This window comes from Plectropomus leopardus, chromosome 17 (genome assembly GCF_026936395.1).
Source record: "Plectropomus leopardus strain MGB_pleo_1.0 chromosome 17, ASM2693639v1, whole genome shotgun sequence".
Classification (NCBI taxonomy): domain Eukaryota; kingdom Metazoa; phylum Chordata; class Actinopteri; order Perciformes; family Serranidae; genus Plectropomus; species Plectropomus leopardus.
Window position 1 is genome coordinate 23,522,172 of NC_142192.1, and position 557,866 is coordinate 24,080,037.

At 38.4% G+C, this 557,866-nt stretch overlaps 26 protein-coding genes, 1 long non-coding RNA gene and 3 other non-coding genes across 39 annotated transcripts; 15 read left to right on the top strand and 15 right to left on the bottom strand.

Annotated features, from left to right (window-relative positions):
• Positions 1–9,985: 9,985 nt before the first annotated feature.
• LOC121957621 (dolichyl-diphosphooligosaccharide--protein glycosyltransferase subunit STT3B) lies at positions 9,986–130,043 on the top strand. The gene is made up of 16 exons (XM_042506306.2): positions 9,986–10,524; positions 62,745–62,853; positions 74,974–75,261; positions 89,197–89,262; positions 98,754–98,853; positions 103,425–103,523; positions 106,207–106,353; positions 115,582–115,630; positions 116,261–116,415; positions 117,413–117,624; positions 119,896–120,083; positions 122,391–122,562; positions 123,085–123,258; positions 124,482–124,595; positions 126,798–127,004; positions 127,854–130,043. The coding sequence occupies exons 1-16, from the start codon at positions 10,265–10,267 to the stop codon at positions 127,926–127,928; spliced, it is 2,415 nt and encodes an 804-aa protein (XP_042362240.1). The 5' UTR covers positions 9,986–10,264; the 3' UTR covers positions 127,929–130,043.
• LOC148186661 (uncharacterized) lies at positions 45,583–48,951 on the bottom strand. The gene is made up of 3 exons (XR_015779380.1): positions 48,830–48,951; positions 45,884–45,955; positions 45,583–45,720 (listed from the first exon to the last, which is right to left on the bottom strand). It is a non-coding gene; the product is annotated as an uncharacterized LOC148186661 (long non-coding RNA).
• Positions 130,044–132,300: 2,257 nt separating the features above from the next.
• osbpl10a (oxysterol binding protein-like 10a) lies at positions 132,301–257,242 on the bottom strand. 2 transcript variants are annotated; one of them, XM_088090543.1, is made up of 13 exons: positions 256,948–257,242; positions 230,458–230,633; positions 222,297–222,376; positions 217,508–217,576; positions 209,344–209,541; positions 197,580–197,820; positions 190,843–190,973; positions 170,994–171,143; positions 170,283–170,781; positions 164,501–164,687; positions 163,828–164,010; positions 163,588–163,741; positions 132,301–134,201 (listed from the first exon to the last, which is right to left on the bottom strand). In XM_088090543.1, exons 2-13 carry the CDS (start codon positions 230,501–230,503, stop codon positions 134,157–134,159), a joined length of 1,983 nt encoding a protein of 660 aa, XP_087946669.1. In that variant the 5' UTR covers positions 230,504–230,633; positions 256,948–257,242; the 3' UTR covers positions 132,301–134,156. The 2 variants fall into 2 exon arrangements, with proteins under 2 accessions (XP_087946669.1, XP_042362385.2); XM_042506451.2 differs by lacking the exon at positions 256,948–257,242 and adding an exon at positions 241,425–242,026.
• Positions 257,243–259,852: 2,610 nt separating this feature from the next.
• On the top strand, positions 259,853–267,262 carry tmem42b (transmembrane protein 42b). Its single transcript, XM_042507070.2, has 3 exons — positions 259,853–260,188; positions 261,343–261,489; positions 262,333–267,262. Exons 1-3 carry the CDS (start codon positions 260,012–260,014, stop codon positions 262,474–262,476), a joined length of 468 nt encoding a protein of 155 aa, XP_042363004.1. The 5' UTR covers positions 259,853–260,011; the 3' UTR covers positions 262,477–267,262.
• Positions 267,263–268,576: 1,314 nt separating this feature from the next.
• Positions 268,577–288,150, bottom strand: zdhhc3b (zDHHC palmitoyltransferase 3b). The gene is made up of 7 exons (XM_042506449.2): positions 287,772–288,150; positions 278,648–278,979; positions 276,579–276,703; positions 275,022–275,118; positions 273,733–273,814; positions 273,048–273,178; positions 268,577–271,782 (listed from the first exon to the last, which is right to left on the bottom strand). Exons 2-7 carry the CDS (start codon positions 278,948–278,950, stop codon positions 271,624–271,626), a joined length of 897 nt encoding a protein of 298 aa, XP_042362383.1. The 5' UTR covers positions 278,951–278,979; positions 287,772–288,150; the 3' UTR covers positions 268,577–271,623.
• Positions 288,151–290,111: 1,961 nt separating this feature from the next.
• On the top strand, positions 290,112–293,480 carry exosc7 (exosome component 7). Its single transcript, XM_042506899.2, has 8 exons — positions 290,112–290,267; positions 290,431–290,532; positions 291,649–291,743; positions 292,123–292,288; positions 292,669–292,739; positions 292,844–292,967; positions 293,051–293,206; positions 293,309–293,480. The coding sequence occupies exons 1-8, from the start codon at positions 290,211–290,213 to the stop codon at positions 293,411–293,413; spliced, it is 876 nt and encodes a 291-aa protein (XP_042362833.1). The 5' UTR covers positions 290,112–290,210; the 3' UTR covers positions 293,414–293,480.
• Positions 293,481–294,948: 1,468 nt separating this feature from the next.
• Positions 294,949–298,433, top strand: clec3bb (C-type lectin domain family 3, member Bb). 2 transcript variants are annotated; one of them, XM_042506338.2, is made up of 3 exons: positions 294,949–295,107; positions 295,291–295,392; positions 297,338–298,433. In XM_042506338.2, exons 1-3 carry the CDS (start codon positions 295,014–295,016, stop codon positions 297,742–297,744), a joined length of 603 nt encoding a protein of 200 aa, XP_042362272.1. In that variant the 5' UTR covers positions 294,949–295,013; the 3' UTR covers positions 297,745–298,433. The 2 variants fall into 2 exon arrangements, with proteins under 2 accessions (XP_042362272.1, XP_042362273.1); XM_042506339.2 differs by having other exon boundaries at positions 295,294–295,392.
• A 169-nt stretch (positions 298,434–298,602) lies between these two features.
• cdcp1b (CUB domain containing protein 1b) lies at positions 298,603–315,219 on the bottom strand. Its single transcript, XM_042506337.2, has 13 exons — positions 314,910–315,219; positions 311,799–312,023; positions 310,223–310,564; positions 309,854–310,069; positions 308,495–308,836; positions 307,693–307,908; positions 306,873–307,229; positions 306,043–306,408; positions 304,246–304,443; positions 303,016–303,372; positions 301,288–301,641; positions 301,118–301,199; positions 298,603–300,826 (listed from the first exon to the last, which is right to left on the bottom strand). The coding sequence occupies exons 1-13, from the start codon at positions 314,971–314,973 to the stop codon at positions 300,328–300,330; spliced, it is 3,618 nt and encodes a 1,205-aa protein (XP_042362271.2). The 5' UTR covers positions 314,974–315,219; the 3' UTR covers positions 298,603–300,327.
• A 2,805-nt stretch (positions 315,220–318,024) lies between these two features.
• Positions 318,025–320,102, top strand: limd1b (LIM domains containing 1b). Its single transcript, XM_042507026.2, has 7 exons — positions 318,025–318,144; positions 318,281–318,382; positions 318,650–318,717; positions 318,827–318,889; positions 319,413–319,543; positions 319,703–319,754; positions 319,858–320,102. Exons 1-7 carry the CDS (start codon positions 318,111–318,113, stop codon positions 319,939–319,941), a joined length of 534 nt encoding a protein of 177 aa, XP_042362960.2. The 5' UTR covers positions 318,025–318,110; the 3' UTR covers positions 319,942–320,102.
• A 489-nt stretch (positions 320,103–320,591) lies between these two features.
• nrm (nurim) lies at positions 320,592–326,066 on the top strand. Its single transcript, XM_042506736.2, has 4 exons — positions 320,592–320,787; positions 322,581–322,774; positions 322,886–323,062; positions 324,247–326,066. The coding sequence occupies exons 1-4, from the start codon at positions 320,637–320,639 to the stop codon at positions 324,547–324,549; spliced, it is 825 nt and encodes a 274-aa protein (XP_042362670.2). The 5' UTR covers positions 320,592–320,636; the 3' UTR covers positions 324,550–326,066.
• Positions 321,048–321,120, top strand: trnak-cuu (transfer RNA lysine (anticodon CUU)). The gene has a single exon. It is a non-coding gene; the product is annotated as a tRNA-Lys (tRNA).
• A 156-nt stretch (positions 326,067–326,222) lies between the features above and the next one.
• ppp1r18 (protein phosphatase 1, regulatory subunit 18) lies at positions 326,223–339,524 on the top strand. 2 transcript variants are annotated; one of them, XM_088090192.1, is made up of 4 exons: positions 326,223–327,097; positions 327,406–331,243; positions 337,019–337,238; positions 338,568–339,524. In XM_088090192.1, the coding sequence occupies exons 2-4, from the start codon at positions 327,467–327,469 to the stop codon at positions 338,585–338,587; spliced, it is 4,017 nt and encodes a 1,338-aa protein (XP_087946318.1). In that variant the 5' UTR covers positions 326,223–327,097; positions 327,406–327,466; the 3' UTR covers positions 338,588–339,524. The 2 variants fall into 2 exon arrangements, with proteins under 2 accessions (XP_087946318.1, XP_087946317.1); XM_088090191.1 differs by having other exon boundaries at positions 337,019–339,524.
• A 1,288-nt stretch (positions 339,525–340,812) lies between these two features.
• Positions 340,813–358,758, top strand: cratb (carnitine O-acetyltransferase b). Its single transcript, XM_088090264.1, has 15 exons — positions 340,813–341,174; positions 342,265–342,489; positions 343,333–343,451; positions 344,715–344,768; positions 347,697–347,862; positions 349,349–349,523; positions 351,173–351,263; positions 352,586–352,673; positions 352,777–352,877; positions 353,337–353,456; positions 353,845–353,967; positions 355,576–355,711; positions 355,806–355,868; positions 355,954–356,091; positions 357,823–358,758. The coding sequence occupies exons 1-15, from the start codon at positions 341,124–341,126 to the stop codon at positions 358,024–358,026; spliced, it is 1,854 nt and encodes a 617-aa protein (XP_087946390.1). The 5' UTR covers positions 340,813–341,123; the 3' UTR covers positions 358,027–358,758.
• A 1,202-nt stretch (positions 358,759–359,960) lies between these two features.
• ppt2b (palmitoyl-protein thioesterase 2b) lies at positions 359,961–370,627 on the top strand. Its single transcript, XM_042506967.2, has 8 exons — positions 359,961–360,439; positions 361,564–361,717; positions 363,334–363,429; positions 363,996–364,103; positions 364,279–364,362; positions 365,503–365,587; positions 366,119–366,173; positions 367,319–370,627. Exons 1-8 carry the CDS (start codon positions 360,251–360,253, stop codon positions 367,460–367,462), a joined length of 915 nt encoding a protein of 304 aa, XP_042362901.1. The 5' UTR covers positions 359,961–360,250; the 3' UTR covers positions 367,463–370,627.
• An 884-nt stretch (positions 370,628–371,511) lies between these two features.
• On the top strand, positions 371,512–376,510 carry rps5 (ribosomal protein S5). Its single transcript, XM_042506431.2, has 6 exons — positions 371,512–371,643; positions 372,872–372,975; positions 373,322–373,531; positions 374,589–374,717; positions 375,783–375,881; positions 376,397–376,510. Coding segments are annotated over exons 1-6 (612 nt in total). The 5' UTR covers positions 371,512–371,642; the 3' UTR covers positions 376,466–376,510.
• LOC121958336 (small nucleolar RNA SNORA3/SNORA45 family) lies at positions 373,119–373,252 on the top strand. The gene has a single exon (XR_006106823.1). It is a non-coding gene; the product is annotated as a small nucleolar RNA SNORA3/SNORA45 family (small nucleolar RNA).
• On the top strand, positions 375,582–375,714 carry LOC121958355 (small nucleolar RNA SNORA3/SNORA45 family). Its single transcript, XR_006106841.1, has one exon. It is a non-coding gene; the product is annotated as a small nucleolar RNA SNORA3/SNORA45 family (small nucleolar RNA).
• Positions 376,511–376,575: 65 nt separating the features above from the next.
• On the bottom strand, positions 376,576–418,463 carry ddah2 (DDAH family member 2, ADMA-independent). Its single transcript, XM_042506829.2, has 6 exons — positions 418,337–418,463; positions 416,041–416,613; positions 414,970–415,158; positions 413,298–413,417; positions 412,352–412,495; positions 376,576–378,204 (listed from the first exon to the last, which is right to left on the bottom strand). Exons 2-6 carry the CDS (start codon positions 416,338–416,340, stop codon positions 378,085–378,087), a joined length of 873 nt encoding a protein of 290 aa, XP_042362763.2. The 5' UTR covers positions 416,341–416,613; positions 418,337–418,463; the 3' UTR covers positions 376,576–378,084.
• A 5,826-nt stretch (positions 418,464–424,289) lies between these two features.
• LOC121957618 (prostate stem cell antigen-like) lies at positions 424,290–429,137 on the top strand. Its single transcript, XM_042506303.2, has 3 exons — positions 424,290–424,846; positions 425,565–425,684; positions 428,186–429,137. Exons 1-3 carry the CDS (start codon positions 424,795–424,797, stop codon positions 428,395–428,397), a joined length of 384 nt encoding a protein of 127 aa, XP_042362237.1. The 5' UTR covers positions 424,290–424,794; the 3' UTR covers positions 428,398–429,137.
• A 7-nt stretch (positions 429,138–429,144) lies between these two features.
• clic1 (CLIC family member 1) lies at positions 429,145–438,591 on the bottom strand. The gene is made up of 7 exons (XM_042506302.2): positions 438,451–438,591; positions 438,137–438,201; positions 435,885–435,994; positions 435,431–435,556; positions 433,969–434,075; positions 432,940–433,121; positions 429,145–432,814 (listed from the first exon to the last, which is right to left on the bottom strand). Exons 2-7 carry the CDS (start codon positions 438,176–438,178, stop codon positions 432,653–432,655), a joined length of 729 nt encoding a protein of 242 aa, XP_042362236.1. The 5' UTR covers positions 438,179–438,201; positions 438,451–438,591; the 3' UTR covers positions 429,145–432,652.
• Positions 438,592–443,147: 4,556 nt separating this feature from the next.
• Positions 443,148–446,100, bottom strand: LOC121958306 (uncharacterized). The gene is made up of 3 exons (XM_042507204.2): positions 445,901–446,100; positions 444,518–444,628; positions 443,148–443,659 (listed from the first exon to the last, which is right to left on the bottom strand). The coding sequence occupies exons 1-3, from the start codon at positions 445,953–445,955 to the stop codon at positions 443,436–443,438; spliced, it is 390 nt and encodes a 129-aa protein (XP_042363138.1). The 5' UTR covers positions 445,956–446,100; the 3' UTR covers positions 443,148–443,435.
• Positions 446,101–446,358: 258 nt separating this feature from the next.
• Positions 446,359–448,946, bottom strand: LOC121957462 (uncharacterized). The gene is made up of 3 exons (XM_042506037.2): positions 448,586–448,946; positions 447,398–447,508; positions 446,359–446,707 (listed from the first exon to the last, which is right to left on the bottom strand). Exons 1-3 carry the CDS (start codon positions 448,635–448,637, stop codon positions 446,487–446,489), a joined length of 384 nt encoding a protein of 127 aa, XP_042361971.1. The 5' UTR covers positions 448,638–448,946; the 3' UTR covers positions 446,359–446,486.
• Positions 448,947–450,411: 1,465 nt separating this feature from the next.
• On the bottom strand, positions 450,412–456,511 carry LOC148186663 (uncharacterized). 4 transcript variants are annotated; one of them, XM_088090230.1, is made up of 4 exons: positions 456,311–456,511; positions 455,139–455,428; positions 452,765–452,875; positions 450,412–451,013 (listed from the first exon to the last, which is right to left on the bottom strand). In XM_088090230.1, the coding sequence occupies exons 2-4, from the start codon at positions 455,344–455,346 to the stop codon at positions 450,799–450,801; spliced, it is 534 nt and encodes a 177-aa protein (XP_087946356.1). In that variant the 5' UTR covers positions 455,347–455,428; positions 456,311–456,511; the 3' UTR covers positions 450,412–450,798. The 4 variants fall into 4 exon arrangements, with proteins under 4 accessions (XP_087946356.1, XP_087946355.1, XP_087946354.1 ...); XM_088090229.1 differs by having other exon boundaries at positions 455,139–455,464; XM_088090228.1 differs by having other exon boundaries at positions 455,139–455,467.
• A 176-nt stretch (positions 456,512–456,687) lies between these two features.
• LOC121958241 (uncharacterized) lies at positions 456,688–462,095 on the bottom strand. Its single transcript, XM_042507122.2, has 3 exons — positions 459,561–462,095; positions 458,237–458,347; positions 456,688–457,629 (listed from the first exon to the last, which is right to left on the bottom strand). Exons 1-3 carry the CDS (start codon positions 459,610–459,612, stop codon positions 457,394–457,396), a joined length of 399 nt encoding a protein of 132 aa, XP_042363056.1. The 5' UTR covers positions 459,613–462,095; the 3' UTR covers positions 456,688–457,393.
• A 151-nt stretch (positions 462,096–462,246) lies between these two features.
• On the bottom strand, positions 462,247–464,956 carry LOC148186664 (uncharacterized). Its single transcript, XM_088090544.1, has 4 exons — positions 464,823–464,956; positions 463,762–463,794; positions 463,483–463,590; positions 462,247–462,846 (listed from the first exon to the last, which is right to left on the bottom strand). Exons 1-4 carry the CDS (start codon positions 464,872–464,874, stop codon positions 462,611–462,613), a joined length of 429 nt encoding a protein of 142 aa, XP_087946670.1. The 5' UTR covers positions 464,875–464,956; the 3' UTR covers positions 462,247–462,610.
• Positions 464,957–467,350: 2,394 nt separating this feature from the next.
• On the bottom strand, positions 467,351–483,006 carry spaca4l (sperm acrosome associated 4 like). The gene is made up of 3 exons (XM_042507226.2): positions 482,850–483,006; positions 470,265–470,375; positions 467,351–469,062 (listed from the first exon to the last, which is right to left on the bottom strand). The coding sequence occupies exons 1-3, from the start codon at positions 482,899–482,901 to the stop codon at positions 468,833–468,835; spliced, it is 393 nt and encodes a 130-aa protein (XP_042363160.2). The 5' UTR covers positions 482,902–483,006; the 3' UTR covers positions 467,351–468,832.
• A 9,064-nt stretch (positions 483,007–492,070) lies between these two features.
• Positions 492,071–501,970, bottom strand: csnk2b (casein kinase 2, beta polypeptide). Of its 2 annotated transcripts, none has more exons than XM_042506645.2 (7): positions 501,828–501,970; positions 500,629–500,710; positions 499,137–499,239; positions 497,997–498,112; positions 497,493–497,568; positions 496,736–496,925; positions 492,071–495,637 (listed from the first exon to the last, which is right to left on the bottom strand). In XM_042506645.2, exons 2-7 carry the CDS (start codon positions 500,698–500,700, stop codon positions 495,547–495,549), a joined length of 648 nt encoding a protein of 215 aa, XP_042362579.1. In that variant the 5' UTR covers positions 500,701–500,710; positions 501,828–501,970; the 3' UTR covers positions 492,071–495,546. The 2 variants fall into 2 exon arrangements, with proteins under 2 accessions (XP_042362579.1, XP_042362580.1); XM_042506646.2 differs by having other exon boundaries at positions 501,889–501,965.
• Positions 501,971–504,455: 2,485 nt separating this feature from the next.
• On the bottom strand, positions 504,456–529,845 carry prrc2a (proline-rich coiled-coil 2A). Of its 3 annotated transcripts, none has more exons than XM_088090101.1 (17): positions 529,695–529,845; positions 522,985–523,136; positions 520,554–520,731; positions 518,949–519,045; positions 518,750–518,831; positions 518,473–518,616; positions 517,756–517,997; positions 516,935–517,023; positions 516,656–516,807; positions 515,812–515,914; positions 515,506–515,695; positions 515,210–515,302; positions 514,437–514,989; positions 513,731–513,987; positions 513,200–513,503; positions 512,883–513,105; positions 504,456–511,702 (listed from the first exon to the last, which is right to left on the bottom strand). In XM_088090101.1, exons 2-17 carry the CDS (start codon positions 523,097–523,099, stop codon positions 508,618–508,620), a joined length of 5,907 nt encoding a protein of 1,968 aa, XP_087946227.1. In that variant the 5' UTR covers positions 523,100–523,136; positions 529,695–529,845; the 3' UTR covers positions 504,456–508,617. The 3 variants fall into 3 exon arrangements, with proteins under 3 accessions (XP_087946227.1, XP_087946228.1, XP_042363038.2); XM_088090102.1 differs by lacking the exon at positions 529,695–529,845 and adding an exon at positions 529,506–529,683; XM_042507104.2 differs by lacking the exon at positions 515,210–515,302.
• A 1,709-nt stretch (positions 529,846–531,554) lies between these two features.
• Positions 531,555–542,746, bottom strand: neu1 (neuraminidase 1). The gene is made up of 7 exons (XM_088090516.1): positions 542,489–542,746; positions 540,819–541,008; positions 538,806–539,068; positions 536,485–536,667; positions 535,389–535,608; positions 533,547–533,783; positions 531,555–533,446 (listed from the first exon to the last, which is right to left on the bottom strand). Exons 1-6 carry the CDS (start codon positions 542,573–542,575, stop codon positions 533,563–533,565), a joined length of 1,164 nt encoding a protein of 387 aa, XP_087946642.1. The 5' UTR covers positions 542,576–542,746; the 3' UTR covers positions 531,555–533,446; positions 533,547–533,562.
• Positions 542,747–544,427: 1,681 nt separating this feature from the next.
• tmem268 (transmembrane protein 268) lies at positions 544,428–555,693 on the top strand. Its single transcript, XM_042507130.2, has 9 exons — positions 544,428–544,710; positions 548,189–548,327; positions 549,659–549,753; positions 549,945–550,052; positions 551,866–552,018; positions 552,165–552,275; positions 553,185–553,274; positions 553,527–553,736; positions 555,143–555,693. Exons 1-9 carry the CDS (start codon positions 544,705–544,707, stop codon positions 555,308–555,310), a joined length of 1,080 nt encoding a protein of 359 aa, XP_042363064.2. The 5' UTR covers positions 544,428–544,704; the 3' UTR covers positions 555,311–555,693.
• Positions 555,694–557,866: the final 2,173 nt, after the last annotated feature.

Sequence of the window (557,866 nt, forward strand, 5' to 3'; positions counted from 1 at the left end):
AGAAAACCAAACAAAAAACAAAAAACAAAAAACTTTTTATATATTTTTATACAAAAAACAGATGAGACAAATGCAGTTTGAAGCTGTCTTGGAATTCAGTCAAAAAATCCATCGTTTGTTCGAAACAACGCAGGCGTCTCTATAAATGCATGATCTCCACGTTAGGTTTTTTTTTGGATGTTGCTGCCGTAACTTTGCCTCAGAGGTTTCAGGGCTGTCATTGAAGCAATATCACATAAATCTATTGTCTTCTGAATTGAGACAGCTCGTGTTGGCTACTCAGGAAAGTGGAAGAAGGGTCATTTGTCAAGCTGAGGCACCTGGGAAATTGGGAGGCGTACTTCAATTTTCAACACGTGAGTCATATTTTTTCTCTCCCGCAGGGATAATGTCAGAGCAAGTTCAACTGTTTTCGACGCGCCGCATTCCTCACATCTGAATGGCAAGCCCCCTCAAAAGACATCACGGCGAGGCTGTTCGCACCGTAAAGCCAGGGAAAATGTTGATAAGGCAGCTGTTAGTCTGAAGAGGTATAAATGCATGCCAACTTTTCAGAACCTGACATTCTGCCTGCAGACAGTTGATATCTCTGTTGAGCTCAGGTTAGCACCACACTCCTCCTTATTCCCCCCATCTCTCTCTCCGGCTCTGTCAATTCGAACTTTCTTACAAACTTTTTATGCAGCATGCCAATAGGATTTGAAGCATCACTGGCGGCGCTTTCTGCTGTGTCGACAGGTCAGAATCAATCTTGATGAATGTAGCAAACTGTGGATGTTTACAGGCAATTTTCTATGCTGATATGTTTTTGAGAGTCAGACAAAAGTTTTCTCTCCCTATTTATGGCTCGCTGTATGCGTTCGGATCCAACATGACTCTTTTTTTAATTCCAAAATTGCATAATTATTGTATAATTTCATGGCATAATTATTATGATTAAAAGCCTGATTAAAAATCCGAAGGATAGATTCTGTGACTGTCATCTGAAATTATGATTTTGGGCGAGATAAAGACACAACGATCTGACTTTTCTCAAAAACAATGATGCGTTCACTCCGTGCATCAACTGTCAGAAGTTGAAACTTGCATTGACAACATTATCGCGCTGATTGCTTTGTTCCCTTTTTGGAGAAGTGGAAGATGAAAGTATTTTTGTAATCAAATGAGAAATGAAAAGAAAATTTCAATCGAAACTGTCGTTGTCTCTGCAGCTCACAGCCTCTCAGTGAGAAATAACTTTTCATCTGCTTTGGAAAATGACAGATGAATGCAATGAATGCAAGAGCATCCTGAGGCAGATGCAGCCTTATAAATTGAGCAAAAGCTCTCTGATCTCCGGGATGATAGATCACGCCTTATTCTCTTTCAAAATATAGGAACTTATCATGCTGTTTCATATTCTATCACAACAAGCAGTTTTCTTTAAAGAGGGAGCTTGGATGCACATATGAATCGCTAAGTACTGCAGTGCTATAGATAATCACTGCACTGTAAAATCTGACAAGTTGATCTTACTCAAAATAATCTTGGAAACTGATTGCTTAATTTATGTTTCCTTTATATAAATGTGTTAAAGTGTTTTTACGATTTATTTATGGCATCTTTATTAGATAGGACAGAGTGATAGCGTGAAAGGGGGAGAGAGAGAAGGGATGACATGCAGCAAAGGGCCATGAGCCGGAGTCGAACCCACGGCCGCTGCAGCAAGGACACTGCCTTCATACATGCGGTGCCCATTTTATCCACTGAGCCATGGGACGCCCCAAAAGTGTTATGTTTACTTGAAATTTAGTTACATTTATTTAATTTTGTGAAGTTTTTGCTGAAAATTCACAGTGAAATTTAGTTTTTCTTTTTTAAGTTTTAGTAACTTTATTAAACTAAGTTAATCTGACTTAAAGGTCGTGACACACCAATCCAACATCCGAGAATTAGTGGCAATGAAAGCCCCCTGCTGCACTGCCTCATGTCACCGTGTCTCAGCCAAAGAGTTGCACAGGAACATTTTCATTTTATTTATTTATCAAGGGACAGTGTGCAATGACATTAATCATTTATACACAGAAAAATGAGAAGATGGTTGCACCAGGTTCAGCGAGCTGCTAATTTCCATCTGTAGTCCCACACAAAACAGACGCAAGACCCACAACGAAACACCAAGACATGAAGGACACAACTGACAATACAAGGCACATGAGCTACACTGTAAAATACAATATTCACTAAAAAACACACTAAACTAATGCTAAACCAGCACTCTGCATGTGCATGAGAGGAGATTTCCCGCCACACCAGCAGACGGCCATCAGTCTCTAACAATCAGGGCCGCGGGTGCTGTTGACGTGTGTCAAGACTTAACTTGTTCACTGATGACGTTTGGAGATCTGCCAGTTCTGCTTTGTGAACATGTTGCAGAAAATACAAAAATGATTGACTACTTTGCAACCTGCACAATACAGATATAAACTTGGTTCATTGACATCCATTCAAACCAAATTTTAAGTAAACGTAACAGTTAAATGTAAAGTAAACATATATTAAGATTAATAGTTAAATTTACTTATAATTTTCAAGGTAATCAGTTTCCTAATTTTTTTTTAAAAAGCCAAATCAACTTGTCAGATGTAGCATGATAAACTTGGTTTCCTGAAGTTGCTAAAACTTATAAAAATTGATTTAATTAAACTTGTCATTTTTTAGATGGCAACAACTTTACAAAAACAAGTAAACTACTAAATCTCAAGTAAACTTAAGTAGATATTAACTATTTTTTTTGACATATTAACACTTTTAATATGTACTAATATTAATAGTTCACTTACATTTTTTTACTTACTTTTTCAAGGCAATCGGTTTTCATATATATATTAAGTAAAATCAACCTGTCAGATTTTACAGTGTGGATCATCCATGACGTTATCAAGATTAACAGTCCTGTCATACCAGGTGAACCCCACGGCCGATCCCGCGCCAGCACACCTTCCATCAAAGTCAAGATTAACATGTTACGCAATATCATCCACACGTGTTGCCTGCGTCTGAGCGGGTCGTGTTCACATTATCGCCTCTCTGTGCCCCACTGACTGTTGGAGAAATGAGGCATGCTCAGTGTGAAATGGCGTGTCACTGATGAGGCCACGCAGGTAACCCTGCGCACCGCTAAAAGACCCCAAATCCTCAGGCAGAAGTTAACTCCGGTTATGCTTCATATTTTTTTTTACATTCTCTGACTCATCACTTAAGATGTGCACTCAAGATGCCATTAAAGTCTGTTGTCATAGAAACCTCTTCCACATATTTTTGGAAATTAAATAAGGAATTGCTTTTACGACACGTGGAGCCTGACCTTGACGATTATTGTGATGCTGAACAGCTTCTTAGAGAGTATTAATGCAGACTGTCTAACTCTCTGGTGGCTACAGGTAAATAAATAGTTCATAACAGTCGGACGCCGCAGCTCATTGGGATGCTAAGCGGTTTTCTTTAAGTGCTCTCGTTTCTGTTAATGATTGTGTTGCAGATCGGTGTGCGCAGTGGCGATCCCCAGACGCTGGCTAATCATTCTGTTACGCTGGATCACACAGACAGACTCTACAGAGTCTTTAAAGCCTGCTGCGCTCACAACGAACAAACATCCTCTTCTATCAAGCTTTTTCAAAGAATATACAGAGTGGATCGCCGCTCTCTGTTAGGTGCTACATGTAAATGATGCACCAGGTAATTAGAGGGGAGTAATGCCAAGTGGAGTGAAAGACAATAATAACTTTAAAAAGTATTTCACCAACATAATGAGAGTCCTCACATAAAACTAGGCTGTCCGTAATTTTAAAAAGCAAATACTTTTCAAACTGGTGCTACATGACCAGACAAAACAGAGAAAAACAACACCTTTGCACAATATGTTAAAAACCAACTACTACCAGAGTGCAAGAAAACGAAACAGCATAGGAAAACAAACAAATACAGAAATTCACACCAGGGTCCTTACACATCTCAGGATGTTCAAATGAAGAAACTGGTGGTTGTTTAAGTTTACGCTGTTATCTGTTGATCTTATAATTAGACTTTAGCTTCTAACTTTATCTGTTTAACTTGTTTTTTCGCTGCTGAGTGAGTTTGACATCCTGTAAATATCCTTTAAACTCATACTGTAGACCCTTCTGTTTGCTTCTCTCCAAATGGCTTTTTAAATTTCTCCCCAAATTAGATATTTCTTCAGGGAGTACCGTTAGTTACAGTGTGTGCTTCATGCTCACTCCGACAGTTTGATGGGCTATCACAAAGGGGCGAGGCTTAGCAAGGGTTAAATTTATGTGGCTGTGTGAATGTAATAGAAAATACAGCACCTTTAAAAACAGATGTTTACAACCCTCTGTAACAGACAAAACAAAGCCAGGAACTAAGGGAATAATAAAATAAACACCAACAAACATGCCAAACAGCGAAGGCTCAGAGAAGTCAAACAAAAAAGGCAAGAACAAAATGTGCATACAAAAGGTCAACAAGAATAAAGCGAAAAACAGGAAGAAAAATGAAAAAAAACCAGGCAGAACTTGAAGGCAGTTTAAGTGCTAAATCAATAAAAAGTTGTTTTTTTTTAAATACAAGAATAAAAGCAATGCAAGATGATGAAAACAATATAATAATTAATATAAGAAGACAACATCACATCAGTGGGGATAAAACAAAGATAATAAGATGAAAACAGATGAAAAGGAGATAGATGTACCAACTTTTGAAAATAAAAAGTTGGTAAGAACAGATCATTAGAATAATAAAGAGAGTAAGAGCAACAAAACAAATAGAGGAAGACAGATAATAAATAAATAAAATAGATAAATAAATAAATAAAATGTGTGTGTGTCTCTGCGTGTTATCCCTGGAATGGATTGGCAATCAATGTAGTGTTTCCCTGCCCTCCACCCATTGCATGCTGGGAAAGGCTCCAGCCCCAGCTAATTCCCCTCAGTAGGAAAAAGTGAGTATAGATAAAACTCGAGTCGATAATTCACATTCACATTTCATTTGTCATTTTTTTCTGCCTCCAGTGAGGTAGAGTATGTTGCAAGGATGTCAGGATTCTGGGAACATGATGTGCCTGCTTCGCTGACATCCTTCGCACTACAGTGTGCGCCTTATAAACAAATTACAACATCAGATTTCTTCCCGCTGTGCATCTCACGTACCATCTGCATTTTATGGGAGGCTTCTTTTAAAAGTATTCAGCAACTTTGCTTTCAGCTTTCATCAGTCTGCTCATTCAAGGAGGATTCTTTTGCTTTGTCCTGCATGCTTACATAACATCATGCACAGCTGACTGAAATATTTGAGGTTATTACGCATTTTTTGAGACAAATTACTAAAGCCAGTCAACACTGCAGCTTGATGATAGCTGTCTGCTTTAAGGATTCGCCGCTTGCACCATGTTCAGTGACATCAGCTCTGGAAAAGTGTGAAAAATAGGCAGAATGATTAGAATCTTCTTGACCAGTTGTGACACCTCTTTCTCTCTCTCGCGCTCTCCAACTCTCTCACACATGCAGTCAAAACAGAGCGAGATGACAGAGGTGCAAAGAGTGTTTCATACCAGGCATCTTAAGCTTTTTTGCACGATTGGCCTTTGGCGAAGTAAAGAAGTATAGACACCTAAGCATGCCAAGCATAAACTCTGTGAGTCTGTAAAGTTCTATGGAGGAAAAAAAAAAAAAAAAAAAAAGCAGAGAAGAAAGACAAAGCAAACACAAACATTCAAGTCTGCCTCTGGAGACAGAGGAAAGCAAAGCTGCCCTGCCTGGCAACAGCGCTCATTTTGGCTGGCTTTCATCTGGGCCTGGCCTTTTGACAATAGATGCGATTGAAGCAATCTTCACAGCCTGCATTTCTATTTGTCTTAAAGGTCATTCATTCAGAATGTGGAGGTAGAGGGGAAAGGGTGAAGGGGTAGAGCGCTCATCATGGCATAAGCGGGCCTTGATGAATGATCGAGGAGCCGTGTGTGCATATGTGTGTGTGTGTGTGTGCTACATCAAGATCGGTATGCATGCTCATGTGTGTGTGGGATTACAGATGTATGCATGCATTGTATCTTCACACACTCAGTTGTCTGTGTGGGTGTGCATGAATTCCTCTTGACTTCCAGCTGCAGCATATGCCTGTAATAGTGTCTATGATACAAGGCTTTGGTCACAGTGATCTCTTCATGAACTCAAAACTCGTATCCACTTCTGCCACTCCATCTACTCTTCATGATGACCCCCATCAATTTCCATAATCATCCTTTTACTCTCCTTTATTATCTGCCTTCCATCTTTCCCCCGTCTCTTCTACACTATATTCTCATCTCCCCTCTTATCTCCTCGTCTCTCCAGAAGATAGCCCCGATGCTCGGCTGTGCTAAGCCGGCTCAAACTTCACTCCAATTCTTCTACATGAATATTTCATTTGCATTTTTTAAAACATGATCTTGTGGGTGACAGGGTAGCTGTAAACACTGTTGATGCAAAGTAAGGATGGGAATATGGGGCAATTAGCAAAGTTTTTTAAACCGGTAAATGGGCCATTCTCAAATCAAAGGTACTTAAAGTGGAGATAATTAACAACTTGTTTTTTTTTTTTTTTTAAATAAAAAGCATGCATTCTCTTTAAAACCAAACACACTGATAAGTAGTTATTGCCTGAGTGTGCAGCATTTGTTTTAACATTCAAACATAAATTACTCAAAGCAATACATAACCACAATAAATTCATAATTTGAATTCATGGTAATGTTTTGGAGGTCACTGATTAAATTACACGGTTGCTTGTTTAGAAACAGGCTCCTCTGATTGTATAATGCTCCAAGGATAACTGCAGCATTAGGGACTGTTCTTTATTTATCAAAGTAGGGGATGGCTGGGGTTTGACTTTTTAAATTTTTTTAAATAATATTTTATTTATTTTGATCCTCTCCAAAGCTACAGATATTTGTCCTTTTCCTTTCCTGAGTGACTGACAGAAAATGCACGACCCTCCCTCCACCTTGAATTAGTTATCAGATTTTAAACACCCTTTAAAACTTGAATTGACATCAGTTTTCTTGTGCTGTGGTCAGATGCCTGTAACCCCGTAAAACCTTATGACATTTGTTTCATTTCTTTCAAAGACATGGGGGAAAAAGGCAACTAAAATGAACAAAAATTTTTTTTTAGCATTTTATTTTCGGCCAAATTTTAAATGAGACGTAGAATGACGTGATTTTGATGAAATGTTACCATTTAAGTTCAGATTTGGTTATGTTTTTTTCTGCCAGAAGTGTTTGTTGCAGATGATATGTTCAAAGACTGTGGCAAATTTGAAAATCCAATGATAACTCAGTTTTACAGTTTCTGCTTATAATAAATGGTGTAATTTTTGAGGTTTTCAATTCTTTAAAAAATGGTGGTTTAATAGATGCAAAATATACAAACCCCTCCCCTAAGCCAAAATATAATAATAACAATGCATTTTATTTATAGGTACCTTTCAGTGCACTCTAGGAAACCGTACAAGGCACAGAAAAGAAAAAACATATAAGCAGCAATGTATCTATAGATCATGAAGTCAAACAATTCAGTGATATGTAATGAAATAACCAGTCAAAAATCATGTAAAAACTAGGTATAAAATCATCATGATCAAAATAAAAGCTCCCTGACCAGTGCTAAAAAAAAATATTTGACATGCCTCCCCCTTTTTGCACCACCCACTCCCCTCTCATGAGTAGCAATCAGTCCCTGGGATGAAGCAATGTGTGCGGCAGGACAGGTTCACATAAAGCAGCAATAATATGCAACAAATGTCAGAGGAGATGAGAAAAGACTTCTTTGTCCACTCTGACTTCAAAACAAAGTTGTTTTTATCTGTGATATTACACAGAGGAGGACTGTTGGACGATTGTTTTCCTCCCTTTGGGACTGAATCACATCTCAGATAAATCAATAACACTTCCTGCCTCTGTCTCATTGTTATATGAAACAGTGCAAGCACAAAATGAATGTATACTATCAATCAAAAACTTGAGCATTTATTTGAAATGTTTAAAAAAAAGAAAGAAAAGGTGTCTCATTCCAATATAGGCTTTCAAGGCTTCGGGGGAAATTGTGAAAGTACATCCTGAGTTTAAGAGAATGATGAATGCTGCGTTCTTGTCTTTGCTGGGGGACATAATAATGATGAGACACATCAATCTTTATTACTTCTCCACCACCCAGTCCAGAACATCCAAGGGCAACAGAAATATTGCACTCTGAGAACATTTATCTGCACACACCAGGGGCGTGTCTAGGGAGTGGCGTGGGGTGGCACGGGCCTCCCCTGACATCTGATTGGCCACCCCAGGTGCCACCCCATTGTGATTGGCTATCTGCCCCGGTCATTTTGAACTTTTTGACAAGTAAACTGAATTTTCATTCACAGGTGCAATTCAGTCTTAAACCTGAGAGGCAGTAATGTGACAGTAAAGTGTCTATCCTGACTAATTTTATAAATAAACTGACACAACTGTTAAAAAGTTTATTCACACAGGCTTATTTATTTAATTTTTTGGCACTTTATATTTGCTATTATACTATTTACTATTATTGAGGGCTCTATTCATGTTTGTTTTCATTTTTCTTTTACCACTACAGCAGCATAGATGGATTACTCAAATTAGTGCAGTTTTGTTCCTTGTTATTGATGTTAATGGACAATTGTTGTAGCCTGTGATTCAGTGGGTGTTATCGTTGTACAGTCTGCAGACATCAAACTTGATGTTGTACCCAAGTTTATTCAGAGCCATGTCGCATAGCATAGCTGCACTAAACTTATAAGATTACTAAAATCCCCACAGTCTGTAGGAGTCTTTACAGGTTTTGTTCAGCAAGACTTTTAAGATTTTGCATTTTGCTAGGCTAAAATGAACTACACTATGGTCGTGTCACCACTGCTATGATGCTGTAATGGCGTGTTCAGGTTGATGTTCTGTTGTATAATTTATCCACTTGTGAGCACTTATCTTTTATAAGACACAGCAAAGCTTTGAAATTTGCAAAGGGGTATTTAATGACGTATTTTATGTCATAAAACAAAATGTGGAAGTGTTTTTAGCTTCCCATCTGAAAAAAAACCCAGCTGGTTTTAATTGTTTGTAGCTGGTCGAACAGGATCCTGACCCAGTTCTTGCTGGTCTTTCATGTTTTGACATGCTGGTGTGACCAGCCTATCAAGCTGTGCACATTTATCTTTATGCATAACACATGACAGAAGTCTTAACTGATTTATGCCATTTGCTTTTCATGCTACCACCTCATGATACGGTTATTTCTCAGTACTCTAGTGCATTCATTTGTTTTCAGTTTTACAGGAACTTCAGTGGATAAAGCAGCTAGAGTGACCATCACAAGCTGATAGAACCAGCTAAACCATCAAAAATTATGCCAAAACACACCTTAAACTGGTCAAAAATCTGTTTTTTTTCAGCATGGTTGTGTTTACCAAAGGTCTTATTTAAGGCTTCTAACAAAAAAAGTTGACTTTGAGAGGAGGGAGCTGTAGGTAGTGATTTGTTAATTTGTTTCAGGGTTTTAGGACTCATTACTGGGGCTCTCTATTACCCATTTTACCTGATGTCCTACTTTACCTGACTTCACCCTAGTTTTTAACTGCAAGAAGACAATTTCCCTTTTATACTTAGGACTGTGAGCACTTTCACTATGAAAAGTGACTAATCCAGCTCTATAAAGCCAACTTTAAGCTGAGTAATAAGGGTTGTATTTATAGCGAGAATGACTCAATATTCATATATAACAGGGATAATCCTTATTTCAATCAGCCGCAGCTATAATTTAGTGTGTTTCCATTGGTGGACTATCTTGTTTGTAAAGGCACTTCTGCTCTCTGATTGGCTTAGAGACATAACACCCCGCCTTTCTGTAGCTGTCGATCTGTGATTGGCCACGAGAGCTTCGGGACGCCCCGCCCACCGCATTCTCCCGCCCAGTTCCACCGGCGTTCAGTCGTGAAGCGGAGTGACTGTTGCGGGCTCGGTATGTGGCGCATGAGTGTGCGTTTCGGGATGTAACGGCTGCCTCTCGGTAGTAGCGATACTGAATCCAAAAACACACACACCCGGGGGACTCTGGAGGAAGAAAACGGACGAGGAGAGGGCTCAAACTAAGGGAGTGTACGCCAGCACGGAGCGGAGGGAGACACGGGGAGCGCGGCAGGAGGGACGCTCGAGCAAATCTAACCGACACCGCGCGCAGAAATGGCGGAGCACCACGCAGCCAGCGACGGCAAGCACAAAGCGTCCACCAACGCCGGGGGCTCGGTTCACGGGAACAACCGACCCGGCGCCGCGGGTGGAGGAGGGGGCAAAGGAGGCCTGTCTGGTGGACTGACACAGCCGGCAGGGTGGCAGTCGTTACTCTCGTTTAGCATTCTCTTCCTGGCCTGCCTGGCCGGATTCAGCTCCAGACTTTTCGCCGTGATCCGGTTCGAGAGCATCATCCACGAGTTTGATCCATGGTAAGCTAGCTAACGTTTGTCATCTAGGTAACAGTTGCTTGTGGAGACAGAGATCGATGTCCAAAACAGCTCCAGGGGTTGACATTTTTAAATGAAAGTCTGTTAATTTCAGTGTATTATTTCACTCTGTAAAAGTCAATGACAGTTTTGAACACAGCTGTATGAACCCTCTGTAGCCGTAAATGTGACAGCTTTCACTAAAAATCCACTTTTTTTTTTGCAGCAAATGACGCCTAAACTGTTAAAAACGAACGTTTTGCAGCAAATGACAGCTAATGTAAAAAAAATGCTCATTGCCCACATCAAAGTTAACTTCATAAAACCATGTTTTCCATCACGATAGTCCATTTTCAGACGTTTCTGGCATAGAAATGTGGTTTCAAGAGCTGTTTGGAAATATTACAGCTTTCACTAAAACGAACCGTAAATCTACTTTTTGCAGCAAATAACATGTAAAGTGATGAAAATCTGCTCATTACAGACAAGTTATGAAAGTTAACTGCATAGTTAACTACATGAAATCATGTTTTCCTTCATAGTAATCGATTTTTACACGTTTGCGGCATGGAAATGTGTTTTTTAAAAGCCTCTGGAAAATGACAGCTTTCACTAAAAATGTACCCAATACCCTTTTTTGCAGCAAAAGCCATTTAAAGTAAAAAAAACCTGTTCATTACAGACAAGTTGTCGGAGTTGACTACATGAAACCACGTTTTCCTTAACATTAATCCATTTTCACATCTGTGTCATAGGAATGTGTTTCTTAGAGCTTGTGGGCAAATAGGATAACTTAAACTAAAAATGTACTAATAATCCATTTTTTGCAGCAAATGACATGTAAAGTAGAATCTGCTTATTACAGAGACGTAATCAAAGTTAATTGCACGAAACAATCTTTTCTTCATATCAATCCAGTTGTTTCTGGCATAGAAATGTGTTTCTGTGGTATTCTGGGCAAATATGGCAGCTTTCACTTGAAAGGCACTCATGCAACTTACTCATGTAAGCGTTAGCTCCTCACATTCATGATTGTTTTCCCCAAAACGGCTGGTTGTCTCTGATGTCTAAGGGACAACCACTTGGAATATCAGGTCATTGGCCTGATGTGTGGTCCCTCTGAGGGACCTTGACATTTAAACCTAATGAACCGAGTGACACACAGCTAGCAGGTCCGGTTTGACCACTCTGGTGTTGTTAAGGATTAACAATAAGGCTAAAATAATAGCTGCAGTGAGCCCTGTGAGGAGGTTTCAGCTGCAGATAGAGCTTGGTTTAAGGCGCTGGTTCCCAACTGGTCCCCGACTGGTCCAGGTCCAGATTTCTCCTTAGTCACTGGCTCAAGGTCTGTACATAAGAGGTGTTACCACATACTCAATTTTATTTTGCAAACTGTAAATAACACGTAGGCTTAAATCAAAATGAAATTAAACATATTGCAAGATTAAAGAGCAATTACTTAAAATCAGGGGCGTTTCTGGGATTTGAGGACTTTGGGGACTAAGCCTGGACCTCAGTAATAATTAAAATTGAAGGCATGTTTGCTTTAAAACATTTAGCTGATTTTGTTCGGGTTTTTTTCCCTGTAATTTTTTTTTACTTTTAAATTTTAGGTTATTTAAAAAAAACTTGCTGATTTGTTTCTGTAAAACTATAAAACAAACTAGACATGATCATCACCTGACTTGAGTCGATCCATGGCCCACTTTTGGACTGTGACCCACCCGTTGGGAACCACTTGTTTAGGGTATGTGGAAGAATGCATGATTTCTGTGTTTGAATTAATTCAGTGCGAGCCGGTGAGGTTGAAATGCTTATTAATATGATGAATGTTTTACTGTTGAAATTAAGTTTAACACAACTTGGTGAGTTAAGTTTTTTTTGTTTTTTAGCTAAAAAAAAACTACTCCCCTCCTTTTTAAGATTTAGCTCATTTTTTTGTAACGTTTAACTGTTACCTGAGCTTGATATCTTTAAAAAACATGGGAAGAGGGCAAGGAGCAACAAAAGCAAAAATGACCGAAAAATTTGCAAGAAACAAGTAAAAAAAAGTATAAGAAAATCACCAGAAACTTTTAAAAATGAAAATTAAATAAAATCCTAACAATTTAATAAAAAACAACAATAAGAAAATGACCTGGAAAAATCAATTTAAAAAATAATAATAATTTTTAACATCATTTGAATAATGTAATTCTTCTCACTTTAAATATAGTTTTTCCCTAACTCTTTTTCTCTCTGAACTTTTTTTGCCCTTGCTGTTTAAAAATAATTTTCAAAATCTACTAATTTCCTTACAATTTGTGATGTTTTCTAAAGAAAGCACACTAATTTGCTCAGGGTTCAGAGGTTTAAATACTTGTGCAAGGCATCTCACACCAAAAGTGATGTCTCTCCAAGACCATATGCATAGTGGACTGTCATGTTTGTGCACAAATTACAGCTGCTGCACATCATAACAGCAGACCTCTTATAACCCGGAAGCCGACGATCTGGTGTGTCTGTCATCACAATGCAAGATTATTCCGCTTTGTAACGGTGTCACATGGGCTCACAGGAGTCCGCCTGGTTGCAAAGCATCCCCTCGCTGCTGCTGTCTGTGGCATTCAACCAGGCTGTCGGACTGATGCATTCATTTATTAATTTTCAAGGACAGGTGCTCCATCTTGTTCAGGGTGACACTTGCCTCTTCAATTATGTTGATAGCTTGATTGCATTTTATAGCCATGGGCCAAGGCTTAGGGCCACCAGAGGGTCTACATGGTTCATATGAGCTTGACCCTCAGCTTTAAGATTGGAAGCTGTAGCGCTGTGTTATTTCTTTACAGCAGGCATGATCTACTTGCTTTGCTTAGGGGCCAGATTTGCAAAATGACAGGAGGCCAGCGGCCAGTTGCATCTGCCCCGTACATGTTTCTAGGATTTTAGGGCATTTCTAGGATTTTTGCACATTTCTTGGATTTTAGGACTTTTCAGGGCCTTTAGGACATTTCTGAGATTTTTCCAGGGTTGTAGGATGTTTCTAGGATTGTTGGATGTTTCTTGGAATTTAGGACATTTGTAGGCTTTTTGGACATTTCCTGAACTTTAGAACATTTCTCAGATTTTAGGACATTTTTCAGACCTCTGTTGGGGGTACCTTATCAGGGGACAGATTTGGTCTTCAGGCCGTAAGTTGGGTATCAATGTTTTGCAGCCTGCATGTGTCCGATTTGCGCCCGGGGTGGTCACACAGTTGGTACTTTACCTATGGTATATCTTTGTTGCACTTCTAAGTGAAATCAGGAGCTTCTTTGCCTCACTCTGAGGCCACGAAGTGCCATCAGTTGCTACTGTTGAATTTGCACAGTTCTTTGGAAACATGTCACAGAAAAGAAAGCAAAGGCGCTCTTTGATATTCAAGAGTTTAAAAGCCCTTGCAGCTATGAGTAGTCTACATCTGTTGTTCTCAAAAAAATTTCTCTGGGATCCCAAAAATAAAGCAATGCTTGGATGAAACCTTCTGTTGCAGCCTTAAACGCGCTAAATGATGATTTCAGTCATAAAGCAATGTTTTTAGATGCTTTACTAATAATAAGATAATGCAACTAATCATCTTATTTGGAAAATGCATTTATCAAAATGTAGATGTACAGCAGACATGTGTCTGTAGTTGACTATTCATGAATCCTGCAACATTCATCCCCCCTCTAGTCATCTTTTGACCCCATGTGTAATCCTGCTGAGAACCATTGCCCTACATTACTTCGATCTTTAACACCTTCAGGAATTCTTCAGTGCGTATGGCGTCTTTAGCACGAGAGTTTTTGTATAGATTAACACATAAACCTGACCCCAGTGGGTACTGTTTTTGCCAGGAATACTAATTGGGACATTACTCAAAGATTTATTCTGGTATCTTCTGTTGACTCTCAGAAGTGAGATCAGTCTGTACGAAAAAAAAAGCATTTTTTCTGATTATGTTGCGTTGCGTATTTTAATTCCCTCACCCTTTTTGACAGTGACAAAAGAAAACATGTATTTCTACAACTGCAGGCACAGAGGATGCTGATTGGAAGTGGCCGTCGTCTGGATGCTTGTTATTGATTTTCCTCCGCACAGAGCTTCACATTATCTGCAGCTAACCATTACGTTAAATAAGCCGGCAGTTTGATTGGATTTACAAGCACCAAAATGTCAAGCTTATGCTGCAATATGCAAACACAATTTTGTAGGCGAGTTGCTGATATGACTCGCCTCTTATCTGGCTGTGCTCATTTTGGTTTCCTAATATCTGTTGATTATTTTAAGACTAGGCAGACTGTATTTGGCATTCAAGTGGGATTTTGTTTGTCTTTGCATTCATGGAAGTAATTAATTTCCAAAGTTGTGTCTTGACTTGAAAATGCATTTCCCTCTTTAACCAATTTCAAAATACTGCTCTTCCTAAGGCAACGAGTCAGTGGATGGTTTCTGCTCAGAAAATGTTATGACTGCCCACTAGACTTTACCTTTTGGAGATGTAACTCCTTGACCCTGCTGGTAGAAAAATATCCCTTTTTTAAAGTAGCTGCTGTATTTTTCAAACTGCTACTGGAGCTCCTCAGACAGATATCAGAAAGATTTGTTCCTGCTCTCTGAGTTGACTTTTATACAAATGTTCTGTCCAGTTTATTGACTTAGTGGGAGGAAAATTTAACTAGACTGAAAGCTGTACGCTGAGGCACATACATGTGTGTACGGGAGCAGAGGTTTCCTTGGAAGCAGTCAGTTTTTTCCACCTTGGTTATGGCAGGCAATGGAGTCTGTTCTGACAGTAGAGTGAGGGGAGAAGAAGCGTCGCTGTCGAGCAAATAATGAGCTGGATACTTGGGTGTAGCAGCACAGACCTTCACTTTTCACACTCACACACTTAGATCCTTACTCTGTCTCCGACCGCTCGGCATCAGAACGGCTGCCGCTTCGCATGACTGGAGCTTTGTGCAAGGTCTTGATGGATGCTCACATTGTGTCATACAGGGTGTAAGCGTTCAGTAGTGAAGTCCACCAAAGCGGTGTGTGTTTGGCCTTGTGCAGTGCTAAAATTATCAGTCAAAGAGTGCATCTGTAAATAATTACAGTCATCCATCATGTAGAGCTGCAATGATTATCGACAAGCTGTCACCTGATAAATTAATTGCCACCTAATTTAATAATCGATTAATTGGTTTGATTTTTATTTTTATTTTTTTAGAGAAAAAAGTCCAATTTATCTGATTCCAGCTACTTAATTGTGAATATCTTCGGGTTTCTTTACTCTTTTATGTAAGTGAACTGAATAATTTTGGATTGTGGACAAAACAAGACATTTGAGGATTTCATCTTGGGCTTTGGGAAACACTAATCAACATTTTTCACCATTTTCTGGCATTTTATAGACCAAACAACTAGTCAGTTAATTGAGAAAAGTATTGACAGATTAATTGTCAATGAAAATAATCATTAGTTTCCGTCTTAGTAGAGATACTAACGGTTTGCAGGTCACAGTGTTGTCAAAACGCAAGATGTATTGATACATATTGATTCTGAATTTACAGTTTCACTTCTCATTTTCTACAGTATTAATACACAGGTAGCAGCTGTGCTTCCTCTCTGTCTCTCATTAATGTTTACTGAATTCATTCGGATGTTCTCCTACTTCTAACCAAGAAAAGAAGAGCTGCTGCTATCATGTTTTAGCCTTGCCATATTTATCTTTTAATACTTTTTTTTTCATTTTATGCCATCAATATCAATTTTTGTATTGAAGTCATAAATTCCCGTATTGTGACAACACCACTAGAAAGATTTGTGTAGTTTTTGCTGCTTCATGTCATTGTAAATTGACAACTTAGGGTTTTCAGCTGTTGGTCATGAAATAAAGTAGGCCAGACTAACTAAATATGTAGTGATCCAACTTTTTTTCTCTTCCAGTATTCAGATTGGCAACCTCAGCTCGGGTTGTTGAGCACAAAGCACTGATCAATACCAGCGCATTGCATGAAACTCATTTTAAATGTAAAGTAACATAAGACCTGGGGTTGCCTGTGGCTCTAACAACAAGAGGTCGATCAGTTTATCGGTTTGGCTTGTTAATCAGCGCCAATAGGATGTTAAACAATCCATCGTTATTTGCAGAAACTGCCTCATATAGTGGCCAATGGCGCAGTCTCCACGAGATAGATGGGATGTACGTTACCGAGCGGAGCTGAAGAGAGGACAGTTGTGCTAAATGGAGCAAAAAGGAGCTTGATCAGTGGGCACAGCTCCAGAGAAAGAAGGTCCCTCCTGCTATGTCCGTGTCGAGTTCCAGCGGATACTTAAAAATTCTTAAAAGGCATAACATTCATTCATTTTTAAATTAGGCCTTAACTGGTATTGAAATGTCTTAATCTTCAGATGTCAATCTTTCAAAAGTATTAAAAATACCAAGACACTGGAAGCAGGATTATTAAGCCCTTTTCCTGATATGGCATTGTAATTCTCAAATAATGGGTAATATCTTTTTTTTTAATCAATGTACCAAATATAAAAACACACAGTCAAGGTGCAAGGTAGATTTATTAAAGGTACAAGGTACATTAATTAAAATTAGAATTAGTCTCTTTTTGAGTTGATGGAGGAGTTGATGTGTCTCACAGCCTGAGACTCACTAGGATAGAGGAACCAACACTGATATGCATTTACAACATCCAATCAAATTATGATTTGATTTGCCAGTTCATTTTTTTGTATTTTCTTCCATTTGGGTTATTGTAAAATTAGTCTTAAATTTCATTCAGAATGGTGTAAAAAATCTCCAAAGATCTTCAGTTGAACTTTCCTTAAGCTGTAGGAACCCTGTGATAGTGTCTTAGTGTGATCTAGTTTCATGCATTTAAGTGAAGTTTTTGGCTGCAGCTGGTCCAGTCCAGGCTGATTAATCGGCCACCAGGTTTTTCTGGTCCAAACTATCGTTGTTATATCAGCCTTTGAAAATGCACTGTTGGTCGACCTCTACTAATATCTGAGTTGATGGCCCAGCATGACAAAATGAATGTATCTGAAATAGTAAGCTATATAATGACAGTGATAAAGAGGCTTTATTATGTGTGGATTGGTTGCATCACAGTTGATGTTGGATATATTGGCTAAAGATGGCTGGAGTGCTAAAATTGTTACAGTGCAAAATTGCTTAAGCACTAGTCTGCCAAATCAGAAATCTGGGTTTTGTTGTAACATTAAAAAAAGATAGTCTTGAAGTTGTTTAGGTGAGTTGAAAAGGTTGTGTTCAGTTGAGACAGTTGGGATTGTAGTATTTGTGCCATCTGCTCCTGTAGCGTTTGTGTGCCATCTGCAGCGTGCACGCTCACTTCAACAGCTTTACCAGGTTAATAGAAGATTCAGCCCAAGAGCCATTGGAGAACTGCCTAATGTGCTCTAAAACTATCAGGACACATGGCCTTATTTCTGCTCTTTCTTTGAGCTGATCCTGCCGCTTGCCCACATGCTCCCTCTCTCACCTGCCTCTCCTCTTGTACTCTGCAAAATTGGGGTGCAGCATGATTTGAATTTTTTGTTGTAAAATCACTTTTATAGGGTCTGTTAATATTCAGGTCATCAGGGTGGGAAACCTACAGTATTGGCAGCTCTAACACCACAGATGGGACGTGATACAGATTGTCAGTCCTTTTCAGAGGCAGTGACTTTACTTCATGTAGGACACAAAGAAAACATCCAGTGATATTCGCCGGCTTTTGATTGTTAAGCCCAAAACAAGAGATGTGTGATTTAACACCTGAATGTCAGCAGTTTCACAGAATGCCTTGTGCAATCCTTCACTATCTCAAACAACACTTTGATATCAGTTAACACCTCACAAATGATGTTTCAGTGTTTCTGACCCCTTTTTATAATGCAGCCTTCGCTGCTGAAAGTTGTTAAATGCAGTGGAAATGAAGTGATGTTACCACCTCAGCTGTTTTCTGAAAAGCCAGCAAAATTAGTGGGAGTTGTGTGTGTGCCACCCCCCCACCCTCTCCTCTTTCTCTCTTTTTCTTCCTGCTTCTGTCTTTTTCACACACGAAAAACACGACTTCTGTCTTAAAGTAGATTAGGCCAAACCAGAAGCGGCCGCTGCTGGCACAGCATCACATTTACTCGGGCAGAAGTGTGGGAAAATGGAGAATAAGTTGTGATTGATCTTCCTACCAGACACTTGGCTGCAGCTGTGATCTCTGCCTAAGCCCCCGACTGACTGTCCAACAGTTTATGAAATATTTAGTGTTCACACAGTGTCCGGTTACCTGCAACAGGAAAAAGTTATAGTCAGAGCCTAACCCTGGTTATTCTAGGCTGGTTTCCTAGGATTACATTATTTTTTGTTTAATATATTGGAGTTACCACGGCAACTTATTAGCCATTTCACAGCAGTGCCAAAGGTAATGACTTTTTTGGCTCCATCTCTCCTGTCTCTGCTCCAGCCTTGCAGGCTGAGACTTCATGCACGCAAATCATATCTCAACACTTGCAGGACACCAGAAAGCTAACACACTTTAACTCTGCCTTGCAGAACTTTTTTTATTTGCTGCTTTCTCCTCAGTCTGGAGACTTGGATGTCAAGCCCCTGATGATTAAGTGCTATTTCCCAGGCTTGAGCCTCCCAGCGGACTAGTGTCAGGCATAGCCGGGGAGTCTGTGAATCTGAGGTGTGCTGCACAGTGTGTGTGAGGCAGAGAGCGACAGATCTTTTTTCAGGCCACCTGGGGCATGTGTAGATGAGCTGGGATGGGAAGGAGCTTCAGGCTCAGGGACATCACCGGCTAACACAATGAAAAGTATACACACAACTCAGGCTGGGCAATTTCAATTATATAATATCTGTTGTGATATGAGGCCAGATATCATCTTAGATTTTGGACATAGTGATATTGCTAGTGTTATATTATAGTAAAGTAATGTCATTTTCTGAACTTAACAGGCTGTTCTAGTTGTTCTATTAATAGCCTATCAAAAATCTCATTGTGTAAATATTTTGTGAAAGCAAATAGTTTAGACTGCAATACTGTCAAGGGGTTGACCAATATTGATTTTCAGGGATGATACAAATTCTGATTATTAGTAGTTAGACCAATAACCAATACGCATTCACAATAAGAGTAAAAATCTTTGCGTCAATATTTAGAATTTGGAATATAACAAACTCCAACATAAAACTTTGTTTAAATGCCATTAGCAAATGTTTCATCAAAACTAAACTGTTCAATATCAAGCTCCCAGCAACTTTTGTTTTTTTTGTTACCTCAAAAGTTCCTCCCATGCTGACACTTTATTCTTTCCTCTTTTTTAAAATAAATTAATTTAATTATGAATTATTATTTATTATTTATTTTTTTATTATTTATTATTTAATTTAATTGATATAAAATACCGATACAGATAATTGACAAAATGCCAAATATCAGCCCCAATAATCGGCCAGGCCAATATTCTGTCGACCCCTAATACTGTCTAGTGTTTCCCCTTTATAACTGATTAGTGCTACTGCTGTATGACAATCTGTCCATACGGAAATTATCTTGCAAGCAAGAATTATAAATCCAACAGCCCGTTCAATTGGCCACCTGTTGTCATCTGCCGATCTAGCTTAAAGCTGATCAGAAGAGTAGCTCAGATGATGCAAAACATGCACATATACTTTTCGCCCTGCAAATATAACTTCACCATCTGGTGGTTTTAACAAACAGTAGCTTACACTCAGCATTCACTGTTTACATTTATAGTTTACTGCTAACCACGTCCAGCTCTCCTGTCTGTCCCGAGTGCAGACACACTGTCTCTCTCACCTCGTTTGACGCACTGAACGGTTCTGTAGAGGCTGCATACACTGTTTTGTAGAGGCTGTTTTCTGACAGTGTATACGTTTAGCTTACTTCTGTCCTGTTTTGTCCCACTGGACTGAATTGGCTTCTTTGTGCATACCAGCTCTTTCTTGCTGCATTTCTTTAGGATTTAAGTTGTTTTGTCTCTGCGTCTGGAATCGCAGAGTTGGGGGGCAAGCCGGGGGCAAGTATAACAATTATAGGTTTTTGGACCAGACCTATAAAACTATTGGGGTGCAATTTTTATGTAAGTAACTTGCGTCTGTTTTGTACTCGTTAACAGCAATTGATTATTTTACAAGCGATGTTAGAGTCACAGTATTGATTGAAACACCAGATGTCAAATGTTACATACGCCCCAACGTGCAGGAGCAATTGTAACAGCATACAGGGCATCGAGGGCATTTTAATAAACATAATTCAACTTTACAACGATGTACAAATGTGTCTGTAGCCCTTCTGGTGTCAGCAGAGGCGGTAAATATCTTCCTGTGGCTCGAAATAAAACAAACGCACTGCTGCTTAAGGGAGACACAAAATCTTGAGGGGAACACTGTTATCGCAAGGTGTCATGGGATTAGATTTACTTGCCCAACCCTAGAAACATCTCAGTTTCATACTAGGGGTGTAAAACAAAGTTTCACAACGATACAGTATTGTATAAATTTATTGGACAACAATACGATATTTGCCCATATCTCAAAGTCTGCCACAATCCATTTCCATTTAGATTCAGTTCAGGGGCCTGCAGACAGTATTAAGTAAATATCCTCATCGCTTTGGTGAAAATAGTGACACAAACTTGATGATGTATCAGTGTTTTCCCTTTGCATCTATGATATTGGACCATTGATCATTGAATTGACATATACATCCCGATCTAGTTTTGTTTTTATTTGTTATTTATTTATTTAAAGGGGTTTTTGGGGAAATTTTTCCTTATATACTGTGAGGGTCCAAGGACTGAGGGATGTCACAACGGGCTGTTCAATGTGATGAAATATGTCGTCTGACAAAAAAAAAATTCTATCATTTCTTTGTATAACATATTGTTTATTTTTATTATGACAGTAGTTTATGTAACTTTTATAGTAGATTTTATTTGTAACTTTAGTTCATTTATTAATTTTGTATTTTAGTAGTTTACCTTAGTTAGAGGAGATTTCAAAATATTGTGATATATATTGCGTATTGCGATACAGCGTAAAAATATTGTTATATTATTTTAAAATCATATCCTTCAGCCCTGATGCCATATGCTGTAAAACCATCTGAGGCAAATTGTGATTTGTGATAGTAGACTTCATAAATAAAACTGAGATTGAATTGAAATTTAGTAGGTTAACATTTAATTTGAATATTTGCCATTTTTTTTCAGTACTTGAAGTGATAACTTGCAAGACTGCTTAGTTGAGTCTCCTCTTCCCTTGTTCATACCCTCTGTATTGAGGTTATGTCTTGGCTGTGAATAATGTGCAAAAGTTTGTGCATTCAGCTTTTTGCAAGCTATTCTGGGTTGCTGTTCAGGACAATAACAAAGGGCAGTATATAGTATAAAGGTGAAAAGTGCTGGTAGATTCATTCACACTGAATTGAGGTAGCTGATGCCCTAGTTTTTATCCCCCAATTTGCCTGTCAGCCAATTTGGTTGGGGCCACTCTGAAAGTGTTGGCAAGATTGCTACCTAACAAGAGGTGCTTGTCAGCAGCCCGGAGGCCACACGAGTCACAGATGCCTTGATGGAGGATAATGGCACTGAGAGGTAGCCCAATTTGTTAGCGTGATGAATTGCCTCTGCTGAGCATTCAGAGCAATATTTGTGTTTGTGTGCTCACCCGCACATTATTAGCTTCACGGGGTGTTTGGAGCCAGTTTAAGTGTTAAGTGTAATTTTACATTTAATTACATGCGGGTGGAAAAGGTTCAGCATTACTTGCTGTTTGCATAAGCTACAGTACAATGTAACCATGACTATTGCTCATTTCAAATTAACTTAAGCTGCTTCTCTGCCCCACCTTTCTCAACCACAGGCTTTTTGCTGGTTTTGGCAGCCTTTTGCTAATGAGATTTTAAAAGCATTGTCCTCTGACATTGTCGAGCATTGTGTTCCAACTCTTTGCTCTTTATTGAAGGCTAAAGACTGTGATCTTGTACTCCTATAACTTTGAAACATGGCATCCGTGCAACACAAGCAACAGCTTACACCCAAGCTTGGTGCTTACATCTCTACTTCTAGGATGTAGATGGCAGTGTTTCCTTTGACTGTACATCCCCTCACCGGCAGTCACAGTTTAATTCAATTACTGTTTAATTTACCTTTTTTCACACAATGCACCCACAGTTTCTTCTCAGCTAGAGCAATTTGGAGCTTCAGTAGCCTGCCTTTCTATTTAACCCATCTCCAAATAATTGAAATTATACTGCAGATTCCTATGTTGTAGTGCTGTTTAATCTGTGTCTATGTTATTGCAATAACAGATGAGGATCACACTGAGAAGTGCACCCATGTGGACAAGATCGTGAAGTAAAAAACGTACCTTTGCTGTGCGGCAATAGTTTTGATAAAGAAGATAAAGACAGTTTCCTACATTTCGTTTTTCTGATGTGTTTTAAATACTTAAGTGCTTGTTTGAAGGACTTTCCAAATAAATAAAGCTGACTCAACTAGTTTCTTCACAGTTGCTAATAGCTGAAGTGTAAGGCTTTGAGCTTGTTTTTAATTAAAGTAAAGCAATTTGCTCACGACTTCTGCGTTGATGAGGGTCTCACGTTTCTCAGCTCTGTGAGGCTCATGTTCTTGCAAGAATGTCTTGAATGCCTCAAGTGGAAGAAAGAGCAGGAATGTACCAGACCAAGTGACAAACTCCAAGACTGAAAAATGAAGTAAGTGTGGAAGTGTCAAGAATTACAGTTCATCGACTGGCCGCTTGAGGCTGGCTCCATAACAGAGTAAATCCCCATAGACCGCCATGTTAAAATGCCCAACTTTACAGCAGAACTAAACATGTTAACAGTCTGGTACAAAAACATTTATTTGGTCTCACTTATTTCAACATCCATGATAGTTGTATGGGAGGTGGTTTTTATAACACACATTTGCATTTAAAAGCCCAAAGTTATGCATATTTAAGGACGGAGATGCTTGAGTGAAAGGCTGTCTGTAAGTTAGATCCATATATATAGTGACTTCTGGCTCTAAGAAAAACAAGATGGCGATGGACGAAATGCCGAACTCGATCGTTTAAAATGGCAGTCCACAGACCAACGGCTGACATCATGATAGCTATGTCCATTATCTATATAGTCTGTGCCTAACAGAAGTGGTGTTTTTTCCTACTGTGCAATTGTATTTATTTTTTGTGCAGATTTTAAGGCACAGATATGTGAGTTAACTTCACAGCAAAATCGCAGCTAACCTAGGGACAGGTAATTGGGTGGTTGCCTAACAGCCAAAAAAGATGCAGCAAGCTGCTAAAAGTGTTCTGTCTCATCAGGGCAGACCAAAGTTATTGTTTGCATAGCTCTAAACCACTGCACTGACGCTGGATTTTCGTTCATAGGGTAAGTGTTCAGCTTTGAAAATGTTACTTCAGGGGTTGGAATGATGGTGATGAAAGCCATAGAGGAAAAATAAGACTTGCAGAAATAAAGGGATTATGTAAGTTATTTTATGTCAATGCAGTTGTTTTAAGTTTGAATTTCAAAGTGTGCTTTAGAAAGTAGACGTGAAAATTGTCATATGCCATGTGGTATCGTTGTACTGTTGTCCTTTTGTCATGATGACGTAATATGGCTTTCTATAAATATCCAAATAGTGTCTAATACTGTATCCTCAACTGGAACTGATCAAGGAGTGAGCCCAGAAACAAGCCTGGGTATCAGAAGTAAATTTATCCCCTGAGTTCTCATCTACTGAAGAAGCTACAGGACACACTGGACAACCTTCATGCACACACTCACACATCAGTGTGTGTCACGCAAACTGGAGATGCGTGGTTGAAGCAGCTTTTGTCAGGCTGTTTGTACTGTGTTGTCATGGGCTCCTTGATGTGATTGTTGTTCCATGACCACCCAGCCTGCAGAACCCATCTGACTGGAGAAAACAGAAGGAGCGACGTGTCTGCTTAACAAATGCAGCACTGTAATTGAAGGCACTCTTTTTGAATGCCTTTTGTGAGTGCGTTCTCTTGTGTGTTTTCTTATTGCAGTTGTTCTGTACATCAGTACAAGTGTGTGACTGGTCAGCAGTTTGTCCTCATGCTTTAAGTTTTCCCAGCACAACCACAGATGTCCCTTCACTGTTTTGTCTTATTGAACTGAAATGTGCTGGACGTATAGGTTAACAGGATGTAGCCGTACGTCCTTTTTACACAGACATCCGTCAGTACTGTCCCAACAAAGACTCTTCGTTACGCTGCGTTTGCTTTTTGTAAAGAGGGCATAACGCCACCCTGGTATGTGATTTTAGACAGCATGCTGGCATTCTGAAAGCAAATGAGGCGGGCCATGTAATACAACAGTGTTAGTGTCTTGTGTGACATTACATATGCGTTAGGCAGCACTTTCCTGAAAAATAACATGGCAATAACATTCAGTTAACCTTCCTCTTATATGGCAGTTGATCTCATCTAATGCTTGGAGGATAAGGATCTCCTGGAATTGGTTTCCCAATTTAAGGACATTTTGGTTGCTGTTTGTCTTTTTTGAGTTGGCTGCTAACTGCTGTTGGCTACATTTTTAATCTCCTGGTGGAATGAAATACCACCTCATGCTAGCGTAAACATTTTTTTTGCAATAAATGGGAGCTAAATTGACCTGTTTACGTTGGGCGAATTTTATATTCACAATTTAAATTTGAGCAATTTGAGGGTTAATGGAAACCCGCCCATTGTTAGTCAGACAATACTTGAGTATTGGCTCAGCCTGACTATTTTCCTTCTCTCCTTCATGTTGGCTTTGAAGTGGCCCTTGGTGTCCTCTGGATGGTGTGGGGTGGAAGTGGGACAGGGGGAACAGAAAGGATCTGTGCTTTATCATACATCCATGTCTTCTTACAGACAGGAGTCAGCATGCAGCTCTGTGGGCGAGCGCACCTGCATACAGAGAGGAGAAGAAAGGCGGAGTGAAAGAAACAGTGGTAGGATAGTAGGAGGCAGTGAGGGAGAGAAGAAATTAATGCCTGCCAGGCATCCAATCTGAGGGAGGTTTTGGTTGTGGAGCCAAAGAGATTTCATTGTTCCAAAAACTGCCTCATCAGTTTGTTTGTGTGTGTGTATGTTCACGTGTAATGTTTGTGCTTTATGTTTTTATGCAGGGAGGATAGGGTTGATTTGCTATTTTGTGTGCCTCGGCCTCAGGTTAGATTGAATGTCTTCTGTAGCTGACAGACTACTTACAGCAGAGCCCATTTAATAAGATCAGCTGCTCAAAGCATCTCTAAAGCATTACTGAATAGTTAAAATAGCTCAACTCAGCTTATTCTTGAGTAATTTTTCTCTTTTCAATTTAATCCCTCCAACACTTTACAGAAACTCCCCAGGAATTCACTGTTTAGCATCAGCAGCAAACCCAGGTAGATAGCTAAGCGCTGGCTTAATCAAAAGAATCCCAAAGCAGAGGTTATTATGAAAGTCAGCTAGTTGCAGCATCACTGTGCTGCATTGTGTAACAATTAAGTCGTTTGGGTTTTCTACTTAGAGAGCTGGTTATCTGTTATATGAAGTTTCCACTGCATGTTTCACATTGAGATTTGTCTGCTTAATTCTGTGTGTGTCGATATGCCAATTGGCCGGTTCCCTGGTTAGATGATTGGCTAGCAATCAGTTTGGCACCTCTTAAATGCCTCATGCTCTGTTGTCATTTAGATTCTGTTATATCTCCATTGGTACTCTTTTATTCATTTTCCTTTTTTTTTTAGGTAAGATTTCTGTAAGCCTCTTATGTATTTTTGTATTTTATGCGTCTGAATTAGTTATTTAGTTCTCAAATTGTTGTATGAAATTATTGCAATTCAACACAGTCTGTCTCAGTCTTTTATCGCTATGCAAATGAACTAAACCCATAGCTAAAGATAATCTCGGAGATGATGCTATTGCATTTCCTAGAAAGGGGTACATAGCTTCTGCCTCCTCTCCCACCACTCTGTTTTGTAGATGCTGCTCTAAATCCTCCACAGCACCATATCTTCCCCCGTTAGAATTGTATATACTCTACTGGAACAGCCGATCCTTCTGTTTTATGTGTACATGCTGTCCCCTGGGATTACATGTGTTTCTTCTGGGTGCTTTGGTGTCCTCCTACACCAAGAGAGAAGTGTTGAAACTTAAAGATACTCCTGCTGTTGCCCTTGACCATGGCACCAGCCTGGTCCCCGAGGGCCAATGTACCGACTTTCCATAGCTTTTAGGACGTATAAAATGCAGAGGACGATTTTCTAATGGGAATGATGTAACTAGGGCTTTCTCTTTTTAAAGGGAAGTAGATGTGTTTCGAAGCTGCAACTAATGAACATTTCCATTATTGATTAATCTGATGTTTATTTATTTGATCAATTGTTGGGTCTATGAAATGTCAGAAATGGTGAAAAATGTCCATCACAATTTCCAAGACCCCAGATTTTTTTGTTCAGTTTACCATTAAATAAGTATTCACAATTTAGGAAACTAGACATGGTTATTTATTTATTTAGTAACTTTAGAGTAAAAAAAAGGCCTTTATATTTCAGACCCCCACACAGTTGAAAGTCAACTGTAAACACCTGTTAATATATGCAAGAAATAATATGTTAAACTGTTGTACTTTTATTGGAGTAGCCCAAAATTTGAGGCCTAATACAAAAATTGGGCAACCATTAACAAAACCAAGTGATGCCTTTTGCGAGTTCTTGTCAAGCTTAGCGAAGCTCCGGGAAACACCACAGTTGCATCCAGCCAATGGGCTGCTGTCAGCTGCTGGGGATGGACGGCCTGGGAGCTAGATGATTAACTGGTGGATTTACGGAGAGGAGGATGAAGTTGCTGGAGGGTAAAGCCACAAACAACTGACTTTTTGGTTCATTGCCATTGTTTGGCAAGCTAACGGCTATCAGGACTGTTCCACTTTCACTTCAAAAAGTGCAGCTGCAGGCTTACTGGTGAGCTATGCTGTGTCGTCTTTGAAGTGTTTTATTTTTCTTCGGACTTGCCCTAGTCGGCGGGGGCAGAGAGAACAACAAAGGGAGAATTACTGCGCCCAAATATTAAATTGTTGGGAAAACTCTTCTGTTTATTCTGACATCATGGTGGCTAAAATGTTGGTGGAATTCTGGTTAACATACACGCGTGTAAACACAAGAGCAATAATGAGGTCAGCAAAATGATTGAGGTCATGTACATCTATTGTACGATAAGTCGATAACGTTATTATTGTGACAGGCCTAGCAGATATGGTACGATAAAAGAAAGTGAAGAAAAAAATGGAAATAAAACCTAAAAGAGCTGCTGTTGTACTTGAGTCTGCATATTAATATTTTTTGCCCAGATTTTTGTAGTTTCGCAGCTTGCTAGAACAAATTCTGCTCATCCTGAATCCTGATTGATTTGCTGAGTGTTTTTGGTTTTGCTCTGAAAATGACTGAGAAGTATAACCCCACTCTGCTCATTGTATGTCTGCCAAAGGGCATCCTTCCATTTTGGCAGCACCCGGTCTCATGTTTTTCTGGTGCAGATGTGGCCATTGTTCCGCTGTTTTGTTGTGTTCATTCTCATCGGTCCATAGAGGGAGGATGACTTTATTGTCGCAGCCTTGCCACTGGCAAGTCAACCTGGTGTGACATTACAGAGCATTATGGTCTGAGGCTACGGCTTTGTTTTAGGTCACCAGAATGGCTGAGATCCAGGCAAGGACACAACTGCCCAGGGTTGCTTTCTTCTGTTGCAGGGCACAGACTAGTGGAGGGAAAGTTGAAGGAAGGAGTGGGTGGAGGAGGCCTTATGGTGGAGGAAAAGAAATGAAAGATGGACGAGTGGAGCTGTGTCAAGCAGGACAGACTGACAGCTGGAATAGGTTGTCAATCTATGACGGACCGAGAAAGACGAGCCTGTCAGGCGGCTGTCATATCACTGTGGTTATCAAGCGGAGCAGCTGGCAGGTAGTCTCAGAGAGCAGCTATGGAACAAGGTGGAGCAAAGAGTCTCGACTGGACCTGATGAAAGGATGAAATTCTCCTGATGCTAGGACAGCAGTGGGCAGTAATGCAGACTTTGTTCTTTCACTTTATTTGGGGACTTCCCTCACTTTTTAAGATATGTAGCATCTTACAAGCAAGTACCAGTTAAAACCCGCTGTTTAATAACAGAGAAATACAAATACAAAAATCTGGCTCCCCTACATGTTTGATTTGGCAAAGCTTTCAGATGGTCTGTTGAGTGCAGAACCTCATTCCCACGACCATTTTCTATCTTAAGATGTTTCTGTGATTGGTTTGACTTCTGTGGACCCCTTAAAAAACAACAACCCATCCCTCACAAAAATACAGCGATTTTTCTTTTTCTTTTTTTTGTGAGTGGTCATTGAAATTTTATTATGGGTCCAAGAGGTCCAAAGAAGTCAAAACATCTTAGCCAGAAACTGGCCCTGGAATTGCGGTTCTGGACCTGACGAACACACAGATTTTCCCTCTCTCTGTTGTGCACCCCTTTTCTGCTGACCTCTAAAAAAACCAAATGACAGTTCTGGATCTCTGCATGGCAAAGGTGAAGTTTCTGCTGAATAAGATCAAGATTAAAATTAATAATCTGCATCAAATTAATCAAGAAAGTTTAAAGCCCTTAAAAACCTATCAAAATCATTTAACTCTCACTGTGAGAGGTTTTAACCCCTGCACAGACAGACCTCTAAAGGCTGCTTGCTGTAGCTGTAGAAGTTCAGCCAGAACTTGCAGAATAAACATTTTTTTGGACATAATGTTATTGTGAACTGCAGTGCCAAAGCCAATGATGTGGAATATTTTGACACTGGATTTGCTTAAATATTTATTCATGAGGAAAAACCATAGCGAAACCCCTGGGATACTGGGTTTGCTTTTATTCCAGCTGAATCCTTCAGGTCAGTCAGTGTCATTATTTAAACACCTGCCTTCCACTATCATCTCCATGCCAGTCAGAGTGACAGAAGGCACAAAGTAATGTGAGTGCTCGCTGAGAACAGGTTTCCCTCATGGAAACTGCGGGCATTGTTGGCATGCAGCTAACCTGCTGCTATAAAAAGTCGAAGGAGTGCTTTGAGAATAGCATGACTCATTGTGGCTCCAGGCAACCCGAAGCAGGCATCAGTGCACTTGCAGGCCATTAGATAAACAGTTTGTTTCGGCCTTAAGACATCTCCGGGAGGAAAAAAAAGCAACTCTTTCAAATTCTAGTGAAAGATTGTAGGCTTATCACAGATTGCTTTTATAACCGTGTTTGACAGATAAATATTGTACCAGCTCTTCTATAAATGGTTGTATAAAATAAAAAACAAGACAAAAGGGACCTCTTGATCGGAGTCAGCGTGTGGTTTACGGAGCCGAAAATAGATGTCTGGAAATCTGACAATTCTCCCGCACCACACTTGTTACCGCTAAAGCTCTTAAAGTAGTGTTTACGACGTATTTTTCAGCCACGCCTGAAGAAATTTGGTTTTTTTTTGAGTGGTTCCGAACTGCCTTCTGAAAAGTGGAATAAAAATCCTGCCATCATACAGTAGGGTAAGACGAGATAATCGATTAGAAGTAGATTACCACAACATTAACATTCATGGTGTTCCTGGTTTTTGTATACAGAAATTGACTGTAGAAGGATGAAGAATAGAATAAGAGATCTTTAAAAAAAGAGGTTCAAATGGTGCTTACTTTTTTCATCAGCATACCTACCATTTATTGTTTGAGAAAAAAATTCAGATACCGCTCTGCCAATTCCTGCTTTGTTGCAAACCCCCAGGAAGTGCGTCAGGCTTTGAAGCAAATTTTAACAAGCAGTGAAAAGTGGAATTACACTGTCCGGGCCTGTCACGTGATGCCATGGGGCCCAGAAAGACTTTTTCCTTTGACTTACACTGGGAAAGAGATGTCTGTAAATCAATGGATACATTTTTGTGAGCATCAAAACCTTTGTGAATTGACTCAATTCTCTATAAAGATTTAATCCATTCAGTTTGATAACATTTAGATAACATTTGGGTTAATTCATACTGGGGAAATAAAGTGTTTTTTGCCTTTTGCCTTCATCTGAGATAAGACAGCCATAGTGTGAAAGGGGGAGAGAGGGGGGATGACATGCTGCAAAGGGCCGAGGCCGAAATTGCACCCGCGGCCCCTGTGGTGAGGACATAGGCATACATATATGCTTCTTAGGGGTGTTGTGGGCAGTGGGTTTCAAATGCTCGATGGTCGAGCTCTTAGTTTGAAGCATAATTTGCCTCATCACTTTTCTTTTTTGATCCTTTCTAAAGGCTCATTTATGCTCGTTGTGTATGAAAATAGATGCCTCCCTTTTAAACGTTATAAATGTCACTGCACTCATACTTCCATGTCTTTTATGATGGCATAGATAGTTTGAGCTTTTCAAATATATATTTTTTGGCACTTTGAGCACATCAAGCTGAGTGCCAGTTAGCTCCATTACATTGGCGAGAAGGCAGTTGCACCATGTGACCCAGCTTCACATCTCCAAATTTTGTTACGTGTGAAAATGACTAATCTATACCATTATTAAGCTCTATTTTGCATAGTTGCCGCTTAAAATCTGATAAATGCAACCTGATGAGGTCAGTATAAAATGTTTTCTCATTCCGCTTGCATTCTCATCTTGAAGCATTTCAGTCTGCAGAGACAACTCTGCCTACTCACTTTGCCTTTTATGATGCCTCCTCCTGATCTCGCCAAGTCTTCAGAACAGATTTGCTGAAATTAATAAATAAAATGATCCCCCCTCCCCCCAGCTAACTCTTCAATTTAATGTGTCCTTGAGACATGTAGCACCACAGGAGTAGAGGAGCTTTTCTTTCCAAATGCTAATCACTGTCCCGCGTGCCACACTCCCTCTTGTCAGCCGTGGTCCTTCTGCATTTCCCATCCGCCGGATGGACTGACCCACTTGATTTGGAGGCTTAGTCTTTTGCCTTTCACTGATCTCCTGGAAACTTGCTGTCATCCTCAGAAGCTCTCGGTGTTATTGTTCACAGTTTTATCAAGCTGTTTTTGCTTGGTGGGGGAGATGTAAGGAAACATTCTTTGTCTCTGTTGTTATTGAGTCACAGCAGCAGTTTGGCAGTCCAATCCAATACTCTCTCTGAGTCAGCCACCATATGGATGTCATGGTGATGCCAACATATCCCTCATGCCCTCTCTTGTTTTGTCAGGGGAAAACACTGTGAAGATGCAGCATCTTTGTAGGTTCTTATACTCCCCAAAAAACCCAAAAAGCAGACATGCACAGTTTTGTTCTTCTATGTTTAGTGTCTGCCTACCAGGATGTTTTCAGTCTGTCATGTGGATGCAGAAAGTAGGGATGCACGACAGTATCAGCACGTCATTGCTTTGGACAGATTTGGCTTAAAAATGAAATATTGGAATTGGCCACATGCTGGAACTGACAAAGTTAACGTGTACAAAACAGCAACCGTAGTTATTTTTCTTTTTTTGCACAATGAGCAAATATTACATGCACTGAAAAGCATTGTGGGTCTCCATGTGACATCACAGTGAGAGTTTGCATAATATGATGTTAATTCCATTACAGATGAGACAAAAAAAGTGGATTTATCTATTAGTATGGGTTATCTTCCAAATACGTAGTTATATGTCGGCTTACCAGATATTGGCAAAAAATCCAATATTGCTCCTCCCTAGCAGAAAGTATGATTTGGGCTTTGCTTTGCATTTGAGCTCAACAAGGATTATGCTAGACCAACTAGAAATGGGAGTCTGTTGGAAAAAGCTGTCCATCCTGCTTAAAATTGACCTTTATGGGAAGCATTGTTTTTTTTTTCAACACAGACCCAGTTTCTTCATGTTTTTGTATTTAAGTGACTAATGGGAACAACAATTTTGAAATTGTTCCAGCATTGAGAGAACAGGCAGTCAATTTCTGTCCACTGAAAGTGTTTTTTTCCTCACGGACAGGTTCAGATTGTTATTTTAAGTGTCTGATAACAGTATGGAAAGTTCCCCAAAGAATAAAAGACTAAAGGATTCCTTTAATTTGTACTTGATCCTGTGTGTTTGTTATTGAGTGTGCCGGGTGAAAATCACCAGAGGCCCCATCATGATAATATGCTGATTGAAGTTTTCAATCTGTTCATCTCACTTCAGTCAAATTGTACCAAATCAGATCTTTTGGCCTGAAAAAATAATCGATTTTGTTGTTCTGGTAGATTACCAATAGTTACTTTTGTATTTGAAATATTAAGAATTAATATAAAAAATTAAATACATACTCGATGTCCATGTATTGATACAATATTGCCAGGCAAAAATTTTGTGATACAAGCCTCATTCTGAAATCTTGCGGACAATCTGAGTTTAAAAGAAGCACTTAAGTTGACGTAAATGGATGGTGCATAATGCCCTGAGCAGAAACATGGCAGCCTTTTTCTTCACTAATGGCTGCAGCGATCTCTCTCAATACTGGACCAATTTCACAAATAGTGTTCTCTATTAGTCACTTAGACACAAAAAAATAGGAAAAAAGTTGAAAAATTCCTAGATACCATCTTTTTTGAAGCCCCTGCTTTAAAGATTTGTTGAGTGATGCAAGAGGTCTGCAGAAACAGTGAGAGAAATGGACATGAGGGTGACCCTCTTACTGTGTTAGGAGTGGTAAAGAGGCCTGTCTCTTTACAGCACTGTGCTGATGTATGAACTGGATCAGGGTAGAGAAACAGTAGCCTGGCCTTGATTGACCGCCATGGATGCTAAACGAGCTCACTTCCTCCTTGTAAAACTGAATGTATCAATAATCTTAAGATCTGCTCTGCCTCCTAACAACCAGGGGTCTCGTTACTGAAAAATACTAACTGTGTGTCCTATTAAAGATTTAAAAAATCCTTTCTTTCTCTTACAGAAGCAGTTCCTAATGTTCTGGCTGTGTCCCATCCTATCTCAGATCTATTATCTTAACTGAAGAAATCCTAACTTTGAATTTGATTCTTCAGTCGGCACTTGTCCTGTCATTCATATCTATGTATTTATGTTAAGAATGAACATGAGACCGCCTGTATCTTTGATTAGAGTGTACTGGTACACCACTCGAGATTGACAAGTCATATTATCAACGGCTCTAACTTGTCACTGGCCTTGATTTGTAGTACCTTTTATCCTTGTGGGACATGTATATATTGCGGTGCCAGATTACAGAGAGCCTGGGTGATCTCTTTCAGTTTGTGTGAGACACAAGGCTGTGATGTTGAAGACAGACATGCAGCCTCAGTCTGGAAGCCTTCCTTAGCAAAAAAGAGTACATTTGTGATCTGTATGATCACTGGCAGAGACCCGTGGCTCCTTGTTGGATCCTTGAGAGCTGGGTGAAGCACTGTGATCAAATTCAAAATTAATCACCTTCGCAGTCGATATATACCCGTTACCTAATAGAATAGGGTTTTGATCCTCATCCTTGGTCCTCATATGGTTTAAGTAGCCTGTCAGTCATTTTATTTTGGAGGTTATGTTCTTCCATGTCTTCATTGTCATTGTCATACAGCCCTAACAACAGTGCCGCTGCCATTTTTGGCAGTGGGCAGCTCGTGGGCCAAATCTGTCCCGCTATAGGGTGCCTCGTGGCCCATTTTCTAATAATGGGGATCTAGAAGGATCTAGAAATCCCGGGAATGTCCTGAAATCCTAAAAATACCCCTGCATACATCTCACCTGTGTGGGGCTACTGCGACTGGATTTGCTGCTTGACAAAGATGAGTGAGGACCGCAAACATGGAAGGATTGAAAACATACCTTCATTTATTAAATTAATTAATAAATCTCATTGTTTGTATATAAATTGCCCCCCAGTCTCCTGACATGTAGCAAAAGTGGCTCCTTTGGCAAAGCATGTTGAGTATCCCTGGTCTGTGCCAGCCTAATTTAGGATTACTAACTTGAGAAATCCCAGTCAGGAAAGTTCTAGAGCTAAATTACCTCTAAGAATTTTTTTTTTCCTAAATGCAGCGAGGAAACATTTATGTAATACCAAAAATCCTAAATGTCATCCTTAAACTTAGATAAGCTTTTAGACTTAAGAAGTGTACTGTAGTGTGGACCCAGGTTATGAGCTTTTTGGTCATGTTTGGTGCAACATTTTAGTGGTTCCACCCTGCTTTCCAATTCTACCTCAGCTGTGCTTCATAGAAAACCAATAGTTGCTACTTTGTCGAAGGGCTCCTGTATGATGAAATATGAGATGATGGAAGCTTTTTTGAGGGTACTCACTTTAGAGAGCATATCTCTTAAAGTAACGTCAGGCTCTTCCAAATTCCTCCGTGTCCATTAAAAATATAGCTGTAGGTAATTATCTGGATTGCTCTCGACCTTTAACTAACTCCTCTTTCTAACGATGCCTCCACTTTGGAATATAAAGAATTCTCAACTCCATGTAAATGTTTTTAGTAAGAGCTTCAATAAGTGTAATATTTATGGAGGTATTTCACTTTTATCCTCCTGTTGCTGTTCTTTTTGTGACATGTACTTCCTTCTTTCTTTACCCTCCCTGGTCCTTTACATGTGACATTAAAAATCAAAGACTGTGAAGCTAATGTGGGCCTGTGATGGTGTCATCTTTTCTCTCAGAATTTTTCATCTCAACCTGTGACCTTCAAAGTATGTTTCCTTTTTGAGCAGATGCACCCTAGTTAGGGAGATGAAGGAGGATGTTTCCGACACTTAAGGAATGAATCCGGCTCTGATGATGGCACCTCTCCATTAAAAGTGCCTCCAAAAGCTCCATTGGAATATATGAAGGAGATCATTAGGCACTTGATATGATTTTACTCAGGAGAGATAAGTGACCTCAGACTTAGACATTTTCCTTTCAGTATAGCACCAGCAATTTGGCAATTACTGCAGTCATTAGAATTTCATTTACCATGACTGCTTATCTTGACCTTGAAACATACTTTTTCAATCCAAGTGGCAAACTGACAGAGGTACTCTTCTCTCTGTCATTCTCAGTTTCTTATTTCCTCGGTTTCTTTTATGTGTTCTCTGTTCCCTTCCCATGAGCATGTCTTTGTAACTTAGCAAGCAAGTCTTGTTCTCAAACTGTGATCTAACTCCCATCTGGTCCTCCCAGCTACCCAGAGTTTCATTTCAAAACGAGATGAACTTGTAGAGGCTCTGGATAGCTCTGTCACCTGTCATCCCAGTTGCTTCAAAAGTCACATAAACCTGGACCCCTGCATCACTGATAAATGAAATTGTATTAAACCTCTGTGTATTGAAACAAGCAAGGTTATGTTTAGGCTTTTAGTGTATTTCTTCCTGTCTTTGATTGCATGCTAACCCCCCACAGTCAGTCAGTGTGCCAGTGAGGTTGTTAAGGAATATTATTTTTTGATAATGCTCTCACTGTTGCCATCTGGCACTTCACATTAATGTGAATTCCAGTGGGATTTGGCTGCCATAATTTGTCTATTTTCCTCTGTATTAGGGTTTAAGCTTCTAAAACAGCAAATAGGACTGTTTTTAAAAATATTTGGCATTTTGGAATTTGTATTGAAGAAGAAATTGTTTTTTGTTTGGGCTGTTCTAATGGGTGTTTTAGCAATATTTTTATATCTCTATAGAGCTGACATGATTAATAGACTGGCGGGAAATTAGAGGATAGTTGTTTGCTAATCATTTAATTGTTAATTTCCAAGCAAAAATTATAGCTGTTACCAATTTTCAGCCTTTCAGTTGTTAGGATTTTCTGCTTTTTTGTCCTATGTGAAGGTAACATGAATGTATATTACATAATGCACAATAAAAGACAGAGCTTCCTCCTTAAAGTCAAAGATTTGAATCATCAGTGGGAAAAAAAGACTGCTGTGCCTCAGTCGACTGAGGCACAGCAGTCTTTTTTTTTTCTTTGACAGCCAGCTTGGTTTCCCACAAACAATATCAATAAAACGATGCCACATATTATTTTTCTGTTTTTGTAGCTGAACCGTTTGTTAGATGCAGTGTTAGTTATTAAACGCACCACACGCTTGTGGCACAGACATACTCTGGGCACAGATGGAGCAGTAGAACACCAGGCACAGTGAAAGTGAAACTTGCTTTTCAGACTTAAGCAAGTGTCACTTTAACTCCCACTTTTCTGCAATTTATAAACTGAACAAGGTTTTTATTTATCCAAAAAAAAAACAGATCAGCCGATTAATTCACAATAAAGATGACAGTTAGTTGTAGGCCTACTTTTTTCTATCATTTGTTGTAAGCCACTGCAGGGAAGAGACACTAGAGCCAAAGAAGGGGCACAATTGTGTTTTTCATTTAACCCTTTTAAAAATTAGCAAATTCAATTAATTTATTTCAAAATCATTGGAAGAAAGGCAATGAGTGACTTAATAACCTATGACAATTATTAGTGAAATATTTGTTAAAAGTTACAAGAAAATGATCTAATAAGAATAATCAATAATAATTTAAAAAAACAAAACAAAAGTCAAAACATACAAAAGAAACAGGTCATTTTCTTGTCACTTTTTACTAATGTCTGCAATTTGTAGGTCATTCCCTCTTTTACCTATGTTTTTGAAAGACATCAAACCAAAGGGATGTGGAAGGTGTCTGAATACAGCTCATGAAAACTGATGTCAATCGAGGTTTAAAGGGTTAAAGCACATGTAACTCTGTGTATATTTTTTAAATTTGAAGTGGTTTATCAGTATTTTTTCAGGCATATTAGTCCTTGATTTTTGACGATGTAATACAGATAGCTAATTTTAGCACTGGTGCACAAGGGTGCATTACGATGAGGCCATAGTTTGGGGCCAGTAGTTAGCCATTAGCCAGATGTTCTTCCGGTGAGTGGATTCCTCAGAGGGGATATTTCGGGATGGTTGGTTCAACCCGATTAACGTTTTATTCAGGCTGGGACAAGTCGGGCAGCTCTTTAGTCCAGATGAGGTGTTAATAAGTTCATTTCATTCAGACTAAAAGTAAATGAACCTCATCTCCAGAGCTGTTACAAAGATACTGTGTGTAACTGTGATTTTACCGCTTTAACTCTTTTCTGTGTCTGCAAATGTTAGGAATATTAGTCGAGGGAAAGCAAGTTTATTTATGTAGGAAATTTAAGCAGCAAGGGGATTCAGAGTGCCCTATATAAAACATCAAAACTATCGAGACAAAGTGCAAATGAAGTACATCGTAAAAGAACATTTAAATACAATTAAACCAGAATAACAGGAGAATAAAATGAAACACTAGCTAAGATAAAAGATGGATAATACTCAAATCATTAAACAAACAAACATGATTTGATGGGGGATGCTCTTAAACTGGCACAGAGCATGTTTCTTTTAAAGGTGCTGGCTGTACTGCTTGACATTAGTCTTGCTGTCCGCATCAGCATCATTCACTTGCAGAGGGAAATCAGAGGGACGATTCCCCCTTCTGCATTTCTGGGCTGCAGTTCAATCAGGAGTCAGACTGAGAGAGTCATCTGTCTCTTTCTCTTTCTCCTTCCCTATCAGCCTTCATTGAACGTGCACACACACACACACACATGTGCTACCTGCGGTTGCAGCAGCTAGAGCTGGCATAATGTCATTATGGCACTCCCAGCGAAGGCTGGGTCTTATTTGATGGGGCCCGCTAGACAAAAGCTGAATTTGGCTGCAAATGAACCACAGTCCCATCTCTCAGGCTCCCTGTAATAGGGTGCTGGATCTGTTTCCCCCCCTGGCTGGGATTTGGAGATTTGCTACCCAGACAAGCAAGCGAGAGGAAGCCTTTGCTCTCATTCACCACTCCGAATCTATCCAGTGTGGAGTTTTCATCCAGGATGAGCTCATTGTTGCCTTTTATGTATTCTCTTTGCCCGGAGCCCCGTTTTCTACTAAGATGCTATCACTGCGTATTTCACACAGATACATTATCTGCGAGTGCTTGTGCTGCTTGATTTTTATCATTGCTGAAGTTTCAAAGTTGGATTAGAGCAACTGTGTGTTTTCAGTGTGGAATGACAGATTAGATTTCTTTTTTATGGAATTTGGAGTAGCCAAACTCATATCATAGCAGCGCTGACCGCTTGCTGAGCGTAGCTTTGATTTGCTTCCTAAGTAAGTTGACCATACTTGCAATTGTGGCAGCTGTACAGAAACAGAAGGGAGCGTGTAATGGTACACTAAAGGGAACAATTTGAAAATTGAACATGTATACACATCTCTAGGGCAGCACTCAACCAATGTAAATCTTGGTGGACTGAATTTGAACCTACTCTTCAACCAGTTGATGGGGGAAAGAAAATCTGCATGTTATCTCTAGGTTAACTAAATTGCCACACTCTATCTGGTAGCGTTGTGTATCCACCCTGGGCTTGACATCAACTTGACCAGGGCAAGAAAACTTTTGGCCTTGAGTGAAAAAAAAATGTGATTTGCAACATAATATTATCTGGAAAAAAAATCAAAATCTGAAATACTGGACACCATAGAAGATAACTCTGTGGTTGGCAGTGTCACATACAACATAATGTTTGCCACAGAATCAGAATCTGTGTGTGGCGGTAGCTGACGACATTGTATGTGCTACGTAGCCAAACTTGTGAGTTCTTTTTAGCCCTCAGCAGCAGTTTAAGTTGCAGCGTAGATTACTGATCAGTTGATCCAGTCAGAGCTGGTTAGATCGTGGATGAGAGGAGAAGCAGAGTGCAGAGTGAGTGAATGCAAATTATTAGACCCAACACAATTCACAGTTTAGTTTCACATTCACTGCGCCTTGTATTCTGCTGCTCTTAGTATGCTTGGCGCTTTGAGAGTGTGGTGCAATGAATAGCTGCACTGTATATGTATTTCAAAGATATCTATTCATGACAGCAGATGATTTAATTGTGGTAGCCTGATACAAATAAATCAATGTGTGGGAAACTTAGCATTACTAATGTTAAATATGACAACGCTGCATGTGAGGAAGGGACTTACTATTTTTAGCCTAAAGGCTAATGTTCGCCATCCTGCCGCTCTACCAAGGGCTGTACTGTATTAGGGATGGGCATGAGTGCTTGAGTATATGTCTGGATATCAGTATTTGTACAGCATGTAGAATACTCACCACCACCCCTCTGATATGTGAACATGACTTTGAATTTAATGATTTATTAATTTATCTTATTTTATTTTTTAAATATTTTTTCAGATGCAGACAGTTTTGCTGATCCTACCAGGGACAGTTTGTTTGATCAGCTTGCTGTGCATTCATACAATCATAGTAACATGGAGACATACAAATAGATTAGTAATAAATCAACATAAAAATATGCAGAGGAATTCAGTGGAACAAAGAAATAAATAGATGGAAAAAAAGCTAAACCTAATCATCAATAAAAAAGAAATAAAGGCAATAAAATCAATAAAAAAAAACATTCACAGAGAATTTAAAAGATGAATCACGGTTAGTCTTACAAGTAGGCAAAACACCCTTATAGCAACAAAGAAAATCTGCCTGCAAAAAAACATGTCCAAACAAAAGTGAAATACTACTACATAAAATGGGTAAAATCTTATTTAAATATACTCTTATCAATATTACTACCACTAGTACATTTTTTTCCCAAGTATTCAAGCACTTTTTAATAATTAAATATGAGAAGTCAAATATAGAAGTTACTGAAAATGACCATCTCTAGAACGTATCCCTTTCAGAGGCTTTGTCATTCAGATCTGCAGCGTCTTTTTGGAGAAACAAATCCATAGTGATAAATCCAACACTGAATGTATTCTGTGATTATTTATCAGATTTCCGATTAAAAATGAGAGTTTTGAGAGAAAAATATTTCAATTTAGGTGAAATGCTGCATTCGTCACTGTCAACAGACATCCAATCACAGTGGAGAGAGAATGAGACAAATACCACGATGACTAAAATCCTCAGAGGACAAATACAAGTGCCAAACCACAACAAGAGAAAGGTCTTGGTGGACACGCGGACTCATGAAAGTAACACCAGCTTTTGTCTGAGAGAGACAGAATTTATCAGACAAGACAAGAGCATATCGACCAACCAGTCGACCAACCAACAGAAAGTTTACAGCCTTACTCGTTACAAAAACTTGGAGAGGCGTTTGCTTTAGATTGTCACTCATGTAGGAGGATCGGGAACTGGGTTTGTCATAGCCACAGTTCTTCTAAAGACCGAAATGGGTCACACAGCTGTTCTAGCGGGCCACATGTCGAGAGGTGTGTACAATTGTGTAAACTCAGGCTACAGTTCCTCAGTTTGGACTTTTAAAAGTGCTCGCTTCACTGTCACAGACACTGAACAAAACTCATCCCCGTGCTGAGATGCATTTGTGATGCCTGGGCCTGAGTGATGAGCAGCGGCGCGTACAGCTACAGTATTCTCCATTTAGCCACCAGCAATTCTTCATCCTCGGCACTGAAGCCCTAAAGCGCTGAAGCTTCACCATGTCTGGGGTGACATTTAATTTGAGGAATAACAAAAGGCTCATTGTCTGTCCTCGACTGGAAATTACCGCAGCAATTTTGCCCCCCGCCAAACAAATCAATGTCCTCTTCCTCCAGTGCAATTATGCATGCAGAGTCACAGTTATGACGGAGTAGCTTTTTCTCTGTTTTACAAAGTCGGGAAGCCCCCTGTGGTGATATCTGTATTCGGCATGGCTGCTCATTAGATTGCGTGGATCATTAAGGGCTGCTACATCAAACAGGCGCTCTTTGGGTTGCATGCACTGAGCTCATGTTGCCTGTGTTGTCTATTCTCCTCTCCTTTTGTAGAAGACAAAGGAGACCTGATCTGACAACGCCTCTTTGAGGCAGTATTTATTTATTTATTTTGTCTACATTTGAGTATATGAGCAATTAATATTGCTTCTGAAAGTAATATGTGATTTGTTTTCTATGCTTAAAATGCGAAAACACTGCCTACAACTGTTTATCATCCAAGTTAAAAGCTGTTAATTGCTGAAATCACTGTTTACACTGAGTCGCTCACCAAATTACCGAAGATCTTTGGCGGCATCTTTTGTAAGCGTAAGCGATGGACTCTGTCACACCAGTTTACTCAGGTTAAATAAAATTTAAATGGAAGTTAATGTGGGCAAACGGCTCTGTATGCAGCGAGTGTTTCTGCAGTCTGTTAACAGAACGGTCCAGTCTCAACACCTCTTCTGTTTCTCCTAACACAGTTTAACACTGCATACATACATGCGTGGTGTCAGTGTTTGTTACTGTTGCTACTGAAGAAAAAGAACCACACATTCACAGTCTGAAATAAAAGCTTTACAATAGCAGGTAACTTTTGAAGCTTTTATGACTAAGCTATTTATCTTGGAGTATGATATTGAAAAGTGCTTTTTCGCTTAGGGAGATTGTTTGCTTGCTCGTTCATTGAGATTACACAAAATATGGCCATGATTAAAGGGAAGTAAGCGGCCAAGTTATTGTGGCTGAAAAAGCAATATTTACACACATGCAGTCTTTGGCATCTTTATGTTTGTTGTAGGCAGCTGTCTGGCTGTCAGTCAGTGTCACTGTCGTGAGGACTTGTTATGGCTTTATTGAACCGTGGCTCTATATAAAATGTTTTGATTGGCAATATTCAGTGCACAAGGGTTCTTCACTGACACGGACAGAAAAGAGTGGCGTGCTTTCTTGTTTATGTACAGGCAAGATGCTTAATCGACTTTTTTTGTTGCTGATTTTTTCTCCTTTGACAGGGATAGACACTAAGATTTTTCAACTCTCAGCTCTCAATTTTGCAACAGCTGCCGTTATTACAAGTGACCACAAGGCATTCGACTAATATTAGCCAGTCAAAGTGGTCACTCATAAAACCGAAACACTGGCAACGAGTGCTTCTACTTAGCTGCTTTCTCAAAATGTTAAAGGAATGTGCGAGTGAGTCGGGATGTTTGTGGAACTATTATGTTGTGTTGGCAAATGCTTACAGTATGGGGATTTTTAGAAAATGTAACCTTTATTTAGACAGGTGATCTCATTGGCCGCACAGGGCCACTTACAGACGATATGTGGTGGCCACAGAGTAACAAAAAGGACACAGGACAACCAATACACAGAGTAAATATATACACTGTAACAAAAATACATTAAAACATTCATTTGAAATCAAAATTGTCATCCATCTAATATATGATGAAATGCCTGCTACACCCCACTAGACAAAACTGTGGAAGCCTGTTATATGAGTGGATAAACTAAAAACCAAATTAGCACTTACAATCATACTACCTTGGTGACAGCGGTTCTTCATAGATGTAGTTGTGTGTGTCGACAAAGCCTTTATCGTGTGCAGAAAGACCTCACCTGCTGATTTTACAGCAGGACAGCGCAGAGCCCTCCTTATCAGCAAGCTACCTTCAAGTCTCAGAGGGCTGACATCTTTTTGCGTTCAAAAGAGCACAGCCTTTTTTCTTTCCCTGGAAGGTAAAATCTGAATTAACCAGCTGCTTGCTGCTGTTAACACTATCTCTTCATTTCATAAAAAAGGGCTCATACCCCGGGCCACCACTTTAGTTTGATATCTACAGCAGGAAGCCCCAGACTTCATGTGTCTGTGCTCTCTGTGCACTGAAGAGGCTGTAAGATTTGGGATTTTATACCTCCTCAAAGACTCCCCTGTGGAAGAATGAAACATTGCTGTGTCACCACTGTAGGAAAAAGGAGAGGAAGAAGAGCAGGAGAGAAGCACTCCCTTCTGCTCTCCTCCACTATCTCATAGCCATAGAATATGAAACAGCAGAGGCAGCCATGTGTTAGGAAATAATGATGAAGGGACCACAGTGGTACAGAAGACAGTGTATAATTACTCAGCCCTGGCAGTAAATTTTGACCCCTCAGGATTTGGGAACCACCGTGGCAAGCCCATTCATGCAGATATGGCAGCTTTGGGGCAGCAATAACTTGTGTTATGATGTAGGCGCGCTGTATTAATGATTGTCGAGTTTGCAGAGAGAGGTGGTGTAAAGTGCTCAGTATCTTTTTGACTATAGTGTTATTGAGCGCCCGCCTTGCGCTGATGTTTAAGCCAATGAGCCGTAAATGTCTTACCGTCTTTCGCTACTGTCTCTTAGTGACTGTACAGCTCGTAGCAAAACCATTATGCTCAAAGGCAAAGCAATAACAACTTTTTTTTTTGTCTGGGGGAAATCAATTGTATGTAGACGAAATAATTGTCCACAGCTGCATTTTTAACATCCAGTTTTATGGTTTCATTTTTGGCCGTTGTGGTATCTTTATAGAGCTTTTTTTCTCCCAGTTTCCTGCTTTCCCGCAGCAGGTGGATGTTTGGATGAAGAGAAGATGATTTTGAAGCAGTAGATGGCGGTGGGCAGCTGCCCTCAGTTTACCCTCACTGCGGGATTTTCAGCCTAGAGCCTCACAGTGGGGGGATTTGGTATATGTTTGTGCGCAGCTCCAAAATGTACTCATCTTTCTAAGCATTACAGCCTTTGAGTTGTGTTCCTCCACAGCCTTAGCGAGGAGATTTTTTAACACAAGTACATCATCAGGAGTGTTAATTGCCGTCCTCAGTACACCTGTAGTTAGATCGGAAACTTTAGAGTAAACCTCCTGTATCCAAATCATAAAGCATTCAGATGAGTTCCTACGAGAACGCTTTCAATAGAGATCTCAACCTGTGTTGATTAGGCCTGTAATTATTGCTGCTGTTTGTCCTCAGTGTTTGTGTTTGTGATATCCAATTGATTAGCCACCCGTTATGACAGCAAAGCTCTTTGTGTGCCAGTAATTACTCCGTATCTCTGGGATTCACTGCTGCCTGCTGCTTCTGCCTGGCTCTCCCAGTGCCTTGCCTATTTTTGGTCGATGGTAACAGTGGGTTTTGATAAAAGAGAAGCCTCTGCCCCAGTGGACTCCTTGGCTAAATGTGGAATTGGCATGCCTTTCATCTGTTTCCTTTGATTCGCACGCCGCAGTTTAAAATTCAGTCACTGCGCTTTTGGGAAACGTCACATTTTTTTATTCCCCTCCTCCTTACCTTTTTAAACGGACTCAAAGTAGAAATCTTTAGTTGCTTTTGAATCTCTTTTGTTTCGGGGACGTTTAACATCGTCTTAAATCCAGCACTGTGTGTAGCCTGGCTCGTTGGCTCTGCAGCGTTTAAAAAGACAGTTCGGGGAGGAGGGTCTGTGACCTGCAGGACTGGCTCCGAAAATATGGTGAATGAGTTCCCTTAGACAAAATGATAGTTTAAAGTGAAGTAATGATAGTTTTGTCGGTCTTAAAGGTCCAGTTTGAAGAATTTTGCGGTATATATTGGCAGAAATATAATATAATATGATAAGTATGTTTTTCTGTTAAGAGTATCATCACCTGAAAATAAGAACCACTGTGTTGGCATTACCTCAGAATGAGCCGTTTATATCGCACGTTCCCGTTAATGGAGATCGCCATTTACACCGCCATGTTTCTCATAGGGGTCAACTGATATTGGTTACCGATATGCATTAACAATAAAAATCAAAATCTTTCTTATAATAATTAGAATTTGAAATATAACCAACTCCAACACAAAACTTTGTTTAAATGCCTTTAGCAAATGTTTAATCAAAACTGAAACGTTCAACATCATATACAGCAAGTTCCCAGCAACCTGTTTTTATGCAGTCATTTAAATTACAAAAATGAATTAATAAAATAACTTCCTGAGGTTTTACAAAGTAAATGTTACTCCCTTGCTGACACTTTTGTTGCACTTTTTAATTAGTTATTTTTATCGACGATCATTAAAATAAAATACAGATACAGAAAATGACATATTGGTCCCAATAATCGTCTAGGGCAGGCATGTCAAACTGGTCCACAGGGGGGCCGGTGTGGCTGCAGGTTTTGTTTCCAACCAAGTAGCAGCACACCAGACTTGACTCATTTAATCAACTGATCTCCATCTTCAGACAGTTGATTGGTCAAACTGTGTGCTCTTGGTTGGTTGGCACAAAAACCTGCAGCCACACCGGCCCCCCTGTGGACCAGTTTGACATGCCTGGTCTAGGGCAATAATCTGTTATCTCTTAGTGTATAATCAACCTGAAAATAAGAAAAAACGTTTTGTTACCTCAGAATGAGCCGTGTCTACACAGGAAGCGCGTCTTCGTTATTGGAGATGACCCTGTTGCACGTCTCTACTGTAGCCCTGAATGGACAAACAAATTACTGGCTAGATAGGTCTGTTTGCATTTATACATTTTCTGCTGTAGTTGGTAGCCCCTCAGTGACAAGCAGTGTTAGAAAAACATTTCAAAAACCTGATTTTTTTTTTTACTGCTTTATTTGATGTTTTTAATCGTTTTAATCACCTGGTCCATTTGTTTTGGAGAGGAGAAGGCATCTGCGGATGATTTGGCTCCTGGTGAAAACCTCCTGAACATCTGGATATTAAGTTAATAGAGAAAAACAGTAAGCATAAATTAGCAGGTGCTAAGCTTACAGCCCGGCTCCAGCATGCCAAACAGCATCGGAGAAACCTTGGTTTGTTACGTTAAACTGCTTTATTCTGTGGTTTTACAAGTTTAAATCACTCAGCTCATCTGTTTTTGAGAGGAATAGACCTCTTCAAAAGACAGAGCTTACATAGCAGGCGCTGGGGGAGCAGCCGTCTGCAAAGTGCCAAAGTGCATAGAAAAAAAACTGATTTGTAACATGTTTTTACCAGTTTAATCACCTGGTCTGTTTGTTTTGGAGAGGAAGAGACCTCTGCAGGTAACTTGGCTCCCAGTAAAGAAAAAAGTCCCTGAACAACGAACACTGGAGGAATTTTAATGGGGAGAAGTTTCAGCTGGTTGAAATCAGAAATCCTTACTGCCAGACCCCACTAAATCTCCCAAAATCTTACACACTGTTCCTTTAATACGCTAATGTATATATACTTTCATCAGCAAACGCATATTCTTACATTTGCTCTCAACCCATTAAATTGTTTTCTACATACCTCCCTCTGATCCTCTGAGTTAAGAATCCTAAGAGTTAAGATAACTCGTAGTATTCAAACATGCTTTACCTTTTTTGCAGTGGAAACGAGTTGTGAACACAACACAGAGCAAACAATGAGCTGAAACACACTGCAAAGCTCCATAAAGCCAAAGGGTGCTGCAGATTCAGATGATAATTCTCTGTACGTTCACCATGATGAGCGACCCCTTTTACAGTGTCCCATTTCTTTCACATTGTCATTTGATACATTGTTATGAAACATAATTGCCACTTTAGGAGTCATGGCTCGCCTGACATGTAGATAACAACATTTCAAGCTCAGCAACCAAATTCATAGTTGATTTAATTTCCTGTATCGCCTTTGGGTCGTCTGTGTTTGGTGTTTAAATTTAGCAAAACATGCTGTTGAGCATGTTTGATAGCGTTGGGTCTCAGCTAATGGTTATTTTCCATCTTGAGAGATCTGGATACCGCTTATGCCTGCAGGAATGTAATTGTATCCATTTTTCAAAATAAGTTTAAGCGAGGGGTGTGACAGTACACATACGGCACAGTTCTGTTTAGTTTAGGAGTCATGGTGTGGTGTGAGTTTGGTATTGTGGGGGAAAAAACCCAATTGCACTGAACAAGTTTCTTTTCATTTATTATAAACAGACCATAGTGCAAGTGTCAAAGACTGACAAAATCCTCCTGCTGGGGCCTGAGGGAGCATTTTGCCCACTGGCAACTTTGGTAAACTCTTTTCATTTTAAAAATGAAGAACATCTCACCAGTTGTGTATTTCACTGTACGGACACTGAACAGACCTTTTCCCAAAAGACAACAGGTCACAACCAGCTATAAAACTAAAAAGCATTTCTTATGCTCCAAAATTAAAAATACAATAAAAAAGAATAATAACAAATAAAACTTGTGCATTAGAGGAAGTGTTTTAATTAGTTTTGCCTTGGCTTTATTCACACATTCAAAACTCCCAAACACTGGTGTGTTAGCATGTTGGATATGTTTCTATCAAAAACACTACAGCGGTGAAGCAACACTGACATACTGTCCTCTAGAGTTGGGTAACAAACTTTTAATGGTACTGACTGAATAACGATGGTTATGTAAATGTAATGTAAATTCCATTGATGCCAACTTTTGGTACCTGATAGTGCATCTGGGTGAGAACGCCGGGTTTAGACAAGAAGTGGCAGTGCTGCAAAGCACCCCAAAAGCCTGGACGCCAGCCATGGTGCTCTGAGGCCGGCAGGGAAGCTCCGCAGAGCTGCCCATCGAGCTCCGCAGCTGCTTCGTCCACTTCCCTGTGAGCAAAAAGTTGCTGTGCCAATCTGATGCCATAGTTTTGCTGTCTGGTCTGTTTTCTTCTCTATATGTTTTAGTTGTAGTCTAGTATCACTGCTAGAAAAGCAGTCAGAGACAGAAGATTAGCTCTATGTGTGATTAGAAAAGAGCAGAGGAACAGAATGGCATTTTATTCCACTAAAGTCGACCCTGCAGCTTTTTAAGAAAAAACATGTTACTAAGAAAGTACTGGGGGAAAAATGGTACTTTTGGGTACCTGTACTGAATGCCAGGTACCAGAACTGGTGCTGGTATTCAAACAGTGGTGGAGGAAGTATGCAGTTCCTTTACTTAAGTAAAAGTACTAATACCACACTGAGAAAATACTCTGTTACAAGTAAAATTCTTGCATTAAAAATGTTACTTAAGTAAAGGTACGAAAGTATAACCAGTAAAATGTACGTAAATTAAAGTACCCAATTCAGAAAACTCTAAAAATTCGAAATCTTTTTCAAAAATAAGAAGAAAAAAACCTTAAATGGTTATCAAAATATTTGGCAATCCGTTTTCTTAGTCAATTGGCTAAATTATACTATATTGATATTTAATTTATTTATTCATTTATTTACTTGAGTAAATATACTTAGTTACATTCCAACACTGTGTTCAAATTCGAACAGTACCAACCCTACACGTCCTTGTTTTATACACAACTCTCTCCATTCCTGATGTAGCTGAACAGGAACTCACAGGTTCCAACTCTGGCTTTTCATCTGCACTCATTGTAGTGTAACAGACTCGCACGTCAGTCAGGCTGTTGTGCTAACCTCAGAATCTGTTGCTACTGGCGTACAGCTAAAACCTACAGTGTGCAACTTGTGAACTTTGGTTCTACATCACATGCATTAATCTGCATACAGTGTATTCTGCATGCAGCCGCACGCAATGGACCCTGACCCTGCACCATTACAGTTTTGACCGAAACTGTTTCCACACTAGTTTAAATCAACAGTAAAACCATCACTTACCTCAGCTTTGAAAGGGCTCAGGCTCAAGTAAAAATGAATTAATAAAAATCTTAATATTGACTGTTTCTCCCTGCATGTGTGAAACTATCTTAAAATTTTAAGGTTTAACACTGAGCTGCTTCTGTTTGTTCTCACAGTGGTAGACCTCCGCTATTGACATAGTAAAATGAACTGCAGTGGACTTAGTGTTTCACTGGTTACACCATCAGTCCTTTTTTCAGACTGAATGAATATGGGTTTAATGGCATTTATAGTGCAAGTATTTCCTCTACATTGCCATTATATGTGGTGAAATCTATATTACATTGATCTCATAATGTTGTAGCCACCCAGTGTGTCCACATCGCAATTAGTGACACTCATCTCTGTGCTTGCTCCTAATCTCCAGTGCTAAGAACCACATTTCTAATTTTCCATCTGGTGTCCATGTAGTGTGCAGAGACTGTCACAGAAACATCTGTTGCAATTGAAATCCACTCATCAGTTGTCAACCAAATATATTCATCAGACAGGATTTTTCAGAGCTTTCCTTTGAAATAGTCATTTGCGGGTGTTGAAACTGCAGTATTTTGGCTCAAGATCATGGATTTACCCCAGAAATCTCAGACCCTGTAAAATGTTGATGGGCTGCAAGTGAAATGCATCAGCTCATCAGTTATTTCATTGAGCAAACAGCTGACATTTTGCTTTTTGGAGCTTGTTTGCATGCTAAACGCTCAGTCACTGTATAGCTTGGGTTATTAGTTGTTGTGGAGTGATATTTCAGTTGCTCTTTGCAAATAGTACAACATCCTTCTGCTGAATCTAGCCTTTTACCAAAGGGAATACAAAGATGACCTAAATACGTTTAGCAAATTAACTGGAGAATTCATCGCTGTAGGTAAGTTTATAATTTATTCTTGACCATCCGTTGGGGGGATTCATGTGTGAATGCTTTGCTTATGTCCCCACTCCTTTGTCCAAATTGCTTGTCCTGTCTAGGTTTAATCGGGGACATTTTTGGATGATGGGAAGCTAAGCTTTGTGGGGAATTCATAGTATTACAGCCCACACTAAGAGGAGCTTAATCTTTTAAAAAGACGATCAGTTTGCTTTGAACTCGATTCAGCTGCATTTCTGCAATCATGCAGTGGAATATTAAGTGTATGATAAGAGCTACTTGAAGAATGATCAAGGTAACATGTGTCAAACCTTCTCTTTTAGCTAAGTGGTGGTTTACGTTTTGCACTTTATCTGCTTAAAGAAGCATTTCACTGCTGGAAAGATGGTCGTTTTATTAAACTGGGCTGTCATACTTTTGAAATAGGTGCTACGTGACCAGAGAAAAGAGAAGGACTGTGGCATTCCTTTTTTGCTCAAGAGGTTGAAAAGCTACAGCTCCCAGAAGCAATAAACAATCCTGCTGATGGGTGACGTAATGGGAGCTTGTTAGTTTTGACATAGGAAACAATATGGCAGCCGGCTGGTAACAAATAATCTTACATTACAGTTAAACAGCACACCTAAATATGTTTAATTTAAGACAAGAGATAGGGAATGTGATAACAGAATCTTTATTTATATTTCATAAGCTCTTTTTACCATTTGATCTCAGCCTCAGTTCTCAGCCTAATAATACCTAGACACTGGACCAAAGATGGTACCTATTCATTCCAATAGAGTCGCCTGATGCAAACGCTGAGAAAGCTTTTCAGCTGTCTTATGTACTTCTGCGGTATGCGGTATGTTCTTGTTTTTTCTGAAGACATTTTAGGCAATAACTAGCCAAAGTAGTAGCAGAATTTTGGTTTATATTTAGTCATCACTGTATAGTTTTACTGTTTGATCTCAGATTTTTCAGACTCTGCTCACAAAAAACAGGAAACAGTATGGCGCCCACCCCAAGTTCACAAACTCACAAAATACAGCTAAACAGTGCACTGAATTATTTTCTGAAGACATTTTGGGCAATAAATAGCAAAGATAGTAACATAATCTTTAGTAATCTAAGTTTAAATTTGATCAGCACTGCTTAATTTTACTGTTCGAGCTGATTTTTTTCAACCTGCATTTGCACAATACCGGAAACAGTATGCCATCCACTTTTGTTCACAAATGCTCCTAATACAGCTAAACGATGCACTAAAATATGTTTATAAAGACATTTTAGGCAAGAAATGGGCAATGTAGTGACATAATTTTAGTTTATATGCCTAGTTGTAAAACTGCCTAGTTTTACAGTTTAATCTGAGCTGGTTTTGAGTTTGAGAGAGAGAGAGAGAAACAGGGCGGGGTCTCTCTTTCAGTGTGCTTCTATACTTTTTTTGTGTTCAGAAGTACAATTTGTAATTTGAGCAACAATACTAGATCCAGTAAAAAACCGAGCTGGAAGATCTGTGTGCCAGTGAGATGGAGGGGAGTTTATCACAGGTCATTTACATAGTATATTGCCCACATTATTCTGACACAAAGCTGGTTTAAAGTCTGCATTTTTCCTTTAATATACGTAGGTATAAAGGTGTAAGGGAGACATCTTTTTTTACTGATACCCCTCATCTAGCCTAAGAATGCATTCTGCACAGTAATTGCTGTGGTGTTAAACCAATACTTGTTTGGGTTCAGATTTCTCATCTATCCTCTGTAATTACTAATCAATACTAACCTAGCTCCAGTTGGTTAATTGTTTGCCACATGGCCACCTCTGAATAGTGTTATTGAACACAAAAAGCGCAGTGGCCTAATGGTTTTGTCATTGATGGATTCCCTGCACATCAGCCTACAGTTTTGCAAGTGCTGATAATCTCGACCCTCGCCTATTATGGCTGACCTCCTAGTCTCTGTCTGCTCCTTTTGTTATTGCAGCCTATTTTTAGGGTGCCTTTCAAAGATAATACCTGAATGTTCTCTCTCCATTCTCTTTTACATACTGGTAGACCCCCCCAAAAAAAGCCTTGCTTGTGAAACTCCAGTGGCTGGCCTGTTGAAGTTTTTTAGGGACAGAAAGGAGGTGGCAAATTCTCTGTACTGAGTTTGTGGTGTATTATAATATATTTTGTCCACCTCTATTTACATAAAAAGGAGAGACAGAAAATATAGGCCTTTAAAAAGTTTTATTTTGTTTTGCACACTGGGGGTGGGGGGGTTATACATAGAAAAGCTAGCACAATTGTTGTCCCACAGGCTGCAGTTGCTTCCTTCCTATCCGAATTCACATCTCCCGCCGCACAACACTAAATTTGATGCCTCCTGCATTCTACTGTTGTGTATTACTTTTGTGTTTTCACTGTGACATTAATCATAGATTACTTGTGTCTGCAGCAGGTAGAAACAGTGTGCTGTGTTACCTCCAGGCGCGGGTGCACACTGCACAGTAAAACAAGGCTATTTCTCTAACCCTACTTGGGTGTCATTCCTTTATAGCTTCTGCTTGTAAGAGCGTCTCAGTTGGCCTTATTGGACTTGGTTTATCATCCATTCATGGAGAGTAGTTAAATTATACTGATTGCTGCTTTGTGAAGACAAAGACCCCCCTTACACCTTGTATTAAAATACGTCTCCTCTCCAGATTGTATTTAGATATGATTTAACCTTATGGTATTAGTTGCATTCAGTTGCATTCTTGTGAACTCAAGATCCTTACAAAAAAGCTTTAAGAAAATTCAGAAAATCACACACTAATTTTGACAAAATTTCACGCATATGTCCTATGGGATAAAGTGTTGAAGAGACTGCATTTTGGATGCAAAAGGTCAAAGAGCAACTCTACTCTGACATTACAGTGTTCTGCAAAAACTCTTCTCTTGCCATTATACAATGTCATAACTCTAACTCATAGCTCTGTACTGCCGGGGGGAAGATGTGTGAGTCATGCATGCTTTCACAGACATAGATGTAAACTGTAACTAAAACTCGACAGGTTCTCGCAGAGGCATACAGGCAGTAATTGTAGTTTTTGTTGTCAGAGCAGTAAGAAAGATTAAAAAAGAAACAGTGAGCTTGACAAACAGGCCCACCTTATTGTAAATATAGTGGTGCACAGGAAGAATGCATTACAGATCAAGGAGACACTGCAGTGGTATTAGCATCATATGAGATAGAGACCACTGAGTGTCCTGCAGCTTCAGCGTCAGGTGAGGGGAAAGCCGCTGCTGCCTCGCTGCTTGAAACAGTTGTATGTGGATTGAAAACGCAATTGCATTTACACTGTTGGTTTGTGTGCTCAGATCACAATCTGTCCCAAGTGTGTTGTTGGTGCATTTACACTAATTTTATGTGGTCAAACACTCTTCCATTGCAGTCTGTTCACCCAAAACGCCTTTTAATGAAAGGTGTAAAGGGAGACTAATTTGTTTGTGTAGTGCAAAATGCGGGAAGCTGTGGAGTGTGAAACGACTCTGTGTACCTTGTACCTGTTTCTTGATAGACCTGCATCGCCCTGTTCCCTCCACTGACAGCAGCCAGCCTCCTCCTGATGCAAGAGGATTAAATACTGACCCTTTTCTCTCTCTTCTAAGTTTTATACACATTTGTTTTTAAGTTTTGCCATTTGCTGCTAAACAACCACTATAGAGTTGTGTTTTTTTTCAGTAGCACTTGCTTAGTAAGTATTAAAACTTTGCTCCATTTCTTTTTAATTGGAACATGGTATGGTTATGCTGCGTACATACAACCAATTAAATTCATTTTACATGAATAATCTGAATTATCTAAGGTGATACTGACATCTTTTAATACATAATTTTTTTTAAAATTATGTACTGAATAAATTGGACAAATAATACAGTTAAATGTATTGTAATGACGATCGCTGGCATTATTACACTATTGGTATAGTTATTTCCATTGCCATTTTTATTAACTTTCTTTTTAAAAAAAAATAGAAATAAGATACTGATTATTGTTGTTTTTTTGGTTTTTTTTAAACTTTTTTTTTTTAACTTTTAAAAGAATATATTTCTGCTTTATTTTGCTCATCTGTGAGAGAGACAGGAAAGCCAGGGGATGATATGCAGCCCGGGGCGGACTTGAATCCGTGCTGCTGCAGTAAGGACTCAGCTACAATGGCACACTCTCTACCCGGTGAGCTGCCGAGGGGCCCCCACAAGTTCTTCACTTTGAAGACAAGCTTAATGTCAAAACATTAGTAGCTGTGTCTTATTAAAGAGCTACAACTATATTTCGTGTGCTCTACTCCTCATCACTTCAGGCCTATCACAAGTTAGCAGCCAAAAAGAACCCAAAGAGAAAATTTTATAATGGTGCAAAACAAAGAAAGCAGGCAAATTTATAGCCAATGTATCTTTTGTATAATCATCTACCAAATGACGTAATCAGTTATGATAGCAACTCCACCAATCCTTTCCGGCCATGTGTGCTCAGCATCCACAGATGTTTTGCATTCTTGCCTCTGCACTGTTTGGAGCTGCTGCTGCTACTGCATGCATGATCAGTGTGCATTCTCGGCCTTGTTTGGATAATTTATTATTCAGTGCCTCCCCTCGTCTGCTTATAGCTTGTGTAAGCATCTTGTCTAGCTTGGCTAAGAAAATAGCCTAATTCAAGATCGATTGTCTTATTAGACCCACAAGGCGTTATAAGTCTGTGTCATTGTGATAGGTATTGCCAAGCTGTTCTCACACAGGTGTGAATAAGAGCCCGTGTGTTTGTGAAAAGATAATTAGGATGTCAATAGCAGCGACTCTGCTCTCTGTAAATCTGATGTCAGGAAAAATGTAGAGCTCATTGGCTAATTGCCTTCAAATAACTCAGTCTGAGTATTTTAAAACAGCAGAACATTCCTAAACAAATTTCAAACCACAAGCATCTTCGTGCTTTTAATATTAGAGTAACAGCATTGACACATTTACAGAGAGGCACCTAGGCAAAGACAAGTCTTTATCAGGCTGTGCCCCATTTCAGAATTGAATACTCTGCTCCCAACAGCCTTTTTTTTTACAACCCAAACTGTTTTATGTGGGAATCTTTATCTTGACTGTCAAAATGTGGTGCTGGAGCAAATAAACAACACTAGTTTATAGCTGCTCTTTGTCTGTTGGGTATGCCGCGTTAAAGCTGGAGGACAATAATGTGTATTGAAATGATTCCCCTCGGCAAGTCAATATTTATGCCATTATGTCTCTTTACCTCGAGGTGCAATGTTATTTTTCAATTTTCATTCATTAGTTCCAACATGCAGCAGTTTGGCTCTTTGCATATTGACACGATGATCTTACACCCCACCAAGGCACAAAAACAGAAACCATCTGCTTATGTTACCATTGCCAGCTGGTTCATTCAGAAAAGCTTAGATCAGAGGGGCACTCTCTTTTTTGTATCAATCCAATGCTAAGCAGTGATCCAAATACATATTTAATCAGTCCAGTATTTTAATTAAAATTCCAGTGTTGAAAGGTTTGCGGGATTTTCTCGCAAGGTTCTCAACACATCCTCCAGTGGGCCTCCTTTTTTGTTAATTTTGCCTGTTTTTGTCAATTTTTTGTCGACTGTAGTCGCTTCTTTAAACACTATTTGCTGGTCTTGGGAGGTTATATAAAAAACTTGATGCCACTGGAATTACTGCCACCAAAATAATTAACAGGAAAGACAAACAGCCACTGAAAAATTGGAACCTTTTCACTGCTATGTATCAGGCGAGCAGGACACTGCTTAATATTGAAAAATCTGTTGGGTGGTATTTCCAGTAGCATAAGGATTAAATGGTTCTTCCCGGACCTCTTCATCTCAAAAGATGAGCTCTGCACTCAAGATTCAATTGGACAAATGCTCCCTGCAGTGTCAGCAATAAATTGGAATAATTGAGGGGGTTTTTTTTGTTTTTTTTTTAGGATTTTTGATTGACCCGGCAGAATCATTAGCTACATGTTTGGTGTTAATCTCTCAATGATACTGTTGGTGTGTTCTTGCTACTCCTGTTTCCATAAACAACCCTACATCAACAGAGACGGTGCCTCATTGAACCTCCTGGATAAGCTGTCAGGCCGGTAATTACAGCGAATATTTAATTTCAGATTTACTAAGTGATGTCTTGTACCATGTGCACAATATTGCCATCACGCATCCACAGAATGCAATTACCTTAGTGGGTCATTGAACCAGCCGGAACAAAAACACACATACACACACACCACCAACCTTCGATTGAAGTGATAGAGGCGCTAGATGATATGCCAGGATGCCTCATCTTGTCAGATGATAGCAGGCATGCAGGACACTCAGCACTATTAAAGCGATTTGGCAGCTGTCCAGTGAGCCGGTTAGTGTGACCCTTTCCACCAGCGAGGAGGTATTAGTTTTGGGGCAGGATGGGGAAGTGTGCAGCGTGACTGAAAACTAACTATCATGCAATTCTCAGGTAATCCAACCAGAAAATCCTATTGGAGGACTATTAAAAGCTAAATTCTTTAGGCTGAAGATTGTTGTAATCCCATTCAAGTTATTGTAAAACAAAGTAAGAAGCTTCTCCAGAAGGCTAATCAGAGAGGACCACATTTAAAGTTGGGGTTGCAGGTACATCTCATGCTTCATAGTACCCCGATCAGGCAGAGAGTGTTTTAGCAGCCTGTGACATCTATTTAAATTGTTTTCAGTGACATTGAATTGTTTTATTAGTGCCCTCAATTCAGAGTGGAAAAGTGCATGACGTCGTTGGCATTTATTTTAGGGATGCACAATCATATCAGCACGTTATCTTTATCAGCAGATAATTGGCCAACACACTGATTTTTGCTGATATGACAAACCTTTTTTTTATTTGGACAAAGTCATCATGTACAAAACATCAGCCCTTAGTTCAAATATTTTTCTTATTTTGCACAATGAATGAATACTATATACATTAAAAAGCATTGTCTATTTTTATGAGCATGGGTGGTGGTCGGGACGGCTATACTCGTTGTCGTTAAACTCATCAATAAATATTGGTTTGCCCTGTGATGCTAACAGTAAGCCCCGTCACTGCATGTAGCTCCATCTCAGTCATAGAGCTCACACTTCCACAGCAGTAGGCTTATGGTAATTTAGAGTGAGAGTGCGTGAATCAATACACTGCGCACGGCTCTGCAATGAAAGAGATTTTGCCTGTTGTAAATTGTCAATTTTGTAGTGAAGTTGCTTTGATTGGACAAAATTGCAAAGACACACAGAATTCACTGGGATTTGGCTGAATTTGTGTTAATTTTTGCAATCACAGCATCATAGTGAATGAATATACCCCACCTATTGAGCACATTCATTTCATGGCAGAACCTTCAATGAGTCGTAATGTGTTCAGCTTTTTTATTATAATATTTCAATATTGCTGTCAAAACAATGACATGAAACAATGACAACAAAACAATAACACTGTGGCAGTTCTTACCAGTGCCTCATTTTGTGAAGCTTATGCTGGATGTGCTCACTTGCCTCCTGCGTCCCCAAGCAGGTTCTCACTTACGTATTATTCATTCAGAGTTTGACAGAGATGGCTAATTAGTCAAGGTGGCGATTACACCCCTGGAACCAAAAGTCTATTTAGACATTCACCATATCACGAACCATTGGGGAAAAGGTAGTGATGCATCTGATTATGTAGTCGATACTGAATGAGGCATTACTGGCTCGTAAACAGCAGTGGAGCCCACTTAGTCATGCTGATGATGATGATGGCCTGGTCTCAACAGGAAACTGGTAATCAGTGAAACGGACCTTGATTAAAATGAATTATGATGCCTGCAGGGGCCCCCGTGTGATCTAAAGTGCACAATATGCCACTCCTAATTTTCATTTTTGCTTTGAGGTATTATCTGAGGGGGTTGATGTAGGGCCAGTTTTTTCCTTCAGCCTCCTAGCTATCAGTCCAATTCATTTTCTTTATGGCATAACGGTGTGTTGCTCACTTGCTGGTGGTTGGAGGTGCCGCAGTGGCATCACAAGTCATCATGTGCTCTGTGGCCTGAGACCATATTGGCAGCTATGCATTAAATTGCTAATGTGCCTGGCAGAGCTACATTATCCGCCCCATCAACGTGACAAGGGCAGGGATAAAGCACTCGGCTCGGCTGTCCATGAGATCATTGGAAAATGGGTTTTGTGGATATGGCTTGGCAGCGTGCAAAGTTGTCTTTCAGAACGCTTTCTTTGAATTCACTTTGTTTCTGCCTCGCCGATTTGACAGCTGCAGAACAATGAGGCAAACGTGGCCGGACGGTTCCACCTGCGTTCAAAGTCCCACTGTGGTAGAACTCTGTCACACCTGGCTGCCTCGGTACCTTTGCACTTTGGAACATTATGGTGCTTTGCACACCTCAGTGTTTAAGGAAATAGACTCGAAGTATGGAAGAACAAAAGTATTGTGTGTATCACCATCTGATTTTGACAGAGCTGTTTGGTTGTGCATTAAAATGAGCTCGGAGGATGGACAAGAGTGAATTGTAATATGTGAATTGTCATATCTGAAGTGACTTTTCTGGCCAAAAGAAACAGATGAAAGTACAATGAAAAATGTTTTCTTTTCTGTGTGACTCTTACGTTCCAGCTGGATGGTTTGTTTGTCATCATGTTTTCTGTGCCCAGATTCAGGCCGCTTGTCCTCAGGTTGTTGAGTGATATGATTGCCCAAGAGCCAGAATAAACACTCATGTCAGCTCCTCAATAGCTTTTCAAGATCACTTTAAGAGGCACAATGCCTGTTATGCTTTTCTATTTTTTTTTCTCCATGTTTTCATCCACAAAATGGAGAATATTACACATCTAATATCTGATCATTTTGCTTAAATTGAGTCATAAATGTGATGAGTAACTGCTGTCATAGGGGGAATTTGAAGAGTCACTCAATTTGAAGATTGCTTTCTGTTCTTGGCAATCAAGAGAACATCACAATATCATGGAAATATGTGGTTTTTCCGTAGGGCTGGGTAATAACCCACTGCCAAAAAGCACAAAACTTTTCCAGTCAAATGGTTTCTGCATTTGATCCATTTTGTAGATCGTCTTGAAGATAGTTATAATAATTTAAGCACGTTCAAAATGTATTTGTGTAAAAATAATTTGGATGGGGGGAAGAATGGTGGCATTTTATGCAACTGATTGCTTCCATTCACATGATGGGTATCAAACAAAGTAGAAAACTAGATTTTCTGCCTCGTGATTGTATGCCTGGCGAACCAGTCATGTTGCAGTTACAGTTAACATTCATGTCTTTCAAGACTCATCTGTAGCAATGACAGCTGACAAAGCTTCAGTATGGAGATAGCTGCAAAGAAGCTTCATATTCTGAACTGGGTGCTTCTCGTGCGTCTTTAAGGCCAAAAACATTATGATATCACAGCGAAGTTGACATTTGACCTTTTGGATAAAAATTGTTATCACTTCATCATTTTATCCTTTTAGATGTTTGTGTGAAACCTTGTCATGCTTAGCAAATGATTTATTGAGTTTTGGCCAAAAACATGTTTTGTGAGGTGACATTGGTCTTGACCTCAGACCACCAAAATCTCTTCAGCTCATCCTTTAGTCCAAGTGGCAGGGTTACTTTAAAAGCCTTTAAAAGCATTTAATCCATTAATGTAAAAAAGGGCCTTCATTGGTATTAAAATTAGATTTTTTTCTGAATAATTTTCAGATTGTAAAATCTCAACTAAATAAAGAATGCCTCTCGCATTAATCTCATCAAAGAAGTAATGTTTTTATGTTACAATTAATTAAATTCAATTGCAGGTGGCTTTAAAAAAAGTAATTAAAAAGCTTAAATCCCACTTTTTTGAAGCTGTAGGGATCCTGAAATGGATTTTTGTGCCAAATTTAAAGGAAATTCCTTCAAAGCCCTGGTATATCATGTTTAAGAGAATATGATGGACACAAGGTCGCAGTGACCTTGACCTTAGACTAACAAAATCCAACCAGTTCATCCTTAAGTCCACGTGGATGTCTGTGCCAAATTTGAAGAAATCCTCTCATGGTCTTCTTTAGATATTGCGTTCACGAGAATAGGACAGTTGTACTGAATGCTTCTGCCTGAGGCTCGTCCCTGGGATGCATAAAAATGTATCAATTGAAGTACTCTAGTGACATAACTTTAAGGGTACTTGTATTGTGATTTTTTTAAACAATACCCAGCGCTAGTTTTCAGTGCAACTTGTCAAATCTGTTGAAACTGACTACTTTATTTCTGCATATAAACCACCAGTATTACATCTAATACATAAACACAGTTTAAAGTGTCCTTAAAACAGACAAGTTAAAACTGTTCATAGTGAAGTCAGTTATTGGAAAAGCTGAATGTTTTGAAAATGAGACCATTTCTCAGCATTTGGTTTGAAATGACTAATGTCTGGCCACCGCATGCTCTCCGGATACAAGAGCCAGGATGGGAGGCCCGAGCTGTGGCTTCAGGTGCGATGTGGAGGAGGTAGAAAACCAGGCACCTTGTGATGATTAATGAGCTGCGCCTCATGCCAGCAATTTTAAACACACTGTCCTTATCACGAGTTTAGGCGGCACACACTCCAGCAGCTCTGTGACAACTCTGCTGCTGCTTCTCCTCCTCACTTGCATTCACACACAAACACACACGCAATCTTAAACTGTATAAGTGCCTACTGAATCTCGAGCTGTGGAGATGGAAGAGAGGAAATACTGTTGATTCGTGTTGAGCTGTTGACAAGCCTTAACTTTTTTGCGTGTGTGTTTGTATTGACATTTCTTTTCAGTGGACAATTATCGTGGCCTTAATTACCACAGTGTCCTTGGAATTTATTTGCTCGTATTTAACTTTGACCAAGGAGGTCTCGTTTATTAGTTTGTCTTTGTGGCTTGTAGGATCTTTTGTAGACTTTTCAAGAGATTTCAGTGAAGTTTAAATAGCTGTTAGGTCATATGCCAAGGGAAAATTTATGTCAGTTTGGCATAGATGTGGATTCAGGTGCAGATCCAATAATTATTTTTACTGATTAAAATTCTCCCATGAATGTGCATAGGTTTTTAAAAAGAAATTGGTAACTGCATATTTTTGTGATTATCTTTTCCTACATTTTGATGCAGTTCCCAATTTAGGTCCAGTTATCTCCATCTTGTATAGTATTAAAATCACAAACTTGAACTCATTGACATTTTATTTTTTAATTTTATTTTTTATTTTTATTTGTTTATTTATTCATGTATTTTTGCTATTTGAGCACCACAAGCCAAGTGGCACCTAGTTCAATTATAATAGAGAGAAGGCAGTGTCTGCAGGTCCTTAAAAAGTCTTAAAATGTCTTATGTTCATTTTTTTCTGTATATTAAAGCATTTATACTTAAAAGTCAATAAATAGTCTTAAATTTGAATTTGTGAGGTCTAAAATAAACATTTACAAAAAAAAATAAACATATTTTAATGTATCCATCTTTTAATATATTTCTTGTCAGTACGAGTCAAGGTCCTCTGTGTGAACATCCACATTTCTAATGTTACAGTCTTTAAACTGACCCTCAACTGTCTTTTAGCTTCATACTTGCATTTACCTAAAGGCAAAAGATTAACCTAACTCACTCAAATGACAGTAATCCTACATAAAACCTACCTCTGCATGTGACTGCATATAAACTGCTTATTTTATACTTGCCTGCAATGCTTGAATAAGAAAATGATGATTTGTAAACAAATATATTTTATGTTTGGTTGAAAATGATCTTGAAAATGTCTTAAAATGCATTAAATGAATGTGTCTGCTACCTATAGATGCCCTGCTTGCACTGAATTGTCCTTTTAAATGTGATGTGTCAATGTAAGGGGCAGCACTAGCCTCTAAACAGTGCTGTTGTTGGTACACCCGTAAATTCACAGTGACATGTTCGATTTAAAGATGTATATAAATGCAAAATCAAAACCTTACCTTACTGCTTTCTAATACTGCAGCACAAGAGCCACACGTACAGTTGGAGTGAAGATCAAATGAGGTTTTTACAACTAAATCACACGGCTTTGCATTGTTTTGTAGCATTTTCGTCTCCTCGCTGTAATCTTGCCTCGTCCATTGGCAGACAGTGTTATTGAACTTATTGTAGTCTGAATCGAAGAACCTCTCGAGTGTGTAAAGGAGCACATGATAGCCTGTCCTCCCAGGTATACGTCTCTATTAGAGATCGCCATAACAGGTAATTGTCCTTTAGCAAACTGCCTTGCTATAGGGTCTCTGTGCATGAAGTGTCTCACATGAGGTATACGGGCCTCTGAACATACCATAAAGCAGCCCACATTAATGAGCTGTGCAGCAAAGAAGGTGCCTCTGAAATTTTACTGAACACTTGCTTCGTTCTCTTTGGCAGCAGCCTCCTCAACAGTGTCAGCTCTTTCGTTCTGCTGCTTGACAGTGTTCCAACCCCCTCGGCTTACCACAGCTACAGTGTGAATCAAGGCCTGTTTGCTGTGATATTCCTCGTATTTATTCTCAGGGTTTTCTTTTTGTTTGTTTTTTCTCTCTCTATTTTTTTGTGTGTGTCGTTATTTCTCTGTTCCAACACCAGACCCACTTTTTGCCTTTGTCACCTCAGCACATGCCAGTGGATGCGGTTGGAGTTATCTGTGCAATAAGCAGGCTTTGTTCTGAAAAAAAACGCCACAGTATGTGTTAGCGCCCTTCATATCTCTATTTTTTAACCGAGGGCTGACCTGAGAGTTGTTGGCATCAGCACAAAGACACACATAGTGAATGGAGGCTTTATCTTCCCTATCCTAACAAGGCAAAGTCTCTGCAGCTTACCCATTCAGCCCGCCTTCAGAAAATCTGGAAATGAATAACCTTTTCTTTCCTAGAGTTAAGTGTTTTCGGGTCTGTCAGTAGCTATAACATTTTGGCAAAATATGGTCAATAAATGAAAATGGATATCTCTTTACTGTGTGTGGTTGTTATTTTGCCTTATACTCAGCCAGGCCTCTTCTCTTTTCCTTCTCTCGCTTCAGGTTCAATTACAGATCTACGCACCATCTCACCACAAATGGCTTCTACGAATTCCTCAACTGGTTTGATGAAAGGGCCTGGTACCCCTTGGGCAGGATCGTTGGTGGCACAGTAAGTTTCTTCTCAAATTGATGCAGTCGAGCTCCGTGTTTTTAAACGTTTTGTCACTTGTTTTATTTCTTCAGCATTTCTGGGCTGTCTTTAGAGGAGTACAGATTTACTTGCAGGCGATGTTGTTTTGAAGTTAAGGAAAATAAATGATTGAAATGAGATGAGACAGTGAAGGGTGGCTTGCACTTCTAAAGAAGAGGGGGAAAAAGGTGTGCTCCAGCTCTTGGTGTATCACACTGCTCAGCCTCTCCAGGACGTCTTATGTAAGGGTAGTGGGAAAAGGAAGCTCCGGGCGATTGATGAAGCTCAGATTGAGGAAGAGCAGTGCCGCTTTCATCGTGGTCGTGGAACCTCTTTAATCTTGGAAAACTACTGGAGGGGTCATGGCGCTTACCCACTGATTTGTGTTTTTGTGTACTTGGAAATGGCTTATAACCCACAGGGTGTCTTGTAGCAGAGGACTTAACGAATACAAGGATGCAATCATCGTTTGCCAGAATAAGAGCTGTGTATGTAGCTACAGCAGTAACACAAAGACATTTTCACAGGCCTATGCACCGATGCGATACTGTGCATAGATTCTCAGTCTGTTACTTCGAGCCAATGAGATATCTAACCTGGGAGTGACCTGGTTGTGCGCTTGCTTCAGTTTGATGCCATACATTCCCTTTTATTGTAGTTTGTGTTACATTGACAATATAATCCATTTTCTAATTAAAACCAAGCAAAAAACTTGTTAGAATGTTAGAACAGCAGTAGTCAAATAAAAAGGTCGACTTCTGGATTACTAGAGCTGATATTTGACATTTCACAGATTATCTACAGTATATCAGCAAAGAAAGTGTCAGCATGGGAGGAACTTTTACTTTGTGAAACCTCAGGGAGCTATTTTTTAATCAATTTTTTAATCTAAATTTTCGCTTGACTTGAAGTCTTAGTTTTGAGCATTTGCCAAAGGCATTTAAACAAAGTTTTGTGTTTGAGTTTGTTATATTCCACTTGCATATGAATTCCAAATGTCTATTATTAATCTCATTAACTACTAATAATCTGTATCGCTATTGGCCCTGAAAAACCAATATCAGTTGAGCCCTAGCCAAAGACCCTTTGCCTTTGGGTAGCAAATGACCTTGCTGCCTTTATCCTAGAGCCCAAGATACCAGCACAGCAACACCCAATGTACACCCATGGCAAACAATAATTAATGTGTGGTTAATTAAAGAACATATTTGTCTCTTACACCATGTTATTATTTCATAAACTTTAAAAGCCTTTGAGGTTGTCAAAGTCACATACAGGGCATACTGACCAATCCATGGATATATGGGCAATAAAATGTATCTATAATATTCATGGATATAATAGTTTTTCTTTCATTTTTACACATTTTATTTGGCATATTCACATGGAAAAGGGTTAAAAGTATACAGCTGTAAAGTCAAGTCAGTGTACTTTGCATCAGCTTATATGCAGTGTCAGTTATCGGAGTCAGGAAGGAAAAAATGTTATGGAAACATCTCTTGTGCTTAATCAGACTCTGACCTCTGGTGTGAAGCATCCTGCTTTGCGTCAGGCTATAAAACGGTGAGAATGAGAGTCAGCAACTGCGAGTCTGAGGCCAGCCACTCTGCGTGATTGCCCCCGTCAGCTTGGGACCAAGTTGCTGGCTCAGGTGAGGGAGTACAAGTAAATTGGGATCTCTTTCGTGAGTGATCGGCAGATGGAGCCTGAGATCGATGTGGAAATTTGCACAGAATTCTCAGTAACGTGGGGTTGTACTTGACAATGGAGGGAGCTAAGCCCGAAGGCAAAGCTCTGGATTTACTAGTTGATTTTTCACCTGTGGTCATGAGCTCTGGGTAGTGACTGAAAGAATGGGATCAGGGATTCAAGCTGCTTTAATGATTTTTTCCACATGAGGTTTCAGGGCTCATTTGTAGGGACAGGGTGAGAAACTCTGACATTCTTTCGTATTTTAAAAAGAGCCAGTTGAGGCGGTTTGGAAATCCGATCAGGAATTGCCCTGTACACCTCCCTATGGGGGTCAGCCAGCCCTGTCCATTTGGGGAGAAAAATCCCAGGCAAACCCAGAACATGTTGGAGGGATTACACATCCCACATGGCCTGGAAATACTTTGGGATCCCCCAGGAGATGCTGACTGGGGAAAAAGGAGGTCGGGGCTACTTTGCTCAGCGTGCTGCCATCGTGAGTTTGACCTACTTTAGTGGCAATAAAAGGATGGATGGATGGATGGATGGATGGACGGAAGGATGGATGGAAGAAGTTTTATATTAGCCACGGCAGGAATTCTTGGGGAATTTGCAAAATCTGCAGACTCAATCCTTTTTATATTAAAGGATAATCTGAGCACCAAACTGGCTGCAGTCAGCCCATCAGTGAGTACAGTCAGGCATCAAATTATGCTTCATCTTATCTCTTTTCTAGTTTTGTCTCGCTTATGTTTGGTAGGCTGTTTGGCTTTCTGTTTCTATATCGCCTCGTGAATATCCCTTTTCTGCCTTTGCCTTGCTTGCCGCAGCACTTTGTAAACTCTATTCCAAAGATGCTATATAAATAAAGTTATTATTTTTATTATTTAAATCACACTTAATCATATTGAGAAACCTGAATTTTGACATGAACCAGCCCCAAAAAATTAAACAATAAATATCAGCATATAAACAGTTTCCAGTGTCACCCACAGATTTGGTGGTCAGCTAACAAAACATTTTTTTTTTCCTCCTCCTGTTTTTATGTCCTTTTTTATAGGGGGGGGGGGGATATATTATCCATCCTTGAATAGTGTGTATATATATATATATATACACAGGTATATATATTCTCATACCACTCCTAATGACAGTCCAGTCCCCAGAATAGAATATCAAGTCATCATGGCAGTATATGTTTTAATCATGGCAGGCCACCACAAAGAAATGAATTTGTGGGAAACCCTGAGTTTAAATGTCTTACCAGATGAAAAAAGAATCAGATATGTCTAAACTGGCTGTTAATATTCATGAGCACATCGGGATCACTCACAGATATTGATAGGCAGTCAGTATTAATGTCATCACTTGTGGTTAATGCAAGAAATATAGGAAGCTGATCATCAGTCTGTTGTCATGGGTATCCTCCCTGCAGTGTGTGTGTATGTTGGGGGGAGCATGGGGTTATCTGGGGTTAGGCAAGGCAGAGCATTGATACCATAGAGCCCTATAAGCCTCTGCCGGGTGGCACGGATTTAACTCACAATCCAGTAGAAACAGTGAGCTGTTAACTTGACAGATTCCCCTCGGCTGCCATGGCCTCCCTGTTTACCAGCAGCAACGATTGTTGTGAAACATTGACCCTTTTCAGTGAAAAATACAATGTGCCGATTCCACGCAATTTATCTCCCATTTCCCCGCCCTCCACCCTCCCTCCTCTGAGCATTTCCTCTCCCAACCTCATCTTCTCAGCCCTGCATCCTGTGAACCGCGAGGCCTGTGTGAGTAAAAACCTTTGGCCTATCCATCTCCCTCTTTAACAACCCCACCTGCCTTCATCCTTTTGAACAAGCTTCATGAACCACCAGGTCTGCACTCTGAGCTGTAATTGCACAGGCTAATGATGCATCAGGACTACATAATCCAGACCCCTCAGTGCCAAATAAATGTGGAAATGTCTCCCAGCGTGTTTAGTAAGCTTTGGCTGTATCTGTTTTTTCATAACTTCCTGGAATTTCACCAGGGTAAACGGTGTGCGATGGTATCGGTGTGTGGCTCTAACCCGGCAGATCACTTCATTCTGTTGGCTGTCCTGCCATTTTCAAACAGCTCAATACACAAAACACCCACAAGGTGTCAACAAAAAGTAATATTCTTACGCCAATTTTCCTGATCAAACAGAGAAACACAACCATACACCTTATGAATTTTTATTGTACTTTGGTGCCCATATTACCAGGTTAGAGCAGCCACACTGATGGTGTTAGCAGCAGAGAAATGAAGACTCGCTGATTTTTCCTGCCTGACGCACAGGTTGTTTTTTCTTTTTTCAGTAAAAATAGACAGTGAAATTGGTCTATTGATGATAATATTGACTCTATACCACCTTTTACTACAGTTTCAGTGTCTTTACGTATCACAGACATAAGGAAATACAAATGCATCTGTTTTATCGAGCTCCTGAGAGCGCGAGGCTTTGAAGCAAATTTTACAGAGCCAAAATTGGTATTACAACTTCCATGTCTATCATGTGAAGTCATGGGGCCCATTAACTGACACTGGGAAACAGACTTCTGTAAATCAGTGGTACCTTTTTTGTGAGTGTCAAAACCTCTGCAAAACCACTCATTTCATTATCAAGATTAAATTCATTCAGTTTAATAACATTTTAAAAGTGTTGAAGAGCTGCAAGGTTATATTATTTGATTGCCATTCAAGCTAGGAGAGCGCTAAACAGCCACTCTGTGAGCCACTCTGCTGGCAGAAGGCACCCGCTCAGGTGCACTTGGCCTCCGTGAGTCTCCGGTGTGCGTGCTGTATGGGCCCCATGATGCGGAAGATCCACATACTTTTAATACTGCAGAAATAGAGCTTCTTTTGCTTCATGCGCTACTGAGCAGCTCTCATAGGAATGAAAGGGGCCACACCTCCATGCTGTATCCAGCTTTTCTTAAGACATCCATGGTTTTACTCAACCTCTCCTGTTTCTCTTTCAAAATAAAAGCCCTCTGGCAATGTTTCTGTTGTTCTGCAGTAGCTTACACCGCTTCATAAATGAGTGGATTATGTGCCTTTAATGGAAATACTGTAGTTATTACAGTAGGCATCTCTGCAGCAGCGTACCAACAACAAACGCTGCAGGTGTGAACACACACTGCTCACGCATGCAGTTTGGCCTGGGCGTAACCTCCAGGGCAGGTGATGCACACTGCATGCAAAACATCCTTAATACAGCCTCTCCAGTATGAAGTTAATAGAAAGATGAGGGTCCATTTTGACAGAATTTAAAACCACACTGTCAGGATTTCTAAATGCCCTCATATAGCATAATACTGTTGCACTGCCCATGCCTCGGGTTCAGCTGAGAGGCTGGGGTGGAGCCTGGCCCTGTGTGCCTGTCTTGTGACTCTTTCTCTACACACTCTTTCTTCCCTTCTCTTTGTCTGCTGATTGGAGAGTTACTCTGCGCAGTTGAGACAGCGAGGCATGTTAATGTTGTGCATTGCTATCAGATGCCGTTATCATTACAGCACCAAGCAGATGGTGCGTGGCAAGAGCAGTAGCCACGCTACATGCTGATGTTTGAATATAGTATTCACCACTGAACAAGAGAAACAAGGAACTGGAATCCAAAACCCATCCATCAGCACTCATCTGTCATCGGCAATTACCATCAGCTACTGGTAATTGCATATGACAGGCTTAGCTTGTAATAATGGATGTGCCTGCTCTGTTACAGTACATGGATACTTGGTTTAGGCCTTGTACCCATCGGGTGGAGGCTGAAACTCATGATTAGTCTGGTAATCGGAATTGGAAGGCGTATAGTTTTAAGTTAATTTTCATGACATTACAAGATCCCTGGGCTGCACAATGCATTGTCCTCTGAATACAAAACAGCATTCAAAGCAAACACAGCTCACATTTTACCCCTCTACACTTGTATTGGCACTTCATGAATGCAAAAGAGTAAAAAATAAAAAATAAAACCAACAAAAAACTGCAGGGAATTCACACACGGTTCATTTAAAGAAGATTATAGCGGGTTGTGCTCATCTCTTCTCTGCTCAAATTTGGTTTCACTTTAAAGTCATTTCATTTTCCAGTTGAACATTACTTTAAATATTTTAATTTGCTCAGCAGACTCCCCTCAAGCTAGACCAATCTGCAAATAGAGGACATACGAGAGCTTATGCCTTATCAGAGCTCGGGTTTTGTACGAGGTGGGAGGACAATATGCACTGTGATGAACAGTACATCAGTATAATGTATTACTTCCTCTCTAGCAGAACTGGCTTCTATCTGTAGATCATTTCTCTTTATGAATATTAACTCTGTACCCCTCAACATTCATTTTCTACCAGTAGGTCTTACATTTCTTTCAGATTAAACTCCGTCAAGACGGAAGTTTTGCTTTGGTCTTAAACAGCATTATTACACAAGAAATGAGTAAACAGTTTAATATCATAAAGGAAAGTAATTACAGGTTACAAGGAAAAGTAGGTATGAGGCCGAGCTCATACAATTTCTTGTTTTTCTATTGGAGGTGTTAAAAAAGTGTTACCAGAGTGACCTCAGTGGGTGTAATTTGTGGAGTGATTACCTGGCCAAAATATGTCTTGCACTCGATTTTACTGAACAGTGGTAGTCCTGTTGTTTTTGCTTCAGGTGTTATTATTTTGAACACTGCCGGTGGATGATTGTGTCCACACCGCTAAAGGGGATGATACTGCTCATATTGGAATCAACTGACATGGTGTACTGGAACCAGTGAGTTTCTTTACATGTCGCTTTGGCAACCTAATGAAAGTAATCTGACTGTCCTGGAGAAAGATGCACTGATGCAAAATAGTTGTGGCATCGGAGAAGAAAGATTTTGTAAAAAGATATCTGGTTACATTTTTTTAAAAATAATGTCAACATAAGCAAAGAACTGATCCCACTAAGTATTACATGTGCAGCAAAAGCTTGTTATCATTATATTTTTCTGTGCCATAGAGCTTGATTGTCGTCCAAGAACTGAGCCCACTGTTGCACAGGGTGACAAATTCCTTCATTACCATGACCATGAGCTTTAGAGTTTATTTTAAGTTAATCCCACATGCACCAACTTGCACGCAGAATGTGTATCAATCTTAAGGGGTTTTCTTTGGGTCTTGAAAAGTGCCTTTAACCTTGTTTATTCTGATGGCCAGCAGAGGGCAACTCCACTGGTTGCAAAAATAAGTCCAGCTGTATAGAAACCTAAGAGCAAACGGTCCTCCGTTTTGATTTATCACCTTAGCAAACAATTTCCTAATGAGTTTGTGGTTTCAATCATTAGTTTTAAGTCTCATTCAGTACAGCATGATGTTCATTTCGTAAATTATGGTACTGTTTAGAGTTAAATAAATGATAAAGCAGGGTAGGGTGAGGCTACCTGATTGATAAGTCTCCACCACCGTGGTGACCTCGGGTTATCGGTCAGGTTCACCCCCACACAGCTCCACCCACTCGTCTAAATAAGGTTATCTTTGCCTCCAATTAAACAAGATGGTGACAGCCAAAATGCCAAACTCAAGGCTTCGAGGCTTTGAGTCTTCGAGTCTTTAAATGGCAGTCCACAAACTTTTGTCTTTTATTTTGTCTTACAGTTTCACTGTAATTCAAGATTGTTATCAGTCAGCACCCCTATTGCTCCTCTTGAAAACGACTAATCTTGCATTATGTTACCCACCAGTGGGAGCGTTTATTGGTCTGCAGCAGTGCAGTGCATTCTGGTATTTTCAGGTTTTCTACCTCACCACAGCCCTCTTCCCTTTATTTTCTCTGGTCATGTAGCAAAAATTTCAAAAGTATTTGTGTCGTCTACTTCATGGACAGCCCAGTTTTATATATATAAAAAAAAGAACATTTTTTCAACAGTGAAATACAACTTTAACTGCAGCTAAAAGTTCCTGTTTGAAACTACAGACCCCAGCTTTCTGTATATTTGAGACCTTTTGAAAAAATAGATTTAATCCCGCAGTAGGAACCAATGGGTTTGAGACTACAAAACAGAGAAGAGAAGTCAAAATATTGCGAGATGAACTAATGCATTGTTATCTTTTGTCTTTACATGGGATCTATTGACAGTAAAAAATATATAAAAGTTTTCCATCCTTGTTCTATTTAACAGAATAGCTCTGCTGATAACCCAGATTTGACTTGGAAGAAGTTTAGTGCCAGATGGTCAGTCGGTCACATTCACACAGTCACATTCTGCCTTATAGGGTTCACAGGAGTTTCAATAGCAGGTGGATGGGTCATTCTGTTGGCCATACTAAATGCAAATGTCTCCCTCTTACATGCAAATCTATGTCACATGGAGCAAGATCTAGGACCTGATGCACTGAGGAGACCTGACAGAGCTGCTGCGGAGCTTCAGCCATCTGGCTCAATGATAGATTCACGTCCATTTCAGACTTTTTTCCTGCTGTATCTTTTACGTAAGAGGCTGAGGTGGAGATTGGTTGCCACAATGATCTGATGTTTGTCCAAGGGCACCGTGATGGTAGTTGCTGGAGTAACAGAAAGCCACTCACTCATTCACTGTGTAGGCTAATTGTCAAAATTCCACTTGTTTGCATGACTGAGCTAGATAATTTTGTGAACACTGACAGGCTTCAGGGAAGAAGGGCATTTAGTTTACTCCCACACTGTATTCCAAATCATAAAAATGAATGTGTGAGAGCTCTTATTTGCATCAAGCCTATGCTTTAAAACTATGCAGGTGTGTGGACAAGGGTTGGGTTCATCTCAGTGTGCAGTGTGTTTTCTAGCCTATAATGCGGGGCTCAATCTGTAGCTTTTGTTTTGAGAAACATGAATTACAAAGTTACATTCCCTCCTCGTTTTCAGAAACCTGTCTTGACATTGTAACAGTCTCTCCTGTCTCATTCGGGGAGGCGGTCTGTGACCCTTTTGGCTCCAGGTGGAATTCATAAAACCACCTTTGCTCCACCTGAGAACAGCGACGAGACTCTTTTTCTGTTGCATTGAACCTTTTGCCCGCCTGCACTCTGTTTAACATACCCTTTCTCTCCTTTCATCCTCTATAGTTCACTTTTCCTCCTCATTCGCTTCAACCTCTCAGCCTCTTTATCTTTCATCATCTCTCCTCTGCTGTCTGCCGCGGCGTTTTCTCTAATGTCTGGCTGTCTTTTCTCAACTCCACCATGCCTCTATTCTTTGCTCCTACCCTTATCCTTACCCCGCTTTTTTATTCAAAATTAGACAGATGATCCTGACAGTCCTCATTAATTGTGTATGATAGCGTTAAGTCTCTAAGCACTCGGATGGGTCACACCGTTTGGAAGACGGACGAGCGCATATCAGTTAATGTGACAGTTTAGAGCCTCTCTGCTCAGACCAGTCCAGCTGCACTCTCCCTTTTTATTTTCACTCCCATCCACCCTCCAATCCCCAGAGGACGAGTGTCAGTTGCTCTTTCTCCTGAGCCATAGATAAGAAAGGAAGGCCTCTCTAATGTGACAGTCCATAACAACAGCGGCCTGTCAAGATAATAAACCGCTCTTTGTTGCCATAAGGACAATGACTCAAGTGCAAATTTTGGTAACAGCTTTTGTCAGTTTTATATGATGATAATTTCATAATGAACAACTATGTAATGCATTTCTGAAAGCCAATTTAGAGAAAAGTGCTGATATATAATGCATAAGGATTTTAGACACCAAGCCTAAACTGAATACAGGCTTTGATCTCAATCATCTCTATAATTTTTAAGGGACCTGAGCTCTACCACAGAGTTCAAAACGGCTAATAATTACAAGAGTAGTTTTGTAAATGGCAGGATACCGCTCCATTAGACAGAGTCCACTCCTCAGAGCCGAGAGGCAAGACATGGTTGATTTTCATTGAAGTAGATTGGTTGATGAAGCTTAAGTCTCCTAGGCGCCAGCTAATTAGAGATGCGAAGACCTTAGTTTATTAGCGGCGAGGCAAAGAGCATGGACTGCGGCTGCAATGAGCACACATCAGGGACATCAGTCACACGTTAAACATAGCCTTGTTTTTTACTTCAGTCAGCCAGTGCACTGCACTGCACTGCACAGGCCCTAATTGGATCTGCTCTGGTGTATAGACGAGACAGGGCCACGAGGCCTCGTCGACTCAGGCCCCAGCTTTAGCTGAGTGGAGGGTTTAATTAATAATAACTTTCTGTTGTGGAACGATATACATTGCAACAAATTATTTGTTAAGCAGAAAATGTCAAACATTTGCTGGTTCTAGGTTCTCAAATGTAAAGAGCTGCTATTTTTTGTTGTTTTACATTATTTTAAATTGAATATTTTTCATTGTTAGACTGTTGGTTGGACAAAAATAGCATTTTAAAGTTCACCTTTCGTAGTGATGGCAGTGTCAACAGCCGGGATTGGGCCTGTTAATTTGGCCCATTGGCCCCATTGGTGTCATTGATGCTGAGTTGGGCAATCGGACGCAGCCTGACTTATTTCTTTTTCATATTTTACAGTGGCCAGTGATGCCAGTGTCAGCAACTTAAGTCGGGAATTTGGACAGTTTATGTGGCCCAATTCTAGGGTATCATTCATGCCAGGTCTCAGCTGAGTCAGGCAGCTGCGCAAGCCCCGACTTCTTTCTTCCGACATGCAAGTTTGGGCCACTGCATGGCCAGATCTTTTCCTGTTTTTTTCACAATGGCCCAGTGATGACAGTGTCTCAGTCGGAATCGGGCCAGTTTATTTTGCCTGATTTTGGGGTGTCATTCATGCCAAGTCTCAGCCGAGTCGGGTTACCGGACACATCCCGCATTTCTTTCGACATGCAGAAACTCTGGGAAACTCTGATCATTTCCTGACATTTCACAAACAAAATTATTATTCAGTTAGCTGAACAACTAAGCCCTAAAGGGGCACTGCGCCCTTTTTCTAAGTTTATTCACATTATACCTATGGGCTAAGACAGTCCCAAAATATGAGTTAAGTTGAACAACTATTAAAACTAAAACTAGAGTGCTAAAACTCAAATTTGTGATGTCATCAAGTATAAAGTCTGGAGCTAATGAATTGGTAAAAGATAGATGCTAAATGAAAAGAAAAGATGACACTGAGAGCAGCGAGGGGAAAGTTCTGAGTACGTGGATCATTTTCTGTTGCAGAGCTGGAAGCACGACAGTAGAATAAATCTAATTTGGGTGTAAACAGGAAAACAAACATTCTGTGCGTTCACAAAACCAGGCTCTTATTCATTATCTTGTTGACATCACAAGTTTGAGACTTCTCTGGTTTCTGGCTTTGAGAGAGTAACTCATGCTCACAAATATTGACTGAACTTCCCCTAGGCCATTTGGATAACACTGAAATTCGTAACTTTGGGAGCATTCCCCTTTAAGGCAGATCTAGTTTAGTTGGGTTTTATCATACAGAGACAACTGGATGAGCTGCAGATCATTTTGTTTTGACATGTTTTTTTTTTTCTGAGAACGTAATCTGTTGGCTCTAAAGAAGTGTGTGTTGGTGCAGATAAAAGCCTGTTCCTCGGTCAATAGAATATATTGATAATATTGCAGTTTGTTATCTTCCTCCTGTTTGTAATGCTCAGATTTGTTGTTATCTCTGTCTAGAACAGTTTTTCCCTCTTGGCACTTTTCTTCTTTTTTTTTTTTCTTGTCTTGGACTCTTACTTTCAGTCACCTACCATCACATATGTGTGGGGCTGCCCTTAAACATATTTTATTCATCTGCTATTTTCAGTGTTAATCAACTAGTTGGTTGGTCCACAAAACATTAACAATGTAAAATGTGCCAAACAATTTCCGAAAGCCCAAGTTTAAGTCACCAAATTCTTTTTTTCCCCACTCGGATAGTCCAAAGTTTAACAGTAATGGTAAGACAAAGAAAAGCAGCAAATTCTCAAATTTAAGAAACTGAAACTATCAAAGGTTTGCTGTTTTTTCCTTAAAAAAAAAGTCCAGTGTGTAGGATTTAGTGGCATCTAGTGGATGTATTTATTGCAGACTGTAATGTAGTGTGTGGTTTGTCCATTTTTGGCTACTGTAGAACAACATGGCAGACTCTGTGAAAGAGGACCTGCTCTGTATGTAGATAAAATTGGCTCATTTTAAGGAAACAAAAACACAACAATTTTTATTTTCAGCTGATAATACACTAAAAACACAGCTATGAATGTTCTATACATTTTTTCTGAATATATTCCCCTAAATCCTACAGAGTGGACCTTCAAAAATGATCAAAATAGTTGCAGATAAAATGTTTGTACCTCAAATGGTCATTACACCCAAATAGTTGTGTCTTATTTGTTTATGTTCCCAACATCCATTCTGTGCTTTTAAATTTTTTTTTACTTAATTTTTTTTACTAAACATCTCTCTCTCTCTGCCCCGTCACTCAGGTATACCCGGGCTTAATGGTGACAGCCGGCCTCATCCACTACGTGCTCAACCTGCTCCACATCACCGTCCACATCCGGGACGTGTGTGTCTTCCTGGCACCGGTGTTCAGCGGTCTGACAGCCATCTCCACCTTCCTGCTGACGCGGGAGTTGTGGAACCAGGGCGCAGGGCTGCTGGCGGCCTGCTTCATCGCCATCGTCCCTGGCTACATCTCCCGCTCCGTCGCAGGCTCTTTTGACAACGAAGGCATCGCCATCTTCGCCTTGCAATTCACCTACTACCTCTGGGTAAGCACGCTGGTGCAATAAGAAGAATTTTACCATACATGAATATGTAAACGTGTAATTTGCATGTGGGTGTTCACGTCTGAGGTTGTGTTTCAAATGGCGAGTTTAAACTTCTCTCTTGTTAGGTGTCAGAAAAGAGCTTAAACATGTGTTCGCTCTGAATTTCGGCTCTCAGTCCATTCATTTTTAGGGGACAGGCTTTGTGCAGCTCTATTTTCAATCTTACTTGGCCTCAAATGTTGAATTATTTATCCAGAGGCTTGAAAGGCACACTGGGCTTCTCTGGCGACCGTGTGGAGCCCAGGAAACGGCATGCTGCACTGTAAAACCTTCACAATGAGATGACCTTTAAGAGTAGAAGTGAAACATCTCGGGTTAAAGGTTGAATAGACCACCTCCCAATATCCATCCCTTTTTAAAAATACACAAAGTAAATACAGCCGGTTACCTGCCTACAGAGCGACTGAACTTATTGAATTTACTCATGGTTGTCAGCAAGGTCAGATTTATTTTGTACGCAACAAAAAAAATTCGCTTCAGTGATTTAAAACGTAATTCGTCCAGGTTATATGAGGTAGACCTTGACAGAACAAATAAATTCCACAGATGAGAAGAAAAGAGTTAGCAGGAACCGCATGGCAAAGATTTTTTTTGAACAGGCTTCCACAGTCGGTGGAAGGAAAGCGCTTTTCAAGCTGGAGGACGTATGAAACAGACTTTTCACTGTTCCTCAGTGTGTCAAGTCCTTTCAGTTGCATCAGCAGCTGCCTTACTGCCCCACAGCTATCTTACTATGAATGCCTCTCATCTATGTGTGTGTGTGTGTGTGTGTGTGTGTGTGTGTGTGTGTGTGTGTGTGTGTGTGTGTGTGTGTGTAAAATTGAAGAGCTTGGTTTTGCAAACATTTTTTCATCATCCCCTACTTCCTTGTTATTTGAGTTGACCTTGACAAGTATTGAGGAGTTTTTCACTCCGTATTGAGCTGTACCAGCTCAGTGATACATGCTTCATATTTTACTTTTAAATGCAGAATAAGAACGATAATGCCTACACAGGATTTATGTGAAAATGAGAAAATTGCCCTCAGTAGAGTTTCGATCTCCGCTAGACAGTCATATCTGACTGTGATGCCGCTGCTGGAGCTGATCGCTGCCACTCTAGACAATACATGTGGCACAGCTGGGCCTGTTGAGTTGTCCCTCCTTGCTCCCTTACAGTAAAGACAGTGGCAAAGATAACAAAGAACTGATTTTTTTTCATCTTGTATCATGCCTAAATTTAGTAGATCATTACATATCTTGTATGAAATTAATCTGTGGACTCCAGTTCAAAATGAGACCAAACTTTTCTTTAGATGTTAGTTTTTGAGTCACAAGGATGGCTCCAATGTGGCCATAAGACTTGTTGTTGGGCGGGGGTGCGATAAACCGCAAAACCACGGTAATATGTTGCTTTATCACCGCGGTGATGAAAAATCATACCGTCACAGCCATAGGAGAGTGACATGAGCTGTTTTTGGCCATTGACCATTTGAACTGTCCATACTACCAGTCCTTGACAAACATGTATTTCTTACGTTGTATCCTTCTGTTATGAAAAGAATACAATTGAATTAATAGATGTGGGCAGAGTGTGATATCATGGTTAAAAGCAATCTTGTTTCTCCTTCTTAGGTTACAGAGGATTGCTGGAGGAAAACTGCAGATACTCTAAATGCAGGGATATCACTGCCTCAGTATCAGTAGAGCGCTGTGGGCGTATTTCTTATTTATACAATACCCTGTCATCTCATGGAGTCTATAAAATGATTTCTATTAACTAAATTGCCTCATGTTCCTGTAGACTGCAGTGAAAAGGTAAGGGGTTACAGTGAAAGCAATTACAGTCATTGCTGTGAAAGAAATCCACACCTGCACAATTAACCTGCACAGGAGCAGGTGTCAAATGAATATGGACGTTTGAAGGGAGTCCGAATAAAAGGTTACTGATTTTGTCAATGTAAAAGAGAAGATGAAGACAGAACTGATTGTAATGAAGCAACCTTTGTTTATTAAAACTGAACCTGCAAGGACTTCTTCTAAACATGCATGCAGCAGTGTCAGAATGACTTTACAATCAAATATTATTAAAAGGAGCAAAGACTGCAATATTGCAGTACAACTGCTACAACCACTATGTTCATAGGTTGTTTTTTTTCATTGGAGCGCAACCTATTTACAACATGTTACCAAGCACTGTAAAGAGGCCCTGATCATTTACAATGAACTGTCTCACGTTAATGAGAATTGGAAAAAGGCAAACTTTCTTTTTTTGTTTTTTAATCTTGTGTGTGTGTTGCTTTTTTTTTTTACCATTCTGTTTTTGCAGGTCTGTGAACATAGCACAGGCTGAACTTTTCAAGAGATCTTTTTATTCCTAAGCAGTAGTTTGAGGAGTTTTAGTCGAGGGATGAATAATTGATCTGTGGAGCTGATCAGATCGATGGATGAGAGGAGCAGCTGTGTGTGAGTGAAGGCAAACTTTAAAACCCAGGGCAATCAGTAGTTAAGTTTCATTTTCACTGTGTCTGAAATTCTGCAGCTCTGTCTGTTTCCAAAGTACACTCTGCGCTCTGAGAGTGTGGTGCAATGAAATTAATAAATAGGTATTTTTAATGTCATTGTTCAGCTAAATTAAGTTTGCGACCCCCATACATGATGCATGAAAAACAGTCGGTAGGGAGTAGAAAACTAATCAGAAAAGCAACATTGAGGTTAGTGACCAGTGTACTCGTATATGCAAACTATCTTCAAGCAGTCCAAAAAAGAAATCTAAAAAATGATTTTAAAAAATTGTTACGGAAACATGTGTTTTCTGCAATAAGAAATAATAAATACATCCACATATACCTCCAGATCTTTGAGCAATTATAACAGTACAAAAGTGCAGATTGGCAGTTGTGAACATGGCTGCAGCATTTTAGTCCATGTAATAGGAGAGAGGAGGGGGGGCAAGACAGGACAAGATGCGTAACCAGCTGCATAAATATTTCATTAGTGCTCCTAATGAAAGTCCAGCTCCAATAATATAAAAGCAATGCGTGGTAGATGCTGTGAACATGGCGGGCTGCCACAAATAAATGAATGCGTGTGGAACCCTGCTAGTTAATGCTGTCATTAGCCATGTTTATCTTTTGCTTCAAACAGTACATAGACAAATGAAATGATGAACAAAAATGACAAAAGAATAAATACCAGTCTTTTATTGCTGTTATTATTTTACTCCTTGGTCCCTCGTGTCTTTTTCGCATCACTCCTGCTGCTTAGTTTGCTTGGCAAATTATATTATTCTTTTTCTTTAGCTCAGAAGCTTTGGGTATTGTCTACAAAAGATTAATACATGATAGGATGCCGCAAGCCTTTTGGAACCAGAGACTCATGCAAAATAAGCCACATATCCACTGACCAACTGTAACTGCGTAGTTGTCGAGAGATTTATCATTCATGTCAAGAAAGCCCCAGTTTTATTTAAACTGCACTGATAATTTTTTCATTATACCCGCGGCGTTCAAACATGACCGCCTGCAGCTGTTAAAGTGTACCCTCCCAGCTAGAAACAGAGCAAGACCCGCAGGAGTCCCACATTAATGCAGACGTGTATTTGGAGGCCATGTGACATTGCTCATCACCATTCAGCGTAAATGATCTGTCTTTGCTGATGATTTGAATTACTGCACAGCACACAGTAATAGATTCAGACCACGGTTAAGCCTGAACCATCCACACAACAAATGCAATGACATGTTTTCCTAATCATCACAGATGTTTAATTAGTAAACACCACAATCAAGGTTGTCACTTGATGTTATTCACATCGCCTGTGTGTGCATAAAAATGTCTCTCTATAAGAGACTTGAAGTGAAGCATATAGTTGTTCTTGTAGATGCTGCAACACCCTCTATCTGTATGCTGCTTGCCAATTAACCCCTTTTAACTTGAACAAATGGGCTTGCTTTTTTTTAAAAACATGGAAAGGAGGCAATGAGCAACGAAAGAAACGAAGACATGACTCAAAAATTAGCAAGATTTTACTAAAATCTGTAAGAAAATTGCTTGAGAATTAGTTATGTCTAAAATAATAATGTATAATGTATTATTAGTTATGTATAATTGTGATAATAATAATTGATTTTCTATTTTTCTTAGACATTTTCCTTAACTTTTTAAAAGTAATTTTATCAATCCACTAGTATCTTACATTTCCTGGATCAACATGATTTTTTCTGCTTTTCGTGCAGCCCTGAGTTTTGATTTAAACCAAATGTAGACTTTTTTGTTTCCAATTTAGATATTTAATAAAACTGTCATTTGACCTCTCAATGGAAAAGACCTTCACAGTCACATTTGTTGAATGGCACCGTCAGCCTGTGTTAGACAGGCTGCTGAACAGGGAAACTGTTAGTCTAACTGTCCTCATCCGAGCAGTTTCAGTAAGTGACAGAAAAGAGCTTGCATTATGCTTGCCAAAGGCAGGGAGTGGTTAAAGTAGCTTCAAGGCTCTTTGTCCAATTTTTATTTTGCCTTCAAAGTGTTGATTTGCCTTTGTGCTTCACTGTAAAAACACACTGCAGAGTTTTTAGGTAGAAGTAGTGATGCAGGTGTTTCGTCATGCCATCCCTCATGCTGTTTGTCACACCGTAACAAGCTTGGAAGTACAGTTGCCGCCGGGTTGGAAAGGAGCTTTTATCTGTCCGAGGATTCAGGCATCCCAGTTTATGTCACTTTGTCAAATCATGCATGGATGCATGTCTACATGTAGTTTCATGGTGGTATTACTCACTAGGCTCCAGCTTGGGGGCAAGTCTATGGTGCATTTCTGAACTCGTTCACTGTCACTGATCTGGCAGTGACCCACAGTTTGGTGTCCAGGTGGCTGGCTGAGCACGGCTGTTGTGTCTACAGTTTAAGTCCCGATACAACACACCTGGCTCTGTGTGTGTGTGTGTGTGTGTGTGTGTGTGTGTGTGTGTGTGTGTGTGTGTTTCTGTGTGTGTGTGTGTGTGTGTGTGTGTGTGTGTGTGTGTGTGTGTGTGTGTGTGTGTGTGTGTGTGTGTGTGTCGGCTCAGCAGAATGAAACCAAACAGCTGATCAGTGTGTGTGTGTGTGTGTCAGAGTGGAGTTTACATCCTAACACATACACTGCATGTTTGGTAACCAAACATAATTTGGAAAAGTAGAATAAGCACTCATTCATAAACAGGCTTTTTTGTGTATATGTACGGAAACATACGAACCATACAGAATTGGAAATGGCTGGCATTGCAGACATTTAAAGGAGCAGTGTGTAAGAATAAGGGAGATTTAGTGGCGTCGAGTGAGGAGAATTGCAGATTTCAACCAGCTGGAACTTCATGCCGATTATTATTCCTTCAGAGTTCATTGTTCAGGAGGTTTTACAGGGACCAATTTGTATGCAGAGGTCTCCTCTCCCAAACAAACAGACTTTGTTTTTGCTGATTTACAATGGTAAAAACACAGAATAAAGCACTTTAACATCACAAATGAGTGTTTCACCAATGCTGTTTGGCATGCTGGAGCTTAGCACCTGCTAGTGCATGCTCACCTTTTTAATCTGTGAAGTCTGTGTGATGTTAGCTAGGAACTAGAGCTGGCATGATAGCAGATTTTCACTACACGATTACTGTGGCCAAAAGTGTTCATGATGTTTTTGAAACATATTTATACAATTATGCAGGGTTGCCACCAGAACGGAGATTGTTTCAAGCCAAGCAGTCCAAGCAGTTGCATTTTTATTTTTTTGCTAGTCAGTGTGCTTTGCAGTGTACCTCTGGGGACGTTTTGGTCCCCAGACTTAGCTGCAGAGTGAGTGCTCTTGACTTTCACGCTACTCTTTGATAGAGGCTGCAGCAGGCACAATGCAGCGGCACAGAGGGAGACTCTGCACTGTCAGGCTCACAGATCATTTTATCTTTCTTTTGCTTAGATGTGGTGAATTTACTGCTCACAGCAACTTAATACAACATCTAATTTTAGTGCCAATTTGTCATCAGTGCCATTAGCTTGTTTACTATATTACATGAATGCCACTGTCACACTAAACATCCAGTGTAGGGAGGTGTAGAGAGTCTGTAACCATGTACATATTAACATGATATCAATATTTCATTTTCAAATATCACAGTCTCTAAATGTCTTTATCATGTCAATATGCAGTACTAAGATTACTGAGACCTATAGAGTAAAATACACGAGGCATTCGGCGTGACGCTTCTGCTGCAGCATGCACACAGCAGAGAATGTTGATTATAATCAGCTGAAGCTGCTACACCGACCACAGAAGCCATGCAGGCCTTTTTTTCTCAAGGCATTGTCCTGCAGCCCTCCAACAGGTAAAATTAAGAACAATCTGTGTAAGAATGATGTGACAGTGTGACACAGCAGAGTAACCTTGTGTGTGTTTTTACATTTCACATTAAAATCAATTAATCAAATCAAGGCACCCTGCTTTTAAAATGATACAGTTAATTAATTCAGCACCAGTTAATATAGTTCCAGTTCTTGTATAACAAACTGCGTGATCACTCGGCAAAACTCAACATGCACACGGTGACCCTGGCAGCAACCACATGTTCGTGTTACAGGTAAGAAATCTAGCCTGACCCCAGCTACGCAACCATTTCCACTAACATATCGAACTTTTTATTCTAAGATTAGATTGTGACACCAGAAAACTAATGTGTGACTATACCAAAACAAAGATGGACATCCATCATGCAGTTGGCCTCGCTAATTTGCTGTATATTGAATTTTTTGGCTGAAAGAGCAAAAACCTAAAGGGATGTCAGATTTTTAGTTGATGGGAAGTATATTGAGACAGGTGGGCAACGAGGACTGCAGACTCTGCAGAGCTGCAGACAAGTGAACTGTGCAAAAGGTGAACTTCAGGTGAACTGTGTCTGCATTGGAATTTGGATGAACAGCATTATGAAATAATACTGAACTGCATTGTGAAGTAATACCGTGGCGCATTATGAAATAGCTCTCCCTACTCTCTAAAAATATAATTTCAGTCAGATTTTGAAATGATTACTCCTGCTCACATGTGATGCTGGATTTTCCACTTCCAGTTTATTTGATTGTATGAAATAATATTAAAATTACAGCAAAGTGAGTAAATCATGACAACTCATGACTCAGCGTTTTCCATGGATCTTTAAAAAGTCTTAATGGCACAATAAGGCCTTAGTTAGCAATAAAATGTCGAAAATATGTTTTTTTTAACGGTCTTAAAAATGCTAAGTCATAGAAAGTAGGATGTTATCAATATTTTTTTTCTGACATTGCATTGTAAAATCTCAATATTACTGATAATATCTATTCTTTGACTAATTTACTGAATGCCTCACAGTTATGTCAAGCATCACAAAGATCAAGATAGAAGAAGAAAGTTTTCTTTTCTTTTTTTTAACATTAAAAGTAGATCGACTGACTTTTTAAATTGACCAGAAAGGTTATGCTTTATGCTACAATAAATATTTGGGTAAAAAAAAAATTGGGTCAGTTTTTGGTCATTGTAAAATTGGTCTTAATTTTAATTCTTAGTGGTTTTAAAAGCATCTTAAAAAGTCTTAAATCTAACTTGCGTTAAACTGCATGAACCCTGTGGCACCCATATTATAATTATAATCTGCTTTACATTGGTATTGTTGTATTGTTTGCCAGCCTCTGTATGTACATTGGGTAGATAGATGTCAGTGATTCACCATTTGTTGGTTAAGCACAGAGAATATTTTTCACCCATAATGTAATGTTAATTTTGCTGCTCTTCAGTTTACTGCACTGCACAACAACCGGGTCTGGTGAGAGCTAACTAGGGACACCGCTCATCTGGCAGCTACCGTTTGTAACGTCCTCCTGACCCAAAAGTGACACCGTGGAAACATTGTGCCACCAGGTCGCTCAATTGAATTAGCGGCTCACTTTTGAGCTCCAATCCCCCTTTAAACCCCCCTTTACTCACCAGGGTGACATTGGAGGAGTCTGGAGGGTGGGCACCTGTAGTTTATGTTTTTTCCCATATTAAATAAGTACATTAAAATGAGAGTGCAAGTGTTGTGTTTGTGGATCTCTGCCACAACTAGGAACCTGTATATGGTTTAAGATTTTGGAGTTGGGCACTCTGCTACTTTCCATATTCACCAATGTTTCTGTAGCTGCACCGACCAGCAGTAATCATAAATAAGGAGCGCCGCCAGCGAGCTCACACCAGATCGGATTGTGCCCAGCACTGAGTGGCCAAGTTTAATGTTTGCTAACCAGTTGAGACTGGAGGGCAGGCAGTGGGCACTAAGCATATTAACCCGGCTGGGTGACTGTCTGTCAGCAAAACCGACATAAAATAAAATCAAAGGCAAAACATTTACATTGTGAAACACTGAAATTGCACCAACTCTAAATGGATAGCACTTTGAAATGTGACGCTAAAGCTCACTGAGTCAGCTGAGCACCGGGCTACAAGGAAAGGCCTCTGATTTCTCATGTTTTTTGTTTTTTTTAATCTGTTAATCCCTGGTAATTGGGTGTCAAGCAAGCAAAACCTTAAAAAAAACAAAGAAAAGAAAAAAAGCTAAATTAACCAGAAGTTACATCCCTGGAATATAAGTTTCTTATTTATACAACAGGAATCACAAAACCTTTTACAGGACATTTGGTACCTTAAACATTAACAACAGAGCCTTCATCCTTTCCCATCCAATGCATTTTTTTCTCCTAATACATCCGAGATGTTTTCCTCCTGTGTCCGTCCAAAATCATTTTTAACTCTGCAGGAGTCTCCAAAATTCACCACTTAACTTTTCAGGACTCATCTCGAAAAAAAAAAAAAAATCTGTCACCATAACCATTTGTCTCACACCAGGAAATGTGTATTAGGGTGTGTTAGGGACATCTGTTTGTCTCTGTGCCGTTATAATGGCCTCTTGTCATCTTGTGCGTACGGACAATACATCTCCAAGTGAGGCAGGTGTTCCTCGCAGCAGCCATCACTGCCTCTTAAGGTGATGTGTCATCAGCGAAGCAGCGCCATCGAAAAAAATCCCTTTCCACTCACCTACCACCTCTCACGTCCTTCGTTCTATTTGGCAAGAGCCCTGAAAAACAATCATCCCGGCCATGCACCACTGCTTCCCATTATCAGTCTCATTTACCCACATATGTCTTTGCGTTTTCCTTTCTTCCTCTCCGTCTTTCTTCTATCTCTTCCTTTAATTGTCTTTGTCTTCTTTTGTCCCTGCCATTGTTTTTGCTCTCACTGTGTTTTGCATTCTACCTCTTCCTCCTTGCTCTTCCCACCTTGCTCTCTCTTCTTGTATCTCATTAGTGCTCGTTCCGTTCCTCGCCGTCTCTTTACCCCTGTCTCCTCCTCCACGTGGCCAAAGCGCACAGAGCCACTCTCTCAAGTCTCAGCCCAATCTTCATTATCCGACTCCTTCATTTTATCCGCTAATAACCCATTCAACTCCACTCGCTTAATCTCTGTGTTTACCCCCTCCACCCTTCCCAGCACACACACGCACACACACACTCACACACTCACACACACACTCACACACACACTCCCATAATCTATAATTGAATCCTCTCACACCCAGGAGAGCTGCTCTTTTTAACACCACAGCTCTTGGTAACATGAATACACACACACAGAGTTGCACTGCTTCCCTCCCTCGCTCCAGCCCCGTGCACCATGCCCACATTGTTGTAACAGTAATTCCACTCTTTCTCTGGGCTCACATTTAATTAGCTGGACTGGTATCACACTGTGTGACTTCTGTGTCTCAACAAAGTGAGCGGAGGCTGGGAGGGCAGTTGGGAGAAGGGGCTGAGGCACCAGTTGCCACATGCCTCTGAATGGACAAATGCAAGGCCGCACGCCTGCGTTGGCTCAGCCTGAGTGGAAATATTGTCCGAGGAGAACACAGCAGCTCGCACAGTGACCGTTGTCATCGTAATCCGTCATCACGCTTGTTTTCACTCTTAAACAAAAGAAGCAGAGACTCAACATGGAAAGTGTTTTGATGGTTGAGCCGTTGGCGATGCTCGCTCTGTTGCTGGTTTACACCTGCCTTCATCTGATGCAGTGTAATAACACAGCCCTGCAATTAATCCTGTCTACCTCCTGTATGATTTATTGCAGGACTGTTTTACTAGACTGCACGACACAGGAAATATACAAGGTTCCCACTGTCATTGAAAACCTTGAAAAGTCATGGAATTTTTCAATCACATTTTCCAGGCCTGGAAAAGTCATGGAACAAATATAAAACATTGAAAGATTTGGGAAAATTGTGGAAATGAATTGAATTCAATAATATAGCTTAATTTTTGTTTTGTTTTTGAATATATATATATATACATACGTGTGTGTGTGTTTTCTTTAATTTTTTTTCTTTTTTATTTGCCTTAGGCCGTAAAACTTAGAAAGTTTGGGGCATTTTTTTTGTTTTGCTTTGTTTTTTCCCTATTTTTATTTATTTATTTATTTGTTTGTTTGTTTGTTTATTTATTTATTTATTTGAGGAAACAGGTTTGAAAGACATGTTTTTTTCAAACATTTAATTTTCAAATTTCCGACGGCTCTTGAACACATTAGGCGTGTTGCTTAAATTATGGCTAAATAGAGTTTAAATCTGATATCTTTAAAAAATCATCAGGCAAGTAGGGCAAGACAAAAAAGGTCCTTGAAAAGTCACTGAAAAGTTTTGAAATTGTGTCTATTAAGATGTTTGGGAACCCTGAATATATGTATATTTATGTAGCTCTGTGTGTTAAAACTCAGATTCACTTTTTTTAAAAAAAACAAAAAAAACAAAGTGTCTCTGCACTGGATTTTGGGAACCCAGTGAGTTTGCTAAAGAGAAAAAAACAATAGGGACGTGGGGCGAAAGCCTGGGTGCGTGTGTTGGTGGCTGAGTGGATAAAGCAGGTGCCATTTGAGTAAAGGCAGTGTTCTTGCTGCTGCAGCCTCAGGTTTGAATCCCACTCAAGGCCTTTTGCTTCATGGTGCCCCCCCCCATCACACAATTGATCTTTTCTGTCTAATAAAGGTTAAAATTCCAAAAAAAAATCTTTAAAAAAATAAAATAAAATCAGCCCAGTATTCCCTAGAGAAATGAATCTCCTCTGAATGGGGCTTGAGTCCATGTTATTATGCATCCCACTACTTTTTTTTAAGTACAGTTGGGTACTTTTTGCATTTCACCTGCTACCAGTGCCTGGAATTCAGTATCGGTACCTATGTTACCTTTTTCTGGTACTTTGCTCTTTCTGTAATAACAGAAATGTAATTTTTCAACAAGCTGCAGGGGTGTTGTAGTTTTGTACTCCTTATCTGTCTCAACAAGCGATTATGCTTCTCCGCTCTTTTTTAATCCCACGTAGTGTTCAGTCTTTGTCTGTCTGTCTGTCTGCTTGGGCGTGTGTGTGTGTGTGTGTCTGCTCCTGTCTCTAGCTCACTATTTAGACACAGCTGACAAGTATGTGGTTTAAGTGTGTAATTTTAAAAACACAATCACAGACAACACTGATACAAGGCTATTTATAAAATACAATAGAAAACAAAACAAGATCAGATACCTAAACTATGCCCGCAGAACAGCGCTGCAGCGATAGTTTTGGCTTACTGGGAAGCTGATGGAGTTCCATTACTGGTTGATGGAGCTCTGTGTGGCAGCCTTATCAGCCTTTTGGCTCTTTGCAGCACTGCCGTCTCCCATCTGAACCTGTCAGCTCCCAAAAAGCTTTGTTGCCAGCTTTGCTATTGAGAGAGGATTGAGCTTTCTGCCACAAAGGGATTTCTTGGTTAAGGTTAGGAGGAATAGTGTGGTTTGGGTTGAAATTAATAGATTTCTGCCATAAAGGCAGATTTTTCCCATGTGCGCTTTCCTGGCTTCAGGGTGCTTTGGGCGCGCTTCCTGTCTGAACGTGGCGTTTTCACCCAGTTGCACTTAAAGGTACTGAGAATTGGCACCTATTGATTTAACATCAGCTCATACTCTGTAGTATCAACTAGGGCTGATAACGTTTAATCGGTTGTTAAGTGTTTTATCGAACATGTAAAATTTTATCAATTAATCCATGCTATGTAATGCTGTCAAAGTAAATGCATTATGTTCCTGTGAGCTTTGATTGAGAGAAAAAACTCATTTGGTATCCTTTAAAATAAGCAAAGTTTCTATGATGTTGGTTTTTTCTGGCTTTTTTTAAGATAACGATTTATCGAGCGTTAATTTTACCAGTAATCGATTAAGGAAAGTAATTATAATTTGCAACCCTAGTACTGACGTAATTTACTTGTTACCCTTGAAAGCACAGAGTTTGTTACCCAACTCTGGCTGTGATTGGCTAGTATGTGTCACGCCAACGTGTCAGGATGGCGGCGGTTAGGGTTAGGGCTTAGAGGCCATTGTTAGGCTTCGTACTAGCATGGTAAGGGAGGGAAAAAAAAACAGTGAAAAGGATGCACACATCCCAGCGTCCAATGATGTTGCTGGACCGAAGAAACATTTGGCAAAGAGGAAATAAACCTTCAGCAGATTTGAAATCCTTCTTATAGGAGCTCCATGGTTTGCGGCCCTGTTTATTTCCAATCACAGAACGGTGGGGCAGGACTTGCCAAGACAAGCAGTGGGATCCATAACAAGCCCCTTAGGCCTGTAAAACCACACAGAGCAAAAAGGCCCTAACACAACAAAAGCCCCACCCTCTTATAGGAGAGATTATATTCAGGCCACAGACCTACTTTCTGTGGCCCACCTCAAAAGCACTGCTTGAGGACAGTTTATTTTTGTGTTCCTGCCTGCAACGACAGTATGAAGCAGCCTCAGTGAGTCTATCTGTGCAGTTAATTGATCCAGGAGTCTGTCTGTGACGCTCTGCTGGGTGTTTGGGCGAGGCGAGACCACCTCGGTCCATTGATCATTGATTCCCCTTCATCAGCAAATCTCAGGCTTTGTTGGATGTCATCAGCTGGTACTCTCCCTCAGTTTGACACTTTGAAAGAGCTCTGTTAAGTGCATCTTTGTGTTTGTGTGTGTGTGTGTTTACTTGGAACTTTGTCATTATCGCAGTGTGTTCTCGAATGGTAATGTGTACACTTGTCTGCTTTATCGGCCTGTGGCGGAGGAAGGAGAGCTTGTTTACAAGATGTTTTCATTGGTCTAGTCTGAACTGCTCTCCCCTCATCCGCTCTCTCACCAGAGCTGGCTGTTCCACATCTGCTGAGATCATTGAACCGCTTTTTAAAGGTATACTATGCAGGAATCTTCGGCAACTGTTTGTAAACATTATCGCCAGAAAAAGTAAAGGTGAACGCAAACCCCCAATATGCAGTTGAAAAAGGTATTTAATCTCAATATATGGAAATATATATTATCGCAATATTCGGCAGTGATATTGTATTGTGACCTAAGTTTCGTGATAATACTGCATCATGGGGCCTCTGGATGAGTCCCACTCCTTACTTCTTATTTATGATGATTGAGAAATAAATTATTTATCAGTCTATACACTGTTTTCTTTTTTTTTCCCCAGAAAATCCTGCATAGTGTACCTTTAAAGACGGACAAAATAAAATAAATACATTTCTCCACTTGCTCTTAAATCTGGTGAATCACAATGTAAACAAAACTTTTAATGAGACTATGATGTTTCAGCAAACAAGTAGAGTGAACCTGCCTGAACTCAGTTCAGATTCAATTTGTCTGCTGTAATTGTCGGAGAACATCAGGTCATTTATCACAGAGAACGTGCATCCTCGGCTGCTTTAGTTTTTAATATCCCTGATACACAAACTGTGGGTCTGCATGTCTTATTTGATGTGGATGCATATATGAATATTTTCATAACACACTGCTGTAACTCTCTGTCTCTCTCATAGGTGAAATCCGTGAAGACGGGTTCGGTATTCTGGACCATCGGCTGTTGTCTCTCCTATTTCTACATGGTGAGAAAAGTTCACACACAAACACTCACACAGACACACTGGGTACATGCTAGCTGTTTATTGAAGTAAACTTATTTTGACTTAGTTATTTTTTTTTTTAGCAATAGCAGTTGTAATTCAGTATCACATTGGTACTTTGTATTTTCATTTATAATTTAACTATTTTTAAAAAATATTTTTAACTTGTGTACTCTCCTTTTACTTTTTAAAAAATTTATTTTATTTGAAAAAAAAAGAAGAGTTGTTTTTGTTGCTTTTTCTTCTTTTTATTTTCTTCTTTGCTTGTGTTTTTGTTTTTCTCACCGCTCTGCAACCAACTTTGCTTCTGAGAACGAAAACGTTATTAATTAAGATCACTGAGTTTCAGTTTGTCATAATTTAGGTTTTTATCAATTCTGGTTCCAGTATTTATCAGCCTCTCTTTCTGACCATTTCTTGTTCTATTATTTGAGTAAGACGGAACACCAAAGTACAGTTTATTCAAAGCAAAACTCTCTGCCACAAACAATCATCCCACATAAGCAACAAGGGATTTCGTGATTCTTTTCAGTTAAAATGTAAGAAGAAAGACTCTGTATTTTGGCATTCTCAAAGAACCTTCAATGTTTTGTACTTTTGCCTTTACTCGAGTTGAACACGCTGGCACGAACTGAATCTGCGGCACGATGATGACAAGAGTGGACATCAAAAACGTTGTACTCTCACACGCTGCTGCAGGAAACGCTTTGTCATTCTAGTCAGGCTTCTTCTCCGCTATGAAGTTATTGCCATGTTTTGCAACTGTCTTTTGTAAAGTCGCTCTGGTTCTGGTCTGCTGTTTTTTTAAACATTTCGAAGTTGGAAATCATGTTTTCGCAGCAAATCCCACTTTATATGTATTTGGAGCTGATCACAAATTCAGATCTTGATAATTTACTCCTGAGATGGTAGTGTTCGGGAGCGATTGTCCTCTGTCCAGCGCGGACATGGCCAAGACATGGCGAAAGTGGAAGAGCAGTTTCACCAGCGTCGTGTGCATTATTTATGAATTCAGGCACAAGCCCATCAGGGGATTGATGAGAGAGATGAGATAAAAGGCGATCCGGGCTCACTGCCTCGGCGACAGATTGTTTGCATGTGTGTGTGAGGGAGTGTGAGCTCCTATGAAAATCTCCAGCTTCTTGCTCATTCCAGGCTAAATCTCTGTGGCTGGCGGTGAGACAGATATCAAATGAAACAGATTACCGAAATCCAGCTTCATCGATCACACTGGGCCACGGTGTCCGAGGGGGCGTAGAGAGAGGATTGGGGAGATAGGGGACTGATGGAAAGATGAATAGAATGGGAGACAAAACAGAGAATGGAGACAAAGGGACAGAAAAGGTGTGGAAAGATAAAGACGGACAGGATAGAGTGGACAGAGAACGGTAAGACAGGAGAGAGAATATGTTATGATGTGTAACTTCTGCACTGTCCCCGTCACAAGAAATGGGAACATTGAGTCTCCATGCTTCTCCTTATTACGGCTTTCTCTCCTTCACACCCCCCCTCCTCCTGATATGATGTTCCTCTGTACTGTATCTGCAGCCCACCCACTGTTGCAGATGATTCCTCCAGCAGCAAGCAGCGGCTTGCATGTCTCCATCAACACCACCAACGTCCCAACCGCCCCCACTGTCTCCTTTCAGTCCTGCACACGGACATGCACACACTCGTTGACCTGCCTGTGCTTTTTTTTTTTTTTTATCACCTTATGCTGTCACTTTAATCAGGATATGGCCAAGGCTACGTTTTCCCATGGGGCTTAATCGAATGTGACACTCGTAAAGCAGATATGGAGACAGAGAGGGACAGATCCCCTGCCTGGATATTGGCATAATCAGGGAGGGAGAGGACAGAGAAGGACAAGATTAAGAAGAGGATCAGAGCAGCAGGACCCACTGATGGACAGGAGCCATTCTGGGTAGCTGCGCAATATCCTCCTTTCATCCCCCCAGGGGTGAGGGTGGAGAGAGGGAAAAGCAGAGGCACTGCATATTCCCAAAGCTCTGGCTTACCTTTCTCTCTAAACTGTCCAGAGTCGCCTCTGTCTGAGCAACCTGTAACATCAGGGCACCAAAAGCTCCTCTGCTTAATCAGGTATTGATTAGATGCCCTGAGCACAAGGCTCCTAAGGTGATTGTTAAATAGGCGTCTCTTCGTTTAACATTTTAGCCATGCTAGTGGCGTGGCTCTGGGGATGTCAACTGTCAGTCCACCACTTTGGTTCAGACTGAAATATCTCAATAACTAGATGGATGGATTGCTCGAGAATTTTGTACAGATGCTCATGATCCCCAGAGTGTAATAAAGCCTAACAATAACGCCATAAGCAGGTCAAAGTGTTCACTCGTCAAATATGTCAACATCTACTTGATGGATTGGCACATTTTTCACCGACAGTCTCCAGAAGATGTTTCCTAATAACTTTTGCGACCCTCTGAAGTTTCCTCAAGTGCCAACAGATTTTGCATGAAAGGGATTTCCATAAATTTTGCATAGACATTTATGTTCCCCTCCTTTGATCGTCAACTTAGGGCCAGCAACAGGTTTTACTTTTCTGATGAAATATTTGCAAAAACACTACCATCGGTCTCAGCTGCAACGTTGTGTTTTGTGTGAATTAATAAATATTACCATGCGGACATCGCTGAAGTAAGATGATTAACACGGTGAGCAGTACACCTGCTGAATATCAGCATGTTAGCACAGTGATTGTGCAACGTATCCTCATAAAACGGCATCCTACAAAAATACATACACAGTTTCAAATGATGTCCTTCAAATTTGCCCGCAAACTGGTAGTCTGCCGTGAAAGCCTAATTGTGCATCTGTTGCTGCAAGATGCAACATTGATATCAGAATACAGACTTCACCATTTGTGTGTATTTTTGTTGTTTATTCCATCTAAATGTCATTATCTTTAAGCACTATTTAGTTGTACATATTTAATAGTTAAATTAAATCGATATTATGATGGTCCATTTGGAAATTAATCAGCAATCAGGCAAAGGTCATTGCAGAAAAGTCTAACATTAGTCATGGTTGCAGACGTGGTAAAAAAGTCAGTTGTGAGATAGGTAGGTTTGATCTTGGGGTTAAAGACAATGTGTTTTGCCAGCTTATACAAAATGTGGCGAGATGACCCAATGTGAGCCAGCGAGAACATGCATCAGGTACACAACTCTTTGTGATACAGAACGAAAGACACCACTGTCGGGTGAAATGCAAAGTTTTTAGGGAGTCTCATACTGCCAAAGCATAGCTCTGGTTTGATTATCATCTGACTTATATTTAGACATACACACATACAGAGGTGGACTCTAATGTGAATTCACAGAGCAATCCGTGATGCCACTGCAACCTTTCCGTTGACCCTCGCTCATTAGGTTTCTTTGTTTATAATGTCACCTTAAAGTCTTCTTAACGAACCAGACAGTCACTGCTGCTGTTAGAGAGGACGCAGTTAGTAAATAAGCACGCACAAACTGAACGAAATTCATATTTATATTCATTAATGGACCAAATGATGCCTAACGACAGCACAAAGGCAGGCTGCAAACACTTGTGCACACATAGATGAACACACACACACACACACACACACACACACACACACACATACACACAGTAAAACCCCTTTCCCCGTTGCATGCTGTGTTCTCTATATCCTCTTCAGAGTGGCCCCGTGGTCATCAGATAAGCCCAGTATGAAATGCAGAGAACGATAACAGCTAAAAGACTTTGCTCCAAACATTTTCTGATTCCTGCCCTCCGCTGTTAGCCTGTGGCTCGGGCAAAGGGCTGGCTGTTAGAACCATAATTTCAAATAGAGCTTATTCATGCACACACACACACACACACACACACACACGCACACATACATATATGCACACACAGCTTTGGTTTTTGTTTTGGGCATTCATCTTTTCATGGTGCTCTAATGTGACCAGCTGGCCTGTTTTCCCCGTTTTTGTTTTCCCTTGTGCTGGCATGATCTAAAGACTCAGGAGGTAAATCTTTTATCAAGTTACATTGGGAAGGTAGAATTTACTGAAAAACAAATGCTGTTACCACCTTCGTGTCATATCAAAGTTAGCCCATTTACCGATGTCCGACTTGTGACGACTTGTAAATAGCATGCTAACACAAAAAGCTATGATGGTGAACATCGTGTATGTTCATTCATTGTCCATAACCGCTTGTCCTTGTAGAGGTCACAGGGATCGTGTATGTTATACCAACTAAAGATAAACATGTTAGCATTGGCAAGTTACCCAAGCAGCAACCACCAGGGATAGAAAAAAATGAAGCAAACATGAGAGTGCTGAAAACTGGAGTTCCTCTAATTGAGGCTGGCTTCAAGAGCAAATCACTCCCCATAGACGCCCATGTTAAAATACCAGACTCCACAGCAGAAATAAACATGTTTACAGCCTTGTTGCAAAAAACAGTTTTCGTCTGTAGCTAATTTCAACATTAATGACAACTAAACGGGGTGAATTTGTATAAAACGCACCTGTTTGTATTTTATTTATATTTAATTGAATTAAAGTTACCCCGTATTGACAGAGTATAGGTGTAGCTGTAGCTATTTCTTTTTTTCATATAATGTTTTTTTTAAATTGGTTTATAAAGACAAAACAAACATACATAAACAAAATCAACAATCAAATGAGCATGAAGACATTTTGGGTGGGAGGTTGGGTGGTTGTTAATAAGAATAATAATTAATAGAAATAATAAAATCAAACAAGGATAAAGATAAGTATGTAAATAAACAAATTGATGTGTTCTTTAAACTAAGATCTTGAATCAAAACATACACACAGAAACAATGGAGGACTAATGGTTACTCTACAGTGTGTTTCAAATACTAATTTACATAAAGTCAGGTTTAACATTTGAGACATATGCTATCCATTTTGTCCAGTTCTCAGTAAAAGCGTCCCTGTGAGTTCTCAAATGAATTGTAGCTGTCATTATTTCTTGCATTTTCAGTTCATGAAAGTTAAAGGAAATGTTTTGATCACCTATAAAAGTCTTGCTTAGTGTTTAGTTGTATTTAAAAAAAAACCTCTAGGCAGATTTTCAGTTATTCCGTTAAGTACATTTTTTCTTTAATGGTTTTAAGCCTGTTTTTTTTTAGTTAAAATTAGCATTGAGCATTTTCACAGTCTAAAAGAATGTTTAGACTGTAATGTTGTAATGTTGTAATGCTCCATGCTAACCAAGTCAGCAGCTAGCAGTGGGGTTAGGCCCACCCTCTCATCCAAATATGGTCACTTTTGTAACAATAGGAATTTTTGTTAAGATATTTGTTGCAGTAGACCGACCCGGATGTATTGCTAGTGCAGCACGGACCTGTTTTGTGGTTGCGCCCAGAGGTTTTCGGAAGAGTTAGATGCCATGTGAACATGTGCGCCTTTAAAGTTTAATAAAGTTATCACCTGGTTGGGTGATATCAGGAATTCTGAAGTTTTTGTGATTATACAAAATCAAATTTCAACAACTTTTTGCTCCAAAAATGCAAAATGGTGACCAAATGCCAAACTCAGGGCTTCAAAATGGGAGTCCACAAACCAACTTCACGGTGGCTATTTTTGTTATTTTATAGTCTATGATGTCGCCATGTTGACGTTAGTATTTAGCACCACTGCACCTAAATACAGCTTCAGAGCCACATGACTGCAGACTATTAAATATATTCAACTTGGTGGTTAATGACACTTAATATATAAGGAACATGTGGGCCCATTATTGTCTCAGTGTTACTAAATCCTGCTTTAGAAATAACTTGGTAAGTGAACTCTGTTTCATAAACCCACATGGGAAATTATATAACTGTAGCACAACAGTACGGTAGTTAACTATTTATTTAGCATGTAAATCACACCAGTTATTAGAGCCGCTGGTAATCTCCATTCTGAGGTGCCCTGGACGCTTGCAAACAGCGACTATGGGGATTTTTTCAGTCACTCTCTTCCCTTCCCTCTGACATGGCGCTGAACCTCCCACGCTTTTGCCCAGTTAAGTACCCAAAGGGAAAAACAAGCCTTTAAAATAATGTTGACTTTGACTCTCTGAGTCAATAATGCACCTCAGTGATGCCAGGGAGTCTAACTCAGAGGGATCAATATTTTAAAGAGGCTTTTTTATTAGGTTCACCCTGAAAAACACTGGTACGGTTGGCGTGGTTTTTGTGAATTAACTCATGCCATGATTCCACAATCATGCTTATATTGACTCACAGACCTGCATAATTAAGTGACTGGATGACTCGTCCACCAAGTCTTTGTAGACTCGAGTCCAGTGTACAGTATCCTTTGGAATTAAACTGATCGATTTTAATGTTAAGGAGCTTTTTTTTGTCTTATTGCAAATACAGCATGTTTGGTTCCTGCAGTAGATTGCATTTAGTTTTGGCCAAATGTCGAGTCGTGATTTGAATTATTGTACATTTTCTCTCTCTGTTACTGGACATTGAATAATGTTAAAGTTTTGCAGCTGCAGAGCCAGCAGCACTGCACACTGTGTTTTGAGTGTATTTTTAGTGAGTTCCCTGCCAGTCAGAAACAGAGACTCTATCAGCCGTCCCTGTGTCAACACTTAAAATGAGTCTTAAATTGAAGTCATTTCTGGTATTCATTCAAGTTACAGTTCACATGCTACTAATTGGCTGTCACCATCTGAGAGAGCAGATGCAAACTACTGACAAAAGATAATTGCACCTAACCATTCAGCTAGGAACTTATTTAGGAGTTTTTTCCTCTCACTCTCTACCTTAATGTAGCATATTAATGCTTTTATCAATTAGACATGATGTGCTTGTTTTTCCTGTGATTGCAGAAGCGTAATGAATGTTCTTTTTATCGTACTGAGCAGGTGCAATGGGGCGCTTTCCAACAAGCTGCTGCAAATAAAGGATCAAACAATTTGCGTACATGCAATCCCTTTTCCTGTGTAATTCACTCTCCCTCTTTCTCTGTTTCACTTTCTAGCACTTTGCAACTCTCCTCTCTTGTTTCCTCTGTCTCGCTTTCTTTCTCTCGACACTCTTTCCCTTCGCCTGTCTAGTGCTCTCACCGTTTCCATCTGCCCTTTGCTGTAGTCAAGTGTAGGCAATTGAAAACTTGTCAGTGATGTTTTTGTAGTCGTTTTACAGCCCCCACATCCAGCGCCGTGATATTTAGCAGACCTAAAAAAAACGGCTGAGGTAAATTTTAGTGGAGCTTTTAAAGTTATTGGTGCATCTCACATTTTACGTCTAACATGTAAAGTATGATTGCCTAGTTTTATAGATCCTATATACGTCAGGTTTTTATAGCTGTGTGCTTGTGTCTGGTAGTGAAGAAGCACTAAGACTAAGACGGTTTTACATCTGTTTTTGACGGCTCAAGGTGTGTGAGGTGATTTTTGTGCAGGGGTGCATGTATTTAAGAAGAGCTGCTTGTATGAATGGACTGATTAACTTTTTAATCTATTCACATTTTGTTTGCAAATCATATCGCAAGTATTCGGTTTTTGCTTTACTGATATATTGGAGCCAGTGATTTGTCAGTCATCGAGCAGACTGACAAAAAATATCTATTTCTGTTTAAATAACTGATTGTTTCTGTCATTTTTTTATTAATGAGCTATTATGTTCATACTTGTATTTTGGGTTTCTCCTGGAACGTGTTCACCTGCATCAATGTCCACACTTCATATTCTTCATACTCTCTTAGGGGTGGATGGTATATATATACATGAGGTATCACGTTTTGTTCCACTTGCGATGTATGAAATCACTTTATCACAAACATTGAGTATAAATTGTCACGTCGTCTTTATAAGTGACAGGCGTTTTGGTTTGCTGGCCCTCTATGGCTCTCCGCCTCTCACAGACACAAACACAAAGCAGGGCTTTCGCAGAGCTCCAGACAGAGTATTTAGTCACATTTTGGTCCCATGGAGCACCACTGCGACTGCAAATACTTCCAGCTTACAGTGAATTAATCAACATGTTTAACCACGCTGCGGTAACAGTCCAACTTAATGAGCGATAGTGGCAGTAGTCTGAGCAGAGGAGGTGTGTTTTTGTATTTGCAGAGCTCTGATCATGACTGTCACATTTTGCGACCACAGAGCACCTGAGCGACTTGCAGATATTGGTAATAAATGAACTGGAGAGCCGTTTGTTGCCCGCTCACAGTGAATGAATCCTCACATTTAAAGGTGCAGTGGTATCTCTTTAACTGGCTGCTAACGCTAACATCCAACTGTTGAATGGACGCTTCAAGTCCACAACAAAAACATCGACACTTCGGCCTAAGACAAGCCAGGTCCTTCAAAATAAAAGCACCATAGGTCCCATTCTGATTTATTTCATTATAACAATACTGTTTAAAATTTCAGAAAAAAAGTACTTTATTAAATTTCCTTATATCCACATTTTATAAAATGTTATTATAACAATAGTGTATTCAACATTTGCCATATCCACAATGGTATCAAAGATCAATTGTTTTGAAGGTTTTATATCAAAGTTAGAAATTCCAGTATTGTTTCAATACTTATGTAAACCCTGGCAGTGACGTGCAGCGTTTGCTGCCTTTTTATCTGTCACTGTATTTTGTAATTGTAACCTGAATATCTCTCGGTTTTGGGCTGTTTGAAGACATTACCTTGGGCTCTGAGAAATTGTTAAGTGATCAATAGAGTTATTGATAATGAAAATAACTGTTAGTTGCAGCCTCGTCATGTATGAATCTGTTTTTTGAAGATAGTGATAACATTTGAAATCAAGTGGTAAATTCAACATTGTTATAACCGGTTTCGTGTAATAGTTTTAGTGTTGCTTGGCGTTAAAAATTGATTGTGGTGATGAAGAGGGGCGGCTACAAACAGCACTGAATTCAAAAGCTGCGATAACTTTCAGTCGCACGTGAACTTTTTAATGACTTTTTAATCTGCACACTGAAATGCATTTCCATGTAGATATTTTTAGGCTATAAATTACTATTCAAAAACCAGTTTGATTATGAGAAAAATGCATGTCACAAAACTGAAAGCAGAGCTGGAGTCAGAGTTATCACAGAGCAGTGACAATATATCGCATTTATTGGGGCAGCAAACCCAAACACGACCCTCATGCTTTAAGGTTTTTTGTTGTATTTATTCATTCTTTCTTGCTTTTAAGAAGTAGTTTACGGTGACAATATGCGAAACCCTTTGTGTCTCAGCAGGACTTCTGGTTTCGATTAGTTCCCATCACTGAGGCAAACCTGACATCTTTCCTGCAGAGCTGATTTGTAGCATTTTAACAGGCAAGCCTCAACTCAGCAGGGTTACCTTGTTTGAAACTGAAAAACACAAAGAAGAAAAATTGATCATACGGGCCATTTTGTCGAAATGAAGGAGAGTGTTTCGGAGAAAGAAAGGATGATGTCGTAGCAGGCCGACTGACATGTCTGTGTATCTGTGTGTTCTAGGTGTCAGCATGGGGAGGTTACGTGTTTATTATCAACCTGATACCTCTGCATGTTTTTGTGCTGATGCTGATGCAGCGCTACAGCAGAAGAGTCTACATCGGTAAGCCACACACACACACACACACACACACACACACACACACACACACACACACACACACACACACACTAACTAACTGTTAGTGTCTGACTCGGGCTGAGTTGCAGAGACAAGGATTGACTTTTAAATCTGATTAAATTATGATTTAAGTTTAAATTCTCTTGCACCAAACTTTAAAACTATCTTAAAGTTAATAAAGATTAAATTTAAATCTCATTTTAAACAGCTGTTAAGATTTTACTGTGAACCAGTGGTTCCCAACTAGTGGATCTCACGGGTCCATTCTGAATGGACCGCAAGTGACTTGTGAACATGTCGGGGGTAAAAAAAACAAAAAACACTTTATTTCAAGAACAGTAACAATTGTATTGCCGTGTTCTTGGTTTTATTTGGCCTGTCAACATGCTGTGCCTTTGCACTGGTCTTGAAGCAATAATATGCATTTTTTTTGGTTTGGTGTCTGACAGAAATTTAAAAATCCAACAATAATTTTTTAGTTTCCACAGTTTGTGGCTGTGACAAATGGTGTCATTTAGAACATCTCTATTCGGCAGACCTGCAGTTTTGAAGGCATGTTTTCTTTAAAAATCACCAAAAAATGTTTATAGGGGAAAAAAAAACTTTTTAAAAATTTAGACAGAAAAAATAGCCAACCGTTTCAAAAGAAGAAGAAAAGTTGCCGATGTTTTTAAAAGAATATATCCCCCCCACCAGGTGGCCCCTAAATTTCATGCTACCAGTTGCTGCATCCCTTTTGGCTTTTGTCTTTGTTTTCCAACGAGCTTGGTACGACAGAGCTTTGCTCAATTTTAAATCTGGAATTACTACTTTTAAACCTGGTTTTACTTAACTCTGATTTGAGCTAATCTTAGATTAAATTAATCCTTGTTAGTGAAACCCAGCCGTGGTGTTTAAAACTCCCCACATAGAGTCGCTGAAAAGGAAATTTACAGTGCTTTCAGATCCTCTTCCATTAGAATAGAAATGTATGCAATAAACAGACAAACTGCTTCCTCTTATGCATCTCCCAACAAGCATTTGACCCTGAAACAAGCTCAAACGCCCAGTCACGCCTGTGCTCATCTCTCACAACTGTAAGCGTTCCATCATCGGCACTGCAGACATCCACACACCCACGCACCACTTAACAGTAAATGCAGCCACCTGCTACCTGATCCTCTTTATTTGTTTATTTATTTATTTATTTTCTGTGTAAATACCAGAGGCAGAGCGTCGGTGAAGAGGATAGGCTTGTTATTCCTCTGAACATACCGGTTTCACAGAGCGCATTGGCAGCTCTGGTACATTATCTGTCGGCTCAGGAAACTAGAGCTCAATCCTTCAGACCCCTCCACACATCCGTCGTCAGCCCGAGCTGAGCGGCAGGTCCTTCTGTTGTGGTCAGGGAAAATGATACCATGCCAAGTGTCTTTTACACATGATTATATGTTGCGCTCACTGTAACCGCAAAGCATAGTCTTTGAGAGCTCTGAAAATACATTATGGTCTCTTGACAGTGAGAGGGCCTTGACCTACCTCTGCTCTATCTACAAACGCTCTACAACAATGAAGCTCTACTTGACGATGCAGAGCTATTAGATGAAGTGGAAAATATCCTTCCACCTTCATTGTCCCTCAAGGAGGTCTACAGCCAGAGCATCATCCAGCAACCTCATGTACCTTTTGATCGCCAGTGAGGAATATGTGCAGACATCGAGATTACATTTCAGTGGTTCTCAAACAGGGGTACTTGAGGGAGTTCCAGGGGCTGCCCAGAAAAATGGGAAATAGTTTATTTTTCACTGTCAATACACTACAGAAGTGAGTCCAGTTTGGGGGGATTTTGCATGTTCTTCTAAGATTAGCTAAATTGGATGCATTCTACCTGTAGCATTGTGTTTACAAAGCTTTACATTTACACTTGCTCGGGGCAGGTAAACTCAGTGGTTGGTTAGTGGAATGCCTCATACAGAAAAGAAAATAATTGCAATATTTAATGTAACATTGTCTGAAATAAACTGCATACCCTCAGGCTTAGATGGAGCTTTTCCTTTTGAGCTGCGTGCTTGATCCTGTCTCGCCATCAAGCGATGACCAGGACTGATGAGAAACATCTGGCATAAGCTGTGTTTCCATCGAGAACTTTTGTTATTGTACGTTCAAACTTTACGTTACCCATATGAACATGTACCTAAACCCTCAATCTGTTTAGCCTTTCCACTGCACCACCACTCTTAAATGGATGCAGGGTTGTTGTGACTCACTGCTCCAAACAATGAAGTCTGAACTTCATTTATTGTTCGCGGGACAGGGTTGTATGTTGACATTTTCGGATGAAAAAACAACAGGCTGAATTGAGAGTCTCTCTCGACGGGATATTTAATAATAGTGGGTTTGTGCAATGAGTCCTTGTCGAGCGAGACGCAGGGGTGTAGCGCTGCCAAAGCCAGACCCCACTGTTTTTCTCCAAGTGAGGAAATAGAGTATTTAAGTTCACAAAATGCAGTTGCAATTTATGAACATGTTTTGAATGTTTAAAGATTCGCTCATCAGGTAAGCATAAGTCGTGTAAGAGAGACAGTAATAACAAATGCAGTGGTCAAAGTTGTCATACTAACATTTCAAGTGTATTGACTGATTAGCAATGTCAACTCATAAATGCAGCAATATGAAAAAAAATATTCCACCTTAAAAGTTGCTGGTAGCTGCAGGTGTTCAGCACAGTAAAGTAAATCAACATTTTTTCAGTCTGTAGCTGCCCACTTATAGCTAACTAGTAAAGACAAAAAGGCAGCCTTATGTTTTTTATATAGTTGAACTAAAACTTGAACATAAATTTCAAAACCAGCCACAACTCACCCGTGAGCTGGTGTAGACTGCTGACCAATCAACGGACGGCAGCGCTTCTAGCTTCACCTTTCAGCGTTAGGCCAGGGACCTCAACAGAGGGGTGATGGAGAAACGGGGACGGTAAAGAGTGTTTCCATCCACAACTTTCACAATGGAAATTAGGGATGCATGATGATATCTGCACGTCATCGGTATCAGCGGATATTGGCTTTAAAATGAACGACTAACATGCTGATTTCTGCCAATAAAACAAACTGATATTTTTTATTTATTTTATTAGTATTATTTTTTAGTTTTTAAGTCTCATTTTGCACAATGGATGAATATTACAAACACTGAAAAGCATTGTATTGCATGTCTCCAGCAGCTGCTGGGCCGTCAGGATAAGAGCATGCATGATATCATGTTAATTCCTTTACAAAAGAGACTTGATGATCACTAAAATTAGGTTTGGAAAAAAGTGGACGTATCAATATTGATTATTGGCCAGATGAGTTGTTATGTGTTAACATATTAGATATTGGAAAAAATCAGTGCAACCCTAAAGGAAATGCAAAAACAACGTTCCAATTTGTATCAAACTGAACTGGACTGCTTGGTAGAAACACAGCAACACTGGACACTAAAGAAGACAGCTGTGGGGTTGACTAAAATTAATATCACTGGATTTTTTTTTTTTTTTTTTTGCCCTTTAAACATCCGTTTTGACAAGGGCTTCGTTGTGATTGTATCCTTTTCAGAAGCTTTGTAATCCAACCTTAAACTACAGTATCTAACACTAAATGTCCTCTGTCGTGATTTATCAGTTTTTCCGCGTTGAAAATGAGTTAAAAAATGTTTTCGGCAAAATGCAGCTCATGCAACTGTTACTTTTTACTCAGCCATCCAATCACAGTGGAGGAGAGGATGGACAAAGACCAACCCTCTCATGTACCAGTGCTGAACAATAACAAATACTGTTTTACAGTACAACGTTGTGAAGTGAGAATATGGTTGGACACGAGCATGTCATCATATACTATCAACCTATTACCAACCGAGCAGAGGGTGTGAGCCATATTAGACATACTCTGCTGACAGAAAAGATATTAGGTCTTCAGGCGCCTCCTATATCCCTCACCTTCCCTCCTCTTCACATCTTGCAGCTTTTCTTTTCAGAGCCAGGTGTCTTTCAGCCACTTCGCAGGAACATACAAAAAGCGAAAAAAAGAAAGAAACTCCTGGTTTAATAAAATGCCTCGCAGTCTATGTTCCCTCACAATTCATCTCTCTCTGTCTTGAGTCAATAGCAGATGTGTGAGAAAGAGATAGCTGAGGGCAGTAGCAACTACTTCAAAAACGAGGCACACACTCTTCAGGAAGAGTATGAAATCTTAATTAAGCTGGTGCGTCTGTGAATCGGTTCCCCCCAGCTACGAAGGTGGGAGTTGCACTGTTCTCAGCACCGTCGTCTCACTCCGGGCCTCCCCGCCACACTGCGCCGAGCCAGCTCCCATTTTCTCAGTAAATGACATTAGATTAGGTATTTTGTATTTACTCCCTCTGAGGTGCGACAGTGAAAATCAATAGACTTTAAATACCTCTATTGAGGTTGATTTCCCATAGTGGAACCTGAACTGCAGTGGTGGAACAGTACAGAGGGTTTTAGTATTGAAATAGTTTACTTTCATTGTTTTATTTCTTATCTGATCTCTCTCCTCTTTTGTCTCTTTCTTTTACAGCTTATAGCACTTTCTACATTGTGGGTCTCGTTCTGTCGATGCAGATCCCCTTTGTCGGCTTCCAGCCAATCAGGACCAGCGAGCACATGGCTGCTGCCGGTAAGTCCCATCCTCTCCACCTTCAGGGTGGCTGATCCTGCGTCCCTCTACCGTTTGTCTCAGGAAAATTGCCATTCAGAGTGCAGTGATGAAGTCAGCATTTCTTTGAAAATGTTGCTGCTTGATTTTCCATATTGAATATGACGAGTGTGTATTATTATAATATTCATCAGGTGGCGTGAAACACGACTGCGCTGTTGCTCTGTGTCACTTCAATGTCTAAACAGATAACTGTTAGTCATATTGAATTAATTAAGTGATGGTGTGTTGTTGTGTTTACACTTGGACCAAACAGATCAATTAGTACATGCTTAAAGAGATAGTTCAACACAAAATGCATAATGCATATTTGTCTTCTTACCTGCAAAACAATTTATCAGTTTAGTGTCGGAGATATCAGCCGTCGAGATGTCTGACTTCTCTTCACTATAATGGAACCGGGTTCGACAGATTATCGGCCTGACAGATTACTGTGGCTGTTATTTGGCATTTTGCTGATTATCTGTATCTGTATCTGCCTTTTAATTTAATGATTGCCATAAAACTGATGCTGATGAATGAAAAAGTGTGCATATTACACGCAACCAACACCAGGAAAGTTAGTGTACAATACACGCAAAGAAAGTGTCAGCATGGGAGGAACTTTTACTTTGTAAAACCTCAGGGAGCTATTTTTATTCATTCATTTTTTATTAGAATTTACACTAAACTTTAGGAAAAAAAAGTTGCAGGGAACTTGCTGAATATGATGTTGAAAGTTTCAGTTTTGATTTAAGATTTGCTGAAGGCATTTAAATCAATTCCAAATATCAGTTAGCGGTCTCATTAAGTACTAATAATCGGTATCATATCAGCCCTGAAAAACCATTATTGGTCTTTGGATTATCTTAAGTAACCTGGTCATTATTTCTGGGGAAAGACATTTCTGTTGAATTTTTCAAATGTATTTTTTGGCACTTTGAGCACCACAAGCTGAGTGCCGTCTAGTTCCATTATATTGAAGAGAAGGCAGACACCTCTACGGCAGATATCTCCAACACTGCAACTCACACTAAAACAATCCAGACTGATAAATAGCACCACAGGTAAGAGGAAACATTTGTATTTTTAATTTGGGGTTGAACTGTCCCTTTGATGCTACATTTGTCTTTGTTAAAATACCTTGAGTAACACTGAAATTGTTTTGCATTTTATCAGAAAATGGAAAATTCCTATTTATATTTTCATTGAACAGACTGTCTGGGTTTCAAACAAGGATGCACTGATATGCTGCAGCTGCCCTGACCCTGCCAACAAATTTATGCTGCAACACAAGGGAGAGGTTCGGGTTGACTGCCGCAGTTCATGTATTAAAGGTGTGACTTTACATAAGCCACCTGCTTGTTATCCAAAGCACCTTACAGTAGCGTGGATGCACACACTGTAAGGTTGTTTGGCTGCATTCGAAATCGAATCCCCCTGCGGTGACAGCGTTAGTCACGCTCTGTGTGCAGAAGAAACACGTGACCTCCTCAGAATATATTTACAAAATAGAAATAAGTAAGCGATTTCACAAGCCCCCCATATGGGTTTAGCGCTTTAAGTACTTTTCATTTTTGGCTGGTGGGTAGTTTATTAAAGCTTGTTCAGTTTCTCCACTCAAGAGTGGGCCCATCTGCTGCCTGACAGCACGGATGGGTGCTTATGTATGTTCATGATTCTTGTGTTCATTTACATCCAGATTGGGAGAGGACTGTCGTTGGCAGCTTCAGGAAGCCCAGCAGCACTTTTTTTTCCCCCTTTTTTTTCAAGAATTCTCTTAACCCTGCAGCAGGCTTACACTGAAGTGTCCCTGTTTTCCTGTGTGTCTACAACACAAACAGCATTATGAGAGGCTTTGAGAAAAAAAGGCACCGAAAAATCATCTCTGCCTCTCTCTGTTTCTGGCTTCCTGCTCGCTCTGAGTGTGTTTTTATGTCGCTGGGGTAGCAGCTGCTCAGAACATCTGGTGGTAGCATTCAGGGAGCACAGTGGGAGACAGGAAGAGAGTGACAGAGCCGCGGACCTGTCGGTACCGTTGAGATGTCAGCCCCTTAGGCAGGCAGGCGGGGTGGCATAGACTGACAAGCGTGTTAGCACCGTGGCGGCTCTCCAGGAGACAGGCTTAACCTTGGAAATGGGTGAGACCTGCTGTGGGCGGTGGTGGTGCTAGCGCAGGAGTGGGGCGATTTCACACAAGATTTGTCAAAGGATGGGAGGTGACGAAAGGGAGGGAAAGCGGGCCTCTTTTGAATTTTTTATATCGAATTCACCAGACAAACAAAGAAGACGCACTGGAGAAACCGGCGCCGAGAAAGTGACAGAGCAAAAGAACGGGGGAGAGAAGTGTGACCGAAGGGGCTGCGAAGAGAGAAAGACAAGGCGAGGGAAAGAGAAGGGCTTATTCACACAGATCTGTCTAATGCATTTGAAATATGTTGTCCCGCAGTATTTGTCTTTCACATCTGCATGAACAGCCGAAGGGGCTATCGCAAACTGCTTTGTCGAGAATTCTGCCGAGCTGACAACGGCGCTTCATAACCACGCAAACCTGCTTTGTACCCTGCAGGAGGAGACATGAATCAGGGCCTTCTCAAACATTCAGTGTGAGCTCCCGTTGTATGTTTGCTCATTCTTTTGTTTCTGTCTGTGGTTTCTTGCTCAGGTGTGTTTGCACTTCTCCAAGCCTATGCCTTCCTGCAGTACCTGAAGGACAGGCTGACCAGACAGGAGTTCCAGACACTTTTCTTCCTCGGAGTCTCTCTGGCTGCCGGCGTGGTCTTCCTCACCGTGATCTATCTTACATACACAGGTCTGTCACATCCTGTTTGGCTGCTCACATGCTCTCACGGCTTGTATAATCGTAAACCATCTCATTTTTTGTATTTTTTATCCTTGTAATTGAAGATGAAACAGTCAATTAGGTGGTAAATTAGTCAGTTATCAAGCAAAAATGCCTCGGTTTTTAGGTTTCAGTTTCAAAATTTGCTGCTTTTTTTTTTGTTTTTCTGGCTCTGCAAACTGAATGTCTTCACAGTTTTACCATGTTAGTCAGACAAAACAAACAAATTGAGGACATCACCTTGGGCTCTGTGAAATTATGTCTAATTGAAAAAGTAATCAATGGATTCATTTATAAAAAAGATAATCATCAGTTATAATCCTCCTTGTAAGCAATTACCGTCTGTTGCAACCAGCATCGTGACTTGGCAAATGGGCCAATGGGACTTGTCGTTAATCAATAAACATATTACTGAACATAAACAAAACAAAGCTAATCCAACAAAGATTAACAAGAAAAATAGATCTAGTCTTAGTTTTACTGGCTGCAGTTTTAATTCCATTAATGAAAACTATGACTAAATATATTAATAAATGACCTTTTTTTTCCATAACTCAAAACCGAGACTCGCCAACCGGCATTAAAGGTCTAGTGGCAATGAAGAATGACTGTTGAGTCGCTGTGATAGATAAAGTGTAATAAATTGTGGTTTATAATTATCAAACCACTGATTCTACGGTTTATTTTTGCTGACAACCGTGCACGTCAGGTGGAAAACATCAATGAGCCTCGGTTTCTCTAGATGTGCCACGCCTGAAAGTAAGCTGACCAGCGCTGCTCACGCAGGCAGTGTGTTCCAGGCGGACAACTTAATATCAAAAAGCTGATAATATTAACACTACGTGGCTGTAAACTTTTTTGGCGAATGTTGTGAGTGAATTAGTGAGTTATTAACAACCGATATCAGCCTGCCCCGTCCCCAAAAATATAACATATGAGTCTCCCAAATATTGCCAGAATATTCTTGTTAATATCACATTGAGTTAAAGCTTCCTCTGTTGTGCAGTCACACATGAAAATCCGATACAACAAAAATGGCAAATGTTTGAGGAGCTTTTATGAGTTAATACGGTGAATATGAGCCGGCCAGTGTTACTGTGGCGGATCATCTTCCAATAAGGAGGTGTCAGTGTTTAAGTCAAGTTACTGCCAACAAAAAACGACATGTCTTAAGTCCAGTTTAAATATCATTATCAAGATCACTCATTATAATAAAGCATAACTTTCCAGTTATAGTCCAACACTCCAATAATAAAACAGAAGGTGGTTATGTTTTTACCCCCATCCCCGTCTGTTTATTAGCACAATATGTAAAACATTACCCTGAATTTGGCTGAGGTTTGGTGGACAAATAGCCTTTTGTGCACAGATCAGTTGACTCGATTTTTAGATGGAGATCCAGATCTGGGATTTCAGCCATTTCAGATTTTGTTTTCTTTATTTAGCCAGAAGTTTCAATATGCTCATAGACTATCCCCCGATGGTCTGACCTCCAGGCCTCCCTGTGGGCTGCTAATCAGTGTTTGGTTTTTCATAAAATTAAACCCGGAAGGCAAATGATAAGCAAACATAAACTGATATGAACGCTGCAGCTCTGCAAGTTGGAGAACTGTTGAGCGTTGGTGGAGGACTGCAGTCTTTCTGTGGAGTAGTATGTGTGTTGTTTTTGACTGGCCTGGTTGAACCCTGATGTGCACAGCAGGCTGGTTGAACTTTGTCCTTGTTAATGTTTTTCTCTGTTATTTTCGGCTCTGCCTGTGTTTTGGCCACAAAGTTTCAGACCTTTAAAATGTTGTCCTCCTCTATTTATTGATTCTTGTTTGGTCTCCAGATGAGTGTTTCAGATGTAAGATGACAGAGCTGACCATGTAAATTTGACACTGGCTTTGCCTCCATTATCTAGTGATTCATTACCACAGATTGGTCCCAGGAAAGCCAGTAGAGTTTGCTGTGTGAGAAGAGAGTTCAGTTGTCCCCTTAGGCTGTGTATGCACACTTTTTCTGCAGCGTGTTATGAGCATTAATGCAGGGAGCTCCCAGGGTTCTCAAAGTTACATTTAAATATTTTTAAGACCTTTTTAATACCACTTAGAATGAGGTTTAATGCCAACTTCCCAGCTATACTGGCGAAAGTATGAAGGCTGTAATGGAGAAACAGTATGGATGTTAAGCCCTAGAAAATAATTATTTACTAAACAGGGCCTGCCAGTGGTGGAAGGATTCAGATATTTTGCATAAAGGTCCAGTGTGTAGGATTTAGGGGCATCATCTGTGTTTTCTTTTAAATGACCTCTTAAAACCCATTTTCACAGACTTCCTTTCATGTGATGTCATCTATTTAAATTAATCTATTTTAGTTTGTCTTTCAATTTATTTTTCATTTATTCTTTTATAACATCGTCTTGATCATGTTTAATTCTATCATTAGTAATGTTATTTCTGTGTTTGCTGCTTCTATGCTTTGGATTGTATTTACACTTATTGGTACGGGTTGTTACTGTTGTTTTGTAATTGTTTCTTTTGTCTGGTCTTAATTCGGCATTATTGTTTGGCTCTAATAGTTATGTTGCCTCTGCAAGAAACCCTCCTGCTTCTACTTTGCCTTGTTTGTCAAAGCACTTTGTCATCTCAGTTTTTAAAGGTGATGTATGTATAGCTATTATTAATATTATTATTATTGTTGTTATTATTATTATCATCTATTGGCAGAATATAATATTATATAATATTCACAATTATGTTCTCTTTAGTATATAATGAATATAATGAAACTAAGAATCAGATTCATTTTGGCTAATTAGATCCACTTAAGATAAAGTAAGCGTCTGTGGTGTTGGCTCCATGTGTATAGAGCCTTTGATAATGTAATTACATTCAATGCACCTTTTATCTTTTTTTTTTTAAATTGTAAACTCATTATAGTGCTGCATTTACATGTAGTCCGTAAGTTTAGTTCATGAATGCCCTCATAGGTTAGAATTGGCTGTGTTTAGCCTGTAGTCATGGTATCGTACCTCTGGTTTGAATAACAATATACATCTTTGTTGTTAATTGCTGCCAAGCTGTCAGCTATTCCCTTTAGTGGGAAAACACTTTATACATTTTCACACAATTATTTATGATCCTATGGTATTTATTTAATCCTACTAAAAGACCTGAAAACAAAACCTTTGTACACAAAATTCAATACTTTAATGTATTATTCTCATGGAATTTCATAACCACATTTTCCAGGCCTGGAAAACTCATGGAATTAGTAAAAAATAATGTAACATTTTGGAAAAAGTCATGGGATTTTGTTGTGTGTAATGAAATTGTTAAAATAATCCTCTGTGGATAACCCTCCATGTAATGTTACATAACGGCAAATCCATTTTCTGTACCTGTTGAAGTAACGTAGCTCTAATATGCGTCGATGTGTGGCAGTGTTTTGTTTACCGTCATGTACGTTTCCATCATTTTCTCCCAGTTTCTCATCATTTTCGTCTGTATTTTTGTTAGATCTTGGTATCATTGTGAAGGTAACACTTGTGAGATAAATGCTAAGGTGTCAGAATCAGCATATATGTTACTGGGTAAGAGTAAAGACTAGATGATGTCACACGGCAGAAAATGAAACATTTTCTTTCTGTCTAAATTTTTTTTGTGCACTTTTAGATTGAATATCCCTCTGAAATGATGCAGTTTCAACACAAAGCCTCTTGTATTCCATAGTACATCTGACCATTACCCCAGCCAAAACTGATGGTAAAAAAGTGAAAAAGAGGAATTATAGAGAAATGTTAGTAGATGAATGTTTAGGTGAGGACCCTAATAGTGCCATTTGGGCACATTTTGGCACCATGTGTGCCATTTGAGGTTCCTCTTGTACCAAACTGTAAAACTCTTTTTTCCCCCACTTGTATGTCACTATAAGTATATGCTCCATCATATTACAACTGTTTTAGGGTGTGTTTTTTAAAATCCACCAAACACATATATTTCCCTATTCAAATAAATACACATACAAGGGGAAATAGCATTTGACTCCAACTGGAGCGGATTTATTGAAAAATGTAAACATGAAAATTGTAAATGTGCATAAAAATAAAAGTACAATATGTAAAAAGTGACAGTGCAAAATGTGAAATAATAAATAAAATAAAAAAACCCATGGTCAAAAGTGAAAAAATGTGAAATATAAAACATAAACTATGTACATGACCTGTTCAAAATAGACGTGTGTCATGGCATACAATCACCATATTAAGGACCTCCTCGGCGGTAAATATTTTTTTTGCCTGCCATCTTCCAAAATATGTAAATCTTCCAAAAAGTTTGCGTAAATGAATAAAATCCGAGCTCTGGTGCGTTTGGTGCATGAATTTTTTTTTTACGTCTCGCGATCCCATTGGTCGGCTTCGATGGTCGACCCCTTTTTTGAACCGTCGGAGCCAATAGACTCAAAGAAAAAATCTACGTCAGCAACAGCGTTAGCCAATCAGAGTGCGGCAAACACACCGCGCAGTGACGTCAGGGACCCGGCCCACCTCAGGTTTGGACTCCCACGAAAGAGTACCCGGATGTTTACGGAAACAGTTGCTGTGTTACACCTAGGGACAGAGCTACCTGTACATGGCGGTTTTTTGCACACAAACAATAATTATGATCACAAAACATCAAAGGTAAAACATAATTTCCAGTTATTCCTCCGTTGCTCTATTTCGGCTGCTAGTTCAGTGACTTTTGGTCGTATCGTTGCAAGACTTGTACCGTTTGTTACGGTAATATAGACTAGAAGAGTTTCTGGTCTCTGTCGATATGTAGCGCTGTGTTGTTTTTGCAGTTTGCTCATGTAGTTGCTTGTTTTTGAAACTGTGTTGTGTTCCTGTGGAAATGGTCGTTTTAGGTTTGTAGTTGAGATTCTTCCGGTAAAGTGGATATGCGATATATTCAAGATTCAAAGTGTTTATTGTCATATGCACAGTATGGAAACATGTTTCCCTGTACAATGAAATTCTTACTTTGCTGTCCACAGAATGCCTAACGTGTAGCAAATATAAAAGAAATATGAAATAGAAATTTAGAAATTTACAATAGAACAAATAACACAAGTGTAAAGGCACTAAACAATATATATACTATATATATATATATATATATATATATATATATATCGAGGTTGCTGTATGGTTATGTGTATTATGTGCATCTCGGGTTTACTTTGATCGACCCCGCGGATTCCTGTAATAAAGCATGTGACTGTTTTTACCCAAAATCTTAATGCTGGTCCTCTCACCTTGATTAAGGCAGCAGATAATTTACTTGCCTTAACCAACAGTCTGACACTCTGTCACTCCATGTAAATAGTGCCGCCAGGCCCTTTGCCCAGCGCAGAGGTGGTGGCACATCACATCCTCTGTAATTTTGGCGTCCTCAGATTGGTCGCCTGCCTGTTTTAGAACTGATTTGCCACTCATGTGGATGTAAAAGTCTCTTGAGGATCCTGGCTTCAACTGGACGTCTGGTAAACGTTGTGATGTGTCAGCCATCTGAGCAGAGCAGTGGGAGTCAGTGACTGGTGAAATGCCAGATTTGCAGTGAAACTGCGCATATTCTCTGGTCTGTCAGACTTTTCATCTCATAAGCTGGGTGTGTTCCTTCAGTATCTTGAACATGGAGCCAAGTATTGATCGGTTAAATCAGTGTCATCCTTTAAATCAGCTCTCAAAATATCTACTTCATCTCTCTTTTACTGCTTTTTCATATGTTTTCCTTGCCTGCTTTGCTTCAGTGCGCTGTAACATCTTATTTAAAAAGTGCTCTTATTTTTTTGATGATGGGGGTTATTAAACGCATTAGCCACAATCTCTCTTTAAAGAGCATCAAAGGATGGCATCCAGCTGCATGTTGGAGCAAACATGTCACAGAATTTGAAATATGGGGCTAAGGCTTTTGTTTGTGTTGACTGCGCACACATGTGAGTGTGTGTGAGTGGTTGTGAGAGCCCCCAAGCAACAGTTCAGAGCTGAAATGTATTCCACATCAAAGCCTAACCAGAATAAGACATTTGTATGCGTGCATAAAATACCCTGTGCAGTCTAATTTGCAGCTTAAATGGTTTCAGTTACATTTATAAACAAGTCAATTCCAGTAATTAAGTACCATCAATAGAATACATTTTCAGCATTGACATGTTTTCTTCTGAGTTTTTTTTTTCGATTTTGAACCACAGTTGACAAAAAATCCGGTTTCATACAGTGTAGTCGCTGGGCTTCATATGAATGTTATTTAAGGCCGTGATATTTTCTCAGTTAACTTCTGACTATAAAGTACGAGATCCAGATTTTCTCTTGAACAGTTTTGGTTATTCAACATCAGAGATTTCAGTTTTGTTTTTCTCTGTGCTCACTCACTTGTTTTAAAGTAGGCGGCCCAAACAGCGCTCAGCTGCATTTGAATCAAAAAAGGGTTGTTTGCCTGTGGTGTGGCAGCATTGTCAAAACCACACAGTCCTGATGAAACACATCAGATATCTGGGTTTTTGAATGTTAAAGGTGCCCTGTGGAGTTTTCTGGTAGACAAACAAAAGTTATGTTTGCATTCAGTTTTTCATCAAAACACACTGTGTGTATCCTTGAGGTCTTAACAAGATAAATGCGCTGCGTTTCTTTCACATCAGAATAGCATGGAGCCAATGGCAGGATGAGCATGTGTGTCTTCTTTTATGTGAATTAAAGGCCAAAACATTATCGCATTTTGCTCCAAGTGGTCAAAATCTTCACAGGGTCTCTAGTTTGTGGCTGTAAAGTTTCATGAGGCTGTGATTATTTTTCTTTTAGGTTTATTTCGGGATGAGCCAGGGACAGTTTGACAATTTGCTGTGAATTGACGGGCCTAATTACTGCTAGTTAGGCATTAAAAAAGTAGCCTCAGATGACGTTGAAAGTGAGTTAATGCTAGCAGAAAGAGTAACTAAATCCCCAGACCACTTTTTTTTCCATTGGAAAAGCAATGTAAATGGGTATTTGGTAGCGTTGTTCATTGATTCAGGTCCAAATCTTGACATTTGATTGCAATGTATTAACATTCTTAATATTTTGTATAAACATGCATAGCGACTGCCCTCTAAAAGTTGAACCTGGCTATTGCAATTGAATTGCGCTGATCCTGGTAGCAGGAGCCTGTTTTAGTCATCGATCGAGCCCCGTGATGCTACCGCCCTCTTACCAACCAACTACTTTGTCTGTGTGCAGGAGTAGGGAGATGCTGTGGATCAAGAGGTGGCACAATTGAGTGACTGTGCATGTCTTAGTGCCCCTCCTAGACCTGCCTTTTGAGACTTTTTTCACACTCCAGGAAGGAGGCACTCAGGCCAAAATTGTGGGTTTTAGTTACTCTTTAATACCACCTTTCAATTCATCTGGCTGAACACTGGGAAAGTTGAAGTTCTGAGTAAGAGGCCTGGAGCTGAAGTTATTCAGCTTGAGGCTCTGAGGGTGCTCCTGCAAAAATGCAAGGCAGTAGAACAGGAAAACACAGGGCGGTCTGCAGCGTAAAAGTAGTGAATAAAACGCTTCTGTCTCATTAAAAAAAATAACAAAAAGGCCCCCAAGACTGCCAAAACCCTCTCTGTCTGATTGGGGCCTAAGGATGTTTTTTTCCTGAACTTTATCTTGATTGTTGTTTATTAATTTATTTAGTCTTGAATATTTATTGTTTTAGAGAAATTCGTGAGAACAGAAACCAAGTTTTCAGGGCCTTTGAATAAGTAGATGCACATTTCCACATTAAACAGTATATACAGAGTGAATATTAAAACTTTACTATCGCATCAATTTTTTTTTTATCCGCAGGCAACCTTTTCTACTTCTGCACATTTTCTCAGGCCTTTGGGTCAGATAGTGTTTGCCGTTTTATTTATTCAAAGCTGCAGAGTTGGATTGAGTTTGCTTTATAAATATCTGGTGTGGTGCTGTTCAGCGTGATTTCTTGGCCTCTGGTGTTGCTGCGGAGAACTTTATTGAGTTTTTAGCTGTATTTCTATTTTGTGTATGTAAATTTAGCACAACATATGACTGGGCTCACATTCTTTGTATGTGTGCACATGTACTTTCGCCTGGTTAGACCATTTCAATCACGTGAGCTCAACATTTTGTTTCAGCTCTCGGTCTGGACTCTCTGCCTCACCAAACATTTACAGTGGGCCGGAGTTACTCGCTTGGACAGGCAAACTCCTTCAGCCGAGCTTTAGCAATAGCGTCTGCTCCTCTACCACACATATGTTACACTAGTGGCAGACGCTCGCGTGTTAAATGTCGTGTCTGTCATGCCTCTTTTGATTGCAGGATGCCCCAATGCAGTGTAAAATCACGCGCTGCAGCGGAAAGATGCCGCTGTTATTTGGTTCTGTGTAAACATGCAGGGGTGGTATAAAGGGGGGACTTAATAAGTTATATAACTACTAAAAATAATAAGTTACATTACTATTTTAATTACTTCATTGAAGTAACGTAACTTACTAAATTTAATTACTTTGATTTTTTTCTTTTTTTCCTAATACGTTAATTTTCATTTCTTTTGCTACTGAAAACATATCAAGAAAACATGTAATAACAATACAAAAACTCGAAACTTAACAACATACATTACACAGGTATACACACGTGCACACTCTGCTTTCACAGATATCAAATACAATTACTTTTTGATTACTTTGTGCATAAATGTTGCGCTTCGATTTGTCTCAACGACTTTGCTTACCAGCTTCGTCCATCAATAAACCAAAGTAAGGCATTCCTGCAACGCAAAAAGATGTAAAGCAACAGAATTAATGTTTTATTCAACATATAAACTTTTTACCAGAAAGATTTTTTAAATGTGGCCTTTGGTAATCACCAACATTTTGATTAGTTACTAATTTAATTACATGTTTTTTTCTCAGTAACTTTAACAGATCGCAATTACATTTATTTTGTAATTAATTGCCATAATTAGTCAAATGTAACTAGTTACTGTCAACACTGGTTGTAACAATCTAATGAAAGTATCCTAAAGCTGTTTTAATAGATTTTCCCGTGACTAACTTAACTTGCTTTACATCAAAATAATTCAACAACCCTCCAGGACGCCCACCAGCGCTTCATGTATCCCCGGTCTCACATGGAAAGCATGAAATGTTATATATTTCTGTATTGATTGTCTTTTCTTTTTCCCCAGGATACATTGCTCCGTGGAGTGGTCGTTTCTACTCTCTCTGGGACACCGGGTAAGCTCTGCTGACCTTCACACTCTCACTGTCGATTGAACACTTGTTCAGTCGAGTGTATGTTTTCTAAGGCGGCTGTAAACGCCCTGCACCATCCCAGAGGGGAAAAAAGCACAGCACAGGCACTATGTTGAACTATTGTCTTATTTCCAAACAGCACCAGGCACCCTGTGTTCTCCAAATGCACTGCAACGTGTTTGATATTTCAGCACACCCAATCAATCCCCCCCCTCGCCTCCCTCCTGTTTGCTGACTGAAGCAGTATGGGAGAGTTTTTTCCTTTCCTCTGGAGGCTGATACTAATTCCTTAATGTGCTGTGTGTTTTCTCTTCACCCAGCTGTAATCACAAAACACTTAAGAGTGAAATATTTAAAATTGTATAGGAACTGCTGTAATCATGAATAAAGAGGGATCACGAAAACTAACAGCCAAAAAAGAACATTGCTCATCTTCACTGCTAAATTTGTTCATATTTTACCGTAAGCATCCTGGGGAGGTAAATTATCTTTTTTCCTCATAATTCTGGAGTTAATCAGGAGGATCTATTGTATAATTTGTCTCAGTGCTCCCAACACGCTCAACCCAACATGAATTACATCCTGTCTGTCTCCCCCTCCCTCTCTCCGCAGCTACGCCAAGATCCACATCCCCATCATAGCGTCTGTGTCGGAGCACCAGCCGACGACGTGGGTCTCCTTCTTCTTTGACCTCCACATCCTGGTCTGCACGTTCCCGGCAGGCCTCTGGTTCTGTATCAAGAACATCAACGATGAACGAGTGTTTGGTAGGAACATTTTGTTCAAATCTGTGTTTTGTTTTTTTTTTATTTAAATGTGCTTTTTTTTCTCATGTAGCAGAGTTACAAAGTACATTTGTGTTTTTCCTCCACTGTGAGTTCTCATCTCATTTTTTCTGCTTGAAAGTAGAAATAGACAAGTTTTTTGCTTTAACTTATTATTAGGAAGCAAAAGTTGATTGCCTCACTTTCACTATGCGATTATGTCTCCTACCGGGTACAGTCTCCTTAGAAAATAAAGGCTCGATTTATGGTACATAGTAAGTGCTTCAACCATTGCTCACCCAAAACAGGAAGAGGATATTCCTGTTACTTTCTCTGTAGCTATCAGTGATTATCCCAATTGATGTATTAAGAAGTACATATGCAGCCCTAACTGTGAGCTGTGATTTTCATGCATCATTTGCAATAATATATCATAAACAAACAAAACTCAAAGTGTGTAGTGATCAGATCGAAGGCCTCCTTGTTTATGATGCATCCTCGTCGGTACAGTATCTCCTCTGTCTCCAGTATTGTGATGTACTGTCATCTCTCCATCTGCCTGGAAGAAAAACACTGAGGAGGACCTGGAAAAAACTCAAAACAAAAACTTTCATGTTTACAGAGTAAGACAGCCGAGATCAAGGACGGAGAACCTTTGAGCGCTACAAACAGTCCTTCAGCAGACCCGTTTCTGCCTCCGACTTAATCAGCCAATTACAGCTATTGATTAGTCGTGCACCTGTTGAGCAGGGTCGGCACTTTTCAAGGACGCGAAGCAGCCAGCGCTTTCTCCAAATCAGAGTTTGAGCTCTGCAGAGCCAACACGGACTGATTATGCTGCGTTACAACTCAATTTCTCTTTTTCATGTCTTTATCTCCGTCTCGCACGCCGCCCCATTTCCTGTCTGTCCTTTACATTCACACAGTCTCTCCTTGTCTGACCTTTGTCTGCTTTGTTCTCTCTCTCCACCCGCCACCTTCTTTTCCTCTTTCCTCGCAGTGGCCCTGTACGCCATCAGCGCAGTCTATTTTGCCGGCGTGATGGTGCGTCTAATGCTGACACTGACTCCGGTGGTGTGCATGCTGTCTGCGGTGGCTTTCTCCAGCGTCTTTGAGCATTACATGGGAGATGACACGAAGAGGGAGAAACCTCCTGCCGAGGACAGCAGCGACGAGGACGACAAGAGGAATTCTGGGAATCTGTATGACAAGGTCAAGACAAGACAGATTGTGAAAACTTTGATCAAATGAGAAAAGTCATTGTGGTAGTTCCTCGTAGATTTCACACACCTTTACAGTTTGGATTTCTCATTTGTCAGCTTCCCTCACTCCCTACCAGTTTGTGATTCAACTGTGATTCAACTGTGATTCAGCTGCAACTGTTTGATGCTGTTGCTGTAATTTTAGCTGTCTCACTTTGTTGTATCTTAAAGTGGCTTTGTCTGGTCCAGCCCACCTTGTAATAATCATATAATTTCATATGCTGCCCACAAATATCCGTCCTTCAGAAGTGTTTGCTGGAATAACTTTGTAGCCCATGTAACAATTTTGCGAATTTGACAAATGCTTAAAAAACGGCACATATAAGCCTGTTTTTGAACATCAAGACAGTGATGCTGAAAGTCTGCTTATGGTGACAGGGCTCGTTACACAACCTCTCTGCCCTGCACTGGTAGAAAAAAATGCAGACATGGACATTTTGGCTGCGCTTAAAAGCTTTGCAGTTAGTACAGGCTGCACACAATTATTGACACACATTTTTGCTGATATTTGTCAGTAAAAACATGTTGTAAAAAGCACCAGTTTGCCAATGATGGAGGAATAAAAGTCGACACATACACAATGCAGCTTTCAAAACAAAAGCTTCTGCAAAAGTTTACTTATGTACACCATAAAACAGGGACAGTGCACATTAACAGACATTTCAGTAAATGTGCCAGTTCACATTTTCAGCTGCAGCCTCGGGCAGGTGTAATGACAGCTACAAAAGACACGTGAAATACATTAAAATGGACACTAATAGATTACATATAGCATATGGCACTTCCAAACCAGGACAACACATAAAACCTAAACACAGCTCAGGTTATTTAAATAAGTCACTGAGTACAGTTACAGACTGGATTATCTTTTAGTCCTGATTTTAAAATAACTATAAATACACGATTCATGTCACAGTTTCTGGTAAGTGATGGCAGACTCTTACATGCGAAAGGAAAAAGACTTGCATGTATGAGCTGCTTTCACCAAAAAAAAAAATTATACACAAACACACCTCGCCTCATCACATTTTCCAACGAGGAGAAGGAATAATGTTTAGGAAAAGATATAGGAAGTATTTTTGACTATTTGACTGCACTCAGATGTTTTAAAAAGCTAATAAGGTTAAAACTGTACATGACAAAGAAACAAACAAAATATAATTGGCGATGTCATTTTACTGATCCGTACATCTTTCCCAATCGCTGCTCTGCGTTAGGGCTGCACAATTAATCGAATATTAATCACAATCACAATTTTGGCTGCGCATAATTAGATGTGTTTTAAAATGCATGCTCTGCTCATGGTAAAATTGCTGCACATCAAATCAAGCGCTTCCTAAACTAACAACCATCCTCCACTTTTCAAGAGCTGTCCGCACCCCGCAGCAGCAGCAGCAGCTTTGGAAAACAAAAATCATCCGTCATCAACCATCATTATCCAGTGCTTTGAAGTATTTTGGATTTAGGATAGAACAAATCAATGCAAAAAGTGTACAACACTTATGTCAAGCAACAACTTGTTAAAAAACCTCTACAGTCCACAGAACGATGAGTGTATGAAAACAGTCAATAATCAGGATTTCAGCATTGATCCGAATAGTTGTGATTTCCATTTTGGCCATCATCATGCAGCCCTGCATGTTTAACGCCACAGAAATAAAAAGGAGGCAACATGGCTCACTAGTTAGCTACTTTTAGACACTATATTATATATATATATATATATTTCACATCACAACAAGACAATACTGTTCACACATGCACACTCACACCAATTAAAACATGCACAAATATTTTTAAGGGTATCAACACGCGCAGCCTCACAGTCCGTCAGTGGAGTGAGTGTAACAGTTTGTTTTGCAGTTCATTACTGTAGTGTGGTGCATACTGTTATCTGCATCTGTCCTCACTCACAGACACAGTTTAGGTGTCGGGTCCAGTAATTGGACGTACTGGTAAAGAAAAATATTCGCATTATGCAGATTTCCTCCTCTCCAGAGTTGTTATAGCCTCAACAATCCTCTGCTGCAACTGTGAAGTGATATTAACTCATCACAGGGTTCATCTCACAATCCTCAGTGATGCATCACACAGTACAGAAAACGTGAGGATGCTGTAAGATACTTTGCTCAATTAGTTCATTCAATAATTTATCCCACTCAATAATTCATCTCCCACAGACTCTGCCTTGTGTCATCAGAGTGTTTGTCTCCCCCTGCAGGCCGGTAAGGTGCGCAAACATGTGTCAGAGCAGGAGAAGGCAGAGGAGGGTCTGGGTCCAAACATCAAGTCCATCGTCACCATGCTCATGTTGATGCTGCTGATGATGTTCGCTGTCCACTGCACCTGGGTCACCAGCAACGCCTACTCCAGTCCCAGCGTGGTGCTGGCCTCATACAACCATGATGGGTATGTGAACACATAACTCTGCTATAATGTGTTAATCAGGGTTCTTAAAATGCCTTGAATTTATTAATATAAAAAAATAATAATAAAATAATTAATCTTTCAAAATTTTTTAAAATTCTCGGACAAAAGTGGGATTTTTATTTGGGTTTTTTTTGACATTGCTTTGTAAAATCTAATATATATATATATATATATATATTACTTTTTTTATTATTAATTCATATATTCCTTTTCTTAAACTCGTCATGATGGTAGTCCAAGCAGTGGACTCTCACATGCAGATTGAGAAACATAAAATTGTCCAGAGATGCCAGATATTTCTCACTTCTGTTGGTAAACCAAATGGATACTTTTATGATACTGTAATATGCTCATTGTCCTTCATGTGTTCCACACTAAAATGGGTTATTTTGTCAAGTTTTGGTTACTAGAAAATTGGTCTTAAACTTAATTCTGAGTGGAATTTAAAAAAAGTCTTAAATCTGATTCATCTTAGCTGTAGAAACCCTGCTGGCGGTGAAGAGTGCAGTTTTGAACTGGATTAATACTGCCAGTGTTCAGGAGGGTTTCAGGAGCAGATATACACAGAGGTTTCTCCCTCTCCAAAACCGGTAAAACACTAAATAAATCAGTTTCGCATTACAATTCAGTGTCTTTCCAGTGCAGTTTGGCATGTCGCAGACAGCCCGCTTGGCCATCAACTGCAAATGAGCGCTCATCTTAATTCTCATCCAGACGTTGAGGAGGTTTTTACGAATTACCTGCAGAGGGCTCTTCCTTTCAAAACAAATGGACCCAGAGATTTAAACAGGTTGAAACTGAATAAAGCAGTTTCATGTTTAAGAAATTAGTGTTTTTCCGATGCGCTCGTCACAGAAAGGCTGCCGACACAAAAACACTAATAGCCCTATATAGAGCCAGTGTTAGGTTTGTCCACTCTGGGCTACTGTAGAGACACGGCGGTGCAACACTCTGATCTCTGAGGATGAGGATTCGCTCCCTTTGTAGATATAAACGGCTCTTTCTACGGTAACGAAAACACAACGATCCTTATTTTTAGGTAATTACATGCTAAACACATACTTTTTTGTTACTTTTTAATGCTCCATTTATGGCAATATGTCCCCCTAAAATCTACGCAATGGACCTTTAAATCAAGAGACGCTAGGGAAGCAGGATATTATCGGTATGTGGCATTGCATATGAAGCTTGATGTATTTTACGCAAAAAGTTACAAAAACTGAGCATGATGGGAACCAGTGCAGTGCAATCTGCCTTACAGAGAGAAACAAAGTCTCCGAGAAAAGTTCCCAACATAACATTTCTCTTCTACCTTTGTCTTCGCTACAAGATTAAAAAGTCACATTATTTGTTACAATAAATGTTTGGAGCCAAACCGTCCCTAACCCTAGAAAACTGATGTTTGTTCATGTTTTTTTCTCCTTCAGTTTTGGTGGTAAGATTTGTCTTGAATGTAATTCCGAGCGGCATTAAAAAAAGACTTAAAGTCTTATATCTAACCCGCCCTCTGCTGTGGGACCTCTGGGTAATGGATGTTAAATAACCTCAAGGAGCCGAGCAAAGTCTCAAGTAATAGTTCATGATGCAGAAGAATGGGTTGCTCAACCTTGCATGCAAATGAGCACACGTGTGTGAGTACGCAGGAACACACAGTGCAGCAGGATAGAGGGAGCGCATGTATATTTCATAAGAGGTTTGTGGAAATATTGATATGAGCACCTATAAGCTTTAATATAATTGCTTAACTTTGTGTTTCTAGGTCACAAAAAACATCTGCGGACCAACTCTGAATTTACAAAAAGCTTATATTTTATTCTCTCTGAGATTCTTTACAGGCATAATTATTCTCTTTAAGCATTAGGGAGGAAATATTGAAGGCCGAGACTAAATGGTAGACGAAAGTCCTCATACATATATTAATGGAACCACGGCAGCTCTCAGACAATGGTTTTAGCTGCGCTACTGGGAGCAGCGGAGCTGTCACTCTGCTGCTTTCTCTCCCACACACTCACGCACACTCACACACTCACACAGATATAACATGATTAGCATACCTACAGTTAATTGGTTGCTCGTCTTTATGTCTGCCGCTGCTCCTCGAGGTAAATTTAGGACAGGAGTGTTCAAAGTGTGAGGTGTTTTTTAACCCTGGGTTTATTATGCATGGATGGTCTATTTTCAGCTGTCGTTGCCCTTCTGATTCAAAGTCTTAGCTGAAATATTAATAGCCTCCGCAGCCATATGCCTGTCAACGCTGTTACCTGTCAACCTTATTTTCCCTGTTAGGACGAGAAACATCCTGGATGACTTCAGGGAGGCCTACTACTGGCTGCGACAGAACACGGACGAGCATGCACGCGTCATGTCGTGGTGGGACTACGGGTACCAGATAGCCGGCATGGCCAACCGGACCACGCTGGTCGACAATAACACGTGGAACAACAGTCACATAGCGCTGGTGAGATCTGTTTCTCTCATGTCTCCTTCTCTTTTGATTCATGCACACACAGAAAAACAAAAGATTTCTTCCAGCAGCCACGAGCAAACTCTTCAGTGCATTTTTTTATATAATTGCCACATACTGTAGTATAAAACCGCTGCTTCCAACAAGCCAGATAATCTTGTTTGCTTAAACTTTTCCCATTGAATTTACACTGTAGGGGGATTGCAGTTTAATTGCTGTCAGATGCTGTGGGTTTGATTTATGTTTTTTTCTCTCTCTGCTGCCAAATGTAGAGGAATGTTTTTGTCTTTTAGTTAAGTCTGATAAAGCCCTCAAGCTTTCTTTTCTCTTGCTTTCTACCTGCCGCCTGTTGTCTCTTCAGCATCTGTCCACAGGAAATGTAATTACAGAGATACAAGATGGATGTCTGTTTAATAATTCCTTTCTTTTTCTTTTTTTTTTGGCTGTATTGAAGCATCCTGTGTTGTGAAACTCTAATTAAAGCACGGCTTGTCATTCTTCACCGCTGATTTCTAGGTGGGGAAAGCCATGTCGTCCAACGAGAGCGCGGCCTACAAAATCATGAGGTCGTTGGATGTGGACTACGTGCTGATTATCTTCGGAGGCGTGATCGGCTACTCTGGAGACGACATAAACAAGTTCCTGTGGATGGTGCGGATAGCAGAGGGAGAGCACCCCAAGGACATCAGGGTGAGTGTGAGAACTGCAGCACACACACACACACACACACACACACACACGCAGTGGTGAAATCAATGTTTCCTCTTCACTCTTACACGCTCACGCTGTATAATGATGCTCAAGGACAGACTGTGTTTAGTCCATTGTGGCACGTTCATGGCGTGTTTTCCGTCTCAGAGGCACATCCTGAACAGAAACCTTTTGTTGCTGCAAGAAAATACCACATTCAGATTTTTAAGTTTATTCCCATTCTGCTCATTTGTATTGTCTGGCTTGAATTATCAGCATAAAGTGCAAGTAACAGCCACAAAAAACGCACCGAGGTTTACATTCACTCAGGAAACTGAGAATATGCAGGAAGTCATCTGACACATTTATATGCTGTTTACCGTAAACCTGCGTCTGTATTTCCACATCCAGAAGTTACTCTGTGATGAGGGTTAAACCACATCCTGCAGGTCACGCAGGCCGACCCACAAGTCAGATGGTACGGATAAGCATGGTAAACAATATTGTGACACCGACTGAGTTTTTGAGGGCAACCCCGCCTCAGGAAACTGAAACTAAAATGACAGTGTTTCAAACTTGAATTGAGGCAAATGTCTGATCATTTTTATGCTTCTTATTACTCATGTAAGAGCTTAAATTACATATTAAGAAAGTTTTGGGTTCCCAGAGGCTTTAAAAAATTGTGATCCACACATCCCTACTACTTTGTGTTAGTTTCAATTCCAACTCCAAAATTATTTATACACAACATTGTCTCACTGAGTGCTTAGTAATCTCCCCTATCGTGCCGCCGCAATCTGCTGCCAAAGCATTTCTTAACCGGCCAGAAGTTTTTGTCACGCACATAAAAATCGCAGCGAGTTGGACTGCCAAGTAGGTTTACACATACAAGGACTTAGTCTTCGAGTTTGGGTCTCCAGCTGAGCTTCTAAATGAAGGTCTGGCTATGCCGGACCCACAGTCTGCACCTTTGAGCCAGACTGTTTTCAAACGGGATTCAAAACATTGTTTTTTAATGTGAACACAGTCATTTTATTGATATAAGTGATATAATTCATGTGCTCTTGTCTCGTAATCACTCCATCTGACCCTGATTAAAGTGCGAAAATGTCTCCATATCTTTGATATTTTTGTCAAACTTTATAATCATGTCCGGTCAGCGAGTGTTACTAAAGTCCTTCACTGTCGACTAATTTCTTGGACTTTCCTTTCATCCTCTTCAGGAGAGCGACTACTTCACCCCTCAGGGAGAGTTCAGAGTGGACAAGGCCGGATCACCGACTCTGCTCAACTGCCTCATGTACAAGATGTCCTATTACCGATTTGGCGAAATGCAGGTGAGGAGAGCCGATTACATCGGCAACATCTCAACAGCTTTGCGAGTCTTTGATCATTTTTTTTATCTCCAGGTGAGGTCAGGTCAGGGCCAGAGAGAAACTCTAAATGCGACGAGATTTTCGGGGGGCTACGATCCGCTTTGTAGGTATAAATAATGAGTTCCAGCTTTGTGGAAAGATCAGAAAGTAACAAGCAGCTGCCGTCACCAAGGAAGCAAAAACTCCTGCTACTATATTTTATGCAGCTTTACCAGAGAATAACAAGCAGCTGCCACCACACCAAGGCGTAAAACTTCTCACTACTGTATCTTAAAAGCAGAGCTGGCTGACAGACAGGCAGACGAGGATTCGAGGAGATGCCTTGGGGAGCTCCTGAGGTTCGGAGAGGAGGGTGTTTGGGGGGGGGATGGAAGAGGGATATGAAGGATTGGCGGAGGCTTCTGAATGTGCCACGGCTACTTCTGGCAGGTAGCAGCGGAAAGATGAGAGGGATCCCTTGTGCCAGGTGCTTACATCTCCGCTGTAGACGCGGCCGGCCAACAGCTCAGCGGAGATGGGAGAATCAGTGCAGCCGCCATCCATAAACAGACGGCCAAAGCTGTGTGCGCGCTGTTTCAGGGAAAAAAACATGGCACCGAAGGAATCGAAGGACAAGAGGACGCGAGCTCGGCGAGGGAAGAAAGAAAGACGGAGCAGAGAGGGTAGATTAGGTTTACAGAAACAGGATGTGACAAGGAGAAGCTTAGAGGACGTCTGGAAAAAGACAGTAAGAAGATAGTTGAGGATGCAGTTTGTAGCAGTGAGATTAAAAGATAATACAGAGTACAGTGCAGAGTCGAGTATGTACTTCATATCTGCACAAATACCACCTTGTTTATCTCGTCTTTTGACATCTAGGTGACGAGCTGAGCAGTGCTAGTAAACACGCAGCGAGAGATAAACTATTGTGACTAATAATAATTTATTTTTCACACGCGTCCTCTGAAGGCATAAAAATGAGATTACGGTGCTCTGTCTGTAGACGGTGCACAAAGGGAGAGTGAGAATGGAAAAGAAAGGAGGAGAAATGCAGCAGACGGAAGAAAGATAGAGTGCAGCTGTGAGAATAGAGGTGACAAGGGCAAAGCAAATGTGAGAAGGACGCAGTCAGAGCTCTGAGAGCAGAAAAACAGGAACAAGAGCTTTGAGTGCTTCATACAGAGTGTAACCGTCGCTGACAGGCGCTGTACACTAAAGGCTGTCAGATGTTTTGTTTTTCTTTTATAATTGTGTTTGTCCGTGTCTTGATCTGTTTGATTTAGTAAAACTGCAGCAGGCTGAGATGAAATTATAATAATATCACTCAGATATGAAGCTACAGCCAGCAGCTGTTTGGCTCAGCTTAGTACAAAGTGAGAAACGAGGAAAACGGCGAGCCTTTCCAAGGCGTCTGCAGGTCCTTGAAAAGTCTTAAAAGTTACCTTTAAAGGTCAATAAATAGTCTTAATTGAAATGTAATTTGAATTTGTGAGTCTGCATTTCTGATGCTACAAATCTTTAAATCTACCGCTGAACCGAGTTGTGTCTTTTTTCTTTACACTTTGGCGGCCGTGGCCGAGAGGTCGAGAGGACGGTAGACGACAGCGCAACAACAAACATCCTTTAAACCGACAGAAAAGGAAAGCATTTATGTATGTAGCCGAATCAGCTGTGGTAGAAAGACAAAAATCAAGAGAAAATGACACAAAAAGCACCATCTCTGAGAGTCTGCAGTGTCACCATCAGAACAGCGCCGCAGATATGATGACATTGGCACGCTGCCGGTGGAATCGAGGGGTTAACTCAGGCGAGATGGATCTTACCTGGGTTTTGGACACGGTATTCTGATGTGGGGACGACATGCAGCAAAGGGCCTTCAGTGGGAGTCGAACCTGAGGCTGCTGCGGCAGGGACACTGTCTTTATTCATGGTCGCCTGCTTTATCCGCTCAGCCACCGACGGCCCTCCTTTCTGCTTTTTTAAGTTAAAGGATAATATCCAACACCGAGATCTGAGAGCAGTTTCGTCCTCTCATCATCATCATCATCATCATCGTCGTCGTTGTCTAACTCTGTTTATGTCTCAGAAACTCGTTCTGTTGACAGAAAAAGCTCTTTGCATGCAGCGTTTTAACCCGAACACACAGCTCGCTACAAGCTCATATAAACTGTGTCCATCTCCCAGCTGGACTTCCGGACGCCTCCTGGCTTCGACCGAACGCGCAACGCCGAGATCGGCAACAAGGACATCAAGTTCAAGCACCTGGAGGAGGCGTTCACCTCGGAGCACTGGCTGGTCCGGATCTACAAGGTCAAGAACCTGGACAACAGGGAGCCGCTGGACCACAAGCTGCGCAGCGTCGTGCCCAAACAGAAGTACACCTCCAAAAAGGTAGCAGGACACTTCCTGTTTCTGGTTTCAGTGCCTTGTAGTTCAAGGATGTGGAGTACCAGCTTTTATATCACGTATTTATTTTGATTATGATACTTTTATATGATGTGCTGGAACCAGAAGTTACCCTTTAATATGTCATAAACAACAAATAAGCCTGGGTATATTCTCCAGTTTTAGGTTTTTAAGTTGGGTTTTGTGGACGATGTTTACTTGTTTCTACTAAAGAAAAGTAGCTCAGCAGTTTCTGTGACACTAAATTCATCATATTCAGTCATTAGATCGAGATTCTGTTTGAAGCCAAAAAATGATAAAGAAGTTGTTTAACTTCTTCTAAGTTTAACATAAGATGAAAGTGTTTGATGGCTGTTTCTTCATCACTATCAGTTGTTACAGTTTTGGGGTTTCTTCAATTTAACAAATGATATATTTTCTTTTTTTAACCACTCAAGAATGAACCGCAGTGGTCATAAATCACCACATTTAACGTGCCAACACCAGAGAAAAATCCATAATTTGGCTTCAAAAGCTTTTGACATTTTCTGTACAAATTGAATTTTCGGCGGCTGGACGGGGAGCACTTCTGCTCGAGGAAATGCTAAAAAATCCTCTTTCTGTCAATGAACGCCGAACATCCTCTGAATGTTCGAGGTCTCTAGTTCATGGGTGAAAATGTCACGAGGCGGCGATTATCCTTTTAAGGATATATCCTTTAAAGTTTCCGACCGATGATTCAAATGTCCGACTTCAGGGGGGGCCGCTCCTCCAGTCACATCCAGTAAGTTTTAGTTTAAAGTGAGCGTAGTTGGAGAATCGTTTGTAATTTAATTTCCTTCTGTCCCCGTCCAGACTGCCAAGAGGAAGCGAGGACACATCAAGAACAAGCTCGTCCTGAGGAAAGGCAAGAAACTGCAAAAAAAATAATGGTGACGATGAACTCTTCTAGGAAAACAAGCAAACAAACAACTGCGAAGAAACCTCCAACAACCAATGAAGAAGAACACCGAGGCCCGATTATCTGGCACTCGGTCTCAAGCGCGTCTCATTAAGAACGCCCCCGTGTGGCGAGGACGGTGAAGAAATGTCATATCTGGCTGTCTCCAGAACTGTTGTCCGTTTATCCTGAGGACCTTTTGTCTTGCTTTTTTTTTTTTTTTTTTTACTTGAATGTGCGGCGAGGCATAGGGCTGCTCTACTCGGTTTACTCGTTTTTGTTTTGTTTTTTTTTTTTTGCGGTACGTTTAATTAACTGCTTCTCAGTGCGGGGATCGGGGGTGTGAGGAGGTGAAAGGGCGAGATAGAGAGGAACATTTTGCACCAAAGACCCATCGACCTTGCTCCACGGCACATGTGAACTCATTACTGAGCGAGAGGGAAGCGCAGGAGTGAACGCTCGAGGACTTGTTCCTGACACGTGTACAGAGGACAGTATGCGGTATGGAGGAACGCCACCGTCTCGGCACAGCCCATCTGTAATATTAACCCTTTTATCATCGTCCTCTCCGTTACGTTTGCCTGGCTCCCCGACCTTCTTTTTCGACAAATTCTTTAGAGAAAAAAATTGGCCTAATGTGTAAATATATAATGTAAAGAATAATCTAAAAGGATGATAATATATTGGATTCTTGTGGTGATTTTTAAATATGCAGTTGTCCGTTTTTCTCTTGATTTCTTTATGTGATTGTTTTGTTAATCTTTTTTTTTTGTATGACAGCAAATAGATCAGTGAATGCAATAATTCTTGTACAGAGGGGCTCGAGATTTTGTTGGAAGAATGAATGTGAATTTTTACAATGCCCCCCCTCCTCCGCACCGCCCTTTTTTTCATGAATTGCATAGATTGTACATTTCTGCTGCTAGGGTTTTAAAGACAGAGCGAGCACCTGTGTGTAAAAAGTAGTGATAATAAATTAGGCCTCCCTCCCCGCAGAGGGGGCTCTCTAGTTTAGCGTGCAAAGCCGAGTGCCTCATTGCTGGTCACCTTCGCCTCGATAAAATTTGTGACTGTCCGTTCTGTTAGCGTTTTTGTTTCAGCTCATCACGTATGAACGCGGCGGCGGCGGCGGTGGGATGGGTGCTTTGACCAGACTGAGGCGTTGAAAACTGGAAATGTTGGAGATGTCTGGAAACAGACGTGTGAACTGTGAAGGGGGATGTTTGTACACGGGCACTGAAACTGAGATGAGAGACGACTGAGGTCAGGAAATGTCAAAACTTCTGACACCACGGTGGAATAACGACCATCTTTACGGTACTTTAGAGCTGCGTCCCAATTCCTGCAACTCACACTGAAGAATTACAGGGAAAGTTTAACCCAAAATCAAAAATACTAATTTTTCAACATATCTGTAGTTCTTTTCATAATTAACCTTTCTGTCCAAAACAGGAAAAAATGCACATTCACAAAGTCCGAGCTGAGACAGAAGCTACAATTTAGTTCGAAATAGAAGAAAAACAAATATTCACATTTGCAAAAATACAACTAGTGAATTTTTGTTTTTTCTTCTTTTAAAAATCAAACAATTAATCAAATATTAGAATACCTGATTGATTTTATCTTCCGTTGACGTGCTGATCCTCGTGCTAATAGTACGCAGTTGGGACGCAGCTCTAATGAGCCGTAACCTTTGACCTCTTACTCTATGGGCACTGCACTGTTCTTCGGGTGTCTGGCTTCTCCAGATGTTCGAAACACTAAAGGTGTTTCTCTGTGTGCACGCTTCAGTAACTTTTTCATTTTTTATCGAATAAGTGACACATCAAAAGACTTTAACACGTCGCACAGCTCTCCTCGTTTTGTCACATCTCACAGAAAAGTGACTTTTGTTGGTTTCACCTGTTATTTTCTCCACACTTCTGTTTTTTTTATTGTCTGAATCGCTTTGTTCTCTTTGTTCTGATCTTCTCTGAATCTTGAACGTCACTATTTCCGGCTTCACGCCTTCGACACGATGCCACATTGTTGCTCAGTCACACAAACGCCTAAATCGGAGTCGCGTCCTTTTTGATTTGTCATTTATCAAGAGAGGAGAGTTCAGACCAAGCCTTAATGTGATGTACAGTTTGTTGCCCTCTTTTGTTTTTCATTTTGTGTCTATGAGAAGCGGCAGAACGGTTCCTTCCTCTACTAAGTTAACTCGTTTCTTAGTAGCTCAGTGCCGTCTGTCCTGAACACGGTTTTTGTTTGATGAAATCCCTCCCTCACCTTCAAAGTTTACATTTTTACATTGTTGTTCTGTTCAGCCATCTTTAAATATACACTTTGATGAAAAAAAAACATTTGTGTAAGTTGTTGTTCTTGCCGTGTTTGTGCCGAAGCATTTTTCAGAGTTATTAACGAACACTCAGTATTTTGATGTTTTTCCTGAGCAGGTCTGAGACAACCACTTGATGGCAGCATCGGCCTTTGCTCTCGTAGTCTGCAGCTGTATGTATGAAGAATAATTTAACTCGGTGAGGGAAGCTGGTGATGGGTTTGACTCTGTGCTCACGAGGTGGAATTCCTCAAAATGTGGGTGGATGTTTTTTGGGGCCAACGGTCGTCCCAAAAATCACTTTGGTGGCCCCTGAACGTGACAGAAAAGGCGTGCGTTACATTTTCATCATCACTGGTCCAGATCATTTTTTCACTTCAGTATCTTACAGACTTTTTCAGAATACTATTCTGTGACATTTTTTTAATGACACACACTGAGACTTCTTTTATTATTTTTAATTAATTTTAAATGACATGCTGTACTTGAATGTTTTTATATTATTATTGAATACTATGATTTTTCTAATATTATACTTTATAACTATTTTTTATAACTAAAACTATAATTTTTTATGACATTTTGATGATGTACTATTAGTTTTAAATGATTTTTTAAAAACTTTTTTTATGGAAAACCATACTATGATGTTTTCACAACCTTTTTTATGGCATACTGCACGATAACTTAATGAAATTTTAATAGCACACTAAAGTTTTTAGGTCAAAATGTACTTTTTGAATGAAGACTTCTTTAAATACACTTAATTACATACTATGTATTTTTGAGACATTTTTGGCAGCTTGGATTTTTTTAAATGACTTACTATACAATGACTTTAATGACATTTTTGACAAAGTGCATTATAAAGTTTTGTAACATTGCTGACAACATACTGTACTGGAAAAAATACATATATATACTTGTATACACAACAAATTAAACCATAATTTTTTTGTCACATTTGTGAACACCTGCTATGCTATTTTTTTCACGACATTTTTGATTACATTTACTATGACTTTTTTAGTGACATTTCTGACAAAATACTTTAACTTATACTAGGACAACATACAATACTATGACTTTTTTATGACACTTTTGACAACATAATTTACTATGACTTTTTGATGCTTTTTCAGACAACTATACTATACTAGGACTTCTTTCATGCTGCTTTAAAAGTCACAGTATGACTTTTTGTGCTATCTGTAACAATATACTCTAGTATGTCTTTGTAATCCCATTTTGGACAACATACTACAGTATGAATTTTCTTTAATGCCATTGCAGATGAGAAACTACATATGCCATTCTAGACAAAATATGATACTGTGAATTTTTTAACCCATTTCAATTTTTTAACAACATACGATACTATGATTTTAATGCTATTCCATACGACAGAGTATACTTTGTTTTTATGCAGTTTCTGAAGACATACCATACTGTGACTTTTATTTTATGCCATTTCGGACAACATACTACAGTATACCATGACTTTTTTGATGCCAGCTGGATGGCATACTATGTTATATTTTGTATTCTTTTTCGGGTGAAATACTGTACTATGACATTTCATATGCAATTCTGAAAGACATATCACTGACTTTTTTTTAATAACATTTCACAACGTGTTGTACTTTGATTTTTTTTTTTAATGACCTTTTTGACATCTTGCTTTACTCTGACTTTTTGGTGACATTTTTCACAACCTACTATACTACAAATTATTTATTTTAACCACATACTTATCTTTTTTTTATCTTTTTTTTTAAAATTTAAATGCCACATTTGCTTTGTTAGCATTATTCTTCATCTGAGGTTTAAAGGTATTTGGTTTTTAGTTTTTAATGATGTCCTTGTGAGCGTTGATGTCTTTGAAGATGGTTACCTGCCTGTAGCTAGAAGTTAGAAACCAGTGAAGATAATATATTTCATCCTCTGCATACTGTGAATATTTATACTAACTTTAATGTTCCAGCTTAGATTTTGTGTCCTGTAGCCACGAGCAAAGCTAAACAAAGTAGGTGAGTCCACAGTTGCCATGGCAACATTTATTAGAACAAAGTGATCTCAAACATTTCCTGCTTTAACTGATGTGATGACAAAAGAGATGTTGCATAGGTCCTCTACCTGTGGAGTGAATGAGGAGTAGCAGTTTACACTTCAGTATCGATAACGTGGATGCAGGACATTAAAAAGGATGTACATTCAGGACATCACGAGAAGACATGTTTAATTTAAAAAAGGTATGAGGTTTTTTATTAATAGACAATCCCTCCTTCATTCACAATCGCTCTACTTGAATGAGTCTGGAACGTTTGAATCTTGACCGAAAAATATTTCATGTAAGGTGAGTGTCATTAAATACTATTTCTAAATGTTTGCAGGTTTGTTCTCTATACTGTCCTGTGGATGTTTATGTGCTTTCATGACATAAACTACAGATAGGCATCTGGTAACTTCACCTGCTTTAAAACACTATCTGTTAACGCATCGATGGAACGAGCAAGCAGTGAGACATTTATGTGAAAAAATATATAAGGCCATAAAAATACATTTTCAGTTAAGAACGTGGAGAGGATACACTGTTAATTTCTGCTAATTTCTGCTTTAACTTGTTTAGAAAAGCCAGTATGTTTGAAAATTGATCACACAGTTTCTCGATGATGAAAATGTGAGTACCACAACAACCCAGTCCATTTTCTTTTTTATCCGACAGGCTGCCAGCTCCCAGTGATTGCTATTCCTCGAGATTATCCTCTCATCTTCACAGAGGCAACCTTCCAGCGAACCCCAGATGTGAAAACATGATTGTGTGTTTCTGCGAGCCTCCTCATCCATATTCATCACCACGCGCGACCTGAGGAGAAGTATTAACTTCAGGAGGCTCGGGCTGCGTAATTACACAAGTACCATCTTAGGGGCACAGATACAGAAAAGATCAGAGGACCCAAGAGCATGTTGCCATGATAAAAACATTGTTTTGTCTTTTTTTTTTTTTTTTTTTTAGGAAGGAGAAGTGGCTAATGGCTGGAGTAGCTGAATGAGAGAGGTAGTAATGGAAAGCGTCTTATCAAAAAGGAGCGACGTGAAAATTAAAAGGTAAAACACAAAAAGCATGTGTAACAGAACAAGATGGAAACGTAGCATACTCTTAAAATGTGCCCAGATACATTCATAGTGCAGACAAAACAATCAGGACCTTCACTTTCTAGTAGCTCACTGTAATGTACTGAATAATAATACATAATAACATATAATCTAATGTTGGTTAACTCTTGATTTATATCTTATTTCAAATCTGTTCAGGTGTTATTTCCCATTAAGCTCTTATAGACCACCCTGATTGGTAAAATCCATAAATATAAAATATTCCATTTATTTCTATGGTAAAAGTGCATTATATAAACAACTGATTTACAGCTACAGTATTATGTGTTACAAGGAACTGGTATCGATTCATTCTAACGCTGCATTACGAACTAAAAGCTTGGAACCAAACATTGACAATGTCTGATAAAACATATTGATTATTAAAAACAAAGTAAAACACCAGTGGCAAACTTCATAACTGTGCGTGTGCAAAAAAGGCCTTGGTAAAGTGAAAAATAGAGTTACTCTACTTTGAATAGTAATACTACTAACTGTATACAAAAATGTACTTTTGTCCCAAGAGCTCCAGACACCATCTTGGTTATGAAAGCTGAGATCGCTTTGGCACCTTGCTTATTTCCTCTTTGTGTCTCCGTAGTGTCGCTCTGTGAGTCCATGGGTCTGGTCTGAAGGTCCCTTGAGGACTCGGATCCCTCCGCTTGACATCCTGACCCTTGACCTCAGTGTGGAGAGGAAGTGTCTCTGTTACTGTCCGTCAGAAGAGAGTGCTCTTCTGCTGTCAAGTGGACTTCCACAGAGGGCTGTTGTAGATCCAACTATCTGCCTGCATGACGAAGGAAGAACACTGGTCAAACAACGAACGAACGTAAGCAAAAATATGTTTGTAAAAATTATGTTTTTTTTCAGCATACTATAGTATGATGTTTGGGGATATTTTTTTGACTATAATGTGTGTAAACATGCAATACTATGTGGGTTTCAGCCATTTTTGAAATTACATTGTAATATAGCATGTCAAAAAAATTCAATGAAAAACGACAAAGCATAGTTTGTTAAAAAATATCAAAATATGACAACTGAAACCCACATAAAACAACGTGCAGAGACACACCATAGCATAGGATGTAAAAAAATGGTTAAAAACTCCATAATATAGCATGTTAAAAAAAAATGACTTAAAGTACCATAGCAGTGACACCCCATGCAAGGCCCAAAACCCCAGTCAAAAAAATGGCCAAGAAGGTAATAACATAGTACGGCAAAAAAAGTCCAATTTTGGCTACTCCTAAAAATGGCTGAAAAAAACATAAAATAGCTTTTAGAAACGCGTCATAGTATACAAAGTGGGAATAAAGAACAAAAAAGCCTAAAAACCTCATAATTTAGCGTGTCAAAAAAAATGGACGAAAAAGGCAATAGTATAGTATGGCAAAAGTATCAAAATTTGACCGCTCCTAAAAATGGCTGAAAACACTATAGAATAGGTATTAGAGACGCGTAATAGCATACAAAGTGGGAATAAAGGCCAAAAAAGGCCAAAAACCTCATAATTTAGCATGTCACAAAAATGGACAATGAAGGCAATAGTATAGTATGGCGAAAACGTCCAAATTTGACCGCTCCTAAAAATGGCTGAAAACACTATAGAATAGGTATTAGAGACGCGTAATAGCATACAAAGTAGGAATAAAGGCCAAAAAAGGCCAAAAACCTCATAATTTAGCATGTCAAAAAAATGGACCATGAAGTCAATAGTATAGTATGGCAAAAAAGTCAAAATTTGACCGCTCCTAAAAATGGCTGAAAACAACATAGAATAAGTATTAGAGACGCGTAATAGCATACAAAGTGGGAATAAAGGCCAAAAAAGGCCAAAAACCTCATAATTTAGCATGTCAAAAAAATGGACGAAAAAGGCAATAGTATAGTATGGCAAAAGTATCAAAATTTGACCGCTCCTAAAAATGGCTGAAAACACCATAGAATAGGTTATAGAGACGCGTAATAGCATACAAAGTGGGAATAAAGACCAAAAAAGGCCAAAAACGTCATAATTTAGCATGTCACAAAAATGGCCGATGAAGGCAATAGTATAGTATGGCGAAAAAGTCAAAATTTGACCGCTCCTAAAAATGGCTGAAAACAGCATAGAATAGCTCGTAGAGACGCGTAATAGCATACAAAGTGGGAATAAAGGCCAAAAAAGGCCAAAAAAACAAGAAATTTAGCATGTCAAAAAAATGGCAGATGAAGGCAATACTATAGTATGGCGAAAAAGTCAAAATTTGACCGCTCCTAAAAATGGCTGAAAACAACATAGAATAGGTTGTAGAGATGCGTAATAGCATACAAAGTGGGAATAAAGGCCAAAAAAGGCCAAAAACCTCATAATTTAGCATGTCACAAAATGGACAATGAAGGCAATAGTATAGTATGGCGAAAAAGTTAAAATTTGACCGCTCCTAATAATGGCTGAAAACGACATAGAATAGGTTGTAGAGATGCGTAATAGCATAAAAAGTGAGAATGAAAGGCCAAAAAAGGCCAAAAAACCAAGAAATTTAGCATGTCAAAAAAATTGCAGATGAAGGCAATAGTATAGTATGGCGAAAAAGTCAAAATTTGACCGCTCCTAAAAATGGCTGAAAACAACATAGAATAGGTTGTAGAGACGCGTAATAGCATACAAAGTGGGAATAAAGGCCAAAAAATGCCAAAAAACCAAGAAATTTAGCATGTCACAAAAATGGACGATGAAGGCAATAGTATAGTATGGCGAAAAAGTCAAAATTTGACCGCTCCTAAAAATGGCTGAAAATGACATAAAATAGGTTGTAGAAACGCGTAATAGCATACAAAGTAGGAGTAAAGACTAGAAAAGGCCAAAAACCTAATAATTTAGCATGTCAAAAAAATGGCCGATGAAGGCAATAGTATAGTATATGAAAAAAGTCAAAATTTGACCGCTCCTAAAAATGGCTGAAAACAACATAGAATAGGTTGTAGAGACGCGTAATAGCATACAAAGTGGGAATAAAGGCCAAAAAATGCCAAAAAACCAAGAAATTTAGCATGTCACAAAATGGCAGATGAAGGCAATACTATAGTATGGCAAAAAAGTCAAAATTTGAACGCTCCTAAAAATGGCTGAAAACGACATAGAATAGCTTGTAGAAATGCGTAATAACATACAAAGTGGGAATAAAGGCCAAAAAAGGCCAAAAAAACAAGAAATTTAGCATGTCAAAAAAATGGCAGATGAAGGCAATAGTATAGTATGGCGAAAATGTCAAAATTTGACCGCTCCTAAAAATGGCTGAAAACGACATAGAATAGGTTGTAGAGATGCGTAATAGCATAAAAAGTGAGAATGAAAGGCCAAAAAAGGCGAAAAACCCCATAATTTAGCATGTCAAAAAAATGGACGAAAAAGGCAATAGTATAGTATGGCGAAAAAGTCAAAATTTGACCGCTCCTAAAAATGGCTGAAAACAGCATAGAATAGCTCGTAAAGACGCGTAGTAGCATACAAAGTAGGAATAAAGGCCAAAAAAGCCCAAAAAAACTCATAATTCAGCATGTCACAAAAATGGCCGATGAAGGCAATAGTATAGTATGGCGAAAAAGTCAAAATTTGACCGCTCCTAAAAATGGCTGAAAACAGCATACAATAGGTTGTAGAGACGCGTAATAGCATACAAAGTGGGAATAAAGGCCAAAAAATGCCAAAAACCCCATAATTTAGAATGTCAAAAAAATGGCAGATGAAGGCAATAGTATAGTATGGCGAAAAAGTCAAAATTTGACCGCTCCTAAAAATGGCTGAAAACGACATAGAATAGGTTGTAGAAACGCGTAATAACATACAAAGTGGGAATAAAGGCCAAAAAAGGCCAAAAAACCAAGAAATTTAGCATGTCAAAAAAATTGCAGATGAAGGCAATAGTATAGTATGGCGAAAAAGTCTAAATTTGACCGCTCCTAAAAATGGCTGAAAACGACATAGAATAGGTTGTAGAGATGCGTAATAGCATAAAAAGTGAGAATGAAAGGCCAAAAAAGGCGAAAAACCCCATAATTTAGCATGTCAAAAAAATGGACGAAAAAGACAATAGTATAGTATGGCGAAAAAGTCAAAATTTGACCGCTCCTAAAAATGGCTGAAAACAACATAGAATAGGTTGTAGAAAAGCGTAATAACATACAAAGTGGGAATAAAGGCCAAAAAAGGCCAAAAAAACAAGAAATTTAGCATGTCAAAAAAATGGCAGATGAAGGCAATAGTATAGTATGGCGAAAAAGTCAAAATTTGACCGCTCCTAAAAATGGCTGAAAACAACATAGAATAGCTTGTAGAGATGCGTAATAGCATACAAAGTGGGAATAGCATACAAAGTGGGAATAAAGGCCAAAAAATGCCAAAAACCCCATAATTTAGCATGTCAAAAAAATGGACGAAAAAGGCAATAGTATAGTATGGCGAAAAAGTCAAAATTTGACCGCTCCTAAAAATGGCTGAAAACAGCATAGAATAGCTCGTAAAGACGCGTAATAGCATACAAAGTAGGAATAAAGGCCAAAAAAGGCCAAAAACCTCATAATTTAGCATGTCAAAAAAATGGCCGATGAAGGCAATAGTATAGTATGGCGAAAAAGTCAAAATTTGACCGCTCCTAAAAATGGCTGAAAACGACATAGAATAGGTTGTAGAAACGCGTAATAACATACAAAGTGGGAATAAAGGCCAAACAAGGCCAAAAAACCAAGAAATTTAGCATGTCAAAAAAATTGCAGATGAAGGCAATAGTATAGTATGGCGAAAAAGTCAAAATTTGACCGCTTCCTAAAAATGGCTGAAAACAGCATAGAATAGCTCGTAGAGACGCGTAATAGCATACAAAGTGGGAATAAAGGCCAAAAAAGGCCAAAAAAACAAGAAATTTAGCATGTCAAAAAAAATGGCAGATGAAGGCAATACTATAGTATGGCGAAAAAGTCAAAATTTGACCGCTCCTAAAAATGGCTGAAAACAACATAGAATAGGTTGTAGAGATGCGTAATAGCATACAAAGTGGGAATAAAGGCCAAAAAAGGCCAAAAACCTCATAATTTAGCATGTCACAAAAATGGACGATGAAGGCAATAGTATAGTATGGCGAAAAAGTTAAAATTTGACCGCTCCTAATAATGGCTGAAAACGACATAGAATAGGTTGTAGAGATGCGTAATAGCATAAAAAGTGAGAATGAAAGGCCAAAAAAGGCGAAAAAACTGAGAATTTAGCATGTCAAAAAAATGGCAGATGAAGGCAATACTATAGTATGGCGAAAAAGTCAAAATTTGACCGCTCCTAAAAATGGCTGAAAACAACATAGAATAGGTTGTAGAGACGCGTAATAGCATACAAAGTGGGAATAAAGGCCAAAAAATGCCAAAAAACCAAGAAATTTAGCATGTCACAAAAATGGACGATGAAGGCAATAGTATAGTATGGCGAAAAAGTCAAAATTTGACCGCTCCTAAAAATGGCTGAAAATGACATAAAATAGGTTGTAGAAACGCGTAATAGCATACAAAGTAGGAGTAAAGACTAGAAAAGGCCAAAAACCTAATAATTTAGCATGTCAAAAAAATGGCCGATGAAGGCAATAGTATAGTATGGCGAAAAAGTCAAAATTTGACCGCTCCTAAAAATGGCTGAAAACAACATAGAATAGGTTGTAGAGACGCGTAATAGCATACAAAGTGGGAATAAAGGCCAAAAAAGGCCAAAAAACCAAGAAATTTAGCATGTCAAAAAAATGGCAGATGAAGGCAATACTATAGTATGGCGAAAAAGTCAAAATTTGAACGCTCCTAAAAATGGCTGAAAACGACATAGAATAGCTTGTAGAAATGCGTAATAACATACAAAGTGGGAATAAAGGCCAAAAAAGGCCAAAAAAACAAGAAATTTAGCATGTCAAAAAAATGGCAGATGAAGGCAATAGTATAGTATGGCGAAAATGTCAAAATTTGACCGCTCCTAAAAATGGCTGAAAACGACATAGAATAGGTTGTAGAGATGCGTAATAGCATAAAAAGTGAGAATGAAAGGCCAAAAAAGGCGAAAAACCCCATAATTTAGCATGTCAAAAAAATGGACGAAAAAGGCAATAGTATAGTATGGCGAAAAAGTCAAAATTTGACCGCTCCTAAAAATGGCTGAAAACAGCATAGAATAGCTCGTAAAGACGCGTAGTAGCATACAAAGTAGGAATAAAGGCCAAAAAAGCCCAAAAAAACTCATAATTCAGCATGTCACAAAAATGGCCGATGAAGGCAATAGTATAGTATGGCGAAAAAGTCAAAATTTGACCGCTCCTAAAAATGGCTGAAAACAGCATACAATAGGTTGTAGAGACGCGTAATAGCATACAAAGTGGGAATAAAGGCCAAAAAATGCCAAAAACCCCATAATTTAGAATGTCAAAAAAATGGCAGATGAAGGCAATAGTATAGTATGGCGAAAAAGTCAAAATTTGACCGCTCCTAAAAATGGCTGAAAACGACATAGAATAGGTTGTAGAAGCAGCGTAATAACATACAAAGTGGGAATAAAGGCCAAAAAGGCCAAAAACCAAGAAATTTAGCATGTCAAAAAATTGCAGATGAAGGCAATAGTATAGTATGTCGAAAAAGTCTAAATTTGACCGCTCCTAAAAATGGCTGAAAACGACATAGAATAGGTTGTAGAGATGCGTAATAGCATAAAAAGTGAGAATGAAAGGCCAAAAAAGGCGAAAAACCCCATAATTTAGCATGTCAAAAAAATGGACGAAAAAGGCAATAGTATAGTATGGCGAAAAAGTCAAAATTTGACCGCTCCTAAAAATGGCTGAAAACAACATAGAATAGGTTGTAGAAAAGCGTAATAACATACAAAGTGGGAATAAAGGCCAAACAAGGCCAAAAAAACAAGAAATTTAGCATGTCAAAAAAATGGCAGATGAAGACAATAGTATAGTATGGCGAAAAAGTCAAAATTTGACCGCTCCTAAAAATGGCTGAAAACAACATAGAATAGCTTGTAGAGATGCGTAATAGCATACAAAGTGGGAATAAAGGCCAAAAAATGCCAAAAACCCCATAATTTAGCATGTCAAAAAAATGGACGAAAAAGGCAATAGTATAGTATGGAAAAAAGTCAAAATTTGACCGCTTCCTAAAATGGCTGAAAACAGCATAGAATAGCTCGTAAAGACGCGTAATAGCATACAAAGTAGGAATAAAGGCCAAAAAAGGCCAAAAACCTCATAATTTAGCATGTCAAAAAAATGGCCGATGAAGGCAATAGTATAGTATGGCGAAAAAGTCAAAATTTGACCGCTCCTAAAAATGGCTGAAAACGACATAGAATAGGTTGTAGAGATGTGTAATAGCATAAAAAGTGAGAATAAAGGCCAAAAAAGCCCAAAAAGCTCATAATTTAGCATGTCAAAAAAATGGACGATGAAGGCAATAGTATAGTATGGCGAAAAAGTCAAAATTTGACCGCTCCTAAAAATGGCTGAAAACAACATAGAATAGGTTGTAGAAAAGCGTAATAACATACAAAGTGGGAATAAAGGCCAAAAAAGGCCAAAAAACCAAGAAATTTAGCATGTCAAAAAAATGGCAGATGAAGGCAATAGTATAGTATGGCGAAAAAGTCAAAATTTGACCGCTCCTAAAAATGGCTGAAAACAACATAGAATAGCTTGTAGAGATGCGTAATAGCATACAAAGTGGGAATGAAAGGCCAAAAAGGCCAAAAACCACATAATTTAGCATGTCAAAAAAATGGCCGATGAAGGCAATAGTATAGTATGGCGAAAAAGTCAAAATTTGACCGCTCCTAAAAATGGCTGAAAACAACATAGAATAGCTTGTAGAGATGCGTAATAGCATACAAAGTGGGAATAAAGGCCAAAAAAGCCCAAAAAACTCATAATTTAGCATGTCAAAAAAATGGCAGATGAAGGCAATAGTATAGTATGGCGAAAAAGTCAAAATTTGACCGCTCCTAAAAATGGCTGAAAACAGCATAGAATAGGTTGTAGAGATGCGTAATAGCATACAAAGTGGGAATAAAGGCCAAAAAATGCCAAAAACCCGATAATTTAGCATGTCAAAAAAATGGCAGATGAAGGCAATAGTATAGTATGGCGAAAATGTCAAAATTTGACCGCTCCTAAAAATGGCTGAAAACAGCATAGAATAGGTTGTAGAGATGCGTAATAGCATAAAAAGTGAGAATGAAAGGCCAAAAAAGGCGAAAAACCCCATAATTTAGCATGTCAAAAAAATGGCCGATGAAGGCAATAGTATAGTATGGCGAAAAAGTCAAAATTTGACCGCTCCTAAAAATGGCTGAAAACAGCATAGAATAGCTCGTAAAGACGCGTAATAGCATACAAAGTAGGAATAAAGGCCAAAAAAGGCCAAAAACCTCATAATTTAGCATGTCAAAAAAATGGCCGATGAAGGCAATAGTATAGTATGGCGAAAAAGTCAAAATTTGACCGCTCCTAAAAATGGCTGAAAACAGCATAGAATAGGTTGTAGAGACGCGTAATAGCATACAAAGTGGGAATAAAGGCCAAAAAATGCCAAAAACCCCATAATTTAGCATGTCAAAAAAATGGCCGATGAAGGCAATAGTATAGTATGGCGAAAAAGTCAAAATTTGACCGCTCCTAAAAATGGCTGAAAACGACATAGAATAGGTTGTAGAGAGCGTAATAACATACAAAGTGGAAATAAAGGCCAAAAAATGCCAAAAACCCGATAATTTAGCATGTCAAAAAAATGGCCGATGAAGGCAATAGTATAGTATGGCGAAAAAGTCAAAATTTGACCGCTCCTAAAAATGGCTGAAAACGACATAGAATAGGTTGTAGAGATGCGTAATAGCATAAAAAGTGAGAATGAAAGGCCAAAAAAGCCCAAAAAAACTCATAATTTAGCATGTCAAAAAAATGGACGATGAAGGCAATAGTATAGTATGGCGAAAAAGTCCAAATTTGACCGCTCCTAAAAATGGCTGAAAACAACATAGAATAGGTTGTAGAAAAGCGTAATAACATACAAAGTGGGAATAAAGGCCAAAAAAGGCCAAAAAACCAAGAAATTTAGCATGTCAAAAAAATGGCAGATGAAGGCAATAGTATAGTATGGCGAAAAAGTCAAAATTTGACCGCTCCTAAAAATGGCTGAAAACAACATAGAATAGCTTGTAGAGATGCGTAATAGCATACAAAGTGGGAATAAAGGCCAAAAAATGCCAAAAACCCGATAATTTAGCATGTCAAAAAAATGGCAGATGAAGGCAATAGTATAGTATGGCGAAAAAGTCAAAATTTGACCGCTCCTAAAAATGGCTGAAAACGACATAGAATAGGTTGTAGAGATGCGTAATAACATACAAAGTGGGAATAAAGGCCAAAAAAGGCCAAAAACCTCATAATTTAGCATGTCAAAAAAGTGGACAATGAAGGCAATAGTATAGTATGGCGAAAAAGTCAAAATTTGACCGCTCCTAAAAATGGCTGAAAACAGCATAGAATAGGTTGTAGAGACGCGTAATAGCATACAAAGTGGGAATAAAGGCCAAAAAATGCCAAAAAACCCATAATTTAGCATGTCAAAAAAATGGCCGATGAAGGCAATAGTATAGTATGGCGAAAAAGTCAAAATTTGACCGCTCCTAAAAATGGCTGAAAACAGCATAGAATAGGTTGTAGAGACGCGTAATAGCATACAAAGTGGGAATAAAGGCCAAAAAATGCCAAAAACCCGATAATTTAGCATGTCAAAAAAATGGCCGATGAAGGCAATAGTATAGTATGGCGAAAAAGTCAAAATTTGACCGCTCCTAAAAATGGCTGAAAACGACATAGAATAGGTTGTAGAAACGCGTAATAACATACAAAGTCGGAATAAAGGCCAAAAAAGCCCAAAAAACTCATAATTTAGCATGTCAAAAAAATGGACGATGAAGGCAATAGTATAGTATGGCGAAAAAGTCAAAATTTGACCGCTCCTAAAAATGGCTGAAAACAACATAGAATAGGTTGTAGAAAAGCGTAATAACATACAAAGTGGGAATAAAGGCCAAAAAGGCCAAAAACCAAGAAATTTAGCATGTCAAAAAATGGCAGATGAAGGCAATACTATAGTATGGCTTAAAAAGTCAAAATTTGACCGCTCCTAAAAATGGCTGAAAACGACATAGAATAGGTTGTAGAGATGCGTAATAACATACAAAGTGGGAATAAAGGCCAAAAAAGGCCAAAAAAACAAGAAATTTAGCATGTCAAAAAAATGGCAGATGAAGGCAATACTATAGTATGGCGAAAAAGTCAAAATTTGACCGCTCCTAAAAATGGCTGAAAACGACATAGAATAGCTTGTAGAGATGCGTAATAGCATACAAAGTGGGAATAAAGGCCAAAAAATGCCAAAAACCCGATAATTTAGCATGTCAAAAAAATGGCAGATGAAGGCAATAGTATAGTATGGTGAAAATGTCAAAATTTGACCGCTCCTAAAAATGGCTGAAAACAGCATAGAATAGGTTGTAGAGATGCGTAATAGCATAAAAAGTGAGAATAAAGACCAAAAAGGCCAAAAACCCATAATTTAGCATGTCAAAAAATGGCCGATGAAGGCAATAGTATAGTATGGCGAAAAAGTCAAAATTTGACCGCTCCTAAAATGGCTGAAAACAGCATAGAATAGGTTGTAGAAGACGCGTAATAGCATACAAAGTAGGAATAAAGGCCAAAAAGGCCAAAAAACCTCATAATTTAGCATGTCAAAAAATGGCCGATGAAGGCAATAGTATAGTATGGCTTAAAAAAGTCAAAATTTGACCGCTCCTAAAAATGGCTGAAAACAACATAGAATAGGTTGTAGAGACGCGTAATAGCATACAAAGTGGGAATAAAGGCCAAAATGCCAAAAACCAAGAAATTTAGCATGTCAAAAAATGGCCGATGAAGGCAATAGTATAGTATGGCGAAAAAGTCAAAATTTGACCGCTCCTAAAAATGGCTGAAAACAACATAGAATAGGTTGTAGAGATGCGTAATAGCATACAAAGTGGGAATAAAGGCCAAAAAGGCCAAAAACTATAATTTAGCATGTCAAAAAATGGCCGATGAAGGCAATAGTATAGTATGATGAAAAAGTCAAAATTTGACCGCTCCTAAAAATGGCTGAAAACAGCATAGAATAGGTTGTAGAGACGCGTAATAGCATACAAAGTGGGAATAAAGGCCAAAAAGGCCAAAAACCCATAATTTAGCATGTCAAAAAATGGCCGATGAAGGCAATAGTATAGTATGGCGAAAAAGTCAAAATTTGACCGCTCCTAAAAATGGCTGAAAACAACATAGAATAGGTTGTAAAGATGCGTAATAGCATACAAAGTGGGAATAAAGGCCAAAAAAGGCCAAAAAACTGAGAATTTAGCATGTCAAAAAAAATGGCCGATGAAGGCAATAGTATAGTATGGCGAAAAAGTCAAAATTTGACCGCTCCTAAAAATGGCTGAAAACAACATAGAATAGGTTGTAGAGACGCGTAATAGCATATAAAGTGGGAATAAAGACCAAAAAAGCCAAAAAACTGATAATTTAGCATGTCAAAAAAATGGCCGATGAAGGCAATAGTATAGTATGGCGAAAAAGTCAAAATTTGACCGCTCCTAAAAATGGCTGAAAACAGCATAGAATAGGTTGTAGAGATGCGTAATAGCATACAAAGTAGGAATAAAGGCCAAAAAAGGCAAAAAAACTCATAATTTAACATGTCACAAAAATGGCCGATGAAGGCAATAGTATAGTATGGCGAAAAAGTCAAAATTTGACCGCTCCTAAAATGGCTGAAAACAACATAGAATAGGTTGTAGAGAGCGTAATAGCATACAAAGTGGGAATAAAGGCCAAAAAGGCCAAAAAACTGAGAATTTAGCATGTCAAAAAATGGCAGATGAAGGCAATAGTATAGTATGGCGAAAAAGTCAAAATTTGACCGCTCCTAAAAATGGCTGAAAACAGCATACAATAGGTTGTAGAGACGCGTAATAGCATACAAAGTGGGAATAAAGGCCAAAAAATGCCAAAAACCCGATAATTTAGCATGTCAAAAAAATGGCCGATGAAGGCAATAGTATAGTATGGCGAAAAAGTCAAAATTTGACCGCTTCAAAAAATGGCTGAAAACTGAATAGAATAGCTTGTAGAAACGCGTAATAGCATACAAAGTGGGAATAAAGGCCAAAAAAGCCCAAAAACCTCATAATTTAGCATGTCAAAAAAATGGCCGATGAAGGCAATAGTATAGTATGGCGAAAAAGTCAAAATTTGACCGCTCCTAAAAATGGCTGAAAACAACATAGAATAGGTTGTAGAGAGCGTAATAGCATACAAAGTGGGAATAAAGGCCAAAAAGGCCAAAAAACTGAGAATTTAGCATGTCAAAAAATGGCAGATGAAGGCAATAGTATAGTATGGCGAAAAAGTCAAAATTTGACCGCTCCTAAAATGGCTGAAAACAGCTTAGAATAGCTGGGAGAGTTGCGGTATAGCATACAAAGTGGGAATAAAGGCCAAAAAAGGCCAAAAAACTGAGAATTTAGCATGTCAAAAAAATGGCCGATGAAGGCAATAGTATAGTATGGCGAAAAAGTCAAAATTTGACCGCTCCTAAAAATGGCTGAAAACAGCATAGAATAGGTTGTAGAGACGCGTAATAGCATACAAAGTGGGAATAAAGGCCAAAAAAGCCCAAAAAAACTCATAATTTAGCATGTCAAAAAAATGGCCGATGAAGGCAATAGTATAGTATGGCGAAAAAGTCAAAATTTGACCGCTCCTAAAAATGGCTGAAAACAGCATAGAATAGGTTGTAGAGACGCGTAATAGCATACAAAGTGGGAATAAAGGCCAAAAAGGCCAAAAACTCATAATTTAGCATGTCAAAAAATGGCCGATGAAGGCAATAGTATAGTATGGCGAAAAAGTCAAAATTTGACCGCTCCTAAAATGGCTGAAAACAGCATAGAATAGGTTGTAGAGACGCGTAATAGCATACAAAGTAGGAATAAAGGCCAAAAAGGCCAAAAAACTCATAATTTAGCATGTCAAAAAATGGCCGATGAAGGCAATAGTATAGTATGGCGAAAAAGTCAAAATTTGACCGCTCCTAAAAATGGCTGAAAACAGCATAGAATAGGTTGTAGAGACGCGTAATAGCATACAAAGTGGGAATAAAGGCCAAAAAAGGCCAAAAAACTGAGAATTTAGCATGTCAAAAAAATGGCAGATGAAGGCAATAGTATAGTATGGCGAAAAAGTCAAAATTTGACCGCTCCTAAAAATGGCTGAAAACAACATAGAATAGGTTGTAGAGACGCGTAATAGCATACAAAGTGGGAATAAAGGCCAAAAAGGCCAAAAACTCATAATTTAGCATGTCAAAAAATGGCCGATGAAGGCAATAGTATAGTATGGCGAAAAGTCAAAATTTGACCGCTCCTAAAAATGGCTGAAAACAGCATAGAATAGCTCGTAAAGACGCGTAATAGCATACAAAGTAGGAATAAAAGCCAAAAAAGGCCAAAAACTCATAATTTAGCATGTCAAAAAATGGCCGATGAAGGCAATAGTATAGTATGGCGAAAAAAGTCAAAATTTGACCGCTCCTAAAAATGGCTGAAAACAGAATAGAATAGGTTGTTGAGACGCGTAATAGCATACAAAGTGGGAATAAAGGCTAAAAAAGCCAAAAAACGGAAAATTTAGCATGTCAAAAACATGGCCGATGAAGGCAATAGTATAGTATGGCGAAAAAGTCAAAATTTGACCGCTCCTAAAAATGGCTGAAAACAGCATAGAATAGCTTGTAAAGATGCGCAATAGCATACAAAGTGGGAATAAAGGCCAAAAAAGGCCAAAAACCTCATAATTTAGCATGTCAAAAAAATGGCCGATGAAGGCAATAGTATAGTATGGCGAAAAAGTCAAAATTTGACCGCTCCTAAAAATGGCTGAAAACAGCATAGAATAGGTTGTAGAAACGCGTAATAGCATACAAAGTGGGAATAAAGGCAAAAAAGGCCAAAAAACCAAGAAATTTAGCATGTCAAAAAAATGGCCGATGAAGGCAATAGTATAGTATGGCGAAAAAGTCAAAATTTGACCGCTCCTAAAAATGGCTGAAAACAGCATAGAATAGCTCGTAAAGACGCGTAGTAGCATACAAAGTGGGAATAAAGGCCAAAAAGGCAAAAAACTGAGAATTTAACAAGTCAAAAAAGTGGCCGATGAAGGCAATAGTATAGTATGGCGAAAATGTCAAAATTTGACCGCTCCTAAAAATGGCTGAAAACAACATAGAATAGCTTGTAAAGATGCGTAATAACATACAAAGAGGGAATAAAGGCCAAAAAAGGCCAAAAACCTCATAATTTAGCATGTCACAAAAATGGCCGATGAAGGCAATAGTATAGTATGGCGAAAAAGTCAAAATTTGACCGCTCCTAAAAATGGCTGAAAACAGCATAGAATAGGTTGTAGAGACGTAATAGCATACAAAGTGGGAATAAAGGCCAAAAAAGGCCAAAAACTGACAATTTAGCATGTCAAAAAAATGGCCGATGAAGGCAATAGTATAGTATGGCGAAAAAGTCAAAATTTGACCGCTCCTAAAAATGGCTGAAAACAGCATAGAATAGGTTGTAGAGACGCGTAATAGCATACAAAGTAGGAATAAAGGCCAAAAAAGGCCAAAAAACTGACAATTTAGCATGTCAAAAAATGGCCGATGAAGGCAATAGTATAGTATGGAAAAAAGTCAAAATTTGACCGCTCCTAAAAATGGCTGAAAACAACATAGAATAGCTTGTTAAGATGCGTAATAGCATACAAAGTGGGAATAAAGGCCAAAAAGGCCAAAAACTCATAATTTAGCATGTCAAAAAATGGCCGATGAAGGCAATAGTATAGTATGGCGAAAAAGTCAAAATTTGACCGCTCCTAAAAATGGCTGAAAACAGCATAGAATAGGTTGTAGAGACGCGTAATAGCATACAAAGTGGGAATAAAGGCCAAAAAGGCCAAAAACTGAGAATTTAGCATGTCAAAAAATGGCCGATGAAGGCAATAGTATAGTATGGCGAAAAAGTCAAAATTTGACCGCTCCTAAAAATGGCTGAAAACAGCATAGAATAGGTTGTAGAGACGCGTAATAGCATACAAAGTAGGAATAAAGGCCAAAAAAGGCCAAAAAACTGACAATTTAGCATGTCAAAAAAATGGCCGATGAAGGCAATAGTATAGTATGGCGAAAAAGTCAAAATTTGACCGCTCCTAAAAATGGCTGAAAACAGCATAGAATAGATTGTAGAGACGCGTAATAGCATACAAAGTGGGAATAAAGGCCAAAAAGGCCAAAAACTGAGAATTTAGCATGTCAAAAAATTGCAGATGAAGGCAATAGTATAGTATGGCGAAAAAGTCAAAATTTGACCGCTCCTAAAAATGGCTGAAAACAGCATAGAATAGCTCGTAGAGACGCGTAATAGCATACAAAGTGGGAATAAAGGCCAAAAAAGGCCAAAAAACTGATAATTTAGCATGTCAAAAAAATGGCCGATGAAGGCAATAGTATAGTATGGCGAAAAAGTCAAAATTTGACCGCTCCTAAAAATGGCTGAAAACAACATAGAATAGGTTGTAGAGACGCGTAATAGCATACAAAGTGGGAATAAAGGCCAAAAAAGGCCAAAAAACTGAGAATTTAGCATGTCAAAAAAAATGGCAGATGAAGGCAATAGTATAGTATGGCGAAAAAGTCAAAATTTGACCGCTCCTAAAAATGGCAGAAAACAGCATAGAATACCTTGTAGAGTCGCGTAATAGCATACAACGTGGGAATAAAGGCCAAAAAAGCCCAAAAAACTCATTATTTAGCATGTCACAAAAATGGCTGATGAAGGCAATAGTATAGTATGGCGAAAAAGTCACAATTTGACTGATCCTAAAAATGGCTGAAAACGACATAGAATAGCTTGTAGAGACGCGTAATAGCATACAAAGTGGGAATAAAGGCCAAAAGGCCAAAAACTGACAATTTAGCATGTCAAAAAATGGCCGATGAAGGCAATAGTATAGTATGGCGAAAAAGTCAAAATTTGACCGCTTCCTAAAAATGGCTGAAAATAACATAGAATAGGTTGTAGAGACGCGTAATAGCATACAAAGTGGGAATAAAGGCCAAAAAAGGCCAAAAAACTGACAATTTAGCATGTCAAAAAAATGGCCGATGAAGGCAATAGTATAGTATGGCGAAAAAGTCAAAATTTGACCGCTCCTAAAAATGGCTGAAAACAGCATAGAATAGGTTGTAGAGACGCTGTAATAGCATACAAAGTAGGAATAAAGGCCAAAAAGGCCAAAAAACTGACAATTTAGCATGTCAAAAAATGGCCGATGAAGGCAATAGTATAGTATGGCGAAAAAGTCAAAATTTGACCGCTCCTAAAAATGGCTGAAAACAGCATAGAATAGATTGTAGAGACGCGTAATAGCATACAAAGTGGGAATAAAGGCCAAAAAGGCCAAAAACTGAGAATTTAGCATGTCAAAAAATGGCAGATGAAGGCAATAGTATAGTATGGCGAAAAAGTCAAAATTTGACCGCTCCTAAAAATGGCTGAAAACAGCATAGAATAGGTTGTAGAGACGCGTAATAGCATACAAAGTGGGAATAAAGGCCAAAAAGGCCAAAAACTGAGAATTTAGCATGTCAAAAAATGGCCGATGAAGGCAATAGTATAGTATGGCGAAAAGTCAAAATTTGACCGCTCCTAAAAATGGCTGAAAACAGCATAGAATAGCTTGTAGAGACGCGTAATAGCATACAAAGTAGGAATAAAGGCCAAAAAAGGCCAAAAAACTGACAATTTAGCATGTCAAAAAAATGGCCGATGAAGGCAATAGTATAGTATGGCGAAAAAGTCAAAATTTGACCGCTCCTAAAAATGGCTGAAAACGACATAGAATAGGTTGTAGAAACGCGTAATAGCATACACAGTAAGAATAAAGGCCAAAAAGGCCAAAAACTGAGAATTTAGCATGTCAAAAAATGGCAGATGAAGGCAATAGTATAGTATGGAAAAAAGTCAAAATTTGACCGCTCCTAAAATGGCTGAAAACAGCATAGAATAGCTTGTAAAGATGCGTAATACCATACAAAGTGGGAATAAAGGCCAAAAAGGCCAAAAACTGAGAATTTAGCATGTCAAAAAATGGCCGATGAAGGCAATAGTATAGTATGGCGAAAAAGTCAAAATTTGACCGCTCCTAAAAATGTCTGAAAACACCATAGAATAGGTTGTAGAGACGCGTAATAGCATACAAAGTGGGAATAAAGGCCAAAAAAGGCCAAAAAACTGACAATTTAACAAGTCACAAAAATGGCCGATGAAGGCAATAGTATAGTATGGCGAAAAAGTCAAAATTTGACCGCTCCTAAAAATGGCTGAAAACAGCATAGAATAGGTTGTAGAGACGCGTAATAGCATACAAAGTAGGAATAAAGGCCAAAAAAGGCCAAAAACCTCATAATTTAGCATGTCACAAAAATGGCCGATGAAGGCAATAGTATAGTATGGCGAAAAAGTCAAAATTTGACCGCTCCTAAAAATGGCTGAAAACAGCATAGAATAGGTTGTAGAGACGCGTAATAGCATACAAAGTGGGAATAAAGGACAAAAAAGGCCAAAAAACTGAGAATTTAGCATGTCAAAAAATGGCCGATGAAGGCAATAGTATAGTATGGCGAAAAAGTCAAAATTTGACCGCTCCTAAAAATGGCTGAAAACAGCATAGAATAGGTTGTAGAAACGCGTAATAGCATACAAAGTGGGAATAAAGGCCAAAAAGGCCAAAAAACTGAGAATTTAGCATGTCAAAAAAATGGCCGATGAAGGCAATAGTATAGTATGGCGAAAAAGTCAAAATTTGACCGCTCCTAAAAATGGCTGAAAACAGCATAGAATAGCTTGTAAAGATGCGCAATAGCATACAAAGTGGGAATAAAGGCCAAAAAATGCCAAAAAACTGACAATTTAGCATGTCAAAAAAATGGCCGATGAAGGCAATAGTATAGTATGGCGAAAAAGTCAAAATTTGACCACTCCTAAAAATGGCTGAAAACATCATAGAATAGGTTGTCGACTCGCATAATAGCATACAAAGTGGGAATAAAGGCCAAAAAAGCCAAAAAAACCTCATAATTTAGCATGTCACAAAAATGGCCGATGAAGGCAATAGTATAGTATGGCTTAAAAAGTCAAAATTTGACCGCTTCAAAAAATGGCTGAAAACTGAATAGAATAGCTTGTAGAAACGCGTAATAGCATACAAAGTGGAAAGAAAGGCCAAAAGGCCAAAAAACTGACAATTTAGCATGTCAAAAAATGGCCGATGAAGGCAATAGTATAGTATGGCGAAAAAGTCAAAATTTGACCGCTTCCTAAAAATGGCTGAAAACAGCATAGAATACGTTGTAGAGACGCATAATAGCATACAAAGTAGGAATAAAGTCCAAAAAAGGCCAAAAAACTGACAATTTAGCATGTCAAAAAAATGGCCGATGAAGGCAATAGTATAGTATGGCGAAAAAGTCAAAATTTGACCGCTCCTAAAAATGGCTGAAAACAGCATAGAATAGGTTGTAGAGACGCGTAATAACATACAAAGTGAGAATAAAGGCCAAAAGGCCAAAAAACTGAGAATTTAGCATGTCAAAAAATGGCCGATGAAGGCAATAGTATAGTATGGCGAAAAAGTCAAAATTTGACCGCTTCCTAAAAATGGCTGAAAACAGCATAGAATAGGTTGTAGAGACGCGTAATAGCATACAAAGTAGGAATAAAGGCCAAAAAGGCCAAAAACTGACAATTTAGCATGTCAAAAAATGGCCGATGAAGGCAATAGTATAGTATGGCGAAAAAGTCAAAATTTGACCGCTCCTAAAAATGGCTGAAAACAGCATAGAATAGATTGTAGAGACGCGTAATAACATACAAAGTGGGAATAAAGGCCAAAAAGGCCAAAAAACTGAGAATTTAGCATGTCAAAAAAAAGGCAGAAGAAGACAATAGAATAGTATGGCGAAAAAGACAAAAGTTGACACGTCCTAAAAATGGCTGAAAACAGCATAGAATAGGTTGTAGAGACGCGTAATAGCATACAAAGTGGGAATAAAGGCCAAAAAAGGCCAAAAAACTGAGAATTTAGCATGTCAACAAAATGGCCGATGAAGGCAATAAGTATAGTATAGCGAAAAAGTCAAAATTTGACCGCTCCTAAAAATGGCTGAAAACAGCATAGAATAGCTCGTAGAGACGCGTAAAAGCATACAAAGTAGGAATAAAGGCCAAAAAGGCCAAAAACTGACAATTTAGCATGTCAAAAAATGGCCGATGAAGGCAATAGTATAGTATGGCGAAAAAGTCAAAATTTGACCGCTCCTAAAAATGGCTGAAAACAGCATAGAATAGGTTGTAGAGACGCGTAATAGCATACAAAGTGGGAATAAAGGCCAAAAAGGCCAAAAACTGAGAATTTAGCATGTCAAAAAAATGGCAGATGAAGGCAATAGTATAGTATGGCGAAAAAGTCAAAATTTGACCGCTCCTAAAAATGGCTGAAAACAGCATAGAATAGCTTGTAAAGATGCGCAATAGCATACAAAGTGGGAATAAAGGCCAAAAGAGGCCAAAAAACTGACAATTTAGCATGTCAAAAAAAATGGCCGATGAAGGCAATAGTATAGTATGGCGAAAAAGTCAAAATTTGACCGCTCCTAAAATGGCTGAAAACAGCATAGAATAGGTTGTAGAGACGCGTAATAGCATACAAAGTGGGAATAAAGGCCAAAAAGGCCAAAAACTGACAATTTAGCATGTCAAAAAATGGCCGATGTAGGCAATAGTATAGTATGGCGAAAAAGTCAAAATTTGACCGCTTCCTAAAAATGGCTGAAAACAGCATAGAATAGGTTGTAGAGACGCGTAATAGCATACAAAGTGGAAATAAAGCCCAAAAAGGCCAAAAAACTGAGAATTTAGCATGTCAAAAAAATGGCCGATGAAGGCAATAGTATAGTATGGCGAAAAAGTCAAAATTTGACCGCTCCTAAAAATGGCTGAAAACAGCATAGAATAGGTTGTAGAGACGCGTAATAGCATACAAAGTAGGAATAAAGGCCAAAAAAGGCCAAAAAACTGACAATTTAGCATGTCAAAAAAATGGCCGATGAAGGCAATAGTATAGTATGGCGAAAAAGTCAAAATTTGACCGCTCCTAAAATGGCTGAAAACAGCATAGAATAGGTTGTAGAGACGCGTAATAACATACAAAGTGGGAATAAAGGCCAAAAAGGCCAAAAACTGAGAATTTAGCATGTCAAAAAATGGCAGATGAAGGCAATAGTATAGTATGGCGAAAAAGTCAAAATTTGACCGCCCTAAAAATGGCTGAAAACAGCATAGAATAGGTTGTAGAGACGCATAATAGCATACAAAGTAGGAATAAAGGCCAAAAAGGCCAAAAAACTGACAATTTAGCATGTCAAAAAATGGCCGATGAAGGCAATAGTATAGTATGGCGAAAAAGTCAAAATTTGACCGCTCTAAAAATGGCTGAAAACAGTATAGAATAGGTTGTAGAGACGCGTAATAGCATACAAAGTGGGAATAAAGGCCAAAAAGGCCAAAAAACTGAGAATTTAGCATGTCAAAAAATGGCCGATGAAGGCAATAGTATAGTATGGAAAAAAGTCAAAATTTGACCGCTCCTAAAAATGGCTGAAAACAGCATAGAATAGGTTGTAGAGACGCTGTAATAGCATACAAAGTGGGAATAAAGGCCAAAAAGGCCAAAAACTGAGAATTTAGCATGTCAAAAAATGGCCGATGATTGCAATAGTATAGTATGGCGAAAAAGTCAAAATTTGACCGCTCCTAAAAATGGCTGAAAACAGCATAGAATAGGTTGTAGAGACGCTGTAATAGCATACAAAGTGGGAATAAAGGCCAAAAAGGCCAAAAAACTGAGAATTTAGCATGTCAAAAAATGGCCGATGAAGGCAATAGTATAGTATGGCGAAAAAAGTCAAAATTTGACCGCTCCTAAAATGGCTGAAAACAGCATAGAATAGCTTGTAAAGATGCGTAATAGCATACAAAGTGGGAATAAAGGCCAAAAAGGCCAAAAAACTGACAATTTAGCATGTCAAAAAATGGCAGATGAAGGCAATAGTATAGTATGAAAAAAGTCAAAATTTGACCGCTTCCTAAAAATGGCTGAAAACAACATAGAATAGGTTGTAGAGACGCGTAATAGCATACAAAGTGGGAATAAAGGCCAAAAAGGCCAAAAAACTGAGAATTTAGCATGTCAAAAAATGGCAGATGAAGGCAATAGTATAGTATGGCGAAAAAGTCAAAATTTGACCGCTCTAAAAATGGCTGAAAACAGCATAGAATAGGTTGTAGAGACGCGTAATAGCATACAAAGTGGGAATAAAGGCCAAAAATGCCAAAAACTGACAATTTAGCATGTCAAAAAATGGCCGATGAAGGCAATAGTATAGTATGGAAAAAAGTCAAAATTTGACCGCTCCTAAAAATGGCTGAAAACAGCATAGAATAGGTTGTAGAGACGCATAATAGCATACAAAGTGGGAATAAAGGCCAAAAAAGGCCAAAAAACTGAGAATTTAGCATGTCAAAAAATGGCCGATGAAGGCAATAGTATAGTATGGCGAAAAAAGTCAAAATTTGACCGCTCCTAAAATGGCTGAAAACAACATAGAATAGGTTGTAGAGACGCGTAATAGCATACAAAGTGGGAATAAAGGCCAAAAAAGGCCAAAAAACTGAGAATTTAGCATGTCAAAAAAAATGGCCGATGAAGGCAATAGTATAGTATGGCGAAAAAGTCAAAATTTGACCGCTCCTAAAAATGGCTGAAAACAGCATAGAATACGTTGTAGAGACGCATAATAGCATACAAAGTAGGAATAAAGTCCAAAAAAGGCCAAAAACTGACAATTTAGCATGTCAAAAAATGGCCGATGAAGGCAATAGTATAGTATGGCGAAAAAGTCAAAATTTGACCGCTCCTAAAATGGCTGAAAACAACATAGAATAGCTTGTAAAGATGCGTAATAGCATACAAAGTAGGAATAAAGGCCAAAAAGGCCAAAAACTGAGAATTTAGCATGTCAAAAAATGGCCGATGAAGGCAATAGTATAGTATGGCGAAAAAGTCAAAATTTGACCGCTCCTAAAAATGGCTGAAAACAGCATAGAATAGGTTGTAGAGACGCGTAATAGCATACAAAGTAGGAATGAAGGCCAAAAAGGCCAAAAAACTGACAATTTAGCATGTCAAAAAAATGGCCGATGAAGGCAATAGTATAGTATGGCGAAAAAGTCAAAATTTGACCGCTCCTAAAAATGGCTGAAAACAGCATAGAATAGGTTGTAGAGACGCGTAATAGCATACAAAGTGGGAATAAAGGCCAAAAAAGGCCAAAAAACTGAGAATTTAGCATGTCACAAAAATGGCAGATGAAGGCAATAGTATAGTATGGCGAAAAAGTCAAAATTTGGCCGCTCCTAAAAATGGCTGAAAACAGCATAGAATAGGTTGTAGAGACGTAATAGCATACAAAGTAGGAATAAAGGCCAAAAAGGCCAAAAACTGACAATTTAGCATGTCAAAAAATGGCCGATGAAGGCAATAGTATAGTATGGCGAAAAAGTCAAAATTTGACCGCTCTAAAAATGGCTGAAAACAGCATAGAATAGGTTGTAGAGACGCCGTAATAGCATACAAAGTGGGAATAAAGGCCAAAAAAGGCCAAAAAACTGAGAATTTAGCATGTCAAAAAAATGGCCGATGAAGGCAATAGTATAGTATGGCGAAAAAGTCAAAATTTGACCGCTCCTAAAAATGGCTGAAAACAGCATAGAATAGGTTGTAGAGACGCGTAATAGCATACAAAGTGGGAATAAAGGCCAAAAAAGGCCAAAAAACTGAGAATTTAGCATGTCAAAAAAATGGCCGATGAAGGCAATAGTATAGTATGGCGAAAAAGTCAAAATTTGACCGCTCCTAAAAATGGCTGAAAACAGCATAGAATAGCTTGTAGAGACGCGTAATAGCATACAAAGTGGGAATAAAGGCCAAAAAAGGCCAAAAAACTGAGAATTTAGCATGTCAAAAAAATGGCTGATGAAGGCAATAGTATAGTATGGCGAAAAAGTCAAAATTTGACCGCTCCTAAAAATGGCTGAAAACAGCATAGAATAGGTTGTAGAGACGCTGTAATAGCATACAAAGTAGGAATAAAGGCCAAAAAAGGCCAAAAAACTGACAATTTAGCATGTCAAAAAAATGGCCGATGAAGGCAATAGTATAGTATGGCAAAAAAGTCAAAATTTGACCGCTCCTAATAATGGCTGAAAACAACATAGAATAGCTTGTAAAGATGCGCAATAGCATACAAAGTGGGAATAAAGGCCAAAAAAGGCCAAAAAACTGAGAATTTAGCATGTCAAAAAAATGGCCGATGAAGGCAATAGTATAGTATGGCAAAAAAGTCAAAATTTGACCGCTCCTAAAAATGGCTGAAAACAGCATAGAATAGGTTGTAGAGACGCGTAATAGCATACAAAGTGGGAATAAAGGCCAAAAAGGCCAAAAACTGAGAATTTAGCATGTCAAAAAATGGCAGATGAAGGCAATAGTATAGTATGGCGAAAAAGTCAAAATTTGACCGCTCCTAAAATGGCTGAAAACAGCATAGAATAGCTTGTAAAGATGCGTAATAGCATACAAAGTAGGAATAAAGGCCAAAAAAGGCCAAAAACTGACAATTTAGCATGTCAAAAAATGGCCGATGAAGGCAATAGTATAGTATGGCGAAAAAGTCAAAATTTGACCGCTCCTAAAAATGGCTGAAAACAGCATAGAATAGGTTGTAGAGACGCGTAATAGCATACAAAGTAGGAATAAAGGCCAAAAAAGGCCAAAAACCTCATAATTTAGCATGTCACAAAAATGGCCGATGAAGGCAATAGTATAGTATGGCGAAAAAAGTCAAAATTTGACCGCTTCCTAAAAATGGCTGAAAACAGCATAGAATAGGTTGTAGAGACGCGTAATAGCATACAAAGTGGGAATAAAGGCCAAAAAGGCCAAAAACTGAGAATTTAGCATGTCAACAAAATGGCAGATGAAGGCAATAGTATAGTATGGCGAAAAAGTCAAAATTTGACCGCTTCCTAAAATGGCTGAAAACAGCATAGAATAGGTTGTAGAGACGCGTAATAGCATACAAAGTGGGAATAAAGGCCAAAAAGGCCAAAAACTGAGAATTTAGCATGTCAAAAAATGGCAGATGAAGGCAATAGTATAGTATGGCGAAAAAGTCAAAATTTGACCGCTCCTAAAAATGGCTGAAAACAGCATAGAATAGGTTGTAGAGACGCGTAATAGCATACAAAGTGGGAATAAAGGCCAAAAAAGGCCAAAAACCAAGAATGTTAGCCTGTCAAAAAAATGGCCGATGAAGGCAATAGTATAGTATGGCGAAAAAGTCAAAATTTGACCGCTCCTAAAAATGGCTGAAAACAGCATAGAATAGGTTGTAGAAACGCGTAATAACATACAAAGTCGGAATAAAGGCCAAAAAAGCCCAAAACTGAGAATTTAGCATGTCAAAAAATGGCCGATGAAGGCAATAGTATAGTATGGCGAAAAAGTCAAAATTTGACCGCTTCCTAAAATGGCTGAAAACAGCATAGAATAGGTTGTAGAGACGCCGTAATAGCATACAAAGTAGGAATAAAGTCCAAAAAAGGCCAAAAAACTGAGAATTTAGCATGTCAAAAAAATGGCCGATGAAGGCAATAGTATAGTATGGCGAAAAAGTCAAAATTTGACCGCTCCTAAAAATGGCTGAAAACAGCATAGAATAGCTTGTAAAGATGCGCAATAGCATACAAAGTGGGAATAAAGGCCAAAAAAGGCCAAAAACCTCATAATTTAGCATGTCAAAAAAATGGCCGATGAAGGCAATAGTATAGTATGGCGAAAAAGTCAAAATTTGACCGCTCCTAAAAATGGCTGAAAACAGCATAGAATAGGTTGTAGAGACGCGTAATAGCATACAAAGTGGGAATAAAGGCCAAAAAAGGCCAAAAAACTGAGAATTTAGCATGTCAAAAAATGGCCGATGAAGGCAATAGTATAGTATGGCAAAAAGTCAAAATTTGACCGCTCCTAAAAATGGCTGAAAACAGCATAGAATAGGTTGTAGAGACGCGTAATAGCATACAAAGTGGGAATAAAGGCCAAAAAAGGCCAAAAAACTGACAATTTAGCATGTCAAAAAAATGGCTGATGAAGGCAATAGTATAGTATGGCGAAAAAGTCAAAATTTGACCACTCCTAATAATGGCTGAAAACAACATAGAATAGCTTGTAAGGATGCGCAATAGCATACAAAGTAGGAATAAAGGCCAAAAAAGGCCAAAAAACCTCATAATTTAGGATGTCACAAAAATGGCAGATGAAGGCAATAGTATAGTATGGCGAAAAAGTCAAAATTTGACCGCTCCTAAAAATGGCTGAAAACGACATAGAATAGGTTGTAGAAACGCGTAATAACATACAAAGAGGGAATAAAGGCCAAAAAAGGCCAAAAACCTCATAATTTAGCATGTCACAAAAATGGCCGATGAAGGCAATAGTATAGTATGGCGAAAAAGTCAAAATTTGACCGCTCCTAAAAATGGCTGAAAACAGCATAGAATAGCTTGTAAAGATGCGCAATAGCATACAAAGTAGGAATAAAGGCCAAAAAAGGCCAAAAAACTGAGAATTTAGCATGTCAAAAAAATGGCCGATGAAGGCAATAGTATAGTATGGCGAAAAAGTCAAAATTTGACCGCTCCTAAAAATGGCTGAAAACAGCATAGAATAGGTTGTAGAGACGCGTAATAGCATACAAAGTGGGAATAAAGGCCAAAAAAGGCAAAAAACCTCATAATTTAGCATGTCACAAAAATGGCCGATGAAGGCAATAGTATAGTATGGCGAAAAAGTCAAAATTTGACCGCTCCTAAAAATGGCTGAAAACAGCATAGAATAGCTTGTAAAGATGCGCAATAGCATACAAAGTGGGAATAAAGGCCAAAAAAGGCCAAAAAACTGAAAATTTAGCATGTCAAAAAAATGGCCGATGAAGGCAATAGTATAGTATGGCGAAAAAGTCAAAATTTGACCGCTCCTAAAAATGGCTGAAAACAGCATAGAATAGCTTGTAAAGATGCGCAATAGCATACAAAGTGGGAATAAAGGCCAAAAAAGGCCAAAAAACTGAGAATTTAGCATGTCAAAAAAATGGCCGATGAAGGCAATAGTATAGTATGGCGAAAAAGTCAAAATTTGACCACTCCTAATAATGGCTGAAAACAACATAGAATAGCTTGTAAAGATGCGCAATAGCATACAAAGTAGGAATAAAGGCCAAAAAAGGCAAAAAACCTCATAATTTAACATGTCACAAAAATGGCCGATGAAGGCAATAGTATAGTATGGCGAAAAAGTCAAAATTTGACCGCTCCTAAAAATGGCTGAAAACAACATAGAATGGCTTGTAAAGATGCGCAATAGCATACAAAGTGGGAATAAAGGCCAAAAAAGGCCAAAAAACCAAGAAATTTAGCATGTCAAAAAAATGGCAGATGAAGGCAATAGTATAGTATGGCGAAAAAGTCAAAATTTGACCGCTCCTAAAAATGGCTGAAAACAGCATAGAATAGCTTGTAAAGATGCGCAATAGCATACAAAGTGGGAATAAAGGCCAAAAAATGCCAAAAACCTCATAATTTAGCATGTCAAAAAAATGGCCGATGAAGGCAATAGTATAGTATGGCGAAAAAGTCAAAATTTGACCGCTCCTAAAAATGGCTGAAAACAACATAGAATAGCTTGTAGAGATACGTAATAGCATACAAAGTAGGAATAAAGGCCACAAAAGGCAAAAAACCTCATAATTTAGCATGTCACAAAAATGGACGATGAAGGCAATAGTATAGTATAGCGAAAAAGTCAAAATTTGACCGCTCCTAATAATGGCTGAAAACAACATAGAATAGGTATAAGAGACGCGTAATAGCATACAAAGTGGGAATAAAGGCCAAAAAAGGCCAAAAACCTCATAATTTAGCATGTCACAAAAATGGCCGATGAAGGCAATAGTATAGTATGGCGAAAAAGTCAAAATTTGAATGCTCCTAAAAATGGCTGAAAACAACTTAGAATAGCTTGTAGAGATACGTAATAGCATACAAAGTAGGACTAAAGGCCAAAAAAGGCAAAAAACCTCATAATTTACCATGTCACAAAAATGGCTGATGAAGGCAATAGTATAGTATGGCGAAAAAGTCAAAATTTGACCGCTCCTAAAAATGGCTGAAAACAGCATAGAATAGGTTGTAGAGACGCGTAATAGCATACAAAGTGGGAATAAAGGCCAAAAAAGGCCAAAAAACTGAGAATTTAGCATGTCAAAAAAATGGCCGATGAAGGCAATAGTATAGTATGGCGAAAAAGTCAAAATTTGACCGCTCCTAAAAATGGCTGAAAACAGCATAGAATAGCTCGTAGAGACGCGTAATGCCATACAAAGTGGGAATAAAGGACAAAAAATGCCAAAAAACGGAAAATTTAGCATGTCAAAAACATGGCCGATGAAGGCAATAGTATAGTATGGCGAAAAAGTCAAAATTTGACCGCTCCTAATAATGGCTGAAAACAACATAGAATAGCTTGTAAAGATGCGCAATAGCATACAAAGTAGGAATAAAGGCCAAAAAGGCAAAAAACCTCATAATTTAACATGTCACAAAAATGGCCGATGAAGGCAATAGTATAGTATGGCGAAAAAGTCAAAATTTGACCGCTTCTAAAAATGGCTGAAAACAACATAGAATGGCTTGTAAAGATGCGCAATAGCATACAAAGTGGGAATAAAGGCCAAAAAAGGCCAAAAACCTCATAATTTAACATGTCACAAAAATGGCCGATGAAGGCAATAGTATAGTATGGCGAAAAAGTCAAAATTTGACCGCTCCTAAAAATGGCTGAAAATAACATAGAATAGGTTGTAGAGACGCGTAATAGCATACAAAGTGGGAATAAAGGCCAAAAAAGGCCAAAAACCTCATAATTTAACATGTCACAAAAATGGCCGATGAAGGCAATAGTATAGTATGGCGAAAAAGTCAAAATTTGACCGCTCCTAAAAATGGCTGAAAATAACATAGAATAGGTTGTAGAGACGCGTAATAGCATACAAAGTGGGAATAAAGGCCAAAAAAGGCCAAAAAAATTAGAATTTAGCAAGTCACAAAAATGGCAGATGAAGGCAATAGTATAGTATGGCGAAAAAGTCAAAATTTGACCGCTCCTAAAAATGGCTGAAAACACTATAGAATAGGTATTAGAGACGCGTAATAGCATACAAAGTAGGAATAAAGGCCAAAAAAGGCAAAAAACCTCATAATTTAACATGTCACAAAAATGGCCGATGAAGGCAATAGTATAGTATGGCGAAAAAGTCAAAATTTGACCGCTCCTAAAAATGGCTGAAAACAACATAGAATAGGTTGTAGAGACGCGTCATAGCATACAAAGTGGGAATAAAGGCCAAAAAAGGCCAAAAAACTGAGAATTTAGCATGTCACAAAAATGGCAGATGAAGGCAATAGTATAGTGTGGCGAAAAAGTCACAATTTGACCGCTCCTAAAAATGGCTGAAAACAACATAGAATAGCTTGTAGAGATGCGTAATAGCAAACAAAGTAGGAATAAAGGCCAAAAAAGGCCAAAAAACTGACAATTTAGCATGTCACAAAAATGGCCGATGAAGGCAATAGTATAGTATGGCGAAAAAGTCAAAATTTGACCGCTCCTAAAAATGGCTGAAAACACTATAGAATAGGTATTAGAGACGCGTAATAGCATACAAAGTGGGAATAAAGGCCAAAAAAGGCAAAAAACCTCATAATTTAGCATGTCCCAAAAATGGCCGATGAAGGCAATAGTATAGTATAGCGAAAAAGTCAAAATTTGACCGCTCCTAAAAATGACTGAAAACAGCATAAAATAGCTCGTAGAGACGAATAACAGCATACAAAGTGGGAATAAAGGCCAAAAAAGGCCAAAAACCTCATAATTCAGCATGTCACAGAAATGGCCAATGAAGGCAATAGTATAGTATGGCGAAAAAGTCAAAATTTGACCGCTCCTAAAAATGGCTGAAAACACTATAGAATAGGTATTAGAGACGCGTAATAGCATACAAAGTGGGAATAAAGGCCAAAAAAGGCAAAAAACCTCATAATTTAGCATGTCACAAAAATGGCCGATGAAGGCAATAGTATAGTATGGCGAAAAAGTCAAAATTTGACCGCTCCTAAAAATGGCTGAAAACAACATAGAATAGGTTGCAGACACATCACTGTCTATAGTATGATGTTTTTTTCATAATTTGGGATGACATACTAATGTTTGACATTTCTTCAATGATTTTGGATGCCATAATATACTGTGGCATTTGGCCATCATTTCGGACCACATCCTATACTACGACGTTTTTTAATCATTCCAGTCAACATATTATACTGTGACATTTATTTCATCATTTTGGTTGACACACTATACTGTGACATCTTTCAAGCCATTTTGGGCAACACGGTTAACTATGACTTATTTTATGTCATACTATACTATGATATCTTTGGGCCATTTCCAACGACCTCCCATACCATGACTTTTTTGATTCCATTTTTGACGACATAGACCGTGGACTTTTTTTTTCTCGGGCAAATGTGAGGGCTCCAAATCAAACATAATTTTCATTTCACACTCAGGATGTGGACACTCATATAAATTAATTGACAGTGCACTATATAAAACTGGAATAGTTTTTGGACACAGCCTTGCCGATTAAAAATTAAATATCACTCTGCCCAGCCTCATATCACAATCACAATGTTGCGCAATTAACCTTATTTTCTTCCCACATTGTACCTCTTTAGTGAAGTATTTGGGAGTCCAGGGTTTGTTGTCAGCTGATCTCTGCCTCTCTTCCCCTCTCTGACGCTCCTCCAGACGGTGTTTGTGCTCCGTGGCCTCGTCGATGTTCCCTTCCTTTAGCGATTTGGTGACATGCTGCCATAACCGCCTGTAAGCACAGGTAAAACACAGAACAGTTTATATGACAGGCAGGGTTATAAGCACCATCCTACATATTTAGAAGACGTTTTTCACCTGGACTCTGTCCTGCCCTGTTTCTCCACAGGCCTCAGCTTCTTCTTGGTGACTGGGAGTTTGGCCGTGTCAATCACTTTGGTTTCTCCACTGCTGTAGGTGAACTCCAGCGTGCCGTTCCACTCGCCCTGGGCTTTGCACACGATGGTGTTGGTCGGATTGTGTTTTACCTCCGCTGTCACTCTGAGTCGGCCAAACAGAGAGATTGTCGTTAGGAATTTTTCACCTGCTTGTTACATTCATACCTGCATTACATGGCTTGATTCAATTTAATTCAAAACTTTATTAAGGACTCAGCTCATAGACGGGTCCATGGGTCCACTCCCACACTTAAAACAGGTGTAGGATCATGTATGCTTAGTCTCCTCAAACAGCCGATTTTTATTTTATCTAACTCTTATAATTATATTGTATTTGTAATGACTCATATTTGTTTTATTTTTATTTTATTCTTCTTCTTTCTGTGTATTTTAATTGGTAATTTCTCAGAGCTTCCCATGGACAGGTGTTGCAAATTAGCATTTTGCTATAAATACTCAAAGCAGCGCATCTTTTCTGGTCCATTAGAAATGAAAGGAAATGAGGAATCGTTTTGTAATGATTGCTGTTGAAGTGAGATGGAGTGTATAAAGGCAGCAGGCAGGGAGAGGAGGAAAAGCTCAAAAACACACACCTGTGTACCTTCCCTCCATAAAAAGGCTTGGTGTGAAAGGTAACAGTGGCAGAGTAACCGCTCTTGACACAGTTGATGGAGACCTTGCCCCCCAGCTCCACCCAGGGCACGGTGAGGATGGAGCGGGCGTAGGCACAGGGCAATGTGAAGACATACTCCTCATCGTGCTCCAGGAGACAAAGGACTCCTGAGAGGACAAACGTGAGAGAGAATAAAGTCAATTTTCATGTGAGAGGAAACTTGTTTGTTAGGAAAAACCAATAACTTAAATTTGGTTTGTTAAAAATTTGGAGGAGATTCTCGCCTAAGGTTTGCGGCGTCACCTGACTTCACTGCACGATGCATCGTTTTGTCTAAATGTATAATCAAATGTTGTAATAAACTCTAATTTAATCTATGGGCTTGATGACGATTTTTATTATGCACTGGTAAAACACAACAAGCAGCGTCGGGAAATGGGTACACAGAAACTAAATATTCTACATACACATTAAATGTAATGACTGAGCACTTTATCGTGCTCTTGTATACAGTTGATATTATGGAAGAATTAAATCATTTTCAACAGTTTCTGAAGTGCCCACTACAGCAGCAATATTAATTAATGTTGTCATTAAGCAAAGTTAAGCACAATTTGCTGGTGTTTTCATGTCCTGTGTGTATAGGCAATAAAAGCAGGTACATTTTTTAACCTGATTGAGTCAGCAATAATTGTTTTCTATTACATATAATGCAAAATACTCAGCACAATGATCTCCCACTGTGGAGAGCATTATATAAACCAGGTGATTTCTGCTTAAGGCATTGCCTGGGTGCATCTTTACCCACAAGAGACTTCATTATACTTTACACATGATCGACTCACAGCGTATGAAACATCTGCAACACTCAGTCAGCCTATAATTGAATTTATTTTGTGAAAAAACAGGACCTCACGTGTCCTGTCCATGAATAGCCTTCTGTTCTCCAATCATAACCACGTGTTTAGAAGAGATCATCACTTGTGCAGCTGTGTTTCACTGCAAAATGCCTACAAGGGTGAACTCAACCATGAAAAGTTCGTTCTTGTGTGAAGGTCGTACCATATGCTGACAACCAATCATTATCAAAAAGGTCTACTGTTTGTGTTACATACGTGATGAATTGTAGATCTGTCTGTTGGCCTAAACACATTCAAAGCTTGTGATGAAGGAAATATTCAGACCATTTACTTATTAGTGAAAGTAGCAATCCCACATCCCCAAAAATAGTGTCTTGTCTTGCATTTATAAATCTACCCAAGTAAAAGTACTGGAGTTTTATAAGCAAAGTTCACTTTAATTATCAAAAGTAAAATTACTTATTATGATAAATGGCTCCTCGGATACTGCTAATTTAGGAGGCTCCAGAAGTCCTGAGAGCATAATGTTTTTATTTAAATAAATGCATTTCAGCTTTGTCAAATATATGTGTAAGGTTGCAAACAGCACCACTACAAAATGTGGGATTTTTTACTTAGGTGTGGCTGGCTGGCGGACCAGATGGTGTATCAAGGAGGCTCAGGAGGCAGAGATCCGTGCAAAAAAGGCAGTCATTTATGAACAAAACTTACAACAGAAACAGAAGGGCAAAACTTAGCAAAACAAGAAAAACCACAGCCTCTCAGCAAGCTGCAAACAAATCGTCCACTACGCGGTCAATGCCCAGGTGTCCGAATAACCCCTCCTGGCCCCACCCTAATTGGACTCATCCACTGCAGAGAGGTAGGACAAACCAGGAGTGGAAAACAACAATCAAACTCATCCTAGAGGTCAACATCAGTATTTAGCTGATAAAACCTATACTGGTGCACCAGAGTCACCCCTGACACTGACTATCGACGCTCCTCCAAGAAGCTGTGAAATACGCTTTTCAGCTGTTTTCAAGCTGAAACTCAGAACATAACCTGCTCTCGACCAGATTAAGTTTGACACGTAAGTTACCATGGTGATCCAGCCAGGTCAAAAGAGAGCCGCCTTCGTAGTATGGGAAACCCTGCCTTTAGACTCAACAGACCTCCGAAGGCACTATTCCTGCTTCGTAGTACACCGCCCTGGAGGGTTTACTCTCTCGCCTTAACTGAAGCAACAGTGTCACTTTGTGCTGCAATACTTTTTTAATATTCTTCAAAGGGTGGAAGTAGGAGGCACGCAATTAATTTTTTGACAAATGATGCGCTGAATGCGTGTTTTCTGTAAACGTGCACAGAGTTTGAAGCAGAAAGCCCGAGTTAGCAAACAAAGTTGATAACCACCTTCATGGTAGCCTGTTAGCTCTGACCACGGCTGCAAGGGTCGTCGAGCCAGCTCAAAGAGAGCCTGGCTCTGTTGAACTGGCTTTGTAGTAATACCCCCCAGCTGAACAAAGAGCAAAAAATACTTCTTATATATAAACCATGTGACGAGAAAAATACAAAAACAAACACAAAACCGACGAGTTTTGGCGAGTCATTTCAGTGGGAAAAAGAAAAGAGAAAACACTTAATTGGCAGCTTCAGTCTGACTAACAGAGCAAAGGTGTCCTTATCAAGCCTGAAGTCAGTGACTGCTATTGGGGATCAGGATATGGGAAAGGGTAAAGGGAGAACCCTTTCACAATATGATTCACAATGAGTAAAAATTTAAGCAACCTTTTAATGTCACAGGATGAGTTGTAGCTGATTTAAACTGTTTTATATCCAGGTATTTTCCTCGCTTTTGCCAGACTAGATCTTTTCTCAGGACAGTGCTGTTAAAACGGGTTTGACGGACATCTCGTTTATTATCCTGGTAGTTTTTTTTGTTACACAAAGTTACAACTTTTTCATTCTTATTGGTAAATGGAGTTGTCAATACTAGCACACTGCAACCTGAGGACCGAAACCTGTGTGCGTATGCATGGCAATATGTATTTTGTACGTAAGATAAACGTAACTAGCAACTGTATTTGTCATATATGTTTTCCCTATCTTAATTCAACAGCAGCCGCACGCTGTGAACTGCAGCAGCGCACAGTCATGAGTCTGTGAATGAGGCACGTGTCTGTAGTTAGTTCACATGACTATACTAATAGCAAAACAGTCAAGTGTCTGTTTTCTAAAAACTGCTAAAGTCATTTGAACTGATGACATGAAGATGACATTGTCGGTAGAAAATAAAAATACCAGGCAACCAGCTGTGAGGATTTCAAAAAGGACTGGTATATATTTGGGAAAATTAGTTCACCGTTAATTATTTGAAGAAACTTTGGATTTGAGTACAGATTTTGGTGTGGTGGTGGGTGGTAAAATAAGTGTTTGATCTTGATTACTTAAGTCCTTAAAAAAACAGCTTAAAATCAACAATATGTCATTTTACGGGACTTTTGTGCCACACTGGACCACTTTGAGGCTCATACGCAAAAACTGCCTCAGCAGCTAAACCCCTGTTCCCTCTCGGGTGCTGACTCACTGCCAATCAGTCACATTCATAAAAATACACTATCAACTGTGATCAGGAAAGCTGCCATTGCAAAAAAACCTACAAAAAAACAACCAGCAATCAATACTTCCTGAGGTGAGGGTCACCATGTTCCCTGACAGCAGCATCAGCCTCAGCACATGACAATGAAGTGCTGCGTCACAACCTGCCGACAGGCAGTCAGAGGTACAGTGAAGCTTTAATGTCTGACTCAATCAGTTCATGTCTGATTCAGTCGATTGGGCTCAAGGACTTCCTGTGACTCCGCTCAGGGTGACTCATCCGAGTCTACTGTTCATGAAGGAATGGTGCTGACAGAGAGGACTTGTTTATTGATTGCTATGAGAGAGGTCTCATTGTCTTTCATAAAGGACAGGTCTTAAAGGTGAGACGAAAAATGCACTATCTGAGAATTTTCTAACATTTTGTTCCTTCTGTTGTTCAGCTGACACAAGTACAACTATAACTCATACACTGCCATTTTAAGGGCAGTGTATTTTGAGGTCATATTTGCAGCTGTAGTAACATTAAGCAAAAATCACAGTTAATATTTATTATGTCTTACAGTATTGGTGAGGATTACTTGTGAACTCTGTTCCTGTTTAAAGGTCATTATGATCATTTATTTATCATTAGTGAATAATATTGCGATATTTCTAACTAATACAAAAGCAATTCTGGCATGAACTCCTTTTACAGAAATAATAGTTTCAAAGGCAGCCACACAGGTGACTTACATCAAGTTAAACACTATGTTTAACTTGATGCTTTTAGCTTTTTAAATGCTTCATTGCTCTTCATAATAACACAGTCAAATTCGAAGAGACCAACTCTCATAAGTCATGATAACAAAACCACCAGAGGAAAAAACTAAATTTAACTCTCATTTTGGCACATATTGCTACTACAAATTCTGATCTCAAATTTAACACTTCAAAGTTTTTAAAATATTTTTTCAACATTTCTAAGTTACTTTTCAAAATATTTCTCACAGTCAACATGAACCACTCTTCACAATCCATCCACTGCAAAACGCTTATTTAATAATAAAATATGCCAGTTTTGAAGCTGGTTTGCCGTGTTCCCATTAAAGCAAAAGTATGACTGGTGTGTGAACTGCATGCCACATTAATCAGAGCACAAAAGGCCAAAATGCCTCCCAATTTACCATATGACTGGTTGCTGAAGAGCAATGAAGCATTTAAAAAGCTATTTTTCAATGGCCTGGTGCAGTGCTCACACCACATAAAACACACCTGGGTCACATTACATCACTTCCAACAAACCGCACAAAGAACAATGAGGGCAAAACAGCGTGACAATCTGTTTTAACTACATATTCTCCGGTCTAGCTTCACTACATTAGCTTGTTGTTCACTACAGAGCATGTTTGTAACCAACAGCCTACTGACAACGTTATCTTTCATCACCTGGTAAACTGACTTTACACTCGCCTCTTTCATACACTCAAAGTGGTGCGCTGCTGCAGAATTAAAATAGAGGAAATACTGGAATGGATATTAGTCGTTATTAGAAAATTATTAGAGATACTACTTGGGAGGCATTTCCAATTGTAGGGGAAACTTATTAACTAACTTATTATTTCATGAGACTTTACATTTTTGCTCCACAGCAGATATTCTACTGCAGAGGCAAACATTGTACTTTTTAGCACACTACATTCAGGGTTGGAAATTAACTTCCACCTGCCACTGTGGCTGGTGGACCGATTACCATTGTTTTTTGGCTGGTGAGTAAAGCAAATGTAGCAGCCACTTGCATATTTTACCAGCATTTGTCTGGTTGTTGGTGCTAATTTCCATCCCTGACTGCATTTATTTGACAGTTAGAATGACCACTTATTAAAATTAAATGTTTCTAAATAATACAGGATCATCTTACAACATGCTTCAATGGGATCAATTAACATACCCGACAGAATATTAAGAGGTCAAAATTAGCTCCAACTCAACCAGCCACAATAAACATGTTAATGCATTAATGATCCACTGGTGTAAACACCAGAATAACACTCTTTACTTTTCGTTCTACATAATGAGTACTTCTGCCTTTGATATTGCACATTTTGCTGATACTTTTGTATTTATACCTAATATTATAATATTATTTAAGTACTTCAGTACTTCTTCCGCCACTATGTTGTCTGATTTGTAATTTGTATGTCTTTATTTGGCCAGGTCTCTCTTGAACAAGGATCTTAAGCATAATGAGAATTTCAGCTGGTTCAGTAGAGAAAAGGAACCAAAAAAAGCTCAAACCAAAGTGAATAAGCAGGCGAAAAGTGTGATTGCTGTGAATCTGCTCACCTTCTCCCACCATGGACACTCCTATAGACATTCCCATGAACTTGCTCTTGGTCCAAACGTGGGCATTGACGCACATCCTCTTCTCCCGGCACTCGCAGTAAAACCCCGACACCGGTGGATGATGGGACACCTGCTCCGCCACAAATCGGACTCTGTAGCAGCCTCCAGGTGAATCAGCACCCTGCTGTGTGTTGTTGGGGCCCCTGCTTGGCTCCCAGGAAGACCCCTGGTTCGATCTGACCAAAGGTTTAACTTTGTCCCGAGGCACTTCCCAGGAACAGTGGAAGGTCTCTCCCAGCACGGGGTTGTACGGCTTCTTGGCCACGGCACCTTTCCGTCCCTCATGGAAGGCGGTCAGGTAGTACTCGACAAAACGGACTATTCTATCCTCGGCTGTGGCCCCAGCTGTGATTGACAGGAACATGTCAGGGTGGGCCATGAAGTTGGCGTACATCTCCAGTAGTGATCGCTTCTCCAAAATGAAGGTTGGCAACACCACCTATGAAACCAGAAATGTTCAAAATATACAATTTATTCAGGGAAAAGGCTCAACAAACAACAATTCCTTTAAAAGTCTAACACTAAACACATCCCAGTTATGACACACAAATGTTATTTTCATGAGTCAGTACAGTCTCTGTTTGTAGTTGTAAAATAAAAGTACAGTTTCTATTGGATGTTGAAACTGAATAGTCAGTTTTAGAGACGTACCCGTGTGAGGTCCATGCCCAGTTTGAGCTGGGAGAGCAGGTGGAGAATGATGCTCCGCTGGTCGTCCAGGACACCCAGGTCCTCCTCTTCGTTATCCTCTGTATCTGTCACCTCGTCAGTGGGGCTGATGTCTTCCAGCCCTTGGTGGCGCTATGAAAACAAGAAGAAAATGAGAAATTTCATGATTTTCAAGTTTGCAGTCCAAATGAAAGGGATGAATGGAGCCTAACGGTTTCAGGGTGTATGGAAGATATTTGTTTTGGAAAGTGTTGAGAGTGTGCTGTAAACTGATTTAAGTTTTGGAGCCAAAAGCAACTACATGCAACTATATGTTCTGTTGATAACCCAAGTAAGTTGCTGTAATTGTTGTTTTACAGCCAAACAGAGCACTAAAATGCTTTCTCTTGATACCCTTCTGTTATGGTGCGCGTACAAAAATGCAGCCATGCAATCTTTAGTTTGAGGAGCAACCTTTGGCACAGCGAAAATCAGCTATTCAACGCGGATTGTGTCATTAAGTGGATTTGAGTGTGAGATGAGCAGGGAGATTTGGATGCTGGGAAAATTAGGGGTAGAGCAATACTGGTTTTTCTGGTCCAATATGGATACTGATTATTAGTAGTTAATGAGACTGATAACCAATATTTGGAACTGATATGCATTTACAATAAAAATGAAAATCTTTATCATTATTTAGGATTTGAAATATAACAAACACTTTGTTTAAATACCTTTAGCAAACTTTTAATCAAAACTGAAATGTTCAACATCATACAGCAATGCAGTCAGTCATTTTCTGTAACCGCCTGTCCTCGCAAGGATCGCGGGGGGGCCAGTCCCAGCTGTCATTGGGCGGAAGGTGGGGTACACCCTGGACAGTTCGCCAGACCATCGCAGGGCCGACACATATAGACAAACAACCATACACACTCACAGTCACACCTAAGGGCAATTTAGAGTCACCAATTAACCTGAGCTGCATGTCTTTGGACTGTGGGAGGAAGCCGGAGACCCCGGAGAGAACCACACAGACACAGGGAGAAGCAATACAAGAAACTTTTTTTTATAAAGTCAAGGAAAAATTTAAATTTAAAAAAAAGAATGAATAAAAATAGCTCCCTGAGGTTTTACAAAGTAAAAGTTCCTCCCATGCTGACACTTTCTTTGCATGTATTGCAGACTGCTTTCCCTGGTGTTGGCTGATGATAATACTCCCGTACTGTACTTTTGAATCTTTAGTGTGTGGTGAGTGAAAACAAACCAGAGAGAGAGACGCAGCAGCAGCAGAGCCAAAGACGCACACTTTTTAATAAATCAATTTTATAATTGATCATCAAAATAAAACACGGAGACAGACAATTGGCCAAATGCCAAATATCACCCCCGATAATCGATCAGGTCGATAATCTGTCAACCCCCTGGTAAGATGGAGTGAAGTTTACCACAATTCATTTATTACCCACACTGTTATGATACAAAGCTGGTCAAAAATATGTGGTGGAAAACCATTGGTGTAATGGCTAAAACTACTCTGCATTTTATCTCTGACACCTGTCACTCAGAGAGGAGGAAGATGAAGCCACTTTCATCTACCAGCATTCAACTGTCAATAAACGATAAGGTCACACAAATCATTTAGAGGCCAGGCCAGCACAGGACCTGTTACAGAATCAACCTATAAATAACAAAAGGACACAACCTCATTTACTTTTCACTGAAGCCCGTTCATACTCCGTTCAGCCATTCAACCCCCCTTTCAAGCCACTTTCAGCATTTCACAGGGCAAAGGGAGCACTGCGTTTCTTCGACTTCCCTGAGTGCCTCTTGTTTGCTTCTACCAGCCATCAGCATGGACAGACAGTTTCTTCATGGCTGTAGGATACTCGGCATTGGTCAAAGAGAACAGAAGTTTCGTCCTTCGTTTGTGTAGCAGCATTCAACTGGAAACAGATCCAATTGAGGTTAAAGAAGAGATGATGCCTTTGATATCTCCTGCAGTAACTTGGGGCAGGAAGGAAGATAAAAAAAAATACAAGAAAGAGGCTGATGTATAATGCAGAAAGTGCTCTAAAGCCTGTAGGCAACAACAACTCTCTGTACACCCCCCACTGCTCTTTATCTTCTATCTGTGTCTCTATGCAATACCATATGTGTCCTTCTTCCAACATGTAGATGCAGTATCTCAAAATGAGCCGACTGAATCTGAACTGAAACTCCTGGCAGCATGAAGTGCACTGAAGAAAAAAGAGATTTCCAGGACCAGAGTGCCCGCCTGTCACCTGAATATTTCATTTCATGCATGCATGCATGCCAAAAGCTCCACACATCCACTCAAACATCCTCACTGAACACACTCACATTTGCACCTTAACATTTAGAACAAAAGACACAAACACACACACACACACACACACACACACACACGGGCACAGACGGGGGAGCATGCATGAACACACAAGTACAGGACTCCCTGGAGCTGCCTGATTCTCAGAGCAGAGTGATATATATAGAAGTGAAAGCAGGGAAAAGAGAGGAGGTAGGTAGGGGGAGGTGTGTTATGATTCCAGTGGCTCTAACTAATTAAAGAGGCTCTTGACAGCAACAGGAAATTACTGCTGAAGAGGTCAGAGCATCTCAGCGGAAAGCCGCGAGTGGATATATCGGTGGACTTAGTGGTTGTCATTAGCTAAGACTTTTTAATGTAGTTAAACTTGTCCAGAAGTGGGTAATAATGTGTCTTGAATAATAAATAAGTAAAAAGAGTGTCTGAATTTATGGCTTAACAGTGTGAGGAGGAGGAGAGAGTGTTCAAAACAAAAAGGTTTCAGAAAGATTTTGGCTATTGGTAATTACAACATGAAAATCTTTGGTTGTATTGTATTTCAAAGTAATATATCTCAAAACATCCTTAACATCACTCTGTATGGCATTTCTATTGATTATATCATATATTTTTAGTACCACAATTTTCTACCTGCAAGATGCTAGCACAGGACGATAGCACTATGTTTCATTTTTAAAGACTGCAAGTACAATGAAAAGTATGAATGTGAAGTTCCTATAGTCGACATAAATGGGCATTTCATAACAAAACGTTGGTCCAGTGTGTAGGATTTAGTGACGTCTGTTGGCAGAGATGGTATATAATACTCATAACTATGTTTTCATTTGTGTATAATCACCTTAAAAAAGAAGTGTTGTGTTTTTGTTACCTTAGAATTAGATGGTAATATCGACTTTCCATGAAGTCTGCCATGTTTTCCTACAGTAGCCCAAAATGGAGCAGACAAACACTGACTTTGGAAAGGGCCATTCATGTTTTTGAGGGGAACACTGTAGTTTTCCTACACACTTGTAACACAGGAGATGTTTCACTTCTACAACCTCATTGCTAAATGCCACTAAATCCTACATACTGGACGTTAAATGTTGTGCTTTGTATTTTTACATTTATGTGTATTTATGTGAAAATCTATGTTCTGGGACATGAGACCGTTTTCAGAAAATATCGTGATAATTAAGTGAAATCAAATCAAAACTCAAAGACTTATAATAAGGCAACTGGTCTCATGTCTTTCTAAAGGGTGTCTTATTACAAATGTGTACCTGGTTTTCAACCTCACTCAGACATCTCATCCATAAGAGCGTGAATAAGCTTGGCATTTAACCCTTTTTTCAATTCAAAATGCGTTTCGAAATCTTTTAAGTATGCTGCGTGTAAATGTTTACCACCAGAACGAGCCCTGCTGGCTAGTTTGTTCTATAATTTATGAAGTCAACAAAGACTCTCTGTGTTGAGCTATGCTTCCCATTTCAGATCAGTAATGTTTACAGCTTAAATGCACCCACTGAATGCTGGGTAACCCCTTAGGCTGCAACTACACTATTCACCCCACATCCAAAACAGATGCAAAGACCAACAGTACATCATGCACAAATACCGACATCAGCTTGTAAACACTCACGCTGCATTGCTGTGTAGCTACGGGCTTGACCTGCATAAAGCTGGACCTCATCTCCAAAAACGAAGAAAATAAGATGGCCTCAGGTAAACACAAGCAATCCAGGGAGAGAAGTGAAAGCTTCTGGCTCCACTAACAGGGCAGCCACCGCACGAGGCTCCACTCACAGTAAAATCCAATTAAAGAGGCGCGCTCACAACCTGCCGAAAACTGTATCTTTTGAAGAGTTTGAAGCTGTGATAGGCACCGCAGACAAAAGCAAAACACTCTTGTTCCTCTACTGGATTTGCTGACTGGGTGAGCAGCCTTCTCACAGGAGTCCTGGGTCTTGTTAGAGAGATGTACAATGTGGCTGAGTTGAGGTGGTGAGCTGCTGTGCGTGACTTGCAGAGAGAGTCTTTCTGCCCACCACCCACTCTGAAAAACAGGGAGGAGGGAGGGAAGAGCTCAGGGAAAGTCCCAGTGACGTTTCCCCTCCGCATCCTCCCATCATCCCTCTGCCGTGGTTCCCTGCATCTCTTTCCATTTATACATCCCCCGCTCTCCTACCTCCCGTCCTGCTCTGACATGGCTTCCCTGCTTTTATTCGTCCTTCTCCACCTCCACTTTTCCTGCACCTTTCCCGCTTGTATAACGCAGTAGGAGTGTGTATATGGGCTTGCTTAATGAGGGCTGCATGATTCTTGCTAAAATGTGGTATTGTGGTAACAAAAACATAAACTGCATTTTTAGTCAAGTGCAAAAACACAGCTGGCACCAATTTTTTGGCATTTTGCAGAAAAATCTGTTAATGCATTTTATTAATGTTGTTAATAATGTTATTAGTGCAAGCCTATGGCGTTTTATATTGTATAAATTAGCCTAGCAGTTAGTGGAGATTTCTTCGTCTCACATGAACAACTTTTAACGAAACTAACGTCACAAAATCGCTTATAGTTTGCGTTGCAGCGCTGCTCACACCGACACAGAAATGGTCCCACTCAGTCAATAAACACATTTAAAAAACGTTGAGTAAAATGATCGTTCTCGTCACTGCGTATGTGACAGGTGCAGCAGCAGGATCACAAACACTGAAATGGCATTCGCTCTCTGCAAAAAAAAAAACAAAACTAAAAAGCATATGCAAATACCTAAATTGAAAACTGAATACCTATCGAATATACAAATACCTGAATAGCTGAATGTTTGGGTCCAGCCCTACAAGTTACATTGTGTAAATTAGCCTAGTGGCCTGCGGAGATTTAAGTGGCTGTAAAACAGTGGACAGTTTCATTTCTAGTGCTGGACCCAAATATTTTGCTACTTGGGTATTAGGTAATTATTAGGTTTTCGGCTTTCTATTATGGCATTCGGATATTCTTTTCTTTTTTGCCATAAAAGTCCCTGTTTTGTAATTTAAAAGCTTTTATTATGAAGCAGCCAAACAGGAAACATTGGGTTTTTACAGAGTGAACAGGGATGCACAAGGAAATATGAGCGAGTGAAACATCGTCATTGAGAAACGAAATTGTGTAGACCCATGAATCCAGATGATTTTTTTTTTTTTAATAGTCGTGCAGCCCCTGGCAGATCCCGAAAGCAGTCACCTCTTTTTCAGGAAGTCATGGTGGCTGTATGACTCTGTATGACTCTGTATGACACACTTCTTTCTCTTTTTGCAATCCTTCTCTCTTCAACCAAACACTCTCCTTCCATCTCTGTCTCTCTGAAACTGTCGTCCTCTCTCAATCTGTTCCAGCCTGACAGTCCTCCTTTTAATTGACTCCAGTCTCATGTTTGATTCATTCTTCCTCTCTCTTCCTCCGCCCTCGCGCTGTCATCTCTGTCATTGTTTCTTCCATTCACCCTCCCTTCCTTCATCTCCTTATTCACGCCATCCGCTATTCTGTTTCATCATCATCTTTCTCCTTAACTGTCTCCCTCATCCATTCGCATTGGTTTCCCCGCCTCCTCCTTCCTGCTCTTTTTTCTCTCTCTTGCTCTGAATAGTTCTCAGTATCTGTTTTTTTTTTGTGGTCTACCTCTCTCTGTTTCTATCTCTCTCTGGCATGTCATCAGGGGAGAGCGTGGGCGTCTTCAGAAGGCTTCGATAGGGCAAGTCTGCCCCTGCTCCCACTTCAAAGACTCCATACCTTCTCGGTTTGAACGAGCTAAACTTTGAGGGCTCGTCCCCCATCACCGGCCGTCCTCCTCATCCCCTGTCATCATCACTTCCATCTTCACCCGCTTTTTTTTTTTTTTTGGGTGAAAGTATCGTCTAAGAACCGGGGGAGATCGAAGCTGTATGAGACTCAACTCCTGAACCTTTTGCTATGAAATCGTTCTCCGTCTGAAGTCAAGCGTCCTCTTTCTAGCTCTACCTTTGAAGTGTGTATGTTAGAGTAAAGTGGATTTCTCCTCCTTCTTGCTCCTTTGGGCACAGTCAACAGAAGAAAAAAGCAAAATGGTAATCTGAATTATTCGTCATCGCCAGCGCAGTGAGGACATCTTTGTTGTGCTAATTAAATTTTCTGTCTTCATCTGAATCAAAGTAGATTTTAATTGGTTGGATGTGTTTCCTGCTGTGTTTCCACCTGCTTAGATGCTAAACTTGGCCCTGAACCCTGAAGTCTTAAGGGGCCACTATACTCTGTCAGAACAGAGGGAGGGTGTTTGAAAAGCTTTGGAAATCCTCACAGCTCCCTCAATTACAATGACATATTTTGCAAATTGAGAAAAAATAAATGAAAAGTTTTGCATTGTTGGAAATGGGGATTTTTTTTAAACTTTAATTAATAAAAACTGATTCAAAATATTTGACTGTTTTTGATCAATTAATCAGACCTTTGTATATGGACCCTGCAATCAATCATTATCATTATCTCAGTTTTAAACATTTTTGCGCTATAAAAAAAATTTGTGTTGACTGTAGCCCAAATTATTAGTCAAAAAGTGTATGCTGTAGCTGTCCATACATTACGTGCCATAATATCAATGTTATATACAGATTCCAGCAAGACTAAATAACATAAAGCCAGATTTAGCTGCTGTGTAAATATTAGGGCTGAGCAATTAATAAAATTTTATTTTCAATAACAATTTTGACTTCCAACACAAAAACAAGATAACACAGATATCGTATACATATACAACTTTACAGAATTGTTAGTGACTAATTTTTTTTTCTTTAATGGGACCAGCAACAAATTTAGCGACTTATTCAGACCAGCAGGGAAAAACTGAGAATGATATTAAATGTGAATTACTAGCCATGTGTGCTGCTCAGAGTAATCGCAGTCCACGGCTCTTCTGCCAACAGCATGGGGTCTCTTCTTGTCCTCGGGTGCCATGATTATCTTTATATATTAGATGTTATATATTTTAAGGTTGCATCATAGTGAATTTTTTTGGCAATGTCTGAAATGTCTATAAATAACAATGTTTTTGGCCGATAACCGATGCCGATATCAATATATTCACTTTATTTTCCCACCTAATCTAATTTAAATTTTTTTTTTAATTTCTTCCTTTTTTAAAAGTTCATTAAATGCATGTTTCCAAAAGTTAATTAGAATTCATGTTAAATTATCTCAGTACTGACCAATCATGATTATAATTTTTAAGAGGCTGCAATGAATATATTTCTTTTGATATCATGAACTCATGAAGACTGAGATGTTTAATTTCAAAAGTTCAAAAAATAAACCCGCCAGGCGTGGGGATTTTCTCACGATGTCAGGACTGAACTTTCTTTCCGCACAGATCTGTAATACTGAACACGTCGCTACTGAAGTATTTGCGTCTCGGCTGAACAGTCTTTTAATGACACTGCATTTTCTCTGTCAAGACTGTAGCTGACTGGATGTGTTTCTTCTTTCACATCATTCTCAGTAAACCCTCTGCCAGCCATGTCAGAGTGTGTTACACTAACAATCATTTTAAAATCACTTAGAAACGTCTCCTGCCCAATGATTTGACATTTATTCAAACATTTTCTGAACTGCCAGACACTGTCTGTGCACTTTATACTCATCCTTTATTCAAATAAGAATTTCTGCCTGGATGAGCAAGATATTTTATCAAATTGATAGGTTCACGACTACAGTAACAACTGTGCGCTTCCTCTGTTAAATGTCAGGTGTGTTTTGAATGTCATCTTCCAGGGAGATACTGAAAAGCTTCTAAGGGCTTCCTGTTTGTTCCTGTTTTATCAACAGGCGGCAGTTTATTTCTACCTTATGTCTGTCATTTCATATAAAGTCTACAAGTGTTCATATTATTTCCAAATAACAGTGTGCAAACTACAGTGGGATGGAAAAGGTGACATGTCTGAGATTAGGGCCAAATGTCCTTTTGTTCCACTTTCAGTGTGTCGCCTATACTGTACCTCATAAATCACAAAAACACTCAGTTACAGTAAAATGATAGTAAAGCAGAGCGCGCAATTACCACACAGAGGCAGAGGCAAAAATTGTGAATGAGTGTTGTGTGAGGTGACACAGGCGGTGAAGTCTTTTCTCAGTTACCAAAAACAGGAGATACAACGCTTGAATGAAAAAAGGGGTAGGAGGAAGTGACCCAGATGCAACACAAGACACATAACTCCCACGAATGAAGCACGGGATAAGAAATGCACCACTTGAATGGTCTTGAATGAGAAATCACACTCGAGATTCTGGAGCAAATCTCTCCCACTTCCTTTAAAAAATGAGGCAAGTGGGGCTACTGAGTTTCGGTGCCTCATGTTTAAATTATAACAAGCAGTTTCATCAGCACAGCGCGCTAATGAGGGGATATAAGAATAAAGCCGATGCAGACTCAGTGGTTTGGTACTTAATCACACACAGACAATGCTTAAACAACGATACAAGCAATATTGACGAGGTTACTTTTGAAATGTAAAAGGTTAGAGATTACTAGTTACCCTGTTAAAAAATACAAGTATTTTAACTATTTTAATTTTTTTTTATCAAAGTAATGTAATGCTGTAAATTTAATTTATTTTTGATTCATTTTCTAACAAATGTTTTAAACTGGGCAATAAAGCTAAAAATATATATTTAACATATTTATCATTCATATTGGTATCCTGTTTATGGTATTTTATTGGTTGGTTTGCACCTTTCTGTTTACTATTTTTGTTATATTTTGCACCTCACTGAAAGCAGGTTCTTATGATTACTACCTTACTGTTACCTCATTTTATATTTTTGTTTTATATTTGCTATAGAGGTAATACATTTTACTTTCGATAACATCCACCCCCGTATTATTTTTATACGGGGGGTGGATGTTCACAAGTATAGTATTCCGAAATTTTGAGTGGTAGTATTTTATCTTTACAGTTATATGAATTACAAATATAGCAAATACAATTTACATTTTTGGTGCCCCATAATAATAAAATCAATTGCTGTTTACAATTTAGAGACAAGAGACAATTTAGCACAAATTTTTTATCATAACATAAAACATGACTTTTTTGTTGGTTTATGCGAGAGGAATATATTTAAAATGCTAATAATAATGATAACTATAACTAAATAAATAAATAAAAGTTGTTCTTAACTTTACAGTGCTACATCAGAAAAAAAAATCTGAAAATCCATTTCTGAAGTCTGAGCATTTTTAAGACTTTTGAAAGATTGATATATGACATTTTAATTATATACATATATATATATATATACGATAATATCGTATTATGAAGCCTCTGATGATTACCACCCCTGACAAAAGCTACTTGTTTTTGGTGATGGTGTTATCCTGAAGCAATCAGTAAACTAAAACAATAATAGTAATTTATTTTGAGACTCAAGCACAAAACAATAACACTGTGTTGTCTTAATGTTGGTGATATGACGCTCGCATATGTGAACTGCACCGACTAAAGTTGCCTGAACTGCTGTCACGTTAGCCTACTACGCTTCCGGCTAAATACAAGTTTGAAAATGAAATTAAAAAACACGTGTGGCGTAAAGTTACAAAAACGTTATCTTACCAAGATATCTGTAACCGGCTCTTTATCTCCTCTTCAAAGCTGCAGGCGAGCTAACGTTACATTAGCCGCAACTAGCATAACGCCGCACTGTCATATCCTTCAAACATTACGTAAACGTTTATTTCGAGCCGCCGAGTGAGGACGAACCCTTCACGTAAAGCTGTGATTATGTATCGTTAATATCGGGAGCTAATGCCACCGATTTATATCTCCAGATTGTATCGGAAGTAATCGGAGAAATGTACTCAAGCGGTTAGCTGTGCGGTGTTTACAAACATTAGTTTCCTGAGTGGAAGCGCGTGCCCGTGACAGCACGAGCGCACACGCATTCAGTGACGGGGGACTACGTCACTACGCTTCGAGTTTACCTGAATGAGAAATAAATAGCTCCACTGATTTTTAACCGCGATGACATATTTGACAAGAAATGTAATAACACACATATTTGTCTGATATTTCAAAATAAAAACAAAATCCAACCAAGAAGGGAAAAATTGATACTCACATTTGGAAGGGATTAATTGGCAAAGAACATAGCTTTTACCTTGTATTCCCAAAAAAGTCAAATAAATTAATTTATAATTTTGCATAAAATCTATCCAGTAAATTCTATAATTTCCAGGTATGCAGATGTTGAAATTTTGTTTTTTTCTGTGGGCAGAAACTGATTTTACACTTTTTACAAGGTAAAATTTGTTATTATGATTATACAAGTAACAAATATTTGAACTATTTTGTTAATTTTCTTTTTTTGATTTTATTTTAAATTCTTTACCCATAAACAAAAATCTGGCATTTAAAGTGTGAACATTCTGAAAATTAATGAATATTTTTTATATTTATGAGTAGCACTAATAATAAAAAAAATAAACTAAATGAATGTAGAAATCCATTTCAATGTATGATATTTTTATGGCCTGATTTTAAAAAGCTTTTTTTTTTAAATTTCGTGACCTTCTATGGACCCATCAACTAATCATTTAATCAAGTGAATAACTTCTTTGTATGAATCTGACGAACAGAGTGAGCGAGACAAAGGAGGAGGTATTTTTCAATAGGCATATGACATTTCATGCCTCCTAATCTAAATCTAGACTTCAATAAAGAGAGTGGATTACAGAGAGTAAGTCATGGGTTGATATTTTCCACACTGAGCTCAGACCTGCTGCTCTTTGATGTTTTCACTCCAGGACTGACGGGACCTTTATGCCAGTTAATAAGACTTAAGGCGCCAGCATGTAATCGCTTTATATTAGTTTGGCGGACTGTAGTGAGCGAGTTCAGAAGCAAAACAAATATTAATTTAGTTCAAATAAGTCCACCATGGTTGCAAGTTGACCACATATGCCAGCTACAAAGATTGTTAGACACTGATGTCATTGCCACTGTTAAAGCAGGCACGCCTAAAGAAACAGCTGAGCCCCTGAAAAGGTCTAATAAATGAGCCCTTTCCGAATTTGCTTTACTCATACATGTAAAGTGAGAGAGACTTTAGGGCCACATATCATCCTCTTAACAGGTGGTGGTCGGCCTGTTGGCTCCTACACTGAGACAACAAAAAAGGCATATACTATTTTCAGGAGAGGGGATTTCCATTATGAAACAGACTACATCCTACTATGCAACAATAAATAATGTTTGCTTTTATTGTTTTAATAAGCAATGCTGAATTTTGTGGTTCAAAATAAAATGTGTTTATCAATGCTTGTATTTAGATTGAACATGATTATTATTGCTGGTGTAAATGCCCCCCGTCCTCCTAGGTACGCCCCTGGCTGAAGTGTTACAATCAGTGGTCATGTGTAAATGTCCCTCCGGCAGTACAACAGGTGACTGGAGTGAATCATACAGAGGAAGAGCTGCACATCAGAGGACTTTGCCGCCCTCTGCTGGAATAAAGAAGAAACAGAGATGGAAAGAAGGAGAGGAGGGTTTTTAGCTCAAAATGCAGGAAAGGATGAAAGAAAAGGGAGAAAAACATTGTCGGATGCAATTCATCTTATTTTGTTATAACTTAAATTCATTTTTTTCCCCACATTTTGTCTTCATGGAGGATTTACATTATTTTATATAGAAAAATATCTTTAAAAAAAAGACGGTGCAAATATCAAATAAAATCTTTAATTGATAAGCCTGGGTATTGAGAATAAAAGCACTCAAACAAGCAGCACGCACAGGGAGGAAGATTTCCTCGTCTACACCGCCTTCCTCTGTTAATACATAACTGACTGAAGGTCTGTTGTTAACTTCCTGTTCTCTGGCAGCTGCTTATATCCATACTATTACATCGGACAGGTCTAATATGTGGCAGGGGAGTGCACTGGTGCTGTTGCAAATGCATAAACCGAACTTGATTTCTGCAAGCGCTAGCAATTTTTCCTCCATTTTCCCACAGTCACGCAGAGGCCCCGTGCTTACCCTTGCAGGCTGCGTACTAGGACTGAATATCAAACGCCACTGTGGTGCTACATAATTCAAATAGCAAACCTTTATTATTCTGGGGTAATGTATTTTCCTCCCTGCACTCTGGACTACTCATGAGATTACAGGGAAACTGGCAAACGACCAAGATTAGAAATTGAAGATTAGATCAGGAACTGACCTTGAGCAGGACTGGAACAGGAAATTTTGTCCATCATTTAAGGTGGGGTGACATTTGAGCAATGAGAACTGAAACCGGAGCTAAACAAGAACATTTCCTTAAAAACCCTAAACAATGCAAGTACTTTCCCTTGTTTCTGTTGTGAGTTGCTGAGAACAAATATCAATCTCAAGATCAGAAACCTCCTGATTCAATCACCCAAAGCACTGTGCAGTTAACTCTATGTGCATCGTGTTTCCCTGCCACAAGATGGCAAAATGACAATCTCACCAGATCTAAATTTACTGTGCCAAACAACACATTACATAAATTATCGTCCCAAGATCATCTCTCAAATCTCTGTCCTTCACTGTCTAAACATCACCTTTTGTAGATGGATAATTGAAAGGTACATAAGACACAGGCCTCAAGGGCCGGAGAGTCAGGCCCCCTGCTGGCATTAACCTGCAAAAAGTTACTCAAAAGAATGAGTATTATCCACTAAGTACCACAAAGAATTGCAAAAATACTTCAAAGACTCACAAATTGAGCTTAAAATAAATGCAAAACAACAGAAAAAATATGCAAAAGGAGGTAAAAGACATGCAGAACGACTGCAAAGAGACACAAAATGACCATAAAGAAATATAATGGAAATAAAAAGATAAAGAAAATAACCAAAAAAGACACAACTATAAAGATAAAATTTGTCATTTTAAAGAGATGTGAAACAACAGCAAAGACATGAAAGGAACTGCAAAGAGACACAGAACAACTACAAGACACACAAAATGACCAAAAATATACCTCAAAGAGACACGAATTGACTTTAAAAGAGATGCAAAGGAACTCCAAAGAGATGTAGAACAACTTCAACAAGACACAAAATGACCCCAAAAAACTGCAAATATACCCAAAAGAGACACAAAATGACTTCAGTGAGATATAAAATGACCCCAAAGAGATGTAAAGTAACTACAAAGGGTTGCAGAATGACTACAAAGACACACCCGACGACCACAAGGAGGACCACAAAATGACTAGAAAGAGATGCAAAGATACTACAGAGCCACAAAACGACTAAAAAGAGAAACAAAACAACCCCCCCAAAAACAACAAACAGCTTGAAGATAATTACAAATAGATACAAGAACTACAAAAAGTAACAAAATGACCCAAATTGACACAAATACACCACTAAAATTACTTCAGAGACACAAATCACCAGAGCCAAAACAACAACAAAAAGAAACAAAAACCAGCACTGTCTGTGTGTTTTGCTCCTATGTAGAACAGTTGGTGGGGGCCTTCTGCATGTTCTGTCCCCAGGGGGCCCATTGTTTCATAATCCGCCCCTGTGCAGAGATTTGATACGATCAGCTCGGGAAAAATCTCTACCTTCTCATTTCCTCCATATCAACACAAAACTTTCAATCACTGTGACTGGGAGACAGTAATCAGATGGAGGACAGTCCTGAATCCCATCAAAAAGTGAATAAACGTCAAGTGTCAACCTGGACTAAAGCTTTCTGGCAATCTGCACTGCCTCTCTTCCGTCTCTCTGGCCTTCTTCTTCAAACGCCGGCCAGAATGTCTTTGAAGACTCTAATGAAATCTGGTTCGGGCTGCAGGGCAGAGCCGAGAGACAGGCAGCAGTAGCACAGTATTACAGAGCAATGACGAGGGGCAAAAAAAGCTTAAATTTATATGTGCCATTGCAAAATCAGAAGTCTGCTTTTCTTTTCTACAGTTTGTAATGATAAAATAGAAAGTCTGCATGGGTTTTAATTAAAAAAACAGTTATATATGGTACTGTGTGTTTCAGAAAATACAATTTCAACTCTCTACATGAAGTCAAAACTGTTTGCGGACCACCTACTGACACTGTTTACACAGTAGCGAACTTTACTGTATAAAGACAATTTTTTGAAAAAGCCAAAGGCTGATGGCATGAATTATTTTCTTTTGTGGATTTTGATTTAATTCTAATGTAAGACTAAATTAAAAGTTATGAGGAGTCTCATGATAGCGTATTTAATACATGCTAAACTGCTGAGTTTAACTTGAATAAGTTTATTTTGGGGGGGCGGAACAACAAGCTTTAAACACAACTTTTATCTTATAAAGTTGATATGGTGAACATGTTAGCAAACTGTTGCCCGTTTCAAGCAAGGGACATCAACAGTTAACCATAAATCGACTGCCAAGAGTATTTTTGACTAGTTACACATATCAGTCTATGGGTTAATTTTGCAGTCAAGGTGTCAGGGGCCCCTCCGACCTTCACCTTCAAAATGTCAATCAACTTCAGAGTTAAGAGACTCAAAATGACCACAACAAGATGCAAATGAGCTGCAAAGAGGCACAAAACAACAACAAAAGGGACGAAACAACAAGAAATAGACACAAAACGACCAAACAGGACCCAAAATTATATCAAAGAGACACAAAATAACAACAAAGAGATGCAAAATGACCTCAAAGAGACACAAAATGACTATAAAGAGAAATACATGGACTACAAAGTGACACAAAATGACCAAATAGGACACAAAATTACATCAAGGAGATACAAAACAACTGCAAAGGGGCACAAAATGACTATATGAAGACTCAAAGATGACACAAAATTACCACAGAGGGACACACAATAACTAAGAAACCCAAAGTGACTACAAAATGACCAAAAGAGAGACAAAACAACCTCAAAGAGACACAAAATGACTAGAAAAAGGCTAAATGACCAAAGACAACACAAAATTACATCAAAGACACACACAACTAAAAGACACAAAATGACTTCAAGAAGACACAAAATGACCAAAGAGGACACAAAATTAACTCAAAGTGATGCAAAACGACCAAAAGAGACATTAAATGACCACAAGCAACACAAAACACCCTCACAGAGACACAAAACAACTACGAAGAGACACAGAACCCCTAGAAAGTCTGTGTGTGTTGCTCTTGTATGGAAGAAGTGGTCGGGCTTTTTGCATCTCCTTTTTCTGGTTAATTAAAATGTGTGGGGGTAACAGCTTAATTCTTAAATCCTGTGTGACACGAGCAAAGTGTTTCTTAAGTTAATGTAAACGTTTTGTAAGAGAAATGCAAAAGTAGGTCTTCCTCATTTTGCTGCATGCCCCTTCTTGGCCGCCACAGAAAGCCCCTGATGGTCATTTCTATAGTTTCCTTAGTGCCTGTTTTCTTAATTTATGACATTATGACGTTCTGCATTACTGGAGCACAGTATCCTGACAGGGCTCTTGGACAGTGGGCAGAAACATACCGACAGTGGCAGGAACGTCAGTGCAGATGGTTGGCTCAGGCCCTCTGAATCATAACTGCCATAACACTGCCTGAAATGTCTTTAAAGCTGCCAAATCGCCATCATGAGCCACCCTCCCTTCTCTGCTCTTAATTGTGCACCATGAAGTATGTTGAACAGCTTGACAATTAGCCGTAAATGGGTTGACACTGCAGCACCATAATGCCCATTTTACACTCATATGTCAATAGAAAATGATCATTAACATGACAAATTACATCTCTGTGCCTCCAGATTAGACTGCTGCCAGCACGGTCAAATCCCTCGTGGCGGTGAGGCAGGGTGCTGCTTCACTGCTCCCATGAAGGGTAAAATGTCCCTCTCTTCCCTGTACCTCATTTTGTGGTTAGATTTAAACGATTGTCAGCCCATTATAACAACAGAGACTTATGACACATAATCACACAAGTTTAACATTTGACAAAAGGGCCATTATGAGCGGGCGTGGTGGTAAACGCCGCCGAGATGACACTTGGCCCATTAATCTTTATCTTGTTATTCTCAGCCGAGGGTGCCATTATTGTGCCGTTTGAATAATAGGATGACAGAGGATCGATGTGATTCATGCGACAGGGGTGTCACAGAAAAGTGACCCTGATGTTTACACGATGCTAACGTAAACAACCAATCTCTAAACGAACACTGTTGCTATAGCAACCCCTACTGGCAGCGTTCCATACTGTTGCAATTTGTTACTTTTTTACTGGAACATTAAAAGTTTTTTTTTTCAGGCTAATTGAGTTTTGCTGTCTTTAACTTTTACTCTTAATGACGTTGTTTCTTTTACTGATGACACCTCTTTCTTACTGGCGTAACGGACAACTAATTTGACGTAATTACTTTTGTGAATATGATAGTGGTGGCTAGCAGTACAGTACTAACAACGGCAACAGTGCTGACAGACCAAACACTGTTAATGGGGGTTGGCTCACATTCCCTAAATTGCAGCTTGCTGATTTTAAAATGTATTGTGGCAAACATAGAGGATTCAAATTTCAGAGAGAGAGAGATATCCTGGCATTTTCTTCTATTGGGTTTACAAATCGTTTAACTTGACACAAAGTCCAGTAAGTCTAGAAACATGTTCTTGCTGTTTGATTCTGAGAAAATCAAATCTAACATTTATACACTAAGGGGTTAAAAGATTAAAAAATATAAAATGTATGGTAGACGGTTTCCTTTTGAAGTTAATAATCAGCACTAAGATATCTGCTCTCCATTTGGGACAGAAAGCAGAGCCCTCTAAGCCTCACACTTTCGCCCGGGCCACTTTCTCTCCATCCAGCTGGCACATATTTATATTATTTCCATCAGTGTCACGGGCCTGTATTTCCTGTCACTGACACAGGGTGGTCCAGCGGACAGTCAGAAAGCCCCGCTCTGCAGCGGGCAGGAATTCATGAAGCCCCCTCCTGGGATCGGCTCAGTTCCAGCTCTATACTGTGTGACCCACTTATTTGACAGCAGCTCTGTTAAAACTTTCAGAAGCGATGAGTGCTTCCCTCGCCGGGCAACAAGGGCAAACATGAGAAAATGAAAAGAAAGTGGGGCAGGAAACCAGACAACCAGCCAATCAACATCATCACAGGCACAGATTTGTTTTTGAGCTCACTGGAATGAAATAAAAGAGTTGATATTTCATTCACATTTTTCATACCTGTTCTCATCTTGCAAGGAGGCCTTTGCTTTAATTTACGTAACTACGACAAGAGAATCAACCAACACAGCCTTGAAAAGACCAATAAACCATCATAGTACATTTTTAGTCAGCTTCATTGTTTTTAGAAAATGGCAAAGACATTTAAAAAATGTAGTTTTGAAAAAGTCTTTCTTGGTTTCAAGGGCTTTCTGAATGTCTGACATGAGCTTTAGCTGCTGATCAGCAACTTTTTTTTCATGCAAAAACATTCAATGTTCTTTGATTTCTCACATTATGTCTGTCTATGTGCTTTTTGCTGGTGAGCTGGGTTTAATTTTATGAATACAAAAATCATATTTTTAATGCTTGTCAGTTGCTGACTCTCAGAATCTGAAAATTTCCTTAAACATACAAGATACAAAATGCATTCCTAGTCCAGTCCTCATGGACTGACAAAAAACCAGGCCTGTTTTCAGCTTTGTCACAAAGAAGTTTTCATGCAATCCAATGTATTTTCAGTGGTTTAACCCTTTAAAAACCTGTTTGGACATCTGCTTTTTTGGGCGGCCTTTCACAAGCTATTTAACCTGTTGAAACCTAACTGAAAACATGGGAAAAAATATCCAACCTGGCAAGGATTGTCCAACAAATTACAAAACAATTAGTCAAAGATGATGAAGAAAATTACCAGAAAATTCACTGAAAATTAGTTTTAAAAAATGATTACAAAATTTTCAAATAACTACAGAAAAATATTTATATTATTAAAAGGTTTTATAATCATTAATCAATTGTGTGTTTCAAATTGTGCTACAGAAAAAAAAATCTGACGTTTTTTTTTTTAGTCATTTTCCTGTTTGTTTTTATACTTGTTTTTAAATTATTTTCAAGTAAATTTCTAGCAACTTTTTACCAATTTCTTGTTTTGTTTTTAAGCAATGTGTTGTTAAGTTGCTCACTGCCTTCTTTCCAATGTTTTATAAAAAGAAACCAGATTAATTTGCTCCGTTTTTTTTAAGCAAATTTTCTTTACAAATGAACACTTAAAGGGACACTTTGCCAATTTCCAACCAGCTTTATATCAAATGTTGGTCGTATGTGTAAATAAACTGTGGTAAACCTCCTTCAATCACACCAGCCTCCAGGTCTCCCTGCTCATCTCTCAGCTGGATGACAAGGTTGCATCTTACATTTCACTTAGGCTGTCGCTCAAACTACAGCTGGTGCTTCCACATATTCATACGCCCGCAAAACAAACCAGAAGAGATACCAGCAGACTGAGAGAGAGAGCTGCCCTCTCTTTGCAATATTCAGATCAAAGTGTAAAACCAGGCAGCACTGAACAATATAAACCAAGAGTCTATTTTTCCCCTAAAATGTCTTCAGAAATATATTTTGGTGCACTGTTTAGCTGTAATATGAGAATTGTGAACAGGAAGAGGACACCATACTTTTTCATGTGTTGTAAAAATATAGGCTGAAAAAAACTGAGATCAAACGTTGAAACTAAATGTTTCAGAAACATATTTTAGCTTACCGATAAACTAATTCAAGATTGTTTGTTACCAGCCGGCTGCTATGCTATTCCGTTTTCAAATCTGACAAGCTTTCATTACATCTCTTGCCTCCGTGAGCACCCTTGGACTTATTTTACCCATCGTATCGCTGCTGTCGGGCACAAACCTCCTATCTCCAAAATGCTATTTTTCAGGAATTAGAAAAATCACTGTGTTTTTAAAATGATCCAATGGAGATGAGAGGTTTAGTCACAAGCTTTTTTGAATACATTTCATTGGTTGAAAATGGTAAAACCCACTGACAGACGTAGAGAAGACCAATAGAATAAATTCATGAAAAAATGATGACATTTCGTAAACATGTTAGTTACTTGTTGCTAGTGTTCACATTTCTTATATTTCTGAAGCTTCTTATACATCATATCACTCAGATTCAAATCCAGCTGGTGACCTTTGCTGCGTGTCATATTGTTCTCCGTCCTCATGTTTTCCTCATGTCATTATCGAATAAAGCAAACAAATTCTCCATGTCCCGCTGTCACGTCTTACTACAAGAACCTAGAACCTCGACAATAACACCAGACAAAGAGTGAACAATTTTCTCCACAACCATCCAACCAGCATCTGTCTGTAACCGGCTGTGCAGGAACTGTCAGAAACACACACAGAAATCACAGAGGACGATATTTCAGTTTCAGTATCTCCTGGGTTAATTCAGCAGCCCCACAGCGGTCTGATTCCCACATGCGAGACGCTCTAACCTCAGATCTCTGACACACCAAGACGACAGGGGAAAAGCAGAAAGAGCGAGGTGATATATAACGTGACGTAATGTTTCTCACCTCAGCACCATGGGATAGACTCCTTTTCCTGAGTGCCGGAGAGGGCTCGGCTGATCGCAGAGGAGTCAGACCTCCGTTCTTCAACTGCTCCCCTGAGGGTGACTTTGGTACAGTCCACACAGGAACACCATCTGAAACACGACAAGGTTAGTTAACAATAGTGAGGAGGAGACACACGGCGTTTATTGTCTGATCTATACTGTTGAATTTGTGTTTATTAATGCTGGATTTTGGGTTGAATGAAACTGATAGCAAGAATAAAAGAAGTGAATCAGGAGACAACTCATCACACACTGTGTCTTTTTCAATATTAAGGTTCTCACACTGAACTGAGGGTGTGTTATTGACAGAGGCCAGACGTCAGGAAATTGTGTGTGTGTGTGTTAAAATTTAATATTTGATCATTGTTATAGCCCTGGACTGCTGTATTGACTCAGCTAAGGTCACACATAAAGAAATGATGATTCATTTTGACTCAGAGCCACAAACAATAAACTGCTCTGCAGAAATGTTATAAATCTACATCCTGTGCTGTCTGCCTCGTGCTGTAACTGAGACTTGAAACTATTTCATGCAAGTTATTTAAAAGGCATTTAAAATTCAATATATAACCTGAGAGTACTCAACCTTGACTGTCCGCACCTGCAGGGCACTGACTGTCAGAGGTGATGACTGAACTTTATTGAGGCCAAAGTTTAAACTGTTATGCAAAACCTCTTTAAATGTCTTTTAGTCAGTGTTGTGGGGTCACATTTGACGATTGTTTCTTTTTCAGCATGCTAACATGCTCACAATATAAATGCTGATATGCTATGTGAAGGACAATCACATAGGTTGTTTTCACAGGCAAAAATTACGACCTATGTTTATGTTTTTGTTTTGTTTTGTTAGGTGGCGACTTCTAGCGGCCGTAGTAATTATTACAGGCACAAAAAAGAAGTCAGACGAATATAAAGAGCAACAAAGTCTGCTTATGCTTAAGGTGAGAGGGAGAGGTGGTGAATGGGTAAAACAAGCACAGGACTTTCATCCAAGAGATCGGTATTCATGGCGACGTTTATTTGTTGGCCAAACTGGAAGTTAGTGTCACCCTGGTTCCCTTGTCAAACAGCCTATGGGATATTTACGCTAGATTTTGGATTATTGCAGAAAATAAGATCTATGGCAAACAAACGTTTATGATTCTTACAAGTTTTGTTTAGCAAGATAATCTTCACCAATTAACACCCATTTCAGGATTTTAGGAGCTGAAATGAAATCACCAGAAGTAAAAACCTAATACCAGGCCCTAAACAAAGTATACGTCAGTCGTATGACTTTACGTCATCATCCCAATAAGCCTGTGAAGCCGTCTGCTGCGTGATGACGTTCTGGAGTCTCATTTAGCCACTTCTTTAGTGATGGTCTTTTTTTTAACAAAAAGACATAAAAGTTTCAGTGTTCAGTTTGCGGACATGTTTTATGCCATTAGAACAAAACATTAAAGTCTCTTAAGCTTGTGTTGGCCATCAAAGCAAAAATACATTGATTTCAAAACAAGGGAACAAGAAATGCTAAAATACTAACTAGTTTCTGAGGTGAAACACTAATTCCTGCAGCACTCTACTGCAACTGTTTCATTACATTACCCACATATTTCAAACTGTGACTGTTAGCAGCCTATTCTGCCATCCATAGCTAAGTGCAAGCTCCTGTAATTTGAATTTAGAGGTAGAAATATACGACCTGTGTGGTCGGATGGGTTGGAGGACTTGTAACTTCTATTTTAGTTTACAATGTAAGAATGCTAATATCTGCAACACTAAAGGGAAGTCTAGCTAAGTCTGATGGGGAAAGACAATAGTTTCAGCCTCAAACACAGACATCAAATTCAGTCACCGCCTCTGACAGCCTGCAAACAATCTGCTTCATCAAATCTCTGTCTAATGCAGAGATATTGCACTGGTCTGATACCATTTCCTGTATAAACAGACTCATCAGAAACTCATCTAAAGATAATGTGATCAACTGTCACTCACAGAAAAACAAAATATAACCAAACGGCAAGTTTCCACATTCAAAAGCTTTTTATATACATCACAGTAGTGGATCACGTTTCAAAGTACTGTTAATGGAGCGGTACCATGTTCTCTCAGGCCCCAACGCTCAAACTGAGTTAAAAGTCTAATGCACCAAGAGGCCGTTCTTTGATATCCATTAGTGAGAGGCAAGCTGTGCTGACACAGGTCGGCATGCTGGAGAGCCTGAGGCGAGTCTGTCTCGACAAAATGAGCTGAAATAGCCCTCAGGCCGGTCTGCCGCTTCGGTCAACTGACAGTTTGACTGACAGGGACCTGAAAAGTGTTAGTGAACTTCCTCCAACGATATACGATGGAGACACAAGCAGGGGGCGGCTCTGCTCGAAGGCGAGTGAAGTGTGAGTGAGGTGTAAATACAGTGAAAATTGAATTTTTTGAAAAGGTCATTCTCGAGATATTTGGAGGTTAATCGGATCCTGAGAGTTCATTTCAAGATAGAGTTTTAGGGGGGGACATTTCTGGAAATAGTAGCTGGTTTACAAACACAATTTATGACAGGTTATTTCTCTGAGATGTCACAATGAAGCACCAGAAGTAGAAACACTCAGTGAGCAAGGGGGGATGTGTGGGCCATTGGATTGAGGCATGCAGGTGAATCAAAAGGCTGTCGCAGATCAAACAGTGGAGACAAACATTCATGCAGTAGATGTTTCCAATGGCTTTACCTTCCATTTCTGGGCCGTGACATCAGATTTTGTGGTGCTCTCACCCTAAACCAGTGATACTCAACTTACAGCCTGCGAGCCAAATCTGGTCCCCAGTAGGGTGCCAGGTGGCCCCCCCAACCATTTTCTAATTCACACCGGGGATTGTTTTTATACTTTTAGTATACATTAGATGCCAGAGTATATCAAACAACATCAAAATGAGCTTGAAAAAAGTGCCAGTGGAGGATCCCCCACACTAGAAATGTCCCAAAACCCTAGAAATGTCCTACAATAATAGAAACATCCAAAAACCCTAGAAATGTCTTAAAATCCTTGAAATATCTTGAAATCCTAGAAATGTGCTAAAATCCAAGAAACATCCTAAAATATTAGAAATAGTGAAAAAGTGCTAAAATCCTAGAAATGTCCTAAAATCCCAGGAACATCCTAAAATGTGAGAAATGTTTTAAAATCCTAGAAACGTCCTAAAATCCTAAATGTCCCAAAATCTTTCAACATGCTAAAATCCTAGAAATGTCCTATTATTGTCGAAATGTCCTAAAATCCTTGAAACATGATAAAATCCTAGAAATGTGCTAAAATCCTAGAAATGTCCTAAAACCCTATGAAATTCCTTGGAACTTTCTAAAGTCCTTGAAATGTCCTAAAATCCTGAAGTCATGTATGAGGCGACTGGGACTGGCCCCTGGCCTCCTGTTATTGTGTAAAAGTGGCCCCCAAGCAAAGCAAGTTGAGTATCCCTGTCCTACAGGTTCCTCATTTTCCTTTTAATTTTAGTTCAAAATGTTTCTGTCATTATGTTAAGCTGGGAGGGGGCGAGTTTGCAAAGTAAATTTCCTTTATGGATTATACATTTCCTTAAAGGAAAAAGTTCTGCGGTGTGGGGTGGAAGAGACAAAGGGTTAGGCTTCAAGCTCTTTATGGCAGTGACAGAGGGGAGCAGCAGAGGTCCTCTGTGAACAGCTGATAATAAGCTGTCTGGTTTGTGACTGGCAGGTTTTTGGTGGGGAAGATCCTTCCTTGACTGTCTTTGCGAGAGCTGACTCGACAAGCTGGTTTTGTAGTAATAGGAGCCTGGAGGGACGTGCCAGCCAAACTCAGTCCAACCTCATGCTCGGCTCCCTACCAAGGTTTTTCTTGCCCATGCAGTGGCAAAGCTTTCCCCATGTGGGCGTTACAAAACCATTCAACCAACCAACCGACCAGCCAGCCACTCCTGTTATCAGCTGCATCAAACCTGGATGCTGCTCATGCCGGTGAGCCACACTACCCATCGCTCGGCAAAAACCGAGGATCCTAACTAAAGACTCGTCATTGAGGTGTGGGGGGTACATGCCGGAAGCGGGGAGCAGCTGGACCCCCACAGGACTTGTCAGCCAGGCAGCGGAAGGAAAGAGGTTTGTACTTGCGGCCCGGTGGTCCCACTCCACACCACCCCCTATCTGATGAACAGGTACAGGGCAGCGTGACTGTTGGCGCAAAGAGAAGACCAACAAACTGTAAGGACCGGCTGATTGCCAGGGATCTACCCAAACCCCAAACACCAAAAAGATCAACCCAAAATCATAGATGAAGGTGGACCAGAACTTCTTGCCTTAAATATTCCACCAAAAACATGCACCTGTTCGGCTTAAGAGACAGCAGCTGATGTAAGTTTGGATTCACAGCAGTTACAATGGATTCCAACGAGAAGTCACAGCAAAAACTTATATCTAAACCATCTACTTCCGGCTGCTTATCCAGGATTTGGACTTGTAGGCAGCAAGTTACGTAAGGTAGCCCATATATCCTTCTCCTTAACCTTGTCCGTTAACCGTTTTTGGGGGATACTGAGGTGTTCCCAAGCTAGATGGGATATGTCATCCCTTCAGCATCTCCTGGGTCTGCCCCAGGTTTTCCTCCCTGTTTGATGTGCCTGGAATACCTCCATAACCAAAGATGTAGGAAAATTCGGAGGCACATGCAACATCCCACGACATAAAGAAAGTTCTCTGGTGCCACATCCTAAACCCAACAGGAAGACAGCCATTTGAAATTAACATTTCATTTTTAGGGCATTTTTCTTGGCTTCCCGGCATTGTCCTTCAACAAACTCCTCCAGATGAACCTCAAATTTGGGCGGTAAAATCTGAAGACCTTCGCGATGCTAAATTGCAAAGCTTTTGAGTTATCATCGAATGGCGTGGCTGTGGTAAGGTGCTCTGAAATGACTTCTTTCGATGAGAAGGTGCAGTGGTGCTACACTGAGTTCCTTGGAGATGTTTAAGGTCTTCCGATCTGTAAAGTCCAGTTCAAATCAAAAAACTTCCTGTTAAAACATGGCTTGAAAAAGTTGCTGTGGTTCAATCTGATGTGGCGGTGTATTTTTCGGCAGAGACTCTGCCCTCTGTACTTTTTTATTTTCTTCTTGTTCTGCTGAGTTCTGATGTTCCCGGGGACAGCACGCAGGTGAGGTCAGGACTTTATAGGAAAAGGTAGCGACCAGATTGCCAGGCCGTAAGCAGCACATATTCAAGAGGAAGCTACAACAATCATCATGGTCAGTGAAAACACAAATATAGAAAGGCAAAAGCACACAACACTTGTTCCAAAACATGAGTGAATCAGGGGTTGGCTTTAACTTTCACTTTCACTTCTGAAACAGGAACTAACAATTCTTGCGTGAAAAAAAACATCCACAGAAACTTCCCAAACAACTTTTACAGCACAAGCCACTTCTTGAATACACCTCAAAAAATTTCTTGTTTTGCCAATAAGGAAGAAGTACAGTTTGTGCTTCGTTAACCATTTAGTACCATTAAGTAAGTTCATATTGAAATCTGTATTTCCATAACAGGTCCAGAACAGCTACTAAATGGACCTTGAAGCAAGATTGTCTACTGTCAACACTGTCAACAGTAGAAAAGTGGATTATGTTGCATGTGTTTGAGACATTTCTAAGGAAAAATTTGTTTAGCATTGATTTATGGGCGGCCATTGGTTTCCACTATAACTGCTGTGAATCCAAACTGACTGCTATCTTACACAAAAGAAGCCGGCTATACATTTCAGAGCCATCTTTCAAGCCTAAAGTGAGTGTTTGGTGCTCCGTAGATTTTCAGTGAACTATTACTGTAAATCAGTTCTACTTTTCTTTCCTGGAGAAAACATTTACAGTGTTATTCTACATTAACTTGGAGACTGTAAATGGATTAGAAATATTCCTCTGCGCTTTGTAAAACAGGATTAGTCCACAATGTTTACATCATTTTAAGACAGTTAATCCTTGTCCCATCTACCTTCTGGAACTGTTCCCTGCTGCTTATGTTTGGTGTTATGCCAATAGAACCACCCTCAGTCTGCAAATGGTTTAAATTGAAACAACTTTATTGGATCCATAGTGATCTGGCACAGAGAGGGTTAACATGGCAGAGGTCTGACATTTTAGGCACCAGTGTGGATTCCTTTGGCAAAGACTTAATCCTTTGAGGAGATTTAGAAGTGCATAGTATTAGTCATTATATTAAACTCATTCACACATTTTTTTCCTGACATGCATGTAGGCAGACAGTCTGAAATGCTTTCGAGGATTCTGAAAACAATGTTGACAATAAAATCATACACTCTTCACATTCATGCTTGTACTTGGCACAACCATTTTGAGGAAATATCAGCATTTCAATGCAACTGACGACATTGAAAAGACACAATAATGAGTTGAAAACAACAGAACAACGCTAGCAACTACAAACTATGACAAAAAACAGAAAAGGAACAAAAATAAAACAATTAACACACAAATGTGACATTCAACAACATTTGCTACAAACACTGAAGTTCATGGTACCCATCAGGCAGGGACAAGAGCCACAGTCCAGCTGCCCCAGCTGGCCCTTGCCGCTGGTGCTGGGCTCTGGAGGAGGAGGGGACTGGAAAGACAAGAGGGGTGGGGGAGATGGAGGGGTTGGGGGCTCCAGTAGCAGCACTGGAACGGGGCCAGGGGCGGACTCACCGGAGGGGGCTCCGTGGGCGGCGTAGTTGCACTGGGAGGCCTGGGTCTGAGGCGGGGCCTGGCTGTGGCTCTGGGTCTGCTGGAGGATGTTCAGGCACTCTCCCAGGCAGCTGAGCGTGGCGGCCGACGTGGCTTTGAGCAGCAGGAGGTCCTGGTCCAGACAGGAGAGCGGGCCTCTGGTGGGCAGAGAGTCGATGGACTGGACCAGGTTCTTCTGTTGGCCCTCTGCTTGGGACATCACCTGCAGGACAACAGGGATGTACAGCATTAAAATACGTAGTCAACATGTCTAATGCTCTCTCCTGAGTATTTTATTGCTTTGTATTATACCCCTTTTCTGACAAAATTAGCATGTGCACAGGAGTTTTTCAAACCGCTCTTTACCCGCTAAATATAAGCGATAGAGTATATTCCCACTGCCAGTGAACTTACCGTTGCATCACACAAGTCTGCCTTTCTGTCAGCTTGTATATGTGGTTTGTTTGTTGGTGTGTCTGTCTTACATCATGGACAGGCAGGAGAACAGGTAAACAGACAGGAACAGGGGTCTTTGAAATTTTTTCAGTGGTTTTTCTCTCTTCACATATTTCTTATTTTTTCAGTCTCTCCTTCAAACTCGGCACAGATGTATCTGTATCTGTGTTTTAGTGCTGCTTAGGAGGAGACAAACGGTAATTAGTGATGGCGCATCATCGTATCTCGCCAGTTAAGGAGCTGAAATTACGGCGTTTACTCAGGTGTTGTATTCCCATCAATGCCGATCGGAGCTGGAGGCCATAAAAACCCGTGTCTACTGCAGTCATTTGACCCGGGTATGAATGTCAATCGTACGCATTCTCATTGCATTAAAAAGCCAGATGCTAGCAGGAGTTAGCATTTTTTGTGGTTTCGTTTGGAATGAGGCTTTAGCTGTGTACTCCCTGTATGTCTTCTCATGTAATGTGGATGTCCATATGGCATGCTGCTTTCCCGTTTTTGTTTCTGTTTTATTCCATCAGTGTCTGTGATCTTTAGGGGGATTTGGTGGCATCCAGCTGTGAATTGCAGACTGCAATAATCTAAAACTTCTCCCGACTAGAATTCTTTCAGTACTCACCGTTCAGGAGGTTTTAATCAGGGGCCGATTATCCACAGAGGTGTCTTCCTCCGCACAACAAACAAATAAACCAGACCATAAACTCTGAATAAACTTACTTGCACATCTCTGAAGGTACTGAAAGGTACATACAGGTTTTGGAGCAACATATGCTGCCATCCAGACAACGTCTATAATTTGGGACATCCCTGCTTATTCCAGCAAGCCAATACCAAGCTACATCCTGCAGGTGTTCAAACAGTTTGGCTTTGTAGAAAAAGAGTGTGGGTATGAGAGCTCGCTTCCGCTGAAAGTTTGTGGTGCATGATGAAGTGCAAAATATGACAACAGCCACCCCAGAGTGTCAAGCAACTGAAGTTGTTAATCGAGCAAGAATGGGAGAAAATTTTACTTTCAAAACCAACAATTAATGCCCTCAGTTTCCAAAAACTTGGTCCTTGGCTGGAATGAGATTGTATGTGTTCACAGTGGAATCTAGTCATGCCCTGTCAGGAAACCAGTGTTTTAAATGGGATTTGACTGGTAACTGGCTGGGAACTGACTGGCAGCTAGACAGCCTTTGGTTGAGAGGTTCTAGGTGGCTGCATCTCTACACGCTTCATATAACACACATGAATGTGACACCATATCCTCCACCATCTCATACATCCATACTGTCTTACTTGTGCGTAGGAAGCGTCGTGATATAGCTTTAATTCTAGTGGTGTCACTTCATTCTTGACTTCAGGCAACTACCATCTGCTTCAAGACGACGGTGCCAAAAAAGAAACTGCCGAAACTCTTCAAACAAAAAAAGTTCTCCCCTGTGCTCCCATAGACACGCTGAACATTTCTCACAGAGAATTATTTCTGTATGACTCACCTATCAGAGTCTCAATGTATCACTAAAGGAAGAAGACAAAGGCGGCTCTCGCTAGCGGGTAATAAACTTCTCTCGGGGCTAATGAATCTGGGTTGTTTATCAGCCTGGAAATGTTGTATTCATTAATATTGTATGGCTTCACAAACACTCCGCACACACTTCAATAGCACATCTGTTTCCCTGCATTAGTTCGCAGAGCTATTTTGGAGTCTGTGAGAGCTGTTGCAGTGAGGTTATATGTGGCATAGATGTTCATGTAAAGGATTTTTTTTAAAGCACTGAGCTTGTCCAATTATTCAGCTATTTACCCGAGTCGGATGTTGAATTCCTGAGGCAAGATCAAATTTTTGTCTCCAGTGCTTGTTATAAATAGATTCTTAGTGTTCAGCATGCTCATACCATATCATTTTCACAGTGCCCTTCAAATAATAAGCACTTTTATTTCACACAAGCATCTCATTTTTTTAATAGCTAAAGCCCTCAAGACACATTTCGGTGTCCTATTCATGATGGATTTAATTTGACACTTTATAAGGTCACTAGGGAGTGAATATACTGTAATCATTTTATGCTTTTCTATATTATATTGTATCAAGATATCGTGGTTAACAATTTTCAGGTCTGGGTCATAGCTTATATCCAGTGTTGGGGAGTGGTGAACTGCATGTTATTTAAGTAGAGTAACTACATTTTGCAGTAGATTGCTGTTAGGTCAACTACATAGTAATTTGCATAGTAATTCAAGTAGTTAAACTGCAACTACTACTACTGCATCTACAAACAATTTTGGAACACAAAAGGAGAGGAATGATTTTTTTATTTTGATTTTATCATTGCTTCTCTACTGCAATTGAATCCCCTTGAATATAATTAGTCATGAGTGCTGATTATTGCTATTTATAAACACACATGTTGATAGAAATTGTTGCGTGCTGTCTTCGAAGTTGTCTGGCTAACTTGGCATGAGATCATCATCATGAGATCATCATGCTTAAGACAATGCAACACTGCAGACACTGCTCAGGAACGGTCCAAGAAATGCAAAAAACAGCTCAGATAATCAACTTGACCTCCAAATTACCCAGATCCCAATCTCTTCAAGCATCTGTGAGATGTAATGGAGACCCAGCTCCCAGCTTTGACTCTCTACCCAAACCCGATGGGCCCTGTCCGGACCCATGTCCGGGGTTTGAATCAGGTTGGTTTCTGGCCAAATTAATGTTAAATTACTTAATTTTCTTTAATGAAACTGATGTGAACTGTCTCATGCTTAAATGGCATTTTGGCAGGAGTTTTAATGGACTGAATAAAGAGGGAAAGAGAGAGAAAGAAGGTGGAGAGAGAGGGAAAGCGACAGAGCATGTGGAGAACTGAGGGACAGAGAACAGCAGAGAGACAAAGAGGGGCTGCAAGGCGAATTGGTTGGATGTTTTTGCCTCTCCCTCCCCAGCAGTGGAGGAGATGTACATAACATGCAGCAGAGAGCAGTAATCAACACCTGTGCACTGCATCGCCATCACTGTGTTTACATGACGCACTGAGGGACGCCACCTGCTTCGCTGAACCTGACATGCACGAGATGACAGACAGAAAAAGAGTGCAACAACATATATCATATAATATACTATAGGCTTATATTTACAGCACAAATTCTGTTTTTTTAATCAGGCTCGGGCATAAAACTGCTACCATGCGTCCGGCTTGGGTCAAGCATGGACAGAAACTGTGTGGGTTCATATAGGGTCGGGCCTGATTTTTTTGGGTCCGATCCAAGCTCTTAAGGATTGACTGCCAAAGCCCTGGTGCCAAACACCACAGGTCACCCCCAGAGGACACGCGTCGATGTCTCGACAGATCAGGAGACCTTAACATGGATCAGGGACACCTCTGAGGTACTGACAGGGATGCTTATATATTTAGGTTATGGATAATTGTAGCAAAGCTGAAAATTGCCAATAATAATCTTTTTTACCCCCTGCGACCCGACCCTGGATAAGCGGAAGAAAAGGGATGGATGGATGGACTTTTTTTTACGTACTTCCTGAAACATGAAAACACAGGCAAAAAAAAGCAGAGATTTAGTATAGCTGCATCTGTGGAGCATCAGTAACACCAGAAATCAAAGCTGCCTCTGGGTCTATATTCACTAAAGGGGCCTTCAGGGGTGGAAATGCAAGTTGATGAGCAAATGTGTTGCTATGCAACCTTAAGCAACTCTCAAAAAACCACACCATGCTTTGGGATATCACAGCTCACTGGCTTTTATGGGACTCAAAACGCAGCCACCGTTCTTGATGTAAGACGAGCATGTTATGGATTATTCTGCTTGTGCCAAGAGAGACACACAGAGACAGAAAGATAAGATAAAATGAAAAACTAGTAATTTGCGGCAAAAAATGGAGAAAAACACACATATGGGGGGGTACAGGGTAAAACACGCAGCGTATATATACATATATATATATATATATGTATATATATCATTAATATTCCAACACAGGTTACCTCATAAATGTAACTAACAACAGACATGTATTTATGACAAAAACTAAGCTTGAGTATCTTAATAATGTTGCTCTATGTATGTGTGCAGTTATTTTTTTTTGTTATTGTTTGTTTTTTTAAGCTGATTATACTGTCAGAAATGAACAGAAATGGATAATATAATTGCAGCAGACCTGCTACAAAGCTAAGTCAGTGGGTTTATAGTACTGGCAGCTCCCCTCATTACACACACACACACACACACACACACACACACACACACACACACACACACACACACACACACACACACACACAAACACGAACACACATAAACACACAAACCTCTGGAGCCAACAGGACCAGTGATGCTTCCAGAAATAGCCTAACCCCGGTGATCCTGCTCTGCGGCTGCAGTGTGAGTGCCCGGTGGTGCTGCTGCACTGAGAGTCGAGCCGTGACAGGCCGGCTGGGGAGAGACGGTAATGTGGTCTGACTCCCGCCGTCACACAGCCAGTGGAAAGACAGATGCATGCATGGATGAACAGATGGATGGGAGGTGACAACATGACAATGGCCTGAACATCTAAACTAAGACCTCACTGATGCATCAGCACTTTAATGTTCCATTTCAGGGGTTTTAGAGGGAAATTTCTGCTTCCGGCTAATGAGGAAGATTTTACCATTAAACTAAACGTATTTTGTATTTATTTTGTATTTTGTAAAAATACCCATGGAAAAAAAATCTAAGAATCATATATTAAAATACATTTTGTGTATTATTATGAAAACAATTTGTGCATTTTGTAGTATCTTTCATTTAGACTTCAAACCTTTTTTGTGCTTGGAGACCACTTGGAGCCTGTTAAAAACTGGGGGTCTGCAGTTTGAAAAAAGTGGACAGTTATCAGGCAAGCAGAGTCTCTGAGTCAGGTGAGTGATGAACACTTTAATCCTGTTAGACAATAATGTATTAGTGGGAACCTGAACTCTGCTTCTGCTGGGCTCACACTGGATGTGATAGCCTCCTGCCTGCTGTGACGACGGTTGAGTGCCAGAGTTACTTTCGTTGACCAAAACTATGACTATAACTATTTTTTCCATGACCGAAATGAGACGATACCAAGCTAAAAAAAATGATGCTGATAATGAAAACTATGTATCTACGTTTCATTTTGGTTGATGTCACAGGACAAAATGAAAATGTCAGTAGTGGACTATTGGACAATCAAAATCAGAGGACAGGAGACAAGAGAATGGACAACAACAGCCGGTGTGCAAATATTTTCTGATGCCGTATGAGCAACAGTATGAGATTTGATTGCTGACTGGCTGTAAACTCCAGTAAATATTCTGCACCAGGATGTTTCACGAGCCTGTAAAACAATGGAGCAGCTGTTGGTACGAGCTGTGGCTGGAGTTAAATAATGGATGCTAGAGCTGCTGATGGATTTGTGGAGTTAGTTCGAGGCAGCAGTGGCTGTTATCAGCTAATGTTAGCTCCGCTTGTTTAGTCGGTGAATGAAAGCGGAGCGAGCACCGTCCACAGACGGTTTACAGTCTGCTGCTGTTTGACGGGCAGGTAGGAGCCTCTGTAATCTGTGAGCGCAGCTGTGCTGTATGTGAACAGTCTCGAGTCAGCGCAGTTTTCATTGACAGCCCAAAGTTTAGATCGAAACCCAAACTCTGTGAGAGGACCTGAGTTTTTCTGCTTCTTCACAGTGTGATCAATAAGTCAGAGTTTACAATGAACCTGGGCACAAATCCCAGTCGTCTCAAATTAGTTATTTGTGGTGTTTGAGAGCATGAATGGAGAGATTTTGAGCTTTTCAAATTAAATCTTAGACCTTTTTTTTTCACAAAATTATCTCTAAAAGATTTTTTTATATAACATGTCACCTTGATTACAATTTCTGGTAATTAATTTAATTAATCGAGTGCCAATGTTAATTTCATTGACAAAAACTATACAAAAATTATTTGTCGATGACTTTTTTTTCCATGACCGAAAATGGGATGATGTCGAGCTAAAAATATATCTTGATAATGGAAACTATGACGGAAGCTATGCTTCATTTTCATTGACGAGATGGGACGATATTGCCTCATTAATTTCTGGGATCCGTAAACTAACTGGATTAGTTTAAATATAAAAAAAAACAAGTAGACTAAAATGTCATCAACTAAAAAATCAAGTTTTCATCGACTAAAAGTAGACTAAAACTATGAAGGATAAAAATTGACTAAAATGTAATTGCTGCTATAACTAACACTGGTAAGTGCTAACAGGTTGGGGACCAACAGAAGGAGGCAGATCTTGTCAAAAGACCACTTCTCCTCCATGACTGTGTGAGAAAGAGCAAAATCTGTATGCGTGTGCAGCAGGCTGGGTGGTGGATGTCTTACAGGTAAGGAACCAGAGCGGTGTTTCTGAATATGATCAGCGATAGTGACTAGAGAATAAATGGGATGTACAACACAACGTCCCAGATGCAGCTGTTCGACCATAAATCTCCTGATAATCAGCACGCGGCAGCTTTCTGGTCTCTACTGTGTACAGTGGTGCATAAATCTCACTCCTTTACTGTGGACTCCAGTGTCCCTCGGCCCTGTGCCAAACCCGTCAGACAAGTTTATGAGCCCGTTATGAATAAAGGACGGAGAACAACAGATGACACAAGGAAAGAGGGAGGATGAGAGGGAGGATGAGAGGGAGGCGTGGACACGGAGCGAGAAACTAAGATACAAATCAGGTCACAGAAAACAGCAATTCTTCTGAGCCAAAAGTGAAAATGAGTAACACATCACCACAGAGGGCCTTGTTTTCTCCGTCTGCGAAGAAAACACAAGCAAAGGAGTGTTTGTTTTGCTTAACGATCACACCATCTGCTCGGTATTTACTCAAACTGTCCCGGGTTCACTTGAGGAGGCCGACTCTGCTCCTGAGAGGTGAGAAATTACTCTCCACTCACACTCATCGCTAGTTGCTCTCTTTCTGTCACAGAGTGAATCACTTAGGCGAGATATTCTTAGCGAGACGATGCAGACACAGCGTGGCGCATCTGAATGGGGAATTTAACAACTTGAAGCCAGCAAGGTCTTCAATGAGCAAGAAAGGCTTGAAAGAAAGATCTTTGCATGAAATATTGATGCTTCTCCAACAGTGTTGTCACAATGACAAGCAGAGGAAGCAGACGAGCCGGTGAGTTAATGCCAAGTTTTTAGTGCTCAGTTTATCTAACAGTGCTGCAGACCACTCCCGAATGTTCGGGTTATACGACAGGAGATACTGTGAGGTTTCAACTACACGACAGGTTTTTTTAAACAAGTGGTTTTTGTTCCTGTGGTGCAAAATGCTTTCAAATGCTCTATTTGATAGGACTGGGCTCACATATGAATGCCCTGATTTGATACTCTCATATTTAAATGCTGATTTAATATAAATTGCAATTATATACTGGAATTTTTGTTGATTTTTTTTAATCACAAGATTAAATGAGACAAGAATTAGCTAGTGCACTCTGCAGTCCCTCCGTGCTTGAAGACTTATTCCACAAGAGGAGAACGCAGAGGCTCTACAGACGGACCCAGCTCAGGTCACAGCTGCTGAAGTTTAACCTGCGTAACAGCAGCAACAGAAAGTTTCCTGTTTACACTGGACTTGCTGAATGTAAGTTGCTATAGACTGACGGTCCATTTCCTGAAAGATTGTTTTCTTGTCCCTTTTCGGTTCAAATGGGCAGCAAGGTTAAACAATGTACTTGAGCAAAAAAAAAGGCATAAACTCACTGGTTCCACCTTTTCAGATGTGAAGATTTGCTGCTTTTCACAATTTCATATCATGTAACTTGGATATCCATCAAAGTTCGGACTGTTCTTCAGATAAAAAAGAACTTTAACAGGTAACCTCATGAGTGTGTTTTACCTCTTGTTGCACTATGGAGACGTTTATAACCCTATATGCTAATGCTTTCAAACTATTGCACTGATCTAAAGATGGCTGTCATGTACCAAGAAACATAGGGAAGAAGAAGTTTGCAAGGTTAAATGCAAACAATACAAGATTTAAAATCTTTTTTAAAAATTTGCCAGTTCTTTTAATAAGAAAAGAAATTCATTAAACATGCTTGTTAAACCTCAGCGCTACACATAATGACTTTTATTGATTGACACTGAATGTAAATATAACTTTTGTTTGTTTATTAACAAAATGCAATTAATGTTTGTGCAGCTGAGGAACAAAACAAGTCAGTGCAACATTTTCTATGATGGCTGATATGACCTCGTCGCTGTCAGCTTCTATTCTCCTCCTCTGTGCAAACAGTTTACATGGACAGTGGTGTTTTACATTTAGAAAGCCTCTTGTCTCTCCTTGTCCATGTTTCTTCCTCGGTCCTAACTGCTAAATCATCTTATCTCCATAATTCAGCAGCCAGATTCATAGCTGCCTGGAAACAATCCGAAAAACACATTTCATCTCTAAACAAAAGCGCGAAAGCAAAAACGCTGCAGCTAATGGCTCCACAGTTTGCCAGCCAGGCGTACAATCATGTCTCCATCATGTCTTTATCATTTTCGCTTCGCAAACCCAACTTCAGGCCTAATCTATTGCAATTAATCACTATACACTGACTGCAGACAGGCTATTAAGGCGAGAGAGGACAAAAAAACAATCTTCTCCTGAGAGATAAGCAGTGAGTGACTGCGCTGAGTGTATGGAGATGTGGCAGGTGAGGACGCAGAGGTAACCACAACTGACAGGTCTGGTAACTGAGGGGGAGAGAATTAATGAGGATTTGAACTTCAAACTAAATCAAAAACTGATTGGGAATTTCCAGTGGCGGGATTTTTAATTAACTCAGGATGTACTGGCAGGTCTGTTAACGTAAGCGCTTATGGAACTGGTGGTAAAATCAAAATGTATACATTCGGGGATTAGCAGGACAACATGGACATGAATGTTAAGTGTCCCATATGGATGAGTTGCTGACATGTTAACAATTCATCTTCTTTGCACACACAAACACTTTTACATCTCATACGTTGATGACTGCACGCGCTGACCCTGATTTAACAACATGCGCTCCGCCAGCCCTCCACTCTGTCACCCGCCATGTTAATCAGTATTGATATATACAACATAAAAATGCCAACAAAGCTGAACTTACAGTAAAGACTGAGCACACTGCAGTCGCTGTCAAGCCTGCCAGGAAGCCAGAAATATTTGCTGAACTCACTGCACCAGTGTCCCACCTGAGACCAGCCGAGAGGCTCTGACAGCCGCGCAAAATACACAATGGTCGTAAAGGACAAACCTTACTTAATGGACTTTATCCAAGACTTTTCTATTGTAATCCAAGACTTTCAGTGGATTATTTTCTTTTTAAAGGTGAGTTATTATAATTTGTTTTGTCTATCATGCCTATGAGTAATTACACCAACTTACTTGCTCAGTTTTGGGAACGCAGCAACATTCAGCAAGCAACAAATTAAACCAACCCCTTGTTTTGGAAAAGTTCAATAGTACGTATACAAATTTGGGAGACACAAGGAACCACTATGACCTGCCAGCAGGAGTCACATGATGAAACACAGAAACCTGCAAATGTGTCATTAAGCTGGTTTTCAGCGGCTTTGCTGGCATCTCTTGTTGTCAACTGTCGGCCGCCGGTCAGTGTTGAGCCATCAGTGAGCGTCTGTCACACTAGTTGAGTTTCGTTCTCGTCAGCCGAGAGCCCATCGGTGAAATACATCACTCTGACTGCCTCAATCACTCCCATATATTTTGGTCATGTGTAAAATTACAAACATTTTGGGACGGGGTTATTTTGATATTTGAGGGGATTTTAAGTTAAAAGGCTACTCGGCTGAAAGGTCACCGTCTAAGTCCAGGACAGAGGATGGACATTGTAGAGGAACTTTACTGAATGGAAAAATTGACCTTTTATATACGGACTAAAACAGAGACACATGCACAACCCTGGAATAAGTGAACAGACTATGAGAGGAAAAGACGTGTTATTCAGCAAGCTGGTCTGAAGTCAATGTGTCAAAAGTTTGAAACTGAATGAAGCGGCACCCCGCTTTCATTTTTAACTAATAAATATCAAGTTAAAAATAATCACTGATTGGCAGTTCAGCTCAGCGTACGAGAGAAGAAACTGAAGTGAGAAAAGTAAACAAACTAAAATCTAGAAGGAGTGAGATCAAGACAAACTTGTCATATGAGGTAAGCTTATTTCTTTTAGCCACTGAGCGCTCTCTTAATGCGATAACTAACTAACATCTTGAATCCATCCTGTTGATCTTTCAGTTTCCCTTTTGGAATGATGAAAACAGATTATCCCTGTCTGCTGCTATGGAGAGTTACTTCCTCTCGCTCCAGCGCAGCACGTACGTGCTAGTTGGCTCAAGTCTTTGCAGAGTGTTCATGTGCAACTTCTTGGCTGAGACACAGAGCAACAGTCGGTCTTTGTCGCTACTAGTTCTTGGATGTTGGTTTGGTGTCTGGGCTTTACAAAGTTAGCCAGAGAAGAAGCGCATGACATAAGTTCACTTGAAAAGTTTTCAAAACGTAGGACAGCGTGTTAATTACACCTGCTTCAGTTTCGACAAATAAAGAACCATCACTGTGATCTGCATGCAGGGTTTCCCACACATTCAATTATTTGTGGCGGCCCGCAAAAATAACATCTGCCGCCTGCTCCTCTCACCCATCAATCTGATCCAATCAGCTCTGACTGATCAATTATTCACCTGCGACTCAAACTCCTCAAACTGTCTCTGAGGAAACAAAGATCACATGAAGAGTTTCAGCTGCGCTGCGTTAGTGGAGCCGAAAAAACCTCCAAGTTTAGAGAGGGGGGCAGAGTGATGAAAAGGGACACACACACACACACACACAAACAAAAAAACAAGAGGTAGCATTCAGGGATTTCCAACAATTTTCAGGTGGCTAAATTAATCTGGCTGATCTTTTTGCTTGTTTACAACCTGTCCGATTGTCCGCACTGAGGTTTTAGCCCACCTGGACTTTGTTGTCTCAGCATTGCAAGATCCCAGAAATGAATCTGGTGAGTATAATGTTATAACTGAAGGAATGATGACCAAAAACGATCAAAATAAGATCCAAACTGTAATAAAACAGTATTACACTTTCATATTGTCTTTGCAAATCAATCTTTACTTGCTTACACCCTTTCTGTGCAACCTTAAAAAGTAAAAAAAAAAGAAAGAAAAGAAAACGAACAGCCACGCATGTTTTGAATTTCAAGTCTCGGGGCCAAAGTTTAAAAGTACACTGTTATGTCTGTGACACCCACCTCTTTGACCTCCAGCAGCCGTGCCGGGTACAGACTCTTGGCCCGCCGAGCTGCAGCCGGAGATTTGTGGTGGGTGATGGTGACGATGTTGCTGGGTGAGGCCGCGTGGCTCAGATGCCTCTGAGAACCCGGGGATGATGATGGGGTTAGGTGAGGGAGGAGGGAGAAGCTACGGGTCCGACCAGAGGATGAGGAGCCCTGGGAGGAAGCAGGGAGGGGGTGGCACAGAAAGGGAGAGACAGAGTAGTGTGGGGATTTAAATGTGAAAGGAGCATGATAATGTAAAGGAGGAGCATGCTCTTATAAACTTGCCTCATTAAAAAAAAAGTTTCAACAAGGAATGTAAAGGTTTATATTCTTCAAAAAAAAGACAAAGTACAGACAAAAAGAAACGTTTCTTTTCTCTGTTTCTTTAGTATAAGCAAAATAAGATACACAATAATGTCAGTTAGCTAATAATTAGGTAGACTTTTGACTAATTTTAACCTTTAAGATCCTTGTAATCTTACAGTTATTAAATAAACAAAAGTGGGCCACAAAACAGTAATAAATATAGTAATGGGTAAGTAAAGAGCTGCATTATTTTGCCTTCGCTCAGCCTTTATCAAAGATGTTTTCTTTTTAGTAGCTAAGTTAACAGTAATCTGAGCTAACATTAGTCATACCTGTCAGCCGGTAATGCTGGATGTTTGCTTTTCACGTTTTAAAAGCCTTATTTACTCAAAATTATTATAACAATATATTTTTATTATATCTTAGTCAGAGGTTTACAAATTGCATCTTTTCAGTTTATAAATGTGGCTCAGGTTTTTTTTAGCCCTGAGGCATTTTCTTTGTATCTGTGTGTCCGTATCCTTGTTTCTCAGATTACACTCTACTGCTAGCTCCTGTGCTGTATACACGAGGTAGCCATTTTAACCCTTTGAAACCGGAGCAAAGTAGCTTGATTTATTTCAAAATAACGGCGAGAGGGCAACAATCAGCTTAATAAGAAATGGTAAAAAAAAGACAATCTGAAAATAAACAACACAAAAGAAAAGTAAAAGACAAAAAAGGAAAGTGACCTAAAAAAGTCTTTAATTAAAAATAGTTTTATGAACATTTTTCCCTATTTTTTGATAATATCTCCTTCCAATTGTAATATAATAATAAAAATATGTAATTTTTACATAATTTTCTTGTCACCTTTTCACCTTTTTCCCCCAATTTACAGGACACTTCTTTCAAAGCTGCTCATTGCCCTCTCCTCATATTTAAAAAAAAAATCTCAGTGAAAGGCATCTGAACGTAGCACTTCACCCTGATATCTCAAACATTTCACAGTATAACAGACAATTCTGAATATGCCAGTTCTTTTTTTCTGTTTACAAGGATGCTTCGACTCGACACCAATGATTATTTTCCACTGGATCATTTTTCAGTCTGTCTTTATTCATATGACAGAAGAAAACGAGGAACTTGAGTGAAGGTGATCAAAAAAAGACCAACAGACAACGTCCAAGCGTCAGAGTCAGAGCGAAAAATCGATGACTCAAACACACGCAGGACTTTGACCCAGGAGACCACTGTTTGTGTCCTGTGTGAAACCAAAAGTGAACGTTGTCATGTGGGCTACATATGTGCGTGCCAACGCGTCACGTGCAAGCAGCAACCTCAGAGGCTGAGAAAATGAAGCCAGTGCATTTCCCTGAATGACCACGAGTCTGGCTTTTAAACACAGTAAATCTCCATAAACTAGAGCTTAGATCGGACTCAAAACATCAACCCCGACCCTGTATGAACCTGAACAGTTTCTGACCAAGTCCGACCTGAGCTCGACCCACGGCAGCAGTTAGCAGCAGGTAAGGGCTGGCACGAACCCAATAATTTGCCTTCCTGTTAACCTGCCGCTCAAAAGAAATTCTTCCTGACAAATGCAGCTATACAGTTGGTGCAACCACAAGCTTAATCGATTCAAAAATGAGGGTCGACCGAGTTTATAAAAAACAGCATTCATCCCCTTTGTTGTTGTGTTTTTGTTCTCTGTGCCGAAGCTTAAGCCACATCACATTCTTCATTTTGATGCCTCCTTCGCTTCCCCTCTGTGACTCTTGTCTCTTCAGTTCGCTGACCTCTGCGCTCACACAGGCAGCCGTGTCAGAGCAGCGTCTCTCTCTTCTGTCTTTACTCTCCGTTAGTTTACAGCAGCGCAGAGAGACACGGCAGCACAGATTCATCCCTCACAAGAGCACAGAGGTCTAGTCATGGCAGCGGTGAAAATAAAATGATTCAAATAAACAACTTCCACCTCAGGACACCGCTCACTGAGAGGGAAACTACCAGCCTTCGATTTTTTAGGAGTGATGCTGTGTGGTAACCCAGAAAATCAAAACTAAGACTAACACGGAGTTCTAACAGAACATCACATACATGATCAGGTGTTAATCGATTGTTATTCTGCTCCTCTGAGTAGTTTTAGAGGATAAAACATGTAAAAAAAAACACATTTCGACAAAAATAAGAGCGTTTGTCCTTGTGATCAGATGCCTCCAAACACACACACCTTCCTTGTGTGTAAGAGGAAAATAATCAGCTTACAGACGAGAACACTGCTGTATTGTGCAAAGCTGAGCCACGAGGCATGCAGGAAAGGAAACAACATTTCATGAGCGTGAAACAGATAAGACACGCCGAGGTTTCGTCCTCCAAAACTGGCACAAAGCCCCGAGCGTATCAAAATAATGGAACGGACAGAAGATGTCAGAGGGGAAAACTGCAAAGAGGAAAAGGGCAGGAGGGGAAGTGATGGAGGGAAGGAGATGCAGGAAAGTATCGAGCACAGGTGTGAGGGACATGCTAAAAATAGGGATCATAATGCCTAACTTGAATAAACTTAAGATTTATTGGAAATAGGGTAATTACACATCACACTGGTTACTTTTTGCTCCTTTAAAATGAATCACTGACTACTTATGAGCCCCGGCCTTAGTTATGTTTCTCATATTGTTTCATTTAAAGGATTTTTAGAGGCCTGAGTATTTGCAAGTTTCCTGTATTGGACAAAAAGAGCAAAAATCTAGAAAATGACATAAACTTGACATAATTTGTATTACTTTTATGTTCCTTTGATTACTGTTTGTTCCAACGTATCTTTTACCAAGTTATTCCAGTCTAAAATCAAAGAAAATTAAAAAATCTCAAATACGTCACAACAAAAAAATAGGGTGTTTCAAGACTTTTTTTTTTAAGAGAATGCGTGTTTTTCAAAACACAGAAACTGGGATGAAGAAAAGTATAACATGGTTGATACAAACTACAACAGAAAAGAGGAGAAAACTGCTGATTTTAATCTTAAATCTTATTTGAGAGGGTTCGCCTCACATTCCCACAGCCCCCTTGCACTTAAAAAAAATGGAGGCAGGCAGCGAGTTGAGGCAATACAATCCAAAAAGAAAAGTTTGTACACAAATTCAGTCTATTTTTTTGGATTAAATTTATGCGAAATTGACAAGAATATTGCTGACAAGTGATACATTTTATCTTGTGTTTCCAGTTATGTGTTTTTGTTGACATGTTAAGAATTGTTAACATATCATATTTCCTGACGGGGGTTTGGTTTAGTATTTTCCACCAGGAGCACAATAGGAAATAATCTCAAAAGGAATTCTAGTTTTAGTCCTTAAAATAGTGACCTCAAGATCCCCAGTCTTTGCAAATCTTATTATGTGACTAAAAGCTCTTATTGCCTTTAGATGCGAGCGTGTGTCAGACTTTAGTATTGTCAAAGTAATTTCAAAGTCTTTCAAATGTCTGCGAGTACGGTAGGCTTCACAGGCAAAAATGACCTGGTAAGATTTCTTGAAGTAGTTTTGTAACTTTCAGATATATGATGAAGCCACCACACAGCAGAGTACAGTCTGACACATCAAAAAGTGCATGAAAAACATGCAACAGTTTGATAAAGAATAAAAGAATGAAATCAGGACAACAAAAGAGACGCATCATTGCTGTGGTGTCTATCTACCTGCAGAAATCCCAGTTTTAAAAATGTAGTCATGATTTTCATTTACATCGTAAATTTAGGGCCATGACTGGAACTCCAGTTTCGTAATCGTACACAGAGAAGGCGGGATTTGCTCAGTGGAAATAAAAGTCCTGACGTTTGCTGCTTCACAGGTGCTCTGCTGTCACTCGGCCGTGGGCGGACTTGGCCCTGTGAGAGGCAGCGTGGGTAGCTGCTGGTGCAACGGTCAGCTGCTGACCTGTCATTTTCTACACTACAGGGAACGACGCTAATTACACACAATTACCTATTCAGTAATAACCTTGGTCAGAGGGTGTGAAAATGCTTTTTAAATACAAGTACATACAAACAGATGCAACTAAATTAAGGGATTTTCTTGATATTTTACTGTATTTTGACAGAAATATATTCCCCTAAAGTGGAGGACAGACATACAGAGCAGCAGGCAGGAGCTAAACGCCACGCTCACACTTTCTTTATTCAAGCAGAAAGTAAACAACAGTACCAGTCCCACTCAAAGTCCACAGTCTGACTCTTTGTGGCCTTCCTGTCAGGAGTTGTGCAGGCGTGCAGCTACACACAGTTACTGGTGGCCTGTTTATCAGACTGCTAATCAGCATGACGACCTGCTGCTGCGCTCGCTGCATGACTGAACAGTTTTCCACCTGCACCAACACGACACTTTCACACACCTGCATGTGACAACACTGGATGTGGAAATATACTTTAATTATTAATGATAGCTTTTAATTCAAACTGTGTCATTCAATAATAAGGTCAATTTTGAGGCCACAGTTTATGGTGTGGTCTGGGTCATAGCTACCATTGTGGAGGTCATGACCTCTGTAATGTTTCTGGAAATTTTGAGGTTTAATGACACTAAGGGGAGTTTCCATTAGTCCTTAGAAACTGACTACTTTGAGGCAAAACTTAAATAAATAAGTCACTCAGGAATTACATACCTGGCAAAGTAGACTTCAAAGCAAAACTTAAACCACAAAACAGGGAGATAAACTTTGTGGAAAATAGAATTTAGCACTTAAACATAAAGAAAAAGTATTACCGTGTTTTTTTCCCTCTATAATGAATTTTGTACAGTTTTGTTGGTGGTAGATCGGGATGTAACACAAAGCTACGTTCTGTAGTTATTCATTTCACAAAAATGTCTATATTTGATCTGTATTTGGATTTATAACATAAGTTGTTTTAAGTTATTAGAAATGGTTTCTATCGCTTCATTTTCTGTGTTCAAAATCCAATACTGAACGTGGGGATTCAGCACAAGACACTGACACCGGCGTTTTGTTTTTCCCTCTCTTCTACAATTTGATTTATTTCATTTCAATATTTACTATAACAGTAATTTATTTAACTTTATACTTTATTTTATTTAACATTATAACAGTATTTTATTAAACTTTATTACTACAGTTGTTTATATAACTTAATTTTATGGCAGTTGCTACTTTGTAACTTTAGCTAATTTAATAATTGAATATTTTAGTACTTTACAGTTTAGAGGAGATTTTGAAAAACCAAAATATATATTTATTGTATATCACAATATAGCCTATAACATTTAAAATAACATTTTCATAATCCCATTCTACCGGCTGTCCCTTTTCCCTCGAAGGCAAGACAACTCTGCCCCCCCCCATCATAGTACCTCTATACAGAAAAGCAGGGTGACATAACGGCACTATATTCCCGCCTCGCAGGTAGTGTAAAAGGAGCTTATGAAACAAGCGAACAGAGCAACAACCCGCTGTAACCCACTACCTTCAGGGATCAGCTGTAACTGTAAAACTGGACAAAGGAAACTGACCTTGTTCATTGAGTTGCTGCCGAACTACTGGAGCCAGACTGTCCTGAGAGACCTGATGAGAATCTATAGAAAGCTCCAGCCGAGAGATAGACGTGTCATTAAAGACTTAATGCTTTATTGAACAGGGAGCTTTCTTATATCATCAATATGGTTGTGTCTCTATGCAGTGTGTTGCAAATTAAATTGTCAATGTGGTTATGTCGGTAATCTGTCAGTGTGGCTGCACAGAGACAGAAAATCACCCTCCTGTGTTTTTCTTTTATACAGTGGATCAAATTATTCTGACCCCAACAGAGGGGATTATTTATGTCTTAGTTTAACCAAATCATTAACAAAGCTGAGGCTGTAAACGGAAACCTCAGACTTATAAAAGGAAAAATATAAATACAAATATACAACTACAGAGGCACTAGATTCTCGAATTGAGTTTCAAAGTTCATACTTGACCTATGAGACAAAACAGTATAAATATAAAAAATATATATTTGAGTTGTGGACAAAACAAGACATTTGAAGACATCATTTTGGGCTTTAGGAAACGGTGATCAACATTTTTCACCTTTTTTGGACATTTTATAGGAAGTAATCGAAATATTAACTTGACGTGTTGGTATTGGACCTAGAAAGTAGTGGTCTGAAATAGCTATATTTTACGAAGCAGCTAAATACATATAGCAGCAGTAAAACTTTTCTGTCTCTCTGTCATTTTGTGCTTTTTATGTATGTATGTTTCTACAGTGGAAATGCCAAAAAAACACAAAAACTCTAAATACAGCAAAAGAAGGTTTTCATGATAGGTTGAGGTGGACAAGTTAGTGAATCAACAGAAGCAAAATGTAAAATGTATCAAAATACAACGAAAACAGACGTTGTAAATTAATTATAATGTACATCAGTTAAATATCCACTAAAACAACGGACCTAAGTGAAGCCATAAGACGACTGCTTAAGAATTAATACATTACACAGAAACAAATGCCGTATTTCAAACATGTTTTGACGTTGTTTTACCTCCTTTAAAGTTTGACAGGAGTTCTCTTAATTACGCCATCTGTTTATATCAATGAACCAAAACTAAAAGCCACAGAACAGTGGATGTGTGTTTTTTTCTTACTCATATCAAGGCCTATTTTTGTGTTGACAGAAAGAGCGAGGGGCAAAACTCCATTCCATAACTTTTCTTGGTTTTCCATGACCGTGGGAACCCTGATTGTGTCAATATCATTACAAACAACAAAATTCCATGACTTATTCAAACTTTTTCAATCATTTTGCCTAATTCCATGACTTTTCCAGGCCTCGAAGATGTGACTGTGAAATTCCATGACTTTTCCAGGTTTTCCATGACCATGAGAACCCTGAATGCACCATTAAAAACAACAAAATTCCATGATTTTTTCAAAAAAAATTAAGGATTTTTCTAAGTCTGTGACTTTTTGGGGCCTGGAAAACAAGTTTATTGAATCCAATGACTTTTCCAGGTTTTCCATGACCATGGGAATCCTGCATGTCTATCCACAGATAAAGTACTGTATTATCTATGCTGAGGAAAAAAAACCCCAACATACTCTACCTCACATTTGCTCATCTCAACAACTTCACAATAAAAGCCTCCCTAAGGCAAGTCTGACAGATGTATTTACTTCATCTGTATCGATCAAAATGTGTCAGCGTTTTTTATCCAGGTTTTAATAAAGACGAGGGAAATGAACCTTGCCCCTCTCTTTCTGTAATAAATAAATCCTGCTATACCTTCTCTGTTATCAGAGATGTGGCCAAGCCTTCAAAGGTGGCTGTCGCATTGCCGGAGTCGCTGCGATAACGATCCGAGAGGCAGACAGTGCAGCTCGAGGAAGGATTAGACCACAGCAGTGGGTACAGTAATAACAGCTGCTGCCCCACAGTCACCGAACAGGAACAAAACGCCCGTTCAGCTCCGCAGGGCAGAGGGAAAAAGAGAGATAGATGGTCTTCCTCCTTCCACTTTTCCTTGCTTATCCAATTTTCTCTCCTGTTTTGACTGCGTTTCTCATCACGGCTGAGCAGATTAATTGGACTTTAGCCCTCGCTCCAGCTGTGCACCAGTTTGAAGTGGTGAAGAGCTACATGTTGAATAAGAAAACCGGCGATGAGGCAGCGTAATGAGGCTGCAGTATGTAATTGTTCAAATAGACACATGAAAGAGTGTTTTTGCAAAGAGCAGTCAGCATGGGAAAGAAAATGTTCACTGCAGGACAGATGTCTGAGTTTTCTGTGACCTTTCTAATGTTTGAAAAAACTTTCTGTGTGAGTCAGGAGGCAAAGTGCCTGTTAATGGATGTGTGTGTTTGACTCACCAGCACGTCCTGGCCTCCTCCTGCTCTTTCCACACTCAGGTGTTCATCAGAGCCCTTCAGCTTCCTCACCTGAAACCAACACACACATACACACAGATGAATGGAAAAAATAATGAATAAATTAGTTAAGAAAGATGATGTAAGAATTTGCTTCTGTTAAAAGCAACGCTAAAGGTACTGAATGGTTTGATGTGTTGGAGGAATTTCACACATTATAACAGAACTAACAGAGCTAACACAACCCTGTTAGAGAGTCAGAAGCTTTTCCCCCTTTTACTGTTTGACAGTTCGTTTTGACCATGAAACCAACCATGAAATGTAGCAGGTTTATAAACAATCCAACCGCTACAATTCAACATGAAATTTCTTCAGTCACAGCTTTTTCCATCAACAATCTATAAATCACTACTTGGCACACTCAGTAGTCATGGACCACAATTTCTCACACATTAATTTAGTTTTGGTGGCCTGACAGAACATCATCATCTGGTGCCACATATTGGTTTTCTGTCTTTGGAGCTGGACTGTTCATTAGCGTCTCTCAGAGCGCAGAGGGCACTCACGACAAGACACATTAAAATGAAACCTAACCATTGATTGTGCTGGTCCTAAAAAATTTGCTTTCACTCGCCTCTAAAGCAGCTGCTCCTCTTATCCATCAATATGATCAGCTCCGATTGGAACGACTGATCAATTATCAACCCCGCTAATCAAACTCCAAAAACTCTTACTGAGGAAAAAAAAACAATAAAAAAACTTCTGAGCTCTGCCTGTGCTGCATTCAAAAACCTCAGAATTTATAGGGGGGACACAGCGATACCAGGATGATACAAAGGGACACCGAAAAACAGCAAACAACTGCATTTATCTTTGTCGGTAGACTTGGGTCAGTTTCTGGTATTGATATTCCAGTCCGGTATACAAGCTTAAACTGATTAAATTTATGCTAACAAGCTGAAGCAGCATTTGTCCTCAAGTCACATTCAGGCAATTTTAAAAGTAGCCTAAGTCACAGCGCTAACACAACAACAGCATTAGTATAGCAGCAAGGCCGTCTGATATAATTTCATGTTTCTAATGGAGCAACTTCAACAACACATTTAGTATGTGTAATACTGCCAAACACTGGTTTTGGCAACATGACAAAGATCGAAGTTCAGCAGAAGGGGGAGGAGGGAGAGTTTTGAGGAGATGGGAGGAGACACAGAGATATGGAGTAACTCTCTTACAGAGACAAAAACTGCAACATGACCACATTTTGGATTTGAAGCCGACGAAAGAGTTGTCCTTACTGCAGGTGTGTGAGCTGAGCTTTCACTGGACGCTGTATTACTATTTATTCCTGTCGCTGGCTTTGAAAGCACCACAGTGGGCGAGGACTGGCTGATTGATGAAGCTAAAATGAGGAATTATCTAAATGAAACCTCTATTCACTATAAAAACAAACAAAAACCTAAACATGGTGTCAGCTGGCTAGAGGGAAATCACTAGGAACCTGAGAGTTTCTGCTAAGGAAAATGACATGGCTAAAAAATAAGACACACAAACATACACAAACACAAATATACACAAACATTACCAGCTGTTTGATATATTGCTTGTGATTTCCAATTAATATCACAACATAAAACGTGATTTCTGAAACATAAAGTAACATTAAAGACGTAGGTAGATAGCAAGTAGGCTACTTACCCATCTTTAAAGTGTTAAGGTCTCCAGTCTGATCTGGAGCACACAGCTGATAGCTATGTGGTTTGTTTACATGAAGTAACAGAGGTGCATATTTAATCAGTTAAGTTTGGACAGAGAGCTCCAGTGTTATGTGATGCTGATGTTCCAGTTAGGATTCACTGCTGAATCAACTGGGACATCTGATAAAATTTGGTAAACCGGTTTCAGTCCAGTGTTTGGCGTAATATCAAATCCCTGTGTACCTGCCACACCCTCCACTACATAAAGGGATACATTAATGCAACATATCACAATGCAGAAAAAGTCCACAAATCACCAAATGAGCGTCAGAAGTCAGAAACTCAGCGTGTTTGTTCACATGTGCAGCTCCAGAAAATATGCCTTCACAGCTTTCATGTACAAAATCGATTTTAATACCAAAAGTTTGCCAAAGAAATAATAGATCTGAATAATTTCTCTCCTTTCTCGACAATGAGATGCATCCATCAGTAGATACAGAAAGCAGCACCCACACATAAACAGACTAATCCCTCAAAGTCCACGCTCAGCCCGCCTTAAAGATGCCAAAATATTAATCCATAATATTAAAAAGCCTGGTTGTGGATGAAGGTAGTTACTACTACACCTGACACAGTCATCTTTCAGAAATGAGCCACAGAGAAATGAAGTGGACAGTAAAACCAGGGACATGAATCATTCTCAAATAAAGCAGCAGGAGCGTTGCTGCCATATTTCCCTAAAGCTCCAAGATCTTCTGTCAATGGAAATGCTAAAAATATTCTCGCATTCGGTGAGCACGAGAAGTTACACACGGCACGTGTTAGCTGAGCTCTGCAAAGAGTGTCAGTCCTGGATTTTTACATTTTGTCCCCTTTTTTCCATTATTAATACATCCGTCCTCATTTTTGTTGCATCTTTTTTGTACCTTTCCTCACGTGTTGCCTATCTGTACTATATTAAGCATGATTTATTTTCAACCTTGAATTTTTGCTTGTTTCCTTTTTGAGTGGGGTGAAAGGTAATAAAGTTAACAACACAGAGACAGATTTTATTAGTTAGAATCATTTCTTGATGTCTGCAGAGACATGACATTTATTTGGATGACATTTATTAAGGTCCGCAACTATGGATTCACTCAGCCTGTTTCTGTTAATGGGGAGAGAGTGAAGGGGAGTCAGAAAATGAAAGCAGCCTCTGAATAGAAACAACTTAAAATGCATATAGTGTAGTGAGACAAAAATCACAAAGTAAGTTGACTTACTGCTGTTTTCATGTTACAATATTTAAAGTTAGAAGTTAATTTGCCAACACATCTAGTAGTAAATCCTTAGCCTAATATTAGCTTTCTGAAATTTTAAATTTATCATACACTGCCTGCTTTTATTAAGTTATTTCACTGTTGTTTGGCAAATGTTTGGCAAATGTCCACAATACGGCTACAGCATTTGTTAGAGACTACTAGAGGACAGCTGCTGCAAGACTTTATAGAAAACACAACATTTTAGCAGGCAACCATTTTTTTATTTTATTTTTTGTATCCATTACTCAGTTTGTGTGTCCTATAGGCAGTAAACTTTCTATGTAGACCACATCTATAATGCGTTATGAGGACATTCGCAGTGAATTATAATGCTTTCACAATGCTTTATGACTACACTCATAAACACACATATGCAAATGGTTTCTGTCATAAAACATTATAGATGTAACTTATAATGCCTCATAAGTGTCAAGTGTTTATGGATGCTCTTGACTAGTTTAAAACTATTGGTTGACTGATGGGGCTTATAATGCATTATGACTTCCTATACTCACCTATACACACATTGAAACTAATCTACGCTCCAATATATAGTCACATTTGGATACATTTGGCAACAGCCAAAATGCTGAACTCTCAGTCAATAAACCAATGGGTGATGTCACCATAGCTACATTCGTTATTTTATACAGTCAGTGAGTTCATACAACCAAAGAAGAAAGTCAGAGGCAATGAGTGCGACCCAAACACAGCAACATAGTACTAGCCAATAGGGCTGCAATGGTATGAGATTTTTATAGCACTATTTACCGTATCAGCAAATATAATAGTTTCACGGTATTCTGTATTACACAATTCTTTGTCTTTATCAGTTACAGTGTCTCTTAAAGGAATGAAAACAGTTTTTTTAACACTTCATTATAATTGAAACTCGAATCCATTTTCTAAAAGAAAGTATGTGCAAATAGTTCTTAAATCTGAGTGCACCATATGGGTTAAATTTAAAAGGATATTTTGCCGATTTTCAACCAGCTTTGAATCAAAACAATGTGGGGAGTATCTGATAATGAATAGTGGTAAACTTTCCTTCATTCAATCAGTGCCTAGATATGGCAAAACACTCTCTGTTTTCTCTGGTCATGTAGCATCAATTATATTTGCAGAGACATCCTAGTTTTAGGGGACTTGTCTATTTATATTGGTGGAATGAGGCACAAGTTAGACCTCGGCTTAGAGCTGGTGCTGGTAGGGGAGGTTGCATCATCAGGAGGCTTCTGCAAGACTTCACAGGAAAAAAGAGACATTTTCGCAGGTCAAGATGATGAGAATGACGGGAGGAGAAAGAAAGCCAGGAGAGGACTCTTGAGGGAATGTTAAATGAGACTCATGGGAGATGATGCCATTTGAATTGAAAAATGACATGGAAAAAAATCTGTCACCTTGAGACACATAGAAAAAGCCAGTGGACTGAAAGCATAACAGAACGAGACAGAGAGGGCTCAGACTTTCCGGGACTGTACAGAAGGTTTTCACCTGGTTGACGACCTGCTTCTGCACACTAACTGACAAACTGTTCAACTCATAAACCAGACCTGAGTTCACTGAAACGGGAAACTTGTCACATTTATAAACAGACACGGGAGAGCGAGAATCTCGAGGGAAATGTCGAGGCTTTCCACTCACTTCTCTTCCTGAAGAGCACACGCCAAGAGGTTGGACCAGAGTCATGTTTACAACTCTGTCACTGCGAGTGAGTGTGTGTGTGTGTGTGTGTGTGTGTGTGTGTGTGTGTGTGTGTGTGTGTGTGTGTGTGTGTGTGTGTTGTGCACTCTTTACCTTGGCACTGCTGTCAGAGTGGCGTCTGGCACACGCTTGGAGCTGACTGATCCAGAACTGCTGCTCCTTGGCGTCGGAGGCTACAAAGACACAACAGAACAAAAACACATTAATCAAATTACAAGCTTTAACTTCCATTACACACTCAAGAAGCTGAGAATAACCAATAAACCCGTACATGAGTTCACAGTCAGGTCAATACACAGTAATAAGAAAGCAATCTCCCTTAAAGTGTCTCCACATGTGCAGCATTCAATTTTTATTATTATGTTACTGCAACTGCCATTTCCACAGACGAACTTTTAAATTATTTTTAAAGGTTTGTGCAGAGAACTAAACATCAGCTGGAGGAACAAGATGCTGGTTATTATTTTAAAATTTGAGACTCAGTAGGAGAATTACTCAACAAACTTCACTGTTTTAATAGAAAATTGCTTTCAAAATACTGATGGGTGTAAATACAAACTTCATATCTGTCACAGCCTCCTGTAAATACGTTTTAGCTCCACTATCACGAGGTTGAAACCAGTCTGAATCAACACAGTGACCCCAAACATGGTTTACTGAGAGGAAATTCGGCGTGACAGGAGGCAGAGACACAAACCCACAGGTACATACAGCATTTAGGGCAGGTGGTGAGTGTATGAGGTTTCAACTGTGGTTTCATTTCCTTCTTTTGTGAGGCAGCCTCTTCAGTCAAAAGCTCCTTTAAGCCTACTGCAGACTGAAATTTTAGAAATCTTTAAAGTTTGCAAGCTGCACTGTGGGACATGGATCTAACAAACTTGGGTACAACATCAGGTTTAATGTATGCAGATTTTATGATGACCACGCCTACTGAAATGCACACTACAATGTAAGTCCATCGACGTCAAAACGCCAAAAGAAATCGCAGTCAGTGTGCATAATCCATCTATTCAGCTGCAGTGGTAAGAGCAAAGCATTGGCATTTATTTGTGTTGAAAAAAGTTTGAAAAGAGGTCATTTTAGCGAGCCTATTTTGCATTTATTAGCATTCACTAGCATTTAACTTTTTTTGCAGTAGCCACTTGTGGTATTGCAGTGAAAAAATCCCCTGCTACCCAGAAAGCAATTTCCCCGTACACCACCATTATAAAAGAGACATCAATTATGAATCTTTCTATTCTGATTTTTTTGAGCCATGGTGATTTTATATTTGTCAAACTTTCCCAGAGATAAGAAAAGCAGTTTAAAAATCTGTGATGTCATCACAATGTAAAGTCGATGAAGCAAGCAGGAGAAACACCACTGTACACAGTCAGTGCGCCGCATACCCTGGAAGCAAACCTGGATGCTAGGAAACGTTTTCGGTAAATGCTCCAGGCCAGCAACTCCATAGGAATGAATAGGCGCCAATTTTGGTCTGCTGTCTAGGTTGAGTCTATGCATTTAACGTTAGCGTCTACAGCGTTGCGTTGATCGGTGCATCATTTCATACTGCATTTCTATTGGTTGGTCAGCAGACGTAGGTCGTAACAGCAGTCGCAAAGTGAGATGGTCATCCAAAATTTCTGACACTGCCAGAATTTTATCCCAGACAACCATGATTGTAGAGGGGGGTCCATTTGTAAACGCCTCTCGCTTCTCCTATGCAGAATTGTTTGATATCGTTCAGTTTTATCAAAAAATGTTTTTCAGAGTACTGAGAATACGACTGGATAAATGAAGCTTGGATTACACTCAAGTTGTGTGAGAGTTTGCACTCGAATGTTGTGATACTGTTTTGCTGATGTCACACACGGACCCTGTGTACTTCACTTAATCAAGACTGTTCTCTGTTTTTGGATTCTTCTTTCATTGCAGAGGCGTGCAAGAAAAACAAAGTTTCCTTCACAAATTCACCGTAGCACGGGGTGAGTGTTTGATGTACAATTTCTTATTTTCTAGGTGAAGTTTTCCTTTAACTAGTGACAGCCTCAAACTGTGTAAAGAAACCAGTGAGGACTACCTGCTGGATGTCAGTGATCTCATTTGTAGCCAAATAATGATTCAACTGTCAACTGTCTAAGCAGCCATGTGACCCTGTTACCTCCTGAATGATGTCCAGAGGGCTGTGTATCACATCTGAACCCTTTCATTTTCTCCTCTATGCCAAATTGAACATTCAGTATGCAAGAGACAGCAGCGATTCATTTGGCCGATTTGCGAGCAGCACAGGAAGCAGCTTGATACTCTCTGCATGCTTGTGGTTTTTTCCCCCTTGGCACTGAGACAATACACTCTGTTATCTACACACAAATAGCCAGTTGAAGCTCAGACTTGCTGACTAACACAGCGAGCCGCAGCCCTTCCAGTTGAAGGAGACGCTGACTGTCGGCTTGTGTCGACCGGCTCCAGGTCAGAATGGAAAATAATATCCTTCTGATCCCATTTCACTGACTAATTATTGGAGAAGAAAGTCTTTGATAACACTGAGTTCAGGCTGTAGGTCAATCTCAGCTGGAGCACTAACAGAAGAGAGTAACAAATGATTTTAAGATGGCAGATGATTGCGCCTGCTTTCAGATTATTATGCAAATTGCTGCATCTTGTGATTATGTGCCTCTTTCTACTTTGCACTTAGCATCTTCTACTGAAACAAAAGAAAAGGCATCACTCAGACCTGCATTATTAAGTAAAAGTGTTCTTCAAATCAATAATAAAAAAAAAATTCACCCACATCATCACCTTCTCAGTAACAGAAGTGATGGTATCTAATCAGTACACCTGAGCACATTGTTGTGTGAGGGCACGCTTGATTTTGTAACACTGTGTGATCATCCGGAACAAAAATCCGGAAGACTCACCCAAAAAAATATTCTCTTTGCAAACGTTGCTGTACATAACTTGTTAAAGCTTGAGCGGGCAGTTTAATTTTGGCTTCACTTGAAAAAAGTCCCATAATAAACTTTGAGCATATTGTAATTCAAGTGGTCTGAGATAAAACTAAACTCCTGCACCTCCTTTTGCTCCTGTTTTCAGTCTTTTAAAACTCTACCCCTGATGGTAGACTTAGGCCAATCATAGGTCATTTCAGTGAGAGGGCGTACCTATTGGCTGTTACACACATGCAGATGCGCGTGCATGTCCCTTTGATGAACGTCCTATTCAATGGCGGAAAATCCTGCAGAGAAAGTTGCTATTTCAGTATTGGCAGCAAGTGCCTGTACTGCAATGCAACCAAAACCAGAAGACAGACTAATTGGAAAGATATCCAACCTGCAGGATGCTACAACTGATAATCAATCAAGGATAATATAATAAAGGGATTATTTTTGGTTTATTGGTTCTTTGTTTATGTTAGAATTTACTTCAAACACTTATTTAACTAACTGAGTACTACTGCAACATTATTCATCACATCTCTATGACTGAAACTACAGGCCTTATGTGATTGGGTTAAAGCCTTAAAAAATCCCAAATACATGTATTTCCTCTCACTTGTAGTGCTAATGATCTATCTAGATTGTTTTGGTGTTAAAAAACCCTAGTAATGTGTCAATCCAGAAATCGTGACCCAGTTACTCAAAATAACGTGTCTGTGTCCCGCTGCTGGACACACGGACCATTTATTATTCAGCATTTTATCATATTGTTATTTTTGAGATCATGCAGTAAATTCTCAGTGGTTGCATGTGTAATGTACAACTGAGTGTAACACCATTAAAGCTTTTGAAAAGAAACTTTGTATGATGGGATTTTCATTTTGGGTAGAAGATTTCATAATGTGTTGTACGACCTAGTTCTTTTGAAGCACACTGAACCCTTTAATCCACTCTTCTTTAAACTGTTTGTCAGACATTCGGTATCAAAGTATTTCAGTATTTTTCTCCTGATTTTGATCTAAAGAAAAGCTTTAAACGTGGAAATGGATGCAGCACTCTCCTTTTCTGTGAGTGGATAACGAGGACAGAAGCTTTATTAGATTTATAAGAAATTTAACGGAAAAGAAACTTTTTTAAATCTTCACTTCAATGTTGAGTGTTTCTTTGACATGCTGATGGAAGGTATTTCAACATATGGGGAATTCAATTTGCACTTGTCAATCAGTCACACCCCCGACATCTGCCGCATGCAAGAGAACTATAAAAGGCCTCTCTTTTAGTAAAGACGCAACTTTGAGAAAATGAGACGTTCACAAGAAACTCCTGACAAGTGCAGCGTTGGAGAGGCGCTCTCCCACTGGGAGTGGCTGCTCCGCTCTCCGAGGAGAACACGGTATTCACACAGAAACACCTGTGCCGAGCTGTCTGTCTGCACAAAGTAACAACCTTCCCCACTCGCTCCTCATTGTCATCATCTGCAGAAATCACTCGCTCTAAAGGGGCCACTTACCCCAAGAGTGAGCAAGCGCCTAAATCAGATTTTTTTCTCTGTGATGTGCACAAGCCTCGCTGTGATTAAAGATAATTAGTTGCCTGTATTGAGCCAAGCAGTGCGGCTATGCTAATATGCACCTGTTTGCACGCTGACGTGAGAGATGTAAACGCCGCTCAGCCAAGAGCAGGACCTGCTGTTCTCATTGTGGGAGAATACTGTGATACTGATGAAAATTTCAAAGCTGGTTTTGTGTTACGAGAGGTGCAGACTTGGAGGTGACACGCTGACAGCTGCATTCATGTGATGAATGTGCGAGGTTTTGTGCTGAAAACCGAAGGGACTAACAACGACATGAGAAACTGGTCCATCTGCACATTAAAAATGAGTAACAATAGATGCTCGTGCTGGTCTGTGAGTCCTATTTAAATGTCAATATTCATCCATCCATCCTGAATAATATCCGAACACTTAAGAGAGAGAGAAAAACCCCTCTTAGTCAATCATCTCACCACCATCATCAGACTAATTACAGCCATTTTAATTACAGTATAGCGAAAGATGTTATTGGTTATGATAATGGTAAGTCTGGAGATTAATGCTCAGGCCGCCGGTTAGATCTGATTAAAGTGCTGGGAGATATTATGAGCGGGGCATTTTCAAAGTATATTTCAAGGAAATGGACAGGCTGATGGTGACTGGTGAGGTTAGTAGAGTGGGACAGCAATTACAGCCACCAGCCTTTCCACATCAAAACGACACCCCGTAATTATTCACACTATATTATATGCGAAGAGACAATTTGTTGTAATTTCAGGTTTAACTTCGGGTTTAATTGGTTTTTAATGGCTATTATTCACTTGTGATTGAGAGAGCTGCATCTCACGTTTGTTGTGCTGAACAGTTCATTTTAATCTTTTATGCATTTCAAGAAAGGGAGACTTGAATGTCATTTTAAAGCAGAGTAAGTGTTCTTACACTCTACTGGTATTTCACCCCATTAAAGGCAGAGCACAGAAACACTACGAGGAAGGCAAAGTCGACAGATATCTCTATATGTATGCACAATCTGTAAGCAAAACGGATACCATTTTGGTATCGAGACGGTTCTAGTATGCTAATTTTAAAAAATAATTAAATACAGTACACACATGTGTACAGTAAATTTCATCAGGATATCAAAATAAATTCCCACAAATTATTTCCATTGCAGTCCTGAGGTCTGGGCTAGGAGGCAGGCAGAATTGGGTAATGGCAAGTATATGCTACCAATCATAAACGAACCAGAAAATGCAGTGAAGTTGGAGACAAAATCTGACATTTACAATATTTTGATCAATTTGTAGCTTTTCCAAGCTTGATTGAGGTAGTTGGACAGTAATAGGACAGTTCAGCCTTTTAGAGGCCCTTGCCTCAAGTGTAGCTATAGATTCTGCGTATCCAGTATCTTCTTACACCAGCTGGCGACAAGGAAATCTTTATTTAAGAATAAAGGTATCAACCAGAGAATAAAGTCGGCCTTTAAAGCTTTGGACACAGACCATCGATGAAATGATATGCAGCTTAAAAAAGCTGTTAAACGACTCCAGACTGAACCTTGAAGCTACTCTTTGTCCACCCTCGAGGTGAGCTCTCAGGGACTCCCATGGTAACCAATACCAGATCTGAAGCGTACGGGCTAATCTTAATCACCGACTGTTGAGGAGGCACACGAGAGCCTCTTTGTACCCTGCTGTTTGAGCAAATTGAGGCTTTTGAGTACAAATGCTGATATTCAACTGTGGTTATTTTCAGAGCAAGAATATTGGGAAAAAAAGGGTCATACTAGGCCTTGTGTGTGTTTAGCTGAGCTGTATCAAAAAACTGCTTTTCTCGCTTAATGACTTTCTTGATAGTTCTCAACTCTCACTGAGGCGTCGGGAATGGAAATACCTCTGCCTGCGAGATACTCTGCCCAACTTTTTCTCCTCTGTTGGATCATTGTTTCCTCTTAGCTCAATACACATGGATCACTGAGTTATTCAGGGAATATAGGCCAAGTTATTCTGATATCCTCCCCCTCGAGAGTGTGAGGGGACATTCCAGCGGCTCAAGTGGAGCAACAATAAAAAGGAGTTTCTCTCGCCTGAGTGGATACAGGTCACTGAAAGCAAAAGGCCCTCAGCACAGTGACCGGCTGCAGGCTCTGTGTCTGCTAACAATAAGTCTTAAAGTGATATTTCACTTTGGTGTAGATTTAATGCTTCGGCCAAGCACTTCTTCTTTCAACTCAGTATACAATGTTTTTCACAAAACTGCACATATATGTGGGAGGCGTTTCCATTGTACGCAAGTGTAATGACCGGAATAAAGTAAGTATTTAAACATTTTGTCAAAAAAAAAAAAAAAAATGCCCATCACAGCCCACAACCCAAAGTTTTTCAGTGCAACTTGCAAAACTTCCCTAGAGCTTTAAAGGTACACTATGCAGGATTCGCCATTTTTTTCCATAAAAGGTACAAACACTGAATGGGGGTGCAGAGTTATTCCACCTTTGAGCCGGCAGTGGAAGTAGTGGCAGAGCCGTATTAATGTTGACAAGTGTGATGTTTTGACGACATGTTATGTGTGCAATCCACTATCAGGAGATGTAACACGCAGCGAGCAGAAGTTTGAAGCTGATTCAGAGAAGAAGAACAGCAATTGAAAATGTCTGTAAGTTGTGGAGAAATTAACGTCGAAGGAGCTCCTTACATTTCGAGCAGAAGACGAGATCAACCTCCATATAAGAGAGACAGGATATTATTGTTTTTGCCATGTTATGCCATTTTTATTGTTTAGAAAATCGCCAATCTAGAGACCACTTCCTTCCAGTATCCATGTTATCTAAGTGTGCTGTTCAGACAGGACGTGCTGATAGTTTCGGCGTTTGGGCTACTTCTTTCATGAGCGAATTTGTCAAGAATACACACACGATTATCTATTATGAACAATATAAAGGCTATTATAGATATCGTCATTGTCAGGCACAAACCTCCACATTTCACTATTTTCTTTTTTTTTTTAATAAATTAATTCCATTGGTTCCCCTCTTTGTCTGTCAGTGGGTTTTACCATTTCTAAACCAATGAAATGTATTTAAAAAGCTTGTGACTAAACCTATCTCCACTGGATCCTTTTAAAAACTGTTTTTCTAATTCCTGACAAATAGCAATTTTGGAGAGAGAAAGTTTGCGCCAGACAGCAGCGACGATAAAAATGATCTGATTATGATAAATGACAAAATGTGCATCTCATGCTTCCAAATATTTGTCTGATGTGAGAGACCAGCAGACACGCAAACACGCAAACGGAGACAGAGTTCTCCGAATCATTAGAAAAGAGCAGAGGGCGCTTCTGTGTCCAGAGTGAATATGGAGTTTCACATCATGCCTCTTGTCCTTCCACAACTAAAATCTAAAAACTCAGCCAGCAAAAAGCAGTCTTCATCACGAAAGAATAATGAGATCTCTGTGTAATACAAGCTAATGAGAGCAGTGAAAGGAAATTAAAATAGTGAAGTTGCAGGCAGTTAAAAACCAAAACAACGAGCTAAAGGACACTACATGTGGTTATCTGACCCCTCAATCAACTTAAAAAAATGAATTAGAACATCTTTAAGAGTGAAGCTGTAATTCTATCAATTGCTTTCCATAACCAGCTCTCCAGTACATTTACAAATACTGGACGGGAAAAGTTTATTCATAACATGCACACAGTATGTACACACTGCACTCCATGTGACCCCGATGTAAAACACACTCACTCCGCTCAGTGTTTGTACTTTGCCATATTCGGGCAGCGTGAGGCCAGCATGAGGTCATACCTCTGAGTTTGTACAGCTCCCCATTGACAGAGTTTACAACGAACATATGCGGAGCCTCGTCGCTCGGGGTCACCGAGGCACCGATCAGGGGCAGGGACCCGCGGGGCTTCTGGCTCTTCCCCTGCTCGTTGACAAAGTACTGCAGCTGTCCCAACTCTGGATCCAACACAAAGTACCTGCAAGGGAAGGAAAACAAAGACAGGGAGTTAAGAAAGTAATGGAGCAGAGAGAAAAAGGAATAGAAGAAGCAGTGTTATCATCATTTTGTTTTATGCTCTCATTATCGCAGCTTGTTTACTGGTTGAACTCTTTTTTTTTTTTTTATTCCTGCTGCACAAACTTCTTCAGAGTGTGTGCAAGAAGTGAGAAGGGCTATGAATGAGGGTCAGATGAGGTAAAAGAGAGACGCTGTAAAAACACACAGCAACCTTAAATTTCTCACCTCCCATGCAACAACGCCTGCAGGATATTATTTACCACAGCTCTCTTCACGCAAGATTCGTTAAAAATACCCCTCCGTGCACATTAAGGCCTGCTTTCACCAGTCGGCAGCTCAGTTCCAAATTACTCAAGGTAGCGATTAGCGCGGTCATCTCGAGCAGAAGCCACAGCTCGAGGCGTGGAAATTAAACCCCATATTTTTCCCCCTTTGTGATTAATGAATCACATTCAATCACAGCATAATTGAATCTCTGCTTCGCTCATCCACAGCTGGGAGATTCAAAGCCAGACAGACACATAAGAGACGTGGACACGTTTCATTTCCTGTGGCCGGAGAGGACTGTGTGTGACATTCAGAGAACCGGCCTGTCTGCTCCGCTCTGTTTCTGGTTCTGCGGTTCAACACAAGCCAGAGCAGCACTGGGTGGCTTTGGCTGACCTTTCCATGTTTGTGTGCAGCGTCCTGAGGTATCAGCAGTTGTCTTTGTGCTGTCTCTTGCTCCGCGTATCGCCCTCTTCTCCCTGAGATTTTCCATGTTCACAATCAATGTTCTCTTTCCATCCGTGATTACAGGAGCTGCAGTATTGATCAGGCTTTTACCAAGATCACAGCTCACGGCACTGGCACAGCTGTTGCTTTTTCGTCCTGAAGTCACAACAGGGCTGTGTGTGATGATTGAAGTCATCACCTGCCCACTCCAGAGTCCCACAGGTGTTGATTTTTGATAGGTGTCTCACAGATTTTAGATAAAGTTCACTTCAGTCTTTCGTGCTGTGGCTGCACACATACCACTTCCACTTCCTTTCAACTGCAATAATACATCAACAGACTTATTTGCACATGGTCAAAGTCAAACATATATACATCTATTTTCAATTTACCTGCCAAATATTATCTTTAGTCCCTGAAAAAAATATAAGATAATTGTGACAAATGTGGATCACACTTTCCTAAATCCAAAAGTCTTCAAATTGTTTGTTTTGTTTGACAATCAGTCTGATTTTATAACTTTATACTGGTTATAATATCAAACAAATAAAAGCCGGAAATGTGCCCAAATGAAACTGAGTAATTTCTTAATTGTATTCTCTCAAAAAAAATAAAAGTGTCCAAATCCCCAAATTAAGAAAAACCTAATACCTACCCAACGAACAAATACTAAAATAGTTGAATATTCAGTCCTTATACCAAACACAAACTAAGACAGTGGACATGGTCAACTTCATATGTGCCAAACATCAGCACGTTAGCTATGTCATGTACAGCGCCAAAAAGCTCCTAACATCACTGCAGACTGTTTGTCTTGTTCTCCATTTATCATTTAGTCATCAAATAAAACTGTCAGACAACTGAAAAGTGTCTTTCTCAAGTTCCCAGAGCCCAGGGTGACATCTTGAAATTGCTTGTTTTGTTCAACCTACATTGCAGAGCACAAATATATTAAATCTGCAGTTATATAAAACGGAGAAAAGCAGCAAATTTGTACATTTAAGATGCTTAAGCCAGTGAATGTTTGCTTGATTAAAGACCAGATTATTTACTAAATGATAATTCAGCTAATTGTTTCAACAAAAAATATCAAACAATTGTTATTTGTGATTAAAAACCACATCATGAATGGCTTCAGTCTCCAATTATGCAAACGATGAAAGGATAAAACTCTGAAACTGCATCCTTCGCATCAGGCATTTTCCCATGAACCCTCCAGAGTTCTCCTGAGAGGATGCAGTGAATACTGCTCTCTGAAAATTGATCCCCTCCTGCGGCCTTGCCCCCCTTACATCAGGAAAGCTGGTGATTTATGTCGACCACAGCCAACCGGGGAGTGATCTGCCTGCATCAGTTTTTATCCTGCCGTCTCTTTCACTCACACACACACACACACACGGTTACTGTATATGAAGTCTTATCCCTGTTCAGTCAGCAGAGTGGAGGCTTTTACTGGTGACCCCTCGAGGCGTGTCATGCCTTTGCAGCTAAACCACAATGCAGACCTTTAACATGATGGATGGAGCTGGATAACAAACCCTGGGCTTTACATTCAGCCTCTCGTGTCACAGCGGTGTTGATAATGTCCAACCCGCTGTAAGCTTTTCACCTTTGGAAGCACGATGCTGCAGCAAACTGGGCCAAATGAAAGATAATGATCGAACAACACCGACAGAACATTTGCAGCAGCGTTACTGCACTTGTTACACAACGTATTATGATTTCAAAATCTTGGCTAGAGAAAGGTGCTTTTTCCTGCATGGAGAAACCTAAATTTAATGTCAGTTGCTTTCCTGACTTTTCATCAAAAACCACTAGGTATGAAATAATATCACTCAAATAATCATGAATAGACATCTGTAAAAACAAAAAACTTTCCAATACTGATATTTTTTCTCTTTTTTTGCTGATGTCATTCAAATAAATCGCCACAGTAACAATAACATCATTGTTAAAAGAGCTTAGTCAAGCACATCTATCCCCATCAACAGAAACACTGCCGTTTCCTAATACAGGAAACAGCCTGTCAGCAGAATTTGCATCTCCTCTCTGCTCTTTAGGCAGTTAATTCTTAAAAACGCTCAAAGGGAGCATCTGACCGGGAGGAAGGCAGTAAATCACCCGCATTATTGGCAGGAAATGTGAGTTATACTTGTTCAGTAATGAAATGTGTAGTGTTGTAGTGTCAGAGGGCTCATGTAAAGCCAATATTATCACATACTGTCATGGGAGTATATTAAAGCTGCAGCAAATGATTTTGGTGGCAGAAATGCTCCAAAACAAAGAAGATGCTCAACTTTTCACCAGCTGCTCATTTAACATGCGGCTGTCAACATTTCTTTAACACTTTCAACATGACACAAGAGTGAATTAAATATTGCCAGACTGATCAGATCACTGGGTTCACTGTACACTTGAATTCACAACGGTCATCAAGGAGTAATTTAACACCCCCTTAAAATTATTTTGCTGACCATACAGTGGTTTCACTTCTAACCGCGATATACAGGTATAAGTTTAAGGAATATTAACACACAAAACATCTGTCTAAATGACAAAAAGGCATCACTTTAACAGACAAATTAGGACAGCGATTCCTAGGGGGCCTGACGAGAGAGAGTCAACCGGAAAATTAAGGTAAAAACTAGCCGAGTGAAATTTCTTGGTGCAGAGATTTTATTCTATATTACCACAAAAATATCACTAAAGTTGAGCCTGAAAGTTAATTTCAGCGACACATGTTGGTCTTTAGTTTAATTTGACTACTCTTCAGTTTACCACACCACGCACCAACTGGGTCTGGTGAGAGATGGAGGTGCTGCTCATTTGGCGACCACTGCTAGCAACACTGTCTCTATCCAACAATATGGTTGGATTCCCTCTCATCTTCGCCCAGGAGGACCAAAGGATAACTCTGTAGGCCGCTTAACTTTGAACCAAAACCCCCTTTAAGTTATCACTGTAAGCTTTGTTAGCACAGCTAGTAGTTTCAGCACAGCTAGCATTGCTAACATAGATAACAACGCTAAAGGGGTTTTGCAGCTCCAAAATGAAGCTGCTTACTCGCCCAGGTGACCTGGGGATGGGCACAATGTTTCCACAGCAACGCCATCCAGGACGGTCTCACCATCAGTAATCCCCTGCCAGCTAACTCCCATCGTCGAGTTTATGTTTCCCAGAATAGTTCAGTTAGCGGTAAATGGATGTCCAGCCATTGAAAGCAAAAATTAACCAAAAGTGACATCCCTGAATCCAGCCCTTGCAAACAGCAGTTGAAAAAGCCCAAGTAAGGCCCACTTACTCCTGTGCTATGGAGCTTTCAACCCTTTCACATGGTCTTCATAAGCAAACTGAGTTGGCTCAGATGTCAACGTGTCTGCCATGTTAAAAGTTCAATGTTTAAACATTTACGTTTCCATGGCAACTGAGCAAACGCCACATGATGATGAGAATAGTGTTGTGCAATTGAAAGCTCAGAACAAATGAGTAAGACGACCTTGAGTTGAGATGATTTTGTCAACTCCTGAAAAGAAACAATTATTTTGCACCATCCAACCACCATACAAAAAATTTTGAACCACCTCAAATAAAATTTAAAAAAATCTAAATTAGGGCCGCAAAAGAAAACCAAGTTTTTCTTCCTCTCCTCTGCCACAGAAACACCCACCAGAGCCGCATTACCCCGACTCACAGCTTTGATCAAAGAAACACACCAGCGCTCCTTTTCCAGTGAGCACATCTGCAAAGAAATGATTCATCCCTCTCGATGTACTCCCCGCCCTGCTGACCGCTTAGGAGGACATAAATTTAGAATCTACACATGTAGCAATCCTCTTAGATCCAAAATGGTACAGCGAGATATCAGGAAACGGAGACTGAGAGAGCTCTGAATGTTTAGCACTCTGTGATCTGCATGCAAATGTTGGAATACCTACATATGATGCACAAACACTCATCACGCTGAGGAGATGAAAACCTGATTATAAAGCAACCACAGAGCAATATCTCCTGCGTTATCACACACTAAGCATGAGCACTTGATCCTAATCAAACACACACACGTACACACACGCTTTAGGTCCTGCAGAGTACACTGATCTATGTTACGGTCACAAAAGCGCCAATGTGTGAATGTTATCTGACACGCGACCATCTTTGTATTTATAAAAGACCCAAGGCTCGACAGAGATATTATGCAATCAGCATACAACTTAAACATGTGTCAAGTGTGTGTATATAAAATGTGAGTGAAAGTGTGTGTTTGCCTAAAATCCTTTAAAAATGTTCTAAGTTCGTAATAATAAGCATTATTTGTTTATTTCCCTGGTTATCTCTGCCACGCAGGGTTCCTACAACTCAAATGAGGAAGGATTTAAGACTTTTTAAGACTTCTTTTAAGACAAACTTCACGACAACCAAAATTAAAGAAAAGTTAAAAAATAAAACGTCAGTCAGCTGCACCACCTTTTGGCTGTAACGATGTTTTATAACATCTGTTGCACAACGTTATACCACACCACGAGCATTTCAGAGTGAGAGTTTTTGGCTTTACTATTCTGTAGACGTGCAGATTTTGTGGATTTAGTCATTGATTCTTTGATATTAGTAGCGCAAGTTAGTATGCAGTAGAAAGTGCATATTTTTCTTAGCTTCTAGGAGCTTGTGAAATGCGTCTGCCAGAATTACAAAGACTGTGGCTGTGATAAGTCCAGGGGACCGCCTGGACAAGATCTGCTCTACTCTACTGAGTGCCCTTTTCTAGTTATTTATTGCTTTTATCTACATTGCAATTTAATTCATTCTTATAGACTATTTAGCTTAATTTTTAAAAATCTTTTTTTTTTTTTTTTTTAAACTGAAATAAAAATAAAGTTGGATGAATTCTAAAAAAAATTACTTCTTGGTCCACCACTGCATCACTTTTTTAAAAAAAAAAAATAGTATTGCCTACTGTCACACAAAGCTTTGAGAGATGATTTACTCATGTTGCACAGAATATAATCGACACTTCACACTACACGTCAAGCTGCAGTTAACTTGTTGAGCACAATGATCACCGTAAAAACCTTTGAACTATGAACGACAATCTATAAAAGGCAACAAAAGCAACAAACATGGAACGCACCATGTTAATGGGGGTCCTCACAAGTACATTATGTATGTGAGTTAAACAAAAAATGGCAACCTGGCACATTGTCTCCGACATGCAGGCGCGCGCACACACGCACACACACACACACACACACACACACACACACACACACACACCCTACACAACATAACAGCACTTCACACTGACACATGGCCACCCACACAGTGGCAGAATTAGCTCCACTCAGGTCTGCTGCCCACCACGACACCACCTGCCAAACACACACAATGTGTTTCTCCGCCTGATAAATACTGGAACGTGACGGACGACTGTAATTACTCCAACACAACCCGTCTCCAGCAGTACACTGCCTCTCCTCCTTCACATGTTGCTATAGATAAATGCAGAAGGCACTTAGAGATATTAACTCAACAGCCCAACCTGAGAATCCATCGTCTCCTCTTCCTCTAATGGATTAAGAAAAAAACTCCTAAAACAAGTTAAAACCAGCTGCAAAAAGCTTCTTTTCAAAAAAAAACTTCTTCACATTTCTGTACACCTCCAGGAAAAAGCTCATACATTTGTTAAAGTATCTTATGTGTTAGAAAAAGCACTCATGAGCACAGGGACGAATGGAAAACAGTGTTTTTTCACAATCTACAAACAAATGTAAAATGTAAAAGTTGAAGGATATAGAACCTGCTTTCAATACTTAACAGACTAACTTAATTATCTGGTTTGTTTACATCTACTTTTTCAAATGATTTTTTTTTTTTGCTTTTATAATTTTTTTCAGTGGGAAGAGAAAGGAAATGACATACAGCAAAGGTAATAATCGAACCTGCGGCCACTGTGGCGAGGACACAGCCTTTGTACATGGGGAGGCTGCTACACCAGGTGAGCTCGTGGGCGGCACTCTTTTTTAAAGAGCCCATATTTGTTTTTATTAAGTTGAGAAACACAAAGTGCTTATTTTGCATTTGGAACTAAATTCTTTCAAAAACTACAACTACTTCAAAAACACACTCTATGCCCAACGCTACATTATACATTATGCGCTGATAAGAGGTTGTGTGGAAAATTTTGAATATTTACACAATTGAAATTTTTGATTGTGCCTTTCGTTCTTACAGATTATTGTAAACCTAAAGGAGACATCCGTATCTAAAACTTACTTTTATGACTCTGGAGTAAAACTGTGCTTTACTTCTAGTCTCAAAGACAACGGAAAGTTCAAATAGTCTTGCAGAAAAATGACTACTGACCCAAAGCAGTTCCATTTACAGTATATTACCAGCTGTTGTGCAAATTACAGTTTTGGAAACAACATTACTGACAACGAGATGCAATCTCCTGTATATCTGAAATATACACTCATGGCCGTCATGCAACATTTTCCTCCAAATGGACTTTTTTTTCCACAAGAAAATGACTTTTTTCTGCTTTTCTGGACATGTCAGTGACATAACAGCCTCATACAACACAACTCCAGGAATCACCTCAGCGCACTTACAAAGGGATAACTCATTTTAATCTCAGGTACCAAATATACATCAGGCTTTGACTGATCACATCCTATCTAGGTGCTGCGTTTGAAACAACCCGAATGAAGAAAAATACGAGCAGTTATTTGTTAACCTTTTGGATTCCTTCAAAAGGAAGCTAAATTTTCCAGATGTTTTAGTCAGCACTCGCTCTCTGCGTCTACACACTCGAATCTCTCTGTGAAAGGTACACCTTCACCTTCAGGCACTTCAAATTTGAAACGGCACAGGTGCCATCACCCCAAAGAACAAACCAATCCTTTCATGTTCTTCCTGATAACAACTCAGCTTACATCCTGCTCATACTGCGATGTTTGTGTGCATATGTGCGCATGCATTCAAGTGTTTGTAGGTGACAGAGAACAAATCCCACATGAACGCCAAACACAATTTAGATTTCTTTTGATTGATATCGCCTCTCTGAGATGAACATGTATGTGTGATGAAGCCTATATGCAGGTATTATTCCTGTGGGTGCACATCAGGATGCAATTCAATGCATCATCTGCCCGTCAGTATAATGGGAGAGCAGGGAGCAGCCATTCCTTCTCTCCACCTCCGCCTTCCTACCTCACCCCTCTTTCACATATAAACTGGCTTCCAGCCCAGATCACAGTCTAAGCTTCCCTCTTCCCTGCAGCACCGCTACAGCGACAATGAGACAGTTATTTTTGTGTGCATATTGTTAAAATAGAACTAATTTCACTCCCAAATCACACTACAGCTGCAGAACAGAAATCCTGCATAATTCATTTGCAGAAGTTGAGCAGCTTGCAGAAAATTCACAAGAAAAGTCTTTCTATTCCCCTAAAAGAAACTCAAACCACATCCAGATGTTTCGTGCAGCTCACAACAACAAGTGATCATATTTTCAAATTAAACACTTACTCACAGCTTCTCCTAGGAACTTTCTCAGTGTGTGAGTCGAGTGAATCGGACAGGCCAGGGAGTGAACCCATAAATGCTGCATGAAGTACAGAGTCACACAATAATGCACCGCTGTGATCTCCACAGTTGTTGCTAAGATATTCTGCACTTCATTATGAGAGCGGCTGCAGTGCTTCATTAGCAGCAGAATATCAGAAAACCACAGGACCCGAGCACAATGTCTGTTTAAAGCAATAAGATAAAGCAACAAGGTAATATGAGTAACATCTATCAGGCATTAGTGCCCATACAGTGAACACAGCATTTTGTAAATGTTTCGAGCCACCTAAACAATCCAATACAACAGCCCTACAATAAAGCCCATCTTTAAGAATATTATAACCAGAGCATCAAATATGAGTCGATTAGCTGATTAACAGAAAACCTATTTTGGTAAGTAATCATTTTAATTATTTTTGTGCAAAAATACTCTCAACTTTCAGCTGTTACTTAGTAGATGTCTACAAACTGTTTGATTGTCCTGCCTCTGTGAGGTGAATGGAAAAAATGCAAAGTGACCTTTCTTAATTAACAAATATTGTGTGGCAGACCGCATATAGTTGACATAGTAGATGTCAAGTGTGTCTTGTGTTGGACATCTGCCGCTGTTTGCTGATATTTTATTGACCAATCAATCAAACAATCAATCAAGAAAAGCAATAATTTAATGAAAATATTCACAAACAGCAGCGGTTACTGTGATGTATAATACTGAGACAGGTGTCTGTTTTGACCAATCCTATCACCGTACATGAGGTGACTTGGCATTAGAAAAGGCACAGCTGTAGGGCAGCATCCAACAATTCCCATTAGTGATCTGCTGAATATACTCTAGAGTTACTGCTTCATCATCATTCCCCAAATCTCCAGGCAGAGCTCTCCATATTTGTCATTTTGTCTGAGCAACAGTTCAAAAGCCAAAGATTTTTGGTTTGTTGTAGATGACTGAGAAAAGCAGGAAACATTGACATTTCAGGCGTGAAAAACAGGTTTTTGTCAGTACTAAGGTTACTCAAACAACTGACCAATAACCAAAACAGATGCTGTTTTAGCTCTAAATAAACGACACTAAACCTCACCAGAAAATACTGTATTGTTGGATCATTACACTTCTAACACAATGTCAATCAGGACTCTTGCGTTAGATAAATTGGTATACCTGTAGTTATCAGTGTCTGTTAGCTGTAAACACTGTAAAATCTCACAAGTTTATTTTACTTTTGAAGTCTAGAAAACCGATTGCCTTGAAAAGTAAACACAACTATTCTTAAGTTACTTTTCCTTAGTATGTCCTTAAAATGTTGTTGTAGTTACTTCATTTTGTGAAGTCAACTTAAAAATAACAAGTGAAATTAACAAAATCAAATAATCAAAACAAATCCACCTCAAGCCTTATGAAAAAACAACTGTGAAGCATTCAGATTAAATCTTACGCTCTGACGTTTCTTAAGATTTCAACACAGTATTTTATCACAATAATTCTCCAGCAAGTTTCAACCAGCTTACAAAATAAATAAAAAATTCCATCAAACTGGTCTGTTACGCACATGCCTGCAACTCCTCCACATGCAAAATCCTTTTTGTCATGACACTAAATAAATAAAACTGTTCACTTAAGTCCGACCAATTTGGTTTAATTAAAATTTCAAGATGCTATCACTTAGAGAGAACAAGTTCCTAGATATTTTAAAGCAAGATCAGCTTGTGATTTTACAGTGTAACAGCCAGTAAAGCAGCGGTGGAAGAAGTACCTTAGAAGCCATACTTGATTAAAAGTACAGCTATCTTACCTGAAAATGACAAGTTATAAAATATATTCCTCAAAAGTCTTAATGTATCTGATATTTACTGTACTTCAGTATCAAAAATAATGTTATCATATTAAATGTACTTAAGTATTAAAGGTAAAAGTACTAGTAAATCTTGTCGGTAAAAAAGCAAACATTTTGAATTTTGAGAGTTATGAAGTTTATCTTTCTGCAGCGTAGCTACACCAACCTAAAAATGGAGCGTACAATACTCTTGAAGAAAGGCCTTTTTTGCAACTTAAAGTATTTAGAGGACAAAATGCAGTTTTCAGTCCCTCCCATTCCTTCATTCATCCCTCCATCTGTTACTTCCTTCCTTTTATTCCCTATTTTGTAGTAAGTGACTAAAATGCTTAGAGGTAATGTAGTGGAGTAAAGTGTAACTCAAGGTAAGTGATACTCCCAACAAATACCCAAGTACTGTGACAATGTATGATTACTTTGTTGCATTACACCACTGCAGTAAAGTAGTTTATCAGCAGGTCTGCAACGCATGAGTGCAGGGTTTGATATGAACCCCCTCACCCCTCCTCCTCCCCCTCACAGTGACGTGGTGGTAAAAGTGCAACGTGGACGGGGCAAATAACAACACGAAGCCATCTGACACCTGAACACAGAGTGAATCGTGCCCACCGCCCCTCTCTCTCCATCCGTGTGCTGCTTACCTGTTCTGCCAGCCTTGGATCAGGTTGGTGTATTTGCTCAGCACTCCTTCCAGCTGCCTCCTGCGCGGCTGCTGCTGCTGCAGATTCATGCTGTTTCCCAGCGCTGCTCCCCGGCTGCCTCCTGCTCCGGCCGGGCCGCCCAGGGAGCCAGAGCCGGGGCTGTGCGACCCGCTCCTCCCGGGCTTCCTCGTCGATGAGTTCCCGCGGTCCGATGAGTTGGTTTTGTTGGTCACGGGATGCGGACTGCAGAGCGTCTTGTCCATCCTGGCGACGGGACGGCGGAGAGCAGGAGGAGGAGGAGGAGGAGGAAGAGAGGGGAGGAGGAGGGGACGGGGATGGACCAGAAGCAGCAGCAGCGGGGAAGATTTCAGCAGAGCATAAGTGGTAAACAGGACGATGTGCGTCTGCAGGACTAAAGCGGAGGCAGTGGGTATGCATTGACTGCGCTGTCCCGGTGGTTGAAGCGTCCCTCGGTGCGGGAGAAAGCGGACATATTCCCCGGTGGAGTTTGTTTGTATCCCGCTGTCTCCTCTGCAGTGCGCGGCCGTGTGGCTGTGTGGCTCTGTGGCTCTCCTCCGGCGTTTTCCTGGTAGGTAGGGGAGCAGAGCGCAGACACTCCCACTCCACTCTGGACCTGCCCCCGGATATTACAATGCAATCCTATTATACACATCATCAGACCAAAAAAAGTAACCCAAAAAAAAAAAAATGCTGCATATGCCAGCAGGGTAAGCCTCAGATGAGTCATACATAAGGCTTATACACACCAAGTCTTTCTTTAAGGAGGTACATTTTGGAAATGCTAGAAATATCAGAGTGCTGTTTACTGCATTTATATTTATATATTTCTAGTAATTAATAAACTGGTCTAAACTGCGGTATTATTAACATATTAATGAAAGTTAAAATCACATTTGTTAGGAGATCTCACACTTGATGATGGTTTATTTTATATATATTTTATTTGACGTAAAGATTTTTTTCTCCACTCTTAGTCTTGAATACAGTCTTCCTATATAGCAAATAAACATTATTAAAATAATTAAAATCAGAAATGCTATCTCAATCCTATTTTCTCAAGAGACCTCACGCTTGATTTTTACTTGATCATTACTACAAAGAGTCATTTACTGTCTTAATTTTGGATGATGGTTTATTCTAGTATTTTTGTCAGAGAATAAAAACAAAAATATGGATTATGATCATTATTTTTTTTTTATTGTCATTACTAGATTTTACTATGACTCAAAATAAAGTGCAGAGGATTTTTACGATTATTTCTCTGCCCTTGGTCTTACCTGCAGTCTTCCTATCTAGCAAATAAACAATATTTTAAATATTAAATATATTTAACTACTTAAAAAATACAAAATGCTAAGATGTCTAAACGCCATTTTCTCAAGAGACCTCACATTTGACAATAACTATGAAAATCTTTACTGCAAACAGTCATGTGCTCAGTCATTGAATGTTTGACTCCAGCATTATTGTCAGATAATATATAAACAAAAATATTGATGTTTTGTTATATGTTCATGGGGATATTACAGACAACACTACAATGTATGTAGAAATGTTGCATGACGACGATGACAACATTATATTTATAAAAAAGGCAGCAGATCAAGTAAATTACTCTAAGCTAACTAACAAGTTGCACAGATACTAAAGGAAACATCAAGGCAATATTACAATTTGGCAGTTTGAAGAAGCACTGAGCCAATTGGATAAACTCTATAAACCTCTCCACTGTGGATGCACATGAAAGTTTCATTTTGTCCTCATCTTATCTCCCTCGGAGAGAAAGACAAAAAGCTCTTTCTGTCTGCAGTTGCCAGGTTAGACAGCTGAGAGACCTCAAATGTGTTTCAGGGTACATTCAACAGCTTTTGATATTTTTTTCTTCATCTCAAAACACAGTTCAAGGAGAACTGGTCTTCTGTTGTAGATTTGTGAGAAATACTACAACGTCAACCTAATTTAGGTGTAAAGGCTTTTATATTTGACAACATTTTAGTGAATGCCCCTCATTTAGAGGGCATCTGCCTGTAGAGGACTGGCTCAGAACATGTAATACTCAATATAACGAAATATTATGAATCAAATCTGTTTTAAGGTGGAGTTTAATTCACTGAGAAACTCTGCCACAATCACCTTCATTCAAAAAAGCATACACTACAGGTACAATATACTATGGCACAATATTTATTTTATAATTTATTTATAATTTATGAGAAGATAAACCAGAAACAATTTGATGGATTGCCATGAAATTTGGTACAGATCTCCTCAGGATAAATCACTTGATCCCTTCAGCTAGCATCATCCCAGGTCAATATTTTAATTTGTCCGATACCTTATTTTCGAAAAATAAAAAATAAACTCATATCGTTCCAGACTAGGGCTGCAAGTAATGATTATTGTTGAATAATTTTCATTTTTTCTCAGAAGATTTGTTGTTTTGTCAATAAAATGTCAGAAAATGGTGAAAATGTTGATCAGTCTTTCTGCAACCCCAAAATGACATCCTCTTTTTGTTTTTTTTAAATGATGTTTTTTATGCACAACACAAAGATATTCAGTTTACTGGCACAGAGGAGTAAAGAAAGTTAAGAGACCAGTAAATATTCACATTTTAGAGGCAGGAACTAGAGCATTTTTATTTATTTAATTTTTAATTATGCAAATTGAATATTGCCCATCAAATCGGTTGGTGATTAATTTAGGCTGTTGACAACTAATCTAATAATTGTTGCTGCTCTATTCTCATCAGCCTTAGCTGTACTTTGTGTTAAGTACTAATTATCAAATGTTTGCCTGCTAACACTTTTAACTTATGTGGTGAATATAGTAAACAACATGAGAGCCTCATCATGCCTTGAAAAAAAAACAAAAACAAAAAAATATTAGACTTTGGCAGGGATCACTTCCTGAACTTATTTCCATCAGGGTTTGTTAAGATGAATAGGAAATATTAGAAAATATTGTAGGACATAAAAAAATAAAATAAAAAAAAGACAAGAAAAGTAAACCATGCAAGCCAAAAATCCACACATTGTTTTCAAGACACAAACAAGGCAGGCTGTACCCTAGACACCCAAAACAATGGGAGAGAATAATGAAACTTAGACATAAATATTTACCTTAATAATATTAATTTTAAGGAGACAGGAGTGGTCATTGTTTGATTATGTCCAGAATTGATATCAAAAACATTATGTCATTTTTGTATCTTCTCTAGTTCATTTGTTTTATGTTAAGATTTTCATAGTATTATATAACCTATTCACACACACACTCACGAACACACGATCATGAAAACCAGAATGAAAAGGACACGTTAATGAAGACCTAGCTGAGGAGCACTGCAGGCTATTAAGAAAAGGCCGAGATTGCGCTGAGCAATTGAAAGCATGCCTCAATGAATCTCCACAGGACACTTAAAAGAGCACGCATAGCTGAGACAGCCACAAAGTGAAGATCAATACAAGTGGGTAAAAAAAGAAATCCTTGGGCAACAGAGAGTCAGATAGGTTTGGTAAAAGCTTGTGCTGAAAGCAAAGCTCAGGTCAGCTGCATTTCATTATGAGAGGTCGTTCTAGTTTGACTCAGCGGCCTTTAACTCTCAGTTTTGAGTGTACATAAATGACAGAAAATCATTTCTCATTTACATTTTTCAATATAAAAAAAATCAGCTGTTAGATAAACCCCGCCCCTGAACTTAAGGGATGTCCCAAACACATTTTTTTAAGGCCATGTCCACACGGAGACGAGTTTAGGTGTATCCGTTTAAGTTTTTTATCATATGGACGTTTCGTCCATACAGAACCGGCATTTTGGGAGCCCAAATACGCTAATTTTTGAAACCGGGTCCCAGAGTGAACAAATCTGTAGATGCCACCCTTGCGTTTCTGTGTTTACAATCCATACACATCTTTCCTGAACCGATGACGCCATAGCCCCACCTCTCCCTTAACCCACGTGCGCTAACCCCGCTAATAACAACAACATTGGCGGATTACAGCGTTGCATTCATGCTGCAGAAGCTACGGAGTGTGATACCGCTTTTACGGCAAAATCTTCTGCTTCACACAAATGTCTCCTTTCTTGCTCAATTCGTATTCTCCGCCATCTTCTTCTTCGTGCTTTGTTTACATTGCACAAGTTTTATGCGCATGCTCCATGTCTTATTCTCTGTTTTTGGTGTATTTCTGTGGCAGCGTTACAGCGCCACTTACAGGCCTTACAGGGGAGAGTGGAGCAGAGGTTACGGAGGCTGCATCCACACCGCCCTGCAGTAAAGTAAAAACACCCGTGTGACAGCTGACATAAAACAAAGGATAGGATGCTCAATAAGCTAAATATTCCCTATCCTGATCATTTAAAAAATGTTTTGACTGGCCCCCGATTTGTTGTTTGAAATCGGATTGGGACATCCCTACTGAACAGCAATAGTCCTATCACACGTTAGCAACCGTGACTAAGCAAGGTAGGTCTGTCCAGCTTTGGATTTTTACCACATGTTGATGTTGGCATGGGGCTGTAGAGAGAGAGAGATATTCTGTACATTAGTAGTGTGTTTCCAAAACTAAAAACACAAGAGCAAAAGCATGTGGATTAAACAGTGTCTTCTAATGTGAGCTGCGACCAGTAGCACATGCAGCTAACTGACTTACTACCTTATTTATTAGTTATTATTTTATCCTAAAGCAAAGGGGCATGTTATTATCTTTTTTATACTATTTTATGAGGTTAAGTTTGCAAAGTACCAGTTCAGAACTGAAACTGCAGAGCATGAATGACAAGATGCCTACCAGTACCAGTGGTTATTTGTCATACCCAAAACCCATTCTCTTGTTACAGTGAGTCCTCCTGTTTGAGAATAAAAACGCTAAAGCTTCTATGTTATTGTCCGAGAATATTTCACATCATCTCAGAGTTATATGCTAATCAATAACATTAAAATTCAGCCCAGTCTTGAGAAGAAAATGTTGGCATTGTACATTTCTGCAAACCCTGAATACATTACATTTGCACATTTTGTACAAATCATGTCAATATTTCTAAAGTGATCTTGTATATGAGCTGACTTTGTCATCGGGAGGTGGAGGGGGTGATGTGTCACTTGGGCGAGATGCCTGCCAAGCTGCTGACCCCTGCAGAACCAGACCAGAAACAACCTGAAAATTCCCACAAAGAGACACAAAAAATCCACAAACATGCCAAGAAACTGCAAAGAGATGGAAAATAGCAGATAAAAAATTTCAAAAAGACCACAAAGAGACACAGAATGACTACAAAGAAACACAAAACAACCACAAGGGAATCCAAATGACTACAAAGTGACACAAAATGACCAAAAAATGACCTCAATAAGTCAATAAGGTACCTCAAAGAGACCCAAAACAACTATAAAAAGACAAGAAACAACCACATGGAGACACAAAATGACCACAAGAAATGCAAAACCACCACAAAATCTGTGTCTTGCTCCTATGCAGAAGAAGAGCGGGGGTCCTTTGCATATCTGTACCCAGGGGCCCATTGTCTCATGATCCGCCCATGTGTCAAAGGTTTTGGTTTCTAATAGCAACTGGTGTAGTGGATGCCGATTTGTCTTAGAATATGGAAAGTAAACCTCAAGGGTGCACTTAATTTTTTTCAGAAAGACAGATGAAAGAAATGCTGAACGATAGATTGCATTAGGCTGACGAGCTTTTTTGCAGCTCTGCAGTACCATCACATTAAACATCATCATCTTCATTATCATTACTCCTTCCTTTTAATCTTCCACTCTCTCCTTCACCCAATCATCTTCATCACATCACCCATGTTTTAAGCACTTGCATCATCATTGCCTCGGCCCCCATCACTCTGCTAAAACAGAACACGCTGTAGTGGGAGCCACAGTAGAGAAATGGGTGTTTCCTCACCTCAGCACTGTAAAACATGAAAAAAACGTATTCCCCAGAGCTGTGATTCAATGCGTTTCTTTTCCCCAGCTACACACTGACATTGCACCAATCTCCTCCATTACAGCCCCACGTCAGCTCAGTCAGATTTATGGCAGCTGTGACTGCCCGAGGCGGGCCCTCATCATCTTCCACTACCAGTCAGCTCCCGGCACCAGAGCCATTACAGCCCAGAAGAAGATACTTTAAAACCTAATAGCTCCACAATGTCAGCTTTTTAGGAACGTAAAAAAGCAGCCATGTTTTGAACAGGACAGCAACACATTTCTCAGTTTATTTGAGAGTTTTCAGCTTTAAATGCTAAATTCTAAACCTAAATGTTAATGTGTGGAGGAGCTTTTTTAAACTTTAAAAACCCTTTTAACATCCTTTTTTTTAACCCTTAAAACTATACCCTTAAAATAATAGTAAAAAATAAAGCTGACTACTTCACGGATTTCACCTATCGCGGGTTATTTTTGGAACGCAACTCCCGCGATAAACGAGGGTTCACTGTATATCACAATTAAAAAGTTTACAATGTGTTTGATAGTTACTCACAAACTGCAATGAAATTACCAATTTTGGCTGTTAAATATATGTAATGGTATATAAAGGACATTAGCTAAAAAAAAAATTAAATAAAAAAAAGTGAAATTATAAAGTTTCAAAAAATGTAATCCTCTACTAGATCAAATATGTCAGCCAAATGAAAATACTAAATATGTAATAAATGGCTTTGATCAATCAGTCAATCAATAAATAAATAATTTGTTTGTCACATGAGGTCACACAAGGCACAAGTCCAGTGAAATACAGTCCCATCATCTTCTTAAATTTGTGCATTGCAATTTAGACTTTTATTAACATATATGGGAATGGATAAATCTGCTCTTTTGCTCTTTCAACATTCAATCAAGTCTTACACGCACGCACACACACGCACGCACACACACACACACACATACACACACACACACACACACAGAATTGTTTACTTTTGAAATTTGTACACCTATGCAATCAGCTTGTGGGTGGAGCCTAAGTTAGAAAGATGAAAGGAACGGAATGTGATGATGTCATGATCAAAGGAGCATTCTAGAATGTGGAACATGTTCAAAGCTTGTAAGTGATGACAGCTGTTGGTCGCTCATACTATAGCAGGAATTCCTCGCCACATCAGGACTAAATAGGTAGATTGCCACTTTAATTTGCGCAAATTATCAAAGAAACCCATAACAGCACAAACATTTGAAACAGATATGGATGAAGTACAACAGCTTAAAGTTAAGATGCAGATACTCAAGGAGGAATTTGAAAAAGAATTGGGTTCCTTGAAGGTAACCATTGAGTTTAAAAACAACATAATAGACTCTCAAAAAAATGAAATCCAGGCTCTCAAGAAAGAGCTGAACACCTACAAAAAGAGGGAGGAGGAATGGGAAAACCTCAGTTTAGAGAATTGGGAGTTTTTTACAAGAAATGAATCAACAACCAAGAAACTTCATCAACAGAAGCTAGAAGCTGCTGAGGCACAGTTAAAGGAGCTATCAATGGAAAAAGTAAAAAGAGAGCAGGAACACGCCATTGAGTTAAAGGAACTGCTCTGTCAAAAAGAAGTGGCTCTAAGGTGTGAAAATGTCCTGATACAGAAAGACCTGATGATGAAGATTGAAAGGCTAAAATGGGAAAACACAGCTCTGAGGGAAAAGGAGGACATCACTGAGAGGAAGGTGTCTAAATTAGCAGAGAAATTAAAGGTAGGGAACCAAACGTATGTGCGTCTAGAGGACAAATTCATAAAAACAAGGTCCTGGCTCAAAATGACAAACAAGCAGATGAATGGGGCTAGAACTTCTTACATCAAAGTAATCAATGAGCAGATAATGGAGATGCACAATTTGAAAAAAGATCTCAAACAGTCTAATCTGCTTCTTGAAAAGGCAACAAAGCCAGTAAGCCAGAAGTTAAATTCTTGGTTTAAAAAGAAATTCGGGCGATGTGCCAGTGTTGTCCCAGAGGTTGAAGAGGAAAAACCATCCTTTTACCCAGACAACTGGCAGCCATCTATGCATCCCTGTACAAATATCATCCATGTGGAGCCATGTTCTTGTTTGAATGATGGCATCATACACGTGAGGCCATATTTGGATAATGGTCCATTTGACATCACATCATCATCTCCATTGTCCTTTGACCTATGACTACGGATGCACGACGCTGGGTTTCTTGCCAGTATCTGATATGCTAAAATATAACAGCTTATTTGGCCAATAACCAACATCAATATAAATACACATCTTTTTCCCCACCTAATTTTAGTAAAAAAAAAGTTGGTGTTGGCCGATTCCAGTATTTAATTTTAAAGCCAAAATCTGCCAGGACTAGTGAGACTATTGACGTGCCACAGCAGCTTCACATCTTCGCTCAGTGCGGTGAACGCCTGAGCAATGGTGACATGGTGACTCAGTGAGGTGAACTTCTGAGCACTGTGTTCAGTGGGTTTTCTCCGGGTGCTCCGGTTTCCCCACACAATCCAATAAGGAAAACAATTGTGATTAATAAATTAAGTAATATCAAGTTCAAATAAAACCACCCTGTGGGCCCACCACATACAGGGAAAGGAATCGTGGATGGGTGTCATGTGTGCTGAGTGGCAGGCGGGGGCAGGGCCCCAGGCATGCCAATCCTCAGCGTTACAAACTGGTTCTGGGGATGTGGAACACTACCTCACTGTCGGGGAAGGAGCCGGAGCTGGTGCGGGAGGTTGAGCGGTACCAACTAGATATATTTGTTCTCCACGCACAGCACTGGTTCTGGAACCATACCCCTGGAGAGGAGTAACAAGAGGGCCACCTCGATGTGACCGTGAGTCGCAGAGAGGAGGTCTCTGACTGTTGTGTGTGCATATACACCCAGCATCAGTTCAGAGCACCCGGCCTTCTTGGAGTATCTGGGCTGTGCCCTGGAAAGGGAGCCAACTGGTGACGCCATACTTCTTCTGGGGGACTTCATGCTCACGTGGGCAATGACGGAGAAACCTGGAGGGGCGTGATTGGGATATTATATAATATTCTGTAAAACACATTGCTATACATTAATATGTATGACTTAAAAGAGAAACATGAAAAGAAGAGAGAAAGAAGAGAACAAAATTTTGTTGTACTGCTATCATAACGTGATCTGTTGATACTGTCTAGGGCAGGCATGTCAAACTGGTCCACAGGGGGGCCGGTGTGGCTGCAGGTTTTGTTTCCAACCAAGTAGCAGCACACCAGACTTGACTCATTTAATCAACTGATCTCCGTCTTCAGACAGTTGATTGGTCAAACTGTGTGCTCTTGGTTGGTTGGCACAAAAACCTGCAGCCACACCGGCCCCCCTGTGGACCAGTTTGACATGCCTAGTCTAGGGTGTGTAACTTAAACAGGGAGAAAATATATGCATATAAATGATTTGTTTTACATTACTCTGAAAAATGCTAAGTGATTTTGAAATATTGTGTTGATAGAAAATGTTTTTGTAATGTGATGTTTTACCTGCATTCTAATGTAATACAAACATAATTGTAAAATCGATCACTTAAAATTAAATTAAGTTAAATGAGTTAAATGTTGAAAGTGTAAAAGGTTTTGACTGATTCTTGTGTTGTAAAGAGTACAAATTTCCCACCACAAGGTACTAAGTGCTTATCACTGGGGCTGTATCCTCTAAAAGGCCATATCTGTACCATTTTAAGGGTACATTTTTGTCCCAGCACAATTAGGTCAATTTTTGTTCCCAGAAGTTTGGCGATTTTGTCCTGAAATGTCAATACACACATATTTGGATGTAATATTCAAATATCCACATACTTTTGGCCATAAAGTGTACTAAAAAGTGCTGTCATTCAGGGTATTTCAGTATGTTGCAGCAGCAGACTTTGTGCAAGCAAACCTTCACTTGATCAAAGTATGCTGCTGTCTAGCACGTTTGGCATTTAGAAGTCTGACAGCCTTTCAGAAATTAATTGATTGATTGATTGCAAAGGCTCAGCAAAGAAAAAGCTCGGGACTCAGCTTTTAAAGATAAAGTAGTGTGAAGAAATCCTCCATCAGCACACCTTCTCATCTCTTAGTTCTAGTGCTGCCCCGATTTCCACAACCTAATATTTTATCGCTTTTAATGGATGTTGGCATCTCAAAGGCGACTGCGGTGAGAGGAAGGACGGAGAGTTTTGCTCGTTGATATAGTCAGAATGAACGATCTGTTCTTAGCGCACAATTTGAAAGGTTATTGGAAAAACTACTGAGTTGAGTTCATTTTAGAGCAGGCTGTCAAAATTTGAATAAGCATGGGTATATTTCACTGTCAATCTTATCAGTGTGAGCTTGTCTGTCCTTGTCCCTGCACACTGCCCATTATCTTGTGCATAAATACACACAAAATCCATGTAATACTCCTCCTCTTAGACTGAGAAAAACAAAAACCCAACAAAAACGTACCGTGAGGCATGAGCGACCTTGATTTGTTCCTATGTTCTTGCTGACACTGCGTTTGACAGAGCAGCTGGATCAGATTAGCATTTCACCTGGTTTAATTGTTCCTGGCAACGTCAGGGACTGAGATTATCTCCAGTCGGTTTGTTTTGGGAACATTTTATCTGCTTGTTGTAAAAACTACCGTCAGCCAACATGTCTCTATAAAATGTCTTTCTCCCTTTGCTCTCTGACAAGAAGCTTATTTGACATCCTGTTTGCTATTATTTTGGTTTTACTGTTTTCAGGGTTCTTACAAATTGTCATGGACAAAAATTTCAAAACTTTTCCATAATTTTTTTAAAGGACCAAAAACATCAGACGTAATTTCAACACACATGATGTGTTCAAGGACTGTCAGAAATTTTAAAACAATTTCTTTTTAGAAGACATGCCTGTCAAAAAATTTAAGAAAGATTTACTTTTTTATCCTAAAATCACAGTAAAAAAATCAGAAAAAAAGCTTGTTTTAGAAAGCATGCATTCCAAAGCAATGTTAAATAAATAAATAAGAAAAAAAAATTCCCAAATGTTTTAAGTTTTCTATAAAAATAACTTAAAAAATTACAAAAGAAGAAAAATAATCACTTCTTTGAAAGAACACATGCCTTCAAAACCCACAGGCATGTTTTTCTTTAAAAATTGTCTGTAAAATAAATACAAAATGCAGCCATTTAAAGCAGAATTACGCTCTCCTCAGCAAAGAAGTATTTGACAGGCCTGGCGGGCCCGTGAGCCCATGATCATGGGAACCCTGTTCAATGTAATCCTGATGTTCGGTCATACTGCATGTAATTATATTTCTGAGGGAGTTCAGTCTGTCACATAAATGATGTGGTGATACTTGACTTGCCAAAAGCTTGCATATGTTTTCACAACAGCCTGCATTATTCACAAAGACCAGCAACCTCGCCCATAACTACCTAATGGACTGAGAGGGGACTATTGACCCTGTACGCAGACAAGGTCAGCAGATTGTGTGTATTTGTGTGTCAGATTGTAAGCTGAGAGCAGGAGAGAGCAATTTTATAGTTCAAATATGTCTGTGTGCCAATGAGTGAATATTTGACTTCTCTTGCTGCCTCTCTGCATGGTGGGCTGAAAGATGAAGCCATGTATATTCATCAAGGCAACTACCGAATAAGTCTTTATCATATCTAGAGATGAATGATATGGAGTCTGCATTGTTCATACTTCAGGAACATTCAATAAGCCTCTGCTCTGAAGGTCAGAAAACCTTCAGAGGAAGGAGGATAGGTAAATAATACCAGTATATCAACACAAAAGTACTTAACATCTGAGTATCTTACTAGACCATAAACCACACTGCCTACATGACATAGTAAATGTCCAAATCTTCTCATAGCAAAGAGTTAGGTAAAAAGAAAGGCATGGCATGTTCATTTATTTAGCATAGAGGAGGAAATCACAGACACAACGCTAATCTAAATTACCGTGCCAGAGTCTGCGCAGTAGAGATATCTGCAGTGAGGGAGTTCCTGCCAAAACATTCGTCCAACCAATCGTGAGCAGCTCCACTGAATACGAGGGCATGGATTGGTACATACAGCTGTCAATCGTGGCGGAAAATGAATAACTCATTCAATTCAATTCAGGAGGTTTTTACTGTGAGCTGCATTATCGGCAGAGGTCCCTTCCTTCCTAACACAAACTGACACATGATTTAAAGCTGGTAAAAAACTATTGGGTTTGAGATCTTTTTTTCACCTAAACTATCCTTAACCAATATATCTAACATCCCTAATTTCAAGGATTGTTAGTTTCAGGTGATTATACACTAAAGAAAATAAACTTACTATATCATATCCCATTTCTGCCAAAATAACCCCCTAAATCCTACACAGCGGACCTTTAAGTAAGTACAACAGTAAATGAATGCATTCCCATTGTAAGGTATTTTTAATAAGTACAACAATAAGTGAGCACATCGCCCCTCAAAGACACTTGTAAAAGAATACAGTGTATGAACATTCAAAGGTGCTACATATGTACAAAACTAAAAAAAATGTTCATTTCTGATTCAGACTCTTTCTGTTCAGTAATAAGTTCAGTTCAGCTCTAAAAAAACCCTACATATCCACCACTGAACACATGGATACTAGTGTAGCCGCCTGTTATTTACAAGAGTCTATCTCTCGCTCAAGGTCTTTTAATTCGCTTTTAACAAGAGAGTAACGTACTGTGAATGAAAACTGGGCTGAGTCACCAGTGAGTAGAGCTCCACTGCTAAAAGCTGCTGAGTCAATCAGTGTTGATTAGGTCACTTCAGTTTAAATATTCGTTGATATATAAACTGAACAGTTATAGCACCTTTCAATTCAAACACAGAGGCAAGTATATATGGACACAATAAAATACAGAAAGGTACAGAGCAAGTAGAAGTTGTGCAATAGAAACCTTATTTAGTCAAAATAACAAGAGTTTTTAGTTCAGTTGGTCTAATGTGTGTGCAGCTTATAAATTATTTGGCGCTACTGAATAACAATTAAATGCACACACAAAAAACACTTATCTTCCCAAAGTGCTTTTTTATTTGGCATGTCCTTGTAGAATAAGAAGTGAGCAAAAAAAGAAATTAGATAGAAGTGTGGAGGCATTTTTCCCTTCTTTTTTATCTCTTTTATGGTGTTTCCTTTGTGTCCATGTTGGGTGTGCGTGCTAAAGAACACAACCAAAAAAGTCAAAAGCAGCCCAAAACTGTTAATGCCCTATGCTTAAAGACACTATTCACTGATCCAAGAAAAGTTAAAATAGCTAAATAATGTGTTAAAGAAAGGGTTGGGACTGTTATTGCATTTGGATTTTATATTAACAGTCTTTTAATAGCTGAATTGTCCTTTTAATTCGTCAAAATCTATATTTGTCAGCCAGCAACAGATAGCCGAGTTAAAGGTCACAGTTGAAGTCCTTCCACTAATGAACCCAACACATCAAGGATGGTATTTTCTTCCTTATTAAATCACCTTACACGACCAAAAGCAGTAAAAGGTGGACAAAGACACAAGAAGGCAGTGACAGACCTTCAGTAAGAATGTCACGAAAGCTCTCTGTGGGCTCAATTATCGCTCAGTTGACGAGGGAGCACCAATTTGTGCTCTAACTTGACACTTGTGTTTGTCAGAGGAGCTTCAGGCTGGAAACTACAAGCGAGGATATAACAGCTAATGGCTCCTCTTGATTTCAGACTTTTCCTGCTAAGCAGACACTCTGGAAGGGTGACAGTGTCAAAATGTGACAGACCGAGGACGGTCATTTCCTTTAAGCTTGTTTCAGAGCGAGGAGAGCGAGGACACTGTGACAGAAACACCTTACTTTTTTTCTTCTGCACTGTCATTGCTCACCACTTCAATATCCTTTTTCACAGACACTGGCTCAAGCTCCGGCCCTGCATTATCATGTGCTTGTTTCTTTCTTTTCCTTCTTTCTGTGCCTCTGTGATCACCCTATCATCACTCTCTAACTTAGCTTGACATGTGCAGATTTATTCAAAGCATCAGTGATGCCGTAATTGCTTTCTTTTACAGGCTAATTAAGATTTTATTGCTCACAAATGCCAAGATGGAAAGGTAATATGGAGCTGTGGCAACAAGTTGTCAAAGCATCAACAGACAAAGCAGGTTATATTTCAAAATAACCTCAACTCACGACACAGCTGCAGAAATAAATGGACACATGTCAGTGATTTACATCCTCAGCAGGCTGGTGAGGATGTATTTCTCTGCAGCACATTAGAGACATCTACTGGCCAAAAAACTAATTTGGGTTTACACTTGGCCTGGTTAGGAAAATGATGAGATCACCTCCAAAATGTGATGTAATTGTCTAGAGAGAATTTGGGTGTTCTGACCTAAAAAAGCATTGTATTTACACATTTGATCAAGACTGAGTTAAGACTAGTTTTCTAAAATGAGTATGATACATGTTGATGTACAGTGTATTAATTATGTGAAAATCACACATAAACAATATGTATTTTATTTTTTATTAACAAAATGTTTAAATACTGCCTTTGAAACATCCATATCAATATATGGTTGAGATGGATCGACTTTTTAAAACCCTAAAGACAAGACTTTACGAGAGAAACCTGTGCGTGAACTGAATACTAACATTACTCCCAGTTCTTCTGTTATATTATAGATTTGTTCGGTACCAGCAATTAATGCCTGTGAAATATGGCATTGGGGAATGCACTCTGTAATTTTCATTTTGAAATTTGAATAGTGTAAACAAAATAACAAGTCACAAGTCAATGTGCTCTTTTATTTTTATTTATTTATTGATGTTTACTTTTCCTGTGTTATTTTTTATTTAACTAATTTATTATCTCTTTATTTGGGACCTAATTTATCAAAGTGGGAACTTAGTTTTGATTTAAAACATCCTTTACATAATAGAGATGGCTGTATTATTATTATTATTATTGTTGTCATTTATTAATTTACTTTTATTTTATTATTATTTTATCTATCCTAGAGTGCTTTCACTTACCTGTCAACTACTAGTCTTTTGGCTTATACTTTTATTACTATTAAGCACTTGTTTTTGTTGTGATTAATTGTTGCAGGAAGTAAAGTTTTTATAACTGTATTTTTGTAAATAAAATACAATTTAAAATAGTATAAAATGATAATAAGCCTTGGTTCTTTTGCAATTATATCCACGAAGCTAACTGTTATCAGTCTCTGACTATGCTAATTTATATCAAGAGGCACAGGACCTTAATAACACTTCACCTGAGCTGTATAGTGGGTTTCAGCTCATTATTTCGCAGTCCCATCCTCAAATTTACTGTTTTAGCCTCACTCTCACGGCTCCAAGTGTCATTTTCTGTCGCAGTTTTCACATAAAAAGCTGTAAACCACTATAAGCTGTTACCCGACTAACGCGCAACAGTACACGGAGTGTGTAAAAGTACACAGGCATCATATAAGATTAAATATAGTGGTGTATTTAGCAATGAAATGAGTTGGTTCACATGAAGAAAAGAGCTGAACTATGTTAAAATAAAGTTGAGTGAAGACGTGAACTTACCTTTTAATCACCAGGTGACCAGAAACATGACTCCAAACTGATGCTAATGTTGCTCCGTGGCGGTTGGGTGTGTAAATAAACAACTGTTTTCCAACAAATTCGCCATGTCGACATAAGAGGTGGTTAGAAACTCGATTTCGTGCTCAGAACTGGTTTTCGCTGCCCCCAGATGGCCAAAAAAGTCAGCTAATGCAGATTTACGTTAAGCTAACGTTAGCTAGCTGCGAGTTACCTCCGGCTAACGTTAATGTTGTGGTACGTTCACGTGCTCCTCGGAAGGTTCATTAGCCGAGTTGGGAAGTAACTTTATTTATTCCGACTTTGGTGTGTTCAGGAGCTTTTGTAAATCCAATAATGGAAAATGTATGGACGCTACGAAGAAGATTTGCTGTATTTTATTGCTCAGAGGGTTTAATGTCGCAGTAAAGATTCATGTTGCTAACCAAGTACTACGGAAGAGCTCTAGTGCTGCGTTCATGTGATGTCGGAATAATCGACTTTACACGAACAGCCTCAAACAAACAGGAAGTAGGATACTGCAAACAAAACAACAAGAAAAACAAAAAGGACAAAACAAAGACAAAAACCATTCAGGACAACTACATAGAACTATTTACATATATACATAAGGGCGCCAACCAAAGTACCAAACAAAAATATGTAACGAGTTGCTAACGTCCCATGTTTTCTCAGCTTTGCTATTTTTCAGTCCATGTAATGTTCTATTTCTATTTTGAATTTTTGTATTTTGGGTTCCTTTTGAGTCAATTCTGAATGTAACATTCCCTATAAAAAAATAAATAAATTCAAAATATTTTTTTCCGACTATCAACTATATTTTTATCATGCAAAAATATATTATGTCTTTTATTCTAGTTGAACCTTTGCTCTCAATAAATTTTCTATTTCCATCCAAAACAATTGAGTGTAAAGGCATTCATAAAATATATGACAAGTACTTTCAAAGTCATTGCTACAAAAGACACCATTTTTATCCACTTCTAATTATTCTGAAAATCTGTTCTGGTGTAATTCATGTAATTTGGTGTGGTTAAGCTATATTTAAACCACATATAATCGCTTATTAATTTTTGATATACATTTTAATATAAAAACGGTATTAACTATTATAAAAAGACAGACGATACACATCAGATTAAACAATAACAAGCTACTTAATCAAGTATTTTCCTAAATATCTATTTCTATTTGATTCTGATACAGAATATGAAACTGATGTGTGTCACCTCATCTCTAGTTGGGCTTTTACATGCAGTATTATTAAAATATACAGTGAAAGAGAGCAGTTATACATCACAAAGGCTATAAAAAACAATCTGAACTACTCAGGAAGACTGATGATGAATTTTAATATGAAGTATTTTGATATAAAGATGAATTTCTATATAAAGAATCTTGATATAATGTTTTTATCAATTGAGATATGTTTTGTAATGTGACCTTGACATCACTGTTTTTCTTTTCCAGTGTATTTTTTCTATATGTACTATTTCTGTGTAATTTATTTAATTGTTGATTGTCAGTTGTTTCACCGTCCTGAGCAGTCCAGATGGTTAACAACACCTGCCACCACAGAGTTTGTCAGCCTATTGGTGTATGTATAAATATAGGTGTGATTTCATCAGACATTTTGACCTGACAAAGATCCAAGTAGGATCAAAACGTTGTTTTAAGCTTGTATTGCATGGAATAAGTGAGCAGCGTTACCTTTTTACTCATTAAAATATACAAAATAATTTCAAACATCACAAAAACACTAACGCTATCGACATGGAACATATTCCACAATTAATTTTGATTTGATTATGCCTACTGATCTGAATGTAAGGTCCTTTTTTTAGGGCCAATTTCACCACAAAAGCCATTCTTTCTTCATCGTCTCTGTCGAGCCTGATGAAGAGAGGGACGTCTGTCTCCCATCACTCTTGTCTTTATGACAATGCTCTTAATACGGTCATTACGGGCCCATACATTGACTATGGTGATTTCGCTTTCTTTTCCTAATTAGAGAAATAATTTGATCTTGTTCTGGCTCCACCTCCATGACAGGCTCATTTCTCTGCAAAGGGCACTGACGATAGGAATGAGGATTATGTGTGAGCATCTACTGCCTACACACACACACACACACACACACACACACACCTCCCATCAATATACCCAGTGTGTTTTAATGTAATGAGCCTTTATAATGCCACTCATTAGTATGCTGAAGGGACCAGAGGTCTGGATCGGCTGAAGTCATACTTTACACCCACACACAAGGGCATTAAATTAGCATTGATTGTCCTCTATTCCACCCAGTATAAATAGCACAGAAGAGTATGAGGGACGTCAATTCACTGTTTATTAATGATAATCTCTCTTACATAGAATATCACATAAAATATGTTCCTAAATTGTCAGAGTAGGGTGGTGGCTAGGGTGTGACTATGTTTGTTTTTTGTTTTGTTTTTTTTATTCCCGGAGCTACAAATATTTTTCCTTGAGTGACATAATAATAATAATAATAATAATAATAATAATAATAATAATAATAATAATAATAATAATAATAATAATAATAGCTTGTGACATGGGAAAATGCGTGACCCTCCCTCCACCATAAATTGGTCGTTAGATTTTTAAAAAAAACCCATATCTTTTGAGACGAAATCCTGGAGTTGAAGAAATGCCTTCTTACTCATATTCAGAATCAGAAATACTTTATTAATTCCCGGTAGAAAACTGTGATTAGTATAATCGCTCTGATGTCAAGCATAAGAGATAGAGAAATAATTAAACTTCATTTCCCAGAATGCAACAGAGTATTTTTAGTCCAACCACGGCACTTCTCCAGTTTGACCATGTGTTGTGTGACTGCCACCGGACGGCTGTGTGTAGACAGTGCAGGGAAACACAGTGGTACACACACACACGCACACACACACACACACACACATACCATACAGCAGGCGGCTCAGTCCGGACCAGCAGCACACACAGAGGCAGAGATGTAAAAGGCGGATTAGAGAATTATGTGCCTCGGCTCATCTTCATCAACATGTTCCCGGGAGTTTTCTATGCACTGCTGGCGGGTTTCCTCGGGGCCGTGGCGTCGTCGTCGGCTAAACTGTCCCTGGGAGCCGACTACCTGAAGGGAGTGTGTGAAACCGGACTCCGGACGTGGGGAGAGCAGCGGAAATTTAGACAAGCGGACGAAACTACCGCGTGTGACCGGGTGAGGCTTCAGCTAGAGTGAATTATTAACGCGGTGAGGATGAATAATGCAGCGTGCATGCCCGCAGAGGGGTGATTTCTCGCGGAGGAAGTTGGGGGGTTATCCCTCCCTCAGCATCAGCACCATCAGCAGCATCACACCACGGGGGGAGCCCATGCTGCAGCTGCGCTCTCGTGCCGTGTCCGCGTGCTGCTGAATGACATTGCAGCTCGTGCGAGTGCGTGTTATCGCGTTATTTTGTAAGAAACTTGTCTCAGCGTGTGTTGATGGAGATGGAGATGAGGTTGTTTTCTGTACAAAAAAAAAAAAAGAGGGGTCAGGTTTGGTGTGTGACCTTCACGCGCTCTACGCACACGTCATGTGGTGATGTCAGAAACATGTCATGTGCAGGCAGGTGTCTGGACGCATAAACGGTGGCCTGATGATTAAAAAGGCAAATAAGATGTGCAGGAGGATGCAAATCAAATTCTCTTAATATTCAGCACCAGGTTTGAATGCGTCATAGACTTCATCTGGTCTAGGCAAAATAACAGGGTCCCTCCAGCATGTAATGCTCATGTTAACAATGTTATTATAATTATTAAAATTAATAATGTTATTCTTAACTCTGTCAGATGTGATATTTGCAGCGGTAGAATGTAACTAAGTACATTTACTCAAGTAGCCGACTGTAATGATGTACGATTTTAAGGTTTAACTGTACTGCATTTGCGATTATATTCCATTTCGACCAATATGTCCCCCTAAATCCTGCATACTGCACCTTTAAGTAAAATTGTGAGGTACTAGCATTTCATGGGCTGCTTCTACTCCAGGAGATTTTACTTCACAAGTTACTTTACAGATTTTACATACAAAACATAATCAATTTATAAAGTATGATGCATTTTTTAACTGATTAAACTACCACAGAAATTATAGTATATAGCTAGTGGATGCTTCACTTCCAGCAATTGCAACATAAAAATGCTGCATAAACATTGGGCTATATCTATTTTAATAACTCTGTAATAAATTACATTATAAGGTAACACAGCTGCATTGTGGTGCACAATTAGTACCTTTTTAGGATAAAGTCATTATCAGGCATTAAAGTGGACACAAAACAATAATCAGTTGTCATTAACTTCAGAGTTTCTGTTTTTGTACTTCAGCTCCATATCCCTCTGAGGCTGCTGTGCGGCGGGCTGCTTTTCACCTGCAATGCTGTGATGTGGACCTTCCTTGCTAAAGCACTCAGGTACTCCTCTTCCTCCACCCGAACCACTGTGACCACCACCGCCTCCAACTTCATATCTTCCGTAAGTAACAGTCTCTCTAACACGACTCTTACTAATTGTCCTCTAAGCTTAATACTTCACATCAGACTGTAGAGGAGTGTAAGTTAATTTCAGAGTGACCTTATATCCTTTCGTCCTTATATGAGCTGCTTTATTTTAGAAAATAGGCTGGACTATATTCAGAAATAACTTGTCGCAGGGATTCAGGCCTCTTATAGGAATTTCTTGTCAAAGTTCAACTCCTTGTTTGACGTATCTTTTAAAGTGGTGATACTCAACTTAAGGCCCCTGTGCCAAATCTGGTCCCCGCTATGGTTCTGGGTGGCCCAACAACCATTTTCTAATCAACAACAGAAATAAAGTGATTGACACTGGAAACTGTTTTTGTATTTTTAGTATACATAAGGTGGCAGAGTGCATAAAACAGCATCAAAATAGAGCCTGTTTATCAAAAATAAAGTGCCAGTGGAGGATCCCCCGCATCTCTAGACGGAGGTCCTAGCTAAGCCGCTAATGTCTTAAAATCCTAGAAATGCCCTGAAATCATAGAAATTAGATAAAGTCCTAGAAATGTCTTTAAGTCCTAGAAGTGTCCCAAAATCTTAGAAATTACCTAAAACCCTAGAAATGTTAGAAAATCCTTCAACCTCCTAAAATCCGAAAAATGTCCTAAAATCCTAATTTCCTGGAAGCATGTAAGGGGCTGCTGGAACTGGCCCCTAACCTCCGATCATTTTGCAGAAGTGGCCCCCAAGCAAGTTGAGTTCTTTAAAGGACGCTTCTTTATTAGCTGTTTTTTCAATGAAAATGTAAAGACTGAATTACTTTGACAAAGAATAAACAGATTTGTATCCTCTCCTGCAGGCTTTCCTGGGCCAGCTGATCTTTGGTGAAGCCCAGATAACGCTGTGGTGGGTCGGGATCTCCCTGACGTTTTCTGGCCTGTTGGTACTGCAGAGGGTTTCACCGCAGGACGGGCAGCATGATGCGGGCGCCAAGGACGAATAATATGTCTGGTCTCCACTAGTGTTCAGCATGGCTCCGGCTGGCTGTGGTATGAGGTGTACTGATGGTCGGCATCTCCTCTGATTTTAACATTTAGCCAATAAAAGTGAAAATGTATTGATAATTGTCCTCCAATCACACAATGTTTTTAAACGTATTTCCCGAATAACTAAATTACACTCAAATTGCATCATTCCTGAAAAAGAGGACATTCTTTATTTGTAATGTTACTATTTATTCTTCAGGCTGGCTCAGCTGTGCTGCGACACTGTTTAGGCCCGCTCTAAAAATCAGAGGAGATGTTGGCCCTCAGCCAGTCCGACCGTGACACAGCTACAGTCTGACTAGTGGAGACAAGCTAATGGATGTCTGCGCCCAGCTTCCCAGAAGCTCTAAAATCAGCTCTGACCACAGGCTTACAATAAGCAAAAATGATACTAGCTTTACATTACTTTACTCAACACATGAGCTAACAGACCAGAAGGAAATTTTGGGAAATACACACATTTGCTTTCCTGCCGAGAGATAAATAAGAAGATTAATACCACTCCCATGACTTTGAGGTAAATATGAAGCTGATGTCGGCGGCTGGTTAGCTTAGCTTAGCACAACTAGCAGAAGAAAGAGCTAGCCCGACTGTCTGAAAGTAACGAAATCTTCCCAACAGCACCAGTATGTTTTGCGCCTGCCTGAAAGGAAATAATTCTCCATAGCAACAGACAGCGGCCGTCTGTAATCATCATTCAGAAAGGGAACTCCAGAAGACCATTTTGACGCTAGTTAGCACATTAACAACACAATCCGAAGTTGAACGAACAACAACAGAAACCACCAGGAAACGTTTCTGCTAAACAGCTCAATAGTTTAAGAAAAACTTAAATCTTACTTTATGTAACAAATTTGTTTTAACCTCACTCCACTGCTCTTGCTACCGAAAAGAGCGTCAATGAGTTCCAACAGTAAGAACAAACTGCAGCACCGAGCACGACAAACGCTCGCCAACAGCCCGACGTTGAACGACGCCCGACCGTTGGGTTGGTGTGTCAGGGCCTTAAAAGCACGGTCACACATGCAAAATTAACATTGGTGAATATTTGCCATCCGTTCACTTCCATTCAATGCAAGCAAAGAGGTGAACAACACAATAGTGGAACAGCAAGTTTGCATCTTTGCTTCACGTGAAGTTGAACCATGTTCAACTTTGGTGAACTTGGCCGGCCTCAAAGAAATATGTGTGGAGAAAACATTGATTTGATAGAATAATTATGTTTAAGCAGCCGACATTATATGATATTGGCCATGAAAAATACAGACTGCACCACATGATTTAGGAGACAGGCATGGGATGAAAGAAAATGGAAAATGTACCAATAACATCATATTTTGCAGTATTTGTTAGCTATTAGCTGTCATGTCTTGGCTGTAGCTTCATATTTACCATATAGACATGAGAGTGGTATTAATCTTCTCACCTAACTCTTGGCAAGACAGGTAATAAGTGCATTTATCAAAATGTTGATCTGTTCTTTTTAAAGAAAGAGACAGATTATACACTATAAATTGAGAACCTGTGTTACAGACTGATCTGAAGTCAATCTTTTGGGTTTTGTTCCTGAGCGATGGACAAATAGCATCATCGGCTACATGCATGAAGTTGCCGTGAATCAGCCTGTGCATTTAATATCGCGGTCAGATCACCAAAGCTTTCTTAATTCTCACGTTTCCTTAAGTTACTCTGACACTCACTGTAAACATGAGACTGAAGTTGCATTTTACGCATGCTCGAGGTGAAGCTATAAACGAAGCACTTAGCTGCAGAGGTGAATTCTTATTTTCACGAGTAATAATACTAATGTAGCGCTGAGAGGCTCCTCCCTGGGTCTTTCTTTTACTTTTCATTTGCCTTTCTTGACAGTTTGAACCTCAAGATGTGATTCATGTTTTCATTCAAAGGCAGCTGCTCTTCCACTTTGTGTCAGACGTGTGCATGTTCCTACCGATGCTTGAACTCAAATATCTCACACCAAAGCATCAGTCCACATCAGAGTGACGTCCCCGTGAGCTGCTTCATGTTATTAAACTCACAATCTTGTGACTTAAGTGTCCAAACTGTCTCTCCTGCGTAAGAGACATCACACAGCCTCTTGAGCTTAATGCATTTACAATCTCATATTTTCCTGTTCATCGCCTACCATCCCTCTGGGTTTCAAAGACACCTCGCTTCATTAAAAGCTTCCCTCTACATCCGTGGAGTCGTCAGAGTGCAATAACATTAAACTTCCTTTAAATTTCATAACACTGTGATGTGCGTAAGAGCGAGGGAGTTGTGAGCATTAATAATTAAGAATAGAAAATGGCAATACGTGCTGAAATAGGGACGTTTCCGTTAGCTGAGAGAGCGTACTGCAGTATACAGGGGGTTTGATTTGAGAGGTTGCTCTACTGAACAATATTTTAAGATCACACTTTGCTGTTGTTTGAATACATATCACAATATAAATGCATAATGGTAGCTATAATATATGTCTGTAATATTCTCAGCAGCAACGCACAAATACATGAGATGTCCTTCCAGCCGCTGCTGTGCAGGTTTTGTATCATGTGATTTACATGCATCCCTATCAATGTGACCGCAGTGACAATGTGATCATACAGCTCTGATGTTAGAGGCCGGCTGAGTGATGTTTCATAGCAGGGCTGCTCTCACCGCGCAGGATTCCTCAGCAGTGGAGAGTTTGTGCCTCCACGTTTTTGGATCCTGGGTGTGTTGTATTACCCAAAAGAATAGTTTAACATTTTGGGAAGTTGCGCTCATTTGCTTTCTTTCTTTCTTGAGTTAGATAAGAAAAACAACACCGCTCTTATGTTTGTTTAATATATGTAAAACTGGAGCCAGCAGCCGTGTAGTTTAGCTTAGCATAAAGACTAAAAACGGGGGAACGGCTAGCCTAGCTCTATCCAAAGGTAATAAAATCCACATACTATCAGCTCTAAAACTCATAAATGAACGATGTTTGTGAAGTGTAAAAACATCAGTTTGTGGTTTTACAGAGGGTTATGTGTCAGAGTTTATCTTCCTTGAGTCTTATCATCACTGTCAGCTGATTAGGGTGCTGGTGGGTAAATTTGGTGGTATGAACAGAGCCAGGCTAGCTGTTTCCCCAATTTGTGGTCTTTATGAGTCCGTCAGGTGATGCCATGGGGCCCAAAAAAGATGTTTCCCATAGACTTAGATTGGGAAAGAGGTGTCTGTAAATCAGTGGATAATTTTATTTTTGAGCGTCACAGTCCTGGCAAAAAGACTCAGTGTTTGATCCATTTCTTTCGTTAAATAACATTTTGACAGTCTAGAAAAGCCACACACTTAAATGATTTTATTCCCCTGCAAGTTAGCAGAGTGCTAAACCAAAAGTCGTCGGCTCGGCTGGTGGAAGTCTGAAGGGCAGCAGTGCAGATTGTAATTTTGTATGCGACAGTTGAACGTTTTTGGCTTCTTGTTCCACTTAGCAACTTTTATTGGAATGAACAGGGTCTGCCTCAATGTTGTATCCAGTTCTCTTTATACATCTGTGGTCAAGAAGCCACCGAGGCTAAAAATCTCACAAGGTAGGGAGCTGGTCGAGTAAAGCAGGAAATGGGGTTGTATAATAGCAGAAGAAAAAGATGAGGCCATTGAGAATATCAGCATTTTCCTCAGACCTTTTATAAAACTACAGAAAACTCTACATGACTACTTATGATATTTTATCTTAATATTCAACTTCCGTGGCTTCCACCATTTCTGAAAACGTCAGCAAACACGTCACAACTCGAGCTTCCAGATTTTCACTTATTAGGTTGTGAATACTCCAAGTGTTCATGTGGACTCTTCTGGGAGCAGTTGAGATAGAAAGAAATAGTCTGACATATAACCCACAACTTGACATTTTTGCACGCAACATTTGGTACAGATTACACATGTAATATGATAACAACATATAAAGTCTTAATTAGTGGTTTAGTGGAAGTGGTGCAATCTGCAATCTAACTCTCAGCGAGAAAGAGAAATTTCCCAAAATGTCAAACTACTCCTTTAACAACCTTTAATATCTGTAATCTTTGCTTTCGATACTGAAGATTTTCTGGTGCCTGGCTTTCCTCCACGTAGCAGCAGCATGATACATGAGGGTAAACCATCTACCTGTGAACCCACTCTCACTGTAACATAACCAGTCAGAGCTTTGCAGTAAACCACATTTATAGCCCTGTGACAGCCGCATGGCCCTGAGCGTGATGTATTTATATCCATGTGCACATAAACTGTAGATGTGGTTGTACAGAGAGATTAGAAAAAACACTAAAATACAATGTTGACCTGACAAGGCACGTGTAACATTGACGACTTAATGTGCCGCACTGCGAGAAAACAACAGTAAATTTATCAAATTTGACCGGTCTCTTGCTAGAATAATGAAAAAACAAGACAAATTTTGCAATAATTTGTGGGTGTGCTTTAACCTTAAGTGCAGATCATCACTTTAATCAGAAGGCTGCTGCACCAACAAATTTAATCACTTTTTAACACAAATTGCTTGATTAGAGGGAGTGACTCCGTTTGCTCCGATATAAACGTTCATGATGTGTCTTACAGATTATGTGAAACAAACATTTGTAAAAGTGTAAATATATTCTGTTAATAGGAATCACTTTAAGAGGATGTGTAAGTTTCCATCTGCACTGAGAGAAGAAATACTGTTGAATTATTAAATAAACATCTCATCTGACAAACAAAATTCTCGTCTGGGTCACTCAGATATTGTTGGCTGTGGGAAGATGTTAAGTACGTCCTCATGAGTGCTTTTTCTCCAAAAAGCTTCTTGGAGCTTTTTGTCCGTCCAGATCAGTTGAACTGGATGTGAATGTGGGTGTGTGATTTCCCGCAGCAAACAGAGTCTTTGCTCTCATTTGTCCTCTCTTTGCATTCAAACACAGTTACAGCTAATGAAGAGCGTGCTCACTGTAGTTAATGGAGCTGGATGTAATGTTTGCCCTGAGCTAGTCTACATCTACTTTAACAGTGATGCTCCGTTGGACAAGTTCCCCTCCATTAAATACCGCTTGTAAAAATGAAAGACAAAACACTCCAGTTACACAGCAGATAAGAGTGTGTTTCTGCACTGAGGACAGAATATGTTCTTTTTATTCTTTTTTATCAATACTAACAGTAACAATTGTCTTTTTTTGTTTCAGTCGCTGAATTACAAATTAAAAAATGTCTAAATTCTGTTAAGAGAAAGACTTATTTCTCAAGATTTAAGTAAACTAGTAAGTCAATAAAATACAGTAATTTAAATTATTTTAAATTATTTGTTTTCATTCAAGCAATCTATGCTTTAAATAACAATATATATTCAATTTATACTTTATAATATACATTATAATGATGTACTGAAATTTCATGGAATTATCCAATCTATCTAAAATGCCATTAAAATAAAAACAAATATTCATCCATTAATTCTTTTTAAATTTCTTTTATTTTTTTGTATTACATTTTAGAGACATTTTCTAATAATGAATAACTGTAATTAAAGTTTTTTGGCATGCCATCCTTTATCACAAAGGAAGAATAAAAGTATACTAATTAACCGAGTGAACAATATATCCTTAAAGAAATGCAAATTTAAATAGTTTATCTGTGTTTTACATTAAGAAAACTGGGCTTGTAATTCAAATCAAAACATACATCAAATTGGAAAACTTAGAGTTATTAATTTCTAATTATTATTTGTGTTTTTTTGGTTTAGTGAATTGTTTCGGGGTAAAGTTTGATATATCCACATTTTAGAGATGTTTTTGTATGATAGACCACAAAATTACAAATAGTGTAGACGGCAAAAAAATCTGAAATAGTAAACATAGTTTACTGTAAATTTCTGTGATTGAACTTAATGATAACTGTTTGGAAACGTTTAGGCCAGAGTATGTTCATGACAAGTTTTTTTTGACACACTAACATAAAAAATTGCCTTGAATTTAAAATAGAGGAACCACATTTCTGACACAGTAAGACCTGTAAACTGATTAACAGAGTCAATGAAGTATCTGTAAAACTTACAGAAAGTTGTGTCATATACATATTGTTTTATTTCATTCCCATTAAAGAAATACAACAGTCAAAAAGAAAAGAAAAACATCATGTGGTCCACAGTAAGTACTATAATCAGCATTCATACCTGACCACAAAGAACATATCGAACAATTCAAGAAGAAAGAAGAAAGCTGGTGTACTGGAGGTGTAAACTGGAGAACAACTGTTACATCTCCATATGATGATAACATTTTTACTTCTTTAAAAAAAAAAAAACTCCAGTGATTTTAAATGCCTAAGAAAATGTCACTCTTTACGACACTTGAATCTTGAAACGGTTCCTTCAGTGGCTCCCTTTATTAAGCATTAAATTTGGCAACATGTATGTTCAAATATGTCCATTCTTCACCCCAGAAAGCATGTTATAAATACAGTAAGGCTTTCGAACACATTTGAGCAAAGGCATTTTAGTGTTAAATGCTTTGAAGTGGCCTATTTCCTCTCTGCACCAAATTCTCATCACAAAACATAAATTCTCTTCACACTATGTGATCCAAGACTGTCCGCAGCTGCGACAATTAAAATGTGCATTTCTATCGCAGTCTTTCAGGCCTCGGTGAACATTTTCCACTGACCTAAATTTTAATCTACATTTTATCCTGTAAGGCTTTTTATTCGCCCTCTGGTCAGGCTCACGACTGCAATCTATGACAAACTGGATTATCCACAAGCAAATTCCATCAATTGAGAGCGAGTGAATTACACTTAGGGTCAGTGCATTCAGAGAGCAATGTGTATTGCTTTTATTCCCTGACTTTCTGTCTGAGCTGGTGACTGTGATTAAAACGGTTATAAAGCAAAAAGGCTGGCTAGCTTGACTACACACAGAGCGGCCAAATAGTCAACAAAAGGACAAACAACCTGCTGGAGTCCAAAACTGGTACTGATACTGCTCAAGCCGTGCTGCCTCTTGGACAAGAGACTTTGTTTACCTGCCAAGTGGCACATTTTTAAGTTATAATCCTTGAGATTTCCAGAAATTCAAACCCCATTTTTTGATGCCATCTATGATTGGCATTTTTATGAGTAAGCAGTCATTCGGTGTGAATTAAGTCAGTTATTACCTTTCAAAAAAGTGGTTTCCTCTATAAGTGGCAGGGTCCGCCATTTCCCCACTACGTTCAAATTGCCTTCACAGGCATGAGGGACTCATAATGTTAGTGTTTTTAACTTTATCTCATTGATATGAGCCTCACTAAGAGTGTTTCCATCCATATTTTAGTGCATAGTGCCTATAGAAACAGCAACTTGGCAATAAATAATGATGTACATGAAGCAAGTGCAACGTTCTCTCATACCTAAATGATAAAACAAGTCCTTTTCCACTGACTTCCAAAATATCATACATACCCTCCCCACAATGACATGTATTACTGTCCTTTCTGTTGCAGTTTTAAAAACATCCTAAGCAGAAAGTCCTGTGCTTGTTTGATCCATCTCCTTCTTCTCCCGCCCATTTTTTTCCATCTTCATATAACATTACACTGACTTTGTTACTTTTCATACCACATCACATCACTCCCTCCTCTGCTCCCACAATGATTACTAAAGCCACTAGGGGGCGCTACCTTACAATATGGGTCGTAATGAGCTGCTTGCACTGTCGACCTTTATAGACGCTTCTTCGGTAAGAACGTGCTGAGCATGTTAATGAAATGTCAACTAAAGATATGAAGACATCAGATCTGTGTGGAGAAATGAGACTGCTCTGCTCCTCATCAAATATTTGATATTTCCATCGTGTTTTAACAACTGCCCTTTTAAGTTCATCATCTCATTGCACTGCTCTTCCTCTACAATTGATTAATTAGCACTACAAGCAGTCCCAAGCACGAAATTAGATCACTGTTGCTTACGGACTGAGTGGCAAAATCCGGAACTGAAAGATGAAGTAAAACCTGCAGTTCCACTAGTGGCCACTTGAAGCTGGTTATAGTTTGTTTGGCTGCACTATAACAAATTTACCAGTTGCTCTCCTGTTGTATTTTGGAGTAAGAAGCTGCTCAACAGGCGTTTGCTTTAATATTAAAATCACGCTTTTTTTCTTCCAACCCTAAGTCAACTAAGACTGAAATCTTAAGGATTATAACTACAGCTGAGGCTGCTCACGGTCTTAAAGCCTTTAAATGTCCTTCACAGTGACCCTACTTCAGTCTGAGCAGGAACTTGGCCAATGGCCTGTGTAAATGACAAAATAAAACATTTATTTGAACTGTTTTTATCTGTGATTGGTTTTAGCTTTCTTGGTAGCAGATAGATGGGGTTCAGTACAGACTTTCAAAATCCAAAGATAATTTGATAAAACTTAGTCTTAAAACACATTTCTTAGACAACGTGAACTACTCCACCTATCTGGCAACAAAGAACAACAAAGTTAAATCATTTAAATGATTATTTAACCAATGTGATCTTTTTTCACCCTGACCTTCACATTAAGGCAAAACAAAATAAATGTCTTTTAAAATAGCTGATGCCACCGTTAACTAACGCACTGTTCTAAGGCAAATCATCCGCCGCACTCAGCATAAGACTATTGCAACAACAGGAATACAGCAAAAGAAGTCACAAGATCACAACAATGTTTACAGGAAGACAAAACCAGGAGTCCACCTTGGCACCTGGACTTCGGAAACTTTCTGGACTTCAGTTTCACATTATTTAGTCTCGGAAGCAGGAAATGATCAGACGTACTGGAGGAAGTCTCTCTGTGCTGTTTTGCCAACTCTCATTAAGTGCTTCTTGTCAAGTTGTTGCTGCTTAGTTTGGTTTGTTTTTTTGTACAGCTTAATAATCTCAGTCAGCACCCAGAGTGAAACAATAAAAATAACAAAGAGGGTGAAGGTCTTTAAAAAATAAACATTTTGACAATGTAGCGAACAACGGAACACCCTGAAATATCGATAAATGTAAGATCCATAAACGAAAGACAACGTGGCTAAAAGGAGTTCATGCTCGTTTAGGTCCAGCCAGTCAAAGGGGAGAACAGGAAGTCCACAGCAGCAGAGTTCAGCTTCCAGCTTTCACACAATGTACTGGTACAAGTCTGCCTTGCCGTGGTCGGGTGCTGAAAAGGGGCTCAGCCAGGCTATAGAGAAAGGGTGACCAAACACCACTTTCATGTTCATCCACTTTGACTTTTTGGCCCATCGCCGCTCCTCCTTCTTCAGCTGCTCGATGCCCTGCAGGGAAAATAAGATGTCACAAACATGAGAGGTTGCTCTTCTGCTTTAGTACTGGTTCATGCTCCAATCTGAACATATAGCCGTGCTATAAATGTTTCATGTGCCGGCAGAAAATAACCAGTGGAAGGGATTAAAAATGAAGCGTGTTTTGCATGCTCGCGCTTAGGGTGACTCACTCCCAGCACTTCCTGGTGTCTAAGAACAGCACACACCGATGAAGACTCACTAACAGGACAGAGAATTGCGAGCCCCATGATTATGAATTTGACAGAAACAGATGAGCTTTGTAGTGAAGATTACAACATTATGAGTCATCGTCATGAGTGGTTTGAGCCGATACGTTATGAGAAACGCGCTCATATCAAAATACCTCCGGAGGCTACGGAGTAAGTGAATAAACTCCTGCTTGTAACTTATTTCAGGAAGTCAGAACTCCTATTTTAACAATAATAAAAAAAAACCTATATGAGTGCCTGAATAAGTTGCTGAACTTGCTGCCTGAGCCCAAACATCGTACCGCAGACACTGGTGCAGCTGATTCCTTCCACAAACAAACTTACTTGCCAAACCTCCAGATTTTCCCGGGAGACTCACGTTGCCGTGTCCCAGTTGCCTCGTGAGGTAATAGTTCTCCTTTTTCCTAATTTATGACACATTTTCATACCCATTTTTTGTTTTAGTTATCACAACCTGTTTCTGGCACTGTGCAGTTCTTTTGGGTTTTTAGGAAAAGTGGTGTGCATTCTGTAAAAATTTAGTATATTGATTTTTCTTTTGCACTCAGGGGTCGGTGCGATGAAATAAGTGAACGAAAACTAGTATTAGTTAGGGCTGAAAATTACAATCACTTTCCTGATGAATTACTAGTAAAAGTAATGACCAATTAATTGATTAATTGTGAAAAAAATTGTATACATCATCAATACCAACTGTGTTTTTTTCTCAACGACAGATAAATCGATTGTCAATGAATCATTATCATCCCTGATATCAGTGTGTGAGATTCATGAAAGTTCATGTCAGAGAGGCAAATTATTCTGTATTCTTTCTGTATAATTCAAAATAAAATTAAAAGTAGTTAACAGAAAAAAACCCAGTGCGCTTATTATTATTTTCATTCCTTAAAAGTCACCAGAATGCAGGAAAAAATGTCTCGGAAACTCAACCACCAAACCCCCCCTTCGGTTTTTAAATACCCCCTGTGTTTGAGGATTCAGTGTTCAGTGTGATGTGATCGTGAAACTGCTGCTGGTTTCACTCACCGTCTCGTCGGTGCAGATGGAGTGGACCTGAGTCCCAAACATGACTGCGGTGAAGATCAGAAAGAGGAGACCCTCGAAGCAGAGGAGGATGAGAAGGATGACGGTTGCTGGTGGAGAGAAGTTACTGCACTCTGAGAGAGAGGGAGAGCAGAGAGAGTTAAAAAGGATTCATGGATTTATTATTGTTATTATGAAACGTTGCACAATGAAACTACACATACAGAAAATATATAAACATACTCAAAATGTCATTCACAATAAACAGTAAAATTGGCCATTATGTAGAAAAAACTATATAAAGGTAGCAGTAAAGGAAGAAATAAAAAGGAAAACTAAATTATATTTACAAGGAATGTATATAGTTATTTTTGTATTTACAGTTAATATACAAACAAAACACATAGGAAGTTTGTTACATATATGAAACCTTACAGCTAAGTGCCTTGCTAAAATGACCCACGTAAAAATAAATAATTACAGTAAATTCTGTCAATGGCTGGTACGAATGTATTTTATCCTGAAGAAACTTTGTTAAAACATTTATAATTTTTAAAAGACTGTCAACCTCAGCTGGTCTCTTTGTCAGGTTTATCTGCACATGGAGTTGGATGGTGGTAAAACAGTTATAACCCTGAGTGAGTGAACGGGGAAATTTAGCAGCCACTTCATCGTTATCATTACTCACTTGCCCAGTCTTCTTCAAAGCAGAAAATAAAATGGAAGGCCACCAAAATTAACGCATGGAGGGATATTAGTGCAATATACATCTGGTGAGGGGAAGAAAGAGAAAAACAAAGATTTAGCATTACGATACCTACCTTAATCAATATTCACTGAAATACAGAGAACCGTCTCTTTGGAACAAACTTCTTCCATCAGGCGAGTTCAGGACACAAACCCAAATTTCAGTCAATAGTCTGAGTTTCAGATCACAGGTCCAACCAGGGCTATTTACATTTGTCCCATGACACAAAAACACATCTGGATATAAATGTATAATATTGAACTAAAATGAGTCATTTATGGACATCCAAAGAATGTCCATAAGCAGTTTTTTGAATGCATAATCCACATCGATATTATTGTTATTAAAATCATCTGACAGGACTCTAATTTTGTGGATATCATTTGAACACAATTTAACTTATATGCAATCTTTGTTTTTTTATTCATTTGCTCGCTGTAACCGCTTATCCTCCTCAGGGTCACTGGAGGTCTGGAGCCGATCCGAGCTGTTACAGGCCTCCAGACCATCGCAGGGCTGATCTTTGTTATTATTGAGATACGTCCCCTTTTAAATAACAATTCATACTTAAAAGAAATGAAAAACTTTTTTTTTCTTTTTTTTAAAGCAAAGTAAGCAAAAAAAGAAAAACGTCATGCATTAACAAGGAATTCAAGTGTATTTTACTGTACAGAAGCTCCTTAACCATGAAAAATTACCCCCCAAACAACAAAAAACAGAGAATAGAGTATGGTTTTACTCCATCACTCAACTTTTTAAAAGTTAAAAACTAAAGCAAAAACATAACTATAAAACAATCACAATTACTTCTAATCTCTCCTTCACAATGTTCAAACTTCTTTTTAATTCTTACTGTGTTTTTTTTTTAAATTAATGTATAGATGTACAAAATAAATGAACTACATTTAATATGAATGCTGACATTATTTTTCTGTTATTCGGTGCTTTTTGAAATATCTGCTTTAGTTTTGATAGTAAGAAAGCAAGAAAGCACAGCAAAAGGCTCAAGCTGGACTAAAACCTGGACCACTGCAGTTATGATTAACCCTTCATGGTGCCGTAGCTCCGTCTAGTGAGCCAACTGGGCTCACGTGCTTAACCCATTAGATTTTACAGAAAAAAACGAATTAATTTAGCTTTTTTATGAATCTCTGTTCCTTCTGGTTTGACCATGTTCTGCGTTCTCTTGTACTGACATATTTATTAACCTCCAGTGTTTAAAGACTCACTGTGAAGAGCACAAAGTATTTCTGGTTGTTCTCTCCGACACAGTTGTTCACCCAGGGACAGTGGTGGTCCATCTTTTTGATGCAGCGTTTACACACACTGTGGACACAAAGATACAACATAAAGGTGACAAAATTGAATAAAATAATGCAAAAAAACCCCAAATAAACTGTGACCTTTTGAGAAAAAAGACCAATCTGAATACAAAGTATTAAAAAACAAACAAACAAACACATACACACAAAATGCAGGGTATATTAAAGGTGTAAGAAATTTAAATTTAAAGCTTTTATAGACCCTTTTTATGATAATTTTAAGTCAAATTCAAGAGTGATTTATTCAATAATTTTTTTTTTCTTATTCAGGCATTGCAGGTAAGTATAAAATTAAGTAGTATATATGTGGCCCTGTGCAAAGGTAGGTTTTATTTGGGAATATGTTTGCAAAAGTGACTTGGTTAGTCTAGTTTTTGCCAACAGGTAAGTGCAAGTATAAAGTAAAAAGACAGCATTATGCTCATCGAGGTTTAAAGATTTGTAACATAAGAAATGTGATTTTTCGTGCATAAGACTCAATTTGACTAAAAGACATGAAAAGATGGGTACATGAAATTAAATAAATTGTTGTGGTACAAAAAAAGGAATAAAAATAAATTAATACACAAAAAAAAGGTAAAAGTTGTTTTTAAACAGGGAAATAACCTGGTAAAAAAAACTGTTAAATTACAAATGTATAATAATTATAAGGTAGTTCTCTGGAATATAAGACTATTTAATGACTCTCAAAGGCGATTGTTTCTAAATTGAACTGAATACATTGTAAGACTTTTGAAGGACCTGCAGACACCCTGAAAGTGTCCCTTCATCTTTAACACTGACTGATGTGACGGACAGTCATAGTGGCTGGACTGTCAGGGGTTATTTATCTTGCAGACCTGTCATTGTTTGACAACTCCAGTGGGGTCTAACAACTCAAAATCTATCATCTGAAAAAGCAGAGTCACACTCGATCTACTCGTGCGCTTTGTTTACGCACTCTGAGAGCCAAATCTATATTTAAAAAGCTGCTGTCTTGTGTGTAATATATTATTCTCACAGGTCATTAGAGACAAATGTATCATCGCAGTGTATCATCTGAACCGCCCACAAGAATGACTCATAAAAAAAAAAAATCATCCATTTCATTCAAACTGACACCCATTTTTCCCTCTGAGACCGAATGACTCACTGGCTTTACAATTCAATTACACTGTAGTGTTTTTGTGCTTTTCATGCCTGCAGATCCCCGGGAAACCACCGAGCAGCCGCAGAGGGAACTCCTTAACATCGAGCTGCAAAGTCTGCTGGGAGAAGCTACACAGCTACTCTAAATAAAACACACACGGGAGGCAGGAGAACCGCCGGAGCAGGAGCAAACACAGCAGAGACGAGGAGTCCCCAGTGAAGACTTGAGGGTGCAGACTTCAGCAGAACACTTCGCTCGCCCAAACACACATCTGAAAATCTGCAGAGCTTGTATTCTTCCCTAAAATCTGCACATTCGCAGAGGGAGAGGAGTACCTGCAGTGGTGAGCTCTGTCAGGCTTGATGCTGCAGCACTTGGGACATTTGTACACCACCTGTCCCGGTTTGAGCTGCAGGCTCTCGATGAATTCTTTGGTAGCGTTCCCTTTAGGCACGGCTCCCTGAGAGAGAGAGGGGAGAAAAGGATTCACGACAAGGAATTCAAGTGTATTTTACTGTGCAGGAGCCCTTTAAAAATGGAGAATTGGTCTCAAGACAACAAAAAAAAAACCCTAGATAATAAAGTATGGTTTGACTTTATCACCACTCAAGTTAAAAACTAGAACAAAAACATAACAATAAAACAATCACAGCATGATTAAGCAACTAGGTGACCCCAAGTCAAAAAAAGATTCAGACCCCAGCTGATACTGAAATGGCCTCAACCCAGAAACCAACTGGTATTTCTACGCATGAATACCACCCTGCCCTAGGTCTGCTGTATATCATTTCAGTCTGATAATTCGATTAAACACTTTTTTTAAGGCAATATGGACCATATAACGATACAATCAACTAAAAAATAAATAAATAAATAAACTTTTAAATATTTTTTAAATGCCTGAATTTCATATAATTCAAATGCGAGTGTAAAGGAATTTTGGGGGCTTTTTTTCTTTTATTATAGCACAGCTTGGGGATGAGATGCAGCAAAGGGCCACAGGTTGAGGAAAAAAATAGGGAGTGCTGCACCGAGCCAAGACGCAGAGTGTAGGTGATTGTGCAAGAATCAGGAGCTCTTTAAATCGAAACTGGGCCGCTGCAACATTTCTGTTGCTGCTGTTACACAGACTGGACCTTGCCTGCTGTGGACCCCGACGTTTGGGTTTGTGCCGGCTGTATTCAGGTTCCTTCAGCCACTACTGAAGGTCCGTCTCCAGAGCTGTTGCCCACTTTCATCCCTAATAATAGTCTCTTAGCGGTGGGGAGTGAGGTGAGGGGACCGTGGGATAGTTAGCTAATTCTTGTCTAATTTGTGGTCTGATAAGCAGAGAGCAGAGAGTGGGGCGAGGGGATGAGCGAATCAATGCGCTGCAGGGAGCTCGACAATGGAACAAGATTTTAGTGATTTTAAATACTCAACAAATAGAAAATCAATAAGCGGAGGTCAACGATGATATTGTGGCAGCCACCACAAATAAATCACTGTATGGGAAACACAGCAAACTTGATGAGCAGGAACTGCTAAATGTAGCACTTTAGGTTTACTTCAAAAGGTATATTTTTTAGTATTTTTAGTAAGTGAGTAAAGTATATGTCTGTGTATTATATTATTATTTTATTAAATTTAGCTTTTTTACTGTTTTTAAAAAAAAAATATAAACCTTTATTTAATCAGGTAAGTCCCATTGAGATGGAGATCTTATTTTGAACGAGTATATAATAAAGATAAAAAACAAACAATTTAAAATGTACAATATCAGTAATTATAAATAAACAGTGTAAAATAATTTTACAAAACCATAAATTATAATTTTATATTATATTGCTTTGTGTTTTTTTACTGCTGCTTCTTGCTTTGCACTATCACTTTTGCTGATTTAAAGATGCAAATTTCTTCACTGAGGGACTCATAAAAGATTATTTTAACTTATCTCATATTAAATACAGCAACTTTTAAAAAACCAAGGCCACAAAGTGCTTAACTGGAATAAATTTGGTAAAAATAAGTCCACTGAGCAGTTACTATTTTATGTAACTTTCTGTTCTGTGCAGTGTATGAAATAAAAGTCAGACGGACTGACAGACATGAGACGTGCATTGTTTTTGGAAACATGTGTCATGGTTCACAGCCTATAGAAGTGTATGGTTTAACTTTTTCCCATGCTGCAAAGGTAAAAAAAAAAGGAAAAAAAGAAATTACAATAAATTGTGATAGTGAATCGTAATACCTAAATAATCGCAGTACATGTTGAATCGGCACCCAAGTATCGTGATAGTATCAAATATGGAGGTACGAATATTGCCCAAGCCCCAGTATTATGTATGTATATGTATATATGTATTAAAGCTTGAGTATGACTCAGTTTACTCCTACAGATTAATCTGATCAAAGTCTGACTGACCGGGTCTGTGCACATCGCCTTTGCATGAGAGGCGAGGGCGAGGAAAGCGAGGCCGTTGAAGATCACCCCGTTGAAGAGGCTGTAGATGACGTTCTTGGCGGGTAGCAGCATGACGAACACCACCACAAACTCGGCGTAGAAGACCAGGAACCAGGTGATGACGCCACACACGATGCCGCAGCCGTCGCGGATGAACCACATGGTGTCGGAGCCGGTGCGTGGAGGGGGAGGGGCGCAGTGCTCGGGCTTCAGGTAGCCAGCTTGCCTCTCGATGTCCCTGGTGCGGTGCGCCGGGCTCTTCATCCTACAACGCCCGTGGCTCCAACCACATGCTGCGAGGAGCGATGAGGGACAGATGGAGACGAAGAGGGGGAGCAGAGAGACGGGAAGACAACGGGAGAAAGGAGTTAGAGAATTAGGTGAGTGACTTGGATGAGAAAAGTTGTCAGTGCAAATAACATTTATCATTGCTTCACTTCATTTTGTCAATCGACTGTTCTAAAAAAAAGGCAGAAATAAAAAGTCTTTCTATTTATTGAACAATCATAAACCTCATTATTACAGATTTACCATCATGTAAGACGATGACGACCTGCTAATTCTCACAGAACAGAAGGTGGAAAATACAGGCTAATGTGTGATTTAAAATAAAGACCCTGCAAGACATTATAATGAGAAATTTCAGAATCTCAAAATAATGAGTAACAATATTAACACTTTTTTAAAGAACATTTTTCATGATTTGGGAATATCAGCTGCTCAGAAACTAACTCATAGTTTTAAGATAATAAATCATAACTTTGAGATACTAGGTCATTATTTTGGGATACTAACTTATTTATGAATACCAACTTATTATTTTGGGATGCTCACTTATTATTTGGGGATACTGCTAACTTATTATTTTGAGGTACTTACTCATGATTTTAAGAAATTGGTAATGACTCACAGGATCTATTTTTCCGTCACTCTGGTGAAAATGAGCTTCCATAGTAACAAGGTCATTTTTGGTACTTTTCCCTTAAAAATGCCTTCCACGAGTGATGAGTCGATTCTCAAATTAATTGCTGATTATTTTCAGTCAGTTTCATAATTAACTAATCAGCTCAGCTCTATAAAAGTGTCCTGTCTGCCTGCAGCAATATCACAGTGTAAGAGTGCCGCTCCACAACAATTAAGCGTTTATATTATGTAGTAAGTCCTCTTCACCCTGGAGGAATAAAAACAAAGATACCAACTAAAAACCATCATGTGACTGGATCACACCAGCCAAGATACAGGGAACTATCTGCTAACCAGAGAACTAATTCGTAGATCTACCAATCCAGACCTGTTACATTAGAAAAACTCAACAGCAGGTCAGATAGTTAACATATTTAATTTTATTTTTATTTATTAGTCTATTTATTTGACACTTTATTAATCATCTTCTTTTTCGGTGGCGCAAATAGTTTCACAAATAATCCTGCCATATATTTTCTTGCACAAAATGTTTATCTGAGATGCCTGGTTATGATAGCGAGGGGGAAGTCAACAAGCACATGTTGAGCAACTAATGAAACGCAGCCACACATGACACCCTTGCTCAGACCGAACCCCTCTTCAAACTCTGCCTTGTGATCTTAAACCCACAATTGAAAAAAATTCATGACTGCATCTCGCACAGTTGCATCTAACGACAGACATGATCAGCCCAAAGTGCTGAAAACCGCTTCTGTGGTAGTTCTGGCTAAACAGTGTTTCCAGAATCACATTGCCATGATGACACACACACACACACACACACACACACAGACACACACACACACACACAGACACACACACACACATTAACAAAGTGAAAACAATACAGGCCCTGCTATTGCGGCGGGTAATAAGTCCACAGAATGACTCAGCAAATGAGGCTGAGGACAACACTCAGGAGGAAGCATTAACTGAAGGAGGAACAAACAATGACTGGTCTAATCCCAACAGGCCAAACAATCCACCCAGATCCCTCTCACAGAGAAAAGAAGAGGCCGTCGCTGGAGTCACAGACTCATCATTTAGTCTGAAAAAGTGAAACAAAACAACGCTTCAACAAAACTGTCTCCACAGCTGTCTGGAGCTGCACCGGGCCTGACTGTGCGTCCGAGGCTCATGAATAAGCAATTGAGCAGGTCTGAGTGTGTGCATGCAAAGATGATGTGACTTCAAAGGGGATAAAATGTCAGAAAACCAAGAATAGGCCTCTCTCTTATATGCAGATAACACAGACCTGAGTAAAACAGCTGAAGCCCGGAGGACGGCTGGACCTCGCCGCACGCCTCCTCAGTAAAACCTGCAGCTCGTGGAGAGTGCAATCAGACTGCTTGGTCATTCCTGAGGACTCAGTCTATCCATTAAACATCCTAATCTTCACTTTATGTCCGTTTTAATTAGGGCTTGGCAAATGATCCTTGCAGTTAAACATGCTTCCCCCGGGGACGGGGATTTAATCAGAATGACAACGATACGGCATTCCTACAACACGTTTGGGTGAAATGAACGATGCCATCTCTGCACCTGAGACATACAGCCTTTATCCGCCTTGCTCTCAAACTTTTTTTTTGTTTTGAGCTTTTATTTGATAGGACATCTTAACCCTTCAACACCTGGATCAACATCACTTTTCTTCACTTTCATTTTTACCTGTGAAACCTTAGAAAACTGGTTTGATTTCTTTCACAAAAAAAGCACAATGAGCTACTTGGTAAGACATGTCCCACAAATTTAAAAAATAAAAATAAGTGTAAAAATAAAAGGTGACAAGAAAGTGACCTGAAGCTGTGGGGGATTATTAAATATGACCAAAAAATGGGGTGTGGGGGATGTGTCCAGAAATTTTTTTTTAGACTTCTCTTAATTATATATTAAAAATTATGTTACATAAAAAAGTGAAAAAAATCACTTTTTTGAAGCCATTTTCTTGTTTTTGTTTGTATTTTAGTTTTCTTTTTTCTGTTTTTTGATTTTTTTGGGTTAATTCTCTTTTCACTTGCTGTTTCTTGGGGTCATTTCTTGTTAAGCTGCTTGTCGCCCCCACATGCTTTTGAAAGAAATGAAGCCAATTGGCCTGGAAATCAAAGGGTTTTGCATGAACGGGGGAGAGAGGGGGGATGACATGCATTAAAGACCCGCAGCCGGAATCAAACCTGCGGTGTGGTAGCGATTATCAAATAACAAAGAGTTAAGTTAATTGTCATGGAAAATGACCTAATTTTATTGGTCTTGCTCTCAAAGGTTTTGACAAATTGCACAATAGTTGGAGTTTCACCCACATCCACTAAAGTCACCCAGCTAAACCTGTTTTCAGGTGAAACTTTGTCTTTAAACGCTGCATTTTCTTGTGAGTGCCTGACAGTTACCGTGTACAGCTCTCTACAGAAATGGGAAGGAAACAAGATGGCTCACTCTTTAGCTACTTTCATCACCTCCACAAAAAAAAACACAGTGTTTAACTCATTCTGACAGTTTGGCAAGTGGTAAAACTGAAGCCTGACATGGCATTTTATTTGCCCCGGGCAATCATGCAATCCTTACTGCTGAGCTCTGCAACAATCTCTTGAAACATGAGATTTCTTTTAGTTTCTACTTTTTCGTTTTTAGTTATGCTTGTTGCATTGATGCATCGTCAATCTGATCAATCTGACTTAGCTCCAGACTGAAATATCCCAACAACGGATTGCAGTAACATTTTGTACAAATATTCATGATTCCCAAAAGATAAATCATGCTGACTTTAGTGATCCTCTGACTGTGCCTCTAGTCCCAATACAACGGGACATCTGACCTCTTGAACGAATGGCTGGATCACATTGAAATTTGGTACAAAAAAACCTGCAAAACTGTACTTTCTTGTTTAGTGCTGATTACCAAACATGCTAAACTAATGCGGTGAACATGTTCAACATTATACCTTAGACCTGCAACGATTAGTCGATTAAGTAATTAGTCTTTCAGGAGAAGGTTAAACATAAACTATTTAGATAATCAATTGTTTCAGTCAAACAAGGATTTTGATATTTGCTGGTTCCAACTTTTTAAATCTGGAAATTTACTGCTTTTCTTCCTAGTTTGTGAAATTAAATGAAGAGCATTTGGGTTTATGAATGAAGATGTCACTTTTTAATGAGCATTTTTCACAATTTTTCACAATTTTCCAAGTGTGAGCTACATGGACTTTCTAAATATTAAACAGAAGACAGTATACAGTGAGTAATTACAGGACTACCTTCTAAAATGATGAAGCAACCTCATGAACGTAAACCCTTTATGTTTTTTTTTATGGGAAAACAAATACAAAGATAAAGACAAATGAATAGAGGACTGTAAATCGCACGAATAAGCCAAGATAAGATAGTCATCATTTAGGCAAATACTTGATTTATAATAGCTGTAAATTTATACAGTTTAGTTTTCAGCGATCTGAATTTATTCGTCTGTATGACTGCAAACACTCCTGCCATCCAGCTCTAAAACCACGTTGGAGACAGGAGCATTGTCTTGCTAAAAATTGGAATGACTTTTTTATATGTGCAGCATGACTGACCCAAATCCTGCAGCATGGCCTATTGACCCTTTTCTCTGTGTCAGACACAACGGGAGGTCACGTTGGAGGTCTGGTGTGTCTGCCAGTATCACTTTCATCAGAAGTCTGGGATTACTGGACCATCTGTCTCAGCTTCAGTGGTTGTGAAAGGTAAAAGTGAGTGTGTTTGCACTCCTACTGTACTTGAGGATTTCCTTCTTTTTTTGCTTCTTTTTAGTTTATGCTCTTCACTGCATTTGACTGAATTGAAACTGAATTCATTCTTTACAAATGCTTTTTAACGTCTTGAAGGTCCAGGGTTTAGGATTTAGAGAGAGATATTAGCAGAAGTGAAATATAATACAATAAATACTTTAAAGGTTATGACTTCAAACAGTTTAATAATACATAAAGCTGCCTAACAGTATATTGTAGGTAAGGCTGGGCAATATGGAGGAAGTCAAATATTGTGATATTTTTGTCTAAATACCCTAATGTCAATAACGATCGGTGCTTTTACAATGTATTTACACAATTAGATTTTTTTTTTAAAAAACAGCAACAAAAAAAACATTAGTAATGTGGATATAATGACTACGCTGGTAAAGGCAAATAATATAGCTACAACAGTCTGATGAGTTCAGAAAATGTACTCAGATGAAACATCTTCAAGGGGAAATTAATTAATTTCTAGTAGCCAGTTAGGCACAATTTAAGCAGCACAGCAGCTGTGAGAAAATGTGGATATTCTCGAACATACTTGCCTTTTCACTCATCTCTGAGTCACTTTTAAATTAAATAATTTCATGTTAAGATCTTCCAAATTCCTTGTTAAACAGGTTCGAACTGTCGCTGATTCATGTGACCGTTTACAGACCTCTGATTCAGCCGGTGGGAGCAGCCCATTTCAAGAAAAACTAGTTCCAGTCAGGGGGGACGCAGGACGACGCCTGATAACGGCCTGTAATGGATCTACTGTTATGTGGACCGCTTTAACGTTTCACTCCATTAGAAACAAAAGACGGCCCTAAAAAGCTGAGTTTACTGAGAATGCAGATGATTGGACGAGATGGGACTTTCTACAATAAAGTGCCGAAAGACCTGGAGTGAAACTAACTGCAGAACCAGACTTCATTAACATCAGCTGAGTCAATGGTGTCTTCTTTGTGGACTGGTGAATGTGTCCTTTTCTTGGAGAATAGCCGTTTGTTTTTGCAATAAGAAACAACTGAACGACTCGATTGTTACAGAAACACTTTACACAACAGCCTCCCTTCTCTTGAGTCGACCCAGAGAAACCACCACGATGCCTCTGCAGAACTGCGAGATCAGATAAAGTGCGTAAAAAAAGGACGGATTTATGCTGTAACAGTGACTCGCTGACTCAAAATATATGCACGTCTCAGTCAGATATTCAATTAATGATTTACGGGCGTGTTTGATACCCTGCTGCTAGAACGCATTTCAAAGTAACCGACAGCACTGACTGATGGTGGCGACTAATGTGTGAAGGCAGGGTGAGCGGCACGAAGAGAGATGTGACGTAGAGATGAGAAGCTGCGAGATTTGACCCCCCGTCGAGTTAATTAACACTCTAATGTGGTTTCACTTTACTGATAACCTCCTCCAGCAACTTACAAAACAAAGGATGGAGGACTTGAGACTTTAAATTCACTAAAATCTGTTTTGAAAAGAAAGATCCTGCATGCTGCTCTTGCTAAGCATCAGAATTTTTTGGTTATACCAACATTTTGGTCCCAAGACCAGGGAAACTCTACGTGCTTTGCTCGGGGGCCACTTTTGCAAAATGTCAGGAGGCCAGGGGCCACTCGCAGCAGCCCCATACATGTTTTTAGGATTTTAGGATATTTCCAGCAGTTTAGGACATTTCTAGGATTTGAGGTCAGTTTTAGGTTTTGAGGGTATTTCTTGGATTTGCGTTCATTTCTAAGACTTAAAGACATTAGGGGCTTAGCTAGGACCTCTGTTGGATGGTGTGGGGGATCCTCCATTTTTTTTTTGATAAACAAGCAATGATAAACTGGGGCCCTTCATGTCTCTGCAATGATGCACTTTATTAACTTTCTTATGACTTCTATCTACCTATTTATGACTTTTATTTTTTTTAATCAGCTATTTATTGTCGACTTACACAGTTTTTATCCTTTAAAGGGAAACGTAATTCGTTTTTATTTAGTGTGCATAATTGAAGATGACAAATATAAGAAGTCTGACAACTGAAATCAGCTCTTTTTGGATGCTGTTTTATTCACTCTGGCACCTTATGAATACTGGAAATGCAAGAACAGTTCTCAGTGTGATTCACTTTTTTTTAATTGTCAATTAGAAAATGGTTGGAGGGGCACCTAAAACCCTCTCCAGGACCAGATTTGGCCCACTGGCCGTTACTTGCCGAGAGCTTCGTCAAGAGTATTTAACTTTTTTGACGAAGGTCCAGAGGGACGGAAATGTTGGAATAACCAATCAACAGTGGTGCTGAGCAAAAGCAGGGATTTCCTTATCAAGACTCAGGTGATACTTTCTTACACACCAGCATCTGAGACTGTTAGATGTGCTAATATTTCAATTCGATTAGTTTTAGAAACACATTTTGAGAGCATGAGTTAATCGTGCAGAAATCTTTGAACCACCATATCTTGTAAACTGCTCTACAGATAAATCTATGCACGACAGTAAAGGTGTGGATTTGGTGTCATATCATAAAACGGAGGGTTTGAGTGTCGTTTGCCAGAAAATTTTGAGCATCACATTTAATTTCCTGCGTTCTAGTAAATTTTTATGTACCAGTTTGAGCTGCTTCTGCACCAGTTTCATGGTGTAAATGTCTATAATAACATCTAAATAAAAGGCCTCCTCTACTACTTTTATGTTTTTGTCTGGGGGGACAAAAGCATTACACCTAAGCTTTTTGCAGCTACCTTCAAAATTTAAAAAAGTGCAAATATTTGATAAGATACGAGTGTTTGCAGTTGTAAATTGAACTGAGACTCCGACAAACTGGGTCACAGGATTTAGTTTAACACCAGGAAGTAAAACTAACAACTTCTATGTGAACCTTCAACTCTGTGCGCACTACTCTTCTTTTTCTTTGGCTGATTTGATTTAGGTGTGTATAAAAGAAGTACATAAAAATCTATTGGGACAACTTAAATAGAGCTGAAACAAGAAGTCAAATAATCTGGAAATTAAACTGCAACAATTTTAACAACTGGTTTAACTTTAAAACATGATATGATACGACCTTAAGTTGCATCCCTAAAATATAATACATTTAGTGTAAACTTTTTTTTGTTTGAAGCATAGAGTTGCAGCTAATGATTAGTTATTTTATCAAAACCGTATATTCAAGGTGACTTCATATCGATTTGGTGCCTTTTTGCACCAATTTTTCAAACTGTATTTGTACCCTAAAATCAAAGAGATAACCACCAATCATATAGGCTCTGGCAAATAAAAGAAGCAAATATCTGCAAAGGTGTAACCTGTGCATGTTTGCCGGTGTGGCTTGAAAACAAATTAATGCTCATCAGATAACTGATGGATTGACTATCAGCGCGGATGCCAACTCTCAATCTGTGGAGGTTTATCTTTGGCCATCGGACAAATTTTAGGTCCACAGTTCATTCATTTTTAACTCAAATGTTGTTTCCAACCACCTCTGATAAGAATTATCTGGGTCTTACCCTTGATAGATGTTTGATTTTCTAATATTTCAAATCTAAAGTAGTACTATAAGAGTGGAAAACACAAACCTGGTAACTTGGTAAATACTCTTCAACCCTGAGACGCCTGAAGAGACACCTTTTTTCTTGTGCTGCTCTTAGATGCCTTTCACAAGTATTTAAACCTTTTACTTTGAGCACATTGGTGTGATTTCTTTCAGAAACACGGGATAAAAGGCAATGAGCAACTTGGTAAGAAATGAGTAGATTTAGATTTTTTTTAAAAACGCTAGAAATAAATGTCTAGGAAAGCTGGGGGGGAAATGATCAGAATTACATATTTAAAATTATGTTAAAAAAAATTCTGATTATTTTAATAACCCTTTTCTGGTCATTTCCTTGTTTTTTATTTCTATTTTTTAAATTACATTTCAGGTAATTGTATTTTTTTTTTTTAATTTCCTACTAATTTTTGGGGCATTTCTTCTATCAGCACTCACTGCCTACTTCTCAATTTACTGAGGCTTCAAAAAGCTTGAAAGCGTGGTTGATCTGATTTGGTGGAGGGTAAGAGACACAAAGTAATATATGTTGGTAAACTTAATAGGTGATAATTAGGGGGACTTAAATCTGTTAGGTGCCCCTGACTGCCTAATTGACCTCTGACCTTTCTGCAGATGGGTGAACAAAGAGGGGAATTATCTTGTCATGTCCAGTGAAGCTTAGACAAGTATTATGGCCACATAACTTCTAGAAAGTGAAAATCTCATTAACTCGAGCAGGAAGAAGTAAATCTGGACTAACATGACTTGATAGCTGATAACAACCCAGGTTTGTTTACTTTAAAGTATTTCTACAGAAACACGTTAACTTGTTTAAAAAAACAACTTACCTCACACTCCCCAGGTTTGTCGACAAAAGTTTCTTTTAGTCCTCTCGCAGTTTGGAGCCGTGAGAAGTTAAAAACACACCAAACCGACGGTCTCCTCCGCCTGTTAGCTCGATCCCGGCTAACCTCACTGATCTGCGGGCAGATGCAGCTCCGCCGCTCCGCTCCCGTTTTCAACGCCGCTCCGGTTTCAACGAGCTGTTAGTTTACTTTGTTTGTACGGTAATTACAGCAGGAGACCGAGCCTTAAATCAGGCCGTTACCTAACGTTAACTACTCCGGTGTTTCCTGCTGTGTTGGATCCAGAAAGCTCTGCGGACAGACAGACAGCAGGACAACAACGCAGCCAACCAGGAAGTCCCATTCCCTGTCCGCTGGGCGGTGCTGCCCTCAGCTCAGTCTGTCAGGCAGGAGCACATCACAGCCTGTATACTACACTGTATCTATATCTATATCCACATCTATTAATGTATCTATCTATGTATGTATGTCCATATATATATATGCTGTGAGAAACGGCTGTTAGATAAATACATGAACAGACAAATAAATAAATAAAGTATAACTATATATACATATAAAATTTGCTCTATATGTCATATATATGTTTTTTATTTATTTTTTAAAGGTATATAAATGACAGAGAACCACAGTATTCTTTCGTTTTTTTCTCACCTTACCCTCCTGCCCCACCAGAGAGAGAGACCGTAACAGAAATAAAGGCAATAACAGAAATCACACTAATAGCAACAATCATGACAAGACTTACAGGTTGCAATGACACCAAAATTAATTTAAATTAATTAATTAATAAATAAATGGTTGAAAATGACAAAAAATAAATGAAAATAAAGTAGTGAAAAAATGGAAAACAAAACAAAGTGTATATATATATATATATATATGTATATTTATATATATATATAGAGAGAGAGAGAGAGAACAAAATAGTCAGGGGTATGTAAAATATAAATATAATAAAATAAAACATACATATATTAACTGTCTTGATAGCCTTTTTTAGTTGAAATAGAAAGTAGTTTCACATATTGCTCAGTATCTGGAAATCAGCAAAACAACACAGCCAGTTTTTTGCTTTTTATTTGCTAAATTGCTAAACAGTTTGCCAATGTTGTTATTAAATTCAATATTTTAAAATTTAAATTACCTTCTTTTTGGGGATTTCTTTGAGCATCTAAGACTTCATTTATTGCACTGAGCTGAATTTTTGGTCATCAGTTTGAGCCTTTTCTTCATCACTTAATGGTGCACTTGTCAATGATAAATGAATACATTTTAATGAATTTTGAAATTGTTAATATGTGTTTTAGCAAAATTCCTGCTCATGTTTAAGACATAACCCACATATATGCATTCTGAGATTTTGAGAATAATATAGTATTTCTGAAAAAGTTATTAAATTAAATAAAGTTTTAATTAAATGAGAATATAGTAATTATAGCCGATATGAAAAACTATACTATACTATAACAAAAACTACCTGCCCATAGTCTGCTCACATATATGTACTGCCTCTATGTCAGTTAGTGCAAATTTGAGGTATTTTAACTTTCCTTGAGTATTTTAATCTCATGCCACTTTCTAGCTCTATTACAAGAGAGAAATATTGTAGGTTTTACTCCACCACAATTATTTGATAACTTTAGTTAACTGACTTTTACCAGTGACAGAGTATTTTCACAGTTACATTTTTACACCAGTATTAGCACTTTTATAATGGGTGGGGTCATGATTTTGAGTGTGGGGTTTTTTGCAGTTTGGGGATGTTTTTTCTGTGTTTTTTTTGGGTGGTGTTTTTTTTTTTTTATGTTTTCTATTAATTTTGAGTTTTGGGCTGCTTTTCTATTGTTGTTTCTGAATGTTGATTTTTTAAATTTATTTATTTATTTATTTTACGATTTTGGGTTTTTTTTCAGAGGGTTTTCTGCATTTTGTACTTTTACTTTTCATACTTTTAGTTCTAAAAGTGCAAGTTCCCGATTATACTTCAACTACCTAATAGTTCTGATCAGGGCTAATGAACATGATATCAGATCTGGGATCAGTTACAGCCCCTCTGTGTTTGCTGCAGTGGACATATGACAACTTTTAAATCTGATCCAGGATCTGCAACTGAGAGGGAAATCCGGTGCATGATGAAATGACCCAACCTTTATAAGCTTCAGGAGAGGCAACGAGCTGATAAAAACTTTTTAACGGACAGAAACTCAGATGTATAGGTCAGAAAGCAACACATTTCGCCAAATTTAACCACAAGTTACCTTAAAATAGTGTCTCTAAGATGTTTTTTGGGCTACGAGTTGACAGTTTGTCTTCATCAACAGCCGGGACATCCGGGTGAGCACAACGTGCTGACTGTGTCGTCTTTTGATGGCGTAGAAGAAGAGCGTCTCACACACATGCTAGCGCTGCTCTGACATTATGGCAACAGTACAAGTTAGCGAGGCTGAAAAAGTTTACATTTTACACGGTATAAGGGTACGTTTTAACCGCTACACGCTATCTTTCAACCTCTGTTGGCTAAAAACGTGTCTATAAATGACGAGTGTGATTCGTGCTCTATAACTGCACAAAGCTAGCTAGCATTAGCATAAGCTAACTGAGACTGATGTGTTGTTTACATGTTTATTCTCTAAATCAGGATGATTTACGAGTGGACGGAAGAGGCTGTGAGGACTACAGACACATGGAGATAGAGACTGATGTGGTGTCCAACACAGACGGCTCCGCCAAAGTCACACTGGTAATGTATAATATTAACAACAAATGTCTCATTCATTATATACAACTGTGCAAGAGGGATTTTAGGCACCATATTTATTGTAATACTGTCTTAACTGTGCAATAATTAAAGCAATACTCTGTGCAGTTATTCAACTGAAGAATATTCTACAGCACTCTTGAATGTATCTAACATATGATGCACATATTTTAGTTTTTAAATTTCCAAACCTTACATACTCTATCGTCTAGATAAATAATTCTTATATTTTACATACTGGTGTGAAATTGAAGCATAATGCACAGCACATATTTTTATTTTTTACTTATTTTTCATTCTCATAATGATTCTTTCTATGTTTTGCAATTCTCTATTCTTCACATCAGAACGACTGTAATATATCACAGTTTACCACCCTGCAATCGATAATTTATTTCTGATTCTGATGCGGACAGACTTTCTGTCTACGCTTCAAAACTTTTCATCTGTGCACGCTGAGCCACTTGTCAACACTTAAAATTGCACATACTCCTACTTTTCAGTTATGTTTGAGTCTATCTAATGTCTACCCAATCTGTTTTATTGTATGCTATTCCTCAGGAAGGATAACAGATTGATTACCAGTGACGGAAGAAGTATATTTAAGTGAAAATAAGAATAGCATAGTGTAGAAGTAGTTTGTAAAATTATGCATTTTTTATTTTACTCAAAAATACAGAAGTATTATTAAATTAGGATTTTTACTACATTGATGTGTACACACATTTATTATTACAGTTGGTAAATGTGGGGCTACAAATATTTGATTTCTACATAGTTTATATATATTACTCTATATATTGCTGAGTAGCTTGCACATTCTCCCTTAGGGATCAAGTTATATTGACAATTTAAAATCATGATTTATTTGTTGATCATATTATTTAGCATTAATCTGAGTCTGGAAAATAAGTTAAGTTACCAGATAAATGTAGTAGAATGAAAAGTATAATCTTAAACTCTGAATTGTACTAATGGAGTTTATATAGTGGCAGCAACTGGAAATACTCACATAAAGTACAGGTTCCTAAAAAAAGTAAGTAAGTGAATGTACTTACTTACTATTTTCTGGTGTGTGCTGTTTTGTCTGTCTTTCAGGGGCACACAGCGGTTCTGGTTGGGATTAAGGCGGACATTGGAAAACCACGGCCCATGGTGCCAAATGAAGGCTACTTGGAGTTCTTTGTTGACTGGTGGGTTTGGTGCATGTTATCAGTTATCTTATAAATAATTTACTATCAGTCCCTGTTTATTTTATTTTTTTTAAATTTTCGGTAGTGTTTGGATGGATGTCCTGCCACTAGGAGGTAGTGTTGCATCATCTCTTCCCTGTGAGATGCATCTCCAACATATCCCAGTGATTCTGGACTTACCAAAGAAAATATTATCTCTATTATAAATATGCAATAAATATGTCTGAAGAAAGGTAGCAGGGTCAGCTGGCGTCACTGCCTTCCCTGATTTCTCTTCCTTACCTTTTTCCTACAGAGACAAGTAAGAATGAAACATCGCAGACTGATACGTTTTCGGTTACCTCACATGTTAATTGTCTTGTTTTCTCCTTCTTATCAGTTCGGCCAATGCAACCCCTGAGTTTGAGGGCAGAGGAGGCGAGGAGCTCGGTACGGAGCTAAGTAACACCCTTTACAAAGTCTTTAACAACAAACACAGTGTGGACCTGAAGAGCCTCTGTATCAGTGAAGGAGAACACTGCTGGGTCCTCTTTGTGGATGTGCTGGTGAGTTGTGGCGTCCAATAATGTCTCTCACTTTCGGAAATGTTAGTGTACTCCAAGCCCACTTTGTGAGGTGATTGGCCAAGTGTGTCTTCGTTCTAAGGCGTTGGATTTTTTTCTCACATTGACAGAAATTAGGATGAATACATAGAGTTCACCCAAAATGGCCTTTTTTTTCTTAAATTTTTCAGCTGTACTTTGATTTCTTTTCCTTATTGTTTGATTAAAATATGCACATCTTTGCATGTAAAATACTGTTTCAAACAAAGTGTTTAAGTGGAGGAATAAAGGGGCAGTTTTGACATCAAAATGTATTTGTTCCGCGTATATTTGCTGCTGTGATCGTCACTGAGGTAAAATCTCACACTGACGTGTTTCCACAGCTCCTGCAGTGCGATGGAAACCTGTACGATGCCATCTCCATAGCTATCAAGGCAGCTCTCTTCAACACAAAGTACGGTGTTATACTGGTGTTTGTTTACAAGCTGTTTTATCTCTAATCCTAACTATGAGAAATGTAAGCTTATATACAGTCTATATACATTATCTTACTGACAGAATTCCCCGAGTGCACATATCCACCGATGAGGAAGGAGGGAAGGAGATTGAGCTGTCCGATGACCCGTATGATTGCATGAGACTCAGTGTAGAAAACGTTCCTTGTATAGTGACACTGTGCAAGGTAAGCTCACCTGCTGATGAGAAGAATCTCTGAAGCCCATCATCACATAAAGCGTGACCTTGACACTGGCTGTTTTTCTGCAGGTGGGCCACAGGCACGTGGTGGACGCGACTCTGCAGGAGAAGGCCTGCTCCGTGGCGAGCCTGATCATCTCTGTGACACACAAGGGCACAATCACCTGCACGAGGAAGGTGGGCGGAGGCAGCCTGGATCCAGAGAGCATCTTTGAAATGACAGAGGTGAGTCCAGCCCTCCTTCTCGGGCCATCTGGCCTCCTCCAGTGTTGAATATGATTATGTGTGAATAAAAAGATTAGTGCTGAAGTGTTTTGTTGTCTCCAGGCAGGCAAACGGGTCGGAAAAGCTCTTCATGCTCCGCTCATGAAGCTGCTGCAGCAGGAGGAGAGTTTGGGAAAGAAGCGACAGAAAGTGGGTTTTCTTGGTTAACATCAACGGCACCATATTTGTACATTTATACAACATTTTCTAATAAAAAATAATAATTTTTACAGTCTTCTTGTGCTTGTACTTTAATTATAGATAAATATGTGGATACAGTTTTGTATAGAGTGCTGCAGAGATGGTGTTTCTTTTGTTGTTGTTGGCAAACATGAACATAAGCTTTGTCCCGGTTCCCTAAACAAAAATCCAACAGAATTGGAAGCTTGAAAATGTAAGAGTGGAGTATTTATTGACATATTTTATGTCATAGAACAAAACGTAAAAGTCTCTTAAGCTTATGTTAACCGCAGACCTTATTTCAGGCATCTAACCAAAAACTGGTTCAAAAACCCACTGATTTTGAGTTGACGGGACTGCGAGTACTAAAATACTCATTTTCAGGTTTTCTGCAGCACTCAATGGCGTTGGGTTTGAACAAAAACCAAGTAAGGTCTGGTGTAAAGATTTTGTACAGGTGGACCTATATTTGAGAGACAATTTATGACAACAAATTATGCATTAAGATCTTGCAGAGGGAATATGCTTCACCAAAATCAAGTAGGTCTATTAAATAATGTTGCTGAACAGTATATTTTACAAAACTTTGTGCGACACTCACCACAGTACTCTGAACTGTACTGTCAGGACAGAAGCGTGCAGCAGAAGTTCAGTCGTCTCTCTGCGTCCTCTTGTCTCTGCCACGTGTCAGTCGTACAGAAACTCCAGATGTGACTCTGGATCACTTCCACTCTTCCCACAGTCTGCTGAAGGGTGTGTGCGCTGGCTGGGTGCAGACTGATGGAGCAGACTGGTCCAAAACACACTCCTACTTTAGATTCTGAAACGAGAAAATGTATGCAGAGAATAGTTTATGAAATGGTACAAATATTAAAATAAGGAATGACAGCAGGTGCCCAAACTGGAAATTTAAAGCTGCAAAAGAGACTTCAAAGGTTATGATGAAAGCGCCTCTCTGCTGCCAAAAACACCTGGAAATATTTCAGTCTTTCCAAATGAGTCCATAACTTAAGACTTCCAAAACACCTTTTGGCCAACTTTTAGGAAAGAAAGTCTTATTCCATCTCTTTTAAAAGATTTAACTCATCTTTTGAGCCAAGAAATAAACTGTAACCAAGTTATTTATGCACTTGTGCAACACACGAGTCAGTGTTTGTTTATTTCTCTTTCATATACTTTGATGAAAGCTGCACTGAGTTATTACATCATCACTGCTTTACACTGTCTGCCAGTCTCCACCTGCTCACCAGGCCTTCTGTGGTTTGTACTGGCTCTCCATGTGAAGCATCTGGAGCCAGATGAGACACACACACACACACACACACACACACACACACACACACACACACACACACACACACACACACACACACACACACACACACACACACACACACACACACACACACACACACGCCATCCTTTAACGCTTCTGAGGTTGTTTTTCCTGCAAATGGCAGTTTTAGAGTTCAGTATTTTTCCTTGTTTGGAGAGGTGAGAGGGAGGGTATGAGAAAGAGGAGAGAGAGAGAGGGGCGGATAAATTGTGAGCATCCACGCTGGATCAGCCTCATTCAACAGGTCTCACCATGGAGTTCAGAGGAGTGTGTGTGCTGCTGGGAGTACTACTACTGGTGAACTGCTCGTTTCAGCAGAGTTCACAGAGGAGGATCGTGAAGAAAGGTAGACATCTGCTCCATCACTGTCTGTGGCAGTATCTCTATATATTGGATTATCATATTTGTTTCATGAGATTTTTTTTTAAACTGCATATTTTCTTTATAATTGTGTGCTCAAATGTCCTTGAAACAATTAATAAAACATTAAAACCTGATTTGAATATTTTTGTGTCTCTGTTGTTGGAAGCAGATACAGCAAAGGATGCTGCCATAAAGGAGCTACAGAAACAGATCGACGATATCGTCCAGGAGCTCAACCTCCTGAAGGAACAACAAGCCCTGCAGACAGGTGAGGGACAACCTCTGTCTGTCAGCCAGTCGTGCATGATAACCCCCCAAGTTGTTTTTGCAAGAGATTTAAAAAGAGCACACTGAATTTTGATTGTCAAAACTGCAGCTTTATGATAACAACTTTGAATTAGCCACACACAAACACCATAATGTAACTTTATGTGTTTTGTTAGTTACTCACTGTTTGATGGTCCAGTTGGCTCGACATTTGTTTGAGTTGAATGATGTTTGGAGAGTTGCTGGGTAAAGCTAGAAACTGGTTTGTCTTACTATCATGTCAAAACAAAAAATCCTAAACACTTCTTAAAATAAATAGGGTATTTACAAAAAAACTCAAAGTTGTAAACAGCAAATTCATCAAATAATAAACTAACATTAAATCAAACACACTGTGTGTGATGACTGTTCCCATAATTATCTACCACAGTCAACTAGTTTCAGCACAGCTGCCTTTAATTAGAGTTCCTGAGATGCCAGGTGAGGTGATACTGCATAATTGAGGTACTACAAAAAACTTCCACTAGGTGCTGCTAATATATTTACATTAAATTGGTTAAAAATAAAATTAGAAAGTTTCAAGGGCTCTAACAGAGAGGCTCATACAGCAAAGGTCATTCCAAACCCCTTTCCAACCAAAGTTAGCACTTATATCAAGTTAAACACCTGAAAACCCACTAAAATTTGTGGCTGAGATGACAAAGAATTGCAGAAGTTACAAATGGTGGTGCCACAAAAGGGACAGAAATTAGTTTGTCCAGCTAGGGGCCACGTCTACCGCTGCTGATTGGAGCCACAGCTGATAAATACCTGTAACTACTGCAGGGTCATTTGTCCTGGGAATTAATGCTGATCGTAACCTTTCCCACTAAAGACAAACCCTGATGTTAGTGATTATTTGGTAGGTTTTTTGTTGTGTAGGAAGGAGCTTTAGAGACAAAAGCTTGATTTGAAACCATGAGCATTGCTATTTTAGTTTATAATGTACACTTAAAGACAATATTCCTACTAAGCTGTTCACATGGCTATTAGAAAATGAATAATTCACTAACACTCCTGCTTACAGCTTCTTAACAAGGCTGTGTGTTGCAAACTGTGGTAAAAAACCCCAGTTGAGACAAATATTTTAAACTGGCTGTATACAAGTTATGCTCCTAAAACCCCAATAATACCAACATATCCCACATGTCTCAGTTGGGAAATGCTAAATTCAGAAAGCGGCCCAATACAGAATATTTTAACAGAATATGCCATTTTTCTGACCTGTATCAAATTCAGAATATTGTCATATTCAGAATAATAGTGGAATATTTATGTGCATATAACTGTAGTCATTGACACATAAAGTCTGGGGCAAGGTGACAAGTAGAGGGTCAACAGGGGCCCAACATACATTTTCTTGCCCTTGGGCCCCCTAACAGATTAATCCAGCCATGGTTAGACTTGCAGATTAGCTGGTTTAAATTCCTGAACCAGTAAAATTTCTGCCTGCTGAAGAGCCCTTGAGCAAGATTAACTTCTTTCAGCCTTAGACATGCAATCGTTTGGCTGAACCTGCTTTATAGTCAGTAATGGAAGCAGACAAACGTTAGTGTCATGTTGGTAATTGGATTGCAATGTGAACATTTAAAGGGACGAACATGACATGAGCTACAATGTTCAGCGCACCAAATATGCACTGAACTTGGAGTGAACAGTCTGTATGCTATGTATCTCTAAAAATAAATTCAGATGGGATACATGTGTTGTTTTTTGAACTGCAAGTCTGAATCTGGAGAGCACATGCTAACCTCTGTTCGGTACACTAAATGATATCCAGTTGTTCCTGAGAAATCCCAAAATCAAATACAGAAGACTAGTGCTTCTCACATTACTAGAGGACACCTGTATTGTTTCCAACTGAAAAAAGAAAACAAATCTAACCACCCTTTTATTTGTCTTTTCAGTCTGTCTGAAAGGCATAAAGATCTATGACAAGTGTTTCTTGGCCGACACTGTGAAGAAACGCTACCACACTGCCAGCGAGGACTGTAACGCCCTAGGCGGCGTCCTCGGTACGCCCACATCCCGCGAAGCGAACGACCAGCTCAGAGACTACATCCGCCAGAGCATTGGCCCGAACGAACAGGTCTGGCTTGGCATCAACGACATGGTGACAGAGGGCACTTGGGTGGACCAGACCGGCTCCAGCATTACATACAAAAACTGGGACACCTCCAACCACCGGTCCCCTCAGCCTGACGGCGGGATGTCCAGCAACTGCGCCGTCCTGTCCGGGGCCTCCAGCGGGAAGTGGTTTGATGAGAACTGTCGTGAGGAGAAGCCCTCCGTGTGCCAGTTCAACATTGTTTGATCGCATAGACTGCCAATGTTATAGCTGCTTTCAGTGTGTACGTACTCTCCCTGCAATGCCTGCTTCTCTCAAAGGAGCTTTAAAACAGTGGTTCTCAGCTGGTTTTGCATCTGGACTAAATTCTGATTTAGGAGTCACAGTCAGTTGCATAAGACATCGGGGTTTGTTATTTTTGACAAAAGTGATCTGGTGATGTATCATTTGCAGCGGTCCTTGTGGTCACAACAAAACCAGAAGCGACGGAATAAGCCAGAGATTGTACACATCAGCTCTTCCACAGGACTAAAACATTTCTGCCTTCATTTCATAGATTTATGTACATATTCTCCTTAAAAAAAGACAAGATTATAATTTTTGGAATAATTCTAATGCATATATTGGATGTTAATAATTCAAAATACCAGTACTCCTGCAATCAAATGTGTGTAGGTGCTGGCTGTCATTTTCCGCACATCTCTTTTAACGGGTTGAGAACCACTGGTTTAAACTCAGACATCCTTTCACCTTTACTGCATTTTAACGACAAGACTCACATGGAGCTGGAATAATAAGTGATATTGCATTAAAGTAACTCCACTTTTCTCCGCATTCTTAAAAAAAATTATTTCAGTTTGCTAGCCTTGTAGTCTCTTATAATGTCTAGCCTGATGTAACCTGAAAATTTAACATCAATACACTATGAAAACCCATTCCTCTATGGTCATTTCTTTAAGGAGAAGTTTGAGAAAATGCAACGAAAAAGAAAAATTGCATACAGCAACTTTAAATAAGAAGACTGATCCACATTATTTTCTCATTTGAGAAAGAAAGAAAGTGTGTTTCTGAAAATGTCAAACACTGTTCCCAAAAGTCAAAAGGCTCGGTAAAGAAATACAGACTTTATTTTAAATTTAACATCTGCAGCTGCAAGAAATGTGGCGCAACCATGTGATCCTGGCTTCCACATTTGTTGTTTTCAGTAAAAACACTTCTCCATGGTAAACATTGGCTGCTGCTCTGCAGGCTGAAGACGTCCACACCCTCCTCCACCTCTCTGTTTTTCATGGCCAGAGTTCCTGTGGCTGACATTTGTTTTCACCATCCAGGATGTAAAAGGTGATCGTCACAGCATGAGAGGGAAAATTCAGTTTGATGGCAGTCGTTACCTCAAGAAGTAAACTGTTTGCCCACTGGACCTTTTTCCTAAAATGTATTTCCAAAAAACAAACAAAACTAAATTGTATTTACAGGGATAGAAAAAACAAAGCTATGTAAGAACAAAACGGGTAAAGAATATAAAAACACTCTTAAAACAAGGCCAGTACTTTTTAAAAATTGGTCCTGCTCCTGAATATGAATCTGAGATTTTTAAAAAACTAAACATATAAAGCATTAAAGGAGTAATTTGACATTTTTGCTACTTTCTCTCTGAAAGTTGGATGAGAGGATTGATATCACTGTCATATTTGTACAGTATGTTACAGCCAGCATTTACTTTACCTCAGCACAAAGGCTGGAAACAGAGAAAACACCTAACGTGACACCACCAACAAAATGTGTTTAAAGGCCCTGACACACCAAGCAGACAGTCAGCTGTTGGTCAATTTCAGACCGTCTGCGAGCGTCTTTTGCAGCATGTTCCGCGCCTTTGGCACTAGTCGTCCTTTGTCATCTCTTTTTCCAACGATTCAGCCTGTTGAATCAGCGTTGGAGCCCGACGGTGAGTGAAATCACAGTGAATGTCAGTTCAGCTCCGTGGACGAGACGAAAAGTGAGGAAAGTAAAAAAAAAACAGCTAAAGTCAAAAAGGCGAGATCAGAACAGTTCTGTATTATTCGGTTAGTAGAGTTGTTTTTGTTATTGTTCACTAGGATGTTCTTTGAACATCTGGTTGTGTTGTTAATGTGCAAACTGGTCAACAAGCGTCTTGAATCTGTCTTGTTGGTCTTGCAGTTTCCCTTTTTGATTGATGAATACAGACTGCTGCCACCTGCTGGTATGGAGAGTGAGATTTCCTCGCCGAACACATGTGCTAGTTGGTCATTGGCTGGAGTCTCTGCGATGCGTTCAGGAGCAATTTTTTGGCCGAGACACAGGTGACATGAGGTGACACGACAATTTACTTCATCAGTGTTATTCCTTGATGTCACTGTGGTGTGTCTCGGTCTTAATCCATATCAGTTTAAGAGGGTGGATTAGGTGGATTTTGTGACCTTTGGGCAGAGCCAGACTCGCTGTTTCCCCTTGTTTCTAGTCTTCATGCTAAGCTGAGCTAACAAGTTGTTGACTGTAGCTTCATATTTACTGAACTGATGTGAGGTTGTAACCGTTCTTCTCATCTTACTCTCAAAAAGTATTTTACAAAAAGTATCTTCCAACATGTTAAAATTCCTTTAGAAAGACACTCACAGCTTCGAGTCTTAAACCTTTAGAAATGAGCTCTGACGAGGACGACGTTCACATCACATTCAGAAGCTCGTCGATCTCAGATTCCCTGAGTGTGATCGAGGCACAGAAGTTCACATCAGTACCATCTGGAGATACTCAGTGCTGTAATGACAATCCAGTAACAGCGGTCCAACATGCAGCTACAGTCCTTACACACTACAAAGCGTCCTCCGTTATCGGCGGCTGTGGTTCCATGTCGGCACCAGAGAGCCGGATCGTATTTATATCCCCCGTGCTCTTGAACGTGTACAGTTCATTCACCACCATCCTGCTGTCCTGGAAGCCGAGGCTGTCCTGTCGGTCAATGGGCGTACGCGGACGGGACGGGATGAAGGACTCAGACGGGTCTAGGAACGTCTTGAATTGGTCCATCTCGGGCTCCGGTTCTGTGATTACAGGAAGACCCGGATCAGTGGGGCCTGTGAATGTCTTATAAGAGTCCACCTGTGTCCCGTTGTAGTGGTCCTGAATGCTGTCGGCATAGCTGAAGTCGCCGAGCAGGTGGCCGTACACCATCGACTCATCTATGGAGGCGTAGACGTGGGATTCATTATCAGACCGAGCTTTGCTGAAGTGCCTGTCACCTGGGCGGAAGATATTCCCTTTGCCGATGTAGATGGACGACTCCTTGTTCATTCTGTCTCTCTTCTTTTTCCTGTTAGGTGACGGCAAAACACAGACAATAAGAACATCAATAAGAAGAAGAGATCGACAATGACTCAACATCAACAACCAGTTACAGACAAATCTTATAGAATACTGACAAATATTTATCCCCTAAACCAGCTCAAGTCAAAAACATGATACTTCAAATGCCCAAATACAAACCAGGCCCCATAATCAACAAACCTAAGACTAACTAAGACATACACTTAAAAAATAACTAACTACAGCTTTAACAGTTTGATGAATACGGGCTCAAAAGTTTTGTCACAGTTGTACTCACTTTGTGACGATGCAAACAACAGCCAGTATGATGAGCAACAGCAAAAGAGCTCCTGCTATCCCGAGGAGGATGGCCAAGAGATCTGTAGGGAAAAAGAACATGTAGCAAAATTAAGCTCTTAAGTTTTGTTGATTTTTGTTTTTGACATCAAGGACTAAATTGCTACTTACTGGTCTTCTTCTGTAAAACGATTTTGGTCACCGCACCAAAGTTTCCCTCCTCTGGTATACAGTTGGACATGTTGAGATAGAAACTATGTGGCACCTCCAAGTCCTCCGCCTGCTCGTCCTCCCTGCGGCTCATCAGCTCTTCCTCGTACCCCAGCATCCTCACCTTGATGGCGGTGTGTCTCTCTTTACATTTGGGCTGGCTGACGTTGACGAACTGCGTGAGTGCCTTGTACTGGCTCGGCAGAGAGACGATCCAGGAGACGGTGGAGGAAGGCTTCATACCCTGAGGCCAGTTGGGGGTCGCCAGCAGGGTCGGAGATGATGCCTTTGGACTGACTTTGTAAATGATTGTCTCTAACAAAAAGGATGGAAATAATGCAGAGTGTCAGTACTGTGTCCTCCATCATTCATGGTACAATAGTGCCCCTGTGTGGAATTTAAAAGTAGAGTTGATTTGCTCTATTTGACTACAATTACAGTGAAAAATCACAGCAGCATGACAAATGTGAGGGAAAACAGACCCTCTTACCTGGGATGCAGCTAAGGGTTACTTAGCTTACTTACTTGATTAATGAATTGTTCGGTCAATAAAAATCCACTCTGAAAATCACTCAAATTAATTACAAACCTGTCAGAACTTTCTTATGTTGATTAAAACCATAAAGAAAGGATGACACAATGAAGCTTAAACAATATGTATATCAATCAATTTGTCAGGAAGTTAAAAGTTTTTCTAATTTTTCAAGCAAATACAAATACCTCTGTGCGGATGAATACCTCCGTGCGCCAGTTAAGTTGCGCTCACAGTTTACATCCATGTCTGTAAAAACATGGATGCCTCATACACAATAGATCTATACAGTCAGCTGAACTTCGAAGTGGGCACCCAAAAATAGTCTCACCAATTCAGTCTTTGACCAAATGTCTCCCCTCCTGTTTCTGGACAGAAAAGTGTTTTTGCGGAGTATTTTGATATCACAGTTGACCTTTGACCTCTTGGATATGAAACGTTAGAACTTGCATGAAATTTGAGCGTATGGATTCTTGAGTTATGGTTAAAAAACACATTTTATGAAGTCACTGTGTCCTTGACCTTTGACCTTCAACAACCAGATTCTAATCAGTTTGAAGAAACTCCCCCAAGGCCATCTTCAGCTATCGCGTTCACAAGAACGAGACAGATGCAAGGTCATGGTGATAGTCAAAATCTTCTCAGTTCATCCTGGTGTCTACTTGAACGTTTGTGCCAAATTTGAGGAAATTCTCTAAAAGTGTTCTTGGGATATTACATTCGCAAGAATGAGACAGATGAGGTGACAGGGACCTTGACCTTTGGCCTGTGATCACAGAAATCAGCTCATCTTGAGTCAAAGTGGATGTTTGTGCTAAATTTGAAGACAGACGGACAACCTGAAAACATAATGCCTCCGGCCTCGGCTATAGCTGGCACGGCATAAAAATGCCCCAAACTTCTTAAATTTGAGATTTTTTAATGACAATCAGCTGTTTTTCTTAGACATACATGCTGTTAATCTGGTGGTAATATAATGGGATTTGATTGTTTTTTGGACGAAACATTTAACATGAAGAAACCGCCTTGGGATTTTGGTATTTATAATAATTTCCTTTTCACAGTTTTCTTCCTAACGAATATATCCATTAGCTAATGAAATAATCTTCAGATTATTAAAAAGTAAAACATTATCCTGAGTTATATTCATATTTTACCTGGAATCTCCTCACTGAAGCTCACATTGAGAAAAGACCCCCCGGTCTTGCTGAAGTCCGGGACATTGGCTGTGATGGAGACATTTGCGTGCACCTGAATTTTCTGGATGATTCCTTTATGGCAGAAATCTCCAAGAGAAAACCCATCGTCCTCTGCCACATGCAGCAAGAAAGACTGATTACACTCCTGGCCGGGCAGAGACTGTCGGAGGCTCCCCGTGGGCGACATCAAGTCTATGGTGCCGTCCTGAGGGATGGTGAGGTGCCAGGTGAAGCTGTGGAGCGGCATCGGCAGACAGGAGTCCAGTTTGGGCACAGTGAGGAGAGTCGCAGAGCAGGTCGTCACATTTTGGCACCCTGTTAATCGAAGGAATTTTTTAAAAAAAGGAAATGTTAAAGGGTAAGTTTAGTATTTTAAAACCTGGACCATATTTTCCCATGATTTTGTGTTTGAGTGACCAATGGGAACAAGGATTTTTAAAATTTATCCAGTATTTAGACTACATCATCGAGTTACATCCTCTGAAAGTGCTTGATTTTGCCACCGACAGGCTCATATTGGTAGTATAAGTGACGGGCAACACTGTGCAAAGGATCCCTGCAGAGAGACCTTTTGTTCAAGAGTAGGATCCTCTACATCTGCAAAAAAAAAAGCACTTTTAGCGGACATAAATTGGTGGTGCACACGCTCAGAGTGGTTACACTGTAGTCTGTTTTGCATCTTCCAGCTGCATGTGTCACTCAGTACTTGAGCGGTTTAAGGCATTGTGGTCTCCAGTAATCATTTAGACACAGAACCATCAGAAAATAGGCCCCAGTTAGAAAAACATGTAAGTTACCTTTTAAATTCCAAACTCAGGGAATAGCCCAAGTAACAAAGACATAATTTGATTTGAGACTGTTTAGACTAACAGGAAGTAAACATATTTTATTACTGATGAAAGTAAGATGATACTGTTTGTGCTGTGCTTGATGTTTTATAGTCATTCTTTTCTGTTTTTTTTTGATATCTAAATCTGCAAATGAACTTGAACTTAAACTATGTCAGTCTTCTCTAACACTTAGCAAAAAGGCTTACCCAAAATATGTAACGATGTCTTTAAGACTTGAACAGACTTTGTACTTCTATATTAATATTTATTTAACCAGGAAACTGATAGACATCAACCTAAAAAAACCAAGTTCTTTACAGTAACAACAAAGAAATTGAATAAAATAAAATCATCTTACCAATAACTTTACTGGCAGTCAGGCGCACATCTTCATTGGGACAGTCGAGGAACGAGAGGCTGGCCTTGGTGCCTGCGGCCACATTTATCTTCTTCTCAATCTTAGAGTCGATGCTCATCTCACAGTACGGATCAGAACCCACTTTCTCTATCTGCAGGGACACTCCTGGCCGTTTGGTCAGATCCACCGCACACAGAACTGAGACAGAAATACGACAAAATCACTATATTTTAGTCATATAATATAGTATTATTTTGATAAACGACATCACAGACATGCTGATCCGAACAGTCGGACAGAAGTATAACTCTTTTACTTAACGGTGCTGTACGAAACTGTGATAAACTTAATGGTGCTGAATCCTGACTCTTTCCGCTGAGCACTTAACCACAAACCCCAAAATCTTTGGTATTTGATGACCTGAAAATGAGACTCAACAGTCAACTATCTTTCTCCAGAGTTACATACAAAACCTTTAAAAATAATTATTAGAAGTAAAAATCCTGCATTCAACATCATACCACAAAGTACAAAAGTACTAGCATTAAAGTATGCTTAAAAGTAACAAAAGTGAAAAAACTCATTATGCAGAATGGAGACACACACACACACACACACACACACACACACAAACACACTGTACTTATAATTATTGATGCAATAATACTTTGTATACTGTCGGGTGGCTTAACCAATAATAATACATCTTTTACTTGATTTATACTGTAATATTTATAGTAATAATCTAAATCTGGAAAGTAGCTTGTAACTTGAGATGTCAAATAATATAGCAAAGTACAAAACAGTACAGTACTTCAGTAAATGTACTTTGCTAAATTCCAGCTCTGAGATAAATGTATTATCTAAAAATTTGTGGCATTTTGTAGGTAAAGTGATGTATATTTGGACTCATGTAGCCCCAGTTTGTGCCTCTCATTTTTTCGTCATTACATTGAAGTTGCACAGCTAATTATTAGATTTTCCCAAAATAAACAATCTTTAAAAAGCCAAAAGGGTCCTTTAACAAAACTTCCAAAATTCCACAAACACTTATCAAATCATCTAGATTAGGCATGTCCAAAGTCCGACCACTTTAATACAGCCCTCGACTTTAAAAATACGGTATAATGAGCCCGCCCCTAAATATTGGTTAATTTGCATTTTTTCCGTTCTTCTCACAATGGAAAAATTATAATGCAGCTTGCAGACATGCATCAGGTCGGAAATTATGTGTTTTCATCAAGAGACAGTCAACAAACATACTGACATTTCCTGCTCTGTACTGGACACGGCCATAACAAAGACATGTAAAGTGGACGGTGAGGTCCACTTCAGGAGCTGAATACAGTTGAATACATTTTAACTAAAAGATGGAACAGTTGCATTTGTCTTGTTTGTTTTTAATCTTTTTTTAAAAACCTTTTTGATGCAAGAAGCAGCTTGCAGCCAGGTATTTCTGGCCCCCGTTCAAAAAAGTTTGGACACCTCTGATCTAGATTAAAAAAATGTTCCATCTGCTGCATGAAACAAGATTTGTGCCTCAAACTGTGAAGATATTTCAATATCAAGGTCGCCAGAAAAAGACATATTGTATTGTTCTTTTTGTGCAACACACGCACACTGGTTTCTCAAAACATTTGAGTGTGTCTACAGCATAACTCCGAGCTCGTTTTTTTTTTTTTTTAAATTGAGAAAAGCATAGCACAGCACACCTCCATCGGTTTCTTTTTCTCCTTTAACACTAAAGTGGTAAAGAGAAAAAAGAACATCTTTCTTTTTCTGTTTTTAACACTGTACCTGGATGTCCGCTCCTCATGACGGAGACTCTGTAGCTCAGGGCGAGTCCCTGCAGCGTCCTGTTGGTCTCACAGTTCTTCAGCACCATGTTGAAGTTGCCCTGCTGATGCTGCGGCTGAGGACCATCCAGAGGCAGTTTGGTCACCTTCTTGCCCTCTTTCTGGTACTCCACCTCCACCACCGCGTCCTCGTTGAGGCACTCTGGAAGTGTGTGATCACGAAACTGCATGGAGTAGTTGTGCATGCCGGGCACCGTGAAGTCCCACTGCATCTGCTGGTTATCGGGGAAATCGCCGGGGTAGTTGGCTGTGATGAAGTCTGTGTCTGATACACCTCGAGGCAGGCTGACTTTCACTATGGCCGCCACTGGAGAGAAACAAGGAGAGAATATTGTGGTTTAAAACATCAAGAGGAGGCCACTCATATCAATATAAATAAACACGGAAAGCAGTAAGTGTGCTACACTGAGCGTCATAGTTTGACACGGAGGGCCACTGACCGAGCATCAGTATTTGACAAGTTGGGAGAGACGATGTGTTGCTATGTTTAAGTGCAATAATCTGCACACACTTTTTTTTAATGCACAAATGTAAAACATTATGTATCTAACACACTGTAATTGTATTTTAAATTAATCACCATCTGTTTTTCAATAATAAATTGCTTATATTTGGTTTTGGTTTTACGGATTTGTGCAGCCTGTGTGTTACTGGACGATGTCTTGCTGTCACTGTATGTATGATGTTTGATAGAGTTTGTCTTCCACCTCAGCGTGAGATGGACCACATGTTGGCGTGCAATAAAAATGAATAACAAATTTACAAACTTACTGCTGGTCTCAGGACCAACGTTGAGTTTGAAGTTAATGGGGTCCAGCTTTCGGTCCCCGGGGACCTGCAGAGACATTCGGCCCTTGTAGCGAGCCAGGATGGTTGTCACTGTTCCTCCTTTGCAAAAGGTACCGATGGTTGCCGGCCCCGTGCGCAGATAGGTGACGACAGAGTACGTGTGCTCATCCGGACAGGTCTCTTCGTTGGGAATCTGTCGCATTCCCGGTTCTGGGAAGTCCAGCTGGAAGGCGCGGGTGGAGACGACTTTTAAATCCCAGGTGAAGGTCCGGTTGAAGTCTGGGAACAGCGAGGACTCGGCCTGAACGATGTCTCCCGAACAGGAGGTCTCCGTGCAGTCTGCGATTAGGAGAGAAGAGCACATAAGTGATTGTTCTTTAGTTTTTACAAAGAGTTTTGTGTTTACAAGGATTCACACAGCTGCATCGTTAAAAAATGAATTTGTCTGTATGCAGGAAATCATACACTGATGGATTATATTATCAAATCTAAGTTCTCTGACTTATAAAACCTCAGTCAGAGCATCAATGTGAGTTTTCTTTCTAAACAAACCACACAGTTTTAAATGGACTGTGTGCCTAATGTCATGCTTCTATAAAGACACGCCAGTTAAATTTGTTATAGTTTGTTCAAAAATACTGGTGAAATTAGTAAGAGACTGACTAAAATTGAGTGTTAAATAACAATGTGAAGAATGCTATCAGGAGTTACCTGTTATTTTATTTCCTCCTCATTAAAAAAGTGTCTTTGATGAGACAACTGACGAAAAAATCTGTTTTTTTTTTTTAAATGATCGACATACCAATTTCTCTGTTGATCTCCACACTGAAAACATCCTGAGGTCGAGGACAGTCGAACTCTACTGAGGTGTTGCGAGCGTCTCTCAGGGTGAGGACATTTGGTTTGCATATCGGTGTGGGGTCCTTCTTCTCACACACATTGCATTCTGGGTCACTGGTCACCCTGCTGATGGTGATGATGGTGTCGGGATCAGGCTGCACGGACATCATTCTACCTCCTAAAATTTAAAAAAAAATGGTACAATAAAACTTTACATTTGGTTACATTTATTTCCAGTCCTTATGCTTATATGTTTCTTTTATTGCACTATAAACTTGTACTTTGTCTTGTATCTTTTTTTTTTTAAATTAAGAATCCAGCAGTGATTTTAGCCTAAATATCAAGATCATAATTTACTGCAGACAAAAAAAAATTTTCCTACTACAAATAGATCATAAACCCTTCGATATAGAAACAACTCGTTGATATCAGTTGAATAAAATAAACGTTATTGTGCTTATTAGCCAGACAAACCACATCTCCCCTGTTTGTTTCCATTTGATTACAGGCGAGCCTTGCACTGTCCAATATGGCGCTGCAAAGGGCTGACACGGCGTCTATATTTACGTCAGTGGTCAAACATAAAACAGACTGAAGCTAGCTTTTAATAACTATCACTATCAGTGCACTTTTTGTTGATCAATGAGCATCAGATCAAGACTAAAATTAAATCTTTGTCATTTTAAAGAACATAGCATCACATTTTAGGAATATTTCTTCACTGTATTAGTTTTCTTGCGTGACCAAACTGAAGGTGAACTTGCCTCTTGGTGTTGCTTTGACAGTGAATGGATCCACTTCGCCTCCTTTGGGCACCTCCACGGTCACAGTCGTCGCTCTGAGCAGCTTCAGCGGAGAATCCGGCCCTCCTTTACAGTAGCTGTTCGTTTTCATGTTTCCGTCACTTTTTGTCGTGCTCACTATGTACTGGTAACCATCTTTGCAATTTTCTGCTCCAGACATCTCCTTTAATCCACCAGGGAAGTCCAGTGTTAACACAGTCCTCTCTGGTATGCTAATGTCCAGAATTAGGGATCTTTTAAAGTCCTTGAAGAGGTTTGGATCAATTTCTCCTGCTGCGGCAGTGCACGAGCTCTGGGTGCATTCTGAGAACAAAAATGATAAATGTTTAAATTTGAACAATTTTTTTGTCTCTCTATGAGCACCACAGAGGAAAAAGAGCTTGTACTATTATTATTTGTGACAATTATTATTTAACAGTATTATTCTGTAAATAAATGTGCACATACAGTATATGAGTGAATACTGAAAAAAAATTTATTTATTTATTTTTTTTTAGTAAATGCTGAAAGAAATACAAACATAAATGGTTTAACAAATAATCAGACATAGATGGTAATGGATTAGGACACATATGAATAAATAAATAAATATATATTAAAATTATTTTGACAATTCTTCCTGTATTTCAAAAACCTTCAGTTTATTTCTGTATTTCTTAAAAGTGTTTACTTCTACATTTCTGGTGTTTCTAATTTTCTGTATTTCTGAAAAAATACAGAAATAAGTAAAAGTAGACATTTTGAAATAGAGGGATTGTAGAAGAAGATAGTTGAAATTAATTAAAAATGACTTGCTTCCGAAATAATTACTAACGATTACTAATATTTTCACTTGACTTGTATTAAAATATTAATGCCTGTTCGATGTACAGCTTATGTATATTTATTTTATTATAAAATTAAAAAGCACAATATTTAAGAATGACATCAATATAAAATAATATATTAAAATTATTAATAATAAAATAAATGTATTTCTGTTTCTATTTAACGTTGCATTCAAATATTGATTTATGTGCTCTATAGAGCCTGTATATATTTATTTAATGACGAAAGTAAAATATATTTTTAAATTGTTTTTATTTTATTTTATTTTAAATAAATCAATAATACTGTAATAAATGTATTTCTTCTTTTATTTCTGCATTTACTCTAATATTTATTTCAATGCTGGGCGTTTTTTATGAAGAAGAAGAAGAAAAAGACATTTTTTTTCAAAACATTTTTTGTTTGCCACACATAAGAGTTACAATTTAAAACGACCCCAACATATGCTGGGCATTAAGGTACATGTTGATATGTAGCCTTAACAGTTCTCACCTATATTCTTCTTCATCTTCACGCTGTACACATCCTCTGGCTTTTGGCAGCTGAACTCCAGCGAGAGTTTCTCTGCGTTGGTCAGTGTTTTCTCTGTGGGGCTGCAGTCACTGGTGGCACCATTACCAGAGCAAACTTCACACTCTGCCTCCGTAGGATCTCGGCTGAGGAGCACGGTGGTGCCTGAATCAATGGTAACGACCATCGTTCGGCCCTCTAAAGGGGTGAAACACAACGAGTGAGGAGTGAGGATTGAGTTGCACTAAATGTTTGTAAATCAGTCTCTAAGTTTGTGCGGTAAGTTTGTTACAGGTCAAAGTAATATCAAGAGTTGTCACTTTCATTTTGTATCCAGAAATATTTTCTTACTTATTGGTCCAGCGGAAGCCGAGAACAGCACAGCTTCGACCTGAGCCTTTGGTTTAACTTGCAGAGACACGACGGCTCCGCTGAGCAGGTCTAAACGAGTCACAGAACCATTTGGACAATACTGAGTCGGGCCTTTGCCGTTTGTTTTGGATGTGGTCACCAAATACTGAAATCCGTCAGGGCACGGTTGTGACGACTCCATCAGCCCCGCTCCGAGGATGTTGAGAGTCACGGCCGTCTTCTCTGGAGCCTTCAGCTCCCAGCTGAAGCTCCTGCTGAACTCTGCGAGGATGGAGGGCTGAGTTTCTACTGTCGACGGGCTGCAGGCGTCTTTAGTGCACTCTGGATTCAAAATGGAGAAAAGAGTAGTTGAACTATTTCAGCTCTTGTGCAAAATGCAAGTCAATTAATTATGTTTTTATGTGAATTTATAAGGAGTTTAATATTTGCAGCTCCCTAACATTATATGTTATATCCAAGGCACCACGGATTTTTGGTTCCTTTATCTCAAGGAAGCAACTAGATACGGTTACAGTCTCAGAAAACATCACAGTTCTCAGGTATTCTGTATGCACAATTATTATAATCATCAGCTATAATTACGTTTAAAGAGATAAAAATAGAAGGATTTATTATAATAGTGACTTGAAACCTTTTGTTTCCAGCAGCTTTTTAGCCAACAAACGTGGGTGTTTTTTAAAGACGTGTTGCTGTTTTTGCTGAGTTTCCTGCCGGTTAGTTCCATGAAAAGCGGCTGTTTTTGTGCCAAAACATTTTACCTTGGGAGTGCCATGGCAAAGCAATTTTAATGTATTTATTAATTTTTCTTAAGCAAGACAGGGCTGCATTTTCTGCAGGGTTGGTGCAACAAAAGCAGTCTCTTTTTTAACCAAGATATTGCTGTGTTCCTTGCAGGGATAGTTGCACAAAAAGATGTTGACTTTGCAGCGTTTCCTGCCAAAATAGCTCCACAAATTTTTTTTTTTCAAACTAAGAAAATGCTGCATCTACAGTGGGCATAGTGCCACGCAGTTGTTTTTCATGGAAAAGTAGTTGTTTTTTTATAGAGACTTTCGGCACAAAAAGCCTTGTTTTCCTTTTTTTTACCGAGACATTTCTTTCTTACGGAGATAGTGCCATGAAAAGCGGCTGTTTTTTAGAGACATTAACAACTTCTCAGGCTGTTATTGTGACACAAAAATTGTTTTTAAAGCCCAAATATGGTCTTTTCCACATATAAACCACAGCATTTTTGATATGAAAGTATCGATTTATCCGCAACATAATGACGAACAAATGTAACCTGACCATAGTGTGCGAAACAGTACAGTGCCATTTTTTTTCTTGTGATTTGGGATGTAAAAAAAAGGTTTACCTTATTCACAGAAACAACTTCACATGTAAATTCAAGCCAATTAATTTATAACTAATTCATTTGAATATCGGACCCCAGACAAATACATATTTAAACAATTTAACATCTATAATCAAATTAATTGGTTAAAGACTCCAAAGAGTAAAGCTACACCTGGTCCTGATTGGTTCCCTAAACAAAATCAATCCCCGAATAACTCACCGATGGTCCGAGTGATGGTCACGGCGTACACCTGTTCGACGGGCTCGGAGCAGTTGAACAGCAGTTTGACCTCCTTCTCAGGGACGAGAGACAGAGACGTGTGACAAGACGTCTGTGTGTCGTTCACCCCGCTGACTGTACACACGGCACACTGAGCAAACTGCGGCCCGGCGGTCACCGTCACTGTTGAGCCTTTGTCTGGTCGGACCGTCGTCTGCAGACATACTGAGGAAACAGATCGGAGAGAGTTAGCTACAAAGAACACGTATGTGCTGAAAGCTGAGTTCAGTGACCTAAAGGTGTGACCTTTGATTTGAGGAGAAAATTACAGCATAAAAACAATCCAAGAGAGATGAAGTAATATTACTGCCACAGTGTTTTTTTATACCTCAACATCAGCTTATTGAGTGCATGCTGCTGCATCAGTTAATTAATTAGTTGTCAATTATGAAATGAGTCAATGAACTGACAACTTATTTAAAAATTAATTAATCGGTATTGAGTATTTTTTTAATTAATTTTTATAGAAAAAACGTGTTTTTTCTCTGATTCCAAAGTCTTAAATGTGAGTATTTACTTGCCTCTTTCCGCCTTTGTGACAGCAAAATTAATATCTTTGGGTTGTGGACAAAACAAGACATTTGAGGGAATTATCTTTGGGTGTGGGAAATACTTTTCACCATTTTATAGACCAAACAACTAATCAATTGATCAAAAATAATCAAGAGATAAACAACAATGAAAATAATCTTTAATTGCAGCCCTAGAGCATGCTGAAACACATCTGGACTGAGTCTTTGGATATTGCACAAACACACATTCTTTCAGGCAACAACATTCATCTTTAGGGATGTCCTGATCAAGTTTTTTTGTATGTTTGTTTGTTTTTTTGCCTCTGATGTGAGTCATTTAATACTGAGTATCCGCCGATACCATTCTGGTACTTTTATTTTCTTTAAGTGGGCTCCTCCTTTTTTGTCAACTATGTTGCACGGTGTTTCCCTGCCATGCTCGGAGGAGAGACAGACAGCTGTGCAGAGCTTACAATAACCACACTCTCCACACCAATTCATGAATGGAGTCTTATTAGAGCTAACAGACAATAAAAATAAACATGCTGTTTACTGTATCTTTACATTAATTGTGTATTTTTATCCTATAAAATGTATTTATATTAAAACAAACTCTAAATAGTAACATTACAGTTCATATGACTTTTCATGTTGTCTTATCCTTTGCTAATGTGCATGTGATCATATGCCAGCAACAAGGCCAAAAAGATCAAGGGGAGGGTTTTTTTATTTCATACATTGTTATTTTATAATACAATAAATACATAAATAGGGTATTAATATTAAAAAGCATTAATGAACAATTTGGACGCAGGAAACGGTTTTATTAATAGGTTGCCGAACTATTCAATTTTCGGGTTTATACATTGTATTTATTTAAAAAACTACTTAGTAATTACAGTAAGTATCGGATTAAGGTTTCCTATCAGCAGGTTCTCAATATGATATGATGGGATTGAGATCCAGGGGCAAAAAACTTTATCTGGACATCCTGGATATATATTTTTATATTTAATTGTATTTTTCTGCTATATTTACATTTTATAATTTTCCAGTACTTGCTTTTATTTTCATATCTACTTGCTATGTTTTTTTTTTGCACCAATACAAACAAAGTAAGAGAAAACCCACTTGTCATTAAACCAGATTCAGATCCAGAAAACATAGATTCTCTACTTTTGTGACATTTTTTGACTTAGAAAGAGAGAAAGGAAACATATGAGCGGATATCAGTGTATTCACACTGAGCTGGACACCATCAGCTCTCCTGAAAAACAATTTAAGATATCAGTTCAACACTTTAGTTAGTCTACAAAAGGAACAAAACACACAAACGGTCAGACAGTTTGCTGTTGACACTTGTGCAAACAGAGTGGTATCAGGCACACCTATCCCCCGTTCTGTAGTGACAGACCAAAGCAAATGAATTAATTGTTTTCACATAATTGTGAGTCATCTTGAATGCTGAGTAAAGAGAGGGGAACCTGTTTTTAAAAATAACGACTGTGTCTGTGATATTTGACTCCAATGCAACCTTATGCCTTTTGGGGAAATTGTCTTTAACAAACTAACACGAAAGCTGTAAAACTACATTTTATCTTTTAGTTTCACATTTGTCCAAACTGTAGCTCCAGTCACAATGTCATTATAATTTACATAAACTCTGGTGGCGTGGTTTTTGCTGCAGTGATGCGGCAGATTTGAATGAAAACACTTTATGTTTTTGAAGCATGTGTGAGCTGATCTGCATAAGTTCTCACATAAAAGGAAAGCAGGAATTCACAACCTGAACTTGCAAGGACTTGAAGGCAACACAAAGCAACAGTGCAGCTTTTACATAAAATGTAGGCTGGAGGGTTTCTTGTGACAGCAAACAATGGGTGTGTCGAGGATGTCACTGGGTTCAAAATAGTCATATTTAGTGGAAAAATATAAGTATATTTGATTATTTCCACAAAAGGCTGTTAGAGAGAATAAATTCAGCATGCAGCTGGTAACTTTTTAGTGACAAAGATTGCTCAGAGTTTAAATTTAGCAAAAAAAATATGATAAAACGCCCGCCAGATTCATAGCTCAGCTCAGCAGCAGATTGCAGGTCAATCATTAATGAAGTCGTGATGAATTCATGCCTCCAGGAAGCTCCATAAATGCCTCATAAAGCTTTTGAAAATGGAGGTCTGGAAGTCACACACAGGCTGAATGTGAGCGTTTCGCTGTCGGAGTCAATCAATCACACTCAAAGCTGACTTAATGTCTCCTGTTATCTCTTAATTTATTGACACAGAGCTTTAAACACAGCATGTAGAGTGCTTTACATGACTGCATACTTGCATTAAGTTCAACTTGAGCGCGTTTAATCACACAGACAACATGCACTCTGCTCAGTTTGACCCAATTGGCACAAACCTGTAGCCACAATGTTTGTTTTAGAACATTTTTTGTATCCTTAAGCAACAGAATTAGAGGGAAAATGTGTGCTCAAAACTTTACAAAACTATAAACGAGCATTTTCTTGCTGATAGAGAAATTATTATCCCACCTGATGAGTCGAAGACCGTCAAAAACAAAAGCCCCAAAAGCGCGCAGGTCAGACACAGCCGCATGTTCTCCAAAAATGATGTTTCTGCTGTCAAACGACGTAAAAAGTTTTAAAAGACGATTTAAAAGCTTCAATTTCTCTCTTAAATACACGGTTGCATTTTCATTCACGTTACAGCGACAGCGTTGACAGCCACTTCCTGCTCTGCGCAGCGGAGGGCGTGGTCCTCAGGTAGGTTATCTGCCCAAACTTGACAGGTGAGGAGGAGGATCAGGCGCTGCCGTTGTACCCTTGAGCAGCAGAGATGATACTCATAGTAAAGACTTGTGATAAGACACGAGTCCTTATGTGACTCCCTTCACTGTGAGGCACAATGGGTGCCCTATTTATAAAGAGCCAAACATGCCAAGGATAGTTGGCATGGAGCGGTGGATCCCCAAAATGAGGCAGCAGGGTGTGGAGACACAGCTCCGAGGACAGATAATGTTTACCCAACATTAATATTATTACATACCACAAACTAACTCTGATCAGTGCAACCATAGGCGGATTATAAGAAAAATAGGGTCTTGGGCACAGACATGTAAAAGGCCCCATCGTCCTTTTTTTGTTTTTCTTTCTGTTTTGTGTCTCTTTGAAGTCATTTTGTGTCTCTTTGAAGTCATTTTTTTACCTCTTTTAGTCATTTTGTATCTTAAGGAGGTCATTTTTTGTGTGTTTGAGGTAGTTTAGCCTCTTTTAGATAATTTTCTGCATGGTTGTCATGAGCCTGTTTGAGGCCAGTTTCATTCTTCTGAGTTAATTAGTCATTTTTTTGGTTGTTCTTTGTCTCTTTGTAGTAATTTTGTGTCTCTTTTTGGTTGTATTGTGTCTCTTCAAGGTAATTTGTGTCTTTGAGGTTGGTGGGATTTTTTTAAAAATAATTTTATGCCTTTTTTTGGTCATTTTGTGTCCTTTTGAGGTCGTTTTGTGTTTCTCTAAAGTCAGTTTTTATTTTTGTTTTTTCATCAATTTTGTGTCTCTTTGTAGTTATTTTGTGACTCGTTCTGGTTGTTTTGCCCCTTTGTGTGGTTATATAGTCTGTCTTTATCATTATTTTGTGTCTCAGGTAGTTTTATGCTTTTTTTATTGCTTTTTTGTTGTTTTGTGTTCCTTTGCAGTCCTTTTCTCATCTCTTTGTAGTCTTTTGTGTCTTCATAGTCAGTTCATGTTAATTTGAATGACACTCCCATGTTGCAGAGGCTTTCCTCCTGCCTCCACATGCCTCATGACGCAGACATTCCTGCACAGAAACATACCTGAGGGCAAACACACACTTTTGTGCTACATTTTTGAAAGCTTTAGCTTTCCCTCACTAAAATAATGTACCTCTATTTTAATGCAAACTCCTAAAATGAACCCTCATGCTGCAGTTTTAACTTCAATGGCCTAATTTCAGCTTTATAATTTCCTCATTTACACCCCAAACTTAAATCAAATAAGTTAGAATGGTAAAAGGTTTGACCTCGTCTTTTTGACTTTGTGAGGACACTTTGATCCCCAAAACATACACGTTTACACTCAAACACTAGTGACACTGAGGTATTTTTTGGGTTTTTTTGTGGAACCAGTCAGACAGCGTGCAGAGTGGGCGGTGTGGTGAATTTAAACAGCTTCAGTGTGTCTTAACAAGAGACCTCAGTGAAGAACCAGCAGCTGTCACACACTTCCCCTCCCATGTTACTCGTCGACTGAGGACGGCCAAACATGTGCTGCGGAGAGTTTCACGGCTAAAGTTTCTTTAGTGGAGTTAAATGAGTGTTTGACAGATAGTTAACTCTGACCTACTGAATGCAAATCAGGAGACACTAAAAGTTGTGTAATGTTAAATGGTGTTACGAACACTTGTCTATTGTGTGTGTAAGACTGATAAGTTCCAAGATTGTGAAATATTTTGTCTTTCGTCAAATCTATCCAAACATATGTTTTTCATTTTCATCATCCTGTTTGCTCTCTTGTTCTTCACCTCTTTTTTCTCGATTATTTTAAAACAGATATAAATAAAAAAAACTTGAGACATACAGTAAATAGGGGAAGGAAACATAAAATAAAAACTATACTTAAAGAGTCATTAATGAATGTATAAAAAAAAAGTTCTGCTCACTTGGCACAGATACCAGCTTTTGTTTTCAACTGTTATTTGGGCGTGTCTGATTCTGGGTCATGAGATATAAAATGTCTAAACAGTCCACAGTCCACACGAGGGCAGTAACACAAGACATATGAGCAGCCTCGGGTTATGATGTGCGAATGTTTTTATGACTAAAGGTTGCAGTAAATATTTTAGCACCAGTCATTTTCAGGGGATTGCTCGTGAAATGTAATTCGGCACTGTTTCTGATGAAGACAGATATCTAATGATACATCAATATTCTCACGACCTTGTGTTGGCTTTTTTACTTACTTAAAAGATCTGAAAGTACATTGACTTACAACTTTGAAGTACTTCTGCATTGCCAGATTCAGACTAATAATAAAGAATATTATCAAGACATAGACTGTGATGTAAAATCCAAGGATAAGTAAAACTTATCTTAAAACTTTACCACCCAGCAGAATTTTAAAGTAATTAAAATTAGCTCCAGATTTACCAACAATGGATTTACACATTAATTCAATAATTAGAATCTGGTGATATAATATTTTTGGCCTGACATTGGCCTTTCTGCATAATGAGTCCTTTTATTTTAGTAGTGATTTTTGCATGATTTTTACTTGTTACAGAGTATTTCCACCCTGTAATACTGCAACTTTTATTTAAGTACTCTTCCTCGCTGCAGAACCGCAGGTGCTGAAACCAAGAAAATTAGTTATTCTTAGTGCAGAAGTCACTTCAGTTTTTAAGCATTTTTCTCACATGACAATAAGACCCATCTGTATGAAAAATTGTGAATAATCTTATTTGTGCAGATCCACCAGAAGTATCGAAATACTGAGTTTTAATTTGAGGTAAAAGAAAGTTATCCTTGTCTACTGCCACCCTCTCAGCCACCCTGGAGGGGTCAGGCGGTCTGAAGAGTCGCTGCCCCCAAAAACGGTAAAAGCACTGAATGCAACACCCATAAACACAGAGAGCAGCTCCCCTTACAGCTGTCTGCACCGCACGTAAAATTAGACCCCCAGACGGTCGTACTGTAGTCTGTGCAGAGACAACTGTAGGAGATGGACCCAAGTTATAGCTCCAGTCTGTACTTTGGTAAGGAAGAAAAACACTGAATATTTACCTTTCTAACAGATGAGAGTTACAGCATGTTTGTTGTCAGTCTGTAAAGTATGTTTTCAGTCAATGAAAGTGGGTCAGCTTTCACAGTTTCTTTGTGTTGTGTATTCAGGAAGCTGTACAGGCTGCAGTAAAGCGGTGTACGGCGAGGGCAGAGCCTGCTGGGCGATGGGACATTTATTCCACAACACCTGTTTCACCTGCAGCGTCTGCAGTGAGTCCCCTTCATGTGACTGTGGATGTTTTTGGTTCCAAAAATACCTCAAATCTCCTCAAAAAAATGAATTTAAATCTTTTATATTTCTGTTTTTAACATTACAGTTTCATAAGTTACCAGTCAACACTAAAAATTGGGTATTATTTAAGAGTTCATCACTCAAAAACTCAGTTAATCTCTATTTTTATGGCTAAAATGATCATTTAAAGATAACTTTATGTCACATTATGGAAAATATTCAACATATTCTTTGTCCATGTTTAGGTGAAAAGCTCAGCGGGAAGCCTTTTTATACAGCGTCAGGAAAAATCTACTGTGAGAATGATTTTCTGGTGAGAATATAATGGCTGCATGCACAGTTACAATGTTGTATTGTATTAAAATGTACAACAAATAATAACCTGACATGTTATGGGTGATTTGTTTTGTTATTTAATGTAGTACTCAGGAGTTCATCCATCCCCGGAAGTGTGCAACAGCTGTGGATATTTAATCATGGACACGGTGAGTGTGAATCTATTATTTATTATGATTATTATTATGATTATTATTATTATTATTAATAATATTATTATTATTATTATTTAACCATTATTGATGCTTAAACATGAAAGCAGCTTTCTGCTGTTGTTGCTTTATACACAGGGTACACATAGTTAAGTGCAGTTGTTTCCAACACAGGGGTCATAGGGGTCATAGGGGTCATAGGGGTCAGGGTTAGTCTACAAGGTTACAAGGTCGTGAAGAAATTTGATATCATCGTTTGATATCTGTCTTCAGAAATAATACTGAATTTAAAAAGAAAGAAAAATAGAGTAAAAAGTAATATAACTCTCTATCAAATGTCATGGACTAGATTAATTATTTATAATTATTGATAAATTAGCAGTAAATTAAAATAGTCAAGTAAAGTAGAAGTGCTTTAAAACCGTAGGCTGCTCATAAGTACAGTTGTTTGGTAAATGCATTCAGTTACTTCCCTCTGGCTCTTACACGGTGTAAACACAAGCTCATTTTACATCGTCAGGTCCTCCAAGCTCGTGGGAAGTCTTACCACCCGTCCTGTTTCCGCTGTGTGGTCTGCAGACGGAGTCTGGAGGGTCAGCCTTTCTCTGTGGACGCAGACAGCAGAGTTTACTGTGTCAGCGACTACTACAGGTGAGTCTCTTATACAGGATGAACTGTGAGCCGAGCCCTTTGATTCACACCTCTGGCAACAGGTGAAACCAAACCCTGCCAGACGAGCCACACATGAGACTGGTCACACCCACAGCGACTGTGAGTTTCTGTGTTACTGAGACTTCTTTGTGGTTTCAGGGTCCGAGCTCCTCTGTGTGCTGCATGCAGGGGGCCAATACTGCCAGCCGAGGTGAGCTGACGTTATTGTTTCATCAATGGAAAATAGCTGCAACTGATACTCTAGTGTCTGAGAAATAACCAGAACAGTTTTCTCCATGTGTTGGTTGTTTCAGGGATCTACAGAGTCTGTTCGAGTGGTATCATATGACAGAAACTACCATGTGGAGTGCTACAGTGGTGAGGTTGACCTCATCTGACATCTCTCTGTGTTTTTTTTTCCTGCATTGTTTTTTAATTGTAAACCATTAAAAAGATAAATGTTTAAGTTGATGAATTTGTAGCATTTTGAACAATTTTCCTGTCGCTTTTGAAACGCTTTTGTTCATTTGTAAATAAACAGAACAAACATTCACAAACAGCATCCCTCCTATTCCAGATAACAAAACTTTCTCATTAATGGAGAAACTTACACCAACATATTATTCGATAGAAATATGCAACAGTGCACAGCAGTTTTACAAAGAACTGGATAGATATGAATATATAGGGCCCACATCTTTATGTCCACTAAAGATGAAAAAAGCATAAAAACAAAATGCAAAATGAGATTCAACATATAAAACATATAAGGCACATATAGACATATTTTGTTACCATCTCTGTACGTAATTGCACATTTTCTTTATACATTATATTGTGAAGTTTTGCACATTAGACAATAATTTGCACATTTTTGCACCAAACTGTTCTGCTCTTTGTTTGTAAAACAGATATATTGCCTATTTTGCAACTTTTTTTCATAGTTTTTGGCTGTTCACACACTTTATGATGTGTGTGGCTCTCACATGGTGTAAGACGTGGGTCCACAGCGCCACACTGCGTTAATATTCAGCATTACCACAAACTCCCGGAAGAAACCAGTGTTGGTAAATGAAGTTAAACGCTGATTGAAATGGCGTCAGTCACGGTACGTGGCTGGGCTCTCTGCACCGTGTCTCTGCTAAACTTTGCGTTTGTCTTCGTTTCCGGCGCAGACTTTATCCGGTTTATATCATTTCGAGCCATTTACCACAACATCACCGGGGATACGACACTATGTCAAGGTAAGCTGCTGTGCTGCTGTTGGGGGGAAGTTATGTGACTTTAGTGGAGCAGTTATCAGTGAGCCACAGTTTACATGAGACGCCTGTCGCGGCTTCGTTATAACACTTAGCCACGCTGTAACAACAGCTGCATCGTACATCATTTATAATATGACTAAAATATGGTTCATAGTCAACAAAAAAGCCCCTAAAGAAATTGTATGACATGAATTCTCATCACTCATAGTTGAAATTACGTCCACACGCCACAAGGGGGCAGCGCCCGGCTAGCTCAGTCGGTAGAGCATGAGACTCTTAATCTCAGGGTCGTGGGTTCGAGCCCCACGTTGGGCGGATAACCTTTTTTCAGCTGGTTGATCTTTTAACAGACACACGTCAAAACATTTATCTGTTAAATAGAGTCAGCAAAGGATAGAGAAAACAGTTGAAACGACTGTTTTTTTAATCAAAAACCGAAGATGTAGCTTATTTTGGCAGAAATTACTGATTATTTTGCCCAATTTTAGTTAAGCTTCGGTGTTAAGCTTCAAGCGACCTCTCTATGAGGACTAAATACTTACTAGACCCCGGAAGTGTGTAACAGCTGTGGATATTTAATTGTGGACATGGTGAGTGTGAATCTATATACTGTGTACTGTGCATACTCTCACCAGTGTTGCAAGAATACTCAGATATTCAACTTAAAACCACAGTAGAGAAATACTCTGTTACCAGAAAAAGTATTTGAAATATGCTAAAAATGTACCAAAAGTAACAGAACTTGTACTCATTATGCAGAAACACCCAGCAGAGTAATGTTTATATGTAATTCTGTTATAATTATTCATGGTTGCATGGAAGCTTCGGCGTGAGTGGGTTTGAGCCACGTCAAGCGACCTCTCTATGTGGACTAAATACTTACCACACTAAGAAACATATAATTTTTTTTAATTTAACTTTTATTTCTTAAATTCAACACAACAAGAGTTAGAAGGAGGACAACATTTTTGCTTTTCTTCTGTGCAATGGGAATTTAGGTTATGTGGAAGCCATACTCGAGTAAAAGTACAGATATTTTACCAGAAAATGACTTGTGGACTATGTTAAATAAAATAAAGTATTAAGGTAAAAGTGCAATTAAATGCTATTTATAAAAAAAGAAAGTGTTCAGAGTTTTGAGAAGTGTATTTCTTATTATCATGAACACCATCTTGGAAATTGAGCCTACATTACACTTTAAGATTTTTTTTTGTTTTTATTTTACCTTTTTTGCAAAGGGGAAATGTATTGGTGTAAAATTATATATTTAAATGCAGTGGTATAAAAGGGAAAGTTGGCAGAAATGTAAAAATTCCAGTTAAGTACAGATACGTCCAAAAATGCCTAAGTACTAAAACCTTAAGTACTGCATTAATACCTTTTTACATTACACTGTTGCTTCTTTTTAGACAAAATTCACTGGTTATTTGGCTTGAATTAACACTCCAAATTAAAAATTCAACACAGTGAGAGTGAGAAGGACTACATCTTTACAGTGAAAGAGGTCCGTGGTTCAATGAAACTCTGGGTTGTGTTTGTATATAATTTTGCAGTAGCAGTGGATGTTTAATGCTTGAGTGCCTACAGACAATAGTTGTGTGTTCTCAGTGCCTTCGTGTATAATATTGTGTAAATAGACCATCACTGGTTAGTTACATTGTGCAAAAAGACTGCACATTGAAATAAACTCCGGAAAATAAACCCTGATGCCCGCTCAGGGTTAACTTTAGGTGCAACCCCTGATCAGGATTTGACCTTTTTTGCTCTGATGTAAGACTCCACAGCGTGGTCGGCGGCCCTGCAGGACAGCTCTGTGCTCGGGTCTCTTGTCGTGGATCTGGGGCTGCTTGCTCTCTTCATTACGCAGCACAGTCTGCTCGCCTGGTCACCTGTCAAACAGGCCCTACAGTCAGTGCTGGGGGCCCTGAACAGGACGGCATACTGCTTCACCACCGCACTGACACTCCAGGTACAACAAAACAATTGTATTGCAATATTTTACTGATATTTTACTACATTTTGCAAGATTTCAGTTATAGTCGAACACTCTGCATCATTATCCTGTTTCTTCCTGTGGTAGATCTTGATGTGTTACTGGCAGCCTGTGACCGGCGCCCCCTGTCTGTGGTCCGTGCGTCATGCACCCTGGAGTATCTGGTTCCCTCTGCTCTGCTTCAGTCTGCACTTCCTCTGCTGGGCGATCATCTGCAGCATCCTCATGATCTTTGATTACCCTGAACTGATGGGCATCAAGCAGGTGATTTGTCAGTCTTACATTTGAACTAAATAGCAAAACATCTGAAAGATGTCAGGAAACAAAGAGAGAGGAGGGGGTGATGTATAATGTAGCTGCCACTTTGAAACTTTACATCTCTCAACCAGGCTGTGGTGAAGGAGTGGTTGAGTTTAGGCACAAAAAGGTTAAAGTCATGGTCATGTTTTGGTTTAAAATACCCATGTGTGGGGGCGGAAGATACTGGAAACGCAGGGACTGGGTGGTGAAAAACAACTGTGAGACAGTGCAATGTGTCTGCAAAAAACACCCAGGTTTGGTGCTACGGACACTACTGGGAAAACGCTGCAATGTGCTGCTAAAAACACACACACACGTTTGGTAGCCGAATTCAGAACTACGTCCACCAGCAGTATCACCATTCAGAGGGAAGCGTGCGTCTATTCACGGATGAGAGGCTCGTGCTTAGAGATTAATGGTGTCCTCGTCGGCTGAGCTGTAACATTAGGTGAGCAAGCAGTAGATGAATGCGTCCGTCTTTCCTGAGCAGCGATGTAGTTGAAGGTTGTAGTTTGGTAGAGAGAAAATAGTTCCTACGTGGAAACTGCTCACAACAAAGTCTCTGGATTACATTCAGCTACCGGGTTGTGATTTCTGCGAAGAGACATTGCAGTTGAGTTTTTCAAATGTATTTTTTTGGCATTTTGAGCACCACAAATCGCACCTGGTTCAAATATAATAACGAGAAGGACGACATCTCTACGGCCAATATCTCAAACCCCCTGCAAATCACACCGAAACAATCTAGACCGATTAATAGATCTACAGTTGATTTATTAGTAATAGTTATATTTGATTTTGTGTGAACTGTCCCTTTAAATTTACACAAAAAGATGTATTAAAATAGATTTTCTGGCGACCTCTTAAATTGTGATTAGATTTTCATTACTACAAATTTGTGTTTACAGAAACAAGCCGAACTTCTGGCCCGAAATGTTTTAGACCAGACATCATCAGGCTCAGATAAAAACATCAAGAGGATCAAAATTTCAGTTGATTCAGAAACGCAGATCAAAATATTCTCATTTTGATTTGATGCCAAAACAGAAAAAAATGACGTATTAGAAAGAGATCAAACATAAACAGACTTTTTATTGTTGCCGCTGCTGAACCTGATGTGTCTCTCTCCGTCCTCTCTGGTCTCTCAGGTGTATTACGAGTGTCTCGGTTTAGGGGACCCCCTGTCTCACAAGTCGCCTCGTGCTCAGCGCCTCCTGTCTCACCTCCGCCACCCGGTGTGCCTGGAGCTGGGCGTCGTGCTGTGGCTCCTGCCGGCCTTGTCTCTGGACAGGCTCCTGCTGTCGGGGACGCTGTCAGCCTACCTGGCCCTGGCACACTCTCTGGACAAACAGGATTTAGCCTATCTCTGCGTCCAGCTTAACAGGAAGCTGCAGCTCTTTGTGGAGCCGCGCCGGGGCAGCGCCGACATCAACGACCCCAAGGAGAAGTGAAGTGACGGTCTGTGAAGGTGCGATGAGAAGCTGACTGCTGTCTTTAGGATTACCAGGAATATTGTTTTCAAGATGACTTCTCAATGAGCCTGGTTATCTGCTGCGCTGAAAGTAATGACACAACTTGACACTGAATTTTTTATTTTTTATTTTCACTGCCTGATTTTAAAGAGGGAGAGTTTTATTTACCGTTTTAAAACGCAAATCCTTCTGCTATTTAGGATGTTGTGTTAACTGTTTAAAATAATGAAATAGCTATATTTTTTAAGGATATCGATACATTTTGATTAAATTTATGAAAAAAAGATATATCAGGGTTCTTATGGTTCCTTAAAATCCATGGAAGTTTGTGAATTTTCATTAAAATACTTTTTTTTTTTTTACCTGCAAGTAAATATAAATCCTTAAACATTTATATTTTTTAAAAAATACATGCTTAAAACTTTGCTTTTGTTTGCAATACACATAACAGTAACCCCAACAGATAAAAACCCTTGAAATCCTTGAAAGTTTGTGTGTTTGCATTGAAATACATTCTTAAAAGTTTATTTTATGAAGAATATAACAGCAAACCTGCAGGTAAATACCCGTAAATTTTTGAAAAATTAATTGCATGCTTAACATTTTTATTTATGTTTGCAAAGAAGATAACAGGAACCCTGCAGGTAAATATCCTTAAAATCCCTAAAAAGTGAAACATAAAAAAATTAAAGTCATGCTTAAAATTTGACTTGTGTTTGCAGAGAAGATAAAAGAAAATCTGCAAGTAAATGTCCTTAAAATCCTTGGAAAATTAAATACATGCTTAAAACTTAACTTTTGTTTGTGAAAAACAAGAGCAAACTTGTGAAATCCTTTAAAGTTAAAAAATAATAATAATTGTACATGCTAAAAGTTATACCTGTCTTAACAAAGAAGATGAACCTGCAGGCAAATTTCCTAGAAATCTGTGAAAGTTTGTGAATTTGATGGGGGAAAAAATCAAGGCCTTGAAAGTTTTTTAAAATAGACTTTAATACATATGGGTCATTAAAAGTGCTTTTTTACTACACTGAATTTATTTTGTTTAACATGTTGTATTTTTTTATAGGCTGTTACATTCCATGTCTCAGCTGCAGGTACGCTGTAATTCTCTGCACACTTATTTCAAGTTTAATTGTCCTTAAAAAAAATGTCACACGGAGACGTCACACTGGCAAAACGCACAAAAAATGCAGCTTTTTCACAGATTTGCTATATGAAGCTATAATGAAAAAACAAGTTTCTCAGTGTTTCTGAGATTATGAATGTATTTCCTCACTTGGGATCACATCATGAACAAAGTGAATGCGGTTGGTATTTTACGCCTTTTCTAGACAAGTCTGTAATTCTTGAATTTCAATGTACTGTAATTTTTTTGGATTTAACATGTTTTATGCTAGCATCACTTTTCTGCACTGTGGCCTCACTAATAATTTTCAGTATTTTCAGTTTTCATGTACATTAAATGTAATAAGCTGCTTGCTGTCTGTTTGAAACATGTTTATTTCTTATTGCTGTTCATGTCTTCTTTTCAGGTGTGTTTCTTTTTTTCAGGGCTGAGACAACCCTGTCTTTCCTGCCAAGATAGTGCCATAAAATTCTCTGAGACATAGCTGCATTTCCAGGCAGAACAGTCGGATAAAAGGGATTGTATTTTACAGAGCCTTCACAGTATTTCTTGCAAGGCCCTTAAACTGTTTTCCTTGTTTTTTCCTTGTGTTGTTGAAAGTTTCAAAGTATCTGCAAAACATACAATACCAACATTTTTTTCTGGCAATTAGATTACATTATCAACATGTTGCCTTTATTTTGACTTAATTTTGGTTGACCATTTTCAGGTGGATTGGTTTATTAAGTTTTATATTCACTTGTCTTGTTTAAATAAGGTTTCAGTCCATTCCTCTGTTGAGTGTAAAGAGTATAATAGGAAGGAAAGTTAAATCTTGTGTTCTTGCATGAAAAAAAATCAGGGATGGAAATAGTTAAGTTTAAAAACTGCCACATGAGGGAGGCTGATCACGCCTGGTCAGGCAAACTCCTGCAGCTCTGCCCTGCTGACACCACAGCGCGTTTCACACACCCCTCCACCTCCACCTCTTTTCCAATTAGCCCTGCTGGGACGGAGGGATGAGACTCGGGTGGGGGTGGGGGGGTTGTTGCTCGGGCAGACGGCTGTGTTCTTTAAACGCCTTTTCTTAGGTCCGACAATATGGTGTGTGCCACTAAACTCTCCTGACAGAATTTAATGTAATTAAAGGATTACAGTGCTGCCGCTCCGAGGCTGCAAACATTTACTACTATACCGACCGACCGAGGTGTTTCCATGCTCTGCTGCACAGTCGGGACGTGGGGTGATTTGACCGGGTCTCTCAGCGTTTTAAAACCCTCCGTTTTGACAGCACAGATTAATCTGTTAAGTTAGGAGGTTTTCCGTCGAGCAGTGGAGCGTTTTACGCACAACCAGGACGCACAAGTGGAGATGACAAGAGCAAAGCCGGAGAGCATATACTGATATCTTTGGGTTTTGGTGAGTTTAATTTAACATCTCCGTCATTAATATCACTGTAAGGCAGAAACTGATTATGTGTTGCATGTGCATTAAGTGCTGCAAGTTCATTTGATGAAGTTTGATGTGTTATTCTGTGTAAAATATAAAGTTAGACTAAGATTGCAAACTTGTGTTGACACTGATTCTGCATTAATTCTCATCTTTATAAAAGCAATTAAAACACCTATCACTTTTTATTTTATTATGTCTGAAACCTTAAATTTTGGATGATGCACATTTTTATTTAACATGTTTGTGATTTAACTTAATAATTTCCCTATTTGCAGACAATTCCCAAAGACTCTAAAGAAGAACGACAACCATCTTGTCCCAAAATCTTTTTCTGTTATGTCTGTCTCCTCTCTGCCCGAATGGAAGCAACTCCTGCTGGAGAAAAAGAGGAGAGAGGAGGAGGAGCGAGAGAGGAGAGAGAAAGAAGAGGAGGAGAAGTTTGCCAGCATGCCCGCCTGGAAGCGAGGGATCATCCAGCGGAGGAAGGCGAAGCAGGACAATTTGGGTGACAGAGAAAAAGAAAGAGACGTCTGCCTGCTGCAGGTGGACGTCAGATCTGCGTCTGATGGTCTGAGTGACTTGGACAGTTTTGTGACAGTCAGTTTGGGAAGTGAGATGTCACTTAGTCCAGATCACGGGTTATGGCTCGATGGAGAGGTCAAACAAGCGAGTCAGGTGTCTGTGGAAACTATAGTCCCGGTTCATGAAAACCCATTTATTCGCACACAGAGTGCATGGAGGAAGGGCAGGGATGCAGAAGGAGGGAACGAGCAAGAAAAGGAGAAAGAAAAATTGAGCCCAAAGGGTCAAGAAGGAGAGTTGGGGAGAGGGAGCGATATAGAGCTGAAAATAGAGAGATTTAGAGATTTAAGTGAAGGACGGGAGAGGGAGAGGAGCAGAGACAGGAGTCAAGGAAGAGACAGAGAGAATAGCAACCAATGGAAAGAGTCAGTTAAAGATGCAGTCAGGGAGCGAGAGTTCCTCAAAGTCAGAAAAGACGAAGAGGACAAAGAGACAGATCAGCCAGCCAGTTCGTTTTCTCCCCACGTCCCTTGTCTTCGGACAATAAGAGCTGATAATATTATAATAATCGAGCAGGACAGGAAAGGCAGCGAGGAGAGAAGGAGTAGATGGAGGGAGGCGGAGAGAGAGAGGCCCGAGGAGGAGCACCAGGGGAAGAGAGGGATGAAGATGGACCTGAGGGAGATCCTGGCAGGAGGAGGAAGCATCACCGAGATCCGAGCCTCTGAGGTTCTCATCATAAAGCCATCGGCAAGCCCCGAAGAGAGGAGTCCAGAAGGAGGAGGAGGGAAAGGTTCGGATGGAGAGAAGTGTAGCATGGACGGGAGGAAGGAGAGTTTGGGCAGGGAGCTCAGAACAGACATGTCCTGGCTGAGAGAGAAAGAGAAGGAGAGACCATGGGGACAGGCGACAGTTATTAAAGACGACAGGAAGGACAGTTTGGACGATAACGTGTTCGTCGATCGAGGAGGGAGGGTCAGCCAGCTGCTGAGTAAATTCGGACAGCACCCCAAGCCTCCGTCCAGATCCAAAAGCTCTGACAATTTTCTCCGACCCGGGAGGAGAAAATACTCTGGAGATGAAGATGAGCAGCAATCTGAGGCGGACGTGAGGAATCTGCTGCTGAAAGGTGTCCCAAAGCGATCGTCTAGCTTCTCAGATCGTGTCGTCTCTGCAAATGAGAATGGTTTAGATGATGACGGGTTTTATGAGAGGAAAATGCGTGAAAGGATACATTCAGATAAGAGCGTAGCGCCGTGGGTCGACATTGCAGGTTTGGGGAAAGAAACCACGGCTAAGATCAAACCGGGCTGCGCCCGTCTTTTTGATAAAGACTGGTTTGGAAAACATAGAGATGGACTTTTTAAAAATGAGAGTGAAAAGACGGGGAACATGCAGAAGAGAAATGACGCAGATATCTCCACCCAGCAGAGGAGTGAAGTTAAAAAAGTTGAGCCTGTCGACGTGAGGGCGGGTGATACAGATGGAGACGAGGGGTTCACAGTGGCGTCGGTGAAAAACACAGAGGGAATCTCGTTTGCAAGAAGAGTCGCGATCAGGCAGGATGGGAAAGCAAGAGCTGGGGGAGAGTTGAAGCGACAGACAGGGGAGAAAAGTTTAGAGATGTGTGGAGAAAAAGATGCCGAGATTGAGGTGAAAGTTTGTGACAAAAAGGATATTCAGAGAGAAGAGGGAAGCTCGATCCCTACTGAAAGTTTGCAGAGGAGTCAATCAGCTTTCACAGAGTGCTCCAGTTTGCTCTGTGCGGTCACAGATAGAGCGAGAGACCCGAACAGAGGGCCACAAGGACATTACCTGCACTCTTTGTTGTCCCAACACACAGAGGAGCTTATAAGTAAAATAGAAAAAGTAGGAGACACAACAGTTTATAGCAACGAGAAAGGAGAACGGGCGTTCAAGGCTGCGTCTGAAATGCCCAAAGGATCAGATCAGGATGTTGGATTGGAGAGTTTAGTTCATGACGTAACCCCCAGATCTCCGAAAAGGATTGCACCCATGGGAATCCAACCAGGTCCCCTCGAGATCCAAATCCCCAGAAGTGTGTTTTACGTCGCCGAAGAAGTGGTGGAGAGAAAAAAGAGTGAAAGCGATGAGGGGCAAGACTGGGAGAAAGGTAAGGGGGTTGAGAAGAGGGACAGCTGGAGGATCGGGAAACCTCTGAGCCGCATCGAGTCCCTGCGAGAGAAAATCAGACAAAGGGAGCTGGAGAGGCTGAGACAAAGGGAGGCACAAGATGGAGGCGGGCGCGAGGGTGCGGAAGCAAATGACACTCAGACAGACGAGAGGGGAACTGAAGTAGAGAAAGAGTGGGAAGCTGCAGCTCATATGCGGAAGAGGCAGATTGAAGTGGAGAGGGGACAGGAAGACGAATCAGCGCAGACAACCACGGCTACATTTGACGTCACACAGGAAGTCAGCGTGTTGAAAACATGTCCTCAGCTTCCTGTTTCTGTCCCGCACTCACAAGCCATCAGAGGAGAGGAAGTTACAAGTGGGTACGGAACTGCTGCCTCCGAAGTTATCTCTGACGGCTCACAGATATCTGATGATGAGAGTGATCCCTTGAAACATGTGGAAGAAGAGCTGAGGCGCCTGCAGGAGACCAGAAGAGAAGAAAAGGAGAAAGAGGAGGAGAAGGAGCTTTCAGAGGAGGAGGAGGAGGGATATACATCGCCTCAAAGTCCTGTGCAATCTGTCTCCCCTTTGCCGTCTCATCCAAACTCCCTTGCAGCCATGAGTCGGATCTACAACCTGGAAACAGTTGGCTCAAGGTCGGGCTTGTGTCTGAGGGAGAGGACTGTGGACATCCCGGCAGTGCACCTTGTCAAAGTGAAGCCTCTCATGTCAAACGCACAGCAGGGGGACGGCAAAACATTCCCAGGTGAGGACATTTGTGGTGTTCAGACGATACAACGACAGATAGAGCAGTTTCAGCTAAAAGAGCAGGAAAAGTCTTCACCAAACGCTCCTCGCAAGGACAGAGAGACAAAACAGCAAAGCCCCAGAGGAGCGTTAAAGCACCAGGTGAAGGACCACGCCACACCTGAGAAAGCTCAAGAAACGTCAAACCCCAAAATGTCTCCTCGGCGTATTTGCTCTCCGACATCTCAGCTCAAACAATGTAGCCAAACTACTACCGCCCCCCCCTCGTTCCTCAGGAGCCAATCTCCGGACAATACTCTGAAACCCTCTGATAGCGCCCCGACGCCGGCCTCCTCCCCGAGCTCCCCATCTCCCGCCCCGTCTCCGAGCATCTCTCCATCTCCCACCCCATCGCCCACGCTCTTCTCCATCAGAAGTGCCTCTGGAGGTCATGTGAAGAGAGGTGCCACCATCACAATCACCCCAAAGAAGCCTGCAGGTGGAGGAGGAGTGACGGGGTCCACAACGGGATCTACAGCAGCAGGGTCGAAACCTGCAAAGACCTCGCCGCAGCAGGCCCAGGTGACCTCCACTGTGCCCGAGCCAGTGAAGAAGAAGTACCCCACAGTGGAGGAGATTGAGGTGATTGGCGGATATCAGAATCTAGAGAAATCGTGTCTGATCAAGAAAGGAGGGACACCGAAAAGGGTGAGTGGAAACTGTTTTTTTTTTGTTTGTTTTCCACTCAGATTAATGAAAACAGAACAACGGCCTTATTGTCCTCCCAACCAAACAAGCAATGGCACCAAAAAGCTGCAAAGAGATTATCAGCATCTTCCAGGAAACTGAAAGGAACAGTGTGTAAGATTTATGTTTTGTTTCCTGCCATCTAATCGTGAGGACTGCAGATTGCAACCAAAACATCTTTTCAGGAGCTGAATAGTCCACAGAGGTCCATCCTCTCCAAAACAAACACACCCGGTGATTTAAACTGTAAAAACACTCAATATAGCAGTTTCACGTCAGAAAAACAGTGTTTGTCTGACGCTCTTGTTGCAGAAGCTGCTAACTATAGTGGCCAACACAAAAACACAAAAACACAAAAACGTGAATGGCTCTGTAGAAATATTGTGGTGCAACATGGCAGTCATCTTAAACGAGGACCTGCTGCCATGGTATATCTAAGAGGCTCATTCTAAGGTAACAAAAACATAACATTACTTATTTTCAGGTGATTTTACACTAAAGAAAACTTGTTAAATTACATTCAATTTCTGCCAAGATATCCACTTAAATCCTACACACTGGACCTTTAATATGTCATGTTGCAAAAAGGCAAACTGGAAGATTTCTGATTTCAAAATCTTGTCAGACTAAGCCAGATTTCAAAAGCACGGGCGCTCCCCTGCTTTCTAAAAGTCATCGGAGGTGGTCCAGAGGGCATCGCCGTCCCTGGTTGTCGAGCAGAATTCCCTCTCTCTGGGAGAACATCCCTTTTGATTGAGAAGTACGATCACAGACACCGACCTAAGCCGGTTAAAGCCTTATCAGGCACGACATCTTGATTCTTAGCCATAAAATCCTGGAGTCATCTGCTTTGCCATTTGCCTCTGTGGTCTGATTCTTTGCAGACTTTTGACTTCTACCCTATGATCATGATTTTACCATGCATATTTTAGCCTAACATGTGGGCAGCAGCGAAAAAAAGACATACTTTTGGAAGTGCAGAAAGACAGAGAAAATAAACCGATTGTTGCTTTGTTCCCTAGTCTAACTTTGCTCTTGAAATTAAGGTATTTACAACTGAAAAGTGTTTAATGTTGCACCCTTTAGTTTAAGCTTCTGTTGTAGGATTAAACCACAACAAATAGCAGCATTTCTCCATTCTGTTTTTACCCAACGTCACATGCGTGTCTGTGTGAATGCATGTGAAGACACCGTGCTGGTATTTACAGTAATTCAGTCTGAGCAGAATCGACTTTTTCTACAAACGAATTTCACCAGAGTCAAAGTTCATGTTAGGACTTTCTGCTTCCTCTTTTAAACTTTTCCTGAATCCACTCCTTGTTTGAGAAAGAGTGGGAGAGGAGCTCAGAGCAGAAATAAACCGTCTGTCCTTTGAAACACTATCCTGTGTGGATGCATCTGACTGTATTTATGTGTTTCATTGCAGCTGGCTGATTTTTTACAGGAATAATATTGATTTTTAATGTATTTTTTGCATATGAGTTGTTAAACTTCTGGTAAAGTCCCCTCAGTCAGTCACTGAGTGTGTTGCAGGCTGCTTCCTCGTTCCCTTGCCCCAATTCTGCCGTTTTTGTCGAGTCAGCCCTCTCTTCCCCTCAGACAAATCTCTCTTTGTGTCTTCTTGGCTGTTTGGTAGCGGGGGTTTGGTTTGTTAGACTGGAGTCTTGGCAGAGTCATTTTTGACCACGCTGACCCTCCGCAGCATGGCTGACTGTAACTGACAGCAGGCCGCCAGCTCTCTTAGTCTGACGTGGGTGAAGTGGAAAGAGAAAGAAGTGAAAATACCTCCACGATGGTCAATAGAAGATGACAGTTTGACAGTCATACTGGACGGATTTAAGAGCTTTTATTTAACAGAAACTCCCTGTCACACTGCGTGTTTTTGCTCACTTCCTCTTTCACACTTCACTTCCTCCAAACGAGAGACACGAGGAAGTGACGCTGTGCCCACTTTTAAATCGCCAAAAACGACTCAGACACCATCTGTTTAAAATGACTCAACTAATGGACACGAGTAAAAAAGAAACTGGAGTTTGATGCAGATAAATGAGTCCAGCTCTCGATCGGCTCGACGCGGTGACCTCTAATGAAATGAACAATCAGTTACCTTTAAGTCCGCTTTTAGCCGCCACTTTAGTGACCACTTTACGGCGGTGATTCTCTGACCACCTGTCGCTCTCTCGTTGATGTCCTTCAGACTGTTTGACGTCAGGCCTCCTTCCCTCCCCCATCTGAACCCATGCCATCATGTCACAGAGGGGGGTGACCTGCCTGTCCTCGTCTTCCTCCTCGTTTATTTTCCTCTACATGTTTATACTGTTACCTCGGACTGTCGCCCCATGAAAATCACCCTGTGTGGCTTGATTCAGACTCTTGAAACTTAAATTGAAAGATTATGATATTTTTTTCTCAATTGATTTTTAAGAATCTGACATTTTTGTCACAAGCTTATTTATTTATTTATTTGTTTGTTTGTATTAGAATTTTTTTGTCACCTTGTTTGTAAATGAGATGAATTTTTGGCGTTTTTTTTTCTTATTTTAAATTTAAAAATCTGACATTTTTGTCACAATCTTATCCATTTATATATCTATCTGTAGTATACATTTTTACAGTGTTTGTGAATGGGATGAAATGCAAAAAATGAAAAAAAAATCTGACATTTTTTACTTATTTATTTATCTGTTTATATCAGATTTTTTTCCACATGTAGTATATTGTAAGCAATCCCATGCATGCTTAAGAAAGGAGTAATATTGTTTTCTTAAACTATAAAAGCCTAAATTGGCAGTAGTCTCAGTAACACTCCTCTGAATGCAGAGTAACACTTGACTGCACCAGCAGACTTGAACCTGTGAAGAACTGTGGTCAGATATGAATATAAATACTAACTTCCTGCTTGAAAACTTCCCTCTTTCGCTTGTTTATTCTCCCTCTCTTTCAGTTTCTGTGTCTCACCCGGTGCCTCTGCCGTCCTGCTGTGTTAGCCCCGGTTAATCGGGTTCAGCGAGGGAGGATTAGCCTCCTGTTCCTTAGCATGATTCGCCCAGCCTCTCTAATGCAGAGCTATTATCTGCACTCCTCTGCAGACAGCTGCCGTCAGGGTGAAGCTGTGCTAACTCGAACCGTGTGTACAGCGTGGTCGTACATTTCTGCACCACTGGGTGTGTTTACTACTGCTCACATCAGGGCTGTTATTATAAGGCACACTGTGGATGTTCTGCGCTGACCCATCGGCCTGGTTTCTGTCGGGTGTGTTTACACCCCGCTGACCTTTGGGTAAACAACTCCACGCAAATATCCTTCAGTCCAAGCAAAGACGAGCTAAACGTTCTTCTTTTCCAACACTTGTAATCAAAGTCTCTGCTTTGCTTGCATGTTGTTTATCTGTGTCTGTCCCTGAATAATCAATAAGTTGGTGCGTGAAGCGTTCAGTCAGTAATTACTCCGCAGACGGAGTATTTCGGCCGTGCTAAGCCTCACGCTGTCAGTTAACATTACACTGACAGAGTACAAACATCTCACAGACGCAGACCGAGACCTCACTGACTCAAAGCTTTGGTTACATTTGATCATGTAGAGAGATGAGAGAAAATCTGCTGCAACATGGGCAAAAATGGTCATTTTAATTCCCACCTTTTTTTTTTTTTTACATTATTTTCCATTTCCATGCAATGCTTTATTTTGATTTGATTTGAAGATAATTTTATAATTAATACACAGTGTTTGAAACCCTTTAATAACTTGGTAGCCATATTTTGCCATGTTTTCTTTACTATCTGTACAGTAAAACAGAGTTTCTTGTCATTAAATTCTGTGGTCTTTTCACAGTATAGGGTGATATGGAGAAAATCAAATATCCCAAGATTTTTGACCAGTTACTTCAGTATCAATATTACAACAACGCTGAAATTGTAATGTTGTCTATTTACACAATGAGATTTTTATAAACAATCATGAATAATGTGGATGTGACGATAAAGTGGTAAATGAGAGACAAGTCTGGAAAGTTTAATAAAACTTAATCACTTTCCTCTAATGCAGCCTTTAAAATCAGAAAAAAAGACAACACTTAAGTTATTATAATATCCAAAATCTAAGACAATATCCAGGCTCATATCACGATATCCATATGATACTGATTTATTGCCCACCCCTGTGATTGTATTCAAATCTGGCAGGTAAATTGGATCAGTACTGAGTCAAATTATGTTAATGTGATGTCAATTTGAAAACCTGCTACAGGATTTATTCTGTCACTAATCAACTAATCAGAACTCGAAGGCTTCCTTGAATTGAGATGGTGTAGAAACCTCTCAAGCTATGTGATCGCATCCGGGCTCTTCATATTTTGTCCCTTGGGCAGAGGCCACACACATCACTAAAATGATGCCGGGGGCAGCCTTTTGCGTTATATTTTGATGCAAAAAAATACAACTCAAAAGACGTAAGCAGCAAGACAGTGTACTTGGTTGGGTCCAGGTGGCATTTTGACCCAGGAGGGGTCGGCGTTTAGAAGGGATGATGGTTACGTTTACGCACCGATGTTGCCAAAAAACCCCCATGTGTGAGTAGAACAAACACTGCAATTTGTTTATTGGTCTTGAACGCTTGTTTCCTACATCTAGGTCCAGTGTTTGTTAAACTCAGCCACCTCCTCCTTATTTATTTTTCCCTTTATACGTTTTTTTTGGGGGGGTTCCTTATTCGAAGGACAGAGGGAAATTGTGATTTCTGATAACAGGCTTTATAAATAAACTAACCTGACTTGACTTGACCCCTCTCCACCCACCATAATGAATTCATCACAATCCCAGTGAAACGTGTGTTCATATTGACAAACGAGCTTCCATGTTATTTTTGCACTTTTGTTTAATGCAGTAAATCAGCCAATACTAGTTAGTTTATGTTTCAGTTTTATTTTTGCAAGCAGTGTGGGGCAAGTGGCAAAAAAAAAAATAATTTTTTTTTCCAAATAAACACAAATGGAAATCTCAGTCAGCCCAAGAGTGACTTACACGACAGCACTTCAACAAAAGGACAGTATGGTCACTACAGTAATGACACAGATCTCACACAGATTTGTTTATTTGTTTATTATAAGGATCCCAATAAGCTGATGCCCACGTGACAAGCTAGTCTTCCTGGGGTCCAAGACATCAAAACTTTACATCACAACAGAAACAAATAATACAAATTAATGGTAAAAAAATAAAGTAAAAAGGGGAAGAAAAATAATAATAATAATAATAATGATTAATAATTAAACAATAAAAACTCTGCAAAAAAAACTGCAAAAACAAAATATTATTATTATTATTTTTACAAAACAAGATAGATAAATAAAGAAAATAAAAATCAGTAATAATAATAGTAGTATAAATACAACAATACAACTGCAGGGAAAGTAGGAGTAGTAAACAAATGCTAAACTATGCTAAACTAAAGTATGTCTGGCCAAGCGGCGTGCCCAGGACATGAGACCACGCTAAAGCTGCCTTAAATACAAAGCATAATACAAAACACAAAACATGCAAAACACCTTCAAATGCCACCTGTGAGGTTATTATTATGCTGTCAGTATTTTTAACCCTTTTTGAGTGCATGTCAAATGGTCTGCAGAGCCAGTGAGGAACGAAGCAACAAATAAAAAACCCACAATAATAAAAGAAAAATTCTAATATTCATTTGACTGGATTAAAAGTAAAATAATCTTCTCTTTACTCACGTCTGTAGGGAAAGGTGTGTTTTGACGAGGACCAGCTGGAGCAGGTGTGCGAGTACCCATCAGAGACCTCCATGCTGGCGTGTACCCCCTACCCTCACGACCTGTGGAGGATCGACAGGCTGCAGGGAGACGAGGCGCAGGAGGAGGAGGCTGAAGTGGACGGAGGACCGATTGTGTCCAAAAGCACAAGGAACATGGGGATTGCAACAGGAGGGGGTCTAAGAGTGGGTCAGTGTCACCCCCTTCTCAAAAAACACAACGTGTGATGAGTGAGATTATGGATTCAGATTGTTTTGATGTCTCACTGTGAAACTGTCGATAGGTTCGGACTTCACTCAGGCTGAGATGGTTTTTCTATTCTGTTCATTTTCACTGTGTTAAACTTTTCTTATATTACATGTCTGTCGATATTCTACCAGATCCTTTTTTTATTGTCAACAAATCCCAGGAAAACACCCAAATCAACAGTGAATTATTATTTTTCTTGTGAAGCCAGAGCCTGTTTTAGCTTATTTCTTTGCACCAGAGCGTCCCTGTCTAACTCACGACTCATCAAATACTGACGCTTGGTCAGCAGCCCTGAGCATCAGACACTGATGCTCAGGGACACCCTTTATGAGGAACTGCCACAGTATAAAGAGCGAGAAAATACTCGTAGGGCGGGCAGGAGGGAAGGTGGATGGGTCAAACAAACTCTGGACTTTCAACAGGGAGCCTGCTGTTTGTTTCCTGTGTGAAACCAAAAGTAAAGCGAGTTATTTTCATAACAAAGTAGTGTGCCAGTATGTGTATTTATGCTCTTATGTCACATAGTAACAAATGTAGTTATTTTAAGCCAAACCATGATGTCATGATGACACCTAAGGAGGTATACGTAAAAACAAAGTTTACCAACTTTCTAAGTTTATTTTGAAAACTGACTGCAAGAGGAAACTGTACATTTCTTGTGAAAACAAGTTTATTTTGAAAAGACCTGTAATGAGCAATAATTAACATTTTGTACCACTGACTCCTTTTTCATGTCTGCTTGCTCTTTTGTGAAACAGTTTATATTATGACAGAGGATGCTAATTAAAAGGCAATGGTACCACAGCTAATAAGCTACAGTCGCTTCCTAAATTTTAGACCCCCAAGGCCAGATCTTGCTGAGAATTTTTTTCATTTTAAACAATGGTGTGACCGGACGTTCAACGTTAGCTTTGGTCTTTTTATGGGATTTATCGACAATAAGAAAAACTGCACTAGCCTTCAAAAAACTGACCAGTTTTCAGAGTTTTTGCAAATGTTAGCGCTTCAGCAGTGTGGACAAGTTCAGCGGAAAAAATAAACTGTCAAAACATTGGTTTTAAATGCAGCAGTGAAAAAAGTATGCGTGTTAGAAATGGATGTTATTAGAGAGCAAATGGAACGGTATGGTTGCATTTATGGTCCTCAGGAAGCCATAAATGTCGCTGTTGGTGAATGGGATGAAGTCAACTCCAAAGATGTAAAATAAACTAGAATAGAAATCCTCGATTCACCTTATTTACCTTCCATTTTCGTCTCTCTGTCTTCCAGATGAGTCTTGTCCTCGGTAGAAGCCAGTCAACTTCGCCAAAATTGCCCATGTGACAAGATCACCAACATTTTGTTGAGCGATATTACGTGATTTTTATGGTTTTGCTCAGTGGTGTTTGTAATTAGCATCAGAATGAATGAGCGTTGTGGAAGAAATGTACAGTTTGATTTATGCAGTGGAACATAAGTGTTTACTGGGGAAAATATATCACCTGGTTTTATTTTCAGGGAAACTGGGGGACAAATGTGAATGTATAAATATGGTACATATTGTATAAGACCCTCGGGTGTGCACTGATGGGCGTTGAAGGATCACTTGTCTATGCAATGTTATGATAAGATTTTATTTTTTAGTTTATTTGATAGTTTCTTAATTACTTTCTATATTTAAATCTGCCTCAGCACAGAAGAGTGATGTTTATATCATCTGGTTTCATGTGCCTGCTGGATTTGCTCATACAGATGATATAAAGATCAGTTTATATTTGATTTTGTCTTGTTTGAAGCCTTTTTTTTTTTCGGGAAAAAAACTCCTCTCAGTGGGTGTTGAACGTTGCAAGAACAGGGTTGGTGCAATGTGTGCGGGATGGTCCGTGTGTTTTGTGGGGTTTAATTAAGCCTTACTGTTCACAATGACAACTCCAGGATATAAATAAAGTATAATTTTGTGTTTTGTTACGTGGAAGTGGAGAGAAGCGTGTGAGTGAAAGTCCCTGAGAGGAAACAGAGCAGAGAACAAACAATTAACAGATTAACTTCATCATTTTACAGCTGCTATCTGACTTTTGGCTGTATCACATTCATAATACAATATATACAGAGTTTTTCTTGTTTGTAAATGAATATTTTAATTGGTAAAAGAAGAAAAAAATTAATTCTTTGCAAAATAGTTTTTTTCTAAGATGGTTGAAGAAGCTGGCTTCAAGAGAATAAATATAATAAATATCCATGAAAACAGTTTTGTCTCATTTTATTTATAAATGATGTGTACATAACTGTTCCTCAGCTTTTTGATCAAAAATGCTCCTCAGAATTTATTTTCCAGTACAGATGAACAGTTATCCAATGTGAATAAAAACTATGGCAAAAATATTCCAAATATATGAAATATACTGAGATGGAAAGTTTATTCTTGGCCTTGGAGGAAAGCATATTAAACAAAACAGTCGCCACAGTGCTCTCAGTAGCTGCTCTGGAGCTTGTAGTTGTGTCACATGATCTTACTCAGCAGATGGAGTTTCCCTATTGTGATGGAAAAGACTACAATTTCCTTTTTTTCCTAAATACTTTAAAAAGTATATTGTTGAATATATTGAAATATATACATTCAACAGCAACAACAGACAGCAGCACAACAGCTCACATTCGAGGTAGCCTTTATGAAATTAATTGTTAAATAAACAAATAATTTTAGAAGTGATGCAGCTTTTGTAAGCTTCTGTATTATGATAATTGGCACAATATCAGTAAAGACAATGTGTTTAAAAAATTAATTTGATGGGGAAAACAAACTGTTATGACCAAGAGATAGCTGATTGTAATACTAGCCTACTTAAATAATAAATAGCTATAAAAGAAAAAACAAAACAAAAATTTTGGGGGGGAGAAATGGAAACCAGAAATTGTTGCACTACTTATTGCCATGCTTACTGTCTTGTGCATAATGTTTGTTATTATCTTGTTTATCGAGGCCGGCTCTTAGTCTACATGTTAACATTGTAGTGTATTTTTTGTATTGTTTATTAATAGAAAAAACAGATGAAAATAAGCTTTTCAAGGCAAACATTGGCTCTTTGTCACTACCTTTCTTTTGAAATAATGACCATGATATATATACAAAAATGAAAGAAAAAGACAATAATGATACATTTTTAAAAAAGGATTATGAGAAAGTGCTACAATAAACACATAATTATAAATGTGTAATTATGATCATTATAAATATAGTTTTTCCCTAGCCTTTAAAAAAATTACTTTTCTAAATTTACAAACGCCTAGCAATTTATGGAAAATTTCTAATTTCTTAATTCCCATTTTTTGCGTATTTTTGAAAGAAATTGCCCCAGTTTGCTTTGAGTTTAAATGTTTAAATACTAAGTGAAAGGTTTCTGAAAGCGCCACAAGATGAGTCTCTACCTCGCCAGGGTTTCATGAGGAGAAACAGCGACACCCTGCGGACAGATGCGGTATTGCAAGTGATGTCTCAACGCTCGGTGACGTCGCTGTTTACACAGACATTTTTACGTCAACACGTGTGCAGGCTTGTAGCGTCAGTTAAGGACGTGAATCTTTGCATGTTCGCAGGTTAGAGGAACCAAATACGGAGGGGGCTGACTTTTTTCCCTCATGCACCGATGTTTTCAAACTAGGATCCGTCGAGCGACGAGGAATCTACTCCCACCATGGACGAAAAGTAGGAGGAAGAGTCTCTTCTTCTTCTTCACTTTGGCGATCTGACTCGGTGCAGATTGTGCAAAAAAGTTAGCAGGACATAAAGCCAAAGCTGCTTTTTGTAACATAGATGCAAAGCAGCGTGGATTACTGATTTAAGGAAGCATGATTTTGAGGAAAATACAACCAGGAACCTGCAGGGCATGGCTGTCCCGGGTGAGGCGTTTTCTGTTTTTGGACTTCACTCATGAGTTGACATGTTGGTTTATATCCTGACATACAGTGTGGTTATTATAGCAGCGGAGCTGGTAAATGAGTAACAGGCAGCTGATCGTGTTTCCACAATCATATCTGCACACTTCCTATTTTAATACGCCCTAGTCGTTCCCTGCTTTAATTGGCCTTTAGTCAAACTTTCATGGAAATCATCGCACTGACATGCAGAGTTACTGCACCACCACTGTGGTTAACTTAAAAAATTAATTCAGGAAGTTTGCAGTGCAATAAATAAAAGCATTACACTTCACGTTATGCAGAAATCCAGTTAAACGTATGTCCTTCTCTTCAGTGGTTGAATGTAAAAAAGTGCTTTACTTAAATATTAATTTGAGGTACTTGTACTTTTCTTTAGTATCCTCTCTTCAAGCCACTTTATACTTTTACTCCTACATTTTAGAGGGAGTATTGTATTTTTTACTTTACTACATTTATCTGTTTATTAACAGCTTTAGTTACTTTACAAATTAAGATTTTTGAATAAAAAACACAAAAAGAGTTTATAAAAAAATGTGATTAAAAAAAAAAATTAAATGACCAAAAAGTTTAGACGATTACAGCTGCAACAGTTAGTTGATGAATTAAACAGTCGATTTGCAGAAAATTAATTGCTAAGTATTTGGATAAATATTCAAGACGTTTGGGGTGTTTTTTCTGTTTTTATTTTAAATATTGTCAAATTTTGGTGTGTTTTTTTCTGTTTTTTATTTTGACATTTGCAGTGTTTTATTCTATTTTTTATTTTGAATTTTTGGATGGTCTTTCTTTTTTTGATAATTTGGACTTTTTTTTAAAAAAAAATGTAATGTTCAGGTTTTTGAATGTTTGTATGTGTTTAAGATTTTTCTGCACAGGGTATGTTTACCTTTAATATGTAAAGTACATTTTCCTGATTGTTCGTACTTTTACTTAAGAGCCATTTTCAATGCAGGACTTGTACTTGTAACAGCGTATTTTCACAGGGTGGTATTAGTACTTTTACTTAAGCAAAGGATCTGAATACTTCCTCCACTCCTGCATCTGTTTCCAGGTTTCGCTGAGGCAGGAGCTGTGTTTCTCCTCCTCTGTGCCCCCGCAGCCGGTGCCCCCTCTGGCTCACACCCTGCAGGCTTATCTGAGCTCCCTGGAGCCCCTGCTGCCCCCCGAGGAGCTCAGCCACACCCGCAGGATGGTGCAGGAGTTCGGCCGGCCGGGCGGCCTCGGTGCGCGGCTGCAGGAGGGACTGGAGAAGAGAGCCAGACACACCAAGAACTGGGTCTGTGTGTGCTGTGTCCGTGTGGGAGATGTGACAGATGTTGGACGTGGATATGGGCGTGTTTTACAGCTCAGAGAGCTGCTGTTTGGTGTTTTAATATGTCAGGCTAAAGCGGTGGTGCCAAAAAACAAAACCCTACCTGCTCTACAGCTCTCACTGAAAGGTCAACTCTGACTCCGATGACTCAAAATAATAATAAATACATGTAAGATAATCTGCTGTGGATCAAGTATTTGATCAAAGAAAGAGGCTTCAAAAGAAAATGATAAATTCTCAGCAAAACTGTGTGTGTGCTTCGAAAAAGCTGCACAATATGAGTATTTCAACACTAAAAATTGATTTAATAATTCAGTGTTTGTAAGTACGAAAAGATTTATTGTATACACAAGAGCAACAGAAAAACTTTTGCAAAACACAAAATACAACAAGAAAAAAAGTAAAAAAACAGTTAAAAAAGCCTTAAAATATACAATCCTAAGACACGTAATTTATTTATTTTATTCAAGCTAATTCAGTAATTTGTGACAAAATTTAGAGGACAAAATCCCTATTTTGCAACACTAACAAACTATGGAAATTAATACTGAGTTATTAAAAATAATAAATAACATATCTCAGAAATCAGTTTGGATTTTGAAAATTGGCAACAACAAAAAATGGGTCTGAAAACACATTTTTATAAAATTTAAAATAGTTAAAAAGTGTTTAAAATTGAAGAATGAATGAAGTTTTTATCATTTTGTCGTACATATAACTGCCCAGTCAAGACCAAATATCACATGTATAATCATATTTATTGAATGTCAATCCTTTGTGTGTGTGTGTGTGTGTGTGTGTGTGTAGATCTCACCCTGGTGGGTGCAGTGGGCGTACTTGGAGAGCAGACAGCCGCTGCCTGTGCACTCGAACCCGGCTATCTCTCTGCCCAGGAGAGATTATAATGACTGGAGGAGCCAGTTAGTGTGAGTCAGCAACAACAACAACAACAACAACAACAACAACAACATACACACTACAGCAACATAAATGCAGCAGAATGAACACTTGTTGCTGCTTTAATGCGAGGCAGCAGCCATGGAGTCTGTAACATATTTTTTATCATTAGCAAGTACAGTTCACCTTATCAATAGGCAATAAATGGCGATCATTACACCTCGGAAAAACCATTTTATGACACTTCAGCTTCCCTGTTAGTTGATCAGTCATCTAATTCGTTATCAAGGTCTCGATCAACTGAGGCATACTGAGATGATCATTTGTTTTTTGTACATTTTTAAACTATCAGTATCAGACCATTAGAGGTTAAAAATATCCCCCAAAAATCTCTTAACTGTTAGTTAGACAAAGTCCACGTGTGTATTTCAGTGCTGTGTGTTTGTTTCCGTTGACGACACTCAGTCACGATGTTGACCTTTAAACATGATCTGGATGCACACCTGTTTATTTATATGTTTTGTCCAAATCTTTTTTGTCATTAGGACTTTATAGTCTGATTGCCTGCTCCTGTGTGGGCTGAGAAAACTCTGCAGCTTTTAATCTGCCTATAAAATGAGAAATTTGACTGTTGTCGAGCTTAAATTTTGGACATTTTGCTAAAAATTCTTGCAGTTACCTCTGTGATGATCAGAGTTGTTATGGTCATGAAATTCCTGGAAAGGTGATGAAATACTTTGGAATTACCAGAATGTTTTAGAAAAGCCTTGAATTTAAGTTTGGTTTTTTTGGCTGTTTACATTATGTCCATAAAATTCCCCAAACATGTCTAACATTACGCGAAATACGTTGTATTTAAACTCTAGCGCACCAATGCTTGACTGTTTGATTTTTGGTTTTCTATCCTCCAAAAAAGGGCGCAGCATCGATGTTTTGCACAGCTCTGGTCTATATGCATATGCAACATGTGACAGCAGGAATGGCTAATTTGCAGGATAGTACGTGCTAACGCTATTCACAAAGAGCACTTTTTTAGGCCTACCCACTTTAAATTACTTAGTCATGGAAATGGAGTAAATCATTATGGAAAAGTTTAGAAAATTCATTGATAAAAATGTGTGGGAAACCTGGATGTTTGATTGTTTTCGGTGTAATTTAACACCTTTAGCAGGTGTCACTGAATATGAACTGTTTGTTTTGTGCAGTGATGAATTTTCCGCCTGTGCACGTGGAAAATAGAGCACGTAACCTGCTGTGTCACATGATAAAACACCATGTTTGTCTCCACTTAGGTTTGCATCCAAACTGATCGCAGCTGTTCTGGACTTCAAGGCCAAAATCAACACGTAAGTTTGACTGATTCGTTAATAAAGCAGTTAATGTTCTGGTGGAAGAAAAATTCAGATCCTTTATTTCAGTAATATTAATATTGAGACAGTGGAAAAGTCCTGAATTCATAATTACACTAAAGTGAGAGTGCAGAAGAATCATTTACTTAAAGGGACACATCGCTGTTTTTCAACCAGCTTTCTGTGTGTGTGTGTGTGTGTGTGTGTGTGTGTGTGTGTGTGTGTGTGTGTGTGTGTCTGTTTGAGGCGGGAATATGCCGTGTTATTGTTTAGAAAGCGTTGCCGACACATGTTGTTATGTTACGCTCGATGCCGCGTTGCAGCGTATAATCACATACGGGAGCAGAGTGATGCCGCCGTCGGTTGGTTCATTGATTGGTCTGGTGCGACGCAGTGCATTGTGGTAGTTGTAGGTTTTCTACCTCTTGAAAAAAGCAAACACCACAGCTCTTTTTCTCTGTTTTCTCTGGTCATGTAGCACCGATTTTAAAAGTTATTGCGTCTTTCTACTGCATTGACAGCCTTATTTTGTGAAAAAAAGACCATCTTTCCAGCACTGAAATACTTCTTTAAAGTGAAAACAGTATTATTGTTTTTAGTGGTCCTTTTTATAGTGTTATACATATTTTATTGGATAATGTACATTTGTGTATAAAAGTATAAGAAGCATTTTTTTGTCTTTGTTCGTCATGGTTGAGCTGATTTTTACCACTTGGCTGCAAAAAAAACCCAACTCGATTTCAGACTAAATCAACTGATAAGAGCATTTTTGTTTTGACTAAACAGTGTGCCAAGTTTTAGAGGATCATCGTGTGTTTTATATGAAGAATAATCTGCAAAATACGGACAATAGCTTTTAACTTCAAATATCAGATGAAGTAATGGAACAAAAGGTACAATATTTCACTCTAAAATGTAATGGAGTAGAAGTATAAAATGCCATAAAATGAAAATACTCATGCAAAGTTCTTTAAAACTGCACTTAAATACAGTCCTTGAGTAAACTCCACCACAGGATAAAAAGCTCATTGAAGCTCAGATTAAATGTTGCACAGTTCTGTATTTTGTCAATGCTCCTTTTCTGCTGGGATGAACACAGTAATTATTCAGGATTTACAGTAACCTCATTACAAGCAAATAAATAATCTGCTGCAGCGGTCTTTAGAGCCGGTTATTAACTATAAACTGTCGTAAACTTTTGTTCAAGTGCTGCAGTAACTGTTCAATCTGTCGTGTTACAGTCACTTTCTCTAGTTTCTATTTTAGTGCTTTATCCTTCGGCCGGGCTGAAATCTAAATCTGCCAACACTGAAACAGTATCTCTGTAAAGCCCGCAGCTCACCACTGAAGCGTCTCTGCCATGTGTGCCTTTTAACCCTTTATGGTTATAAAAGTCTTTGTTTCTGTCTGTTTAGAGCAACAGTATCAGGATATTTATGATTTTGTAATCTGTAAGTGTGTTACAGTATGAACCCCGCCCTTCTGGCCTCAAATCGGGATGAACTGTAGTATTTTTGGCTGAGTTCTGCTTTTTCCTGGAGCTCCTTTTTGTGTTTCCCTTTTTTTTTTTTTTTAATAGCCAGACCTACAAACAGTCTGTCCTTTCACATGCACATAAAACAGTATCTGAATGTGACTGTTTACATTTACCAGTAGGTATACTAAGCAAAAATGGTAGGTTGCTGTTTATTTACAGTAACACCAGTAAAAGTTAGAGTGAAAGCCAAGTCCAGCTTTGTCTGCTTAGCATTTCACCTCCTATATTTGCTTTTTATTTGCGCTGTATCTGTTATCTTTGTCTCTTTCTATTGGATTGTTCCTTTCGGTTTTGTACCTTGACGCTACTTTTTCATAAATTGCCGTTCTCATCCTGCATGCTGTGCCTTGGAACGCCCCTAACGCCCATAACAATATATGAAGAAAATACTAACGTAGCTATAGTACATGCAAAACAGAAAGTAACATTAAAACGTCAGTTCCTAAGACAGGAACCATTTTTTTGGTCAGCTCCTCCTCCAACAATTACACATTAAAGCCTCAGATGTTCCTGCGTCAGTAATAACAATAATCCAACAATGTCTCCTACAGCAATATATGTAAATAAACTCTTATAGGGGTTTCTTATACATTCAGCTTTTTGTCAGATTTGTGACCAGTAGTGGGAAGTAACTAAATACTTTTGCTCAAGTACTGAGCTTAAAGGGACAGTATTCCTTAAAATCAAAAGTAAATATTTTTCTTCTTACCTGTAGTGCTTTTTTTAATTTTATGATTGGTTTGGCGCAAGTTGCCACGTGTTGTAGATGTCAGCCATGGAGATGTTTTTTTTTGTTGGCTTGTGGTACTTGAAGTACCCAAAAGTAGAAATCATGACCTGGTTACTCAAGATAATCCACAGACCTTGTTGTGAGCAGTTTCATGTAGGCACTTTTTTTCTTTGTTTCGAAGTACAACTGTCAACTGTATCACTGTGCAGAAGGAAGTGTACATCTACTCATGGATGTACACATTAATGGCGTCCTCCTTCTGCAAGGTAGTTCGGTTGGCGGGTGCAGTTTAGGTCTGTGGATTATCTTCAGTAACCGGGTCACGATTTCTGATAAGAGATATTTCTTTTGAGCTTTTCAACTGCATTTTTTGGTGCATTGATCACCATAAACCGAGTGACATCTAGTTCCATTACGTGTGAGAGAAGGCAGACATCTCTATGGCCTTAAACACTCGGCAAATAACACCAAAACCATCTAGACTAATAAATAGCACTACAGGTAAGAGGAAAAACATGATTTTTGATTTTGGGGTGAACTATCCCTTTAATTCCACTCCATTTTCTCGTACTTTATGCTTTTACAGCTACAGCTATAACAACAAAATAATTATATCATTTTAACATAAACACACATCGTCTGTCTGCCTCTCTCTCAGCGGCCAGCTGCCGGTGGAGTTCATGCGAGGGAAGCCTCTGTGCATGGAGCTCTACCCGCTCCTCTTCTCCTCCTGCAGGATCCCCGGTCCCAAACACGACTACATCGCCCACCACGGACGCTCCCGACGCTCGCCGACGCACATCACAGTCGTCAGGAACTACCAGGTGGGCTATGTCAACAACAGATGACGCTGTCGGACATGTATTCTCTGTTTCCTTGTTATTGACTCAACATAATTAATCTGAATTTTAGGACGGCGAGTTCTACATCAGGCATGTTGCAGGCGTGTTGAGGCTTGTGCAGTCACACCTTTGTTTTTTTTAAAACTTTGCTGCCTGTTTATTGGTTTCTTAAGAGTTAAACTAAATGTAACAAGTCTTGGGAACAGGAGTCACAAGAAGCTGTTTTATTGGACATATTTTTGGCTGCAGGTCAGACAGAAGAATCAAAACAAATCTGATTGTGAACATAAGCCTCAGAGACGTCTTTGTGCTCTTCTCCTTTATTTCACCTTCTCTTGTCTTCATATCAGATAAAACTATAATAAAAAATAATAATATTTGAATAATTGATTAATCTTTCTGTTATTTTCTCGGTCAATTGTTTGGTTTTCTGTGTCAAAAAGTATTGGAAAAAAGGGAAAGGCAGCAAATATTCACTTTTGAAAAGCTGAAAACACAGAAATGTTTGGCAGTCGTGCTACAAAAATGACTGAGACAATTAAACGATTATCAAATATCGTTCAAGTCAAGTCAGATATATTTGTAGCACACATTTAAAACGACAAACTTTAACCAAAGCGCTTTGTGAAGAGATTAAATAAAACAGAGGCCTGATCAAATAAAAAAGCCATTAAAAAAGTGCATTAAAAGAGCAATAAATATACCATAAAAAAACCCAAATAAAAACATTAAACACAGGCCAAGTTCAGATAAAAAAAAAGATAATAAAAAAGATAAAATGAAAATTATAAAATAGGGATAAAAACTAAATAAAAACTAGACAAGAAGTAAATTAATAAAAACTTACAATGTCTTGATAAAATAACACAAAAATATAATTCAACAAAAAAAAGAGAAATACAGTCAAAGTAAAATGAAAAAAAGATGATAATCAACTAATTGTTGCAGATCTAAACCCAAGCAGTGCTGCTGCTAATGCTTGTTTAAATTCTCTTACCTCTCTTATTTTTTCCCCAAATAATCAATTTAGTATCTAAAATCATCATAAAATAGTAAAAAAAATAAATAAATGCCACAACCACTCACAATTTCCCAATGTTTTTTTTCAGATCAACAATCCAAAACCCCAAAATATTGAATTTACTTTTGTAGTGGAACCAGAAAACCAACAAATGTTCAAATATTCATATGTTAAAAATAGTTACTGATTGTTTGCAGATCGGCGAGAGTTTAGTTTGAGGCAGCAGATGTTGATGTTGATTTTGAAAAAAAAAAAGCCCCAGAGATTAAATTAATCTCTACAAATATGCAAACTGTGAAAACAACACTCATCGAGACACTTCAGTGTATGGAGGACCGTTCAGGTCTCAGCAGACCAACACAGAAAGCTTCACGTCTCCAACATCTCTCATCACCCACAGAGGACAGATGTAACAAACGTGTCCTCCTTGTGTCTTTTTCTTCAAAGTTCTTCCAGCTGGAGGTCTACAACAGCGACGGCTCTCGGATGACGGAGAGTCAGATTCACGGCCAGCTGCTGAGGATCCGGTCTCAGTCCTGGAAGACGGACAAAGAGCCGATGGGCATCCTGACCAGCGAGCACCGTCACACCTGGGGACAGGCCTACAACCGGCTGCTGAGAGGTACGTCACAGGACGACACCAGAGTCCCATCAAATCTGTGCTTCAGGCATCAACTGTAAAATACACTATTTTCTACGTATATACTGTCATAATTTACATGTTTTAACCCATCGTTATATCACAAAGCGTTCCAGTTAATTTCAGTATTGTAATCAAATTGCGGAGAATTACGCTTTACTGGTGTTTATGTGCGAACAGAGGCTGTTTTTTTATACTCAAGGTCTTTTATTGGTATTTGAAGTCATACAAAATACAGTAAATCACAGATATAATTACAAGTACATATAAACAAATTCAGTGTAACAAACGTCGTAGGAGAAACAAAAAACAAAATACATGTATTAAGAAATTTAACTGCAACAGACAACTTAAAAAAAACAATAAAAATAATGAAATGAATAAAAAACAAATAGTAAGGACACCTACTAAAAATAAATAAATGAATTAATAAAAATTACCAAAAAGAATACGGGATGAGTATTACCACAGTACTGCAATATCAGCAGTTTTTAAAAAAATATTTGACAGTTAATCTGCCAAACAGAAACATGTTTAGCCTTTAAAACCTGAGCTAATTGGCTATTTTTTCTTTCAAAATCATAGGAAGACGACATGAGCAGCTTAAGAAGAGATAACTCCCCAAAAATGCAAGAATTTAGTGTGAAGTACAAGAAAATTAGTTGATAATTATTACAAATAAAAGAAAAGAAAGAAAGTTTAAAAACAAAATGGAAATTACCTAAAAAAAGTGCTTAAAAATGTATAATAATTCTGTAAAATAAGTTTAAATATACAATGATGATAATAATAAATATAGTTTGCTTGACATTTTTCCCCAGCTTTTGGAAAAAAAAATTCTAAATCAAATACATTTTTGCAATTTGCGGAACGTTTCTTGCAAAGGTGCTCATTGCCTTTTTTCCCCCATGTTTTTTGAAGAAATCAAACCGAGCGGTTAACGGTTGAAAGGTTTTGAATACTTCAGAAAGGCCTGAAAACAGCACAAAAAAAGTGATGTCGATCCGGGTTTCAAAGGGTTAATGCAAAACAAAACAACCAGTTCCACATGAATTGATTTTCCCTGTGTCCATGTTGGGCTCAGTGCTCAAATGAGAGTTTGATTTTCACAAAACACACAGCCCAGTAGAGCAGATTTTGGATTTGGAGCCTCCTTAAATGCATGCATGAATCGTTTAAAAGGAATGCACGAAGAATGCTGATTTGATTGATCGGTGTGGTGGATTATTGATGACTGTCTGAAGCACGTTTTAAGCATCTGGCATAGTTTTCTTGTATCACTCTGGCATGAAGTGAGACCTGGAAATATCTGCGGTTTGGAAATCAATCTGAAATTGCAGGCATGCATTGGTCGAAGGTGTTTGAAAGTGTGTGTGATTTTTAGTTATTGGGCCAAAATAAGCAAAACGGTAATGTTAAGAAATGTAAAAGTTAAAAATGACACGTTTCAGGTCAACACAGGACTTTCAAGTCACATAAATGTAGTCAAGTCATATTTTTATAAACGTTTTCTTTATTGTGTGCCAGCGCAGTGATGATTTTATATGAGGTGTGGTGCTGAATTTGATCTTGAGATGTTTGAGTTCTCAGAGTTTGTTTGTTTTTGTTCTTTCTGTCTTTCTGTGATTCAGATAAATTAAATAAGGAATCAGTGCGGCTGATAGAAACAGGACTTTTCTCCTTGTGTCTGGATTCTCCGGTCATGAGGATATCAGACGAAAAGTATGAACACGCACACACACACACACACACACACACACACACACACACACACACACACAACCTACAACAGCTCTTTTCTCTTTCTGTCCTCTGTCTCCGAATCCACACTCAGGTATATCTGTGTTTGCTAAACACGTTGCAATCCTCTGTGTGTGTGTGTGTGTGTGTGTGCGCGTGCTCAGATATCATTGTGCTGTCTGTTGACATTTTGATCTTAAGCAACATCGTACATTTGTCACTTCCTCCGTCTGAAATGCAGTCGCTGCTTGTTTGCAGTGTTGCATCTGAAGACTGTTATACAGTCAGATTTTAATGTCTGTCATGGGTTTTTTTTTCATTTTTGGAGTAACTTGCAGTGGTCAAAGAAGTACTCAGATCCTAAAACTACTCCAATCAAAGTCAAAGTCCTGAATTCAAAATATATTTTAAGCGTCACATGTAAAAGTACTCATTAATGCCTCTTTATACGATATTATATTATTCAGTTTTTATCATTGAGCCAATTTTAGATACTCTGTGTCCTACTGGTTGGGTTAGTAGTATATTTTATCAGTTTATCATATATTATGTAAAAAGTAACTTTAAGGGTAAAATAAATGAAGTTTAGTAAAAGTACAACATTTCCTTCTGAGATGTTGTGATGCAGAAGTAAATTTAGTATAAGCAGAAAATACTCAAACAACATCTGGTTCAGACCACATGATGAAAGTCATGAATTCCCTGCAGTTTTTTGGAGCTCCCTGACAAAAATCCCCAGACCAGAGGCAAATGTGCGCTGGCTCAGGGCTCGAGCGCTGCGTGGACTGTTCGAAGACGCCAGACCCCAGATACCTAGCATCCTAAATATCTGGACCTGGCAGGGAGCCACAGTTAGTGTAGGACAAGGGTTGAGGACAAGTGGCACTGTGTGTGTGTGTGTGTGTGTGTGTGTGTGTGTGTGTGTGTGTGTGTGTGTGTGTGTGTGTGTGTGTGTGTGTGTGTGTGTGTGTTTGAGAGGGAGGTGAAGTGAGGGTGAGAGACTCTTTTACACTTCCGACTCCATCTGGCAAAGTTATTTTAATCTTGATTTTAAATCATTTTAAATGATCTTTTATCCTCTCGTCTGCACTTTTGCTATTTGCTTTTTATTTTTAATTATTTAATAATGTATTTTATCTTTTATATTTTATTTTTTTACTATTTTATTGTAAATCTGTGTCCTTTATTACATTTTTTTTAATTTTTTGTTGCTCTGTAAAGCCCTTTAAAATGTACTAACCACTGGTTATTTGATCTTCTTGTTTGTTAGCATATTCATTTTGTTTGTCCTCTTTGATTGACAGGTATGCCAGCCGTAAGGCAGCGCAGGTTCTGCATGGAGGCGGGACGTTCTCCAACAGCGGCAACCGCTGGTTTGATAAAACGCTGCAGGTGAGCAACAGCAATTTAAAAAACAGATAGAAAAGATTTAATTAAATTAGCTGATGCGTGCATTACAGAAGGATAACTGTTGCCTTTGTGTGTTTTTAAATAGTTTGTGGTGGGCGAAGACGGCTCCTGGGGACTTCTGTATGAACCGGCCACAGCTGAGGGTCCGCCCATCGCAACGCTGCTGCATCACATCCTGGAGTACTGGTGAGACGAAGGAGCGACACGACCGTATCCTGATTCACTGAGCTGTTTATCCGACACTTCAAAACACACAACTTTAGCTGCTAAATGTCTCATTATAGAACAGCTGTAAACACAGTGAGCCAAAACACACAGTGATTTCCTCTATGGAAACATACACAAATATAATAATAATAATAATAATAATAATAATAATAATAATAATAATAATGATGATGATGATGATAATAGCTTTACATAGCACCTTTAAAAACAGTTGTGTAATGTATAAAAAAGTCAACGAAAATGAAGCAAATAAAAGGAACAAAAGTGATAAAGCAGGCAGATATTGAAAGGCAGTTAAAGTATGAGAAACAGTTTTAGAAAATATAAGAATAAAAGACGATAATTATAATATAAGGAAATAGTCTGAACGGATCATTATAACAGGGTGGAAATAATTTAGTGTTTTCTTGACTGCAGTGAGAAACCAGACCCAAAGAGAGCGCCGCTGGTCCCTCTGCCGATGCCCAAGAAGCTTTACTTCCACATCGACCGAGAGATTAAGAGGGACATCGAGCACGCCAAACAGAACCTCGATATGTAAGCCTCTCACTTTTTCTCCCGGACAGTGTTTGAGTGTGAATGTAACGTCTCTGCAGAGTCAAAAAAAGGCCTCGCTGCTCAGTGTAAGCTGTATGTTTGCTTTTTCCTCAGAATCTAACAAACCTGAAGTGAACTTGGCCTCAGGAGTGTAAACATGTTTATCGTCTGCGTGTAAATGTAACCTTGTCGAAACAGAAAGCCGTCATTGGCTTTTGATCCAGGCCTCTGATACGCCGTCAGCGTGCTCTTAAATCGTTCAGATGCCGCAATCTAAAAGAGGAATAAACTTTTCTGCTCAAAATACCTTGAAGGAGGGTCATATTTGGCACTATAATGTGCATGTACAGTCCATTTACCATTTAAATTCTCCTTAAATGTCCTGCAGACTGATCAACGACCTCGACGTGAATGTGTTCAACTTTAAGCGGTTTGGAAAGGATCTTCCCAAACAGCACAGCCTGAGTCCAAACTTCTTCATCCAGGTCGCCCTGCAGCTCGCCTACTTCAGGTCAGACACTGTGATTTAAAACATAAAGTTTTACTTTTATTGTATGCGTCAGAAGAAAAATCTACCTTTGGAAACTCTCATACTGTTATTGTCTTCTATTTTTAATTTTCCTCAGTTTCACATCACTTAGAAAAGAATAAACCTTTTTGTCCCTCCAGAGCAGGTAATTTGACTCACTCATGAGACAATAAACACGGAGGAAATAATTTACAAAACAGGACAAAAACAGGTCAAGTTATGTATAGACACAGTTTTATAACAACAAATGTTGTATTCACAGAGAAATAAAAGATACACTTTAAGAATTAAAATGAGAACTAATTAGTAAATAAGTTTAACACAAAAAAAATTAACGATACGGCAGTATGTGGAAACGCTGATATGACTTATAAGTTATGAAAACATACGAGCATTTACACGATGGAAAATGTTCTTTTGTCTTTAACCCTAAAAACGCACACGTTCGTGGCTGCAGTTTGTAAAACATCTGAGACCTGAAGTTGTTTTTTTTCGTGTACCTTTTTAGGTGTGCACAGTAAGAATTTACCTCTTTTTTTCATAGCCATCCCTTAAAAAGGGAAAGAAAAATATTATGAGTCAATCTAAATGAAAACAAGGCTGAAAGATTATAATTATGGTGCAGAATTTTTTAATGAGGATATTTTAGTGAGCAGAAGATATGGCATGAGGTGGTTTACACAATTTTAATAAAAAATCAGAGTCATAACTCAGTGACATCGTATCTGAACATACAGATATAATGAACATATTTTTTCTTAATTCCTTTCACTCAAAACTTGCTCAGCAAAGATGGAAATACAATCAAATTATTTATATAACCTTTTAGATCTGAGCATCTTAGCTTTATTTTATTCAAAATGTGAAAAGAAAGAGGTCCGTACACCAGGGAGCTCCCCTTAAAGGATTTTATTCTGCAAAATAAATAACATTTCGAGCCAAAGCGCTCTTCCTTAGATGTAAGACTTAAGGGTTTTGATTCGAGACGTCACTTATTTTGCAGAATAAAATCCTTTAAAGGGAGCTCCCTGGTGTGCGGACCTCTAACTTTTCACATTTTGGTTTATCATGGATCTAGCACCCACTACTGGATGTGCGTGTCTTATTTTTGAATCTGTAATGAGCAACAAAAGAAGAAATGACCCAGAGGTTAGCAAGAAATCTGCGAAAAAGTACAAGAAAATTACCTGAAAAAAAGAGAAGGTAAAGCAAAACATACAAAGCAAGAAATGACCTGAAAAAAAGGCTAAGAAATAATAATAATTCAATTTCTAATAGCTAATTTGGAATACTTTTAATGGTGAACATTGAAAAAAGTCAAAAATTATCGGCTCAGATAAACAGGGTTCAAGTTGTATTTCTTGTTTTCAGATCCCCAAACAAGTTAAGACAAAGAATTAATAGACAAAATTGATTAATAAATCATGAAAACATATATTTTTACGTTCTTTAGGCTCATAATGTCGACACTGAAAACTCCTGATTTACATTAGTTTCTGTTTTCTTTGTGATTTGTTCTTCTAATGAAAAAAAGATAAATGTGATCAGCGTTTTTAGATTTCACTCCTGTTCGTCCTCTTCTTGTCTTAGAGTTCACAATGAGGTCTGTCCCGCCTGCGACATCGCCTCTCAGAGGATGTTTCGAGGAGGAAGGACAGAATACATCCGCTCGCCCACAAAACAGACGCACGACTTCATTCTTGCCTTCGTTGATCGGACCGTATCGGTGAGAGACGCCAGTGAATAGATTTGAGCCTGTTTGGTTTCAGGTGATTTAATACCTCTAATGTTTTTTCTCCTTTTTCATTATTATTTCTCAGCGGGAAGCAAAGCTGCAGCTGTTCAGAGAAGCTGTGGATGCCTACACGGCTCTGACTGATCGGGTAAACAACAACAACCCCACTTTCGTTTGTTGTCTCATTAACCGATAAACTCTTGTCTAATAGTTTAGTTTTCTGCTCTGTTCAGGTCCTTAAAGGACACGGCATCGACCATCACCTGCTGGGGCTGAAGCTGCAGGCCATCGAGGAAGGACTGAGCATCCCCAAAATCTTCATGGACACAGCGTACGGCCTCGCGACGCACTGGAAACTCCGCACAGGGCAGGTCGGTGTGTGTGTGTGTGTGTGTGTGTGTGTGTGTGTGTGTGTGTGTGTGTGTGTGTGTGTGTGTGTGTGTGTGTGTAGCTGAGTAAGTGTACCTCTTTGTTGGTTTGTTTCCCAGAAAATGTTGTGTGGCTCAACAGGAAGTTGGAATTTCGGTTTTGTTTATTTTATGATAGTTTGAACATACGAGGGAGTTTTCGGCAGGTGATCAGCAGTTTTCGTGTTTTTCTAAACCATGTGATCTTCTCTTAATTTGGCGCATTTACTGGCAATAAATTGCAACAAGGGAGTTTCCAGCAATCACGCTGGTGTCTTCTGGTTTTTTTTGTCATGATGACACTCAGGTCATACGCCTTTGCTACTGTAAACCTACCAGCTGATTTGGCTTTTAATTATGTTCTTGGCAGCAGATTTTCATGATGTTTTTACTGCCCGCGTTGTAAAAGTCACATTTTGTATTATTACCTCTTCATGAGCTGGTGTGTAATGTGTTAATGTGTAATGTTTTCTTCATCTGGTGATTCACTCTGGATTCATCCTGTTTGATTAAAGTCAATACTTTTTGCTTTATTTTAACTTTTACACTTAATTCAGTTTAAATGTATCATTTACATACAGAATAATTAATAATGACTCCACAAGGAAACACTAGATTAACAGATTAATTAGTAAAAGTTTAATAAGGACAGGAGTCGTCAGATGTCTTTGTATCAAGGACAGGTCTGCTTTAGTGTGATGAAGAAGTCTTCATGGGTCCAAAGTGAAACGGACCCTAATGGATCCCGAAAATTTGCTCCGACATCTGATTTGACCCGATAGATAAATATGGAAGTTTTATTTTACACATTCAAAGTGTTTTTTACGACACAATGCTCAACAATGAACAGGCCCGTGATAATAAATACATTATTAAATAATCAAAGTCAGCAAAAATGATGATGCCATCATGATGCCAAAAAAAACAGCAGGGTTTTTTTTCAACCAGTATAAGACTTAAGACTTAGTGCCTAAATGTTTTTCTCAACTCCTAAACTGAAAAAGCAAAAAAACCCCAAAAATTTATTTACTCAGGATGTTTTAAGCTTTTTTTCCACATTCTAATCCCAATGTCTGAATATACTTCATAATTAAAAGTTTATTGCTCTTTTAAAGGTTGTACTTGCACTCTTATGCTTTAATATTATTATGTCAATGTCACAAAGTAAAATGCCGATAATATCGTTTAATGCAATTATTTCAGGGACAATATAATGTCAACAAAAAAACTCATCATGACATGCCTCATGATAAAACACTGATTATTGCTTTGAAAATCAAATGTTATTATTTTATTTGTGATTTTGATCACATATGCCGTATTGTGATATTATGTATATCGATATTATAAAAACGTGATATTTGTCTGAAGCGTGAAAAAGTGTCAAGGGAAATTAGCGACAGTAACGATCAGGGAGCCAATTGAGCTCTGAGCAGACCTAAATAACGACTTGTAATACTCTGAAAGAGGTCGGAGGTCTCACAGCTTCGCCAAAATAGATCCAGATTGTTTTTTTCAAACAAGTAACACAATGTTTAGTCTGTTCGCTGATGCATGGAGCCGCTTACGACATCTAGACGGGAAACCCTGAAACAATCTGATGTCCAGGGAAAAAAGCCGTTATTATCTGCATCATATTTGTGCAGGTCTGACGTTTGATCGATACATCACTTTCCTCCTCTCTTGCTCCTCCAGGTTCCTGCGAACACAGATAGCGTGATGTGTTTCGGGCCCCTCGTCCCCGACGGTTACGCCATTTGCTACAACCCCCAGGCCGACCACGTCCACTTCTCCATCACCGCCTTCAACTGCTGCGAGGAGACGCACGCAGAGACATTAGCGCTCACTCTGAAGGACACTTTGTGTCAGCTACAGGAGCTACTGCAGCCTACCGTGTAGAGCTGCTCCGACAGAATAATCCCACTCCTCTACACCGGGAGAAAGAAAAACTTTATTTTCTTAAAACAACATTTTATAGAAGTCTTCATGAGGCTTGTTTGGGATGTTTTCTTGTGCATGTAACGCTTCACCTGAGAGGTTCAATCAGAGCGAGTTTTGAGACTGACCACTGTGTCTTTGAGGTGCTTTAATGCTTTTTTTTATGCTTTTGATGAAAAAAAATCACTTTCTTTTTATAGCAATTGCTGAGTAAGCAAGCTGCGTTGCATTTGCTTCAGTGGATGCACTTAAAAGGCGTCTAATGGTTCAAAAAATGTCTCAGTGAAAGTAAAACAAAGAACCTGACACTCCCATTGTTAATCAGAGCAAGCCAAAGTCATTTGTGTTTAAACTGACTGCACTCCATTTACAAACCACAAGACGACCAGTAGCCTTTAGAGTTCCCTCTGCTGAGAATTAATGTTTCATGTGTTGCAGCACGGCCATCAATGTTCATGGAAACCACTGAGTTTTGTTGGTTAACAAGTTTGTGTGAAATGGACCAAAAGCCAGAGAGCAGGTTGTTAACGGTGACAGTGTGACAGCTTCGTTTGTCTCCTCTGAGTCGTGCAAACAGGATGTATTTTCTGTTTTTTGAAATGAATGTGAAGACACGTCTGCCCCCTCCACGTTTGGGTTTGCTGTTCTGTTCTGAACCTGCAGGACTGGTTAATAAAGCCTGCTGTCACATGATTCCCAGTTTAAATTCCTTGTGTGTGTGTGAGAGAGAGAAAGTATGACAGTGGTGAGAAAAGGTGGAGTTGCTTGTTTTGTATTGACTGCTGTGCTTGTGTTTTGGCATCTCTGCAGAAATCTGTGAGCTATTTCAGCAATGCAGGAAACCACAGAAAGTCGTGTTCGTCTGTTACGTGTCTCCTGTCTCTGATATTGCAACTTCTTAAGGAAAAGTATATTTTAATGGCCTGCATAAACAGGAGTAACTATGACAGCAAGCAAACCCCACTCACATATCAAACACCTGCTGATTGCTTTAAAACAGACTTGAAAAATTGTGAACCTCTTTAAGTGTATCTGTTAGGAATCTATTTTTATACCCCTGTAATGATATATTCAGATACAGACATATGTCCACGGGGGGAAATTGGGTCATGTTACAATTGGTCTTACATATACACATAAAGAATTGTGTGAAGAAATGTGCATTTTACTACAATATAGGTAGATATATATATAGAGAGAAACAGGAAATAAAGAATATGTGAAAATATAGGCATCGTACTACAATAAATAAATATGTGCATTTGTGAACTGCACGACAGAGAGGTTTATTATTGTTTGTTGTTTTGTAAGCTTTTATTTCTATTTTAGTTGGTTTGTACATTGGTTATCTGTTTTTTTGAACTTTTAGGTTTTAAAAAAAGGGAGGAAGACGTATTGCCCAAAAGAGGCATAAATGATTTAGATCCAGTCACTCAGGATAGTTTGAAGAATGTAAAAGGCCTTTATTTTGATAGGCTAAAAGCATTAAAAATACAAAAATGTGCTTGAAGATGGGTCAAGATGATACGCGTTGGTGTATTTTTTACCTTTTTATTTTGTTATTTTACTTATTTATGTATTTGGATTTTTTAAAATGTCTTTTCTTGTCTCAAGGTCAGCATAATTGAAAACGAGTTTGAAAAGCAAGGAACTTTAAAAAATAAAAATAGAAATAATGATAAGAAAAAAATAGATAAATAAATAATAGTTATAAAAATAATATATATAGCGAATTGGTTCGATAGAAAAGAAACATCGAAGTAATGAGATTAATAATTGAATGATATAACTTTATGACTGTTATGTCCCGTTATGTCCGCGTGATGACAGAGGTGTTCTCTGTATCCTCGCTGCTGATTGGACGACCCTACGCCGGAAATGACGTCGACAGCGGCCGCATCACGTTTAATTTAAAACCGGAACAAACAAAAGAAACCAAAGCAAACCTCAGCAGCTGTTTTAGTGTTTACGTTGTTTAATTAATATACCACACCGTTTGTGTAAATTTAGGATTTTTTAAGGGACTAAAGAGCGGATTTTTTTTGCACTGCAGCCTCTTAAAGGAGATGAAGATGATAGCAAATTAGCTAAACAACCGGATTTTATGTTTATATTTTAATTTAAAGTTGTTGTTTTTTTTTTATTTAGTTCACGTTTTAGTGTTTTTTAATTGTTTCGAGTTACAATGAAGGGCTTTCATTCTGCTTTGTCGAGCCGGAGGAGGCGGAGGAGCAGCGGGGCGGCCGGGCTGCTGTACCCGCTGCTCGGTGCGTGTCTCTGGGCTGCGGTGGTCGGATACAAGCCGGTGATCATCGTGCACGGTTTGTTCGACAGCTCAGGGGATTTTAAAAACCTACAGCGGTTCATCAACCAGGTGAGTGGGCTGAATAAAGGGACTGTGGTTCAGTGTTTTGTATATTTTCATTTTGTGTACATTTTGTTCCTGAAGTATACATTGTATACTGGAGGCCCTGCAGCTCATAAAGCGACATGTTATCAGCAAAACGTGGATCTGCAACATGAAACATGCGCTGTGTCACATTAGTCAGCTTTATTCATAATTAGTCAGCACTTTGTCTTGCAGTGTAACTCTTGTTCTGCTTTACTTCTGCAGCAATTCCTCAGGAGAGTGGTCGATTAGTGCTTTATTGTTGGTTGATCAGCTTAAATATATTTTTATACAGTTTTAAATGTGTTTTTTTGTTTGTTTATGTGTTTAATTTAATCTGCAATTTGAAGTGTCATATTCTGTAGTTTTCCCCAAAGTTTTATTGTAGGGAAATTGCCAAACTATATTAAATCAATCAGGACTTTTTGGAAAATTAACCCTCAACATCACTTCTCTTGTGCTGCTTGTTGTGTGTTGTTGTCGTGTTTAAACCTTTGAACTCTAAAGAGATTGGTGCAGTTTCTTTAGAAACGTGTTAGAAAAGGAAATTTTCCACAGATTGCAAATTGAAGCTAACAATGATAATGAGGTGCACAACAAAATGTGCCCTGTCCTGATTTTCTTGAATTCTCTGCACCCTTCACACACTCTTCACACAGCTTACGATGGTAGGTAATGTGGTTGGGTGGAGGATGTGGTGAGGTTTTTGTGGGGACTACAGCAAAGTTGATGCGGGTAAATTGAGATGAAGTTCCTCTTTTTCATGCCTCTTTAATTAGAAAGATTGAAATCAGACTTCAGTATTTCTGCAGGAAAAGATAATAGAAAGAGGAAATTCAGACCTCACTCTGTCTGCTTCGGTTGTGCTCCTGCATTCCTCCCGAGCAGTCTAATGAATCATCAATATTTAAAGCAGATCCTGATCAATAAGTATCTAAACATCCCCACAGACCCTCAAGAACAGGAGGTTTGGTTCGCCTTGCTGCTGTTGCTTTAATGTTTGTTTCTTGTAGCTATTTAACACTTCATGCATCGATATCAGAAGCTGCTTGAACCCAGTCCCTCCTAACAAACCTGAAACAATCCTCCTCTTCTTCTCTCTTCTTCAGTCTCATCCTGGAACAAATATCACAATCATCGACTTGTTTGACAGAAGTGCCAGCCTGCAGCCCATGTGGAAGCAGGTCGAGGGATTCAAGGCAGCTATCTACCCAATAATGCAAAACGCAGAAGACGGGGTCCATTTTATCTGCTACTCTCAAGGTCTGTGTGAGCGTGTGTGCAGCTGAAATAGAGACATAAATGTGGTGTTTACTAAAGATTATCAGACACTCTTGGTATGTATGTCATTTGTGCAATAACTGAGCTCAGTGACGTTTTCTCTAAATTGTAAATATTCAGTCCAGTCGCCAAAGGAAATTGTAGGCGTTACATTTCTGCAAACCATAGATCCATTATATTTGTACTCTTATGTGCATCATATGAACGTTTCTAAAGCAACACAGCTCAGATTACATGTGTATGAGATAAGTTTCTGATCATTAAGAGGAGGGAACGGTGGATTGTGGGACGTCTTGGCAAGACGGATCATTCGACACCAGCAAACAACAGAGGCGGGTATTTTTCAGTGCCATGTTGTGACATTTTCGACCATGTTTGTGCCGACAAAACTGTGTATTTTTAAGGAGACCTCATGATATTTCAAGCAAAACTGGTGGCGACCAAACTGATATTTTTTGCTGAGTCATCAGGACAATTCTATCCACATTTTAATAAGACTTTAGGACATTTCCAGATGTGATTGTGGTGATAAAATCAGGTGTTTTTAAGTGAGAAGTTGGGGAATTAAAGCTGTGTGTGGCAACAAAACTGGGTGTTTTTTAACGAGATGTCAGGACATTTCCAGAAGTGTTTGTAACACAAAAAATTGTATTATTCAAGACATTTTTAGCCGTTTTTGTTGCGACAAAAGTTGGCATTTTCAGGGCATTTCCAGTCAAATATGTCGGGACATTTGCACCTGTTTTTGTTGCAACACAACCAGATGTTTTTACTGATGAGTTGTGACATTTCCTGTTGTATTTGTGATGACAAAACTGGGTATTTTAAGCCAAAACATAATGTTTTTCTGACCCTAACCAAGTTTTTTTTGTGCATAACCCAACCAAACATTAACCACAGCGCTGTCGCAACATAAAACTGAATATTAAAACAAAGATTAGTCATAAAATATATAATAATAATAATATTAATAATAATACCCATGGTTTGCAGAAACGTACAATGACAACATCAGGCAACTGGGTTGAATTACTTAACTGTTTTACTCAAGAGCTGAAGTTTTATGAGACTGTCCGTTTGTTACTTTAGTGACTGGATAGGTTTATTATGACTCTTGGGGTTTCTGCTTCAGTCACTCGTTGGAAATTCCCGGCCAGCTGCTCGTAATTCAGCTGCTAAATAGTCCAGTTTTTAAAAACCGGGGGAAGAAATACAAATGCTCTCCCAAAAGGCACGTGCATGACTAATGAGCATTTTTTGCAAACTTGTTACCGCATATGTTTAGTGTTAAAGATCATGCTGCACTAAAAAGTTAAGCTGAAATGTATTTTCATAACCATGAATATGAAAAATAACGGTTTTCAGGCATTACAATGAATGATATGATAAGAAAACTTGTCGAATAACCGATTAGTTGATTGAAGGAAAATTAATCTGAAACTTTTTTCATAATCGATTACTTAATTTCAATTTTTAAATTGTGAGAATGTTGGGCTTTTTTTTGTCTCATGCAATTTTTTTACTGTTGGTCAGGAATGCAAAAGACTTAATCAAAAGGACTAATATAACAAATATGTTTTTGGTTTAAATTTTCACAGGTGGGCTGGTCTGCAGAGGAATCCTCTCCACGCTCCCGGACCACAATGTCCAATCTTTCATCTCTTTGTCTTCACCTCAGGCCGGGCAGTATGGAGGTAGGTTTGACTTCAAAGGTTGAACACATGATAAGTAATCAATATTTTTATCCAAACAATGTATCAGACGTCGACATGAAACCAAAGTAACACGTCAGAGCTTTATTGTGAGCTTCTGTTCATATTTCAGCCCACAGTTTCACTTTTTTGGTTCACTCTCGCTCCTCTAAAAGTGTCATTTTTGGCTGCAGCAGACAACTGATTTCAGAGTAAAAGCTCAAAAAAAAACCCAACTCACCATATATTATCTGATCAGCACCAAAGCTACACAGACACAGTTAGCAGCTGATGATAGTTTAGCATTTTAAGAACCAAATGTTTTTCTCTCAGGAGTTGGTAGAGACCAGAGACAGAACATGTGAGTGAATTTTGGACTGACAGTCATCAGGTGACGAGCGACAAATAAATGATAAAGTCGCTCAATAACTGCTGGATGTGTAAATTAGCAAATGTTTGCCAATAAGTTATCCATATCAACATAAAAGCTGATGATCAATCAGTCTCAGCTTGTTTCTTCTGTTGCCAAATGGCCAGCTTGTTCTTCATCTTGCTCTTCATTTTTTCAGACACAGACTACCTGAGGTACCTTTTCCCACAGTTTGTGAAATCCAACCTCTTCCACCTCTGTTACACTTCATTCGGTCAGAGGATCTCCATCTGCAACTACTGGAATGGTGATTGAAATAATTTAATAATTCTTATCTTGTCAGACCTGGAAATTAGATATTTAATCTACTGTTTTCCTTCGAATTATATCAGATTAAAAAAACAAAACAAAACAACAAAACAAAACAACAAAACAAGCCTTAACAAAACATGACTTGACGGTTGTTTGTCTTCCTCCTGCAGACCCCCACCACAGAGACCTGTACGTGAACAGCAGTGATTATTTGGCTCTGCTCAACAGCGAGAGACCCAATCCAAACTCGACAGGTCAGCACATTCACATTTTAATGAATGTAACTATCAGAGTGTTTGTTTTTATCTTCAAAGTGCAACAGAGAGTCCGACCTCATGACTTAAAACAGATATCAGTAAGAGGCGGATGTTGGGGGCAAATAAAAGGGGGCAAATGGACTAGATTCAGGTTAAACCTGCACCCACAAGCACACTTTGTGAGGCAAACCCAAACAAAAGATAACAGGAATACACAACTGTCATCCTTTAGTAGTAGCAGAAGTAGTCAAAGTGCCAATAAGTAGATAAGAAAAAAAGTCATACTTGTATTTACATTTGTTTATAACAGTTTGTTGCATCAAAAATGCATAAGTGCACAATAGTTTCTACTTGTGTAGTCGATCAACACTTTAATAAGCAAATCATTCAAAAAAGGGACAATGGCTGCATTTGAAATTTCATACAAACATGCTATTTAATAAAACAGGGTGAGGTTTTTCAGTATTTCCAAAACCTAATAGCTTATGAATTGCCTACTTTTGAAATATGACAGTATGCAAGCTCAGGACAACAAGTCGGCATAAATATCCTACAGTATGGTATAGCACTTAAGTTCAAGCGTCAGTATGTAAGAAGGACAAGATTTTACTTTGCTAGGCGTAATATAGTTTAAAAATTACTTTTTGATTACCTGTTGAGCTGAGGTTAGCACACGTTACCATGGTTATGCATCCAGCTGGTACGGAGACTCTGAGGAAGTGACATGGTAATTACAGCTGAGTGGATCCTAAAACATACATACTACTGTTAATGTACTCATGTAGAACATAAGTACACATATTGGACATGTATCACATAGTATGTAATTTAGGACAAAGCTCCTAAATCCATTTTGGGAGAAGTAGGCCACCTGAAACTCATCAGGCATTATTTGACATGCCTGAAGATGCAATAAGACTTTATTGATCACAGTGGGGAGATTAACATCTTAAAGCAACAGAGAGGGGGGATTGTTAAAAAATATTTAAAAAATAAAATAAAATAAGACATTTTAAAAGCTACAGTTAGCTACATGTGATAATATGCAGTATACATCATATACCAAAGCTTTTTGAACTTTAGGTGAAGTTACAGGTCGCAGGGTTGTATTCAGCGTGTTTTATGTGTCGATCTCAGAGTGGAAGAAGAACTTCCTAAAAATCAAAAAGCTGGTGTTGATCGGAGGACCAGACGATGGAGTCATCACTCCCTGGCAGTCGAGGTGAGTTCAACTGCTGTCTCGTTCAGTTAATTCATATATTTTGGTGCTCTTGGTCTTTTGGTCTTACATATGATTTTATTCAATAATGGGTTTTTATACACAAAACATTTTTAGGATAATCTTTGACACATTGTACATGTTGTATTGCACTCAAGCAAATTTAATATTTTCCTCTTTTTTTTTTTACATACTATATACAGTTACCTAAAACCTACCCTTGTGTTAAAATGCCTGTGAAACATCAGTGAATTTATTTAATTGAGTATTTTTCATGTGCCTTTGAACCCCAAATGAAAGCCCAAACCCTTCATTTATTGAGATTACAGTCTTTTCTCTAATGAGGGATTATTTTTTTTCAGTTCACTTTGATTCATACACATCAGGTTTTTTTTTTTTTTTGACGGTGTCATATGATGCTTTTTATGCTCAGTTCACACATTACTCTGCTTTGAAAAGTTCTTATAACTGTGTCTGATCAGATGACTCTCATGTGACGCTCACACATTATTTTGTCTCTCTCGTGATTTACAGTCAGTTTGGATTTTATGACGACAATGAGACTGTTGTCGAGATGCAGCATCAAGATGTGAGTGAAAATCACGCAGCAGAGCAAACATACAACACTGGTTTTAGTTTATCTCAGTGTCATTCATGATCATTAAAAATATAATATTACACTGATAGTTATTTTTTGTGTCATGCACAGGAACATTTGGACTTTTGAGATACCAAAAAATACATTGTTGCTTTGTTAAACAATATTTTTTGTCAGAGAAGCACCGTTCCTTGTTTGCAGAGTAATATAATGTGTATCATCTGAGCCCCAATTAGACAAAAAGAGAACGCCAAAAAAAGGTTAACTTCCTCAAACACAACTCCTGTAAACACAAACCTGTAAAGTATAGCCCTTAACTCGTCCTATAAAGAGCAATAAAACATGAAGAGACTTCATCTTCATTCTCAGCCAATCACATACAAATCTAAGCTTATTTTCCTTTTAGCAGGTGCAATAAACCTGCGTGTTATATTGCTGATGGTAATGTAAGTGAACTACGCAGACAGAGATATTTGACTTTTTGGTTAAGTTCTGCTTTAGATAAGATTCTCCACAACAGGGCTTGTCAACTATATCATTTAGGAGGCCACATTTTCACACAGCTAAGAGCCTGAGAGCTGTATATGTGAAAACTGCAATTTTCACTACTTTTATTTAGCTACATTGCAGAAATTTCCTTATCATAAACAAACTGAAAACAATAAATCGTCTTCTTTAAGTAATTAAGCCAGGGGCACGAGCGCTCTGCCGGTTTGAAGGAGTTATTGTGGCAAAATGTCCGTTCTTCACCGGATTTTTTATTTATTTTATTTTTAAACAGAATTGATCGGTGGGCCGTAGTAAGCCCACAGACCGCCAGTATAATCGGCTTAATTCACAATGTAATATGTTCAGAGTTTAGGCTGGTACCAAACATCAACAGACCATCTTTCCTTAAACATCAGGAATAATTTGCCCGGAGCTTCGCTGTAGCCTGTTTTGCAAAGTAATGTCTCGGTTAAATAGTTTTGTAGTGATCTATAACATCTCACATTAATGCCTGGTGGCTCCAAATGCAGCACATCATCCTTCAGTTATAGACTTTATGTAATAAAACCAGTTTGAAAATGTAAAAAACTGTGACATTTTGGGGAGAAAAAGAGCATGCTGTAAGTCTTCTTTTTTCCTGTTTTCAGTTGTATTTAAGAGACGTTTTCGGTCTGAAGACGTTGGCAGCTCGTGGAGATCTGATCCTCTGTTCTGTTCCCGGCGTCGAACACGTGTACTGGCACTCGAATGAGACGGTGTTTCACCTGTGCATGGAGAAGTGGCTGGTTTAAAAACAAAAGTCTTTAACAGCATAAACACACACACACACACACACACACACACACACACACACACACACACAGGAATACACATCCTGCAGTTTTATAAGCTCCTAAAAAACACTTAACCTGCAAAATGACCATTTGTATATCAGTTGCTCACTGCGGATTATCTTAAATTTATGAGGAAAATTTCATTTTTCTGGCATTTTTCAACAGTGAACGGATAATCCAAAACATGCTTGATGAATTTAGGTCATAGGAAACCACTTTTAACAACAGCAAAACTATATCAAAACATCTTTTTACAAACTCTCACACAACCTGTGCAGCATAATCCAAGTCTAATTTATGCAGTCGAATGCTCATCACTTCCCAAACAAATGCATAGCCGCTTGAGCAGCGTTCAAACTCACATGCTTGTCCAGGCACGTTATTTGTCCATGCATGAAACTGTTTGCACTGATGTGTTTTAAATAATGTTTTAGCTGGATGAAATAGACTCAGATTATACTGCAGGTGTTGTGTGAGAGTTTGTAAATAGATGTTTTAATATAGTTTTGCTGTTGTTAAATGGGACCCCCGATTTAATTAAATTAATTGAGAACTTGATCAGTTTTTTAATTCTTCGTTCATTGCGGAGGCATGCAAGAAAAAAAATTCTTCAAGAATTCAACACAATGTGAATATTTGGTGAATAATTGATTTACAAATGGTCATTTTGCAGGTGACGTATTCTTCTAACGTCCACCATTTATGAAAATCTGCCGCCACGACCACTGTAAAGTATCCTCACAGATTTGTGAGTTTACTCCTAAGGATGTAATCTTAATTTTCTGGGATTACAGTTCCTAGAAATGACTTTATAATTGTACTTTCTGTAGATACATTTTGTTTTTTATGCTTATCCAAGTAACTACTACGTTACTTTAAAAGGTAAAGTTTGATATTTTGGGAAGTTGTTTTGTTAGATAAGAAGACAGATACACTCTTTAATGTCTGTACAGTGAATATGAAGCTACAGCCAGAAGATGGTTAGATTATCTAAGCATAAAGACGAAAAAAACCAAAACAAAACAGGGAATCAGCCAACCTGGCTCTGTCCAAAAGTTACAAAATCCACCCAGCAGCACATTTGAAGTAATATAGTGTTGCATGCAGGGTTGCAACGAGATTTTCATGGTATGATAACCATCTCAGAAAACATAGCGGTGTTATGGTATCACAGAAATATTGTTATTATCAATTAAAGTGACCGTTAAAGGACTAAAACAGAAAGTGAAAGAAAGGTTTTATTTATATAATGGTAATTTAAAACCATTTAAAAAAATTAAAATATGTGAAAAAACTCTCCCCTTTTAAATCACTAAAATAAAAAAGGGAGAAGGTGCAACATCCAGTTGCATTTTTCTTCAGTACCATAGGTAACCAATGTATACGGCGAGATAACCTGCAATAGTCATACCTGTTAAACCTCAAAACCGATATATCACTGCAGCCCTAATTACATGTCAGTAAAGTAAAGGGATTTGTAAAGGCCCAGACACACCAAACTGACATCAGAGAGTTAGCGGCATCAACAGTCCCCTGCTGTGCTGCCTTATATTTTTGTGTCCAAAGCAAAAAGTTGCATATGAACAAACCAAACTGGCGGTGAGAGGAATTATCCGTCCGTACCAGCAGGCACCGGTCGTCCTTAACTGTCATTCCAAAAAGCAAACTAGAAGACTGATGCTAGTCAGCCAGTTAGCACATTAACAACGCAATGAAAGAACAAAGAGTATTTACTGAGTGCCAGTGAACAACAACATAAATGATCAGGAAACGTTTCTGCTGAAGAGCTAAAGAAAAATAATAATAACCAAAAAAAAAAAAACCCCACTCCCTGTTCATTTTAGTTGTTTGTTTACATTCCTTCTGTTTCTCCTCTTGCACGCTAAGCTTAACTACAAATCAAGAGTGTTTTCATTCACCGACCGGCTCCACTTACGCTGATTCGACATGCTGAATCTGCAGGAAAAAAATCTGACGGATGCTCACCGACATCCCGACTTTGACCAACAGGCGACTGTTGGCTTGGTGTGTCAGGGCCTCAGAGACATTTCACTGTTAAAACTGCTCTCAATGTGTTAAAAAAAAAAAAAAAAAAAAAAAAAAGGTGGAGTGCTCCTTTAATTTGTACGCTAGCGTTAGTTTATTAAAGAACCCACATACATACAGTTTATATCCGTGTGTGTGTGTGTGTGCGTTTGGTCACACATACCTCAAATCACCACACAACACAACAGTGCCTGAGCGACGTTTTGTCATCTTGTCTACATGTACAGACTCACTGCCCTGCTCATTTTATGATGCAGTAATTTATATCTTTTTATTGTTTCATTATTAACCCCAGGGGTCATGTTTTAGGTTGTTTTTTCTTGTTTTTTAGTGTGTACATATGACCATAAATATCATGTTTGTTATCATTATCATGCAGTGCTTTGGAGCTTTAGTAGATGAAGCCTTAAATCTTCCCCTCATGCCTCAGTGTTTCATGTCCCATACCGAAGTGCTACGGATCACTGCCTTCAGCGACGGTGCTAAAAACGATGAGGGGTGGATGTAGAGTCGTCAGAGTGTGGCAGTGCTATATTAGTGTTTACTTGTCCACCAGACTATTGTTCGTGGCGCTCTTTACCTCCCATCCCATTTAGATATCTCAGGCGTTTGAGCAACCTTCATGTTCGTCTGTCTCTGTAGGTAAAAGGGATCTTTGGATGTTTATCTACTTTATCAATGTTTCTCAAAATAGATGATAGAAATATCTATTGTGTGATAAAAGAAGAAGTGCATTTTAATGTTTGCATTGCACGATGTTTAACCAGTCAAAAAGAAGGGAAATGATGACGACAGGATGACTTTAGCTATTTTAAAGTTGTTAAATTTGCAGTATTATTTTAAGATTGTTGCATCCTTCGTTTCATGTTTGCTCGTGCAATTTAATTAATCTAACTGCATAAACTGTGGATTTAAGGGATGTCCTCTGTCTGCTCAGTTTTGATGCTTTTAAAACAAGATATAGACAATTTTTTTAAAAACTCAAACAGAAGCTACTATTTTGACTCTATCCTACAATTTCTACAGTATGAAACTGTGTCAAATGTTGTCAACTCCTCAATAAAAGACAGTTTTGAACATCTTTTTGGTCTTGATTGATTGATAGTTGTTGTCTAGTCGGTTCAGGAAATGCATGTTAACTAAAAAAACTAGTTGATAATTAAATCAGCAACTGGCAATATGATTGTAAAGAACAAGAAAAGACAAAGAAATGTTTGAGATTTAGAAACTGTTCATTATACTTCTGGATAGTTAAATTCTGATTTTCTTGTATTTATTTACTTAGTTTTAGTTCCATATGTTGCATTTTTATATACTACTTAATCCTCTTAAAACCATGTAGTTTTTACTAAATTTACAATATGTGAGACATTACTAAATGTTTATTTTTCCTATTTAAACTTATATACTCCTTTTGAAATAGTTGCATTGTTTATTTTAATTGGGACAAATTTAATTTTCAGTGAAGTTTACTGAAGTTAACTTTATTCTCCTACTTTAAAATATGAGTACAACCTATATCTTGATTGCAAGTCTTTAATTTAAATTTAGGGACACTCAAAAGCAAAACAAGAAAATTCTATTTATGTGTTTTAATACATGATGAATATTTTACAATATATCATTATAGATATTAGATTTTTAAAAAATCAAATATTGATATTGGGCTCTATTGTGTCGTTTTTGTCATTAATAGGTGTTGCCAGACAACTATTTTAAGTTGTTTAATCCTTAGTTTTAGGATCAAAGGAAGTGTGACAAAATTACATTTAATCTTAGTTAGTGAATAAATATTTTTCTTTTCTTTTTTTTACTCTGCAAAAGTGATATTTAATGCAAAAGGACACAAAAAGGCTATGAAAACAAACAAAAGCAAAGAAAGCTAATAGAAAAAACACCTTTAAAAAAAACCATCTTCATTAGTGTGTTGTTGCCATCACGTCGTAAAATCAATGCCCCACTTAAAAGACTACAATTCCCTGCATGCTTTGCGCGCCGGAAGTACTCCGCCAGCTCACCGGATATCCGCACGCGGCGCCTCGCTAAGGCCCTTTTCCGTCTCTGAGAAGTGTGGTGCAGAACGGCAGACACAAGTGAGTCAAAAATTCACAAATTACTCTCTTTAAACGCCCTCAACAACGTTACTCTCGGATTATAACAATCGTCACCGACTCCCGTTATCAGAGAAATAAGAGAAACGCGGCTCTGTGGTGCCGTGATGTTGTTTTATTCGCTCTGAGAGTTTCCATACGAGCACAACGCCGTTTAGCGTTAGCATGTGGTTAGCCTGTTAGCACATGTGGATGCGGCATGTTGATTAGCCGCCTCGTTGATCACACTCCTAATACTTTATTTCACTAACTGTTGCAAACATATGTTGACTAATGTTACGCTATTGAAGTTAAAAACACCACAATGGATTATTAATGGGAAACAGCGCGCTTTTTTATTGTTCGTTAGTTTGTCAGTGGACAGTTAGCTAGCGTTGTTAGCTTCGGGGAAGCAGGCTTCAGCTCGGGCCCAGCTGAGAAAATGCGACTCTTTTAAAATTTGTCCTGATCTTACCTTTAGCTGTACCTTTATATTCCTGTGGTCCGTGTTAAAGATAGATATTTAGGGATTTGCTTGTGTCGTGGTGTGAATGTACCTTCGGGAAGGTTAGCATGACACGCAGCATTTGGCAAAGGAGCGAAGATTTGAATCTCTCAGTGTCTTAAATTGTGATTTTGGAAATAAATTCAGATCTGATGAAATGTGTCAGTGACGGATCCAGTTTGCTTTTCAATCAACTACAATTTGTGACGCTCTTGTGTTAACATTAGAAAAACTAAAACGACGCGGAAATATAAAATTTCCCATCTCTAATTAAGAAAACTTGATAGTATTGGGAAAACGGAGTTGCACATAAGGTTCATTTAAACTTTTTCGTGGCTTGGATCAGGGGTGAGCACTAAATTACTTTGACATTGTGATATGGTAGATGCAGATTTAAATATAGGTTATTATTGTGTTGTCTTTTTCTGGTTTTCAAAGGCGTCATTCGATTAAAATGATTTAATCTTCTGAGTTTACCGGATGGTTGAATCTGATTTAATAGCTGCCTTTACCCGCTTGTATACCCTATATCTATTTACTAATGGTTATTTATCTAATCGCTCATCGTGTAAATATATTGTGAAAGTGCAAATAGACACCATGACAATGTTGTCAAAATATTGGTATAGAGTTTTAATTTGAAAAATATTGTGTTATTTGGTTTTTCTCTATCAGCCAGCCCTAGCTTGAATTGACCACCTGTTTTTTTTTTCTTTTCATGTGTAGTGACTGAGTGGGAGACTGCCCCAGCTGTGGCCGAGTCCCCTGAGATCAAGCTCTTCGGCAAGTGGAGCACAGACGATGTCCAGATCAATGACATCTCCCTGCAGGTATGCAGCAAGAAGCCGTTACTGTCTGTGTTGATCAGTTACTTTAATAAAAATGTTACTTTCTAGGGATACGTTTTTGACCAATAAATGTTCCTAAAATCTTACTGTTTAACTTCTTTAACTGTGTTTTGCTTGATGTATCGATCGAGGCTAGAGTCACACCTGAACACTGACCTGTTGTCCTGGTGTGCTATAGTGCTCGTAGAGGAAAATGTCTTTGCTTATTCATTGGCTGTAGTCTGTCGTGGCCCAGCCAATCACCAACTCAGACACATTAACTTTTCATACATCCTGAGCCTCAAAATGCTGAGTTCAAATGTTTAAATCACATCTTTGTACATTACAGGATTACATTGCTGTGAAAGAGAAATACGCCAAGTACCTGCCACACTCGGGAGGACGTTATGCCGCCAAGCGTTTCCGTAAGGCCCAGTGCCCCATCGTGGAGCGTCTGACCAACTCCATGATGATGCACGGCCGCAACAACGGCAAGAAGCTGATGACCGTGCGCATCGTCAAGCACGCCTTCGAGATCATCCACCTGCTGACCGGAGAGGTATGTGCCACTGACTTTCACAACAAGTGTCGCTCGTGTTTGAAGTGTGCGTTATTTATCAGGAGAGATCGGGACTGATGTTTGGGAGTCAGCGGTCAGTTATAGTGGTGAAGAATGACGCAGATTCAGTCTCCAACTGATACTGTGGGACACATTATCAGTGTTTTTTTTGCCTACTTGCACTGAAAAACAGTAAGAAAAGGAAGATTTTTTTGTAAGAATTAGATTTTGTTCGATCTTCATCTGCAGTCCCTGCAGACCCATAGTTGTCTGTCCTGCTCTAAAGACACTTCACAGCAGACTACAGTGGACATTTATGTTGGAGTCAAAGTCATTGTGTTTCAGTTAATTGAAGTTAAAGAGAAAAGTACAAATGAGCTATTAATAATGCCGCAGACACCAGCAAAGTGAGTCAGTTACACAGATTACCACTGCTATTTTGTTGATGGTATTTTTATGTTTCACTTTATTTATTGTTGTATAAAGACATGATCAAATGTCCAGATTTATAAATTTAAAAAAAGGCCTAGTCATAGTGCACATTACAGAAGTAATAAACACAGGCTGTTGTCTTTTCCCCCACAATCTGTTTATTTATTTTTTTCAAAAAGGGCAGGTTAGGAGTTAATAAAAAGTAATAGTTGGTCAGTCAATTAAAGATTAAACAAAAGTGTCAGTAGCAAGTGAAACAAAGAGCAATACTACAACAAGACAGGACGAAGACGAGGCAAATACTACAAATCAGATCAGCACCCAGACAAAAACAAAAACTTCATAATGAAATAAAAAATAAATATCTAAATGTATGTGTACAATGACAAAAGTAACATAACATATTAAAACATAATATAATGTTGGTCATTTGGAAAACTGCCTTTCACATCACAATTCAGTGTCCCTGAAATACGGTCAATCATTCAGAAAACCCAGTAAAGTCCAGCTCCCGTACAATTTCCAAAAAGGGCTCCAGCAGTTTATGTCCGCTCTCTGACGCTGTGTTGTCCCATGTTTTGTTTTGATTGAAATTTCTTACAACTATTGTACATTTTGTTCCCAGAATCCCCTCCAGGTCTTGGTGAACGCCATCATCAACAGCGGACCCCGTGAGGACTCCACCCGTATCGGTCGTGCTGGTACCGTCAGGAGGCAGGCTGTGGACGTGTCGCCACTCCGCAGAGTCAACCAGGTAACACTTTCACATTAAAACTAAACGGTTTTTACTAACGGCTGATGTCTGATTAACTCAGCATCGTTTTTAGCATCACAGCAAAATCATTTTACACCAGACCAGACGGAAAATGTTCTGCTTTCACATATCACATCTGTTGTAAATTCAAGTGTGAGGATTCCCGAAAAAAGGATTATATCAGTCGTAGTGCAGTAAACATTTTCCAAATGGTGACTTCTTCCTTTCATTGATTTAGAGTAAAGCATGTTTAAAAAAAAACATATCTATATATATATATATATTATGGCAGGTGGTATGGGCTGAAAATTATATTGTGATATTTTAAGGCAATATCTTATCTCATACACAATATATATCAATATATATATAAATGTCTTCAAAAGCACTTAATTAATGCTAGAACTGGAGGACAGAATCAAACATTGCACTTGTTTTTTGTTTTTATTTAATTCTTTATTTATTTATTTTTACCAAATTCCCTCTTTGATGTGACAATATTGTAGGAATTACTATTGGTACTTTAAAAAATAAAACAATTCAGTTTTTCATCAATAGTCATTAGTAATGCACATATGACTTTCAGTGTGTAACGGCGAGCACTAAAACAAGTGAAACTGAGTTGAGAAATGTGCATCGCTTTACTCTAATGCAAACTTAAAAATCTGTAAATTTATTCCATATCACAATGTAACAATATCCAATATCTAAGATGATCTATAGTGTCATATCTCGATATAATATCTTTACATTGCCCAGCTCTTGCCGATATGAATGGTGCGGATGCGAAATATTGTCACGCCCCCCTCGCGTGAAGGCCTTTATTCTCACTGCTTGTAATAATCGTTTGTATTTGCTGCATTAATCGAGGCTAGAGTCACGCCTGGATACTCCCCCGTTGTCCTGGTGTGCTAGAGTGCTCGTAGAGGAAACGTCTTTGCTTATTCATTGGCTGTAGTCTGTCGTGGCCCAGCCAATCACCAACTCAGACACATTACGCTACCAGACAGTGTTTATTCCACCAGAGTCTGTCAGCCGCTAACGTCCTCTCTCGCTCTTCTGCAGGCCATCTGGCTGCTGTGCACAGGCGCAAGAGAAGCTGCTTTCAGGAACATCAAGACCATCGCCGAGTGCCTGGCTGATGAGCTGATCAATGCAGCTAAGGTAACCGTGTAATCCATTTTTAACACGACCGTTCTGAATCAAAGCGTTGCAGATCACTCAATAATACAGTAAAATTCATATTCAGGGTCTCTGCAGATCCTTAAAGTCAGTTTTATGTATACAAGGTCTTACAAGTCATTAAATAGTCTTAAATTTGAATAAATTGCCAAAAAACTATCTAATTTATCCAGCTTTTAATTTCTTTGTCGAAATGTGTCAAACGCTTCTGCGTTAAAACCTAATATTGTGTTTTTACTAAGCTTAACCGAGCTCACTTAAAGAACCATGTTCATGTATAAAACCTAATTCTGAACACATGCATGAACTGCTTGCCCTTATACTTGATCTTAAATTTTGTAATTAAAAAATACTTGGTGTGATATCTGTAGACGCCCTGATATAATTGCACCCGTCTGATGCTTTAGCATTGGATGTTAGTGGAGGTAAAACACTGTTTATATTTTGTTGTGAAATGTATGTTGATGCACATTAAAGTGAATTTTTCCTCTTTTAAGGGTTCATCCAACTCCTACGCCATCAAGAAGAAGGACGAGTTGGAGAGAGTCGCCAAGTCCAACCGTTAAACATCTTTGCTTTCTAACAAAACAAATAAATTTGAAGAAATTTCACTCGATGTCGTGAGTCCTTTTTTCTTTACTTGTACACCTCGGTCACAAATTACACGAGCACCGTCTTTAAGTAAGTTAGTTTATTGACATCACTACACTTTGCTACAAATTCACACATAAGAAAGCTAAAACAGTTATTTTAAAAATTCTGCATTTCTATTCTTAGCAGCTACACGTCCTGTAATTGAGACAGTCAGTAAAACGACTAATGCTTTAAGAGTAATGAAACAGATACCAAACCGTTACGGACAAAAGAGACAAACCTGCAGACATGAATTTGGGTACCACAGGATATCTGCAGGTCTCAAAATGCACTGAATTCACTTTCCCCTAAAAGGCATTAGATGGTAAGCAGTTATGTTCAAAAGTGTCAATTGTAGACTGTAATGTGGAGTCTGTGGAGAAAGATTGATATTTGAACTATTTTATACTTGAGTTGATACAGTTATGTTGATACAGTTATGTAAAATAATCAAGGAATACTTGACCCCCAAAATAACCACTTTTACTGACACGCCCCCAAGGAAACCTGATAAAGGCAATAATTCTGCTGGAGTTGTTTAACAGCAGCAAAACTATCAAAGCATCTGTATACAGAACTCGTGCAGTTTAATCCAACTCTCATTTATCTAGTTGTTTGCTCAGTTGTTCCAAACTCGTGCATTTTCTCTAAAACTGTAGTATTTCAAAAACTTAAGTCGCTGAGTAGCATTCAAAGATATAGGCATGCCAAGGTATGCTCCTCGGCCGTGCATTAGGACTTCACACTGAGTTTCAAATTTTAGTTTTAGTGAAAATGCACGTGTTGCTAAGCATGAGACTTCATTATAGTGCACGAGTTGTGAGTTTGTAAATGCATGTTTTATAATAGTTTTGCACTGTTAAATGTGGCCCCTATTTACGTTGATTGATGAAAATAGATCTTTTGGGATTCTCAGTTTACTGTGGAGGCATGTGAGAAACAGGTGACTGATAGAAAAATGGTCATTCTGCAGGTGAAGTATTCCTTTAATGTGTTATTTTTAAAGTCCCAAACATGGTTCAAACATCATCTTTCTGTCACTTTCAGTAAATGTGATCTGTTAGCTCAGTGGTCATCTGCAAAAACTGGAAAAGTCAAGTTAAAACAGTGAGAAACTACAGTTAAATGCAGTGGTTTCATGGACAATTAAGGTGTAATGTTTTCGAATGAGGAAAGAAAAGATTTTCACACAGAGAACTGTTTTAGGGAGGAGAAACAAACTGCCCTCCATTTTCTCAATCAAAAGTAACTGATCGATCAGTAAAACGGCAGAACTGTTTCTCAAGTGAGTGCATTACACTCCCCAAAGTTATGTGCTGCGCTGTTCGTTCAGCAGGGGGGGCAGCGTTACCAATAATCAGCGACACTGAGCCAGTTAGCAGATGTTACTGTTGGATCATATTCTCATACAGAAGATGTGAGTCAGTGAATTCCCCTAGAAATAAATATATAAGAATCTTAATCTGCGGAAAGTGTTTCTGCGATGTGGTCACCCTTCACCCCGCCAAAAAACGTGCAGGTAAAACACTGACGTACTGATAGAAGTGCGTCTTCAGAAATACGTGTGCTTTCTGTTGATGAGCAGGCAGAACGAGGACAGGGACGCTCCCAGTTTGGCGGCCTCGCTGCAGGCCGTTGGCAGGAGGGTGTAATCCTGTAGCTTCTGGAAGGCCTGCAGAGAGACGGAGGGAACAACTTAGTCACTAAAGTGACTTTCTTTAGCGACTGACTTCTCCCTGTCAGTGTTGCCAGTTTCGTCTCTTTGGATGACTGTTAATGTAGACTGAACATTTTTGATTTCATTCTTAATTTGACATCTAATATTCATAATATCAGTGTAAACAGCTCAATGAAACTGCTCAAGTTTTTTTTTAACATCGTTATGTATTTTATACTTACACTCAACTACATTTACAAGGAAGGTATACTTTTACAACTTAAGTTACTTTACAAAGTAGTATTTTTGTTTTTATGTTTTAAGAGTTTATAAAATATAATGCTGCATTAATCATTACTGAAAATTATATAGAAAGGCAGAGCTGAAACAATTAGTTTTTTAATTGTTTGACAGAAGATAATTGTTAGTGGCTCTAGCCTCTCAAATAACAGGATTTACTTGTAATTATTTTAACGTATTTTTAATATATTTGAGGTTTGATTTTTTTTTTTTTTGGGTTGGACAAAACAGACACCTCAAGTGTCAATATTTTCTGAAATTTTACAAACAAATCAAGGTAGTATTTATCCATGAGTGATTAATTAATTATTGTAGTCCTTGATAAAATAGTACAAATAAATCTGCTCTTTTTCAACAGTAAATGCCTTTAAGACACTAAAGCATCAGTAAGAAATGTTGTCACATGGATCCATTTTCTGCATCAATTACTACTTTTTAATAAATGCTCATCATTATACTTAAGAACTTTTAATTAACATTTTCAATGGCAGGACTTCAACTTTTAATTAAGTATTTTTGCAGAGGTATTTGGTGTACATAATACTACTTTTATTACATACTGTGTATGCTTCTTCATCGCAACATTAATTTAAATTACAATTTTATTATATTCAATAGTATGGCTTTTTTGACATTTTAATCACATACAATGACTTTTCTCAGACATATTTGACAATATACTATACTATGACCTTTTGATGACAGACTATAATATGACTTTTTCACAACATTTTTTGATAACAATATACTATAACTTCTTCATAACAATTGATGACTTCATATACTATGTCTAGTCTGCCAGGGGACTTCCAAAAATACACTGAGCTCATCTCTCTCTCTTCATTTGCAAAGATTCATGTCCTAATACTGCGTATCACTAACTACGCTTTTTCTCCAGAGCATTTGTGCCCCCTTGTCTTGTAGATTTCTTGGATCATGGCTGTGCCTGGATCCATAACCATGGTTGTGATGATGCTGTGATCCTGCTTGTGGCTGCACCTGTGTCTTAGTCGCATTGCTGTCGTGGGCCTGCGCAAAGATGTACCTGGATAATAGGTAATGGTTGCACTGATATTGTGATCCTACTCAATGCCAAATACAACAGCTATTATTACGAGTCACACCGCCACTATTTTAACACAAACATCATTGTTATTGCCAGGTCCAAAAATAGTCGTCCAAAATTGTGTAAAATACTCACAGTATGGCACGTTGTCCCAAGTCCCAGGAAAAAGTCATACTTGGCATGTCGTCACAAAATGCGATAAAATTGGATGTACGTCATCCAAAATTAACAAAACATTATACTGTTCAAGATAGCATAAAAAATTCATACAGCATTCAAAATGACATGAAAAAGTGAAAAAAAAGTACTCCTAAATATGTCTGAAAACAACATAAGATTACTTGTAGAAATGCGTTTTAGTGTACAAAGTGGAAATGAAGGACAAAAAACGGCGAAAAAGCTAATAATGTAACATGTCACAAAAAAGAAGGCAATAGTATAGTATGCGAAAAAAGTCAAATTTTGACTGCTCCTTAAAATGGCTGAAAACCACATAAAATGCTTGTAGAGACGCGTCATAATATTCAAAGTGGGAATAAAGGACAAAAAAAGGCGAAAAACCAACTAATTTAGTATGTCACAAAAACGGCCAAGAAGGCAATAGTATAGTATGCGAAAAAAGTCAAATTTTGACTGCTCCTAAAAATGGCTGAAAACAACATAAAAATGCTTGTAGAGACGCATTATACTGTACAAAGTGGGAATAAAGGACTAAAAAAGGCGAAAAAGCTAATAATTTAGCATGTCACAAAAATGGCCAAGAAGGCAATAGTATAGTATGCGAAAAAAGTCAAATTTTGACTGCTCCTTAAAATGGCTGAAAACCACATAAAATGCTTGTAGAGACGCGTCATAATATTCAAAGTGGGAATAAAGGACAAAAAAAGGCGAAAAACCAACTAATTTAGTATGTCACAAAAACGGCCAAGAAGGCAATAGTATAGTATGCGAAAAAAGTCAAATTTTGACTGCTCCTAAAAATGGCTGAAAACAACATAAAAATGCTTGTAGAGACGCATTATACTGTACAAAGTGGGAATAAAGGACTAAAAAAGGCGAAAAAGCTAATAATTTAGCATGTCACAAAAATGGCCAAGAAGGCAATAGTATAGTATGCGAAAAAAGTCAAATTTTGACTGCTCCTAAAAATGGCTGAAAACCACATAAAATGCTTGTAGAGACGTGTCATAATATTCAAAGTGGGAATAAAGGACAAAAAAAGGCGAAAAACCAACTAATTTAGTATGTCACAAAAACGGCCAAGAAGGCAATAGTATAGTATGCGAAAAAAGTCAAATTTTGACTGCTCCTAAAAATGGCTGAAAACAACATAAAAATGCTTGTAGAGATGCATTATAGTGTACAAAGTGGGAATAAAGGACTAAAAAAGGCGAAAAAGCTAATAATTTAGCATGTCACAAAAATGGCCAAGAAGGCAATAGTGTAGTATGCGAAAAAAGTCAAATTTTGACTGCTCCTTAAAATGGTTGAAAACCACATAAAATGCTTGTAGAGACGCGTCATAATATTCAAAGTGGGAATAAAGGACAAAAAAAGGCGAAAAACCAACTAATTTAGTATGTCACAAAAACGGCCAAGAAGGCAATAGTATAGTATGCGAAAAAAGTCAAATTTTGACTGCTCCTAAAAATGGCTGAAAACAACATAAAAATGCTTGTAGAGACGCATTATACTGTACAAAGTGGGAATAAAGGACTAAAAAAGGCGAAAAAGCTAATAATTTAGCATGTCACAAAAATGGCCAAGAAGGCAATAGTATAGTATGCGAAAAAAGTCAAATTTTGACTGCTCTTAAAAATGGCTGAAAACAACATAAAAATGCTTGTAGAGACGCATTATACTGTACAAAGTGGGAATAAAGGACAAACAAAGGCGAAAAAGCTAATAATTTAGCATGTCACAAAAATGGCCAAAAAGGCAATAGTATAGTATGCGAAAAAAAGTATAATTTTGATTGCTCCTAAAAATGGCTATAAAACCACATAAAAATGCTTGTAGAGATGCATTTTAGTGTACAAAGTGGGAATAAAGGACTAAAAAAGGCGAAAAAGCTAATAATTTAGCAAGTCACAAAAATGGCCAAGAAGGCAATAGTATAGTATCTGAAAAAAAGTCAAATTTGACTGCTCCTAAAATGGCTGAAAACAACATAAAAATGCTTGTAGAGATGCGTCATAACATACAAAGTGGGAATAAAGGACTAAAAAAAGCGAAAAAGCTAATAATTTAGCATGTCACAAAAATGGCCAAGAAGGCAATAGTATAGTATGCGAAAAAAGTCAAATTTGGACTGCTCCTAAAAATGGCTGAAAACCACATAAAAATGCTTGTAGAGATGCGTTTTAGAGTACAAAGTGGGAATAAAGGAAGAAAAAAGGCGAAAAAGCTAATAATTTAGCATGTCACAAAAATGGCCAAGAAGGCAATAGTATAGTATGCGAAAAAAGTCAAATTTTGACTGCTCCTAAAAATGGCTGAAAACAACATAAAAATACTTGTTGAGACACATTATACTGTACAAAGTGGAAATAAAGGACAAAAAAAAAAAGCGAAAAAAGCAAATAATTTAGCATGTCACAAAAATGGCCAAGAAGGCAATAGTATAGTATGCGAAAAAAGTCAAATTTGGACTGCTCCTAAAAATGGCTGAAAACCACATAAAAATGCTTGTAGAGATGCGTTTTAGAGTACAAAGTGGGAATAAAGGAAGAAAAAAAAAAAAAGCTAATAATTTAGCATGTCACAAAAATGGCCAAGAAAGCAATAGTATAGTATGCGAAAAAAGTCAAATTTTGACTGCTCCTAAAAATGGCTGAAAACAACATAAAAATGCTTGTAGAGACGCATTATACTGTGCAAAGTGGGAATAAAGGACTAAAAAAAGCGAAAAAGCTAATAATTTAGCATGTCACAAAAATGGCCAAGAAGGCAATAGTATAGTATGCGAAAAAAGTCAAATTTGGACTGCTCCTAAAAATGGCTGAAAACCACATAAAAATGCTTGTAGAGATGCGTTTTAGAGTACAAAGTGGGAATAAAGGAAGAAAAAAGGCGAAAAAGCTAATAATTTAGCAAGTGACAAAAATGGCCAAGAAGGCAATAGTATAGTATGCGAAAAAAGTCAAATTTTGACTGCTCCTAAAAATGGCTGAAAACAACATAAAAATGCTTGTAGAGACACATTATACTGTACAAAGTGGAAATAAAGGACAAAAAGGCGAAAAAAGCTAATAATTTAGCATGTCACAAAAATGGCCAAGAAGGCAATAGTATAGTATGCGAAAAAAGTCAAATTTTGACTGCTACTAAAAATGGCTGAAAACTACATAAAAATGCTTGTAGAGACACATCATGATATAAAAAGTGGGAACAAAGGACAAAAGAAAGGCGAAAAAGCTAATGATTTAGCATGTCACAAAAACGGCCAAGAAGGCAATAGTATAGTATGCGAAAAAATTCAAATTTGGACTGCTCCTAAAAATGGCTGAAAACAACATAAAAATGCTTGTAGAGACACATCATAATATACAAAGTGGGAATAAAGGACAAAAAAAGGCGAAAAAGCTAATAATTTAGCATGTCACAAAAATGGCCAAGAAGGCAATAGTATAGTATGCGAAAAAAGTCAAATTTTGACTGCTCCTAAAAATGGCTGAAAACAACATAAAAATGCTTGTAGAGATGCGTTTTAGAGTACAAAGTGGGAATAAAGGAAGAAAAAAGGCGAAAAAGCTAATAATTTAGCATGTCACAAAAATGGCCAAGAAGGCAATAGTATAGTATGCGAAAAAAGTCACATTTTGACTGCTCCTAAAAATAGCTGAAAACAACATAAAAATGCTTGTAGAGATGCGTTTTAGTGTACAAAGTGGGAATAAAGGACAAAAAAAGGCGAAAAAGCTAATAATTTAGCATGTCACAAAAATGGCCAACAAGGCATTGTATAGTATGCGAAAAAAGTCAAATTTGGACTGCTCCTAAAAATGGCTGAAAACCACATAAAAATGCTTGTAGAGATGCGTTTTAGAGTACAAAGTGGGAATAAAGGAAGAAAAAAGGCGAAAAAGCTAATAATTTAGCAAGTCACAAAAATGGCCAAGAAGGCAATAGTATAGTATGCGAAAAAAGTCAAATTTGGACTGCTCCTAAAAATGGCTGAAAACCACATAAAAATGCTTGTAGAGACACATCATAATATACAAAGTGGGAATAAAGGACAAAAAAAAGGCGAAAAAGCTAATAATTTAGCATGTCACAAAAATGGCCAAGAAGGCAATAGTATAGTATGCGAAAAAAGTCAAATTTGGACTGCTCCTAAAAATGGGTGAAAACAACATAAAAATGCTTGTAGAGACGCATTGTACTGTACAAAGTGGGAATAAAGGACTAAAAAAGGCGAAAAAGCTAATAATTTAGCATGTCACAAAAATGGCCAAGAAGGCAATAGTATAGTATGCGAAAAAAGTCAAATTTTGACTGCTCCTAAAAATGGCTGAAAACCACATAAAAATGCTTGTAGAGATGCGTTTTAGAGTACAAAGTGGGAATAAAGGAAGAAAAAAGGCGAAAAAGCTAATAATTTAGCAAGTGACAAAATGGCCAAGAAGGCAATAGTATAGTATCTTGAAAAAGTCAAATTTGGACTGCTCCTAAAAATGGCTGAAAACAACATAAAAATACTTGTTGGGACACATTATACTGTACAAAGTGGAAATAAAGGACAAAAAAAGGCGAAAAAGCTAATAATTTAGCATGTCACAAAAATGGCCAAGAAGGCAATAGTATAGTATGCGAAAAAAGTCAAATTTTGACTGCTCCTAAAAATGGCTGAAAACAACATAAAAATGCTTGTAGAGATGCGTTTTAGAGTACAAAGTGGGAATAAAGGAAGAAAAAAGGCGAAAAAGCTAATAATTTAGCAAGTCACAAAAATGGCCAAGAAGGCAATAGTATAGTATGCGAAAAAAGTCAAATTTTGACTGCTCCTAAAAATGGCTGAAAACAACATAAAAATGCTTGTAGAGACACATTATACTGTACAAAGTGGAAATAAAGGACAAAAAAAGGCGAAAAAGCTAATAATTTAGCATGTCACAAAAATGGCCAACAAGGCAATAGTATAGTATGCGAAAAAAGTCAAATTTGGACTGCTCCTAAAAATGGCTGAAAACAACATAAAAATGCTTGTAGGGACGCATTATACTGTACAAAGTGGGAATAAAGGACAAACAAAGCGAAAAAAGCTAATAATTTAGCATGTCACAAAAATGGCCAAGAAGGCAATAGTATAGTATGCGAAAAAAGTCAAATTTTGACTGCTCCTAAAAATGGCTGAAAACAACATAAAAATACTTGTTGGGACACATTATACTGTACAAAGTGGAAATAAAGGACAAAAAAAGGCGAAAAAGCTAATAATTTAGCATGTCACAAAAATGGCCAAGAAGGCAATAGTATAGTATGCGAAAAAAGTCAAATTTTGACTGCTCCTAAAAATAGCTGAAAACCACATAAAAATGCTTGTAGAGATGCGTTTTAGTGTACAAAGTGGGAATAAAGGACAAAAAAAGGCGAAAAAGCTAATAATTTAGCATGTCACAAAAATGGCCAAGAAGGCAATAGTATAGTATGCGAAAAAAGTCAAATTTGGACTGCTCCTAAAAATGGCTGAAAACCACATAAAAATGCTTGTAGAGATGCGTTTTAGAGTACAAAGTGGGAATAAAGGAAGAAAAAAGGCGAAAAAGCTAATAATTTAGCAAGTCACAAAAATGGCCAAGAAGGCAATAGTATAGTATGCGAAAAAAGTCAAATTTTGACTGCTCCTAAAAATGGCTGAAAACAACATAAAAATGCTTGTAGAGACACATTATACTGTACAAAGTGGGAATAAAGGACAAAAAAAGGCTAAAAAGCTAATAATTTAGCATGTCACAAAAATGGCCAACAAGGCAATAGTATAGTATGCGAAAAAAGTCAAATTTGGACTGCTCCTAAAAATGGCTGAAAACAACATAAAAATGCTTGTAGAGACGCATTATACTGTACAAAGTGGGAATAAAGGACAAACAAAGGCGAAAAAGCTAATAATTTAGCATGTCACAAAAATGGCCAAGAAGGCAATAGTATAGTATGCGAAAAAAGTCAAATTTGGACTGCTCCTAAAATGGCTGAAAACAACATAAAAATGCTTGTAGAGATGCGTTTTAGAGTACAAAGTGGGAATAAAAGGAAGAAAAAAGGCGAAAAAGCTAATAATTTAGCAAGTCACAAAAATGGCCAAGAAGGCAATAGTATAGTATGCGAAAAAAGTCAAATTTTGACTGCTCCTAAAAATGGCTGAAAACAACATAAAAATGCTTGTAGAGATGCGTTTTAGTGTACAAAGTGGGAATTAAGGACAAAAAAAGGCGAAAAAGCTAATAATTTAGCATGTCACAAAAATGGCCAAGAAGGCAATAGTAGAGTATGCGAAAAAAGTCAAATTTTGACTGCTCCTAAAAATGGCTGAAAACAACATAAAAATGCTTGTAGAGACACATTATACTGTACAAAGTGGAAATAAAGGACAAAAAAAGGCGAAAAAGCTAATAATTTAGCATGTCACAAAAATGGCCAAGAAGGCAATAGTATAGTATGCGAAAAAAGTCAAATTTTGACTGCTCCTAAAAATGGCTGAAAACAACATAAAAATACTTGTAGAGACGCATTATACTGTACAAAGTGGGAATAAAGGACTAAAAAAGGCGAAAAAGCTAATAATTTAGCATGTCACAAAAATGGCCAAGAAGGCAATAGTATAGTATGCGAAAAAAGTCAAATTTTGACTGCTCCTAAAATGGCTGAAAACAACATAAAAATGCTTGTAGAGACACATTATACTGTACAAAGTGGAAATAAAGGACAAAAAAAAGGCGAAAAAGCTAATAATTTAGCATGTCACAAAAATGGCCAAGAAGGCAATAGTATAGTATGCGAAAAAAGTCAAATTTGGACTGCTCCTAAAAATGGCTGAAAACAACATAAAAATGCTTGTAGAGATGCGTTTTAGAGTACAAAGTGGGAATAAAGGAAGAAAAAAGGCGAAAAAGCTAATAATTTAGCATGTCACAAAAATGGCCAAGAAGGCAATAGTATAGTATGCGAAAAAAGTCAAATTTTGACTGCTCCTAAAAATGGCTGAAAACAACATAAAAATGTTTGTAGAGATGCGTCATAATATACAAAGTGGGAATAAAGGACAAACAAAGGCGAAAAAGCTAATAATTTAGCATGTCACAAAAATGGCCAAGAAGGCAATAGTATAGTATCTGAAAAAAGTCAAATTTTGACTGCTCCTAAAATGGCTGAAAACAACATAAAAATGCTTGTAGAGATGCGCTAATAGTACAAAGTGGGAATAAAGGAAGAAAAAAAAGGCGAAAAAAGCTAATAATTTAGCATGTCACAAAAATGGCCAAGAAGGCAATAGTATAGTATGCGAAAAAGTCAAATTTTGACTGCTCCTAAAAATGGCTGAAAACCACATAAAAATGCTTGTAGAGATGTGTTTTAGTGTACAAAGTGGGAATTAAGGACAAAAGAAGGCGAAAAGCTAATAATTTAGCATGTCACAAAAATGGCCAAGAAGGCAATAGTATAGTATGCGAAAAAAAGTCAAATTTTGACTGCTCCTAAAAATGGCTGAAAACCACATAAAAATGCTTGTAGAGATGCATTATACTGTACAAAGTGGGAATAAAGGACAAAAAAAGGCGAAAAAGCTAATAATTTAGCATGTCACAAAAATGGCCAAGAAGGCAATAGTATAGTATGCGAAAAAAGTCAAATTTGGACTGCTCCTAAAAATGGCTGAAAACAACATAAAAATGCTTGTAGAGACACATTATACTGTACAAAGTGGAAATAAAGGACAAAAAAAGGCGAAAAAGCTAATAATTTAGCATGTCACAAAAATGGCCAAGAAGGCAATAGTATAGTATGCTGAAAAAGTCAAATTTTGACTGCTCCTAAAATGGCTGAAAACAACATAAAAATGCTTGTAGAGACGCATTATACTGTACAAAGTGGGAATAAAGGACAAACAAAGGCGAAAAAGCTAATAATTTAGCATGTCACAAAAATGGCCAAGAAGGCAATAGTATAGTATGCGAAAAAAGTCAAATTTTGACTGCTCCTAAAAATGGCTGAAAACAACATAAAAATGCTTGTAGAGACGCATTATACTGTACAAAGTGGGAATAAAGGACTAAAAAAGGCGAAAAAGCTAATAATTTAGCATGTCACAAAAATGGCCAAGAAGGCAATAGTATAGTATGCGAAAAAAGTCAAATTTTGACTGCTCCTAAAAATGGCTGAAAACAACATAAAAATGCTTGTAGAGATGCGTTTTAGAGTACAAAGTGGGAATAAAGGAAGAAAAAAGGCGAAAAAGCTAATAATTTAGCATGTCACAAAAATGGCCAAGAAGGCAATAGTATAGTATGCGAAAAAGTCAAATTTTGACTGCTCTAAAAATGGCTGAAAACAACATAAAAATGCTTGTAGAGACACATTATACTGTACAAAGTGGGAATAAAAAAAGGACAAAAAAAAGCGAAAAAAGCTAATAATTTAGCATGTCACAAAAATGGCCAAGAAGGCAATAGTATAGTATGCTTGAAAAAGTCAAATTTTGACTGCTCCTAAAATGGCTGAAAACAACATAAAAATGCTTGTAGAGATGCGTTTTAGAGTACAAAGTGGAATAAAGGAAGAAAAAGGCGAAAAGCTAATAATTTAGCATGTCACAAAATGGCCAAGAAGGCAATAGTATAGTATCTTGAAAAAAAGTCAATTTTGACTGCTCCTAAAAATGGCTGAAAACAACATAAAAATGCTTGTAGAGACACATTATACTGTACAAAGTGGAAATAAAGGACAAAAAAAAGGCGAAAAAGCTAATAATTTAGCATGTCACAAAAATGGCCAAGAAGGCAATAGTATAGTATGCGAAAAAAGTCAAATTTTGACTGCTCCTAAAAATGGCTGAAAACAACATAAAAATGCTTGTAGAGACGCATTATACTGTACAAAGTGGGAATAAAGGACAAACAAAGGCGAAAAAGCTAATAATTTAGCATGTCACAAAAATGGCCAAGAAGGCAATAGTATAGTATGCTGAAAAAAGTCAAATTTTGACTGCTCCTAAAATGGCTGAAAACAACATAAAAATGCTTGTAGAGACACATTATACTGTACAAAGTGGAAATAAAGGACAAAAAAGGCGAAAAAGCTAATAATTTAGCATGTCACAAAATGGCCAAGAAGGCAATAGTATAGTATGCTAAAAAAAGTCAAATTTTGACTGCTCCTAAAATGGCTGAAAACAACATAAAAATGCTTGTAGAGATGCGTTTTAGAGTACAAAGTGGGAATAAAGGAAGAAAAAAGGCGAAAAAGCTAATAATTTAGCATGTCACAAAAATGGCCAAGAAGGCAATAGTATAGTATGCGAAAAAAGTCAAATTTGGACTGCTCCTAAAAATGGCTGAAAACAACATAAAAATGCTTGTAGAGACGCATTATACTGTACAAAGTGGAAATAAAGGACAAAAAAAAGGCGAAAAAGCTAATAATTTAGCATGTCACAAAAATGGCCAAGAAGGCAATAGTATAGTATGCGAAAAAAGTCAAATTTTGACTGCTCCTAAAAATGGCTGAAAACAACATAAAAATGCTTGTAGAGATGCATTATACTGTACAAAGTGGGAATAAAGGACAAAAAAAAAGCGAAAAAAAAGCTAATAATTTAGCATGTCACAAAAATGGCCAAGAAGGCAATAGTATAGTATCTGAAAAAAGTCAAATTTGACTGCTCCTAAAATGGCTGAAAACAACATAAAAATGCTTGTAGAGACACATTATACTGTACAAAGTGGGAATAAAGGACAAAAAAGCGAAAAAAGCTAATAATGTAGCAAGTCACAAAAATGTCCAACAAGGCAATAGTATAGTATGCGAAAAAAGTCAAATTTGGACTGCTCCTAAAAATGGCTGAAAACAACATAAAAATGCTTGTAGAGAAGGATTATAGAGTACAAAGTGGGAATAAAGGAAGAAAAAAGGCGAAAAAGCTAATAATTTAGCATGTCACAAAAATGGCCAAGAAGGCAATAGTATAGTATGCGAAAAAAGTCAAATTTTGACTGCTCCTAAAAATGGCTGAAAACAACATAAAAATGCTTGTAGAGACGCATTATACTGTACAAAGTGGGAATAAAGGACAAAAAAAGGCGAAAAAGCTAATAATTTAGCATGTCACAAAAATGGCCAAGAAGGCAATAGTATAGTATGCGAAAAAAGTCAAATTTTGACTGCTCCTAAAAATGGCTGAAAACAACATAAAAATGCTTGTAGAGACGCATTATACTGTACAAAGTGGGAATAAAGGACAAAAAAAGGCGAAAAAGCTAATAATTTAGCATGTCACAAAAATGGCCAAGAAGGCAATAGTATAGTATGCGAAAAAAGTCAAATTTTGACTGCTCCTAAAAATGGCTGAAAACAACATAAAAATGCTTGTAGAGATGCATTATACTGTACAAAGTGGGAATAAAGGAAGAAAAAAAGTGAAAAAGCTAATAATTTAGCATGTCACAAAATGGCCAAGAAGGCAATAGTATAGTATGCTGAAAAAAGTCAAATTTGACTGCTCCTAAAATGGCTGAAAACAACATAAAAATGCTTGTAGAGATGCATTATACTGTACAAAGTGGGAATAAAGGAAAAAAAAAATGAAAAAGCTAATAATTTAGCATGTCACAAAAATGGCCAAGAAGGCAATAGTATAGTATGAAAAAAGTCAAATTTTGACTGCTCCTAAAATGGCTGAAAACAACATAAAAATGCTTGTAGAGATGCATTATACTGTACAAAGTGGGAAAAAAGGACAAAAAAGGCGAAAAAGCTAATAATTTAGCATGTCACAAAAATGGCCAAGAAGGCAATAGTATAGTATGCGAAAAAAGTCAAATTTGGACTGCTCCCAAAAATGGCTGAAAACAACATAAAAATGCTTGTAGAGATGCATTATACTGTACAAAGTGGGAATAAAGGACAAAAAAAGGCGAAAAAGCTAATAATTTAGCATGTCACAAAAATGGCCAAGAAGGCAATAGTATAGTATCTGAAAAAGTCAAATTTTGACTGCTCCTAAAATGGCTGAAAACAACATAAAATGTTTGTAGAGACGCATTATACTGTACAAAGTGGGAATAAAGGACAAACAAAGGCGAAAAAGCTAATAATTTAGCATGTCACAAAAATGGCCAAGAAGGCAATAGTATAGTATGCGAAAAAAGTCAAATTTTGACTGCTCCTAAAAATGGCTGAAAACAACATAAAAATGCTTGTAGAGACGCATTATACTGTACAAAGTGGGAATAAAGGACATAAAAAGGCGAAAAAGCTAATAATTTAGCATGTCACAAAAATGGCCAAGAAGGCAATAGTATAGTATGCGAAAAAAGTCAAATTTTGACTGCTCCTAAAAATGGCTGAAAACAACATAAAAATGCTTGTAGAGATGCGTCATAACATACAAAGTGGGAATAAAGGACTAAAAAAGCGAAAAAAGCTAATAATTTAGCATGTCACAAAAATGGCCAAGAAGGCAATAGTATAGTATGCTGAAAAAGTCAAATTTTGACTGCTCCTAAAAATGGCTGAAAACAACATAAAAATGCTTGTAGAGACGCATTATACTGTACAAAGTGGGAATAAAGGACAAAAAAAGCGAAAAAGCTAATAATTTAGCATGTCACAAAATGGCCAAGAAGGCAATAGTATAGTATCTGAAAAAAGTCAAATTTTGACTGCTCCTAAAAATGGCTGAAAACAACATAAAAATGCTTGTAGAGATGCATTATACTGTACAAAGTGGGAATAAAGGACTAAAAAAGGCGAAAAAGCTAATAATTTAGCATGTCACAAAAATGGCCAAGAAGGCAATAGTATAGTATGCGAAAAAAGTCAAATTTTGACTGCTCCTAAAAATGGCTGAAAACAACATAAAAATGCTTGTAGAGACGCATTATACTGTACAAAGTGGGAATAAAGGACAAACAAAGGCGAAAAAGCTAATAATTTAGCATGTCACAAAAATGGCCAAGAAGGCAATAGTATAGTATCTGAAAAAGTCAAATTTTGACTGCTCCTAAAATGGCTGAAAACAACATAAAAATGCTTGTAGAGATGCATTATACTGTACAAAGTGGGAATAAAGGACAAAAAAGGCCAAAAAAACTCATAATTTAGCATGTCACAAAAATGGCCAAGAAGGCAATAGTATAGTATGCGAAAAAAGTCAAATTTTGACTGCTCCTAAAAATGGACGAAAACAACATAAAAATGCTTGTAGAGACACATTATACTGTACAAAGTGGAAATAAAAAAAGGACAAAAAAAAGCGAAAAAAAGCTAATAATTTAGCATGTCACAAAATGGCCAAGAAGGCAATAGTATAGTATGCTTGAAAAAAGTCAAATTTGACTGCTCCTAAAATGGCTGAAAACAACATAAAAATGCTTGTAGAGATGCGTTTTAGAGTACAAAGTGGGAATAAAGGAAGAAAAAAGGCGAAAAAGCTAATAATTTAGCATGTCACAAAAATGGCCAAGAAGGCAATAGTATAGTATGCGAAAAAAGTCAAATTTTGACTGCTCCTAAAAATGGCTGAAAACAACATAAAAATGCTTGTAGAGACGCATTATACTGTACAAAGTGGGAATGAAGGACAAAAAAAGCGAAAAAGCTAATAATTTAGCATGTCACAAAAATGGCCAAGAAGGCAATAGTATAGTATGCTGAAAAAAGTCAAATTTGACTGCTCCTAAAAATGGCTGAAAACAACATAAAAATGCTTGTAGAGACACATTATACTGTACAAAGTGGGAATAAAGGACAAAAAAGGCTAAAAATCTAATAATTTAGCATGTCACAAAAATGGCCAAGAAGGCAATAGTATAGTATCTTGAAAAAAGTCAAATTTTGACTGCTCCTAAAAATGGCTAAAAACAACATAAAAATGCTTGTAGAGACGCATTATACTGTACAAAGTGGAAATAAAGGACAAAAAAAAGGCGAAAAAGCTAATAATTTAGCATGTCACAAAATGGCCAAGAAGGCAATAGTATAGTATCTGAAAAAAAGTCAAATTTTGACTGCTCCTAAAAATGGCTGAAAACAACATAAAAATGCTTGTAGAGATGCATTATACTGTACAAAGTGGGAATAAAGGACAAAAAAAGCGAAAAAAGCTAATAATTTAGCATGTCACAAAAATGGCCAAGAAGGCAATAGTATAGTATGCTGAAAAAGTCAAATTTGACTGCTCCTAAAATGGCTGAAAACAACATAAAAATGCTTGTAGAGACGCATTATACTGTACAAAGTGGGAATAAAGGACTAAAAAAAGCGAAAAAGCTAATAATTTAGCATGTCACAAAAATGGCCAAGAAGGCAATAGTATAGTATGCGAAAAAAGTCAAATTTGACTGCTCCTAAAAATGGCTGAAAACAACATAAAAATGCTTGTAGAGATGTGTTATACTGTACAAAGTGGGAATAAAGGAAAAAAAAGGCGAAAAAGCTAATAATTTAGCATGTCACAAAATGGCCAAGAAGGCAATAGTATAGTATGCTGAAAAAGTCAAATTTTGACTGCTCCTAAAAATGGCTGAAAACAACATAAAAATGCTTGTAGAGACACATTATACTGTACAAAGTGGGAATAAAGGACAAAAAAAGCGAAAAAAGCTAATAATTTAGCATGTCACAAAAATGGCCAAGAAGGCAATAGTATAGTATCGAAAAAGTCAAATTTTGACTGCTCCTAAAATGGCTGAAAACAACATAAAAATGCTTGTAGAGACGCATTATACTGTACAAAGTGGGAATAAAAAAAGGAAGAAAAAAAGGCGAAAAAAGCTAATAATTTAGCATGTCACAAAAATGGCCAAGAAGGCAATAGTATAGTATCTGAAAAAAGTCAAATTTGACTGCTCCTAAAAATGGCTGAAAACAACATAAAAATGCTTGTAGAGACGCATTATACTGTACAAAGTGGGAATAAAGGACAAAAAAAGTGAAAAAAGCTAATAATTTAGCATGTCACAAAAATGGCCAAGAAGGCAATAGTATAGTATGCTGAAAAAAGTCAAATTTGACTGCTCCTAAAAATGGCTGAAAACAACATAAAAATGCTTGTAGAGACACATCATAGAGTACAAAGTGGGAATAAAGGAAGAAAAAAAAGCGAAAAAGCTAATAATTTAGCATGTCACAAAATGGCCAAGAAGGCAATAGTATAGTATCTGAAAAAAGTCAAATTTTGACTGCTCCTAAAAATGGCTGAAAACAACATAAAAATGCTTGTAGAGACGCATTATACTGTACAAAGTGGGAATAAAGGACAAAAAAGGCTAAAAAAGCTAATAATTTAGCATGTCACAAAAATGGCCAAGAAGGCAATAGTATAGTATCTGAAAAAAGTCAAATTTTGACTGCTCCTAAAATGGCTGAAAACAACATAAAAAATGCTTGTAGAGATGCATTAGAGTACAAAGTGGGAATAAAGGAAGAAAAAAAAGGCGAAAAAAGCTAATAATTTAGCATGACACAAAAAGGGCAAAAAAGTCAATAGTATAGTATGGGAAAAAGTCAAATTTTGACTGCTCCTAAAAATGGCTGAAAACAACATAAAAATGCTTGTAGAGATGTGTTTTAGTGTACAAAGTGGGAATAAAGGACAAAAAAAGCGAAAAAAGCTAATAATTTAGCATGTCACAAAAATGGCCAAGAAGGCAATAGTATAGTATGCTGAAAAAAGTCAAATTTGACTGCTCCTAAAATGGCTGAAAACAACATAAAAATGCTTGTAGAGATGGTTTAGAGTACAAAGTGGGAATAAAGGACAAAAAAGGCGAAAAAAGCTAATAATTTAGCATGTCACAAAAATGGCCAAGAAGGCAATAGTATAGTATGCTGAAAAAAGTCAAATTTGGACTGCTCCTAAAATGGCTGAAAACAACATAAAATGCTTGTAGAGACACATTATACTGTACAAAGTGGAAATAAAGGACAAAAAAGGCGAAAAAAGCTAATAATTTAGCATGTCACAAAAATGGCCAAGAAGGCAATAGTATAGTATGCGAAAAAAAGTCAAATTTTGACTGCTCCTAAAATGGCTGAAAACAACATAAAAATGCTTGTAGAGAGCATTATACTGTACAAAGTGGGAATAAAAAAGGACAAAAAAAATGAAAAAAGCTAATAATTTAGCATGTCACAAAAATGGCCAAGAAGGCAATAGTATAGTATGCGAAAAAAGTCAAATTTTGACTGCTCCTAAAATGGCTTAAAACAACATAAAAATGCTTGTAGAGAAGCATTATACTGTACAAAGTGGAAATAAAGGACAAAAAAAATGAAAAAAGCTAATAATTTAGCATGTCACAAAAATGGCCAAGAAGGCAATAGTATAGTATGCGAAAAAAGTCAAATTTGGACTGCTCCTAAAAATGGGTGAAAACAACATAAAAATGCTTGTAGAGATGCGTTTTAGAGTACAAAGTGGGAATAAAGGAAGAAAAAAGGCGAAAAAGCTAATGATTTAGCATGTCACAAAAATGGCCAAGAAGGCAATAGTATAGTATGCTGAAAAAGTCAAATTTGACTGCTCCTAAAATGGCTGAAAACAACATAAAAATGCTTGTAGAGACACATTATAATATACAAAGTGGGAATAAAGGACAAAAAAGGCGAAAAAGCTAATAATTTAGCATGTCACAAAATGGCCAAGAAGGCAATAGTATAGTATGCGAAAAAAGTCAAATTTTGACTGCTCCTAAAAATGGCTGAAAACAACATAAAAATGCTTGTAGAGACGCATTATACTGTACAAAGTGGGAATAAAGGACATAAAAAGGCGAAAAAAGCTAATAATTTAGCATGTCACAAAAATGGCCAAGAAGGCAATAGTATAGTATCTTGAAAAAAGTCAAATTTGACTGCTCCTGAAAATGGCTGAAAACCACATAAAAATGCTTGTAGAGATGTGTTTTAGTGTACAAAGTGGGAATAAAGGACAAAAAAAGGCGAAAAAGCTAATAATTTAGCATGTCACAAAAATGGCCAAGAAGGCAATAGTATAGTATGCGAAAAAAGTCAAATTTGGACTGCTCCTAAAAATGGCTGAAAACCACATAAAAATGCTTGTAGAGACACATCATAATATAAAAAGTGGGAATAAAGGACAAAAGAAAAGGCGAAAAAGCTAATGATTTAGCAAGTCACAAAATGGCCAAGAAGGCAATAGTATAGTATCTGAAAAAAGTCAAATTTGGACTGCTCCTAAAATGGCTGAAAACAACATAAAATGCTTGTAGAGACGCATTATACTGTACAAAGTGGGAATAAAGGACAAAAAAAGCGAAAAAGCTAATAATTTAGCATGTCACAAAAATGGCCAAGAAGGCAATAGTATAGTATCTGAAAAAAGTCAAATTTGGACTGCTCCTAAAAATGGCTGAAAACCACATAAAATGCTTGTAGAGACGCATTATACTGTACAAAGTGGGAATAAAGGACAAAAAAAGGCGAAAAAAGCTAATAATTTAGCATGTCACAAAAATGGCCAAGAAGGCAATAGTATAGTATCTGAAAAAAGTCAAATTTGACTGCTACTAAAAATGGCTGAAAACAACATAAAAATGCTTGTAGAGACACATCATAATATACAAAGTGGGAATAAAGGACAAAAGAAAGGCAAAAAAGCTAATGATTTAGCATGTCACAAAAACGGCCAAGAAGGCAATAGTATAGTATGCGAAAAAAGTCAAATTTGGACTGCTCCTAAAAATGGCTGAAAACAACATAAAAATGCTTGTAGAGACACATCATACTATACAAAGTGGGAATAAAGGACAAACAAAGCGAAAAAGCTAATAATTTAGCATGTCACAAAATGGCCAAGAAGGCAATAGTATAGTATCTGAAAAAAAGTCAAATTTTGACTGCTCCTTAAAATGGCTGAAAACCACATAAAAATGCTTGTAGAGATGCGTTTTAGTGAACAAAGTGGGAATAAAGGACAAAAAAAGGCGAAAAAGCTAATAATTTAGCATGTCACAAAAATGGCCAAGAAGGCAATAGTATAGTATGCGAAAAAAGTCAAATTTTGACTGCTCCTAAAAATGGCTGAAAACAACATAAAAATGCTTGTAGAGACACATCATAATATAAAAAGTGGGAACAAAGGACAAAAGAAAGGCGAAAAAAGCTAATGATTTAGCATGTCACAAAACGGCCAAGAAGGCAATAGTATAGTATGCGAAAAAAGTCAAATTTTGACTGCTCCTAAAAATGGCTGAAAACAACATAAAAATGCTTGTAGAGACGCATTATACTGTACAAAGTGGGAATAAAGGACAAACAAAGGCGAAAAAGCTAATAATTTAGCATGTCACAAAAATGGCCAAGAAGGCAATAGTATAGTATGCGAAAAAAGTCAAATTTTGACTGCTCCTAAAAATGGCTGAAAACCACATAAAAATGCTTGTAGAGATGCATTATACTGTACAAAGTGGGAATAAAGGACAAAAAAAGGCGAAAAAGCTAATAATTTAGCATGTCACAAAAATGGCCAAGAAGGCAATAGTATAGTATGCGAAAAAAGTCAAATTTGGACTGCTCCTAAAAATGGCTGAAAACCACATAAAAATGCTTGTAGAGATGCATTATACTGTACAAAGTGGGAATAAAGGACAAAAAAAGGCGAAAAAGCTAATAATTTAGCATGTCACAAAAATGGCCAAGAAGGCAATAGTATAGTATGCGAAAAAAGTCAAATTTGGACTGCTCCTAAAAATGGCTGAAAACCACATAAAAATGCTTGTAGAGACGCATTATACTGTACAAAGTGGGAATAAAGGACATAAAAAGGCGAAAAAGCTAATAATTTAGCAAGTCACAAAAATGGCCAAGAAGGCAATAGTATAGTATGCGAAAAAAGTCAAATTTGGACTGCTACTAAAAATGGCTGAAAACAACATAAAAATGCTTGTAGAGACACATCATAATATACAAAGTGGGAATAAAGGACAAAAGAAAGGCAAAAAAGCTAATGATTTAGCATGTCACAAAAACGGCCAAGAAGGCAATAGTATAGTATGCGAAAAAAGTCAAATTTGGACTGCTCCTAAAAATGGCTGAAAACAACATAAAAATGCTTGTAGAGACACATCATAATATACAAAGTGGGAATAAAGGACAAAAAAAGGCGAAAAAGCTAATAATTTAGCATGTCACAAAAATGGCCAAGAAGGCAATAGTATAGTATGCGAAAAAAGTCAAATTTTGACTGCTCCTAAAAATGGCTGAAAACAACATAAAAATGCTTGTAGAGATGTGTTTTAGTGTACAAAGTGGGAATAAAGGACAAAAAAAGGCGAAAAAGCTAATAATTTAGCATGTCACAAAAATGGCCAAGAAGGCAATAGTATAGTATGCGAAAAAAGTCAAATTTGGACTGCTCCTAAAAATGGCTGAAAACCACATAAAAATGCTTGTAGAGATGCGTTTTAGTGAACAAAGTGGGAATAAAGGACAAAAAAAGGCGAAAAAGCTAATAATTTAGCATGTCACAAAAATGGCCAAGAAGGCAATAGTATAGTATGCGAAAAAAGTCAAATTTGGACTGCTCCTAAAAATGGCTGAAAACAACATAAAAATGCTTGTAGAGACACATCATAATATAAAAAGTGGGAACAAAGGACAAAAGAAAGGCGAAAAAGCTAATGATTTAGCATGTCACAAAAACGGCCAAGAAGGCAATAGTATAGTATGCGAAAAAAGTCAAATTTGGACTGCTCCTAAAAATGGCTGAAAACCACATAAAAATGCTTGTAGAGACGCATTATACTGTACAAAGTGGGAATAAAGGACAAACAAAGGCTAAAAAGCTAATAATTTAGCATGTCACAAAAATGGCCAAGAAGGCAATAGTATAGTATGCGAAAAAAGTCAAATTTGGACTGCTCCTAAAAATGGCTGAAAACCACATAAAAATGCTTGTAGATATGCATTTTAGTGTACAAAGTGGGAATAAAGGACTAAAAAAGGCGAAAAAGCTAATAATTTAGCATGTCACAAAAATGGCCAAGAAGGCAATAGTATAGTATGCGAAAAAAGTCAAATTTGGACTGCTCCTAAAAATGGCTGAAAACCACATAAAAATGCTTGTAGAGATGCGTTTTAGAGTACAAAGTGGGAATAAAGGAAGAAAAAAGGCGAAAAAGCTAATAATTTAGCAAGTCACAAAAATGGCCAAGAAGGCAATAGTATAGTATGCGAAAAAAGTCAAATTTGGACTGCTCCTAAAAATGGCTGAAAACAACATAAAAATGCTTGTAGAGACGCATTATACTGTACAAAGTGGGAATAAAGGACAAACAAAAGGCGAAAAAAGCTAATAATTTAGCATGTCACAAAATGGCCAAGAAGGCAATGGTATAGTATGCGAAAAAGTCAAATTTTGACTGCTCCTAAAAATGGCTGAAAACAACATAAAAATGCTTGTAGAGACGCATTATACTGTACAAAGTGGGAATAAAGGACTAAAAAAGCGAAAAAAGCTAATAATTTAGCATGTCACAAAAATGGCCAAGAAGGCAATAGTATAGTATGCGAAAAAAGCCAAATTTTGACTGCTCCTAAAAATGGCTGAAAACCACATAAAATGTTAGTAGACACGCATTATACTGTACAAAGTGGGAATAAAGGACAAACAAATGCGAAAAAGCTAATAATTTAGCATGTCACAAAAATGGCCAAGAAGGCAATAGTATAGTATGCGAAAAAAGTCAAATTTTGACTGCTCCTAAAAATGGCTGAAAACCACATAAAAATGCTTGTAGAGGTGCGTTTTAGTGTACAAAGTGGGAATGAAGGACTAAAAAAGGCTAAAAAGCTAATAATTTAGCATGTCACAAAAATGGCCAAGAAGGCAATAGTATAGTATGCGAAAAAAGTCAAATTTGGACTGCTCCTAAAAATGGCTGAAAACAACATAAAAATGCTTGTAGAGACACATCATAATATACAAAGTGGGAATAAAGGACAAACAAAGGCGATAAAGCTAATAATTTAGCATGTCACAAAAATGGCCAAGAAGGCAATAGTATAGTATGCGAAAAAAGTCAAATTTGGACTGCTCCTAAAAATGGCTGAAAACAACATAAAAATGCTTGTAGAGACGCATTATACTGTACAAAGTGGGAATAAAGGACTAAAAAAGGCGAAAAAAGCTAATAATTTAGCATGTCACAAAAATGGCCAAGAAGGCAATAGTATAGTATCTTGAAAAAAGTCAAATTTGGACTGCTCCTAAAAATGGCTGAAAACAACATAAAAATGCTTGTAGAGACGCATTATACTGTAGAAAGTGGGAATAAAGGACAAACAAAGGCGAAAAAGCTAATAATTTAGCATGTCACAAAAATGGCCAAGAAGGCAATAGTATAGTATGCGAAAAAAGTCAAATTTGGACTGCTCCTAAAAATGGCTGAAAACAACATAAAAATGCTTGTAGAGACGCATTATACTGTACAAAGTGGGAATAAAGGACAAACAAAGGCGAAAAAGCTAATAATTTAGCATGTCACAAAAATGGCCAAGAAGGCAATAGTATAGTATGCGAAAAAAGTCAAAGTTGGACTGCTCCTAAAAATGGCTGAAAACAACATAAAAATGCTTGTAGAGACGCATTATACTGTAGAAAGTGGGAATAAAGGACAAACAAAGGCGAAAAAGCTAATAATTTAGCATGTCACAAAAATGGCCAAGAAGGCAATAGTATAGTATGCGAAAAAAGTCAAATTTTGACTGCTCCTAAAAATGGCTGAAAACAACATAAAAATGCTTGTAGAGACGCATTATACTGTACAAAGTGGGAATAAAGGACTAAAAAAGGCGAAAAAGCTAATAATTTAGCATGTCACAAAACTGGCCAAGAAGGCAATAGTAAAGTATGCTTGAAAAAAGTCAAATTTTGACTGCTCCTAAAAATGGCTGAAAACAACATAAAAATGCTTGTAGAGACGCATAATACTGTACAAAGTGGGAATAAAGGACTAAAAAAGGCGAAAAAGCTAATAATTTAGCATGTCACAAAAATGGCCAAGAAGGCAATAGTATAGTATGCGAAAAAAGTCAAATTTTGACTGCTCCTAAAAATAGCTGAAAACCACATAAAAATGCTTGTAGACACGCATTATACTGTACAAAGTGGGAATAAAGGACAAACAAATGCGAAAAAGCTAATAATTTAGCATGTCACAAAAATGGCCAAGAAGGCAATAGTATAGTATGCGAAAAAAGTCAAATTTTGACTGCTCCTAAAAATGGCTGAAAACAACATAAAAATGCTTGTAGAGACGCATTATACTGTACAAAGTGGGAATAAAGGACAAAAAAAGGCGATAAAGCTAATAATTTAGCATGTCACAAAAATGGCCAAGAAGGCAATGGTATAGTATGCGAAAAAAGTCAAATTTGGACTGCTCCTAAAAATGGCTGAAAACAACATAAAAATGCTTGTAGAGACGCATTATACTGTACAAAGTGGGAATAAAGGACTAAAAAGGCGAAAAAAGCTAATAATTTAGCATGTCACAAAAATGGCCAAGAAGGCAATAGTATAGTATCTGAAAAAAAGTCAAATTTTGACTGCTCCTAAAATGGCTGAAAACCACATAAAAATGCTTGTAGAGGTGCGTTTTAGTGTACAAAGTGGGAATAAAGGACAAAAAAGGCTAAAAAGCTAATAATTTAGCATGTCACAAAATGGCCAAGAAGGCAATAGTATAGTATCTGAAAAAGTCAAATTTTGACTGCTTTAAAAATGGCTGAAAACCACATAAAAATGCTTGTATGACGCATCATAATATACAAAGTGGGAATAAAGTCCAAAAAGGCCAAAAGCTCATAATTTAGCATGTCACAAAAATGGCCAAGAAGGCAATAGTATAGTATCTTGAAAAAAAGTCAAATTTTGACTGCTCCTAAAATGGCTGAAAACAACATAAAAATGCTTGTAGAGATGCATTATACTGTACAAAGTGGGAATAAAAAAGGACTAAAAAAAGCGAAAAAAAGCTAATAATTTAGCATGTCACAAAAATGGCCAAGAAGGCAATAGTATAGTATCTTGAAAAAGTCAAATTTGGACTGCTCCTAAAAATGGCTGAAAACAACATAAAAATGCTTGTAGAGACGCATTATACTGTACAAAGTGGGAATAAAGGACAAACAAAGGCGATAAAGCTAATAATTTAGCATGTCACAAAAATGGCCAAGAAGGCAATAGTATAGTATGCGAAAAAAGTCAAATTTGGACTGCTCCTAAAAATGGCTGAAAACCACATAAAAATGCTTGTAGAGATGCATTATACTGTACAAAGTGGGAATAAAGGACATAAAAAGGCGAAAAAGCTAATAATTTAGCATGTCACAAAAATGGCCAAGAAGGCAATAGTATAGTATGCGAAAAAAGTCAAATTTGGACTGCTCCTAAAAATGGCTGAAAACCACATAAAAATGCTTGTAGAGATGCGTTTTAGAGTACAAAGTGGGAATAAAGGACGAAAAAAAAGGCGAAAAAAGCTAATAATTTAGCAAGTCACAAAAATGGCCAAGAAGGCAATAGTATAGTATCTGAAAAAAAGTCAAATTTGGACTGCTCCTAAAAATGGCTGAAAACAACATAAAAATGCTTGTAGAGACGCATTATACTGTACAAAGTGGGAATAAAAAAGGACAAACAAAAGGCGAAAAAGCTAATAATTTAGCATGTCACAAAAATGGCCAAGAAGGCAATGGTATAGTATCTGAAAAAGTCATATTTTGACTGCTCCTAAAAATGGCTGAAAACAACATAAAAATGCTTGTAGAGACGCATTATACTGTACAAAGTGGGAATAAAGGACATAAAAAGGTGAAAAAGCTAATAATTTAGCATGTCACAAAAATGGCCAAGAAGGCAATAGTATAGTATGCGAAAAAAGTCAAATTTTGACTGCTCCTAAAAATAGCTGAAAACCACATAAAAATGCTTGTAGACACGCATTATACTGTACAAAGTGGGAATAAAGGACAAACAAATGCGAAAAAGCTAATAATTTAGCATGTCACAAAAATGGCCAAGAAGGCAATAGTATAGTATCTTGAAAAAGTCAAATTTTGACTGCTCCTAAAATGGCTGAAAACCACATAAAATGCTTGTAGAGGTGCGTTTTAGTGTACAAAGTGGGAATGAAGGACTAAAAAAGGCTAAAAAGCTAATAATTTAGCATGTCACAAAAATGGCCAAGAAGGCAATAGTATAGTATCTTGAAAAAAGTCAAATTTGGACTGCTCCTAAAATGGCTGAAAACAACATAAAAATGCTTGTAGAGACACATCATAATATACAAAGTGGGAATAAAGGACAAACAAAGGCGATAAAGCTAATAATTTAGCATGTCACAAAAATGGCCAAGAAGGCAATAGTATAGTATCTTGAAAAAAAGTCAAATTTTGACTGCTCCTAAAAATGGCTGAAAACAACATAAAAATGCTTGTAGAGACGCATTATACTGTACAAAGTGGGAATAAAGGACTAAAAAAGGCGAAAAAGCTAATAATTTAGCATGTCACAAAAATGGCCAAGAAGGCAATAGTATAGTATGCGAAAAAAGTCAAATTTGGACTGCTCCTAAAAATGGCTGAAAACAACATAAAAATGCTTGTAGAGACGCATTATACTGTACAAAGTGGGAATAAAGGACATAAAAAGGTGAAAAAGCTAATAATTTAGCATGTCACAAAAATGGCCAAGAAGGCAATAGTATAGTATCTGAAAAAAAGTCAAATTTGGACTGCTCCTAAAAATGGCTGAAAACAACATAAAAATGCTTGTAGAGACGCATTATACTGTACAAAGTGGGAATAAAGGACTAAAAAAGCGAAAAAGCTAATAATTTAGCATGTCACAAAAATGGCCAAGAAGGCAATAGTATAGTATCTGAAAAAAGTCAAATTTGGACTGCTCCTAAAATGGCTGAAAACAACATAAAAATGCTTGTAGAGACGCATTATACTGTAGAAAGTGGGAATAAAGGACAAACAAAGGCGAAAAAGCTAATAATTTAGCATGTCACAAAAATGGCCAAGAAGGCAATAGTATAGTATGCGAAAAAAGTCAAATTTTGACTGCTCCTAAAAATGGCTGAAAACAACATAAAAATGCTTGTAGAGACGCATTATACTGTACAAAGTGGGAATAAAGGACTAAAAAAGGCGAAAAAGCTAATAATTTAGCATGTCACAAAAATGGCCAAGAAGGCAATAGTATAGTATGCGAAAAAAGTCAAATTTTGACTGCTCCTAAAAATGGCTGAAAACAACATAAAAATGCTTGTAGAGACGCATTATACTGTACAAAGTGGGAATAAAGGACTAAAAAAGGCGAAAAAGCTAATAATTTAGCATGTCACAAAAATGGCCAAGAAGGCAATAGTATAGTATGCGAAAAAAGTCAAATTTTGACTGCTCCCTAAAAATAGCTGAAAACCACATAAAAATGTTTGTAGACACGCATTATACTGTACAAAGTGGGAATAAAGGACAAACAAATGCGAAAAAGCTAATAATTTAGCATGTCACAAAAATGGCCAAGAAGGCAATAGTATAGTATCTTGAAAAAAGTCAAATTTTGACTGCTCCTAAAAATGGCTGAAAACAACATAAAAATGCTTGTAGAGACGCATTATACTGTACAAAGTGGGAATAAAGGACAAACAAAGGCGAAAAAGCTAATAATTTAGCATGTCACAAAAATGGCCAAGAAGGCAATGGTATAGTATGCGAAAAAAGTCAAATTTGGACTGCTCCTAAAAATGGCTGAAAACAACATAAAAATGCTTGTAGAGACGCATTATACTGTACAAAGTGGGAATAAAGGACTAAAAAAGGCGAAAAAGCTAATAATTTAGCATGTCACAAAAATGGCCAAGAAGGCAATAGTATAGTATGCGAAAAAAGTCAAATTTTGACTGCTCCTAAAAATGGCTGAAAACCACATAAAAATGCTTGTAGAGGTGCGTTTTAGTGTACAAAGTGGGAATAAAGGACTAAAAAAGGCTAAAAAGCTAATAATTTAGCATGTCACAAAAATGGCCAAGAAGGCAATAGTATAGTATGCGAAAAAAGTCAAATTTTGACTGCTCCTTAAAATGGCTGAAAACCACATAAAAAATGCTTGTAGCGACACATCATAATATACAAAGTGGGAAAAAAGTCCAAAAAAGGCCAAAAAAACTCATAATTTAGCATGTCACAAAAATGGCCAAGAAGGCAATAGTATAGTATGCGAAAAAAGTCAAATTTTGACTGCTCCTAAAAATGGCTGAAAACAACATAAAAATGCTTGTAGAGATGCATTATACTGTACAAAGTGGGAATAAAAAGGACTAAAAAGCGAAAAAAAGCTAATAATTTAGCATGTCACAAAAATGGCCAAGAAGGCAATAGTATAGTATGCGAAAAAAGTCAAATTTGGACTGCTCCTAAAAATGGCTGAAAACAACATAAAAATGCTTGTAGAGACGCATTATACTGTAGAAAGTGGGAATAAAGGACAAACAAAGGCGAAAAAGCTAATAATTTAGCATGTCACAAAAATGGCCAAGAAGGCAATAGTATAGTATGCGAAAAAAGTCAAATTTGGACTGCTCCTAAAAATGGCTGAAAACAACATAAAAATGCTTGTAGAGACACATCATAATATACAAAGTGGGAATAAAGGACAAAAAAAGGTGAAAAAGCTAATAATTTAGCATGTCACAAAAATGGTCAAGAAGGCAATAGTATAGTATGCGAAAAAAGTCAAATTTGACTGCTCCTAAAAATGGCTGAAAACAACATAAAAATGCTTGTAGAGACGCATTATACTGTACAAAGTGGGAATAAAGGACTAAAAAAGGCGAAAAAGCTAATAATTTAGCATGTCACAAAAATGGCCAAGAAGGCAATAGTATAGTATGCGAAAAAAGTCAAATTTTGACTGCTCCTAAAAATAGCTGAAAACCACATAAAAATGCTTGTAGAGATGCGTTTTAGTGTACAAAGTGGGAATAAAGGACAAAAAAAGGCGAAAAAGCTAATAATTTAGCATGTCACAAAAATGGCCAAGAAGGCAATAGTATAGTATCTTGAAAAAAGTCAAATTTTGACTGCTCCTAAAATGGCTGAAAACCACATAAAATGCTTGTAGAGGTGCGTTTTAGTGTACAAAGTGGGAATAAAGGACTAAAAAAGGCTAAAAAGCTAATAATTTAGCATGTCACAAAAATGGCCAAGAAGGCAATAGTATAGTATGCGAAAAAAGTCAAATTTTGACTGCTCCTAAAAATGGCTGAAAACCACATAAAAATGCTTGTAGCGACGCATCATAATATACAAAGTGGGAATAAAGGACAAAAAAAGGCCAAAAAAACTCATAATTTAGCATGTCACAAAAATGGCCAAGAAGGCAATAGTATAGTATGCGAAAAAAGCCAAATTTTGACTGCTCCTAAAAATGGCTGAAAACCACATACAAATTCTCGTAGAGATGCGTTTTAGTGTACAAAGTGGGAATATAGGACAAAAAAAGGCGAAAAACCTCATAATTTAGCATGTCACAAAAACGGCCAAGAAGGCAATAGTATAGTATGCGAAAAAAGTCAAATTTTGACTGCTCCTAAAAATGGCTGAAAACCACATAAAAATGCTTGTAGAGATGCATTATACTGTACAAAGTGGGAATAAAGGACTAAAAAAGGCGAAAAAAGCTAATGATTTAGCATGTCACGAAAAAAGGCCAAGAAGGCAATAGTATAGTATCTGAAAAAAGTCAAATTTGGACTGCTCCTAAAAATGGCTGAAAACAACATAAAAATGCTTGTAGAGACACATCATAATATACAAAGTGGGAATAAAGGACAAAAAAGCGAAAAAGCTAATAATTTAGCATGTCACAAAAATGGTCAAGAAGGCAATAGTATAGTATGCGAAAAAAGTCAAATTTGACTGCTCCTAAAAATGGCTGAAAACAACATAAAAATGCTTGTAGAGACGCGTCATAATATACAAAGTGGGAATAAAGGACAAAAAAGGCGAAAAAGCTAATAATTTAGCATGTCACAAAAATGGTCAAGAAGGCAATAGTATAGTATGCGAAAAAAGTCAAATTTGGACTGCTCCTAAAAATGGCTGAAAACCACATAAAAATTCTCGTAGAGATGCGTTTTAGTGTACAAAGTGGGAATATAGGACAAAAAAGGCGAAAAACCTCATAATTTAGCATGTCACAAAAACGGCCAAGAAGGCAATAGTATAGTATGCGAAAAAAGTCAAATTTTGACTGCTCCTAAAAATGGCTGAAAACAACATAAAAATGCTTGTAGACACGCATTATACTGTACAAAGTGGGAATAAAGGACAAAAAAATGCAAAAAAGCTAATAATTTAGCATGTCACAAAAATGGCCAAGAAGGCAATAGTATAGTATGCGAAAAAAGTCAAATTTTGACTGCTCCTAAAAATGGCTGAAAACCACATAAACATGCTCATAGAGACGCGTCATAATATACAAAATGGGAATAAAGGACAAGAAAATGCGAAAAACCTCATAATTTAGCATGTCACAAAAATGGCCAAGAAGGCAATAGTATAGTATGCGAAAAAAGTCAAATTTTGACTGCTCCTTAAAATGGCTGAAAACCACATAAAAAATGCTTGTAGAGACGCATCATAATATACAAAGTGGGAAAAAAGTCCAAAAAAGGCCAAAAAATCTCATAATTTAGCATGTCACAAAAATGGCCAAGATTTACCATTTCTGTGTTATTTGCTGTGTAAATAGTTAAGCTTGATCGAAAAAAGCCAAATTTGGACTGCTCCTAAAAATGGCTGAAAACAACATAAAAATGCTTGTAGAGACACATCATAATATACAAAGTGGGAATAAAGGACAAAAAAAGGCGAAAAAGCTAATAATTTAGCATGTCACAAAAATGGTCAAGAAGGCAATAGTATAGTATGCGAAAAAAGTCAAATTTGGACTGCTCCTAAAAATGGCTGAAAACAACATAAAAATGCTTGTAGAGACACATCATAATATACAAAGTGGGAATAAAGGACAAAAAAAGGTGAAAAAGCTAATAATTTAGCATGTCACAAAAATGGTCAAGAAGGCAATAGTATAGTATGCGAAAAAAGTCAAATTTGACTGCTCCTAAAAATGGCTGAAAACAACATAAAAATGCTTGTAGAGACGCATTATACTGTACAAAGTGGGAATAAAGGACTAAAAAAGGCGAAAAAGCTAATAATTTAGCATGTCACAAAAATGGCCAAGAAGGCAATAGTATAGTATGCGAAAAAAGTCAAATTTTGACTGCTCCTAAAAATAGCTGAAAACCACATAAAAATGCTTGTAGAGATGCGTTTTAGTGTACAAAGTGGGAATAAAGGACAAAAAAAGGCGAAAAAGCTAATAATTTAGCATGTCACAAAAATGGCCAAGAAGGCAATAGTATAGTATGCGAAAAAAGTCAAATTTTGACTGCTCCTAAAAATGGCTGAAAACCACATAAAAATGCTTGTAGAGGTGCGTTTTAGTGTACAAAGTGGGAATAAAGGACTAAAAAAGGCTAAAAAGCTAATAATTTAGCATGTCACAAAAATGGCCAAGAAGGCAATAGTATAGTATGCGAAAAAAGTCAAATTTTGACTGCTCCTTAAAATGGCTGAAAACCACATAAAAAATGCTTGTAGCGACGCATCATAATATACAAAGTGGGAAAAAAGTCCAAAAAAGGCCAAAAAAACTCATAATTTAGCATGTCACAAAAATGGCCAAGAAGGCAATAGTATAGTATGCGAAAAAAGCCAAATTTTGACTGCTCCTAAAAATGGCTGAAAACCACATACAAATTCTCGTAGAGATGCGTTTTAGTGTACAAAGTGGGAATATAGGACAAAAAAGGCGAAAAACCTCATAATTTAGCATGTCACAAAAACAGCCAAGAAGGCAATAGTATAGTATGCGAAAAAAGTCAAATTTTGACTGCTCCTAAAAATGGCTGAAAACAACATAAAAATGCTTGTAGAGATGCATTATACTGTACAAAGTGGGAATAAAGGACTAAAAAAGGCGAAAAAGCTAATGATTTAGCATGTCACGAAAAAAGGCCAAGAAGGCAATAGTATAGTATGCGAAAAAAGTCAAATTTGGACTGCTCCTAAAAATGGCTGAAAACAACATAAAAATGCTTGTAGAGACACATCATAATATACAAAGTGGGAATAAAGGACAAAAAAAGGCGAAAAAGCTAATAATTTAGCATGTCACAAAAATGGTCAAGAAGGCAATAGTATAGTATGCGAAAAAAGTCAAATTTGGACTGCTCCTAAAAATGGCTGAAAACAACATAAAAATGCTTGTAGAGACACATCATAATATACAAAGTGGGAATAAAGGACAAAAAAAGGCGAAAAAGCTAATAATTTAGCATGTCACAAAAATGGTCAAGAAGGCAATAGTATAGTATCTGAAAAAGTCAAATTTGGACTGCTCCTAAAAATGGCTGAAAACCACATAAAAATTCTAAATGAGAGATGCGTTTTAGTGTACAAAGTGGGAATATAGGACAAAAAAGGCGAAAAACCTCATAATTTAGCATGTCACAAAAACGGCCAAGAAGGCAATAGTATAGTATGCGAAAAAAGTCAAATTTTGACTGCTCCTAAAAATGGCTGAAAACAACATAAAAATGCTTGTAGACACGCATTATACTGTACAAAGTGGGAATAAAGGACAAAAAAATGCAAAAAAGCTAATAATTTAGCATGTCACAAAAATGGCCAAGAAGGCAATAGTATAGTATGCGAAAAAAGTCAAATTTTGACTGCTCCTAAAAATGGCTGAAAACCACATAAACATGCTCATAGAGACGCGTCATAATATACAAAATGGGAATAAAGGACAAGAAAATGCGAAAAACCTCATAATTTAGCATGTCACAAAAATGGCCAAGAAGGCAATAGTATAGTATGCGAAAAAAGTCAAATTTTGACTGCTCCTTAAAATGGCTGAAAACCACATAAAAAATGCTTGTAGAGACGCATCATAATATACAAAGTGGGAAAAAAGTCCAAAAAAGGCCAAAAAATCTCATAATTTAGCATGTCACAAAAATGGCCAAGATTTACCATTTCTGTGTTATTTGCTGTGTAAATAGTTAAGCTTGATCGAAAAAAGCCAAATTTTGACTGCTCCTAAAAATGGCTGAAAACCACATACAAATTCTCGTAGAGATGCGTTTTAGTGTACAAAGTGGGAATATAGGACAAAAAAAGGCGAAAAACCTCATAATTTAGCATGTCACAAAAACGGCCAAGAAGGCAATAGTATAGTATGCGAAAAAAGTCAAATTTTGACTGCTCCTAAAAATGGCTGAAAATCACATAAAAATGCTTGTAGAGACGCATTATACTGTGCAAAGTGGGAATAAAGGACAAAAAAAGGCGAAAAAGCTAATAATTTAGCATGTCACAAAAATGGCCAAGAAGGCAATAGGTATGCGAAAAAAGTCAAATTTTGACTGCTCCTAAAAATGGCTGAAAACCACATAAAAATTCTCGTAGAGATGCGTTTTAGTGTACAAAGTGGGAATATAGGACAAAAAAGGCCGAAAAACCTTATAATTTAGCATGTCACAAAAACGGCCAAGAAGGCAATAGTAATACTATACTATAGTATGGCAAATAATGTCAAAATATGACATGTCCCAAAAACAGCTGAAAACAACATAGTACAGCGTGTTTGGACACGTCATAGCATAGAAAGTTGAAAAAACATTCAAAAACATCATGATTTTGCATGCTGTCCAAAATTACACCAAAATGTCACACTATAGCATGTCGTCCAAAAGTCCTACTGTAGTATTTTGTCCAAAACAGCACAAAAAAACTCATACATTAGTATGTCATCCAAAATATCACCAAACAGTCATAGCATTGCATGTCGTCCAAAAAATGTGTAGAAAACTCATACTTTAGCATGTCATTCAAAACAGCATAAAAAAGTCATACTTAAGCATGTTGTTCAAAATACAATATAAAAGTAATACTGGCATGTTGTTCAAAATAGCGTAAAAATGTCATATTACCAGGAGGTGGTAAAACATTTTTTAATGATATTTTATAATACTTTTATGACAAGTATAACTTTTTTATGACATTTTTGATGGCATATTATGGACAATGAATGAATATGATACTAAACTCTTTTGGCATTTTTGATAACATACTATTGTACGCATTGTAAGTCCGAGGCTGGAATCTGCTGCCACTGTGGCGACGGCATATCATCTGTACATGTGGCAGCCGCTCTAACATGAGAGCGAGTGGGTGGTGTAGTGAAAAGAAATTGAAAAGAAAAAAAAGTGTAATAATAACTTCACGACTCCGAACAATAAACTTACAATTATCTTTTAATAACGACTTAATATCTCAAAATACTTCTTATCCCAAAGCCATTGTTCTAAGATAGATCTGTTTCTCTTTTGAGAGTTTATTCTCTCAAAATACAGAATAACTTTAAAAAAACAATGATTTTAAATCTTAAAATAATGACAAACTTAAAATAATGCATCTTTTCTCATTAATTTGAGTTTCCAAGTCAATATTTTGCTAAAGTTTATATTCTAACGACTTACAGGATCTTTTTGTTATTCCCATAAAATTGGCAGAAATGAGCTTTCTCACAAAAGTCAACATTTAACTCGCTAAAAAAAAGAAACTCCCGAGTGCATACAATTTTTGAGATGTCTCTCCTGTTGTCCTCCCACCTGTCCACATTTTTAACAGTTCAACAATGAGGCCACTGCTGTGAGTGAGAGCTGCTTCACTGCATTTCAGCCTTTGGATTCAAGGATGCAACTGTCATAGCATTCATTTTTTTACACGCAAGCTTCAAATTTTAATATTTCTGTTCAAATGTCTTGTCTGCTTCGAATGTGTTAAGGAAAATCACGCCAGAGACATAAATCATCCCCAAAAAAAGTCTATCCGAGGTCTTACTTATCTTCATAATCACAGTGCAGAGGTCTACTGCAGTCTTTCTTCTTATCAATAATTAAGCTGATAAAGGTCAGAAATAACTTAATGCTGACCTACAGTATTTTAATGCTGTTTTTTTAATGCAAGGCTTTAATTTGCAGGAGCTGAAGCAAAGAAGAACAAGAAATGCTCTCTGTGGCAAATGCAATAGTGCGTTTAGACTCTCTGTGGACGGTTTACTTGATGTGGTTCGCACTAGTCAACCTTTGCAAACAGCTGAAGAACATCTTCTGTAGCTCTGGAGAAGTTATATGAATGATGTTTTCCGTGTTATGTTGGACAGATGTGGGTGTTTAGAAAGTCGAATATAAAAAAGGATAATAAGAAATTAAAGGTCAGGATGTGTTGACCTTTGCAGCTTGTTTTTTTTTAAATCTGTCTCCTGTGAGTCCCGCAGCTTTAGGGTTGCATGATATTAAATTGCCAAAGACAAAATAAAATCATGCTGTCATAATCCTTTAATATGACAAAGATGGGGCTCACTTTGAACCTGAAGCCTGCAATAAAAATGTAAACCTCAGCGGTACTCACAGAGACGCTGTCAGGACATTCCTCCGCGGGCCGGTGGAGCAGGAAGTCCATTTTGGACGGACCTTTGATGTAGATGCAGTTTGCTGCTGATTCCTCGGGAACAGTGAGAATTTCATAGTGGTGATCCGTCAGCTGCTCCATCATCTGCAGACAAACACACATGCACACTTAATGTCACTGTACACCACTCTGGACACACACACACACACTGACTAACACACGATTTTTTTATGTCTTATTAATCAGAAGAGATTAACCACAATAGTTTTCGGTTAAAGGAATCGCTCCAACATTTTTGGGAAACACCATTAATCATGAGTGGTATCAATGATCTCATCTAATTCGCAGTTAAAGAGTGAACAGAAGCCTTTTTCCTAAAAGGTTGAACTATTCCTTTAAATATACTCAGTAAAGAGTCTCCAAAAACCTCTGAATGGATAATAATAGTTAATAATGTTATGGAACAATTGACTTTTTTCTTTCAGACATGCCATTAAACTGTGAAAAATATTGGAGGAAAATGGAAATCTCATTTAAACTTGAAGTGAGTGTTTTATTACATGCATTTATTTGCTCTGGAGGACGTTTTATCCTCTCTTTTAAAGCCGGCTTTAGCTTATGAATGAGAGGAAGCCTCCACCCTCCATAAAAACACCTTGACTTTTTAGATCATAAGGACCTTCTAGGATCTTCAAGGACAATTACGGACATAAAGGACCCACAGTCCTTGATACTGCAATGTAATCCTGCTTTTTTTCTTTTAATTCTTCGTTTTACACAATGTCAAGCGTTTCATTCCACCTCTGACGACCCTGTCTGTTTTCCCCTGCTTTGTCATTTCTGTTCTTCTGAAAACACAATAAAAGCATAAAACAATAAACACCATAGTATTTTATATCTCTTTACACCGCATACTCACACAAACACTGTGAATACAAACACTCACCCGCAGCGTCTTCTTGGCCCCGTCACTGTTGCTGATGATGATGGTGTCTGGGCCTCCCATGGAGCAGATGTTTTTCAGTCGCGCTCCACCACAGACAGGGACGGTGGACACAGCAAAGTCCTGAACAGATGGAGGTTGAAAGGTTTCATTCACAAAAACTGTCCCAACAAGTTCTTTGACAACAAATGAGAGTTCATCTAGTTTTGTGGAAAAAGACCTTTTTTCACAGTGAAATTCTGTCATAGCAAGAAAAGCACAAGTGTTACTAACAACCTGTAGCTCGACACAAAGAAGCCATCTGCGTGATTCTGGAGATTCCTGTGAAGCAAGGGTGTTCAAAGTTTTTCAGGCCAAGGCCCCCTTAGCTAAAGGTGACATGTATTGAATAAAATTGTATTGAAAAATCTGGGACGGAGGTCATCAGGAGGAGGGACGTCATTCTCATCTGTAGTCTGGACCTGTATTTTATTTTCACTTAGGTGATAAAGGAAACTCCACTGTTATTTAGAGTTGTAGTAATTATAAAGAACAGTATGTCATCAAAAATGTCATAAAAAAGTCATAGTATAGTATGCCATCAAAATTTTGATGAGAAAGTCATCATATAATAAGTCGTCAAAAGTCATAGTTATAGTATGTGATCAAAAATGTCATAGTCAAAATTGTCATGAAAAAGTCATGAAAATAGTCATTAAAAAGTCACAACTATTATAAGTTGACAAATATGTCAAGAAAAAGTCAAAGTATAGTATGTGGTCAAAAATGACATAAAAAAGTCCAAATAGTATGTTATCAATAATGTCCTAAAAATGCCATACTATAGTATGTGATGAGAAATGTCATTAAAAAGTCATCGTTTAGTATGTCGTGAAACAGCCAGATGACCAACATTTCCTTCCCTGACAAAAAAGCAAAGATTCGAATCAAGCCATGGCTGCACTATCAATACTACTTAACCTAATTTTTATAATGAGTGATGTGTGGCGATTAATACTGCGTGTACAACACACTTGCAAAATATTGAATTTTATGAATGACAATTGCAGAGCATGCATAATGCTGATGTAACAATTATGAAACGGGATACAGTGGACTTAAACGGTCTGCTGGACTTCCTCTTTCATCCACCGAATGAGCCCTCCCACCTACACTAATTCATACCAGACACACACACAAAAACACACACGCATTCAACATGAGTAAATGTGTAGTGTGTGTGTGTGTGTGTGTATTTTAGGAGTAGCCGAAGTGTGTAATTTGCACTTAAGAGAAGTGGAGTAATCAATACTAATGGGTGGGTCGTGTCAAGCCTGAGGGGCCCGCTGTGTGGCCTCCATTATTTGGCCAAAGTACGACCTCATTCATCACCGTTAACAGACTATAATTCCCCAAATGCAGCACAGCAAACGGCCACCTGCTCACTTTGGCAGCTGCGTTTGTTTCCTGACGAGTATCCTGGCACTCGGGTCGTCTTTGTTGCACTGGCTGAAAACTCTGATGGTTATTTTATTTATTGGCAGTGGTTTCAGATTAAGTATCTTTGTAACATGTCATCTCATTTTACATACAGACACATACATTATTTACAAAAGGCCCAAAGCAAAAAAAGCTGTTTGAAAAAGTTTTCTGTCTTTTTCAGTCGCTTCATCTTCTCTCCGCGCCTCTTACTTACCCTGAAAGTGTCTGCCAGCACTTCCGCCCCTCTGTGGTTGGTGTGGGAGGAGATGCCGACAAAGAACTCCCTCCCCGTGAAGAGGACGTCGCTGCCCTCCAGCGTGGCCCCTCCAGAATCCCCCTCCTCGGCCCCCATCTCCACTACGGTCAGGTTCAGCTCTGACACCACCCTCCTCACCGCCTCCACCTGGAGAAATCAGGAGTAAAGAGATGGATGAAGAGAAATCAACACACTGATGCGTGTTTTTCTGGATGAACACTGACCTTGGTACTATTATTGACAAAAACAATCATTTCAACAATCAATCTTTCGAGGCAAATCCTGCTTTGTGTTTGACAGACCTTCAATTAAGTGTTCCAGTAAGCTCTCCGGGAGCCAGCATGCACACCAGGACCTCCTCAAAGTGGAGTGCAGCTAACGTTAATGTTGTTAAATACACCCATGCTTTTTTCTAACATGACATGTAAAAATGTCTGAGAAAAGGTCTATGAGGACCAGATTACACAGTTCTCACTGAAGTACAATTATCATATTACAGCCCTGTAAAGTGAAACATATTACATTATTATTGACCATGTACCAGGGGATTGATACCTTTATTTTCCCTATAATTAGTACCAAATAACTTGGTTCTTATTAGTGGGTTTTGGGAAATTATTTGGAAATGACGGATTCCTAAAATTAAGTTTTGATGGAATCTTTGACAGATTTAAGTGTTGTCAAGTGTTATCAAAGACAATAAAAGACAACATGGGCGTCATGATGAAGGCTGAGTTAAATTCTGTCGTCTCTCGTGTTAAAATGTGGTTTTCCACTATCTACTGTCAAATCTCAGATGTTTCCAAAAGGCACCAACAAGTAACGTGTGACCATATGAGAATCATGTCACTTAAAACACGACTAAACTCGAAACAAGTGAAGTATCAGCTTTAAGTTCATTCTCATTCAAAACTGAAATGACCAGAAACAAACGGCTCCTACTTAGTGCCTTTATCTCACAAAGTAAGATTAAGCACAGAGGATTAGAGCGCAGAAATGGCTAAACTAAAGCCATTTTCTTTGTGTTACCTCGCTGCGTCTCTGCTGTTTGAAGGGCCGGGTGATGAGCGCCGTGTCTCCCTGGATAACTGCCACATCCTCTATCCTCCAGCTCTCTGACAAATCGGGGTCGGGGGGGATCTCGATCAGCTGCAGGCCCACCTTCTGCCTCAGGGCTCCTGTCAGGCATCCGAACTGGCGCTGAGCTTTAGCCAGGTCCACAGAGGTCTCCCCGTTCTCACGATCGTCTCCTGACGCTTTCCCAAAGGTCTCTGGGATGCCCCGCACCACGGCGTGGGTGAAGCGGCCATATGGGCACATGTTTGCCATGATTTCAATAACTAATACTGTGTGTCTATAAAAAGTGTTAGCAAGTGTTGTGCCAAGATGCAGGTAAATGTGCCTGCAGTGAGCAATAATAAAAAGATGAGTGTGACTAACTGTTTTACGGTCTAAAAAAAACCCAGCTAAACTCTAAATTCAGTTAAAAGGATGGATGAGGAGGGCCAGGGGGAACGTGGAGAGCATCTTCATCCCTCTATCTCTGCCTCGTCCAACAGCTACTCCTCCATGTGCCAGGAAGTGGAAGCAGAAGATTCGAGCCTAAAACAAGAGATGGACACATTAAAAGGCAAAATACAAAAGAAAACAAATGCTTGTATCCCATACACACATTTCAAGGCCAAGAAAGAGGCACGAGATGTAATTATCTATGTGAATTGGTGATTGTTACTTTGTACGAGGACACATTATCACCAGTAAAGCCTTCAAGGGAAGCTGAAATAACATACAGAGATAGCACAGTCTAGAGAAGACAAAAAGGAGCATTGTCCAAGGTTAGATTATAAAGAAACATTATTCAGTAGCCCTGCAATATGCTGTAAAGCCTCTCCATGCACGGGCAGTGGGTTTGACTCAGGACAATTGTCCTTTCATCATCTTCCCTGAAACTCACAGTGGTCGCCCACTGTGAGGCTGCAGAGAGGGACTTCCACACAGGATGTTTCCTTAATCTGCTTTAAAACTTATGCAACAAATGCCGAGCTTTGATATTTATTTCATTTTGTTATGAAGGCAGCACGTAGAGATGAAAGCTCAGGTAAATCACAGTTAACAATATTTCAATGAACTGTTTTTGTGCAGTGATAGCTTGTAGAAGAACAGTATTTCCCTCTTATGATCTGCTATATTTAGGGACTGTTTGTTAATTATGAGGGAACAGGGGGTGGTGCAAAAAAGGGGAGGCATGTCAAATATCGGGGTTTTTTGGCTTATGGAACTGGCATACAACTTTGAATGGCTATATTTTGTATTCATTTTACGACCAGTTTTAAAGAAAACACGCCTACAAAACAAAAGCAATCAAATTACACCATATATCATAGCCAGAAATTATTGTTAGATTTTGAAATTTCCCTGAACACATTATGTGGTACGATCTGCTACATTTAGGGACTGTTTTCTATTTATAAGAGTGGAGGGGGCTGTGCAAAAAGGGGGGATATATGTTAAATATTTTTTAAGCACTATGGAGGGACTTCTGTTTATATATAAACATGCCTTAGAAAAATATGCCTTCCAAACCTGCTGGCATGTTTTCTTTAAAATAAATAAATACATAAAAACCATCAAAAATACACCATTATCATAGCCGGAAACTGCATAAACAGCAATTATCGTTGGAATTTAACATTTCTGAGAGTCCTTTAACACATAATGTAAAAGGAACAGTTCTATCAGAAAAAAGTGTAAAAAAGTGATATTTCATCCTAATTATTATTTTAAACGTCTAATTTAAAATGTTCCCAAAAATACACAGTTTGCACCTACAAACCGGCATGCACAACAAAAGTTAAAAAACAAGGCTTTTTTCCCCAACTCAAAGGTTTCGTCCTCAACTTCTAACTTTCAAACATGAAAGTTTTATAAATCTAATAAATAACTGATGGTGAAGGGAGGGTCGTGCATTTCCCCAGGTCACTCAGGGAGGCTTAAAGAAAAATGTTTGTTGCAAAAACAAAGTCACACACCAGCGACCCTCCTGTGATGAATAAAGAACAGTCCCTAAGTTCACTCTTCTCTGTTTCGACAGTGTAATCAGCCCTCCTGACTTCGCAGCTCTGAGTTATCCAGCTGCAACAATAACTATGAACCAAAGCCATAAACAGAGCCAAACATCTTGGCTGCAGGAGCGCGCCGCCCAGCAGCTCACTGCTCCTTCCCAAATACTTCTGATGATGTCTCACATCTTTCCAGAGAGGAAACTGTCCCCAAAACTCACACAAGCTGCAAGAACAACTAAAGCACACGCAGACTTGTATATTACCTCTTTTTGCGCGTCGTTGCTCCCACGTTTGGCCGTTTTTCCCTCCGTTTGATTTAATTTCCAAACCGACCCAGTTCCCGTTACTCTCCCGTTGTCTTTCTCTGCTGGCCAACAAGTTACGTCAACGCCACGGTTGTGAACACGTGCATTTCCGGTTATGTATTTCAGAATATGACGGCTACGAGGAACTCGTAATTTTAACTATAGATTTTTAAAATTATTTTAATGGAGAAAGTATTTATCCATAGGCATTTTTTTAGGTTGACAACCATTTTTCTATCTTTTCCTGAGTGATTTCAACACTTTCCTCTCCTGTTTTAACAATTTTTTTTTAAAAAAAAAAATGATTTTTAGACAATTATAAAAACGTATTTGGCAAAAGTCTGATATGATATGATTATGAATAATTTTTATTTGCTTTTTTTGTTTCTGTCCGTGTCCATTCTTTTTTCAAAAAAAGTCGAAAAATAAATTTTTCTAAAAAAAAAAACATCGAAAAATAATGATAAAAAAGGCGTAATTCTTAAATACGCTCAAAACAGTGGCAGAACCAAAAACAAGGCAGTTGTAAATAAACGCTACATTAGGTTTACGGCGTTAAAATGTGGCGAGCTCTATGCTTTTATTGTTTTAAAGCAAAAGCGCGTTACTTCCGGTCGTTCGAGTATTTAAGTCCAGCTCTGCCCCCCCCACCCCCACCCCCATCCCCCACACGTCCTGTCCTGATCAGTTGATAAATTGATTATCGATAATTGTTGAATGTAGCTGCACACTACAGTAATCAATAACGGAGAGTGCAAAATCAATAACGTTTTGCTGCTGAAACATTTAGCTTTATTAAAGTAATAAGTTTAATATAGAGCAGCGTTTTTCTCCAACTTCATTAACATTTTCTAGTTTTTATTTTAGAAACTGGTGTCTGGAGTTACACTTTATCAGTAAGGTTGATACAACTGGGCCAACATTGTGACTGAGGAGGAAAATAAATAATAATAATATTAATAATAGGCTACTAATAACTTTAAAAATAATGGATAAAAAAACATGAGATGGCATAAATGTCACATACTGAAGCAGTACAATTTTAGAGTTGTAAGTGTATTTTACATTGATATGTGTCTTTTTTTTTACACTGTAACTGTATGTTGTAATTCTATGTAATCGAAAAAGTTAAAAAAGTTAAAAATCATTTAATTCTACATTAAATTTTGCCAAAAAATAAATCCTTTGCACCAACCAAATCCTGTAAACACATTAGATTCTGTGCTCCTGAACGCATAATGGTAGTGAAAAAGTCTTTTTTTTTAACTTTTAACTTTCAAACATCAAAGGATACAATTTAAAAATCTAATAATACACAAGCCAAGTAACTGAATTTGCGATAAATAAATAAAAGTTTTTTTGAGGGGGAGGGGAAAATAAAGTCAGACATGAGCCATCCCACCTCCTCTGATAAATAAAGTACAGTCCCTTAATAATTAAAAAAATAAAATCAATCTGTTACTTAAGCCTAATCAAAAATGGTAAAAATCAATAATGTGTTGTTGTTAAACATTTATCGTCCCTACAGTAATACGTTTAAAGTAAACCATCAGTATTCATTAACTTCATCTTAAAGCTAATCAGAGGCAGTATTATCCAGAAGTTTACTTTAGTAAGAATAACGTAACACTAAATGGGATTTTTGAGACACTAAAAAAAGTAATAGATTTAACATTAATGTTTATAAACATCAGCTCTACTGTGACTTAGCATTAACTTTTGGGGTTAAAATGGAGCTGGTTTCCATGATAAACTAACCCATTAAGTTAATATTAATGGTACCTTTTAGGCTGATTTCTAGGAACAGTAACTGAAAATTTTGGGACTTTCAGAAAAGTCAAATTTATTAACTGTGTTAATAACTTAATTACTGAAAAAAAATTTTTTTTTGGTCACTTGGAATAATAAAGAGCAGTTTAATTTAACATTAGCTGGCTGGTTTATTGGGAAATTCTAGCATAAGTTTGGCCCCACTGATGAATCTCTACTTTTGCTACATATAAATCTACTCTGACACTTCTGTGTATTGACACACTGAATTAATGACGGATTGGAGTATTTCTGTAAGATTTTCTAGGATTAAGGACTCTTATTTAATATTCTCCCTGTTAATCCTGATGAATTGTTTATGCACTGTCAGATACTGCCTCTATGCTCGTATCTGACTTAAAAATAAACTGTGAATCAAAAAAGTCAATATTCTTCTCACTTCTACAGTAAGCCTAAATAAATGGCTGCATTAAAGTCTCATCTGCTTCACAGTTGATTTATTTCACCAGGTTTATTTCTCCTCTGCTTCTGTTCAAAGTCACGATAGATTAAGGCCTATGTTGCACCTACTGAGCTGTTGTCTGCTTTTTGTCTTTGTGACATGATAAAAAACATAATCCTGAAATGTGGGTCAGATGATATTGGACACTGCTGAGATTCTTGGATAAACACCAGACACTAAAATAAACCTTTGCATCTCTTTAAAACTACAAATATTATCCAGTATGCAAACTTTTTTTTTTTTTTTTTAAAGGAATTTGGAGGTTTGCACAGCAGTGATTTAAACACGCATAAACATGTTTTTTGGCTCATAAAGCAGCACAATGTTCCCTTCTACTGACTAAACTGAGTTACTGCAGCTGCTGGTTGTTTATCAGCGACCGAGAGTCAGAGATACAGAGGCGACTCGCACAAAGACGGAAAAAAGACGGATTATCTTTGTATTTCTGTAAACAGAGGAGGGAAAAAAGACAGGAAATGTGATGCTGATGTAATAGTGGAGGGAAATGTGGATGGATGGCGGGGGGAGGGAGGATGGGAGGTTGAGGACACAGACAGGATTAAAGAACACCATCTGTCCGCTGAGATCCTTCAGCCAGCAAACAAAACATCGCAGTCAAATACAGAATCAGCTGGTTTATCACACTGTCTGTAGAAACACTCTCCTCCACTCCCTTACTGTTAAAAACTAGAAAAACCTCTGTCCTCACACCTGTTTTATTGTAAAACAGCAGAAATTGACTTAATTTAGGATTGAGTCATAGAGACAACAGTTACCAACTGTGTTTGCTGAAGTTGGCGTGAATGACATAAAGTCAAAAAATTTACTTCAGTTGAGGATTTTTAATTTACTTCCGTTGAAATTTACTCCAATCAAGTCAGTTTTCCCCTTTATATCTTAGAAAGTAGGCTCAATGGAAAGCAGAGGTGGCGATACTGTTTTATAGTGCTTTTTGTGTCATTGTATGTATAATATACACTATATTTTGCATTGTTTATATTGATTTCACCTTATTTTTAGCTCTTTTTGTTACCAACTTATCTCTTATCTTAGTGGTTTTGGACCTTGCAGCTACAGTTTTACATTATTTTACTGCACTCTTTTTTTAAATAAAACAATTTCACTACAAAATGTAAAAATTGCCTATATGTGAACCTACAAACAGGCAGTATTTTTTAGCTCATGCAAAGCTGAAATATGAAAATAAAACACTTTTATCTAGCAGTATTGAACTGATCGAAAGTTGTTTTTTTGTAAAAAAAAAAAAAAACGTTCAAATTCTTTTAGAAAATAAATGTCAAACTGTTTTTTAATACGAGCATTGCTGGATTCTAGTCACCAAAAATCTTCTCTTTCTCAATTGCATTCTTATTTCTATTTTGTTATACATGTATACATAATATATGTATATTTCTTGTGCTCTTTTCATGTGATTGTAAATGGTGAAGAGCGCGTTATGTGCTGATCTAGTAGGTGTAATTTGGAAAGCAGTATCACCACTTTATATGTATTTATAATTGTTGAATCTGGACATGTATGTGGATATTAATGTAAACATCTCTATGTTGTGTGTTGTCTTTGTTGTATGTGTTTAATGAATAAAAAAGGTTTTTTTAGTAAATTTTTTAAAGTTTTTTTTAAGTAAATACAACCCAAAACGTATGGGATGGGGACAGATGTGCACACTAAACAAACAAACAAACAAACAAACAAACAAACACACACACACACACACACACACACACACACTTCAAAAACATGACGAGTCATGAATGCTTAACGACATTTATAACTTGTCACTGTTCATTTGGGTATAAAATACAACGCAATTAAAAAAAATCTATAGTGCAAGAGAAATCAAATAAAATGCTTTGTAAATACAGTCTAAATCTGTTGGGAGTTTGTGAGTATTTTAAGGCACTTTTTCATGTTTTTGGCTGTGTGCTGTGTCATTAATCGATTGGTAAACAGCTTATTCAGTCTGAGCCTGCTTAGCTCGCTCCATCACAAGACTGCTGTCAGCAGACCGTCCTGCGTGCTGCCCTCATGTCTCCCATTACGCCCTCAAGGATAATTCAGTTAAACGGCCTCGCTCTCCAGCTCACTGACGCTCTGTCTCTCACATGCTGACTTTCTCTCTCTCCGTTTCTCTCTAAGACGCTGACTCTTTGTCCACAGTGCTGACTTTATTGCTGTCTGTCTTTTCTAGCTGCTGTCTCACCCAAACACACATTAACACCTAACGTCTGATTTTGCAGTAGTTGTTTTTACAAGTCAAAACCTTATGGACAGTTTTTGCTTATGTCTATAAAAATGTTTTGTTTTTGTAATAGTTACTCTAAAAATTATGATAAAGGATTTAAAAATAATATTGTTTCACTATTTAAGCATACAAATACAGCAGAAAAATGGTAAGAAATGCAACTAAAATACAGTGTGTTACATGTCAAGTGGTTTTAATGTCTTGGGCTTGTTTTTAATTTAAAGTCTATAAACTATATGTCTATAAATCACTGAAAGTGTGATTTTTTTATGGTCGACGGACATAAATCAGACAGGTAAAGCAGCGCATCAGTACTTTAAAGAAGTTTAAATTATTGCCACTTGATCTGGAAATAAAACTAGAATCACGCTTCCGCAGTTGTATGCCTGTGCATTAGCCAAGTCGCAAGATCAAGTCAAGATGTTAAAGTTAGCATCCGTGTGTGTGAAAACACAGATGCTTCACACACATCTTCCCCAGCACACAAGATCTGTACAAACAGCACAGTTTAGATGTAAGCACCCAAGGTCCGTGTTGCCAAGTCAATATCCACTAAACGTCTCCCCTTCTGTTCCTGAGTTATGATGCTGAATAATGGTCAAAAAAAGTGTTTTTGCAGAAAATTATGATGTCACAGTTGACCTTCATCTTTATACACAGAGTGACTTTTTTACCACCAAATTCAAAACGTCTTCTTGGTAGTCCAAGTGGACGTTTGTACTACGGGCGGACAGATTAATTAATGAAAAAGTATGCATATTAAGCTCAACCAACACCAGGGATGACAGTCTGCAACACATGCAAAGAAAATGTAGCATGGGAGGCACTTTTACTTTGTAAAACCTCAGGGAGCTATTTTTATTCATTCATTTTTTATCTAATTTTTCACTTGACTTCATAAAAAAAAAGTTGCTGAGAACTTGCTGTACATGAGGTTAAAAGCTTCAGTCTTGAGTAAACATTTTCTAGAGGCATTTAAACAAAGTTTTGCACTGAAGTTTGTTATATTTCAAATTCTTAATCTTGACAAAAACATTGAATTTTTATTGAAAATGCGTATCGGTTCCAAATACTAGTTATCAGTCTCATTAACAACTAATAATCGGTATCTGTTTCGGCCCTGAAAGAACAATATCGGTCGATTCCTAGTCTGTCCCAAATTCTAAGAAATTCCAGTGGCATTTTATGAAAGGTTTAGATGACTTTACTAATCTTTACTATTCCAAAAGGGAAATTTTTGTTGTCGCATATTAATGTCAAAAAGTATCAGCCTTGCATTTTTATCATAGCATTTTAACTCTGTGTTTTTAAACCCACATATTTCCAGATGATACTGAAAACAGGTTTTTGGTGTTATTTTTGCTTGATGTACTTTCCTTTGAGGTCAGAGATAATCTCATTCACTTCCTTTTCTTTATGTTTTCTCTAAATGAATGAACACCAATCAAATGCAAAACATAAAGCTGAATCTCAGACTTTCTTCAGCCACGTCAGCTGATAATAATTACCACTCCAAATTAAATTAGACGTTTACGAGAGGCGACACTGACTGCCAGAGTAAAACTGAGTATTCACGACAAAAGACAGGAGACAAGAGGAAGAGTGACATTCAGAGAAAAACTCAGAGGTGAACTGAGGTGGCGGACTATAAACATTTAAGGAGGTGCAACTTCATCAGTTTAACAGCAAATAAAGCCAAAGAAAAACAGCAGAAAAAGGCGAAGGGTGTGGACTTGGACTTCAAAGACAAATTTAATTTAGGAATGAGAATGTGGGATGTAACGGATCAGCGGTTAGATTGATAAGAGAGTTGTAACGTCCCAAGAAAGGATTATTTGAACGTGCCTGAATAGTTAAAACAAACTGAGGACAGGAAGCATCATGTCTCCTTCACAACTTATGATTGCACTCCTGTGTTTTCTACCTTTGGCAGGTATGTAATTTAGTTAATTCAACTGGTTAATTATAAGAGGACATTAAAACACTGTTTACTTTATCATAAAAAGTGTGTTTCTAGGGTCATGTCATTTAAACTATGTCTAATTTCTGTTGCATTTTTTGGCAAAACAGCAAAGTTTAAACAATTTAGAAAAACTTACAGAAGATTTAAAAAGTTGGTCCAGCCCCAAAACTGAGACTTCCTGACTGTAAGGTTTGGTGTTTAGTGTGATACTGGGTGTCAATCTTTATTTAACAAAAATAAATTTATAAGGATTAATTCCTGCAGTGTGTCCATCAAACTGGAATGAGTTCAAGATCAAATATTATCCCACATTTTTTTTTTCCATTTTGCAGAATGTGTTGCGCACCGATAAGTCTGTCAGTGGGCAATATTTACATATCAGCTATAAACTGGTGCATAAAGAAACTATGTCTCTATTACAAAATTCGTCACCAGAAAGCACTGAAAAGTTTATATTTATCTGTGATAGCTGTGATAACTGTCCTGCTCGATACTTATCCTGGTCACAGTACCTTTATAACCAAATTTAATGATCACTATCAAAACTGTTCATCTGATTAAGTGCAAAATCAGTCAAAATGTAATTGCCAGAATTTTAAAGTCTCAGATATCAAAGTCAGTATTAGCCTAAAAATTGTAGATTTCACAGTAAATTTTGTAATATTTTTTTCCATTTTTTCCCCTTCAGCCAGTTTGCACTGTTACACCTGTGTATTTCCAGCCATCTCTCCTCTCGACTGCTTTAAGTTTCCTCAGGAGTGTCCAGCCGGACAGCGCTGCCTGTCCAGTACTGCGATGGGGAGACGGGGTGAGCTCCAGATCTGTGTGTGTGTGTGTGTTTGTGTGTACTTCTGTGTCTGTAGATGAGATTATCTTCTGAGATTTTGGGGCAGGACGGTCACAATTTGTCATACAAAGCTTCAGTGTAACTTATAAGTCTGGATCGCCCCCTGGTGTCTGTCTGCAGTATAGGTCATAAAGCCCGCCCTGCCATGTTAATAATGGCACATGGGCCAAAATAAAAACTTAAAGTGCACACGAAATACATTTTTACCAAAGATTGTCGAAGGTCACTGAAGGTATTTCTCAATGTTTGTTCAAGGGATCGTTTTTATAATAAGTTCGGTTTCATAAGTTGTTCAGTTCTACAAAATTCAGTTCTTTGCGCAAAATTCAGCTCTGAATGACATCACCAGTGCAAGATGGCAGCACCCGTATCCGGGATATTTTAGCTTCACTTAAGCATGGTGGGAGTGAGCGGGGGGACGTCGTCCGGGACAGTTTTGTTTAGGTTCTGTAATAAGTCCACTGGATCTAAACATTAAACAGTGACTATTAAAATAAAGCGGAAACTATTAGTTTTTATTTCCAAGATCTCGGTTTTGTTTTCTTTGGCAGCACCTCTTGTGATAAGCAGTAATTTCAGGTGGATCTTACTTCCCTCAGATCCAAACAGTGTCGTCGCTGTGACGTCTGTCGGCCATGGTAACCGTTTACTAGCAACGCCAGCTATACTTGCCAGCCCTGAGACCTCAAAAATAGGTTGGATTTTGAAATCAATTGTATTGGTCCACCTAAAAAAAAAAAAGTGAGTTTCTGTGACTCTGTTTGCTGCATTCTGGTGACTTCTAAAGAATGAAAATAATAACTACATTTTATCACCATTTTTATGTTAAATACATTTAATTTGGTTTAGTTGTGGGTTCGTGGCCCTGGTACTCTGCCAGAGTGCCAAGAGGAGAGGCTGTACCACGCACGACAGGGACCCACAGCCGGCTGTCGTCCCTGGTCCATACACACCAGAGTCCCTGCTATGGATACTAAAATAAAAAATTGTGATTGTTTTCACGACCAGATCAGTGTAAAAACACAAGTGTAAAAAACCCCAAAATGAAACGAAAGAGTGACTCAGTGAATCAGATCTCTGTCGTTTCTCATCAGGCCGGTTGTCAGACCACTAATGCTGTGATGCCATCAAATTATTTCTAAAAATAGCTCTCTGGGCTCTGTGGGTGGAGCGAAATGTTACTGTATCTCATCAGAGCCTAAAACCTTTTTTTTTTTTTAACTTGCACATTAACCTGTGAATACTCCGACAGATTTCAGCGACAGCACCATGTGGGTAAATCAGTGTTACCAACCTTTAAGGGGGATCATTTGGTAAATGACTGAGATAAAAAGCAGCTTCTCTTGCTGTTTTTTTGTCATCAGTGTCGTCACAAATGTTGAGTGTGATTTCAGATCTATTGCCTGTCATAAAATTAGGTGAGAGGAATGAAGCAGTAGCATTTATCATTAATGCTTCACTAAACATCACCGAATGGATCAAATTTAATGGTTTTTGTACAGATGCAAAAAAAGGTTATTAGGAGTTGAGTCATAAAAATATCTACTGTAAATTCCTTATTTAAAATGAATCACTGCTGAATTTGAAAAATCAGCACTGAGTTTATTGATTCAAAATACTCAATTGCAAAAAATCTGATTTTAATTTACTTAACTTTCCCCCTTTATGAAAAATTCTTAATACGTCATTGATGATACATATATCATCCAAGTTTCCAATATTTAAATTAATATATTCCACTGCTCAAATTCATCACTTTCTCCTGATCTAAAAATTCAAGTCAAGTATACAATATTTAAATTCAATCAATTTAAATTGGACTGGTGATATAAGATACTAATATCATATTAAGTTCTAGTGGATGTGTAAAATTATAGACAATTGATTTTTCTATTCTAATCCTGACATGTAATAATATATTTAGTATTTAGTAATTTATTTTTGAGTATATTTAGGACATTTCTGAGATTTTAAAACTTAAAATTGGCCTTTAAAAAAAATGTAAGAATTAAAAGCACATACATTCAGATTGTTTAAATGGTGGTTAAATTTTGAGATTAAAGCAATGGCATAAATATATAGATTTTTAAAAATAATTTTGTTATATATAGTCTAGTTTTTGGGAGAAAAATTATGGTAATTGCTTTCACTTGTCTTTAGTCATCAATTTGTTTAATTCAAACCAGCGGTGCCCATAGCTGAACTCTTGTTTTTAACTTAAATGAATAAAAACGTTAAGGTTTGATTAACTACAAGTGATACACTATAAACAAGTCCTGCAAAATTTAAGCTCCAATCAACACATAATGCAGCTCAAGTATAAAAATACATCCCTGACTTTTTCAAATGAAATTTACAGAGAGAAAAAAAACTCACTATAGTCGGTATACATCTGCTTTTAAAATGATCATTTATGTGGTCTCTTTGTGCACCAAAATAAACTCCTCTGCTTTTTCTCTCAGGCGCTCTACAGATAACGATGTACGAGAAGAGCTGTGCCATCCAGTCTCAGTGTGGTGTGAGCGGACAGAAATACGCCTCAGGCCTCTACTTCAACTACACCAACGTGTGCTGTGACACTGACCTGTGCAACGGAGCCGAGTCCTTTGCTGCCCTCAGCTGGAGAGCAGCGGCTCTCAGCCTGCTGCCGGCGCTCGCTCTGCTGCTGGCCTGAACCTCGGAGGAGAAGGCGGCGGAGGTCTGGACGAGTTCATGCTTAACTCTGAATATGTAGGTGACCTGGGAAAGAAGAAAACTCACAGGCACATGAGCATGCAGCCATAAGACAACACGCTTTCTAATATTCCTGTTTTAATAAATAATTAACAGGCCCTGTATTCTGATGTGATTTTCAAAGGCCAATATTAGCACATATTTTCTAACACTTATCTTCTAAACAAAGCCATGAATTAGTAAGACTAAATTAAAACAAACTATTTGACAGCTGTGCAGAAATATCAAAATATATACTTATATACTACTAATAAATATATACTAGTGATGAAGCAATCTCACCTTAACTTCCACTTCGGTGCAGCTCTGGATCTTTCAGTCATATCATATCATACAACAACGTGAATTGAGTTGTCGACTGCTTTGAAACTCAAAATGCATGCTGTTTTGTTCTGGCATCTATCATTTTAACTTCAATCTCCATTATGACAATGACCCAGTTATGAAACTATTAAAACTTAGGCTAAATAAACACTGAAGAGATGCCTTTTTTGCAGTTCTGCTGTATTTCATATGCATTTTCTGTGTATGTACAGAAATTTGTTTTTGCATTGTTGTTTACAATCATTGCTGTCGAAGCTCTGAACCTACAGCTTGTACAGACAGGAATGTTTTCATTTAACTCTTCTTTTAACACCTTCTTGATCACGTTGTTACCGTCCATAATAAGTAAATAAACATCACTGCATCATTATAAAGATATTTTTTATTGGGATATTAATAAAAGTGTTTTTGTAGGGGCTTAAAAGTACAAAATACATTTCAGTTGTGCTATTAGTTTGATTGTCTTCATGGTATATTTCTACTGGTTTAGTGTCCACACCATTGTTTGTTTTGATCCTGTGGACTTTTAAGTGCAACTGCAGTGCTGCTAAAAATGAAATATTTGTAGGAGAACAGAGGGTAAAAAGGGGTAAAAAAAAAAAAAAAAGAAAAAAGAAAAAAAAAGCACAATATGGGTTCAATAAGAAAGAAAAAACATGACTAAAAAATAAAAACAGTGACATAAAAAAAAAAACCTAATAAAAGTAACATTTTAATATATCACGTTAAATGGTCCCTGAAATTGTATCAAGTCCGACAGTAGGAGATAAAAACTCTTCCACACTTGGGAGAAATACTAAAATATGTGAGCACTGAAATTATCCAGACACAATCCCTTTAATTGCTGGTCCATTTTTAGAAAATCCACAACAATTCAGTCAATATAAAATATACAGTATCAACTCTTTGACTGACACTTCATGGAAGGATTTAACTTGTGTTATAAATCATGTAGAAAATCTGCTCACGCTGGACGTCTGTGTACAAGATTGTCTTTTCATCGGCTTAAATTGCACTTAGGTTTTTACTTTTTTTTTTTTTTAAAAGAGCTTCACCCTGATCTGACAGACATGACACATAGTGAGGCTAACTTGAGCTCACAACAAACCTACCACATCGACAAAGTCTTAATTGCAAACAGCCTCTATAAAATGTTAAATTGCATAGTTGCAGTGCAGTTAATAAAAACGTCTACACAAGCCGCTGCTACAGTCGGAGAAGGCGTGCTGTTATTGGTTCCAGTTCTTCCCAGCGGGTCAATTTCAAGTCATTTTTTACGATTATTTCAGACTAACAAACTTAACTAGAGTGGATTCATCCTGCTGGTGACACACGACAGTGAGGTGACAGCCAGCAATCGCTAAATACACAAGGTTTTTAATTTAAGGATAAATCTAGTGATATTAAACACTTTCTGTCAACAAATCCCATGACAAGAGCGAAACCATCCCGAAAGCTTTTAACCCATTAATGGGCCACATCATAACACTAAGTGACATTTATCACAATGAGCATGAGCACTGTAGCTTATTTTAAATCACTCCCAAATAATGTGTCCTTCTGCTGTTAATACTGAAAATAGTCCCTAACAAATACACAATTTACTCCTGTTAGAGTAATTTTTGCCCCCCCCCCCAAAAAAAACTACAGTGCCCTCTAAGAAACCTCTTTGTAATTAAAATAATAGTTTGTGTGAAATGCAGAAACAGGCCTACTTTTAATTTTAGTGTGCTATTATTTTGTTATTTTCTTTGTTTAAAGTCACCAGAATGCAGAAAAATATTTTCTGACCCCTGCCACACTTCTTTTTTTTTTTTAAATCCTCCTTATTTTTGAGGTCACACATTTGACAAATAAGTTCATGACATATTGAGCAGCAAAGTCATGTGGTCTTTTCTTGGGATTTGTTGACAATGAGATAATAATATTGCCAGCTTTATCCTTAAATTACTGATGGACGGCAAACTAAAGCTGCAACTGCGTTTTGTTTTCCATTTTAAAAAATTGTGCATGTTTACACTGAACTTCCCCATGTAACAGAAGAGGCCTCGAGCTACCAGAGGAGGCAGGACACGTGCTCTCACTGCAGCACTTAGGCTGTTAACATCTTTTACGTCTTCATCCACAGCATCAACACAATCTTTCATACGACACTAAAGGCGATCCTTCATACATAACAGGCAGAAAAAAATAAATCATTGGCAGGAGGTGCCTACAGCAGATAACGAACGAGCTCTGTAATCTTGAATAATCCTTCACGCCTGCTGTGGGAGCGCAGAAAAGGGGAAGCCCAGGTCTATTGAAATAGTTTCCTGTCTCTCTGTGACTGTTTTCAGCTCTGCCTCTCTAAAGCGAGACCCGGTCTGCAGGCCGCCATTTCCTCTCTGAAGAGAAGAATGAGAAACATCTATTTAATAAAAAAATATGTGTAATCTGTTACTGTAAAAGGCTTTGTTCCCTCGTTAACAAAAGCCACAAAAGACACTTTGGCAGGTGAGCTGGTGCTGATACGCATGTTAGTCACCTAAAAACACACTTGCTTAATACCAAGACTGAAAATAAGAATTGACTCAGCTTGTGTGAAGGTAATAGTGAAAGTCTGATCTGATAGGCAGCTTTGAATCTGTTGAACTTTCCCGCAAAAAAAAAAGATATACTGTAGAAAACATCAAGAAGGGAACAAGAAACAACTTTACAGTGTGCATCTACTGATGGTGAATATGTACACAAGCAAGGCGGTAGTTTGAAGTGTGTAAAAATGTTTGTGTAAGTGTGTGCACATGTACATGGAGTGTGAGTGTGTGTGTGTGTGTGTGTGTGTGTGTGTGTGTGTGTGTGTGTGTGTGTGTGTGTGAGTGTGAGTCTGCAAGCAACCTTATCAATCAGTAAATGTCCAGGAAATCTCAGAATAAACTTTCACACATCTCATGTTTTTTTCTCTTTACACCGTCCTTTTGTCTCTTGTGCCTCCTCGTTTCCCTCCTGATGGAAACTGATCCATGAGGTCAAACTACAAAAGCAGTATTAGGGCCACACTGAGAGGAACAAAAAGTTTTGTGAGAGTAAAGTCTGAATAGCACCTGAATTCCCAGGAAAAAAATATTAAGATAATACAGTCAGAATTTAATGACAATTAAGTCTCACTATGTCAAGAAAAAAAAAATAAAATTAAGTCCTAATTTATTGGGAGTTAAGTTATATTATTTCAAGAAAAAACGCTGGACTATTACAAGAATAAAGTTGGAATCTAATCAGAATGACGTCATACCGTTTCAAGAAAAAAAGTTGTAAAATGTTTTCGAGTATTTCGAGAATAAAGCCAAAATTTAATGAGAATAAAGTCATACTATTTCAAGAAAAAAGTCTAAATATAGCAAGTCAGAATTTTTTGGAAAAAAACAAAAAAAGTCAGAATATTATGTGATTAAACTTGGAAATTTACATCCTGTTCAACTTTGCTTTACAGTTTTAGACTTTGTTGACTTATTATTTTTTATTGTTAGGATGAATGAAACTGCTGAATGCACACTGTGCACGTAACGTTAGGCGAGGAAGCTGAATAGGCCCGCTCGTGTTTACTTCATATTTCAATTTTTTCCAGGACGCCCAGGAAGGACATCCAGCTGATGGACAGGTTTTGGTAATACTCCTTCACAATGAACATAAGGAGTACAGCTTGATGATCGTAAACCAGCTATACTGACTCATCACAGCTGTCTAACATTATGACATTATGACTTTTTAGGCTGCAAAAAAATGACTGTGCAGATGCAACGAAATTCTCCTGAGAAACAGATCGATCAAGCTGCTTGCGGACTGTGTGTGCAGGTGAGTATTTGTGTGTTTTTGTGTTTGTGCATCCTATTGTGCTCCTACTTGAGAGCTTTAGCTACAGAGGAGTAGGCGAAGTGGACCTCCTCGTCAACTGGGCAGGTGGAGGAAAACTCCTCTCTGGCGTACGCTGCATTCAGGTACCTCCAGAGGTTTGTCAGATGCTGAGGGATGCTGAAGTTTCGGTATTTTAAACAAACCACCTCGAGAGAGAAAGAGAGAGACACATTCAACATCACCGCTGGACTCGAGCCTTCAGTTTCAGACCCAAAACATCACAATCTATTCATCCCGGCCCCCCGCTGCACAGATTAGAGCGGGAGATTACCTTCATGATGTGGAGCTTAGGCAGCAAGTTGCAGTCAGCCAGAGTAAGCTCTTGGCCGTCCAGGAAGGGGCGGGACGAGGAAGTGATCTCATCAGCGCTATTCTCGTCAATCTCGTCAGGAAGTGGGGAGCCGAGGTAATCGTCCAGCTTCTTCAGAGCCTTCAGCAGACCTCTCTCTAGATCTGAGCACACACAGAAAATACTCAAATACAGTGTGTAATCAACGCTAAAGGGATGGTTTGTGTCTCCCAAAATGACTTTTATTTTTTATTTCATGAAATAGCTGAAACTGTTAACTCTTTAGCACCTGGACCGTTTCTTGTGCTGCAATTTAGACGCCTTTCACAAACATTTAAATCTCTGAAACATGAGAAAATTGGTTTGACTTTCTTTGGAAACTCAGTGAAGACATAATGAGTAATTTGGCAAGAAATATCCCACAAACCGTAAAATAAATAAATACTTTTGGGTGTTTTTTTAAAGTAAAATGTGACAAAGGAGAGAAGAATGGCCATAAAATGAAGAAGAAGAAAATAATTTTTTGGCACTTTATTGAGTTCATTTTATTTTTTATTTTTTGTTTGTATGTTTGGTTTTGAACTTTGCATTTTTCTTTTTTTTCATTTTTTCCAGTAATTTTCTTGTATTGCCTGATTACGAATTTGCTCAGGTTTCAAAGGGTTATTAATTTAATTATATTTTCCAGAAAAAAGTGAGTGAATATAACCAACATAGCTTTCACCCAACAACAGTGACATTTTCGGTGAGATCACCCAACACAGAGACGGTTAACACAGAGAGCAGCAGGTGACCTGTTTGCTCTGAGGCAGAAAAGCTCAGACCGTAATGTTATTAGCTCGGACGCTCCCTGCTGGTTTTCTGTCTCTCCGAGAAACAAACAAGTTCAACTGTATTTGTCATGAAAAAATACCACAAAAAATAAAAAAGCGGGTTTATTAGAAATGTGATAACTTGGATTATTGTTGTAAAGATTCACATTAGACCTCTAACAGTATCAGATCTACTTACTGTCATGAGACTGAGGGTTGGAGTTCTTGACGTAAGCGGAGAATTTGGAGAAAACATCCATTCCTGCTGTGTTGGACTCTGGGTTACGAGCAGCCAGACGAGGAAACCTAAACAGACAGAGATAGTGACGATGATTTACTCATGATCTAATCACACCACAAATAATAAAATCACACCATTTATACAGGACAGCTAAAAGAAATCTGCAAAAAGTCAAAGCAGGAGGCAACAAAACAACTTTGGCTGCAGCTAATGATTGTTTTAGATTAATGCTTTTATTGACTGTGTTTACATGCACACTAATATTCCACTGTTATTCCAATATGAAAATATGCTGAATTTGATATGGGTCATGCATACAGCATTTTCTGTTTAGATATTATGAATTTAGCTTTTTTTTCCAATTAATGCATGTCAGAAATGCCGGGATTATTCTGTTTTTGGAGCATTTTTCGAACATGTATCCAAAACATTCAGAATATGTGTTTCAACAGGGGTTTTTACTGCAGTTTGCCAAAAGTTTGCAAGGCTGTGGGATAAAGATGCACGTCCAAAAGAACAGTCAAATTTTCTGGTCCAAAGGAGAGTCTTAAACACCGAGTCTTAAACAGCATGACAGACTTTTGACAGACTCAACAGATTTTGTGCACAAATACCACAACGCTGGCCTCTTATGGTCTGTGTTTGTGCGGTACAACAAGCCTGGCTTGGGGGGGGGGGGCTTTGAAAAAAACCCTATTCTGATGCAAAAAATTGTAATGAAAGAAGCGACTCTAGCTGTTCCACTCTTGGACGTGATAAACGACATGTTAGGGCAGGTATAATCTGAGTATGCATGTCTGCATGTAAATAGAAATATTAGTTGAATATCTATTTTCATTAGACATGTCAACAGCTTCGTAGGGATGTTGTCTTGTTTGGAGTAAGGGAAAAAAACAGAATATTTTGTGTATGTACAAGTAGTGATTTTGTGGTCTCCAAAATGTTGGAAATCAATTAAAAATTACTTTTAAAAAAGCCTGCGTGTACAAATTTTTGTGTGTAAGTCCACATATAAGGGCATATAGGGAGAGAAGCGTAGATATACTCATGTAGATGTATCGGGTTCGTCCTTTTAGTTTATGATGATTTTTCTGATTTTATTGAAGAAAAATGTACATGAGACATAAAGTGTCTGATTGATATTATGTCCTTGAAAGAGAAAAATTTAACAAATAAAATAAAATTTCCTACACCCCGAGATGACATCTTCAAATGTTTAGTTTTGTCTGATAAAAGTCCAAACATATTCAATTCATGATCACATAAGACAAAAAAGCAGCAGTTCCTAACAACTGAGAAGGATGTTTACTAAAAAAACTAAACAGTGATATTTTTTTTTTATGACGATCAACTACTAGTTTCAGCCTTAAAAACATACAAAATACAACATTTGTGAAACAGATGTGTAGAGTGTGTTTACTTCGGAGGGCAGAGATTTTCCTCCAGGAACTCCTCAATCTTGTTGGTGTCTGTTTTCACTTCGGAGCCGTACAACAGGAAGGGAGGCTGAGCACCCGGAGCCAGGTCCTTCAAGATGTCCGGCTTCCTAAAAAAAAAAGGTGGACAGAAATAAATAAAGTCAGAAACAGAGAGAGAGAGACAGACATCCAGCAGAAGAGACAGAGGTTTGAACAGCAGCAGAAAGAGATGGAAAAAAAGAGGGAAAAGGAAAATACACAAAACCACAGGAAATTACTTGTTTCAAACTCAAGACGTCCCGGCTAAAGTCCCTAAAATCGAAGCCAGAGAAGCTCTGTATCTTTAAACACTTCATATCTGAATGAAACGGCCTCTTGCTCCTTCTGGGAGCATGAAAACAGTGTGTGGACACTCCTCTGCTGTGCCAATAGAAACTGAGGCGTGTGTGTGTTCACCTCTTCATGTCCACCGTGGTGACGTCGAAGGTCACTCCTTTCAGCCACAGCACCATGAAGAGACGCTGGGAGAACGGACAGTTTCCGATGCTCTGACCATCGCTGCCCGCCTGAGACACAAAAACAGAGAACATTTTATATTTTATGTTTTTCATATATCCCTTATATTTTGTTTTTTTTCACATTGTGCGACGTGGTTGAGGTACATGTGGACCGTGGCGGTTACTTTGCAGTTTTTTTCTCTCTTTTCTCTTAGAAACAAATAAGCAAAAATATGTAAAAGTCAAGAAACTGAGCACCCAGAAGTTTTCACTCTTAAACCAAAATAGTGACGAAAATAATCAGCATTCGGAAGTATTACGACAAAACCTCCACCAACTTTTAAGTCACTGGAAACTTAGTGCAGAGCCCAGAGACAAAACTGAAGAAGTAAAAGCAACAGAGGAAAAACTTTTTAAAGAAAGAAAAGAAATCAGCTAAAAAAAAAAAGATAGCTCAAAGGTTACTGGCTCTGCATCATAAAATCATCACCATGTTTCTATTTCTTTTTTATTTCAAACAGCACTAACAAAAGCAATTTCAGCCGTCCATGAACGTGAATAGATCGACCATCAGAAAATTCATCGCAACAATCTTAATAAAATTTAAATATATTTTCAAGCAAAAATTTGAAAAATGTGTTTGTATGTATACAATAGTAGGGTTGTACTGTATCATATTGTCAGTATAGTTTTTGATATAATGAAGTAAAATTCACTCGATAATGGCAATATTTCGACATGTTGACATAATGACGCCATACCTTTACAGCGAAGTTACGACCAGCTCCACTACGGAGCCGTTAAGTTATGAGTGACGTCAGTAGTGTGTGGAGGTGTTAGGTCTGGATGTACCGAATGTTTTATGAACAGCTTTTGATTATGACTGTAGATACAGGCTCTTACAGACCAAATGATTAGAACTGAAACATTTAACCCTTTAAAACCTGAGCAGACTGGCTTGATTTCTTTCAAAAACATGGAAAGAGAGTGATAACTGTGAAAAATAATTCTCTAAATCTATACATATCTTACAATTTGTGGAACATTTCTTACAAAGTATTATTTTAAAGAAATTGCACAAACTTGCTCAGCGTTCAAAGGTTTAAATAACTGCGAAAAGCTTCTGAAAACATCACAACAAAAGTTCTGTCACTCCAGGTTTCAAAGGGTCAATAAAAAATTTTACAATTTTTTGCTGGTTTAACGTTCTTCTTTCTTTGTTTTATGACATTATAAATGGAGTATCTCTGATTTTGGATTAACATAAAATCTATTTCCACCACAAACACCTTTCATTTATACAAATACTGTATGTCTGTGATTGATAGTTGTACATGTATACGTATAGTTTACACTATCTTAACTGTTAAAAAACATAGAAATATATTAACATGATTGCACAGTCATTGGTAAAATATGCACAGTAGGAAACTGCACAGGATGTTTTTAATGTTAGGAGCCACATAATTCATTCTAGTCTTCATGTAGAGCTTGCTGGCTGCTACGGAAATGATCATACAGCTTCAAAATGTTCCTTGTGTAGCTGCAGGAAACCATATTTCATGCTCTATATCCCATTAAGGGTTTCTACAGTGGGCAGCATACACTTAGCGTTATTATAAAACAGTAAACCAATGTGAAACTATACTTAAATATTCTGTTAATATCAAGTGTCACTGAAGAGGCGGAATAAAAACCAGCATTTAGAGAAGTTACAACAGCAGCTTTCACCCCTGAAGGAAAAAAAATAGAGGGTGGTGCACATGTTCACATGTTCATACAGAGGAATCATTATTTTAACTTGTGTGAGACCATGAGGGGAGGCCATATTTGTAATATTGGAGCATGTTTTTTTGGACTCAAAGAAAATGGGATTAACCTGCCTGACACACTAAACATAGATTAAAGTCGGCTGCACAATGAGTTAACGTGCATTTAATTAGATTACTGTCATGTGTAAACCCGGCGAGTCAGCAGTTAACTGACATGAATATTATGACACTGTAATGTGATTTAAAACGCACAAGGTGACTTTATATCGTAAACACAGGCGGCGAGATAAGTTATTAGCTTTTAATGACAACAGAGTGAGAATGCGGATGAAATGATAAGATAACAAACCTAACACACTCCTTATCTGCAGCTTTGAATACATTATGTCGACACTTAGTGTTTTTTTTGTTTTTTTTTAGGCATCATTCAATCACTTACCTTCACAAAAAGTTCAACTTTGGGCTGATTCGCGTCACTCATTTTCGCCTGCTGCTGCACGAGACCTGCGCGAGGACACAAACACAAACAAGAGGTTCAAATAAAGCTGATAAAGTTACATTTCCTAAAAAAGAAACCGAGTTTGAAACGCGGGCAGCCAAGCCCATCTTCCGCTACAAACTCCAGTCGGTAAATGACAAATTAAACATTGTAGCAGCTTCACGAGCGGCCGAAACTTCACACACGGCGAACTTCAGCGTCCTAAAAGCGACAAAATATCAAAATGTAGCTTATTTAGAGTCTGCACAAGTTACCTCAAAATGTTTGAAGCTGTCGCTGTCGCCTGTAGCTGCCTGCTGGTAGTTTCCCCTCCCAGTTCTGCTGCCTCTCTGCAGCGACACACTCCTCCTCCTCATCACCATCATCTTCATCACAGTTCCTCCATTTCCTGTTGGTGCGTGACGACCTGAGAGTTCAAACCAGGAGGCGTTCAAGAGCGCCAGCGACCAAAACAGCTGACAGGCTCTGAAGTCAGAGAAGAAGAGGAGGTCAGAGTTATTTTCATCTCAAAAATGAGTCATTAAAAAAGAAACTTGTCTTCACAGAAGTTTAAAATTTAAAATTTAATGTGAGAAACGTGCAGCGGTGGACAAAGTATTCAGATCCTTTACTTAATACGTGTGAAAATGCTCTGCTTGAAAATGTTACTTAAGTAAAAGTACATAAGTATGATTAGGAAATGTTGTTAGGATATTAAAAGTATGTTGTGTAAGTTGTGTTTTTCTGTTTTTTTCTTTTCCTTTTCTTTAGAGTTTAATGCAATTTATTCATTTGATGTAGGTTTTTTTTCTGTATTTACTTGTGTGGTAAAATAACATAAAATGCAATGTATTTCAAAGAAATGACTGATGTATGAACTATAAAGTATTTGGAACAGAAGATATTAAAAGTAAATGTACCGAATGAAAATAAGTAAATGATTTTTGTTTTTGCAAAAAAAAAAAACCAAATATCCCAAAATTCAAAATTATTGTTAAAAAAGAAAAAAAGGGGAAAAAAATACATGAAAACCAATGACCCATGACCCCTATTTTCTATAAATATCACATCAGAGATGATTTTTAAAAAATATATTCTTGGTAACTGATTACATTTTTCCATATAGATTGTACATATTCATTTACAGAGTCATGCCTTTCTGCATCCTTTTCTGGTTCCTGTCCACATGACTCAAAACATTTTATACTGGCCGCTGATGTTTGAAAATGAAGCTTAAAAGCTTAAAGTTTAAAAAATGAGACTTTAAAAAAAAAATATGCACATATATATATATATATATATATATATATATATATATATATATATTCTTTTTCATTATGTCTCCTGTGTGTTGGATGAAGACATTTCGAGTCTTTCTGTCTGCAGTATTAATGTTTCTTTGTGTCTGCCCTCATTCAAATAACTTGGCATGTCCACATATACACATTAACATTTGTATTTAAATGCTCCGTCCAGTGTGTGTAACAGTTTAGTAAAGAGCCAGCAGAGGGAGATATTGAACTTTACATTGTTTGCTGCTCTCAGTGGTAAAACAAGACATGGAAAATTGTAGAGTCTGGTCCAACAAATCTGGAAAATCAGTATTAAGAGGGAAGTCCTGGTAGGTCGTCAGTCTAATGAGCATTTAACACTTAAAACCTTAATTTAAATACAGTGTTTGAGGTAATGAAGGCCCAAACTGACATCCAGGGAGTCATTGAGGGACGTGCTGTTTAAATAGTTAAATCTCTGAAACCCACAAGAGGCAGTTTAAGACTGTAAATCTTTACTGTGATGAAAAACATCTCACCTAGGGGTTTTTGCAATCAGAAATGTTCCTTTATTGGGATTAATAAGTAAATTGTATGGTTATTAAAACACACATACAAAGTGACTGACAAAAATCTTTAAAAATGGTCTGAATTTCATTTCATTTATTTATGTCACACCACTGTTTTCATGTGTTAAAAGAATTAACTTCTGACCTAGCTGAGAAAGCAGTAGAAAAAATGTTTATGTCCTTTCAAAGTTTGTTTTTTTGTAAAGTTTTTCTTTTTGCTTGTTTTTTAGCTGTAATTTTAGTTGCTAAAAAGTGCTATATTATTATATAACTGACACTCCAATATGAAGAAGAGATTATTTTTTTAACTGTAGCCTACGTATTCAACTATTTCTCATTTAAACATAGTAAATATATTGTAGAAGCCTCAGATAATCACATTGTGGTGTATTTGTATTCATCCTTGAACAGTGGAGAGCATCCTTTGTTTTGAGATGACTTGCATGTAGGGTGATGACACACGACTGAATAGATCATCAGGTTGTTGTAACAATGGTGAATTGTCGACTATTGCTGGAAAGTGGAAAGACAAAATGTCACAGCAAAGACCCTCCTCACAATAACAGCCCTACACATGACGTGCACACAAACCTGTTCGGTGTCTCTGTCAATAATAACAATAATAACAGCATCTGAAGCCCATTACTCATATTTTCTACAGATGCAGTTACGGTTCCAAAGAAAATAAACATTTAATGTTCACCTCTGCATTAATTTATTTATTTAGATTTAATGTTTCAGTCACAAGGACCTTTCTAAACACATATTCATGAAGTAATACAGATCTTAAATATAGACGATACTATAATTACCTTTAAAGCAGGCTGGGAGTTGGCCCCAAATTATATCACTGACTTACTAACCCTTTAGCCTGAATACAGTCTGAGATCCTCCGACAGACGTGTGTTAGTAATTCTTAGGTCGAGGCTAAAAGCAGGAGAGTTGAGGCCCTATGACTCTGGTATAACCTGCCGGAGGAGATAATTAAGGCGAGCTCATTTTCTTCTTTCAAATCTCGAAAAAACACACTTTTTCTGAAAAGTTTTCTCTTGAATCTGTCACTAGTCTGTTTTAATTTTACGTCTTTAATTCACACCTCGCTTATCATTATTGTTTTATCAGTTCTACTTTCAAAGGAACAACTGGTGATTCCCTGGTTTTGTTTTGTTTTTTTAAAAGTGTTATATAAGCAGTTAATATTATTGTGTGATAGTCCACAGCTGTTGTGTCCAGACAAAAAACTCAAGATTCTCTCAACTATTATACAATATCTATAGGTTAATACATATTCAAACTCCTTTTGAAATTAATAAAACTAGAATTACTACATCATGGTTTTATGTGTCCACACGCCCGTCAAGTTGCAGTTACAGTTTACATCCATTTCTGTGAAAACGCGGATGCTTTACACGCAGAAGATAAGTACAATCAGCAGAGTTTACAGGTGGACATCCGAGATTAATGTCAACGATTCAGTATTTCACCAAATGTCTCCCTTTCTCTCCGTGAGTCATGACGCTGAGTCATGGACAGGAAAGTGTTTTAGCAGAACATTATGATGTCAACATGAAGTTGACCTTTGACCTCTTTGGTATAAAATGTTATAACTTCATCATTTTATCAGAACTAAACATGGAGAATCAGCATTCAGTTTCTATGCTCCGTATATCTGGAACAAACTACCAGAAAATATCAGGTCTGCTGAGAGTCTGAGTTCTTTTAAGTCAAGGTTAAAGACTCACTTGTTCACTGCTGCCTTTCACTAAAAGGCTTTTTACTTTTTAAATTTTATATTTTACTTCGAAACTCTGCACTGCAACTCTTATTTCAATATATGTGTTTTTATATTTTTGGGTTTTATCTGTTGTTTTCCCACTTGCTTTTTTTTAATCACTTTTTACATGCTTCTTTTATAATGTTTTAAATGTGTTTCCTTTCCCCCTGATGTTGTATTTCAATGTTCTGTGTGAAGCACCTTGAATTGCCTTGTTGCTGAAACGTGCTATACAAATAAACTTGCCTTGCCTTGCCTATCATATTAGATATTTGTGTGAATTTTTGCCACAATTAGCATATCGATTCTTAAGTTCTGGCCAAAAACATGTTTTGTGAGGTCATCGTCACCTCGACCTTTGACCTTTAACCACCAAATTCTAAGCACTTTATTCTTGAGTCCATGTGGACGTTTGTGTCATATTTGAGGGAATCCCCTTGTAGGGTTGCATTTTTAGGAGGAAAGATGTTTAAAAATATACAAAATATTAATCTCAGGCATCTCACTGTACCCAGTCAAGCTTTTGTGGCAGGTGATTCCAAAATTTTGAATGGTAATGCATATGTTGAGGACATGATCTTAATGTGTTTGATGCTACAGTCATAAATCATAATTTATGAAGATAACAAGGCAGAAAAATAGGTCATTATGATTATTTTTAATGATGTAATTAGTTTTAAAGACAACGGAGGATTAGGGCCACGTTAAAGAAAAAAATGTTCGAATTCAAGAATGAAGTCCTAACATTACAAGAATAGAAAACTAATTTTGATAATAAACTTGTTTTATTATAATAAACTACTAGTTTTACAAGAAAAAAGTTGTAATTTTATGAGAATAAAGTCTCAATTCTCTGAGAAAGGGGACATTATATTATATATAATATTATATTATATTATATTACAGAAATAAACATGTTGCCAGCAAACTACAGAAAAGGTGAAAGCACGGACAACCTCATTAACAACTGCTGTCCCCGATGTCGTACCCAATGCTGTGCCGTGCCAAACTGTGCCACAGTGTGTGTGTGAAACAGGCTATAATGACTTTATTTCTCATAAAATTACAACTTTTTCTCATAGTATTTTTACTTTTTTTCTCAAAATATTACAACTTTATTCTCAAAGTCTCAAAAAAACAGATTGTCCTCAATGTGGCCCTAAAACTCTGTTTTATATGGACCCTAACAGTCAGGACCAGTGGATTGAGATTGTAGAAGAAATCCACACAATGGAAAGACTGACATCGCCCGAGACTACAACAAGCACAGATGGAAGAAAAGTGGGAGAAATGGACACTATTCAAAGCCAAAAACATCAACAAAGACGACAGACAGAAACAACAGATATAGATTCTGGTGATGTGACTCCCAGACATGTATTTCATATTTTTGTATTGTTTTGAAATGTGGGTTGTACACGTAAGGTTTGTATATGCAAATATATGGATGTAGAAATCAACAATAAAAAATTAAGTGAAAAAAAACCCCTCTGTTTTATAGAATTATCTCTTCATTACACGATAAAAGGAAAAATCACAGTAAGCGGCTGATTCTGATTTATACTAATTCCTTCATGACAGAGTAAGTAAAAACAATAAACAGATCTACTCGGAGAACTGTGGGAACAGAGGGCGATTATGTAAAACTACAACTCCCACAAACCCCTCAGAGCTGAGAGGATGGCAGCACAGAGGGCCAAAATCAGAGGGCGCTGGACAGAAGCGGCTCCATTACACAGATCTGTTGTGCAACACTGGAAACTGCTGGTGAAATCGGCACCCAGAAGGCTGCTGTTTATTGTCGTTCCACACAGACGTGAGCTGAGGCAGCCGCGGATGTGCAGGGTGACTGATTCTGTCGCATTGAACTCTGGGAGGATTGGAAACAGAAAAGGGTGTCAGCACAACTAAAAAATAAAATTAAAGGAATTTAATTTGTAAATCAAACTGAGTTCTAAATTATAAGATGAACATTCCGTTGCTATAGCAACCGCTGCTGAAAAAATCCCGTTTGTTTGTAGTTACATCAACATTTTCTCAGATCTGTTAATGAGCAAATAATCACAGGCCTCTTTTAGTGACTCATTAAAAGTTTAACCCTTGAGGTGTATTATGCTCTGTTTGTATGGGTCTTATTTTGAGGTCAGAGGTCTAGGAATAATTACGTCTCGGAGTCAGATGAGTAGAATATTGATACTAGGCTTACATGACATGGACTGTGGCCCTTGGGGGTTATTTTTGTGATTAAAATACAATAGGTGAGGAATGTTCACTGATGAATGTGTAGATGCTTGTACCTATATAAGAGACATGCATGAGTTGTAAGGGAGAGATTCACATTGGTCCCGAATCTTCTCCTAGGCAGACCATGGTGCCTGGTGGATGCTGAACTTTGTTGTAATAAATTAATTCTTATGCAACCAAGTCGGTGTCAGCGGCGGTTCCTTCATCAACTACACATCATTGCTACTTAAGAAACAACGACACCCTCTATGGAAAAAGTTGTTGGTAAAGAAATGTCGGTAACGTAGTAAACATTACTTAAAGACATTTTTTGGTGTATGCTTTTGGTTATGTAACCTTAAAGCAACTGTTTACCATGTAAATTAGTATTATATGACAAAAAAGGGGGTAAATCTTGATAGAATTATAAACAATACTGTATGGAAAATATACAAAATCATGAAACTTATGTAGGTTATTTTGAATATTGCAGAGGTTTACTTACGTGCTTGTCCACGGTAGCAACTCTCATTCGCATTACTACATGTGACTTCACTGCCGAACAGACAGGTGTCTATTAGACTGATAGGGCACTGACGACAGTTCAGGCATTGTGCTGTTCAGTGGAAAGAAACAAAAAAATATGTCATAATCAGATTCACAGCAACTCACTTTACAACATAGTTTTCAAGTTTCTTATCATCTCAGAGTACAATAGTATCAGGTATAATCAGTGCTAGTGTCTAATTTCTCCAGTACCTCTGTGTTGTATATCTTTTGTTTAATGAAAAAACTGAAAGTTTTTAGAGGTGCTTGTTTTTGGATCTTTTAGCTATATTTCAATCTACTCCTTTAAAGGTACAACTCCTCCTGATCAATCTTTTTTGTGATAAAACATCAATCACTGGGATGAGTTTTAAAATGGTTTACCCAAAGCAAAACCTGATTGAGTTCCCCATGGCTCTATACTCGGCCCGTTGTTTTTTAATTTATTTTCTCTTTCTTTACTGCAACTCCACAACACCCTTTTTAAAGAGGTAAATTTAGAGAAACAAAATACTCTCTAGACAATTTACTTTGCCTTGAAATACGTTGTGGCCCCATACTACTATACCCATATACCCATACTGTCTATATCAATTACACCATAAACAGGAACACCCTGATAGATCTGTGGCAATAGAGCTGGATCAGGTACTTGGGACTGGACGTCCAGATGATGTTGGACTTTTTCATTAGACAAATTACATTTCATTACAGCTGGAATTAAAATCCTGTTGACAATATTTTAAATGCCTAACAATTTTATAATTTCGAGTTGAGTGGATGTGAACATTATAACATTTTGCAGGTGTTGGGTTTTGTTCTTTATACCCCAAGAGTATCGTTATTTTGTGTAAAGTTGACATTTGTATGAGACAATTGGAAGATGTTGTTTTTTAGTTACTTAATACAAATTAAAAGAGACAAAATATCAATGCCATCTGTTGTCAGTACTCTACATCAAATTACGGTTGGCACTGGACTTTGGTCTTCCAACATTACAACCTAAATTCAACCAAATGTCTAACAACATTGGTGGGCTGCTGGGTTGTGACAAAACTTTAATAGAGACGTCATAATAACTAATAATAACTCATATTTATCTTTGTTTTTAACCGTAATGAGCCAATAGTACTAACGTGCTGCTTGCATAAGCCATTTATTTTCACTGCATCAGATAAAAAAAAAGTTTAAATATTAAAAAAATAATATTAAAGACATTTTAATTCAATAACAATAATTAGTAAAGTAAAAAAAAAATAAGTTGAACTCATTAGCTTTAAGTGTGGGTCTACTAATAGGTACTATTTTGCCCACAGGGCATTATGTAATATTCTCAACTTACCTGCTGCGATGAAGACACTCAAGATAATCACTGGTTTCCAAACTCCGTCCATCATTTTCAAGTCAATGGATTCCGGTTTTTAAAAAATGTGTAATTAAAGGTTTAAATACTTGTCAGTCAAGTGCGCTTGCAACAAAGTAATGACAAGTTTTCTTTGCAACTTTTCATGTCCTTCAACGAGGAAGGAATGTGCAAGAATGAGGTTCAACAAGTTTTGTGTTCCAGCTCAGTGAAGTTGAAGTCTGTGGTCATTACTGAAAAAAACACAGCTGAAACATTCACAGCCTGGAGGAAAAAAGTAACAGTCACTACATTTGAGCCCAAACAACTTTTAACACATCTTTTGTTGTGAACAGGGTTTTATGCAGTTAAAAGTTTCTTTAGTGGTAGCTAAAGATGCATAACTTTTTAAATATTCATGAGACAGCACAACTTGTTTTTAATCTTTCATACTGTGTCTTTATTCCCTTCTGTTTTACAAGCAGAGAGGTTACAACAATGAGAGCATCGCAGAGTACAAGTCTGTTTTTTACTGCTTGTGTACAAAGACAACACCCAGACATTAATATGATCTTTTTTGTTTCTTTCATAGGATACAGTTGTTCCAAACAGCCATCAGGGTGACGCCCAAAGCAGCAGTGACGGGGAGCTGAATGGACGTGGCTCCATTACAGCAGTCGGTGCTGCAGCAGGTCGTGGTGAAGGTGTATCCGGCAGTCAGGAGGGCTCCCATTTCGGTCTTGTTGCAGAGAGACGAGGCCATGCAGCCCCGAGTCTGCAGGGTCATAATATGACTGATGTTGAGCGCTGAAGGAGGACAAGGAGATCAGAGGGTGCTGTTAGGGAATAAAAAAGTACTGATACATTTTGACTCTGTGTCTAATATATATATAAAGATCACGTGCTTAAGTAAAAATGCAGAAATACCTGAAAGTAATGCACTTGAAAGTAACAGTAAAATGGACTTAATGTATTAAAGTATAAAGTAAAACCCAGAAATGAGTTAGCATTTTAGCACTTCTTTCTGCAATGATCCAAATTCCAATTCCAGTGGAAGAATCTCATAGTCTTTTTGACGAGGGAACCAGGGCAAACCTATATCTTCAGAAAAGTGTCATCCCTGGAGCACTCTAGTGCTTTCCAAATTTGTATTAAGTGGTTGTCGGAGCCTTTGACTTGCACGTAAACTCATGCGTTGAATAAAATAACGTTTCCAAAAAAACATATTTTTAAACAAAAGCTCTTACTATACTAATGTAAAGTGTATGATATTTGTGGTAAATTAGCCCTTAAATGATCTAAAACATTAAAAAAAAAAAAAAAAAAAAAAAAATTTACACGTGTCTATCTATAGAGAGCCAAAAAATCATTGTCACCACACCTCTACACAGGCTTTATCCTCTAACAGTTTGTGGTAACTGTGTAAAAAGTCATCAGCAGGCATACTCCCATCTGTTGTTATGGACTTAAGAGGACAACAGATGATCACTGACTCACCCAGTTTTCCCCAGAAGCAGTTGGGCTGAGTGTCACTACAGGTCACAACGCCGCTGTACAGACATTTATCCGCAATGCTCAATTTGCAGGTGCGACAGGTCAGAGATTCACCTGTGAGTGCACAAAAGAGGAACATAAGTCAAAAAGCCACAGTGACGAAACTCCAAACTGTCATGAAACCAACATAAACACAGTGTTGATGACATCATCTTCTGTATAATTTCTATACAGAAGATGATGTCAAAATAATAATTGTCATAATTTTGATTTCTCATCATAGTTGTCATCATAATCAGAAATATCATTTTTTGCATGTGAGTTTTTTTAATAATAATATTTATACTTTTGAGATATATATACTCCTATAATTTGGTTTTAAAAAAAAGTTATTGCTTTATATGGATAATCTATTTGTCACGTTTAATCCTACTCATGATTTCATGAATTTTGCCTATAGTTAAGAGTGATTATTTCTTGCAAAGACTTCAGAACTTTTTAAAACTGAACATTTATGTTGAGTTTCTTAAATGTATTTTTGGGGCACAATTATAACAAACATATTTAAAATTATCCAGGTCATTTCCTTGTTTTTTTAACCTTCCTCTTATGATTTATTTATTTATTTGTATAACAAACTTTCATGTAATTTTCTATACTTTTTACTAATTTCTTGCTAATTTTGGGTAATTTCTTCTATCATTGTTCACTGCCTCATTTGCTCAGGTTTCAAAGGGTTTAACCCCTAAATGACCTTGGTGTCCTCAGTTGGAGTTACAGCTTTGATAAGCTTTGGGTAAAAGTTGATATATAACCACTGCAGCCTAGAAAGTGTCCTTCTAAGTAAAACTCAAATCTGTCAACAAAACAGGATATATAAACAGAAAGAAAAATGTCGGTTTCATGTTTTGTTTTTTAGTAAAGAAAGTATCAACAAATTAAAAGTACATTATTAATATCTCAATAACATTATTTTTAAATGAAATTCATCTAAATAATTTTGTCTGCTTTTTGATCATCAAGGTTAAATGTCTATCCTTTTTTTAAAACAAAAATCATTCAAAGTTGTCAGCTCTGATTTTATTCACATATATCAATTTAAAAGTGATTACATTAAAGTAGAATTTGGAGATAATTTTCCTCTTTGTAAACATAAAATAAACAAATATGCCTCCTGTGTGGTACTCTTACCTGTAACGAACATGGCCATCAATGCTGCGCAGACCCAAATTAACTTTACCATCTTGCTTTTACACTTAAAAATGTACGTTTAATCAAAAAGTAATCAATTAGAAAGATCTCAATGCAACAGCAACGGTCAAAGAGTTCAGTGATCCAGCAGCCCAGGTGAGTGTCTGAGGTGGGAATCAAATGAGTGTCATCAGCTCAACATCTGCTTTTTATGTCAAAGGTGTGTCAATAAATAGAATCTAGAAAATAGAATAATATTGACATTCATTTTCATAAGTAAACCACTGGCATATTCTCTAAAATATTGAGGGCTGTTTGATGAGAGCCAAGTCTATTAAAAAGCCAAACAAAGAGAAAAGGAGTCTCATTCCTGCCTTTGTGTGTGTGTGTGTGTGTGTGTGTGTGTGTGTGTGTGTGTGTGTGTGTGTGTGTGTGTGTGTTGTGTGTGTGTGTGTGTGTACGAATTTATGTGCACGTTTGTGTGTTTTTGAACCTTTGTGAACTTCAGACGATCACATTCATTTTCAAAAGCTTCAGACTGCAATAGAGAACAAAGCTTCAGTCAATACCTCAACAAATACACGATTATTTGCTAAGCAATGAAGAGAAACTCCCTTTTTTATGGTACGAAGCTTCAAGAATAATGGCAAATGATCCTGAAAGTTTTATTCTTCAATTAAAGAAACGTATGATCATGTGGAGGTCCACCGGTGTAGAAAAGAATAGACACCAACATGTAAATAGGCCGTGAATTAAACAGTGAACTAAATAAAGAAAAAATCTCAAAACATCTGCAAATCACATTGTTGTGAGATTTGCTTACTCAGGCTGTTCTCATAAGACTGTTCGTAGCAAAAGTAATGCACCAACTTTCATATATGACCCATGTCATCATGATCCACTAACTCGTGTATAACCCATGTAATCCTAAAAGCTGTGATCATATGACCAATTCTCTGACCAGAATAAACAAGGGAGTGGTATAATGAGCAAAAATCTGTGTAAGGATACCAGTCAGGGTGGTAGATGGGTCAAACAAACACAGGACTTTCCCAGAAGAGACCCGTGTCTCCGTCCGACATAAAACCAAGTAAAGTTGAAGTTATTTTAAAGTACATGGTCAGGTTTTGCTTCCTAAACCTAACCTTCATAATCTTACTTACTTAATATAACTCTGTCACTTTACTTGTATAAATCCAGCACACCTAACTTTTTGGTAAGTTCATAACCTCACCTTAAGTACCTAACGTAACGATGTCCAATTACAGCATTTTCCTAAATTTGCAAAACTTCCCTAAACCTAAGCTATATTTTACATGCTTAAACCCAACCTACTTAACTTGGCTTACCTGAACCCACTTAGCTTTCTGTGAATTATTTGACTTAACATTAAGTACTTTTAACATGACAATGTCCAACCACGTTTCTTTTCCTAAACCTAATCTATGTAACATTATGCTACTTGTCTAAACCAGGTCTATGCTGCTTTTTGGTAAGAATGTAACTTCACATTAAAAGTACTTAATGATGCCTAACCACGTCTTTTCTGTAAACTATGGAACTTTTCATTCCTAAACCTACCCTATGCAACTTAAATTTCTTAAACCTAACATACTTAATTTTCCTAAACCTAACGTAGCAGAATACCTAACTTCAGGCGAAGTAGGTAACATGATGATACCTTTTATGAGGCGCAGTCCTTCGATGTCATACGAACCATTGTGTGAGGATATGTTATGATGCTGAGAATTAGATGGAGCTCATCTAACCACCTTGTGAGAGAATCATTTCGGAGTTTGTTTTTGAACAAACACAGAAAACACAAATAGAAATAATTAGAATTTAGTTGCCTTTTAGCACTGAACACATCACACAGACTCTACAGCAGTCACATGCATGTTTTGAAAGTTATTGAAATACAGTCTAATGAATTACATAGACAAGCATAGACATTTCCTCCTGATAAAACGTATATGGCTATAATTTGCTTTTACACTAACTGTAGACCTACATGACGCTGTGTAGAGTTATCTACACTGCATGATTACTATAGAGTTATAGTAATCATGCAGCCAGTATCCCTCCATTATATATCATCAGGACACTTAATTTAATTCAAACATATTAAAGAAATTTAAGGACAGAAACATATTGGAAATTTAAATGAAAATGTGCAGCAACCCGTTTTTGTCCTCCTGTTTTTCTTTTCTTCTTTAAAGGCCCCACTGGCTCCAGATTACCACCAGAGCAGCGCTCAGAGCTGCAGTAAGCGGCAGCTGGATGGGGGCAGCTCCGTTACAGAGGTCGGTGCTGCAGCAGCTCTTGGTGATGGTGTAGTTAACAAACAGGATGGATCCAGTACTGTTGTTGCACTTGTTTTTGGTGGTGCAGCCACTTTGATGGATATCCTCAAAGTCAGCAGTAAATTCTGAAGAAAACAAAGATGAGACACTTTAATGTGATTCTTTTTTTAATTACTTGGAACTGAGTATGACTGGGGATTTAAAGGGGACCCATTAGACTTATTTTCAGGTCCACAATGTGCGAATGCACCTGTATTCATCCTCTGTCTGAGATGCTCCGTTTTAGCACCTGTCTCTTTAAGCCCCCCTCCCAACAAAGCCCAATCTTCGATGATAAGTGTTTCTTTCGTATCTAGGTGTCTTTGTACCGTCATTTCAGCAGAGCAATTTGCTTTAACAGAAAATAGCAGCAATTTCTAGTGTGAAAAGTCACCAATTAAAGATTTTGCAACTGGACATGTTTCAGCAGTAATATGATTTGAAATTGGGAAGAAATTAACAATGGCAACTATGTTTACACGCTTCCCTGACATTAGCATGTCATTTAATGTAGCAATGTATGCAGGATAATGCAAACACAGTGTCAGGAGAAAAGTGCCAGGAGATGATGTCAGTTTGTCTCAAAAGAAAAAAACGTTGAAAACAGAGTATTCAGAATGGTTTAAAGCCTGAGGTTTTTGCTTACATCTCTTTTTATTGCTTTTATTGGAACAATTGTAAACTTTGGCCATGTTTACTACGAAAATTAAACTTTATTATATTTTATATATAATAGAGAGGAAGGAAATGCACAGTAGGTTGCATTTAAGGGTGTCAATTGCCCGTCCTCTGTCTCCCACTGGGGCTCTAGGTGGAGCCCGCTATATGAGACTTTACACGACCAGAAATTCGCTCCCATTCCTCGTGTATTGGAAGTAACTGCACAAAGCATGCTGAAATACCTGCAATGTGGACCACGTGGGTGGCGTGACAATTTGAACATTTTAAACGGAGCTCACATCAAGACAGCCAACCAAGCTGCAGCCACAAGCGACCGCCAGGGCAGGGCGGACATGAATTTATGCGAATTGGTTGAGTATAGGGAGCATGCAGTGGAAGGCCGCAGCAAAATCTACAGCAGGCTGCGATGCCTGATATTAAGGCATCATAATTAGCCGAAACTGAGATTGTTTCAGAGAACACACACGGCACTCGAGACTCATGTTTTCAAGTGAACATTAGGGTCAAGTGTACTCAGATCCAGGTCCAGGTCCCTGATGTAAAAGCCCCATTAGGGTTTTAATGACCTAAAGAGAAGTTCACAAGTTTTGACAGTTGATTCTGTTATTTTTGGACAAAATATGGTTACATTTGTTGGGTTTTTGTAACACATGACCCAGTATCTATACAAGCCATGCATTCAAAATGATAATAAATAATTTTATTTAGTTTCATGTTTGGACTAGATTAAGCAAATCTTGTGTGTACTTATTCATGGTGATGTGCAGTGTGCTTTAATTTGATAATCGGCTCTGTAACAAGTGCAAGTTTTCTGCGTTCTTTGTTTTACTACATTTAAAGTACAAAGTCCTCTGACTAAGTATTCAAAGCATGTTGGAAATTTTAAACTATCAACTGAAAACCAAAAACATTTAAATTATTTTAGGTTCAGCAGCTTTTTGCAAAGGCACTCCTTGTCAGTGGCAGTCTTGCAGACTTATTTATTAATTTACAAACCCCCGGAGGCTAATTTAAACAGTAAGAAATCGACAAATTCAAATTTAAATGCATTTTGTGCCCTGTTTATATACAGCTGTGGTCAAAGCAAGAGTTATTATTGAGTCTTTGGGCATTTTCATAATTGTGCAAAACTGAGTCATTTAGATGTTCGTCTTACTGGCAACTGCAGAGAAGCATCTGTCCTCAGCTTTGGTGCAATTTTGGGAAGTTGAGATGATGCAGGAGCCGAGGATCCCCACTTCACAGGTGTTACAGGTGAGGGACTCAACTGTGAGAAAGCGGACGACAAGTGAAAAGGAAATTGTAAAGAAGAATGTTTTTTAATCTCATAGTATCAATCATTTGTCATACATTGAAAGGAAAACTGCCACAAGTATCTCACTCCACACCTTTATCACACAGGCACCTGCTGTAATCACAAAGTACACGTCAAGAGTTGGTTTCATAACCTCTCAAGGTGAATGCTGGCTGCATGTGTTATCTAAAGTGGAATTAAATCCAGGATACTCGTGTGTGACTTTGAAGCAGGTTTGGAGATATCTGAGATTTATGGCTCCACTCAAACACATTAGACGTGAGTGAAAGTTTCTGTGTATGTTCAAGCATCTAAAAATTACATTTAACAACTACTTCTCTTTCTAAATACACCATAAAAACTGTAAACAATGTTTTTTTGTTAAAAACTACTACTGTGTCTGGTCATGCCATAAACAACATGGATATCTCTAAACCTGTGCAAATTAAACCCAAATTACTTGTTATTTTGCCAGAAGTAGCCTAAGAAGTAGCGTTTTATTTTTTGTAATTTGGGTGAACTGACCCTTTAAATTCGAGACAGTTGTGATTTTCTATGTTGAGGAATTCACTAAAAGTCATTCTGCAACAATCACTTCAAACATTACGAATTTTAAATTAAATTGGCTATTAGATTACAGCACAGTCCTGCTCTGACGACACATATCTGAAAAAAAATCATTTTATTTATTACACCGGACACCCTGTGCCTGTGTATTTATGAGCCCAAAGAGGGGTCTGTCAGTACCACTGAAGAATCAATAGTTTTAATTTTAAGGCCTATAAATACGCACGAGAATTTCTAGCATGTAAATGTATGAAAAAGATTTGCTGTTTTTAGATTGTCTAAATAAAGTTTCCAGATCTGGATCAGCATAATTTTTCTTGTGCTGTTTCCAGATGCCTTTCTTAAGCTATTTCAGCCTTTGACACCTGACGGATTATTTAAAAAATGATCAAAAACTAGGGACAAAAAATATTTGATTCATCATCTTTTTTTTTTTCTTTTTAAAGTTTATTTTCAGGTAAAGTTCTTGTAACTTTTCACTAATTTATTGCTAATTTTTGGGTCGTGTCTTGTTAAGTTACTCAGTGCTTAGCCCCATGTTTTTGAAATAAATCAAACCAATTTGGTCAAGGGTTACAGATGTATATTTGTGTGATTTTATTCAAAAAGAGTTTTGTCACAGTTTCACAAAACGGCGATATATAATCCCAGGCTTTGTGATTATTTCTGAACAAAATTTCACAAATTCAAAATCTGACGGATACTTATTTGAGCCCATACACAAAGTTAAAGGTTCTGTTTTCCATCTAAAAATAAAGTTAAAACATCCTACCTGTAACAAGCAGAGTCAATAGCGCGGCAGAGCTCCACAGAAATTTAGTCATCATGATGTTCGTTGATTAAAATATCACGAAGACGAGTTGGTCGATCTTTAACTTTAAAATCGTACTCTTTTTGAAAGCTGTACAGTAAAGCTCTGAGGAACCTTGACTCACTGTCCATTTTTATACCTGGGGGCGTCATATCAGTGATAAGCGGCACCAACAATAGAGATAAGAGTAAGTTTGTAGGGGGGTGACACACCTCTGAAACAGGAATCTAAACAATTACGTACAGTGACGTTCTTCAGAGCAGAATAGCGGTTCCCAACCCTTCTTATCAGACACAACGATGACAGCAAATTTATTAAATTCGTCCAGTACTGGGCGAGACCACTGAAGTTGACAGGAATGAGCTGGAATGTAACTACTTGGGGCATGTCCGCACCACAATTTACGCCCACTAACAGGCTCAGATTATTTTCAGTGTATGACAACATTGTCAAAAGGATCCCTGCAGAGATAGATCTTTTTGCTGAAGAGTAAGATATTTTTTGTTTAACCATAAACAGCCCCAAAATCTCCATCGCAAAACCCACCGGACTCCATTTAATTGAGCACAGGGTTTCCCAAAGATCCTTAAGTCTAAAAGTCTAAAAAAGGCATTTAATTTGTTCAAATTCAGATATCTTAAATCAATCATTTTAAAAGTCTTAAAAATGCTAAGAAATGGGGAGTAGAATTTTATTAATCTTGTTTTTTTGTCATTGCATTGTAAAATCTCAAATTAAATAGTAACATTTGGTTGTTCAGTAATTGCAGATTTCTTCTTGCATTAATGTCACACAGATCAGATCAGACAGCAGAAACATAGACAGTATATGAAAGATGGACGATGTGTTTCCACTTACCCAGAAGTGAAGTCAAAATGCCCTGGATATGCCTGCTGCCGTTGTGTGCTGGTGATGTCATTTGGAGCCAGAGTCTGAGCAGTAGCGATGTCCTCCTCGGTGGAGTTCCCGCCATCTTTAGGATTTTTTTATTTGACGAATGCTTTGAGCTTTTAATTAGGCCAAAGTCCCATTTGCTAACATGGGCGGGGCGGGCTTTATGATCCATTAGCCAGTCACCAGGTGGTGATTGCGATGTATTGAATTCACTTTTGGGGAGTTTTTCAAACTTGGCACAATGGGAAATAAGGCTGCAGAATTTAACATGCAGAGTGAAAAACACAAAACTGCTGAAAAAAACGAAAAAAAAAAAACCATGAATGATTTATTTCCATATTTATTTACCAAGTTCAGTGCTGTAGAGCCAGGAAGAGTATTTCCTCTCTGACTGCCAAATTCAATCAAAGCCTGTCACCCTGTGATGTGTCCTGAGTTTAAATGTAATTTAAAACAAAAGTCCTTCAGCTCTTCATCGCCTGTACTAGTCTATATTAGTTACATTGAGGGTGTAGAGAAAGGTATAACGTCTTCTACAGCTGCCACCATCATTCCCACTTAGAGAATGGGTGAAATCAAAGCAACGCAGCTGGGCTGGGGCACCGGGCCCCCAAAAAACTAAATCTGCCCCTGATGAAAAGGAGAGCAGCAAACAGCAGCTGGATGAGACAGGGAGCAATGCATCATTATAGTTAAAGTCTGACTTAAACTGAGACTAAAACAAAGTCTTCTAATGCAATGTCTGAAGAAGTCACTTTGCACCGCTGAACATTTTACTGTTCAGATTCAGAAAAACCTGCTGTCTCTCTGCCTCTGTCACTGATCCACCCATCAGCTGGCACACAGTCTGTATTCAGTTTCCTAAAAAACAAAACAGTAACTATTCTGTGCATTTTCAGTATTAACTCTCTAACCAGCTGCTGCATGTTGGATGTTGAGTAAACACAGGTCACACAGCGGTGAGGACATGGATGTATGGACTGTGCCAACTGTAACTAAACACGCGAGCTGTGCGCGTGCGTTTTTTGAGGAAGCCCCGCGTGAGCGGTGGAGAATTGACAGAGGCAGCAGAGACGAAGAAGACTAAAATAGATAAGAAAAGGACAAATTGTGGAGTTGTTAAACTCCTTGCCTACCCGCTAACGAGTCTCCACCATCTGTCTCGGAGTCCCGCTGGTCCTCCACATCAGTATCAGGCCAAAAAATACGTCCTTCCCGCTGCCGCATTCTGGCTCTTTTCCAGAGAGGCGAGTGTGGAAAACGCCTAAATACAGGAAATACTTTACAGTATTTTAAGCTCCCCGTTGTCCTTTTCTCTCTTCGCCTTCCCCGTTGCTGTCCCACTGGTCCGCCATTTTTCAAAATCCATTTTTTACGTTCGGTCTTTGCGCTTTCCTCGCGGTCACGTGACCCATCGTCATCACGCACGGTAACAAAGAAATCATAAAACTTTTGTTGTTATCAAATAAAGTAACAGAGCGAATTCATCCATATTTCAACACAGACACTATCAGAGAATTAAGTATTATTTTTTTTTATTATTTTTTAAAGAAGAAACAAAGGCTGGATGGTACAGTTGGTGGGGTTTGGAGGCCCCCTAGAGGCCGGAAGCCCCCGGGCCCCGGCCCAATCGGCCCCGGTGGTTAATCTGTGTTTGGTTACAATCATTTATAATAAATCCGTGGTTACAATAGGTGTAAATGTTAGTGTAAATGAGTGTCTGCCTCTATCAGCTTTATCATTGGCTGGTATTCGTCAGCTGGGTACAACTCATGTATAGATGGATGCATGATGCTATAATAAGAGCTGAAGCAACAGAGGTTTTACAACAATTTCTTTATTTTTACATCAATGTGCTGTCTGCTATGACAAAAAGGATAAAGGATAAATAAAAAATGATTAAAAAATACAAAGCAAAACAAAAACCATGGAAGAATTACGAGCTCAATGTTTTCCTGAAACATCCCATTGATCAACTTCCATGATGTGGATTTGAAGTTTTAGCCTATATAACTCGTTATTATAAAGATGAGACCTGAGTTATAGAAAATAAATGAGCATAGAAAAAAATTCTTAGAAACGCATAAGAACCAAAGAGGTTTTTTTTCTGAGAGTGCCATTGATCTTGTAGAGATCATGCTTGGTGTAATTCATCATAGTATAAACTGATTTCAGGAGTCGCTGGCTACTGCTGTTTTTGTGACTTAGCATTTGGCAAATTACAGAACGCTTCCCCACAAGGAGGCCAGGATGGCTACACCAATGGCGGCGGTGAAGGTCATCTTAGTGGTTGGGGCGCCGCTGGTCTGGACGGGGTTGCACTTGTCTGTTGAGCAACATTCAATTTTTTTCTCGTAGGTGATACCCAACAGTGTGCCATTGGTGGTGGTGTTGCAGCTACTTGACTCCAGGCATCCCTGGTTGTTAAAGCCCACGTTGGACAGTGAAGTGAAAGCTGCGGAGAAAGTGTTGTGTGGGATTAATAAGAGTTACAGACGTACGTTTCATCACATAAAGGTTTGAAGTACTGGTTCTTAATTTGAGTTTTTACTGCATAACTTTTTACTCCACTTCATGGAAATACTATATTATATTGCACCTCATTTACTTTACCTGCTAAAGTTACTTTCAGATTTGGATTTTAAAAAACAAAACATAACAACATTCTCTCCTTTACTGCTGGACTTCTTCTTTTCTTTCCTTCTTCAACTTTGAAACTAAAATCCAAGTTTTTTTTCCTGATAATTAAACTTAAATGAGTTATTCACTGCTTACAGCTTCTATTAAAATAGGCTTTTGAAGGAGTATTTTAGTATTTCGCAGATTATGCAAAAAAGATAAATTAAGAATAACTACACTGAATCAGAGTGAAGAAAAACAAATTTCTAGTCAGATGGGATGCTGGTTTGGCAGTTGGGAACATTGGGGTGTGCATGCTGATCTATAAGTGTATGTGTACGCTAAAATATTTGGGAGTGATTTTAACTGAATCATAGCTGTGCTGTGGTTCATTGTTTGAAGGGAAAGGGTGTGAGCTCTTAAGCCATAAGAGGGTTACTTACAGACTTTTCCAGTAAAGCAATGACTGGTGTTGGTCGAGCAGGTTTCTTCGGAGGTGCTAAGGCAGTAGCCCAGCACGCCATAGCTGCATTTGTTGCAGGTCAGTGACTCCACTGAAACACACAAAGAAAACACAAAAATTAAAATGACAGTAGTTATCAAATGTGACTGAAGGGAACAGAACATTAGCTCAAAGAGGGTTAAGTCCCACAAGCTAAAACAAACTTAAGCTATTTTTGATCAAACACCTTATTTACCCTTTTAGAGTGTTAATTGATTTTCAGTCATCCATATTGTTTGTATCAGCATAAATATTTTGGACACAAATATTTGGTCTAAAAGTTTACCCCAAATATACTCCACTGTCACGGCAGCTTTCAAAGGGTCTCTGTTTTTAAAATAAACATCTCTGCATTACAAATGTTAGTGGCGATATCCATTTCTAGGGGACATTGTTTGGGGGACTCTACGGTCCGCCACACCCTGCACTGTGGCGCGAGCACATGTTGTCAGGCCCCGTCCTGGATAAATAAACAATCAGACCCTGACTGACATATCAGGACACCATCACTCTGATTTTAACATTACTGATTTTATCCTTATCGTCAGGGAAAATATCAGGTGTGAAAGGATGCTAATCAGTGAAGTGCCTTTACTGTTTAAAGTCATTTTTTAGAGTGTTTGGAGGGCCAAAGGGCTGGGATTTACCCAAAGGTCAGTTTACCCAAATAACACAAAGTTTACACATTCTCTCACTTTCCTTGTGTTAATACTTTACAAAAAGTTTCTATGCCACTTTCTCAGTTTTGAGATATCTGCCTGTAAGTTTTTACCAACATTTTAGAGGAACTGCCTTCTTCTAAAAAATAAAATAATAATAATAATAATAATTTTTAGATTTTTAAAGGTGAAGATTGTGAATTATCAAGAGAATGTTTCTGCTAACAAATATTGACGTTAAGTTTATTTAAGTGTATTTTTTAAATTGTTTTCAGAAGCACAGAAAGAATTTAATTCAAATTAAATTAGTCTTAAAAAAATACATCAGCTGAAGAAGTTTAATTAAAGAAGACATGTATAGCTTCATCTACTATATTCTTTGAGAAATTTTATCTTCAATTATGATACAGTTGAGTGATAAACAATAACAAGAAAATTTGTGACAAGCTTTTACCAAAATAGTCAAAAAGAGTTTTCCTCGCCTTTTTAAGTCTCTATAATAACAAACACTGCCAGAGAGTTTTCCTGATTTGTTTTCCCGCTTATTTGTCACATATTTTCCAATAAAACCTTTGTGAGAATTGATTGAAAATGATTTAATCTTACCCAGCATGAAAGATGCAACAGCTGCAATGATTCCAAATAGGACCCTTCCCATCTTGATGTGCTGGTTTTGTTCTTGGTTTCTGCTCAAAGACAAAAAAGAGAAAATCCCTCCACCCAAGTAATTGGATACTGTGAGCAGTAAAAACTGAGGATCCTGTCTGGTGAGGCCATATTTATACAGTGAGGCAGGTGAAGGGAGGAGGAAGGTGGGGGTTTTCAGGTCTTTTGTCTCTATTTTTTACCTGAGGAGTCACTGAATGTGGAGGAATGTGAAGAGTGATTGATACACTGAAGAAAATCTACCTGAATACAATGAGCTATACAAACTGCCTGAACCTACCACTTAAGTGAAAGAATCAGTCTTTAACCACTTTTAACGTATTTTAAAAACAGTCAGGTCACCAGAATAACGTGTTAGCATTATAAGGGAAATTCATTTGTGAGTTTCACATGTATTATATCTAGGTTGACGTAGTTCAGCTTACATATATACGAGCTGGGTCTCTTCTCCAGAGATGGAGGGGATGGTGGATGGTGGATGGCGTAACACCAGCACGTTGGCTGGTAAGACCAGTGACTACCAAAGAGCAGACAGCAGCAGACCATTTTTCAAGACCAATAAAAGCTGACATATCTAGTTGTGTTTGTGGCAACAAAGTAGGGTACTTTAAGCCAAACCACAGTGTTTTTCAAACCCTTACCAAGTGTTTTTGTGTCTAACCGTTAAGCACAGCATTGTCACAACGTAAGATTGAAAACTGAAATGTAAAGTCTAAGCATATCAGTAACATATAGCCAGAGTGTACAAATGTAACAAATCCTTTGTTTGCAGAAACAAATATGCCCAACATTTTATCTGGCAACTGGATTGACAATAAAGTGAGTTTTTGGTAATTTCTCATTTAAAGGTATTAGATGTAACTTTAAAGAAAATATGGGAAAAGCATTAGTTTACATTATGTAAGCCCTACCTGGCTGTACTTGGTAGATGTGGGCGAGCACCTGTGCATTGGTTAAAATACTGTCAAACACGTTGATAGAAGGTTGGAAAACAAATTTAAATCATAAAGAGTGCCCCGGGGATGACGTTTTTCCGTGAGCTGACCAGGAAGTTAGCTTCGCCCTGGTTCCCTTGTCGAAAAGCCTGTGGGAATTTTCCATTGGATTTTGGATCTCTGCAGAAAATAACATGGTGGTGAACAAAGTTTACTTTTGTCACATTTTATTCAGCAAAATAATCTTGACAAATGAACACCACTTTCAATATTTTTGAAGCCCACATGTAATTGCCAGGGGTAAAAAGCTATTGTTAGGCTACAAAATATTGTTAGACTTCACAATGGTCACATCATCAACACTTCGAGGCTGTAAAGCAATGTTCAGCGTGGTTCGGCTTAATGATATTCTGTAGTCTCTCTCAGCAACTTGTTAACTGTCTTTTAGGACAAAAGCTTCAAAGTGTGTTTTATGTCGAAGAATGACACGTGAGTTTTGTTAAGCTAGTGTTAAATGCAGACTTTATTTCAGACAATTAACCAAAAAGCCATTCAAATAAATTAATTGACTTTGAGACAAGGGAATCAGAGGTGCTGAAACGCTCACACATTTCTAGATTTTAGGACTCGTTACTGAGGCTCCTTTTATAGAATAATAAACTGTCTACAAAATTTCTCATTTGGATCAGGCTCCATGACACTAAGTAGCTTACAGTTTGCAAATTACTTAAACAGCTGATGTTATGATCTACTAACAACAGATCCATGTACAATAGTTCAGTAACAGCTAACTGGCTAGCCTTAGCTTCAGTAAAAGTTAGCTCATTTCCTGCTCCTGCGTCTTTTGGCTAATGTTAGTCCATGTTAGATAGCAAGCTAATGTTAGCTAACATTAGCCAGCCACACCACAATATAACAATGTATTTTGCTAGTTTTTAATATGTTGCTAACCTTTTCAGTTTAAATGTTACAACAAAATTATTAATACGGGTTAAAAAGTCAGATAAAGGTAAAAAGAAAAAAGAACAACTAAAAAATCCAAAGCGAAACTTGTAGTGATTATTATCACTTTTAAAAAATTTTTCCCTTGTTCAGGAAGAACACAGCAAATTATGTGATGATCGATATTGTTCACAATTTGGTTTCACATAAAACTAAATAATACTATGCCAAACCCACAACTATGACTTGCAAAATTTTCTTTTATATTGACAAACAATAAATTTGCAGCACAACTAAAATGGGATATAGTCTTACCCATGACTACATATATATATATATAAAATTTATTTATGTATTTATTTTTTAAAAATTAGGCACCATGGGAAACACAGGAAGGGATGGGTTTGACAACTATATTAAGCAGTCGGTTACTTGTAGCAAACTATTTAAATGCTTGGCCATTTTTTGAATTATTTCAGCCATTTAGGGCGGACCTCCCCCTGGTTGCGAATCATTGAAGTAGATTATTGATCGAGGGACTAAACTAATATTGTGTACTGTATGATGTTAAAATACATGTGATACATGTGACTGTAAGTGTGAATGGTTTTCTGTCTCCATCAGCCCTGTGATTGACTGACGACCTGTGCAGGTGTTCAGTGCCTCCCGTCCAATTTCAGCCGGGTACAGCTAGTGAATGGATGCATGCCTTATGTTAAAACAAGAGCAAGTCACTGAGGCTACAGATGTTTTTTTCGACCATTGTCTTTATTTTCACATCGTTTTTTTGTCCATTGTATTTAAAAGGATAGGCCCAAGCCTAGGCCTAGGCCTAGCCTGGAAGATTTACGAGCTCAGTGTTTCTGTGAAACATCCCATTGATCAACTTCCATGATATGGACACCTCAGTTTGGGGTTTTATATAACTAATCATTATGAACTTGAACATGTACATTGCAAGACCTGAGTTATGAAAAGTAAATGAAGATATAGAAAACCCAAAGAGTTTATTTCGGATAGTGCCACTGATCTCTTTAAAGATCAAGCTTGGTGTAATTCTTCATACAATAAATGGATTTTAGAAGTAGCTGGTTGAATTTAACATGTGGTATATCACAGAGTGCCTCCCCACATGGAGGCCAGGATGGCTACACCAATGGTGGCGCTGAGGGTCATCTCAGTGGTTAGGGTGGCGCTGTCCGAGATGCGGTTGCAGTTGTCTGTTGAGCAACATGTGAGTGTTTTCTGGTAGTTGACACCCAACAGTGTGCCATTGACAGTGCTGTTGCAGCCCATGGGCTCATGGCATCCATTACTAGTGAAGCCAAAGTCATTGAGTCCAGGAAAACCTTGAGAGAAAGGGTTGTGTGGGATTATTAAGAGTTATAGAGGTACATTTAATCAAATACAGTTTTGAGGCACTGGTTCTTAAGTGAGCAATTCTATTTAATTACTGCAATACTAATATTGAAAACTTTTTACTGCACCACATATACATAAAATAATAAAGTTGCTTGAATGTTAATACTTTCATTTAACGGATTTGGATTTTTCATCCAACGTTAAAAAAAGAAAAAAAGAAATCACAAATAACAACCCCTCCTTTACTATTGGACTTTTTCTTTTACTGCCTTTTTCAGATTGTCTGAAACCAAAACCCTCAAAACTGTAAATACAAGGTTTTTATCTGATAATTAAGCTTAAAATAAGTTCCTCACTGCTTATAGCTTCTTTTAAAATAGCATGGAGTACTTGTGAAGGAGTATTTTAATATTAAAGAGTGGGTATAAAAGATCTTATACTATAGTGCATGAAAGGATTTATACTGCACTAAATCAACATGAAAATAAAACATGAATATCTAGTCAGATGGGTTAATGGTTTGGCAGCTGGGTGTATGTGTGCGTGTGTGTGCCTGTGTGCGTGCGTGCATGTGTGTGTTCAGGAAAGGGTGTGAACTTTTAGGCCATTATGAGGTTACTTACTGACTGTCCCATTGAAGCAGAGGCTGGTGTTGGTCGAGCAGGTCACATTAGAGGGGTTGATGCATCTTCCCCCAAAATTAAATGAGCATGTATTGCAGGTCAGGGCCCCTGAAACACACAAATGAAAGCACAAAAATGAAATGTTGAGTCTGTGGAATAATGACAGTAATCAATGAATGTTTGTGTGAACAAAGAACAAAAATTAGCTCAAAGCAGCGTGATTCAGTCGAGGTTAAAAACAAAGTTAAATTGAGTAGAAATGAATGAACAAGAACTTACGATTTGAGACACGACTCATCTCAATCGCCTGCACTGTGGAACAAGCAAAGTCATCAAATCTCAAATCCCAAGATTAAGAAACAATCAAACTCTGACAGATATATCAGGACACCATCATGCAGACCAATTTTACTGTTAATTTTTTTTAGATTATGTGGAGGTTTGAAAAGGAAACAAAGCACTTTTGTTTTTGAAATGTCAATTCACCCAATTAAAACGAAGAAAACGTGTCTCCACTTTCCTGTAGTGGAAATAGTTACTGAATTTTTCCTTTTCACTTGCTTAGGTTTTGAGATGTTTTAAATGAAACTACTTTTCTTCCAAAGAAATAGGTTAGTCCCTTTCAAAGATTTTGAAGGCAAAGTAAGTGAATTATTCCATTATTATGTAGTCATTTTTGGTGAGATATGGTAAGATTCTGTAATTTGTTTTTGAAAACACAAACTAAATTTGATACAAAATCTAAACACGTAAAACTGACACCATCTGCGTAGCCAGATTTATTTTTATTTAATCTATAATGTGAACAAATTGAACAAAAGTCTCTCTCAGAGACCTTCAGCAACACGTTACCGAAGCATCATCAGTTTAAGTCTTAAAAAAACATCAGGTGAAGAAGTTTGAGGATGCATTTGTTAATAACATGTACAATATCACCATATTCACCAAAACAAATTACTGTACACGCGTTGTTTTTTTTGAAATGTTGGCAGCTTTGGCTCAGGACGTAAAGCATGTCGTCCACTTATTGGAAGATTGAATGTTTGACCGAGGTAACACCTTGTACGGTGGCCTCGGCCGTCAGTTCATGAATATGTATGTATGAATGTGACGAGAAGTATAAAAGAGCTTTGACAAGCAAGAAGACCAGAAAGGAGCTACAAGCGCAAATCCATTTACCAAATTAAACTGATTTGTACATTATTTTTAACCATGATACAGAACAGTCATAGACAATGATAAAATTGAAATTTTTCCTGATTTAATTTGTCAATGATTTGTCATATCTAAAGTTCCAAAAATGCATTTGTGATGACTGATTGATAATTATTAAATCTTACCCAGCATGGAAAATGCAAGAACTGCAATGATTCCAAAAAAGGTCTTTCCCATCTTGATTTGTCGGTTTGGTTCTTGGTTTTTGCTCAACGGAAAATAAAAATAATTTCAGCGTGAACTCTGATGAGCCTGTTTGATCAGACTATATTTATACTGTCAGACTGGTTGATGGGAGGGAACAATAGGGTTTTTTTCAGGTCTTCATCTCTACCTGAGGAGTCACCTGAAGCAGAGGTATGTGAAGAACGATTGATGCAATGAGGAAATCTAATAGAACACAATTGGCAGTACAAACTGCCAAACCCCGACACTTAAGTGTTAACCCCTTTTATTTCACAATAACAGCCCAGTGGCCAGAATAAAGTATTCACATTGTAAGTTATTCAAACCACAGAGATGTTACATTTCTGCATTTCATATTAATCATATTAACATTTCCTTGGTGATGAATTTAAGATTACATGTATATGACTTTCTCATCATAAAGAAGATGGAAAGTTGGATAACGAGATCGAGGCGAGGCGAGGCGGCCGGTAAGCAGCAGATGGCAGGAGTTTGAGGCAAATAAGAGCATGTATTTTGATGACACATTGCCAGCTGTCTCTGCAGCAAAAACATGTTTTCCTTATCCTAACCAAATACTTTTTTTTGTAGTGCACCAAAATGGTCTTCTGAAGATCTCTGTCTGGTCTCAAACTCGACAGCATTTTTACTTTGTCTCGGGTTCGGACAAAGAGGACTTTTACTTTCTTGACAAGTCAAGACCACAACTGCAGGGATATTACTTAACTGCCTGTGCAAAAAATGAATAAAGACAATGAAGATTATCTCAGTTTCTTAGTTTTTCTTGGACATTTTTCATGGCACACTTATGCACACATACAGTATGGCAATAAAAGAGGCGTTTTTCAATAAAATTTGGATTTATGGTTTGTATGTTCTACATTGTATTATAAGTGTGTCATGCAGTGTGGGATTTTCTCTGGTTTGGTCTTGACTTGGTCTCAGTCCCTCAAAATCTTGGTCTTGTCTCTGTCTTAATACACTCTGGTTTTGATCATTACTTTGTCTGTCTAAACCTAAGCAAACCTTAAAGACAGTGTTGTCACAACATGAAACTAAAAAATTAAAACATTAAGAAATGTAAACATTCAGCATATCGGCTATGTATAAAACATATTTATGTAACATGAAGAGCAATAGAGTTACAGCAATGAATAATGGCCAGAAAAGCATCATGAAGAGAGAAATTGACCTTTTAAGTATAAAAGGTCACCCCAATTTCTCAGTTTTGTCCCCAATTTCTCAGTTTTGAGATCAATAAAGTATATCTATCTATCTATCTATCTATCTATCTATCTATGTTTAACCATTAGACCCTTTCTGACATTAGTGTGAAATTGTCATAACAAATGATGTAAGAATTCTTAAATTAGAGGCATTTTTTTGAGGTCACAGTGACTTTTGACAACCAAAAATCTACAGAGTTCATCCTTGTATCCCAGTGTACATTGGTGCCAAATCTGAGACATTCAACAAGGTGTTTCTAGGCGTATTGCCTTCACAAGACTGGGATGGATGCAAAGTCACAGTGACCTTGACCTTTGACCACGAAAACCTAATCACTTTATCTTTGACATTAAGTGGACGTTTGTGCCAAATTTGACGAATTTCCCTAAAGGCATTCTTAAAATATCACACTCTCGTGAATGAGACAAACCTGCAATACCAGTGAGCTTGACCTTTAAATACCAAAATGTTATCAGTTCATTCTTGACATTCTGTGAATGTTTGTGCCAAATTGGGAGAAATTTAAAGTTCTTGAAAAATCCTGTTGACAGGAGTTGTAAGTACAGATAATCTGAAAACATAATGCGTCTTGCCACAGCTGTTGGCGGTTTGGAGGCATAAAAATGATTCAAATTGATAGTTTCTGCTAGTTTTGGCTAATAAATTAGTCAACCAACTGTTTTAGTTTACTCACATATACATGTGTGTAAAGTGTGTTAAATGTGTTTCAGCTCTAAAACATATTATTGTTGCAAGGTGAAAAGTGAAGTAGAAAAATATGGGTATATTTATTTTTATGATTCTACTGAAGAGTAATTTAAGAAATAAGAGATGTAGAAAAACATTAAAATCTGAGTCAGTTTGCGTTATAAAACCAAACACGTAGTATCTAACTTTTACATCTTCAGAACCTCCAGACCCTAAACAAGCTACACTTGACTCAGAAAATGCATAATTTTAGAAACTTTTTTAGGTACTTTTCTTATTTACAAATGATTTATGGTGTAAAAGCTCTTTGATTGCAGCTTTGCTCTGGTTTGAACAGCAGATTTCCTCATACACTGAAAATGTCTGCAGTGTGCCAAAACCTGAAATCAGGACAGATGAGTGCCATCACACCGTCTCGGCTGGCAGCATCAAAACCTGAAGAACCAGTTGGCCCTGCGGGACAGCAACAAGCCGAGAGACATTTAGAGAGAAGAAACTAAATGAAAACAGTGAAACCACACAGGACGAAATCTTTTCCCAGTTTACAAATTTATTGCATTCTTCAGATTGTCTATGTATCAAATTCTGAAACAACATTTAGACAAGTTTCTTTTTCAAAGAATAATGCCAAAAGTGACAATTTTGAGAAATCAATTTTAATGATTTGTCTTAAATAGAGATAATCTGAAGATTGGTCCTGAAATTGTAAAAAAAAATTGTTGAAAGTATTGCTGCAACCTCAATTACATTTCAATATCTGCAAACATGATAAATTTAATCACGTTCTTCTCATATTTACATTCAGAACTAGCAAAATAAACAAAAGCTTTTACCCAACAATTTGCAGTGAGGATTTGACACAAAAACCAAAAAATAAAAACAGGTTAAACGCAGAATTAATGGAGCCATTTGTGTAAAAAATTAACAGAACCAGCTAAACAAAAAGAAAGATTTTCACAAAGACAACCAGACATAAGTCAAGAGAGAATTTACAAAATGTTAGCTACATAATAATAATAAAGCAAACAAATGGCAATAAATGGAATGAATACAGATAGAAATGTTCGCAGGAGATTTGAAATCTATAATATTTTGAATATTAAGACTCTTAAATGACAGTATAAGCGGGTCAAAGGCGATAAATTAAAGAAACAGTTCAACATTTTGTGAAACTGGGAAATTCTTCTTGCATTGAGTTAGCGAGAAGAACAATACATCTTTTATGTTTATATGTAAAAAACATGGAGCTACAGCCAGCTGCTGGTTAGCGTAGCTTAGCATAAAGACTACAAACAGGGGACACGGCTAGCCTGGCTCCGTCCACTGGTGGAAAAAAAAACAAAAGTAATACCATGCCTACAGCTCAAAATTTGTATTATGTGTGTGTAAAAAAAACACAACTTGTTAGTTAAACTTTTTACAAACTTGTTTGGTAGCCATGTTTTTGTCTTTATTTTAACCTTCACTTTTCATCAGGCTAGCTGTTTCTCAGTGTTTCCAGTCTTTGTGCTATGCTAAGCTAAGCTAAGCGGCTGCTGGCTGTAGCTTCACATTTAATGGACATAAATGAAAGTGGTATCCATCTTCTCATCTAACTCTTGAAAAAAAACAAAGGCGAATAAATTTCTCAAATTGTTGGACTGTTCCTTTAAGCTGTAATGACCCCAAAATTAGCTACAATGATGTTGCCCATTAGTTTATGGGCTCCAGTTTTGAAGCCGAGTTTGGTATATTGGTTGTCGCAATCTATGACGTTTTGGCATAAGAAATTACCATATTTGGACAAGAATTAGATACAATTAAAAAGGACAAAAAGAGGGAATTTAATTTGAACTTGTATTAACATTTTTGTGACGATACACCTCAAGAGTAGTGAACACAAGACCCATGTGGAAAAAAAAAATCAGAAGAGATTATTTAATCCTTGTAGTGCTGATGTGTGTTCATTATGTGTTGTGCATTTTATGTGTTTGTGTGTGCTCTTTGTGTCTTCTGTCATCTACTGTATTTTCTGTCAAACCAGGACGTGGGCCACAAACAGAGCAGTGACGGTGGCGAGGGCCAGGCTCAGCCCGGAGGCCCCGGGCAGACCGGGCGCAGCGTTGCACAGGTCAGTGTTGCAGCACGTTTTGGTCATGGTGTAGACGGTGGCGTTGGAGGAGCTGGTTGGGAAGTTCACCTGTTCGGTCGAGTTGCATTTGGCCACTGCTAGACAGCCCTTCTTCTTGATATCCAAGAAGCCAGCTGTGGAGTGACGACAAACACACATCGTCACTGACAGTTTCTATTGTTCACTGTGTTTGACTTTGAGAGGTGTGGGCTGCACACGGGGAAAAACGTGTTCCTCCACGTTTGGCGATTTTCTGGTTTTAACTATCATTTAAATACTAAATACTAAAAAGGTGCTTGATCGACATCACTTTTCTGGTGCTGCTTTCAGATGCCTTTCACAAGTATTTTAACCCTTTGTTAAAGTCAATACAATTGGTGCAATTTCTTTCAAAATCGTGGTGGAAAAAAAGCTATGAGCAACTTGTTAATAATTATTCCACAAATTGCAAATAATAAAATTATAGATTATTATAGATAGGAAATATATTGTAGAAACTTATTTTTAAAGAAGCTAGGGTAAAATTTCTAGGGGAAAAAAATCTTTCTTTTTTTTTTTAAAAAAAAAGGCTAGGAAAAAATATATATTTATAATTATCCCTATGTTACAGAAATATATATATATATATATATATATATATATATATACAGAAATAAATACATACATAAATGCTGTTTCCCAGGTTTACCATATTAGCTCATATAATCATCAGACAGCCCATCAGATCTTGAATTGATAAATAAAATGGGTGTAAAAACAAATGTTTATACATTGTATGTATGTATGTATGTCGAAATTGTTGGAAACATTTGTATTTTTTTAATTATGGGCACATACTGCCTACATTTTCAGTTCATGTAAAAACATATATTTGGGTTCATTGTTATGTTTTTACCACTCTGTTCACCACAAGTCTCCTTTATTCCACTTTTTTATTTATTCTTTATTTATTTCAGCTCCTCTGCTCACTTGCTAACTAGTTTTCACACACTCTTACACTCTAACACCTGGTCTTAAATGTGTTAAAGCAGGTTGATTGGCAGCTGCTTCATTACTATAAATTCTCTACTTAATTAGCTGAGCCACTCCACAATCTTTCCTTGTAGCCCCTAATTGGGAATCATTGGCTGGAATTACAAAACCTTTCTGTTGATTGAAGAATTAAACATTGTCCTTGTCTCAACCTTTTAAAGAAAACACTTTCACAACTGAAAAGGTAATCTCCATTATTGGTATTTTGAGAATTCAGCCTGTTGTGTTTCATGTAAATGTTGATGACAACACTTCTTTATGGAGAATGTCGTCCAGTGAGATTTTTAACGTCTGAGCTCCTTACCTGCCTGCCCGACACCACTGTAGCATTGTTCCCCGCTGTCACAGGTGACTATAGAGGTTATGCACAGGTTCCCAAAACCGAGGCCGCATTTGTAGCACTGCAGGGCTTGAACTGGTATCGGCAGAGAGTGGGAGGGGGATGGAGGAGGGAGACAAGGAGGAAAGAGGAAGTAGAATAGTAGAATTAGCACAAATAGTTTGTACCAGACTATAATTAGGAGGTTAAAATGCAGGTTAATAAATGCGTCAGCACTCCAGTAAACATCATCTCGTGTTTGTCTCGACCGAAGGCCTTTGCTGAGACTGTTTCAGTGTCTCCCATCCACTCAGACGATGCAGCGTGGCATTTTAAACAAAAAGACTGACAAGTGACATAAAGTCAGTGACCATGGAGGGGACAGACTGGTGACTTTTGACCTGTACCACAGGTACAGCATCTTTTAAAAGTTTTGTATATAACTTTCAGAAAATCATCATGCTGTATTAGAAGGCTGGAAAATACATCGCAATCATATTTAGAATAATGTTGTTATGTGCATTGTTCCTGTATTTCTTTTGAACCACTGGTACACTGATTTCTTGTCATAAGTGGAAAACTTGAAACTGTACTCATGGTTTTATTTATAGTTGGGCGATATGGCTCTAAAATAAAATCATGACATTTTCAGGCTATATCACAATACACAATATATATTTCAATATTTCCTATAAATTACTGTAAACTACTAAAGAACAAAATAACTACAGTTGCAAATAAAGTAGCTACTGCCATTAAATATACTACAGTTAAAATAAAGTTGAATAAAATACTGTTATATGTGTTAAATAAAGTATAAAGTTAAATGAAGTAATGGTATAGCAGGGTTAAAAAAAGTATTGTTATAATTAAATAGATCAAAGCACAAAGGGTTATCAGATGTCAACAAAATAAAAGATATAGCAACATATCAAATAATAGATATTTTTTTAAATCATCAGACAATATATTCTGTCATATAACATAGTCCAAGTTTTACTTTTTTATTTTAAATGCAAGCTAAAAAAGTAAACTAAATGAGTTTAGTGTCAATATTTGCAGTTTCTGACAAAAAGAAAAATCAGTGCACTTTCAACATGACAAACCTTTAATAAAACCTGAGCTATTTAACCGGTTTCACGTAACAGGTGTGATTAGTGTCCAGACATAGAAAAATGACTCCAGACTGCAGATAATTGTACACAGTGCAGAACCTATAAATTCAAACCATTAGTTTGCACAGTGGAAACTCTTAGGTCAGTTTATAGTTGAGGTTTGTTGACAAAAGCCTGCCTCACAGATAACAGGACTAAAGAGGTGGTCATTAACTGAGTGCGTTTGTCAGCTCAGGGTTTTCCGATCGCTCACAGAGAATCAGCTCACATGACAGAAACGCGCTTTTCACAACTGAATGCAAAGAGCAACATGTAGTGAAAAATATGGCACACAAAATAACATCCAATAAATAGGATTAGCTATAAAGAAGGCAACAATAAACACATAACCATAGTTAAAAAATTGGGGACTCCCATCGATTTTACACCTGAACATCAGTTTATTTGTAATAAAAACAGTTGTATAACATCTTTTATGGCTCTGGAGAAGCTTTGGGGTTCTCCCTTTAAATGAAAAGTCCTCATTTATATAGTTTCATTTTTTGCAGTTAGAACAAGAAAACAATATACTTTCAATGTGCACCAACAAGAAGTGATGCAACTGTAACACAACAGAGTGTAGACTGATGAATCAAAATCCAGGTACGCTGTTTGTTTGTTTGTATTATTTGTCCAATTTTATGGAGCTGTCGTCTCATAAAATTGTGATTAAAGACACTCATTCTTGTGTTTAGATAAACCCAGGTGATATAAGCAATGTGCAGACAAACGTCAATCAAATTTGAATTTTTGAATCACGCCTCAAGCTTTGTCATGAGGAAGTTGTTGTTCTCAAAACTTCCTGGAACTGTTTTTTGTTTTTTGGTTTACTGCTGTCCACACCCTGTTCTATGTATATGGATTGACAGCTCATGCAAAAATAAAAACCTGGAAGCAAATCAAATGTCACCACAGTAGCTTTAAATCATTGGACTGGAATTATGGCAGCTCTGGCTTAGAAGACAAAAAACCCAACAACATATGAAAAGAAACAACACTTTAATAAAAGCTATGTGCCAAAGATTTACTGTACGTCAAAATAAAGTGTTTGTTTTGTGTTTTGGATTTTTTTTTTTTTTTTTACAAACTTGCCACATTCACATGTCACTTGTGGTCCATTGTTGGACCATGACCCACCAGTTGGGAACCACTGGAATAGAGGATCTAACAGACACATCATTTAGTTGAATTGTGGGAAAAGTAAGATCCAGTTTTTGACTCGTGTTAGGGACTAAAAGGTTCTTTCTTCTTTTTTTCAATGTATCTTTCCCCAGTCTTAAACAGAGTAACAGTTATAGAGATGCAATTCTAAATCACATTTTAACAACATAGTCCCGACAGCCGTCTACATGTGCACGCTTAAACTTCCTGCAGTATTAAAGTTTTCCATATTTCGACATTATCAATGACAGGTTGGGGCATGTTAATAGGAATATTCACAGCTGCACATCAACAGGAATATTCACTATCATTCGCCATGTAAACAACGAAGTAAGAATATCGTCTTTTTTGGAATAAGGGTAAAACCTGTACTTTTTTTTAATGCATGCAAACATAATGACTGAGGCTGAACATTGACCTCATTTTAGCTGAGGTGAAAGAGTGAATCTCATACACTCAAATGATCTCAGTGGCAGCGGAGGAACACCCAACGTGCACCTGTAAACTGGGCTGCTTGGACTGATTAACAAAGCTACTTCATAATAAGCCCTCTGTCATTATAAACTGGATTGAACATTGTCTTGGACGCGCTCCAAAGGACATACAACATAAAAACAAAAACACAACAAAGGTTGACGCTTCACCCGTCATCGAAGCGCTGAAAAAGTTGAGGCCAGCTCAAATTCCATTTGAGGTGCGTCACACTTGTCAGTAGCAACAATTGTCAGGCGTTCACTGGAAATAATCTGTAGCTTGTTGTTTTATCACTTGTAGAGTAAAAGCAGAATTACAGACTTGAATATTATGAGATCAGGTTGGTGAGGACTAAATGACAGATTGCTCTTTGTGAGATGATGCAAGAAGATGCAGCTCTTATCAGCTAAAATGCAGTCTCACATTTATGTATCCCACTGCATTTACAAAAAACAACATTAACCTTAGTAACTCATGTAGGGGGATGGATGCTGCTGTTTTACTAACATGTTTGCTGAGCTGACTCATGATCATGCACAACTTTTTCCAGTTGAGTAGCTCCCATTACATCACACTCAAAAAAAAAAAAAAAAATCACATGCACACATGGTTGTCACTTTTCCAGGATGAACATATTAGTAAATGGTGGAGAAATGACAAAAAGTTGTTAAGCTCCTCATTAAACCAGAGTTTGACTTGAAAAAATAAATAATATGCTTCGGTTTTCAAGTGACAAAATAAAAACCTGTATGACCCAATGGGAGGGCCTGACTTCAATCAATCAATCTGATGAGATAATTTAGATTCTTCACTTTAGAGATAAAAACAGCCACACCTTTGTTCTAACAGCCCCACACCCTGTCTCACAGGTTTCGGTTACACCCGAGTTCAAGTAGAGCTAAAAATTTACACACTTTTGACAATCCTCATGTCCTCTCTTGTTGCTCCTGCTCACACATGATCTCATAAATACAATTAAAATATAATCTGTTGTGAGATAAAACATTTTTCTTTGCCTGACAGACACAAAAAGTCCAAATCAAAGTGTGCGTGGTGAGATCAGCACGACCACACCTAGAAACACCTCAGCGCTTTGCAATGCTGACTGATGTGTCACCATCTGAAATCCAGTCTGACCTGATCCTCCACGCTACTGAGTCATCTCTCTCACGCAAGCGCACACACACACACACACACACACACACACACACACACACACACACACACACACACACACACACACACACACACACTCAGTTGTGCAAACAAGAGAGGTGAAGTCACATGGTTGCAGGACAGCTAAATGCGTTCAGTTACGGCAGACTGTTTGTTCTCTGCAGCCAAAGTGTCTCGGCATGTGATTGGTTGCGTCTTCTTTGATTGCAAAAGATTCCCTACACAACATATTTCCATACAGAGCAGGCTCGAGGGTTGAAAAGATCAAATAAGTATGTATACATTCATATACAGGTGCAGTCAATCACTTCTGACAACTTAATAGGCAGAGGAGATTTACAGGCGAGACGCTGTGTTACATATTTGCAGAATTCATTTGCAAATGACTCCTTCTGCAGCTGCTGGAGTTTAAGAACTTTGTGTCTTTATGAATGTGGTTAAAAAAAAAGTTTCTCTTATACTGGTAAGTCATGTGGTAAGCATTTATGTCACCTCCCCACACACCTCCTTCAAATCTTACTGCAGGTGCACGAGCATGGACACACATGAGCACAAAACACATGTTAATGAGGACGAGTTGCCGGATGTCCGGAGTGCTCAAAAATGTCCTGAATAGCTGTCAAAGTAACCGTCCGGAGTACTACGAGTCCTCGGATAGTTTACTTAAGAAAAAGTAGCAAAACAACATTGTAGAGATACTCTTGTTACAAGCAGAAGTCCTGCATTCAATATTCTACTCTAAAAAGACACAAGTGTAACTAGTGCAAGACAAAAAAAACCTCAACAGAATAATAATATACAGATATAGATTTAACAAAACTATGAGTTACTCAACCCAATATTACAATAATGAAGGTGAAAGCCAACTGCAATATCAATATTTCTACATCTATTAACCCTTTTTACGCAATATGGCTTGATTTCTGTCTTGATTTCCAGCTTGATTTCCTCATTGCAATGAGCAATGTAAAACGAAATGATGAAAAAAAACGCACAAAAAAATTACCTTTTTTAATTGTTTACCTGAAAATTGTTTTTAAAAAGAAATAAAAAGGAAAGTTTAAAACAAGAAAATTACCTGCAAAAAGTGCTTAAAAATGATATCAATTTCAAGACAGAATTTTAAATATCTAATTTTAATCATTTTAAATATAGTTTTCCCCCTTGTTTTTTTCCTTTTTTTGCCCTAGACATTTTTCCCAGCTTTTTAAAAATATTTTTCTAAATCTACTCATTTTTAAAAATGTGTGAAACATTTCTTATGTTGCTCATTGCCTTTTTTCCCAAGTTTTTTCTTAGTGCTCAAAGGTTAAATTCGTGTGAAAGGCGTCTGACAGGAGCACAAGAAAAGTGATGCAGCTTCAGGTTTCAAAGTGTTGAACAAACTATGTATTTAAGTGTCTTGAGTAGTTCAATCTTTAGGCTTATAATGTGTAATACTATTAGAATATGTGGATGATATCTTATATTTAAAATCGTCTGCAAGTGAAAGAGTAAATACAGCTGTCATATAAAAGCAGTGGAGTAAAAAGTACAATATTTGTTGCTAACGTGTCGTTGAAGTAGAAGTATAACATTGCTGAAGATGTAAATACTTTAAGGGATAGCTTTGATGTTAAGTAGTGGAGTTGTATGAGGTACTTATCCAGTCATGTCTGTCAGCATGCCTCCAGTTTGGAGAAGCTTAAACAAATTTTAACCACCTAAAAAACTCCCACCTAAGTATAAGTGTATATTGAGAGTATTTTTACTGCTTTATCCTTCAGTCAGACAGTTTGTTAGGACGAGGAAGCCTTTAACAGCTTCAGGTCTCCATCTCTGCTCTTCTCAAAGCCACCAGACTCCATTGACAAAAACAGAAATTTAAGCTTTTAGAGCACAGGAGCTGCTGGTTCACCGCTGCTTCAATCAGTTTGTTTGTTTGTGTTATTTTGTGACTTTGGTGTTTTCAATGGTTAGTTCGAAATCACCAAAGTCACACAGTAACATAAACCTGCTAACTTAAAGAGGCAGCGGCAGAGCAGCACGTCTGCTGTTCAGTGATGTTAAATCACTGTTTTTGTCAATGGACTCTGGCTTTGGAGAAAGAGATATAACAGCTTCATCTTCCCATCAGAAATAGATGTCTGACAGCAAAATCAAGCAGTAAAAATGTTTTAGGTGGGACTTTGTTTTAGGTTCCTAAAATACATTTTGCTGCTGACTCCTCCACAGCAGCACAAAATTCATCGAAATCGAGCCCACTTCTCCTAACTTTGGGTGCCAACTAACTTTTATTGTACAGTATATAATACACTGACAATGTAATAATACCTCATACAACCCCACTTCAAAAGATCTGATTATCCCTTTAGGTAACGTTTAAATAGCCCAGAATTGTGATAGAGTCATTGAATAAGGTTATCTTTCCCACTAAGACAGAGATCAGCAACCACGAAAACTGTGAAGTTGAAGTTTTCAGGCTGATTATTCTACTTCAGAAACAGACAAACAGTATGTAATATTTTAAAATTCACTCTCAATTAGAAAATCTTTAGGGAATGGGAGAGTAAAGTCTATCAGATGATATTCTCAAACTCACTTTAACTATAGTTCTAAGGGATTAAATTAATACATTTGCTAAATATAAAAAAACTAAAACTAAAATTACAAGAAATATTATTCTGTGTTTATTTTTTAGGCCGTTAAGTGAATCTAAACTTATTGAAAAGGACTCTACAGCCTTAAATATGTAGAAATAACAGAATTCATAAACAAGAAATCCAAAATTAAGTCAGTGCAGATCAATAATTAAGATACTTGGAGCACCAGTATTTCATAAAGTGACTTTTGAGGATGATATTTTTATATTACAGTGAGTTATTCTGCCTATAATCAAGCAAAATGCTGCTTTTTCCATCCAGTTTGATGACAAGGAGGGTGTGAACCCTGAGGTGTGGCACATTACTGATCAGTGTTTCTGACGTGCGCTGCCCTCTGCTGCTCCGTCAATAAAACAGCAGATCACAGAGCATCAGCCCTTCAAGCTCAACATGTTAAAACTCAAAACACAAGGGCAGATAGATAAATAACAACGGAACTAACGGTTAATGATGAGTTTAAAAAGCAAAAATCCTGTTAATTCTTACACACAGGAAAGAGAAAATAGTAAAAAAAAAAAAAAGTGATGACAGAGGGATAAAAGCTTTGATAGTGGACGGTGGGGATGAAAGAAAGAAGTCTTTGAGGCTTTAAACGCAGCAAACGCAGTGACATCTTGTGGTTTACAAGATGTATAGCAGTCGCTGAGAATTGGACAAAACACCAAAGTCATTATAGTTAACTAAAATTAAACTAAAAACTAAGACTGGGTGAGGGAAATAACATTTTTACTGAAATAAAAACAGAAAAGAATAATTAAGTTTATTTAGAATAAAAAACTAAACCTAACAGAGGAGATGTAACTAAATCAAATAAAAATGTTCAGGAAATATCTTTAATTTTAGTCCAATTTGATAAAATTGGTGTTTACGTTTATTTAAACTGGGATGTCTACATGACTGTATCGATTGCCTTCACAAAGTGTTGTTAGTGTTATCAATACCTATTATGAACTTCTAAACTCTTGCCCCTGACAAATACCCCTATATTATGATAAAAAAAATGTAAAAAATGTAAAAAATAAATCTATTGAACTCTGAATTCATAACAAAATAAATAAAAACTGAATAAAATTAAAAATCAAACTACAATGCCTGTGCAAAGCTCTACAACACCTCTGTTTTATTTATTTTTATTTTCAGAATCATATGTGTGCAATAAACGTCATCAATCCTGTGTAATGTAAAGTTTATAATCTACATTTTATCACAAGTGTTGCATTAAATGTAGGTGGTATTGTGCAATAAGTTTCAGTAAAATCATGAATTAATGCAAAAGCCTGTTTTTCTGATATAAAACCTCAGTACTTAGTTTATCCTCAGTGTCACTGAGTGCTCACATGTCTTACATTATGTAACATTTCATATGAGAAATTGCATAACTTTAAAAACTGTCACACTAAATGAAACACTCCCCGAAGCACTAATGACGTTTGAACTTCTGGACGTCTTTAGTCACATGGTGTCGCTGATTTGAGCCCCGACACAATGTGTGGACGCTGTGCGCGTCACAGGAGTTCAACGAGCTGCTATTCGCCCGTCTCCAGCTGATAGTGTCCTCCGTGTGGTGTCTTTTTTGTAATCAGTGCTTTGGGAGGAGTCACTACCCAGCACTTGCAGTGAAGGCATCCTTTTAAGATAGTTTGTTTCTAGTTCAAACAAGTTTTTATTTTGTGTTTGTTGTCAGTCGTTAACTCATCCATGTGTGATCAACAGAAGCAGCTGAGCAGTGACTAAATCCAGCCTCCCACCGGCTGAAAAAAAAAAATCTGCATTTTCTTTAAAGTCCTATTCAACTTCATTTTTTTTAAAAATTAAGAGCTGTTTTTCTGACTGTCTGAGCTCACTGTGGGGAACAACTGCAAAGCAAAATGGTGGAAAAACAACAAGCCCAATATTAAATTCACAATGTGAGTCATGTGCTACAGCACCAAACCCACAGTGCACGGAAAATTAAAATGAGACAACATGTCGTGAGATGAATATGCAAACATGAAAAGAAATGTGAGGGTAAAAATGCAAAGAGTGCCCTCAGAGTGTCTGCTGGGATAACAAACATCCTCAAACCTTTAACTTCTTAAAAGTTGAAGATAAAGACACCGGGGAAAGGTGTGTTGTGTAAATATGCCCACAGGTCACGATGCAGACATCCTTAAAGGATGGGATTACCCAGACTGATGGGAGGAGTAGGTGGATTAAATGTTCAGCTTGAAGGGGTTTTTGTCCCCCTCTGAAATTAGTTTTTACAGATCAATAAACACATAAAACTGTAACATAAAAATGCAAATGGAATTTGCATTTGTATTAACCCTTTAACCCCTAGATCAAAATCAGTTTATTTCGCCATGCTCAGAAGTCTCTCACAAGCATTTGAACCATTGAAAATTAATTTGATTTCTTTGACAAAGAAATGGGAAAAGTATAATGAGCAACTTGGCAAGAAATGTCCTGCAAATTGAAAAAAAAAAGGTAAAAAATGACCAAAAAATAGAATTAATTATTAGATATTTTCAAGAAATGTATATACAATTATTTTAAATTATGTTACAGTTTTGTTTTTTTTTTTTTTTTTTAGCACTTACACTTTTTTTTCCCAAGTAGTTTTCTTATAACTTTTTTTTTCGAATTCCTTGCTGAATTTTGGGCCCTTCCCTGTTTACATGTCCATTGCCTCCTTCTCACAGAAATCAAGACAGTTTGTTCACGTTTCAAAAGTTCAAATAAAAAAGGGTTTAAGATAACAGGTTTACTCCTGACTTTCATCTTGCAACCTGACAAATTTACTGACATCTGGATTTAAAAAAAGCCGAGCATTTTTGTCTATTTTTACTTGCATCTGGTGCTTGGGGAAACCTCTCAGAAGCCTGTAACATGTTTACTTCAAAACTCAAACCAGACTGCCGTCTGAAATCATCCACTTTTCACCCACTCACACATATTTATCCCTCCTGGTCACTTTTACAAGTTGATGTAAAACCTTTGTATGTAATTATTTGTATTTGTGAATCCCTCTACTGTTACAAATAACTGTTAAAGCAAAGTATTCACAAGCCAAAGGTTGAAGTTATCACCTGAAAGTATAAAAAAAACAGCCAGGACTAGAATATAGTTCCCGTTAGGAAGGGTGTGGTTTGAAACAGGAGACTGAAACAACAGGGCTAGGGGGATCCAGAGGAAAAAAATGGACTACAATAGCTTCAAAACACAATAGTCGAGGAACAAATGGCTCTTATAGTGCGCCCAGTCTAAAGATCCTCTATAGAAGTGGAATTTGAGACTTGGGCAAACCCTCAACTGTCTCAGGGTGAGGAATTTCTCATGCAAAGGCTGGCAGGTTTGGACATGATTCAGTCTTTTAATAATGTCTGGAAAAAAAGAAAAAAAAAATCCCCGCACCACAAACAGGCTGCCTCACCCCAACCCGTAATAACAGCATTAGAGTAAAGCCTGGGATGTGCATGGAGGTAAACACAGCAACTCTGTGGCAACTTTGTTTCATCTGTGAATCTTACGCTTTCTGTGCATCTCTCTTCAGCTTAAAAAACAAGATAACATTTGATTTTAGGGCTGCAACTTAGACTAAATTACTCAATTAACCACTTGAAATATTAAACTATGAAATACCATACACTACTAAAACATGACTATTATAAATTCCCAAATACCAAGGTCTTATTTTGTTTTATCCAACCAATGGTCCACTTATATATTCAGTTAAATGTCAAATATGATGGAAAAAACTGGCAACCGTGACATTCGACAAGCTGAAATCAGACCATGTTTGGCATTTTTGCTTGAATATTTACTAACATTATTAATCAGAGTTAAAGAGTTTTTCTGTCGAGTAAATAGCTGATTATTTAAACTCTGATTCAGTTGTTAAATCTTTATTTTTAGTTGACTACGTTAACTTTTTAAAAATTACTTTTAGCTACCTATTTCAAATGTATTACTTTTAGCTAAAAATATTTCAACCGTTTGTCCATTAGCCTTTTTTATCCATCTTTTTTAGTTTTTAATCCATTATGATTAACAGTTAGCTATTTCAACCGTTTGCCTGTTACTTTTTATGCTAACAACTCTTTTAACCATCTTATTTCTAGCTAGATCTATTCCAGCTGTTTGTCCATTAGCCTAATTTTAGCTATTTTAATTGTTTAGCTATTCCTTCTAGCTAACTATATTGACTGTTTTAGTACTTTTAGCTAACTATTTCAACCATTTATCAATTACAATTAATATTTACCTGGACATTTCAGCTGTTTATGCATTACTTTTAATGCTAGCTAGCAAATTCAACCGTTTGTCCGCAACATTTAGCAAACTCTATCAACTGATTTATCACTTCAAGCTGATTATATCAACTGTTTTATCACTTTTAACTGCATATTTCATCCATTTCATTACTTTTAGCAAGACATATTCCAACTATTTGTCCATTAGCCAACTTTTAGCTAACCATTTTAACCGTCAATGCATTAATTTTCTCTAACTATTTAAACTGTTTATCCAGAAATTTTAACACTAGCTTATTATTTCAACTGTTTATTTATTTTTTAGCTAACTATTTCGACTGTTTGTCTGTTACTTTTAACGTTAGCTAACAATTTCAATTGTTTGTCCACAACTTTTAGCAAACTTTATTAAATGATTTATTACTTTAAGCTGACTATAACAACAGTTTATTACTTTTAGCTAACTATTTTATTAATCCATTTTTAGCGCACTATTTAAACTGTCCATCCATGACTTTTAACACTAGCTAATTATTACAACTGTTTATCCGAAACTTTTAGCTAGCTTTTTAAGCTGTTTATTATCTAACTATTACAAGTGTTTCCCGTTACTTTAAGCTCACTATTTTGAAATCAGTTGGGATGAATGTTTTTTCAAGGTACAAGGTAGTTTATTAGTATTTTTTTTTTCAATATAGTTTAGAAAATAAATTAATTGATCTAAATTAAAAACTCAAAAAAAAAATCACTTAAATTCAGATGGCACTGACAGGAACTTAAAAAAAACAACAGGTTATGTTACAACAAGGGGTGCGTTCGCAAAACTGATTTAACACTCTTACACTAAAACAACAGAGCTGTTGTTCAAAGACACAGAGCGTTTTGTTTCTACATGAATAAACAAACGGTGTAGTTAACCACACATTTACTCCAAAGAGCTTCACTGTTCTTTATGTCATCTGAAACAGTCAAATGATTGCTCTGATTGTTATCAGTGCAACTGATACACACCCCAAAACAATCAGGGACAGATGGTATATCATGATACAACAGTTACCAGAACAAAGTTAATCTCAAATCACAGGGTGGCCATTTGTCACAAAAAGGTGCCCACTTCTTGTTTTGGGCCCCCTGCCCCTAAAATGATGTGAAGACATCACTGCAGTGAACACACCCAGTCAAACAACAGCTCCAAGGTCTGCAGCCTTCAACACTGAACACACAGACTTAAAAAAAACAAACAAACAAATATTACACACACACACACACACTTGTGACGCACAAATCCAAACAGGGAAAGACAATTAAAGTTTTTAGTATTATTGACCTATTTGACAGGATCCCATCTGTGTTGAAAAAAATGTACATTTTTCTCGTCTAAACTAAAAATAAGATAACGGAAAACATGAGAGCTGCGCGCAGAAACAAAATCTAGAAATGTAACACAATACAGTAAATTTGCAAAACAACAAAAATAAAATCCAAACGCAATTCTGCAGAAAACACTGGTTTTTTTTAGGGGAAACCAACCCAAACAAACCACAGCCACATCAACGTCATGCAGAGAAACCTATTTTATCGGGGGAGAAAATTAAATGCTCTCTCTAAAATGCGAGCATGTTAACTTTTAGTAAATTATGTTTTGGATGTAGGTTAAGTTTTCGTAGTGACACGCTTTAAACTGCATTTTTAAATGAATAAATCCTGATTTATTTAGAGTATTTTACTCACCGGCTGCAATGCAGAATCCGACAGCAAAGAGCTGCAGAATAACTCTGTTCATCTTGGAAATAAATGACAGGAAAAACGCTACAAATTAAACTTTCAGGAGAGACTGTGTGCCTGTGAAGACCTTTTTTATGTGTGATCACAAACTTTTTTTTCCGCCATTTATAAGCTTCCACCTCCCATCCAAACGTCACCGTTATCCAATCAGAGGAGGTCTTCTGGGACACCCAACCAGGTTGTTTCTCCCAAACTCTCCCACCTGTCTGAATCACACGCGATGTGGGAAGACTAGGAAAACAAATAACTCCCATGCATTATTTAAATATTCCTGTATGGATTTTATGGTGTTTTGGTGTTGCTGAAAATAGACTTAAATGTTGTTTTATGACCTTGTAAGCCACTTTAATCAGCAGTGGGAAGTCACTTTACATATACTTTAGTTTTACTTATTAGGGCCGTATGGCTTTAAAATAATATGATTTTTTTTTTTAGGCTAAATCACAATACACAATATATATCTCTGTATTTTGAAATCCCCTTAAAAATACTAAAAAACAAAATTATTAAAGAACTACAGTTATAAATAAAGTAGCAACTGCCATAAAATAAAGTTACATAAATGCTGTTAAAATAAAGTTTTATAAAATACTGTTACAACTTTAAATAAAGTTAAGTATAAAGTTAAATAAAGCACTTACATAAATTGAAACGCAAAGGGTTAACAGATGATGTAAACGAAATGAATGATATAGCATAAAATTAAACTATAGACATTTTTATAAATAAATCTCATCATATCCCACAGCCATAGTTTTATTTAATTTCAGGGGTAAATATCATTCATTTGACTCTACTCCATTTTTAAAAAAAATACTTTTATTAATTTTTTTATTTATTTAGTTTAGATTAAGATTAAATACAAAGATATGATAAGCTTATTAAATACATCCAGTTGTTAAAGATTAAACCAGCCTTTTTTGGGAACAGTTACAGGGGCGGATTATGAGTAAATGAGTCCATGGGCACAGACATGCAGCGGGCCCCACCACCTCAGCGACATAAGAGCAAAATTTATAGCTGCTTAGCCTCTTTTTGTTGTTGTTGGTGTTGTTTTTGTCTCTTTGTAGTCATTAAGCATCTCTCAGGTTTTGGGTCTCTTTATGGTATTTTTGTGTCACTTTGTCAATTTATTACAGTGATTGATTTGCCCTTTTTTGTAATGATTTTAATTGTATTTGTAGTTGTTTTTGTGTCTCTTTGTAGGCATTTTGCGTCTCTTCGAAGTGGCTTTGTGTGTCTTCATGGTCATTTTGCGTCTCTTTATTGTTGTTTTGCCCTTTTTCAAGTTGTTTTAAATCTCTTTGCAGCTGATTTGCATTTTTTTTATACCATTTTTGTCTACGTATTTTTTTAATGTCTTCTTGTGCTTCTTTGTGGTCATTTTGAGTCTCATTGTAGTTGCTTGTGTCTCTTTGTAGTCACATTGTGTGTCTTTGTGGTTGTTTTGCAGAAACAACTTGATATATTGGTGGATTTCTTCTCTGTTTTACCTGTTAGTGTGCACATCAGCTAAAGCACCAACACCATCTCTTTATGTTTTAAAGAGATCCACTACAGAACAGACTAAAACTGCTATGAAATTATGCCTAAATTACTCACATAGTCGACTCTTGTGCAAACTCTCCGTATTTACTCCACCTGACAAACAAATATGCATGAGGACTGGAAGCAATAATAAAAACAAATATTTGATTTTTCCCCGGGTTAGTTTCGCGGGTTTCAGTCTCAGATTTCATTGAAATCATCTGCAGGTTTTCCTCAAGGCGGTACACAGATGACAGGTTTCCTGCAACTGAAGCCACGGTACATTAACATAATAACCGACGGTATAATGCAGTCATTAATATGTGTCAAACAAGCAAATAATAAATGTGAAGCAGAGATTTATAGTTGCAGAAAAAAAAGTGCCAAAAGTTGTGGACATGTAACATGTGAGTGCTCCTGAGTTGCCCCGCCTAGTAATCACTTTAAGAGGCAGTGACATGTTCACTTTAGCATGTCCCTTCAAAAGAAGCCACGTGCGGCTACGCATGAGTTTGCTATCCTCTGAGGGCAATGAAGTAAGAATGAAGTACGCAGTTAACATGTTACCCTGTCAAGTGTGCGTGTGCGAATGTTTAGTGTCTGTAGCGTCTTTGCAGGCACCACTTGTGGGCAGACTGGAGGTTACAGAAGGTAGCATTTACGTTTTCTGCGTCATCTGTGCAGCACTGCGTGATGAGTACAGTGGTGTGTGTGCTGGGTGATCACAGTGAGGGCCGAGGTACACCACTGTTTGCTTGTTTTTTAGAAAAAAAAAACATGTCGATGTACCTCTCATGTAGGAAGGAGGAACACTTGTCTCCCTGCCCGCCTTCGCTTTGTTGCACTTTGTGTTTCCTTAGTTTATTCCTTGTCAAATATCATTTATTATTTATCTTTGATTACCTGTTTTTTGTGATTTAGTTAAACTAACGTTAGTTTTTCTTTCCAGTATTGTTTATTTTCTTTTTTTTTTTTTTTTTTTGTAGCAGGGGTTGAACTTCCTGCAGACGGTGTATTGTAACAGGGGCCTGTATTTTATTGTGCATGTACAGAATTTCAGAGGAGTCTCTGATATTGTGGCAAGTGTCGTTTTGCCAGTAACAGGAAGGTTGCATGCTGTGTAGATGGTGTGAGAGTTTCTGGGTATAATAAATGGTGCAAATCAGGTGATTCTTCTTTCTTTAAAAATCTGCAGTAAAATACATTTTTTCCAAAACCCATTTAAAGTTGTGTGTCCCTTCCCCAAAAAGACTACACTTTACTACACTGTCTGCAATTGTTTCCATTTTTTGCAAATATTTTCGATAAAACCAGGTCTTTAAAGCAGGAGTAGTGAGGCTTGAGGAATCTCAAAGCTAAAATATGAAAAACAAAAATTGTATCAAATGTGGCTTTTGCTCAAAAATAATTATAAACAGAGTTAACAGTTACATGTTTACATGCATGTAGCATCCAAAAACAACGGATGTTGTCACCAATGCAAATGTATTCTGGACAACAATGTATTTAAATGGCTCTGTGTGAAAAAAAACTGCTACGATACTGCTAAGATCTCACTGAGGAAGGGAGGTTTCTGCAGCTCCTTCCTCTCATCCTTGTCATTCTTGACAAATGAGATGCGGCATTTCAAAATCTGCACTCTTCATTTCATAGAGAGGACTTTAGATGAGATGAATTATTACAACAAGCAAGTCCATTCTTGCCCAGAGTTTGTCCCCGAGCATTATTCTGTGTCTCTGTGTGTCTCACAGTGTTTGCAAACAACCTCGGGGAGAGACAACAAAAGCATTTAGTGAATGACTGATGAGGGGAGTCACGGGTGAAACCATTACTTACATTTTCACAGACTGTTTGTTGACACCAGTCACAAAAGGACAAATGTTTTTTTGGGTGGTTGGCTTGTTTGTTGTTTAATGATTATCTGTGCTTTTAAAAAGGGGCATGATTTGGTTTGGTGCTGGAGGGGGGAACAGTTATGAAATGAGATCTTTAGAGTCATGGTTTTGAAATACTTTGCTGAGAGGGAGGCTGTTTGGGCCCGGTGAAATGCCTCTATTGTGTTGCCCACAGATCCTCAGAGTTTCTCAACTCTTGTCACTTGAAAAAACGGGCGTGTGGGAGAGTCAAGCCACCAAACTAATCCTGATTGCATCAGTCACAGCACTGACAGCTAGAGTCTGAAAATCTGAGCTGCAGGGAAGCAGACAAGGGGGGAGCAAAAGCAGGGAAGTTTGAATATTACCATAGTGACAATAAGAAAAGTGGAAGTTCTCATGTTTTGTCGTATCACAAACTGATCAACAGAAAAAAGCCCCGTAAATATCAGAGTGGAAACTGATCTATGCAAACGGATCTGAACTGAAGGAGTATCTCAGTGTTGGAAAAATGATCCTTTCATAAAACTGGGCTGTCTATGCAGCAGAGGGACGCGAGTACTTTTGACATTGGTGCAACAGGACCAGAGAAAACTTCCTCAAGAGGTATAAAACCTACCAGAATGCACTGCACTGCAACGGACCAATAAACGCTCTCGTTGGTGGATAACTCAAGTTGCCCGTGCAAAAACAGTATGGGGCCAGCTGGCAACAAACAATCTTGTATCACAGTTAAACAGTAAGCTAAAAATAGGTTTCTGAAAAGATTTTAAGTGAGAAACAGTGTCAGAGTCTATTTGATCAACACTGCCTGGTTTTAGAGAAGAACTTTTTATACTAACTGATCGAGGAGGGAAAATCCCGCAGTTATGCCGCTTTGTCGCTGTGTATATAAGAAACGAGGAAGCGTGGTGGTGGTGGTAGCATCACACTGTGGGGTTAATTCTCTGCAACAGGTCGTGGAAAGCTTGAGGGTAAAATAAATGCAGAAAAATGAAGGGAAGTCCTGGAGAAAAACAACACGCAGACTGCCAGAAACGTGCAACTTGGGAGAAATTTAAAACAATGAGCCAGAGCACAAATCCAAAGCCTCACAGGAACAACCTTAAAAAACAACAATGTTAATGTCCTGGAGTGGCAGAAGCAGAGTTTGAGAGAATTTGTAGCTGTTTACTCTCAATCCCAGTGCAACCCGATAGAGCCGATAGAGAAGTTTTGCAGACACGAATGGGAAAGACGTATCCATGCAGACTCAAGGCTGTAACTGCTGCCAAAGATCTACTAATTTCCAGAGGTGGGTTCAAGTCACTGGCCAGGTTTCCATTAACCCTCAAATTGTGCAAACTGAAATTGCAAATATAAAAAACATCTAATGGAAACATGTCAATTTAAAATTTGAAAAAGCCATATTTTGCAAAACTGCAATGGAAACATTTGTTTTGCTTTTTTAGGTCACATGATGCGATGGCTATGTGCTTGTCAGGAGGAACTGGCTTCCTCATGATGCAGCAGGTGCTGCAAGAGGTGATGTTGCATCGTATAACTTCGCAAAAGTTGAGCGGATCATCCAGAAGTTTTGAATCCACAGTTTCTCTGTGAAATCGTGGACTATCACCTCCCAAAAATCCCTCATACATGGCCACTCCCACATATAAGGGGCTTACCTTTCCATTTTTGCATAACACGCCTACGTCGCCTCAGATTGGAAATAATGACGGCTAGTGCTGCGGCTGCAATAGAAATAAACCTGCTAATGTAAAAATGCTAAAATAAAAATGTATCCACTGACTTACAAACGTCTCTTTCACAATGAAAGTATTTGGGGAAAAGTATTTTTAGGCCCAAAGGCATCAAATGACAGACCCGGAAGTTGTAATTCCACTGTTTACGAATGAAGGATCTCTATTGTCACTATATGCACAGGCACAACGAAACAACAACCAAACTAAATAAAACTTAAAATGATTGAGAGAAGAATCAGGATAAATAAAACAACAGCAGCAAACGACGGAGCTCCACATTATTGTTTTTGTTTGGCCTATACGAAAATTGGCTTCAGGTCCCGGCAGTTCCTGAGGGGGGCTTAATGTTAGCGAAGCATTAACTCACTATGTTAATATTATATATTATATTAAGTTTTGCATCAACTGTACAATTTGAGCCTGTTTTAGAAAAGTTCAACTCCCACTGTGTGCATAAACTGTAAAAAAAAAAAATAAAAAAAAATTATATGCTCGTCACGCCTCGACCTGAGTGCTCACACGATACATGTAAAATAGACAATAAAATGTTCCATCGGCCTCTGCGGACTGTTATAACTGTTATGGCTATTGACAGTTGTCAATAAAGATTAGTTTAAAAGCTCCGTGGATGCGGGAACATCGAGGTTTGTTTGCTAGCAGAGATATGATTCACAGACATGTAGAAAAAGACGTCACAAAAAGAGCTTTATGGTCCATTTCTGCAAAAATGAGTGCAAGTTTTGATTCCCTCTCTCTACTGCTGTCTGACACACACACACACACACACACACACACACACACACACACACACACACATACACTAGCAGCACTGACAAACTAGCTGGTTATACACTGTTAGGTTGTTTAAGAAAAAAAAATGCATCTTGGGGCTCTGCTTTAGCTGTGCGAGAGGTCATCTGAAAGTCTGTTAGTCGGCCAACCAGTCGATCGTACGCTGCACGGCAAACAACGCCCAAACAAACCTAAAATTCAATTAAGATTTGTTTTTAAGTATATAGATGTTTGTGAAGCCAAAGAAGAATTTCCACACGAACAATCATGACGTCTACTGTAGAAGTTAAAATTCATTTAGACTCAAAAATGAGTCGTGTCACTCAGAAGTGGGGAAGAAAATCAGCCCCGACTGTGCTGTGGATGTCCAGCCTTAGTTGGTTTAGGAAATAAAATGAAAAATGGATTGAGTAAAAAGTACAATATTTACCTACAATGTGTACCTGAGTACAGTACTAGAGAAAGTATACTTAATTACATTCCACCACTGAATTTAGATCACTCTGTGTTCACTTTTAACCCTTAGGGAGTGTTTGGCGCATTTTGCGTGCTTTTCATTCTTCATTTTTTAACATTTTGGCTGTGTTCATGCATATGACAAATTTTGGCAAGACTGCTTATTTTTGTTTGATCTTGGGATTTCCTGCTCACTTCCTATAATAAGTCTAAAATACACTGTGGAAACAAAATTGTTACATTTATACTGTTAAGTGCAAAAAAATGAAACCCATTCAAACTGCAATTTTTGATCCCACAGCCATCAAAGGCTTTTGAGCTAGAATTTGTCATTTTTATTATTTTCCACCCGATGATATCTTTTTATTACAATACATGCTACTTCCACTATAGCTGCACTGTCACAATCACTGTTGGTGCAAATTATTAATGAATCACAGGCTGTGATAATCAAATAATGATAATAATCTACTGAGCATATGGTTTATTGAAAATATTTCATCTTTTGTGTTTTTTTTCATCCCAAAGCACAGTGGCAACATGACAAAAAAATTTTAAAGGGTTAATATTCTGAAAATTAACAAATTCTTGATATTTATGATTAGGACCTATGTTGGTTAAAAAAATAAACTCAATGAAAGTTTAAAAAAATCATATTAATGTATAATTATTAAAGCTTAATTTTGAAAAGCGTGTTTTGTGCACAGAGCAATATGAGTGTGTGTAACATTAAAGCAAGCCCTAAGGGTTAAATGATCTTTTCTGTCAATCAGCGTATATATATACAGCGTATATATATATATACACACATTAAATTACTTTGCTTCAATGATGTGACACAACCAAAAATGGAAACTTTAAAGAGGGGTGTGAATACTTTTTCATACAGGATACAAAGTTACCCAACAGGCTGCTATTTATCAGCTTGTCTTGTCAAGTTGGAGGGTTAAAAAAAATCTCAACCAGAATTTGCATCAGTCTTTGCCAACCTCAGCTCAGACTGAAGCATCACATGTGGAGGGCGAAGCCACAAAAAACGCATATTTTCTATCAACAATACATGTTTTATTGGAGTGTGTTTATGATCGTGGTGTCTGTGACTGGCATTTTGGTCCTTAAGAGTTGTATCTGTTGTAAAGAGGCATCCCAAAAGAAAATTAAAAAAAATCCATGAGGGGAAAATGGAGGAATGTGGCTTCTGGGAGTGGCGACGCTGAGGCTGAACATTTCACATGACTGCAGTATGAGCAGCTGAACTCACAAGATTAGAACTCAGCCAGCAGAGATGCTTTCTTGCCACATTCAGGGGTTTGTTTCCAGCCCAGGCAGCTTTTATTATTTAGTGGAGTGTCAGAAAAAGGTGGTGTGCTCTTATGTAAAGTGTGGAGACACTCACCAGCTACAAAAATGGGGGATTCCTCTTCACAGAGTTTAAAGGAGTTGCCGAAAGAGAAGGGGGAGAAGGGCAGGTCCCGAGCTGTGGTTTGAGGTTATCCTGAGTCATGAAGGAGCCTCCTCCTCTTCTCCCTCTGGAAAAACTGACAGGGCTTGGCCACATGAAGTCTACTCAGTCCTGCCAGTCATTTTTGCCAACGACAGCTGCCGTGCAGAGGGGAAAAACACTTTCTATGAGTCATCTGTACAAAGATGTGTTTCTGTGGCTTAACCTGGATACAAGGGCGGCAAATCTTCAAATTATACATTTGTTTCGCTTATAAAAGGCTAAAGGAAATCTAAAAGCTAATCAAATACTAATTAGAAAAGCCTGACTGGGATCTTAAGAGCTTGTCATTGCAGATAGAGGGGGGTTATTTGTTTTGATGAGTTTTCTAACCAAAGCAAATACTCAGAGTCATGTGAGATGTCACTGAACCACACCCAGACTCCAGCAACCACCATTCCCTCTGTCACCACAGGAAACCTTCCTGCAAGCTCAAAAACAAACAGAAACACTAACAATGCAGGTACTGTGGCGTATTTCAAGGCCCCGCTCTGTTACATTATTTCAACATCAATTATGATTTAAATAAAACTGTCAGTAATATTGCCTCAGAAATATTTAAAGGCAGGAAAATAAAGCTTTTCACAGAACTAAGCTCTCTGCTGACACTATGTGGCAGGAGGGCAGAACTGCAGTGTTAACCCTTTGAAACCTTAACCGACATTGATTTTTTTTTAATTTATTTTGCTGCATTCAGATGTCTTTCACATGCATTTAAGTCTTTGGAACTGAAACTACTTAACAACTTAACTTGTAATTAATAAAAATAGGGAAAATGTACAGAAAACTATATAAGTACTATTATAAGTTTTTTTCCCTTTTGTGCTAAAATTCAGCTGTTTTTCTTGTAACTAATAACATGTATTTTCATCTTTCGCATGCGTATAAACCTTTGAAACTGGAGAAAACTGATTCAAACTGAATAAAGGCAATGAGCAACTCTGCAAGTTGCACAAACAGCATGAAATTAGGAAAAAAGTACAAGAAAACTAACCGAAAATTCTTTTAACAAGAGAGAAATTATTAGAAGTTAATAATAAATAATAAAAGAGATAAATGTTCAAACAATTTAATTTATAATCATTAACTGTTTTAAGTATATATTTATATAATTCAGTAATTTTTTAAACCTTTTTATTTATTGTTTTTTTGTTTTTACTTTTTTTCACTCAATTTCCAGTATTTTCCCTCTAACTCTTAATCCATTTTTTTTTAAACAAATCAAACCTACTTGCTCAGGTTTCAAAGGGTTAAAGAAAGTAAAGGACAAAAGAGTATGAAAAGAAAATAGAAGTTTATTGAGAATTCTGAATCCTGCTCACCCTTCCACAGTAGCAGAAAGACAACAACAACACAGACGAACATTAGTTAAAATCTGGACACATAAATACCGTTTCTCTTGTATCATGAAATCCAAAATCTATTCCAGTCACACAAACGTAAAGAGGGGAGAGAAGGGAGGGCAGCCGACTGTCTGCCCCACTGTTTCGGAAACAAAAAAAAAGTAAGCGGCTGGTGGTCGGTCTGTCTCTAAAGCCGAACATAAATAATGAGACTGTGCTGTGGAGACACCAGTGGGATCAGTGCAGTGATGGAGTGAGCTGAAGGATTCAGATTGTCTAAAGTCCTCTTTCTCCAGGTCTCCTCCTCGACCTTTTACACGGATACTTTGACATTTTGGGGAATATTTGCTTTCAGGCTGAGAATAAGAAGAGAAGACAGCACTCTCATTTCTGCGTGTTAAATATGAAGCTACAACCAGCAGCCGGTTAGCTCAGCATAAAGACTGGAACAGGAGGAAACAGCTGTTCAGGCCTCCCAGCACCTCTAAAGCTCACCAATGAGCTCAGATCTGGTTTCAACTTTAATATGCAAAGAAGCGTTTTGCTGCCACCGAAAGAAAAACTGATCAGTGTCATAATAACGTGACAAGTTTCTTATTCACCATACAAACGTAAGGATATAACAAGATACTATTTACGTGATGATTTATTGCTATAACAAGAAAAGTTTCCGTTCTAAGTTTGTAATATTTTGTTAAAACATGAAAAACGTCTTGTTATAACAAGATTTTTTCACATTTTAGCAAAATATTTTCACATATTATACCATACAAATTTAAGGGTATAATAAGATGCTATTTACGTGATCATTTATTGTTGTAAAATCACAAAGGTTTCTTGTTTTCTCTCATCTAACAAGAAAAGTTTCTTGTTATACTGTTCTAAGTTTGTACTACATAATATCGTGAAAATATTTTGTTAAAGCGGAGTCTTGTCATAACAAGATATTTTCACATATTACATCATACAAACTTAGAGGATATTTTTTACGTGATAATCTATTGTTAAAACAAGAACAATTTCTTGTTTCTTCTCATCTAACAAGCAAAGTTTCTTGTTATAATGTGATAAGTTTGTATAATGTAATAACTTGCAAATATTTTGTTAAAATGTGAAAAACAAACTTTTCACATTATTACTTGATATTGTTTTTTTCTGGTGTGGCGACCTTGCGTAAATATGTACCAAAAGTTGGAAATAATTTGCATTTTTGTCACAGGTCAGACTATTTCTTGGCAGAGACCAGTAACCCCCTGAAGAAGTTTGCCTTCAGGGCTCACTAATCCCAAACCATTATCTCATCTGTAAACCTCACCAAGAAACGACTTCACGGCACAACGCCCTGAAGGCAAATTTCATGTCACACTCTTCCTCACGTTTGTTGAAAACTGGACCAGTAGTTTATCCTGCTGACAACCAAACCGACAAACGGTGCTGAAAACATGACCTCCTCAGCGGAGTTAAAGACCTTTTCCACAGCAGAAATTTAGACTCGTCATAGCAGCACAAACACAAGTGAAACTGATAACACTAACAATGGCTCAGTTCCATTAAATGTCTCAGTCAGGGCCTCCCCTAAATGGAATGCAGCTATCATTCATGTTCATGTTACTCTGACGATTCAAAGGCCGTGTTTACACCTGCTATTGACATGCGTTTGGGGTGATCAGATCACGCGTGGACAGCACTAAATAAGAGTGTAAACAACCATCAAGATGCATTGTGATGCAATCACTCCAAACACACGCCGAGGTGGTCTGAGTCGCATTGGACAACATAGCGTTTGTAGTGTAAACGCTAATGCGGCCCTAAAAAGGACTGCGTCGTCAGTCTTGTCCACGGTGGTTGTTTTGGTGACAGCTCGCTAACGTTCTTTAGCTTGCCTATTTTATGTTTAGTTGGATGTTTTATGATGGTGCATCGCTTTGCCCTATGGAAGGAGCCGTGCTGAATTCTGCTGACGGCGGTATCTTAAGCTGCACGGACGCATCTAACAAAAGTGTGCAGGCAGTATTGATACTACTCTAATACCAGATGATGTTTTAGTGTCTTTTAATTTACCCTTGGCTTCAAATAAAGAATAAAGATTGTAATAACTGTGTAGGTCTTAACAGGCTCCAAATGCCTCCCCTAAAAAAAGTCTATTAGTGAGCTTTAGAGGTGCTCATGGGAGATTTTTGTTACCTTCGGACAGAGTTAGTCAGGAAAACCGTTTTCCCATTTATGATCTTTGATCCAAGCAAAGCTAAACAGCCGGTGACAGTAGCTTCATGCAGCTCACCACAGAGTTGTAAGAGTCTTCTCCTCTACTGTCAACCACAAAGCAAACATGCACATTCCCCAAAATGTCAAACAATTTGTTTGAGGAAGCTGAAGCTACGAGGGAAGGGAGGGGGGGGGGTGACAATACAAACGCAGCTAAGCCTGCTGCTGCAGGAGGGGACACGTCTCAGAAAAATGTAGCACAGGTTATATTTTCACTTCGGTACCGATACAGACAGTTGTTTGACACGCGCACAGACAGCAGGAGGTGCGACACAGGCCGATTAAAACCGTCTCCACGATCCGTAAATTCATCGACGTCTGTGTCCTCTGACGGCAGAAAGGAAACAAAAACAAACGTATGCTTTTTGTGCCTCTTGGAAAACAAAAACAAACCGGGGTGTGTTCTCCGAATCTTAAGGCAAATTTAACAGAAAGCTTTGTGCAACGCCACCACAGAACGTCGGACGAACCCAATTCTTACAAATGAGTGATACGGAAAAACACCCACCGTCCAAACTGTCTCTGCGGGTGCCAGCCTGAGTGTACATGCACGGGGGGGGGGGGCTAACAGGGAAATGAGGCTTCCGATGATGGAGGGTTTACCACCACTTTTTACCAAACTGTGCCAAATACAGAACAAACGCAGAGCCAGAGGTGGAAGCCGACTCCGCCGTTGCACCTTCTTTAGCTTTCAGCCCCGGACATAAAACCTTTTCTGCGGGGAAAAGTTCCCTTAAGTGATTATTCTCATCAGCGTGCTTGTGAGCAGCAGCCGCAGCAGCATGAGGCCCCTGTATGGTTCCTCTTACCTCACCCTCCTGTTTTTGGCACTGATGAGTTTGGTAATGTACGTGCATGGAATCCCAAGTGTGTGTGTGTGTGTGTGTGTTTGTGTGTATGAGCGCATGTGTGTGTGTGTTTGTGATTAAGATCATGGCTGTGCGTTCTCTATGTCTCGTTCACACTCAGAAAATCTTTACACTTTTTCATTTGCCCTAGTCTAAACCAAAATAATACAGTCTTCAGGGTGGGGAGGGGGCACCTGAAAAGCTTTGTCAAATGCAGGTGACTCCTCCCCTTCTGATGATAATTCTTTCCTTTCTTCTCTCTCTACGATTCATCCTCCTCTTCCTCCTCGTTTGTTTAGCGGATGGCCTTGACGGGGCTCTTGAAGCTGGAGGCGGCTTGCAGCTGCAGCTGGTAGGCCATGGGGTGGATCTTAAACCCGTACAGCCTGGCGGAAGAACAAAGTAACATGTGTGTGAGCATTTCGTCCAAACACTTTTAATGTTGATTAACAAACACGATCAAAAAAATCCCGAGCGGCACAAAAGCCACAAATGTTAACTTCAAACAAAACTGCAGACAATCAACACAAACATGCAAACTAAACGTTATGGGGCCGATGACACTGAGAGTAGTGATGTATTTGCTTTTAGGGAGAGAGCAGAGATGTGTTATCTTAAGCTCTCACTGTTTCCCACAACACCTCCGACTGTCTCTCATGGGACGTCTTCTGCAAACAGAGTGAAATAGGACGCAGGTAAAGATTGTGACATAGAAACAAACTCGACTGTCCTAAAGCGATTAGGAGTGTGATGAAATATGAAGTTTAGAAGTTTTTGTGTTATCGGTGTTAAGTGCTCCTTTATGCTCGGCGCGGCATAGAGACGGACCGAGCCTTCTGTCCGTACTCCGTTTAATTCGTCCATATTTGTGCATTTTTTCTGAGAGCTTAAGCATACAGACAGTAAACAATAGCTACAGTTAGCCAGCTAGCACATAGCCTAAGCTACTTTGGAGTTGAAATAGCGATATAATAAGACAGTAATCCACAAGCAAACACACTCACCCGGGCGAAAACAAGACGGCAGTCATTCGATGCTGCTTTCGATCCGATGACACAGCCATACACAAATTAGTCATAAGCCTCAAGACTTTTTTATGCCTTAATTTGGCTGTGTGGCAGGAGGTCTACAGAACTAGGTCGCTTGTGATATCGATCGCCTCCTCACAAGGCAAACTGGTCAACATGTGGCAAAAATCCCTTTTCCTTAACGTGTAGGGCAGTAGTTCTTCCCTTCTTGCCCTCCATCTGACTTCATCGTCATCTGGATCACGTGACTGGAAACAAGCTATTAATGATGCTTTGACTTGTGGACTCTTCCCGTATGACGTGTTCATAAAGTATATTTCTAATAGTGAGAAGAGTATGACACAGCGTGTTCCAAAACTTACACTGACAGGTCGCAGTACAGACAAATTACTGCTGCAGTGCAGCACGGTCCTCGTCTACGCGAGCACACCTTTAAATTCGACCTGTCGTACTCACCTCGGGACAAACTGGTTGGCGGGCCTCTTGGGCCTGTACTCAGGGTGAACCATGAAGAGCATGTGGGGGAAGCCAGTGCCGAAATAGGCTCCATCTGTGTGGTGGTGCCTGGAGGACTTGGGTGTGTAGACGTCCATACATTTAGGACAGTACAGCTTCACCATGGCCTCTCCTGGGATATCTGACAGACCTGTGGAGGACGAGGAGGAAGAAACTCACTCAGATATCATATATGAGAGTCAGTCTACTCTACAGCATTGGGATGCTGCCAGCAGAGTAAAAAAACGTCCTCATACTGTGTCGATATTTTCATTCTTGGTCAATTTTATCATCAGATCATGTACATTTAGAGTTAAACAGACAAGATCGGTGTCTGTAAAGACCAGTTGAAAGGAAACCCGCCATGTCCCGTGCATCCTGAATAAATTTCTAAAAAAGGACCATTAAGAATTTCCCCAAAATTACCAAAACAATACATCAGTCTCAGTGATCTCTGTGAGACAGCAGCCTTGCAGCGAGGAAATGCTGCACATAGTTTACATATGCAAAACTGTGGACAGGCTGCAGCTAAAAATAACAGTCTATGATCTCTTGTGCAACACATTTTATGCAAAAAGTTTGTGTTCACTGTAATGGTGAATGAAAACCTCACACAATGTATTTGGACAATGTGGAACTAAAAGCCAAAACATTTCCATCGCATCAGCCATTGTGTGCTACTGTACCCGGTCCTTTGAATGTGTTTTTTTTTACTCACCAATAGGAAGCATAGGCTGATTCTCACAATAGACCCGAGGACAATAGCCGAAATCTCCCTGTTGATACTTCTCCAACTGCAAGGCATAAAACAAGATATTACTACAGTACAAAATAAATACAGGTGAGTTTTACAAAAAGTGTGTACACTCGGTGATACAATATTTTACATTCCTTTAACTATTCAGCAAACTTGTTTGTCCATCTTCAGCTCTGCATTTTATATTTAGATGTTTTGTTTTGTTTAATGTTTTTTTTTAATTTAGATATTTACTGACGTAAATACAATACCTGCTTTATTTACAGCCACTGTAATCAAGTCCAACCGATGCTTATTCATTTTCAGCACTATCACCTCTTTTACTTAAGTCAGCTGCAGTGTTCAAACTGACAACTTTCATCTGACATCGAAATTTTCCACCCCATCAAGACGAAAGTACTGGAAAAACAGCTTTGCTAATGGACACGGGAGATAGTGGATTTTGCTGATGCAGCTGGCGCCTACCATCTGTGCGATGCCTCGGTTAGTGAGGATATAGCGTGCATGGATGAGTCCGTACAGCATCTCAGCCGCCTGCTCGATCAGGTCGCTCTGGTTGGGATTGTCCTCCAGTTCCTCATCTGAAGACAGACGGGAACAAGAGAACATTGTTGGTGTTCACATTTCTGTTTGATGGTTTACAGAGAAGCAAAACAGTGCTGAGAATGATTTCAAAAGGACAGGGAATACCAAAAATACAACAAAGAAAGTGTTCATTAGACTTTTTTAAAAGGAGAACCGGGACACAACGGTTGTCAAAACGTTTCTGATCTCTGACGGGCATAAAACAAAGATAACAGCAGTTCTGAGGGAGCCCGAGGAGCAGCTGTAATAACCTGCACTGCTGGGTGCTGAAATCTGACAAGGAGAGGAGTCACCTGCACAGCAGCTGAGCAGGATTAACGTCCTTAACACTTCAAAATTCCTTTTAAATAATGTGGAAACATTTGTTGGACCAATGTAATTTTTACTTAACTTATAAATATGTGTTCATAATTACAGCAACAGTACGTAAAACTTTAAGACTCCTTTTAAATAATGTCAAAAATATGTGTTTTATGAGCAATAAACTTAAAAATGTGTGTTCCTAATTATGGTTATTAAATACTTAATTACCATATTTATGAACACAAGTTTTTAAGTTAATAACCCACACAAGTTAACTTGTTCCAACTAAGTTTTCCACATTATGGAAAAAGAAATTTGAAAGTGTTATGTATTCAATAACCATATTTATGAACACGTTTTAATTCAATTACTCATAAACATTCAGTTGTTCCAACATTTTTTTTCTCATATTATTTTAAAAAGAATGCTGACATAAAATGTTTGTTTTTATTTAGTAGACGACGTACAACATGAAAGATTTAAAGAGTCGATTAAGTTACAGTCAGGATCACTAAGAATAGTTCACCGAATACGTCACCAGCAACTCTCAGGTGAAGGTAGAAAACACCATTCGGTCTCAGCATTCAGTTTTAACAGCTATTTAAAGAATCTGCTGATGTCCGGGATGGTTTTTCTCTCCAATCTAGAAAATTCTGACTGTTTCCACCGCACTTTACTACATTTAAGAGCACGGAGGCATGAACATAACATACAGACCTGGTTCAAGGTCCAGGATCATGTCCAGGGCCTGGCGGTAGTGGGGAACCTGCTCATTGAGCCCCGTCAGGTTGAACTTGTCCTGGATGTAGTCTTCATCCACCTTTAGTGGGGAGAAACCAGGTGAGAAAATGTTGTTATTCATAAGAGAAGTTATTGTTGCATAAAACTGGCAAGATAGGTTCACAATTTTTGAAGTCAATGCCGAAAAGTTAAGCTGAAGACGTTATTAGTTGCTGTAGTCTTTTCTTGTGTACAGAAAAGAGATCCTTTTCAAATGTGATACTAAGAGATATGGTTTAAAATCAACACATTACCAGAGATGGGGATGGTTAATATTTATTGATATCGATACCATTATAAAGACTCCTTAACGAACTGAGTCTTTATCCATACTTTTCTATTATCTGGTGAAAAGACGAGGTGACAATATGTTTTTAATAAAACAGGTTTTGCTTTTAATGCTTAACAAGCGAATGTTTCTTTGATATTGCTGGGAAAACAAATTTTTCACCGAAACAACTGTATTATTCAAGTTTCTCACCAAAAACTGCATGTTCTTTTTTTATTGATGTTACATTTGAACATGATGTTTTATTTACCTTTGCCTAATATTTATTTTTGCATGCCAACCTTGCACACATCACAATGAAACCTTATGCAACCTCATTTATTTAGCTAACTAACTCTTATCCTGCCGATTTCAACGCCGATTTCAACATTCGATTACTGTTTTTAACCGACGACACTTGCAGATTTTGGGTTTGCTTACCACTGCTGCTTTGAGTGGATGATGATGAAGACTGTGCCGGCTGCGCCACAGCAGCAGCAGCTGACAGTCCAAGGTACTGCATTTAGGTTTGATTAGATGTACAGTCTATGTATGCTGATAAATGACGTGACTTAATTCGAGATGTGACGTTACGTTATAAGATCCACAGGACTCGACAGCAGTGTCGATAAGCTCAAGCATTTTTGATTCTTCAGGTTTGGAAAAAAGCAGAACCTGGTCCACAAGTGTTTGTGGTTCCACTACCCAGATCTACATGTTGTTAAATGTGGTACATTATTTTAAAAAAATAAATATTACAAGTTATTTTGAATTTTTTATGATGCAACATCAGAGAAAATGTGATTCTTAATATCATACTTCCAATGTATTAGCACTTTTAAATCTTCTGAAAGATTGATTTGAGACATTTTAATACCAATTAAGGCTTTTTTGAAATAGATTAAGGCCTAAAATAAATGCCTTTTAAGGCTTTGTAAGGATTCGTGGAAACCCTGGATATGTGTTTGGCCCTCCTGCGTATAGCACTGTTAAATTTATTGCTGACTTATTTCTGAGACTTGCCAGTCACCTTCCCTGTAATGTTGACAATGTTGGAGAACTTGTTTTTACTTTTTTTCACTCAAGCGGTCATATCATGCTGTAATGTTAAATTGGGCTTTATAAATAAAGCAGACACAGATGGAAAGGAAGGCAGCTCACCTCACAGAAAAACTCATTTCCCCTCAGCCCACAAAACCAGGAGATCCATGACACTTCCTCTGAACTGCTCATCTCTGAAAACCTGAAAAACAGAGGTGAAAATACTCAGTATCATCCAGCAGGATTCCTGCAGCTTAAAAAATAATATTTAAAGCTTTTAAGACCTTTATAATGCCCCTCGGACTGAAGTTTATGATCAAACTTCTAATAATCAAAATTGAAGGACATTCTTAGTAAAGATTATCAATGTCAAATATTTTTCAAAAATCCCTTTTAAGAGTGTAACACATAAAAGACAATGAACATATGATATTATCATAAACATATCTATTTATTTACCATAAGCAGTAGGGAATATCAGGCTGGTTTTCTTGATAATTTCGTGTTTCTCACTCAGCATGTGAGATTACACGGCTTGGATTTACATCATGACAAGTTTAATAAGAAAAAAAAAAATTTTTTTCACACACAAAATAGTTGCTACCAATTATTTTAAGATTTTTAAAATTTACGATTTATAAAATCCTGCTTAACTTATCAGCCCATTCTTGAGACTTTTGAAAGATTGATTACAGTCATTTTAATACAAATTAAGGCCTTATTTTAAGATGAATAAAATCAATGACTTTTACATTTTCGGGATGAATGAGAACCCTGTCCAGTCAATTCACGCTCTTTATCATGTAAAAACTACATCAATAACAACTGTAAGTGTCAATTTCACATCTTTAAATTGTCATATTCTTTCTCAATATTTAAACAATGTTAATTTTTTACCAAAAATAACAGTCAGAGTATCCGCTTTGACAAAAGCTGTGTGAAGAAATCGCTGCTGCTCAAACCTAATGAAGGCTAGGCTAACTGGCTAACTTAGCTAGCGTTATCTTCTCAAAACTATTACTTTTAAAGTCGTCGTTGTAGAACATTTACTGCGTTGAGTCAGGCCAAAAACGTTTGTTATTAGTGAGAAACTCAACCTTGAATGTTTGCTTTTTTTCCACAAACGACGATAAACGGTTAATGTAGCCACCGTTAGCTCGGTGAGCTAACCCCGCTAACGGCTAGAACACAAACTGAAATTCAATATGGCGCATCGTTAAAAACGGGCCTCAGCACGGAGATCAGCGCTCTCTGGAGATCCCTCCGCCTCACACTTTACACGTCTCAATATTGATACGTTAGCGATTCGGCCCACTTACCCGGCTTTCAACTTTTAAGCACCTTAAAAAATCCGACAGATCAAAAATTTAGCAATCTCACCGGTGTAAATAAGATGGACACCACCTCCCAGTTCACCCAACACGTCCTTCCTCTTCCTGCGGAGACTCGGAGGCTGCGGACGGCGCCGGCGGTGCTCTGCCGCCGCCCACCGGCTACACGGAGCACTACATGTTATCGAAAAATGTACTAAGGGACTGTTCGTTATTTATGATGTGGTAGAGGCGGGTGCAAGAAGTGGGAGGCATGTCGAAAAAAAAATTTTAAGCACTGTGAAGGAACTTTTTATTTTGGATTTGGGGGAGGGGCATACAACTTTAAATTTAAATTTTTGTGCAATAGTACTGTATGCATACTGTACCTCTGCAACTGCAGTCACTCTGCACTTTACACTTGTATATATGTATAGTCTCTTAGTTTTTAGTTTTTTAAGCGTATTCCTTTTATATTCTATTAACATTGTTTGCTCTTCATTCTCTTTGTTCTTACTGTATGGCGCTGCTACACCCAATTTCTCAGTTTTGAGATCAATAAAGTATATCTATCTAGTCCAGTTTACTATTCTGTTTGCACATGCACAATTGCACTGTTCGAATTTGCACTGTACTGTTTTATTTGCACTGTTCTTTCTACTTCTATTGTAAATTTCTAAATTTCTTCTATTGTAAATTTTTAAAATTTCTATTTCATTTCTTTTATATTTGCTACACATTAGGCATTCTGTGGACAGCAAAGTAAGAATTTCATTGTACAGGGAAACATGTTTCCATACTGTGCATATGACAACACTTTGAATCTTGAATCTCTATCTATCTATCTATCTATCTATCTATCTATCTATCTATCTATCTATCTATCTATCTATCTATCTATCTACTTATGTTAACATACAATTTTAAACTCCATGTGCATTTTTTTTACTTTTAAACATTATTTACTATTTACTTTTAAACGTTGTTATTAAAATACACTTTCTATTTTATTTCAGACACTTTGTATTTTATTTTATTTTCACTTATTTGATGCCTGTTGTATTCTTTTTTGCTACTGTATTTCTGGAGCAATCTGGCACAACAATTTCCTTCGGGATTAATAAAGTTCTATCTTATCTTAAATTGCTGTATTTTGTATTTATTTTACAGACATTTTTTTTTCTTATTTAAGTTTACTGGCAGGCTACAAGCCATTGTTAAAGGTGCATGCTGCCACTTACTGTACCGGAGTGTGTATCATCATGACTTTTGGGGACTTCTATTGGGGAAATTAAACCTGTTTCAATCAAATATTTAATTAATGCCTATTAAACCCATTATTGTTCCTCTCCTAATAGCCCTTTGATGCTCCACTCTTCCAAATTCAACCACCACATCTTTCAACTTGCTTCTTTCTGCTCTGAACTTGCTACCTTCAGTCAGTACGTGCTCTGTGGTTTCCCTGCAGATAGGTCTACATGTTTCAGTTATCTGACCCTGCCTTTTTCATACAATTTATCTTCACACCCTTTAAACTCTAATCTTAATCTGGGCAGAACTTCTTCTAGCTTCCTGCATTTGCATCTAAACCTTTTCACTGTAACAGATTTTTTTTTGAGATAATTGTGCTCTCTACCTTTAGCATCTTCATTCCAGAGAGCCATTTTTTTTTTAAAGGAAATTACCTTTTTATATTATATTCAGTGCATCACTACAACAGTATACAGAACAATTTATAAACTGCACAATTAACTCAAATAGTGAATGCAATAACTGTAAGAAGTTTGAGTAAAACAAAAGATTTGAATTCATTTTGAGCAGATTGTTTTCCTCGAATATTGCCTCTTATTTGTAGGATTTTTTTTGCAGTTATTTGTGTTGATTGTTGTTGAGTTTTGAAAAAGTCAACAATCATGCAAACAAAACCAGACCTGTGCAATGTATATCTTAAATAATAATTGAAACTTTAAAAAAATAAAAAATCACAGAAATAAATGAAATACTGAGATATGGGCATACGTCTCGGGTGGTGCAGAGCCAGTGGCTTAAAGCATGAACTGTATGACTTTACAGCAAACATAATCTAAAAAGCAAACAAGAAATGCCAGCAGGGTCCTTTAAGTCCCATTTTGTTGACATTAAGTATTGATTTAATTTCATTAGATCACTTCAATGACTTTTGATTGATTTTGAAGCCGTATTAAACTAAAAACTGACAATTTACAGAACTTCTTCTTCCATATTTCAAAAACTTCATTAAGAAGATATTCTAGTAACAGCCTTTTTAAGATGGTGACAAATTTACCAAAAATTAACTATATATATTGCAACATATTTACTGCAGTAATGATAAATATTTCCAGTCTGGTTTGGTTTTTAATCATTATATCTCTTTCACAGAGAACATTTTGTGAAACAGATTTAACTAATAACATTAATTATGGCTGCATTCCTACGATGCTGCTCACTGGTATGGTTCACTGACACACCTATAAACATAATAAAATCAATTATTAGTTACACCTCTGATTTTCAAGCCATGACAAGTCAAAAAAAGTGCAGTGAAAAAATTTATTCATCCAGTCCTGCTCAAGTTTTCTGCACAATATTTAAAGAAGAATGAGACGTGCGCTCACATTTTCCATTAAATCAAAAGTAGTTTATTTAACTTTGCCTTCTCTGTATAACTTTATTATAATAAGACACTTCTCTGCTTGTACATTGCTCCCTTGAACTAAAAATGGCAACATTTTGTTTGTGGGAATGTAAGTTGGGGTAGACAAAACTTAGATACATACCAATATACATACATGTGTGTATATTACGGTTCCATTAATAAAACCATAAATGCTAAAAAACAGTTTGAACCACTCCAGGTACCTTGGTAATGCTGGAAACATAGTACAATCTTTGCGTATTTCTTTTTTTTTTCTTTTTTTTCTTCTGGAATACACTACTTTTGTTTTCTTTTAACATGGGTACATAAAATAATGCGCACATCAACATTAAGAGTTAAGGAGGGATGAAGGACTCTTTGAGCCAGTGTTAAGTGTACAGCTATCAATGTATAAACCAGTTAACAGGCAAGGCAAGCTGCACCCATGGGCGTGTGTTCATGCTTAGAAGTGAGAAAATAAAATATGTCCAACTTCGCTTGCCTGTTGAAGAATGTATGATTAAATTACACACACGCACACACACAAAATAAACGGGTGATGTCTCCACTGCATGAACGTATACACACAGCTGAATGTATATATGCGGATGTATTTAAGAAAACAGTAGAATTGTCTTAATAATATCAGTTTTAAATCAAGTGTGGGGCAAACAAGGCAGAAAGTGCTTGCCATTCATGTTCTGGTCCCCCACCCCGTCCCCGAAGTTATTACACAAACACCGATAAACGCACACATGCCACACACACACAAGCACGCACACAAATCATCCAATGCCCTACGCACGACATCCCAGAGACGATCTTCAAACTGTTGTCAGTAAACAAACAAACCCCAACTTACAGCAGTGACAGAATTGATGCATGAATTTTAGTTCGTCCTCCGCGTGCCATTTTATGTCTCTTATACAAACTACGTGTGAAATCCTACATCAATCCAATATTTCCTCTACGCTCCGGCTCGGCGCTATAGAGTGAAATCTTTGAAACCGTGTTAACAGCATTGTCCTGGATTCAATTCTTTTGGGCTTCTGGTTGCCACCGTGTACTGAAACAGCCATCCCGAAATACTTCCTCAGACAAGGAGCTCTTGGTTGTAGTCCTTTCTTGGTGTGAGGAGTCTCCACAGAGAGAGACGGGGGTGTAATAGTACAATACTCAGCCTAACTCTGTACTCTGGGCCCAGACAGAGTACCTGTCCTGTTGCATCACATGTAACTTGCCCAAAACCAAACACAAGGAAAAAAAAAAAAACAGCAACCATGTTTTTTTTTATACTACAAGGAGTGCTTTACATATTCAATTACCTATTGAAGCATAAACAATTTTTATGAAAGTTTTTTCTTAATTCAATCACGACCTACATTTTCATTTACAGAGTAAGTTTGAAATTTTGCAACCTGGATCATATTTTCCCACATTGTTCTCGCTAAGCGACTGACGGGAACAATTAAAAAAAAAAAAAGAGTCCAGTATTAAGAAAGAGATGCAGCCAAAAGGCTCTCAGTGTAACCAGATAAGGCAACTGTGCACCATCATGGTACGTCCGTTAGAACGAGTCCCTCTACCTTGATTTATTCTCTCAGTCTTGCTTAGATGTGACTTGTTGCAAGAAGACAACGCTAAAAACACGAGCGCGTGATCAGCGTGTTTTGTTTGAGTACAGACAGCGTTGTTAAGCGTTGTCTAAAGCTCTGCTCAAACCAAAGATTCGCACCGAGACGAGTTGAAACATTCAGCGACTTGCAATGCACCAGTCTGCAACATTCTCAAATCCTGCTTCACACCAACAAAACGATGCACCATCTCCAACAACTCGGTACTTTTTGTTCTGATTTCCAGCTTTTCAGGCTCATTTTTTGACTGAATATAATGTGTAGCTTCTTGAGTGAGATACTTGCTACAGTTGCATTTCTTGCAGTAATGAAACACCAACATAAACAAAATGTCCTGAGCATCAGCTTCACAGGATTCATTATAAATATGCCACAATGACTCCAATAAGCAGTGCTGATTAATCAGTTAACGTTAATGTGAATGACATGAGCACGCGCAGCGAGCAGCGAGCAGCGACCCGCTGTCCGGCACACTGTGAGGACGGACGGTTCAGCAGGGACAGAGAATGTAGCAGCAGGCAAACACGCCTTCTGAGTTTGTTTTCTTTTAACTCGGCCAGCTGACTGTGCTACAAGGCGCTTAGTTGTTAAAACAGGTGAAAATGTTCTAAAAACTGGTGATTCGAGCAGCTGAGCTGCAGGTGACTCCATCAGCCGGCCTGAGTCGAGCTCGGACCGGCCGGTTCACTCAGCTGCAACTTCTCTCTGCAATGATCTAAAAAGGTTTCGTCTTCTCGTGAATCTTTGGTCTCGGCTTAAGTCTCGCTAAAGATGAGGTCTTGTTCTAAAATCTCATGAGACGTGACTTGTTGCAGGAAGAAAACTCTGGAAACGCAAAGGAACAGCAAGGTGTTGGAGTAAATTATGTATAGTTTAGTGTTATCTTAAAAATTTTCGTGGATGTCTTGGATGATTATTTGGCAGATTTCGACAATGTCAATGAGGCCTTTGAATTTAATGACTGTCCACATTTATTTGCTTATCAGATCGAGACTTCTCCTTGAGCGACCACTGACACAAAAACAAGAGACCAGATCAAGCTTAAAGTAAACAGACACTTAGAATAACAATTAGAGCCTGTCTGTGGCAAAATGAACCACTTTCAATGCACGCACAGTGACAGTGCACCCTTTTTTGCCGCTGCCGGATGTATCTCTCTATAGTGGACCAATTTCAGATGTTGTTGTTCACATCGGTCACAGAAACAAAAACGTGGGAAGATAAACTCCAGGTTGAAAAATGCCAAAGTTTCCCTTCAACATATTCCCCCCTCCTGAAAAGATTCATCAACTTTAGAGAGAAAAAAGTGTTTTTGTAAAAAAAAATGTAAGTCGCTGAGGAAATAATGGTTGTTAAAATAAAGCCATCAAGCTATCATTACAGTCTTCATAGGGTAAACAAAACTCACGAATGAGAGTAAAACTTTGGGAAAATTTATGCAGGTAAGGAGGAGGATGCTACGATGAGGCTAAAAAAAAAGCCTTTATTTCCCAAAAATCAAGAGCTAATGAAATGTCAGAGCAGGTCAACAACGTGGGGGGCGGAGGGGAGAAAAAAAAAGAAAAACCACACCGTCTATCTGAACAAGCAGCAGAAACATTGATATTAAAGACAATGTGATCAAAGTGTAGGTGAGCACTGAGCAGTAGTACTTCAATCACAGTAGTCAGACAGAGTTTGCAGGAGACCAAAAAGTCAGCAAAAGGAGGAGTTTGGGGGGGTTTAGTAAAAAGGTATTTTTAATGACCTGCTTTTTTAGAAGAAAAAACACACACCCCTAACAATTCCCAGAGGCTCAAACTCAACTGACACGAAAAAAAAAAAAAGACACAAAGAGAAAACATCTTATGGTACATTGTTCTTGTTAAAAGATGACGCTGCTGCACTCTTTCCCTTTGTGAGGGAAGCAATGCAGAACTGCACTACTGAATACCACCCAAGGCCAAAGTGTGGTAGAAATATACACAGGTACATAAATATAAAAGTTAGCCCGATCCAAACATTTTTGCCAATTTTAATCCCACTGTTTTTTGGTTTTTTTTGTTTTTATTTTGCACCCACATGACCGCATGTGTTCTGTGTAAAGATGTCATATTTGTGCTTGTATATGTGAGTGTGTGTGTGTGTGAGTGTCTTCGGTCAAAAACGACGTGCACCTCCCATCTGCAGAACCACATGCTTGTCAAATCCAACTGGGGTGAGACTCTCGAGGGGAGGTAAAAGGGGAGGAAGGGGGGGAACAACTGAACGGAGAGCAAGACGGAACAAATGGAGAAATTTACAATAACGGACGGTAGATAGTAGATTGATGCAAAGGGAAAGAGGTGACCGGGGCGGGTTGAGGCGCTAACGTGAGTGTGAATACCATCTCCATGTACTGTACAATGCACTAATATGTTTCGGGATGCCAACAGATAAGCCATGACGTAATTATCAAAAGGGGATTAAGATGTAAGAGGATGGTTTTAATGTGGGTGGGGTTCATCTGAAATGTTTTACAAATATTTCATCACTTTCTATTTTTAGGGGAGGGCCAGTTGCCACGCTTCTCCCCGCGGTTGCCGCCTCCATTCCCGGGGCCGCCGGAGCCGCCACCGGGCGGGCCTCGTGGGCCTCTGCCTCCCCCTCCGCCTCCACCTCCTCCAGGGTTGACCCTCCGGTTCTGCCGCTCCATGCCAGGTCGCTGGCTTGAGAAGCTTCTTTTATTCGCAGAGGGCTCTTTTCCCGTCATGTCACGGTCGACCACGCCTCCACCTCCGCCACCCCCTCCGCCCCTCCCCAGGTGGTGGGGGTGGTGAGAGGAATAGGACTTCCCTCCTCCGCCCTCCCTGTCTCTGAACTCTGTGAAGTCGCTGCTCTCGGAGGCGGTCTCCCACTCCTCGTTGGCCTGGTCCGAGTTCTGGTTGGTGAAGTCGGGGGACTTAGCACCGTGGCTGTGGTGGTGCTGGGCGTGGGGCTGCCCGGCGTTGCTCTGGTTGTAGTGGTGATGGTGGTGACTGTTTGCATTGCTCAGATGGCCGCCACCGCTGTTACTGTTGGTTGTTAGTGTGGGGTTGTGGTTAGCATTCTGGGCGTTGGCCGTGACGGGAGCAGAGACGGGGGCTCCGTTACTGTCCTGAACTGAGTTCAGGGAAGGAGAGGAGGGCCTTCCTCCTCCGATGACCCCCACTCCTCCGTTGATGCGTGCGGCGTTCTCTCGCTCCTTCAGTCGCCGGAAGCGGGGGGGCTTGTCCTGCTGGTGCTGGGACCGCCCGTGACGGCGACGTCTAGGTGGTCGCTCAAACCCGCTGGGAGGGAACCCACGGTTAGCAGGAAGAGGAAGCGCATTTGGCCCTCCAGAGTTTGGCGTTGCGTTGGTTGAAGCTTGCTGAGTCACAACTCCTCCATTTTCAGTGGAACCCAAAGTGGGCGGAGGCGCAGCCGGTAAAGACGGCTGCGGGGGATTGGCCCCCTGACTCTGAGTTTGACTTGCATCAGCTATCTTGTCTTTCTTCTCTCCTCCATTTCTCTCGCGGCCCGTGTCTTTGGGTCCCGAGCTTTGAGGCGGGCCTTGCTGCTTTCGGGCTGAAGATGACGACTTGGAGGACCCGCCGTGAGACGCTGAGCTGGGTCCGACCCTGTGTCCCCCAGGTGGTCCTCCAACATTCCCACCACTCCTGTAGATGTTTCCTCCTCCACTACCTCCACCTCTTCCCCTCCTGGAGGGCACGCCCCTGGGGGTGAAGACCCGGGCCTGGGGGCCTCTGGGTGGAGCAGACGACATGTTTCCACTCCCGGTGGTGTTGGCGTTATCGGAGCCGTTCTTGGTGTTGGGTTTCTGGTTTTCTTCCTTGTCTGAGTGACCGAGATCGCTCGCACCGCTCTCACTGCCAGTCTCTGAGCCTCTCTCCCTCCTTCTCTTGGGGATTTCCTCGTACTCTGACCCCTCGCTACGGGTTTCACTCCGGTTCCTGGCCCTCGCCGGGTTATGCTGGGACCGATCCTGACCGTGCCTGCCACCACCGCCCTCGCTTTTGTTCTCATGGTGGTGGCCACTCCCAACAGATGAGCGGTAGTCTCTGCCACTCCTGCCACCCATTCTGCCCCGACTGGCACCAGTGGGCCCAGCAGCAGCAGTATAGGTGCCGCGGTAACCACGCCCACGGCCGTAAAACTCCCCCCCTCTTCCACGACTGGCTCTGTTGCCTTTGGCGGGGACTCCATGGTGGTGAGAGGCGCCGCCTCCTCTCTCAAAAGAGCGGTCCCTGTCCCTCCTGGAGGAGGACCCCGAAAATCCTACAGCTGTGTCTGCGTCTTTGGGCCCTCTGCCTGAGCTGCCCCCGCCTCCTCCTCCTCCTCCTCCTCCTCCTCCTGAGGATCGTTCCTTTCCTCCATTCCTGGGTTTGGATGTCTGAGCTGACTCGTCTTTAGATGGAGCTGATGTGTTCTGGGAGGTGGAGGAGGCTTCCTGCTTCATGGACATGGGTTGGCCTCCATCTTTCTCTTTATCTTTCCCAAAGCTTGTTTTCTCTCCTCCATCAGCTTCCCCTCCATCTCTCTTCATCTCCTTCAGCACCGGCTTCTTGATAGGGCCGGCCCTCTTGTTGGCGTTGCTGCCTCCTGTCTGGTTGGAGGGTTTGTGGTCCGATGGAGTGTTGGAGGAGTCCTCCCCTCCTCGGGGGTTGTTGCCACCTCCTGCATTGTTGGCCCTCCTACCATGAGACCCTCCACCTGTGCTGCTGCTGCCGGGGCGTGGGCCCCACTGGGTCTCTGTCTTGTGCTCCCGGCCCCCTCTTTGGTTTGCTTTGGGATGGGGATGCTGCTGCTGCTGCTGCTGCTGCTGCTGCTGCTGCGTGTGACTGCCATGTTGAGCGGGAGGTGGGCTCGTGGTCATGGAGGAGTGAGGAGCATACGCCGGGCCTGTTTTCTCCTGTTTCACATGGCTGCTACTGCCGGCTCCGCCACTGTTGCCTCTTTCACTGTGACTGTGCCCGACACCAACTTCACCCTCTCTCTGTGATGGGTGATGATGCAGGGCGACTTTGACGTTCCCATCTTCCCTGGCAGAGGATGAGGAGGAGGAGGAGCATGAGGATGAGAGGGAGGGTTGGTGGATTGGAGGAGAAGAGTCTGTCTTCTTTGCGGGGGCCTCAACGACCCTGTCCCGGCTGTTCTCTGCCTTATGAGGGTGGAGCGGGAAGTGAGGCTGCTGAGGGTGGTGGCTGTGGTGGTGGTGGAGATGAGAGTTGCTCTCAACAGGCGGGTGATCAGCACGACCGTTGCGATCGTAGTGAGGGTGCGGGGCTCCCCATATCTGTCCCTGCTGAGACCCACGTGGAGGCCCGTCATCCTGGTGGGTGTAGCCATGCGGCTGGTTCCCCCTCTCCGCCCTCTGCTGCTGCTGTTGGTGGGGATGCATCCTTGCTCCCTGGTCAGGGAAGTTGCTGTAGTTGCCCCGCCCACTCATGTAGTGATGAGGGTGGTGGCCGCCACCCTGCGCCCCAACTTGAGTGCCAACAGGAGGTGGAGTCTGGTTGGAAGTCCCAGAGGTGGAGCTGGGCTGCTGGATGGGTCCCAATCCACCTTCTCGCATGCGGTGTGGAGGAGTGTCGCTCCTACGATAAAGAAGATAGAAAGAATAAAAAATATTGGTTAATGTATTAAATTTAAGGGCTGGTTAACTTGTATTACAAAATAACCTTTTGTCCCCTACAATTTGAGTATTTGGAGCATATGCAGAATAAAGAGAAAGGATAGAGTCTCAAACACCCGTACAATCTACAGCAATCCAATTTAGGAGCCCTGAAACAAATAGCACCTTTAGAAAACATTTTTCTTAGTACATATAACAATTGTTGTAGCAAACACTTTAAAGCAGAAAAGCACTGACAAGAGAGAGTAAAACATAAACTTTCCTGCAAAATTGTAAAGGTATAGCATCCATAAACTTTTTTTAAAAAATTTACTTTGAATATGTTTAATTTAAAGGGGACCTATTATGCTTTCCATTATTTTGTCATATATGCAATGTTACAATGACACATGTTCATATAAAATTTGGCCAAAGTTTTAAAATAATGAGGTAAATGTACAGAAAGTAATCATTGTGGGAGCACCCAGTAGCTCAGTTGGTAAAGCAGGCGCCCCGTGCACAAAGGCTGTGCCCTTGCCACAGCGACCGCAGTTACGATTTCAACTTCGGCCCTTTGCTGCATGTTATCCACTCTCTCGCTCTCCTCCTTTCATGCTTAAAACTGTCCTCTGAAATAGAGGCAAAAAGCCCAAAAAATAATCTTTAAAAAAGTAATAATCGTGAGCAACAATTTCAGGCTTAAGGCTGTTCTGAATGCTTTTCCCAGTGTTTTTTAGACTTTCAAGAATAGCCAACATCAGATCATGACAGATTTTTTTCATTTGGTCATTTGCTCCAGGCACACAAATCCAACGTTGCCTACATACACTGATTCATGCTACATAGTAACATCAGGCAAATGTGTAATTTTGGTTGCAGATGTTGTTAATTTCTCCACGATTTTGGATCATATTTCTGGAACATGTCCGGGACTGGGCTTTTCAGGAGGGGGGCTTGAAGAGACAGTTGCTAAAACAGAGCGTTTCTGACAGAGGGTGAATCCAGGTGTTCCAGCACAGACAATATGAGGAAAATATAGTGTTTTTTGACCATTAAAGCATGTAAACATGTCCCTTTAGACACAAAAAATACAAACATGGACCTGAAAATGAGCGTTATATGTCCCCTTTACATCTCCTCCAAACTGACTTGTGTTTCCATACCTCGGCCCTTTGGCCACATCTTCATCCTCCAACGCCTGCTTCTGCCTGAGAGGGGAAGTTAGCCCTCGGCCCTCCCCTCCGCCAGGGAACACCTCCTGCCCCCAGGCCAGCTTAGGATCCATTGGGGGGGTCCCGCGGTGTGGGTGCCCCGGATGCTGCTGCTGCCTGTCAAAGGGGTCTGAACCAGATCCCCCTGAATCAGACCGCTCACGTCCAATGAGCCCTGCGATAGTGAATAATTATCTATTAAAAAAAGATCCAAACAGACACTGTCAACAAAACAAGTCTTGTTGTTTACTTGAACTACATCCACTCACCTGACGGGTGCATGCCTGCTGAGTAGTAGTCCATAGGCGGAGGCCGGCCCTGCATCATGCGGGGGTCCATGTAGGGCATCATCATCCAGCGAGGGTCGAAATTCATTGGCAGGGGCGGAGGTCGGACCATGTTGCTGGGTTGATACATGGCTCCACCCTGTTTGGGGCCAGGTCCTGGCTGGGGTGTTGAACCTGGTGAAGGACCCTGTGGAGCCTGGGGCTGGGGGGACAGCTGGCTTTGTGATGCCTGGCTGTGCTGCTGCTGTTGCTGCTGCCACTGCTGCTGCTGCTTCAGGAGCTGCTCCTACAGAGAAATAAACGTGAAACGGAAATGATCACACCCAGGATAATTAAGAACAAAAATATCAGACATATCTATAAATGCATGCCAGTGTTGGTAGCAAAATACAAAGCCCTGTTTGGGAAATAATTTTTGTGTCTGAATATAACATACAAGCCAAATTTATCTAAAATGCAACAACCACTCAAAAAAATCTGTACTCGAGGAAATAGACAAGTACAAATCCTAACCTGCTGCTGCCTCTGAAATCGAGGTGGAAGAGACTTCTGGTACTTTGAGTAACCCTGGCCGGGAGGACCACCAGCTTGACGACCTGCTCCCCCTCCAATATTCTCTATCTTCACTGGGTCGACTCCTCTTTCACCTCCACCTCCTGCACGGATGTGTGGACCGACCATGGTCTCTTCCTTAATTTCTCCTGGTAAAGGTACGTCCAGCGTGGGCTGCTGTGGCTGCGACACAGCTGGCTGCGGACACTGTTGGGCTTCTGAACCAAGAGGGAAAGTTGAAGGGTTGAATTAGGGGCTATAATCAAACAATGGAGGCCTTATTAAAAACTGTCATATTAAACACATTAGACCACATTAGTGATCATCAGTACGGGTGCAGGATCTAGGATTTTTGCCAATATCTGATATGCTGATATTTTCGTTTTTTGTTTTTCCTCATAAGTCATCTGCTTCAACAAGTTTGGATGATGCTCTCCGTGAGACAGTTTTGATGATGGTCAAAACCAGGTAAATTTGATCAATTTCAAATAATTAAAATCTCTTCATTCAAGGGTCGGTAATGACACTTGATTAAAATCCAAATCAAATCAAAGTGTCATCTTACGGTCTGTCATATTGGCAGAAATGTTCTTGTCGGGCTGATATTTCATTTTAAAGCTGTCATCTTCCAATACCAATGACATGCAAATATCATCGTGAAACTCACCAGCACTAGAGTCGTAGCTGCTGTTGCTGCTTGCTCGCTGTCGGTCGCTGACTCCTGGACTGGAACCCGGCTGGACAACCAGCGCCGGAGGCTCCTCGGGGTCCACACAGGGGGATGGGGGCTGGCTGATGTTGGGCGAGGATGCAGATGCTGAAATAGATGGACTGGGGCTGCCTGCCGTGGCAGCTGTAGAGTTTCCATCGAGGCTGGGGCTTATGCTGCTGCTACCACCTCCTCCTGTGTTGCTGCCCTGCTGCTGTTGCTGCTTCTCATCCAGCCTCTTCAGCTTCTCGGCGCAGGCCGCGCGTCTCTCCTCCTCCATCCTACGTTCTTCCTCCTCGCGGCGTCGACGTGCTCTCTCCACAGCAGCAGAGATCTCAGTAGAGGACTGCTTCCTGCGCTGACGCCAAGTCTCATCCTCATCATTGTCCTGGGGTCCGGGGACCAGCAGGCCTGGCTGGGCGGGAGGAGAGGGGCCTCCTGCTGCTGGCTGGAGCGGGGCGGGGACAGGCTTCCCTGGGCCTTGAGAAGCACCCTGGTTGTGAGACCGGTCCTGAAAAGTTATATGACACTCTATTATGCAGTTTTCAACTCTAAAGATGACAAAACCACAATTTTGTTGAGAGGAAATGTACAAATGATTATAATCAACCGAAACAAAACTCAAGAGGCAAAACGCAAACTTAAAGCTGAGGATGACTCATAAGACCTGGGGCGGTGGATGAGATAATGATAAAAATGATTTGTCTATGAGGCCCCGTTTGGATGGCTACCTGTCGGTAAAAGGAGTAAGGCCCTTGTCCAAGGAGCGGCCCAGGTGGGGGGGAGGGCTGCTCCCGGGAACCACCCAATCCAGGCCTACGCCCCTGTATACAGGCAGACACAGTTAGCCATGCTCCACCACAATAATCTACACTGACACAAACACACACACTAACACAGCGCTGCCCACAAGTAAGTCTTCACTAAAAAGAATGCCCAAATTGTCCCACGTTATAAATTTTAACTTCTAACAGCCAAAGTGCAGCATGTCTGGGCAACGCCTTGTTGCTAGCGGTCAGCGTGCTACCTGATAGTTGGATGGTGCTCCCTGGCCCCCCCAGCCACTGCCTCCCTCCTCGGCCCATCCTGGCTTGCTGGAGGGGGGTTGGGGGCCATTGTCAGCATTAGAAGGAGGAGTGCGGCGGGTGTCGCCGCCGCTGTCTGAGGCTCGAGAGCGAGACGTTGCAGCAGGGGCATCCTGGGACCTCTGCTGCTCACTGAGAACAAGAAATTATCAGGTTTCATCAAACAAAAGTTTTGTTTGCATAATACTGTCACACATTTAAGGCAAAAAACTCATAATTTGAAGTGGTACAGGCTGAAGGTGACATACCGCAAGTCATTCTTGCTCTCGGTTCTCTCCTCTTCAACCTCTTCGTCTCCTTCATCGTCACTGAACTTCAACTTGGCGGAGTAATCGATCTCCTCATGAGCTCCTGTTACAGCAAAAATAAAAGACCAGAAAAAATCTCAACCATGTTTGTGACAAACATTCATAAAGCTCATCTACACATTACTCATCATCTTTCACTCTGATAAACCGGATCTTTCACTCCCCTCTCACCCTCCCCCCTCCTCCCTCTTGCTTGCTCCTCTAAGCTGACTGTAGTGACTGGAACACCTCTGCTTGGATCAGCAGAAAATATGATATGCAGAAACATCTGTAACGTTAGAAAGCATCAATCTGACCTGCTATCGCTGTGTCATCGCCTCCTTAAATCATTTGCCAACACGCGCACTAAATCAACATGAAATATGTTAGGATACTTTAATGTCACAATTAAATTGGGCTGGATGCTCTCATGAACCACATCAGCAAAAATGAAAGCCACTGCATTTCTAGTTTACTATAGCAGAGATCTAAATTAACTGAAAATGCTTCACTCAAAAGGACAAACTCCATCTTTGTTCCACTTGAATAGAAAAACACATAAAAACCCTAACAGTCTTTAACAAAGATTAAATATGATTACATTTGAGATAATGTGATTCTCTTTTTTCTGATGTGTACACAAATGTATTAATGTTTTTTCTTGCTTGTAAGAAAGGACAATCTGATTGTAAAGATTTTTCTCATTTCTATATTTTTCTACATTCTGTGTGGATCCAGATTTGTCTTCCAGTGCTTACGGATAAAAACAAGCTAAACCAAATCAAATCAAGTTCTCCATTTTTACCTGCCCAGCCCTCATCTCCATCGTGGTCCAGCTCATCTAGCTCCTTCAGGTCATCCTGCTTTAGGATGGAGGGTCGCTTCACCATCTCTCCGCCTGCGTCACGTGGGCCACCCTGAGGCCTGCTGTCAGGACCCCCCTGCCCACGAGAGAACCTGAAAGAGGTGAGAGAGTCTTGATAAGAAAACTGGACTTCAATAGAAGAAAGAAGACCATGTGAATAAACTCTAATAGCACTCTAATAGTAGAAAAAAACCCAACTGATTTTGGAGGGGAACTTACCTTGGAGCAGGCCCTTCCCCAGGTGCTGGGTACCTGTAGGGCCCCTGAGGGCCATAGGGGGCCGGGAAGGGCAGGTAGGGAGAATACATCTGAAAAAAACAAAAAACAAATTCTATTTAATCAGGAGAGCTGCCTTAACAGTATCTGTAGTAGTTTTTAGCCTTTAAAGGAGCTGTATGCGACATTCAGACCATAAATACAGCAGCAAACAGCTATCTGCCATGTAAAGATAAAGCAGAGTAATGGTGTCCTGAGCAGAGAGTGAAATCATGCTCTCTCTGAGTGTGTTGTAATCTGAGCTTCTCTGTGGGTTGCTGTGGTAGACAGTCTGGCCACATGAGCATGTGAGTATGCTCCACTGGATAACTCACCGCTGTCGCTCTACACTGTGCTCATAAGGCAGTTACCACTGATACTGGGATGGTGTTGTCAAGATAAACAGCGCCCACCCTGCAGTTTCCCCCTGGTAATACTGTTAGCTGTGTTTCTAGAGTTAGCACCGTTAGCTCCTAGTTGCCAGCTCAGCCTCCTCCATGTTGACAATCGTGAGCAGACAATCCCAGCCCAAAATCTGAACGATACATGTGCTCTGAATGATGCATGTAGCTCCTTTAATGTATACAGAAATAACATTAAAATAACTCTAAAAGAAAGTGCCACACTGGCAAACTCTGCACTTCACCTACAGGCATATGCTACATTATTTACGGGCCCTGAAAATGTATTGCAAAACAACTGTGTCGCAATAGAAAAAACAATATCTAAAGTTAATATACTTGAGTATTTGAAATGAAACAGAGAGAAAAATGAGGAAAACTTACGAAGGGAGGCATGATCCCCCGGTATTGTGGGAACCCGGGCCCCACGGGAGGCTGGGGCAGGGGCAAGGCGGGGCTGCCTGCGGGAGGGTTCCTAGGTGGCCCGTGGGACTGAGAGTTCGGAGGGGGGACCCCAGCTGCCCCATCCATCACCAGAGCCCCACAAGTGCCACCCTCCGCTGCCCCCTCCCCAGACAGGGTGGGCGCCAGGGCTCGGCCCCCACCGTCCCGCCAACTTGTAACGTCTGAGGACAAAACACAGGAGAGGACAGAGCGGTCAGTGTGGTTTATAGGCTTTAATGGAATAAGGTCAAAAATTACAAGCCATTACTGCAGAAATATATCACATCCTTTCAGCTAAGACTTCTTACTTAATATTATGAATGGATTAAAGTTTTGTCATATCATTTGAAGTGAATAAATGGGAAACTATTTTTTGTTTTTTCTCGTTACCTATTAAATTTGGTGCTGGCGAGCACATTGCAACACAAACTGAAGCTTACTAATACAAACACATTATGTACAATCTTGTTTTGCTTTTCTACCAATAAAACCGGCCGAATGAATAATTAATAGGAAAAAGCTCACTGACTTTTTGCCCTGTTATCAACTGAACCCCGCCACACCAAAATAACCTTCTGAGAGAAGTCTTCCAACCACCACTGACTTCACTAACGGACTGTTTGATCAATAATATGAGATTTAGTGGTCATCACTCACTCTGGGGGCGGAGGCTTGGTCCGGGCCCATACCACTGATCTGCAGTGCCCTGTTCTCTGCCAGCTTTGTCCTGGTCGCCAGCCGCCTGCAGGGTGGGAAATTCCTCGCGAGAGAATGGCGACGGTAGGTTTGATGCCTTTCCACCTGCAGAAAGGGAAGACAAAAAAAACACAAAAAAAGGAAATAAACGATATAAAACATAAATTTTAATGGTTAAATAGATAAAAAGAAATAGAAAGAAATTAAATACAAGACATACAGAAAAAGTATTACTCACCATCCCCTTGTGTTCCATGTGTAACACTGGCCTGTGCCCAGGACCTTGCCCCTACGGCCTGGGCTGAAGTTGGGGCCAGAGCCTGAGGGACACACACACAAAGAGAAAATCACCATATGATACATGTCAACTATGGCTGCCATAACACATTTTCAACTAAGCGTATGACTTTGCAGTCATGTTTCGGGCTGGTCTGTACCTCTGAAGCTGGCGGGGTTCTCGGGCGGGTCGGTGCAGGTGTCGGTGTAGCCACAGGCTGCTGCGATTCCGGCTGCGGTGCTGACGATGCATCGGTACTGAGAGGAAAAAAAGACACAAATCACAAACAGGAGACATTAGACGAGATAGAGTGCCTGGATCCACATCTTTGAATCTGCCAGATCCACATAGTTTGAGATGACTGATTCTGGTCTGGCATCATGAAATTAAACAGCAGGTACTTTGTTTAAAAAAAAAAAAATTTTAAAATTGGCCAATTGGCGCAATGGGCGGAACTAACGCCCTGATTGTGCCATCTCATGCTGTTGTCAAGTAGTGTGCTGGAACCAATGAGGAGTGATAACAACAATGTCAAGTGAGACAAGATATATAGACGCCACATCATGGCTTTTCCAAGTCAACATGTCTTCTCAATATCACCCGACATTGTGGTTTGTTGTATCTCACTCCGCTTCACTCCTTTAACCCTGGCAAAACAGGTATCTTGGTATGAATACGAATCAGTGGATCCGCTTCATTTCGGGAAAGCTGTTTAAAAGGAGTGTAATCGGTCAGCCAGTGGCAGCAACCACAAAACTGTCGGCTGACAAAAGAATGTTTGTCTACGGGGCAAAAACCATAGTAGCTTTCCTTGTAGATAAATACTGTACAACTTTAAATACAAGGCTGTCATAATTTATCGTCCAGTCCCTTTTACCAGTCTGGTGTGGCGACCCCCTGCTGGAGCTTACGATGTTTAGCTGCTTACATCAGACATACAGATATAAATGTAAATGTAATGTAAATAAACTTTTGTCAGTATAGATATGTTACACACAAGGTTAGCCTGGTAAGACTCTCTACAATTCAATCATTTATTTCATTTTACTGAAACCATGAGCACCTAAGAAGACTATAATACTCGCAGAGTAAACAAGAGAGATGCAAAAAAGAGGTTTGAATAAACAATTTCAGTGCATTTCCTATCTTTGCTGAGCAACAGTTTTGTATGAAAAGAATTAAAAGCCCTTCCCATACAGACACCTGTCCCAAATATAAGCCTGTTGACTTCAGTGGTTTAAGCAACTAATAGCCCAAGTTATTAATTGAAGTTTTGCAGTAATTGCCTGCATAAGTTATGTTCATCATGTGATTTTGTTTCAGCCAGAACGACAGTCATTAGTTCTCTGTCTTATCAGTCTCCACTGACTTGTATTTGTATGGGGGACGAAGTCGTGGTGACGTACACGCCACTCTTGCTAATGAAATTTAACCGGCCGCAATTAAGTGTATAATAGCATGCAGGCTCCTCCTTCGTGGTGCACCATAAGCGTACGCCAGTGATGTAATGTTGCAGACCCAAAGTGGACTTCACATGACATTAGATTCAAGCAGATATGTGGCCTCTAGTGATTGGTTACAGAAAATTAAATCCCCCTCCCCCACAGAAATCAGCTACAGTGAACGCAACATCAGACTGAAGGTGAAAACAGAGTGTAAGAAGTTGACAATTCTGTCTGATAGCCAGCAAACAGACAGCCTCAGCACAGACAAAACCTCAAAGTAATATTTCCTACCTATAGTAGTCACTAAAGCGGTAGCTTACCTCTTTGGGTCCGCTTGTTCCTGTTTGCTTGCCCATCCTGTGCCGTCTTTGGGAACGAGCGAGACGTTGGGATCGTTGCCTTTGTTCTCTGCCTTCAGACTGGGCAGGTTGGCAGGGGGTGGCATACGCCGTGCGGAGGCAACTTTACCAAGAGACTGCAGGCCATGGCGGGGGGGAACTGATATGAAGAAGAGAAAGGAGGTCATTAGCGCAGATGGACCACTGAAACCTAACACCAATTAAATCTACTGGGTGCAGGGAGCAGCCTGATGACAGAGTGGCGTTTACTGGATGCGCAATTAGGATGCTGAACAACCAACAAGGCTTGAGGCTCGGTAGTCTCAGTCTAGTGACTCTGATGAATAAGGATTATAAAAAAAAAACAAACTTCTAGATGTTATTAAAAACATTGAGCAAACCCACTTCAATTACAGTTTATAGAAAAGTATTAGGATATTGATGCTCACAGAAGCATGGAAAAGCCCTCTAATTCTAAAAAAAGTGAAGCTGTGCTGAATATAAATCCCTTATTTGTTTCCTCGAGACTCAGAAACCACAGCAGTGCATGGCCTCACTATGTAGGAGGGGGAAGTCTGTAGTTTGGAAACGGGGACAGCTGCTTAGATCTAGTGGGGAGCTTCTGAATAAAACATCGACTGGGGACTCAGCACAGAAGTCAAACAGCGTCCACAAGTAAGCCTCTGTCTCAGGTCAGGCTCAGTGGCTCCCAGGCTCAGCTGACACGTCAAGCCTGGAGAAACAGTCACCCTAACCCTCTTTCTTATAGTATGGCCTCAGATGGAAAACACTCTGAGACAGGTGTTAAGGCCTATAAGTATTAAGAAAATATCAATACATTTCAGAATCACGCTATTATGTTTTGTGATACTGTATTGATTCTCAAAAACAGTTTTTAATTGACGGGACAGCTGTAGATTGAAAGTAAAGGTGGGAGAGAGGGGAGGAATGATATGCAGTAAAAGGCCACAGCCTATATGTGGTGCACACTCTTCCAGGTGCGCAAAAGAGCGCACTGATTTTTTAATTGTTTACATTTTTTGTTGCAATGTTGAAAGGACTGTGATTGATACAAGTACAGGTACGTGTCATGCTGATTTTTGATTTTTCAAAACTTGCTCCTGTCCCAGTAGCATAACACGCAATACCGCACCATCCCCGCCACTGTCACATATGCTCTTCATAACGTCAGTCAACATGTACTGATTGGCTGCTACAAATGAAATTATCAGCAACTTTTATTTAGACTGCACTTCGCCCCAGAATCTATAGTGCCTGCTTCAGCTTTCCATAACCACTGCATGGCAGCTTGCTGCAGGCCGCTCTTTGGTGTATTTTTTAGCATAGTTTTGCAACCTGACCCGACCCATCATGTTTAAAGCGGTGATTTTGGGCCATTTCATACAGATGCTAATTCCAGAAAGCCAATTTAAATTATTACTTTTTTGCTTATTCTCATAACACTGAGCAGCATATTCCCATTATTAACGTGCCTGTTAGTAATTCGCCTGATTGAAGCGCGTCTCATATTTCAGGTGCCATGGAAGACAAAGCCGACACACAGTCAGTAGTTTTCAAATGTTAAAAACCCTGTGGAATTATAATGTTTTACTATAATTCTATTTCAATATATTTATCATCCGAAACCTGCAAACCAACCCCAATGTTCTTGTTTTATCCAAAACTAATCATGGAAATAAAATTAAGACAAAAATCCATCTGTAAACCACTTTTTTGCAGGTCATCTGACCTGATGCAGGACTCATACAGATCCAACTGTTCTGATTGGATTCAAAATTGTTTTTAAAAAAAGCTAACTTTTTTATGCATGTGGTGGTGTGTTCTTTATATTATAACTGTTTTCCTAAAATTAGACATCCAAAAAGTGGCATTATACCACCTTGCTTAAAGTAGCGCAATATATTGAATCATAAGCCCTATATTTTGTAAGCTATTGCCAGATTCTTGCCAATACACAGCCCTTATAAATAAGAGTAGTAAATATCCTTGATGCCTGAATGATATTAACAGCATCAGCAAAACCAGGTTGGCAGGCGGTTAAGAGATGCAGCACATCATCCACTTCCTGCGCTGAGAATCAGCACCAGAGCTATTAGGGAGACAGTAGACTAATGCATCACAGTTGCAGTACATGGTGTCAGGAGACAACACAGCAGAAGCATGCACTTTTAATCACACAGCCAGCGGGTAAATCCTACTGTGCATAGCAGATCTACAAAACAAGTCGTACATCCTTGGTGACAAAACAAAAGTGGCTGAACATAAACAGAGCCTGACAGGCAAGCGATACTGAAAACTAATACCCTGGGCAGAAAGATGGAGAGGACAACCCGTGGATATACTGTATGTTGTGACAATGAAAGCATGGATGTGACAGGAGCGAAATACTCACCAACAGGCTTTTGTGTTTCAAGGCTCTTTCCTTTGTATGTATCAAACAGGTTGAGAGACGCATACTTGGTTTTGCCTTCCTTCCCCTTTGCAGTTTGCCCAGAGCGCTCTGACATTGCGCTGTCCGCTCATTGAGTATGGTGAGCCCTGAGACTGTGGGGTGAGAGAGAGGGAGGCAAAAACAGACAGATATGACACCTGGCGTACATAGAAAGTGAGGGTGAAAGTGCAGATTGTTCAAGCATGCATTCAAAACAACAAAAAAAAAACAGAAACTGTCACACACATCAAAATAACCTTCTGAACATGTGACCTCAAATATTTAAATGAGGGATGTTACAGCTGGATTTGTGTTATATAATCAAGAACTCATAGAGAAACTTGCAGCAACTGTTGTAGCAATATATGACATGCTGTTTTTCACAGATGTTTTTTCAGTTTTCACTAAAACTATACAAATTTCCTGTTGGCCACTGTGCACTTTAATTCTGTACAGTTAAAGTTAAATATATTAAATAAGCTAAAAAAATTATTAAGGGAAGCCAAATTAAAAGGTTTATCCTCAATAAAAATTCCTTTAAAAGATATTTTAGGACATTTTATAGACTAACTGTGGCATTCAATGTTTGCCAGTTTATTTAGGTCATTTTGGCTTTCCAGAGTAACAACTCAGCCTCAAAGGAAGTTCAACAACTTTACAGTTTGCACGTTCTTCACAAAAACAACAAAGCAATGTGGCTTAAATCCAAAAGCCTAAGAGACAATACTGAAACAGATCACATCTCACTTCTGAACAACTAAAATCCAACCAAGGATTCCCAGTAAGTTGAGTTACTTTTTAATCATGTATTTTTGCCAGAAAATATTACAGGGTCCCCACACATTTTCACAGACAAAATTTTGAAACATTTCAATGATTTTTTAAGGACCCATACTTTTTTTGCAGCACTTGCCATGTGTTTTTCAAACATATTAGATTCAAACTCTGCTCAACCAAAAGTTCATCTAGGTGTCACACATGATCGGAGAGATGCAGTGCAGGGAGAAAATTGATTGTGATTGTAAACAAAACATCACAGGTCAGTTACGTTGGCAGCTACAGAAAATAAATTTGTCGTCATGTTATATGACGAGGAAAATTATCTACGGAAGATTACTGCAACAATTTCATGACACTTGGCTGATTTTTAACCAGCTTTGTTTAGGTAGTATGTTTAAATGAACTGTGGTAACCTTCGCTTCATCTAACCAGTGCCTAGATACCCGTCAGCCATGCCACCACTGCAAACACAAAGAGATCTCGAACTCTCTCAAACTCTGACCGAAATCTGACCACACGGTACAACTAGGCCGTGCTGATTGAAAAGAAATCAAGAATATGTTCATGCGCTGCCTATTTCTTGCCTAAAATCATGTCAGAAACCAGTGTTTCCCATACATATAACCTTCCTGGGTGGCCCGCCCAGATAAATTGAGACCTGCCCATGAAGATAAAATCCGAATTCCACTGTTTTTTCCAATCAACAATGGGATTTTACAGTGCACGCAGTCCGTCCGCCCGCCAGCCCCACCAGCATTTCCCATTAATTATAAAGACTATGGCGGGCCGCCTTAGTCTAATTTTTCTCTCCATGGTGTCACTGGAGCTGGATTGTTAATTAAGAGCCGTATTAAAACACAGTTGAGGTATTTGCAGCGCAGTAGCAGCAGAGACAAGCAGCAGAACATCAGGAGCATTAAAAGATAAACTGAACCGTTCATTCTGCTGGGCCTAAAACTGTCTTTCACTTACAAAAATCTGCAAATACCTCCTCTCATCTATCGATCTGATCAGCTGTGAACGTATCAACAGATCAATTATCCACCTCAGCAGTGACATTCAGCTGCGAAGGAGAACACACTGCTTCCTACACAGTGAAAACAGAGAGAGAAAAAATTGTAAAACTAAGCTGCACTGATCAAATAAAAACCAAAATTCTGTTAACGTTTTCTCGCCCCAAATGTTTCAGAAACATGTTTTATCTTACCATTTAACTGTAATAAGTCATTTTGTCAAACTGACAAGTTTACGTTATGTCACCCACCAGCAGGAGCACTTCTAGGCCTGGTATGGTGTACTGCAATCTGGTAGTTGTATGATTTCTGCCTCGAGCAAAAGTAAATGCCACAGTCCTTTTTTTATATTTTTTCCAGTCTCGTAGCACCAATTTCAAAAGTGTTTGTGTTAATTGATGGCCTAATTTTATGTAAGAACCTTCTTCATATAAGTGAAATGCTTCTTTAAATCAGCTAAATCATACATCTAAAAATATCCTGTACAACATCCCATGGATCTGGCTCATTAGGTTAACAAACCAATCCTTAAAAAGTATCAGTAATATAACATTGCCTAAGGAACTGTCTGTGTTGCAGGTATTACACATGCCAGTCTAAATACACATTATTGTGGGCAGATGACTGCACACCTCATCCCAGAAAATACTGTACAAAAGAAGGGAACCAAGGTCTCGATGGCAACACATTATAAATTATATTCTTCTATGCCTTGCCTTGAGACAGGGTTGGCTCCATGGCAACTGCCAGGCCTTTAGCTTGAACTCATTTTACAGCACATCAATAAAACACACGGCGCTGACATCTGTCCAATTCAGAGTGATTTGGCTGCATGCAGCAGGTTAAACAGCTGCCCTCACTCCACCCAACTCCCATTAGGAACAATTACAGAGAATGATTCTCCGCAGATTATTATGCTACAAATAACACTGGTATTTTTTAGATTATTATTTGGAGCATACAAAATAAAACGAAGGGGAAAAAAAAGAATAACATAAAAATACAGGCGAGAAAACAACACCACAGACATATTCCGTAACAACATATGTATTTCATTTAGAAAAAGGAGAAGGGTAGTAGAGTACTAGAGTGAATACTTATCAAATCCTACCACTTTTTTCAATTTAATAAAAAAATATGAAGTCCCACTTTCCTCCCCAGTATTCACCAGACATACCTCAGTTAAATTTAACAAAAAATAAACATTCAAGATGAAACAAGAATAGATCAAAATGAAACACCCACATTTACAACAAAAACACAAATTACACTATCAGAAACAACCTACATATCTTGCACCTTGTCTTACTATGCCTATTCCCCTCTCTGTTCAATCATCTCATATCACCTCAACGTATTGTTTTTTTCTGAATTTATTTCAAATAGTTAAATGTTCTATGTGTTTTTTATTTCCACACTACAGTGATTTCGTATATTAACACCTTTAACCGTAATACAATGATGCTAAGCATCTTAACTAATTGTTTCTTGAATATGCAAATTCCACTCAAATCATGTAAGCTTACCCTCATTTAAACAAATTTTGGAAACTATGAGGCAGTAGTTGATATTTTGCTCTTTACATGATTGAAGTCAACCAAATATTTGAATTTTAGTGCTTTTATTTTGATAGATAGTGGGATTGTTTATTCTCTGTAAGTGGTTTTGTTTACAAATCTCATGGATCTCATTTTGAAGGATAAAGATTGGATTTGTCATTGTTTTATATGTATTTTATACACTTGCTTTGGAGGCTATGGTGAAATAATGCAAGGCAATACACATGGTCAATGACCATAGGAGCGATTTTAGAGCTGACCGGAGTCTTCAAGCAATGGCATTGTTATATTGTTCTGCATAATATTGACCCAAGAATATGTACACGACCAAAAGAATTAATGGAATCACGAGTCCTAAAAGCTCCATCAGTCTTCACTATACCAGAAAAACAAGTCGGCCTGAACAGATGACTGCAACAAAGCTCATACCAACCACACAGTGAACAGCAGTAGAGTGGTTGATTCAAACCAAGATGAATATGAAACCACAATCAAAACACCGCTAAAATGCTCAAATGTAAAGCCAACTGCTTTTTTACTGCACACTAACAATCCTGACAAAACCCACAATGACTATAATACACATATTATTGTGTAAGGAGATCGACAATCTGTGTGTTATTCAGTGCATTTACATGGACATTAATAACCTATTTATGATCGGGTTGTTGGAGTATCCCATTTGTGTTAAAGCATGTAAACATGTATTCTATTTATGAGAAACCTGAATATGCTGGCTGGAGTACTCCAAAAGAAAATAAGATGTATATGCAGATGATGAATAACCGATTTCTCTGTGCTTATGTAAACACCATATACCGAATAGGATCATATTCAGGATAAGCCTCATGAACAGGTTATTCATGCACATGTAACTTCACTCAGTGTGTAGCCTATAAATATCAAACAACTTTTACAAATACAAAAAAGATATGTTAGTTTAAATTTGCAATTTGTTACACATATTGTATATGTAGAATATATTGTAGCCCATATATTCTTATCGTTCTTCTTGCTAATGTATTCATTGTGTTGCTCATTGTTGCATCATACACATATGCTCTATTTCTATTACATACTAGTTTTATACATTGTATCATAGAATGAGGCACATAGTTTTATATTTTTACACACTTTACACACTCAACACATTATGCATATTTATAATTTTGACTATTTACATACTAGTGCTAATTGGTTTTTATTATTACTATATTTCTATTTTCTATATTTATATTCTTTGTGCTTGTACTTATTATTTCTACCATGTACAATTCTCTATGCTTGGCATCAGAGCGACTGTCAAGAACCACAGTTACCCCCAGGGATTTATAAAGTATTTCTGATTCTAATTATATTCACAAAAAGTAGTTTGCAAAAATTAAACAGATCTGCGAATACACAAAGAAATTCCACAAATGAAAATGAAAAAAATCAGTGCCTAAAATGCAACTCAGCGATCTTAGAATTGAGATTAACAAATGAAATCTAGATTTACAAATATCTGTTTGAAATATTAGAAAGATATTAGAAAGATATTCACAAAAGTTTTACATTTATTTGTAAAGTAAATGTTTTCACAGATTCCATATTTTATTTTTGGAATTTGTTTTTCTATTTGCAGCTGCATTTTAAATCTGGAAAATAGTTTTTGAGCTTCTTATGGAAGATGTTCTGTATATACAGATTACATATTTAATGTCAAACTGTTAACACAAATAATATTGAGACAAACCTATTTCCTTATACACACTTAAGAAATACAATGTTTTTCCATTTATATATAAACCGAATGTTTTCAGATTTGTTTTTTATTTTTGGAATTTGTTTGTGTATTTGCAGCTGCCCCTTATATTTACTTTTCTCTCATATTGTGAAAATCGTTTCACAGATCACACACTGACACACAGACTGTGGATCTGTACACACAAATAATACTGAGACAAATCTATCTCCCCATATACACATCACTGAAAAAAATAAACACACCATACAGACGGGATGAAAAGCAGCAATGCACCGTGCCTCAATAGCCAGATGAGATTTAGGAAATTAGGTCGTGGGATGGCCGGTCAACTACATGTTGTAGGGGGATTAACGGGGGCCAGCAGCTACACTGCCGAGCCATAACTGCAGTAACGTATACCACAAAAGGGGCCTTGTAGAGCTAAAGCTAACGGTAAACATGAGAATATTTGGGAAGAGTCGGCATGTAGCTATGGCAATTGACGTTGTAAACTACATCAAATATATAAAGTAAAAACTGCTGAGGCTGCAGTCGCATAAATATACATTTTATCGCAGTGCTAGCTGAGGTTAGCCGGCTAACACAGGGCCTCAGTGTTCGCGTTGGGAGGGGGACTGCGTTGATGTTTCATAATGTATTCTCAGCACCTTGCGGTAGCAATTAGCTTCTTGCTCTTCAGCCCTGTGAGGTGCTACGTTTTGAATCACACACAGACATCACGACTGGACGTTTTCGTCGATGTTGTTGCTCATGCATCGTCCGTGGGAGGCACAGGGCAACGCAGAAAAAAAAGATTTTATTAGGCGAACAAAACAAAATGGCGGTGCGGACAGGCCCGGTGCATATTAACGTTAATATAACCGGTTGTGTAGCATAGTTTTAACGAAGCCAACTTGTCAACACATAATCGTTATGTAAAGACACTGGCAATATGGGCAAAGCAGGGTTAATTGGCCTGAAAAACACTCATTTGTAGCGCTCACTAACGCTACTGTATCTTGAACTGACACTGTGTTAGCTATAGCTACACATCCTGCGCTAACGTCCATCCGCTAACACTAGTTGCGCACATTTAGCAAACAAACATTATCATATATTCCAACAACAACTTAAATTAGTAGTCAGTATTCTCAAAAAATGTATATATCTATGTTTACTCCCAAAAAACGACCATTTAATATGACTAGCTAACCACTTAGCCAAGCTATGCTAACAAGCAAGACCTAACATTAGCCAGAAAAAATAAGACTGCCCCTTCACAAAACATCCTCTCCGGTAAGCCAAGTAAGCCGTGTCCAAGGATATTAGTGCTCATTTCTGATCAATACAATTCAGCTATTTGTTGTTTTTGCATAAAACATGCAAAATATTCCGGCCACTGACCTGGTCTTGTCCCGACTTGTCTCGAGGTTGTATCGCAGAATGAGGTTAGCTATGCTATCGCGTAGCTTTCTAGCAAGTGACCCAGCTAGCTAAGCAACGTTATCCTGCTGCATAGTCAAACACATTAAGGTCTCTGCACCCAGTAACAGTGAGTTAGTACTGTATAGACAAAGAAGGTGTTCGGCTTACTTGCGCTCCTTTTCTTTTTTTTATTCCAAAAAAATAAATGAAAAGGGAGAAAATAAAATTGTAATACTGGACTCGATCCGTCTCCTAAAGAGCCGTCAACGGCTACTGAGTGATTCCGTGAGATGGAAGCCGTTTGGGACCTCTAACGTTACAGTAACGGCACAAAATGCGACTTTTATTTTTAAAAAACGCGTTGAAATAAACGTTAACATAATAATTCGTATTGTTTTACGCATTGACTGTGCATTTAAATAAGCGTAGAGTACCCTCGCTTGAGAATCTTGATTTATCCACTTTATTTCAGCTGTAATATTTACTGATAATTATGAGGAGTGAAGGTGAAAAATGCTTTGCAAACATTAGCTTTGTATTTGCAAAGAGAGAAAAAAAGGCTGCAGAGAAATGTGGCTCTGACTACAGAGCATTGCTGTACAAAACAAAGAAGGTTATCTCAGGTCACACATATTGTGCAATTTCCTATTTTGCACTGTTAGGAAGTAACTAGTTACAGCAATTGAATCACAAAATAAATGTAACTGTAATCAGTAATATCTAGTGAGAAAAATATGTAACGATATATATAACTTACTAATCAAAATGTTGGTTATAACAAAGGGTTTACATATGAAATAAATAAAAAAAATCCTATATATTGAATAAAACATTTTTTTCTGTTGATTTACATCATTTTGTCATGCAGCCATGCCTTCTTTTTAAATAAGTTTAGTCAGAAAAGCTTTAAAATAAATTTGAGCATTAAATTTATGCTTTTATGTTTTTAGGTCTTTTCAGCTGTGTTGTTCCTTTTAAAACAGCCGTTGTATTTTTCTGCATGATCTCATTTATAAAGTTATATGGATGTGCTGTTTAGATATGGAGAAAATCAAATATCACATTTTTTTTTTTTACCAAAAGTATTTGGTATCACTTTTCGCTGTAATAATTAGAGATTACCATTATGAGGGATGAAAATAAAAAGGTGCTTTGTAAACATTTACTTTGTATTTGGGCGAACAAAGACAAAATTAAGGCTGCAGAGAAATGTTTGTCTGAGCAGAGAGAGAGCAATGCTGTCTCAGACAAAGAGGGTTATCTCAGGTCACAAATGATGCAAGACAAGTGATGATTTTCTTTTCTTTGGTACCACTGTTGAAATTTCATGGTCTCTGTAAACATGAAAAAATATCGTAATGTTTTTTTTAGGTGTGTTCTTCTCACAGCATTGTGTTCTATGTATTTCTTGTTTTTTATTGGATTGTCTCTCCTTTTTTATTTTTTTAAGTAATTGTTTGTTTTGTTTGTGTAAGCCCTTTCGCTTCTTGACATCTTCTGACACATTTCTCATCTGGATTTATGCAGTTTTATGTGTGTGCAAGCATAATAATAATAATAATAATAATAATAATAATAACAACAATAATAATAATAATAATAATAATAATAATAATTATTATTATTAAACAAAGAGGGTCATTTCAGGTCACATATTGCACAATTTCCTTACTTGTTGATGAGCAACAACTCATGGTTTGCTTTTTTTAATATAACATTTAAAATGTAATGGTATCTCACAACATGAGCTATCCTAACTGGTTCTTTTTGCAGTTTCATTTTTCTCATTATAATAATTTTTCTGTTTTCAGATTGGGGATGGGGGAGTTGAAGCGGTTCCTCCAAAAACGTCTCCATAAACTCCACAATCAGATGAACACAAACAATGTCAGTTTTGAAGGGTCTATGGCGATAATAATGTGTACATTCAGGTCCTTTTTGCTGCATCACTTTCTGCCCAGGAGGGAAATTGTATGATTTCTTTACCTAAATCACAAATGTCTCTGCAAATCAGCTCAGCTTTGCCCATTATTGTTAGAAATCATTTATTTATTTTACAGATTGTACAGATCAATTAATGTCCTGCATCATAATAATGTAGCTCCATGCACAGTGCTGGTAATACAGGGCATAAATGGATACTTGATTTGGAAAAAAGAGAATCCAAATTTGTACAGTAGAGTGAATTTCAGGCTGATTACAAAACATCAGAATACATTTTGCACAAGTGCAAATTGCACAAGTACAAAAAAGGGTACTTTGGCTACATTATGTTCTCATCTCTTCACTCACACTCAAGCAAACACACACACTTATTTTTTTTACTCTATCTATATTGTTTTTCTAAACCCACTCAAACCCCATATATATCTATTCACATTATTTCACACAATTTCAGGTTTTATAAAGGCAGAGCCATTTTCAATCAGCAAGTATTCATGGCACACTCGCATTTCAGTAAAGGCATTAATTATAATTACAAGCACAGATCCAAATAAAAGAATTAAAGGTAGGCTACTTCAGCATTAAATTCTTTCATCCGAGCAAATAGGAATCATTTCACAACAGTGATTTACATACAGTGACTGTCAGTTTGTGAGGTGAATTAGTGATAGATGTCAGAGGTGTTTGAAATCTATATTGCATTAACACCATGTTCAAACTGCTAAAAGTCTTAAGCTTTCCTCTTTAAGGGAGACACAAGTGTGATATTTTTAGGACCTTATCAACATTTAATGTAAAACATGTTTGGAGACAACAGTTTTTGGAAATGGTCCAGTATTGAGGAAGCACTGAATCAAGCAGCAACAAAACTGGCTGCAATGTAACCACTAGGGGGTGACTGATCATCGCGAACTTATGTTCACAAAAAGTGCTTGTTTTTGTAATTGACGGACTCAGATTATTATTATAAATTTCTGACAATGTTACATTACGGATCCCCATAGATCCTTACTGTTTGATTAACAAACATTTATTTTATCTTCATTAAAAACATTTAATTCAAAGTTGACAAAAACAAAATAAAACTCAGAGAAGCCATCCTCTTAACCAACAATAACCAACTCCGGTTTGGTTGAAATAAACCCTTAATTCAGCCAGTTAGATATGGAAATATGTTCGCTCTATACACGCTAAAATAACTGTTTATTTATATGGAGTCTGGTCGGTTTAACAACTACGATTTTGGGGCTGGTTATGGTTAAACAAAAAAGATCTTACTTTTCAACATTGGGAAGCTTTTCATAATGTTGATAGACAAAGAATAAAAATTAGAGCCTGTCAGTGGCAAAAAAAACAACACCTTATAGCACATGTAAATTAACTGTGCAAAATGCCCAGAGTAGTTACATTGCAGCCTGTTTCGCCGCTGCCAGCTACAGAAGTCTCACTCAACACTGGACCAATTTTAGAAATTGCTGTTTCCATTCGTCACCTAGACACTAAAACATGAGAAAATAGGCTCCGCGTTGAAAAATAAGTAAGTTACCCTTTAAGTTGCTTAGAAACTGGTGTATTTGGTCTAAAAATATTCTTCTACATTTAATTGTCCCTTGCTTGGTCATATTTTAGTTCTGTCAAGGATATAAAATAAAAAATATTGTGGCTGTGCAAATGCTTTTAGCAACAAAAAAAACATACATAGATTTGGCAACATATCTGAACACAGAAAAATGGACACAAGAGTTCCTGTAACTTCATCAAATGTGGGAATTTAAGAGAAGAGAAAGGTCAGTAAAGACAAAATTGCATTTAAGATCATCACACACTGAGCACAAACCGTTTCCACGTTCATGGTGTTGTGCCTCCCATTTCCCCATAGTCCATATTATAGTGTGAAAAAGTGTTTCATTTTTTCCTGAGAAAGTCGTGGGAGTAAATAACAGCTTCCTGTTTCCCTTTCCTTCAAATGTTTAAATCTGGGAGATAAACACATGATGAAATTACAACAGCAGTCAGACTAACAGTTTTCCTACATTGTACTAGCTGATATTAATGACTTAATGCTCGTCTGCTTACCTGCGTCTCACATGCTCTACCGGCCGCCATACAGGTGGATCTTTGCGAACGAGACAGTTTCGACACTGTTTTTGTGGCCCTTCTCGTAGATTACGTAGATGTACTTCTGGTCCTCTGGAGAGCCACTGACCAGTGATGTGATGCTGGAGTAGCCGCTGGGCCCCGCCCAAATCTGCACTGCTTCTTTCTCCCAAGTTTTGCCATCATTCAACGACCAACGCAAGGTCATGTTGATTCCTGAGGGAGATGGGGCAAGAAGTTAGTATGGATAGCTGATGATGAAGGAAATCAGCAGCAGTGGTGGAAAGTAACTCAATACATTAACTCAACTTTGAAAATTCAAAGTCAAATTTTGAGAGACTTTACTTGTGTATTTATATTTTAAATGACTATGTACCCCACTATATTTCAGAGGCAAATATTTTACAAAATTCTACTCAAGTAATTTTATAGATATACCTACTTACCATATTAAGATTTAACATAAAACTTGAATTACTGCCTCATGGCTGCATGCCTCCACGAACCAGTGACGTTGCAGTTTACATCCATGTCTGTCCAGACTCATATGTTGCCATGACACTTGACAGTGCTTCAGATATGGATGTTGATGCAAATAAGCTAGATATTCTAAATCGTGGATACTTCACACACAACTTCAAACCGGCAGCACAAAGGATCTGTAATTTCAGCGCAGTTTTAAGATGGATTCCCAAAAATAGTGTCAATTCAGTATCTGGCCAAATGTCGGTTCTTTTATGTTATGGCGTTGAGTGATGGCCAGGAGTGTTTTTGCAGAACATTATAATGTCACAGTGAAGTTGACCTTTGTCATTTTGGGTATAAATTCATCAAAATTATCATTTTATCAATTTATTCTATTAGACATTTATGTGAAATTTTGTCATAATCAGCAAATTAATTCTTGAGCTTTGGCCACAGACACATTTTTTGAGGTCATAGTGACCTTTGATCACCAAAATCTAACCAAAATCTAATCAATTTATCCTTGAGCCCAAGTGGACATTTGTTCTAAATTTGAGGAAACTCTCTAAAGGCGTTTATTTGATATTGTATTCACAAAAATGAATCATATGCAAGGTCACAATGGCTCTTGACCACCAAATTTTAATGAGTACATTGTTAAGTCTAAGTGGACATTTGTGCCAAAATTGAAAAAAATGCCCTCAAGCTGTTCTTGAGATATTGCATTCAAGAAAATGAAACAGATGCAAGAGCACAGTGACCTTGACCTTTGACCACCGAAATCTAATCAGTCCAATGGTGAGTCTGTGTAAATGTTTGTGCCAAATTTGTAAAAGTTCTCTTAAGGTGTTCTTCATTGACAAGAAATATACATATGCAAAGTCACAGTGACCTTGACCTCTGACTCATTGCCACCAAATTCTAATCAGTTAATTCTTGCGGCCAACTGGACGTTTGTGCTGAATTTGAAGAAATTCCTTCAAGGTGTTTTTGAGATATTGCATTCACCAGAATAGGACGGACAAACAACCTGGAAACATACTGCCTCTTGGCCTCGGTTACTGCCAGGGCAAAGGCATAAAACACAATGTCAAGTTACGAAATATAAGCGTTGGTATAGATATAAGTACCCAACAGTATTAAAAAATAAGTAAAATTAACCACAACCAGCTGTGGCAAAACATTCTAAAGGAGGGGTATTTTTATCAAACAAATACTTTTGATAAATTTAGTACATTTTGCTTTTGACTATTTGAATGCAGCTTTTTTATTTTTAACAGAGTATTTTTCTACTTTTACTTCCACCACTGAATCAGTGACAGGACATTGGAAGGGAGAAGATGTGATGAGTCTTACTGCTGTGCTCATTGGAGGGGTTGGTGAAGAAGAGCACGCCGTCTTTCTGCAGAGCTCCAGCTGCGACTGCCGGATCCTTCAGCTCGTAGTCAAAGAACAGATCGTCTATCGGCAGCGACAATCCACCGTCATTGCTGCGGACCACAATGCGACACCGACAGTGGTAGTTGTTCTGGTTCCGCACGTTGATGACGATGCTGCCGTCCGTCATCTCAACCGGCTGCAGAGGAGCAAAGAGGGTTTAAACTTGATAATGTTGATAACACCTTGGTATCATTACAGTGAAGGCAATCACACAAAGGTTAAAGTGTAACTTAAATATTTTTAACCTGGAACCTATTAGTCCATGTTTTTGTGTCTTAGTGACTAATGAAGACAATAATCTTTTAATCTGGGCCACTACTGAGCGACGGGCTGCAGCTGACAGCTGGAGAAAAAGGCTGCAATGTAACCACTTGGGGCATTTGTGCACCATCAGTTTACCACCATGAAAAGTGTTTGTTTTTGCCAATGACAGACTCAGATTGTTATTATAAACCTCTGACAACATTATATAAAGGATCCATACAGAGTCCATCCTTTTTGTTAAAGAGTGAGATCCTTTTTGTTTAACCACAAACAGCCCCAAAATCACAGCAAACCCACCAGACTCCATTTGAATAAATAATAATTTTATCATAGTACAACACGCTTTAATTAGAGTCGAGAGAAACAAAATAAAACTCACATAAATGTCTCCAATATAAGATGGGGACATAATGGGTCATTTTGAAGGGGTCATCAGCAGGTAAAAGAAAGTCAGTTTTGCTCATAAGTCACAATGATGTTTATGCAGACTAATGATGAGCACATGACTGGATGAGTGGGACTCTGTGTGGAAAACTTCATAATTCTGAGATATTTTAATGCTTTTGGGCTGTTGTGAGAAACTGTAACCACCTTCTGATGTAATGAAGTCTCATCTTCAAGAGGGCAAAGGGACAAAAATGATATTATAGGATGCTAAAATGCCACATATAGCACCATTAACTCTACAGTGAGCTGTTACAGAAAATATGGTCATCATGGCGCGATTCACACACGTCAGCAAACATACTTGGCACTCGTCAGGGTCAAAGTCCTGTGCTTTCTTCTCCTGGTTGTAGGGGATGCTCTTCAGTGCGGCGCCGTTGTACCATTTCTGCCCGTGGTCGTCACTCAGGATGCAGAAGACTCCGTTTCCCATCAGCGTCCCATGACCACACACCACCAACCTCCCCTTAGCTGGTTCATAGCGCTTCTGTAATGCAAAGATACAAAAACATGTGAACTCAGCACACAATTAACAAAGATGTCAGCTCAATTTTAAAACCTAAACTACATGTAATTCTTGTTGAGTCCTGAATGGAAATCCAGGTGTTGCAGCAGTACGGGGACCGAAATAAAAAGCAGACAAATAGTACAAAATAAATCATTTAAAGTAATTAAATTAAAAATCAGAATAGAAATCAAAATGGAAACAACACAAAAGTAATTAAAATCAAAATAACAAGATAAGAGTGACGTACTGCCAGCAAGGTATAGTGTATGACACAGTGTACACAAGAATAATAAATAATATGATTAAGTAAATTATGTTTTTCTGTAGAAATATAATAGAAACAATATAGTATACAATATAATAAAACACTATATTAGCATATGATGTTATAATACAGTATAACATATTAACAAAATATATTATAGTATAATAATGTTTGGGATCTAAAATTAAAACAAAAGGTTGCTTCATGTGATCAACACTTAATATAATTAGTTAAAAGTAATGTGGCGTCTACAAAGACTACAATATCCCATGAAACAAATCATAATAATTATTCATAGTGCCCGATCTGCTGCAGTCGAACAGAAGGTTTAGTGTCCTAAAATCTGGCGGAAATCAGCAGAAACATAATAACTCATAATAGCCGTACAGATGCTCCACTCAGACTGTGGAGAGGGATAAGCAACTAATTTGCTCGATTACAAAAACCCTCCAATTATATAATGATTCTGTTGCTGCAAACACTTCACATGCACTGCTGTCAGTTCATAATGCGTTCAGTGTGCTCGTTTTAACAGGCCGAAAACAAAAAGCTTCAATTTATTTTTGAATATACATATATAACAGGTTTGTCAGTGATCTCAAACATTTTTTTTAACATTATGCATTATTTTTCTCCCCATATATTACCAATATATCTGCAATGGGTAAATATCAGACAAAAATGCATGACAAAAATAACAAAATTCAATAAAAAAAGGCTTAATTTAATAGTAAAAAAGGGTGCTCCATAAAATTATTATTAGTATTAGTGCTAGTAGTATTTGTCTTTGATATGCAAAGTCGCACAATGTATAGTTGTCTATTTTCTGTTATTTATTGTATTTTGTACATACTGTCTGTTTTTTTATTTAGTAGTCTTAATAATTCTTATTAAGGTTAACATATTATTAATTATTATTATTATTATTATTAGTATTAGTATTATTATTATTATTATCTTTATTTTTAATTATTATTATTAAGTGTTATTCTAACTGCATCTGTCCGTACCCAGTGAATATCAGAGTCCATCATGTCCCTGTTGGTTAGTTTTAACTTGTGACTGCTGTTCCTCTTTATGGATACAGGTCGGCTGAGTTTGGCACATTTGCCAAGTAGCGGTTTCAGAGTTTCAAGAGTTTACACAGTTTGCCAACCCTATTTACTTTGAGCTGTTATGCTTCCCAATTTTAAAGAAAAATATGTGGCAAGCTCGAAACTAGAAGTAAGACAGTTTTCACTTCTTTATTTTGACCAAATCATGTCGATCATTTGTGTTCATAAAGCTTCATGAAATTAAAAATGCGTTTGTTTATCAGGATCCAGTTCATGCCTTGAGGAAGGCATCTGACTGAAACCTTGCTAATAAAAAATATTTCTGCAGAGATACGAGTGTGCAGATTTCATACAGTTCAATAGTTTACAGCTCCAGCCAAGTCTGATACCATTTTTTTCTCTATTATTTAAAAATTGAATATTGCTGACAGAATATCATTGAAAGATCAATGGAATCCAAAACCACAGTTATATCTAATGCTTCCTAAAGCATAAAGGCATATGAAACAAGATATTTATGCCTGGTAGCACAAGATGATCACATTATTGCTGCAGGGAGGTTTTTGTGACTTCATGTTTCTTCAAACCCACAAAGATTTCTGCCTTTATAATCTCACTTTAACACCTTTAATCATCATGTACGTGATGTGAATGACTCATCTGACGGGATCTTATAATCACAGGACAAACAATGTCACATGCATGAAGCGTCACTGTAATAAAGCTTACATTTTATCTCACTTTACAGCTAGAAGACAGCTGCAGTCATCACATGATGCTGTCTCATTCTCTCTCACCTGGATGCCGAAGCCCGGCCCAGGAGCAAAGTTCTTCACTCCGAGCTGGACCGACAGGTTTCGGGGCTGGCTCCAGCTGAGGCCGTCGTCCCTGCTCTCCACCATCATGGTGCTGGACGGTTGGCAGTTGTAGAGGTGGAAGCAGACCGAGTAGACCAGAATCACTGAGCCCACCTCCTCGTCCACCACCACCGAGCCCAGGTTGAGGCCGTCCCGCTGCGTCCCATCATCGACTATGAAGGCGGTCGGGGACCAGGTGTTTCCTGGAGGGACGGAGCAGAAAACATTTCAGGCACAAATTCAGACTAATTTAATCTTTTACTCCTGATTTTATTCTAAAAAAAAAGACATTATTTTAGCTATTTTTGGATATTAAACTTTCCATTCATGGACCACAACTTGACAAAACTTAAAATTCTACATTTGTCTCTTTCTGTTTCTGCTTTTGAGCGTCAAGCTTTTTGTTTCAAAGCAATAAATGTGTATAAATTCAGAGAGTTTATCTTGTCAAGCAGTTGTACGTTTTGTCTCATAAAATGCAAAGATTCGAATGTGTGCACGATGTATAAAATCTTTTCTGTAATACCACTAAAATATTCCATTTGTTTGTGCGTCAGTTTGGAGAAATGTATTACAGGTGCAAAGATTAATCAATAAAGTGATCAAGTGTCAACTTTTAAATTATTCACCAAATAATTTGAAAACTGATTAATTGGTTTGACAATTTTTTCAAAGAAAGAAAAAGTTCTCTGATTCCACATTCTTAAATGCAAGAATGTATGTTTATTTACTCTTCTATGACCGTAAACTGAATTTCTTTGAGTTGTGGATGAAAAGGGACATTTAAGGTCATGATCTTAAAACTTTGTGAAAAAGTGATCAACTTTTTCTTTCTTTTTTTAGTTTTCTGACATCTTATAGACCAAACAACAAATAGATTAATCCAGAAAATAACTGACAGATTAATTGACAATGAAAATTAACGTTAGTTGTAGCTCAAAAAAGCATTAATGTAAATATTTGATGTTTTTATCTTTATGCTTTCATGTCTTGTTTTGAGGTTTTGTGAGTTTTCTACTCCTTTTTTTTCTGTTTAACCGTATCTTAAAGAGCTGAGATACAAACAAACATAAACTTTAACCTCACTGCGTGTCATCACGTATTTTGTAATAAGTACGGCTGAATATTGAACCGTTTGTTTTTCACAGCCCGAAACGCATCCATAAAGCAGAGAATCAACAACAAGTACTGAAACCTGGCATCAAGTTGTGCACAAATTCATTTTCTTCTTTGCTTATTTGAGACATTTTCCTTAAATCATGACCCAGTTATTCAAAATACTCCACACACCTTGTTATGAGCAATTTTCTTTCTACCGAACTACACCCTCCAACTGTATCACTGCGCAGAAGGAAGTGTGCATCGACTCATGGACGAGAGGCTCGTGCTCGTGACATTGTGAGATGTAAACATTAATGGCGTCCTCCTCGGCTGAAGTGTAACATTAACGAGCTCAGGTGAGCTCACAGTAGTTGCACACTTCCTTCTGCTCTGGTTATCAGGTGCAGTTCAGCATAGGGAAAATATACATGAAACTGCTCACAACAATGTCTTTGGCTTCTCTGCAGTAACCGAGTCGCGATTTCTGCAAAGAGACATCACTGTTGAGTTTTTCAAATGTATTTTTGGCGCCGACATCTCTACTCCAACACTGTGCAACTCACACCAAAACTATCTAGATTCATAAATAACACTACAGGTAAGAGGAAAAACTGATTTTTTTGATTTTGGGGTGAACTATCCCTTTAAAGTTTTTGACTGGCATTTCTTGTCCAATTCGTCTCTTTATGACACAAAAGAAACCGGAAAGCTCAGCGCGGTGAAGTGATAGTTAACTACTGTTTGGAGCATCCATGTGTGACTGTTTTAGGTGCGCCCACTCTGTTAGTGCGCACAGGCTGAGTGTGTTTTATACGTCTGACTGTTTCATGACCGTCTGGTGACGATTCTTGCCTTTGTCTGTGGACCTCCGCATTGCGATGAACTTTGCTCCTATGTCGGCGGCCGATGACTTTCTAGCCTCTGCGAAGGCCAGCAGGCTTCCTTTGGGGGTGAAGGTGAGGAGGGGGATCCTGTAGGTGTTCACCTGCCCCATGGCTCCGCTCACCCACAGCAGCTGCTCCTCATACAGCAGAGGGTCGATCTGGACGGCAGAGAAAGAAAGACGAGAAAATGAAGAGAGGCTGACTGACTGGGGGAAAGGGAAAGAGTTAAAATATCTGCTGGGAGAACCGGTCATATGAATTATCTGCAGGATGCATCAGGTGTCAGGTGACACAAGCAGGCGATGATCACGCTTTCATTTCAGGAAGCACTTGTTTTATTTGGTCTATTCCAAACTTCAAGGCTCTAAATCATTCTCACTATAAAACAGTGGTGGAATCAGTATTCCCACACATTTCCATGTACCGAATTTCAAAATTTCAATAGCTTTTCAAGGAGTACTTTATCATTTAAATTTCTAGTCTCTCATAACTGGTTATGGTTGGATGATTATTTTAACAATTACTATCATTACAAACAACAAAATTCTTTGATTTTTCAAACACTTTAAATGATTTTAACTAATTCCATGACTTTTTAAGGCCTGGAATATTAGAAAATCCATGACTTTTTCAGGTTTTCCATGACTGTCTGAACCTTTTGGAATGTGACTAATTACATATAACCTATCATTAGGTTATATGTAATTAGTTATTATTATTAGGTTATTGTATTAGTACACAATTGTGTTTTGATGAAAGAAGATTTTGTGATACTTGTACTTTGAGTATTTTAATTTATACTTCTACTCTACTACATTTTAGAGGCACTTTGTTTGACAGCTATAGCTACCAGTTTTCAGATCAAGATTTTACAAACAAAGCATGATCAGTAGTACATAACACATTTAAGATTTAACTACCTTTGAAAAAGATTTTTTAAATCCCATAATTTATTCATCATTCATCTGTTTATATTTGAATTGTGTACTTATTGACTGTTTTACGTTGTTTTTTTTGTAAATCCCTTTTAAACTGTTTAAAGATGGATTTCATTAGTAAATTCTTTTTATATTTTCTTTTTCATTTACCATTAAAACGTCAAATAGTCAAATACTTTGTATTTTAGTCTATTTATTACATAAAACTTTGAAAACAAATGTATGAGTGCCTATTTTAACTGTACAACTAAATGCTTTATAACTATTTCCATGAAACTTGAACACCCAAAAAAAAAATATATATATATATATAACAATTAAAATTAGTACTACCTTAACCAGCTTTAACTTTTGAGTACTTTTTACAGTCATAAATAATAATGGCTCAGTTATATTATTATACTCACACCTACTTTGTATACTTTGAGTATATTGTACTGATAACACTTTTTTACTTTTGTTTAAGTGAAATTTTGATTTTTTAGTGACACTATTTCTAAATGACATAAGTAATTCTTCCACCACTTACTATAAAAAGTACACAGGCTTGACGAAACAACAGAAACATATTGGCGCCTCAAAATCCATTTTATCACTGAAATTAAGTTCACTTAACGCCTTTCACAGCTTTAACATGTACCCGCAGTAATGATACTGCACAGGGTTGTAGCGTATTTCTTTGATATGTTGTTGACTGTACCTGATCAGGGCTGAAAGTATAAACACCGGCAGAAAACACAGCGGACACAAGTAACGAGAGAGCAGCGAGCCGGCCTCCTGTCTCCATGTTTCAGTCACGTCCTGACGCCGCTGTCTTTATTCCGACAAAGAAACCGCGATAAAGTTACTTTTGAGACGATAAGTTCAGGAATAAATACACAAAATATCAAGAAACAGGCAGAGTTATAAGCCGGAAATGCTCCCCTCTGCTCATTCGGCGTCTATCTACGTCATGTGACCAAGGCGGGCGGTCACATGACTAGCGTCACTCACCAAAATAAAACAAGGAAACTATAAAAACTACAATTTAAAAATGTTTTGTTTGAAGTAGAAGTAATGCAAATAAAAAATATAAACGTTAAATTTATATAAAGTTTTTTAATAAAATAAAAGAATGATTTCGAACACAATTGGTATTTGTTTCTATTAAATAATATTTATTTTGTGAAAAAATACTGTATATATTTTATTTTTTTCTTTACTTTCCTTGTGCATATTTCCATTAAAAGTTATGCATTTTGTTATTTCTATGACTGATTATCACTGTTAACAAAAATATTTATATACACATTTTTTTCATAGTGATTCACAGTGTTTGAACAAATCTATATATGTTTGTGGAACTCATTTTTACCAGATGAATAGCATTTTAACAAAAATATTTTAACAAAAGAAAAGTTATTCAAAGTCTTATGTACAATTGTAATTCATTTATTATTTACTTGTGATTTATTTTGTATTTTTATGATTATCTTTTTAATAGTTATGCTCAGTTGTATTGGACATTTTTTATTTTTTTTATTTATTTTTTGACACAAAAATGTACCTTATGCAGTCAATGAATTAGGTTTAAATGTTTGCTTTTACATTTCTAATAAAATATATATGTGTATATATATATATATATATATATACACACACACACATCAACTACTTATTTGTTTTTACTGTTGTTTATCATCTTTCAAGACACCGCTGTTAGTCTTACTTTTTCCTCATTTCATCATGGTTGTTATCACAATGTGTCATTAATTTCAGCTGATTTATGCATTTAATTTTCTGGTTATGCTCAAAAGAGCACAACAACAACATGTACCCACATGGGGGCAGAATTTCTCTAAAACAACACACATACCACCTTCAGTATTACAGCATTAAGTCATGCATAGCACACAATATTATAGTGCAGTTTAACACTTTAAAATTCCTTAAATTGTCAGACCAATTTAATTTTAATTAATAATCAACTTAAAATGTGTGTTTATAATCATGGTAACAGTGCATAACACTTAAAAAATCCTTTTAAAAAATGTGAAAAAGGTCTGTTTTATTAGGAATCAAGTTAAAAATGTATTAAATAATCTGGTAATTAAAAATAATTATGACGGTTGTTTTTTAGGTTGATAATGTGTTACGATAAAGTGTTATGTACTTAATTACCATATTTATAAACACGTTTTTAGTTAATTATTCACAAATTGTCCATATTATTTAAAAGGAATTTTAAAGTTCTAACCATGCAGTAAGTCACTTTAATTGAAGAAATGCCTTTGTTAAAATACATTTAAAATCAACTCAAAATTGTTTAAAATGTAAAGTATAATTTCAGTGAAATTAAATACAGCAGGTTGACACAAAAAGAGTTTCACATTTAAGCAAAAGTAGTTTATTTCAATTTTATTTGTAGACTTGAATCCAAAATTTGCAAGAGAAACGTGTTTGAATTAGTATTTCTTGTGTGACCCTCCACTGATCCTCAACTATCCTTGGACTTTATGAGTTAATGTGTGACAGTTCCAGTAAATCAGGCTTTGGCTCCTCTCCATAATTACCAGTGAAAGACTTTAGTCTATGTCACAACATCACAGTGGCAAAGGTCCTGCCTTAAAAATTAAACTTGAATAAGCTTTCATTTCATTTAATCATCCTCTGCATGTACAACAACGTCTGTTCACCTCCTTACTGAGAACCACAAACCACATTCCTGTAGTCATGAGGCCGAGCTGATCTGAGTCACGCTGAGAGAGAGAGAGAAAGAAACTCTGCTGAGACTCATCTGAGTGTGAAAGTTGCATACGCCACAGTCTGTGTGTGTGCAATAATATGTACGTTGTTGCTCTTGAGGGATTTACTATGTGGACTAAAAAGGGAATACTATCATTAAAGTCTTGTTGACGTGATGGACTTTAATCTTAAATGCAGGTAAGATTTGCTTGATCATTTGATATATGGCGTTAGTTCCTTTTAAGCTGGTTTTGGTTTCAAGACTTCTGAAATGAATCATGGGTAGCCACAGAAAAGCTCTTTGAATGGTTATTTATACACAACAAAATGTGACATGGCTACCTCTTTTGGTATATTCTTGTGTCCAATGAGAGCTTTTAATTGCATAATGATATTATGTAGATATATTACTGTTATTATGGCATCCCTGCTCTGTGTGTATAAATATAACTGAGCCTTTCTGCAAGAATTGCTCAATAACAGTGTTACAGGGGACATTTTTTTAAATACTTTTAACACTTCAAATACAATTTCCTGATTAAACTCACATACTTTTACTTAGTAACATCAGGACTTTTACTTGTAATTGAGTACTTTTACAGTGTGGTATTAGTACTTTAACTGAAGTATAAGATCTGAAAACATGTAGCACTGCTCAAAAGGTCAACATATTAACTACTACAAATGCAAAGTTACTAGGTTGAGCAGCATGCAGCATAACACATATGGGTGTAAAAACAAGATGCAAATTTAAGATAAGAGATTGCAAGTTGAGTTTTTGCAAATAAGCTCAAGACATCGTTGTTGTTTCCTCTATTTAGTGGTGAAACACTGCTACCTTATGTTTGCACGTGTGAAAAACATGTTTTTTCTACTCAGGTGCAATGTAAACAGACATTGATAAATTTGCCTATAGACGTATAACTTTATTTACATGCATGGAAATGAAATTTAGAGTGTAGTTAAAGGCGGAGGGAAATGTGCAAAAAAAGAGGTTAGACTGAGGGGGGAAGGTGATATCACAACTGCGGTGTTGAGTTTTCACACTCAAGTGCTAAAATGTGGCGCGAGTATGTGATAGACAGAGAACCAGAGAGCGCCAGCTTGGACTATAAGTAGCATTTCTTTAGTTTCATCACAAGACTAAACTTCTTATCCTCTGTTAACAGACTGAGCCACACTGTCATGATAAAACATGACGTTCAGGACGTTTTACTCTAAAGAAAGCACAGATATCAGCAACTTTGAAGGCTCATAAAAATGCAAATTCACTTAAATCTACTCCTCTGAACTGAATCTATCCAATAAGAGTGTCATGGCCTCTTAATGTTCTGCCTCTGCCAGCAGATAACACCGTCACCATGTCACTGTTGCAGTAAAGGCCGTCAGAGCTGAAAGCAGAAGTGAGCTGGTTTACTTCAGGTTTTGAGACTTTCTGCTGGTCCGTAAATAAACTGTGAACATGTTTGTCAGAGATAACGGCCGTGGTTTATGTGAAGGGCTTTTTTAGGAAGAGATAACTCCTCTGGCATGGCTGTTGTGCTTCTTTAAGCATGACATGCAACATATCTGTTAGGACAGTTTGTGCCCACATATCAGAGCTCAAGAACCCTTCACTGTTACCATTTTAATGGTTTTTAATGAAATTAGTAAAATCATTCTTATGAATATAACATTATAAGGTAATGTTACAGTTAGCCTACAATATTTTTTTCATATAATGGAATAAGTGTCTTTAAGTTGCTTTGGTTCAGTTTTCACTCCAAACAGTTATTTCATGAAAAAGCAATGTTAATTCACTGCTTTTAGCCAATGCTAACTATTTAAATTGTCATCCCTTAGACTACTTTGTGCCAACTAATCCAACTATTACTTTAGCTAACATTTAGCAAAAAGTAGTAAAAGATAGTAATAGTCTGCCAACTATTTCAACTGTGACGTTTTAGCTATTTCAACAGTTTATGCATTAGCCAATCATTTTTGTGGCCCTATCTGTTACTTTTAACAATTTCAACATTTTATCCGTTACTTTTAGCTGACTGTTTCAACTGTTTTGTGACTTTTTAGCTATTTCAGCTACTTATCTGTTACTTTTAGCTAACTATGTCAACTTTTTACTTTTAGCTAATGTTAGCTCTTTCAGCTATCTATCCGTCACTTTTTAAATCCGCTACTTTTAGCTATTTCAACTGTTAATCTGATATTTTATCTGTTTTTTAGCCTAATTTTAACGTTTTCATCTGTTTACTCTTAGCTAACTAACGCTATGTTAACACAACCTGATATTGTTACTTTTAGCTGACTATTTCATCTGTTTTGACTTTTTAGTTATATCAACTATTTATCTGTTACTTTTAGTTAACTGTCAACCTTTTATTTGTACTCTTAGCTGTTTAGCCATCACTTTTTAAATTGTTTTTCTGTTACTTTTAGCTAACTATTTCAACCGTTAATCTGATATTAAGAGCTTTTAGCAATAGTGCTTATTATCAGTATTTCATGTGTTTAACCTACTTTTAGCTAAATATTTACTGTTAAACCATTACTTTTGGCTAATTGTTTTATCATGACTAACTTTTATCTTGGGCTTACTTTTTCAACTGCCTTTGTTTAACAATTTAAACCATTTATCATTACTTTCGGCTAACTATTTAAACCTCTCTGCTCGCTTGCTAACGTTAGCTTTTGTCACACACTCTCAACTCTCAGGTTGATGGATAACTTTTATTGATAGCAGATTAACTACTTAATTACCTGAGCCTCCTACGGCCCGAGGTGCACCTGTGGTTGGGAATAACTGTGCCAGGAAACGCCTCCAGGTCAATTAATCCCTCTACTTTATTTGTCATGTTCGGCTATCTAAGTTCCTCCAAATTCTTACACAACGACATTGCTACTGAATAATCAGTCAGCTGCATATCAGTCATAGACGCATGAATAGGCTACTGCTTTCGAAATGTTGTAGATTTCTCACATAAACAGGCTTTTGGATTTGGTTGCAGTCCTTTCATTAGAGACTCCATTGTTTTTAACCATTTAACACCTGGATCGAATCAATTCTGTTGTAACGCATTTAGATGCCTTAAAACTACAGAAATTGTTTTATTACTTGTCCTGCAAATTGGAAACAGAAAAACGTAAAAGGTGATGATTTTCATTTTTTGAATGAATGAATAAATAAATAAATTAGTGGGGAAATTATTAGATATGATCAAAAAACTAGGGAAAATGTCTACATGACTATAATTCTTTTATATTTAGTTTGGTTTTTAGGGGTTTTTTTTCCCTTGTTTGGGGTAATTTGCTTGTAGCTTTAAAAAAAAAATTATTGCTCATTTTGGGGATATTTCTTGTTAAGTTGCTCATTGCCTTCCTCCCATCTTTTTGGAGAAAAACAGCCAATACGCTTAGGCTTCAAAGGGTTAATGTTAACGCCCAGTGTGTGACTGCTGACACAGAAAACCACCACATCCTCTTTTTATATGACTCGAAATAAAAGTTTCAGGGATGTTTGGACAAAGGTTTTAGGATCTTCAGGAGCTATAAGGAACTTTTTAAATTTCAGTATTTCAGAAATTCCTGAAAACAAATTGGGAAATGTGCTTAGTCAGCATATGTTCAAATGTTCTGCTTTGAGTTAAATGTCAGATTAACTAACGCTTTGTGTCGTCTTTAGGATGTGGTTACCTCTGAGATGATGGAGGATAAGAACGGAGTTTGTCACACGATGGAGGAGAGTGATGTGGACGTGCAGATCAGAGAAACCAAAGCTCAGCCGCAGCAGGCCAACAACAACCGACCTAAATGGTCAAATGGTGACCAGCTGTTTTTTTTTATTAGTTTTTATTTGGTAAACTGTACTGCAAAAACAACTATACATTACTCACAGTCATATAATATAGTTAATATTAGATAGTATATTCCATTTGTGCCAAAATGCTGTTATTGTATAATGTTTTTGTGCATTTAAAGGATACAGCTGGAGTAAAGTACTCCTTTTTAAGCTTATGGATCCACTATCTTATATTTTATTGGTGTTTTACGTGGCATGATATTGTTTTTTCCCCCCTTGTGCTAATGCAAAACATATAACAGTTCACAATTAATAGTAAATGTTTTGCACAAATGGCATAAATTGCAGGTAAGATCACTGGCTCTCTCTGGCTTTCACTTTCACCCTGAGTAAATCCTGAAATTGTTTTCGAACCAAAAGTAAAGCACCAGTCAAAATCCCATTCACAGTACTGCTTGCTATCGTTACAGCTGTGATGCCTCATAACCCAGTGCGTGTTTCAGAAACTAGTTTTTTTCAGTTTGTGTCGCTAAAGTATGACAAATCACTGTTAGATTACCACATGACCGACCCTACTGTGTACTGCACCAATACTTCTACAGCATAAAAGAGGCCTTATCAACATGTTATGTACCATAACATCAGCTTTAGAAAGGAGGCAATCATGTTATTTCAGTCTGTCTGGCAGAACCATATATAAACTGTGTATCAGCTCTGTTCCAGCTCTTCTTTGAGGTTATATATCAGATGTTTTGGGTATCATTTTATGCACATTACCCCCCTAAAAAGCCAAATTTGGGGTCGCCATAAGAATTTAAAGTAAAGTTAAGTAGGTTTGAGCTATGTTTGTGTGCACAGCATGAGTTTGTACTGACAGGCCAAGGTTAGGTCAGTGAGATTTGAGGGGTTATTTATATTTGACTGCCCTGATTTTGTGGTTTTTGTGTGTGTTTGACAGAACAGCCACTTTCCGCTGCTGACATGCAGTGTACTACAGTTTTCCTTTTATTTTCCTTTTCACATTTGATACCTCTATTTGAGTTTAAATTCAACCATTGTTTTGTAAATATTTACTTTGTGTTGTTTCCTGTTATTTTTATATTTTGTGTAATATATGTGTCTTTTTTGTGATTTTAAGTGTAAAGCAGTTTGTAACGTTGGTATTGATAAGTGCTATATTAGTAAACTGTATAATCATTTTTTATAATTTTTTAATTCTTCTTCTTCTTATTATTATTATTATTAATATCATTAGTAGTAGTAGTAGTAGTAATAGTAATAATATATGTAATGATGATGATGAAATTTGTGTATTACGATTAATAATTACGATTATTTCTTGATCGCTCTCAGGTCAGTGTGTTGTGGCGATGCCGAGCAGTTCGACGCTAAACCCGAGCTTTGGTCTCTCTCTGTGCCGCGCCAAACTGGAGAATGATGGCTTTCAGGTCAGCAGACACACACAAACACACAAACACACACACACACACACACACACACACACACACACGCACACAGACATACACACACACACAACCTTCTGTGGCACTGCAAAGTTCAGATATCTTTACTTAAATCTGTGTTTAATTCATTTATTTTAATCTGCCTTTAATTCATGTTGTTACTTAATGTTTTTTAGATTCCAGTCGCAGACCTGGAGGCTCCTCTGAAGACTGTCCTGGACGTTCCTGCAGTCAGGAGATACATGGTTTTCAACTCAGCCATCTTCCACTTCATACTGGCACCGGTATTTCATCCAGCTTTCTGTCCAAACTTTTTACTCTGATCATATCCCTCTCTGCTCCTTAATCTGCAGTTTTAACTTTCATCACTTTGCTATCATTTCTTCCTCAAGCTTTTATACTTTTTATGTTTTGCCTCAAATGAGCTGTAATTTAGTTTGGATACTTGCAAAAGAGGAAAAAACAAAAAACAAAAGCAGAGGAGGTCAAAATATCTGGCCTTGTATTTTCGATTTGAGTCATTCCAGAAAAATGCAGCTATTCCCATAACGGCTTGTTTATATGGACTCTTCCTGTCTGATAAATACCGACATTCTTTCATGCCTCCAGCTGTAATGCAAGCTGCCTGGTCAAATATTAAAGTCTGAAATGTAGGGCATCATTGGGGCTTATTTTCTCAGACTTTAGTTGACATTATATTGTTTTCAGATGTTGGGTAACTCTCCACACAATCAGTTAACTGATCTTGATATGTAAAATATGTGGAGTGCCCCTTTAAGACCATTCATAGGATCTTTTAGGACTCTTAGGACCTTTTATTTGTGACTTTTACACCAAAATCTTCAAAAATGCAGATTTTTTCCCCCCAATACTTACAATTATAATGCCTGTGTAATGCAGATATAGTACAATTTACAGTGTATTTGCATTTCTTTTCTTTCCTCTGCTTTTGTTTTTTTTCCTCATTCTTTTTGTTAAAAGAAAAAGCAAATATATAATACTTCCATATCCACAAGTACTCTCCTACTTACACATATACATATGTACACTTAAGTATTTACATACTCACGTATATCTGTTCGAAACTGCTTAATTTCTAATGTCAAAGATGCCATAAGTAAGAATCTTATTCAGTATCACATGCAAAAGTGTACAGCTGTTAGCTGTGAACAGCTTCTGCCTCCTGTAGAAACTGAGGATTGTTTTAATTTAATGGAAAACTTTACCCAAGAAGTGACCATTTGCAAATCAGTTAGTCACGCCATGTTACTTTGAATTAGTGAGGAAAACTTAGTTTTTCTCGCATGCCTTCACAGTAAACGGTAAACATATTGATTACACAACTCAAGCACTGTGAGTGAAACTTTAAAGTCAGACTTAAATACTGAATACTGAGTGAAATGCAAGTGTTGGGGAAGTACTGAGTTTACAACTGTATAAATGAGACTTGGATTATACTGCATGAGTTGTGTAAGAGCATTTAAAGGGATGTTTTTGTGGATATGACTCATAACTATGCACTGTGGCAAGGAACGCCTTAGGAAGTCCTTTCTTCCAACGGCAAAAAAATTTTTTAATTCCTCACACATAACTAGGCTAATTTTCACGAGAAAGAAGCACTTATGATGCACTTTGTCCTGAATCTTCTGAGAATCTTTTTTTACTGCTGAGTTTTTCTGCTGTTGACCCTTTGCCCTCTGAGTTTTATTTTTATTCTTAGGTTTCAGTCCTTGTTTTCTAGGCTTGTGTTTTTTAATCTGTTTTTTTCAGTTGTTCTATCATTAGCTTTCATTCAAAATATCTTAAATAGTTGTTCCTTAAGCTGTCCTCAATGATAACACTAAGAGAATTCCAAGGTTTAATTTGTGACCACATTGATTGTGACTGTCATTGTTTTTAGATTTTTTTTTTTATATGTATATTGTCAAAAGCCTTGTATTTTTCTGTATTGATAATTGTTTTGAGTTGAATGTTGTGTGTGCCTCGGCACCATTGAAAATGAGGGTTCACCCTCGTGTTTTCCGAGGCTTTAAATGAAAGAAAAATGAATGAAAAATGAATGAAATATTATTAACCTCCTCTCTCTCCCTCCACCAGGTGCTGTATGTGGTGGTGTGGTGCGCTGTGTTCTCTACCCTCCACCTCTACATCACCGTCACTGACTACTGGGTCCTCTGCCTCTCTGTCAGCCTGGTCTCCATCTTCCTCACCACCGTCGTCATCTGCATCCTCCACTACAGTAACAAGGAGGTAAGGAGGGATCTGTTAAAATAAAATTAGTTTTCAGTAATACTGACATGTTTGTTTTAATGATCTCTTACCTGAATTTCGATTCACCCGAAGAGGAATCCTTTACACTTTTTTTGTGTTTGTTTCTTTGTCTGTTTCTGTGTCAGATCAACATGAACTTGGACGTTCGGTTAATCCAAGTGAATGAGAGGATGGTGAAACACAAGCTGCTTGTGGCCGTGGTTGACTGGGTGCAGTCCTGCACCGGAAATATGCAGGTTGTTCTCATATAATGCACTAAAACTGTGAGAATAGCAAGTTCATTATATGCCAGATGTTTTATAAGTTCTTTGTGCAACACATGCATCCACTTCTACTCTTGTTCAGCTGATAAACAGCTGTTAGTGTGTCTCATTTCTTAGTTTCATCTTTTTGTGTTGCTTTCTTGTTTTGGAAACAACATGTCAAGGAGAACAACACAAATATGAAAAAGAAAGATTACTGAAAGATCTTTGTGACACTTAGAGGAATGCAACAAGGACAGAAGAATCATACGACAAAACGGTTTCATTATTGATGCAACAAGATGACAATTAAAACATTTCAGCAGCCAAAACAACAAAACATGACAAAGCAAATACACACCAGTCACCTTCTTAGTCTAAAAAATATCAAAGTCAATATACCATTCTTGCTGGCTGCACTGTACTTCAAAGGTTTATCTAAAATGTATTCATATATTTGATATCATAGCTGTGCACTCAAAGGGCCTCCAACAGGAAAACTCTGCAACTCTAAGGGTTTGCTCACAACAAACAGCACACAATTCATTTTCAAGATTTGTCCAGAAGGAATCTAGGGAGAAAAGTCTATTTTACTTGCAATTTGACATAAAACTAACAAAATATATATGCAAATTAAAAACTGATTTACAGAAAAAGGAAAATTTGGAGGTCAGTATGAAAAGGAAAGGAATAAAAACATGCAGAGTGCGTCTCCACTGATCATGTAGGAGTAAAGACCTTCAGATGATCAAAAAAAATGTTTTAACTTTCCAAACTTTAAAATTTGGACAGTGATTTAATGGTCTGGAATCAGGCTGGTTCATCAGTAATAAACAACAAATTCAAACAACAAATAGTTTTGTGTTGGCAGTCACTAATGCTTTTGTATTCGTCTCTCTGCAGCTGTACTTTGTGTACTGGGACATGTCCCGCTGTCTGAGGGCACTGACTGAAACTTTAGAGGAGCACAGCTTTGTGGCACATGACACCCAGGTGAGTGAGTCGAGTACATCTGTCCCTCTGTTTGTTCTCCTGCTGCTTTATTGATTCTTTCCTGTGCTCCTATGTTAGTCCTCCCTCAAAAATCAATGGAAACATAATTCCAGCTAATGTTGAAAGGGTATTCTATATCTAAATCTTCTGGAAAACAGAAATTTAGTCCTCGAAGTGTGGCATCACATTTCATTACTGCAGCGTTTGCAGTGTGAGGGAAGTTTAAAGGGATCAATGTCATACTTTCACCAGAACAAAATAAAGAGGAAAATGTCGCATCTGGTTCTCGTGGTCGAGGACACGGCTGCAGACCCAGAGGTCGGAGAGTCAGATGTGGAGCAGGATGAAGAGAGACCTCTGCTGAGGAATGAGAACACAGGCAGTACCGCCTCCAGCCAGCGGGAGGGCGCCAAAATCACCACCAACTACAGCCTTGTCCCTGATGCATCGTTACCTGCTCAGGTAAAGAGACATGACGTCTGTGTTCCCACACTGAGGGAATGTATATTAGAGCCTGAGTGATATATAAACTGCATTGCTTTCGTACAGATGCATCCTAATTATCAGTATACATCTGCACAAAAATATATTGCAGCATACAAACTTTATCAATTCATCTTTTTAAAATGATCATTTGTATATCAGTTACCAGCCAATCACATGAAAAAATGATGGCACTGTGTTTTCGCTGCAAACTAAAGATTTGAGAGTGTGATTTATGTGTCAGCAACACGGTGGTTAACATGTAGTTAGGTTTAGGCACATAAACCGTTTGGTTACTTTTAGGAAAAGATCTCTATCTACGGTGATAGGTTTCTACAAAAAACCATGAAAAACTCTATGACTGTAGCCTAAAAAGCAGCTGGATATACACTGACAGGTCGCTGCAAAACCCTCATGATAGAAGCCTAATAAGTCAGTGGAAAAACAGACAGGTCACTACAAAACCGGCATGATTGTAGCCTAAAAAGCTGCTGGAAAAACACAGATGGTTTGCTACAAAACACCTCTGACTGGAGTCTAGAAAGCCGCTGGAAAAAACACACACAAGTCACTCAAAAGCCTTATGACAGGAGCCTAAAAAGTCACTGGAATAACAGACAGATCGCTTCAAAACATCCATGATTGTAGCCTAAAAAGTGGTTGGAAACATAGTGATGACTTACAACAAAACACCCATGATTAGAGCCTAAAGGGTCAATGGAAAAACTGACAGTTCACTACAAAACACACATGATTATAGACTAAAAAGCATATGGAAAAACTTAGACAAGTTGCAACAAAACACTCACAATTGTAGTCCAAAAAGCTGTATGAAACATAGTGATGACTTGCTACAAAACACCCATGATTTGAGCCTAAAAAGTCACTGGAAAAACAGATAGGTCAGTACATAACATGCATGATTATAGTCTAAAATGCATATGGCAAAACACAGACCGCTTGCTACAAAACACCCATGACTGGAGGCCAGAAAGCTTTCAGAAATATAGCAATGACTTGCTACAAAACACTCATGATTGATTGTAGCCTCAAAAGTCGCCACAAAATACTCCCATTGGAGTCCAAAAAGCTGGTGGAAACATATCAATGACTTGCTAAAATACAACCAGCTTTACTGTTTGTTGATCTCAAACATCAGTATGAAGCTGGTTTGTCCTGATATGATGATTGTAAGAAAAGGTGGGAGATAAGAGAGTGTCATTCAGGAAATACTTACCAAAACTCCTCTACATGTGAGTGCTTGAAGTTTGTTCTTTTGCACATTTAGTTAGATAGTTTCATCACCACCACCAGTCTCCGCCTTTTCTCTTCATTCTTGAAAGCAGGTTTCTACAACTTCTCAGTGTTCTTGTACCTGTTTGCAGGCCAAAGCCTACCAGCTTCTGATGACCTACAGTGCAGCTTATGTGAAGCTGCTGGTTACTGACAGGCTGTCGGGATCGTCACACCACCACCTACGCTCCCGGAGGAATCACTGCACCACCGCCCCTCTCTGCCTCTGCCAGTACATCAAAAAGAAGATTCTCCTATAGCAGACTTCTGCTTTGCGCCTGTGCTCCTGAACAGACAAACTGATGTGTTCCAGTATTTTCTTTGGATCAAACATGGATTATAATACTTGTTTAAGGACTTTTTGATCAAATGAAGGACCTGTTTGGAGCTTCATTCATTTTTTTCAGTTTTTAAGTCTCCAGCCCTGCAGCTCCTGTATACCTGTCCTCATGCCAGCTCTGTGTTTGCTCCACACGGATCCTCGTCTGTTTGGTCCCAACTATGTCTGCCAAACACTGTCTGATCCAGCTGCTGTAAAACAATATTTGCACTCTTGTACACATGACAATCACGGCCTTCCTTACTGCTGTTTAAATTATTTGCACAGTAATAAATGTAGATTCTTGTTATTTTCTTTGCAGTAGATTCTGCAGTATTTGTCTTCGTGGTGGAACAGAAGATGGAAAGTTATTGAGTATATTTTCTCAAGTTCTGTACTTTGCTACAGTGTTAAAGTAAACTTTGAGTATTTTCACTTTATGCTACAGTATGGCTCCACTCCATTACATTTCAGAGGGAAATATTGTACTTGTGCATGTACTTGTTGCAACTTCTACTGTCTCGATAATATTCCAAGAAGCATGGAGATGGATGTTCAAAACATTATCAGGTTTATTTCTGCTGCAGCCACTGCACTAGCCGTCATTATTTCCAATCAAAGGTGACGTAGGCATGTCATGCGAGTGATAATGGGAAGGCAAGCCCCTTATATGTGGGAGCTGCTGTGTGGGCAAAACTGGGAGGTGATAGTCCACAACTTGAGCACCACAACCCAAGTGCTCTCTAGTTCCATTATATTGGAGAGAATGTAAACATCTCGACAGCTGGAGGCGACTATGGCTCAGGAGTAATACGTGTCCTTCATTGATGGGAAGGTCAGTGGCTTGATCCCTGGTTCCTCCAATCAACATGTTGAAGTGTCCTTGGGCAAGATGTTGAACCCCAAATTGCTCCTGATGCTGCGTCATCGGGGTGTTAGTGTGTGTGAATGGCTACTGAGTAGTATGGGGCACCGGGCACAGTGTGCTTTGAGTGGTCGAAAAGACTAGAAAAGCACTATACAAGTGCAGCCCCTCAAACAATCTAGACTAATTAGTAGCTCTACAGGTAAAAGGCAAAATTAGTACTGTCCCCTTAAATTACACCGCTGGAGTTTGAATGCAGGACTTGTAATAGACTATTTTTACATTGTTTGATTGGTAGTTTTACTTAGCAGCCTACGTCTTGCACCACTGCTTGGAGGATTGACAAATGATGTGTAGACAGAGACAAAGAAAGCATGAAGGGGAAGGGAGAGGTTCTTCTTGATGCAGCTGTGTAATGATGCTGAAAGCAGGTTAACATGAATCACTGGATTTAGTTTCCTGGATATATCACCTCAAATGTCAGCAGCAACAGAACAGGACACAGTGTGTTTGTCTTTCTCACACCTTTGGTTTTATGTGTGTAGGTGGAGTAGTTATCCGTGTGTGCAGGGTACTGTGTTTCTCACATATTACCAGCGATTACCCATCAGTCTTGGCGCTGCGGCTGAGATGACAGCCCAGCGAGAGAGCTGCAGGATGACACAAACACACACAGCGAGACAGCCGGCATAGCTGACCCGAGGGATGCTGGGATTGTGTGATGGAGGAGAGAGGCGTGCAGCGTGAGGCCAAGTTAAATGATCTCAGAGACGCTGGCTGTCCTCAGGAGGCTAAACGGCCATCTGTGATCCTGCGCACACACTGGCTCCACTCCCACCTTTAGTTCCTCCCTCAAACCTCTTTTCCATCAGCCTGAATGTTTGGGTCCATACTTTACCTTTTTTACAGATGTGACTTAAAACAGATAAAACAAGAACAAGGTCGCTCACAGTGATGAAATTAACCCTTTGCAACCTAAGCAAATTTGTTTGATTTCTTTCAAAAACATGGGGAGAAAGTAAAACTTAACATGTGGCCCAAAAGCTAGAAAGAAATCAGTAAAAGGTTAAACAAAAACTACCTGAAAATAAGCAAAAAGAAAAAAAACTTAACTAAAACACAAGAGATGATGAGAAAAAGTGCAGAAAATTTTAAAAAATATATGTTTTTTTCCCCTGAAATATAATGATTATGGATGTAGTTTTCTGGACATTTTCCCTAGGTTTTCTGTTTTTGGGGTTGATTTTCTAGCAATTCTGCCTCCTTTTTAAAAACTAGAAAAAAGTAGTTTTCAGGTCAGAGAGACATCACTGCTTTTCGACTGGTCATAGTACCACAAAAAGGTTTTTTTTTTTTTTTTTTTTTTCTTTTACTAAGAGATCGCTGTGTTTCCAGCTGGAAATAATGTCAACAAAACCATATATTTTAAGACTACGTGTGATCTTTTTCGTCATCCTAACCAAGTAGTTTGTGTGGCTTAACATAACCACACATTAATCACAGTGTTGTTGAAATATGAAGTTTCAGCATATTGGCTACATGAGGTAATAATGTAATGTATCAGTGGTTTTCAAAAAAAGTACAATGCCAACATTTATTCTTGCGATTGAGTTGTTTCCTCACACGTTCGCC

What these genes read in the sequence shown, in the direction of transcription:
- LOC121957621 (XM_042506306.2), top strand. Translation starts at nt 10,265, where the DNA reads ATGGCGGAGCACCACGCAGCCAGCGACGGCAAGCACAAAGCGTCCACC. An exon ending in GCAGGATCGTTGGTGGCACA is followed by an intron (nt 62,854 to 74,973) that starts GTAAGTTTCTTC and finishes CCCGTCACTCAG; the next exon opens with GTATACCCGGGCTTAATGGT. An exon ending in CAGCAGAAGAGTCTACATCG is followed by an intron (nt 98,854 to 103,424) that starts GTAAGCCACACA and finishes TTTCTTTTACAG; the next exon opens with CTTATAGCACTTTCTACATT.
- osbpl10a (XM_042506451.2), bottom strand. Translation starts at nt 241,687, where the DNA reads ATGGACAAGACGCTCTGCAGTCCGCATCCCGTGACCAACAAAACCAAC. An exon ending in ACTCTGACAGCAGTGCCAAG is followed by an intron (nt 217,577 to 222,296) that starts GTAAAGAGTGCA and finishes TGTTGGTTTCAG; the next exon opens with GTGAGGAAGCTGAAGGGCTC. An exon ending in TATGGAGGGAAGGTACACAG is followed by an intron (nt 164,011 to 164,500) that starts GTGTGTGTTTTT and finishes TGGCCGACTCAG; the next exon opens with AGTGACAGCGGAGGTAAAAC.
- tmem42b (XM_042507070.2), top strand. Translation starts at nt 260,012, where the DNA reads ATGTTCCCGGGAGTTTTCTATGCACTGCTGGCGGGTTTCCTCGGGGCC. An exon ending in AAACTACCGCGTGTGACCGG is followed by an intron (nt 260,189 to 261,342) that starts GTGAGGCTTCAG and finishes TTTGTACTTCAG; the next exon opens with CTCCATATCCCTCTGAGGCT. An exon ending in CCTCCAACTTCATATCTTCC is followed by an intron (nt 261,490 to 262,332) that starts GTAAGTAACAGT and finishes CCTCTCCTGCAG; the next exon opens with GCTTTCCTGGGCCAGCTGAT.
- zdhhc3b (XM_042506449.2), bottom strand. Translation starts at nt 278,950, where the DNA reads ATGAAGAGCCCGGCGCACCGCACCAGGGACATCGAGAGGCAAGCTGGC. An exon ending in AGGCGATGTGCACAGACCCG is followed by an intron (nt 276,704 to 278,647) that starts GTCAGTCAGACT and finishes TCTCTCTCTCAG; the next exon opens with GGAGCCGTGCCTAAAGGGAA. An exon ending in GACAGAGCTCACCACTGCAG is followed by an intron (nt 275,119 to 276,578) that starts GTACTCCTCTCC and finishes TTGTGTCCACAG; the next exon opens with TGTGTGTAAACGCTGCATCA.
- exosc7 (XM_042506899.2), top strand. Translation starts at nt 290,211, where the DNA reads ATGGCAACAGTACAAGTTAGCGAGGCTGAAAAAGTTTACATTTTACAC. An exon ending in TTGGAGTTCTTTGTTGACTG is followed by an intron (nt 291,744 to 292,122) that starts GTGGGTTTGGTG and finishes CCTTCTTATCAG; the next exon opens with TTCGGCCAATGCAACCCCTG. An exon ending in GCAGCTCTCTTCAACACAAA is followed by an intron (nt 292,740 to 292,843) that starts GTACGGTGTTAT and finishes TCTTACTGACAG; the next exon opens with AATTCCCCGAGTGCACATAT.
- clec3bb (XM_042506338.2), top strand. Translation starts at nt 295,014, where the DNA reads ATGGAGTTCAGAGGAGTGTGTGTGCTGCTGGGAGTACTACTACTGGTG. An exon ending in GAGGAGGATCGTGAAGAAAG is followed by an intron (nt 295,108 to 295,290) that starts GTAGACATCTGC and finishes TGTTGTTGGAAG; the next exon opens with CAGATACAGCAAAGGATGCT. An exon ending in ACAACAAGCCCTGCAGACAG is followed by an intron (nt 295,393 to 297,337) that starts GTGAGGGACAAC and finishes TTGTCTTTTCAG; the next exon opens with TCTGTCTGAAAGGCATAAAG.
- cdcp1b (XM_042506337.2), bottom strand. Translation starts at nt 314,973, where the DNA reads ATGCGGCTGTGTCTGACCTGCGCGCTTTTGGGGCTTTTGTTTTTGACG. An exon ending in GACCATCACTCGGACCATCG is followed by an intron (nt 310,565 to 311,798) that starts GTGAGTTATTCG and finishes TTTTGAATCCAG; the next exon opens with AGTGCACTAAAGACGCCTGC. An exon ending in GGCTTCCGCTGGACCAATAA is followed by an intron (nt 310,070 to 310,222) that starts GTAAGAAAATAT and finishes TCACCCCTTTAG; the next exon opens with AGGGCCGAACGATGGTCGTT.
- limd1b (XM_042507026.2), top strand. Translation starts at nt 318,111, where the DNA reads ATGGACCCAAGTTATAGCTCCAGTCTGTACTTTG. An exon ending in ACTGTGAGAATGATTTTCTG is followed by an intron (nt 318,718 to 318,826) that starts GTGAGAATATAA and finishes TATTTAATGTAG; the next exon opens with TACTCAGGAGTTCATCCATC. An exon ending in TGTGTCAGCGACTACTACAG is followed by an intron (nt 319,544 to 319,702) that starts GTGAGTCTCTTA and finishes TTGTGGTTTCAG; the next exon opens with GGTCCGAGCTCCTCTGTGTG.
- nrm (XM_042506736.2), top strand. Translation starts at nt 320,637, where the DNA reads ATGGCGTCAGTCACGGTACGTGGCTGGGCTCTCTGCACCGTGTCTCTG. An exon ending in CCACCGCACTGACACTCCAG is followed by an intron (nt 322,775 to 322,885) that starts GTACAACAAAAC and finishes TTCCTGTGGTAG; the next exon opens with ATCTTGATGTGTTACTGGCA. An exon ending in AACTGATGGGCATCAAGCAG is followed by an intron (nt 323,063 to 324,246) that starts GTGATTTGTCAG and finishes CTGGTCTCTCAG; the next exon opens with GTGTATTACGAGTGTCTCGG.
- ppp1r18 (XM_088090191.1), top strand. Translation starts at nt 327,467, where the DNA reads ATGTCTGTCTCCTCTCTGCCCGAATGGAAGCAACTCCTGCTGGAGAAA. An exon ending in AAGGAGGGACACCGAAAAGG is followed by an intron (nt 331,244 to 337,018) that starts GTGAGTGGAAAC and finishes TCACGTCTGTAG; the next exon opens with GGAAAGGTGTGTTTTGACGA.
- cratb (XM_088090264.1), top strand. Translation starts at nt 341,124, where the DNA reads ATGATTTTGAGGAAAATACAACCAGGAACCTGCAGGGCATGGCTGTCC. An exon ending in GACTGGAGGAGCCAGTTAGT is followed by an intron (nt 343,452 to 344,714) that starts GTGAGTCAGCAA and finishes GTCTCCACTTAG; the next exon opens with GTTTGCATCCAAACTGATCG. An exon ending in ACACGGCTCTGACTGATCGG is followed by an intron (nt 355,869 to 355,953) that starts GTAAACAACAAC and finishes TGCTCTGTTCAG; the next exon opens with GTCCTTAAAGGACACGGCAT.
- ppt2b (XM_042506967.2), top strand. Translation starts at nt 360,251, where the DNA reads ATGAAGGGCTTTCATTCTGCTTTGTCGAGCCGGAGGAGGCGGAGGAGC. An exon ending in TTTTATCTGCTACTCTCAAG is followed by an intron (nt 361,718 to 363,333) that starts GTCTGTGTGAGC and finishes AAATTTTCACAG; the next exon opens with GTGGGCTGGTCTGCAGAGGA. An exon ending in CATCTGCAACTACTGGAATG is followed by an intron (nt 364,104 to 364,278) that starts GTGATTGAAATA and finishes TTCCTCCTGCAG; the next exon opens with ACCCCCACCACAGAGACCTG.
- rps5 (XM_042506431.2), top strand. An exon ending in TCCACCTGCTGACCGGAGAG is followed by an intron (nt 373,532 to 374,588) that starts GTATGTGCCACT and finishes TTTTGTTCCCAG; the next exon opens with AATCCCCTCCAGGTCTTGGT. An exon ending in AGCTGATCAATGCAGCTAAG is followed by an intron (nt 375,882 to 376,396) that starts GTAACCGTGTAA and finishes TCCTCTTTTAAG; the next exon opens with GGTTCATCCAACTCCTACGC.
- ddah2 (XM_042506829.2), bottom strand. Translation starts at nt 416,340, where the DNA reads ATGGCAAACATGTGCCCATATGGCCGCTTCACCCACGCCGTGGTGCGG. An exon ending in TGCTGGCAGACACTTTCAGG is followed by an intron (nt 413,418 to 414,969) that starts GTAAGTAAGAGG and finishes CCATCTGTTCAG; the next exon opens with GACTTTGCTGTGTCCACCGT. An exon ending in AATGTCCTGACAGCGTCTCT is followed by an intron (nt 378,205 to 412,351) that starts GTGAGTACCGCT and finishes GTCTCTCTGCAG; the next exon opens with GCCTTCCAGAAGCTACAGGA.
- LOC121957618 (XM_042506303.2), top strand. Translation starts at nt 424,795, where the DNA reads ATGTCTCCTTCACAACTTATGATTGCACTCCTGTGTTTTCTACCTTTG. An exon ending in GTGTTTTCTACCTTTGGCAG is followed by an intron (nt 424,847 to 425,564) that starts GTATGTAATTTA and finishes TTTCCCCTTCAG; the next exon opens with CCAGTTTGCACTGTTACACC. An exon ending in TACTGCGATGGGGAGACGGG is followed by an intron (nt 425,685 to 428,185) that starts GTGAGCTCCAGA and finishes TTTTTCTCTCAG; the next exon opens with GCGCTCTACAGATAACGATG.
- clic1 (XM_042506302.2), bottom strand. Translation starts at nt 438,178, where the DNA reads ATGAGTGACGCGAATCAGCCCAAAGTTGAACTTTTTGTGAAG. An exon ending in ACCACGGTGGACATGAAGAG is followed by an intron (nt 435,557 to 435,884) that starts GTGAACACACAC and finishes TTTTTTTTTTAG; the next exon opens with GAAGCCGGACATCTTGAAGG. An exon ending in CAACCCTCAGTCTCATGACA is followed by an intron (nt 433,122 to 433,968) that starts GTAAGTAGATCT and finishes GTGTGTGCTCAG; the next exon opens with ATCTAGAGAGAGGTCTGCTG.
- LOC121958306 (XM_042507204.2), bottom strand. Translation starts at nt 445,955, where the DNA reads ATGATGGACGGAGTTTGGAAACCAGTGATTATCTTGAGTGTCTTCATC. An exon ending in GAGTGTCTTCATCGCAGCAG is followed by an intron (nt 444,629 to 445,900) that starts GTAAGTTGAGAA and finishes TCCACTGAACAG; the next exon opens with CACAATGCCTGAACTGTCGT. An exon ending in TTGCTACCGTGGACAAGCAC is followed by an intron (nt 443,660 to 444,517) that starts GTAAGTAAACCT and finishes CAATCCTCCCAG; the next exon opens with AGTTCAATGCGACAGAATCA.
- LOC121957462 (XM_042506037.2), bottom strand. Translation starts at nt 448,637, where the DNA reads ATGGTAAAGTTAATTTGGGTCTGCGCAGCATTGATGGCCATGTTCGTT. An exon ending in GATGGCCATGTTCGTTACAG is followed by an intron (nt 447,509 to 448,585) that starts GTAAGAGTACCA and finishes GTGCACTCACAG; the next exon opens with GTGAATCTCTGACCTGTCGC. An exon ending in CTGCTTCTGGGGAAAACTGG is followed by an intron (nt 446,708 to 447,397) that starts GTGAGTCAGTGA and finishes GTCCTCCTTCAG; the next exon opens with CGCTCAACATCAGTCATATT.
- LOC148186663 (XM_088090230.1), bottom strand. Translation starts at nt 455,346, where the DNA reads ATGGATCATAAAGCCCGCCCCGCCCATGTTAGCAAATGGGACTTTGGC. An exon ending in CATTTTGACTTCACTTCTGG is followed by an intron (nt 452,876 to 455,138) that starts GTAAGTGGAAAC and finishes GCTTTCTCACAG; the next exon opens with TTGAGTCCCTCACCTGTAAC. An exon ending in ATGCTTCTCTGCAGTTGCCA is followed by an intron (nt 451,014 to 452,764) that starts GTAAGACGAACA and finishes TGTTTTCTTCAG; the next exon opens with AATTTACTGCTGACTTTGAG.
- LOC121958241 (XM_042507122.2), bottom strand. Translation starts at nt 459,612, where the DNA reads ATGGGAAGGGTCCTATTTGGAATCATTGCAGCTGTTGCATCTTTCATG. An exon ending in TGTTGCATCTTTCATGCTGG is followed by an intron (nt 458,348 to 459,560) that starts GTAAGATTAAAT and finishes TGTGTGTTTCAG; the next exon opens with TGGAGTCACTGACCTGCAAC. An exon ending in TTGCTTTACTGGAAAAGTCT is followed by an intron (nt 457,630 to 458,236) that starts GTAAGTAACCCT and finishes CTTTCTCCGCAG; the next exon opens with CTTTCACTTCACTGTCCAAC.
- LOC148186664 (XM_088090544.1), bottom strand. Translation starts at nt 464,874, where the DNA reads ATGGGAAAGACCTTTTTTGGAATCATTGCAGTTCTTGCATTTTCCATG. An exon ending in TCTTGCATTTTCCATGCTGG is followed by an intron (nt 463,795 to 464,822) that starts GTAAGATTTAAT and finishes CTTGTTCCACAG; the next exon opens with TGCAGGCGATTGAGATGAGT. An exon ending in CTGCTTCAATGGGACAGTCA is followed by an intron (nt 462,847 to 463,482) that starts GTAAGTAACCTC and finishes CTTTCTCTCAAG; the next exon opens with GTTTTCCTGGACTCAATGAC.
- spaca4l (XM_042507226.2), bottom strand. Translation starts at nt 482,901, where the DNA reads ATGAACAGAGTTATTCTGCAGCTCTTTGCTGTCGGATTCTGCATTGCA. An exon ending in CGGATTCTGCATTGCAGCCG is followed by an intron (nt 470,376 to 482,849) that starts GTGAGTAAAATA and finishes TGCCGATACCAG; the next exon opens with TTCAAGCCCTGCAGTGCTAC. An exon ending in CAGTGGTGTCGGGCAGGCAG is followed by an intron (nt 469,063 to 470,264) that starts GTAAGGAGCTCA and finishes GTCACTCCACAG; the next exon opens with CTGGCTTCTTGGATATCAAG.
- csnk2b (XM_042506645.2), bottom strand. Translation starts at nt 500,700, where the DNA reads ATGAGCAGTTCAGAGGAAGTGTCATGGATCTCCTGGTTTTGTGGGCTG. An exon ending in GAAATGAGTTTTTCTGTGAG is followed by an intron (nt 499,240 to 500,628) that starts GTGAGCTGCCTT and finishes TCCCCACTAAAG; the next exon opens with GTGGATGAAGACTACATCCA. An exon ending in TCAGCCTATGCTTCCTATTG is followed by an intron (nt 496,926 to 497,492) that starts GTGAGTAAAAAA and finishes CGTCCTCCACAG; the next exon opens with GTCTGTCAGATATCCCAGGA.
- prrc2a (XM_088090101.1), bottom strand. Translation starts at nt 523,099, where the DNA reads ATGTCAGAGCGCTCTGGGCAAACTGCAAAGGGGAAGGAAGGCAAAACC. An exon ending in GGGGGATCATGCCTCCCTTC is followed by an intron (nt 517,024 to 517,755) that starts GTAAGTTTTCCT and finishes TGTTTTTTTCAG; the next exon opens with ATGTATTCTCCCTACCTGCC. An exon ending in TGGAGATGAGGGCTGGGCAG is followed by an intron (nt 515,915 to 516,655) that starts GTAAAAATGGAG and finishes TTGCTGTAACAG; the next exon opens with GAGCTCATGAGGAGATCGAT.
- neu1 (XM_088090516.1), bottom strand. Translation starts at nt 542,575, where the DNA reads ATGGAGACAGGAGGCCGGCTCGCTGCTCTCTCGTTACTTGTGTCCGCT. An exon ending in ATACTTTCAGCCCTGATCAG is followed by an intron (nt 541,009 to 542,488) that starts GTACAGTCAACA and finishes TCTGCCGTCCAG; the next exon opens with ATCGACCCTCTGCTGTATGA. An exon ending in GGCCGGGCTTCGGCATCCAG is followed by an intron (nt 536,668 to 538,805) that starts GTGAGAGAGAAT and finishes TTTGCATTACAG; the next exon opens with AAGCGCTATGAACCAGCTAA.
- tmem268 (XM_042507130.2), top strand. An exon ending in TGGAGAATGATGGCTTTCAG is followed by an intron (nt 549,754 to 549,944) that starts GTCAGCAGACAC and finishes AATGTTTTTTAG; the next exon opens with ATTCCAGTCGCAGACCTGGA. An exon ending in TCCACTACAGTAACAAGGAG is followed by an intron (nt 552,019 to 552,164) that starts GTAAGGAGGGAT and finishes TTTCTGTGTCAG; the next exon opens with ATCAACATGAACTTGGACGT.